This window comes from Acinonyx jubatus, chromosome E3 (assembly GCF_027475565.1).
Source record: "Acinonyx jubatus isolate Ajub_Pintada_27869175 chromosome E3, VMU_Ajub_asm_v1.0, whole genome shotgun sequence".
NCBI classification, from domain to species: Eukaryota; Metazoa; Chordata; class Mammalia; order Carnivora; family Felidae; genus Acinonyx; species Acinonyx jubatus.
This window is the reverse complement of record NC_069398.1, coordinates 9,420,646-9,870,341: the sequence shown is the minus strand read 5'-3', so window position 1 is coordinate 9,870,341 and position 449,696 is coordinate 9,420,646. Positions and strand designations below refer to the sequence as shown.

General features: G+C 47.4%; 1 protein-coding gene and 1 long non-coding RNA gene across 4 annotated transcripts; both read right to left on the bottom strand.

Annotated features, from left to right (window-relative positions):
* Positions 1-50,293: 50,293 nt before the first annotated feature.
* On the bottom strand, positions 50,294-52,941 carry LOC128313624 (uncharacterized). Of its 2 annotated transcripts, none has more exons than XR_008294583.1 (3): positions 52,797-52,941; positions 52,449-52,575; positions 50,294-50,633 (listed from the first exon to the last, which is right to left on the bottom strand). It is a non-coding gene; the product is annotated as an uncharacterized LOC128313624 (long non-coding RNA). The 2 variants fall into 2 exon arrangements; XR_008294584.1 differs by having other exon boundaries at positions 50,294-50,567; positions 52,797-52,889.
* An 85,970-nt stretch (positions 52,942-138,911) lies between these two features.
* XYLT1 (xylosyltransferase 1) lies at positions 138,912-445,031 on the bottom strand. 2 transcript variants are annotated; one of them, XM_027042948.2, is made up of 12 exons: positions 444,522-445,031; positions 355,188-355,226; positions 275,436-275,943; positions 218,317-218,489; positions 217,147-217,349; positions 182,812-182,892; positions 168,097-168,313; positions 164,880-165,056; positions 159,981-160,243; positions 153,346-153,541; positions 147,207-147,540; positions 138,912-140,948 (listed from the first exon to the last, which is right to left on the bottom strand). In XM_027042948.2, the coding sequence occupies exons 1-12, from the start codon at positions 444,861-444,863 to the stop codon at positions 140,626-140,628; spliced, it is 2,856 nt and encodes a 951-aa protein (XP_026898749.2). In that variant the 5' UTR covers positions 444,864-445,031; the 3' UTR covers positions 138,912-140,625. The 2 variants fall into 2 exon arrangements, with proteins under 2 accessions (XP_026898749.2, XP_053069202.1); XM_053213227.1 differs by lacking the exon at positions 444,522-445,031 and adding an exon at positions 402,264-407,473.
* Positions 445,032-449,696: the final 4,665 nt, after the last annotated feature.

The following is a 449,696-nucleotide window of genomic DNA, read 5'->3' as shown; positions in this document are numbered from 1 at the left end:
GTTTTTGCAGATCACAGCTGGTAATTTTGTAGAGTAATCCTCATTTCGGGTTTGTCTGATGTTTCCTCATGACTGGATACAGGGTATGTATGCATTTTTGGCAGACACACCCCTGAGGCATTGTCTCTTGCTTTTAGAAAGCATCTTGGAACTTGTATTAGCAGGGGTTGCATTTTGCTGCAAGTAACAGAAGAATCAACGAACAGTGGCTAAAGAACCAGAAGTCTGGTGATAAGCAGTCCCAGGGTGGACCTGAGTTCTTTCTGTTTTCTACCCTGCTACCCCCTGTGACTTATTGTGTAGGGTGACGTGCTAACTGAAAGTGACAAGAGGCTTACAGAAGAATAGAGGGAAAGCTAAAAATTGTTCTCCGTGTTCAACTTAACAAGGCCAACTTGTTCATTAGAACGAGGACAGAACTGTAATTAACACATCAAGATATTATACTGCCACGCACGACTCATGGCGGATGGTTCTGAACTTGCTTCCCCAGAAGCAGAACCTGAGACAGGGATTTGGGTGCAAGCAGTTTATTTGGGAAGGGATCCGTGGAACACCAGTAAGGGAGAGGGAGTAGAGCAAGGAAGCTACAGAAACCAGCATGTGTTGCTGAGCCAGTTACCCCTGTGAGCAACTAAGGCTTCGTCCCCCTGGGAGCCCCTGGGAGCCACTTGAAGACAGGCCTCACTGTCATGCCACCAAAGGTGTTCACGGTCCAGTGTTTGCCATCCGTCGGCCGAGGGCTGCTCAGGGGCCCGTGCTCAGGCGGAGCACAGCTGGAAGCCCTTGGATGCAGCCCGGATGCTGGCAGTCAGAAGCTGGCAGCCTGCATGGGAAGACGGAGTGGGGAAGGGCGAAGAGCGGAGCCCAGGCGATGCCCACTTGGCTCCAGCCCAGATGGGTGCTGCGGACGTGCCCACGGAGCTCCCCTCTTCCTTCCTTGTACCTGCCCAGCCTTCCGTGGGGTGAGCATCTGTCACTGTATGCATTGAATCCTTGTCTTTTTTTTTTTTTGTTTTTCCTCTGCCTGCTTTCATTCAGACTCTGTGCCAATGCCAAAGGCATAGGCCATATAACCTTTCCTTTAAAAGATGTTTTTTGTCACATACACCTGCGTGTGTTTCTTCCACCGAGGCAGTTCCGCACAGTGGCCAGTGTGTGGGCTTTGGGGCCGCCAGACTTGACTCTGTTTCCCAGCTGGTGTGAGCTGGGCGGGTTCCTCTTACCTTTCTGAGCCTGCGTCCTCCTATGCTTCTTCATAAATGACTGTGAAAACCCCACACATATTGATTTGGGGGTCCCAAATATACTTTAGCAAGGAGACAAATTCACAAACACCGAATTCACGAATAACGAGGATCAGTTGTGCTTCCTTAACTCAGATCAGTCACTCAAATATTTATGGAGTATTTGCCGAGGAATATGAAAACATAAGGCTCACTTCTTGTGGCTTTGCATAAAATATTACTCTTTATTTTCATTTCATCTTAGTTTTTTTCAGCTCTAACTTTTAATTAAAAATTTTTTATAAATTTTTTTTTCAAAGTTTATTTATTTTTGGGACAGAGAGAGACAGAGCATGAACGGGGGAGGGGCAGAGAGAGAGGGAGACACAGAATCAGAAACAGGCTCCTGGCTCTGAGCCATCAGCCCAGAGCCTGGCGCGGGGCTCGAACTCACGGACCGCGAGAGCGTGACCTGGCTGAAGTCGGACGCCTAACCGACTGCGCCACCCAGGCGCCCCATAATTAAAAATTTTTTAAATGTTTAGTTTTTGTTTTTGAAGAGAGAAACAGAGCATGAGCAGGGGAGGGGCAGAGAGAGAGGGAGACGCAGAATCGGAAGCAGGCTCCAGGCTCTGAGCTGACAGCACAGAGCCCGACGTGGGGCTCGAACCCATGAACCGCGAGATCATAACCTGAGCCGAAGTTGGATGCATAACCTACTAGGCCACCCAGGGGCCCCTTAACTTTGAATTTAACTCTTCAAGTGATTTCACAAATACATGTTCAATGAAAAAAACATTACACTGACACACAGCTATGAAGAATAAAAAAGTAAAACATATTCTTCACATTCCCTATGTACTATGTCCAGTTACTTCTCTGGAAGAAACCGCTGTTAATAGTTGGTGTGATACTTTTGAGATTTAAACACACACCCGTGCTTACACAGCACATACTATTTTAAGAGGTAAATGGGTCCCACAAAAACCTGCACACGGGCATTTACAGCGGCTTTATTCATGATTGCCAAAATTTGAAAGAAACCAAGATGTCCTTCAGTAGGTGAATGGAGACATAAACTGTGGTGCATCTAGACAATGGGATATTATTCAGTACTAAAAAGGAAAAAGCTAGCAAGCCATGAAAAGATACGGAGGAAACTGAAATGCGTATTACTAAGTGGAAGAAACCCATCTGAAAAGGTTACATAGTGTATTCTGAAAAAAGGCAAAAATCGAGACAGTAAAAAGATTGGACAGAGAGAACAGTGGGATGGAAGAGGGAGAGCGCAGGGTTTTTAGGGCAGTGACAATACTCTTTATGACACCATCATTGTGGATACCTGTCGTTATACATTTGTCCAGACTCATAGAAGGTACAACATAGAGAGTAAATCCTTTTTTATTCTATTTTATTTTTTTATTAAAAAATTTTTTCTTAATGTTTATTAATTTTTGAGAGACAGAGAGACAGAGTGCGAGCAGGGGAGGAACAGAGAGAGAGGCAGACACAGAATCTGAAGCAGGCTCCAGGTTCCAAGCTGTCAGCACAGAGCCCGACGTGGGTCTCGAACCCACAAACTGTGAGATTGTGACCGGAGCCAAAATCGGACGCTTAACCGACTGAACCACCCAGGCACCCCTACATTTAATATTTTAGTATCTCCTGCCAAGTCACAAACCCCTCGTCCCACCCTGCAAGACCCTCCAGAAGAAAGCTTCTACTGGTGGCTCAGTCAGTTGAGCATCCAACTCTTGATTTCAGCTCCAGACCATTTCTCTCTCTCTCTCTGCCCCTCCCCTACATGCTGTCTCTCACCCTCTCTCACTCTCCTCCCCCCTCTCCCAAATAAAATAAACCTTTAAAAAAAAAAGGCTCTACCTATTTCCATTCCTTCCAACACATTGAGACTGCCAGTTTCCTTACACGCTGGCCAATACAGGTCTTACCAGTCATTTTAACTTTGTCATCTGATGGGCTCATTTTACTTTCCTGAGACTCTTACAGTTGGGTCCCGTCATAAAATCTGGATATAGGGACCTTTGAGAAGGCCTCCAACAAATGCAAGGAACTGCTGCCCCATCCCTCTAATTTGCCGCGTGCTCATTTGGGCTCTGGAAGACTGACAAATGGTTATCAGGATAATTCTGAAAAGAAGAGGGGGCGGAGATCCTCAGACAAAACCTAATGGCTTCCAGGGGGCCTTGATTTGACTGGCAGCAAGACCCCTTCTGCCGGAGGTCAGCAAATCATAGACATTCATCCAGCTGAAAGCCAACCCATTCAGCCTTTCTGGGCAACACATTCAGACAGAACCTGGCACGTGTGGCTCAGGGCGGTGAAATAAATAGGACTTAATTTATATTTTAAAGTCTTTTATCTCTCTTTAAGCCCTTGTGCTTCACTGGCATAAAATCTGATCAAGATGGAGAGAGGGGAGAATGCAGCTTTAATAGTGCATGATCTGCAATCTTGGCCCTTTCTCTCCTGGCGTTAACATTTACTTGGAGGCTTGCCATTTCCCTATGCTTCTCCTACATGATTCTGGAACGATGGTCTTGTCGCTCTTCTAAACCATATGGCCTCAGTGTTCAGATGGTTTCAGGTGGGACTGGCAGGTTTGATATCCACCTTGCCCGATGAGAGACTTTGGGAGCAAACTGGGGTCTTTACCCTTTTCTCCCTGAGCCAGTCAGCTGCCATATTGATAAGATTAGCTGGTAATTAACAGCCCAGCCCAGCCAAGCAGAGGAGACGACTCAATTAGCAGAATGTCACTGCATCTAATTTACTTTGCTTATCAGAGATTTATTCTCTAATGACTATGAGAAGAAGATCAGGGCACCTTCAGTGGAAGGATCTGAGGGGTTTAAAAGCTGAAATGTGGTGTAACCTCTTTCGGTCTGCTGGTTTGCCTGCCAGTAAGGAGGTCTAATGCCATTTTGGGGAAGTGTTTGCACTGATGTATGTGCCTCAAGCTTCAGGAAAAAGAGATTGAATGATTCTCAGGGTGAGAGTTGATGCTTAGATCACAAAGTCTTTGTTCCTTGTTTATTTAAATCTCCCCTCCATTTTTTAAAAGCAAAACTTGTTTCTCACATTTATTTTATGAGAAAACTCCTTCCATGGCTAGTTAGCTTTACTTGTAATAATAGTAGTAGGAGCAAAAACATCACCTACAATAATAATAAAAGATATTTATTGGATCCTTGGCTACGCCAGGCATTGTATTCAGCCTTTTACTTTGAACGGATTACCCTTAATCCTCTGAAACAGGGGTTGGCAAGCTTTTTCTTAAAGGGCCAGATAGTAAATATTTTAGCCCTGTAGATCGAAAAGTCTCTGCTGCCACTACTCAACTTTGCCATTGTACCCAGAAAGCAGTCCTAAAGCATACTGTTCACCTTCAAAACAGAACAGTCAGTTATTTTACCAGCAAAAATGGGTTTATTCGGGAATAGCAGAGAATTGAGATTCGGGAGATGCAGGCTACAGCTAAACCAGCAGCAAAGTTCAACAAAGGAGAGGAATGTTATTTTATGGTGAAGGAGAAGTTGGGAGAGGATGTTCTAAATGAAACTAGATTGGAGAGAAGTGAGAGTGTAGGGTGATGTCAGTTGTTCACTGGCCAAGGTGCAGGCGTGGTTGATTTCTTGTGGGGAGAGGCAATGTGCATCTTTTTCTGTTGGGGTCTGTAACTGATGGTTCTTTAATGTTCTTTTTTCTGTCGGGGTCTAATTGACAATTCTTCTTGTAATTGACATCGAGTGGTATAGCTCCCCCTTTTGGCCTCCCAGCTCCAGTTTGGGGGGTTTCCCTTTATTAATTTTCACGATATGTAAAGGAGTAGGTATGGCTGTGTTCCAGTAAAAGCTTAATTTACACAAATGGGCATTGGGCCCAATTTGGGCCATCGGCCAGAGTTTGACAAGACCTGCTCTACATCTGTGTTTCTCAAACTTCAGGTTACGATTCATTAGTTATAGAATCAATTTAGTGTGTTGCAAAAATAAATCTTTAAAAACATGGAATAAGCCAAAATAGAATAAAAACTACTGAAACCATTATTACACTATGTGTTAACTAAGTTGGATTTATTTTCTTAATGTTTATTTTTGAGAGAGAGAAAGAGACAGAATGCGAGCGGGGGAGTGGCAGAGGGGGGCGGTGCACAGAATCCAAAGCAGGCTTGAGGCCCTGAGCTATCAGCACAGAGCCCAACTTGGGGCTCAAACTCATGAACTGTGAGATCATGACCGGAGCCAAAGTTGGGCTTAACCAACTGAGTCACCAAGGTGCGCCCCCCCCCACTTTTTAAATCCAAGTTAATTGGGGAGCCTGCTTTGGATTCTGTGTCTCTCTGTCTCTCTCTCTGCCCCTCCCCCTCTCGCACTCTGTTTCTTTCTCTTTCTCTCAAAAATGAATAAACATGAAAAAAAAAAAGAATAGAAACTATGTGAACTCATTACGTCTAATATGGATAACTCCCATTTTAATTTCAGATATGTGCATATATATGTACCCACGTATGCATATGTATGTGTATATGTGTGTACTTGTGTGCATGTGTGTTCAGGACTTTGATGTAAACTGTATTTCTTATTATGGATCATGATCATAAAAGTTTGAAAAATACTGTTCTTAGTAAGTAAGAGTCAATATAATATGCATTGTTACAGCTGAGGAAACAGAGACCTAGAAAGACATAAAGTGACTTGCCCCAAATCAGACAGGCAGAAGGGCTGGGGTTCAAATGCTGGTGGAGGGCAGAGCCTGACGGAAGGAGCTAATACACAGACTAGTCTAACAGGCATTTTATTCTAAGATAACAAGCCTCTGAGATAAGCTTTTTCCCTTGCCCACTTTGGAAATGCTAATGAGCAGTCAGATGGTTAAAATTCCTTCCACTGGAAAGAAAATAAAGGAAAACAAGGGCCAGGCATATTCCACAAATTGAATAGTTTCCTGCTGAAGCAAACTGAATGTCTTTTTTTCCTTCCTGGAATTTCCACTGGAATTGCTATTTATCACAATGTATTTTTCTTCCAACACATTTTAGAAAGTCAGTTGGAATTGATTTGAGACTCTAAACAGTCTTGTGAATGAAAAAGCCGAGTGTAACCTATTCAAACAGACCCTCTTCCTTAATCTAGTAACACGTGAGATGCAATTTAAATGATAATGTTAACCAAAATGTGAGAAATGCAACGTTATGCTGGAAAAGTGTTGTTGTTGTTTTTTTAACCCCCACTGAAAAGATGAATGGCTGAGACATTTATATCTGCCGCACTTATTAGGAAGAAAATGCTCAACCCATTAATTTTATTGCTGTGGTGCTGAATTTGAAGGGAGGGTGAAGTTTCTGAATGCTATTACAGGACTCCAGCAGTTCGAACAAGATGGTGGCCAGCAGAGAGGAAAGCTATAGCAAAACCCAATGATTTTAAAGAAGATTTCTCCCCTTTCATCCTGGTGTGGCGGAACGAGTCTTTCTCCAAGTGAGGCTCCTTGGAAATTTTTCTCTTAAATTGAGACTTTAGAATCACTTTGTAAGTTTGTGTTTTTAAGGCCAACCCCCCATAAGTTGTTTGCTGCTCAATTTAAAGACAGGTCTCCCTGACAATGGTGCTTGACCCCCTTGGGGGCGGGAGGGGGTGCCAGGGGCACGGGGGAAGGTGGTTTATGCAGGCAGAAAATAGAATTTAGTGTTACAGGAAATAACGTAGGTAAACATTAGTTTCAGTAACGGAAAAAACTCAAAAACAAAGGAAAAAACTCAAAAACAAGGGAAAAAACTCAAAAACAAAGCATGTTAGGGTTTTTATCATTTTTATTTTATTTATTTATTTATTTATTTATATTTGTTTTTTTGGAGAGAGAGAGAGAGAGATATATCGAGTGAGTGGGGGAGGGGCAGAGAGAGAGGGAGGCAGAATCCCAAGCAGGTTCTGTGCTGTTAGCACAGAACCCAACATGGGCCTGAACTCATAAACCGTGAGATCATGACCTGAGCCAAAATCAAGAGTCAGATGCTTAACCAATGGAGCCACCCAGGCGCCCCCGTCTCTGAATTTTCTCAATGAGTTTGGATAGTTCAATATTCAGTTTTTTCTATGTCATGATCATGCCAAATAGCTTCCACAGTTGAATGGCGTAATATATATTTTATGATCTTTTCCTTTTTACTGCACAACCAGTTCCCGTGAAGTTAATATTTGCCTTTTAAAAATTGGCTCAATTTTCTATGTTCTTGTCACTAATTCAACCCCCAATTTTTCACTAGTAATGACATCCATTTTTATCAGGTCAGCTATCAAGTTTTACCTTTTAGGAATTTGAAGCTTCTGGGGTCTTCAAATCTGCCCCTTTCTTCCTGAGGCCAGTGTTGGGAAGGAACAATTTTCCTTTACCCTTCAAGGTTCTTTTGGCTGGTCTAAGAATTAAATTGACGTGAGACAAATTAATAGAAGAAAATCAAATTTAATTGCATACATATGGGATTCCCTTTAGACTAGGAGGCCCACAGACAGTCAGGCAATTGTGGCTTATATGCCTCCAGAGCTGAGGAGAAGGGGGTAGGGGTCTGGAACTTCCAAGGGTAGGAAGATAATTCACAGGAAGGTGAAGAAGAGTAAGTGTTTGGTGAACAAGTGTTTGTTGGGCCATACAGCAGCAAAGAGACACAGAAAGGAATTTTAACTATCAGATTTTGCTAGCTTTCTCCCTGCCTAGTTCATATAACACTGTAGTTACCTATGGTGATAGCTGCCTTCCTGGAGCAGGTCCTCTGTCTAAATTCTTTTAGGCATTTAGGGAGAAGATCAAAGTTTCTTTCTGAGCCTTCTATTTCTTAAAAATAATCAGCCTCAGGGTGCCTGGGTGGCTCAGTTGGTTAAGCGTCTGACTTCAGCTCAGGTCACAATTTCACAGTTTGTGAGTTCAAGCCCCACATCAGGCTCTCTGTGCTGACAGCTCAGAGCCTGGAGCCTGCTTCAGATTCTGTCTCCTTCTATCTCTGCCCCTCCCCCACTTGTGCTCTGTCTCTCTCTGTCTCTCGAAAATAAATAAATGTAAAATAAATAAATAAATCATCAGCTTAAAATTATCCACATGCCAAAGAGATACGTTTTTGGGTGGCAGATTTTGCTTCCCTACACAGGGAAACCAGCTCTCATTCTGGATCTTCCTTCCTCAACCTCCTGGCCCATCCCCTTTGTCCTCCATGGAGGATACCCTATTTCTCCTAGCCCTCATTCAACGTTCTTGATTTATTCTTTCAATTTAGTTAGCCGTCCTTTCACTAGGTTTCTGAGAAAGGAGTTATTATTATTATTTTTGGAGATGTTATATGTAAATGTTGGATATGGAATCCTAGGTTAGAGATCACTTTCCTCAAAATTTTAAAGACACTACGCTGCCATCCTCTAGTTTTTAGATTGCTGTTGAGAAGTCTGAAACCACTCTATTTTGACTCTGCATAGGACTTCCTTTTTCTCTGGGGAAACTTGTAAAATTTTGAGCCAGTTTCTGAAATTCCATGACCTTTCATGAAGTTCCATGACATTGGTCATTGTGCTAATCTTTTGAAGCCAGAAACACATGTTCTTAGGTTCTGGAGAACTTTATTAAATTATTTAATGGATAGTTTCTTCACCTCCATTTTTTTGTTTGTTTTCTTTCTAAAACTCTTCTTATTCAGATGTAGGTTCTCTGTGAGAAAAAAAATTATTCTCTCCTATTTTGTGTTCCTTTGTCTTTTTTTCGGTTCTGGAAATTTTTTGTCAATCTAATCTTCAAACCCTTTCACCAAAGCATTTAGTGAAAATAAATTTCTTTTTTCTTTCTTTCTTTCTTTCTTTCTTTCTTTCTTTCTTTCTTTCTTTCTTCCTCTTTTCTTTCTTTCTTCTTTTTTTAGAAATTTATGTGTGCTTTTTTTTAATGTTTATTTTTGAAAGATAAAGCATGAGTGGCATAGGGGCAGAGAGAGAGGGAGACAGAGGATCTGAAGTGGGCTCTGTGCTGATAGCAGTGAGCCCAATGTGGGGCTTGAACTCAAGAACTGTGAGATCATGACATGGGCCAAAGCCAGATGCTTGATGGACTGAGCCACCCAGGCGCCCCGGTGTGCTATCGCATTGCTAACTTTCCAAGGGCTCTTTTTTCTCTCTGGATGATTGTTTTTAATAGTAGGTAGAAAGGTCAGTGCAATGCCCTAAAATAAACATGGTAGTGTAATGTGTAGTCTGCAAGGAGGATGTCATGCCTGGAACAAGCTGAATAAGGTTAAGTGTGTGAGCAAAGTGGTCAGACACGTAATGGAGGGGAGGGGGCACACACCATGGAGGGTCCCATGGAGCCTTGGCTTGAAGTCATGAAAGACAGTGTTTAAGCCTAACTTTGTCCCTTATTTGGAAAAACTCACTTAGCTTCTCTGAACCTCAGTTTTTCTATCTATAAAATGAACCATTAGAATCTCTGAGAAATGTTACAACTCTAATATTCTCATGGATCTTTATCTGCATCAACACTCTTCAAGAGAGAAAGACCACAATACTTAAATTTGTGGGTGCAATAAAACCTTGGATTGGGAGTAACTTGTTCTGCGAGTGTTCTGCAAGACAAGTAAACATTTCTAATAAGTGTATTTTAATGTTTTTATTTGAGAGAGAGAGAGAGAGAGAGATAGTGTGAGCGGGGGAGGGGCAGAGAGAGAGGCAAACACAGAATCTGAAGGCTCCAGGCTCTGAGCTGTCAGCACCGAGTCTAACACAGTGCTTGACTTCACAAACCGTGGGATTGTGACCTGAACTGAAGTCGGACAGTTGACCGAGTGAACCACCCAGGTGCTCTCTAATAAATTTTAACGTGATAAACAAGCGATGTCTTGCAGTACGAGTAGTACATGATGCCGAATGTTCCATGATCACAACTGAGCCCATGGTTCTTCAAATTCTCTTTGATAAATGTGCTTTGGATTACAAACCTGCAAACCGAGGTTTTACTGTATATACTTTATGCTTTTCTAAATGCCTGTGTATATCTAACTTCCACTTCACCCAGCAGGGTAGAACTTTGACTCCTGAGGAAACTGCACATTTGTGGTTAAGTGACCTGCCCGAGGTCACCCAAGGAGTTAGTGGCAGGATCAAATTAGAATGAGGGTTTTGGGGTCCCAAACTGAACTTTGATGCAGAAGCCATGAGTAAGTCAACCCTCTCAAGCCATGAGCAAGAAGGACCTAATTCACTGGAAGGAAAATGCTGAGCCTGCCTTCAGAGTCCTTCAAAGTAAGCCTTCTGCACAGTTAGCTGAAGGAGAGGGCTGTGCTGAGAATTAGTACACCGTAAATATATCATCACTAAGCCAGAGAGGCTGATATTTGCATAAAGCCAGCTCCTTGTGCAGCTACCTGAATGGATCCCATGAAGGAGGGGTCTACTTAGCCAGCATGGGTTTTATAGCCACTGTGAATCTGGAGGACTGAACATTTGGGCCAGAGCCCTTCAGCTTTCTCTGTTGTTTGAGATAGTTGTTTTGTTTTGTTTTGTTTTAAAGCTAGGGATTAGATTTGACGAGTCCCTTCTCCTTTAAAGGACCATCCTCTCTAAATTTACTTAATTGATAGTGACAGTGAAGAGGTCCAAATTGACAGTAACCAAGTTCATTGAAGAGAGATCAGGAAGTGCCAGGAACGCCATAATTTGCATAATTAGAATGTATTGTTTAAGGGAACAAGGATCAGGTTTTCCCATTTCAGAGTTGAAAATGCCCCATGATTAATTTCATCCAGCATGTTCCTTAATGATATGAAAAGTAATCAAAATAAGTAATCAAGAAAAGCAAAGTATCCTAAGATGATAATGACAGTAACAATCAATAACAACCATAACCAGAATTATATTTTACTTTTGCATTTTAAAATTGTGTGCCAGACCCTGGGCTTAGCATACCAAAGCATATTTCATACCTTTCTGGGTTTGAACAAATATTCTTGGCATTTTACCAGCGACTTTGGGTGACTTGCTTAGAGCTCATGTAAGGGCACAGGTGGAATTTGAACGTGCGTTATCAGAATGTAAATTCTACCCCTCTTAAACCGTTATGCTGTATTGCCCCTTAAAGAAAGTCTTCTTTACGATTGTCACCTCTGAATGTCATGTTGGGTATAGGAGAGAAAGTTTATTTTTTCTTTCTCAGTCAGTAGGAAAGTCATTTATTTTGCAATTTTTATTTTTATTCTTTATTTTTATTTAAAAATTGTTTTATGTTTATTTACTTTTGAGAGAGAAACAGAGTGTGAGCCAGGGAGGGTCAGAGAGAGAGAGACACAGAATCTGAAGCAGGCTCTGGGCTCTGAGCTGTCAGCACAGAGTCCGATGCGGGGCAAGAGCTCACGGACCGCAAGATCATGACCTGAGCAAAAGGTGGATGCTTAACCGACTGAGCCAACCAGATACCCCAAAGTCTCTATCTGTTAAACACTAAATCTCCCATTCCCTCTTTTGCCCACGTCCCAGTAAACTCTATTCTACTTCCTGTCTCTGTAAATTTGCCTCTTCTAGGTACCTCACAGAAATGCAATCCTACAATATACATCCTTTTGTGTCGGGCTTGTTTCACTTAGCATAATATTTTCAAGGTTTGTGCATGTTACATGTGTCAGAATTCAATTCCTTCTTATGCTGAATAACATTGCATTGCATGTCTAGATCATATTTTGTTTATCCATTCATCTGTTGAGGGCTATTGTTCTGCCTTTGGCTACTGTGAATAATACTCCTGTGAACACTGGTGTACAAGGATCTGTTTGAGTCCCTGCTTTCAATTCTTTTGGATATATACCTAGAAGTAGAATTTACCAGATCATATGGTAATTCTACACTTAACTTTTTGAGGAACCACAAAGCCATTTTCCAGAGTGGCTGTACCATTTTACATTCCTATCAGCAGGGTTCCAGTTTTTCCACATCCTCTCCAACACTTGTTATTTTCATTTTTTGGTCACGCTTGTTCTAGTAGGTGTGAAGTGGTCTCTCATTGCATTTTGATTTGCATCTCCCTAAGGACTAATGGTGTAGAGCGTCTCTTCATGTGTTTATTGGTCCTTTGTTTATCTTCTTTGGAGGAATGTGTACTCAAGCCCTTTGTCCATCTTTGAATTGGGTTGCTTGTTTCTTGTTGTTGAGTTGTAGGAGGTTTTTCCTTTTTTGGGGGGCATATTCTGAGTATTAATCCCTTTTCAGATATATGATTTGCAAACATTTTCTCTCATTTTGTGGGTGCTCTTTTCACTCTCTTAATCATGTACTCCTGGGCACCAAAGTTTTTATCTTGATAAAGTCCGATTCATGAATTTGTTGTTGTTGCTGTACTTTTGGTGTCATATCCAAGAAACCATTACCAAATCCAATCTTATAAGATTTTCCCCTAAATTTTCTTCTAAGAGTTTTATAGTTTTAGTTCTCACAATTTAGGTCTTTGATCCATTTTCAGTTAATTTTTGTATATATTAAAAAATAAGGGCTCAGCTTTATTCCTTAGCCTGTGGATATCCCATTTGTCCCAGGACCATTTGTTGAAGGACAGTCTTTCCCCATTGAATGGACTCAGCACCCTTGTCAAAAATCATTTGACTCTATATGCGAGGGCTTATTTCTGGGCTAGCTGGTCTGTCCATTGGACACCATGTCTATCTTTATATCATTAACACTATTTTGATGACTGTAGTTTCACAGTAAGTTTTGAAATCAGAAGGCATGAGTCCTCCAGGAAAAGTCATTTTGATTCACATGAGATGAAAATTAAGATGTGGGTTCATTTCAAATCACTTCGTGCAAAAGAGATGGCAATCAGCCAGTCTGAAGCCCAGAGTTTCTCTTAGCATTATCCAAACTGCAGACTTCTTTGGAGGCGTGTGCCTACCTCTCTTTAATTTAGTCTTTCAGATGGTGGAAGGAGGTAGGATGGAGACCAAAGCCAGTGCCGACAGAGGTGTGAATTTGTTCAATCTTTTTGGGGGACAGTTGTATATAAGAATCATAATCCTTGAAAATACACTACCATCTGACTCACAGTGTTTTGGGGTAGAGTCATAATAAGTGGACTCACACAGAAATTTGCTCGCAAAGACATTCAATCTAGCATTGTTGCTGTAGCAATGATAAACAACACAAAAATTTGAGTGGCTCCTCATGGAATCATGGTACATGATCCTATGTGATAGGATACCATGTTAAAAACATGTTGTCGAGGTTTATTCATAAGTTTATTCATTCAGATTTGGAGATCATAAGATATCCAAACGCGCGCACACACACACACACACACACACACACAGGAAGGATAGATACCATTTTTAAAAAAATGTTTATTTATTTTTGAGAGAGAGACAGACAGAGCATGAGCTGGGGAGGGGCAGAGAGAGAGAGAGGGAGACACAGAATCTGAAGCAGTCTCTGGGGTCTGAGCTGTCAGCACAGAGCCCGACACGGGGCTGGAACTCATAAACTGGGAGACCATGACCTGAGCTGAAGTCGGACGCCTAACTGACTGAGCCACCCAGGCACCCTGGAGAGATACCCTTATTAACAGTGGTTATGTTAGGTTTGGCCCTGCAGAAGTTGATCCTGAGACAAGGATTTGTGTGCAATAGATTTATGAGGGAAGTGCTTCCGGGAGGAAGAGAAGGGATGGAGGAAGCAGGATAGAAAAGGGAAGAAGCAAAGCAATGATGTAATTTCAGGCCAAGTCATGTGGGGGGCAACTCCAGCCTGATGCAGGTTCTCCACACAGCAGGCACTGTCCGGGGACCACCCTGGGCAGGACACCCAGGCACTCTGGATAAAGCTGCCCTGGGTAGCCTGATGGCAGTCCCCTGTGCAGGAGTCACAGGTGCAAACCATCAGGAGCAAAAGCTTACAAAACTGAGGAATAAACATGCAGAAATGGTAAAGGGGATCTTAAGGAATCTGGTGAACACCCCATTCATCAGACTGATAAATTTTTGTAATCAAGGAAAAGGTGTTATTTTTGTAATAATCACCTATTATTTGAAAAATTATACACAGAAACAAAGATCTTTCAAAGTCTTCTACAGTCTCAGATTTATTTCACAGAATTATGCATAGAATTTTGTTACAAAGGCTCTTTCCCGTAGCCATGCCACACTGGCTGTTCAGGCAATATTCTTTTAAAAAAAATTTTTTTTAATGTTTATTTATTTTTGAGAGAGACAGAGACAGAACGTGAGTGGGTTGGGACAGAGAGAGAGGGAGACACAGAATCCGAAGCAGGCTCCAGGCTCCGAGCTGTCAGCACCAGAGCCCGATGTGGGGCTCGAACTCATGAAGTGTGAGATCATGACCTGAGCTGAAGTCGGACACTCAACCGACTGAGCCACCCAGGCGCCCCTGTTCAGGCAATATTCTTATAAAGCTTTGAGGCCCTAAATTCTTCGTTCCAGGGAGAAGGTATTTGCAAAGCATATCTGATAATGGGTTGATGTCCAAAGCGCATAAAGAATTCATACAACTTGATAGTAGACAAACAATAATCTGATTTAAAAATGGGCAAAAGACCTGAACTGCCATTTTTCCAAAGAAGACATACAAATGGCCAGAGAGTACATGAAAAGGTGCCCAACATGACTCGTCATCGAGGTAATGCAAATCAAAACCACAATGAGGTATCACCTCACACCTGTCTGAATGGCTAGGATCAAAGAGATAAGAGCTAACAAGTGTTGGCGAGGATGTGGAGAAAAGGGCATCCTTGAGCACTGTTGGTGGGAACGTAAATTGGTGCAGCCACTCTGGAAAACTGGATGGAGGTTCCTCAAAAAATCCATAATAGAATGACCATATGATTCAGCACTCCCACTTCCTGGCGTATAGCTGAAGAAAATGAAATCACCATCTTGAGATTTTTGTACTTCCATGTCCATTGAAGCATTACTCACAGTAACCAAGACATGGAAATAATCCAGTATCCGTTGACACATGGTGGATAAAGGAGATGTGGTACGTATGTACCATAGAACATTATTTGCCCGTTAAAAAAGAAGGAAATCCTGCCTTTTGGGACAATATGGATGGACCTTGAAGGCATTATACTAAGTGAAATAAGTCAGACAGAAAAAGACAAGTACTGTCTGATCTCACTTACATAGGGAATCTAAAAAAAACCCTGAACCCATAGAAATAGAGAGTCGTTTAGTGGTTGCCAGGGGCTGGGATGTGGAGGAAATGGTAAGATGTGGTTCAAATGGTACCACCTTCCAGTTATAAGATGAATAAATTCTGGGGATCCGGCGTGTAGTGTGGTGATTATAGTCAGCTGTACTGTAGTGTATACTTGGAAGTTGCTATGAGAGTAGGTCTTAACTGTTCTCACCATAACAATAACAACAATGGTAATTATGTGAGGTGCGGGATGTGTTAATTAAATTTATCATGGTAAAATTTTGCAGTATATTTGTGTATCAAACTATCATGTTGTACAACTTAAACTCACAGTGTTGTATGCCCAATACATCTCAAAAAAAAAAACTGGAAAAAAATTCTCATTTCATGGACCACCGTATATCATTAATAGTAAATAAATATGATGAAAACGACAACAGACATGACTTTTGGAACAGTCCCATACGTGGTAGTGAAAAAAGTAATATGTACTGGGGTTCTTTATGGTCTGGGTCCTGGCTAAAACACTTTAGGCCTTATCTCATTGAATCCTTAGAATGATCCCATAGGTTAGATACAGTTATTATCCCTATTTCCAAGATGGGGAAACTAAGGCCAAGAGAGGCTAAGTAATCTGCTCCAACAAAATCAGTAAAAAGCAGAGCTTGGACTCAACCCAGGCTTGCGTGGTTCCAGAACTCACGTTCAGAATTGTTGCAAATGCACTAGATCCCTATCCATGTGCTTTTCTCTTATATTTTAAGAAACATGAGTCTGGAATTCTCATTATGGGCCAGTTCTGCTGTTCTATTGTACTCTGCCTTTTTATATGTAACCCTGGGAATATTTCTCTGTTGGTTTTCCCAGACTCTTTGGGCAAGCCATGTGAGCTTCTTTCTGTTCATAATCTCTTGGGAGAAGGGCTGATGTATTTGTAAAATTAGGAGCAAAACCCATCATTGTCTATGGAGAATACCTGCCCCAGTGCATGCTGGGTTGAGCATTTTATAATATTCAAACTTCAGTCACTGCAGTGCCTAAATGATAGCTTCCTCTGACCTATGGGGAAACCTTGCCTTTTTTGCCTGCTGCAAATATACATGGTAAAAAAATGGACAGAGGCCAAGAGGCGTATTATAATGTGAGAAGAGCCTTTTCTAGGACAGTAGAACACGGGTGATAATTTTAGAAATCATCAAATAGGATAAATGGGCGCCTTCCTTCTTTTCCTTACCCGTTTTCTTTTCATCATGGGCTTAAGTCAGACTCCTGGCAAAGAACTCAACGTGACACAGGTTGAAAGAAACAGGTTGAAAGAAACAGAAACAAACACACAGTTCAAAAGAATTGGAGAGGATTTAGTTGACTTCACAGGTTAAATTTCTATCCAAAGATTAATTTGTTCGCACCACACTCAGATCTTTCCAGATTGCTGTTTACTTATGTATGAGGAAAAAACACACTCAGCGAGGCTGAGTCTTGCGATTAGTTAAATTACTCTGACATCCATTATTGAAAAACCTCGATTCCACCTGGAGTTGGGGTTTGTTTAGTGCGGTCTGATGATAACTTTCTGCTTGACTGATGGTTACTAATTCTGCTACTGGAATGTGAATGTCAGTCACAAATGAAAATAGACACACAAACTCCAGGACCTATTAAGCTGGTTGCCATGATCGCACTCCCTAATGGGTGTGGATTCAAAATATAGGCTAAAGGGATTTAACTGCATTCTGGATGGGAAACATTTATGCTTCGCGTTTGCTCTGTTTGGGGCATGTAAAAGAGAAAAGAGGAGGAAAGGAACCCGAGGGGCCTCAGGGGGATCAAGAGAGTATCATGCCCGCTGCCAGATGCAGAGAACAGACCTAACATCTGTGAAAGGGAAGTAGAGCACTTAGGAACAAGGTGGTAGGAAATTAAAGCACTCAGAGACGGTTAAGCTGCTCAAAGACAGTCTGGGGAAACTGATTGTGTTTGCTTCCATCAGGAGACAAAGATGGAATCCAACAGCCTTCCTTCTCTCTCCTGTCTTTCAGCCCCTTGGCATTGATTTGATCTTAAGGCATGGAAGGAGGCCTCAGGAAGCGCAGCAACATTGTCATGCAGTGAAAATGAGCACTTAACATGTAAACAGTTCTCCTAAATGCATGGGCTCCAGGCAAATGGGTTTGGAAGAATTTTACCCACTGTTGTCATGCGGTGGTTACCCGGTGGGGTATGTCTGGGACCAACAAGGCTAGGGGGTTTCTTTGTTTGTTTTTTATTTTATTTTTCAGATAAGCAAACGGAGGCTTATCAGCCACTTAGCAGATCCCTGGGGTGGGGGTTTCTGGGCAAGTTTCAACTCCCTAAGCCTCCCAAGTGCGGATGAAGGTAAGGATACTGATGACATCGCACTTCCTATTAGGATTAAGTGGGACTGTGTATGTAAAATGCACTGTTATTTAATGTTGATTTACTGAACCCGTTCTCTGTCACGGATAATGTTCTAGGTGCTCATGTTGCTTTTTGCACTGGGCTGACCAACGTAGCTGATAGTGACAGTGACTGACTTTTATCCAGGACCTACTGTGTGCCAAGGCCCTATGCTTATCTTTTACACACATACCTCATTCTATTAGACGGTAAACCTAAGAGGCAGGTACTATTTTAAAAAAAAATTTTATTGTTTATTTATTTTTGAGAGAGAGAGAGCGACAGCGTGTGAGTTGGGGAAGGGCAGAGAGAGAGGGACACACAGAATCTGAAGCAGGCTCCAGGCTCCGAGCTGTCAGCACGGAGCCCGACACTGGGCTTGCACGCACGAGCCCTGAGATGTCAGCTGCTCAACTGACTGAGCCACCCAGGCGACCCGAGGCAGGTACTATTTTTATTCATCACGTCTGTAAGAGAACTGAGGTTTCAAGAGAGAAATCAAGTAACTTGCCAAGGTCACACATCTACTGGGTGGCTAAGTTGGGATTCATTCACTTGTTTCCTTCGACAGCTACTTCTTGAACACCTACTATTGTGCCAGAGGCATGGAATGCAACAGGAACAAACAGGACAGCCTCTCTGCCCTGGTGGTGCTTCTGTTCTAGACGGGGGCAGACAGGCACCAGCACAACAATGATTTAATGCTGACTGTGATAACGTTCAGGAAGGAGCTGTGTGAGGGCCGTGTGAAGGTGGGGTCAGACCTGATGTGAGGCTCCGGTTTAGATTGAGGTCTACAGGACAAGTAGGAATCGGAGCGAAAAGGCAGGCTGAAGATTCCAGGCTGGAGGCCACGTTCATGGTATCCTTGAGCCACACACTTGCCCCTCCAGCCTGTTCACAACCGCCGTGGTGCTGGCTACAAGTGCCACAGTCAGCAACTGCCTTTCTGAGCTTCGCCAGCTCGGCTGACAGCCGCGAGCCCTGACAGATGCCTTTTCTCTCTAAAAGGGATTTTGACATCAGTTCCTAGAATGAATCTTTTTTTCCTGACTGAAGGCTTGTGATTGGCCCTTGGCAAACTGCAAGACCTAAAGGCATTGTGTGTGTGTGTGTGTGTGTGTGTGTGTGTGTGTGTTGTAGCTGTAAAAATGCCATCTTCAATTATATCTCTTGACCACCCCAATTCTCAGCCCTTTTTCGACAGGCAGGAAGTGAGGATGGTTTCTTTGACTGATAGAAAGAGAAGCAGGTGAACTCCTGAATGACCCCCCCCTCCCGTCTTAACCACACACAGAGAAATCCACTCAGCATCAGGGCTGAGGAACCCCCACTTGTCAAATGTGCCCAGGAGAATAACGGTGCCATCTTCATGGTTTTCTTTTGGGGAGGAGAAAGACAAGCGGCATTCTCAGACCCGGAGGACTTTGAATAAAAAGTGGGCACCTGGGTGGCTCAGTTGATTAAGCGTCTGCCTCCGGTTCAGGTCCTGATCTCCCAGTTCATGGGTTTGAGCCCCAGTAGGGTTCTCTGCCATAGGCACAGGGCCCGCTTCGGATCCTCTGTCCCGACCCCGTCCCCCACCATCCCTCTCCCGCTCACACTCTCTCTCTTTCTCAAAAATGAATAAATAAACCTTAAAAAAAATGGGCACCTAATAAAGTTGCGTTGAATGACTGCCTGCCTGAATGAAACATCTATGAGAAAGCACCAACCTCCAGTGTTTCCCAGACATTGGAATCGCCCAGAAAGCGTGTTAAAACCCAGATTTTAGGGCCCCACTCGCAGTGACTCAGTAGCTCTCGGTTGGTGCCTGAGGACTTGCGTTTCTAGGTATTTCCCAGGTGATGGTGACAATCCCTCTAAACCAGAGGGTCTTAGAATAAGGGCTCTGGGTTCAAGCGACTTGAGTTTAGGGTTGCCTGATGAAAACAACAACAACAACAACAAACAGGACACTCAATTACATCTGAATTTCATACAAACACAAGTAACTTTAATCTATGACGATGTCCCATGCAAGAGGCACCCTGTGTTTTCAGACGCATGCCTCCTGGGCTGAACTCCCAGCATTGCGACTGTGGAGCTGTTAACCATAGTCGGGTTCTTGGGCCTGACAACGATAGAAAAGAAGCCAGCGAGAGCCCCAAATCAAAAGTACATACACGGTATTACTGGGGCTACACCTCGACCAGGAAGAAGACGCCGCACCAACAAAACGGAACGGGGCGGAGGCCACGCTCAAACACAGAAACTTCCAGCTCCCACTCCCCCGCCAGTATGCTAATGAGGGAAAGGGAAAAAAACAGTCTCCATCTGATTGGTTGGAAGAGCCTTGTCATGATTGCTTGGAAGGGGCTCATTCTGATTGGTCGGTATTAGCAGACAACTCAGGCAGCTCATTGGTGCCTTTCCGAGCCGAGGTCCTGTGTGTTACGTCTGGCTTGTCTCAGTGGTCGTCTCAGTGGTCATCTCCTGGCCGCAACCTCCTTCCGCTCTGTAAGGGAAGCGGTTTAGCAACAACAACCAACAGAAATGTTCCAGGTGCACAGCACAATGTGTTTCACCTGGGGCTCGTTCCCATGGTCCCTCACTGTCTCAGAGCCATGTTATTTAAGGCAAGTCATTTAACCTCTTTGCGTGCCAGCTTCTCCATCTACAGAATGGGAATGGTAATAATGCCACCTGTCTCCTAAAATGCTTAAGACAATGAAGAGATCACGTGAAGAACCTACCACAGAGCCTTGCTTGTAGCAAGCCCTCAGTAAATGTCAGCGGTTATTATTCAGCATTAACTTAAGGTGAGTAGCTTTTTGGAGAAAAAACACACTAAGCAATTTAGTTTAGGAAATAGTTCTCTTCTTAGAAAAGGTCCTTTTCGCCGCCTCACTCCGATTTCTTTCGTAGTCGATTATAAAAAAAATAAATAGGCTGGTTACACCCAAAAGCTCTCCGTCCAACGACTCCTATCCTGTCTCGGGGCCGGATTTGGCTGTCCTCTTCGATGTTGTGCCTGGGTGTTAAATTTCTGAGAGCCCGCACAGGCGAATCTCCAGGGTTGGGGCTAAAGCCTGCCGCGGGGAAATAGACCAGCCCCTCTCAGCGTGCCACTTGACATGTAGAGTGGAGAGAGACAGAAAGAATATGCTGTTTATGTTGAATCAGTTTGAATGTGTCTTGATCCCATGGAATTCAACTTCTGTCCATCTGGTTAAAAACAACTTAGTATCACCAAATTGCAAATTTGGGAGGGGTCTTAGCTATTCCCTATTCTGGTGATTTCCAAATTCTTTTGACTGTGTCCCATGTGCCGCTGCACATGTAAATGTGTGTAGGTTGATAATCATATAGAAATTTAGGAAAAAGTTGGTGTCTCGATTTGCCCTGTACTGCATGGAATCTTGGTCCGAGGGACGAGTGGTGAGGATGAGCCTGAAACACTGATTGCTACCCTGAGGGACATGGGGCTAAAAGGTCTAGACATTTCTTTGGCCCTTGGTAAAATGAAGTTGACTAGATCAGTATTTTTCAACCTGTAGGTTGTGACCTCTAAGTGGATCACGACATCAGTTAAAGAGGCCTTTTACCAGTATTTTTTTAAAAAAAGAAATAGAATACAAAACAACAGAATTGATAATATCAGCATGTATTACATGGACACAGTAGGGGTAAGTATTGTTTTGTGACACTTTTGATACATATGTATATTGTCCAATGACAAAACTAGAATTAGTCATGAGTTTGGAGTCCTTTGAGGGAAAACATGCCATGGATTGGGGGAGTACAGTGTCTCCCAGCAGTGGAGCCCTGTTCCTAGGCAAGAGCAAGTTATGTAGAGCATTAGAAGTGACAGAAACAGGGCCTAATTGGCCAGGAGGCCAGGGATTTTCTTGTAAGCCCAGCAGGTCGTTTCCAGGGTAAGGTGAGCTAGCTAAAGCTGAGATGGAAGGCTATGAGTGGTGTATGTTAGGGTTCCTAGACAGTGAGCTTGGGCTTAGGTTTAAGTTTGTGATGTGGGCCAGGCCGCTAGGGCAGCCTCCGTCTTGTGGTTCCAAAAGATAGAATCTCCTTTATCAGTAGGCATGATACGTTGAAATCTACATCCATTTACATGTGTAATGGGTCATGGAACATGGTCAAAAGAATTTGGAAGTCGTCAGAATAGTTAGTATCTAAGATCTCGTCCAACTTTGCAGTTGGAGTTGCTAGGACAGTGGTTTTGAACCAGGGGCAGTTCTGTGCTCCCGGGGAGATTGGGCAATGTTGAGACATTTTTGATTGTCACAGCTTTTGGAGGAAGAGTGTGTGCTATTGACATCTTGTACAGCGAGGCCAGGGATGCCGCTTAATATCCTACAATGCCCAGGGCAGCTCCCACAACAGGGAATTACCTCCCCCAAATGTCCTTGGTGTGGAGGTTGAGAAATCCTGTTCTGAGAGTATATGTGGATAGAACCAGTTACCAATAATAGTGTTATTACTGTTTGCTAGCATTTATTGAGCACTGCCTGTATGCAGGCACTCTTCTAAGTGCTAACATTAGTGAGCTCTTTTATTATTTTTTAATTAAAAATTTCTTTCTTTCTTTTTTTTTTTTTTTGAGAGAGAAAGAGAGAGAGTGCAAGCAGGGGAGGGGCAGAGAGAGGGAGACACAGAATCTGAAGCAGGCTCCAGGCACTGAGCTGTCAGCACAGAGCCCAATGCAGGGATCGAACCCAGGAACCTTGGGATCATGACCTGAGCCAAAGTCGGATGCTTAACCGACTGAGCCACCCAGTTGCCCCTAGTTAGCTCTTTTAATACAGGTTAGCTCTTTTAATGCACCTCTTTTAACACAGGTGTTATAATATTATTATCATGAAGTAATGTTCTTGGGGCTGTTGGGTGGCTCATTTGGTTTGCATATGAGTCTTGATTTCTGCTCAGGTCATGATCTCACAGTTGTGAGATTGAACCCCACACAGAGCCTGCTTGAGATTCTCTCTCTCTCTCTCTCTCTCTCTCTCTCTCCTCACTCTCTCTATCTCTTTCTCTCTCTCTCAAATGTCCCCATTTACAGGTGTGGAAATGGAACAGCAAGATTAAGGGCTGCCTGAAGTTACACTTTTTGTAGAACTGGGATTCAAAACCAGGAATTCTGGTTTCAGATTCCTCTCTTTACTTAGACAAAATGCAAATTAAAATCAGAAATGAGTTACCACTGCATACCTATTAGAAATACTAAAATTAAAAAGACTGACCATACCAAGTGTTGGCAAGGATGAGGAACTAGAACATGCATAAACTATTGGTGGGTTGTAAAATGGTACAGCCCCTTTGGAAAACAATTGGCGGTTTCCTAAAAAGTTAAGTATATACCGTAGCAGGCAGCTTAATGGCCCCCCAGAGACATCCATGTGCTAATCCCTGGAACCTGTGAATATGTTACCTTACACAGGTAAAGGGACTTTGGAGATCTGATGAAATTCAGGGTCTTGAGATGGGGGAAGTTTTTCTGAATAGTCTAGGTGGCCCAATGTAACTATAAGGGTCCCAACAAAAGGGAGACAGGAGGGTCAGAGAGAGAGATTTAAAGATGCCACACTGCTGGTTTTGAAGAGGGAGAAGGGACCATACCATGAATCAAGGAATGTATTTGACTTCTAGAAGCTGGAAAAAGATAAGAGAATGATTCTTTCCAGGGCCTCCAGAAGGAGTGCAAGCTTGCGAACATTTTCATTTGAGCCCAGTAAAACACATTTTAGACCTCTGCCCTCTAGAACTGTAAGATAATAACTTTTGGTTGTTCTAAGCCACTACATTTGTGGTAGTTACAGCAGCAATAGCAAACTGATTCATACTCCTACATCAGATCCACTCTCTTTCCAGTTATTTACCCAAGAGAAGAGAAAACATGTATAGTGGTACATACAATGTCCTTAAGTCTTTTAAAATCTGTAAAAGTGGCCTCTCCATCTTTGATTTCTGCCATTTATAACAAACATCTATCCAAGTCCCTACCATACTCTGGATCCTGTTCTTTACAGATAACAGTAAATAACACGCATCTTTCTTTGTGGGGGTATTTGAAAGGTGCTCCCAGGTCCCAGAGATTTGTCACTGGGTTTTAGTTTAAATGAGTTCTGTTCTTCCACCCAGTGTTCATTTGTTGGCGTGAAAGTCCCTTATGTGGGTCTGTGGTACTGTGAACTGTGCTCAGAAACCCAGGGTCTGCTCAGGATAGTTCACAGTAGTATGTATAGTAAACATCTGTTTTGTTGGTTTTTTGCCTTCCTAGGATCCTTTGTCTTCTTTGGGCAAAGACACCCTGATTTTCATTTGGGACATCATTTCCCCTCACTTTCTGAATCACGTGGTTTTGCCATGGCTGTGACTGACCTCACTCCACAGGGAGTGGCCACAGGGCAACCACAGGTCCTAGGCTTGACTCATCAGAGAACTCCACTGTCCTGGGTTTCCAGGTGAACACAAAATCTAAGTAAAGGGAATTAGATTATCTTCAAGGATGTTAACTCATGCTGGGGGAACCAGTTGGGTGGGAGTTATTCTTAAGGGACGTGGATATTGCATTTCTCATTTGGGGCCAGTTTTGGAGACAGTTGGAAAAAGTCTGGCAATGTAATGACTCTGTTCATCCATTTGGTCCGTGCATAGCTACTGGCAATGAATTGGGATTGGTTTCCAGCTCTCCCTAGGTCTCCTGCTTAGTTATCCAAGCTCTTGGATCTGACCCTGCTTTACCTATCCAACTCCTTCTTTTATTTCTTATATTTCCTGTAAATGGAGATCTCTCTGCCTCACTAAAACCAGACCACTGTTCAAACATGCTCAGATTTTCCTTCTCCACCAAGAGTTTGCTGATTCCTTCCACCTCCAGGGGCTTTTTCATCCTCTTAGATAGCACCTTAAGATGAAATCTCACAAACCCCGATTTCTGTTTCTTACATGCTACCCCGGTCTTTCTAACCACATTTCAGGAACTTTGAGGTCAATTGTACCTCTTACTTATACAAAGATCCTGGCAGCCCTTTGATAAGTATTTTCTGTTTACTGAAGGGTCGAGATAGATAAGGTCCCTTTCTTCATGGAGCTTGAAATATAGTGTCTGGGAAGAGATAAGAAGCAAAGAAATAAGACGTTATGGAATGATGAAAATCAAACAAGATTATGGGCAAATGAGTGGGATATTGTGCTTTATGATGAGAAATGTGTGTTTGGTCTTGTCCTGTTTCTGGTGCAGAGTTCCTGAAACTCTGGGAGTTTCCTGAGGGCAGCAGAGATGTCTTCTGTTATGTTAATGAGGGGACCTGGGGAGTATGGCGCACCCTGAGAAGAAGGGAAGCTCTGTGCCCCATACCTCACCCTTTGTATCTCTTCTTCTGGCTATTGATTCGTATCCTTTAATACTCTTTGTAATAAACCAGTAATGTGGGGAGTGTACAGGTTTCTTGAGTTCTGTGAGCCAATCTAGCAAATTAATGGAACCCTGTGAAGGGGTCATGGGGACCTCTGATTTATAGACAGTAGGTTAGAAGAAGAGGTAACAACCTGGGTTTGTAACTGGCTTCTGATGTGTGGGGTGGGGGCAATCTTGTGTGACCGAATCCTTAACCTATGAGATCTAATGCTGTCTCCAGGTCGATAGTGTTAGAATTCAGTTGAATCCTAGAACACCAAGCTGGTGTCAGAGCATTGTTGGATGATGTCGTGGAAACCCCTATTCCTCTCCCCCCATGTTGGAATTGGGTTCAGAACCCCTAAGAATGACCAACAGGAGATGACACTGATTAGGTAGCAAAGGAGGCTTCTTTGGAAGGGGGGCATCTGAGCGGACATTTGGCTAATGGATTGATTAGCTTCTTTCTTCCCCTTGCATGTTGGCTGGCCTTAACAACTTACTTCAATAAACAGAATATGGCAGAAATGGCGGGATGCTATAAAATGACTGTGGCTTCTCTCTTGGTTTCTCTGTTTCTTTCTCTTGGGTCACTTACTGCAGGTGAAGCCAGTTTCCCTCCCATGAAACATCTCTGCATAGAGACCCACATGGTAAGGACTTAGGGCTGTGGCCTGCAGAAATCCACCTGAGTGACCTTGGTCAGGCATCCCCCCATAACTTGAGTCTTCAGGTGACATTGCAGCCCTAACAGCTTAGATGCTGTGGCATGAGCCACTTTGAGCCAGAGGCAACTAGCCAAGGTATATCTAAGTTCCTGAGCAATGGAAACTGTGAGGCAATAAATACTTGTTGTTTGAAGTACTATGTTTTAGGTAATTTCTTAGGCAGCAGCTGATAACAAAGTGGCATGATCATCTGTGGCTCAGTATGAATTTGCCTTCCTCTACTGATGAGTGGGGCAGATACCATTGTATCTAGGCAAATATTATTCATTAGACTAAAGAGGCATCCTAAGGTTTTCACGCTGGATAGTAATTGTCTTTTCAGGAGATTGTTTATATTACTAGAATGTAAGCTCTATAAGGAAATTCGAATGTTTTATTTCTATTTTTAAGAATTTATTTTAGAGACAGGCCAAGTGAGTGAGGGAGAGGGGCAGAGAGAGAGAGCGAGAGCGAGATAGCATCCTAAGCTGACTCTGCATTCAGCAGAATTCGATAAGGGGCTTGATCCCACGACCCTGGGATCACGACCTGAGCCAAACTCGAGAGTCAGACGCTTTACTGACTGAGCCACCCAGGCGCCCCCACATGTTTTATTTCTTTTCTTCCAGTACCTAGCATGCCATCAACCTAATTAACATGCACAGAGCACTTAGTACATGTTGAACATGGTAAGTACTCTATATTCACTAACTTTCTTTACCTTTATTACAATCTTATGAGGAAAGTATTATTTTGTAGGTGTAAAACTGAGACAGAAAAGAGAGAAGTTACCTAGTGATCCCACATAGAAGTGGAGGAACCAGGATCTGAATACAGGCAGTCTGGCTTCAGAGTTCTTAATAAACATTTGTGTTTAAGTAAGTGAGGCAATAAAACTGTGTGACTTCTGATTGCTGTCCTTGGGAGCTGGGTACCTCTCTGTCACTCTGTTTTTTCACTGGTGTTTTTTATTACCCCTTGAATGGTATTTATTGTCAACATCTTACAATCTAATTTGGTTGGACCATTTATACATATTCTAGAAGCATCCTGTTCGTTTTTCCATCTCCCTCTTTACTTCGCTAAGGCCTTCACAAGGCTCAGAAGGCTAGGCTTTTTCTCTATCTTTTGAAGTTGTTTATATATGTGTGTGTGTGTGTATATATGTAATTTTTTTAATGTTTACTTATTTTTTAGAGAGACAGAACATGTGTGGGGGAGGGGCAGAGAGTGAGGGAGACACAGAATCCAAAGCAGGGTCCAGGCTCTGAGCTGTCAGCACAGAGCCCGATGTGAGGCTAGAACTCACAAACCTTGAGATTGTGACCTGAGCCGAAGTTGGACGCTTAACCAACTGAGCCAACCAGGTGCCCTGAGGAATCGGTTATATTTTAAGGTGCTCTCTCCACCAGGCATGTGCACATGTAAGTTGCAAGCAAAGCCTCTCAGAGGCAGAATTTTGAACAATTATCAGTTTAAGGAATCATGTAACCATAAACTTCTCTTTAAACAAATTGGGAAGTCCCATAGCAAAACCTTTAAGCTTGTCATTTTATCTGAGACTCTCAAGGGGCCTCTCTGACTCTGGGTTACCATGCCAAGACATTTCAAACACAGTCTCTCATCACTTTGTTTCATTGCCGAGGCCCAGACTTCTTTGGAATAGATAATGTGCCTTCCTTCCAGTTCTGTGCAAATGTGCCTGGAAAAAGGATGATTACATTTCTTTTAAAAAGTGTTGGCACTTTTTTTTTCCCCCCAGTGGCTTAATTTGGGTTGTGATGTAGAGTAGAAGCACGGAACAAAACTTTCAATAAAAAAATTTGACTCACTCTTCATAATGTCATCCAGGCTTGGTTTGGCCTTGATGAACTCAGCACTTTAAAGGGTATGTCAACACAATAAATTTTATGCCCTCAATAAAACCTGTGAGTGAGCTCAGTGAGAAATTCCAAGGTCTGGGAAGGCAATTAACGTTTGAAATATATATTGAGTTGTTTACTGCGACATTTTATGTGGCCACAGAGCCGTACCCGGGATGTCACCATGTCACGAGGGAAGAGTTTCCCTAGGAAATGCAAGGTTGGCTTTTCAAATAACATTGACGTGTCAGATTGCTCCCTGAATAGAGTAATGTAAGAAATGGCTACTAATGAAAATCTTGTTCCCTTACCACATCACGCCATTCTTGTTGCCCATTCCAGCTGGCCGTAATCTCCTGAAGGGTATTTGTTGTCAATGTCTTAGCAGCTTATTTTCATTGGACCATTTGTATCATTGTTTGTTGTGGTCCTGTATGTGAAGGGGATATTCTCTTAATTGAGTTGATTCACGTTCCAGCCCCAGGCCTACCTTTTAGTCAGTGTGTCACTTTATAGGAGTCCTGTTACCTCTGTGGGCTTCATACTCTGCTGTGAGAGTTAAATGAAACAACGTGTTATAAAACACTCTCTTACTCATAACGTAGTTTATAATTTAGGAAAATCACCCTTAATTCTTCATGCAGTGTCATATTAACAAGCTCTTTCTGAGAATGGCACTAACTCAGAGAAGGTGGGAAGATCCCAGAAATGTAGGCTATGTGTATTAATCAGTTACTGTCGCGTCAATGCTGCATGACAAACAACTTCAGAATCTCATTGCTTTGCAACAGTGTTAACTAATTATATATTCTGCTGTCCTATACATTTACTTACTTATTGTTGTGCTTGTTGGTCTGTGGGTTGGCTAGGATATAGCCATGCTTCAGGATGCAAACTGAGCTTAGGTTTACTCTTTGTATACTACCTTGTACATACTCTGTCATGGATGGTGACAGCAGTGTAAGTAAGGGTGATCACAAACACGGTTAAGCATGCTCTAAACTCCTACCCAGTCACATTTGCCCACATTACGTTGACCAAAACTAGCACATTACTGGGCCCAACTTCACTGGGGCTGGAAACACTGACGGTGATCCATGGCAGAAAAGAAGGGAGACTGGTGGAAAAATAATACCACCTACCACACTATTTTTCTAAGCAAAAAGCAAGTGGAGACTCTGAGGCATTCTGTAAACAAAAGGCATCTAAGAAACACCCGGTTTTCTCTCTTTTCTATTCAGACCTCAGATAAGTAAACTTGACTTTCTATAATCCAAATCAGGATTGAGTTCTTTCTTTTCCTTGTATTTGATGAAACCAGAAATTCTGGTTCCATCAACAATTCATTTTTTTCTTTTAGAAAGTCATTATTCAAGGTCTCCCAACAACTCTTTTTGGCTGCCTGAAATGTCTGTTGTATCAGTCCATCTTTAAATGTCAGTGACCAGTCAAGATAGTAAGAGTTACGTGTTTACTTGCCTATTCAAATCAAGTGATGCTATGGGGTGCGTGAGACCAGGAGTCAGGAAGAAATCCAGGCTTCCAGTCCCAGCCCTGCCACTGAATTTGGAGAAGTCAGTGATGTTCTCTGGGGATAATCTATGGGAAAAGAAGCTGGGGAAGCTCCGGGGCAAATCATTTAATGTGCTAACTATTCTCCGTAATCGCTCAGTGCAGAAGTCATTGTCTAAGTAAGCATTCCTTTCCAACCGCAGTCTAGCCATTTTGCCTAAAAGTTGGCAGATGTGACTTGCCCCAGGGTGTGAACATCTCAAGGAAGATGTTTTAAATGTAGTGTTTAAAAAATCTATAACAATTATGCAGGGGTTTTTAAAGTTCATATAACAATTCCACTGCTTTTTGCTCATTAAATATTTGTTTTTCTCATTGTTGATCCAGTAATTTCACTTCTAAGGAAATAATCAGAAATGAGGAAAGAGGTTTATGTACAAAAATGTTCATTGTGGCACTTCAGAAAAATTAAAGTGAAAAATTGGACAGAACCTAAATGCCCAATAATAAGGGACTGATTGGGTAAATTATTATAAATCTACCTAATGGACTATAATGCAGATGTTAAAATAATGTTTTAAGCAATTTTAATGACTTGAGAACATTCCCCAGATATAATATTAGATGAAATAATGTAAAATAAGAGAACCATAATATTGTGTACAAACATCAGTTCTTTAAATTGCTCATAATGAGATTATAAGGAAATCCAGAAAAACATGAATAGTGGTTATCTGAGGATTGTGAGATGGTGAGCACTTTGCATTCCCTTCTTTATATTTTTCTAGATTTTCTGGTTTTAACAACAAACTTTTTTTGTTCAATATATTAACGTAATACATGTACATAGTTAAATATAAAAAAATGTTGCAAAGCCTATAGTGAAATAGATCAAGTCTGGTTCCCTGGAAATAACTTGTTCTTCTTTTCCAGCTATTTCTTTGGGCATATCCTTCCATATGCTTATGTAATATGCTTATACATCTATTACTAGAATCCTGAATTTCATAAATTCCGTATTGGCTTCTGGTTGTGATGGTTGAGGGCTTAGGTCTCTTGAATCAACTTCCCCACTTTATCTGCTCACCCATCAATGTCTCAGTTGACTATGTTTCAGTTTAATGATATCAAAACACTTGGTTAAATCAGTAATAGTACTTACATTACTTTGCCTATGTAAATTATTCCACATGGCCAAATTATGTTTAGTTTCCTCTCTATGTATTTCTTTTCTTCTGAATCCCCCAACTACTCTGTCAATACTGGTCGATAATTTTCCAGATGTACGGACACATCCCCAAACATACTATAGGTTCTATTCTTTTTCTTTGACGGCCTCTCTCTGACCACTCTTACTGGATGGTTTACTTTTGAAGTCTGTAGCTCAGTATTGTTCTGAGACTTACTGTCGCTGGTCTGCCATGTTGGATTCCTGGGATCGTGCTTCTTTCTTCATTTATTCCTTTTTTTTGGTGGAAAACATCCATTCAGTAGCTTCACAAGAAAGAGTGCATGAGAGAGAAATATTCTGCATCTTCCCATGTCTAAAAGTGTCTTTTTTATAGACTCCCATTTGATCGATGGTTTAGCTGGGCATCGAATTTTTAGCCATTTCAAGAACTTTCCTAGCAATCACTGTTGCTCTTCTGAAGTGATAAGCTTGTGGGTCCTGATCCTTCAGGGCACAGGCTGAATGGGACAGAGATGAATAGAAAGAGCCTGGACCAACAGTCTAGCTGGAAGGAAGAAAATGAATAGATTTTCAGAAGAAACCTAAACTGTCAGTGAACCACAGAGGTCAAATTCCAGTTAATTGTTAAGGATGAAATAGTCAAGCAAGGAGCACTGTGAAGTAGGCAAGAAATGGAGCCTGGAGAGTCTGCTCAGGTATGCCTTGCGTTCTTGCAGCCTGGGTTCAGAGTTCAGGGTGTCAGAAAAGCAGAAAGCTACAGTAAGCAGGACAGCCAAGGTGAGCTCTGATCCGAGGAAGGGTTCTGGACTCATATATGTGCTTCTTGCCAGACACAGGTTTATCCTGTGCCCGCTGTTTCCAGAGGGATGTCAGAAGCCTTTGGTGAAACTACTTTTGATGGAGACAGAAAGGCAGAACTCCTGGGACCCAAGCAGAGGCTCAGAAGTTGCCTTGCTTAAGGTATTACAAAAGCACTCTACGTTCACCCTCTTTCCAGCAACCTCTCCTTGAATGCCAGGTGGAAGGAAAAACAAAACAAAGGGGAAAAAGTAACCCTGGCTTTAGATACAAGGTTTCCTGCAGCCTCCAGATCCGCTCATGCTCTGCCACCCGTGTCTGTAGGGAATAAAGTCAGCTCCACAGGGTTGCTGGTGACCATGGGTTATACACAAGCAGAAATCACCATTGTGATCTCCTTTCAACAGTGGTGCCCCCAGAACCTGTCCGGCTGGCCTTATTCTCCCAGACACATTTGGGAGAGACGGATTTATAAATAGGTGTGGGTCTGAGGTCACATATGGTTTTCATACTGAAAGTGATTTTGGTGGAAAGGAAACAACTCAGAACCTCTCGATGTTCTTTATTGTCGTCAAACAGCCTGAACCAGACATGCAGGTGGTAACGAGCCCCCCTTTTAAAACACTGACCTTCTTTCAAATTAGTTTCCCTGGAAATTTGAACAAAGAATCAATGGGAAAAGAAAATGATTTGAGATCACAGTTGAACGGCGGGCAGTTTTTCAAAGTGTTTTATCGTCTTGCAAGAGTGGATACGCTTGACTAGAGTTAGCGGCTGTCTGCCAGGGAGGATTTCAAGCTCAAGAACTCAGCGCTTCTGTCTTTCTAGGGTTTGATCTGCTCTAACACATGTATTTTTGCCAAGGTCACTGCCACCCTTTAGAACTTGATGAGAGGATACAGTGCTTAAGGCAGACTTGCAAATAAGTTACCAGCCTCCGGAAGAGATGTTTTTTGGTAACCAGCCCCAGCTTCTTTTAAAGATAAACCCAGGTGCCAGGCTACAACGAAGCAGCATTTCTTCGTGTCCTTAGCGTGACGCTCAGTTGTAATGAGGGACTTTAGGAGCACACAGTGTAGTTCTGTTGAGTCCTCGTTAGGTGCTAAATTAGTAAGAAGGTCGTCTGGGATTTCTAAAATGGCGTCAAACGCTTGAAACTTATGAGTGACTATTACTGTTCCTCTTACACTCTTCCATCTCTTCCTGCTGCTGCAGTTACTATGACCACTACTGCTCCTGTTTTAATGTTTCTTTAAAATTTATTTTGAGAGAGAAAGGAGAGAGAGAGAATCCCAAGCAGGCCCCACCCTGTCAGCCCAGAGTCTGATGCGGGGCTTGATCTTAGGAACTGTGAGATCGTGGCGTGAGCCAGAACCAAGAGTCAGACGTTTAACCGGCTGAGCCACCCAGGTGTCCCCACCACTATGGCTACTGTTAATAACGTTTATAACTATCAATACTGGTACCACTATGTTGTTACCACACTGTTGCTGTTATTGCCTCTACTACTGCTACCCCTAGCAGCTGCCTTTAAAAAAAAAACTTTTTAACATTTTTTATTTATTTTTGAGAGATAGCACGAGTAGGGGAAGAGCAGAGGCAAAGAGGGAGATACAGAATCCGAAACAGGCTCCAGGCTCCCAGCTGTCAGCACAGAGCCCGACGCGGGGCTCGAACCCATGACCTGTGAGATCATGATCTGAGCTGAAGTCGGATGCTTCACCGACTGAGCCCCTCAGGCACTCTGCCTTTTGATTTTAGCATCTTCTGTGTGCACGCCACTTTATGTATATGAGGTAACTTAATACTCACAAAGCCTACCAACGTGGGGCACATTGACTCCATGTCGTATAGGAAGATGTTGAGGCTCAAAGAGATCAAGGTAAATTGTCCAAGATCACCCAGAGTGAATGGCAGAATTGGGGTTTGAAGCTCGATCTCTTTGACTCTTTCATTAACCAGGAAGCCCTGCTGAAACAAACAAACACCAAAGTGGTGGCAGAAGATTGATCTGCCTGATGACTGAAATTCCCCCCTGAGAAGATGTGAATAGTACGAAATCCCACAAGGAGAGTCTTGTCGTAGGGACGCGGGTTCGGGGAAATCCTTCTCTTCAAAGCTGCCCAGCTGGGTCTCTCTCCCTCTTTCTTTCTCCCTGTCTCACACTCATACAGAGGATATCTTTGATGGAGCACACAATTTCACTTAGCTGACCTATTTTATTTTAAAAGGGAAATGAGCTAATGCCCTAGATTTCCAAGAAGACTGACACGTCTCCGTTTATCTCTGTGCTCGCTATTCTTCCAAACCCCAAACTCAAGTTGACAGTTTTTCTTCTTAATAGGCTTGGGTAAAAGAAACCTGCGGTCTTCCTGTGCCTTCCCCTTCCTCCTACCCCTTTCTCCTTCCCCTTCCCCATCCTGGGCTCAACATTCACACACATTTCCTGCCAAACGGAGCCCATAGAAGGGAAGGCTGTTAACTGTTCCATTTGATAAACACCCCGATTGAGTGTCTGATCATAATGGCCAGTACTCACTGTGCTGTCACTGTGACTCCTTCCCACACCTAATGTCAGCTCATCCTTCCCACACTTCTAGGAGATGGTACCTTTATCACCCACCTACAGAGGGCACATGGTGAAAGCACCAGCTAAGTCACTTGCCCCAGCTCACAGCTTTAAGTAGCAGAATTAAGACTGCCCTATGTTGTGCAAAATAATAATTATAATTTGGCATGAATAGTTTTGTGGATGTATGGGAGAGAACATGCAGTTAACTAGGACCCACACCCTTACTTCATAGTTGCTTAAAACCCAATGATGGTGAAAGATAGGCTGTAAGTAAAAGAAACTTGACCAGAGGAGAAGGGTGGGCGGGGAGGTGGGGTTATGAGTAGGAAGATGGGCTGCGTCTGGGCTGAATCCGAGTCTAGGCCTCGACTGGTGTAGTGTGCATCATGGTGTTGAGAGGCCCCTGGGCTGAGTCTGGTTCGGGGGTGGCAACAGGCAAGAGGGTCCACTGACCACGTAAATGCTGCTGCCGCCGATAGTTTTATGTTTATTTATTTGTTTTTTAGTGTTGATCTTTTCTGAGGGAGAAGGAGAGAGAGTGCAAGCAGGGGAGGGACAGAGAGAGGGAAGGAGAGAGAATCCCAAGCAGGCTCCATGCTCCGTGCAGAGCCCAGCACGGGGCTTGATCTCAAAAACCACGAGATCACAACCTGAGCTGAAGCCCAGAGTCAGAGGCTTAACTGACCAAGCCTCCTCCCCTCCTCCCCTGCTGCTGTCTCCCCCCCACCCCTGCTGCAGACAGTTTTAAAGATGCCGGCTCCTTGCTCCATTGTAGGAGCGGCTTTTCTTCTGTTTGAAAGAGGGTTTTCCTGTGCCCCTTAAGCAAAGAAGTTAAGGGCAGCAGTATTTGTGCTAAGCCAGAGGCCTCTGGTTTCTGCCCCGGGAAGAGGCAGTCCTCGGGCACTCACAGAGGTCCCTTGAGCTGTTTCAAGTTAGGAATGTCCTGTGCTTACTTTTTGTTTTTAAAGATTTTATTTATTTTTTACTTGCATTTTTATAATTCTATTTAATTTATGTATTTACTTTGCGTCCAAGTTAGCATATAGTGCAACAATGATTTTAGTAGATTCCTTAGTGCCCCTTAACCATTTAGCCCATCCCCCCTCCCACAACCCCTCCAGTAGCCCTGTTTGTTCTCCACATTTAAGAGTCTCTTATGTTTTGTCCCCTCCCTGTTTTTATACTATTTGTTGCTTCCCTTCCCTTATGTTCATCTGTTTGGTATCTTAAATTCGTCGTTTGAGTGAAGTCCTATGATATTTGTCTTTCTCTGACTAATTTCGCTTAGCATAGTACCCTCCAGTTCCATCCACATAGTTGCAAATGTAAAGATTTTATTTTTAAGTCCTCTCTACACCCACTTTGGGGCTCGAACTCAACCCCAAAGTCAAGAGTCATGTGTTCTTCCAACTGAGCCAGCCAGGCACCCCCCTTTTTTTCCTGTAAACCCCTTTATTGAGGTCTGATAGTTCGAAGATCTGTACAACACAGGGTCTATATTGTACTGTACATTTAAAAATTGCTAGGAGGAAAAACATTTGCTTAGAGGGTAGAACTTTCCTGTTGAATGGTCTTGCCATAAAAGAAAAAAAATGTTTCAATAAATAAATAAATGAAAATAAAAAGGTAGGAAACTTTTCAGAGGTGACTTGTAAGTCTCTGCTTACTTTCAAAGTTTGATTAAGAGGTCAAGAGGCAAACTGGTGCTCTGGTGGAAGAAACAGAAAGAACAACTCTGTCCCCCATGATCTTCCCCACGGAAGGCTCCGTACCTACCCTTTCCCCTCTCCCTACACCTACCCCTCTCTCCCTGCCTTATCCCCTCTGCTTCAATCCTCTTTGAGGGAATGGAATGCTGATTGGATCCATCAGGGCTCGAGATCTTGTTTGCTGACACGGGGGTTACTGTCATAGAGGCTCAGACCCAAACTAGGTCAGACCCAACTCTTTCTTGCAGCCTGGGGGTGGGGGGTGGGGCATGGGGGCTCCAAGCCCCTGCTTTGAGCTCCAGCTCAGCTTTATCAGGACTTGGGTTGAGGTTACGAGTTATGGCCATTGATAAAATGGTGCTTTTGCTCATCTGCCAACCTTCTATTTCTAGTCCCTCTGGAACATTCTGGAGGGTGAAGCTCCGTGCTCAGCTGGCCAAGATTAAAATCTCACATTAAAATCTCACTTTGATTTTTGTGTGCTCTGCATATTCTTACCACACTGCCTCGCTCTGCCTCCCCCCCCCCCCCCTTCCCTTCTCTTATTGTCCCTTCCTCCTTGGGGTTGTTACTCTCTCTTCTGGTTGGGTGCAAATCCAATCTAGCTTTCAAGGTTCAGCCCATTTCTTCTTTTTTTGGTTCCCTCTATTAAAAAAAATTAGAAAGTCCCCCCCCCCCCACTTTTTTTTAAGTAGGCTCCACGCTCAGCATGGAGCCCAATGTAGGGCTTGAACTCCCAACCCTGAGATCAAGACCTGAGCTGAGATCAAGAGTCAGGTGCGTAACCGACTGAGCCACCCAGGCGCCCCAGGAGGTTCTTTCTTATGTGTACGTTTTAATGGCACTCTTCTGTAGTTTTCTGTATTCCTTTCATCTCCTCTACTGGTCCATGGGTTTCTTGAGACTAGACTGTGTGTATGTGATTTACATAAGTGTGTCCAGTGTTTATCGAACTACTGGATAGTAAGTGATTAGATAAATAAAAATCTGGGGGATGCCTCTTGTGTTCAGATGCTGTGTTAGATTCTGGGACTACATTGACAAGATTCCTAACCTAAGAAACATACAGTCTAGTGGGCGAGGCAGACATAAGTGAAAGAATCACACAAATAAATCTAAACCAACAATGGAGGTACAGAAGCTTTTAAGAGCATGTAAGAGGGGAGCTGATCTCCCTTGAAAGGTCAGTGAAGGTTCAGGATGGAGTGATGTTATAATGCTGAGGTCTGCAGGGAGAGTGGCCCTAATCAGGTGAACATTGCAAGGAGAGGGGCACTTAGTACAACCTGTTGGGGGGAGTGAAAAATAAAAGGTCACTGTTTCCAGAGCAGAGTTATTAGGGCCAGAGGGAGGTGGGGGAGGCTGACAGGTTGGTAGGGCGTTGAATTTGTGGTCTCTCTAGCAGAGAGTTGCTCTTTATCTCATGATCATGTGCTAGACACAACCTGAGGGGCTCTCTGGGTAAACGTCCATAGATTCCTGAGCGAGGAGAGAATGGTCCTCCTTGTAGGCAGACTGGTGCTTGTCGCCCTTACAGTGTATGCGCTGGGGAAGAGGGCGGATTCCTTTTTGCACAAGTCAGGGGTCTCTCTGTGATGCTGAGGAAGATACGGTAAGGAGAGAAAGCTCAACAATGATGGTTTTTAAATTTTTTTTTTTTAGCCTGCTTTGAGGGAGATAAAGGAAATGCTGTCTAGAACTCGATTATCTTTTAATTTCCATAAACAAATGGAAAGGAACTTAATTGGGCCAGGACATCTTTGCTGTGGTGCCCAATTTTAGGATAACACAGACTTTCTTGGCCAACTGGGTGCCTGCCCATGAGCACAGGGTGTTCTGTCTGGCAGAGAAGGGAACTCACATATGGAGCCTTGTCTTGGGCCAAGCTCTGTAGCAAACTCTTCAAACTTCCCATCTGGATATCGTAGGAAGAACTCTGAATCTCAATTCCAATCTAATATCTGTGGGGGAGAATGGGGCAAGAGGAGGCTGAAGAAAGAAGGGTAGAATCAAGAATGACTTCTTTGATTAGTGCTGGGTGATTTAGGTGAATGTTAATGTCACAAACGCAGGAGAGGACATTTTGGGGGAGAAGCTGACTGACTCCAGTTTTGGGTTGTTTGGTTTGAGAATCTGAAGGACATCTGGTTAAACACCTAGCAAGTAGCAGGAGATACGGCCTTAGCTTAAGAAAGGTGAAGACTCAGAATACCGAGGCATCACATCACCTTCTGGGCAGCCTTCTTCCTCTTCTTCTTTCTTCTTCTTCATATATATGTTTATTTTATTTTATCTTTTAAAATTTACATCCAAGTTAGCATATAGTGCAACAATGCTAGTTGCAATAGTGCACTAAGGAGTAGATTCCTTAGTGTCCCTTACCCATTTAGCCCATCCCCCTTCCCACAACCCCTCCAGTAGCCCTGTTTGTTCTCCACATTTAAGAGTCTCTTATGTTTTGTCTCCCTCTATGTTTTTATATTATTTTTGCTTCCTTTCCCTTGTGTTCATCTGTTCTGTGTCTTTGAGTCTTCATATGAGTAAAGTCATATGATATTTGTCTTTCTCTGACTAATTTCGCTTAGCATAATACCCTCCAGTTCCATCCACATAGTTGCCAATGACATGGGCAGCCTTCTTCTTTGGAAACTGTGCCCTTTCCCCCTCTCCTCCAGCCTCTCCCAACTCCACCTGTCCAATGGCTTCAAGTCACATTTTTAAGCATTGTTTCCCTATCATCCTAAAGAAAAAGTAGTCAAGCAGACCAGACAAAGGTAATCTTATTTGTACCCACACAACCTCTTCTGCCTTTCCAGGCTGTGTCATCAAGCAAAGCATTGAATGATTTTTTTTCCCCCTGAAAGAGTTCTGGTCACCAATCAGGTGTGTGTGTGTGTGTGTGTGTGTGTGTGTGTGTGTGTGTGAGAGAGAGAGAGAGAGAGAGAGAGAGAGAGAGAGAGAGATTGATCCACACCAACAAAGAATTTGCAACAAAGAATTCGCAGACACCAGCTGGGTGTCCTACAATTCAGCTTAATTCTGACACTGTCCATATCAGATCCCACAGGGTAAGGGCTCAGTCCTACAAGACTGTCCTCCTCCACCCCTTCTGCCCACTTCGGATGCCGGTTGCAAACCCAGGTTGTTACCTGTACTTCTAACCAACTGGCTATAAGTCAGAGGTTCCATTGACCGTCTTCTGGGGTTTGTTAAATTTGCTAGAGCAGCTCACAGAACTCAGAGAAACATTTTGCTTAGTAGATCATAAGTTCATCATAAAAGGATATGGCCAAATGGAAGAGATACATAGGGCAAGGTGTGGGGAAAGGGTGCAGAGCTTCCAAGTGCTCTCTGGGCACAAGTGCACATGTTCACCAACCCAGCTCTCCACACCTGTCCTTTTGAGGTTTTGTGGAGGCTTCTTTACAGAGGCATGATTGATTAACTCTTTGATCTTTGGTGATTGAACTCAATCTTGAGCCCCTCTCCCTTTCCTGGATTGGGTTGGGGGGGCGTGGGAAGTGGGGACTGACAGTTTCAAACCTCTGATCACAGGGCTGGTCTATTGGCACCCAGCCCCCATCCTTAGACACACCCAACAACTACCTCGTTAACATAACAAAAGACACCCGATCACTCTTAACACTAAAAATTATAAAGGTATTAGGAGCTCTATGCCAGAAATGGGGACAAAGACCAAATATATATTTCTCATTATAAATCACAATATCACACTCCATGTATCATCATCCATTTCAATTTTCATAACTTCTTAAAAGTTTCTAATTGTTCACAGTTCATGAGACCTCCAAATGTTTCATTTCCTCGTTCATTTAGTACTGTGTGCCAGTCACTGATAAACAGGGCACAGAGTCTCAACTGCCTTAGATCTTAGAGTTGAGTGGGAGAGAGGAACAGACATTAAACTCATAATAACCAAATAACCATTTTTTTTTACTTAATTTTTTTTAAAGTTTATATATTGGAGAGACAGAGAGAGCAGGGGAGGATAGGAGGGAGGGAGGGGGAGGAGCAGAGAGAGAGGGAGACAAAGAACCTGAAGCAGGCTCCAGGCTCTGAGTTGTCAACACAGAGACTGACGCAGGGCTCAAAATCACAAACCATGAGATTCTGACCTGAGCTGAAGTCAGACACCTAACCGACTGAGTCCCCCAGGTGCCCCCCAAATAACCATTTAAAATTGGATTTGTCATAAATAATGTAAGAAAGAGAGCACTGTGGGATGTAGTCTAGTCTGGTGTTGGTGCCTGGATGGAGGGTGGTGCCATTTTCTGAGATGAATCCCAAAAGGAGATTCAAGTTTGGGTGTGGCTTTCAGGGGTTAAATAAGACTCAAATGCATATGGAGCTCACTGTCTACTAAGCACCATTCTTGGACAGGTTACAATCATTCAGCAACCCAGGAGTGGAGCGAACATCATGATGCTCACTTTCCAAATGGAGGCCTAAGGTACAGGGGTTAAGTGGCTTCCCAAGATCACACAGTTAGTAAGTGGCAGAGATGGGATTTCAAATCTAGACTGTCTGGTCCCAGAATCCACATGTTGCAGACTCTGTCATGAGGCCTGATTTAGATACATTCAGCTGAAGATTATGGTGGGGCATCTAAGTGACAATTTGATCAAATGATAATTTCTTATCATTCTTAGGGTATTCAAGAGTGATTTGCTTCTAATGGATCCTCAGTAAATATTTGTGGAAAAAGAGACTGTGCCTCTTGACTTTTTTTTTTATCTAATAATTTATTTTTTTATAATTTGTATCCAAGTTAGCACATGGTGCAACGATTTCAGGAGTAGATTCCTTAAACCCCTTACCCATTTTGCCCATCTCTCCTCCCACAATCCCTTCAGTAACACTCTTGTTTGTTCTCCATATTAAAGAGTCTCTTATGTTTTGTTCCCCCTCCCTGTTTTTATATTATTTTTTGTTTCCCATCCCTTATGTTCATCTGTTTTATCTCTTAATGTCCTCATATGAGTGAAGTCATATGATATTTGTCTTTCTCTGACTGACTAATTTCACTTAGCATAATACCCTCCAGTTCCATCCACATAGTTGCAAATGGCAAGATTTCATTCTTTTTGATTGCTGAGTAATACTCCATTGTATATATATACCACATCTTTATCCACTTATCTATTAATGGACATTTGGGCTCTTTCCATACTTTGGCTATTATCAATAGCACTGCTATAAACATGGGGGTGCATGTGCCCCTTCAAAACAGCGCACCTGTATCCCTTGGATAAATACCTAGTAGTGCTGGGTCATGGGGTAGTTCTATTTTTAATTTTTTGAGGAACCTCCATACTGTTTTCCAGAGTGGCTCCACCAGTTTGCATTCCCAGCCGCAGTGCAAAAGAGATCCTCTTTCTCCACATCCTTGCCAACATCTGTTGTTGCCTGAGTTAATGTTAGCCATTCTGACAGGTGTAAGGTGGTATCTCATTGTTTTGATTTGTATTTCCTGGATGATGAGTGATGTTGAGCCTTTTTTTATGTGTCAGTTGGCCATCTGGATGTCTTCTTTGGAGAAATGTCTATTCATGTCTTTTGCCCCTTTCTTCACTGGATTATTTGTTTTTTGGGTGTTGAGTTTGAAAAGTTCTCTATAGATTTTGGATACTAACCCATTCTGTTGGTTGCCTTTTAGTTTTGCTGAGTGTTTCCTTCACTGTGCAGAAGCTTTTTATTCTGATGAGGTCCCAATAGTTCATTTTTGCGTGTTGAGTAAGAAGTTCCTGTGGCCAAGGTCAAAGAGGTTTTTGCCTGCTTTCTCCTCGAGGATTTTGATGGCTTCCTGTCTTACATTGAGGTCTTTCATCCATGTTGAGATTATTTTTGTGTATGGTGTAAGAAAGTGGTCTGCATGTTGCTGCCCAGTTTTCCCAGCACCATTTGCTAAAGAGACTGTCTTTATTCCACTGGATATTCTTTTCTGCTTTGTCAAAGATTAGTTGGCCATACGTTTGTGGGTCCATTTCTGGGTTCTCTATTCTATTCCATTGATCTGAATGTCTGTTTTTGTGCCAGTACCATACTGTCTTCATGATTACAGCTTTGTAATATATCTTGAAGTCCGAGATTGTGATCCCTCCTGCTTTTGGTTTTCTTTTTCAAGATTGCTTTGGCTCTTTGGGGTTGTGTCTCTTGATCTTTGGGAAAAGTTTTGGTCCCATGAAACTCAAAAGGAGCTCCAAGGAACTGTATAAAATGGAAGGCTTTCATAAGCAAAAGGGGAAAGAAAAAAGGAAGTTTCTGGTAAAGAGTAGATTGCTTGAGGCAGTGTCACCTTCCTTTGGGGAAAGGCAGGTGTCAGGCAGATTACCTCACTTGTGCTGACCAGATAATTTTAATTTGACTGGTTAAAGGTTATATTCCTGGAGGAGGCTGAAACTGCATGTGGGTCACATGTTAAATCTTAGTTTGCTGATGTGGGGCTTAGCACAAGTGACTCCATTTTGCGACTGTCCTTTCCTTTACAATGTCATTTAAACCAGTCTGAGTTGGGATGTGTGTCATTGCTGGCAAAAGCATTCTAACAGGTACAGATGTGAATGGGTGTCTGACATTGTAACATTCAGGAGAGAGAGCTGGGCTGGACAGTCGATCAGGGTGATACTTAAATGTTCTACTTTCTGCAATGCATCGCGGGCTCTCCCTCCACTCAGGGGTCTCTAATTCTTACAGAATTTTCATGGACTGTAGCATCGTTTGGGAGACAAAGACACGTAAGGGACGATTCTTCTTTTTACAGTTAAATCCAGAGAGAGTGTCTGCCTGCTGTGTGGGTAATACCACCTATTCCTGGTTTCTGCCTTCCTGTCCTTGCCTGTACACATACACACATGCCTCTAGACCCCCTGGAATGACTTTGTTATGTGTAAGCGGAGTTGGACATGGTGATGGATGTGAAAACTGGCAAGCTGGAACAGCAGAAAAAGCAAGTGGAGCGGAAACCGCTCTCAGCAATGGATGCAGGACTCTCAGGCCGCCTGTCTCGGGCTCTCACATCTCACTTGTCTCGTTGCAGAGGCTGTACCTCTACCTTGTTCGACATTGACTAAGACTGATGAAAATCCTTTAAATTGTTCTTGTTGACAAGATTTGCTATAGAGCATTTTAATGACTAAACAAAATTATGGTGCAGTTTCCCCTCATTAAAGACAAAACCAAGCCTGTGCGGTTTCCAGTGTGTATGTTAAGCAAGTGACTTAAGAACATCTTTAAGGAATTTGGTGCCTGGATTCTGCTGGAGAGAAGCAGGACAACGGGTGTGGTGGAGTTGTTCTTGGACTTCCTTCCCTTTTTACCAAGGCCTCCTGCCTGGCTTTTGTTTTCTTTGTTCCCCACTTTCTCTGTCTGCTCTTTCCCGATTGTTTAGGTGGCTTGGAGGTGGCTATGAAAAACCAGATGCCATTTACAAGTAGTGTTCCCTTTCTAGATGTTCTCTGGACTTCATTCTGTGTCAGACTTGTTACACCTGTTTGTCATTTCCCTGTTCACCTTCCCTCCATGGCTCGGGTCTGAAGCTCTCCCTTAATATCACAAACACAACCTGTTGATGAGAGAGAGAGGGGTGGACCGCCTGTGGCGGTAAGCAAAAGCACCCCCACCCTGCCAAATGGTGGCAGGGTCTCAGATGGAGCAGGGAAGGGAAGGTCAGAATTTAATGCGACTTGGAAGTTTAAGATGGGGTATTTCAAAGTGGGGGCTTGGTTAGGACTCGGTAAGGACAATAATGCAAGAGTTCAGGGTTGGTGCATATACTGAGGGGTGGATTTGAGGGAAGGGATTAAACATGAGTATAAACTTGGTATTTCCCACTGAAGAGTTGATGAGTCTTTCTCTAGTTCTTATAATGGATATCAGATCATTTGCCCAGGCAGGAGCCTCCTGGCTGGGGCCAGAGGGGTGGGGGAGGGGGTCAGCCATGCTAATGAAGTCAGAGGAGTAGCACAAATTCATGTTCAGGTAGACGGTAAAACGTAGTTTTGGTTCTCAGTGTCCAGGCTGAGGGCAGATAGTTTCTTTTCTCAGACCCCACGGATAAAGTTCAGGATGCTTAACGTGCTCAAAGCATCCTGTAAGACTTACCCTTTGCCTACCTGTCTATCTCCATCACGTCTCACTCAGACCTGGCCGTCTGCAATTCAGTGCCATTGGTCTGCTGTTAGCTCCTTCCCACCTCGGGGCCTTTGCACTTTATGCTCTGCCTGGATTGCCCCCTCTCCTTTCCATTTTTTTTTTTTTTTTTTAGTCAGCTCATTTTTAGAGTACTCAAATGTTACGTCTTCAGGGAAGCTCCACCGATTCTCAGTTGGGGTTGGGTCCTAAATCTAAGTTGGGTTCCCCTTTCCAACTCTTTGGTATTCGTAGGGTTTGCAAGAGTGATTTGCTGCTAATGAATACTCAGCAAATCTTTGTGGAAAAAGAGACTGTGTCTCTTGATCTTTGGGAAGAACTTCGGTCCCATGAAACTAGAGTGTGTATGCAGTGCTGATGGAAACCTTCTGTGCTACGTCTACTCCTGCGGTTACGGGATGATGTGTGACCCAGCTCTTCCACATTCAAGTTCTACCCTCCTGCTTCTCTCTATCCTAGCATGTACTTCTCTAAAGTGTAATTGGCTCCCGTCCAGCCCTGAGCTGTAGGACAGGTGGAACTCACGCACCTCTTCCTTCCTGGGACCTAGCACAGTGCCTGGCACTTAGTGGGTGTCCTGTATGTGTTTGTAAAACGAATGAATGGCTGAATTTAGGAATAAAACTGGGATTCTGGATCTTAGCAGCAGTTAAGTATTGCCTGGCAGGAATTCGTTAATTCATTTGTTAGTTATGTATTGCACCCATATTGTATACCAGGCCCGAATCTAATGCAGTGCACAAAGTAGATTAAAAACAGCCTCATCCTCAGGGAGCTTACATTGTGCTGGAGGTGGACACACAATAAGCAAGATAAATAAGTCAATGTATGTAATAGTGCCAGGACTAGGGTGAGACAAATGAGGCACATACTTTGCAAAATTTAGGAGAGGATGGCAAAAAACTCAGTGATTGTGATAAATAATATTGCAATGCAGTATTTTTTAAAAGATAAAATGAATGCAAAAACATCAAGATGTTGAGTAAAGACCGGTGCTTATATAACCTCTTAGAGAAATGCTAATGACAAAAAATAAAATTGGGAATGAGGATAGGGAATTTTGTGTGGGGAGAAGTGTTGAAATTGTAGGTAGAATGGCTACCAAGAAAGTGATGCTTGGATGAAGACGTGAAGGAAGCAAGGAGCAGGGCAAAAGCGCGTATCTGGGGAAAAGCTGTCTAGGTAGTAGTAATAGCAAGGGCAAAGGCCCTGAGGCAGGAGCACATCTCTAAAGGAAATTGTGTGAGTGGAGGAGAGTGAGTAGAGAGGAGGAATTGGTGGGGGGCAGAAGGACAGGAGGTGGGGTTAGAGGGGTAATGGAGGCCAAGATGTAGAGGGAAAGGAAAGGGGCTGGATCCAGTGCTGCTAACTCATGTGAACGTCTCCTAGAGAGACCAGAAGTTAAAATTTAAAGTGGTAGACCTTAATTTTGAAAGAGAGTCCACTCATTTGAAAAAATAAATGTTGCACAAGCTAAAACCAGTGGTTCATTACTAGGAGTGATTTTTGCCTCCCAGGGGACCTTGGTGGCAATGTCTGGAGGTATTTGTGGTTTCATATCTGGGCAGGGGGCTACTACCAGTAGACAGCACACAGGTGGAGACGGAGGCCAAGGATGCAGCTACAGTTCCACAATGTGCAGGACACCCCCCAACGACAGAGCGTGATCCAGCCCCAAATGTCACTAATTGCTGAGGTTGGGAAATCTGTGCTAAACAGAACATGCCCGTGGACGGAATCTGTTGGTGAGGTCAGCAAGTTTCTGAAAATGAGCAGATGGGCCAGAAGCTCAGGGATGGCCCTCTCCCATCCAGACATTGCAAAGCGCCGACCTGTTTCCTTTATGCTTCCGCGGAAGTGATTTTCCACCGCATGCCCACCACTCTTCCTTATTAAGTAATCACCACCCACAGCCCCTCATTTCCATGTCTGTAACCACCCCAGGTACAAAGGATGCCCTGTTCACGAGCGGCAGATGGAGATCAGCCAATTACAAGCCTATTAGACTAGAGCGCGGGCGTCTGCCTTATCTCATCTCTGTGGGCTGCGCGTTTGAGATTGGTAGCTTTGTGCCTGTTCGTTCCTTCAGTCCCATGACTGCCCAGCCTGGTTCTCTAATTCTTGCTGGTGGAGCACAGCTTCCTGTTGCAAACCAGAATCACCCCCTTAGTATATCCTAAGCAGCAGCAACATCCAGCCTTCTGCATACTGTATTCATAGCTGATTATATGACTCACGTTTCAGTAGTCTTCATTAAAATGAGGTGAAAGATCAACATTTTGGATAGACCTTTGTTGTTATGCAGGAGTATGTCTAGAGCATCTGTTTTTGGTCAAAAAAACTAGAACAGCTGTTATAAAGTCAAAAATGCCTACAGAGGCCAGGCAGGTAATTGGAAGGCAGACAGCAGGCCATTTGAAATACGGAGTCATGGGAACTGGGAGACACTGGGTGGGGGCTCACCCAGGCTGGAAATATCTGTCCCTCACGTCTAGCCAATGCTGCAGAATGGCATTTGGACCCAGTGTGAGTATGGCAAGACCTTTTGACATTTCAGTAGAAATTTGAAGTCTTAAATACATTCATTTATTTTAACATGCAGGATGTCTAAAACCATGTGTCCCGTGACACATGACAGATGTCCATCTGTCATCAGAGGGTGATCTCTACTTAGGTTCTTGGGAGCCATCTGCTCTCTGCATATGAAAGTAAACTGGGCCAGAAGGTTAGAAATGGACCAGGTTAAGGAGGAGGGGGGATGAACTGAAGACCTGTCCAATTCAGGAGAAATGGCATTCCCACCCATCCCCAAAGCAAAGGCTCATCAACCCCATTGGCTCACAGGGGCCATTTGTGTGTTAGGCGTCCAACCAAGGTAAGGGCCTGAGCAAGGTTGCTTGCTTCCCACAGCACCCTGGGAAATGCTGCCTCCTTTTGTAGATGAGAAACCCAAGTGTCTCGGTAGTAGCTGCTCACTATCACGTGACAAATAATAATTGCTCATGATTCCATAGGAGGATTTGAGCCTGGAAGTGTACAAGCTTTTATCTGTACCTTTTTTTGACCAATAGATGTGGCTTGGAGCTGAGGATGAGTGTTTCTGAGCTTTAGAAAGGCTTTTTGTAGTTTTCGACCATATCCGTGTACGTGACGTGGAACAAAGCCCATCGGATGGCCAAATGAGAATCCTAAATGCCTCAAGTGCATGAGGACAGCAGGGACAAAGTTAGCCCATGTGTCGTTTTCCTGAGCAGCTCGCATTCTGTGCCTGAGGGAAGTCGGTAATAAATACAGCCACCCTCTACCGCTCCCCGCCACACCATTCCCTAGGGCTCCCCAGCGGGCCTGAACCTCAGTTGTCTGTAGGAGTATCTCACTGATACCCTGAATTGGTGTCCTTCCCTCCATTCTCACTGCGTTCCCCTCTCACATCAACTATGCGTGTATGAATCCTTGTCTCGGGGGTCTGCTGCTGGGAGAACCCAAACCAAGACCCCAGGGAATCTCAGGTTCTTTGGTTATTGCCGAAACTGGATTATCTTTGCTTCTCTTGAAGTTGTCAGGTCACCCAGCCTTAGCCGTCTGCATTTATTATGCAAAGGCTTACGTTGTCCTAGGGGGTAGGTTATAACCGAATAGAACACCAGTCTTAACTCAGACTTACTAGGAGGACAGTTCAACAATCAGAAGAGGAGGATGATATAAATCAGAAGGATTTAGTTGGTCACAGAGGAGACACTTGATTGCTGTGACCCCTGCCACGTTCCCATCGGTTAAAGCACGACTGATTGTCCACAGTGCAGCCCTGCCAGGCGATAAGAGGTGACTTTATTTCATCTTTTTGTTTAATTTCCTAACAACTCGAGAGAAGAACTCCCTGGCCCTGCAAATTACTTTGGATTGTAACAAAAAAGATCCAGAACCCTTTTTCTATTTCTTTTAACAGTCGTTCAGGGACACGGTGTAATTGAATTAAGACACTTCCAAGAGGTGAATTATAGGATAATAATTCAGACCTTTCCATTTAATAGGAGCCAGCCTGTGGCCTTGGGTCCACTAGTTCTGAAGGGGTGAATTACTGCTCCATAACTCACAAGGTCCCATTTAAAGAGACCCTGGTTAAAGGGAATTAGCATCAACAACCAAGTCAGCAAAGGCGATCCAAGTTCTAAGGGGGGACACGGAAATGAATTTGGAATCTTGGCTCCCCACTTGAAGGAAGTCCGATGTGAGAGACTAATGTGTCAGCTCCTCAGTGAAGAATGAAGGGCCTCTCAGCCAAGCAGGGCTCTGGGTGTTTTTCCCCAGCGCCCCGACACGTGTGTGTGAAAGTCTCGGGCACTCCATCCTTTCAGATCTGGCAAAATAACTAATTAGGCTTTCACTTAGCCAGGACACAGGTGAGGTGTTCAGCAGGTTCCTGCATCCTGGAGGAAGAATGGACAGTGACATCCTAGGACCCCCCAGTGTCCTTCTTCCTGTCCTCCCCATGCGCATTTTTCTCACGGATGCCTGAAATTGTAACATTTGCAATTCATTTAATTGGGTTCAACGTTAACATTCTTTCTATTTCTTCTTTTTAAAAAGCAGTCAACGTTATACATAAGTAACTGTATTGCCCTTAACTCCTAGACAGATGAGTTCAAATCTAAACTCCACAATTGACAGTCTGTGAAATGGCTTACCTCCTTTGAGGTTCAAGTTTCTTGTCTGTAACGTGGGGATTATAATAATGCTAACTGCTTAGGGCTGTCATGAAGAGTAGAGAGAAGCATGGATTGAATACTTAGCAAAGTGCCAGGTAAGAGTAAGGCTTTGATAAAGAATAAATATTATTGTTGAAAACTGTCCTTCAGAGAGTGTTCCCTGTGCCAGGAATCCCATAACTGTACTCTCTTTCAAATTCCAGAATGTGAATATCACTCCACGTAGGAAATAAAGGATGATTAATTCAATATAGTTCATAGATACCTTTCTCTAGTATGGCACCAATGGGTAGGTGGCCACCTCTGAAGGTCAGTCTGACTATTTGAAATTTCTAGAAACCTAGAGAAAACTACCTCAACTCCAAAGGTTCCCATGCAGTTTTAGGAGCTCGGTACCCAGCCTGTGGGACCTGCCCCATTTTCATTCCCTCTCAGAACTTGTGCCTGTCATCTGCCAACCTTCTGCTATCTGTCCCAAACTTTTACCCAGAGATAAAAGGAAAAAGCTTATAATTCATTACAGTTCATTAAAATGAAAATAAAATTTATTTTGCATCAAAATGAAGAAAATACATTTATTATTAGCATATAAATGGTATTTTTTAATGTCACTCTGCCTCAAAATCACTTACATTTTCAATGATCACAGCACACAAAATTAATTTTTGATAGCCTTTTGTGATTTGGCTGAAAATTCTTACTCCTTTTTGTGCTTTAAACAGCAAACTGTATCCAGTGCTATTCATAGCAAATTTTAGATAATGAAGCAATTAAAAATACATGGATTTAAGATCTTATCTCATTTTTCCTTTGGCCTATTTCTGCTTCATTATTCATGAAGGGATATGTTTAATTCAGAGTTAGTAATTGCAGATATATCTAGTATAAATTGTGCCTCATATTCTTTACCCATTTCAATTTATTTTAGCAAATAGATCTCTGTTTGAAAAAAGTAGTTGAGAGAAGGGAGAGTATGATAAAAATGCAGAAATCTGTGTGCATGCGTGTGTGTATGTGTGTGCGTGTATGCGTGTGTTGATTGGCATATCCAAACAAGATCTCACAGATGTGAATAATTACCAAAAATTTACCAAGAGCTGGGCACCATGTTGAACAATTACACATGGCATTTCATTCAGTCCTAACAGTAACAATCTTACACGGGAGGTACAATTACTACTATTTCTTTGTTATGAGACCGAAGCTCAGAGAGGTTACAAAACTACCTGGAAGTCACGCAGTTAGAAATGACAGAGAACTGAGATCAGAGCCTGGCTTGTCTGCCTCCAGGGCCTATAGGTCCAGCCACCCATTACACTGTTCCTTGTGTCCTGGGGCTACGTGCATCTGAATCTTGAAGCGGTTGGTCAGAGGCCTTTGGGGTCACTCTGCTGCTTTGTCTCATAGTATCCCCGGTTCATAAAGTTGCTGGTCCAAGGAGCATGTCACTAAGTTGGTTTTCCCATGAGCCCTAAATATATCTTAGAAGTTTATCCTAGGGAAGTAACAGAACAAGTCCGTAAGTAATGTGACTTGTCACGGGGCATTATGTACCAATAAAAAAGAGAAAAAGAGAAGATAAAAAAGGGAAGAGAAGAAAAGGAAAAAAAACAAATATCCTCGAAAATTTCTGTTATAGGTGAAATAAATTCTGGGGTGCTGGCTCAGTGTTATACTTTGGAGCTGTTAACACTAACGATGAGAATCTAATTTTCCTGGCGTGTGGAAATGTTCCTGGTAAGTTGTTAAGTAACGACAGCAGGTGTGTAAAACAGTAGTGTAACGTGCTCTTATTTGAACAAACAACATATAGGCACACATAAGTCTGCGTAAGAGGAGCAAGAGAATCTAGAACAGTGCTGTCCAATAGAAACACAATACAAGTCACATACGTATTTAAAGTTTTCTAACAGTCGCATTAAACAGTAAACCGAACAGGTGAAATTAATTTAATAACACATTTTATTTATCCTTAGATAGCCAACATATGATCGTTTCAACCTCCAGCCGATCTAAAATTATTAGTATTTTTACTTTGTTTTTTTTTGGCAGAAGTCTTTGGATTCTAGCCCAGATCATGAGTTCTTTTCCAGTGTAACGTTGCCCATGAGTTGCTTTCTCTGTAATATCAACATTTCACCCTAATTACTTAATTATACTTCGAGGTGATCATGTTGACACTGCTCCTGAAAAGAAAACTTTAATTAAATGGAAAGTGTCTTCGCTGATTGCTTTACTCCATCAACACGTTGCATTGGCCCCCCACTATGTGCTTCTCTGTTCTAGGTGCTGGGGATCCAGGAGACGACACAATAGGCAAAATCACCACCCTTATGGCACACGAGTTCTGCCAAGGGAGGCAGATAGAAAAAATGCAAGGAAAAAAAAAATACACAGTATGGCAGGTGTTGATGAGAGCTACAGAGGAAACAAGACGAAGGTGTGCTTATGAAGAATGATCAGGAAGGTGTCTCTGATACAGTGACATTGTACACAGACATGATGGAAGTAACAGAGCAATCTTGAGGCTATTTGAGGGACCATCAACTGGCAAGTGCAAAGGCCCTGAGGCAGAAGTAAATTTGGCATGACTGAGGAACCATGAGGGGCCCCAGGGGCTGGAATAGAGCTTATTCTGCCAGTTCTGGAAATAGGAGGTAGAGCTTGAGTTAGGGGTCAAGTAGACTTGAGATATCTAAATGGCCAATTTTTAAGGTGTTGGCATTACTGTGATAGAAACTCTCTTGGTCATTTCAAAGTGTTGACAATGACAGACATATTAAGGAATGCCAGAAAAGGAAGCTGTGACACTCTCTGGGTCCACACAGTGCAGAGAGCAGAGAACAGGCTTGGGAGATAAAATGTAAAAATGTTAAGTGACAAGGAGAGGAACAGGGGGGGCAGGGGGGCAGGGGAATCAGGAATTTATAGGCAGATGTAATCAAGAGGAATATAAACCCTGAGGATTCCACAGAAATCCTGGGATGTTAGACTCGCAGGACTTAGGATGGCAGCTTAGGCCAAATCTATTTAAAACTCAAAGAAAGGGGATAACTCCAGCTTACGTCTGTCTGGGTCAAACTTACTTAGGACACCAAATATTTGGAGAGTCCTATCACTAAAAGAAAATCTTTTTTCTAAGTTTATCTCTTTATTTTTGAGAAAGAGACAGAGAGTGAGCAGCGGAGGGGCAGAGAGAGAGGAAGAGAGAGAATTCCAATCAGGCTTCTCACTGTTAACACAGAGCCTGGTACAGACCTTGAAATCACGAACTGTAAGATCATGACCCGAGTCGAAACACAGGGTTGGACGCTTAACAGACTGAGCCATCCAGGTGCCCTGAGAGTCCTATAATTTTAATTTGGTTTATTCTTAGTGGATGTGGCCTGTGGTTTAAACCTGATTTTCCAGCTGTTTTTTTTTTTTTAAGTTTATTTTATTTATTTATTTATTTATTTTAAGAGAGACAGAGACAGCATGAGTGGGGGAGGGGCAGAGAGAGAGGGAGTCAGAGAATCCCAAGCAGGCCCTGTGCTGCCAGTACAGAGCCCGATGCAGGGATCAAACTCACGAAACCATGAGATCATGATCTGAGCCAAAACCAAGAGTCGGATGCTTAACCGACTGAGCTACCCAGGCGTCCCTCAAACTGGTTTTTTAAAATCTACGCTTAGTAACAGATTTGTGGGTGAAGAACGTGAATAGGCAAATAGGCTTTTTCAAATAGTGCATCTCCTTGGCATACATAAAGTGTTATTTGGGATGGAAGAGAGCCTGATTTACGGAAATCCTCCCTGATCCCATAGAGACGCGGAATCAAGGGATGTGGGTTCTGTCGCCCCGGCATGCAAATGACCATGCCCGGCAATTGTTTACAGCACACGTTTCTCGACTGCAGAGAAGATGGTGTTCCAAAAAATAGGTGGGATTCAGTGTGCATGCCAGTTGTTCATCCTGCCAGGAAGCCAAGCCATCTAGATGTCCTCCTAATATGCGCTCACCTTCACCCCAAGTAAATCTCTGTCATCACGTATAAGTGCTCTAACATAATGTCTGTGTTCCGTCTTGGCTGGTCACTGACGGTCTTGGGAAGGTTACCATAAATCTCCCGAGCCTCAGTTTCCCCTCCTGGAAAGAAAGAATAATTATTAAAATGAGGAGGATAAATGTGTTTGTCCTGAGGATCAAAAAGGGAAAAATCTTAGCTGAAACTCTGGCCAGTGGCAAACTCTTCATGAAAGCTAGTAACACATAAATGAAAACATCTAGACCATCGGCAGAGAGCTACCTGAATTTTGTTTTATTTCTTTTCCTTTTTTTCCCCCCAGAGAAAAATGACAGGGACTCACTTTCCAAGAAATTACACTATGTTCAATGACTTCCCATCAAGAGTAAGCAGTGTTCCGTATCCTGCCATTGGTAAGTATCAAATGGGCCCATGTCAGACAAGGCATGGCTTTTAATCTCCCTTTATTTGCCGTGTCACCTGTCAGTGACCTTGACTGTTGCCGGCTGCCTCGTGTTCTGCAGTTTACTGATAAGTGTGTTTACGGCTTTTGAAGTCATGTCTGCCGAAAACCACATCTGGTTCACCACCGCCTCGACAGACACACAATGAAATACAAAGGCTAATTCTGTGGTGTGCACAATCCGTGTCTGTTTTCCCAGAGGATTCCAGATGGAGTGAGCTCAGCAGAGGCACTTCTGTGATGGCTGGCGATCCTGGGGGAGGAGTGAGCACCGGGTGTGTGACCTGAAGCCTTGGCCCCACCGATCGATCGGGGTGCCGTGATCTCAGACAAGGGAGGGGAGGGCGAGCTCTCTTCCAGGGAGGGCTGCGGTGCTCTGCGGCACCCCCTCCCTCCCCGTTTAGTCCACCAGGAACTTCTGTGCAGAGCCAGGCTGAGATTTCTCAAATGGAATAACCTTTCCTGCCCTAGCCGTTTCACTCGGTGAACGTAACGTGGACGTCAAGGTCGGGTGGGAGTTCAGGGCTGTAGGAGTAGTGGGAGAGGCATGTTGTGCTTTATTGGGGCACGGACGATGGTGTCTATATTTAGGAGGCCAATGAAAATATCAGCTGTCGTTTATGGAGTACGTCCTGCATGCCAGGTGCTAGTCTTGAGTGCTTTCCATGCCCGGACACGGTTCTGTGAGGCAATTCTAGGCATTGTCACGTCCACTTGACAGATGTGGAGAGTAGAGCTCACAAAGGTCAAGCGACTGGCCCAAGGTTGGACCGTCCTCAGAACTTGAATTAAAAATTTTTTTTTGACATTTTTATTTATTTTTGAGAGACAGAGCACAAGTGGGGGAGGGGCAGAGAGAGAAGGAGACACAGAATCTGAAGCAGGCTCCAGGCTCTGAGCTGTCAGCACAGAGCCCGATGCAGGGCTTGAACTCACAAGCCGCGAGATCATGACCTGAGCTGAAGTCAGACGCTTAACCGACTGAGCCACCCAGGTGCCCCTCCCCCGCCTTAGAACTTGAGTTGTTGCAAATTTTTGACTGTTTGTGTAGCTCATTCATGTTGAGTGTATGTCTCGCAGGTTAACTGCAGGGTCCTGGGCTGTACCCACATCACTGCTAGAACCTGCCAGTCCCTTTTCCAAAGTCATTTGATCAATTTAAGCAGCACGGACAGATTTGATGGGGAGTCTGGCTGATTCCTGCTCTGATGTTTTTTACTGCTGAAATACACCCCACCAAAGTGCCAGGTGTAAGTAGTGCAGACTTGCTGGGAAACCTTTGCTCCTGGCAAATAGAGGCTTTTGTTGTGGAGGTTGTTTTGTTTTGTAAACATTTTTTAGTGACATATAACACACATAAAGCAATGTGCATAAACCTCCAGCGAGCAGCTCATTGAAACTTATAAAGTGATTACTCCCACGAGACCACTGCCTGATCAAGGCATAGAACGTGACTAACACCCCTGACAGCTTTCCTCAGACTTTGTTCTTGTTCAAGATTATCTCTACTCTGTTGACCCTTTGCATTTGCATTTCCATATGTATTTTAGAATCATGTGGTCACTTTCTACTACGGAAAACCTGCTGGGATTTTGAATAAGATTGTTTTCAAGTGATACATTAATTTAAGAATTTTGTTAGATTGGTGTTTTTTTTCCTCCTTACTTCAAAAGAATTCACTAATGAAGTCATTTGCGCTGGGTGTGTGTGTGTGTGTGTGTGTGGGCAGGAAGGATGGATTATGATTACAACTGTAGGTACAATTTCTTTATTAGCTAAAGGAGCATTCAGATTTTCTGATATTTCTTCTGTCAGTTTTGCTAAGTTGTTTTTAAAGAAATATTTGCATTTTATCTCCATTTTTCAAATCTGTTGGCTTTAGACTGTTTCAGAGTGCATGAAGGGATTACTTTATGTGATGGAAATACTCTGTGTCTTGATTGTGGTGGTATTTATATGGGGATGTGCACTGGTTGAGACTTCTTTAACTGTACACTTAAAATGGGTAGACTTTATTATTTCACCTATAATTTTGGAAAAAATTAAAACGTCCAATAAAATGAAATGTTGGTAGTAAAGTGGGAGATACTGCAGGAGAGGGTATACATGGAGAGCAATTTGGAAATATCTTCAAAAGTGGAAGATGTCTATATGCTGGCACTTGGACATTCTTCCTGGAAGTGCACACTTTAGGGAAATCCTCCCATCCATGTTCCAGGAGATAGTGTGACATTACTACAGCAAGGTTTGTAAGAGAAGAAACATGAAAAAAGCGTCACCGTATCTAGAATATTAGTGGTGGTAAATCAGCATGGTAGACTGGCATTTCGCTCTTAAATACAGTGATTTAGAACTCCACATTTCAACCTGGATAAAGCTTTCAAACAAGTTTTTTTTTTTTTTTTAAGTTGCAAAAGGAACACCATAGTTGATGCCATGGATGTAACTTTTTAGAAAAGACTATTCTTCCATTTTGCCCCCATTGTAAGAACCATTTGAGTTGGGCACAGGGAATCCGGAAGGAAGATGTCCTTGCAGGGAGCTGTGACCATGTCTCGATACTTTCAGTGGGATATGAGCTCTACAATTTGGCAGCTTCCCAGAACCTTCCTTCAGGGTAGCTGGTCAGCTCTCAGCTCTCTTGCTCCCCTTCCTCTTCCTTGTCTTGGAATGGGCTTCCTGTATCTGGTTTCCTAGAGCCGCCATAACAAAGTAGCATAAACTGAGTGGCTTTAAACAACAGAAATGTATATTCCCTAATAGCTCTGGAGGCAGGAAGTCCTACCAGCACGGCCATGCTCTCTTGTTGGCTCCAGGGGAGAATCTGTCTCATGCTTTCCCCCTAGCTTTGGGTGTTGCTGGCAACACCTTGGCATTGCTTGGCTTCTAGACACATCATTCCAATATCTGCCTTTGTCTTCACATGACGTTCTTCCCTGTGTGTCTAAATCTGTGTCTCTTCTGTTCTCATGAGGACCCATGTTACTTCATCTTAACTCGATTACATTTAAACCCATTTCCAAATAAGGTCTCATTGATAGATACTGGGGGTTAGGATTTCAACACATCTTTTTGGTAGACGCCCACAACACCTTCCTCTCTTCCTTCTTCTATTTCTTCTCTACCCCTTCTATCCTTTCTGTTGACTGAAGTAAGGATGTGATAGCAGGGGCTGGAACAGCCATCTTGGACCAAGAAATAAATTTTAGAATGGAATCCATGCATGGAGGAGCTACAAGATAGGAAGGAGGCTGGGTTCTTGATATCATAAAGAAGCCACATCAGGTCTGGACTCTCTATCAAGACTTTAATATGACAGGGAAATAAATATTTCTCTTTAAAGACCTCTCTTCCCTTTACTTCTGGGTTTACTTCAGGTTTGTGGCCAAACCTAATCTTAACACACACACACACACACACACACACACACACAAAGTCATCTGTATAACTTTACGTTTCCCTATGTTCCATACGTATGTTTATGGAACGTAAGTGGTAGCATATCAAATATATGAACACAGGAAGAAAGAGTAGAATGGGAAATGATAATCCATAGGACCTTAACTTCTATCATGTTTTATTTTTTCTCTTAACAGAAGATAAAGCAAACATAGCAAATGTTTAAATAGTTATGAATTCTAGAAGGTGGGAACGAGTGTCACAACCCATGATAACGTTAATTCTTGGAGTCTGAAGTCTGAATTTTTAAAATGTATCCTCCTCAAAATTCCCTCAAAAATTGAGAGGACTCTCTCCACACCTTTTACTTGAATCGCATGGATTGACCTGAATTTCCAGAACCGACTGGCTATTTTCTTACCTCTGACCGCACTGCTTCCCCTCACTGTCATGTCCTTCTGGCCTTTTTCACCACGTCTTCCAGATCTCAGCTTGAAGTCAAATAACGGGTGTTGGGGCCTCTGAGGAGCCACAACAAGTGAGATTCCTACCTATCAGATTCCAGAATAAAAGCCTAGGTGGTGATACATTTTTCATAATAATTCAAGTGACAGAAGTGCTTGCTCACTTTACAGCGTCCAGAGACCAGTGTTATAAAAGTATATAAAAGTAAAAATTGAAACCAGCCGTTTATCATCTCTACTGTATCCTAGAGGCAACTCATTTGAATAAAGATTTAAATATTTTAAAACCAAACTGTAAAGTGTTAGGTTAAATAACAAGAGAGTCTTTTTAAAATTGTGTGGTAAGGAAGGACTTTCTTACGTGGGACAAAGGCAGCAACTTTAAATAACCAGACTCATTTTTCTGTGAGAAAAATAGTTTTAAAACTGCTTTGTGAATGAAAAGCTGGGAAAATATTTGTAACATACACGAAGGACCAGAATGACAATATTCTTCATATGTAAAGAGATATTTCAAATTAATATAGAAAGAAAAGACACAGAAAGGAAACGTTTTTACATTGAAGCATTGTTGTGACATACGATATTAACAAATTGGCAATTTTGAAAGGCCAAACTAAGTGCAACTTATATATGTGACAATAAATCTGTAACAATACATGATAATACCTACTGATGGGGAGAATGTGGGAGAAATTGACATACTCGTGTGGCACTGATGGAATCGAAAATCAGCAAAACCTTCAGGAGAAAATCTGGCCCTGTGTATCAACGCCTTAAAAAGATATGTGATTTTAACTCCATGATTTCACTGCTAGGAATTCATTCTGACAAAATAAAGGAGGGTATGTGCAAGAAATCAGCTATGAACATTTACCACACGGTTGTGTATGGCGGTGAGGAAAATTGTACACAACCCCAATGTCCACATTTAGAGTCTTCATTAAACAAATTATGTTGCATTCATTTAACAGAATAGTGTGAGTAGGATTTTAAAATGTTTTAATTTCTAATTAAGATGAAAATGATTTAATTTCACATGAAGTGAAAAATGAATGGATTAAAAATAGTGTGGATTGCAGGGGCGCCTGGGTAGCTCAGTCGGTTGGGCGTCCAACTTCGGCTCGGGTCATGATCTCACCATCAGTGGGTTCGAGCCCCGCATCGGGCTCTGTGCTGATGGCTCATGTGCCTGGAGCCTGCTTCTGATTCTGTGTCTCCCTCTCTCTCTGCCCCTCCCCCACTCAAGCTCTGTCTCTGTCTCTCTGAAAAATAAATAAATAGCAGATACCATTTTGTGGTTGTTCCTCACAAGGAGGTAACATCTTGGAGCAAAAGAGGCATGTCTTGCTCTGTCACTGTCATCTCATTTTGTGACTTAAAAAATGGCGAATGGTGAATTAAGAATATCCTCACTCAGTTTTTTAAGTCATGGTTTCATTGGCCAGTTTCCCACTTCTTCGTTAACAATTTTTTAAAATTTTTATTTATTTTTGAGAGAGAGAGAGAGAGACAGAGCCTGAGAGGGGAAGGGGCAGAGAGAGAGGGAGACACAGAATGTGAAGCAGGCTCCAGGCTCCAAGCTGTCAGCAGAGTCCGACACGGGGCTCGAACTCATGAACCGTGACATCATGACCTGAGCCAAAGTCAGACGCTCAACCGACTGAGCCACCCAGGCACCCCCCATTAACAATTTTTTTAAATCGAAAATCGCAAATTACCTGAGCTGGAATGATTCATTTCTCCAAACCGGGGTTATGTAGCTAGACAGACTGAAGTCTAGAGAGATGAGGTGACTTGTGTCACATGGCAGGTTAGGGGCAGGCCAGGACCAGACCCAGGCTGACAACCGTCCTTCTGGGGCTTGCTCCCACACCAGTTTGCTTAGCAGCCCTTCAGATTTCCTTCTGTTGTCTGAAGAGATCTGACACAACAGTGAGTTTCCAAAGGGGATGAATGAAAGTTTCTGCATAGGCTGCCCTGGGGCAGTGAGAAAGGAAGAAATCTGGGTGTCCATGTGAAACAAGATTCAAAGCTAGATTTTTAGAATGTCCCATCCTTGTCTCCAAACGCTGACATTCAGTGTGTGTGTGTGTGTGTGTGTGTGTGTGCGCGCGCGCACACGTCTTTATTCTGTGGGAAAAAGATGGAAGAAAGCTTCACTGCGGGCAGCATGGCGGACTCAGCCTCTCCAACCACCGTCCTCAGAAACAGGCCCCAAGCCTGTTGATTTCTTTTCTCTAGTGTGCCTTGATGCTTTCCTTCCTGGCTCTAGAATTTGCTGGGTCATTGCGTCTCTATTTCCACCTCGCTTCATCTGAATAGCCACAGTGTCAATGAGTGAATTCAGGCTCCCAGCTGGGGGCCCCGGAGAGTTTATTTCTGAAAATGGACCTGCTTCACCCTTAATGCAGTCTCTGTATACACAACCTCTGAGCAAACAGTTGGAAAGTGAGTTGAGTCAACCGGGCAGTTGGCCTGTATGTGGCTTTCTGTATTACACACTTACTCATTTTAAATCCTCACAACTCTGTGAGGGTGTAGGAGCTACTATCCCCATTTTGCAGATGAGAACACTGAGTCTTGGGGAGGAAAAGTGACTTGCCTGGGGTTATAGAACAGCAAGGGCTCAGACTGGCTGGGAAGCCAAGTGTTCCAGTTATAAGAAAGTTAAATTTGCTTTCTCTTTTTTGGTGGGAAATTAAATCTGCTTTTCCCTTTCTGACAGCTACCATTCACTGTGAACTTCAGGGTGGCTGTCTGAAAAAAGTGACCTCAGTGTTTCCATAACACTTAGGAATGAGTTACTAAAACTGACTTGGCTCTCAGCCTTAGCCCACAAGATTTAAAATTTTTTTTCTAATGTTTATTTTTATAAATTTTTTTTTCAACGTTTATTTATTTTTGGGACAGAGAGAGACAGAGCATGAACGGGGGAGTGGCAGAGAGAGAGGGAGACACAGAATCGGAAACAGGCTCCAGGCTCTGAGCCATCAGCCCAGAGCCTGACGCGGGGCTCGAACTCACGGACAGCGAGATCGTGACCTGGCTGAAGTCATACGCCCAACCAACTGCGCCACCCAGGCACCCCTCTAATGTTTATTTTTGAGAGAGAGAGAGAGAGAGAGAGAGAGAGAACACTAGTATACAAGTGGGGGAGGGGCAGAGAGAGAGGGGCACAGAGGATCGAAAGCGAGCTCTTTGCTCACAGCAGAGAGCCTGATACTCTGTCATACTCTCAAACTCAGGAACCGCGAGATCATCCCTTGAGCCGAAGTCAGATGCTGAACCTACAAAGCCATCCATGTGCCCCAAAATGTGCAAATCTTATAAGTGTACTGCTTATGCATAGGTGTATGCCTTGTATAGCCACCATCCAGATCTAGTGATGAACATGTTCATCATCTCAGAAAAATTCCTCCTGACCTTTTCTGGTTAGTACCCCCACCCTTGGATGTAGCCACTGCCTGACTTCAAGCACTGTAGATTAGCATTGTCTGTGTTTGTTGTTGACATAAATTCAAATCCTACAGTGGATACTCTTCTGGGTCTGCCGCCTTTGTCTCAACATCATGTTTCTGAAAATCATCTGTGTGATGTTTTCCCATACTTCATTCTGTTTTATTGATGATTAGTATTACAGTGTATGAATATACCTCAGTTATCTGTTTTCCTATTCATAGACATATCTGCATTGTTTCTAGCTTGGGGTTAGGCTAGAGTGAATTAAGCTTCTGTGAACTTTCTTGTACAAATCTTTTTGTGGACAAATGTCTTTGTTTCTCTTGAGTATCAGCCTAGGACTGGAACGGCAGGATCATCGGGGTAGGGTAGGGGTATATTTAATTGTGTTACAAACTGCCAGATTCTTTTCCAGAGTGATTGAAGTGTTTTGCACTCCCACTGGCAGTGTGTGGGAGTTCCAGTGGCTCCACATTTTTGCCAAGACTTCTGTCATTCGTTTTTATCCGATCTCCATTTTATCCGATCTCCACTTATAGGAAAGCAGGACGCTTTTCATCTCTCCATGAGTTACCCCCAGTTTTAAAGTAATGATTTTTCATTTCTATTCTGGATTTCTTCCAACTGTCAGCTCTCCCTCCTTGTGCTCTATCCCAAACCTTACTTTAGGACTGCTTACAAAGGAATGTAAATCAAACAGCTATCTCCTGTGAAATTCAGAGTAAACTGTGTGGTTGAGAAGTAGGTACAAGAAGGGCTGAATTTGGGGGCAGTCCGGCTGCCTAGGATTCTGGACTCGGATGCTCCTGTCTTTTACTGACTATATGGTCTGAGATCCTTTAATATCATAGCTTCGGATTCATTGACTATAATATACAGACGGTGAAGATTAAATCCATAAAGGATGTGAAAGGGAATTTCACGGACTGGAGACTTGTTGAATACGTTGCACATTTCTGTTTGCATCAGCCAGGATGGGCTGGGTTGTGCTGTGGTAACAGGCAGCCTCGAAATCTCCGTGGCTCAGCACAACAGACATTCCTTCTTATCCCTGCTGTCTGTTTGGCACTGCTTGTTGGAGTCCTCTCATCAGTCACTCAGGAACATGGGCCAGCGGGGCTTCTGCCTGGACGCCCAGTTCCAAATGATAGCAGTGTGTGCTCACTGGGATAAATTTAGGATCTGAGTCATTTTGTCAACGTGTGAACGGAGGAGAGTATTCTGTGATAAACACTAGAGATACAGAAACCAAAGATACTGTGCCTGCTTCCAGGAGATGATAGCGTAATAATAATGACCCAACAACAATAAAAGTTAGCAGTAATAGTAAAAGCTACGGCCACTAAGAGTTATTAAGCCAGAGACGGTATTAACAGCTTATTTTATGCAGCAGGCATTTGCACGGTTAGAAAACTCAGATGGGTGAAAATGGAACTTTATTTTCCTGTAACTGAATTTAATTTCACTCTCAAGCATCCACTTCCATCACGCGCTGGAGATTGCATTAGAGGAAATGAAGTCACTGCAGGCTTCAGATTCAGTCTCTTGGAAATTACTCAGTTGACCCAAGCTTCTCTCTCCCTTGCGTTCCTTTCTTTCCTTCTCAGCAGGTGTGCCTGAAGTTCCTGGTGTGAAGTGAAGCCTCAGTATTGGGACATGCCAGCCGGTGGGGAGAAGGGTCACCATCTGTTGTCCCCACTCAGCGTGGCTTTGTGTCCCCTTTGCTTCCGCTGCTGCTGGCTGTGGGTCTGCAGGCACTTCAGTGCGTCCACATCCTCAGCCTCCAACCATGAGGACAGCTTCGGTCTCCTGGTTCTCGAGGACGCTTGTCTGCCCTTCACGGGAGCTGAGAGCTTCCAGCTGCTTTCTGCCACAGTCGGGAGCCAAAAGGTTCCCCTCACTCCCCACCACAGGCCCCTTAGCCTCTGCTACTCTATGGCCTGGGCACCATGTTGGACAGAGAGCTGTTCTATAAATCATATGGCCTCCTGGGACACAAAGCAGTGACTCTTTCGGTCTGAGATAAACACATCTGTGGTTTCTTTCATCATCTTAGGCCATATTTATTTGGTTTATGTAGAGTCAGCATGTATAATCCTAATGGTTTCAAATGACCTTCAAAAAACAAAATCTGTCCTCAAAAGATAGGCCAGTTGGTGTTCCAGATGAAGATGGAAAACAATCAATACTGCTTTGTAATATGGATAATAACTGTGCAAGTTCAGGCCTGAAATAGTAGCAGAGGCCCGAGGCTGGAATCAATATGAATTAGGATTCTGTGTCCATTCGTCATTAAGGCTAATCAGTTGTTGGCTTTGAACAGAAGACTCATACCTTGATTGGAGCTGTCAGTGGTAGGGAGAAAATTAAAAGGTGTTTGTGTTCCACTAGTGTGTTTGAATTTTGAGGCACCTGAAATCCTGCTGTGGCCTACAGTGGAGATGTTCTCATGTATGTTAGGAGGGAGTTGGAATACATAGTTAAGTGTTAAGTTCCCCTCTAGCTATGAAGTATTCTCTTTGATAATAGGAAAGTAAACAGAATCTTAATTCATTCCTTTATGACTTAATTTTTTCTGCATCAAGGAGGAACAGCAGCCAGTGTTTGGTATTTAAGGAAAACATACATTTAGAATTCATCTATATGCAGTCATATATGTTATGAATGTGAGTCCAAAAGATACCTCCCTTAATAAGCAAGTGAGAATTTATGAGCCTGTTCTCACCCACCTCACTGCCATTATTTATCTTATATTAATGGCCTCTCTACCCAGTAGACTGCTCTAGGTCTATTAAATTTTTTTTAAATGGCATCTTTTGGATTTGGGGCAAGCCATTGGGCTCTCAGCTCATTTGCAATTTCTCCATTGTTTATGAATCACCTGATTTATGTGAAAGGGATGTAGTGGCTCATTTTGAGCCTACTTTTGGCTCCCAATTGGATTCAAAGCATTTGAGCATGTCTTATGGGCTGTTTCATCAGGCCTCTATTTGAATGAGTTGATTTCCACGGTGGGGATAGAGTTGTAAGGGGCAGTCGAGATGGTGGTTAACACATAAGGTACCTCAGGAGAACAACATAATCATAAAGACTGCTGGCTTTGGGGGTAGACATTCTTGGTCTCACTTCTTATCTCTATGGTCTTGGGCCAGTTACTTAAATTGGGGGGCTTTGTTTGTACATCTAAAAAGTAAGGGGACACCTGCGTGGCTCAGTTGGTTATGCGTACGACTTGATTTCAGCTCAGATCATGATCTCATGGTTCGTGGGATTGAGCCCCGCACGGAACTTGTTGGGATTCTCTTTCTCTGTCTCTGTGTGTCCCTCCCCGACTCATGCTGTGCTCATGCGCTCAGTCTCTCTCTCTCCTTCAAAATAAATGCACTTAAAAAAATGAGAACAATTACTACCAACCTCCTGTGATTGTTTAGAGGGTTCAGTAGGGTTCAGCATGTGAGGGGCTCAGCATATAGCCCAGCACAGAGTAAGGGCTCAGTACACCTTGGCTGTGGTTGTCCTGTCTGCCCCTTACCTGCCCAATGGACTTGTTTCTAATCTTCCATCGTGGAGAGCTGTAGGAAGAAGGCAAAAGAGCTGTTCACACAACAGACCATGTGAAATGTTAAGGTGGGTTCGAAGGTCCTGGATTTTACATTTGAAATCAAGAGCCAGGGAAATATGAATTCTCATCGGTCATGACCTCATTTTTCCTTGGGCTGATGAGGCTTAGGGGAAATCAGGGGGCATTTATATTTGTCTTTCCATACCTATACTTCATCTTTTCAGTTTTTCATATTAACAGAGCCAAAAACTGGGTGGAATGTTACTTCATGGAAAACTATTTCTCTACTCGCAGAACACTCCTGACACCACGTGTGTGGGCATTTTCCCCACACCAACAAATTCTCTGGCCCTCCAGATACCAACTGGGTACCCTATAATTAAGTTCTTTTGTTGTTGTTGTTTTGTTTTGAAAATAGGTCATACCTTTATTTATTTATTTATTTATTTATTTATTTATTTATTTATTTATTTATAAGTAAGTTCTATGCTCAACATGGGGCTTGAAGTCATGACCCTGAGATCAAGATTCACATGCTCTACTGACTGAGCCAGGAAGGCACCCCTTCTACACTTCATTTCTTTAAAAAAAATTTTTTTAACATTTATTCATCTTTGAGAGACAGAGAGAGAGAGAGTGTGAGTGGGGGAGGAGCAGAGAGAGAGGGAGACACAGAATGCGAAGCAGGCTCCAGGCTCTGAGCTGTCAGCACAGAGCCCGACGCGGGGCTCGAACTCACGAACCGTGAGATCATGACCTGAGCCAAAGTTGGACGCTCGACCGACTGAGCCACCCAGGCGCCCCTACACTTCATTTCTGACAGTAACCCAGAGTGAAAGCAGATTCCAAGGTTAAAGACTCAGTCCCACAGGCTGCCCACCCCCACCCTCGCCAGTTGCTAGTCCCAGATTGTCATCTGTACTTCCGACCACTTGGTTATGGTTCAGAGGTTCCTCTAACCCTCTCCTTCATATAATAACTCACAGAGCTCAGGGGAATGCCAACGCTCTGCTTCTGTTTACTCGCTTATTCTCAGGGATATTCTAAAGGATACAGATGGACAGTCAGATGAAGAGTTACATAGGATGAGGTCTGAAAAAGTCCCGAGCATAAGAGCTTCTGTCTCTGTGGAGGAGATGTGCGTCCCCCTCCTGGCTCATGGATGTGTTCGCCACCCAGAAGCTCTCCAAACCCGATCGGTTAGGCATTTTTGTGGAGGTCTTACCACACAGGCATGATCGATTATGAATTCAGTCTCTCTGGATGAGTGGGGGATGGGGTTGAAAGGTCCAAGCTTCGACTTTCCAAGCCTTCATCTAGGAGCCTGCTGAGAGTTACCTGATTAGCATGAAAGACGCCCCTGTCACCCAGGAAATCCTAAGGGATTTAGGAGCTGTATGTCAGGAACTGAAGGCAGAGACCAAATATCTGTTTCTCATTATATCACACACCCCTGCACACTCTTTGGGGGAGAATAATAGCTAATATTTGTGAGCATTTACTGTATGTGAGGCACAGTGCCATGCGCTTTGACATGAATCTCATTGAATCGTCAAATAATGTTCAGAGAGAGGTTATCATTTTATAGATGAAGGTATGCAGGTTCAGGGAAGTGAACTCATTACCTAAGGTCACACACCAATAAATGAGATATCGCTACAACTCAAATCTTGCCTGCCCAGAGCACCCAAATGGAACCCCCCCCCCCCTTTATCAACAGCCCTGGAAGCCTGTAACTCTTCACCCAACTAGCTCTGTTTCTTCTATGAATTGAATCCCTACATGTTTGTTGTCTCCACAGAGACTGGGGGCTGCTTAGATCATTTGCACAAACACATCCAGCTAGAAAGTGCCAGAGAAACCATGCCCTGCAGCTCTGTCCCTTCCCTTCCTTGACTCCACGTGAGCGAGGATTTGCAAATGATGTTCACGTACACCTGCTGACACCCCTCATTTTAAATCAAGACATCCTCTTCTGCCAACCAGCTTTGACGTTGCGTCTACACAGACGACAACCCTTTTCTCTGTTAGCCAATTATCCTTCACTGAAGGTTCCAGTATCCTCAGAAAAGGTAGCTGGGGAAAGACACACTTCTCCCAGAGTGCAGACGGTGGTGGATTGCTGCCATGATGCTGTGTGCTCACCTACGCTGGGTGGATTTTCCTTTCCTGCTGGAAGAAGGGATCTCATTCTGCAAATGCACTAATGATGTGTAATTATCATCGCCACAAGCCTTCTACACATCTGGGCTAATGGCTCCAGCTTCCATGATGATTCTCATATTTTACCCAGTTCTGTCCTTGAATGGTTCTGTGCTGCCCCTGGTAGCAGTAACAGTTGGCTTCTAGGTAAATTTAAATATCCTGGTTGATACACCTGGCTTATAATGTGGATGATAATAGCAATCACCACATAGGCTTCAATCAAATCTTTACTCACAGAAGGGAGATACTCTTGGTTGAATATTTAATTCAGTTTTGTTAAAACTTGAAGTCCTCTTCAAACAGCCCTGCCTGACAGAAATACTAACGTCAAGAATTCATGAGCATTTGGACCCGGAGGTCAAGAAAAGGGAATGTGTGGTCCAAGCCAGCCTTGTTTGTCACAGCAGAGTGAGGCTTCAGGGATTATTCAGCAGGCACCTCGAAAAGCAAAGGAGATCATGTTCTTTCTGTGCAAGAGATTTCTCTCAATGCAAAATGCTCTTTGGAGTCCATATGGGTAGCTTCCACTCATTTCTTAGGTGGGACATAGGGATCTAAATCCTCTAAATCCCCAGGCTTAAGTGTGAAAGAAATACCACTCCTTATTTTCCTTACTTCCATTCAACACCCCCCACCCCAAACCCTCAAACTGCTAGATTGGTGAACAAAACAAAACATCCTCTCCCCCCCCGGCCCCCAAACTTTTCTGTCAATATTGAGTTTCCTCACCCCGTGAGTGTATTTACTATTTGTTGAGATGCATATGTGTAGGGGACTCAGAGCTGGGATTCATGTGGTCTGTGGACCTTCTCCTCTTTTTCAAGCTTTAGGGCCGAGGGCCTCTGAACCTGGGGCCCACCTTCCAGAGGTGTTTCTTATCCTTTGTCTTCCTGAGTTCGAATTTTCCTGCCTGCTTGTACTATGTAGGGGCCAACGTTCCCACTTGTCAAGGGACCCTCACCCTCCTTCCTGTGTCTGGAGGGACTTCCTCATTCTCTCTGCCAGTTTCTCCCTCCCCTGAATCTCGTGAATCCAGCCCTTTGCTTTCTCCAGGCGAAACTTGAACAGAATATGAAAAGATTCTGCAAAGCCTGCACCGTTCTACTTGGCAAAAAATCCTGAAATCTCTCCGGGATGGAAGTCCAAACATACAGCAAAGAAATCACACATTAATAATTGCAAAAATTATTGCCATAGGTAGAAGAAGACAGAATCAAACCATTATTTCTTTTCCCCCTACACTTTCTCTTGCTGCGGTGAGTATATCACAGGGCTCGGAAACTGATAATTGGAGCAAGGATCACAGAGCTGCATTCCGGTTTTTAATTGGATCATTAGTACTTCTTCAACTATCTTATCTCATGGGTATGCACCCTGCTTTTTATGGTTGGGGTGGTTTTCTTCCCTCCTCTCCCCTCCCCCCCGCCCAGATCTTAATTTCGCAAATAAGGACTGAGAAGTGGCATTAAGATCAGCCTCCTTATCACATGTCAGTTTGGTACTCTCTTCTCTCAACTCTTTATTACCAGAGTCTCTGATTCTTTAAGCTCTTTTGCATAATTCCTAACATCCTGGGTTTATCCAGAGGCCTTTTGATGAAGGAATGAAGATCCTCTCTCTACTAGAGGGCTCTTCGGTAAGACACAGTGTCACAGAGCACCTGGGAATGCAGACTCTGTAGCCTGCTGGACCACCTGGATTTGAGTTCTGATCAGCCACTTGCTGTGTGACCCTCAGAAAGTTGCTTAACTGCTCTGGGCCTTGCTTTCCCCACTTGTAAAAATGAAGGGTGTGTGGCAGGGGCAGCTACCTGATTGTGCGTATTTCCTGATTTGCCAACCTCATTTAATCCATAGAAAGCACTGAAAACAGCAGTGCCTGGAACATACGCTTTGATCATGTGAACGTTTTATTGAAAAGTGACACATACAGAAGAGTGCCTGAATCATTCAGGTAGAGCTCATTGAGTTTTCAAAATGTGATGCATATATGTAAGCACCACCCAGATCAGCAAAACCTTAGCAGGACTCCAGAAGCATTTTCGTGTTTACTTCTCACCACTAACCACTTTTCCCTTAAAGGCTAACCGCTAACCTTCTAACAACCGTAGGTTCATTTTTGCTTGTTTTGGAACTTTATGTAAATAGATGCATACCAAATGCACTATCTTTGTCCGATTTATTTTGCTTAATATTTGTGAGATTCACTCTCTGTTTTAGTGGGTAGAAATAATTCATTTTTTCATTGCCCTGTAGTGTTCCATTTGGGGAATATGCCACATCATATCTGAGTTTCTATTTATGTATGTACGTATGTATGTTTATTTTTGAGAGAGACAGAGCATGAGCCAGGAAGGGGCAGAGAGAGAGAGAGAAACAGAACTTGAAGCAGGCTCCAGGCTCTGAGCTGTCAGCCCAGAGCTTGATGTGGGGCTCGAACCCATGAACCGCGAGATCATGACCTGAGCCAAAGTCGGATGCTTAACCGACTGAGCCATCCAGGCACCCAAGTTTCCATTTTTTGGCTAGGAAGTATAGCCACAGCTATAGTACATTCTAGTGCACGTTTTTTTAAAGATGGACTTTCCATATCTGTGAGGTCTATCATTTAGCATGAAATTGATCCTAGGGTAGGATCTGCTCAACTGTAGCAGACGCTGCCAAGTAGTTTTGTGAAGTGACTGTGTAACAGTTTACACCCCTCCAGTAGTGGGGGTAAGTTCCAGCTGCTCCACATCCTTAACCACCTCTAGTATTATCTAGCTGTTTCATTGTTGCCAGTCTGGTGGAAGGATAGTCCTATCACATTGTATTTTATCCACCAGATACCTGATACTTTATTTTATTTTCCCAGCTTTTCATTCCAAAACAATTTCAAACTTACAAGTTGCAAGACTAGTACAAATTTTGTATACTATTCAACCATATTCACAGCTGGTTCCCCCCCCCACTGCCCCCCCCCCCGTTACATTGAGAATTAATCGACATACAACACTGTAAAAGTTGAAGGCCTACAACATGATGTTTTGGTTTATATAGATTGTGAAGTGGTTACCACAGTAGGTCCCACTGACATCCATCTTCTCATACAGATACAACAAAAAGAAAAGACAGAATAAAAGAAAAAAAAAGTGTTTGCCTTGTGATAAGAACTCTTACAATTTACTGTGAATGACTTTTCTATATGTCCTATAGCATTATTAGCTCTACTCATCATGTTGGCCATCACAGCCCTGGCAGGTATTATAACTGGAAGTTGTACCTTTTGACCCCCCTTCCTGACCCCCTTCCCTCCCCCACCTTCGGTAACCACAAGTTTGATCTCTTAGGTTCTAAGAATTTGGTTTGTTTTTATTTTATTATTATTTATCTATTTTTTTAAAGTTTACTTATGTTTGAGAAAGAGAATGTGAGCAGGGGGAAAGGGAGAGGGAGGGAGGGAGGGAGGGAGAGAGAGAGAGAGAGAGAGAGAGAGAGAGAGAAAATCCCGAGCAGGCTCCACACTGTCAGCACAGAGCCCAACGCAGGGCTGTAACTCACAAACCGTGAGATTGTGACCTGAGTCAAAACCAAGAGTTGGACACTTAAGTGACCAAGCCATCCAGGTGCCCCTATTTTTGTATTTTTTTAATTTGAGAGAGAGAGAGAGAGAGAGAGCATGAACAAGGGAGAGGGGCAGAGGGAGAGAGAGAGAATCTTAAGCAGTCTCCATACTCTCCACGGAGCTGGATGCAGGGCTCGATCCCACGACCCTGGGATCATGACCTGAGCCAAAATGAAGAGTTGGATGCTCAACTGACTGAGCCACCCAGGCGCCCCTGTCTTTGTTTCTGTTTTAGATTCCACATATAAATGAGATCATCCAGTATTTGTCTCGCCAACTGTTCATACTTTCCCACATTTGCTTTAATATTTTTTTAACAATAGGAGATAAATGTCACGATCATGCCCCATTTACCATGATGTGCTTCAGACTGTGTTTGCCAAGAGCCATCTCTTAAATAACCACAGTATAGTAAACAAAAATTCAACATTCATCAATATAATTATCTATAGATAATTTATTAAAAATTTTACAAATGTTGGGGTGCCTGGGTGGCTCAGTCGGTTGAGCATCCGACTTCGGCTCAGGTCATGATCTCGCGGTTTATGAGTTCAAGCCCTGTGTCAGGCTCTGTGCTGACAGCTCAGAGCCTGGAGCCCGCTTCAGATTCTGTGTCTCCCTCTCCCTCTCTCTCTGTCTCTCTCTCTGCCCCTCCCCCACTCACACTCTGTCTCTCTCTCCTTCAAAAATAAACATTAAAAAAAATTTTTTTTAAATAAAAAAAATTTTTTACAAATGTTGCGCAGCCCCTTGGTGGCTCAGTCAGTGAAACATCTAACTCTTGGTTTCAGCTCAGGTCATGATCTCACGGCGTGTGGGATCGAGCCCCGTTGTTGGGCTCTGCGTTGACAACACGGAGCCTGCCTGGGATTCCCTCTCTTCCTCTCTCTCTGCCTCTTGCCTGCTCATGCTCTCTCTCTCTCTCTCTCCCTCTCAAAATAGATAAATGTACATTTAAAAAATTTACAAATGTTCTAAGAACACCCTTTGGAGCATATTTTTTAGGCTCAGGATCCAATACAGCATCATGCATTGGATTTGGTTTTCTTGGATCTACTCTTCTGGAGTGCTTCCTCAGTCTTTCAGGACATTGACATATTTGGAGAAGTGTAAGAAGGTCCATAAATTTTGGTTTATCGGATGCCTCCTGATTACATTCTGGTTTCATTACACTAGTGATGTTGTGTCCGTCTCCCTGATTATTCAGTACGTGTACCAGGTTGGTTTGTTCTATCACTTCGGGTGTTAACTTTGATCGCTTGATTAAAGTGATGTATGCCAGGGTTCTCCATTATAAAATTGCTTTCATGCCTTTGTAATTAATAAATAATTTTAGGGCGTACACTTAGAGGCTGTGCAACAAGTCTCCTGTACCTCATCAAACTTTCACCCTCTCCTTTGAGCATCTATTGATGATTCGTGCCTGGGTCCATTATCCCTATGATGGTTGCAGATGGTAATTTCCTAGTTCCGTTATTCCTTCTTCATTAATTAGCTTGCATTCTACAGTAAATGCTTTCCTTTCCTCCCATTAATTAATGAATCATCACGATGGAGAAGTAAGGTCATTAGACTCGCAGGAGCAATACTGTGATATGTGCTGGAAGTATGGACTTGGCAAAGGGAGAGGCTTCCCCAAAGAAGCAATGTTTGAGACCTCAGAGTTGGCCGGACGAGGACCAGAGAGCAGGTGCAGAGGCCGGAGTTGAAAGAGAGCCTGAGAGGGCTTCAGTGTGGTTGGAGTGTGGCAGATGAGCAGGAGTGGGTTGAGAGGCTGGGAGATCGGCCTGGGGGAACCATTAAGATTGACTCCTTTATTCAGTTGCATTTCCCTGTTTGGAAGGCCTTTCTCACCTATGTTAGGCCTGCCTGTATTCGAATTACCATCTGTTGATCTTATCTACTGCTTTTAAACACATAATCTCCAACTTCAGCGGTTTAAGCCAATGATGATTTACTATTTTTCGTGCCTCTGTAGGTTCAGAATTGGGCTGGGGCTCAGCACGGTGATTCTTTGGCCCCGTGTGGCATCTGCTGACGTCTCTCCCTCTGCTGCTTTCTCAAATGCTGGGCGGGGATTGAAAGTTCAAGAAGCTTCCCTCACATTTCCAGGGCCTCAGTGCTCCTTTACATGACCTCTTTCCTTCCAGGTGATAGCTCGTTTTTCAGCAGCCTAGTCTGCCCATCTGTGCATCAGGGCAGCTGCTTCTAAGAGCAAAAGTACAAGCTGCCGGGCCTCCTAAGGGCTCGTTCCAGAAGTGACACGGGATTGCTTCTGCTTTCGTTCTGTTGCTGAGTCAGCAGGCCAGCCTGGATGTCCCTGGGAGAAGAAGTGGATTCCATCCCTTGATGGGTGGGGCAGCACTTACATAGAAGGAGGGAAGGAATTGGTGGTGGCCATCTTTGGAGACCATCATGCCACCTCTTCCAGGAAGTCTTTCCTGACTTCTTCAGACCGCTCGTCTACCAATAGACAACAACTATTGTTTTGGGCCTTACTGAGGCTCAGTTTACACAGTGCTTCATTCTATTTCCAAATTGTTCCAAGTGTCAATATTTGAGCTTCCCTCATCTCCAAAGTAGACCCCGGTTTTCTTGAGTATAGCAATTAATAAATTTGGGTAATAATAATGGCGTACCAGTTATTGAGCGCTAATCACGTGCAGGCCTATGCTAGATACTTTACATCAGTCATCTCATTATATCCATTGAGGAAGATATAACCATCTCTATTTCTTTTTTTTCCTCTGTGATGTATTTTTCTTAGTTTTTATTTTCATTCCAATCAGCTTACGTACAGTGTTATGTTAGTTTCAGGTGTACAATGTGGATTGAACACTTGGATGCAGCACCTGGTGCTCCTCACAGGTGCTCTCCTTAGTCCCCATCACCTGTTTCCCCCATCCTCCCACCCCCACCCCTCTGGTAACAACCATCAGTGTGTTCTCTGTAGGTAACAATCTTTCCTTTGGCTTGTCTCCCTCTTTCTCTTTTTTCCCCTTTGCTCGTTTGTTTTGTTTCTTAGCTTCCACATATGAGTGAAATCATACGGTATTTGTCTTTCTCTGACCGACTTACTTCACTTCGCATAATACTCTCCAGATCTATCCATATCAGTTCAAATGGGAAGATTTTATTCTTTTTTAATGGCTGAATAAGATTGAATTATATGTGTGTGTGTGTGTGTGTGTGTATACACCACATCTTCTGTATCCATTCATCAGTCGTTGGATGCTGGGGCTGCTTCCCTATCTTGGCTATTGTAAATAGTGCTCCTATAAGCGTAGGGGTACATGTATCCCTTTGAATGAATGCTCTTGTGTCCTTTGGGTAATACCTAGTACTGCGATTGCTGGATCATAAGGCAACTGTATTTTTAACTTTTTGAGGAACTTCAATACTGTTTTCCACAATGGCTGCAGCATTTCGCATTCCTACCAACAGTACCAGAGGGCTCCTTTTTCTCCACATCCTCGCCAACACCTGTTGTTTCTTGTGTTGTTGTTGATTTTAGCTATTCTGACAGTTTATTGTGGTTTTAATTTGCATTTCCCTGATGGTGAGTGATGTTGAGCTTTTTTTCATGTATGTGTTGGCCATCTGAATGTCTTCTTTGGACAGATGTCTGTTCATGTCTTCTGCCCATTTTTAATTGGATTATTTGGTTTTGGGTGTTGAGTTTTATAAATTCTTTGTATATTTTGGTTACTCATCCTTTATCAGATGTATCGTTTGCAAATATCTTCTCCCATTCTGCAGGTTGCCTTTTAGTTTTGTTGACTTTCCTTCACTGTGCAGAAGCTTTTAATTTTGATGAGGTCCCAGTAGTTTATTTTTGCTCTTGTTTCTCTGGCCTCAGGAGACATATCCAGAAAAATGTTTCTATGGCCGATGTCAAAGGGGTTACTGCTTGTGTTCTCTTCTAGGATTTTTATGGCTTCAGGTCTCATTTTAGGACTTTAATCCATTTTTACCTTATTTTTGTGCATGGTGTAAGCAAATGGTCTAGTTTCATTCTTTTGCATGTTGCTCTCCAGTTTTGCCAACACTATTTGTTGAAGAGACTTATTCTTATGGGATATTTTTTCCTGCTTTGTTGAGGATTAATTGACCATAAAATTGTGGGTCCATATCTGGGTTTTCTATTTTGTTTTGTTGATCTATGTGTCTGTTTTTGTGCCAGTACCATATTGTTTTGACTACTACAGCTTTGTAATATAACTTGAAGCCCAGAATTGTGATGCTTCAGCTTTGCTTTTCTCTTTCAAGGTTGCTTTGGCTATTTGGGGGTCTCTTGTGGTTACATACAAATTTTAGGATTGTTTGTTCTAGTTCTGTGGAAAATGCTATTGGTATTTTGATAGGAATTGCATTAAATGTGTAGATTGCTTTGGGTCGTATCGACATTCTAAAAATATTTTGTTCTTCCTATCCAGGAGCATGGAACGTCTTTCCATTTCTTTGTGTCATCTGCAATTTCTTGTGTCAGTGTTTAGAGTTTTCAGAGTACAGGTCTTTCATATCTTTGGTTGGGTTTATTCCTAGGTATCTTTTTTTGGTGCAATTGTAAATGGGATTGTTTTCTTAATTTTTGTTTCTGTTATTTCTGTATTGGTGTATAGAAATGCAATGGATTTCTGTACATTGATTTTGTATCCTGCAACTTTACTGAATTCATTCATCAGTTCTAGCAGTTATTTGGTGGAGTCTTTTGGGTTTTCTCCATATAGTATCATGTCATCTGCAAATAGTGAAAGTTTTCCTTCTGCCTTAATGATTTGGATGCCTTTTGTTTCTTTTTGTTGTCTGACTGCTGTGGCTAGGACTTCCAGCACTATGTTGAATACAAGTGGGGAGAGTAGACATTCTTGTTTTGTTCCTGACCATAAAGGATGATGTTTACTATGGGTTTTTCATATGTGGCCTTTATTGTGTTGAAGTATGTTCCCTCTAAACCTACTTTGTTGGGGGTTTTTATCACGAATGGATGTTGTGCTTTGTCACATGCTTTTTTCTGTGTCTTTTGAAATGATCATGTGGTTTTTATCCTTTCTCTTATTGTTGTGATGTATCATATTGATTGATTTGCAAATATGGAACCACCCTTGTAAACAGGAAGAAATCCCACTTGATCAAGGTGAATGAATTTTTTAATGTATTGTTGGATTCAGTTTGCTAGTATTTTGTTAGTAGTTTTGCATCTATGTGCATCAGAGATATTGGCCTGTAGTTCTCTTTTTTAGTGTTGTCTTTATCTGCTTTTGGTGTCAGGTTGATGCTGGCCTCATAGAATGAATTTGGAAGTTTTTCTTCCTTTTCTATTTTTTGGAATAGTTTTAGAAGAATAGGTATTAATTCTTCTTTAGATGTTTGATAAAATTTGCCTGGGAAGTCATCTGGCCTTGGACTTTTGCTTGTTGGGTGATATTTTATTACTTATTCAATTTCTTTGCTGGTTAACAGTCTATTCCAATTTTCTACTTCCTGTTTCCGTTTTGATAGTTTATATGTTTCTAGGAACTTACGTATTTCTTCCAGGTTGTTCAGTTTGGCATAGTGTTTTGCACAATATTCTCTTATGATTGTGTATATTTCTGTTGTATTGGTTGTTATTTCCCCTCTTTCATTTGTGAGTTTGAGTACTTTCTCTTTTTCTTGATAAGTCTGGATAAAGGTTTATCAGTTTTGTTGATTTTTTTCAAAGAACCAGCTCCTGGTTTCATTAATCTGTTCTGGTGTGTGTGTGTGTGTGTGTGTGTGTGTGTGTGTGTGTGTGTGTGTTTTAGTTTCTATTTCATTTGTTTCTGCTTTAATCTTTATTATTTCTTTCTACTGGCTTGGGACTCTGTTCTTTTTCTGGCTCCTTTAGGTAGGTGTAAGACAAGGTTGTTTGAGATTTTTCTTCTTGAGGTAGTCCTGGATTGCTATAAACTTCCCTCTTAGTACCACTTTTGCTGCATCCCAAAGATTTTAGGCCGTCAAGTTTTCATTTTCTTTTGTTTCCATCTACTTTTGGCTCTCTTCTTTGATTTCTAGATTGACCCATTCAATCTTCATTGGCATGTTATTTAACCTTCATGTGTTTGTGGTCTTTCCAGATTCTTTTCTTGTGGTTGACTTTTAGTTTTATGGGGTTGTGACTCTGTCTGTTTCTTAAGAGAGAAAGAAAACCAAGGTCCAGAAAAGAAATACAAATTGTGCAGCAAATTTGGGGCAGAGTCACCATCGACGCCAGTTTTTTTGTGTGATTCTAGAATTGTGTTGCAATCTCCCTACTTCCAAAATAGTAATGTATTGAGCGCAAACTGTGTGCTTATCCACTCTTAGTACTAGCGATCCAGAAATATGTATATCCTTGCCCTTAGTCTAATGGAGGAGGATAGGTAAACAAATAATAACACAGTGTTGGAAGGCACGACATGTTAAATGCTGGAGTAGAGGTCTGAGAGCCCAGAGCAGGGGCCATCAACTCTGCCAGAGAAAGCAGGGGGAGACTGGACAGTGACAGAGGCATTTGAACTGCAATTTGAAGGATAATTAGGGGGTTCTCTAGGTAGAGGGAGGTGGTTTGGGACACTGATGGGAGATGACACTGAGGAAGCAGGTTGGGTTCAGATTGTGAAGAAAGGGCAGGAAAGGAAATCAACACTGTTGAGCATCCATTATAAGCTACCACATGCCTTTCCCCCATCGAATCCTAAAAACCTCTCTGAAAAGGTTATTTTCAGATGTCTGTTGTTATAGACAGGGAACCAAAGCTCAGAGAGATTGAGTCACACACCCATGCACACATTAAATAGTTCGGACTTGATCTTGTCAGCACCAGGAAGTCAAGAGACATTTTCAGAACCAGAGCGTGACCTGAGCTGATGGACAAGTGAACACAGTGCCATATGGAAGTGGCAGAGAGGGCAGAGGCTGGCGGTGGAGAGACCAGATTTAGGAAGCTTTTCCTAGAGCCAGGTGTGAATTGAGGAGGCCCTTGAATCCAAAGGCAACAAGGTGGGGAGGAGAGGCTGAAATTAGGTAGCGTTTGTGAGGTCCAGTTAAGGGGATTTGAAGGACTGATAGGGCCCGGAGGAAGGAGGAAGAAGAGTCTAGAACAATGAAGAGCTTATAGTTTGGAAGATTGTATGGTTGGTATTTTCATCTATGGTGATTTGGAGGCATTGTAGTCCAGCAGTGAAATAAACTCAAGGGTCGTATCCTGGCTCTGTCCTTTGCTTGCTTCCTGACTTCATCTCTCTGAATCTCACTTTTCCATCCGGGAAGATGGGGATAATAGCATTATCTACCTCATTAGCTGCATTAAATGAGCTGACACACGAACATTGCTTGGCACAGAGTCTGGCTCATGATCAGCATTTAATGGATATCAGCTCTTCCTCACTCATTCAATGAATATTTACTATTTATTGAACGTCTTCTGGGTTCTGGGGATAAAACTATGAGTAAGACAGTCACAATTCTTGCGCTCACAGAGATTACATTCTTGAGGGCAACATGACAACACGTAGTAACACGAAAATTAACTGCAGAGAATGCTAAGTGTGAAGGCTAAGAGATACAGCACAGCAGTTGGGAGAAATTTTGAATGGGAAATAGTTCTTAAGGGTAGGTGACTCACCCACTCCATCCCCTCCCCAGGGGACATTCAGCAGTGCCTTGAGACCCTGTTGGTGGTCACAACTTCAAGGGCCTATGGTGGGCGGAGAGGCCAGGGATACTGGCAAACATCCTGCCGTGCACAGGACAGCTCCACCACAAAGAATGATCTGGCCTCAAATGTCAGTAGTCCTGAGGTTGAGAAACTCTGAGATACAATCACGAGTGAAAACTTTTTTGAAGAAGAGTGTGTATTCGAGCTGAGAGCTCAGGGACGAGAAGAAACCAGTCCCGAGCCTGCCTGACCCCAAAGCATTGTGGGCGGAGGGAACAGCATCTGCAAAGCCCAGAGGAGGGAAAGGGCTTCATGCGCTGAAGGATCAGAAAAGAGACCTGGTGGCGGGAAGGCTATGAGGAGGGGAGATAATCCCTGCAGAAGTAGAGATTAGAGAGAAGTTAGCAGCCGGGTCACACAGATTTTAAATTGCCTTTTATTCTCAGGATCCTGGGAAACCATTGAACACATTGAGAGAAGGGGACACCTGTTCAGGTTCACACTTCATGTTTTAAGCAGCTCAGACTGGCTGTCGGGTAGATGGGAGAGGGGCAAGGAAAAGCGGCTGTATGTAGTACCTCATGCATGAGGTGGGGACACCTAGACTTTAAAAAAATTTTTTAAGTGTTTTTTTTATATTTGAGAGAGAGGCAGAGTGTGAGCAGGGGAGGGACAGAGAGACAGAGACAGAATCTGAAGCAGGCTCCAGGTTCCAGGCTCTGAGCTGTCAGCACAGAGCCCAACGCGGGGCTTGAACTCACGAGCCGAGAGATCATGACCTGAGCTGAGGTCGGACTCTTAACTGGCTGAGCCACCCAGGCGCCCCAAGTGACAGACTTTTATCGGTAGGGGTGGGGCTAAAGGGACGATCAATGTTCCAGAAGCAGAGCAGGTGGCACTTAAGAGACCCCGGATCGGAGGGGCAAGGGAGAGACAGGAGTCAAGGATGACTGCTGGGTCTCTTGCTTGAGGTGCTGAGCAGGTGGTGGCTGTGCTCACTGAGTTGGAAAGACATCGGAAGGAACAGGTTGGGGTGGTGGGATTTGGGGGCTTGTTTTGGACTTAGAGGTTTGAAATGCCAATTCTCTTTCAAGTGGAGCTGCAGGTGCCCAGCTCCAGAGCTGAGCCCAGAGCTCCGGGCGGTGGTCAGGGCTGGATAAAATGTTTGCAACCATTATACGTTATGACCTATTTGCTGGTAAAATTCCTTCTTGCCCGTCTCCCTGTGTATCATCCTGCATGCAGATGCCTGACGTCTCGGGGAGGCATTTTCTCAGAATCATTGCCAAGCCCCACACTGTGGTATTTTAAAAGTGTCACATCCTCTCTGCCCCTCTTTGAGTCGAGTCACACTTTTAATTAAGTTTCCACTTAAAAGCTCAAGTAAAGGGGAAAAAATACCCTAAGGAATTGATCCCTGCCTGCACAGCACTGGAATTTTCAGTGGCTACCCTCACTCTGCTTCTCTCTCTGTCTCTCTCTCTGTGTCTTTCTTTTTTGGTCTCAGATCTGCCAGGAACATTTTCATTCTCAAGTCCTGATTGGCTTTGGAAATGGGGGTCTTGTGGTTAGAGTACATTTGGGAAGCCCTCTTCTCGAGAAGTGGAGCCTTCGCAGACAGTAGAACCTGTCAGTCGAAATGCAGCAGAAGGGTCATCAGATTAGGGAACACATCCTAAGGAACTGATTCAGGATAGCCGTGTCCTCAGCTTGGTCTGACCATGGATTCACCGTGTGACCTTGGGCAGGCACTCAGCTTCCTGTTACTCTGTAAAAATGGGAGGTGATAATCCCTGCCTCAGGTGAGTGTCCGTGAAAAGTGGACAGGACGATGCACGTCAGGTCTGGAGAGTGCTGTGCACATTTTACACCTGCTACCTACATGAATACCACCCTGGCCGCAGCCCCCAGTGTATGTTACTCTCATTGCTGCGTGGCCTCCTGACTAAAATCCCTCCTTCTGCTCTTGCCCCCATGCAATCTGCTCTTTTTTTTTTTTTAATAATTTTTTTTAAAAATGTTGGTTTATTTTTGAGAGAGAGAGAGAGCACAAGCAGGGGAGGGGCAGAGAGAGAGGGGGACAGAGGATCCAAAGCAGGTTCAGTACTGACAGCAGCGAGCCCTATGTGGGGCTCAAACTCACAACTACGAGATCATGACCTGAGCTGGAGTCGGATGCTCAAGTAACTGAGCCACCCAGGTGGCCCACCCATGCAATCTGTTCTTAACAGCCAGAATGATGTTATAAAAATAAAAGTCACATCACATCATTTCTCTGCTCCAAACCCTCTTTACAGCTTCACATCCTACACATGGTGAAACCCAGAGCCTCCAATCTGCCACTTTCTGTCTTCCCTGTCTGATTTCATCTCCTGTTTACACCCTCTGCTCAATCCACTTCAGCCACACAGCCTTCCTTATATTCCTGGAACACGCCAGGCAGATTCCTGCCCCAGGCCCTTTGCACTTGCTGTTCTTGCTATCTGGAAAGCCCTTCTGTCAGATAGCCACATGTTTCCTCCCACATCCCTGGTGGATCTTTATTCAAATGCCTCCTTTCAGGGAGGTCTTTCTTAATCACCCAGACATGGATTGCCCCCTGCCCCACATATTCCTTATCTCCCTTCCGTGCTTTCCTTTATAGGCTCCCACAGCAAACATTTTTCTTATTTTTTCTTGTGTACTGTCTGTCTTCATCCATTGGAACGTAAGGTCAGTGAGATTGGAGATATTTGGGGGAGGGGGGGTCTGTTTTGCTCACTGTTGTATTCCTAGTACCTAGAATCAGGCTGGGCACTTGGGGCTCAATAGGTATTTGTTGGTAAAAGAATGGGCGGGTGAGGAAATGGAAATGCAGCACATTAAGAGAATTTGCCCCCAGTTACGGTTCTGTTGGTGGCAGAACAGAATTAGAAGCCAGGCTGTTTGTTCAACACAAGGGCGGACTGTGGCATCTAGACTCCTTTATTTTCTCAACTGAAAAATTTAGGTGATACTGTTGTCATCCAGGGGGTTGTGAGGAGGAAAAACCGTATGCACGCCTCTGAGTCCGCACAGGCTGTTGTAACAAAACACCAGGGACTGGGGGCTCATCAAGGACGGACGCTTCTTCCTCCCAGTTCTGGAGGCTGGAAGTTAAAACTGTACCCTAGGTCACACTGCTGGCAACGAGGCTGTCTAGTGATGACCCACTTGCTGGTTCCCAGATTGCCATCTTCGCAGTGTTGTCCTCACATGACAGAGGGGCGAGGGGGCTCTGTGGGGTCCCTGTCACCAGGACACCAGTCCCGTTCACGAGAGCTCCGCTCTTGTGACCTTGCTTCCTCCCCAACGCCTCACCCGCCACTGTCACATTGGGGGTGAGGTTTCAACATACGGGTTTTGAGGGCACGAGGATGCTCAGTCTGTGGCGGCCCCTCCCCCTTGGAAAGTGCAGCCTCCGGGTAGAGACCGTGTCTCCAAGGATCCGAAGAGGCTGAGTGAGAAGGGGCTGGTCACAGACGCTCTCGGCCTAGGGCCACCCCGTGTTGGCTCGCCTGCTGTCGGGAGCGGACAGCTGCCTGCAGGCCCGAGGTGTCTCTCTCTGCTTCTAGACCTGGGCTTGTCTCTGATCAGGTGGCTCAGCGCCTGCAGGGAAGTGACCCGACTGTGTGGGGAGGTCGTGTCCGGCACCCGCCCTCAACCAGTGGGCGTCGGTGGAGAAGTTGCCGGGTCCCATCCTTCCTGGGATGAATCCGAGGCACCGGCCGCAAGGTCCACGGAGGGGCTTCGCCGGGTTGCACCCTGCTTGCTCGTCCTGACGACGGCTCCGTGGCCCGCTCGTGCCGGCCGGCCCTTCTCCATCTCTTTCTCTCCTCGTTCTCTTACTCCTGGCTCCTGAGTCGCTGCCCAGACACATTCCCTACGTGCGTGCCCATATCTCAGGCTCCGCTCTCAGGGAAACCCGAACTGCAAGGCTGCCTGCACAGACGGGGGTGTGAAAGCGGACAGAACCGGGTTCTGCTGTTTGCCCCTGTGCCGCTGGCCTGGTCCTCACCTCGCAGCTCCCCAGCCAGCGGAGATACTCGTATGCGCCTGCCCCCTTGTCGGGCAGAGGAAGGCAGGGCTGCGTGCAGTTGCCCATCCTAGTGCCTGGAGCGTCGTAGGCTGTTAAAAAGAGGAAGCTGATATTAAGATGTGGCCGAACATATTCTTATTACCCGTCTTTGGCATTCAAGGCAAGATAAGAGTGTGAGGAAGGGGCAGGGAGGAGGGGTGTCCTGGGGGAGGATGATGAGGGACCCCTGGACTCCTGCTCCTAAGCTGCCATGGTAGAGGGGAGTCCCCGTTTCTTGCTCTGGAGACTGCATTTCTCATGGATCCTTCAGTACCTCCACTTCTGATACGCTCCATCAACCCCGTGTGTCATATGTGTCCTATTTATGACCAACACTCACACGGAGTTTTCAACACGACAGAGACTGGTGTAAGTCCTTTATGCTGCTATAGGTTCTTGATCCCTGTTTCACAGATGACAAATGCGAAGGCCAGAGAGGTTGGCTAACCTTTCCAAGGTCACACAGCTGGGAAAGAACAAAGCTGGATTTGGACCTAGCTGGTTTGTTATATTGCCTCTTTGCACAAGCTCAGCAGAGCCTAAGACACAATTGGCTGCTGTTCCAGCAGACTAGGGGAAAAGAGACATCACTGTTTCCTTAGGTGGTAACCTAATAAATGATGCATTTGTTGTAAAGCGGTGCCCCAGAACCCCCCGTCTTCTCTTCCCTCTGCGAATTCTCACAGCCTGGGTTGCCATTCCCCACTCCAGATCACCACCTCGGCTCAGATCCCGTGACTTCCAGCTTCTCCCCCACGCCCCCCCCCCCCCCCCCCGCCAGCTGAATCTCCCTGGAAAGAATAAGACCAGGATGCTGCTGTTGAGGAGAAGGCTGTGGTTTTATGAAGCTGAATGGCAGGGAACCACAGAGCTTAAATTATGAATCTGCGATGGCTCCTGCCTTCAGGCAGGTGGAGGGAGGATGCCAGACAGAAGAGGCCCACTTACAAAAGCTGTTCCCATCTCTTCTCCTTGTCAACATGGATGCACGTGGTGGGTTTGAAGTGGAAAATGGGAATTCGAAAATTATAGACAAAGAATGGCAATTAGTTTAAAGCGAAAAGATGGGATTCAAAAAACCCAACGTTTTGCTAAGTAAGTCAGTGCTGGGGAACAATTTTACCAGGAAGTAAAAATAAACTCTAGCTTGTATGTGTTATAGAGTACGTTATGTCTTTTTTCCTGTGTGTTCATGGCCGTGTTAGGGTGAGTGCTGTGCCGGGCCCACTGGAGGCCCCGCGTGGGGATTAGGGATGCAGGATGTGGGGTCCAGCGGCCTGATTTCAAATCTTGGCTCTTCCCGGCTGTGCAGTCTGGAGCAGGGTTTGAATCCTCTCGATTTCTGCATCTGATGATTAGCCTTTCCCACAGGATGACACTGAGGATTGATTAGTTGAGGCGATCCACATATACTTAGCACAGCACTGGGCACGCGGTAAACACTCAGTGACAACCGAGTGACAGCTGTTATGATGATCAGTTAATAAAGCGGGCAAAATCTTATACCAGGTTTCAAAGATAGAGACACGCTGATGACACGAGGGGCACCTGGGTGGCTCAGTCGGTTAAGTGTCTAACTCTTGATTTAGCTCAGTTCATGGTCTCACAGGTTTGTGAGATCGAGCCCCGTGGGGGGCTCTGTGGTGACAGCACGGAGCCTGCTCGGGATTCTCTCTCTCCTTCTCTCTCTGCCCCTCCCCTTCTCTCTTTCTCTCAAAATAAATACATGGACATGAAAAGAAAAGCTGATGACATAACTTGTTTTTCCTGCCGAAGATTTCTGTCCACCATAGCATAATTGTGAAGCACATCAGTCTTGAGGTCAGACAGACAAGGCTTTAAATTTTCATTCTGTTTACCGACCTAGGGCAGCCGCTTAATCTCTCTGCAACTTAGTTTTCTCATCTGCAAATTGGGGGTGGTAGTCCCAAACTCACGAGGTTGCTTGAGGATCATTTGAGGTGATGTAGTCAGAGCACTGCACACACCCATCACTAAACGTTAGTCGTGGTATCAGCCTGCATCTGTGCATGTGTTCATGAATGCTTAAAGTCTGTAAAAATGTTGCTTTTACCCAACAGGATCGATGTTTTTGCTGCTTCTGAATGTCTGGACGGTAGAAATCAATAAGCGAACTCGAGGTGATTGGCAGCAGGGAGAGGTTCTGAGCTCACGCTCAGGCTCAGTGGGAAAGGAGTGTGCCGATTGATGAGTGAAGTCTGTTACTGGCACAGAAGTGGAGAATGGGGTTGTTTTAATCCCGTACTGGTTTTGTGGGCTCTAGACGGTGGCCCTTCTACTCATTTGCACTAAGGAAAATTGCACTGACTTTGAGGCTCTGATGCTGTTTTCTTTCAACACCTCTCAGGAAGAATAAAATGATTCTTCCAACACCTACTGACTGCCAGCTCTGTGACAAAGCACACAGTAGGTGCCTGAGTTGCAGAATTGAGGGAGATACCACCCCTTGTCCTGAAGGAGCTCACGGTCTAATAGAGCAGATATGCAGGCAGGGAAGATCCGCGGACCCAGAGAGGAAGTGATAGGGGAATTGTAATGGTACATGCACCAGTTCAGTCTACGAGGAGCCAATCGGGACGGGTGCTGGGATTGGGACCAGGAATGGGGAGCCGCCCCGGGACAAGCAGGAAGGGCGGGCCGGGCTGTGGCATCATGCATGGAAGGCGTGGGGTGTGAGAGGGCAAGACGTGTTTGGGCAGGGCACCCGCTGGGTTGGGGTAGTGGCCATGGCCAGAAGTGAGGTGAAGACATCTTACAAAGTGAGCTAAGGTCCCAGCAAAGAGCCTTGCGTTCTGGACCAGTGAGGCTTCTCCCTGCGTCCTTCAGTGATTGGCTTCAGACAGCACAAGTAAGCAGGGCTGGTCCAACAAGGTCTCTTGGTGGTTTCCTTCTTCCTCTCCTTCTCTGTTGTTTCCTTTCTGACTCTGGTCTGTCTATCTGCCGTCTGCCTCTGTCTCCATCTCCAGTCCTCCTCCCCTGTGACCACCTCTTCCTCCCTCCCCCAATGCCTGGCTCTCTCGTTCTCCCCTTCCGTCTCTTGGTCTCGCATGTGTGTGGTCTGGACCTCTTTCTCCCTTTGACAAGTTCTTCTTTGGCTCTGGGTTGTTTCCTGTCTCTTAGAAGGTAGGATTCTCTGGCATTTCTAAGTCTATTTTCATCACTTTGTAAGGCTTGATTTAAAGGAAAATCTGATTTTCACAGTTGGTGCTTTGGTGCCTCAGGGGACTCTTAGTTTGATTATGTCCTGGAAAGGTCATGACACAGCCCAGGCTCCGAGAGCCCTGAGAGGGTGGGCTGATGGGCTTTCAGCTGTTTCCTGCTGGATCACGGAGGGATCATAGGGGCCCGAGCATGTCTAGGCTCTTTATGTCATTGTAAAGTGCCATGCTTGTTATTTTTTCTTCTTCATATAACTTGGGGATCTTGTGAAAATGCAGAATCTGGTCCAGTAGCTCTGTGGTAGGACCTGATATTCTGCATTTCTGACAAGCTCCTAGGTGATGCCAGTGCTAGGGGTCCGTAGCCAGGATGTAGCACGTGTCACGTAAGGTACTCCTTCTGCCATAAAGTGCTCTCATTTCCACTTGGCAGATGGATGTGCTCCTCCTCTGTGCTCCCACAGAACTATAGAGTCTTCTGTAATATTTCTAATGGGCTTCTTCCCATCATAGAGCCTTGTCGTTCTTCTATTAGCCTGAGCACCATTCAGGGAGAGTGAAAACACAAAAAAGAACATTCTGGGCCAGTTAAGTATAGTAAGCCTGTTGCGTGCCACCCACAATAACAGTCACCCTCCTCGGTTTAGCACCACACGTTGATATAAAAAGCAGTGGCTGTTGCATTGACAGGCCCTACTCCTGGCCTTGCCTGGTAGGAATGTGCTGTCTGGGATCCTTTGAAGCCCTGGGCCAGCCCCCCACTGGCAGGAGATGTGGGATTTCCTCGCCAGACTTCAGATGCACACGGGATCTGTGTAACTTCCTCTGCTTTCTCCACTTTTTATAACCCATCCTGCTGTGCTCAAAGTCCCCACCCCCGGGATGGGCGTGGGCAGATACCTGGGACAGGAGTGCAAGAGATACTGGTTCTGCATCATTTTTTCAAGTGAACTCAGTCTTGGCAAAGAATCAGTCACCTGTCAAAGCCTTCTCTGTGTGGTTTATGTCCTCTGTCTGGAACCCTCTCCTCTACCTCCAGAAGGTGGTGTCTGTCTGGGCTCATAAAGAAGTTCAGATGTTTCAAAGCCAAGGAGAAGTGGTCTCTGTCTACGTGTTGTCCTCTGACCTTTTTGGCCTTCACCGTGGGAGCTCGGGTCTCATCTTGACCCTGAGTATTCTGTGCTGGTGTCCCTGCAGAGTGACCACTGTGCTGGTTAATTTTATGTGTCAACGTGACTGGGCGAAGGGAAGCCCAGACAGCTAGTGGAACATTATGTCTGGGCGTGTCTGTGAGGGTGTTTCTGGAAGAGATTAGCATGTGAACTGGCACACACTGTGGAGAGGACCTTCCTCACCAGTGTGGTGGGACAGCATCCAATCTGTAGAGGACCTGAATAGACAGACAGAAAACTAGACCTCTCTGGAGAAATGAAACCAGTAGGGAGCTGTGTCCACAGATACAGATATATTTCCTATTTAGGATGTATACATAGGTTTTGTTTCCTTGGAGGACACAAATACGTGTGTATCTGTCTTTATCTAATATCTCTGTATGTATCTATCTGTCTGTCTGTCTATCTGTCGAGAGGGGGACTATTGTCTCATGAAGGGTGCTGAGAGCTTATTCTTATTTGGGGAGTCAAAAGCTAGAAATGGCTTCCTTCTCTTTGTGCTTCTGCCGTAACTGCTCCAATCCTTCCCAAGGCAGGGGATGCCCTGGGTGAGGAGAGAGGGCACTCTTGTACTTCAAAACTGGCTATAGTCACACCTGGGGCAGGGACCAGGTCAGAGCAGCGGATCCCTTGCTATGACCTTTTCTGATCACTGCAGAGGATGCAAGAGAGGTTCAGCCTCTAGAAACTTTGATGGGATGTGAAACCCATCCAGATGGAACAAGCTTTTCTGAAGAGCCATCCTCGGTGGCAGGAAATGAGTTCTGTTCCAGAGTCTGAAGCCTGGGTCCTGAGAAACGGACCCAAAGCCACACATTCCTGCAGGTGTGACCAAGCTGCTGTGGGGACTCCAGGGCAGTTCATTTCACCACAATGCATTGTAGGCTCCTGTTTCTAATTCTCGCTTCGTGGAAGCAGAGTCAGCAGGCTCCTCTCATGGCCTCTCAGTTCTCCAGCTGGAATTTCTGGAGGCCACTGGGAGGCCACTTCCATTTCCGCTGCCTTCCAACCGGTTGTCCACTCTGTTCACGGCTCATGAATGAACAAGCAGTGGCGTTTCCCTGCTGGCGTGGGCTCCCCGCTGCCACGGGGCACTCACCATGGGCAGAGGGGGGCAGGTGTTCTGAGAAGACTGGATGAGCTGTGGGTGGCAAGGTCGACGCTGGGCTTGGCTCTGGGAGCTCAGACTCTGAACACTGAGCTGAACCATCTGAGGCTCCTCCGGGAAACAGGTTGTGCAAATCTCCCTTCTCCCTCTCTGGGCTCATGCATATTCATCAGGAGAACAACTCCAGGCTGAAGATAATGATTCATGCAGGAAGCACCATTCTGAACATTATTATCTGGGAGTGACAAATGAATTTCTAATTTAACATGTGTATTGCACAAATAGATCACAAGAACTTTAAAGTCAAAAGCATCCTTTGGAGTCATGCAACTTCTGTTGTAATGTAGCGTAAAATGATAGAGGAAGAACGTCTCCCCACTGGTGGCTGTGCATAGCTGTTCCCTTCAAAGCAGAGGAGAAATGAAAGGGGGTGTGCTTTCAAAAGCTGCTTGAGTCTACAATAGAAGCCAATAACAATGGCCAAGAATGGAACAACAATGACAACAACAAAGAGCCAGCCACTGGCATGAGCAACATCATTGTTTCCAGTTATTACTTGGGGATGAGCAGAATGCTGGCCCCCATGCCTCCCCCCCCACCCCCCCCACTGGCAGCAGGAACGAGTGACGGCCACTTGGGTTCATTGGCTGCTTGGTAAGAATCAGAGGGCAGCAACTTCAAGGCGAGACTGAGGAGGCAATGGTGGAATGGATTTGAGTTGCATTCCAATGCCAGTTTCGTGGTGAAATGTTAATTTATAGCATGATAATGTGATAGCTACACTGTCTGCCCTTCGGCAAAGATTGGCCGCTTCCAGCTTGTCAAAGCTGACAGTCGGGCATGAAATGGCTACTGTCAGGGAGTGGCAGCTCTTTGAAGACTAAGTCTTAAGCCATTTCTTAAGGTTCTGTATCCCTGTCATCGCTGCTGGCTCCTCATCCCTTTTCCTTCTTAAACCGGCTTCCCATCCCTTCACCTACTGTAGCATTCCAGCAAAGCCTGAGGAAAACTTCTTCTTGGAACCTGGGTATCTGCTCTTGGGTTTTCTTTTCTGAGCTAATAATGACACGTTAGGATGTTCACGAGGTACAAGGTAGTGTGATATGGCACATCACCTTTATGATTTCAGTAAACTCTCACAACAATCACCGACAAAAATGCTAGTATCCCCAATGTACGGAGGAGGAAGCCGAGCTTCTGAGAGGTGAAGTCACATGCCCCAGTTCACATGAACAGCCTGTGACCGGCAGAGGCAGGAGTAGAGACTTGTCTGCTTGGCTTCAGACACCACCCTCTTTACTACTAAGCTCTAAGATCTGATGTCTTTTTAGGGATGATTGCACAAGTCTTGACCAGTGAAACCCTGGTGCAGGACCTCCCTTAGAGCTGGTCAGTCAGGTCCCCTGGCCTCCTGCATCTGCTTCCCACTCTGTGAGATGAAGTGCTGATGGGGTCAAGGACATGTGCCCATCTGGGACCCATGTTCTTTCTCCACCGTCTCTGGGAGGACCAGGCTTTAGAACCTCACAGCTCAAGCTCCGCAGAAAAGCTTTTGCTTTTCTCTTGGTAGTCTCAGCTCTGATTGGGTCTCCTGGCCCAAATTCAACCAATCACTGAGGCCAGGGGTCTGGTACTCTGATTGGCCAGGCCGAGTCACATGCTTACTGCTGGCGGTGTGGATGGAGCCCTTACCACCTGAATGGCGTAGTCTGAGAGGAAGAGAAAGGTGGTGGGGATCCCTCTCCGCACGATCCAGGTGTTGTGGCTGGAAGAAGGGGAAAGAGGTGGCCACCAGACAAAACCAACAGGTATCTAGTCCTCTCGTCAGGCCTCTCTGCCTCCCAAATCCTCTGGGGTCTAAAGGTTCTAGGAGAGAGAGAGAGAGCAGTTTGAGGAGAGACACTGGAGGGAACAGAAAATAGGGAAAGATGGAAGGATCCTTTCAGAGAGGCTTGCTCAGAAGTGGAGACACAGAATTCGCAAAGAACCAGAAAGATTTCCCTTCACCTCCTCAAGAGACACACAAGAGACAGAACACACAGGAGGAAATGCTTTGAGAGCCCAGCCTTGGCTGATTCCCGCTTCCCATACCGCATGGGCCAGTGATCTTTGGTTTTTGTTCTGCAGATACCTAAAGCTCTGGGACAGCTCCTCAGGCTCTTTTAGAGAGAATTGCGACTTGGGACTTGGAGGAAGCTCAGTGGGGGGAGCTCAGATACCCCCCACCCCCACCCGGCTTTGTTCTCATTTCTGTTGCTCTTTTCAGTGTGTTTCCACTTAAGACCTTGCTCGGGGCCAGCGGGGGGAGGCGGGGAAGGATTCCTCTGCTAGACACGGCTCTATACCAGGATAAGTTCAGGAAGAAAGTCCTTTTGCTTACCTCTGTCTCTCGGTGTTTAACCCAGTGCCTGGCACACAGTTCAGACTCACCAGCTGTCGAGCTGAGAGTGCTGAATTGACAACCTGCGGAAAGCAGTAGAGTGGAATTATGGCTGGAAAATCTTAAACCACGGAAAGGAAGCTGAGGGCTGTGGGGGCACCCGGAGAGCTGGCAATGCCCTTCATGATAGTGTGACCACAAAAGCTTGTGTACCAAGCCAGATGCCCATTTACTGCTCTCTTTTTGGCGATGACACAGCTCTAACTGAAGAGGTAAAATGTTTGCTTGCGATGGGCCACTGGTTAGTAATGACATCGCTCTTGGGGCGCCTGGGTGGCGCAGTCGGTTAAGCGTCCGACTTCAGCTCAGGTCACGATCTCGCGGTCCGTGAGTTCGAGCCCCGCGTCGGGCTCTGGGCTGATGGCTCAGAGCCTGGAGCCTGCTTCCGATTCTGTATCTCCCTCTCTCTCTGCCCCTCCCCCGTTCATGCTCTGTCTCTCTCTGTCCCAAAAATAAATAAACGTTAAAAAAAAAAATTAAAAAAAAAATAATGACATCGCTCTTCCCGCATTTATCAAGAGCCAGGTATTTGTGCATTATCTCATTTAATGCTCATAATGGCCCCACGAGGTGGATGCTGTAATTATTTTGCTCCCTTCATGGGCTGGAGAGATTAAGTAAGGCAGCCAAGGTCATGCCTCTGAGAGGGCAAGGCCAGGGTATAAATCCACCTGTCTGATTGCGCGGTCGCAGTACTTAAGCACTCTGGTATTTGCTCACCACCTGAGGGTGCGTTTATGTTGGGCCCACAAAAACACCTATGGTTTAGAGTTCAGGCAACTAGCAAGAGGAGGACTGATGAGCTGAGGTACCTCAGCTGGCTAGGATGCCGGTGATGGATGAGCTGTGTAGGAACTGTCTCTTTATTGAGGAAAAAAGACCTTGGGGAATGAGCCTTCAGGTCCCTTGAGGGCCACTGGGAGGAGGCATTAGCTTTGTTTGGGGTAGTTTCAGGGGGAGAAGTAGAAACACCACATCTTCTTCAAGTAGACAGACTTCTGTGCAGTATGAAGTACAAACTTTCTCGAATGGCGCTCCTTGGACGTTTGTGTGCACAAGAATCACTTTGAGAGCTTGGGAGAACACACATTCATGGGCCCCACGCCCAGAGCTTTGATTCAGCAGGTCTGGGGTCGGTCCTGACCATTTGCATTTCTAATAAGCTCCCAGATGCTGCTCTTCCCCAGACCACATGTTGAGTAGTAATGCCCTCGACCAAGGGTCAGCAAACTTTCTCTGTAAAGGGCCAGAGAATATATATTCTAGGCTTTGTGGGCCAGTCAGGGTCACAGCTATTCACCTCTGCCATTGCAGTGCAAGAGCAGTTATAGGCAAAATGTAAATAAATGACCATGTGTTCCAGTAAAACTTTATTTACAAACACAGGCCAAGCCCTCGTGCATCAGTTAGCATCTGAGCTGACAGCAACAGAAATCGCTGTTTCGTTTAATGAGGCAAGGAGTTTATTACCTTCCCTTTGCAGGCTCCCACTGAGCGTATTGGTACCATGGGCCATTGCCTTGTCCAGTGTTACTGATGCTTTAAGAACAGCCCAAGTCTCCTTTCTGCCAAGTCATCTCTGATGTCCGATCTGCATCTCTGATCTCAGCTGGAAGGAAACAAAAGGGATGTGTTCCATCTCTGCCTGTGGTGTCTGATGCACGTGAGTGGCCCTCCTCTGAAGCTGGAAGATGTCTACACACATGGAACTCCTAAGAGACCAAGAATGCTGGCAAGGCATTCACATCTGAGTGAGTGCCACCTTTCTGCATCACTCACATCAGCAATACCTGCCCTGTGCTAGGGTTGATAGATCCAGACAATACGCAGAGCACCCGGGAGAGGTTCAGGCTCAGCCAGCCAAGTCAGCAAGTCTAGAACAAGGACCATATGATTCAGCCCAACTCAGGGCCAAACTCATGTTCCCCAGATGCCAGAAAATCCAGATCTCCAAGAAGTGAGACTTTGCCAGATTTGATGTAACTATTAGTTTGAGAGAACAGCGGCTGAGTGTCAAAAGTAATCCAAAATGTGGTCTCTTGGATGAGAGCTGGGACATGTTTCATGAGGGAACTGATGCACATTCTTTCTCCAAAGAATTCCTTGGGCCAACCTCCTTCTACTCCTAACCCCCAGTAAGCTCTATCAGACACACACATGCATGCAGAAAGGTTTTGTTAAAGGATATTTCTCATGCACATTTCTGGAATCTCCAGAGAGCCTGACTGGAGGCCATGGAACCAGGAGCATCCCTGAAATTATACTGCAGCCTTGGGTGGGTGGAGTTGCCATGTTGGCTGCCCTGGGCCAGACACCGTGGTTTGACTGCAGGGCACGGGGCATGGGATGCTGTTGTTAAGAATCTCTGCCTTTCTTGCCTCTGGAAGCCGAGCATTCCTGTTGCCCCTCTCTTCAGAGTGGATTCCCGCAGCAACCAGCTCCCATTTCCAAGTCTTGCCCAGGCCCAGCTGATTGGTCAAGTTGACTTGTGTGCCATGTGCCTGTGCCCTTGCTGCAGAGGCTGCTGGGAAAGAGTCTGAAGGTTCTGTCCTAAAGTAGAGAAACCTCCCAACAAAGGAAGAATATGCAAAGGAGCAGAGTGGTCAAAAGGAATTTTAAAATGCCCACTGTACCTTCTAAGACAGCTTTTTGTGTGTCTAGGGCCCTGTCCACCATTCCTTCTACTTTTCCTCTCTTCGCAGATTAATTTCAAGTGTTCACCCGCATTCTCTACATTCTTTAGCCCTCAAGTGCCACTCCTACATCTGGCTTTTCAGGAGCTTAGTTTCTCCTAAGAACAGAATTCAGATTACTAGTAGTGCAAAATCCGCCTTCCTGTTTCCTGAGGAGAAGGCAGACTTCAATTTCTAAAAACTCATGGCAGGAAGCAAAAAAAAAAAAAAAAAAAAAAAAAAAGAAAGCGAGAATGTGAGTTGAGCAATTCATATTGTAACACAGGTTAACTTCAGCTCATCTAAAAATCAAAATTGAAAGCAAATTGGTTTAGATTGCAGCAAGACCGCTTTCTGGTTTTCAGGCTTGTGGCAACATGGAATGTCTTTCCTGGAGGTCCTTCGGGAATTGGCTGGATCCACCAGGCTGGCCGGCATAATTATATGACCTAGTTGTGTGTGGAGATAAGAGGAGTAGATGAGATGGCTTTCGCATGTCCCTGCTAGCCTTGCTGACGTACTGTTGCTGTGCACTACCAGCCTATGTGTGATGACAGTGCAAAGCGAGACATTCCAGTGAGCACAGGCACACAAGTGCATGCATGTCCGGTGGGGGCGGCAGAGTCAGCTGGAGCCAGGAACAAAGGACCGATTCTCGGGATGGGTTAGCTACTGCCTGCTATCCCTTCTCCAACCCAAATAAGTTGGGTGATTGCTAAAGAAATGGAAATTGCCAAAGAGAAAAGTTGCAAGGGGCGGGGGGGGGGGGTGCTCTTAATATTTTCTCTGACTCTTACTTAAACATTGGCAACTTTCCTGAGACTATAAATATGATTGGGGCTCAGCCATTTCTCTCTTTGTAGTCTGTGAAAATTAACTCAGTCCACAGGCATTGCAATCACTGCCAAAAACCTCAAGTGTGGGCTCTTCCTCCACACTGACAAAAATAACAGTTAATTAGGCTGCAACACCCAAAGGAAAGTGAACTTACACCACCAATCGCAGGGCGGCATGCAGAATGTCGCCATGACAACCGGCATTTACAGCTCTTCAATTTTAATATATCAAAGGCTAGGGATAATTTCCCAGTGAGAATACACGAGGGTGGATTTCCCCCCCTCCTCATTCTTTCTGCCATTCTTTTGCCAGCACGGGAGCTCTATTCCTGTGGCAACAGGTTTAAAAGGAAGAGAAGCCTTGTGAAAGCATCGAACACCTGGGGTGGTTCTGGAGATGTCATATGCCCCAGGAAGCCCAGGGAGGATGGGCACAGCATCCTTCCTAGAGTGTGGGCTGGGGGGAAAGAAGTCAGGCAAGTGAAGTGTGAGCTATGGACCTTCTCCCCCGATTCCAGGTGAACTTGCTGTTTTCATGAACTTCCTTACCTCCTTCCCACACTGCCTGCCTGCCTTCCTTCCTTCCTTCCTTCCTTCCTTCCTTCCTTCCTTCCTCTCCCCTCCTTCCTTCCCACCCTTCTTGCTTTGTTGAGTGCTTACTCTGTTCCAGGCACCTGATGGGCATCACCTCAGTTATTCTAGATGACTACACTGTGACTTAAATATTCTTTTACACACAAGGGCACTGAGATTGAGAGGATGAATGCCCTAATCGCACAGTCAGTTGCAGAACCTGAATTTGAACCAAGTCAGACCTCACAATTCAGAGCCCTTGTACTTTCAGTCTTCTCAGTATTATTAAAAGGAACTGTCTATAAAAAGAAGTAAATAAATTTGTTATTATCACCATTGCCCTCACTCACCATGTGTTAGTCAGCTGTTGCTGCATAACAAACACCTACAGAGTCTCGATGGCATACAATAAGAAGTGTCAATTTCATTTTGGTATAGAGTGGCTCTGATCCCCATGTGTTTATTCTGGGGCCCAGGCTAAAGGGGAAGCCACTACTCAGGGACAGCTCTTCTTACAGTGATGATAGAGTCGTACAGGGGTATGCCTAACCACACGTGCACATTACACATTCCTCCTGTGTCATGTCTGCTGATAGTCCCATTGGCCAAAGCAGGTCACATGGTTGAGCCCAAAGTCAAAGAGTAGCAAAATACACCCTCCCTTTTGTGGGAGGAATTGCAGAGTTTCATAGCAAGAGTGTAGATACAGGGAAGGGAGAAGAACTGAGGCCCAAAAGATCGTTCTACACAGTTAGCCTCACCACTATCATCCTTCTCCTCATCAACTTCATTACCTTTGTGGGCCAGACTTATCTTTATCTTGATCTATGTTTAAGAAATAAGTGATTTCTTTACAAGCTCTTTAAGAATGTTAGTCATGACTGGAGCAACTAGTCATTCAATGAGATGAAGGCTTCCATAAACATTTTCTGAAGAACCTTATATATGGGTTTATCACAATTTTAAAAAGTATTGTGGTGATTGTGGTTCAATATACTGTTTCTTTTGAATACTATGTGTTTTGCTTTACGCATCTAAAAACCTGTGTTTTTATCTGAGATAGGGTCCACCAAACAGTTGAACATTTCCTTTGCACTAAACATTTAAGATCCCTTGGTCTTCATCATGTTTCCCCTGGCATGAGACCTCGACATGATTTGTGTTCACGGCCATGCACATTTATAGAAGGCTTTATAGTTTGCAAAGCTTCCCCTGACCCAGATCTTTACATATCGTCTTCATTGCCATGGGGACCCACAGGTGTCATACCTACAGCTGAAGGTCAGGTTTCTAAAACCACTCCTAGTATTGAAAAGCTGTTCTGGTAAATGAGGCATTTGTCAGAAATTGTGATAACTGAAGCATCTGAGCCTGATAAGTGAGGAGCAGTCAATTTTACCTTGAGAATAGTCTGAAAGTGTAAGAAAGTAGACTCTTCTCTTAAAGTTTATTTATTTATTTTGAGAGATAATGAGCAGGGGAGGGGCAGAGAGAAGGGGAGAGAGAATCCCAAGCAGGCTCTGCACTGTCACTGTGGAGCCCGATGTGGGGCTCAGTCTCACAACCGTGAGATCATGAGCTGAGCCAATATCAAGAGTCAGATGCTTAACCAACTGAGCCACCCAGGCTCAGGTGCCCCATTAGCCTCTTTGTTGTTGTTGTTGTTTTTTAAGAAATAAAAACTATTTAAATTTTGTATGCATCCTATAAATATCTACATTGTATTCTAAAAATACCTTACTTGTTCAGTAACAAATCTGAAATAAGGCAAATCTTGACCTGTGTATATTGATATCTACGGAAAATGCAGGATGATTTCTTTTAAGTTCAAGCCGGTACACTAAGCTAACAGAAGTCTGCCTGCTAGAGATCTTTAAAGCACCCACTTTAATGCACAGGTCAGGATGGAGGCACTGAAATGGGCATATCCATTTTGTTGACAAGTGAACAATTACAAAGTACTCTCAGAAAGTTTGCTTAAACATCCCCTTGCAATTTGTGTACATATACCGTAACCCGGAGTAAAACATTTATTTGCCTTTTTTTTTTTGTAGTGTCTTATTCCCCACTGTATTCTCGCATTTGGAGTGACACCTGCTACAGGTAGATGTTCAATAAATATTAGTTGCATGAATGAACGAGTGAATGGTTGGATGGATGGACGGATGGATGGGAATGTTTGGAAGGGCACATCCCAGCTTTGGAATAGCCCAGATGGGTTCATTGGGTGTGAATCTGTGAGTCCCCCCTGTGTGTAGGTGGCTGGGCAGAGAGAGGAGGGTGGACCTGGAGTGAACAGAAAAGCAGATGAAAAGACCAGTCTTGCTGCAGAGACACACTGGCACCAAGCGATTATTTGTTTTCTCTAATACAATGTGAAGAGGGCTAATGGGATTAGCCTTTTGTGATGAATACTAATATGATATGAAAACAAATGCTAATATACAATGTGAGATTGCCAACAAAAGGAGAAAATTGCTAATAAAATTCAGTAGACCTCAGTGACAAATGCCTCGTACGTCCCTCTGGTCTGGCCGGGGCTGTCTCAGAGCCCAGGAGTGACAGTAGGCTGGGGAGAAACCACAGCATGTGCTTTGCTCGGTGATGGGTGGGTTCCCGTGGCTTCCTCCGAGATTGCCTCTGCGTGGGTGGGGAGTTGAGAGAAGGCACACAGGATACACACCGGCATGTGCACACGGGCCCGTGGCACCTGGAGGACCCAGCTGGGAGGTCTCTGTAAGGAAGTTAGAATGTGCCCCCCTTGCACTTTTGTGACAGGTCTTTGAGCTTTTCCAGAGTTCTGTCCAGTCTGTTGTGCTGGTTGGCCTTACTCGTAAGTGTATGCACTTGGTCAGGTAGCCATGCAAATGGATATATAGACACCGAGAGAAGTGACTGCCTCTGGACATAGAAATAGCACCCTGAGGCAAGATTCTACTTCTAGATTCTGCCATTTCTTCACCTCCACCTTCTCTTCCTCCACCTTTTCCTCCTCCGTCTCCTCCCTTTACCTCCTCTCCATCTCTTTTCATTCTTCTGCAGAACTCATCTTCTATCCCTTTGCCTATGGCAGAAGATGGCTTAAATAGCTTAGCTTGGTTAACAAAAATTCGATCTGCACTATGCAGGAAGCAACTGGGTTCTAATCTCAGGTTCTGGGACCAACGATGGCCACACAGGGTGTTTTAACTCAGATGAACGATGCAGAGGACTCTTGCAAAGTGGAAACTAGATGCGGTTCTTCAAGTAAAGGAGCGATGGAGGGAACAGGAGGAAAAAGCGGAGAGAAGATGCTAAGATATACTGATGACCGTGATTCCCAGCACAATTGCCTTGACATGAGGGGAGTGGAGGGACCCCCCCCCCCCAGAAGTGGCCATGAGGAGCTCAGGACAGGAGAGGGGATCCACAGCAGGTAGAGGGGAGGATGGTGAGTCTTTGGCTGTCAAACCACCCCAGCAAATGTGTTCGAAAGATAAAGAGCATCACAGGAAAGAGGAAAAGAGAAATGCAGGGACTGCGGCCGTTTGGAAGGGGGAAGCATGCTGGAGTGAAAGCAGAACAGGGACACAGAAACGACATTGAGGACAGGATAAAGTTGGCTGGCAATGGGAAAGCCAAAACAGGAGGGAGACGGCGAGAGAACATTCCAGGAGAGAAAGGGACCGCCTTGAGCAGTTAGAAAGGAAGCAGGAGGAGGAGGCAGCAGAAGCAGTGGAAGGAGTGGAGCACAGTCAGTGCAGGACTTGGAGGGTTGTTACTGCACATCTCTGAACCTGCCAGAGAGGAGCGTGGCCCCGGAGCCAGAGTAAATACAGCCGCTGAGCTGGGAGAAGAGACACCTGCTGTCCCACCCACAGGATATCAGTGACAGTGGAAGGAAGACAGTTCAGCTGAGTCCTTGTCAGTGGAATCTTCCACGTGGAGGAGGGGGAGGAGGATGAAGAGGGGGAGGAGGATGAAGAGGAGGAGGAGGGCCCTTCTGACACTCGTCTGAGCCTTGAGTGAAGAAGGAATGGGACGATGGACAGTGGCAGAATGGAAGCGTACCTCAGCTGTCCTGAGACGGGGGGGGGGGGGGGGGCAGTGAAGAAGGGGAGGGGCGAGGGCACCCCTCAGACAGTGCCCTAACCCAAGAGGACTTGGTGCAGAGGCCTGAGCCTTGTCACCGCCTACGCACAGGAGCTGCTGGGGGGCCCCGGGTCACGCACCTGCCCCAGAGGGAAGCGGGCAGGTGTAGGGTGACCAGAACCCAGAGGGAACAGACTCTGAAAGGGCTGGACGGGGAGGAGGAGAAGCGCTTATCGGTCTGGGCGCTGAGGGAGGCGGCCGCCCTGCTCAGCGCCCGGCACCCAACCTGGGCTCCGTGGGAGAGCGTCTAGTGCAGCGGCCCCGCGTGGTGAGGAGGACCGTGGTGCACGACCTCAGCGCGGGGGTGGGGGTGGGAGTGGGGCCGTTCCCTTCCGCGGAGGCCCCTCGCGGCCCAGCTGAGGCACCGGGAGCACCTACCGCCGCCGGATCAAGCGCCGCAACCTGCGGGTGCCCAGCTTGCTGCCGAGCCAGCCAGCCGGAGTCCTCAAGGTGGGGGGCTCTGGGCCGGCGCGTGTGTACGGGCCCCCAGTGAAGCCGACACTCTGGTTGCCGCGGTCTTGGGGTTCTGCGCCCCCGGCTGCTGCTTGGAGGCCAGAGTGCTCCTCCCCCCTGGACAGGGCGTCGCGGGAAGAGTTGCTGCATCTCGGGCGGCTGCTGCCTCGGAAGCCACCCTTCCCTGGGAGGTTGGAAATATCTCAGGTCGACAAAGTGTTGAAGGAGCCGGGACCCCCAGGGAGAAAACCTGGCCCGGCTGTGATGACCTCCCCGCAGCCAAAAACCACGACGTTCATCAAGAGCCCCTGTACCAACCTCAGCGCTCAGACCCAGCCTTAACCTCATGAACGAGTTCGCCATCTAATGGCTCTGGTGGAGGACCCCGGCTTGCCCGTGAGCACCACGAGCCAGGGGGCCTCGGCTGTGGGGCCCCCGGCTTCAGCCTCAAGCTCTGAGGTTCTGAGTGGACCCCGGAGCGACCCCGAGGAGCGATAGCTGTTGAGGCTCGGCCAAGACCAGGGGCAGCTGCTGCGTGTAGGAGCTGCCATGGATCATCAGGGTCAAGTCTTGGTCTGCTGGTCTCGTTTGTTTTTGTTTCCTTGTTTTATGTTGACTTGTAGAGTGAAATCACATTTTCCTTCCTGTAGAAAAGCAACATCTGCCTTATTCACCTGCTCCCTTCCTTCTCTTTCTCTCTGTCCTCCTGTCTTTATCCCAACCCCCCATCCCCCAGTCATCACCTTCCCCTCCACAGTCTCCTCCACTTTCTACCCCTGTGCTACCCTTTCTACCCCTGTGCTCCACTTTCTACCCCGTACCTCCCCCTCCATCCTCCCCTCCTTCAAATGCTCATCCAAGGCTCATTTACACGAGTAAAAACTAACAATTATTATGAGAACAGAATTTGGTGTGGGAACAGCCCATTTTGGAATCAAAATTAGAATGAAAACTTGGGTACTCAAATTCTTTGAAGATGGGTCACTTCTCTAAGCCTCAGTTTCCACCTCCATAAAATGGGTTTCCTTAATGGCAACTCTAACTACACGTATATATCTCTGTGAACTATAATTGCAGCTATTCAAAAGTGGGCATGTGTGGGAAAGAAGGCTGAGAAGGGATATTGAGAAACTGAAAATGGCTTACTAGAGTGATTTTTTTTCTTTTTTCAAATAAAAAAAATTTTTTTTCATTGTATTTCTGTGTTTCTCAGCCCTATCGGACCCAATGCCCTCTTTTTATAACTATTATTTTGTGACATACCCTTTAGTACCCAGAAATAAAAATCATAGATTCCATAGCTCTGTTGCACACCTAATTTCATAAAAACTCAATATAATGACCTCGCTGTATTATAAAGGAGAATGGAAGGAAAGTAATTTACATGAAATAGTATGTATTTCAAAATGTAGCTGCTTGACTGTGAATACAGAAGACATACCAAAGTAGGCGGGTGCCTGCACTGATCTCTAGAACCGCCTCGAATGGGATGCCTACTGAAGCCATCTGATACAGGTATGCTTTGTTGAGGCCTCTGATACTTTGAGTGGCACTGCCACCAGTGCTGGGGGTTCCTGACACGGTGAACAATGGCTGGTAAACTTTTGGAATAAACAAAGTGAGATTTATCATTTAGTCCCGGATCTGGAAGCTTCAGTGTAAATTAAGACTGAAAAATACTTTTGTATTTATAGGGAAAATCGAGTTTATCAGTAAGTCTTTTCATCAGCTTGAGGGTCCAGACAGAGAGACTTTGGGATGCCAGCTAGGATGTGGGGCAGTTCTGCGTGGGCTGAAGTCCTTTCTATGGCATGGACCTGACCTTCTCAGTATTCATAGTGCCCTTTCCCCACCATTGTGACAACCAAGAGTGATCCCACACATTTCCAAAATAGCTTGAGACCACAGCTGTATTTTAAGTAAAAAATAAAAAGCAAACACTATGCTTTGGGAGGACTTTGACGACATCTGGGCTGGCATCACTGTCTCACTGAGGCTAAAAGCAAGTGAGGACAGTAGCACTGATCCCACATCCAGGAAATTGAAAGTGAATCAATTTTGTATGATCTAACCTGACAGGTTCGGCACGTCTCTCCTGTCACATTCCTGTCTGTCCTTGGAGTCACTGTACAGAATCTGCACAGATCCGTGTTGTTGCTAATAGGATTTGTCTCACACTAAGCATTCAGTTTCCTGTTCTCTGAGACCAAGGTGTATACTCTCCTCTCCTTCCTGAGCCCAACATTCATTGTATTTCAGCTAACAAAATAATTCCCTGCCAGATGGCGGGGGGGAGAAACATGGCCCCTGGGAGAGATGATGGTGCTGTCACCAAAGGCTGGACTGGTCAGTACCAGTTTGGATTAGAGCCAGGCATTGCTAAGGTGAGACTGTCAGTTGAGTTTGCAGCAGGTAATCCCATGTGGGCAGAGCAGACTCTCCAGGACGCAGGAACTCCCCAGCAGCAAGCAGGCTTGAGTCCATGCATCGGGCCCACGGAAGCCTTTTGTGACATCAGTGTTCTGTCTGCTTCATAGTTGGGGGAATTTTAGTAGGGCTTGGGATTTCAGAAGGAAAAAGTGCCACTCACATTGCGAATTTAAAGTTCCTGATAGAAAGCTCTCTCTTCAGCCTTCTGATCCCAGCACGATCCTGGAGGCTGACTCTTTCATTCCAGGCATCTTTCCTGAGCTGTATTACTATTAAAAACAAGACAACAGGCCCCCAAAGGAGTCACTAATGCTAACCAAGGCTTGATTACAATTTCAGCTCTCCCAGAAATGGAGTCTTAAGCTGGCCAATCAGATATTGCCTGATCAGTACTAGCCAAGTCATCTGCCTGAGAGACCTGGCCATCCCCTAAAGGAGAGTGACCTTTCCACAACCAAACCACTTTTTTGGTCTAGTGTAACTTCTTTGTTCCCACTTCCTTCTGCCTACAAAAGTCTTTCATTTTCTATAGCTCCTCAGACTTCCTTTTTAGCCGCTAGATTGGATGCTGCCCAGTTCGTGAATCATTGAATAAAGCCAATAAGGTCTTTAAGATTTACTCAGTTGAGTTTTGTTTTCTAGCGTTATTTTTGGACTGTTGCCTGTTCTTTAGAATCTGAAAGAAAGGTACAGTCTTGGACACCCCCTTCCCTCAATTTCATCCAAAGTATTGTCTTGTAACATTTTCCTATGATGAATTCCATCCGGTCACTTAAATGTTCGCTAAAGGTAATCCATCATTTTAAAGCAAAGATCCTAGATCTGGGCAAAGTGGGGTTGGCATGTGTTTATGTGTGCTGACACACGCGCACACATGCACACACACACACTGGAAATTATGCCCTGTTTTCTCTAGGATTTGATGTTACATGAGCCCTGGTACATATCCTTGAACCTCAGCTTAGTCTCTTTAACAAATCATGTATCCTCTCTGAGGACTGCTCCCTTTACTTGTGAAATAGAGGCAATTAGTGTTGTAGGGGAGGAAAATAATGTTGTGGCAAGGGGTCTACCTCTAGAGATTCTACCCTTCTAGATTCTTGGCTGAGACCCCAACTCCCTGAAATAAAAGACAGACTAACAGGAGAAAGACAAATAGAAGTTTAATGACATATATACCTCCTGTACACATTGAGAGATCCCAACGAAAACTACCCAAACTACCACCTCAGACACCATCTTCAGCTAAAACCAGAAGATGTTGGGGTAGGTAGGGGGAGGCCAGTTATGGGAGCTTACCGGGAAAAGCAGGGTAAGGGTGTTGTGCAGATGCAGGTTGTTGCCTTGTCCACTGGCAAGAGCTTCTAGAAATCTAGTCACCCACTTCCTAGGACAGAGGGCGAGACCCCCTTACAAATGGAGATTTCCCTTATAAGTGTAAATATCTCTTAGGAAAGGGTAATGCCTCTGTTTTCTGATATTTTCTCATGTCTCCTGTCTCTCAAAAATAATCAGCCTAAAATAATCCTTGTGCCACAGATGCAGATCTGGGGTGGCATATTGTGCTCCCCCGCTCAGTGTCTACCCTCTCAGGATTGTTGTGAGGATTTGGTGGGGTGCAGGTATGTAGTGCTTCCCACGGTGCCTGGCGCATAGCAGTCCCTCAGCAAATTGCCAGCGCTAGCTTTACATTTGGTTGGTGCTGGGAGTCTCCTCTCCACTCAGCACTTAGGCATCATGCTTCTCAGTCCAAAAGTCCCTCTCCTTAAAAAACTTGGGAGTCTCCTCTTTCTCTCATGTCCAGTATATGTAACACATTGGTAAGTCCTGTAAGCTTTACCTCGAAGACATGCCCGAGTCCATTCCCATTAATTTCTATTACCTCTCAGCCATGGCAATAATGTCCTCGTTGAGCCTTCTTTTTGACTTGTAGCCTTTTAAAATCCATTCTCTATGTGGAAGCTGGAGCCATCTTTCAAAATTTTGACCCGCATCACCCCTTTGCTTAAAACTTGCAGTGGCTCCCCATGCCACTTGGAATGAAAGTTGAGATCCACACGCAGGTGTTCATGCTTCCATGTGATCTGACCCCTGACCATCTCTGTGGTCTCATCTTGTACTTTCCCTTCTGCTCATCATGGCCCTGCTGCACTGACCTTCCCTCTGTTCCAGTAAGATAAGCTCATGCTTGCCTACGGGCTTTGCACCTGTGGGTTTTTTCAGCCTGGGATGCCCTTGCTGGCATGACTTATTTTCACTGTTGGGGCCTTAGCAGAGTTGTCACCTCATCAGAGAGGCCTTTCCTGACCACCTCGTCCAGTGTAGCCTATCACTGTATGGTCACTTATAAGGTGATCATATAATTTATTGCCCAGAAGTAGTGTGTGCACCTGCAAGCCCACTTGCAGGGCTGAAAGGGGGATCTATACAAGGAAGCCAGGACAACAGGTTGAATCAAGATGGGTGATGAGCCCTCCCACTACTCACACCCTGTCTATATCATATACTGTGCTTTATTATCCAGCCCTTGTCATTAACTGATGTCATTTGTTAACATATTGATTATCTCTCTGCTCTTTTACAATGTAAACTCCGTGAGCGTGGAGATACCATCTTTCTGTTTCACTCTTAGAACCTCATCCCCTTGAATGCTGTCAAAAAAACAAAATTCAAGTGAGTAAATGATGACGATCTTACTGGTTTTATTAAATGATTCATGAATCAGGCAGCATCCAATTCAACGGATGGGAAGGAGCTCTAAGGAGGTGTACAAAATGATTTTTATAGGTATGTTAACCTTAACAATGAAAACTGCCAATTATTTTACCAGCGAAAATGGGTTTATTAGGGAATAGCAGAGAGTTGCAACCTGGGATAAGCAAGCTACCCCAGAATCAAAGGTAAGTCCGCAGAACAAGGGAGGAGGCTCTTTCGCACAAGAAAGGAGGAAGTGGGGAGGGGTGTTTTAAACAAGAAGCCCATTGGGCTAAACTGGGAACTTGAAGTATGGTGGCTTCTCATTGGCTGAGCCGTGACTGTCTCTTACTGGCTGGGCTGTTGCTGAGGCAGGAGGAAACCTTTCTTCCTGGGCTGGGAGAGTGAAGTAGTGTGTGCACCTGCAAGGTGGTCTCTTCCTCTTGGATGTGCAAATGAGGTCGATCGGTAGGGGATGAGAGCCTCTTCTGTTGATTCTCCCAACTCCATTTCGGTGAATTTCTCCCTTTATTTTCACAGGCCAGAACGAGTGGGAACAGAAAGTTATACTTGGCCAAGAAGCAGGTTGGTTATTGCAAGGTCATTTTTCTTTAGGGGATGACGGGTCTGTCAGGCAGATTACCTGACTAGTGCTGATCAGACTATTTGATGGACCGGTTTAGGATTCCATTTCTGGGAATGCTAAAACTGTAATTAAGTCTCAGTTTGGTGATGTGGGGCTTCAGCAGAAGTGAGGCATTTTGAGCCTGTTGCCTTGTTTTTAACAATATGGTTTAGCACATAGTAGGTGCTCTGTAAGTATGTGGGGATTAAAATACGTTGACTGTAAGGCACCTTACAATGTCCGTGGATTAGGTAGTTGGGTTACTTATGGGATTAGTTATGAGTTAGGTAGCTGGGATTATGGGTGAGTTATCCTGGCTCCACTTACCTTTTCATTTTGAACCGTGAATCAGAAAACCTGCCTTTCTGCGCTGATCAGGAACCATGTTCTTGTCCAAATCAGGAGCTCTAGCCAAAGCTGGCATGGGTTGTACAGGGCTACCAGAGGTTGCTTATTCTTAGTGGCCCCCTTTTTTGAATTAGGTTTGATAAGCACAGATCAGGACGTAGTTCCAGGAGTGAGAGGTTCTTAGTCAACCTGATGAGAGAGTGCCATGGTTCTGCAACATCTGGAGCCATAAAATAAATGCTCTCCCTGCTTATTGATTGGAAGTGCCAGAAAAGCAATGCTGGAAATAACACACTGGGATCATTGAATTAATTAGTGTGGATACCGATTGTGTAAAATCCGGTTATTGTGTGGTGGGGATTGGATTGCCTGTTAATTAATATTTAAGTCCTTTGGAAGTGGCACGGAAGGAAGAACCCTCTCGCCACCCTTTGGTTCCTCCACAGCCCATCCCCCATGAGATAGGATTTCTGGGGGCCCCACAGAAATCCCCTTATCACAGGCAGCACAGATTGCAGACAGGGCTTGGATGTGGATTATTTGCATTTCTATAAAGGAAGGGCCTGGTATTATGTAACGGCTCTGGGTTTCGAGGGCTTCTAATGGGCCTCCCTTTGTACAGTCTCTTAGCAACCAATTGAAGTTTGTAGCTGAAACAAAGGGACTCAAGACCATCATTCCTTGAGCACATTCCTCTGAGTCCGGCCTGCCTCGAAGAGAACTAACTTGGGGGCTAGGAACCTTTTCTTCTTTGCCAAAGCTCAGCGATCCTTGTTCAATCAGTGTTTCACCTGGGAAGGCAAAGGAATTCAGAGGTGGGGGAGACAGGTTAGAGACCAGCTGTGCTTTGTCTTTAGAACTTCCTGAGAAGCCAGGGAAAGTCTTGAAAGGAGTTGACTTGCATTCATTCTTTCTAAAGTGAGGTACTACTGAGTGATAGTCAAGAGTGTCCTTTAGGGCCTGTGGGAACCTGGGCTCTCTCACTTGTTAGTTGTATGTCCTTGGATGACTTACATTTTGGGGCTTCAGTTGCTTCATCTGTCACACGAGAACAAAAATTGTACCTTCCTCACTGGTTTGCTGAGAACATTACAGGACATCATAAATTTAATACATTGTTATCCAGGGTTAGGGTACCCTGTGTGTCAGGCACTTTGCTTGGTGCTGAAGGCACCGATGTAAATAGAACAGACAAAAATCCTTGCCCTCATGGAGATTACATATAATAGCAAGTGCGCGCACACGTGTGTGTGTGTGTGTGTGTGTGTGTGTGTGTGTGTAGTATACAGAGATCATAAATATACACGTTAGCTATTTGTTCATTAACTTGTTAATTCAAGTTAGTCATTCATGTGTTCATTTATGCAGTGATTAATTCTTAATCACCTATCCGTCTGTCCATCCATCTGTCCGTCCATCCATCTGACATTTGCTGAAGGAAGAGGACAAGAGTAACACGATCCTTATATTCAGTGTAACAAAAGCTATGGTAAAAGATGATATAGACAAAGTTTATGATAAAGTATCTTAACTTGGGTGCTACTGCTATTTTGCGCCATATAATCCTTTGTCGTGTGTGTGTGTGTGTGTGTGTGTGTGTGTGTGTGTGTGTGGTGGGGGATGGGCTGTCATTTGAATTGTAGGCTATTGAACAACAACCCTGACTTCTACTCTCTAGATTTCTATAGCACCCTCATGTGACAACCACATGTCTCCAGGACATTGTCAAATGTCCCCTGGGGGGGGGGGCAGAATTGCTCTCAGTTGAGAAACCCTGGTTTATAGGAACATTTGTCCTCAGGAAGGGAAATTAATCCATCACATTTCACCAGAAAGGAAATGAACCCAGGACTTTAATTTCTGCAGCAACGGCAGCATTTCCAGACATTTTGTTTCCTAGAGATCTGTTTTCTTGTGCCGAAAAGCAGGAGGTACTTGGGGAGTTTTTGAAATTAGAAATAGAATCTTACCCCACAGGAACCCTTTCCATCACCTCTGAGAAGTGTGGCTTATTTAAAAAACATCTCCAAGGCTTACTGAGGAAGTCGTTCTGACAGAGAAGCCGTTGCTAACCTGGCATATGGGCTCAGGCTTAGTGCCTTTGGAATCTGTCCTGATTATATTGATGGCTCCATACTTACAAAGTTCAACCCGAGATTCCTCAGTGGGATAGGAGAGAGTGAGGCCTTCTCTCTAGGGAATTCTATTGTGTTCAGCCAAAGTGCTGGATCCCCCTGCTTGATGATAAGGAACATGCTTGATAGGGTATCAGGTTGAGACCAGAGCAAGCATTTTGGTCTACAGGCACCTTGCAAGGTCAGCTCCTGAATCCTAGCAAGGTGACTCACCTTGCCTCATTCCTCCCTGCCCTGGATGTGTCCATTCCCAGGGACATCTGAGTCACAGGAAGGTTGTCTGGGAAGCTTGTAGTGTCCTAAAGAGCTCCTGAATCTTACGGTTTCTGTCCATTCCCCTGCATCCTCTCTGCTCCCCCCTTCCTGTTGAGGCTATAATCATATCCCATCCGGACTGTCACAGTAGCTTAGTAACTGTTGACCTCCCACCCGCTCTTCCTCCCTTCCACCTCTCCTCTGCACAGCAGAGACCAGAGTCTTCCCAGTGAACATAGACCAGAATTCACACTGGCCTGCAAAACTGTGCATGATCTGCCCTCCTCCCCAACTTCATCACCAACCACTCTCCCTGTGCCCACTGTAGGCCCACTCCACCGGCCTTCCTAGCAGATCCACACCTCAATACACAAATATGATCATGTCACAGCCCCCCTTACAGGCCTCAGTTCCTACGGATCTTCTCCAGTCCCCATTGTTCTGAGGATAAGAATCCCAACAAGTCCCCTGAGTCTGCCATAGTTGGGCTTCTATCTGCCATTCTGACCTCTTGTCCCCTAAACCCCCATCTCTGTGGTCTGGCTGCCTCGTGCATGCCGTGCATGTGGTCGTGCATGCAGAACTCCCTGTCACGGGCTTTGCTCCCCCTTGGCGGCTCTACCCTTCCCTTCCTTCGTGCCAGTTAAGCCTTCATCATATATCACATCTGAGCTCCAGCATCATCTTCTCACGCCCAGCTCCTGCCCTCGTGTTATACATGCTTATTGCATTATACACTCTCGCTCACTGCTTCCTAGTGGCCAGTTTTCATTTCTGTGCACGCTTATTATATTAACAGCTGTCCTCCACAGCAGACCCTGAGCTCCAATGTGGCCATGTCTGTCTTATTACTGTTTTCACCCAGTGTTTTTGAATTGTGCCTGACTCATAGCACTCATGGGCGCTCAGTAAGTGTTAGCTGGAAGACTGAGTGAATAGTGCCTCAGTGACAAAGCCCCATGTTTGGGGGATTAGGGCCACATGAGCTTCTCTGCGGCCACGGGGGGTGGGCAGGTTGAGGTTGGGGCTGACTAGGGAATTTGCAATCGGTGAGGCATGAGGGCAGGTCAGAGCAGCAGGAGGTTGTATCTTCTGACATTGTGTGCACCTTCATCCTGTGTTATCCTGTATCACAAGGCCCTTGAAGGTAGGCGTAGAACTTGTTATTTTTGTACCGTGAGCACTTTGCCCAGGGCCTGGCATATAGGAGCTGCTCAAGAAAGCGGCCCTGAATGAGTAGATGTATGTGTTACTGATTCAGTGCAGATCTGATCATCTGAGCTGAGGTTTTTGTAGGGGTAACTGGGGGAAGGAAGGGAAAGCGTGGGGTGTGACAGTCCAAGGCTTTTAATCAGTAGAACAGGGTGTGTTGGAGTTTTTAACACATGGTAGAAAGGGCCCGAGTGATTTCTTTTTCAGCTAAAACATTGATTTATTATTTAAACATACTTTTATTTATTAAACAACATAACTTTTTGCCAGGCCCTGTGATAAATGCTTTATATGCATTACCTGGTTTGACACGAAGACGTTAATTTGCAGATGCTGCTTAATTTGTAGATGGATAAACTGAGGCTTGGAGACAGCTGATGAGCCTAAGATCAGAGAGTAATTGGCAAAAGGCCAAATGAGTACTCAGATTTGGGTCTGACTCCAAAATTCACACGGCCAGTTTACTGCAAGGACTCCTTCACTAACTCTGGGTCCTTAAGAGAGGCAGCCAACACCTTTGCCTTCTTGTCCTCACCCATCGGATGGGAGATTCCATTCCTGCCCAGATCTCAAGGTTGAACAGGGGGATATGTGGGTGCAGACAGGCATCAGGAGTCATCTGGCCAGAAGGGGTGCCGTGACTCATTCATTGAGTTCCGGCTCCACGTAAGCATGAAAGGGCCTGTTAGTCTTACACAACCTCCCATTTCTCAATCCTCTGATGATGGTAAGACAGCCATCTGCATGCGAGGTGAACAGCTACCTGCTTTCCAGTTCCCACTGGAGGGGCCCCTTAGCATCTTAGCAGGCTAAGAAGCCAGAAGAGGTGTTTGAGTCTGGTTTCCAGTAATTCGCTCTGCTCTGTGAACTTCTGGGTTTGCTTGTCTGATTTCCTGAAAATTGGATTAATAAGTGTTAATTGGTGCTGACTCAACTGGTTTACAAGGGATGGGGTCAGATGGAAGAGGAGCACACTGGTGTGACGGAGGGATCCAAGGCCTCTGGGAATTTGTTTTCTGCATGGATGCCGATAGCATAGGCTACCTCTGGCACTTTCTTCCAAGCTGCTCTTACAGAAGTCAGTATCATCCCCACAGACCTTTAAAAAGTGGAGGGACACTTCTTGCATTAGAACAAGGAGAGGGTTTGCTTTGGATGCTGGCGAGGATTGGGTCAAGATGCTCATTCATTCATTCATTTTATGTTATTATTTTATTTTTTTAATATCATTTATTGACAAATTGGTTTCCATACAACACCCAGTGCTCATCCCAACAAGTGCCCTCCTCATTGTCCATCACCCACTTTCCCCTTTCCCCCACCCTTCACCAACCGTCAGTTTGTTCTTAGTATCCAAGAGTCTCTTATGGTTTGCCTCCCTCCCTCTCTGTAACTTTTTTATTTTCCCCTGCCCCTCCCCCATGGTCTTCTGTTAAGTTTCTCAAGATCTACCTATCATTCATTTATTCATTGAATCTTTTTAAAGCACCTGCTATGTGTCAGGCCGTCCTGGGCTCTGGAGACCCAGTGATGAATAAAACAAAATTTCTGTCCTCACGAAGCTTACAGTCTATCTGAGGTAGGTAAACAACAACTGAATGAATACACGATAGGACTTCAGGTAGCATTTCTATCTCTCTTAAGTATGAGAAAAGATCATCTTAAAAAAATTTTTTAATGTTTATTTAATTTTGAGAGAGAGAGGCAGACAGACACAAGTGGAAGAGAGGCAGAGAGATAGGGAGACAGAATCCATAGCAGGCTCCAGGCTCTGAGCTGTCAGCACAGAGTCCGCCGCAGGGCTCAAACTCATGGACCATGAGATAATGACCTGAGCCAAAGTCAGACGCTCAACTGACTGAGCCCCCCAGGTGCACCAAGAAAAGATCATCTTTTTAAAAACTAGCTTTATTGAGATATAAGTCACATACTATAGAAATTAACCCCTGGAAATATACAGTTTGATGGGTTTTCGTATGGTCACACATATGTGCAGTCACCACCACAGACAATTTTAGAACATTTCATCATCCCAGGGGTGCCTGAGCGGTGCAGTTGGTTGAGTGTCCGTCTTCAGTTCAGGCCATGATCTCATGGTTGGTGAGTTCGAGCCCCGCACTGGGCTCTCTGCTGTCAGCATGGAGCCCACTTTGGATCCTTTGTCCCCCTATCTCTCTGCCCCTCCCCTACTCGTGTGCATGTGCTCTGCTATCTCAAAAATAAATAAACATTAGGGGGGAAAAAAGAACATTTCATCACTCCAAAAAGAAACTATAAGCTTTAGCTAACATCATCCTATACCCCAACCTCCACCCCCAACCCTAGGCAAGCAGTAATCTACTTTCTGTATGGATTTGACTGTCGTGGACAGAGAAACAGTCCTCTTGTGAGAGTGAGGGGCAAGGCAGGAGCCTTTATCATCCTCACCTCCCAAATGAGGCCTCTTGGACTCCATTTCCCTTGGAGCTGCCTCCAGGATCCAAATTTCCATTGCTTTACACGCTCGGTTTCTGGGGGTGCTGGCTGGTGTCCCGATACATAATCACTCCTTCGTGACCTTACCTTCTGCCTCTAACTAAGCCCTACCTCAGCTGCCATGCTTCCAGCCAGCAAACCCTGAGCATAAATGTGCATATGTGTGCACACAGAAGAGGCTCTGGTCCCCTGCTCAGGTGCATCTCCAAGCAGTAATCAGCATGTCCTGGTCACAGGACCCTCACCTTAGGCCGAGCTGCTGTAATTCCCCACCTGGATGACGGCAGCAGCCTGCTCTCTGGTTTCCCCACCTCCCACCTTGCTTCCCTCCCAACCTGTTCTTCCTGCAATGTCAGGATAAACGCTATAAAGCATGAATCTGACCGCGTCACTCTTGCGCCGATGCGTGTCCCACATGGTCCTCAAGATAGCTGAGGCTCTGTCCATGGTGCACGAGGCCCTGCATAACCTGGCCCCTGCCGGCCACTCCAGCGTCCTCTAGCTCCATCCCCCTCGGCCATATGAATCACCCGCAGTCCCTGCAGAGGTGCCGCCACTCCCTGGCAGGCCTTTGCACATGCTGCGGCCCTCTCTGGAACATTCTCCTGCCCATAGCACCTGACCAGCTCCTGCTCATCTTTCAGGCTTTGGCTTAGAGATTAATTAGAGATTATTTTGGGGGGCCTTCCCTGTCTCTTCAGAATGTGGTTAGGTGCCTATATTATTTCCCCATTGCTGCTTGACAAATTATCCCAATTTAGCATTCTCCAGGGGTGGCTAAGTTGGGTGGTTCTGGATCAAGGTGTCATGACATTGGCCTGGGCTTCAGTCATCTAGGGCTTGACCAGGGCTGGGTGATCTCTTTTATTTTTTATTTATTTTTTAATGTTTATTTATTTATTTTTGAGAGAGAGAGGGAGACACAGAATCCAAAGCAGGCTCCAGGCTCCGAGCTGTCAGCACAGAGCCCAATGCGGGGCCCAAACCCACAGACCGTGAGATCACGACCTGAGTGGAAGTCAGATGCTTAACGACAGAGCCATGCAGGTGCCCCAGGTGATCCCTTTTAAAATAGCTCAGCCATATAGCTGTTGGCAGGAGGCCTCAGTCCCTCACCCCATACAATATGGCAGCCAGCTTCCCCCAGACTGATGGGCTGAGAGAGAGCAGGGAGGAAGCTATGATGCCTTTTGCATGTTGGCAGTAGACTGAATGTTTGTGTTCCCCTCCCCACTTTGTTGAAATCCTATCCCCCAGTGTGACAGCATCAGGTGAGGCCTTCAGGAGGTGATTAGGTCCTAGAGGATGGAACCCTCATGAATGGGAGCCATGCTTTAAAAAAAAAGGGGGGGGCCGAGAGCTCTCTCTCTCTCATGTGGGGCTACAAGAGCATAATAGTCTACATTCTGGAAGAGGGTCCTCACCAGCCCCTGACTGTGCTGATACTCTGATCCTGGACTTTCAGGCTCTAGAACTGTGGGAGAAATAAGTTTTGTTGTTTATAGGCCCCCCCAGTGGTATTCTGTTATAGCAGCCTGATAGGCTAAGATGATGTCCCAGGCCCTGAAGTCACATACTGTGGCTTCTATCATATTCTGTTGGTTACAAGTGACTCAGTAAGTCCAGTACACCCTTAAGGGAAGGACAGTTAAACTCTACCTCATGAAAGGAGTATCCAAGAATTTGTGGGAACATTTTAAACTACCATAGTGCCCCTCGTCCACACCCCCACAGCATCCTGCACTTACCCCTGACTGAGCATTTGGCAGACTGCTGTCACTGTCTGTCCCCCACGGCTCCCCATGAGTGCCTTGAGGATCAGGGCTGCTTTCCGTTCCCAGTTAGATGCCTAGATTCTACCACAGTGCCTTGCACAGTGCTTGGTGACCAGTGAATGACTCAATGACCTGTTCTGGACACATAAACAGTCTAGTACTCGTTAAACTTTGCATGCCTGCAAATCACCTGGGTTTTTTTTTTTTTTTTTTAATGAGGATTCTGATTGAGTAGGTCTGGGGTGGAAGCCGAGATGCTGTTTTTTTCCTAACAAGCTCCCAGGTGATGCTGATGCTGTGCTTCGTGGAGGCGGGTCTTAGAACACGTGATCCTATTCGCAGACAAGCTGAGTAACCTAGCTGGGAAGACACTGCAGCCAGTAGGACAGCCTGAGGCCCGCCACAGGCAGCGTTGGCCTGGTCCTGGGCTTACCTACTGTTGTGCTGGGCTCCCTCTCCCTTCATTGGCCCAGTATGATGGAGGAGATGCCAGGAAAAGACAGTCAAGAAGGCATCTGTGGGGTACAGGAAGACTTCTAATCTCTTGTAAGTTCTCTTAGCTCTGGCTCTGGAATGTTGAGCCTGCGGTCCCTCATGTATAGGCAAAGGGGTTGTGTGGCATGAGGAATGGCCAGAGGCAAGCTGGCCAAGCTGCCTGGGGGGATCCAGAAGAAAGGTAGGGTTGGGTGGTTGTGGGTGATAGAGTCCCCATCCCCACCCCAGAGAACTCATGAAACCCAGCTGTGGCTGGAGGCCGACCAATAGACTAGATGGTGTGTTTATACTGTTTTTCCCAGTTCTTGGGAGGATACACAATTCTAAGGGTCACATTTTCGGGAAAATTGAGTTGACTTGGATCATTGAAATGTTTTCTCTTAATACCTTGGATCTTACTTTGATCCTGTGTCTCTGATTTTAGCAGCCTGGGGCACTGATGTATGTGTGTGACATCTCTGGTCTCAAGCCCGCTTTCTTCCTACCTCCTGGGGCTGATGAAAGTGCATAGGGCAATAATGAAAACCCCTCACATTTGGGGAAAGGTTTCACATCTACCTAATTCAGTGGTTCTCATCCTGGACCACACATTAGAATCACCTGGGATCTTTAAAAACGATGCCTGGGTTTCGCCTCCAGAGATCTGACTTAATTGGTCTGGAGTGTGGTGTGGACACGAACACTTAAAAAACCTGCATTTAAGTGCATTATGTGGCTGTGGTGGAGAGCCCCTGTTTTCATCTTCGGGGAACTCTTTACTAATAGGTAAGGTGGGTAAGATTCTCTCCTCCTTCTTGTGCTTTTAACACATGGAAACAGTGTATTACAAAGTTGAGTGGCTAGCTCAAAGTCACAAACCAATAAATCAAAGGGTAGAACTTAAGCCCATGTTCGCTGGTTAGTTTTTTTCCATTTGCATCAGGATTGCGTCCATGTACACTTGACTGGGCCCTGATAGTTGGTTTAGCAGTATTCTGGATATGTCTGTGAGGGTGTTTTGGAGTAAGCTTAATACTTGAATCCATAGACTGAGTAAAGCAGATTAACTTCCCTAATGTGGATGGGCCTGATCCAAACAGTTGAAGGTCTGAATAGACTAAAAATACTGACCCTCCTGCTGGCAAGGGGGAGTACCTCCTGCCTGACTGCCTTGACCTCGGTCTTTTCCTCTCTTCAGACACGAAGTTAGACATTAGCTCTTCTTTGGGACTGGAACCACATCATTGGCTTTCCTGGTTTTCAGGCCTTTGGGCTTAGGCTCCAACTTCAGTCATCAAGTCTCCTGGGTCTCCAGCTGGCTGACTGAAGATTTTGAGCCTTGGCCTCCATAATCAGGGAAGCCATTCTTTATAATAAGTCTAATTTGTAATAACAACATGATAGTAGCCTTATTTATGTTAATATATATTATAAAGTTTATAATTTTCTGATTATGGATATATGTCTTGTATTGGTCTCTTTCTCCAGTAAATCCTGACTAATACACTGAGAGATGTAACAATTAGGTTTCTGTATAGAGGTCAGGCTTTTAAGTTAGGATACAGTTAGGGAGGGTTCTGTGTCCTTTATTTCCTGCGATGTTCGTTCCTCGTCCTGTTTCCAGTCTTGGAAGCTGAGTCTGGACCAGTACCTATATCAGATGAGCAAATCCTAGATGCCTTGTGTCGGCCGATGCTCATTGTGAATAGGCAAGGTTGGAAAACAAAAGTTGGCAGGAAGGACTGTCCTAGAGCATGAATGTTCTTTGTTTTGAGCGATTCTCCATTCCGGAGTTCATACAAGTTCAAATTCGGACCCTTGTAACCTACCTGCCCACCATTCATCCCCAGTTAAATCAGCAGATGCCCATGATGGAGGTTGGAAATGCCGAGATAATTCCTGTGGTGGTGTGGGAGACCCCAAAGGTTGTACAAAAAAAAAAAAGCATTATCCAAGGAATGAAGCCCAGTGCTTAGCCACACTTAGCCAGGGAGTGTGTTCAATCAGAATAATTGGGGGCGTGTGGAGGGAAGTATTTTGTGGTAATTGTTACCACAGCTGGCTCCAGAGCCCCTCTTAAGAGAGGATAGAACGTAGGAGAGAACTTGCCTTTATAGTTTTCATTAGGTATGGAATGTGGGACCTGGAGGGACTGGTCTGCTCCCTCCCTTGGAGTAAGGTTAATACTTGAATCCATAGACTGAGTAAAGCAGATTAACTTCCCTAATGTGGATGGGCCTGATCCAAACAGTTGAATGTCTGAATAGACTAAAAAGACTAACCCTCCTGTTGGCAAGGGAGAGCTTGCAGCGGATGGCTGGACTGTGGAGGTGGAGGAGAGCAGGCAGAAGGAGAGAAAAGACTGGAAATGCAATGGGGAGCCCGAAGCATGCCTGGAATCTGGAGACTGCCTGAATGGTGGTGGAGGAAATACTTCTGGGGCTTTTGAGAACGGGGCTATCGAGTATTAAATTCCTGATTGTTGGAAATGCTGTCTTGCAGTCCCTTCTCTGAAAGCACTGGTCAAGTCTTTGGTTTGTGTATCTTGGCAGTAGTATGTTGGGGAGCGGTGGGTTCGGGTGCTTCTGGTGGGGGAGGGGGGGTGTGGTGCAGAAAGGGGGAAGAACCCCTGAAGAATAGACCGGTGACCTGTAAGATGAACCAGTTCAGTGGATGTGGAACCCAGGGCTGCAGCTGACCTTGAGTGTCTCCAAGAATCTCCAAAGAGACTGGGGGGCAGTACTTTTTTTCCATCAGTTCAGGGTGTTGGAGAAAATCTCCCCTGGACATCAGAAGTTTAGGTGATAGTTGGCACCTTGTCATGAACAGGGGCTTAAGGAAGATTCCAAGTTTCAAACAGAGAATGGTTGTGAAGACCAGATTAAATGGAGCACCCCTGAAGAAATGAGATTATGGACTCGTTCACTAAACACTGGCACACTGCCTTATGTGCCAAGCCTTTTAATCTGTGCTGAAAATTTAGACCTTAGCCCTGCCTTCCAGCTTTTTGCCTCTGGGTGTGAAGGTGGTGGGGCAGACCTTTACTGACCTCCTCCCAATTGCAGACAGTGGGCTGTGTATTTCCTATGTGCTGTTCGTCTAAGATTCTCCCAGCACCTTTGTGAGGAACTATTATCCCCAACATACAGATGGGTAGGCTGAGGTCCTGAGAGGTTAAACTTGGCCCCAACCTGACTCAGCTGACCCATAATGAAACCAGTATTTGGCCACAGGATGATCTGACTCCGAAGTTGGAGGAGGTGCTGGAAAATTCATAGCAAAGGGTTCAGTCTTGATAATTGTGATTTGAAAAAGTTCTTCCTATTCCTCTGGAGTCCCACCCAATCTGCAGTGATGGCTACCAGCCTATCTGCTGTCCATGCTTTCTAACCACGGGGCTCACCAGTGCTTTCCTCATCAGCTCTGTTTTTTATTTATTTATTTATTTATTTATTTATTTATTTATTTAATTACGTTTATTTATTTTTGAGAGACCGGGCATGAGTGGGGGTGGGGCAGAAAGAGAAGGAGACAGATAATCTGAAGCAGGCTCCAGGCTCTGAGCTGTCAGCAAAGAGCCTGACTCGGGGCTCGAACCCACGAACCATGAGATCATGACCTGAAGAGCTCCATTTTTAGATGCAAACACACCAACTCAGCAAGGCAAGGCCACCTCCTCACAGAGGAGTTTGCTGGCCAGAGGGCTCTGGGTGGTGCTGAGGGCACAGAGCAGCAGGAAGCTCTGAGGAGACTGGGATCCCGGGAGGAAGGGTATCATGGAAACGTGGAAGATGCTGCTGCTGCAGGTGAGACTCATGCACCATAATTAGTGAAGGGCAGTTACAGGGACCTTTTTAATGAGCCCTGTGCCTAGTGACAAGGAGAAAAGGAGAAATCCATCGTGTTGTCCCATGAGCACAAATACTCCACGAGTGAGGAAGTGAGGGTGAAATCAGCTGTGTTATCCATATGATATTTATTTCAAGTGATTTGCTGAAGACAGGTCCGGAACCCTTCTCCTTAAGGAATTATCTAGGAGCTGGGGGGCGGCAATTTGGGCACTTGAGGAGCAGAGACGAATCGGACTGGCAAGCCGAGAAGCCCCCTGAGCCTGGAGTTGGTGGTGGCAAGTGTATAGACATCTGTTGTTTTTGTCTCTTTCACATTATCCTCTCCCTTTGGGGAGCTGCTCCTCTTCCATTGGATCGTATGATGGAGATGGGGCTGCCAATCACAGCTTCTCACCCAATCCCCTGGCCACAGAGGTGGGTATATGACCCAGACTCAGCCAAATACAGCCCGTTGTGTGCCTGGCCCCTGTGATAGGTGGAGGGCTAGGCATGTGCTCCTAGCTTGCCTGTGAGATCCATTTCCTTGGCAATGAGGACCATGGATGTTGATGTTTCTGTGTTAGAATTTGAAGGACAAAGCAGCTGGGACCTGTGGGGTCGTCTTTCTCTCATGTGGCATTTGCTGTCTGGTGGGGACCATAAAATCAAACCGGGGCCAGTGAAGTTGGAGAAAAAGGGGGCCATAAGTATGAAGTCTCCAGTTCTGGAGTCCCCGAGGGCACTGTTATTCTTGCGTCTTGTTTTTGTACTTGGTATCTAATGCACTTCTATGAACCAATAGATTGCTCTTCTGAATAAATGCCTTTGAGTTGGCCTACTATGGCTTTCCGGTGAGAACCCTAACGCAGCTAGGGTCGGTAAAAATTTATTTTGAGAGCAGCTTTTTGTAAACAGCTGGCACCTTACATGTTCTGTGCTGGGTGTTGAGTTGGAACTTGGGACTCTGTACCTACATGTCTGAACTTGATCTCATTGGTCAGTAAGGCTCTTTACCCATTCGGTGGGTGAGGAGACTGAGCTGCCCCATGGGAAAGAGGCTCTGTGATCACACTGCAAATTGGTGGCAGACCCAGGGCTGGAGAGCACCTGGGTCTTTTGGTTCTCATGCCAGCACTTGGCGTTGGAGGTCAGGCGACACGCAGCTTCCAGGCACAACAGTGGGGCACCCAACTAAATAGGAACACTCAGGGTCAAGAGTCTCCAAGCCTTCACCTCCAGCCAGCCGTACCTCCTTTTAGTCTCTGTTCTGTTTCTGCCTTCCGACTTTCAAGACCAGGTGAGGTGTGAATTACACTTGCTTGGATCTCATTCTCAGAGAGAATGGCCTAGAACTGGCCTAGCTGGCCTAGAACTCAACTTTTGGCATCCTGGCAGCAAGGCCTTCAGCCAACCATGCAAAAGGCCTCGATGCCTCCTCCAGAGGCATGGCTTTCAAAGAGACACATCCCCTGGAGCCACTGCAGGGGTCGCCTGGGGACTGGGAGTAGGGGCAGGGGCATTGCTAACACAGAGCTTCATTCCCATTTCAACTGGAGGAGCCTTCCCAACCCCAACCCTCCCTTTTTTTTTGATAAAGGAGTTTGTATTTGTATTTTTAAAAATGTTTATTTATTTTCGAGAGTGATCTCGAATGGGAAAAGTACAGAGAAGGGGGGGACAGAGGATCCGAAGCAGCTCCAAGCTGACAGCAGTGGGATGCAGGTCTCGAACTGATGAATTGTGAGATCATGATGGGAGCCAAAGTTGGCTGCTCAACTGACTGAGACACCCACATCCCCAGTTTTTAATTCTCTTTTATATATTGGTGCTTAATGTGCAGTTCTGTTTGAAAAACGGTTCTGTTTAAAAGACAGGACAAAACCTCCCGAAAACCATTAATCCAATGAACTTGAACCAACCACTACTGTTCTCTGAACAAAAGGTGACATGTGACAGGACAGATAAATCAAGAAAAACATTCCGGCCAACCTTTTCATGAAGAAGGCCCAGAAACGTCCTTAATGAAGGGAAAAAAGAATCAATGTTGACTTTACAGTGACCCATGTTTTGCAAAATTTTATTAAATATTGGCTCTCAAGACCACATCTTGGACAAATGACCTCATCATGTCCTTATATTAATTAAGACATACGACCTCATTCTCTTGTTCATTCACTAAATACTCTGAGTACCCATGGCGTGGGCTTACTGTGTGAAGTGCTGCGAACACCATAGTGAGTAAGACTTCCATGATCCTTACTCCTGTGGAGAGTGTAGAAGGTTTTCCTCCCCCTTGCAGGCAGACTCTCTTTTTGAGAATGTCTCTTTGGGCAAATGCAGATGGAAAAAGGGTTTTAGCAAATGGATCTGGACCATCCATCTTTCCAAAATCGCTTATCTTCTCTAGCTGATTGCTATTTTTATTGAATTCCAGTATAATTAACGTGCAGTGTTATATCAGTTTCAGGTGTACAATGTAGTGACTTAACAGTTCTCTACCTTACTCTGTGCTCATCATGATAAGTGCACTCTTAACCCCCTTCACCCTCCTCCCCTCTGGTAACCATCTATTTGTTCTCTGTAGTTAAGAATCGGGTTTTTTTTTTTTTTTTGGTTGTTTTCTTTTTGTCTCTTTTTTTCTTTGTTTTGTTTCTAAAATTCCATATAGGATTGAAATCATGGTATTAGTCTTTCTCTGACTTAATTTACTTTGCATTATACCCTCCGGATTCATCCATGTTGTTGCGAATGGCAAGATTTCCCTTTTAAAAAAATTAATTTTTAGTTTTTAATGTTTTTAAGTAGGCTTCATGCACAGTGTGGAGCCCAATGTGGGGCTTAAACTCATGACCCTGAGATCCAAGACCTGAGCTGAGATCAAGAGTTGAATGCTTAACCCATTAAACCACCCACGTGCCCCAACATTTCATTTTTAATGACTGAGTAGTATTCCATTGTGTGTGTGTGTGTGTGTGTGTGTGTGTGTGTACATATACATACACACACATTTTCTTTCTCCATTCATTTATCATTGGATATGTGGGTTCCTTCCATATCTAGGCTATTGTAAATACTGCCGCAATACACACAGAGGTGCATATATCCTTCTGAATTAATGCTTTTGTATTCTTTGGGTAAATACCCAATAGTATGATTACTGGATCATAGAGTAGTTCTATTTTTAATTTTCTGAGGAATCTCCTACTGTTTTTCACAGTGGTGGTACCAGCTTGTATTCCCAATAGTAGTGCATGAGGGTTCCTCTTTCTCCACATCCTCACCAACATCTGTTGTTTCTTGTGTTTTTGATTTTAGCCATTCTGACAAGTGTGAAGTGACCTCTCATTGTAGTTTTGATTTTTCATTTCCCTGATTATGAGTATCTTTTCATATGTCTGTTGGCTACCTGGATGTGTTCTCTGGAGAAATGTCTGTTCATGTCTTCCGTGCATTTTGGATTGCATTATTTGGGTTTTTGGGTGTTGTATAAGTTGTTCATATATTTTGAATACTAACCCTGTATTGGCTATGTCATTTACAAATATCTTTTCCATTTTCTTTGCTGTGTAGAACTTTTTTTAGTTTGATGTATTCCCAATAATTTTGCTTTTGTTTCCCTTGCTTCAGGAGACCTATCTAGAAAAACGTTCTTACAGCTAATGTCAGAGAAATTATTGCCTGTGCTCTCTTCTAGTATTTCTATGGTCTGAGGTCTCACATTTGGATTCTTAATTCATTGTGAGTTTGTGTCTGGTGTAAGAAAGTGGTCCAGTTTCATTCTTTTGCATGTAGGTGTCCAGTTTTCCCAACATCATTTGTTGAAGAGACCATCTTTTTCCTGTTGCATATTCTAGGTTCTCTTGTCGAGGATAAATTGACCATAACACTGTGGATTTATTTCTGGGATTTGTACTCTGTTCCGTTGACCTATGTGTCTGTTTTTATGCCAGTACCATACTATTTTGATTACTACAGCATGATAGGGTATCTTGCAATCGAGGATTGTGTTACTTCCAGATTTGTTCTTCATTTTCAAGATTACTTGGGTTACTTGGGGTCCTGTGTGGTTCTGGACAAATTTTAAGATTGGTGGCTCTAGATCTGTAAAAAATGCTATTGGCATTTTGATAGAGATTGCATTAAATCTGTAGATTGCTTTGGGTAGTGTAGACTTTTTAACAACAATTGTTCTTCCAAGGTATGGAGTGTCTTTCCATTTCTTTGTGTCATTTTTTATTTTTTTCATTGGTGTTTTATAGCTTTCAGAGTACAGGTCTATCACCTCTTGGTTAAGTGTATTCCTAGGTATCTGACAGTTTGTTTTTTTTTCAAGAGAACTCACATGTGCATGAGGGGGGAAGGAACAAAGGGAGAGAGGGAGAGAGAATCTTAAGCAGGCTCCATGCGCAGTGCGCCAAGTGCTCTGAGGGGCTCGATCTCATGACTGTGAGATCATGGCCTGGGCCAAAATCAAAAGTTGTATGCTTAACCAACTGAACCACCCAGGTGCCCCGGTATCTTACTATTTTTGGTGCAACTGTAAATGGTAAAACTGTAATTTCTCTTTCTGCTGTTTCATTTTTAGTGTATAGAAATTCAGTGGATTTCTACACTTTGATTTTAAATCTTGCGGCCTTCCTGAATTCATTTATCAGCTGAAGTAGTTTTTTTGGTGGAGTCTTCAGGGTTTTCTGTATATAGTATCATGTTATTTGCATGTAGTGAAAGTTTTACTTCTTCCTTACCAATTTGGATACCTTTTGTTAATTTTTTTTCTCTGATTTCTCTGGCTAGGACTTCCAGTACTGTGTTGAGTAAACGTGGTGAGAGTTGACATCCTTGTCTTATTTCTTACCTTAAGGGGTAGAGCTCTCAGTTTTCCCCATTATGGATGTTTGCTTGGGTTGTTTTGTATGTGGTCTTTATTATGTTGAGATATATTCTCTCTAAACTTACTTTGTTGAGGGTTTTTAGCATGAATAGTTGTTGTACTTTGTCAGATGCCTTTTTTGCATTTATTGAAATGATTATATGGTTTTTATACTTTGTTACTAATGTGATGTATCACATTGATTGATTTACAAATGTGGAACAACCCTTGAAAACCAGGAAGAAATCCCATCTGGTCAGGATGAATGATTTTTTTTTTCTGGGCTAAAGTTCAGTTTATTTTTATTTATTTATTCTTAGTTTTAAATTTATATCCAACTTAGCATATAGTGCTATAATGATTTCAGGAGTAGATTCCAGTGATTCATCCCCTGTGTATAATATCCAGTGCTCATCCCAACTGGGTATTCACTGGAGAATACCCAGTGTTCTCCCTAATGCCCCTTACCCATTTAGCCCATTCCCCCAACCACAACCCCTCCAGTAATCCTCAATTTGTTCTCTGTATTTAAGAATCTCTTATATTTTGTCCCCTTCCTTGTTTTTATATTATTTTTGCTTCCCTTCCCTTATGTTCATCTGTTTTGCATCTTAAAGTCCTCATATGAGGGAAGTCATATTTGTAGTTCTCTAATTTTGCTTAGCATAATACTCTCTAGTTCCATCCACATAGTTACATATGGCAAGATTTCATTCTTTTTGATTGCTGAGTAATACTCCATTGTATATATATACCACATATTTATCCATTCATCTGTTGATGGACATTTGGGCTCTTTCCATACTTTGGTTATTGTCGAAAGTGCTGCTATAAACATTGGGGTGCATGTGCCCCTTCGAAACAGCACACCCCTATCCCTTGGATAAATACCTAGTAGTGCAGTTACTGGGTCATAGCGAAGTTCTATTTTTAGTTTTTTGAGGAACCTCCATACTGTTTTCCAGAGGGGCTGCACCAGCTTGCATTCCTACCAGCAATGCAAAAGAGATCCTCTTTCTCTGTTTCCTCGCCAACATCTGTTGTTGCCTGAGTTGTTCATGTTAGCCATGCTGACAGGTGTGAGGTGGTATCTCATTGTGGTTTTGATTTGTATTTCCCTGATGATGAGTGATGTTGAGCATTTTTCATGTGTCATTTGGCCATCTGGATGTCGTCTTTGGAGAAATGTCTATTCATGTCTTTTGTCCATTTCTTCATTGGATAATTCATTTTTTTGGGTGTTGAGTTTGATAAGTTCTTTGTAGATTTTGGGTACTAACCCTTTATCTGATATGTCGTTTACAAATATCTTCTCCCATTCTGTCGGTTGCCTTTTAGTTTTGCTGACTGTTTCCTTCACTGTGCAGAAGGCTTTTATCTTGATAAGTTCCCAATAGTTGATTTTTCACTTTTGTTTCCCTTGCCTCCAGAGACATGTTGGGTAAAAAGTTGCCGAGGCCAAGATCAAACAGGTTTTTGCCTGCTTTCTCCTTGAGGATTTTGTAAGCTTCCTGTCTTATGTTTAGGTCTTTCATCCATTTTGAGTTTATTTTTGTGTCTAGTGTAAGCAAGTGGCCCAGGTTAATTTTTCTGCATGACGCTGTCCAGTTTTCCCAGCATCATTTGCTGAAGAGACTGTCTTTATTCCGTTGGATATTCTTTTTTCTTATGTCAAAGATAAGTTGGCCATACATTTGTGGGTCCATTTCTGGGTTCTCTATTCTGTTCCATTGGTCTGAGTGTCTGTTTTTATGCCCGTACCATACTGTCTTGATGATGACAGCTTTGTAATACATCCTGAAGTCCAGGATTGTGATGCTTCCAGCTTTGGCTATTCAGGATCTTTTCTGGTTCCATACAAATTTTAGGATTGTTTGTTCTAGCTCTGGGAAGAATGCTGATGTTATTTTGATAGGGATTGTATTGAATATGTAGATTGCTTTGGGTAGTATTGATATTTTAACAATATTTGTTCTTCCAATCCTGGAGTATGGAATATTTTTCCATTTTTTTGTGTGTGTCTTCAATTTCTTTCATAAGCTTTCTATGGTTTTCCGTGTATAGATTCCTTACCTTTTTGTTAAGTTTATTCCTAGGTATTTTATAGTTTGTGGTACAATTGTAAATGGGGTTGATTCCTTGATTTCTCTTTCTGTTGCTTCATTATTGGTGTATAAGAATGCAACCCATTTCTGTGCATTGATTTTATATCCTGCGACTTTGCTGAATTCACGGATCAGTTCTAGCAGTTTTTTGGTGGAATCTTTTGGGTTTTCCACATAGAGTATCATGTCATCTGTGAAGAGGAAAAGTTTGACTCCCTCCTTGCCAATTTGGATGCCTTTTTTTCCTTTGGCTGTCTGACTGATGAGGCTAGGACTTCCGACACTGTTGAATAACAGTGGCGAGAGTGGACATCCCTGTTGTATTCCTGACCTTAGGGGGAAAGTTCTTAGTTTTTCCCCATTGAGGATGATATTAGCGGTGGGTCTTTTATATGGCTTTTATGATCTCGCAGTATGGTTCTTGAGGGTTTTTATCAAGAAAGGATGCTGTATTTTGTCAAATGCTTTCTCTGAATCTATTGAGAGGATTATGTGGTTCTTGTCCTTTCTTTTATTGATTTGAAGTATCACATTGATTGTTTTGTGGATACTGAACCAGCCCTGCATCCCAGGTATAAATCCCACTTGGTTGGTGAATAATTCTTTTAGTGTTTTGTTGGATCCGGTTTGCTAGTAGTATCTTGTTGAGGGTTTTTGCATCCATGTTCAATAGGGACATTGGTCTGTAGTTCTCCTTTTTAGTGGGGTCTTTGTCTGGTTTTCGAATCGAAGTAATGCTGGCTTCATAGAATGAGTTTGGAAGTTTTATTTCCATTTCTATTTCTTGGAACAGCTTCAAAAGAATAGGTGTTAATTCTTCTTTAAATGTTTGGTAGAATTCCCTTGGAAAGCCATCTGGCCCTGGACTCTTGTTTTCTGGGAGATTTTTGATTACTAATTCGATTTCTTTACTGGTTATGGATCTGTTCAAATTGTCTATTTCTTCGTGTTTCAGTTTTGGTAGTTCATATTTTCTAGGAATTTGTCCATTTCTTCCAGATTGCCCATTTTATTGGCATATAATTGCTCATAATACTCTTGTTTTTATTTCTGCTGTGTTGGTTGTGATCTCTCCTCTTTCATTCTTGATTTTATTTATTTGGGTTCTTTACTTTTTCTTTTTATCAAACTGGCTAGGGGTTTATCAATTTTGTTAATTCTTTCAAAGGACCAGCTCCTGGTTTCATTGATCTGTTATATTGTGTGTGTGTGTGTGTGTGTGTGTGTGTGTGTGTGTGTGTTCCCCTGATAGCATTGATTTCTGCTTGAAACTTTATTATTTCCCATCTTCTGCTGTTTTGCGGTTTTATTGGATGTTCTTTTTCCAGCTCTTTAAGGTGTAAGGTTAAGTTGTGTATCTCAGACCTTTCTTTCTTCTTTAGGAAGGCCTGGATTGATATATACTTCCCTCTTAGGACTGCTTTTGCTGTGTCTCAGAGGTTTTGGACTGTGCTGTTACCATTTTCATTGGTTTTCATGTACTTTTTAATTTCCTTTTTAACTTCTTGGTTAGCCCATTCATTCTTAGTAGGGTATTCTTTAGTTCCCAAGTATTTGTTGTCTTTCCAAAATTTTTCTTGTGGTTGATTTCGAGTTTCATAGCATTGTGGTGTGAAAACACGCATGGTATGATCTCGATTGTTCTGTACTTGTTGAGGCCTGATTTGTGTGCCAGTATGTGATATGTTCTGGAGAATATTCCATGTGCACTTGAGAAGAATGTGTATTCTGCTTTAGGATGAAATACTCTGAATCTATCTGCTAAATCCATCCGATCCAGTGTGTCATTCAAAGCCATTGTTTCCTTGTTGATTTTCTGTTTAGATGATCTGTTCCTTGCTGTACGTAGGTCGTGGAAGTCATCTATTATGGTGTTATTATCAATGAGCTTCTGTATGTTTGTGATTAATTTATTTATATATTTGGGTTCTTCCACTTTTGGAGCATAAGTGTTTACAATTGTTAGATTATCCTGGTGGATAGACCTCTTAATTAAGATACAATGCCCTTCTTCATCTCTTGTTACAGTCTTTATTTTGAAATCTAGATTGTCTGATGTTAAGTATCGCTACTGTGGCTTTCTCTTGGAGACTACTTGCATAATAGATGGTTCTCCATCCCCTTACTTTCGATCTGAAGGTGTCTTTAGGTCTAAAGTGGGTCTCTTGTAAACAGCATACAGATAGATCTTGTTCTGTTATCCATTCTGTTACCCTATGTCTTTTTATTGGAGTGTTTAGTCCATTGACATTTAGAGTGAGTACTGAAAGATACGAATTTATTGCCATTATATTCCCTGTAGAGTTGGAGTTTCTGGTGGTGTTCTCTGGTTCGTTCTTTCTTTCTTTTTTTCCCCCTGTTTGTTTATTTTTGAAGGAGAGAGAGTATGAGTGGTGGAAGAGCAGAGAGGGAGACACAGAATCTGAAGCAGTCTCCAGGCTCTTGAGACAAAATTGGATGTTTAACTGACTCAGCCACCCAGGCTCCCCTGGTCCTTTCTAGTCTTTGTTGCTTTTGCTCTTTGTTTTTTGTTTTTGTCTTTTCTCCCCTCAGAGAGTCGCCCTTAAAATTTCTTGCAGGTCTGGTTTAGTGGTCATGAACTCCTTTAGTTTTAATTTATTTGGGAAAATTTTTCTCTCTCCTATTTTGAATGACCTCATTGCTGAATAAAGAATTCTTGGATGCATATTTTCCCATTTCACACATTGAATATATCCTGCCACTCCTTTCTGGCATGCCAAGTTTCTGTGATTAGGTCTGCCTTGAACCTGATCTGTCTTCCCTTGTAGGTTAAGGATTTTTTTTTCCCCTTGCTGCTTTAATGATTCTGTCCTTGCCTGAGTATTTTGTGAATTTGACTATGATATGCCTTGTCGGTGGTCGGTTTGGTTGAATCTAATGGGATTTTTTTGTGCTTCTTGGATTTTGATAGCTGTGTCTTTCCCCAGGTTAGGAAAGTTTTCCACTGTGATTTGCTCACCTAAACTTTCTACCCATTTTTCTCTCTGTTCATCTTATGGGACCCCTATAATTCAGATGTTATTCCTTTTTAATTAGTCACTGAGCTCTTTATTTCTTAAAGCGTACTCTTTTGCCTTAGTGTCCCTCTTTTTTTTTTTTCCTGCTTCATTATTCTCCATAAGTTTGTCCTCTGTATCACTGATTTGCTGCTCTGCTTCATCCATCCTTGCTGCGGTGGCATCCATTTGAGATTGCAGCTTAGGTATAGCATTTTTAATTTTGTCCTGACTGGATTTTACTTTTTTCATATCTATAGAAAGGGATTCTCTGCTTTTTTCAACTCCAGCTAGTATTCTTATTATCATGATTCTAAATTCTGGTTCAGACATCTTGCTTCTATCTGTGTTAAGTCCCTGGTTGTCATTTCCTCCTGTTCTTTCTTTGGGGGTGAATTCCTTTGTTTTGTCATTTTGAGGGAAGAAAAAAATCAATGAAATAAATAAAATAGAAACTAAAAAGTTAAAAACAACACGAACTTAATAAAGGATGCTAGCACCTACGTGTGTTTTTTTCTGGTTGTTGAAAGAAGCTTGATAGAGAAAAAAGGGAAGGAAAAGATAAGAAAAAGGAAAAAGAAAATGTTTGAAAAAACCCGAATAAGGTAGAATAAAATGAAATGATGAAAGTAAAATAGAATTTAAAAAACTTACAAAAATGTAAGAAATATAACAGAAAAAAATTCGTTCTTATAAAAACGGAAAATAAAAATAGTTTCTTCATTTTTTGTATTCAAGAATAAGAAAAGAAAAAAATATTGAATAGATGGATCCGGGAACAGAATGAAATACGATTGAAATTCCATCCAGTTTCCCCTAGAAGTCAAGCCATGAAACATTTTATAGTCAGTAAACTAAGCAGGCGGAGAGATGTGTGGTGTTCCTCTAGAGCAAGTTGGCTCAGTTGGGTGGGGCTTGGTGTAGTGCCTTCATTCTCCACTATATGGTGTTACTTAGTTTACTGGGATGGATCATTGTGGTTCTAATGGCACGTGTGTGCATGTGTGGGAGGAAGAGGTGAGAATGGCATCACCCAGCTACCCTTTCTCTAGTATCAGAACTCTGTGCTCTTGGCTACCAGCAGTCAAACACCCCTCCTTTGTCTCCAGCTTCCATTCACTCCCCCATTCTACAATGTCCATGACCAAGCCATCGGCCTGCCAGGCAACACCTCCCTCCTGAATTTTTTCTCAGATGGGTCTGTGTTTCCAAACACACCCACCTCCTGGTATGTTCATGTGACTCTGCTGCTGCTGATGCCCAGAGACTGTGGCCAGGTGCCAGCTCACCCCAGAAAAAGTTGGTGCAATCATGTAGCAGCAGTGTTTCAGGCATTTTGGTAAATTAGAACACCCATCTGCCACTAGGCTTCACCCTTAATGTCCTTGTTCCAACACCAGCAAATGTGTCTATTGTCTGGGTTCCCCTGGGACGTTTTTCTGTGTGGAGACTACACAGCCTCTCCCAAATGTCCTCTCAGGAGGGAACTGCCTCTCCCTGTGTGGCCTGAGGACCTTTTGGATCTTGCACTATGCTCCTAGGGATTCACCCTTCCTACCAGAGCTTCACCAGGTATCAAGCTGCAGTTTAACTCTGTGCTCCACTGTTTATAGCATCTTAATAGAATTTAAACCCTCTTCTTTCTCCTTTCTCCCCCCTTTTTTTGTTCAGTCTCTTGGAGTCCCTTTCTCTCTTTTTTTGTTCAGTCCATTCTTTCTCTTTCTCTCCAGCTGCTTTCAGGCGGGTGGTGCTTTTCCCATACTCTCCCCCCGTCTCTGTCCTCTCTTCATAAGCAGAAATAGCTCCCTACCCTCTGCAGCTTCTCTCTCCCCCACTTCACCTCTCTATGCTGTGTACCTGCTGAGTTCTGTGACTGAAGTTGTTTAGATTGTTGTGTTAATCATCAAATCGGTTTCTTAGGTGTGCAAGATGATTTGGTGTTGATCTAGCTGCATTTCAGTGATGAGAGAGAAAAAAAAATCCCATACTGCTCCACCATCTTGGGCCCACCTCAAATGATTTTTTTAATGTATTGTTGGATTTGGTTTGCTTATATTTTGTTGAGGATTTTTTAAAAAATATATTTATTTTGGGCAGAGTGCAAATGGGGGAGGGGCAGAGAGAGATGGACAGAGGATCCTAAGTGGGCTCTACACTGACAGGCTGAGGCAGTAAGCCCGATGAGGGGCTCAAACTCATGAACTGCAAGATCATGACCTGAGCCTTGGTTGGATACTCAACCGACTGAGTCACCCAGTGCCCCAAGGATTTTTGCCTCTATGTTCATCAGAGAAATTGGCTTGTAGTTCTCTTTTTTAGTGGTATTGTTACTTGCTTTTGGTATCTGGATTATACTCACCTCATGGTATGAATTTGGCAGTTTTCCTTCTATATTTTTAGGAATTATTTGAGAAGGACTGGTATTAACTCTTCTTTAAATGTTTGATAGAATTCGCCTGTTGTGGACTTTTGTGTCTTGGCAGTTTTTGATCATTCATTCTCCTTGCTGGTAACAGTCTCTTCAAATAGTCTATTTATTCCTCTTTCAGTTTTGGTAGGTTACATGTTTCTAGGAACTTATCCATTTTTTTCTAGATTGTCCAGTTTGTTGGCATATACTTTTTCATAATACTCTCTTACAGTTGTTTGTATTCTATTGTGTTGGTTATTATTTCTCCTCTTTCATTTGTGATTGTTTGAGTCCTTTCTCTTGCTCTTTTTTTTTTCACTCCTTTTTTTCTTTTTCTTTTTCTTTTTTTAATCTGTCTGGTTAGTGCATTATCAATTACATTGATCTTTTCAGAGAAGTAGCTCCTGGTTACATTGATCTGTTGTTTTTTAAAAATTTCTGTATTATTTATTTCTGCTCTAATCTTTATTTCTTTTCTTCTGGTGGTTTTGTATTTTGATTGTTCTTTTTTTTAGCTCCTGTAGGTATAAGGATATATGGTTTGAGATTTTTCTTCTTGAGCTAGGCCTGTATTGCTATAAACTTCCCTGTTAGAACTGCTTTTGCTATATCACCAAGGCTTTGTGTTTTTATTTTTGTTTCCATATACTTGTTGATTTCTTCTTTTGTTTCCTGGTTGACCCACTGATTGTTTAGTAATATGTTATTTGACCTCCATGTATATGTTGTCTTTCCAGATTTTTTTTTCTTGATTGATTTCTAATTTCATAATGTTGTGGTCAGAAAATATGCATGGTGTGATTGTGATTTTTTTGAATTTGTTGAGCTTTGTTTTGTGGTCTAAGTGTGATCTAGTCTGGAGAATGTTCTGTGTGCACTTGAAAAGAATTTGTATTCTGTTTTAGAATGGAATGCTCTGAATATATCTGTTAAATCCATCTGGTTCAGTTGGTTATTTAAAGCCACTGTTTCCTTGATTTTGTTTTTTGTTTGTTTGTTTGTTTGGATGATCTAGCCAGTGATATAAGTGGTGTGTTAAAATATGCTATTATTATTATGTTACTATTGATTAGTTGCTTTGTTAACTGTTTTATGTATTTCGGTGCTTCAGTGTTGGGGACATAAATATGTAGAATTATTACATCTTTTTGTCAGATTGTCCCCTTTATGATTATATGGTTTCTTTTGTCTCTTCTTAGCTGCCTTGATTTTAAAGTCTCTTTTGTCCCATATAAATATTGTTACTCCAGCTTTGTTTGACATCCATTTGCATGATAAATGTTTCTACATCCCTTCACTGTCAATCCGCAGTGTGTCTTTAGGTATGAAATGACTCTCTTCTAGGCTGCATGTAGATGAGTCTTGTTTATCTACTCTGACACTATGTCTTAATCAGTCACCACTATGTCTTTCAATTGGAGTGTTTAATCCATTTACATGCAAAGTAATTATTGATGTATACTTCTTGCTATTTTGTTAATTATTCTATGGTTTCTGTAGTTTTTCTCTGATCCTTTCTTCTCGTGTACTCTCCCATGGTTTGCTGGTTTTCTTGAGTGATCCACTTGAATATTTTTCTCTTTATTATTTGGGTATGTATTATTGGCTTTTGATTTGTAGTTTCCGTTAGGTTTGTATATAACACCTGCGTACAGCAGTCTGTATTAAGTTGATGGTCACTTAAGTTTGAACCCATTCTTTACTCCTCTCCCCCCATGTTTAAAGTATATTGTGTTATACTTGACACCCATTTGCGAATTCCTCAACTGATTTTTTTCTGTAGAAATACTTATCCTTTAATGCTTTTGTGTGTCTGTTTTTCATACTGTCACTTACAGTCTTTCCATTTGAGATTCCCCATTAATATTTCTTGCATGGCTGATTTAGTTGTCACGAACTCCTTCAGTTTTTGTTAGAGAAACTTTCTCTTTCCTTCTATTCTGACTGACAGCCTTGTTTGATAGAGTATTCTTGGCTGTAGATTTTTCCCTTTTAGCACTTTTATTTATCATGTCACTCTTGTGGCCTTAAAGGTTTATGCTGAAAAATCTGCTGATAGCCTTAGGAGTTTCCCTTGTATGTAACTGTTTCTTTTCTCTTTCTGCTTTTAAAATGTTTCTGTATCATAATTTTTTGAGCCTTTTTTTTTTCTTAATGTTTATTTTTGAGAGAGAGAGTGCACATGAGCATGCAAGTAGATGAGGGCAGAGAGAGAGGGAGACCAAGAATGTCAAGAATATGCAATGACAGTGCAGAGCCTGAAATGGGGCCCAAACTCACAAACCATGAGATTGTGACTTGAGCCAAATAAAGAGTCAGGCACTTTAATCAACTGAGCCACCCAGGCACCCCTTGCCATTTTCATTCTTGGTGTAGACCTCCTTTGGTTGATTTTGTTGGGGGAATCTCTGTGACTCTTGGACCTGAATCTGTTTCCTTTCCTAGATTTGGGGAGTTTTCAGCTATTATTTCTTCAAATAAATATTCTCCCATCTTTTCTCTCTCTCCTTCTGGGATCCCTATAATGTGAATGTTATGCTTCATGGAGTTGCTGTGTTTCCTAAGCCTATTCTTGTTTTGCATAATTCTTTTTTCTCTTATTCAGCTTGATTACTTTGCATTACTTTCTTCTAGTTCACTAATGCATTCCTCTGCTTCTTCCAGTCTGCTATTGATCCATCAAGTGTATTTTTAATTTTATTTGTGTTGTTCATCTCCGAGGAGTTCCTTTTTACGTTTTTTCTTTGCTAAGGGTATCATTGATTTCCCCCTCTTAAGTCCAGTGAGTATCTTTATGATCATTACTTTAAATTCCCTATCAGGCATGTTACTTTGATCTTGTTCACTTAGGTCTCTTGCTGTGGTTTTGTTCTGTTCTTTCATTTGTGATGGATTTCTTTCTCCTCATTTTGCCTGACTCTCTGCTTCTCTGTGTTAGCAAAGTCAGCTACATCTCTTGCTGTTGAAAGTTGTGGGTGGAAGTGCATTTTTAAATAGGTGGTGCTTGTCCTCCTCTACAGGGGATGTGCAGCCACCCTGGAGACCAGGTGTCTGACTGGTTCCTGAAGGTGGTTGTGTTTAGGATGAGAAGCAGGGGAGGTAAATAGGGCCTGCCAGCTTCTCTGTTCCTGGAGAAGTCCCTCAGGGAACTCTGTGATGAGTTAACCAACTATGCCTCCTGTAAGCCCCACGTGCCTTTCATGTTGCTGCTTCACTGCAGAGATAGCAGGCTATTTGTTGTGCCATCTCTCTAAGGGTGGGGATTAAGGTGCCTGTTGCCCTCTGGGATCTCTCAGAGCAGAGCCAGCTGATTTTTGCTGTTTTTTTTAGGTTTGCCTGGAAGCTTTATGTCCAGCTGGTTGTAAGAATTAAAAAAAAAAATCGGCCCCTGTGATTTAAAGCCAAATGTTAGGGGATTTCTCTTTGCTTTGCAGGCTCCCTGTTGTGATAGACTGGTTCTCACCTGTGTCTGCTCCTATGGCTCCCTCTGGTAGTCAGATCCTTGGGGCTTAGGGTCCTGCTGAGTCTTCACCCTTCCTCTTTGATGTGGCCTCTTCTCCACATTAGTTGTGGAGTTTGTTCAGCAAGTCTTTGGGTTCTTTTCTGGGTATTGGCTCCTATGTGAGTGTTACCTAGTTGTACCCATGGGATGAGATGAGTTTAGGGTTCTCTTAATCTTTCATCTTCCCTGAGAAGTCTCCCATCAAGCATCAAGTGTATTTTTAATTTCACTTACTGTATTCTTCATCTCTGATTGGTTCTTTTTTTTTTATCTTTGTTAAGGGTCTCACTGAGGTCCCCCACTCTTTTCTGTAGTCCAGTATCTTTTTTTTTTCTTTTAAAAAAAATTTTTTTTTAACGTTTATTTATTTTTGAGACAGGAAGAGACAGCATGAATGGGGGAGGGTCAGAGAGAGAGGGAGACAAGAATCTGAAACAGGCTCCAGGCTCTGAGCTGGCAGCACAGAGCCTGACGCAGGGCTTGAACTCACGGACCGCGAGATCATGACCTGAGCCGAAGTCGGATGCTTAACTGACTGAGCCACCCAGGGGCCCCTCCAGTGAGTATCTTTATGACCACTACTTTAAATTCTTTATCAGGCAGATTACTTACCTCTGTTTCATTTAGCTCTCTTGCTGTGATTTTGTTCTTTCATTTGGCACATAATCTTCTTTCTCTTCATTTTGCCTAACTTTCTGTGTCTTTCTGTGTTAGCAAAGTCAGCTATGGCCCTTGCTCTTGAAAGTGATGGCCTTAGGAAGAAGAGGTCCTGTCACGTGCTGCAGGGAGTCCAGTGTCCCCTGTTCATCAGAACCTGGTGTTTCAGGAGTGTCTCCTGTGTGTGTTGCAAGTGCCCTGTAGTTGTGGCTAAGCCACATTTATTTGCCTTCAGTCCAGTCAGCTGCACTGGCTTTTTGCCTGTTGTGGGCAGGGTTTGGTCCCTGTGGTGGCAGTGGGCCTGTCTGGGGCTGCCTTGGGCTTGAGTTGAGTCTGACCAGGCATTTGCCAGAGACGAAGTAGCACCTGAGAAGCTTCTGTGGGTGGATGGGACTATAGATAAGATTTCTTCCTCCTGCCCCCTGTCTGGGTTAGTTGGACTGGTTTATGTGGTCATCTGTCCCTCTGCCTGGGGAAGGAGTCACCTTGGAGTGGTGGTGGTGGCCCCTGTTGGGGCTGCTTGCATACTGCCGGGCTTGTGGCCCCAGTTTGGATGGGCTGCGGCCAAGAGCATATGGTGGGGGGCAGACCCACCATGTGCAGGGGTGTGGGGGCAGATGGGTGGTGCTGGTTGCAAGGTTTGTGAGCAGCTGGTCCTCTGCAAGAGGGATTGAAGTGGGCCTGTGTGGAGGGGGCAGATCCACCAAAGCACAGCGCCGGGTGGTGGGGCATATGGTGCAGTCAAGTTAGGTGGTGGATGTTGGCACTGTGCTGGTTCCCACGGGTGGCCGTGTGTTTATGCTGGGGGCGGGGGTGGGAAATGGTGCCTCTGTTCCTGGAGGAGTCTTGCAGTGTTCTCTGTCCCTCTGGGACAAGCTCTTCGTAAATAACTCTTTTTGTATACCCCAAGCATTTTTTCAAACTGCTGCTTCTATTGACATATCTCCATGGGCTGTTTGTTGTTCCGTCTCTTTAAGGGTGGAGGCTCAGGTTCCTATCACCCTCCTGGCTCTCCCAGAGCTGAACCTGATTGTGAAAGTTAAGGATGTTAAGCCTGACTGATTGTAAGACCTCTAGAAGTTAGGCCTCTGTGGTTTTCAAAGTCAAATGTTAGGGGGATTCATCTTCCCAGTGCAGGCCCCCATGTCTTAGGTCTGACGTCTGCTCCTCTCTCTGTGCCTGTGGTGTCCCTGCCTCCTGCACACAGCCCCATGGATCAGTTTGCTCCCGACCATGTTTCCTGCCTTCCTTTGGCCCATTCTCTGCAATTAGCTGTGGAGAGTCTGTTCTGCCAGTGTTTGGGTTGTGCTGTTTTTTTTTTTTTTAGGTTTGTTTGTTTATTTGGAGAGAGAGTGTGAGAGCTTGTGTGCGAGTAGGGAAGGGGCAGACAGAGAGAGAGATGGCGAGAATCCCAAGTAGGCTCGGTGCTGCCCTCCAGAGCCCAACACGGGGCTCCATCTCACCAACCCGTGAGATTAGGACCTGAGCCGAAATCAAGAGTTGGATGTTCAGCTGACTGAGTCACCTAGGTGCCCCGTGTTTTTGGGTTATTTATACTGAGCTGTTATCTAGGCTCCTCTTACTCTGCCATCTTCCCAGGAAGTTCTGAATGGGGCATCACTTAGTGTGGAGGTCAGTGCATGTCATCACCGTACCCCCTACTTCCACCCTAAGGTCACGGTCTCTAGACTGTTTTATTCCAGCTGTGTAGTCCCATCTGGGTCTCAGTGGCACGCTCTGCCTTTAATGATCATGAAGGGTGAATGCACCACCTGGGTATTCTTTGTCCATGACCTTTGAGAACCACATACAGATGTGGTAGTGAGGTCAACCCAAGAAAACCAGTCCTCCTAATGACTTGAGGTCTCACTGGGACGACATAGGCAACCTTGGTTCTGGTTCTGACCATGATACTGGTATTGCGTATCTTGGTAGCTTCGTGCAAATCACTTGACTCACTCGAGTTTCTATCCTTTACTTATAGAATGAAGGGGCTGAAGGACTTTCCCAGATGATGCCAGTTGCCATTTCTGGATGAATTAGCAGTTAAGGTAAGGCTACCTGTGTAACACAGGTGCTCAGGGGTGTAATACATCACGTGTTGTGTTGTCATCACCAGTCAGAAACAGCTGGTCAGATGGCCTTCTATGTGATCATCAGGGGCCTAGCTCCTTCCATACTCTAAGTCTGCCTGCCTTTAAATTGGGGTCTTTGTGAGGTTGCCAGGAAGGAGCAGACTGACCAATGAATGCTCCAGATGTAGAGGATTCAAAATATGCCCCTTCCACCCACATTCCATTGGCCAAATGCACCAGGAAGTCTGCGAATTGTGGTCAAGCATGTGTGGTGAGGAAAGGGAAACAGCTTTGCTACACAACCAGCCATTTGGATAGAGAAGACCTCTGGCCACTTAAATGGCAGCTTCTCCTTAACAACATCTCCTGCAACCAGGGGACTCCTATACAGGAGGGCACTGTCCTAATCTTGTCAAGAGACAGAGCAGGATGATTAGGGAGTGTAGCCACACATCCAGGATTGCCCAGGAGGGGCCCAGCTCAGGCCTGTGGTCTTGGTAATTCCAGCCAGTTGGTACCCCTTTGAATAACTGATAGTATCACCCTCAGACTACAGGATGGACAGAGCAGAGGAGGGGAGAGAGGACCAGATTTGGCAAAGACCTGGGATATTGCTGAAGAGAAGCCATAAGCCGCTGTTCCGTAAAGACAGTTTTTTTTTTTAATTTTAAAATTCTGCATCTGAAAACACAGTATGACAGAAAGCATCTATGTACACCTGCAGTGTTTTTGGTATGATACAGTATTTAATACATCCACTGTTTTCTGCAAAAAATTTTGCTTTGTCAGACAGAAACAGACTCCCCTAGACAAAAAAATACAGCTAAGGCACAATTTCGTTGTTGTTTTTCTGCTAAATGAAAAGACAGAAAAGGTGCAAAAATGGGCGGGTAGTGCAATCATTTCCAAGAATCACTGTCTACCTTGAGGAAAAGCATTCGTAGGATTGGAATTTTGATAACTCGTCAATTTCAGATAGTTCAATATCTCTTAAAATACTCCTTTAAATAAATAGCAAAATATCTACATCTTTCAGGTGTGTGCCATTGGAATTTTTTTAAACTTTATTTACAGATTTTTTTAAATCAATACATTACAAAATATTTCTGTACAGTTTTATGCATATCATGATCTATAACAAAATAGTTATTTTTAAAAACTATATCACCACATGTCTTTGAAAAAAATGAGGGGGACAGTAATAACTTATCGTGAGGCCTCTAAAAAAAAAAAATACCCAAACACACGCTATTGACAACATATTAGAAACAAAAAAAGACCGAGAACGGACTCGAAGGACGGCTGCGCTCAATTCCAGTAAATTTCCTATGAAACCCTAGGGTTGTCTTTGGCCTCCAACAGAGCCTGGAACAACAGAAGGCGCAAGTGTGATCGCTTTGAGACTGGGAATATTTAATGCTCTCACTTTCCAGGCAGGAAGGAGGAAGAGAGAAACTGAGAAACTCTCCTGCTTTACCCTTGAACGAAGTACCTCCAAGTCACCACGCCTGGGTGGGGGTGGGGGAAAGAGGGTACCTCGGCAGTGTGCGCGGAGGACGGGCTGACGTTCACGTGAGCACCCGAGCCTTCGTTTCACCCACAGGGACAACAGAAGAGTGCTCCTCTTAAAGACGGCGTTTAGAAGCCATGTGTATGGCATCTGCAAACTACAGACGGGCAGCCTCTCGCTTAGGAGGCTGCCGCGAAAGCTTCAGGATGCTCCTTCTTCTTGGATGTTGGTGGAAGGTGGACGGAGAGGGCAGTCAGCTTTCCAAAAATAATTTTAAGGCCACATTTCAAAAAGGAGAAACCTAAGGCTTTTGGGGGTGAGGGAAGGAAAATGAAGGAGGAGATGGGGATGGAGGTGCAAGGGGGCAGAACCTGCTTTTCCTGGGGACTCCGTGGGCAGAGGCAGTGGGGAGGCTTCCCAGCCGGAAGGAGGGGGGCCGCTTTCTCCCTGGGTGGGGCTTGGGGAGGACAGAACCAAAGACAACGTGAGGGGCAGACACAGGTGGCGCATGAAAGCCCTCAGTCTAGGGTCTATAAAGTATCTGATTTGCAACGTAAAAAAAATACTTTTGAGAGACAGAGAAGGAAACAGGGAGAGAATTTGCATAGATTGTACATTCAGCTCGAGCAGATTTGGGACACCTAATTGTTTCTCCCCCAGGTAAACTTCTCAGCAGACACAATGAGGTAGCGCCTGTGGTAGACCCATGGGCAAAGTAAGGTAACTGAGGCAAAGAGGGCATCCTGCGAGCAAGCAGGGCTTCCGAAACGTGCGCCAGGACAGCTGCTCAAATGTAGGACTTGGAGAGAGCTGGGCTGCGACACAACCTCCTGGGCCCCCCAGCCAACCTGTCATCCATCACCTCTGCCTGGGCAGGCAGGAATTCTGGAAAGCATGGGCTTCTTTAGGTTGAAGGGGCAGCGACTGAGGTCTCCAAAATCTTATTTTTTTTTTAAGCACCATCTTGGGACCTAGGACAGCTGAACAAGCCTTTCCTCCTGGAACCCTTCTCTGCAGGACGGTCTCTCCTGGTTGGAATGACTGGTAAGAGGTTTATGGTTTCTTCAGAGCGATTGGTGAGATTTCACCAAGGGTGGCGCTTTTCCTCCTCCACGTGGGCACTGCCTACCTCATGGTAAACCACCTCTCCCGCCAGCAGGTGGGCCGGCAGTGCCCAGGATGAACTGTGGAATTTCCCTTTGCCCACTCTCTCCAACAAAACAAAGAAAAAGCCTTGCCGACACTTAAAAATCAGATTTCCAGTGACCGTCTGGATCCCCTGGTCTCCCTGGCCCCACGGGAAGACTGCACTGTGCCTGCATACTCACGTGCAAAACCAGGCAGCAGCCACCATGCTGTCTTACCCCACGATGGAAGGGTCTGGGACCCCTGCCACACAGCGCAGCTCTGACCCGGCAGGTGTTGGCCAGCAGCCGTTGCCAGTACACCCTCCTACTCCATCCCCCCTTGGGTGCTGTAGGGGAGCTTGCGTCCTGAGTCCCCGGTAGACTGGGCGGTGTCAGGGGACAGGCTAAAGCCCTACACGTCTGTACTCTGCCCCTTCCTGGCAAAGAGATCAAGGTTCCAGCCGGTGTCTGTGCACCAGCCAGGGAACGATGAAGGCAGTGCATCCACCTGCCCCCTGTCCCCCGACATCTGGGGTCTTGCTGGTTCTCTCTGAATGTGCTGGCCTTTTAAAAGTTAAACTGCCATGGGGAAATGAAGTCCAAATGATGCCTTGATCTGACCAGAAAGGTCTCTTTCCAAAGGGAGGAAAGGGCACCCTGTGACCCACGGGGTCTAGGCTATGCTTTCTGTCCTCCCTGGAGACCGTTTGGTGAGACTTGGGCAGGCTGGTGGGGAAATCGCACCGCATGCCCCAGCCTCTGGCATGAGTGACTTCAGACCTGGTCAGTGACTCAGTGCCCCAGGCGCTGCCCTTCCAACTATGACAGGGTTTCCAGGGGCTTGTGATTAATCACTCTCAGATTAAAAGAGAGTTCAACTATTAGTGTGTCTCTTGTGGAAACATCTTTTCTCAAGTCATCCTAGGCTTTTGCTTATTTTATTCCCTGACCCAAAAGAAACACCTGGGCTGACTGCCTGGCATCTCGAATCCCTTGCAGGGAGGGGGCTGCGGATCATGCCCAGAGTAAGCTGGCCCTTCCCCTCATTCTGGGGGGAAAGCCAGCAATGTGGGCAAGTGTGGACATGGGGCTGAGCCCCACACAGGACGCTGTGGAAAACACACGCTCCTAGCCACTCTGCCAGGAGGGAGAAAAGGCAGGCTCCCTGGGTGGGCTGGGGTGGAAAGAGGTGGGGGCAGAGGCCTCTGGGCTCAAGTTCATGGACTAATGACCTGGGCTTGCAGAGCAAGACCCTCCACAGCCCCTGCAGCCCATTGACAGGGGCTAACTCCCAGCTCGGTCCGACTACTCCCCCTTTTTCTAAACTGGATCTTTCTTCTTCCCAGGCTTGCAAAGAGTCAGGTTCCCTCTGTCACCTGCTAAGGTCCCAGGCTCTGCCCTGGGTCCTCTCCCTCCACCTGAGTCGTTGGCCTGTTCGGTACTGGAGGCCCAGCCCGAGAAGGAGGAAGGCCTCATTGTCGTGAGGGGCACCCCACTATCAGTTAGCAGATGCTGAGGCACACACTCTCCTCATAGTGTCCAACACCCCTGCCTTTCTCTCAGGACGTGGAGAATACAGAGCAGACAGGAGACAGACAGACACTGGCCACGGGGAGGGAGGGGAAGGGGGGGCCTTTCATGAATAAAGGCAGCTTCAGTTAGTAAGAGAACATAACTAACAAGCTGCAAACGCAGCACCTACTATTAGTCATGGACTAAAACATATAAATAATAAATACTGCAAGTGTCCCTCTTCCAGCCCCTCCCTGGCCCACAGGACATCCGGCCCGGTGGGGCAGGGGCTTGGGGGTGAGAGGCATGGGCTCTGCTCCCTTCACACGCACACTGCACAGAGACACAGGATAGACTCTGCCGCAGAACATGGTGCAGCCACGGGTGGGCCTGTGCCAAAGAAAGCCTGTCGTGGGGACGGGGTGGGGGCTGGAGGAGGAAGGGGCCTGGAGCCACGGCTCAGATGTCAGGTTTCTGCACCTCGAGCACTTGGAGTAACACTGCTGTTAAGGTAGTAACCAATCACATCCGCAAGCTTCCCCCTTTGACGTGGCACCTCACAGGAGGAAGGACATGGAGTTAGAAACCAAATCTGAAATGCTTTTGCAGGGATGTAGAAAGTCTGGTCCATTCCTACAGCACCAGGGATGGGGGTGGCAGGTATGATTCACAGAGGTCTGGAGTGCCCGGACCTCAGGGCGGAAGGGCTCACGCACGGGAGGGTATTGCTGTGCCGTCCAGCTCAGGAGTTGGCGCCCAACAATCTCTGAGTTTCATGGCCGTGGTCCCCAAAGTTCCCACTGGCCAGGATCCATGAGGTCATGGTCTCCTGGCCCACGAATGCCTAGGAGACTTGATGCTTATGAGCATCAGCCTGTCGGTGGCAGTCTGGAGGGAGGCTGGCCTGGAACCCCGGCCCTGGGGCAGTGACACCTTGGGGAACCTTGGCCATGTTCCATCAAAAGGCTCTCCTGCTCATCTAGCGACTAAGGAGGACAACTCAACCCGACAAGGCTGGGGGAAGGCTCAGACAGTCTCCTCCAGCCCAGGAGCAGGAAAATGAGCCCAAGCAGGGGGCTGGAGATCAATCAAGCCCACGGTCTGGGCTGTGCTTTTCCAGCTGGCTTTTGCAGATCCTGTGGGTTCTGGACAGGTACCTTGGGAGGTGCCACTGACAAAGGGACGGCCTGGTGGGCTGTGCTTGGAGAAGAACCTTACACTCCCCAGCTTCAACCAGAGCAGCCTGGAGTTCAATTGCACCTTGAACTTCCCCCTTCCAACTGAGCTTAGTAAACTAAAGTCTGCTGCTCAAAATAAAAGTTTTGAGAATCACTTGTCTGGGGGACTGGGTCACTGGCAGGGACAACAAGGAACCTATAGGCTTTGAGGATCAACCAAAAGAGGTAAGACCACTGTGGTGCGGGGACCAAGCAGTCCTTGCCCCCAGTACCCAGCTTGTCAAATGCAGGTCGTCGGCAGAAACGGCTTTGACCTCTACACCTTCCTTCTCCATCATTCTGTAGCCATGAGAACTCCTCTCACAAAAGACACCCCTCCCCCCCCCCGCCCCGGGGGTGGGAGGCCAGGGTCCAGGTGCCACCGGCCCCCCTGGCTGCTTTCCCTTTGAGATCTGCTGTGGCTCACGTGTGCCCAGTGCTACCTGAGCCGGCCATCAGGTTTGACGGCCCCCAGCTCCGACTTGGGGTCGGGGCTGAAGGAGCTCCAGGCCGTCTGGCTGCAGGTCTGCATGATGGGGCAGGCAGTGGGGCCCGTGGTGCAGATGTCCATGGCGGCCCACATCCCACCTACCAGCGAGTCCAGCCAGCGCTCGAGGCCCGCGCCAGCCGTGGCCGCGTTCCTGCGAGCCTGCTCCACCTGGGCAGGGCTGATGGGTAGGCTGAGGACGGGGTTCAGGCTCTGGAAGCTCTGTTCCATGTAGGCGCTGCGGAGCGGCCCGTTGTGCAGCCTCAGTGCCTCCTCTGAAACGCAAAGGGATTAGAGCGTCAGACGCACCACAGAGTGGGGGCCGGCTGCGGGCCTTGCACGGCGCGGGGCACCGTCTGTCACCACGTCAGTCATGGGACAAGCTCGGGAAGTTGGTCAGTGGCCCCCACCGCACAGACGAGGAATCCGACCGCAGGGACGGTCCTTCCCCAGCCAGGGGCCTGCTTGGTGCAGGGCACTGTCCGCTCGTCCCTCCGGTCAGCACATGTTCCCATAGCAGCGTCAGTTACTAGTCCACACATTCATGTGGCGCATTTAAAGCACCTCCTATGTGCAAGGCATTCACTCCTTCATTCATTCATGTGATAAAGATGTATTCAGTGCTGCCTGGATGGCTCTGCCAGTCAAGCACCCCACTCTTGGTTTCAGCTCCACTCCTGATCTCCCGGTTTGTGAGATCGAGTCCCACATCGGGCTCTGTGATGACAGGGCATAACCTGCCTGGAACTCTCTCCTCCTCTCTCTCTCTGCTCCTCCCTGGCTTGCACACATACTCTCTCTCTCTCTTCAACATTAAATCTTTTTTCTTAAGTGCCAAGCTCCACTCCCAGTGGTGGAGTGAACCAGGTAGTCAAGAAGATTACGACCCAGGGGAGGAACACTGATGGCGATAAATAAGCAAGGTCATTTCAATCAGCAATACGCAAACCGCGCAAAACGGGACTAAACTGGGTGTGACGGTAGAGCAAGGGGTTGGCGAGCTACAGCCCTTGGGCCAAATCTGGCCCACCGTGTATTGTTGTAACTAGAGTTTCAGGGGAACACAGCTATGCCTGTGCATACATCTTGTCTGCAGCTGCTTCTGTGCTACCACAGCACAGGTGAGTACAGACCGAGACCGTACGTGGCCCACAAGCTGAAAATATTTACTGTGTAGCCCTTTGCAGTAAAAGCTTGCAGCCCCGGGGTTAGAGAGTGACAAGCGTGTTTCTTTGGGATGAGAGGGGCGAGGCAGGCCTCTGTGAGGTGACAGCTGAGCTGAGTGCTGGTTAATGAGAAAGCAGCAGCCGCAGGTAGATGGCAGGAAAGAGCGTTCAGAGCAGAGGCAACAGTGAGCACAAAGCCTCATTAAGTGCCTTTCTGCAAATCACAGAGATAACGAGAGGCGGAGCGGAGGTTTGAACCCACGTCTGTCGACCTCAGCCGTCTCTCAGGACAGCCCTGCCTTGCTGAATAGCAGCGCTTCATGCATGAACGCGAAGACGGCAGTCAGGGTGTCTGGGTCTGAATCCCCACGGCCCACACACTTGGGGTGTGGACTCTGATACCAACACTGGGCACCTGGTTTCCTTGACCTAGTACCTTTTGTGATGGTTAGAAGGGTTGACTTCTTTTTAAGTGCTTAAAAAGGCACCTGGTGTTAGGATCCCAAATATAGAAAGAACTTGTACAACTGAACACCAACAAACCCCCAAATAATCCAACTAGAAATCGGCAGAAGACATCCAGAGGGCCAACGGACACATGAAAAGATGCTCATCATCAGTCATTCTTGGAGAAATGCAAATCAAAACCACAATGAGGTATCACCTCACACCTGTCAGAATGAGGACTATAACACATGCACGTGTTGCTGGGGACGTGGAGGAAAAGGAAACCTCATGTGCTACTGGTGGGGACGCAAGCTAGTGCAGCCACTGTCACAAACAGTATGGAGGTTCCTCAAAAAGTTAAAAATAGAACTGTCCTCCAATCCAGCACTCACACTACTAGATACCTACCCAGAGAATATGAAAGCACTGACTTGAAAACACACATGCACCCCTATGTTTATGGCAGCATTATTTACAATAGCCACATTATGCAAGCAGCCCAAGTACTGCTTTATCCATAAAGATAAAGAAGGTAACTTATGTACAGTGGTATTTATGCAGTGGAATATTAGTCACAGAGAAGAATGAAATCTTGCCATTGGCAACAACACGGATGGAACTAGAGGGTATAATGCTAACTGAAATAAGTCAGAGAAAGATAAATACCATACGATTTCCCTCCTGGGTGGAATTTAAGAGACAAGAAGGAAAAAAGAGAAACCAAAAAACCAGACTCAAATACAGAGAACATACTGGTGGTTACCAGAGGTGAGGTGGGTGGGGGATGGTAAACTAGGTGAGGATTAGGAGTTGCCTATCGAGATGAGCACTGGGTAATGTATAGATTTGTTGAATCACTACATGTGCACCTGAAACTATAGAATACCACATGTTAATTATAATGGACTTAAACGAGACAAAATCTGGTGCAAACACACGCACACAAGCAATGCCAGGCCTGTACTAAGTGCTTGAAGAAGTTTAGCTAGGGTTACTGTGGCTGGTGTTTTTAGGACACAATCCTCCTACACTCACACAGTCACAGGACTGGTGTTATCATCCCCATTTTACAGATGGGGACACAGGTGGCTATCGTGTGAGACAGATCAGTGGTTCAATCCAGGACTGGCTGGTTCCAAAGCTCGTCATCATGACACTCTATTTGCAGGCATATCCAACCAACTGGAAGCTTTAAGACTGGTTTTAACTTTTTAAATTTTATTTTCATCTGGAAGCCAGTCTTTCAAAGACTTGGTTTCCCCATCTGTAAACTGGATACTCATTCCTGGTACCAGATTGACCCTGAGGGCTGGCAAGAGGCTCAGGTAAAGGTTCATATGCTCTGTAAACAGTAAAGGAACACTCAGGAGGCTGTGTGGCTCCTCCCCAGGGTTTCAAGATGGGGGAAGCAGAAAGTGCACCTTTGGGCTGAAGGAAAGAAGCCAAGATACTTCTATTTTGGAGAGGTTCTCTCTTATTGCCTACTTTATTGCCTACTTTATTGCCAAATACAAGAACAGGTTTTTAAAACACACGGGCCAGTGATTCTGGCGAGTTGTGTTTTAGCAAATCAGCTCTTGCCCTGGCTGAGATAGCCAGGGTTCTAAGAGATGTCCTTATAGGACAGTGTGGCATTCAGAAAACGTTTTCTGTTCACTTGGCAGTGGCTGTCACCCTCACTGGCAACCAGGAGAGCTCAGATAATCCACAGACTGTTTTCTAGTATGTGGTCCATGAGTGAGGTTCACGAAGGGGGAAGAAATACCATACACCTGCAAATAGTGGCATTCACAACATGCCTTGACTACAGACAAGAAAATCAATCCCTCCCTCCCTTCCCTCCATCCCCTCTCCGTCCCTCCCCTTTCCAGGAGCAGAGGGGCTGGGCTCCAAGGGTAACAGGTACAAGAAGGGGCATGAGCCTGCATGAACATATATCCCGGCTTGCTGTGATTTAGCTGACTTAGGTAGGACCTAACGTATTTATAAATCTGGCAGACAGGGCGGGTAGCTCCTGAACCATCTGCCCAAGAACAAAACCTGTTGTCTCTCCAGCAGGTCCTGATCTGTCCACCAGAGCCTCTCCGTGCCTCCACATCTGCAGAGCTGGTGGTGGGGAGATCCCTGAACTGACAAAAGGCAGGCCATGCAAAGTGAAAAGAGCAGCTAACAGACATCTGAACGCTGGGAACCCAGTATTATGGGTGATGCAGAAACCCTGATGAAAAACGAGGTTAATGTGGGGAAATGCTATCACAGCATTAGCCCGTGATGCTTGCCTCTATAATTAAATTTTCCTCAATTCCACCTCATCAGATTTCTCGAGATTACCAGGGACGCATCAATAGCAAATTACTCCTGATGAATCATTTTACAAACTGCATTGCTCCCACCTTCGTGTTCCCTGCCACTGGAACATCATTAATAGACACAAATGCTGATGTGGGGGGTGGGGACAGCTCCCAGTGGGGTACAATGACCCCTGGCTATTCCTGGGCAGGGTTACAAGAGCCTTGCCATCCTCAGAAACTCTAAGGAGGAAAAAGTGGAAAAATCAGGACCCAGTTAAAGGCCCCAGGCTATTTTACTGGGGTGAGGAGGTAGATTCAGGACCCCTCCTTTGTTATATCCAACAGGTGTATGTGGAGCAAAGAGGACAACATTATTTCTATCCCTCTCTTCTGCATCTTTCTTTGGGAACTCTCAGGGATGCTAAAGATGTGAACCTAATCAGGAGGGCACTTGAGGGCCCTCAGTGGGTGGGCTCTGGCCCAGCTAGTTCTGGATGTGTTCTTTTGCCTGCTTCCCAGGGGAGCTGGGAGGATCAGATTTCCTTCTTCAGAAAATACGAGGCCTGGATCTTTCTGCTTGCTCAGCACAGAAACTTAGCAGAGACCCACACAAGTTCACTTCAACACCCCCTTGTTAGGATTCCAGGCAACCCCTCCCCATGTCTATGTCCCCCTCTCCTTGTGTCACCAGCTAAATGGCACCCAGCCCAGAACTGAGAGTTTAGCTAACCAGAGGCTGGAGTGTGTTTTTGGCTTCTGGGTTTCTGATCTGTTAGATATAGACCAACAATTTCAAATACAGAGAGATCCAGAAATCCTGTTTCTAAGAATCTATTTTATAGATGTATCTGCATGGGCATAGACAATTTCAAGAATCTTTGCAGCGTTACCTGTAACCCCACCACGACCGAAAGAAACTGTATGTCCACTCAGGGGATGAAAGATAGATTGTGGGTCTTTCTCCCAGTGGAATACGAGGCAGCTAGTAGCTTTATATATATTGACTCGTTAAGTCCAAAGAGAAGTTTCACCCCAAAATGTATCACTCCATTTTCAAACACCAGCAGTGTGTGTGTGTGTGACTTATTTTGTGTGTTGATGCTTTAGAAGCCTTGAGAAACCTCTAGAAGGATGAATACCAAAGTGTTGGCAGTGGTTACTCTGGGAGGTAGGACTGAGCAGGGAGGAAGATGTTCCTGGTGATCAAAGGGGGAGGAGAAAAGGACAGAAAAATAAAAGTAAACTCTCTGGGTAAGAAAAGAAAAAGAAGGCGGCACGTTAAGAGTCTGACATCCCTCTCTGTGCTCAGCAGGAACCACTGTCCTGATTTCCTATTAACAACTCGTTTTCTCACAGCTTTTTATGGACAGAGAATCCTGAAATAACGTAGTGGTGGCTTGGCTTGCTTTTGAACTTTAAATGTATGCGCTCTAATTATGACTCTTCTGTGATATTTTCCTCTCAACATTATGTTGTAGACACTCATCCAGATCAATGCATGGCACGGAGCTCCGCTGTCTGAACAGACCCCGCAGTGTTCATACATCTGAATGTGGGCATCTGGACTGCTTCCGGTTTGGTGCCATTATGAACAATTCTGCTCTACTTCTGCACACATCTGTAGGGCATACACCTTAGGCTGGGATTTCTGGGCAGTAGGAGGTGTGTGTTCAGCTTTGGTAGGAGATGCTATGCCATTTTCTAAACCCGTTTTATCACTTTGCCCCACCCCCCGCCCCATGCCAACACTACATGGGAAGCCATTATTCTCCAACCCTCCATCATATGATATTGTCTAACCTTCGAACATTTCACAACATAGTGGCATGAAATCGGATCTCTTTTTGCTTTTAATTTGCATTGCTCTCATTATTCATGAGGCTGAGCATCTTTTCATATGTGTGTGGGCCATTTATGCCCTGTCCTTTTTTTTTTTTTTTCCCCTTTCTTTCTCCTTTCTCCTTTGTAGCAAAGGCCAGCAATCCTTTTCTCTAAAGGGCCAGATAGTCGGTTGTTTTGGATTTGTGGGCCATGCAATCTATGTCAAAATTACTCAGTGCTGCCACTGTAGTCCCAAGGAAACCATAAACAATATGTAAATAAATGGGTGTGGCTGTGTCCCAATAAAACTTTACTTAAAAAAGAGGGAGTGGGCCAGATTCGGCCCCTGGCTTGTAGTTTGATTTATGGGATTTCTTTATATATTGTGAATGTATTTTTTTTACGTGTAGCAAATATTTTCTTACTAGTCTTTTCATCTAGTGTATCATATTTTTGATGGAAAGAATTTCCTATTTTAATTACTATTTTTAAAACAGTAAGATTTGCCAAAACTCACTATCTGCCTGGGTTTATTTCCCATCTTGTTTTAAATATAATCAGGGCTCTCTGGAAGTCCAGTGGGAGAGCATCTAATAATTAGGTACCTAATACACAGAGGACATCATCTCAGTATGCAGGTAGAAAATTAGAAGGCTCTCTTTGCAAACAAGCAGGGAAAAATGCTGAGCAGAGAGCACTGTTCTCTGAGGCAGCCCACATGCCCCCCACCTGCAATGCCTGAGGGAGAAGACCCGGGAGACGCCCAGGATGGGTTATTTCCACCCCCAGAGACACTAGGAGTACTCACCTGGTTTGATGGGCTGCCTATTTGAGAAGGTCAGAGGTGCAACGAGGAATTTGGTCTCTGCAACTGGCACCCAGTGGTGAAGAATTTTCACTGTCCAGACCCCAGGCCTCAGGGGCAAGTTCAAAGGGGGCTTGTAGTGAGTGAATTCGGCAGTGGATTCAATCAGTATGTCATAGGTGGCTGCGATGATGTTGACGGGATCCACCCAGATGACAGTCACGGTGACATTGGGGCCCTTCCCCCATTTCTGCATGCCTACCGGCTCATCCATGGGCCCCAGGAGCCCCCCAAAGTTGCGGAAGAGCCGCTCCTTGGCATCCCAGTCGGTGCCGACCTGAAAGAAGAGAACGAGTCTTGGAATCACTGAGCCGGATTTAGGATACAGGGTCCCAGAGAGGCCTACGATCCTGCTTGTTGGGCTACATACACCCATTTTACAGATGAGGAAATGGAAGCTCTCAGGAGGTCACCTGCTCAAGACTGCAAAAGTGGTAGTAAGCAGAAGATTTGAGATTTGGACCCAGTCTGTGGTCTGTTCATTAAACCACTAGGCCTCCTGGGCCTCATACAGCATTTGACACTTGGAAAGAAAACACACAACATGCACTGAATCAATCAATGCCTGCTGGCAGGCCATCCCGAGGACACATACCCCCACTGCTAGGCAGGTGCAGGCGGTTTCCACTTTGGTTCTCCATCTTCTAGATCAGGCACCTCCATCTAGTATGACATTCTGAACATGAACGGAGCTCAGGTTTCTGAGCTGCTCTATCACAAGCTGGGAAAAAGGAGGGTCCCTCAGCCTCACTTATTGCTGTCAGTTCACATGGCTCTCCCGGGAAGAGACCGCTGTGGCCTCCCTAATGCACTCAGAGCTAGACCTTAGGGGTGGGAGGTGGCTGTGACACCCACCCTTCCTGCCAGCGAGCTGGTGTCTGTGTGGCTCTGACTGGCAGGGGCCTGCTCTTGGCTTCCCTCCTAACACTTGAGTCGCCTGCAGTTTGTTCTTCAGCCAGAGTGGCCAGGAAGAGCCTCTGAACTGTCCTCTCGCTGCTGCTCAGTGCCCCTGTGGCTTGCTTCACTGTGCTTTCCTGGTGCCTGGCACCATGCCTGGTGCACAGCAGGTGTCCGTGTCTGGTTAATATCTGTCACATCACTGAGTGAGTGACGTCGCAAAGAAATGAATGGACTACACAGATCCCTGATACTGAGCTTACTATTTCAAACCAATTTAAACGAGGGGTCTTCTCCCCCAGGAGATTTAATTTCATGTTTTTGAAGATACAGCATGTGGGCAATGTTGTCAGCAGATAATGAGCACACTCTAAGGCTTGCCTGTTTGTGTGGTCTTTCCATGACCAGCATATCTCCAAGGTGTGCTTGCGGGTTGGGGTACAGGTGCACGAGAAGGTGCACCAACACCCCGAGAAGATGCCTCATGTACAGGAGCTGGCTTACTTTCTTGTTCTTGCCACTGGTTGCTGCATCTGGTCTTTCTCTTAGATCCAGAGCTCCGTGGCTCATGCTTCCCAAGAGCTTACCATGGGACTGGCTTAACACTGAGTGCTCCAGTGCACCCACTTGTTTGACCCTCTCCGCCCTGTGAAGGGGAGATACCATCATTATCCTCGTTTTGCAGATGAGAAAACCGGGGCTCAGGGCACTGAGGTCACTTGTTGTGGTCAGTGAGGGGCAGAGCCAACAAGGAGACCCAGGAAGTCCAACCCCAGAGGCTGTGTTCTAGTCCACTCTTGTGTTGCTGATCATTCATTCACTTGCTCATTCACAAGTTCACTCACACAGACGTGCCAGACGCCTACTGTCTGCCAGGGATGCACGCTCCCACAGCTTGTTCCAGGTTTCCATGTTTACACAAGAGCCTACAGACTGGGACCGAGGAGCTGTCCTAAGGGCAGCGGAGGTAGGGATGGCTGTGGCACTTCGGCAGGGGTGGCTGGCCCTCCCAGATCGATGATAATGCGGCATCCGCTGCCACCGTGTGGATCAGCTCCCCCTGAGGACCCTGGTGCTAGCACAGTGGCTGGAACACAGCAGGAAGCAAACAGCTACCATTAACTGAAGAAATGAATGAATGAGCGCACAGGATTCCAGATAGCCTCCATGTCTCGGAGAGTTTTCTCAAGAAATGCAGTCCTGTTACATCCCCTACATCCAACCCTTGCTGGTCTCAAGTCCAGTCTCTCATCCCCATCCTGCGAGGTCTCGTCCCTTTCTGTCTGGCTTCATCTCTGCCCCCCAGCCTCCCTCCCACTCACCCCTGCTCCAGGACACCTGGATGTCTCGGCACCTCTGTGAGGAGGGCTCTCTCTCGTCTCTGACCTTTTCTTTCTTCCTGGCCCTCTGGCTGGAACAGTCTTCCTTCCTTTCTCCACCGTCCTCCTGCCCAGACTGTACTCCCCACGGAGAGCTCAGCCAAGGCATCAGCTCTACTAAGAAGCCTTCCCAGTTAGAGGCACCACCCTGGTGCTTCTCTAGTCTCTTTTTATAAAGGTGTTTATTTTTGAGAGAGAAAGAGCATGAGCAGAGGAAGGGGGAGGACACAGAGAGAGGGGACAGAGGATCTTAAGTGGGCTCTGTGCTAACAGGAGAGAGCTCAATGCAGCGCTTGAACCTAGGAGCCATGAGACCTTGACCTGAGGGGAAGTCGGAATTTTAACCGACTGAGCCACCCAGGCGCCCCGAGGTGGGTGCTTCTCTAAGTGTTTGCCCCTCTCAGTTTTTTTTTTTTTTTTTTGCACAGTTTTACAACTTTTAATTTATGTGTCTCTTTCCTGAGCTCTGGACTGTCAACTCCATGAGGAGAGTGGCTGTGTCTGGCCTGTTCACCAATGTATCGCTGGTGCCTAAAGCAGTACTGAGCACATGGTAGTGCTCGTCTGACTTTATCCATCCATCCATCCATCCATCCATCCATCCATCCTCTATTCATGAATAATTAGGGGCCAAGCACACGGACATCCCTATGCACCAGGCCCTCCACACGCTGGCTTTCCCACAGACACTAACAAATGGAGGACTGGTCACAAACTTATTGGGGTCCTACTTAAGGAAGGGCTTTGTGACCATTTAGAGCAGTGTGGGGATGCTCCAGACCAGTGTCCTTGGATTCCCCAAAGAAAGGGGGATGACCAATTCTCTTAAGTCTGAGCTCTAAAACCAAGATAGTCCAGATAGAAGATCTGTAGAGCAGCTGTCAGTGGAGAAGTGGATCTCATTTCCAATCCTGGAAGAGTGGGCAGAAGCCTGGCTGCCTCCCCCAAGCACAAGCAGGGCTGCCTGAGATGGCACCCCACTGCTGTCACAACCTCTGGGGCTTCAAGATCTTTTCACAGACTCACCGTGCAAGCCCATAAACGCTTACTACACAGTGATTACTACTCAAATTTAAGTGCCTGTTCAAGTTCAACATATGGCTCCCCAACTTCAAACCCACTAAAAGCTTCTCACTGCATTTCAAATACAATCTGAGCTTTCCTTCCACGGCCTTCAAGCCCCCCTCATGATCTGTCCCATTCCCTCTGAGACCTCCCTTCTACCACTCTCCCTCTCACGGTGCTCTGGCCACACTGGCCTTGCTGCTCCTTGAGTGTGCCAAGCTCCTTCCTGGAGGCCCAGGGCCTTTGCACATGCTCTTCTCTCTGTTTGGAATGCTATAGGTCTCCCAGTGGATGGTTCTTTTTTACAGGATTCTGCTCTGCAGTAGTCTCCTTAGAAAAGCTTTCCTGAATGAACCATCCCATTGGAAGTAGTCCCCATCAGCCTCTTCAGTCCTCAGCAAGGACAGGAATGAAGTTTTATGTTCTTGCGCTGAAATGTTTTTCTTCGTTTATTTGCTCACTCACAGGCTGCCTTACCACCTGACTATAATTCCATGACAAGAGCCTGTCTAGGTCACCGTGGTCTCTCTGCACCTAGTACACTGTAGCCACTTGGTGACTGTAAAGCAATGAGCATCTTTTCTGCCAGCCACCAGCATGGCACTCCCATGGGATGGAGAAGTCCCTCTGATGGCCCAACAATGGCCACCTGCTCTGAGCCAGGCCCTGCACAGAGTCCTGGGGCTGTGCTGCCACAAGGCGGGGGGGGGGGGGGGGGCATTCCCTACAGTTCTTTCCTTTCTTTTTACCAGTTTTATACTGTTTGCCTTATAAATTATTAAGAATTCAGAAAAAAATTCAAAATACAAAATCCAGGGCCCCCTGCATCACACGCTGTTGCTCTGCCAGGGGTCTTGGTGGTTCTCACATCAAAGTTACCAGCCCTATGGTAGGAAGCCTCACAAATCACTAGCCATTGAGTGGCCAACCTCATTTGTCACCGCCAGAAGTGCCCAGTTACCCACTGGCAGGCTGATAAACAGGGAGAGCCCAGCCACCAGGCATCTGTCTCATTAATGGGACGTTAATGTCTTCAGTTGGCCGCCTGGGGCCCCCGGCACAGGATCCAACTGGGGCAGTGTCTAATGGCCCCCTGATGCTGGTAATTTATGGAGTCGACTTCCATGGCAGCTTGAATCCAGCCAATCCATTTGGATCCTTAATTGAGAATGGTGGCTTAACAAGAAACCCCATGCAGTAGGGCACAGCTCGGCCAGGTAGGCCACAGGCGGCTGGTGAGGGACCGGCAGGGACATATAAGCAGGTGGGATCCTTCCTGCCTATCCCCGCCCACTCCCAGCTTTTCAAGATACTCCCTATTCTAAAACTAGACTCTTCGTAGTTAACCCAGCAGCCCAGCTCACTGGGACTGCTCAACTGCAGAGATGCATCACCTTCTCTGGCTCCTTGCTGATATGGGGAAGGCAGAAATCAGGTGCTGGATTTTTGTGTGGGCGACCCTCACCACGCTGGATCATGCTTCCTTTCCTCCAGCATCCCCCACCCAAGTGGACATACTCCTTCATTCAGAAATCGTATTCAGCACCTACAGATGCTGAGGACAGGGAACACAGTCCCAGCTTTCTCGAGGACGATCAGCAAGTGATCAGAGAAACCAACAAGATGATGTTTAAATGGTAAGCGCTAAGAAAAGAAAACAATAAAATAGGTACATGTCAAGTGGAGAATTTGCTCTTGTGGCATATGTAGGTGGGAGGGAAGGCTTCTCTGATGGTTCACCATTGGGATGCAGACCAGAATGACACAAAAAAGCTATGTGAAAACCTGGGGGAAAGTATTCTAGGCCGGAAGATGAGAATCTGCCAAGCTGGAGGCAGGAACAAGCTTGGCATGTGTGACAACAACGCAAGAAGTGTGAGTGGGGAGGAGAGTGGTAACAAATGAGGCTGGATACATAGACGCCAGACTGGGTCTGCAGGTATGGCTGATGTCATAAGGGTGGTGCTGGGCAAAGAAACAAAAACAAAAAACAAAATAAAAACTAAAAATGCATCCCATGGATTCATATACCCACACACCTGTCTGTCTATCCAGTGGCCCACCTGCCCATCCATCCACCCACTCACCCATCTATCCATCCATCCATCCATCCATGTATCAATTCATCTGTCCATCCATGTATCTATCCATGTATCCATCCATTCCTCCATCCATCCATCCATCCATCCATCCATCCATCCATCCACTCATTCAATGACTGATTTGAATAAAACCCTGTGCTAGGAATTGGGGAGACAGAAACACCATTAAGCATGAGATACGTGGGCAGAGATATCTGGGCTCAGTTTGGAGCTCTACCACTTCCTAGCTAAGATCCAGAAAGTTCTTGGCCCTCCAGAGGCCTCAGTTTTCCAGTCTGTAAAAGGAGACTAATGCCATCACTTCATTACGATACTGGTTTGTTCCGTCTATTGCTAATACAGGTTTAGGAGGAGTCACTGGGTAGGATAAAAAATTAAGAGGATTCCACTGTTAAAAAAAACAGACCAAGGCTTCAGGTCAGTTTGGACCACTGAGAGCGGCCACACACTCTGTCTCTCTCCCTCCTCTCGTTTAAGATGCCAGTTCCCATGCACTGGAAGATCTGCAGGTATGGGGTTAGCTATCGTCTGGGCTCTCCAACTCCCCTTCTCTTCCATCTCCATCCTCAAATGTCAGACTGGGAAAGAGAAGCTGGCAGGGGTGCCACAAAAGACGAAGAAGCACGACAGGACTCCTACCTCAGAAAATTGGAGCCTCCCGAAGTCACTGGGGGGACTTGCAATCTTGAAGACTTTCTTTGGCATCACCCATGTCTCCAGGGTCTCAAGTTTGCTCACGGCCAGATTGGTAGCGTGATGCTTGATCAGAAAGCCCTGGAAGCGGTCCGCAAGGAAGTAGAGGTGGACGGATGCTGGGTGGCCCATCGGGTAGTACCTGTAACAGATGCAGTCTTACGTGGGCTCATGTGGTAGGGCCAGAGGTGTGTGGGCTCACAACGGAGCGCGCTACCCATCATACTGGGGCCATTCCAAAAACAGGCCCCGTTTTACACGGGGTGCAGACCATGGTCCTTTGCACCCTCCTGAAAGCTGCTCCCTGTGTATCTCAGGTCCCAAGAACTATACATGACTTCTTGGCTGTTTATAAATGTAAAACATGCTGACTGAACAAAAGCACAATAAAGAAAATAAACATTATTACTTTTGATGCTTCTTCCCATGGAGGATGTCAGTTCACAGTTATTTATTGATCCTCTGGTGCTAGGTACCAGAAAGTGACAACAGTATGCCAACGGTGCCATATTGATGTCTTTCCCTTCAGCCTTATTTTCTATGCATATATTTGCATATATCTTACATATTTGGGATCATAATATACCTTCTGCTTATATTCTGCTTTTGCTTCATAGTATTGCCCAAGCATTATCTCATGTCTTTGAAAAGTCTCTGGAAACATGATTTTTGTCTGAGTGTGTGCACACACACCACTCCACTGTAATGCCATAGGTCATAGAGCAAGTCCATCTTTATATGTTTAATGTGTTTTTTGTGGGTTTTTTTGTTTTTTTTTTTTTGCAATTCTAAACAATGCTGCATTAAACATCTTTTAATAAAAAACCTTTTTTGGAACATCACTCTCTCTCATCTCCAAAAGGCTCTTTATGTCTGCTGTTCAACTTTATCAGAAAGGTTGTACGGATTTACATTCCCACTGTCCTTCTCACCCCACAGCATTGGGTATTATCCTTAAAAACTATTGCCAATCCAAGAGATATACACACAAACAGGTAGCCCCTTAATACACATGCCTTTGATACTCAAGGTCTCTGGGCTGAAAGGGGCAGGGAAGCTAAGCAGAGGTACCCCAAGGAGGTGGGGGGGGGGAGGCACAGAGAGAGGGGAGTTGTGGACAGCTCAGCTCTTTGTCCTTCCTACGCATGAAATAAAAGCTGTCGGCCTCTGCAATGTGTTAATAGCATAGCACTCAGAAGGTGCTGGCGGCCCCTAGGAAACAGCATTCCACAAATCATTGCCCCACCCCTTGTCCTTCCTGCCCTCTGGCTCCAGTCAGGAGTTTTAAGTCTTCATGTCCAATTATAATGGTCAGGGAAGCTGCCTTCCTGTGTTGACACATCTCCCGAAGTCACTGTCTTGTTGTTGGGATGCCTCTGGGGCTCTGAGAAAAAAAGCCTGTGCTGTCTTGGGATTGCCAGTCAAACATTCAGGGCTTATGCAAACCCGCTTTGGGTCTGGATGCTGGGAGCCACAAACCCCCTTCCCTGGACTGTGCTGCCGAACTTTCTGCCATGATGGGAATGCTTTTCTCCTCTGCTGTCCAGTACAGTAGCAACCAGCCACCTGTGACTCCTGAGTGCTTGAAACGTGGCCAGTGTGCCTAAGGAGCTGACGTTTGAATTTTAGTTAATTTAAATGTGAATGCTCGCTTGTGGCTGGTAGCTACTGTGGAGAGCCTAGAGTTGTGGAGGGGTCTTGGGGCAGCCTGCATTCATGTCCCCAGTTCTTCACTTCTGCTGTCTCCACACTCTTTTCCATTTGACTCTGTATGTCTCCTTGCACCAATGAGACAGTCTAGTTCTCGGTCTTGAATCTGTTTTGGCTAGCAGAGTGTGGTACAAGGGGTGTCATGCCAGGTCTGAGCCAGAGCCTCCAGAGTCTTGTACATTTCTACTTGGCTCTTGCTCTTTTGTGCCTACCTTGAGAGCATGCCTGAGCTCGCCTGCCAGGGGAGGAGGCACGGAGAACAAGAACAGAGCCATCCCCACTATCCCAGCCGAAGCCATCCTAGATCCACTGACAAGTCTCAGCTACAGACAACAGAGCCCCACTTGTGACCTGCAGCTGGCTGTAGATGCGGAAGAGACACCAGCTGAGACCAGGAAAACTGCCCAGCTGACCCACACACTTGAGCGCTGTGTCAATGGTGATCCTTTCAAAACATTGATTTGGGACTTGTTATGTGGCATCATTACAATAGATAGTCTGTCCACGTTTGTTCTGTAAGGTGGGTAGGGTCAGTGAAGGTGGACGAAACATAGGAGAGCTTGTCATGAGAGTCAAGAGAAAAAAGTGGTTCCAGAAGGGAGTGGTCAGTGGTACTAGGTGCTACTAAGGGAAATAAATGAGCCATGGTCAAGCACTCTAGAAATCTAGGAGTTAGTCTTTGATTGCTTGCCTTCCCTCACCTTCTATCAAGAAATCTTGTTGTTCCCACCTGAATCCATCCTCTCTTCTCATGCACTGCTAGCATCCTCATCCAAGCCACCATCACACCCTACCTGGCCCTTTCCAGGAGCTTCCTTGCTTGTCCCTTCCTACTTTGTCCACCGTAACCCATTGTTAGTAGCCATATCCATTGTCCACTGCTTACATACCATAAGTGGTTTGCTTGATGTCTATGATAAAATCCAACCTCCCCATGTGGCCGACCAGGTCCTGCCTCTCCTTCTAGCCTCATTTTGTTTCCCTTTGTCCCAACCCCCTGCCTTCTAGCCACATGGATTCTTTATTTTGGGTTCTTGAGCATGCTAAGCTCATTTCTACCTTGGGACCTTTGCATAGGATAAACTTTTTGCTGGGGATGCTCTTCTCCTGTTACGTTGCACGTCTGGCTCTGTAGTCCCATTCTGCACAAATGTTACCACCTCAGAGAGATCTTGCTTGACCACTGAATCTTAAGTCACCAACTCATTGCTACCATGTGGCTTTTGTTAGGTATGCTGAGGTACTGTCTTTACACTAGAATGGAAAATCCTTGAATCCAGGGGCCTGGTTTGTCTGGGTCACAGCCGAGTGCCCAGGTGCCTAACAGGGCCTGACACATGGGAGATGCTCAGTAAACGCATGTTGATTGAGTGAAAATTCTAGAAGGGTTTTCTCTTGAACCTTTGGCTTCTAAGGTGCATCTAGGGTACATATAACCCTATATATAACTGAAAACAAAGTCCTGTGATACCTCCTCTTGACTGTATATGGTACTTGAGCAATTAAAACTAAAATGAGGGGTGTGCCTGGGTGGTTCAGTCCTTCAAGTGTCCAACCTCGGTTCAGGTCATGATCTCACGGCTTGTGAGTTCGAGCCCCGTGTAGGGTTCTTTGCTGACAGTTCAGAGCCTGGAGCCTGCATCAGTTTCTGGCTCTGTCTCTCTGTGCCCCTCTCCCACTCTCTCTCTCTCAAAAATAAACATTAAAAAATTTAAAAACAGTAAGACAGGTCGTTTTAATTAGGTGTAGTACAATATGCAAAATCCAACAGGATATGACCCAAAGGGTGCCACAGATGCATCCCATCTGGCCCAAAGGGGTTTTCCTTATTTAAAGAAGGTGGGCATTGAAAAAACTTAGATTCACACAAAAATCTGGATTTCTAATTTCTCTTGAAAAATCAGGAGACTGGTTGGCAACTTCAAGTCTGCAATTCCCAGAAGGCAAGGATGTGCTGGAGCTCAGTACCAGGGCCCATGGGTACTCCACACTGGCATGGTCACCCCGCCCCATGAGGACTGGCACTGGCTGACACCTACTATTCTCTGGGTATTAAAATACTGACATGGTTATCTCTGGATGGTGGCTCAAAAGCAAACTTGTATGTATGTATGTATGTATGTATGTATGTATGTATGTATTTGTTTATTTTGTATTCTCTCAATTTGCCATTTCAAAAATTTCTGCAATGAACATGTGTCATTTTATAATGAGAAAAAATCAATAAACATTACTTTTATGAAAGGTTATACTATAGACTGGAAGGACAATTTGCATGAGATGCCCAGAGGAAATGAGACTCCTGAAATAAAGTTTTCACTTGCTATTTCCCCAGATACCCCACAGGCAGGAATTCACTCTCTTTTGCCTTTTGGGATAAGGGTCCTTTGTCCTGATTTATTTGCAGGCACATATCCATAAATATATCTGCTTTGCCCACAGCAAGGCACAATGGTTCTATTATAATAAAAAATGAGGCAGAAGCCAAAGGATTCTAGGCCTGAGGCAACTTGATGGCTTGTTTAATCCCCAAACAAATACCAGGAGAATATTTCAACAACCCTAAATAAATTGTGGGTGTCTTTTGGAATTTCGTATCACTCATTTACCTTATCAATTCCATCAAGTCTGGGACTAAAACTATTCTTGAACAACATTTGCCTCCCCAGAGTCAGACACCGGGTTACCTACAGGGATGCATGTGGTGGCTCTGAAAGCCAGGATCCTGTCCCAAACTAGCAGGAGGGGAAAGACACTGGTGACGACCTTGACCCGGGGCATCGCACCTATCCGCAGTGGGCGTGTTGGAGGGAAGTCTGAGCTACTGGCCGCTTGGGAGAGGGGGGAGTAGGGCTCTTGGGGGAGCCCCAGATGAGCATCACAGAGGCCTTGAAAGTGACCTTCAAAGACTGGGGAAGGGTGGGCCGCACAGGAAGCGGGGAGGCGCTGAGCACAGGGAAACAGCCAAGGAGGAAGCGGTTCATACCCACTACGAAGCGTGCAGCTCTCACACCGGGCTCAGTGTTGACTGCTTTTGGCAGCTTCATGATAATGGCAACTGAGATACCAACAGTGACATGCGTCCTTACTGAGCACTTAGCGTGTAAAACACTTAAATGGGGATGATAATAGTAACAGTGATACGTAGCTCATGAGGCAGCGTTTGAAGATGATCTCCGTTAAAATTCACACCACCTTACTGACACTATGTGCATCTTATAGATGAGGAAGCTGAGGCAGAGAGATTAACGACTTGTCCAAGGTCAACAGGTATGGAGTGCAGTCCTGGGCTCCCAACCCAGGCTGGTCTCCCTTCAAACCCAATCAGAACTCGCACAGAGAGGAGAGGCGAAGTGTGAGGCCAGGAGGAGAGAACGGAAGTGTCTGCTGCAGCCCAGCTGGGTATGCACCAGGCACTGGGCGGATACTCCCCCATGTTTGCAGCTTGGAGGGAACAAGACAGTTCCTCTTTCTTCTCTTCTTCCACTCCCCAGATGAGGAAACAGAAGAGCAAGGAGGGACACCAGGGGAAGCCTCAGTGTGGACAGACAGTTGTTCCAAAAAAAAAAAAAAAAAAAAGAAGAAGAAGAAGAAGAAGAAATGTTTTCTCTTTGTAGTTAAAGAAGGGAGGTGGGATGACGAAGAGAACGGAGACCAAGAAAGAGAGGGAGAGTGATTAGCACTTCTGGGAATGCATCCTAAGGAAATCATCAGAAAAGAGAAGGGGAAAAAAAAAGAGGCTTTTTGCACAAAGATAGTCATCAGAACATTATTTACAATGGTCCATTACTGCCAAGGCAACGGGAAAGGCAGAACCAGGCAAACTCTGGAATTTCTACTCAATGGAATCCTTGCAGGCATTAAAGAGGATCATTATCATTAGGGAGGCGGCAGAGCGGCATGGGGAAAAGGGGCGAATATTATAACGTCAAATGAAAAAAAAAAAACAACCAGGGCTCCCAATTCTTGGTGCAATTATGTAAACATCTGCAATGCGCATTGCTGGTACGGAAGAAGAGGCAGGCAAAATAGACCAGGGCTGGAGGGCTTCGCGAAGGGGAAGGGGCCCAGGGTGAATGATCTTCTACCTTCCCCTCTTCTTTCCATATATTCTAGAACACTCTTTCTTCAAGTCTCAACTGGTACCTGCTAGTGGTGGGTGAGATGATGCTAAGCGGTACCTGAACATCTTAAATAACAGTTCTGCATGTTAATGACGCTTCTGGTTATATTTTTAGGTGTGTCAGTGACAGTATGGCGATGTATTAAAAAGGAGTCTTTATTTTCCAGAGATACGTATTAAAATATGTATAGCTCAAATGAAAGGTCGCCTGGGATTTGCTGCAATCAAACTATCTGAGAGGAGGGTAAGTGGGCAAGGGCGAAGAGAGGAAATCGCCTTGGCCCTGAGCTAGAGATTGCTAGAACTGGGTGATGGGAGTGTGGGGTCGCACTCTGCTATTTCATATATACTTGACATTTTCTGTAATAAAAAGTAAAAAAAAAAAAAGTTCTGCATTTTCATGGTTACCTTCCACTTAAGACAGACACCACTATACAACATGGTGATCTAAAGCTTCCCTGTAAGATACATGTACTTAGCATAAACATGAACGCGCTGCGAGGGAATAAGTAGGTAAACAGTAGACTTGGTATTATGAAAAAGCGGAAGAGTGACCGTGGCTTAGAGTGGAAGAGTGCCGGCCCTTGGGACGGTTCAGATGCTTTTCAGGCCCCAGGAGACTGGGAGAGGTGAGGTGCGCGGCTACAGCCCCCAGAGAGGTGGAGGTCCCCACGCAGCGCCCCCTTTTGGTGCTGTGCCGCCCGCCCCTCCTGCACCCGGGGACCATTCTCCCCACCCAGGGGCTCACCGGCAGCTGTTCTCCCCCTCCACGTGCAGCGACGACTCAGCCCGTCGGAGGCCCAGGCGGGCAAAGGAGTGATACAAGGTGAGTGCCACGTCGCTCAGGCTGTGGGTGCCATCTGGCTCATCGTACACGTTCTCCCAGTAGGAGCGGAGGCCCGGGGTGCCCGCGGGGTAGTTCCCGTACAGGTAATAGTCCAGCTGCCCGATGACTTCCTGATTCACCACGGCTTCGAATTTTCGGGCAAAGAAGGTGGGCCTGGCTGTCTGCTGTGCTCATGGGATAAAAAAAGCAGTGTCAGGGAGTGGGATGGGGGAGGGAGTGGGGGTTTGGGGAGCGGGGCTCGGCAAGCCACCCTGTCTGGATCCACATCCCAGCTCTGACACTTTCTAACCTCTCTGTCCTCAGTTTCCCTATCCGTAAAGTGGAGATCCTCAGAAGTGTGTTAGGACTGAATGAGTTAATATTTGGAGAGCATTTAAAGCAATGATGGGCACAGAGTAAGCATCATTTAAATGTCTGTTAAATAAATGACGTCCTAGATGTTTATAGCTGAGATGGATCTCAGGAATCATTTAGCTGAAGGTCTGGGGCAAATATAGCCTACAGATATATTTTAGTCGTCCAGCAGAGTGTTTTAAAATTGAATTAGCTGGCAATATTTAAAAAGTACAAGAGTTCACAGAAACAACTTTTAGCTTTCCTTTAAACAGAAATACATCTGGCAACATCCAGGCCCCTGTTCCTACATGGGAATGACTGCTTAAAGCTGGAGAGCAAGGGGGCGCCTGGGGGGCCCAGTCAGTTAAGTGTCCGGCTCTTGATTTTGGCTCAGGTTATGATCCCAGGGTCTTGGGATCGAGCCCCGCAACAGGCTGCACTGAGCGTGGAGCCTGCTTGGGATTCTCCCTCTCCCTCTGCCCCCTCTTCCCTGTGTGCCCACTCTAAAATAAAAAATAAAAAGGCTGAAAAGCAGCTGTCCCTTTAGATGGGCATATCCTCTTCAGCTCACTATAGTCTCCACTACTCCCTACTGCCTCCTGGGCACTGCAGCTGATTTACAGACTCACAAGGAACTCCGAGAGGTACTGATCAGAACAATCTGTGGGAGTGGGACTTGGGAATCTACATTCTTAACAGGTTTTTGGGGTGATACTCTTATAAGACTCCAGGGTAAGGTAAATGGTGCCTGACTGGGCTAAATACCACAGTCAATTGAACATTTTTTAAAAAATTCAGATTCTGAGGTCCATCCCCAGGCCTACAGACTCAACATCTCTGGAGATGAGGTTTAGGAATCTGGAGGCCAAGAAGCTTCTCAGGTGACCATGGGACAGTATTAAAAGACCACGTATGTAAACCAAGTTTTCAAGGAAACTGAGGTCCAGAGAGGGAAAGGGACTTATCTAAGGCCATACAGCAAGCTAATGGGAAAGCCAAGATGAAGATCCTGGGTTGAGGATAAAGAAGGAAAATTCTGAGCCCACTGTGACCTACTGGGTCTTATACTAATATCTGGGCAGGGATCAACAAAGGGCCATAGTAACTATTTCCAGCTTTGCAACTACTCAACTCTTCTGTCATAGTGTGAAAGCAGCCACATAGTAAATGCAGCTATGGTCAATGGGTGTGGCTGTTTTCCAAAAAAAACTTTATTTACAAAAGCAGGCAGTGTGCTGGATTTAGCTCAGGGGGTGTAGTTTGGTGACCCCCCCGTCTAGGACTCTGGAAACAAAACCCAGCCCTCCCTTGAGGAGCTAATGGTCTAGTGTTATTACTGACCTTAAGCTGGGTCTAACACTGTTTTCACTGCAGTGGGTTAATAGCACCAATGACCATAAAAACCACCGAGCACATACTATACACACCGAATGCTGCGTTATATCACCACCTCGAATCCGCAACTCTGCAAAGCAGGCATTATGAGTTTCATTTGACACAGAAGGAAACTGAGCTCAAATACAAACTCACACGGCTGCAGGACTCTCAAGCCCAAGCTCTTTCCACTATGCCATCCTAGGACTGGGCTGCTGGGTAAGCTGGAAGCTCCCGAAAACAAACATTCTTGGTATTATCCTGAAGATCCCCTCACTTCTCGGCTTCATGAACCCTGTGGCGGTTCACGGACAGTATTTAATAGTATTCTCACGCTCCCCGGGGGGGGGGGGGGGGTGGTGGGTGGGGAGTGAGTTCAGTTCAGTTACCTGACAGTAGTGCTGAAAGGAGACCACTTGGGGTCAAATCCTTACACTGCTACTTCCTAACTATGTCCTTAGGCAAATCACCCAGGGCTTTAGCTTTCTCATCCTTAAAATGGGTATAATAAAATATGTACTAAGCACAGAGTCTGGCACACGGTGTTAGCTATTATTGACTATTGTCACTACTCCCCAAAGCCTGCTACGAGGGGCTTCTAGACCTTCATGTTCTCGAGGCAGAGAATGGACTCAGAGGCCGGCAGCCTCCCTCGTCTGCTTGTGATTCTTTATTCACAGCTGTATCTTCTAAAAGGGCACGTTTCTATATTTATCACTCTTCTTTGAACAAGAACTCTAAGTTCCTTACAGGCAGCAGTTTCTTAGACTCTAGATGTTGGGGGATATTCTTGATCTCTGTTTACTGTGAGAGGAATAGCTGTGAGCACGTGTGAGGTCTCTGTGTGAGCTTGTCTTTACCAGAGACCACGATGTTCCTGGGAGGCTGGGGCTGGAACGCAGATGCCGCCACCAGGGGCAGCGTCCCACCAACTGCCGTGGCCATTTGCTCTAAATGATGAAGGTCCTTGGCATTGAGGCAAACATTTGGTCCTCTACAAAAGTGGGAATCTTTTTTTTTTTTTCCTTTTGAATAGGCCAGCTATTTCCCCTGCAACCATCTTTCTGCTCAGTAGATCCTTTCTCCATGGACAAAGGAGTTAAATGTCACCCAAGTTCATACCTAAATTAACATGGGTTTGAAGAGGTCCCTGGGTAGCTCTTAATCTGCCACCAAAAACAGGCCTAAAAGAATACTTATTGCAGCAACCGCTTACAGAGGTGAAAGATGTCAGGTGGGCACCTTGAGGAAATCCGAATAATGAGACGAAACCCTCTGTGTGTTCTGCACCCATGTGGACACAAAACCAGGGTGGCAGTGGGGTTTGATGGAAAAGAACCAGGTCTGCAGCTGGAGGCATCTGGGAGGGACCTCCAGCCCTGCCACTCCACTCTGTGTCCACGGACAAGGAAGTTAGCCCCTCTGTGCCTCAGTTTCCCCACGTGCACAATGGGGATGCTGCCTACCCCAGTGAAGCCAAGGCCCACAGAGGTCCTGGCACAGAGCCTGGTACGGGACAGATTCCTACTCCTGTGCTTCTCAAGCATAAATAGCCTCCTCCTCTACCTGGGAATCTTATTTATGTGCAGATTCTGCCCCAGGCCAGCTGGAGCAGTGGAGACGGCAGCCTTCTAACAGCTCCCTGGTGATGCTTATGCCAGCTCCCTGGACCACACGCTGAGGAGCCTGCTAAGAGACTAGAAGCTCCACTCGGGAGGGGGTGGCCGTGTCCTCCCATGGATGGTTCTATTATGTGTCAGAGTGAGTCTGCGGGGGCGCCTCAGCTCGGGTTACCCACCTGCACTCCCTCTGTGTTAGTGGTTGGGGAAGAAGCATACCATCTCCACGTGGTGGCTCTGGTGACCTCAGAGTGATGTGTTTAACCACTCTGTAGCATTCTGCTTGCCCTCTCAGCAGCAGGTGCCAGGGCATGGTGAGGGGGGTGAGGCGGGAGCGGGATGGGCACTCACACAGGACGGAAGGAGGCTGCCATCCAAAAGAGGTTTGGGCGCCAAGCATCCTTGGGGCTCATGGAAGCAGATGGAGCATTTATGACCCCCTGCCTCTGCTCCCCGCAGAACCGTAAGTCGCTTGGCTGTGCCGAGACACTGTGACGGCAGTAACGTTTCTACCTCTTCTGACTTCTTCGGGTTCACAGAGCGCGGTGTTTTGCAAACCTGACTGCTCATCAGGATTCTCCAGAGTGTAACACATCAAAATAAAAATTCCTGGACCTCAACAGAGATTAGGAATTCTCAAGTGGGGGTGAGTTTGCCCCCAGAGGACATTTGGCGATGTCCGAAGACATTTTTTTGTTTTCCTAACTGGAGTGTGTGGCTAGATCTAGCGGCTAGAACCCAAGAATGCAGTCTCACACCCAACAACGCACAGGACAGCGCCCCACAACAGAGAACTATCCAGCTACCATGTTCGGAGGGCTGAGGTTCAGAAACTCTGCCCTGGGTACACTCAACTTGGAACCCAGAAATGTATTTTTACTGAATATTTCAGGGGATTCTGACTGAAAAGCAGTAGAGAGAAAGAGATTTGGAAACATACATAGCCCTATGGGACCTTGAGTTATTTTACCTTTCTATGCCTCAGTTTCTCTATCTCTAAAATAGATTACTGATAATATTATCTTGGGATGCCTGGGTGGCTCAGTCAAGCGTCTGACTTCGGCTCAGGTCATGATCTTGCAGGTCATGGGTCTGAGTCCGCTGTCGGGCCAGAGCCTGGGGCCTGCTTCGGATTCTGGGTCTCCCTCTGTCTCTCTCTCTGCCCCTCCCCTCCCCCCTCAAAAATAAACAAACATTAAAAATTTTTTTAAAAAACCAATAATACACTATGTGTCACACAAGGTTGATGTGGGGTTCATGAGTCAACACAGGCCAAGTGGCTACAACTGTTGTGGCCTGGGGGGTAAGTGATCAAAACCCGGTGGCCACAGTTGATGCTGTCACTGTTACTACGGACACCCAGGTCTGGAAACCGCAAGATGAGAAGACTCGCAGGCCCGGCCTCAGAGGCCTGTGGACGTGTGCCGGGAGGGCATGGGCCAGGGGCTGGCAGGGGCCCCGGTGGGCTCACCTGGAAGCGGTGGAAATCCTGCGGCTTGAAGTCGTTGGGGGAGCAGCCGCACCAGTCCACGATGTGCTTGTACTGGCACTTACAGCCCAGCTTGCGGTTCCAGTTGGTGATGCGCAGGTTGTTGTCCACCATGGTGTCGCAGTGGGGGCTGTTCTCCAGGACGGTGTGGAAGAAGGACTGCGGGGAGACAGGGACCAGCCTGAGACCTCCTCCAGCCTCCCTCGAGTGGGCTGAGGTGGTGGTGGTGGGGCCTGCCTTCCTCCAGGACCACCTGACTGCGCAGGGACTCCCCTCTCCTGGACACTCATTGGGTCTCTCTGCAAATGGGGTCAGCTGCCAGCTTGGTCCAATTCAGGCTACACAGGATGTTTTGTCCAAGTGGCTTCATTCTGTTTGCAAGTCTAACGCTCTGAGTGTTTCTCTAAACTGTCTTTCCCCAGCAGTCTACAATCTGATTGCAAGACGTTTCCTATTGTTCACGACATCTCTGCCCGGCAGAGAGGAAAAGTCCCTCAGGTTATGTCAACACACGGGTACCAGAGGAAACGTGGTGACAATTTTCCAGAAAACCTTGGGCCAAAAGGCCTCCTGCTTTGCAAATAGATCTGAAACCAAGGGGATTCCTGTCTGAAATATCTAGAGAACAAGGACCGATGCTCTAGAATTTCACCCCTTGGTAAAAGAAGCCAGATTCAGGGATGTTTCAGTCCCGGGGTGTGTATGGGGGTGTGTCCCAGGCCCCCCTCCTCCTGCCTCAGCCGCATGGGTGTGGCTACGACACAGGGAGGGGTGGGGCAGGGCTGCTCGCTGTCCGTGGTGCTGAAACAGGCTCCATTAGTTTCTTGTAATCCACTAACTCTTGGCCAACCTCTCCTAGGAATCTGAGAAGGAAGCAATGCTGAGAGTGAAGAAAGAGACCAGAGAGAGGAGAGAGAGGAGAGGGGGAGGAGGGAGAGAGGGAGAGGGAGGGAGGGAGGGAGGGAGAGGGAGAGAGAGAGAGAGAGAGAGACAGACAGACAGACAGACAGACAGACAGACTTCTGTTTGGACACTGTTTTATAACAACCCCAGATACCAGGCAGATACATTCTCCCTGCTCTCTGCTCCCTAGGGGGAAGATGTTGGGGTACACATGTCTGCCTCTAATAAATTTATAGCTCAGCCTTTAGATTTACTCTAAACTGTTTTCCTAGAGGTGGTCTGGGAGAAGGGAGGGCAAGGTATGGATCCTGGAGTGTTAAGTGCCTGTGTGTGCTGGGGCGGGGTTGAGATAGACAGAGCCAGCATCATGAACGGCATCTTGATTAAAACAACCAGAGCCTCCAAACAGTCCCTTCTCAAGCGGGGGATGGGCAAAATGAGGCTCCACCCACGAACTCCAGCTGCCCTGTGCTGCTAAATGACATATGCCCATGAACCTGGATTTTAAGCTTAAATTGTCTACAAGCCCACAGAGGCACATATTCTCCATCAAACAGTGGGGAGAAGTTCCCAATTACCAATTACCCTATGTCCTTTCATAATGATACAGAAATTCCCTGAAGATAATGGATGAGGAGGTTATCGACATTGAGAGAAAAGGTGATTTTTGCTGAAAAAGGATTAAAAGCTGATTACCTAATGTGTGTGCAGAATAGTAAAACCTGGCCCAGTGATGACAAGCCCATCATCCCTCTGGGGTGACGTGGGCAGTCAACCCTATCAGCTTGGCACTGCTCCAGATGTTGGTGAGGGATGTGGAAACCATCAAATGAGATACGTTGTCTTGTCTGACCTAGACACACAGCCTGAGCCTGAGGCACAGCCAGGAAGAAATGGTAGACCACTCACGAGAGGTGTCATGGGCTCAACAGAAGGGCAACCAGCTCTGGAGTTTCCTGAAGTCAGAAATTAGGAGGAAAGGGAACTGGAGGCCAGAGAGCTGAATTGAGAACCCCCCAGTCAGGTCTGATAAGAAGGCTGCTGGCAACATTTCAGAACTGTGTCCACCCCTCCCCACCCCCGCCATTTCCAGATGGAGCTGGTACTGTTTCAGAACAGGCTGCAATTGTACACAACCAGGCTTCTGAAATGGACTGCATGTTTGCGTCTCCTCCAAAATCCATAAGTTGAAATCCTAGCCCCACAATATGATAGGAGGTAGGGGCCTTTGGGAGGTGATTAGGCCAGGAGGGTGGAGCCCTCATGAATGGTATTAGTGCCCTGATAAAAGGGACCCCAGAGAGCTCCCATGCCCCTTCTGGGATTGAGCACAATGAAAACTGTCAGTATGTAATCTGCAACCCAGAAGAGGGCCCTCGCTAGAACCTGACCATTCTGACACCCCAATCTCAGACTTCTAGCCTCCAGAACCGTGACAAGTACATTTTTGTCGTTTAAAAGCCACCTAGTCTATTGTATTTTGTTATAGCAGTCTGAACGAAGACACCTTCCCCTCACTGAGGTCTGAAAAGTGGTGACAGGCTCCCTGGAGCTTTTCAAATGCTTGCGGAAGCCATCAGGAAATGTTGAGTCCCAATGGCTGTCAATGCAGGGGCTAGTACAGGTCCAGCAGAAGCCCTGGCTCTCTGTCTTTGAGATCACTGGAATTTCTATTGTGACCGATGAGGCCAACACTAATGTCTATCATGATACGATTAAAAAAATAAAAAAAAAACCCTCAAAATTAGAAAAGGGATTCTTCATGTTGAAAAAGTGGTTATTACATGATTGATGACTGTACAGGATCTGTCAAAAGTTGATGTGGGTGTGTCCTGAAAGAGCCGGCATATACAGTTGTGCGGGTTACACACTGCACAACCCTAGTGGGACACCATCAACACTGTAGGTCTGAGAGGTTTCAATTTTTTTTTTTTAAGTTTTCTGGAAAATGGCAGTGAGGGGTGTCGTTCTATCAAAATCAGTATATTGTGATGATTTTACGACCAATGGGAGCCAAGTGTCTTAAGGAAGAGCTGCCTTTTCTACTTTGCACACATATGCTGTGTGGACTGCTAGTGGCAGTGTTGTATGCCTGTCTATTCCATACCAGAGGCCGGCTATGACAGCACGGACCCTGGTGGCGGATGCAGTTCTCCAACTTCCTGGATGTTTGCGGGACTATGTATTGGACCCAGCATTGCTTTGCAAAACCTTCGGCACAAATTCAGCATCTGCTTTGTTCCAAAGGCTAGAGCTGGCCCTTACCTTGCTGAGGAGCTTTTCCTTAGACACTCACCTCAGCAGGAAGCAGGGTATAGGAGTAAAATTGCTTCATTTTGGTCACCAGATCATCTGTGGAGAACGTCACATACTCCACAAACTTCCGGTTCAGCAAGAACCAATCCGAGCCTCCATCCACAGCAATGCCCTCTGGGATTCGCCGGTCCCCTAGGCGCCACATGTGGGCGTCACACTCCAGGAAGAGTCGGTCCAGACCCTGTTTTCGGATGAACCTGTGAAAGCCAAAGTAGCCCTTAGCCCAGAGGTGCACAGAATCCAAATGAAATAGCACAGTCATGTCAGTAAAAGCATGTGATGACACTTGCTGTGTGCCAAGTATTTTTTTTTGATGTTTATTTATTTGAGAGAGAGGGAGAGAACAAGTGGGGCAAGGGGCAGAGAGAGAGGGAGAGAGAGAATCTCAAGCAGGCTCCACGCTGTCAGTACAGAGCCTGATGTGGGGCTCGAACTCATGGACTGTGAGATCACGAACTGAGCTGAAACTAAGAGTCGGACACTTAACTGACCGAGCTACCCAGGCACTGCTACTGTGTGCCAAGTACTGAGCCAGGGGCTCTGTGTGTAGTTTGCCACTTTTTCTACACAAGTGAGACAGGTCCCTATGTCCCCATGAGGCAAGCACTGTCAATATGCCCATTTTATGGGTGAGGACGCTGATTAGAAGGTTTAGGGGGCTTGCCCAGTACAAGTAGATGGCAACAATCATCTGCTACATCCACTTCTTCCCTACGGAACTTTTGAAATCGCCTTTTCGTGCCATGAATGCTTTAGCACTTTGGTGAAAACAGCCTATGGAAGCTCATCTTGGAATAATGCTCTTAAAGGCATACCTCAAATATGTAGTATTAAAAAATATTACAAAAACCCTAGTTATGATGTAATTCATATGGTTTTAGATTCACACAAGAAAGGATTACAAAATATTTTTCAAAACACCAAATTTGTGTGTGTTTCTTTTGTAACACATGAGATAGCAAGATCTTGTAGCAGGTCTAACAACTGGTGTAATTTTGCAGAAGAGGGGAGCATAAATGATACTTAGAGGTATACGCATCAATCACAGCGATCGGAAAATACGTGATTCCTTACAGTTACCGCGAATACTGTTGTGGTTTGTTACCTCCATTTAGCTGGATTTCAATTAGAGTTCAGTGAAAATAAAGATCACTTTCTTCCCAGCCAAAGTTGTGGGCCCCTAGAATTCTATCGGAGAACCCCAGATTAAGAACTCCTGCTCTGGAGTGTATACATATTTGGGATTTGCAAGGTGGGCAGAGCAGAATTGGCACTTCCTGTTTTGTAGATGCAGAAACCAAAGATCAAAGAGCTAGCAAAACGGATGTGTTGGGAAGGTGGGCCAAACTAGAACCAAGCCTTCTGACGTGAACCCTCAGTTCCTTTGCAGTAGGAGACCCACGCCTGCTGTGTGCCAGGCACTGTGCTGGCCTGGTGCGGGGAAGGGAGAGGGAAGGATGTTGCTGTTCCTCAGGGTGCTGTCTCACTAGGACCTATAATCTCCTAACTATAGTCTCCTAACCCAGGGGCTTTGCTGCTTCTTGAGCTCATACAACATAAAATCAACCATTTTAAAGCATGTAATTCAATGGCATTAATACATTGACCATGCTGTGCAACTGTCACCCACGTAGTCTCAAAATATTTAAGCACTCCCAAAGGACACCCTATACCCATAAGTAGTCACTCCGTGTCTGCCTTCCTTCTAACCCCTAGCAACTATCAATCTGCTTTCTATATCTATGGATTTACCAACTCTGGACATTTCATACAGATTCACACATACAATATGTGGCCTCTTTGGGTCTGGCTTTCTCTACCAACAGTAATGTTTCCAAGGCTTCATCCTGTGTTTCTGTCTACCCAGCATCCACTCCTCATTCCTCTGAGAACCACACCTTGATTTTACTTTGGACAGCCACCTATCTTTAACTCTCACTTAACTTGGGTTTGCGCCCCACCCCCAGCACCAAGTGGTGGCGACACGACCCAGCCTGGTCAGTCAGAGTATTCCATCTGCCTGGCTGCCATAACTGATTCAGGGATGGGTGAGTAACTCAAGCTAACTCTGAGATTGGGCCCTGGATTTTTGCTGGATCTGCTGGGAAGGAGGGCTCTTCAAAGGCATTTTCAGCTGAGAGAATGTAAGCCTAGAGCAGCTGGCAGCCATCCTGTCACCATGAGTACAAAGGTTGTTTGACAGTGGAGGTAACACAGAAAACAGAGAGAGGAAGGGAAAGAGAGAGGAGGAGAGGGGGAGGGAGGGAGGGAAAGAGAGAGGGAGGGACAGTCTTGATGACTATGCTTGAGACCCTGGATCCCACTGTGCCTGACTCACCCGGACTCTTCAGTAACGTGCTTAGGGCATTTTGAAATGGGATTCTGTCATTTGCCGTTGAAAAAGTCCTATACATTCCTGAACAACTTAAACTTTTATCACTACCATGATGGATGTGAATCATCTCAGTCCCTAGAGAAAGCAGATAGCCATGGACGTGGCACATAAATACCTCTCTTCCACTATGCCAGTCTGCACATCCATCATGTGTCTTAGAGGCCTTTGAACCTGCATGTCTTCAGATTAGAGTTACCAGTCCCCCACCAGGTAGATGCTATTATCATTAGAACTGACTCTGGGTTCCTCCTTTCTGCTTTCCTCACAGTTCCTAGGACAGTGCAAGGCAGTGACTCGGGAAAGATCTACCGTGATGCCCAGACTTCAGGGTATAAAAGCTGTAGATAGTTCCATTGTGCTGGACATGCTGAATTCTACAAAGAATCCCTCCCAGTGTGTCCTCCCAAATCCACTAGCATCCACTGGAGGGAAGTGTGTGGAACCTCACTAATAAATCCATATCCCCAGTACTTTCCTCCTGCTTAAGGAGAGAACTTGCCCATAGATACTGGTCACTCACTGAGCATCATGATCAGTAATTCAGCATTCAGCAATCCACTGAATTCTTAGCAAAACTGATGACTGTATTAAAAATGTTGATGACTTCATTTTTTAAATATAATTTATTGCCAAGTTAGCTAACATACCATGTGTGCAATGTGCTCTTGGCCTAGGGTGTAGATTCCCATGATGCATCATTTACATACAACACCCAGTGCTTGTCCCAACCAGTGCCCTCCTCAATGCCCGTCACCCATTTCCCCCTCCCCCTCCACCATCAACCCTCAGTTTGTTCTCTGTATTTAAGAGTCTCTTATGGTTTGCCTCTGTCTCTGTTTGAAAGTATTTTTTCCCCTTCTCTTCCCCCATGGTCTTCTGTTAAGTTTCTCAAATTCCACATATGAGCAAAAACATCATGATATGTCTTCTCTGACTTACTTCACTTAGCATAATACCCTCCAGTTCCATCCATGTTGTTGCAAATGGCAAGATTTAATTGTTTCTCATTGCTGAGTAGTACTCCATTGTATATATAAACCACATCTTCTTTATGTTGCTGACTTATTCTGCTGAAATGTGCTTTCCATCTACATGGTGGTGCAGCTCTACCAGTAACGAGTTGAGTGACTTTGGAAAGTGATGGCCCTGAGTCTTAGTTTCCCTTTTGGTAACATGACTTTGGAAAGTGATGACCAAAGTTGGGCTAGGTCTGGATTGTAATATTAAATGCCTACAGGAGTCAGACGGATAATGGAAGCATCTGAGGCAGGCTGGGTAGAAGACCACAGGGTTGGTGGAGTCAGCAAAGTAGAGAAGGCAGTTTTTGAAAAGCACTCAAATTCATTAAAAAAAAAAAGGTGCTCTGATTCAATAAAACATATCCCTAGCCTTGAAGCCAGCACATGGGCCATCAGTCATAACAACCATGGGTTAGGTAATCGTAAGGTACTTCCCAGCTGTGACATTCTCTAAGTCACTCTGTTATATCCAGGAAGAGGGGGTGGGGCAGGCATTCCAGACAGATACATGGGATCCCAGAGAAGGCTGACAAATTTTCCACAGACACACAGAGGATACAAGCCAACCAGAAGACCCAGGTATCCCTCCCAGGTATCCCTCCTAACACGTTTCCAAGTGCAAATCCACCCTGTCAGCAAAGCCACGTTCTCTCTGGGAGTCACTCGAAGGTTTTCCAATATACTTACCGTATCACTCCACTGACACAAAACTCAGCTCTAACTGGGTCCATTAAAGGAAGCCCCTGAGTTTAGGAAAATAAAATCCTACCTCAGCTCTGTCTGGTGCTAATTATATAATAATATTAAATTGCAGACACTTAACCCTGCTTAAACCTTTGAATTTTAGGTAACTTCTACAAGAACTTATGTGCTAGCCAAGACTAACTCACTCAGAGAGACAAAGAAACAAAATTCAGGTGTTGAGGACATGCAAAAGTTTTCTTTCCATAGGCCAGCCTTTTAATTTTGTGTTCCATTATGTGGGAGAATAGCATCGTCTTGCAATTTTAATGTGATGTCCCAGACCATAATATCCAAATACAATATTTATGCAGTAATCTCCAAAATGAAATATTCATGGGGTGGGAGATTGGTTGCTATATTTACTTGCATTTGAAAACTGATAAGCTGCAAATGCATGCTTTGGTTAATTATGAGTAAACAGAGACAAACAATCCCCCCAGGTCTCAGTTCCTGGGTTAAGAGGGGCGTCTGGACTGGGATAAAGCGGCAGAGGCCCAGAGTCTGGGTATTTAGCAGGGGAAAGGAATCAACTGCTTGGACAGTGATTTGCATTTTGTTTTCTACCCTATGCATTTGCCATCTCTTGAAAAAGGGAATGGCTGGAAATCAAGGTAAGTAGGCAAATACCTGGGTGTGCCTTTTCATAAATGTTGGTTCAGCAGTCAAGGGTGTGTGATTCTCTACCTGAGGGTGGAGAGCAGATTTATTTAAGCACTGGGCCAAACACACAGAAGATGACCAAAGACACTCTCTTATATTTAGCTTCATTTCCAGATGATTTGATTATGTGAGGGCAACCGAGTCAACAGGTGGAATTCAGAGCAGACAAAAAAAGGATCTGGGTACTAATGATGACTCTGTCTTCGCAGATGGGGAGATATGGGGTTGGCTTGACTCTCTGGAATGCCAGTTTCCTCATCTGGAAGATGAGTTCCATGACACCTGTGCTAACACCCTCCTGAATCAGCTGTGAAAGGCTGACAGATGAGGTTTACAAAGGTCCTTGCTAAGTATTCAGTAAGCACTATTCATTCCAGCAATGGACTGAGCCAGTCATTACACAGTGAACCATTCTTACATAGCAATTATACCCTCCCAGAATCCCTCACATCTGTGACCACCATTTCATGCTTTATTTTTCTCCATAGAACTTAAAAATTTGTACTACTGTATACAAGGTATTTATTTAGTTTACTGTCTCCTTACTAGATGTAAGTCCCAAGAAGGCAGAGAGTTTTTTGCCTGTTTTGGTTCAAAGCTGTATCCTTAGTGCCTAGACTAGTACCTAGCATACAGTTGGTGCTCAGTAAGTATTTATTGAGCCAATGAATGAAGGGAGGAGTAAAAGCCATGAAATTGTTCAATAAGGAAGTAGCAGCCCTTAACCAGGTATCTGATTCTTCTAACAAACATTTGAGACACAAAAGAACTCAATCCAAGAAGGTTAAGGGCGTTCCCCAAAGTCACACAGCTAACAGTCCTGGACTCGAATCCATGTCTGGATGAATCCATGCAAGCTCTTAACTGCTCTGTCCTGATTGCCAGGGTCCTTGTAAAAGGATCCAAAGGGAGTATCTGAGAATTTTCACTACCTCAAAAAGACACGGTGCTGAAATGAGAAAAGTGACAGAAAAGGGCTCATTGTTGGTCTTGGAAGAGCTCCCTGCCAGATGTCACAAAGACTTCTGTCTTCAGAACAGACTACCTGAGGGCAAACATGGAATCAATTGCATTTGGTTTTACCTCCTAGGATTTCAGGGAGGGGTGGTTTGCCTTCCAGGGACTTTCTCTACTGGCACAATATGGAACAAAGTCATAACTAAATAGGATTCTACTGAGATGTCATAGGGACCAAGTTGTACTCAGCTGAGCATCAAAGGAAATTGGATGGAAGGGGACAGGGGTCCTCATTCTCATCCGTGTGTGAAAAGGTCAGTTAAGAAACCTTCTGTAGCCTTTGAACATGATCTCAGAAAAGGCAGACAATGAAGGTCTCTTAATTCAGTTAATTCCCTGGCTACAGTCTTGGCATATTCATTGAGTGTGGAATTATTCCAGAACTGTCTCGTCCTATAATGAGTTTGAAAAGGAAGAACTCTGCTCCCCAGATTTTACAGCGTGTCTGAGTAAGAAGGAATCTTAGCAATCAGTTAATATAATTAATTCTATAGATTGAAAAAAAAAACCCAACACACTGAGAGGATGTATGATTCAAAGACATCCAAAGTCACATAGCCTAGGAAAAAAATCTCCCCTTCTTCTCTTTTCCTGTCCAGTGATCTGTCACTGAATCCAGATTACTCCTTTAGCCTAAGTACAACCTAAGCATTTTAGTTAAAAAATAAAGTCATGGAACAAAGCACGAAAGCCCGCAGTGTATGAAATCAGCCAGCTATGTGAATGTGCTGACACGTAAGAGCCGTATAATGCAGGGGCCAAGCTTTGGACTACACAATTCACGTGCTGGGTAGGCCACCAACCTTGGACAACCTGAACACGTAACTTCACATGGAAAATGGTGATGATAATAACACTTACTTCAGAGGGCTAGTGCAAAAGTTTAAATGAGATTATACGTAGAAACGGCTTAGGGTAGTGCTCAACACACTGTAAGTGCTCCATAAATATTCACCAACATGCTTAATATTTTTCCTTCATCAAGCTACAAATTTAAAATTTCTATCTCTCCTCTTCTCTCTCCTGTGATTTGGTAGACAGGAATGGGCAGGACACCTCCAGAACTAATTACACACCTCTATGTCCAGAAAAAGCAATGATATTTCAGCACCAAGGACAGAAGCCCAGAGCCCCACACAAACAGTGAACTTCATCTCCTGTGATTATTTTAATAAGCAATGCCCATGGTTGTGGTAGTGGAGGTGACAAGGGTCATGGGCACCTTTCTAATTCTGTCCGAGCAGTATGAATACATCATCTTTTCATGCTACCAGTCAGCAAGGATTCAGCTCATTGGGACCTAGTCTGGCAGCTCCACAGGGACCCTACTGTCTGTTTCTTTCAGGCCCAGGCTGGATTGTCCCCTTTCCTGACCTCGGCTGGGGTCAACTGTTATGTCTCTACTCTGAAGTACCTGGAAGAACAGGGGGCTTGGAGCATTCACTCGTTCAGCAGCTCCAGATAGCATCTTCACTACCCCAGGTCTGTGTGCTGAGAATCTGGTTGTGAACAAGATGGACATCATCCCTACCCTTCTCCATCTCCCAGGGAGAGACATAAAAAATAGAATAACACCTACCATTTATTGAGCACCTGCTACTTTCCAGATCCCATTCCTCACACTAAATCCATATTCTCTCATTTAGTCTTTACTACAACCCTATGAAGGTTCATTTTACAAATGAAGGAACAGAGACATGGCTAAGTAATTTCCCCAGAGCCATACAGCTGGTTAGTGCCAAGGGTGCGATTCTAACCTTAGCCGTCAGGCTCTGGATGCCACACTTTTAGCCATTGAGCTATAATCCTGCTCTTAATAACTAAGTAAGTAGACACAAAGAGCCACAAAACACATTAATATGTAATTAGATGTTTGTGATAAGTGCTATATAGAAAAACTCAAGGGCGCAGTGACAGAAAATAAAGAGACAGAGACGTCATTAGTGAAGATTGTTGGGGAAGGGCTTCACTGACGAGGTGGCATTGAAGCTTCACGTCAAGGATGAGGAGGAATCAGTCATCTGAAGATCTGGGGGCAAGAGCTTTACTGGGGACCAAAACAGCATGTGCAAGAGCTCAAATGAATGGAAAGAAGTCAAGGTGGCTGGAGTGAGAGCCTTGCTGACACATCTGAGCAGGTCAACTGCGAGAGAGGCAGACCCTACCTGATTGGTGGGGGGAATGCATCATCTACCTGGATATGGCAGGAAGCCCCACAGTGAACATGCTGAGGGAATCAGTGTGATACAGAGCCTAGGAGTACAGACCCTGGGGCCAGATTTCCTGGGTTCTAGTCAGCCTCCCCACTTATAATCTGTGTGTTTAACTTAGCTAGCCTCTGGGCTCCCATCTGAAAACTGAGCCTGATAGGACTGCATTTCCATCATGGGGTAGTTTTGAGACTTGCAAGAAGTAACCTCACTAAGGTATTTAGGACATTCCCCAGCACACAGGAAACCCTTCACATGTGACTGTTACTACTGCCTTGTGCGAAGAAAGCGGACTTGTGTTTGATATCCAAGGGTGGGGGAAAAAAGAAGACTGAGAAGAGATGCCAAGTCAGGGGCCCAAATCCTGGGACCCAGAATCCCCTGACTTGGTAGCCATATGGTCTTCATGGTGCTTGGTGCCCAATCAGCTTCTACTTCCAAGAGGCTAAAGGTCCACTGAAGCCTAAGTGGTTTTCCACAATTTTTCACACATTTTAAAAAACAGCGTTTATTGCCTTTTGTTCTGTTTATAAATGTAATGCACATCCTTCACGGAAAACTTAGAACAGAAAGAGAAAGCAAAGAAAAAAAAAATCAAAGTCCATCTCTCAGAGATGACACCCTGAACATACTTTTGTTCTAGTCTTTTGTCTAACTTCGATGCGTATTGTTTTGGAAAAAGAAAAGTTCCCAAGTTGACCTCAAAACGCATGTGGGGGCCAAGAAAGGAGATGCATACACAGCTTTGTGTGGGTGCTGGTGCAACGCAAAGCTTTATTTTGACATGCCTGCTATAACTGGATTAAATACAGTGAACATGCAAACAGTGATAAATGCACTGGTTGGGTTTAAGAAAAGCAAAGGGGAAATGCAATCTGCTTTCCCCATTGGAAATGAGATATTAATTATCTCCTCACATCAATCATGGTGCTATAAGACAGCTGGGGAGTGAGCCCATCTCTTGATAAGCATGTTGGCACCAAAGGGCCTCCTGAGCACAGATTTGCTTGGAGGAGGTTCCTGGCCAGGCTCTCAATGGATTTGCCAACTATTGGCTAAACAGTTGCCTGTTTATACATCAAGGGAGGTGTGGGTCTGAAGATGAGTTCAATGTCAGAGAGAAAGGGCTGCTGAAGCTGCTTGGCTGTCATTCTGGTGCCCAGTCGGGGGGAGTGCTGTTTAGAGCAGGTGGGGTCCAGACCTGACAGCTGGAAGAAACTTGCTGATGTCACTTCCAACCTCAGGGCTGGGACCCCTCCTGGTTTCCTACTGGTCTAGCCTTCTTACCCGTCAAACGCTAGTTTCCATAAGAATTGGAGGAGTGCTTGCAAAATGTTAATCATATGTATGCCATTTTCAAGATTCTTCTCCATCATCACTGTCACTAAGTTGACACGCCCAACTAATTGTTCCAAGAGTTTATCCCTATATTCTCCCATTGAATTCTTCTAACAACTCTGACACACAGGTGCTTGATGTCGATGTCACTCAGCCAAGGTCATACACCTAGAATCCAGAGTGTGGATTCCTACCTGCTGTGCCAAGTGCTTTATGTATAGCACTTACAGGAAAGCTCCCTTAATAATTTTCCCTAAATCAACTTTGAATAGCTTCAACGGTGTTTTTTTTTTTTTTTAAACTGAGTCTTACTCTCAGCATAACTTCTATGAAACCATGGGGCAGACGGCTAATTCTATCAATTGTTGTTGATATACTTGCGATCAGTACCTAGCTTTCCCAGCACTCCTGTCTGTGAAGTACCTGAATCCACCTCTCACGCTACAGGTGGATGGGGAACACAATTTGGAAGACACCGACTCTACAAAGGAGGGGAAGAACCTGATCTTTCCTCTCCTCATCATTTCCACAATACTTCTGCTTAAAGTTAGCAGGATTCTGCTCTTTCAGTTGTACGCCCCAAAGGCAAAACTGCAGGTCCTGTCAGATGTGGTCATGAATCACGGCGTGATAAAATCAGGCCTTAAAAGCCAGACCGAGCCATGTTCCAGTCCCAGCTCTGCGGTCTGCTCGCTGTGGAACCTTAAGCAAGTAAAATCAACTCTCTAAGCCTCAGCTGTACTCATCTCGAAGATCTCACTTGCCAAGTGAGCCGGGAATGAGACAACACACCAGAAAGTGCCTGGTTCAGGGCCTTCCCAGGGTCAGCGAGGACACTCCGTCCTCCACAATGCCCATCTCCCTATTCACATTTTATAAAGATGGGGAAACAGAGGCTTGGAGAGTCAAAGCCATCTGTTGAAGTCCTATGGCCATCACATGAGCAAGCCAGCATTTCAACACAGGTGCCAGGCCTCCAATGTTCATGTACCTGCCCCTGTACCACAATGTGTCCCTGGGCTCAGCATGGGGGCCTGTGGACCTTGGATCAGCAAGAGAGCTCAGATGGACTGAGGCAGAGAAAGTGTCAGAGGAAACCCTATTCTGGCTGGTGGAAAGGATCTTCCCTTTCTAGCCCCTATCAGACCACCCCCCACCCCGGCCCCCGCAACAATCAGGTTGCAGACATTTGGGAAACTTCTCCAATGCTCCCTGAACAGAAGCCAGGAGTTCCAGGGTAACTGCAAGGACCTATTTAGTCTGCAAGGACATATTTAGTCCCTCAGTGAGCTTTAGGACACCTGCTTCTGCTCACCCTACAGAGGCTAACTGGGAAAACAGTAACTGTGCTGCGTGCCTTTCATTGCATCGACTTTATTTTTGGAGGAAAGCAAGGAGAAATGGTGAACACAACACTCCCCTTCATTTAATTACAGGAACAGTCAGGACCAATTTGGTAACTATTAAAATATTAGTTTGCCTTTATGCCATCCCTGCGGAGCAGGAGCTGGGAATCCACACTGGCTGCCAAGGGCTGGAGATGGGGACAGAAGGTCAACACTGCTATTAGGAGCCACGTGGAACTAAAAACTGAGGCACCCTGTGGCCTATTTTGTATCTTACTGCTTGTTTTTGGTCCCTCCACATCGTTTGATCCTTTAAACTCTTTGCCTTTGTCACAATGTCTTTTACAAGGGCTGGTCCAGGAGCAGAGAGCGTCAGAAGGAGAAGTGCCTTCGGAGACCATCTTATTCATCCACTTTTCTTTTTTCAAAGGGAGAAAGTGAAGCCCAGAGAAGCAGAGTCGCTGCCTGAAAGCCACCCAGCATCCTGGAGGAAAGCAGGCCCAGAATACAGACAGGCTGCATCATACAAGGATTATGAGCTTGGGCTCTGGGGACACAGGCACCTGGGCCGGAGTCCTAGCACTGCTGTAATTATGTGGGCTTCACCAAATTACTTCACCTGAGTCTCAGTTTCCCCGTCTCTAAAATGAAGCTACTAAGTCACCATTGGAGCCAGAAAATCCAACCAACACAAAGGAACATAGAACTAAACAAGGGAGTCAAAAAGTACACACTTCCAGGTGTGAAATAAATACGTGCTGGGGGGAGGTGATGTATAGCCAATAATACTGTACTGTGTATTTGGAAGTTGCTCAGAGAGTAGATCTTAGATGTCCTCATCAACAAGAAAAAAAAATGTAACCATGTGGGGTGACAGATGTCAACTAGACTTATTATGATCATTTTGCAATATATACAAATAACGAATCATTAGGTCATACACCTGAAACTAACATAATGTTGTATGTCAATTACATCTCAATTAAAAAAATAAAAAGATTCCCCTCAGTGAACTACTTGGCTATCTGATGTGTTTATTTTACTTTAACCCACTCCAGGAATAGTAAATAATTAAATGCCGCCCCCCCCAATAAAAAGGAAAAGAAAAGAACTAATGGAGTCTAGGTGTGATTAAAGCATTTGAACTGCTTGATTTAGCCATATCTGAAGTCAGAGATCAAGGTTTTCCTTCCATTAACTTCCTTTACCCACTGAGTCTAGTTTAAGCTGGGTTTCTGTCATCTGCCACCAAGGGTCCTTTATAACACATCACCCGTGCAGGGTCTGCAGCCTAGCCATGCCCAGCTCTGTGCGATGGGGAGGGGACAACAGAAGACGCACAGTGGCTAGGGTTACTCATCAGCAGGTGAGGCCCCAGCTGACAGAGAGGAGAGGGTGGCAGGTAATGGCTCATTTTACTATGAAATTAATACGACATTACTGCCCTTCATTCATTCAAGAAAGAGAAAACCAGCCAAGGGCTCATTCCTGGGTAGTGGAATATGGGAGCTTTTCTGTTCGGAGATCCTTGGGTTTTAGTTTTAGCAGGAAGTGCCAACAACATCTTAGCCGGAACCTTTATGTTGTTTTGTGCCATGTGGGTATTACCTGTCAGCTACTGACGCACATCCACCAGACAGGTATTCACACACCCAGCGGGGTAACTCTGGCCCAAATACCATCTATTTATTTCTCCCACCACAATATTTTCATCCTACACTTATCATAGCCATGACATCACCATCATCAACACCACCATCACATAGGGCATCTACTATATGGTGGATGCTTTATATGCAGCATCTCATTTAATCCTCTCAACCCCAAGAGCGTAGGCCTATTGTTATTTCCACTATAAAGGTAAGGGAACAGGCTCAGAGAGGTTAAGACACCTGTCCAATGCAACATAGCTAGGACATGGCAGAGCAGGACTCTGATCCAGGAAGTACAACCTCAAGGCCCACGCTTTTAACCTCTGTGCTACATACCCAGTCCCAAGCACTGGGCCTAGAAATAGTGGACAGAGAATAAATACCAACTAGGCAGGAATAATAATACCAGGGTGGATAATAATTCAGACACAAGTCTATCAAATTACAATGGGCTCCTTTCTGATGAAACAACTTTGCACAAAACACGTATTACAAGGTTACCTGGAGGTAACCTAAGGGCCTAGACACTAACATCTGGGCCAGTTTTGATAACTAACACCTGAATGGAATCATGTTCAGCTCTACCTTGCTCCCATGGGCTTTGGGGTCAGAGAACTGGGTTCAAATTCTAACACTTACCAGTTGTGTAACCTTGGGAAAATCATTTAGACTCCCCAAAACCCCTTTCTTCTCCTGACAAATGGGGATAATGATTCTTATTTTGCATTGAGTGGCCCTAAGAATGAAATTGGATCCCACAGGGAAAAGGTCAGCAGAGCAAGGGCACTTATCAGGAACACATCACACAGTGGCTGTAATTCTTGATCTACCCAGGCCTCTCTCCCTTTAGCGGTGGGAACATGCTCATGCTAATCTGTAAATCATGCTGATTTACAGAGCATCCTCAAGTCTGGGGGCTCCTTCTAAATGTAAAAAAAGCAGGCTGTCAGTAGGATGGGAACAAGCTATAAACAGCTGGATGAAATCAGAGTTAGAATTTAGGCAATGACACAACAAAGGATTCTGAGGTTACATCTGGAGAGCTCAGGAGATGGAGCTCAAGGCTACCTTCTGGTCCCCCCCTCCCCCCCCCACCCCTGCTCTAGGTACCTCGGTAAACTGAGTTACAGAGCCAGCCAGAGGGCAGGTCAGTCAGCAGTTGCACAGAACGCCTGAAGCAGACTACAAACTGAAATGCCAGTGGGGGCCAGGTAGGGAAGGGGCACAGGAGAGGACAGGAGAACACGGGCTTTGTCTATGACCCAGGTGATAGCCTCCAATGAGAAACCTGAGGTCCAGAGTCAGTGGACCTTTGGATCTTTTAAGATGAGCTGGATGTGCCTGGGAAACATTGCTATTTTTAAATGGGGCTATTCATTTTCAAATGGAGCACTTGAACTGAAACAAAACAAAACAAAACCAACACAAGAGCCAAACCAAACAAAACACATCAACGAGCTAAAATTATCCCATGTGCTGCCAGGTTATGGTCTGAGTTCAAAGCTAGAAAAAGCTGCCAGCATGTCAGTGATCTGGGCTGGTTTTTTTTTTTTAATGGTGTTTGCCATCAGGACGGTGAGGCTTATCATGTGATCTCCCCTAAAGGGGGCGCTTGAGACTGAATCCCTCGTAGCTGATCTCTGGCCACAGAGATATTGACTCTGCTGAAAGTGGGACTGCAGCATGCTATTTGTGGATCCAGATTGGGCTTCTTGGTGCCTTGAATCCCTGCCAATGTCTTGGGCAGCAAGAGTGAGGCACTGGTGAGGGCAAAGGGTGGGAATCAGGATATATGAGCTCAACTCCATGCTGGCATGAGACTCTTTTTCACCAGGAAGTAAGTTCCATGAGAATGAGGATTTTGTCTTGTTCAGCTCTAGAAGGGTGCCTGGCACATGCTTGGCACTGGGTGAGTGTTTGCTGAATGGCTGACCCAGTGAATGATCTGGGCCATCACTTAAATTATGGGGCTCAGTCATCCCACCAATAAAGTGGGAATGAACAATGGCTGCCCTACTTACCTCAAAGGGTTGCCATAATGAGATAATGGACCCAGGAAAGTGCTCAGTGTGTGTGTGTTGGGGGGGGGGTGTGTAAAGGGCTATTACGAGAGGAGATGCATTTACTATTATCCCTGTCCTTGGCTGATGGGAAAGACTGCTGCAGACCCGACATGGAAGGGGCAGGGGCCCACCCGAGCCATGCCTTCCTCCTGTCCTCTACTTTCCTCTAGGCTAGCCTCAAAGGAAGCCCCAAAATGATCACTCAGATTTTCATTTCCATTTTGCACATGGGTAGGGGGAGGATGTGCTACCTTGCATTGTCCCGGCCGTGTGACTTCAGGAAATTCATATCTCGGTATCGGGAGAGAAATGCCACCAGCTGGTCATTCGTCCTGTGGAAACAAACCAAGAGGAAGGTCAGGGTCCTCCAGAGACCATGGACACTTTCTGAGTCTTGGCTCCCTTCGTGGTCACAGAAATAAGGTCCATACAGGCTAATAAAGCATCTTCTTTCATGGGTCACCACCCTAGGCTTACCACACTACATTAAAAGGGGATATTAGTGTGTTTGTATCCTACCTATCCTATAGCCTGTACACTCTTTGAGTATAAGCATACTACCTTAGCTGTTCTGGAATCTCCAGTACTCAGCACTGGGCGTGGCAAACAGTAAGTCATTAGTGTGTAGCTCAATGCGATACACAGCAATCTCAGGGTCTTTGCACGTGCTGTCCTTGGGAAATTCTGCCTTGTATCTTTCCAGGTCTGGCTTGCTGTTATCATCCAGGTCTCCTTTCAAATGTAACCTCTTCAGAGACGCCTTTTCTGGCCACCCAACCTAATGTGGCATCAGCCTCCCCCACCCCCATCTTTATCATATCCCTTTATTTCCATTACTATTTTATTGTCACCTGCAAGTGTTAAACTTGTTTACGTTATGATGTAAGCTCCATCAGGACAGAAACTAATGGGACTTGCTCCTCACTAGCACATGGTAGGAGCTACATTAATGGTTGCTGGATGAATGAATACTAAGTCCTTGAATAACCAGTGGGCTACCAATTGAGAGAGCTTTAAAAAATATGAAGTGCGATTGAAACAGATGACGTCGTTCCCAGTATTGTTATCCCAAATTTATCGCCATCAATCTCGGTGCAGGCAGTGTAGTCACAGCTAATCAGCTTGTGCATACAGCTGTGACAGTATTTTAAAAGGCAGTCACACGGGTCTCCATCTGCCAGAAATGCAGTCGCCTCTTCTGCTGAATAAACCCAAACAGGTAAACGGTGCTGAAGTGACAGCTCCTTTATCATCTGCTCTGCTCAGGAATTTTTACTTAGAAGGAAAGGGTTAACCATTGTTTCAAAGTGGGAGACCAGATGGAGGCGGTGGAAAGGAAGGACACTCCTGGAACCGAATGGAGGCTCTCAGAACTTTGGGGGGCAGGTAGGTGCCTTAGAAAGCAATGCCTGGGCTCTAGAAGCAGAAAGGTCTAGAGGCAGATCGCCGCTCCACTCCTGACCCAAGGGTGAGCAATTTAACATCTGGGTGGTAGCCTTCTCTGAACCCCCCTGACTGCCCAGCAGACAGTAGGCTCTCAGTACGTATATAACGAATGGATAGCTGGGAGTATTTAAAGGGCATATAGTAGGTGCGCAATAAATGCAAAGTGCTTTGCTCCTTCCACCTGCCACCATCTGGTCTAAGCAGCCCCCACGCCTCACTCTTCATTTCCCTGCAACTCCCTGCAGCCGCACCACTGCAAGCCCCTATTCTGTGATTGGATGACGCATGCTGACCAACTCATAATTCCAGCGGAGGGGGCACAAAGCAGTCAAGGGACGCTGCAGTGAAAACGAGCCCTGCCGATGTCCCATCCTATTACTGAAATGAACACCAATACACAGGCGGCCATTCTGGCGGTAGCAGAGAGACCCCCGTCCACACTGAAGTAAATCCAATAGGAACACGCAAGCCAAGCCCTGCCGAGGTGCACAGAGGTAAATTCCAGGGACGCAGCCAAATGGCTAACCCCACGCATCTGGAAAACGGTGCATCTCGTGTGTGGACAATCCTGCCCACATGCTCCAAGGTAAAGCCCACGTGTGCCTCATACCAAGTTACAGACAGCCATGGGCAAAGGGCCTCCCGAAGTTGCGGGGAGAGGTGGGAACAAGATCAGCCCATAAAAAAAAAATGAAAGCAATCTCTCTTTCCAAACCCTCAAGAGGCCCATTCGATCTCCGTGTCTCAGCAGTTCCTGTTTACCAACCCCCTTGCCACTCTGGGACAGTTCATTATCGTCGTCCTGATGAATACGGGGACAAGTTAACCTCTGAATGGGTCCCTGGCAGCAGGAATAATAAATAGGGCCTCTCAGCGGCCTCAGAGGGAGGATTGAAGGGGCCGGGCCGGGGCTCCTGGGCCCCCGTGCGCGAAGCCTCAGGCCTCCCAGGGTCAGTGGCTGCAGCTCCATTTGGCAACCCCAGAAAGCGCCTTTCAGGGCCCTGAGCTGGGGCCATTTTCACATTTACCGCTTCACCGAGTCCCCATCTGACGGGGATGAATAGGCATTTAGCGAATTTACTTAGCGATGCTTCCACATGAAATCGTCTCAAAAGATGACATCTTGGGGGAGGGAGGGCGGCTGGGGAGGGGGCTGCGGATTCCAGGCCCAGAGCCCGGGGAGGGGGAATGCGGGGGTGGGGTGGGGGTGGGTAAGGCTGCCTTTCAAAGCAAAGTGCTGTGTGCCTGGCTTGGCTGGACTGGCGGGGTCGAGGGGACCCCTAACTCCCCCTCCCTGGGCTCCCTCCACCGGCCCCCTCACTCTCCCTCTCTCTCAGAGTAACAAGCTTGCTCTGCACACTGAAACCAGTTTCCCAGCCCTTCTTCAAGGGGACACGCAATTCGGCTGGGGCCCAACTTTCCTATCACTGCTTTCCAACGCCTGTCTATAATTGCCTACATAATATTTAGTTCTCCTCAGATAATTAACAGCTTGCGATCTGTTGACATTTTACCCAGTTCCAGCCTCTCTCTCTCCCTCTTTCCCCACCACATACGTTTCTCACTCTTCCTCTTCTGGTGGAGTCATGTGCCAAGTGGCTCCCACCACTCATCTCTTGTGCCTGTCCCTACCTCTTGTGAAAACCATTAGGAGACATGTTTCTTCGTCCACAGCCACTCCTCTATGACTGTGACTCTAGGCCCCTCACTGGCAGCCTTCGTGGCCACTGGGATGTCTTTGTGGAAATACGTAAATAAGTAAATGTAAAAATAAGTGATTTATTTTAATAAATAAGTCATTTATTTCAATTAATAAATTGGCTATAATATCAACAAACTTAATGGAACCATGTGAAAATCTTTGTTGAAATGAGGGAATAAGTGAATGATAAATAAGCTCCAAACATTAAAAAAATTTAAAAAAAGGGGCTGCCTGGGTGGCTCAGTTGGGTAAGTGTCTGACTTCGGCTCAGGTCATGATCTCATGGCTCATGAGTTCGAGCCTCAGGTTGGGCTCTGTGCTGACAGCTCAAAGCTTGGAGCCTGCTTTGGATTCTGTGTCTCCCTCTCTCTCTGCCCCTCCCCTGCTCGCGCTCTGTCTCTTCCTCTCAAATATAAACATTAAATTTTTTTTTGAAATAAGCTCTAAACCACGACCATTTATGAAATTGTCCACCATGCCCCAGACCCTGGAGCAGATGTTTGCCACATTTTATTGCATTTAATATTCACAAAAACTCTATAAAATGTGAGTTTCATTCCCAATTTACAGATGGGCAACTGAGACTCAAAAATTGCCGCTTAGTGAATCAGGATTAGAATCTGGATCCAGATGTCAGAGAGTGTCATGCCCTTTGCTACTAGACTGTTTGCATAAATGAATGAGTGAATGAATGAAGGAAGGAAGGAATGAGTGAACAAATGAGTAAATGAATGAATAAATGAATGAACGAGTGAACGAATGAGTGAATGAATGAGTGAACAAATGAACAAGTGAATGAATGAGTTCCATGCCAGGTGTAGGTGCTCAAATGCCCCCCTATTCAGAGCCTGGTCTTTGGATGAATGCAGTAACTCAGGCTCCACCTCGGACCTACTGAGTCAAATTCTGCATTCTAACAGGATTCCCAGGGGATGCGTGTGCCCTTTAAAGTTTAAGAAGGGCTGCTTTAAGTGAAGCACGAATATGGTAGTTAATTCTCTTCCTCTTTTCCTTCTTCATCTTTTCCCTAAGGCCTGCTCCTGAAAGCCTGGACTTGCAGCGAGTTACTTTCGTCTCAGTAAGCCTCAGGTGTTGGGAGTATTAAATAAAATAATGCCTGAAGATCTGTGCTGTAGCACCGGGCATATAGTAAGCCCTTGATAAATGTTAGCTGTTATTTAATAGTATTATTATTGCCATCTTGAATATCAGAAGCTTAAGACATTTTGAACTGGAGACAGCAGTATAATGACCCAGCCAGATTTGAACTTGGAAAGCTTTCTGTGCTTAAGCCCCAGGGGATGCCCTGTGGAGCATGGTTTGGGAAATGCCCCATCGAACGGACCTGTCTCCTCTCCCGGCTGGTGTGAGAGTTAGGAACTGGCTCCCGGGGGGCCACCTCGACACTGTGTGTGTCTAAGATGCATAATGGTTCTGGGCATGAGGACACACAGAACTGGGGGGGGGGAGGACAGCTCAGCTCTCAGGTCCCTCTAGTACCCAGGAGCCCTGTCACAGCCAAGCCTGCCTGCTGGCAGCCTGAGACAGGGCGAGGAGGGAACGGGGACCTTCTCAGCCTCCACTTGGAAAGAGCACAACACAGAGCCAGCCCTCAACTGCTCTACGTTCCTCCTGCCCACCAGGCTGTGGCCCAGAACCCCCTTCTCTGATACAGGATGCTGAGAAGAATCTGCCAGAGGTACTCCCGACGACCGGCAAGGCAAAGGCTAAGCACAGAGTTTTTGTGAATGTCAGGACTCAAGACTTCCACCCGCTGATGCTGCCGGGTATGTGCAGACCCCGGGGGCACCAGATCGAGGCCTCGTGGATGCGGCGGGTGGGCCATGTGAGGAGCAGAAATGTGTGTGCGTGGCAGGGGGTGGAGGACCAGGGCACTGGGCAAGCTGATCGTGCTAAGGATGGAGGCACCTTCAATGTGAGCTCAGAATAAACACGCCATATTTCCCCAGCTTCTTCCACTGCTCTATCATCTGCACAGTTCTTTCAGACGCATGTTCAATTTAACGTTCAATTCAATAGCGCTTCAGCTTTACCCTATGTGACAATATTTGCAGTATGTGATGTACTTTTTTTTTTTCTTTTTAACAAATCTTAAATTCTGGTAAAATATACCTAACAGAAAATCTGCCATCGTAACCATTTTTACGTGTTAACAGTTCAGTCGTATTAAGTACCTTCGTACTGCTCTGCAACCACAAACCCCCATACCTCTCCAGAACGCTTTGTATCTGGCAAAGCTGAAACCCTGTACCCATTAAAACAAGAACTCTCCATTTCCCCCTCCCCCAGCCGCTGGAAGCCCCTGTTCTGCTTCCTGTCTCCGTGAACACATTCATAGAGGAGTCAAACTCCAGGAACCTCCTATATGTCTTTTTGCGACTGGCTATTTTTCCCCTTAGCACAATGTTCTGAAGGTATATCCATGTTATAACGTGTATTTCTGTTTCGAGGCTGAGTAATTCCGATACACCATTTTTATGTTTTTTTCCCCCCTGTTACACATGAAAAGCAATAATGACTATGTATCTGGGTACCTCCTAAAGCACCTGGGCCACCAGGGGCATATGGAGAGCAGTCAGCTGTCCCGGTTTGTCCAGCCCTGAGAGGGGATCCAGGACACAGATGTTTCAGTTTTAAAATCAGATGGTCCTGGGACACCTGAGTGGCTCAGTCATTTAAGCGTCCAATTATTGATTTCGTCTCAGGTCATGAACTCACGTTGGAGCTCTGCATCGGGCTCTGCGCTGGTCATGGAGCCTGCTTGGGTCTCTCTCTCTCTCTCTCTCTCTCTCTCTCTCTCTCTCTCTCTCTCTCTCCCCCTCATTCTCTGCCCCTTCCCTGCTCACGCGCACGTGCGCGCTCCCTCTCTCTCTCTCAAAAGATTAAATAAATAAATATCAGATGGTCCTGGCGAGCCAACTTAAGCTGGTGGCATACATGTCTGCTGAGAGCCATGTGACCCCAGAAAAACGTCATACTCGTCCTTTTCTGAAATTACCATCCTGCAGCTTAGCCCACAGCAAGACAGACCAATTAATGGCAAGAGCAACAGAAAGAACAGCATCTAACACTTGAGGGCCTGCAGTGGGGACCACTCTCCGCAGCACTCTGCATCTGTTAACCCACTTAGTCCTCAAGGCACCCCTATGAAGCAGGTGCTGGGACACTCACACCCCTTGTTATTACAAAAAGGGGAGCATGTGTGTCCATGGCTTTTTTATGTAAGTATCTATCATGCTGATCTGTCTAATCGGCACATAAAGTAGACTTCATCCTTCTAAGGGTGACACAGAATCTCATGGAAGGGACACAGTCATTCTCCTAGTGATGGACATTTATGTTGTTTGCTTCCCTTACAGATACTGCTCCTAGGAACCTCCTTGAGCGTTTCTCTTTCCCGTATGTGGGTCTGATAGCTTTCTGTAGGATTCAATTCCCAGATGCAGCATTGTTCGTGCAAAGGGCACTTTTTAGTGTCTCTTTGCTTTTAGAAAGGCACGCTACGTAGACTGAGGCTAAGCCCAGAGCCAGGACGGGGCTCACACCACCACGCAGGAACCAAGTCAGTGGGCTCCCAGGAATATGGGGAGGGGGAAGGAAATGGCAAAGGTGATTAAAGGGGTGGGGGAGTTGTCCTGGAGAGGCTGGTGGGCTTCTTTGGCAGGCTAAGCAGGACTAGCAAGGGCCTTCTGGCTTCCCCATGGTACCAACAGCCAGTGGGACAGGAATGAGCCTCCGTCAGGCAGCGAGGTGTGTGTGCATGTGTGTGTGTGTGTGTGTGTGTGTGGTGTGGGGTGTGCAGAACTATCCAGTGCCCGGGGCAGCTGCTCCAGCTGGTGCCCATCTGTCTGTTAATAGCACAGGGATTTTCAACCAGGGCACCTTGGACAATACTTTTCAGGAGCCTGGCTATAGTTGTGAGATGGGTGGGCACTGGATCTAATTCCGGTCTGTTCTTCTTGGACTTGACACTAGATGTGCAACAAATAATTCCATCGTTCTTAATAAATGCCCCAGGGGAGCACTGGCCTGCAGGGCTCGTGGCCATCAAGGCAGAGAGCTCTGTCATTCACTTGTATGTATGTCCCTGCCTTTGACCACAATGTTTCCTCTACTGGACATGCTTTTCCCTTTGTCTTTGAACTGGAGGGGGAGAGGGGAACGTGAGGCAGTCAGAAAACACTTAGTAACGATTGCAGGAACCATGCCTGTGTTGCTGATTGTGTTAACTATGCCTCCCCCTTTCACCCACAATTCCCCCATCACACAGGAACTAGTTGATACATGAATAAAGTAGGACACAAAGAGATTTAATGACTTGGCTGAAGTCTTGCAGGAAGGTGGGCTACAGACTTGGACCTTCGCACTCCAGGCCCAAAACATGACTCTTTGCAATCCTGATCTCCTCGTGCTGGATCAGCTTTAGGAGTGCCCTCCGTTTCTTTCCAAAGACAGCCAGGCGGGAAACAGGCACCTGAAACTGCAGCCACCTTCTAAGGGGACCCATCGTCGAACACACACTGCATGTCAGAAGGTGACACAGATACGGCCTCCTGAGTGTGGGCCTTTCTGCTGCGCTGGTCTAAAATCGGAGCCCTAGCCACTGGGTTTCTCTTGCTGCATTCTGGCTCACAGATATATTCAAACCCATTTTTCCACATGGCTTATTTCTTTTTGGGTGTTGGGGAGAGGGCGGAAGATCCTGTCGATGCTCTGTCCACGACCCTCCAGGCAGGTTTTGCTTGGACCTTACCAAGTCTCCTTGTCTACTAGCAAATCTCTCAGGAAGGCCAGAATTCCAGAACAACACAAAGAAAGGTCAAGTTCAGGGTTCTCCGCAGACGAGCCAAGAGCAAAAGCACTGGAGATAAGAGAAGGGCAATCACTGATTGATCTTATAGAGCCAAAACGAGGAGTGAGACCCACTTCTGCGAAGACACAGTGGGAAATGTATGGAAAGACCTAGCTACTGTATTTCTTCCTCGGCCCTGTGGGCGTACTTACAGCCACTGTTGGTACCCAAGGAAAAGTGAACTGGATAAAATGCTGCCCCAGCTTTGAGGTTCCACTCTAATCCATCCGCCGGAAAGCAGCTGCAGGATTTTTCTAGAACCTAAGTCTGCTCACATCCCCTCTCTACTTAATACCCTTCAGTGGCTCTTTGTCCCCTGTAGGACAATGCTCTTAACTCCTTAGCAAGGTGTATAAAGTGGTTCGTGAGCTGGCCTGGCTGCTGAATCTCTGGCATTATTTGAAGTTTTCTAAATGTTCTGTGTTTCCTGTGACTTTGAAAACTCGCATGAAACTGTGCTCTCCTGGAAACGTGATTTCTTACCCCCTGACAGGGCGGGTGCCAGATACCTGGAACAGCGGTAGATAAGGTGGTCATGGTCTCTGTCCTCCAGGAGCACAGAGGACAGTGGAGAAGGCAGACAGACACGTAGATTCTTATGATATGGAGTGAACTGCCAGGTGAAATAAGGCACCGAGCATCCTGGAGACACCAGGGGAACAGCTCTTCCCCTCCACGCAGGCGGGCAGCAAACTGGGGAGCCACCTGGCTAATAAAACTCAGTCACTTTTGATTGGATTTATCTTTCTGTTACCAGAGAAACTGATGCAGAATTAAAACATGCTCACTGCATTGGCAGGAACTGGCAAACCATTTCTCAAAGCCTCAACGCTTTCACAGAACACTTGTAAGACACACATTTTTCATTTTAAACATACATAAGCCATTCTAAGAGGCAGTTTATCTGACTTTCCATCAGTGGGAACTCTTAACATGTCAGCCCTTCCTGCAGACGGCTGTAATGGAAAGGTAACTGACAAGAATCAGCGCCCCGGAGGCCATGCCTGATCCTGGAACACTGCTGGAATCATGAATGCAGAACTAAATTGCCATTCAGCCTTGTGTGTGTGAGCGCGTGTGTGTGCATGTGAAGTCTGTTTGATTGTATTTTAATTTTCTGAAATCTGGTTGTCCTCATATGCCACGAGACATCTCAAATGAGCAGAACATTTGGTTAACCAAATTCTGCATCCCCTTACGATGACTGATTACAGCCAGTTATTTGATTTGCTTTTGGGCAAGAAGAGGCCTGCTTTGGAGGACACAGAAAGACTGAATCTTAAGAGTAAACGTGATCTCCGGGAGAGAAACAAAACTTGGCTACAACGGAAGCTGTGTCTGCAGAAATTTCTCCCTGATCTTTGCCACTTTGTTGCTATTTGATTTTGAGCAAATTCCTGAAGCTGGCTGAGCCTCAGTTTTCTAATCTGCAAAACGGGGATAAAAATGGTACCTGAGGCACCTGTGTGTTGTGGGTATGGCACCCATAGTCCCTGGCCCATGGCTGGTGCTCAGTAAACAGAAACCCCCATATCCTTTGCTTCGAAATGCCAGAGGAAAGGCATGCCTACCACTTGCCAGACCTCCATCACGCTGTGTGACATTTCTAATCCTACCTGCCTGTGTGCCTAGCCCTAGAATAAATTACGTATGTTCAAGTCCCTTGACTGTGAGCTACCCGATGACAGGAACTTTCTCTGATTCATCTTTATTTTCTCAGTGTCCGGCATAGGCCTGAAACACACATTCTAGCAGCTTGATGTCTGTGAGTCCCCCTGCTCATTTCCAAGGGTCTCAGCCCGTCTGTACTGCATTCCAGAATGAGGACCTTTGTTCCCTATGCTGGGACCATCCTTCCCATATATTTGCCTGTTAACCCCCAACTGTCTTTCCAAGAACTGGCCCAGGGTCACATCAACGGGAACAGGCTGGAGTATAAATGAGAACTAAACTGAATGAAATTTTATTGATAAGCTCAACTCTCCATCTGCGTGTATGGCTGAGAACAGAGTTCTTTTCACCATTGCACACTCCCCTGGGTTTGCTCAAATGACAGCAGTGACCCATCATAATAATTTCTCTATTCCAATTTCACCGGATGGACATCCCTAACACACCAACAATAAATATACTGATGTGTGGAGTGTTCACAATAATGAGCCTGAGACCAGAGAGATGTCGGTTCAAGTCCCGGTTCCACCACTTACCGGCTGTGTGTCCCGGGCGTGTCATTTCTGCGATTTGAAGCTCAGTTCCCTCATCTTTAAAACTGAGGATGAGGATGTCTACTTCATAGGGTTGCTGTGACGATTAAGTCAAATACAACAATATTAACTGTTGCCTGCTACTGAAAGATCCAGGCTGATACAGATACACAGGCACTAGGAGTGCTGTAGGACAGGATACTGAATGGTGGGCAGGGGAAAGCCGCAGACAGAGACTGGGTAACCTAGGCCGCAGAACGCTACAATGTAGCTACTATTAAGGCTGCTGTTACTCCTCTTACTTCTCCAGCACTAGGTTCTGTATTTTGCAGCTGACAGGATACAATAAGCATCTCCATCCCCTGGAACTTCAGGGTCAGGTCAGTTCTGATTTCAGTCCCAGAGCAGGACTGAGCTCAAAGGACAGCTGACTGTCATGGATCACCTTGGGCAGCCTGCCAGGTCCCCTAGCCTGTCCTTTCCGGAATAGGATCCGAATGCACTGGAACACAGAAGAGAAGCCACATACTCCTCTGTGGAAAAGCAAACGTCATTAGCCACCTCTGCAAACCTCAAGCGGACACGGATTCTTGGCTCAAGAGACTGATTCTAGGGAATGAGGACATGCTGCATCCAGAATCTTCTTTCCTCGCAGATTCTAAGCCTGTTTATTTATTTGGGAGGGTTGATGAGAAGTTATACAAGAAATCAGGCTGTTTAAACAGAGGACACAGGCTCTGAGGTTGTAATTTGGCAGTTGCTAGAGGCAAAAGCTTCTGAAATGTTTTAAAAGAGAATTTATCACATAGATGAATGGTTCTCAAACTGCGTCTGGGACAGCGCTAGGTTCCACTTGGCCAGTGGGGCCTCAGGACAGCTCACTTGAGATTTCTCCAGAGAAATCTGTCACCTACTTTCCATACTGGGAGAAGTTTCAATTGGTAGTAAAAGATTTAGTAGAATAACAATATAAGTTGAAACATAATTAAAGAAGATGGCCAATTCAGATTCTAATTTGGGGGGGAGGGGCAGGGAGGGCAGAGTATAGCAGGTGACTAAGTCTGTGTAGCAGGACTGGCTCAACTCCACCCTCACTAGACTGTCTGACCTTGGGCGGGAACACTTTCCTGGAGCACTCTTGCATTCTGAGCAATGGGCATCATGATAGGACACATTTTGTATGGCTGTTTTGAAGATAAAGAGAATGATGCATGGCGGTTAAGCACTTAGCATGGGTGCTTGGTATACAGCAAGCACTTAATAGGTACTAAATGTGTTACTGTTGGGGCTGGGGAATAAATTCCTTTCTTCTGCCCTCCCTCCCTTCTTTCCTCCCCTCTCACACATTTTTGAGCATTGCCTAAGTGCCAAAAATTGTGTTGCGTTCTGATGTTAGATAGGAATTCAGCTTTTTAGACCACTGGTATCACTTTGAGTCGCACAGACCTATTTCAAGGAGGGGTAACTTTCCCAGGTTTTATTGGACTATGAACTCAGACTTCCTGCTCTTTGGGTAAAAGTCATTCATTTCCGGATATTCCTGAGGTGTTTACTCAGAGGGAATACCTTACATCCACTCCCCTTGTGTTCCTGACTGATAGTGACTGACATAGTGTTTCTTAAAAAAATATTTAGGGGCGCCTGGGTGGCTCAGTCAGTTAAGTGTCCGACTTAGGCTCAGGTCATGATCTTGGGGTTCATGAGTTTGAGCCCCACATCCAGCTCTGTGCTGACAGCTCAGAGCCTGGAGCTCGCTTTGATTTCTAGGTCTCCCTCTCTCTGCCCCTCCCCTGCTCATGCTCTGTGTCTCTCACTCTAAAAACAAATAAACATTAAAAAATTAAAAAAAAATATTTACTGTCATCTGGGACTATTCCGAAAACCTGTTCACATATAATAATGCTGAAAGGTGCTACTACAAGTTCATCGATCACTGATAAAATATTTTCCAGTGCTGGTCCTTGAATATTTAAATGGTTTGGATCATAAAAGAGGTTTATGTTGTAAACTGTAAAACACGATGTGTGCCAGATGGGAGCAGGTCTGTTTTGTTCATATCACTATATCCCACATTCATCCAGTCAGCAAACATTACCGTTACACCTACTACATGTCAAGATACTGTTCTGGATGTTGGAGGAACAGTGACGATTGAGACCCAGTCTCTGTGAGAATTGACCCCTAGTGTCTCGAGGCACCCACCGTATGCCTTGGATTAGCTTTTCTCCCATGTATTACAAACGGTACTAGTTATAGGCCATTCTTGCAAGAATCAAGAAAAGAGCCATTCTGATCATTTTCTGTGTTCTGAGGTTCCCACAAGGAACCCCCATTAAGAAAGGTGCGGCTGGCACAATATAGTTGCTTAACACTTACAGGGACAAACGCTGAATGGAATCCCTAAGGCTCTGCCAGGTTCCTGAAATGGAATTCATAAACTCACATGGCATCCCTTTCATGCTAAGGCAGATAGATAAATGGGCAGGTGCAGCTGAGACGAGCCCCACTGAGTGACAGCCAGATGTGCCACTGGTCTGCAGGGACATTGCTCGGCATCAGGTGACCTGGTTGTAAAGCCTACTGTGTGAACTTGCAAGCTACTTTATCCTGAGTCTCAGTGTCCTGGTCTGAGGGGGGTAGAGAACTGAGGAGATCACGTGTGTGAAGGTTTATTGGCCTAGGGCCCGGCACACAGGAAGTGCCTGGTTATCCCAGAGCTGTTGTTACTCAGTCCCTCTGAGGGATGGACAAGGAGGCCTGGCTTCCCGAGGCACACCACACTGCAAGCTGCAGTCAGCAGGTGTTTCCCCGGGGAAGCCAAGCCCGTGGGGTGCTGACATGGCCCAAGAGCTTGAGAACAAAGCCGAGACTAATGTCTCTCTGCAGCTGGTGCCCTTGCTGCCCCCTAAAAGGCTGAGGTCGGCCAAAAAAGGAAACCCTCAGAAGCTGGAATCCCCTTTTTCCTACCTTATCTTCTTACTATTTCTTCCTTTTCTCTCCTAGGCAGTTGAACCACATACAGTAAAAAGTCACCATAATACCCAGAAGAATTGAAAAGCCAGTGTTGAAACAAAAACTTCTATATAAATGTTCACAGCAGCACTATGCACAACAGCAAAAGGCGGAAACGACTCAAACGTCCACGGAAGGGTGAACCGAGAAACCCAATGTGGTACATCCTTACAGCAGAGTATTATTCGGCCCTAAGACAGAATGAGGCACTGATATCTGCTACCACGTGGCTGGACTTTGTGAACATCATGCTAAATGACACCAGCCAGGCACAAAAGACCACATATAACAGGGTTCCATTTATATGAGGTATCCGGAATAGGTAAGCCCATGCACACTGGTGATTGCCGGGGCCCAGGGACAGGAAGGAACAAGGAGCAACCGCTTACTAGCTTTTCGGGATGACTCAAATGTCCGGCACCGGGGTGATGGTGGTTGCACCACATTGTCAATGTACCACGTGTCACTCGTGGTGATTTCTATAGGCTGAACTCCAATATTCCAAAGCGAAAAAAACAAAGTTCATCATCACACAGCTCCGATGACAACCATGGTAGGCATGTTGTAAACGTTTCACGCACCCTACATGTTTATCCTCACAACTCCCCTAGAAAGGAGGCAGCACTGGACTCCTTTCACAATGGACACACTGACTTCTCAAGCCGGCCTAGCTTGTCTAGTACCAGGGCTGTTGCGGCTGCTAACTACGGGGGACAGAGGTCAAGCGCTCCAGGAACTGGGTCTGTGTCCACCCTCACTGTGCCTTCCCAAAGACCTCACGTGGTGGCTGCTGTTATTATCACGTGGTGGCTGCAAAATGTACCCATTTTGCAGATGAGGAAGGACAAAGAAGTTCCATGACCTCTTTTGGCTCAGACAGCCCATGTGCAACAGAAGCGGCCACCTGACCTCAGAGTCCCAGGGCTTCGGCACAGAGGCTTGGCCACGGAAACGGAGGGAAGGTGGACAGCACAGTGTCTACCTTCCGGCCCTGTTCATGGAAGATGGGGACAGCTAGGTTCCCTGCCACACGACGTCAAGAGATCACTTGGGATCTGGACCCTCTCCCGGGCTGCAGGGAAGCCAGCAGTGTGATGTCCGCGGCCGGGCAAGTATGATGTGCCACCGTCCCCCCCTGCTGGGCTCCCACACAGGGGCCCCCCTGGGTCTGTGCTGGCACCTCCAGTTAAGTGGAGAAGCAGCAGAGCCAACTTGAGGATTTATAAGAACCCATCACGGCTCATTGTTCTCCTGAAATCGAGTCTCTGGTGCGTTGGAATGTTTTCCATTTTCATGGTGGGAAAATCTGAAAATGCCTCTAGCTGAAAGAAATAAGTAAAGACAAAACCTTTTCACTGGTCTTCAATCCACGACGAAGCTCAGAGATGCCATTTAATAGTTGTGGAAGCGAACAACATGGGACGAAGGATCAGCGAGTCTTCCGCCATGTAGGAATAAGTGACAGCAAGGGCTGCTGCCTGCCGCCGTTGTAGGGGGTGGCCACCGACCGTCAGTCTGCTCCTACAGCCCTCGCTGCGCAGAGGACCCGCTGAGCTCCTGCGACATGCCAGGCGCTGTGCCAGGCACTAGAGACACAGCCTCAGCAGAAGACCTGTCACTGCTGTGCTTGTGGAACTGTTAACCTAGCGAACTGGCCCGTCTAGGTCACCCCACGGTCGTTGTGCATTGAGCACCTGCTCTGTGCCAGGCAAGGCCCTGCAAGTTCCACAGCTCCATCCCCACAGCAAAGGCTGCGGCGGGGCACTGTGACGCTGTTCATGCTACAGATGACAAAACCGAGGTGTGCCAAGCGTGAGCAACCTGCCCCAAGCTTTTGGGGCCAGTAAACAAGACGACTGGATTCAGACTCTGCGGACTCCCCACGCGCACACTTCTGATCCTTTTCCTACACTGCCCGAAGGCCCGAGCCCCAGAAAATTTCTGCCAAACAGAGAACGGAAAGAGGGTTTCTGGGTCCAGCTGCAGCTTACAGTATCTCCCCAGGAACCCCCTGGGGCACGGAGACGAAGAGCGCTATGTGCCGCAGAGAGGCCCAAGAGAGAAGAAATAATAGCGGTGAAACAACAGGGGGGAATAGCCTGCTGGAAAGTAATTACCTGAGCTATCATGCACACATCCGCTCGCACAAAGTACCTGCTATCATATTTCCCCTTCTCCAGCAGCCTAGTAGACATCTCTACTTTTTCTTCTTTCCTTCCTTTTCCCCCCACTGCCAAACAACCGAATAGGAGCTGAGGCAATCTCATCATGGCACTTTCCAACCTAACACTTTCCCAAGATAACCTGCTGCTTTTAGGATAAACTCAGGCTCTCAGAGTCTCAGGCTGTCTGGGTCCCGCCTAACTCTCCAGCCTGGTTCTCTATGTGCTTATCCCTCTGCCCACACCAGCCACTATTGACCTGATGCATGGTCCGTGTTGCCTCGTGTCTCAGGGCTTTGTAGACCGCTCTGCTTGGAACACTCATGCCCCATTGTTCACCCAGTTAATTCCTTCTGTCCTTTCAACTCTCAGCTCAGAGACACTTCTCCAGGGAAGCTCTCTCTGACTCCTGAGAAGAGAAACGGTTATATGCACAGTGGTTTCCTACGTTATATGCACGTAAACTTCCTTCCTGACAATGGCATGAAGATGTGATTATTTAATGGTCAAATCTGTGACGGCAGAGATGTTAACTACCCTACTGGTAGCTATAACCCCAGATCCTAGCAAATGTCTGGCGTGCTGGATGTTTCTACAAGTGTGTATTGACTGACTCACTGAATGAATCAATCAATCAATACTGAGGTCCTAAAGCTGATATTTCATTAGAACGCATTTCGTGGTCATTGTCTTGGTTAAAAATTTCTCTCTCCCTAAATCAATGTGGCAACCTATGGCAGACTCGAGAGACAGATTACAGACAGGGACCCCAAACACATCTAGGTGGGGAACCGGACCCACAAGATCAACCAGAGATACAGAAGGTAGAAGTACACGGGTCTGGTCACTCTGGGAAATCTTGGAGAATTAGCTGGCATCACGGCATTCATCAGCAACTTGCCAGGTCAGCCGAGGAAAGAGAAACGAGTCTTGTGCTTTCAGGGGGAGCAGGAAGCTGGGGTAAGTGCTGAAATCAATGAGTCTTGGGATTCAACATCATTAACCTTTCTGATTCAGAATGAGGAAGGTGGCACAGGGTGAATTACAGTGCTAACGGGCACACGGTATTTCTGACGGGTTTGTACAGAGAAGGCTGGTGGGAACAACGTATGATCTTCTCTGGCTGAAGGATACTATGTGAGGCTGGACAGGCCTATAGTCATGGAGGACACTCTGTGAACAAACTCCCCATCCCCTCTCGGCTGGCATGGTCAGGAGACAGGGATGGGGGAGCTGTAGTTCACACACTGCTTTCCAGCTCGAGTTTAGGACTGGTAAGCGATGCAGGTTGGGGAAAATAAAGTAAAAGGAGACTATTGTTTAGTGTCAAGTTCAGCTACCCAGGGCTGAGTGGGAGTCCAGGCCAGGGTCTGGGGGAGGTTACCAGAAGCCCTTACCATTCTTCCTCTGTCCAGGGTCATAAAATATGAAGCAAGGAGTGGATCGCATGCCGGTGCCTGGGTGGGCAGAACCATCTGTAAGGGCCACGCATGGGAAAATGGTGGGTGGGGAAGCGAATCTGCAGAGGCTGAAACCTGTGTGTTCTGGGCAAGGCCATGACCTGAAATGTGGGAGACCTGGCAGAATGGTATGGATCACAGGTCTGTGAACAATGGTCTGCCCTTGCTTTCGTAAATAAAGTTTGATGGGAACACAGCCTAGCCTGTCTGCTTATGTATGGTCTGCAGCTGCCTTATTGCTACAGCGGTAGAACTGTGTCATTGTGACCATCTGGCCCACAAAACTGATGTAATTACTATCTGGTCCTTTATAAAAAAAAAGTTGATTGACTTCTGCCATTGTGCTTCTCTCTCTGTGACCCTTCACACACCTTCCTCTCAACTTGTTGCCTTAACCCCCTTTTTAAGTGTCTTCTTGGGCCCTCCCTCCTCCGTCCACACTGTATGTTCCCTTGGACACATTTCCACTGGATGTGCTGTCCACCTGCTGATGTCTTGTCTCTTTCCTTCACCAGCATGGAAGGAGGCACGGTAGTAACATACTTTATTTACTGCTATACCCCAGCAGCCAGAAAACTGCCAGGCATACAGTAGGCACTCAATAAATACTTGTGGAATTGACTGAAGAGCCACTTACCCCTTGTATACTTGCTTTAATATTTTCTTATTTGGATCAACTGTATTATTACTTTCTTAAGGTTATTTATTTTGAGAGAGAAAGAGAGCAAGTGTGGGGGAGGGGCAGAGAGAGACAGAGGGAGAGAGAAAATCCCAAGTAGACTCTGCTCTGTCAATGCAGAGGCCAATGTGGGGCTCGAACCAGAAATGTCAGATGGTAACCTGACCCAAAGTCAAGAGTCAGACGCTTAACCAAACAAACCACATGGTCGCCCCTCAACTGTATTTTTAAATAAAATTTCAGCCTCAGAAATTTGGGGTATGTCAGGTCTTCCTTGTATGTGTTAATATAAATAAATATTGACGTTTTCAAAAATGTCTGCATACCACTTTAAATCGTCTTGCACGCTGCAAGTGGCTTGTAAATTAGACTTGGGAAGCCCTGGCTTGTGGTTAAGGATGCGGGTGGGTTTAAGTCCGAGCTCCGTCTCACGGAAAGCGAGCAATGGTGGGCAAACTTATGTCCCTTCTCTCTAATGAGGATGCTGAAGGTCCCATCTCACCAGGCAGCTGGGAGGTTAGGTGAGATTTGGGAAGCACTTGGCTCAGTCCCCCCGCACATACTCAGGACTGGACGTACAGAGGTGGGGACGTTTGGCAGAGGGGTGTCTCCTGGTAAGTCAGTGTATGACCACGCAGCTGCTCTTGCCTCCCAGTCCTGTGGCTGTCGCTCCTAGTGAATAAAGCCGGGCAGAAGCCACCCTGGAGTGGACAAGGTTCCACCACATCCCTGGCAAAGCAATTTGGATTAATGGGACTATTTAGCTGTAGGTGCCTGGAGAATGCATTGTTTAAACTAACTTGTTAGAAATATCCCCAGGGTGGCAAACTTTTAAACAAAGATTGACTCTGTAATCAAAAACTGCTTGGCCTTAAACCACATTCAGCATCCCAAAGAGCGCAATTACGTTGAGAAAGGGGAGGTGATGTTTGCGCCTCTGGCTGGGTTTGCCAAGTAATGTTGACTGATGGACACGATTAAATTGCACCGGGGAGAATCCTCTGGAGGAGTAAAGGACACAGGAGGCAGGCGGTGGCTCTGGGGGACACCGGTTCCATTCTTCCTCCACAAGGGAGCACAACACTGATGTGGGATTCCACTGGGCCCCTCACCCTGGGAAAACTGGCCCGCACCACCAACTGACTTCCTCTTTCCCCAACCTCTACTTGATTATGTGGCATTATGGGCAATGGGCCAAGGCCAGAATCCGGGTTCCAGATGATCCATCTGGACTGGGTGGGGCTTCTCACTTCAGAAGGACAGGGGCGATGGAGAAAGGCTTCTGTTCGTGACACTAACCCTCAGGCTGTGGACCCATCCAGATGTCTGAGACACGTTCTGACCCTGCCTAGGGGCCTTGCAATGGCCACTGGGTTGGCCAGAGGCGTATCGCTTGAGCCTGGGGAGAGGGGTGGAGCGGCGAGGACGGTGAGTTGGTTTAGGAGTAGAACTGTGAAGGCACATTCCACCTTGAAACCTGAAGGAGACTGTAGCAACACGGATTCAAGAGTAAGCCGAATGGAGAAGGACAGTGGTGTTTCTGCCCACTGAGCTCAAGCAGGCTGATCGACAAGGAGGGTCTTTTCAATCAGCCTTACTGGGGGGCAGGGAGGTGGGGGCCAGGGTTGCTCAACTGCAGACACATCCCAACAGGGCCCCGCCCAAGGCAACAGCCTTCAGGACTCCCTGTGACCACTGCATCTCCTCAAAGGTACGTGTGCGCGCTCTCTCTGGGTCTGCATTTCCATAGCAGTACAAGGATAGAGAGAGATAAAATACAGGAAGGAATAAAGAAAACGACCACAAAAAAGGCCAGATCACACCTTTTTTTTGGTCTACAGTTAAGAACTGTGAAGGATTTTTAGCTTGCATGATAATAATAGGAGAACCACTTCATGAGCACCTGTAATAAACGCCCAGCTCTGGCTTAGGTCTTGTGTTTGAGTGTCTCCCAACGCCATAATGCCACCCTGAGGAAATGGCTGTGGGGAAGGGGCTCTGGTTGGCTTTCTCATATTAGGGCCCCATCTGCTCATCTCCTTCCTAGACTCTCCCAAAAGGAGAAGGAACTGATGGTCCGATTATGCAGTGCCAGAGACATTTCTTGGACAGGGTTATCAGGGGCTGGGTTACCATCTGGTGAAAGCCCCCACCTTCACTCCACTACTTTTTCTCCCATTTCTTGCTTCAAACCTCGGCTGTGCCTGAGTCCTTGGGGCGAGGACCAGCCACACATTTCTCTTTTGCCTCTTCCCTTCGTGCAGCTGGGTGGATACAGTAGCGAAGGTCTCCCCGGCAGACCTGGCATCCCTCTCTGCTCTGTGCCCGTCGGCACGGCTGAGCATCCTGGTCCCGACATTCAGATGGCGGTAGGGATGAACATGAGCCCCCACGGAGGTGGGAGCCAGGCCTGAGCCATTGTGTTCTAACCCATTTGTTTATCAGAGAGCTTGCGGAGCAGGACTTCAGGCAGGGCTCGGATCCCCACGTGGCTGCTGTTCCTTACATGGCTTCCTGACAAGTAACATGATCACCTCCCTCTTCCAGGTGAGAAAACGGAAACCCAGGAAGCTTGGAGTCACCTGTCTCAAGATGATACGGGCAGCAGGGGACAGATTCAAGCCCAGGTCAGGCCGACACACAGGGCCTCTCATGTGCCCTGGCGGAGCGAGGAATGGTGCAGAAAATGCCAGCGTCGGTTAGGTTTTGCTGCAGAACAACTGTGCATATTTGGAGGGACGGCAGCCATTCTTTCTGAATTAGCCTTGCTGGAGGCTAACATTTAAATGAGTGAGGGTTCCATCAGGCACCGCAGTCCAGCAGTTAGGGGAAGTCTCTGAAGGGTGAAATCAGGAGGGGACAGGGTTATAAAGGAACTTGAAAGCCAGGGCAGTCCGAGCTAATGCAGGACAGCTGGCTCCTCGGTCTATGCCTTGAGCAGAGACAACTGGTAGAGTCCCGATCTTTTACCGGCCAGAGAGGGAGAGCGCCCATCTGGAAATGGGGCCACTCTAGCCACGGCGGCCACGTGGTGGGGTTCAAGTTCTTGTCTGACTGGCTTATTCCCCTGGGGTCAAGGGCTTGTGCATCGCGCTGGCCGACCTCATGGAGCACAAAGCACACTGCACTTGGGAGTCACTGAGCCTGCGTGCCAATTCCCGCTCGGCCACTGCCAAGCTGTGTAACCTTTGGCAGGTCATTCGGACTCACTAAGCCTCGTGCCCTTCTCTGCCCCACCCCTCCTCCATCCAGCGGAGCTAAAGCGGAAAGCGATGGGGGCTTGGCAGCTGTTGAACACGGACGACTCTGGGTTCAGGCTCCGGCGTGCACTGCTGCTCTCTTGACTCCTGGACATGTCTGCCTCCTGGACTCTCATCCAGGTGGAGAGCACGTGGACTCACATGGGAGGACGCGTGGGAGAGCCGTGCTGCCCACTGGGTGCACGAGGACCTGCTGGTGAAGAACTCAGCTCTTGTCTCTCCTCCGGTGATAGAAGAAGTGTGGGTTCGGACTCCGGCTCTGATCCCCACCTGGGGTGAGACGTGGGGCAGATTCCTTAACTTTTCTTAGCCTCAGTTTCTTCATCTGCAAGATGGGATACTGCCACAGCACCTGCCTTCTGGGGTTGAGGACACACTGGCTGGGGATTCCCTGGATAGTTCAGTACCGGCAAAATGCTAGCTGATGAGCATTACGATTAGCTACGGGAGTCTGGCAGATGCCTTTTTTTCTTTATTAAGTTTATTTATTTATTTTGGGAGATACAGAAAGTACAAGCAAGGGAGGGGTAGAGAGAGAGAAGGGGAGAGAGAATCCCAAGCAGGCTCTGCACTGTCAGCGCAGAGCCCGATGTGGGGCTTGAACTCATGAGCCAGGAGATCACGACCTGAGCCGAAACCAAGAGTCAGATACTTCACCGGCTAGGCCACCCAGGCACCCCAGGCACCTCCAGAGTCTGGCAGACTCACCAGGCATCTACTTTGAAAGTCCACTACGGACCACTCTCTACAGTGGGCAATGACTCTGAGTGGCAGCAAGGGGGAGGGAGGAAATATATATATAAAAAAAAAATAATAATAATAATACCACCACCACCTGCAAGTTTCCATCCCAATGGCTGGATCTTAACCCTGTCCCTTGGGCCCATTGCATGCAAACCGCTGCTATCATCAATAAAAAAGGAGCGGAAACATTCCTCCCTTATTCCACTTGACCTCTGAAGACATGTTGTCCCTCCAGACTGCCCTTGACACTAACCCCTACTGGCAGGGGGATGTGAGGGGGGAGGGTGTGGAAGAACAATGGGCTCGCTGGTGCAGATCACCCATGTTGTGGACCACCCGGGGCTCACAGCCAAACTCCCGGACTGTACTTGGATGCACCTGGAGCATCCCAGAATGCATACCACCCTGCTCTCGGCCACTGGTGGGCAAGCCACATAAATGAAGGCTTTGCTTTCCTGAGAAGCACACATGCAAAACACACCAGGCAGGAAGATGCCCAGGGAGGGAAATGTCCCAACCCCAGGCACACAGACAGCCGCTGCCAAGGGGAAGCAGCATGCCCTGAGCTCTGGGGAGGGAAGAGTTAGGAAGAGCATACGCTGTGAAATTCAGTGCACAGTCACACCGGGATCCCACGAGACTGGCATCAGACTGGCAGAGGACAGAGGCCACATGGGTTTCTGAACTGGCGGCATCCAGTCTCCCTCACCTTGTGGACAGGGGTGCACTTCTCTCCAGCGGAAGTATTTCTGCCCCGTGACACAAACGGAAGGGCCGTGAAGGCAGGAGTTTTTGGTTGCTTTTGTTCAGTACTCCACCTGATCACCTAGGCCTGCACTGCTTGATATGCTATTGGTTTACATTCAAATTAAAACCAAATCACATTTAAAATTTAGCTCCTCAGCCCCACAGAGCACATTTCAAGCCCGTCTTCTTTTTGTTTTTAAGTTTCATTTCAAGCTCTTCATAGCCTCACGTGTCTAGTGGCTGCTGCACAGTCATAGAACATTCCGATCACTGAAGTCCTATCGCACGGTACTGCTTACAACACTTCCTGGTGTCCAGAAGGACCTTAGCATGTGTTGAATGAATGAATGACCAAAGTGCTCTACTTCTGCTGGCAAAGAATGGACATAGGGGGCAAGATCAAATCACCTTTCCCTGGGACTTGGAATTTTTTTTTTTTTCCAGTAATGAAAGAATGGAAAAATGAACACAATGGTAAGCACAGAGACAATGTGGCTGGAACGTATTTAAGCCAAACAGCGGCATCCCTTGGGTGAAACAGTCACATCAGTCTGCCCTTCTTCCTGCAAACTTCTTATTCTTGCAAGAACATCCTTCCTTATCTGGTAGCCAAGACAGCACTTTAAAGCGATATGACCGTCCTTGGCTTTCTGAAGAGCCTCAGTGCTTTTCCACCAAGTCCCATGGGAACTCCCCGAACCTGGGCTTCACTCCGCTTGTCCAGGGGATGCTCTGGGTCAGTCCTTGCCCTTCCCCCAGAGAGCCCAATGGGTTGTCCAACCGAAGATGCAGCTCAGGAAAGAAACCCAGACCAGCTGGCAAGAGGAAAGCCAACCACATTTCTGCTAAGGCAGGAGTGCGCTCTGTCAGGCTGAGAAATAACAGGGCTGAGGAAATGATTATTTTGCTACTAGATGCAAACAAAACTGCTAACGGCATAATTGCCGGCATGTCTTTCCCGCTTCCTCATGAACAACAGCCTGAGAAGGTACACCGTTTCCAACTCGCACATTATCTGGGCGGAGTTTGCCTCAGAAGGCGTCACACCAGGGTTGGAGGGTCTCAGGAGAGAGGATGTGCATCTGTGAGCATCCGGAGAGTGAAAGTGGCTAAACGCCGAGAAAGTGGCCAACCAGAGATGGTCACACCTGCAGACCTGGGTGTTGGGCCCCCAAGCAGGACTTCCCACAAAGTACTAAGGCTACTACAGAATTTTCCATATAGCATTTATCTTACTATTTATTACTGTAGTTAAGTGACCACGTCTTTCCGACATCAGTGGTTTTCAACTCTTGCTTTGTCTTCCAATCATGTGGGGAGCTTTAAAAAATACACAGATTCTTGCTTCTGGCAAGGAAATTATTTTCAACTGGTCTGGGCAGAGTTGTGATGTTTTTAAAGAATCTGATATTTTAAAGGCATCTGCAGGAAATGTCCAAACATCACATGGAACCCTGACTTTCCCCTGTTGAGAACTATGTGACAGGAGACCGTACTCATTGTGAAGGGACCCTGTCTTGCTGCCTGCTGCACCCCCAGGACACGGTGCGTGGTAGGTAGATGCGTGGGGACATGGCTGTTGAATTTTGAGAGACACAGGGAGGGTCACACCGGGATCCCTTAAAAAGGAAGGAAATTCGGAAGTGGAAAATACCAGTTCCATCCCAACATGGCGCTGAAAGGAGGGAATCTATGTAAGAATTGCCTTCATAGTGGGGTCCAGATGCTGCTGGAGACCCAGGACAGCATTAGCCCATCTCACAGGGCAGCTGCCTCATGTACTTAGCCCAGCAAGGGGTCACGGGAGGCCAAAGGGCATCCTTCCTCCCCAAATTTCCATCCACTTGGCACCTCAGAAGGTGACCTTATTTGCAAAGAGGGTCTCTGTAGATATAATTAGTTAAGATGAGGTCATAGTGGATTAAGGTGGGCCCTGAATCCAACCACTTATGTCCCCATAAGGTCATATGAAGATGGCGGCAAAGAATGGCATGATGCATCTACAAGGCAAGAAGCCCCAAGGGAGGCCTCTCCCCTAGAGCCTACAGAGGGAGCATAGCCCTGCGACACCTTGATTTCAGACTCCCCGCCTCCAGAGCTGTAAGGTTCTGCAGGCTGTTTTGAGCCACTCAGTCAATGGGAATTTCTTTTAGCAGCCCCAAGACACTAGGACAGAGGCTAAGGGCAGGGAGAGAAGAGGTAAGTGGGCAAGAAAAGGAAGAGGGGCACAGGCCTGGTAAGTCTCCTTGTGTGTTTCTCCAGACTCTGCTTCTTTCCCTCCCCACTTCCATTGCTCTGCTCCACCCTACTACTCTTCCCTCTCGTTCCTGAGCTCTGCTGGCTGTTCTCTGCCCCAGGGACTTTGCCTATGTTGTTCCCCTTTGCCTGACACCTCCACTCCTGTTTTTTCCATAGTGGGCCCCATTTCAGGACGTGGCTTAAACATACTCTTGACAGGCATTTTATCTACCTCGACCACTAAAGTAGGACCCCCTTTTATTCTCCATCATGGCACCCTGTCATTATTTAACTTCTACAATCTCCGTTTCTCCCAGAGATTGTAAGCTCTCGAGGTCTCGAAGCTCCAGCCCATTTTCAGGCTCTGGAGCACCTCCGTCCTCCTGGCGGACTCTGATGGCCCAGGTATGTGGCGAGGAGGGTCTGACGGGCCGAGACGGAGGGGATTGAGGGTGGGAATGTACATGAGAGAGACGGCTGGGGTGGAATTCTGCAGACCTGGATGGAGTGATGAGGTGGTGGGTGCACAGGTTTCCAGACACTGGTGAGCGGGTGGCCCTACTCAGCACAGTGTGAAATGAAGTGAACTGATGGAGGCTGGGAAGAAGTTCTAGAAGAATCATTTGAAAGCTGTGGCCTGTCGGGGAGACAGTTCCCTGCAGTTCTAGGGAGAACTATGTCAGCTATTCAAAACTTCTAAGGGTGATAGGGCTCTCTGCTCCAGGAGTCTATGTTCCTTAAAAAGAGTAAGAAACAGGGGCGCCTGGGTGGCGCAGTCGGTGAAGCGTCCGACTTCAGCCAGGTCACGATCTCAGGTCCATGAGTTCGAGCCCCACGTCGGGCTCTGGGCTGATGGCTCAGAGCCTGGAGCCTGTTTCCGATTCTGTGTCTCCCTCTCTCTCTGCCCCTCCCCCGTTCATGCTCTGTCTCTCTGTCCCAAAAATAAATAAACGTTGAAAAAAAAAACTTAAAAAAAAAAGAGTAAGAAACACCTCACATCTATTAGTATGGCTACTATCAAAGAACCCAGAAATAAGACATTTTGGCGAGGATGTAGAGAGACTGGAGCCTTGTGCATGGCTGTGGAAAATGGTGTGCAATGGCTGTAAAAAAATACAAAATAGAATTACCATACCATCTAGTTATTCTACTTCTGGGTATATCCCCCAGAACCCCCTGAAAGCAGGGAGGTGAAGAAATATTTTTACAGCCATGTTCACAGCAGCATTATTGACAACAGAAAAGAGATGGAAACAACACAGGTGTCCATCAGTGGGGGATGAATGGGTAAGCAGAGTGTGGTACAAATATAATTTGGTGGATTATTTCTCAGCCTTAAAAGGGAAGGAAATTCGGACACCTGCTACAACACGAATGACCTTGAGGACATTATGCTACGTGAAACAAGCCAGTCACAGAAAGACAAACACTGTATGATCCCATTTACAGGATGGACCTAGAGGAGTCAAATTTGCAGAAACAGAAGACAGAGTGCTGGCTGCCAGGAGCCAGGGAGGGGACAATGTGGACCTGTCGTATCAGGAACACAGAGCTTCAGTTTTGCAAGATGAAAAGGGCTCTGTGGACTGGCTGCCTAGCAGTGTGAAGGAATGTACTCAACACTACCAAACTGGACACGTAAAAATGGCTAATATGGTAAATTTTATGCTACTGTACTTTGCCATAGTTAAAAACAAATGAACCAAGAGGGGTCTTGAGTCACATTCTTCTATGGTCCTTCCACTAATCACCAGGCTGTCCCGGCTGCCTCACGCTCACTGCTGTCCTGACCGCTGGGCGTGCCGGCTTCTCAGCACCAGCCCTGCTCTGTGAGTCTCCCCAGTGGGGCGGTTCCGTGCAGGGTGGGATCCTGGTCCCCAAAAGAAGGCGGCTGCCGGGCTCTGTGTGATGAGAAGACTAAATGGCTGTCTGCATTCAGGCAGCGCATGACGACTCCCAGGATGCCCACCTCCAGAGAGGAATGGTGAGCATCCGGGGGGTCTCTAGGCGTGCTTCTGGGGTCAGCAGAAGTAACCATCTCCTTCCCTGCTTGGCTCTCCACTCCCACCTGTGCTCCACCCCCCCGCAACTGTCTGCCACAGCAGCCTAAGTGATCTCTTCATACTGTGAAGGTGATTTTTCCTCCTTAAGACCACACAGCTCATGGCTAAGAATTAAACCACCCACCAGGTGATCCAAAATCCCTGCAGGGACTGGCCTTGAGCTACCTCACTGGTAGAAAGGCACTCCCTTGCTCTTTGTGTTTCAGCCACATTAGCCTTCTTTCAGCTCTTCAAACAGGCCAAGGTCCCTCCTACCACAGGGCCTTTGCTCATGCCACCCCTTTCTCAGAACACTCTCCTGGCACCCCTCATGCTCTACTGGGGAACTACCACCCATCATGCCCATCTCAGCTCACACGCTGCCTCTTCAAAGGCTGTCCCAGGCCCCCAGCTCAGGGGAGCTACACTAGCTGGGTGCTTTTACACCCCTTCCTTCCCTTCAGAACACCTGCCGTACCTTGTAATGGTATGTGCATCTGTGTCATCATTCTGATTGATGCCCATCTTCCCTCTATTAATAACAAGGGCTGTCACATGGACAGCACTACTGTGCGCTAAGCACTTCATACACAGGAACTCATTTAACCCTCTTAGCAACCATATGGGGTGGTGCTGTTATTATCCCCACTTTACAGATGAGGCGATTAAGGCACTGAGACATTAAGTGATTTTCTCAAGTCCAAATTCACACGGCTAGTGAACAGAAGGGCTGGGATTTGAACCGAGGTGGTCTGGCTCGAGTCCACACCCTTGACTGACCTCTGATGAGGGCAGAGTCTAACATGCTTCTCCTCACTGCTGAACACCTGCTGCCCAGCCCAGTGTCTGGCACACAGTAGGAGCTCAGTACCTATTTACTGAGGGACTGAGGAGGTCAGAAGGAGCCCCATCTCCTGAACTCATTGTGGGAGTAGAAGTCTGTTTTCAGCTGCCTTCAGAAGGGGTCTGGATGATGCAGGAAGGAAAGAGGCACGCTTAATGCTCAGATCCTAGGCCTTCATTTTTCTACCTTCAAACCCAAATCTGTTTCAGCCAACCAGAGACACTGAAAACTCAGTCAAGGAGGGCCAGGCTGAGTGGGAAAGGTCACTGGGCCTGTGTGGACAGGGATATGCCAGATCGTCATCGCCACCCGGCCCTGGCATCCCCATGACTCAGCCCTGAGTCCCTCAGTACCACGGCCGTGTATAGTCTTGGGCAATGGAGCCACAACTTCTTAAGCCAGACGAGGCCCTCCATTCATGGCACACAGCACAATCCAAGCCAAGAGACAGGGCTTGTGGGCAGCCCTAAGAATTCTGGGTCCATCAACTGAGGAACAGATAGACTGTGATATATCCACACAGTCGAAGAGCAAAATCAGTCATAAAAAGGAACGAAGTACTGACACATGCTACAATGTGGATGAGCGAGAAAACACGCCAAATGAAAGAAGCCAATCGCAAAACGTCACACATCGTATGATTCCACTCGTATGAAATATCCAGAAAAGGCAAATCCATAGAAGCAGATTAGTGGTTGACGGGAAATGGTTGGGGAAGGTGAATGGGGAGGGACTACTTAATAGACACAGGGTTTCCTCCTGGGATGATAAGAATGTTCTAGAAGCAGACAGCGGTGGTGAATGCACTCCGTGCCATGGGATCAAACTCCTCAAAATGGTTAATCACACGTTAAGTGAATTCTGCCCCCATTAAAAGAAAAAAAAAAAAAAGGGAAGTTCTGCCACTTTACTGGCCGCACCCTCCTAGTCATATTTCTTAATTATCTTTGTGCCTCAGTTTTTTCATCTGAAAAATGGGGATACTGAAAGTGTGTACGTCATAGAGCTGCTGTCGGGACTATGTCAAACACTCAGAATTATGCCAGGGATATGCATTTGCTGTGGTTGCGATTTGCTATTAACAACAGGAGTTCTTTGAGCACTGAAAGATCACCGAGCAACCAACGGAATGAAAAGCAGGGAAGCAACTGTACACAGATGCCTTGGCATCCGTACTGGTTAACGTAACTTCAAATCATAGGCTGACCAGGATCTGTGCTGTGAAGATTACCCAGGGTCTGATTTCCTGCAGAATTTACTCGAAGTTCTGTTTTATTACTAACCTCCTTAAATTTTCTTACACAGGAGAAGTTACATTTTGAGGAATGAGGATTGAGACAAAGTGTATGTTAAAAGCCTCAGCAGAGGGCCTAACACACAGTGGGTGCACAGTAGGTATTTGTTGGATCTGGATGTGAGTTCGGCTCCATCGGTCCTATGTAAACATTGGTCTAGAACAGCAGAGAAGTCCCTGACACACCCAGTTCCTGTTGTCATGAGCTGGAGCTTCCTGCTGAGGCACCACAGATCTGCTCTTAATGCTCCTGGCCTGGGGCTCTGCTGTCTCATGACAGCAGTTTGGGTCTATGGTCAGGTGTAACTTCCGTGGCCACATGGTGGGCCCCACTGGGTTAGACCTTACTGCAGCGGATCCGCAAGAGGCAGAATTAGTAGATCCCAGATTTAGCTTGAAAAATTTCAGTACTGTTTCCCCTGCCACATACATGCATGCACACATGCACATCTCCTGCACGCCAGACAGAAAGTGAGCCCTGGGGGCGCCTGGGTGGCTCAGTTGGTTAAGCTTCTGACTCTTGGTTTCGCCTCAAGTGATGATCTCACGGTTTGTGAGTTCGAGCCCTGCATCGTGTTCCGTGCCGTGGACAGTGAGGAGCCTGCTTGGCATTTTCTCTCTCTCCCTCTCTTTCTCTACCCCTCCTACTCTCTCTCTCAAAATAAATAAACTTAAAAAAAAAAAAAAAGAAAGCAAGCCTCAGAGGGGCCATGGACACACTCAACCCTCCTTCTGTTTGCATCTGCTTTGTCTGGGACACAGGGCCTAGTGTAGGATAGACAGTGTGGGGTCTCTCCCGACTAGCTCAAACCAGCAACAGTGAGAAATATTTTTGGTTTTGTCTCTAAGGCCCATCTAACTAGAGGATACTAACTAGTGGAGCTTCCTGCCTTAGTAAGTTCAATATACTCAATAAAACCATCGTGTCCTTTGAAGACTCGACGCCTAGCAGGACCTCGGCGTTTGAAATATCTATTTTCATCCATGCCCTGCAGCCATAACCAACACCAACCAGAGCCTACACGGGCCAGGACGTCATGTCACATCACAGCACAGCACAGCAGGAGGGTCTGGATTCTTTAAACACACTTAGCTTGCATATTCCAAATACAGGGCTACAGTTCACGGTCACAAACAAGTTGGTTCTGTCCTGTTTTCTTGAGACATTTGGACTTCATTGTCTAACTTTGCTTTTCCCGCTTTTAAAAGAGATGGGAGTTCAAGTAATATTTTACCAGTCTTTTCTTCAGTAAAGGGAACAAAGGAAGCAACTCGGTTGATGATGAAGTCCCGCCTGTGAAGCCCTCATGATTCCACTGCTGGAATAAGAATAGCCTGTATTTATCCAGAATTTTCTAGTATCACACACTGTGCTAAGCCCTTGATGTACTATTTCCTTGACCCCTCCTAAAATTCCTATAAAATAGGTGCTAACATTGTGTCCCTTTCTTAGGTGGACAAAATGAGAAGCAAAAAGCAGAGGCAACATGCACGGTCCCCAAGGCCAGGGCAGTGGCTCAGAATCTCCAACCAGGCTGTCTGTGTCCAGGGCCCAAACAAGGCTAGGAGCCCGTAAAGATCAGTGAGTCTTTATGACTTGAGAGGCCAAGAGTCTGGCCCTTCAGTTAGTGTTGGGCAGGGGACACAGGGAGGTGAGGTCAAATCACAGAATGGCTCAGACCAGCCATCGTGGGGTGGACTCTGCCCTCGGAAATCCCCGAAATTTTGAGAACCTCCTAGAAGCTTCTGACTTGGGCACTCGTGCCCCTTTGAGAAGGCTGCTAAGTGTGCTCACCCTTCCTGGGACGGGAGAAGTAGTGGTTTTGGAGGCTACAGATGGAGCGGCAGATGGGAAGTGAAAGCCTATCAGAGTTGCCCAGGATAAAACCATTCATCTGCAAAATTCATATGTTTTTGCGTGGGGCGACTTCCCAGAAACAATAGCAGGAGGAACCAGCAGTGCTTGATGCACAAAGTACCTCTGGCCATGAGGCTGGCAAAGTGAAGTGGGCAGAAGAAGGGGGTGGGGGTGGGGGGCAAAGGGTGCTGGAAATGACAACAGTGAGGGTAGAGGGGGAGAAAGACAGACTGACAGAGGCACGGAGAGACCTGGAGCATTAAAGCTAAAGCAGCTAAAAATACCAAGACTCCCTTCTCTGGAACCCAGAATAGGTTTGGCACATGGTCTAGCAAAGTATTTCTGGGCCCCTCAGAAATATAGGAGGTTCAGCCTTGGATTCAGGTCAAGAATTAACAGCTGACATTCACTGAGCCCTTTGTAAGTGCCCGACACTTTGTTAGGTTCTATTACCCTACCCTGATTTCACAAAGACCGAATTTACTTCCAGATGGTCACACAGCTAGTGAAGGTGGCGGAACACAGACTCAAACCCTAAGCCAAGTGATGGGACCCGGAGCACCCACCCTCGGGGATGTGTAAGTGCTAGAGATCCTGACACCCTGGCCCAGGTGACCTGGTTGTGTCTACGGTTGTGGCAAATCAACACTGGGCCCCTAGGGGGCAGCCTCGAGATCTGGAGGAAGTCTCCCGGGAAGGGCCCTGGGCGCAAGAATGCCCACTGGACCTAAAGAGGTCTCTGGCCGAGTGCCACAACTTCATCTAGGCTGAGATGACCTCAGCCTGCATTGGAGGTCCAGAGGAGGAATGATCAGACTCGGGACAAGAGGTGACCTTTCCACCTCCAAGGACCTTCTCTCAAGGCATTTCTCTGCAACCACTACCTTGCCCAGCTTGAGGGATGGGATTGTTTCCTGCTTTGTGGTCCAGGTAGCCTGGGGCCATCTTGCCACTCTGGGCCCAGCTGACTTCCCCAAGGAAGCAGAAAGAACACCAACCTTGGAATGGGACAGAACTGGTTCTCATTTCCAATCTATTTCATGTATTTCCAATCTAATCATGTATTTCTTACATGACTTTGGGTCTCAGTTTGCCCTTGTGTAAAAGAGGTTTGCTTTGGGAGCTGAAGGAAGTGTCTACCTCATTAGACGTTATGCTCAACATATGAACTCAGTCCTTTCTTGGAAGACAGAGGGAGAAGGTCCTAACTCACCCCTGCCCGGTGCTTCTCTATACTCACATCTCCTCATTCTTTTGTTTATTATATTCCATCCATTTATAAATTTCTCAAATGCATCAAGTTCATCTCGGACCCATGTCTTGACCAGACTGTTCTCTCAAGAAGCATTTTCAACTGGAAGCATTTTTGCCCCTTGGGGACATTGGGCAAAGTCTGGGGATATCGGTGGTTGTCCCAAATGAGTCGGTGCGGGGGTGGGGAGGCAAGGCACTATTGGATCCAGTGGACTGAGGCCAGGGGCTGCTGCTAAATGTCATGCTGTGCACAGAACAGTCCCCAAAACAAAGAGTCATCCAACTCAATATGTCATCAGTGCCCAGTCTAGAATGATCTAGGGCCTACTCTAGAATGATCTCTGTCTCATTTGCCTGACAATCTTTTAATCCTTCAGTTTTCAAGTTAAAACTGCAAGTTGAGATGTTCTGACCTCTGACCATGTCCACCCGCTAGTCATCCCCTTGCTTTCTAGCTCTTTCATACCTTGCATGGCGCCTCTAATTCCACCTTCACAGGCAGGGGACCTGCTCCACCAGGTAGGGCCTGGGGCGCTTTTGCTCACTAAATGCCCAATTAGTGCTTAGCATAGGAGTTGCTTAACGAACGTCTGTGGAATGGGCATCTGAACAAATGAGTAAGTAAATAAGTAAGAATCTGCCCGCCATGTTTCATAATCTGCTTGCCTTGCTATCCTATGAACAAAAGAAAATAGGTATGTTTCTAAGGATCATTTTTCTCAGGTGCAAGGGTGCCAGGTGGACCCTGCCTCAACTGGCCAAAGAGTGTGCCTTCCCCAGGTTCCCGCCAGGGCCCAGGGCTTCCCAGCCAACAATGAGATGCCACCAACCAAGGATGGAAGGAAGGCACCAGGAATCGCATCGTGAAGGAGATGGAGACCATTTCTAGCTTTAAATAGAGAACATCCCTCCACGCCTGTATCTTATTTGGTTCCTGATTCAAAACCCAAACTCCTGGGGATGTGTGCTTTCCATATTTGATGACATTATGTACGATGGTTTAGGTGTGATCATCCTGTGGACGTTAGGTTAAAAGAACTTATCTTTCTGGGAGGTATACGGAAACACACACACAACTACAAGGTGTCTCGGGAGTGCTTCAGTGGGGCCGCGGGAAGAGGGTGATGGCACAGACACGTCAGCACTGGCCACGACCTGATTCCAGCTGAAACCAGGTGATGTGTACGTGAGGGTTCCCTATACTGTTCTCAGCACACGTATGTGTGTTTGAAAACTGCCCTGGTAACTTTTTAAAAAAAATTTTTCTAATGTTTATTTTTGAGAAAGAGAGACAGAGACAGAACATGAGGAGGGGAGGGACAGAGAAAGGGAGATACAGCATCCAAAGCAGGTTCCAGGCTCCGAGCTGCTAGGACAGAGTCTGACACAGGGCTCAAACTCATCAGCCGCGAGACTATGACAGAGCCGAAGTCGGACACTTAACGGACTGAACCACCCAGGTGCCCCAAAACGTTTCTTTCTTTTTCTTTTTTTAAAAGATGCCTTCATGTGGCTCTTGTGTGGAAAGTACTGTCCTCACCCAATACCCTCGCGCCACCAGAGGAAGTTAGGCCCCCCACCCTTCGCTCTCTGTCCTCTTCTCCTTTTTAGCCCCACCAATAAATCAGGCTGGAAGACACAACACAGCCAAGCAAAGAGCTGCCTTCCAGCAGGAAATACACTTCATTTTCTTGCCTTCTCTCCCCGTTCCCCCGTCTAGAGGAGTTCCCTTTTTTACAGCCTATTTTAAAGAGCAGATCAATGTTTGGGCCAAGGGACAGATGTTCCTGGTGGCATCTCAGTTTCTCAGTGCCTCAGGGCTGCTGGCCGCCCCACCAGCTCCACACAATCGTGGCTGGCAGCCTGCAGGCCCACAGCGCGCAGACATTGGAGAATAGCTTGCCATTTGATACTTTCACGTGAAACCTCCCAATTTTTAAATGTGCGCAAACCGTTGTTTTGTTAACAGTTGTTAGGGACCAAGTACCGAGACCCGTGGGCGTCCAATAGCCCAAAAACACACGTCTGTGACTCTGCCGGGCCTATCACAACTGACCTCCCTTCCTCCACTCTGCTTCCCTTTCCAACACCTTGTCCTGTCTCTAATCAAACATGCCAGGGACTCCCAGATTCTAGAACGAACATCATGTCACTGCAGGAATCTCTATGACCTCTTAGCACTCTATCCCTTGCATACTCCGTTCCAGCCGCACTGAGCCCCATTGTGCCCCTCCCCCCCTCCCCCCGAGTACACCAGGCACATTCCCAGCAGCCGCAGTTCCCTCCGCCTAGACCACTTTCCCAGGCAGAGCAACTCACCCCTCCTCCTGTTCTTCTCCATAAGGACTTCCCCAGCCACTCTCATTAAAATCACAACTCTCTCCTGCTGCTATGTTCTGCTTTGTTCTTCTCACATGCCACCATACTATTTTGTTGTGGTCTCCCCCACTTGAATGGAAGCTCCCCGCAGGTAGGGGTTTTGTGGTCTCTTCTGTGTACCCTTGAACAGAGCTGGGGACACCGTGCCCTCAGTAAATAAACACTAGCTGAATGAGTGAACGAACGCACCCGTGATGCTCAGGTCCGGTGCGGATCCCAGGCTGGAAGACCCCAAGTGTAAGGTCTCCACGGCATCTCATGGAGGCAGAATGCTTCTCCAGCCCGGCGGCCGTGTGCCTCTGCCTCTGGTTTCACAACTCGGACCAAGGAAAGCAAGAGGAAGCCAAGACCTTAGCACAGGCGGGCCTGGGGCCACAGGCCGCCTTACCTGATGGGGTAGTCGGCTGCGCTGAGGTTGATGAAGAAGTCCCAGGGCCAGTCGGTCATCTCCAGGAGGTCACGCATGCCCTGCAGGTACGTGGACAGGAGGCTGGCTCCTCCCCAGATGGTGGCCATCCGCCAGGGGGTGACGCGAACGTTGTCATACTGTCTGGCAAACTGGAGCACTTGCCGATGTAGGTAATTAGAGCGCTTTTCCCAGAGAGAAAAGGGGACAATTCAGCAGCCCAGAAAACACACAGACATGCCCCTCGGCTTCTCTCTGTCCCTTCCCTTCTAGTTGACAGGGCTTCTGAACATACTGGACTTTGCCAAGTAACTGGTTCAGGCCTGCAGGGTCTTTCTATGTGGCTGTGTGAAAATTTATTATTTTTAAAAACTTGTTTTAGGTACTTGAAATGCAGATTCCCTGGCCCCACCTCTGAGCTGATGGTTCACTCTGTGTGGGCTGGTGCCTGGGATGCTGCATTTTAATACAAGACTGAGGCATGTGGTCTGAGGATAATAAGCTAAGAAGTACGACCGTGTCTAAACCTGGTGTGTATGTTGAGGGATGGAACTTCTCCATGACCTTCCCAAAGTCCTGCTGTGATCAAGCATCCCGTTTTTCCTCCTCGACTACTGACATAATCGTGTCAGGTCAGCAGACCAACAGAAACCTCTACCTCAGGCATAAGTCGGCTGTGGGGTTTTTATAAATAAAGTTTTATTGGAACACAGCCGCACATACTCATTTATACATTTCTTATGGCTGCTTTCACGCTACATTGCAGAGCGGAGTTGGTGCAGCAGAGAGTGTAGAGCCCACATAGCCTAAAATATTTACCATCTGGCCCTTTCTGGGACATGTGTGCCCACCCCTGGGATAGCCCCGCTCACAAAGCGGCAGGCACTGTATCGGGCAGTGGGGCAGTGAGGAAAAAGAGGTAAGAAACACAACGTTTACAGATAAAGTCTAAAGTCACAACTGGGGACTTTGAAACACACACACACACACTCTGTGCCTGTCTTTTTCTCTCTCCCCCAGACCAAATGCTACAAGGAGAAGCAGCTGATTAGACTATCAGACTTGCCTGAGAGGCAGGGCAGCTTGGAGAGGGGCAGACAGATGGGCCAAGAAAGGCAGCAAGGGGTGGCAAGCGGGGGAGGAGTTCCTCACCTTGTCCACGTGGATGTAGTAGAAATGGTCTTTGTGGTAAATGGCCTTGAACATGCGCTGCAGCTGCCGAGAGGCCCGGCCGTGGACCACCAGGACGAAGGCGATTCTGACTGGGTTGGCCAGCATGTACTCCACCGAATCCTCGTCCCACTGAACGTTCTTGTTGGCTTTGCCTGGGGACAACCCAAGAGACCACAGAGGTGGGTGAGGCCCAGAGGTTCTTTGGTGAGAGACAGGGAGTTTCTCTAATGCTTCAATTGGGGACTATTTGAAAGGCACGGTCATCACATTGGGCCCTGACACCTAATCCAGCTTAACTAAGCTTGTCGTGGACACTTACAACGTCCTGGTACAAATGTGGGGGACCGTGAGGTCCACAAAGGTAGGGTTCCAAACCCCAAGAAGCTTTAAAAAAGCTGATGGAGACCTAAGCACATGTATTAACCTATAGAACAAGGCGGGAGGAAATGAGAGGTGTAAGAGCTGTGTTTCTGAACTGCAGGGGAAGGAGGAGGTATTTCTGAGCTGGAAAACACAAGATACACGAGCTGGCTTTGCCTGTCCAGCACCCACTCTTCCTTCTCCTCCTAACAGCACCTTTTTTCGTAAAAATTGTGGTAAGAAGAGAAAATATGGTATCTGCCCTCTTACACTTTTAAGATCACAGCCGAGTATTATTCATTCTAAGCACAATGTCACACAGAAGGTCTCTAGAACTAAGTCATCTCCCAAAATGAAAACTTTCTCATACAGGACGTTGGGGGGCATCGTCCCCCTCCTCCATCCTTAGTCTACATGGATGGGGAGGGTCTCCATTATCGATGACAGGGAAAGTCACAGAGCTTAAGGCCTGGCCAATCAGAACACTGTATCTCTCTGGCCATGAACAGTCTGTACGGTTCAGAGACGGATGTGTGACCCAAAGAAGCTAATTAGCCAAGAAGACAGTAGAATTCCAGACTTTTGTTGCAACAAGTAGATTAGAGAGGCTCCCTTTCTGCAATACACAAAACTGCAAGACTCTAAGAGCCCATTTATCCCCACCTGGACAAAGATTTTTTTCTGAGAGAAAAGCCAACACAGAGGAGGCACTGCTGAGTCATGGGATCCTAAAGAGCCCGCCTGAGTTAGCTTTATCAGTCCTGCTGGAGGTCAGCCACCATCATCTCTTGGTTTTCTTTGAAAGCCCAGATGCTAGACCAGAAGCACCTGCACCTACGTGGTTCCATATGTCTTTTACCCTAGAAGAGCCTTAAAGATTCCTTTTCTCCTCCTTTCCCTTGCAAACACTCCAAGGGCAGGGCTTCAAGGAGGAACACAGCCTGCTGGGTTAGTTCATTACAATTTTGACTAGAGATCTTCTGCCTTTCTTCTGCCTGACTGCCTTTGGGTCAAACTTGATTTCTTCTGGCTTCTAGGTTTATGAGACCCAGAATGTTGCAGGTGTCCCAGGATGTCAGCTTGGAAAACAGAGAACCAGGAGCGGTTAGTCTGGAGCTCTGGAGACTGGGAGCCTGCCGCTGTCACTGGAAAGCTGAGCGACTGCCAAATGAACACGGCTCCTTCTATGCTGTTCCAGAAGACAGGATGAAATTAACAGGGATGATGTCGAGATCACGTGGCCCAGCCTTTATGGCCTACATGACTTACCTCCTGAGGCCCTCTGCGCCCTGCGTGCCTTACCGTCTACCTTGCTACCTGGCCTTCTTTCTTTTCCTTGAGCCGTTTCATTTTTGCCTCAGGACCTTCTCACTGGCTATTCCTGTTACCTGGAACACCCTCTCCCTAGATCTTTGCATGGCTGTAGCTTGTCATTAGTTCACAGCTCAACAGAAGAACACCTGCCGCCACCAGCCACATCACTCTCTTTCACCTCACCGTATCTCAACTTCTGCGTAGCATTTAATACCATCTGAAATTGTTTCTCTGTTTACTTATCAATTGTTTGAACACTCCACTAGGACATAAGCTCCAGGAGATGAGAGGCTATTTCGGTGTTGTTTATCAATGAACACTCAATGCTATAACAGGATCTGGCACACATCTGGTTCTCGCTGAAAAAAAAAAAGCGATAGGAGGGTACATTTTGGTTTGGTCCGTAATAGTAACAATACGTTTCACTGAGCGCCGACCAGCCCTTGCCCTTCATTATTTCACTCAATCCTCTTAACAACCCCTGCACGATAGTGCTATTATCCCCATTTTGCAAGTGAGGAAACCGTAGCTTAGAGAGGCCAAGGGATTTGTTTATTCAAGGTCACAGTGCTTTAATTACTCAGCTGAGATTCAAATCTGGATCCATTTCCAGAGCCTATGTCCTTAAACACTAATATATACTACGGTACCACACCTAGACTTTGGAAAAGTTTATAACAATTCCGCTTGAGTTGAGGAGAGGACAGGAAACACCAGAGGGGCTCCTGGGTGGCTCAGTCGGGTAAGCGTCAAGCTTTTCATTTTGGCTCAGGTCACGATCCCAGGGTCAAGGGATCAAGCCCCGTGTCAGGCTCTGTGCTGACCATGGAGACTGCTTAAGATTCTCTCTCTCCCTCTGCCCGTTTTCCCTGTTCATGTACACTCTCTCTAAAAGAGAAAATAAAAAACAAAACAACCCCTACTCAATTCTGCTTTTTAATGAAATAGCCTGTAAGTTAGTCATTAAGGCTAGGTAGACATGCATTCAAGGCCTATCATAGGCACTGCAGGAAGGATTCCTATGTTATGTGGGAGGCTGACTCTCGATGGCCAATAAGATCCCACCTTTTCATCCATCGAAATCCAACCACCCATCCAGCAAACCATTCGACAACCCATCCAGCAAACCATTCGACAACCCATCCAGCACAGCACTCAACAGCTTATCATCCAGAAAACCAAGCATCCATTCATCCATGCACCCATCCATCCAGCATCCTCAAAGCAAATCACCCATGCCCCCACTCTTCCAACTATCAACTTGGTGATTTATGCCATATTAATTTAGCCTGTACCTCTTTGCCAAATACTGTGCTAGGTACCAGTAAAATAAAATTCAGGGAAAAAAATCCTTATCTTTGAGGGGCTCAGCCAGCTGGGGCAAACAGAAGACAACGGTCACATGTTTTAGGATAGGAGTGTCTTCAGCTTGCCCTCGGAGTGGGGAAGGGGTGAGCGGTCTGCCTGCAGAGCTAGGGGGCACCTTAGGAAGTTCAGCTCAAAGCTTCTGAGCCCATCTTTTTAAGCACTCGTGGTGGATCCCAGCGTCTTCGGCTCCTTGGCTGTTCAGTCAGTAGCTGCGATCCTGGGGATAATTACCATCTTGGCTCTTGTTGCAGACAGACTGAGCAGCAACCAGAAAGGGTTATCCTAACCACCCTCTAATCTTCCCTCCGAACCAATCACAAATATTCTGGGCTTTCCCAGTGATTATATGAGAGGGGCATGCCTGGAGGAATCGTGTCCCTTTAGACACTCACACAACTATCCATCCATCCACCCACCCACCCACCCAGCATCCTTAAAACCCCCCATATGCCAGCCCTGGACAACGCCTGAAGTGCTAAGACACGTAGGATGTGAGCCTGTTTTCATAAATGGATTATGAATGGACTAAGGAATGTGAGAATCCAAAGTAAAAAGATGGTAATGTGTAAGAAAAGCTTATATTCTCCTTCCCATGACTGCAGCCTAAAGGCAAGATACTGATCTTCACCAAGCTGGCTGCGACCTCGCCTTCCCCTCCTTGGAGACTATTTAACAAACGGAGGAACGTTTAGAAACAACGGCTACCTGTGCCCCTTTTTAACACCTGGACTTCATCGGGTGGTTTTTCAAAGGCCTAAACGTGGCCCACGACACCATATTTTCTAGGAAGTTCACTCTGCAGAGGCTCCTGCTGGTCCTCAGGTAACACTGCTCATCCCTACCCCAAGGTGTCTGGGTAACACTGATCTGGAGCTCCCCACACCTGCAGCTTCCTGGGCCTCTAGGATCAGCCAGTGGTCTCTGGCCGTGGATATCTCTTGCCATGCTGCTGAATGGGTGGGTGAATGAATGAATGGAAGGAAGGAATGCATTCTGGACACGAGCCGCTGCTCCGGTCCAGAGGAGCTGATGTCATTTGAGGGCCCGCTATCCAACAGCCTGTGCCAGACCGGGTTTGTGGGTGACTTACTTGGCTCTGGGGAATGCAGGGTCAGCCTGTGAGGCTCAGAGAAATCAGCATGTCTCCCCAGGGTCACACACAAGCCCAAATCCAGTCTGCTACCTTTACCTGCCTCCAGGGCATCAGAGGGTAGAGAGACAGAGAGGGTTGGCGTCAGACCCTGTGCAGATCTTTTTTCTTTTAATTAAAAAAAATGTTTTTAGTGTTTATTTTTGAGAGAGAGAGACAGAGGCAGAGAGAGAGGGAGACAGAATCCAAAGCAGGCTCCAGGCTGTGAGCTGTCAGCACAAAGCCTGATGTGGGGCTCGAACCCACAAACTGAAAGATCATGACCCGAGCCAAAGGTGGATGCTTAACTGACTGAGCCACCCAGGAGCCCCCCATGTGCTGGTCTTTAAAGAGGTTTGTGCACTGATGTTCAAGAAAACCTTTTGTAACTTTCTTTAGGATTTTAGAAAGAAGAACAGATTCACGGACAGACAGACACAGATGTGAATGCTTCCCTTCTGAAGAAAAGGAACCGAGCCCCAGGGAAATCAGGCACTATCACTCCAGCAACAGAGCCTCTGGACTGAAAGCCATCCCCGGGTCAGACAGCTGCTGTGGGGAGAAACCAAGAGAAGAGGGAACAAAAAACCCCGGGTTCCGCTGGAATCCGGCTATTTTGGGGATAGGGCTGGGCAGGAAAGAACTGAAATACCTGAAGAAAGGAGACACACACACACAGGGGAGGATGAAGACAGGACTGAGGGGCAGAGAGAGACAGATAGACAGAAATAGACAAAGACAGAGAGACAGATGCAGAGAGGGAGCAGGGATACAGAGAGGCCACAATCCCATTGAGAGAAAAATGGAGAGAGACCTGCAGGCAGGAAGACCACCCCCTTCCTCCCACATATGGAGGGAGAAACACACACAGAAGCCCCGAGAAAGCCAGAGACCTACACAGGTACAAAAGGAGACAAACCCTGTAATCAGATACAGAGAGACAGGAAGAAACAAGGAAAGAGGGAGCCACGGTGGAGAAGCCGGGTCCACTGAGCTTCCGCACCTATCGAGCATCCCTCAGAGCAAAGACAAATGAACCCCCAGAACGTCAGAGTGCAAAAAGGCCCCAGGCCTCGCCTGCTGCCCCCTCACCTGGCAGCTCTGCCTCTCTCAGGGGCCTGGTGACGGAGGCAGGAGCCAAGGCCCAGAGCCCCACCCAAAGCGGCAGGATGGCTGGGTCCGGAAACACACCCATAACGGGCCCCCATTCCGGCACGTAGTAGGACCTCGATGCGTTTCACTGAATAACCAGAGAGGGAACGAGCGAATTTTGTGCCCACATGGCGGCGGGGTGGGGGTGCGGCTCCCAAGGGCTGAGGTTCACATGATGCCCTTTGCCAGCTGCCAGCCACCAGCTTCCCATTGTTGTCGCACGCCCCTGGCTCCTGTAATGACCTTTCCGGCAAGCAGCTCTGACACGGTGGGGGCCGGCGGGTGGGGGAGCTGGGGAGGACAAGAAGCCACACCGCAGACAGGGTGGAGACGGGCCCTGCGGTGGTCCCCTCCACACCCTGGCCACCACTGCGGGGGCCGCGGTCCTGAAAAGTCTTCTATGCAGTACGTCTTCAACGGACTGTGGTGAGATTCCTAGCACGAGCCGGAAGTGGAGAAACCTTCTCTCCCATGCTGCTGGCAGGAGGTTGGGGGGCAGGGGGCGGGAAGCTGCCACGGCTTGGCCAGCACTGATGTGGCCGCAAGAATTATAATTTTAAACATAGCCCTTGACCCAGTAACTCCGCCCCCAGGAATCTATCTTAATTAAGGTTAGGAGAAGGCAAGCGTGTAAGTCTCTACATACTTAGAAGGTTCTTTTGTTCATTTATTCATTCATCTGGTGTCTTGAATGTGCCAGGCATAGTTCTTGTCATATTAGTGGACGCAAGAGAGTCCTTCCCTGAATGCTGCTTAGTCTAGCAGGATGGAAAGCCAATAAAAAAAAGTAAGCAAATAGAAAATACAGTTGCAGATAGTGATAAAGGTTATGAAAAAGAGAACAAAGGCGTGTTAAGGGAAGGGGTTTATTTAACCACGGTGGCCGGGGAAGGCTGATGTGGGGATATGCGAACAAACTCTGATTAAGATGAGGGAGTGAGCCATGTTATTATCAGGGATGAGGAGGATTGCTGGCAGCCAGTGTAGCAAGTGCAAAGGTCCTGGGGCCTTGACCTCAATAGTGTTTATAATGGTCCAAAACAGGAATCGCCTAAAAGGTCTTATTAATACATACTGATACAGACTGTTGTCTATAATATATCAAGCAAAAGAGAAGTTCCAGTCTATAACCCCTAACGTTTTATAAGACATGCTCCCAAATATTAACAGAGGTTCATATGGTGACGTGACAGTTTTCCTCTCTTATTTATACTTTTCTGCATTATCTGCATTTGGTAAAATGGATTACATTTATCATGAAACATAACAAAGGTGAGGCCTAATCGATAATTCTAATACCAAACTGTTTATTGAGTGCTGCTACGTGTTAAGCAATTTCTATCCATGATTTTTTTTTTTCTTACTTCTACCCAAACCCCTGTGAGGAGAGTCACTGTCCTTCCATTATATGACTGAGGAAGCTGGAGCTCAGACAAGTCCCACTTGGGACGTGGCTGTGCTGGGGATGAAGCAAGTCTGTGATGCCATAGCCCTATCGTTGCCACTACGCTCGATCAAACTGTCGCCATTACAAAAAGAGGGAAGGCTGCTTCTAGAAGAAGCATGTCAGCTAGCTTTCAGCTGCAGGACAGATAACGACATGTGGCCGGAGCCGTGTGTGTCTCCACAGACTAAGACCCAAATATTGCCCAGCTCCTAAAAAAAAAAAAAATCAACAAAAAAGACCCCTGATGCATTTCACAATATAATCAGGTTCCTGTGACACAAGACAGGAAGTAAGTGGAAGAATCAGAGTGATTAGGGGCAGCAGGAGAAGCTGACTTCAGACCAAAGCTAATAAGCCATGTTTGCAGGGAAGAATATCAAACCTATTTTTGCGATGCAGGTGTGAAGGCCAAGCAAAGGGAATCACGGAGAGTCCTGCCAGTTTCTTTCTGTGCTGCACTCGGCCTGTTGCCCAAACTCCATGTTTCTCAACACGGTCATGGGTCAGACGAGGACTATGTGATGCTTAGGCTCCAGGGAGGTGGGGAAGATGAAGCGGCTTTTGCAAGGGCCGATGTGTTGGGCAAATATCGTGATGCTGGTAACAACCTTGCAGGAATACTGCCTGGGAGGAAGAAACGAGGTGCGGGGCCGAAGAGCACTGCCTCTGGTCAGGCAGACCTTGAACAAGTTACACAAGCTCTCCAAGCCCCAGCTTTCCCGTCTGTAAAACGGGCATGTGATAATCACAGCATCTGCATCACATGAATGTTCGAGTCCGGTACCCGGCACTGCGCCTGTCGCACAGTAAATGCTCAATAGACAAGAGCGTCCGCGTCGTCAGTGTTCATGTCATCATCTCTACTAGGGTGTTTGTCCACAAGGATCAGCATCAAGCTTGGTTTAACTAATGGGCCCAGTTGCAGGCTCAACCCCGAAGCCTCTCAGGCTCCGAGAGCTGTGCACACGCAGCTTCCAAGCCAATGTCCACAGCCGGAGTCCTCCGCAGTGTGCGCCTCACACCGCGATGAGTAAATGCGGCCAACGGGAGCGACTTATGGCCACGATCCTCTCGCGGTGAATCCCACTACCAGGTAATGACAGTGTCCACCTGGAATGAATGCTATACGTTCACTCTATCTCCATTAAAAAAATAGTAAAAATAAATACAACTTCCAGGACACTGCTAAAATAAAAAAAATCCCAAACCCAAATCAACCAAACAAAAACCAAATCCAAAAAAGCCACTTGATTGGAATAGTTGTTCCACCAACAAAGCCCTCAATGCTATTTATACTCTGAGAGGGCCTCTCGGGCCTGCGGCAAGAGAAGCAGCTTTCTGACTCGGTTCCAAATAAGAGGGTTGGTTGGGTCGGGAAAGGAGACACGTGGACACAAGGTTGTGCGCACGTGGCACTCGGGTCAGGAGGTTCCGAGCTGGATCATGACCAGCTTCCTGCTCCTGGGAGGCTGTGGGCTGCACTTCAGCACCAGTGGCCAGCTTTGTCACTTCCCGGTAGAGACTCTGGGAAGACAGAGTTCCCTTCTGATCCTCGGTTCTTCCTCTGTAACATGGGATGGTTCCTCGGTAGCTCTATTTTTTTTATTTTTTGAGGAGCACCCATACTGTTGTTCATTCCCATCGGGATGAACGTTGAGGGCGTGATGCTCGGGGAAAGAAGCCCATCGTGGAAAGGCAAATACGGCATGATTGCCCGAGTGTGAGGTGGTGAGAGTGGTCAACTGCAGAGAATCAGAGAGTGGGCTGGTGGCTGCCAGAGGCTGGGGCGGGGGGATTACTAGCAACGAGCAGAAAGTTTCAGGCCAGCGAGATGAACAGGCTCTAGGGTCCAGCTGCACAACATTGTACCTTGAGTGACCAGTGCTGGGCACTTGAAGATGTGTTGACAGGATAGATCTCATGTTAAGTGTTCTTACCACAACAGGATAAAGCATGTACATGAAAAATAAAGAGGGATGAGCAATCTGTCCCCGACCCCACAGAGTTGTGTGGTCATTCGTGACTGCGGATGGGACACGGCTTCCAACTGGCGGCAGGCTCACTGCACAGAGGCAGGATTCACAACACTCGGGGGACAGCCCCTGACGGTGGTAGATTCTTTGTCAGACCTGGGTGGGGGTGCCTTTCCCCACTGGGAGACTTCAATGCGGAATTCTGGTGACCAGTACTTGGGAGATGCCCAGTGCCCAGAAAGAAGTCCTGCTCTCAGTGTGCCTAGAAAGCTGGCCGGGGTGTGAGGGCAAGTGCACCAAAGGCCACAAGTCTGAGTCCCAATCCTGCTTCTGCTGTGATCCAGCCATGGGACCCTGGGCGAGTCACTTCCCTTCCTTGACCCCTCTAACCCTTACAAAACAGTAACGATATGTCTAGGTAGACTGAGCACTTACTATGTCCTAAGCACTATCCACGCATGGTGTCATTCTCCCAAGGTCTAAGGAAGCAGGTACCAAGGGGCGCCTGGGTGGCTCAGTCAGCTAAGCATCTGACTTCGACTCAGGTCATGATCTATGGTTCGTGGGTTCAAGGCCCGCGTCGGGCTCTGTGCTGACAGCTCGGAGCCTGGAGCCTGCTTCGGATAATGTGTCTCCCTCTCCCTCTCTGCCCCTCGCCTGCCTGTTTGTGCTTGGTCTGTCTCTCAAAAGTAAACATTACAAAAAAATTTTTTTTAATTTTTGATAACCCCATCTTACCGTGAAGGATTCTGAGGCCAAGGGGGCACTAACTGATGACAAGTCACCTCCTCTGTCGAGTGCCAGGACTAAGACAGACGCTCAGGCCTGCCAGGCTCCAAAACCTGTGTGTCAGTCTGCCACATGAGGGAGACGAAATTCCCATAGTCTGGGATCCTACCCTTACGGAATTAGCACCAGTGCATAGAAAGCTTCCTTCTCTGAAAGTGGGGTTGGCTTCCCTGAGCTGACCTCCTGTCCCGTTCCTTCCCTTCTTCTTTCTTTCCTTTCCTTTCTCCTTCCCTCCCCTTCCCTTCCTTTTTCTCTCTTGCCCGCCCTCCTGTCTCTCTTCAGCTTCATGGAGGTATAAGTGACATAAAATTTTGAAATACATAAAGTGTACATTGTAGTTCTTTGATATACATTGTAAATGGGTCCCCCATCCATCTAGTTAATTAACACATCCATCACCTCACATATTTATTATCTTCTGTGTGAGTGTGTGTGTGTGTGTGTGTGTGCGTGTGTGTGTGAACATTTAAGGTCTACTCTCAGCAAATTTCAATTATACAATACGGTGTTATCAACTACAGCCACCATGTTTTACATCAGCCCCGCAGAGCTCATTCATCTTAAAACTCAAGAGTTTTCACCCTTGCACCCACCTTTCCCTATTTCCCCCATCCCTCAGACCCTGCAGCCACTTTTCTACTATTTCTAGGAGCTTGGCTTTTTCCTTTCCTTTCTTTTCCCTCCGTCCCTCCCTTCCTTCCTAGTTTCCACATGTAAGTGATACCAGGCAGTATCTGTCTTTCTCTGTCCAGCTTATCCCACTTGGCATGATGCCCTCGAGGTCCATCCATGCCATCCCCCACCGCAGGATTCCCTTCTCTGTCATGGTCGCATGACAGAACCCTGCATAGAGACACCATGTCAGTTCGGTTTTTGATAGCTATCAGTTCCCCACGGGCCACGGCCAGGTTTCACCTTTCCTAGGACGCCATCACCACCCTTCTGCCCTGGCCCAGCACAGAGTGGAGCCCAGCGTGGAGGTCTCAGTGAATGAATGATTTCTGTCCGGTGGATTAAGCCTGGCAGCTGCGCCCAGGTTTGGGGGCCGGGAGGCCGAAGTGGAGGATGCAGGCCTGTCTCCACTCATCGGGTGAACTGGCCGAGCGCTGGGTCTCCACTTTTCCTTGAGGCTTTTGGCAGCTTGGGGACCCTTGCTGAGCAACCAGGAAAATGCCCAGCTGCCCTCCAGCATGGGAGCTAATTCAATGCCGTCAAATTACCACCAGTTGGACTTAGGGAGAATGAGGGGAGAGGGTCTCACAAGGGGACCATGGAGTCGGGAGGGGGGAGCTGGGAGAACGCCGCTCCAAGGGTAAAGGTGGCCAGGCCAGCATCCTTCAGGGCTCAGGAGCAATGAACCTTTCTCAGCAAAGCCATCCTTGACCCTGCCCCTCTCCCTTCTTTCGAGTCCCCTAAAGGCCCTCCAAGCATCCTGAACTTCCTTTTGGGTCAAACTGTGCCCAAATGTGCATAACGTTTACCATCTTAACCATTCGTAAGCATACCATTCAGGAGTGTTAAGCCCATCCATTCTGTCGTGCAATTGTCACCGTCATCTGTCACCAGCACTTTCCATCTTGCACATCTGGAATCCTCATTAAACCACAGCTCCTATTCTCTCTTCCCCCCAAGCCCCAGGCGACCACCACTCTCTCTGTCTCCATGAATGTGACCACTCCAGGAGATTTCGCCGAAGTGGAATCATAGAACAGGTGCTCTTTTGGGTCTGGTTTCTAGCCTAATGTGCCTAGAGGTCATACATGCTGTAGAGGATGGCAGGATTTCCTTTACTTCTCAAGTTGAGTCATCTTCCATTGTTAAGGACAGACCACATTCTGGTTTATCCTCTCATGGGCAGGTGAATAGCTGGTGTGCCTCCACCTTTTGGTTCTTGCGAGTAACGCTGCTGTGGAAATGGGTGTTGAGAGGCCTCTGAGACCTGCCTTCAGTTCTTTTGGGTCTACCCCCAGAAGCGGAATCGATGGATCACACGGACCGGCATCTTTGGCAAGCGAAGGGAGTACCGGCCAGCGCTGAATGCCACTGAATGCCCTTGCGTGGTTCCTGCCTCTTTATGGCAAGCGATAGCAAGATTTCCACTTACGGCAGTGATGCAAAATTACTCTGAAAATAAAACTGACTTAAGTAAAAATGAGAGTGAGTCTCCTGCCATGAAAACATTATGAGAATAATAGGGCAGGTGGAATGTGGATATGGGAAAATGGTGAAGAGGGCTGAGGGGTGAAGGAAGCTTCAGGAATATTAATTAGGCTCCACAGGCCTGCTTCCCCACCTGGGACGTGCTGAGTTTGTTAAACAAATGAGGGGAGGTGAAGACCAGCTACAGGCTGATGCCCGAGCAGCCCCATACTTCACGGAAGGACTCGCAGGTCCTTCCTACACTCCTGGCCTTCCCAGCCGGCTTCAGGGAACCAGGTTTTGTTCAGGACTTTTCTACGGGAGGCTCTGAGGGACCATCTTCCCGCTAGGGAGACGGAGCCATGGCTGTGCTGACAAACACCATCCTTTCGATTTTCACTCCAATTTGTGGGGCACTTAACATTCATGAGGTTCTTTTACAGGCTTCTACCTCTCATAGAAATGCAGCGCATGGAAATTATCCCCATTCGTGGATAATTGTCCTGGGATCAGAGAGGAGAAGGAGCTTGCTCAAGGTCACAGAGCCGGGAGGTGGAAAAGAGATTAGGGTACAAGTGGATCTGACTTCAAATACCATGTTCCACGTGCAGACTTTGCCTGGCAAGAACCTCAGCATTCCCAGCTTTGCTCAGGATCCCACGGGACCCAAAGGGGTTTCTCAACCTTGGCACAACTGACACTTGGGGCCAGATCCTCGGTTGTGGGAGGTGAGGGTCATCCTGTGCACTGTAGGATGCACATCTTTGTCACATCTTTGGTCTGTACCCACTCGATGCCAGTAGCACCTTCCCCAAACGTCTCCTTTCATTGACAAATGTCCCCTGGGAAAATGGACACCATCACTCTCCATGGAAAAGCACTGCTGTGGAACGGAAGGTCTTAAAATGTGGTCTTTGATCATCAGCATCAGCAATACCTGAGAACCTACTGGAAATGCAAATTTCAGTCCACCCAGAGCTTCCGACTCTGAAACTCTGGGCATGGGGCCCAGCACCTCTGCATTTTATTTGACAAGCCTTCCAGGTGATTCTGGTGCAAGCTAACATTTGAAAAATCACTAGCGTAGGCTAGTGATTCTTTTTTTTTTTTTTTGAGTCTGTCTATTTTGAGAGAGAGATTGCATGAGCGAGTGGGGGAGGGACAGAGAGAGGTAGAGAGAAAATCCCAAGCAGGCACAGTAGGCTAGTGATTTTTAACCCTAGGTGCACATTAGAATCACCTGAGCATCTTAATAAAAACAAACCAAACCAAAACAAACGAAATCCATGCTTTGGCTCCGCCCCAAGAAATTCTGATTTAATAACTTTGGTGGGTGACAGTGGTGGCAATTTTTTAAAGCTCCTAAGGGGTCCAATGTGCAGTCAGGGTTGAGAACCACCTTCTGGATACCTTCTTTTCTTTTCAACCACCTTTACAAAACCACGTGTCTCAAGGTGTAGCTTTACACCCAGATACATCTCCAGACTCCTCCTCAAATCCCCATGGCCTCCTGCTCCGCCAGAGACTGAAGCCTAGCTCACTGTTATTTTTCCTTCCACTCTGAGAAAATGCCTCCCTCCACCCCTGACCAAGCGCTCAGGAAATGTTCCTGCTCACTGATTTTTTTTTCCCCTCCATTCAAGTCTGGAGTTATTAAACCACAGCCCATGGCTGAACCGTCTTATTGATTTTATTGTCGAGAGCCCAGGGATATTCTAATGATGTACTGCTCAATAAATGGAAACTGGTGGGATAGATATTGATGGCGTATGGTACATTTCGCCGCAATTCACTGGGTCCCAGTCACTTTGCCTGTTACACATCATCTGTGAAAATGCTGCTCTCGGTCCTGCAAGCTCGTGTCCATCCTGCTGATGTTACTTTTCCCTGGCATCCGGATGAAAGGGCCATTATGATAACAGCTACTGCTGTGTGCCAGGCCCCAGGCTGAGTGTTTCTCAACAGACATTATTTCATTTACTTCTTACAGCAGAACGTTGTGGGGAGATACCCTGCTTAGTCCTATTTTACGGATAAGGAAGTTGAGGCTCAGACCGGATGCTTGACGTGGCTAGCTCATAAGGTGCAAAACCAGCATTCAAATCTCTGTCAGCCACTAAAACGAGGACTTAAAAATTTTTTTTTTATGTTTATTTATTTTTGAGACAGAGAGATAGACAGAGAACAGGGAAGGGGCAGAGAGAGAGGGAGACACAGATCTGAAGCAGGCTCCAGGCTCTGAGCTGTCAGCACAAAGCCCAACGCGGGGCTCTAACTCATGGACAGTGAGATCATGACCTGGGCTGAAGTTGGACACTTAACCGACCGAGCCACCCAGGCGCCCCTAAAATGAGGGTTTTTAACCTCTACTATGGTATCAAGGTTTGTGTCCCCAACTCCCAAATGCCTGTGTTGAAAACCTAATGCCCCAGGTGATGGTATTAGGAGGTGGGGCCTTTGGGAGGTGATTAGGTAAGTCATTAGGGCAGAGTCCTCACAAATGCGATGGGGCCTGTGCCCAAATAATAGAAATCTCAGGGGGCTCCCTCGCCCTTCTGCCAAGCGAGGACATAAAGGGAAGACAGCTGTGTAGGAAGTAGGTCCTCACCATACACCGGATCTACGGGCACCCTCTATCTTAGACTTCTCAGCCTCCAGAAGTATAAACAATCAATTTCTGTTCTTTATAAGCCACTTACTCTGTGGTACTTTCTTAAAGCACAAAGGACCAAGACAACCCCTAAGCTAAACTGTACGAGGAAACTAACAGCTTCCTACTGTACTTGAGCAACCTTTCAGATGGTTTCAGTACCAATGAATAGGTCACCTATTCTCCCCTTAAGTAGGGATTCTCAACAGAAACTACCGGCATTTGAGGAGAGACGACTTCTCCGTTGGGTAGGGTTGTCTCATGCACTCAAGGACATTTAACATCGTCCCACCCAATGCCCTGTCCCCTCAGCATTTCCCAACGTCCCATAGAGGGATCAGTATGACTGTGGCTTGAGAACCTCTCACCCCATGGGGAGGCAGGAGATTCTTGGCCACGATGGCCTACTTCCTTCTTGCCAACATGGACAGTCACTCTGGAAAAGCGGCATGGCCAAGTGGAAAGAAGTTTGGCTCTGAAATCCATGAGATCTGGGTTCAAACCTTAGCTCTTCACCCACTGTGACTCTGTGAGGTTGGGCAAGTTCTATCACCTAACGCTCTAGCTCCTCATCAGTAAAACGAGTGCGGGAGTGCCTGGGTGGCTCAGTCGATTAAGCGTCTGACTTTGGCTCAGGTCATGATCTCACAGTTTGTGGGTTCAAGCCCCACATCAGGCTCTGTGCTGATAGCTTAGAACCTGGAGCCCGCTTCAGATTCTGTGTCTCCCTCTCTCTCTGACCCTCTCCCGCTCACACTCTATGTCTCTCTCTCAAAAAATAAATTAAAAAAAAACATTAAAGAAAAAAAACAAAAATGAGGGCAAATACTGACTCCTGCCTTGTAGGGAGGAATCTCGGGAGTCACTCAGGGAAGTGCACACTACAGAGCAGGGGCTCTGAACCTGGCGCAATTTTGTCCCTCCAGTCACCTGTCTTCTTCTCTGTGCTCGCCTCAAATTCCTGATCTGCAGTCTCCACTGGAATAAAAAAGTGCAGTGTTCTACATGGGGTGGTTTGATACTCAGCAACCGTAACCAGGAGCAGTTATGGGAGCAGGTAACAGAGCGACGCCCGTGCCACAGAGAGCCTTGGCTCAGGAGCGGAAGACTCTCCCGAAGAGAAGACCGGCAACGAACACCTGAATATTCCCCAGACCGTTTCCACCACAGGAAGAAAACCGAATGGTGGCCCTATTACTATCACCTTAAATCATGACACGCGAGGGGCTGCATTCAAGTTCTTGCTTCTCCTTTCCAATTTTATTTCCCACCGTGCTCGCCCAGCGACCCTTTCCGTGAGGCTGCAACCTAGTTGAATGTCATCGAACCCCTGCTTCTGCTCCTCACCATGCTGGGCTGCCCTTCCCTTTTCCTCAGACACCAGCTCGCCATATGAACTGAATCGTGTCCCCAACCCAAATTCATACGTCAAAGCCCTAACCCTCAGGTGACCGCATTGGAGATGGACGTTGAAGGGGGGTTGGTGATTAAGTGGGGTCATTAGGGCAGAACCCTGGTCATACGCGATCAGAGCCCTTGTGAGAAGAGACAGGAAAGAGCTTGTATTCTGTCCACCATGTGAGGATGTGGCAAGAACTGGTCATCTGCAAGTCAGGAACACGGCTTTCACCAGAACCCGACCAGCTGGCACCCCAGTCTTGGACTTCTGGCCTCCAGAAGCATGAGCAAATAACTTTCTGGTATTGAAGGTGCCCAGAGCTGCTTAGTACACTACTCGAGGAGGGCAGGGGATGCATTTCTTGGGCTAAGATCTAAGATCTCCAGGTAGAGTGAGAGGTTAGTTAACTAAGTAAACAGGAAGGGGACAGTGTCCCCACGTAGAGGGATCAGCACGTGCCAAGGCCTGTGAGGGAAGACAGTGCAGTAAATGACAGGACAGGGAGGAGGGCCAGGGTGGCTGCAACACCAAGGCCCAGCTAAAGCACGTGGTGAGACTGGCATGAAGAAACATCATCACACAGGGTCCTGGGCACCATCTTAGGGACTGCAGTGCAAGAGAGTGACAAGCCATCCTAAGAGGCTTGTTATGGATGGCGGGGCGGTGGGGTGGGGGGGGGGCAGTGCGCACCGCAGGCAGGACCCATTTTGCGGTTTGCAGATGGGATGGTGCTCAGTGCACGGCTGCCTAATGCAGAGAGGAGGGGGAGTGGGGCCAAGACCCACGTGCTGCGGTCTGAGGTTTGGGGTGTCGAGAACGCTGCTTCATCCGTGCTCCCTGCCTTTTTGACCCTGAGGTTACCATTTCCCAAGTTCTCCTGCGAGCCTTCCTGTCGCTTGACATTTTCATCTCTGTCCTTCTCTCCTCTGCTGAAGGCACTCGCGGGCTCAATAAATACTGCTGTGGAAAAACGCAGAGACTCATCTATTTTTATTACAAATGGAGCCACTGGAAGAGGGAACAGCTCTTATTTACTTCTCAGGGTAAGGGTTTTGACAACAGGTTTATTTTCTCCAACTCACCAAGGACTGGAAGAGTAACACTCTCAAGTAACAGTACATTAATTAATGCTGAATTGGTTGGAATTTTCCTAATAAAAATCCTCATAGTAATCACATTATGGGCCATTAACACTGTCTCCTGACCATAAACCATAAATATGTTCTGCAGGTGCCTTCTTTTTAAAATGGGACATTCCCCCAAATTGTTGCCCATTTGTCACGTTAATGCTGTCACATCACACAGTGCGGACAGGGGTAAACACACAGGCTCGTGTTGGTGCACGGGTCACTCGGCCAAGCTTGTTCATGGTTCGCTTCGTTTAGACCCTGCAGCGGACTTACAAGGGAAGCGCCACCACCATCCCCATTTTACAGATGGGGAAACTGAGGCACAGAGGGAGTGGGTCAACTGCTTGGGGCCAAACGGCTAGGGAGTTACGGGCCAGGATGTGGATACAGGCAGCCTGAATACAGAATACTCTGCCATCCTGCCTTCTGAGAAACAAGCACTGGGTGGATCCAGAAGCATAGCCATCCTCTTGGCCAACCAACCCACAGCTAATGGTTTCTCCTTTTCTTTTCTTTTTTCTTTCTTTCAACGTTTATTTATTTTCAGAGAGAGGGAGAGAGAGAATCCCAAGCAGGCTCTGTGTTGCCAACACAGAGCCCAGTGTGGGGCTTGAACTAACAAACCGCAACATCATGACCTGGGGCGAAACCAAGAGTCGGACGCTCAACCGAATGAGCCACCCGGGCACCCCACCAGTTCATTTCAACAGTAAGGGAAGCAACTGTCAACCCAGCACAGCATTAGGCTTTGCTCCTAGAGGGCAGGAATTACGCCTTCTTTACTTGTGCCTCTCCAAGGCCTAACCAGATGCCTGGGGACAAAGCCAGGAGCACCTGAGACACACTGAATACATTTCTGTTGAAAGAAGACATAGCTAGTGAAACACACGGATCAGGGACGCCTGAGTGGCTCAGTCAGTGAAGCGTCCGATTCTTGATTTCAGTTCAGGTCACGATCTCATGATTTGAGAGTCTGAGCCACTACATAGGGCTCTGTGCTGACTGTAGAGCCTGCTTGGGCTTCTGTCTCTCTCTCTCTCTGTCCTTTCCCTCCTCATAACTCTCTCTCTCTCTCTCTCAAAAAAAAAAATTACATACACACACACACACACAAATACACACACACACACACACACACATGTGTATAATGGGGTTCCTGGGTGGCTCAGTTGCTTAAGCATCTGACTTTGGCTCAGGTCATGATCTCACGGTTCATGGGTTCGAGACCCACGTTGGGCTCTGTGCTGACAGCTTGGAGTCTGGAGCCTGCTTTGGACTCTGTCTTTCTCTCTCTCTGCCCCTCCTCTGCTCACGCTCTCTCCCAAAAATAAATACGAAAAGAATTTTAAAAAATTAAAAAACCCACCACCATGTACTAGAGAGCTCATGGCAATGGGGAACAGGGAGCCCCCCAAGTGCACTTGGGATCTCAATAGATCCATTTCCCTGCAAGGGTGAGTGACACCTGGGTGTGGGGCCATGCTCGGGAGCTGCACCTCGCTAGGGTTCGAGGAAGGAGCTCGTGTTTAACCCTGTCTAGAGTCATTCCTTTGCCTGGTCTGGGTGTTTCTTTGATTTCTTTGCAGATAATACATACTCACTGTTAGACAATTCAAGCATGCAGAGCAACATAAAGGGAGAAACCCCTCGCACATGAAAGCATCTAGAGATCACTAGTGTTTACACGTTGGTGAAGATTTTCCAAGTATTTCTACGCACCCACACTACATATAATCATATACATCCTGCTCTGTCGTACGCATTCTAGTTTCAATATACCCTTGACATCTCTTCTGTGTCAACGAACACAGATATTCATCCTTCCTTCCTTCCTTCCTTCCTTCCTTCCTTCCTTCCTTCCTTCCTCTACCTTCACAAATATTCAATGAATGTCTACTAGGATCAGTTACCCTGCCAGGTGCCAGGGATGCATAGAAGAACAAAACACATTGAATTTATCTTCAAGGAGCTTATACTTAACTGGGGTGGGGGCGGGGGTGGGGAGAGTGGAAAGGAGAGAAAAACCTATTTTACAAAAGGTGTTGAATTCAATGAAGGAAAGGCTTAATGCAAAGGAGGGAGAAGCTGGGGCCAGGGGATCAAAGGCCGACCTGGTCTTTATACTATTCTGAACATGCAACAGTGAAGCCAACATCTTAAACATGAGGAAGAGGGACCCAGGTAAAGAGGCTGTCATTCCAGGCAAAGGGAAGGCCATGTATCAAGGTCTTAAGAGGTAAAAAATCTTACTATGAAGGATGAAAAAAACAGAGAGAAGGACTTCTGTTTTTTTTTGTAGTTTGTCTTTTTACTTTACGTTTCCTTATTTTTCAAATTTCTCTAGTGGAATGACAAAAACATATTGAATACACGATGAAGGGCCATTCAGTTCTTTCTTGAATGCCTCCAAAGACGGGAACCTAAGTGCTTTAAGAAGCAGCCAGCCATACTTGTGGTCAGTGTTGATCAATAGCTGTTTTCTTTCAAAATACGCCCACCAGAAGGTTTTCTCTGTAGGTCCTAATTCTGCCTTTGAAGATTAGCACCACCGCTTCTGCTGTGGACCAGCCTCTCCAGTATATGAAAATTGTTATTATACAATCACTCCGCCCCATACCACCCTCCAAGCCCATGCCAAACGTGCTCCCCAGCTCATTTCGGTTTGCTCCTGCTACACTGAAGACACCTGTTCTGTTTGTCATTCTCCTTCCTGAGAGTGACTAAGAGTTATCAGCCTATGGTTAAACAGTGCTCTTGATTAGGACCCTGCACTAGCATACCCTACGATCACCATAGAAAAAAAGTTAAGCCTCCTGGGCATGTGACAGCACGGATTCATTCATTCGTTAAGTAATTGTGAGTGTCTGATGGCACTACACCCTGGGGGGAACAGCACTTAATAGAACAGATATACCACTTATTTGGGGAATAATTATCAAATACTTGCTGCTGGGGTGGCCGGCACTGGACCAGACGGACACACTTCCTCTCCCACCGAGTCTCTAAAATGAGCATGGAATGGGATGAATGCTGTGTCTTGCCTTTCACCATATATAGCTTCGCGGTGGGGATAACCACCCTCTGCCATGGTATCTGTACTCGTTCCTGTGAACCTTCCACCCCTCCTTGATTAGCCTGGAAGACCAAGGACACCTCGATTTCTCAACCATGGCTCAGAAGCTGCATCTAAGTTAGGAGGCTTCTGAGAATACCCTCTCCTAAACAAGAACCCCTTTAAATGAAGTGGCATAAAAAACTCACCTTAAACATGCCCTAGACATCGGACAAGAGAGCTCCAGGGCAAAGGGCAGTCGGAGCTTTCGAGACAGGATGGGGTTAAGATAAGCCTTTGAGGAGAGGGGACCCTCGCTATTACAGCTTTCGAAGGCCACCGACAGTGACAACAATTTAAATTAAATTAAATTCAGTCAGCTCCAAAAGGAAACACGTGTAATGTTAATTTCATGGGTGTACCAATGTGTAAACCTAACAGATGATACTTAAATGAGAGAGGCAGAGAAATGACATTTGGTTAAATAATGCATCAGTGGGTAGAATTTGTTGAAACTGCCATTTGGAAAAAAAAACAAAAAAAAAAAACAAAAAAACACAAGCGTAACTCAAAATTGAGCAAGCTGTCACCCGGGCCAGGTCACCCACGCGTACTCGGTGCACTGTGCTCGAGAGGAGAAGGGGCAGTAGGGCATGGACGAATTTAGGGGACTCGGGCCAGTGAGCCCTGCTGATTTTCGATGCCCTCCTGTGTGCCTGGGCAGACACGACTATCTGCTTGTCTTTCCGAACAAGTGAAACCTCACCCTGGGCAGGAAATGTGCCTGCTTGTTTATTTCCTTTTATTTCTTAAAAGCAACGGATGACTCAAGATTTAAGGCATGAGAAAATGGGCAAAGATCATTCCTGCGTCTTGGCACACAGTAGGCAGTCAGGCATTTAATGGGAACTACTTGAGGGGCCCCTGGCTAGCTCGGCTGGTTAAGCGTCCGACTTCCGCTCAGGTCATGATCTCACGGTTGGTGAGTTCGAGGCCCGCGTTGGGCTCACTGCTGTCAGAACAGATCCCACTTCAGATCCTCTCTCTCCCTCTCTCTCTGCTCCTCCCCTGCTCATGCTCGCTCTCAAAAACAAACATTAAAAAACGTGGGATTCATGAATAACATGGACATTCCTTCTGCAGTGTCTTCCAGTATACCCTCATGTTAGACTCCATCATGACTCTAATGCTGTCGGCAACCATCACCTCCAATCCACATTCCTCTGACAGAGTGGTCTGGAGGTCCCTGTCCTTGTCCACTTGCTGTCATTCCTTTTCAATATCAACAGAAACTAGTCCTTTGGTCAATAAAGCTATGGGAACCCATCGATTGGAAAGAAATGGGACTTTGCTGAAGATGCTGATCCGAGAAACAATGTGTCTACTGAGCCTGGCAGAAACCTAACATTCATAAAGGCTAACGTTTGGTTGAGCGCTTACGACATGCCAGGCACTGAGTCAAGTGTGTCTCTGGGTTTTTTCTGTTGGTTCTGTTGCGGTGTTTTTCATTCCATTCTCATAAAACACAGGGAGGCAGGAGCCATCACCAACCTCATCTTACAGAGGAGACTGACACAGGTCAGGCAAGATGATCGAGATCACACAGCTGGTGGCCAAGCTGGGCTGTGAACCGCGGCTCATGTGATTTCAGAGCTCCTACCCTGTTCTGCCTTAAACGCATCACGAGCCTGTATCAGATGACAGATGAAGAAGGGAAGGGAAGGTGACTGCTTCTCATGGGAAGCCTCAGCACCGGGACCTGTGTGACCCCGGGCCATGCAAGGCTCTGCAGCCCTACCATCTCCTCGTCACATTGCTGGCTGGTGCCAACGAGGGTTCATTTCTCCCTATTGAGCTGCTGTCCTCTGAGAGGTCACTTGAGGACCCAAGCTGTTTCTACTTCACTCCCCCCAAGTCTTCTGACACCAAGCACACAGAGGAGAAGGGGACCCGTGTGAAGAATTCATACCCACGCGTAACTGCCTCAGCCAGGAAGTGAACCATCACTCCCAGTAATAGGGAGACCCGGTCACAGGACCTCACCCAGAAGCGTAGGAGTGGATGACAGAGAAGGGAACATGGGTCCCTGAGGAACATTCAGTTTATGACACAGAAACATAGTGAGTAACGCTCTAATGAACCCAGAGGCAATTTGGGCCCCCAGGGAGCATTTAGCAACGTCTGAAGACATTCTCGGTTATCACGACTGGGTGAGAAGGTGCTACTCATATGCAGGGGACAGAGGCCAGGGATGCTGCCTCACATCCCAGGGTGCGCAGGGCAGCCCCACCCCCAGCACGGGGTTCCTCTGATTCCCAATGTCAAGTGCCAGAGCGGAGGAACTGCTTGGAGCCAGGGAATCTCAAGAAGATACCATTAAACACGCAGGTCCCTAGGGGGCGCCTGAGTGGCTCAGTCAGTTAAGCGTCTGACTCTTGGTTTCAGCTCAGGTCAGGATCTCACAGTTCTGTGAGTTCAAGCCCCGTGTGGGGCTCTGTGCTGACAGCGTGGAGCCTGCTTGGGATTCTTGCTCTCTGCCTCTCCCCTACTTGCTCTTTGTTTCTCTCAAAATAAATGCATTAGGAAAAAATGCAGCTCCCGGAGCTCCTCTGGTGATTGTGATGGCCACTATTTGCGGCCACACCCGGGGAAACCTCACCGGGCAGGAGAGGCAAGAATACCAAGGGGGGGGGGGTGGGTGGGGGAGAGGCACCAATGGAATCGTGCTGAGACACTCTCGGAATGTGTCAGGGTCAGTGTGAGGCAGCTATGAGGGGGCGCGGGAAGCTGACATTTGTTAAGTGCCTCTCTCTTGCAAGCCTTGAATTGCGGGGAACATATTCTAAGACTAACCTGTCAGCCAATGACAACTAAATTACTAACCTTGCCTTCCCCCGTGCCCCATATCCCTGTCAGATACACAGCCACATTAACAGAGGAATGCTTCTTGGAGATGTGTTCCCTGCATCGTGGAAGGTGACCCTTTTATCAGAAAAGAGCCATGTGGTCATGTATGTGGTCACATGTCCTTCAAAAGGGCCAGCGGCCTCTGGCTCGCCTAGAAATAGCTGGAAAGTGAGGGAATCAAGACCAGAGCAGTAGAACAAGCAGAGTGGTGGAGGCTCTCCATCAAACCCACTGCTGGTTTTCCCCTGGCATCCACTGGCACCTGCTTCCCAGCATCCTCTGCAGTTACATCTTGTCAAATGGCTGTGCTTTAGCTGAAAAAGCTAAGTATAAGTCACGAGCCTAAGTTCTAGGCTTAACCCGTGGATACTTCCCCCTCTCCGCCTCCGTGCTTTTTCTTCCTCCCCTGGGTGCCCAAGAGCATGGCCGCCTTGGGTGCCATGTGCTGGAGAAGGTGGAGCCACAAGATGGAAGGGGCCTGGGTCCATCAATCACTACTTGGAGGGGGGCCAGTAAACCTCCTTCCTGTCTGACGCATTATACATTACTCTGCCTGTTTGGTCAATTAGCTAATGTTGCCCTAATACAGTGACTGTACATATGGGCTGTGGAGGCAGAAAGGTCTAGGGCCAGTACCTGCTCACTGCACGATCTGAAGAAGTTAGAAGAACCTCTGTGAGGTTCTAGTTTCCCTAAATGAAAAATGGAAATAAAATACGTGGGAGGATGAGCCCATATGCCCTACTTAGAGGGTGTGGCTGAAAGGAACCATCTCGTAGCTGTCAGCCATTCTGGATGTTCTCAGCCTTGCTCACATCCTGTTATCAGCCGGTCGGCAGGAGGGGAAGCAAGGCATGGAGGTTGGCAAAGGCACGATCACGTAGTTACTGGCCTCAACACTGTGGCTTTCTTGAATGAGCAAATGGGTGAACAAATCCCTTTAGCGGCACTGCCTTCCACACAGAGCACGCACGTGCAAGTCTCATCTCCCCTGGAGGACAGGATCCACTTTTGACTTAGCTCGCTTCCCTCCTCAGTCTGAGCAGAGTGCCCTGGACCAAGGGTTGTACTGTGTGGCAACTCCTACTCAATCCCACCAGTGAGTGACTGTACTGCTTGTGAGCTGATGCAGTGTAGAAAACACATACTTTATGTCACCAATTAACTAATTTTCTTATTTATTATACCTGGACAATTGATTCAATCTTACATCCCAAGCACCTAGCCCAGGGCACGCATAGCACATAGTGTAAACTGACTTGGGCTTTAGAGAATAAATTTATAGTATCTTTTTTTTTTTGACACAAGTTGACTTCGCCTAATATTCTATCTCACTCAAAAAACCATGATGTCAGATCCTGGAATAAGACTGACAAAAGGGAGAATGTACATATTTATTTTTTGAAGAGAGGAAAAGGATGCTGGGGGAAATGGGGAAATGACAGGTGTCTGCCTGTATCAGCTCAAGAGAAAAAAAACCAAAAAACCCAACCAGCAAGAACATTGTACTTCCAAGTCAGGCAGGCCTCTCTCTGTGGGCTGGCTGAGTCACTTACTTGCTCTGTGGCTGTGAGCAAGAGGTTTCATCTCCTGAAGCCTCCTCAGCCTCCAGATCTATAAAATGGGTGTAGCACACACAGCCTGTGATCCGTCAAAATCCATTCTCCCCTCTTGTGTATAGTTACAGGTGGGGAAGAGGCTGCCTGCCTGGGACCCCACTTCCTGGCCCCTCTTACAGAGAGGCACCCCCTAGGTGAAGACAGGAAGGAGTCAGCAAACTTTTTCTGTAAGGGGCCAGATGGTAAACAGTTAGGGCTTTGCGACCATACTGTTTTCTGTCATGACTACTACTGTGCCGTGCCATCGTCTGGGAGAACAGCCACAGACAACCCCTGCAGAGATGCACGTGGCTGCATTCCAATTAAACCTGACTTACAAAACCAGAGCGGGCTGGATTTAGTCTGTGTGCCACAGGCGACCAACTCCCAGTTTAAGAGCAGCTCAGCCTACCAAACGTGGTCACTAGCCTTCCAGGAAGGGCCGTCTGATCAGACAGTCTGCCCCGCATGACCTCACAAGGCACCAATTCTTATAACACGAACACACACGTATACGCATTTTTCTAATTTATAACCGGTCTGTGTCCTTGACGTTCTCACCGTTTCCTTTTACACCAACTCTTGCCTGGTCTTCAGCCATACCCCCATGGGCTCTGTCACTTCCCTGGTCCTTCCCCTTTTGTAAGACTGCCCCCATAATTTGCATGGCCCAGTGCCAGAGAAAACGTGGGGCAGCTTGTTCAAAAATTATTAAGAGTTTAAGCAGAACATTTTTTGTTACATTTTTTTTAATGTATGAAATTTATTGTCAAATTGGTTTCCATACAACACCCAGTGCTCATCCCAAAAGATGCCCTCTTCAATACCCATCACCTACCCTTCCCTCCCTCCCACCCCCATCAACCCTCAGTTGTTCTCAGTTTTTAAGAGTCTCTTATGCTTTGGCTCTCTCCCACTCTAACCTCATTTTTTTTCCTTCCCCTCCCCCATGGGTTTCTGTTAAGTTTCTCAGGATCCACATAAGAGTGAAAACATATGGTATCTGTCTTTCTCTGTATGGCTTATTTCACTTAGCATCACACTCTCCAGTTCCATCCACGTTGCTACAAAGGGCCATATTTCATTCTTTCTCATGAGTTTAAGCAGAACATTAAATCACACACAGGCCTTTCTGGGCATGGGCTCTCTGTGCATGTCTGTCCACAAATACTCATTTGTATTATCATCAGCCCGCCCAGAAAGTTTTTTAACTTTTTTGACAAGTCCAGGAACTTGCCACCTGCTTGCTGCCTGAAGGGTTGTGGGAATGGTTTTACACATCACAAGGAGGAGGAGGAGAAGGAGGAAAAAAAAAAAAAAAAGAAAGAAACCCAATTTTCTTTTAGTCTATTACTTGTCAGACAGTGAAATGGGATATAATTATGGTGTGACATTTCCAACAGCAAATATGTTCCCGTGTAAGCAATTAACACCGGTTCTGTTGGCAGGCTTAAGAAGATTACTCAGAGACTATGGTAACTTACAATGCCCCATGAATAATAAATAACATAGAATCATGGGTAAGTTGCATACTAGGACTAAAGTTCAACTTTCGTGATGAAAATGGATAGGGTGCTGTTACCCCTCTGCCAATTTTACGTGGCTGAAGCAGATTCGGGTCACAGGCTCTTTGGATTTATCTAAATTACTTATTTACCTTGCTCCTGTGAGCATCTTCACCCCACCCTCTCCCCCCCAAATCTGCATGTATTTATTTCAGCTGCTGGAAATCTGCATCAGGCGGTGGGTTTGGAGGTGACAGCTCAGGGACAGAAGGCTTGTGTGGAGACCTATGGTCTTTGGGGGGTCTAATGTCTTAACTGATGAACCCCCAAGATTTAGGAAAAGGCACACCTGGATGTGTGTCTCCACTGGCTCGCCCAGTCTTGATGTAACCCAAGTAAGAGCAGCACCTCATGCCTGTATTTTTGCAGTTTGTGAGCCGCAGCAATCAAAATCAATAAAAACACTGACAGTTTTAATTTACACATCCTCGAGGGAGGCGTTCAAAGCCATGATTATGAGCAAAAGGCTTAGGGCAGGGTTTCTTAGTCTTGCCACTATCGACGTTGCTGCTGGATCATCTTCTGTTGGGAGTAGGGGGCTGCCCTGGGCGTTGCATGATGTCCAGCAGAGTAAGTGAATTCCACCTCATCTGTGCTCCCACGTCAGGAGTACCCCCCCACTCAGTGGTGACAACCCAAAACGTCTCCAAACATTGCCCTGGGAGAACACCAGTTGAGACAGACCTGGGTCCTCGGCTGTGTGGCCCTGAACAGATAAATGACTTCATCTCTCTGAGCCTCAGCTCCCTCAAATAGAAAGTAGAAAAACCTGGGCCTACCTTACAGCGACATTAAGAAGGAGCAGGAAGATTCATGCAGAGTGCCTCCATGTTGGGTACTACGTAAGTGTCCAGTAAAAATTGGATGCTGTTTAGTCAATCACTTATTTGATACAGAGGTACTGATCACAGCAAAGCGAAGATACGTGCTGGGGATGTTAAGATGCATAGGCCACTCACTGTCCCTGCCCCTGGTGTGGGAGCGAAAAATACCAGTGGACAGGGCCCCTGGGTGGCTCAGCCGGATGAGCATCCAAATTTGGCTCAGGTCATAATCTCGCAGTTCGTGGGTTCAAGCCCCACATCGGGCTCTGCTGTCAGCATGGAACCTGCTTTGGATCCTCTGTTCCTCTCTCTGCCCCTCACCCCCTACTCTCGGCATGTGTTCATGTGTTCTCTCTCTCAGGCACGCATGTGCAAAAATTAACATTAAAAAACAAACCAAAAAAAATGGGGCACCTGGGTGGCTCAGTTGGTTAAGCATCTGACTTCAGCTCAGGTCATGATCTCACGGTCCATGAGTTTGAGCCCTATGTCGAGCTCTGTACTGACAGCTCAGAGCCTGGAGACTGCTTCACATTCTGTGTCTCCCTCTCTCTCTGCCCTTCCCCTGCTCGTGCTCTGTCTCTGTCATTCAAAACTAAATCAAAACATTAAAGAAACAAAAACAGTGGTCAGACATGTAAACCAACAGCTTCAGTGCAATGGGCGACTTGCTGAAACAGAGGCATAGGGCAATGGGGATTTAGAGAAAAATATCCAAATCTTGGAGATTCAGACAGACGACACTTGAGAGGAGTGAGTTTTCCAGGAAGACATGTGTGATAAAGGGCATCCCAGGCAGAGGGAACTGTAAGGACAAAGGCATGGTGGTAGGAGCCCCTCGTAACTACCCAGAGCTCAGGACTGCTGGGGCGTGAGTTGCACAGTAAGGGCGGGGGAAGAGACAAGACAAGTAGGCAGAAGGCAGATGATGGAAAGCTCCGAGATATCAAAGCCAATGAATGCATGGCAAAGCTCAGTCCCGGTTCTGCTCAGTAGGAAATGTACAGTGATTAATTAGCAATGTCTGCTTGAGCCCAGGGAGGAAGAAGAGACCCAACAGTGCAATGTATTTACTGGTTTTGTGATGGAAGGATTTTTATCGGGGGAGTGATAGGAAAAGGACATTTTTAAAAACTTACTCCAGAAATCGTTTTTTGTTTTTTTTTTTTTTTTTTTTTAAAGGAGAGGTTAAAGAGAGGCAGAAGTAGAAGCAGGAGGAAGAGTAGGGGACTGACTGCAATACCCTGAAAGATGATAAAGGCCTAACAGGGAGGACAGGATGGTTGGGGAGGAGGTGACGGACACAAGAGGTGTTGAGAAGTTAAAACTGAGAGTCACCTTATGGATTTAAGGGAGTAGCAATAACATAGAGGTCCCTGGGTTTCTGGCTTGGGCAACTCGGAGGTTGGGGATGGTATTCCTTATGGAAAAATGTTGAGAATTTGGGGACAGAAAGATGGTGGGTTCTTTCTGGAACCCTGAGATGCCTGTGGGACCCCAGGGTAAAAATATCCACTGACTGCTGGGTATGTGGAGCAGGAATTCAGATGAGTAACAAGGACCAGAATCACTGGTTTACCCATGGCAGCTGGCACCACTGGCCAGTCAATCATCTGCAGCTACCTCCTTTCCCAAACCCCAGGGAGGCCCAGCTGTAAATGAGAAAGACAGCTACTACCAGTGGGGTTCTCTCCTAATCTAAAACTATTCCCGATTGGTAGGATTAGTGAAGGATGACAGAAGAAAGTCATTACTGAATAATCCCCTGCACATTTCATAGGCAACGTGGCATTCGTATGATCCTTGTAATCCAATTACACGATGCAGGAAGCTATATCTTAATTCCTGACTTCATTGTGACTTGCCAGGGCTGCAGGCAACCTTGTTTAATAAGGTATCACCTAAACATTGGACGGTGCATACAAAATGAACACAGGACACGAGAGGACGTGGAGACTAAGGGACAGGTCACTGCTGCTTAGAAGACTTCCTGTTTCAAGCAGCCAATGGGAGACTCAGAACCTGGCCATCCTCCCTACTGAGGCTTATGATTGGGGGAGACTTTACCCTCCCCCCTCTCCATCCACCCTGTTCCTCCCTGGCCTGCGAACGCTGTGTGCCATCCGTCTGCTCGCTGGAAGTCATCTAACAATAGAATGGTAATCATTTTTACATGGTTGCAATTCCTGAGTGGCTATTTCATACCTGGCACCGTCTGAGGCCCTCCACATACATTATTTGTCACAAACACACAATCCTTGGGCTGAGTAGATGGTACCCTCATTCTAAAACCATACAACCAGTTAGGGCTGGAGCTAGGTTTCAAAGCCAGATCCCTGTGATTTTTGAAGGTGGTGTCCTTTCACCTTTGGCACCATGCCCTTACAGGGTGGGATTCCAGAACTGCCACAAAAAACAATGGGGCAAAGGGCCTGAACTCTAGCCAGGCGAGGGAAACCCCAGGAGACCAGCCAGTCCTAGTACGGAGTCCACAGGAGGGCCAACTTGGGAGGCCTACTTATGTGAGCCCAGCTGCGTGCTTTGACCTGGATGGTTGAATACAACAGTGGTTAAACCTAAGGTCAGAACACATCAGGGAGGGAGTGGCCTCTCCGATCCGCATCAGACCATCATGAACTTACAGAATGGTGGCCTGTGCTCCCAGGGCTGAGCTAGGCCCCAGGGAGGAAGGGCTTGTGGTGGGTATCTCAAACTTCAGCCCAAACAAGGGCTGCCACATAAGGTCTACAAGAGAAACATGCTGGCCAGAGGCAGTAGCAAATCAGAAAGAGCCCACTCACCCTGCTAGACAGAAGAGATCACCTCTTAAGGGCTGGGTCTCTTAAGGGCTTCTTGCCATGGGGGATGCAGTCTAGTGTTGGTAAATCTTCTGGTTTTCCACAAGATTCCAGAAATACTGAATCTTATGTTCAATATTCCAATTGTTAAAATGGTTACTAATTTACATTAAAAAAAATCTGTATGGGGGCACCTGGGTGGCTCAGTCAGTTATGAGTGTCTGATTCTTGGTTTCAGCTCAGGCCGTGATCTCAGGGTTGTGAGACTGAACATGGAGCCTGTTTGGGATCCTCTCTCTCTCTCTCTGCCCCTCCCACCTTGTCCCTAAAGAAAATATCATCTGTATGTGGGTGTATGGGTCACACAGGATCTCCCCAAAATTCACATCCACTTGGAATCTCAGAATGTGACCTTGTTTGGGAATGGGGTCTCTGCAGATGTAATTAGGTAAATTAAGATGAGCTCATACTGTATTCGGGTGGGCCCTAAATCCAGTGACTGTTGTCCTCATTGAAGACACATGGGGAAGAAGGCCAAGTGACAAGGGAGGCTAAGATTGGAACTGTGCATCTGTAGGCCAAGGATTGCCGGTAACGACCAGAAGGTAGGAGAGAGCCATGGATTCTCCTTCAGACACCCCAGAAGGAACCAGCATTGCCACCAACCTGGTTTCAGACTCTGACCTCTACAATGCTTATTCTCTAGAAAGAGAGAGTGAATTCATGGTGTTTAAAGCCACCAAGCTTGTGGTCATCTGTTATGGCAGCCCCAGGAAAGTAACACCCTGAGCCAAACGACACACATCTGTGAGAGGAAAGCGTCCACTGGCCTTCAGCTGGTCCTGGGATCATGGTCTCGATCCCTCCTCTGCTTCCTCCTCTCCTGGATCTTCATCAACTCACTCCCCCCTTGAAATGTTTCCTCTCCACCATGCCCTCCTTCCTTCTCTAGACCAAGTCAGATTTTCCTACCTTCACATTTCCTGCCATTGGCTTCTCTAGCCTCCCCCGCCATGACCAGGGCGAGTCTTGTGTGCTGGCCCCTGGAGTCTGGCCGCTGCCTGTTAGTCATTTGGAGATGCTTGTTCAAGGGAAGCCAGTGGAAAAACCAGGGGCTAGTTTTCTCCAGGTGTCTTTCTTCTCCAAAGCTTTGGCACCTCTGGGGGCACACCTCCCCTTCCAGGGACCCCCTGCTCCTTTGGCAGCCCAAGTACTGCCTTTTCTAGATCACCCAAGCTCTTTTTACTACTTTCCTCAGCTCAGTAGTGGCCTTTTCTTCATCCTGCAGACCCTTAAATAGAAGAGTCTATCCTGTTATCTTTTCTATTTTAGCTCAAAATAAGCTAACCCAGGGGCCCTCAACTGGTAATGATTTTGTGTCCCAGAGGACACGGATCGACGTCTGGAGACCTTTTGGACTCTCATAACTGGGGCAGGGGTACTAGTGGCATCCACTGGGTTGGGGTTCAAGGACATTCAAAGTGCACAGGGTACCACTTGACAATGAAAAAATGATTCAGTCCAAAATGTCAACAGTGCCACTATTAAGAAACCCTGATGTAACTTAACCCCAAAATTTGATGCTCTTGACTATTTATCTCATGACCTGTTTCTCTCAAGGGACCAGAGCCTTGAATATGCTCAAAGAGAAAAGATTCCTGCACTGCTTCTTAGAGATTCCCAATGTGGGTTTATGCTTAAAAGGCTCTGACAATTTCTGCAGCCAAATAAAAACCTGTTTCACTTTGTTTAATCCTGTATTTCCTAAATGTATTTGAGTACAGAAACTCTTTGATTAGGCAACAGCCACTACATTCTTCTGAAAGAATCTGTAACACCTAACATTTACTGAGCATTTACTGCATGCCAGCAGTGCCTTAAGCATTCACATGTACTGAAGCCTTTGTCCCCTACGGCACTGGCATATGGAGGCAGGGAAGGGCAGTGACTGAGTGCAGGCTCCGGAATCAGGCAGCTGGCTTTGAATCTGGGGCCACACTAATGATCAGTGTGACCTTGGTAAATCCCTGCATTTCTCAAAGCCTTGAGTTTCTCACCTCTAAATGAAATTCCATTTAGTATCCATGTTAAAGGGTTGTGAGGGTCAAATTAGATAGAACAAAGGTCTTTATCGTGATGTTGGCTAAGGATTCACTGATGACGACCATGGTGATGGTGGAGTTGATGGTGGCAATGTCAGTGGTGGAGGTGGGGATAGAGGCAGTGATGATAAGGGTGGAGATGATGGTAATGGCGATGGAGACAATGGAGTAGTGATGGTGATGATACCAGTGGTTGGTGGGGTGATGGTGACAGTGGATGTGGTGGTGATGACGATAGTAATGGAGGTGATGACAGTCATATGATGGTGATGGAGATAATGAGAGTCGTACGGTGGTGATGGTGATAGTGGTGGTTGATGATGTTGGATGGGGGTGGCATTGGTGATGGTGACAGCATGCTCTCCGTCTGGAATGACCTTCCTCTTCCCTCTCAGCTTGGTGAAATTATATCCACACCTAGCAATTTAGCTCAAGGACTATGACACTTTCACTGATTGCCTCCTCTGGGCAAAATTCTTCCTCATTTGTGTTTTGCAGCGTTTTGTTAATGCCTCAACCATACTACCATCTGCCATATGCAATCAGGATTCCTGTACCTGTCTTGTCTCCTGTCCAGTACTCATCACCCCTGCAGAGGGGCACTCCTCCCTCCTTCCCTGGTACAAGCAGACTGGCCATTTTATATACGCAGGCTGACATCGAATGGGGCGGATTACTGAGGCACCAGAACGTTCCGACTCATCTCTCCCAATGAGAACAGAAACAATTCATGGGAGACTGCATTCCTGCCTGCTTCAAGGAAACCTCGGGGCAAGCTCTTCCCCAGCTTCAAATCACTGTGAGCGCGGGGGGCAGCACCAGAAGACAAGCTTCATTACAGGGTGGGCCCTGACCATCCCGCTTGAAAGCAGCGAGCAAGGGGTGCCAGAACTGAGCACAGCAGAGAGGGGGCCTGGAAAAGCAGCCTGGCTCCCTGCCGTCAGCCTGTGCCAGAGACTTCTCACCGCACAAACAGGCAACAGTCCTTCAAGCAGAAATCTATGTGGGAAGGTGCGGGGCAGAAGGCTTTCAGCACACCAAGCGGCCTGCTGAGACGCTGGCTTCAAAGTGGAGCCTGCGGGCTGCCAGCTCCTGGGCCTGCCTAGCCTCCAGACAGGTTTTGTTGGGCTTGCTCTCTGTTTTGCTTATTTGTTTTAAATACGGTTGTCAGTTAAACCAAAAGATTTCATACAAAAACTCAGATTTCTTACTTTTAAAAACAAGAGCCAGCCTGTGCCTGTCATTCACATGGCAAGATGGTTTGGGGCTTTCGACAGGACTCGTGTTATTCAGTCAGCCATGGCCCACACCTGCCTGCTCCAGGCTTTTGCGTCCTGGTGGCCCCTCAAGGTATTTCGTCCATGCATTGGACCCTTGCATTGAACGTCCATGTGTGAAAATTCCACCTTCATGCTGGTTAAGAGCATGTACTTGGGAGTAGACCTCAAGCAAGGTACCTCTCTTAAATCATAGCTTCAATATGGGTCAAACAAGGAGGTTGATGACAGTGGCTTCTCCTTGCTGAAGGACTCAAGACCATACACAGGACGGGCAGTATATCCTCATAACGGAATCTGTCTCAACAGTGGAGGGGAGTCCTGTGATCACCCCCATCTTGTAAAGGAGGCCCTTGGGATGAAAGAAAGAAAGTGATCTGCCTCTTAAGTGACAGAGTCTGGATTCAAATGCAAACGGCAGGGCTCCTGCATCCTTCTGGCCACTCCCCATCCCAGATGCTGCGCTCCTGAGGCCAGTTGCACCCACTGGCAAAACCACGCCCCCACATTCGCTTTTACAAATCTGTGCACACACCTCTCTCTGTGCTTGTTGATAACGGTTTAGTTATGCCCTTGCCTCTCCTGCTAGACTGTGAGCAACTCGGGGTCTCGTGATACTGATCTCTCCATGGCTGGGGCTTGGCACACTGCCAGGCCCTATCACCTATTTGCCTAATGCATGATAAATAAATGCCCAATGAATAAATAAGCTTAATGAATAAATAAGCACACGAGAAATCAATCAACTCAGCTCTTGCGTATGGAGTAGACAAAAACAAAAAAAAAAATTAGTAAACTCAGCTCATTGACTACTTTTTTGACATTTCTAAAATCTCTCCCGGATCATTATAGATTTCACAGCAGCCGACAGAGTGCCCTCCACTTGGGAGTCAAGCAGGCGAAGTCCTGCGATAAATGCAAAGAAAATAAACTGCTTTTCCCTCCTCCCCAACTCCAAGGCTCAATTCTACCGCGAGCAAAACGAACCGAGTGTTCTTTGGTGCAGATCCCCAGTAAATGATTACTTAGCCCACAGAGAAACGTCTGTCTGCAAGGCTGTGTTAGTTATTATCCTATCATAATAAAATAGATTATGCTACCATAATGAATATGACCATAATGGTTTGCTGGCAGTTTAATCAATGCATTTCTGAACTGCAATTGAGCAAAAATAGGTAACAGAGGATCATTTGATCTACATTTTTATTAATTTGGTACCATTTGTCTTCTGGTTATTTTAATGATCTTTCATTATGGGAAATGGGGAAACTCCCTGGGAAAAAAAAAAAAAAGGAGAGTCATCTTGCTCCATTTTCCTCCTTGCCTTGTTTGAGTGTGGAAAATAGCTCATTCCAACTCAATTTGGGAATGGAGATTCCTGACACCTAACTAAGTGTAGTTCCGGATTCCAGAAAGAAAAACTCCCTTATCCCAGACAAATCTGACAACGCTATTCAAGTCACATATACTACTGAGTGTGTTGAAAGCAGCCTGGAATTTGCAAAAGCAAATCCCCATCATAACTGTACTCGTTTTTTTTTTTCTTTTTGAGGACCTACTATGTGCTAAGCACAGCACTGAGTGCTTTGTAGACTTTTTTTTTCCCCCAGTACTCCCATCGACCCTGCAAAGGGAGGTACCAGTAGCTCATTTACAAGTGGGGCTCTGAGAGGCCTCTGACCTGCTAGAAAGTGGTAGTAATGGGCTCTAAACTCTGAGGACCCCATCCCATTGCCTCTCAATACTCTTCACACACACAACAGGCATGATGCCTCACTTGTTCTCTGGTCCCCAAAGATGGACTGAATCATGGTAGAAATTGTGCATTCGGGATCCTGAGTGGGGAATTATGGCAAATGCTTTCTTCGGGGTTCCTTTATGCGTCTGTCTTGATCGTAGGGCTTTCAGGCTGAAAACATGTTTGCCTAGCGCATCCGTGTGTTTACAGAAAATCCAATGTGGCAGGGCACCCGGGTGGCTCAGTGGCGAGTGTCTGACTCTTGGTTTCAGCTCAGGTCATGATTTCACTGTTCCTGTGTTTGAGCCCAGTGTCGGGCTCTGTGCCGAGTGTGGAGCGTGCTTGGCATTCTCTCTCTCTGTCCCTATCCCTCCCTCCCCCCTCTCTCTCAAAATAAATAAATTAAAAAAAAAAAAAAAGAAAATCCAATGTGTCGGTAAAACTGCACCTTGAGTGTCCTCCAAGTAACAGTTTCTGTCCAAACCTAGTTCCTAGAGCCACCATCCCCGTATTTTTAACCACGTGCACCATTCTCCATCATTTTATGAGAGGCTATACTGATGGGGGGACTGAGGGGAAAGTCACGAAGGGAGGGGTGAGCTTCTGAGAAAAAAATGGCGGGCACGTTGGTTGATAGGGTGATTTCATTTCTCTTCATCCTGGAAATTCTGGAAGCTTGTCTCCACTTACCACTGAGCTGGAATTGGTTCCCTATCAACTTTTCAACTGCAGTAATCAGGGGTTGGAAACACCAAGATCACAGGGGCCAGGAGGTAACCTGACGAGTGAGGCGGGCCTCAGCGAGAGACCTGATGGAGGAAGGAGAGGACCCGCATCCCATCAAAAGGAGGCTGCTTCTCTCAACGTCAGACAAACGTTGCTACACGAGGCTCTGCCAGCTTGGGGTTGCCACATTTTCCCTTCAATTCCAAGAGAAGCCAGAAATCTGGAAGCTGAAATGAGGATCTCCAATCTTTAATCATTAGCAACGAATTCACCAAGTTTAAACCTCTAGCCCCAGCTTGCCCGTATGCCAGCTGTGGCCCTGAGAAGATGAGCCGAATCAGTGTGCAGGGCCCACACGCCTTGTTTTCATTTACTAGCCTAAATGGCTATCAAGAAGCAAAGGAGACGCCAGGACTGTTCATTAGAACGACAGACTGGAGTGACCAGCTGAAACAGAGAAGACAAAAAGGCGGCTGGATTTGGTGGGGGGCGGACGGTTGCAAAGTCGATGTGGGTGTGGGACGCTAGTGGGACATCTCTGAGTGGTGACGTCTGCTGTGTTAGTTTCCTGGAGCTGCTCCAACAATGGAGTGGCTTCAACACTAGAAATGTATTGTCTCATAGTTCTGGAGGTTGGAAGTCAAGATCAAAGTGTCAGGGAGGTTGATTCCCTCTGAGGGCTGTGAGAAAGAGTCTATTCCTTCACCCCTCTCAGCTTCCCATGGTGTCCTGGCTATTCCTGCTGTTCCTTGGCTTATGGACGCCTCACTCCCAACTCCATTTCACATTCCATGACACGCTCCCTGTATGTGTCTATCTCTGTGCCCAAATCTGCCTTTAAAAAAAATTTTTTTTAACGTTTATCTACCTTTGAGACAGAGAGAGAGGGAGAGAGAGAGAGAGCGAGCAAGCATGAGCAGGGGAGGGGCAGAGAGAGAGGGTGACACAGAATCTGAAACAGGCTCCAGGCTCCAAGCTGTCAGCAGAGCCTGACGCACGACTCGAACCCACGAACCATAAGATCATGACCTGAGCCAAAGTCGGATGGTTAACTGACTGAGCCACCCAGGCACCCTAAATTTGCTTTTTATAGGGACACCAGTCATGTTAGAATCGGAGCTCACCCTAATGACCTCAACTGAACTTCATCATCTGCAAAGACCATACACTTCCTAATGAGGTCACATTCACAGATACCGGGGGTTTGGACCACAACATCTTTTTGGGGAAACAGTGCAAGCCATAATATTTACCTAGCAATTGAGTTTAGGATTCTGAAACTCTGGGAAGAGACCTGCTTTGAGACTCAGCAGGAGTTAAGTTACTGTTCAACACAGAACACAAAATAAAGAACCCCCTGGGGCACTTGGGTGGCTCAGAGGGTTGAATATCTGAGTCTCGATTTCAGCTCAGGTCACAATCTCACGGATCACGCGACAGAGCCTCGTCTTAGGCTCTGTGCTGACAGCTTGGAGCCTGCTGGGGATTTTCTCTCTGCCCCTCCCCCTCTTGCTTGTGAGCATGCACACGCGTGCGCTTACTCTGTCTCAAAATAAATAAACTTAAAAAAAAAAAAAAGGATGAGGAACCACATTCCAGTGAATGCAACTCTGGCATTTAAAAGATTATATACCCAAGCATTTGTAAAGATGTTGTTTGGTAATAAAGCTTGCTCCCTCTCAAAGTGTAATGTCCATCGGTGGAAATAATGTACTCAATAAATAATCACCTATTGTTATTATTACTTAGATGGGCTCCACACTCAGATCTGTCTTTCAGTAGTTCTCCCCACCATTCTCAGTTGAGAAAGAAACTCAAATGTAGTAGAGAAAATATTCGTTTCTCCCCCCAGATGCAATGTTCTCACCCACACCAGTTGGTGTGCCTTTTAGCAGTTCCCGCCTCCCCTCCCCCTGGTCATGCACAGGGATGTGTCTTGGCTGAAGATACCAGTGGAGTTTAAGGTTCAAGATCAATGCCCTTTGTCCTGACAGGCAGCGGATTAGTTTTTCAGGACCTTTGTCATGGCTTCAGGAAGTGCACATGTAATTAAACAGAGCCTGTGCTGGGTTTCACATTAGCTGTGAAGTGTGCCTATGGCAAAAAGGTCTCTTCCTTCCTGAGAGACGCAGAGGTGTAATTAGAAGCCGGAGACGGTAATCATCAGCATTTCTTACCAGCATTTAAAAATGATGATCCAATATTCACTTGGGCCCAGTTTCACTTCCTGTGAGACCACAGCAGTGTCGATGCTGTGTGCCGTGTGTTGGCAAAATTTGGGGGGGCTCCTCTGGGGTCACTCAGGTGACAGTGAGTGTTTAGCCTGTTCTGAACAAGTTAGCTGATAGGCCCAATGAAAGGCAGCCATGAGCTGGAGAGGCTCTGTCCCGATTTCCAAGTCCGTGTTCTAACACTCCAGGTGGGAGGCCAGCTCCAAGCCCCTCTGAAGGTCACTGCTGATTCATCAGCCATTCAATAAACATTTTTCGCGCACCTGTTATAGGTCAGGCACCCCACCTTCACGCAGGTTCTCTCCAGGGAGTGTAGGCGCATCTAGGAACTAGGCTGGCGGGTTTTTATAATGATGTGAAATTGGAAGATTTTTCCTCCGCCCTTTCCATCCAGCCAGCCCATCCCTGAAAGTCAACCGAAACCCCACTGAAACCAGTTTTAGTCATTCCTTGTTGTATCTGTAATTTATTCCCATTCATCAGTTTTGAAGGCAATGGAGAATTTCTCAAGTCTTGGAATCTACACTGGACATAGTAAGCCCAGGAGCTTTTGTCCCAGAACGGGGCTTGGCAAACTTTTTTCTGTAAAGGGACAGACTGTAAGTAGGTTAGGCTTTGGGTGCCACGTAGTCCACTGTGGTGTGACTACTCCACTCCACCCTTGAGCCTGGAAAACGGCACAGATGATACATACGTGAATGGGGGTGGCCATGGTCATATACGACGCCTGAGAAATCAGGTGACCCGTATTGGAGAAATCAGGCATGCATTTTTGGGAGGCCATTGGACCCCACTACAAAAAAAAAAAAAAGAAATTCCAAATTCCTTTTCATGGCCTACAACGGCCTGCATGACCAGATGCCTGCTGGTCTTCGTGGCCCATGGTGGCCCCCACGGTTGAGTGAGCTTCGGCCACCCCTTCCTCCCTTCTGTTCTTAGTCTGCGAGTGCTTGGCCACTTTGGGACGTGAGCACAGCCATTCTTCTGGTTTTAAAAGTTCCACCAGAACTGGGCTCTGATTCAGTTCACCAAGTAGGAAGTTTCTCTCACTTCCATCAGCTTTTGCAAAATAATAAATTATCTTATTTCCCTTCACAGCACTGAGGTACAAACAGTCATCAGCTCCACTGTCCAGATGCAGTAAATTCTCCACTTCTACTGGTTATATCAACACCATTGAGTCTCTCTAACAAACAATCCAGGCATTTCCTTCCATTCCTCCCCAGCCTTCATCTCTACAGTCAACTGGCTGCCAATTCTGCCATATTTGCCTCCTGAGTTATTCTCATATCTCTCAATTGTTCTTCCTTAATTTCTCACCCAGATTATCCCAAAACCATGTTTCTTGGACTCTGCCTGCCGACTTCAACTTCTCCAGCCATCTCTCTGTCCATCCATCTGTCCATCTAATTGACTCATCTTTTCATCCATTTGTTCATCCATCTATCCATCCTGGGCATCTACTTTATGCCAGGTGGGCTAAGTACTGAAAAATAAAAACATAACCTGCCTTCCTTGGAGATTTTAGTCTATTTAGGAAAAGAGATGCTAAACAAATAGTCACACAAAGTTACTAACTAGAACAAATGCTATGGAAGACAACTTTCCCTTACAAAAGCATAACTGATTTAAGCTCCAAAGAACGATATGAACTTGCCAGGAGAGACATGGGAACGAGGGTGTGGACAGGGAGACCAGACTGTGGGAAAGCCTCAGGCTGAAGCCTGCTTTCTCTAGGGGTGCAGGAGGCTGGGCGGCCCTGGCACAGTGAGCCATGGTGGGGAGAGGACCGTTGATAAAAACAGACAAGGCTGGAGAGAGAGGTGGGGCGGTTCCCACGAGATCCCAAAGGGAGTAGAGTCACCCTAGGTACAACGGGTAGACTTTGGTGGGTTTTTAGCAGATGAGCAACACAGTTCAAAGTGCATCTTAGGAAGAATGTCCTGGATGCACAGAGTCACTTGGCAGATGGCGTAGGGTGGGACAGAGTAGACGTGAGGAGATGAGCGAAGAACGTACTCTGCATCCCCACAAGAGATGTGGGCAACCTGGCCAGAGAGGCTGTGGAGGAGACGGAGAAAAAGGGACCAGTGAGTGACATTCTCACTACTGGGTCAGATGCGAGAAGGGAGCAAAAAGAAGCCTGAGCCAGCCTCTGTCACCTAAGCTCCTCAGAAGGGAATACTAATCTGAATGATGGGGATAGTAAGAGATCACGGAACACCGAATGAGCACCCACTCTGTATGTACTAGGTACTTTGTTATGTCTTTTATATGCATCATCTCAAGACTTAGGAGACAGATACTATCACTAGTCCCATTTTACAGATGGGAAGAATGAGGCACAAAGAGGTTGAAACAGCACCCCTGAGGTTCCAGAGGTAGCACTTGGTAGCACCAGGATTCAACTCTAGAACCCCAAGGATTGGAACCCCATGTCCTCGACTACCATTCTAGTGGTAGAATCTGTGATTCTCAACTTTATAAGTATCATCTGAGTCAGAAAATCCCAATGTAGACACTCCCACCCTCACGTACCCAGAGAGGAACCTCACAGGATTCTAGCTGCATAAATAAAGTCTGGAGGCTGAGCTCCACTGATCTGTTGGAGTCTTTATTGCTCTACAAATGCATTATTAATCAGCCACTGGGGTCCTCCCCATAGAGCCTTTTAAATTACAGTCAAACTCCTTGCTAATGTTCTGTGTACCTTAATAGTGCATTTCCTGTGTTCACAGCAATAAACAAGGGGAGGGCAGGAGGCCTGGATAACCAGGGTAAATTGCCCTTTGCGGTCTAGGCTGAGAAAGCAGTGGCCACAGCACCTCCAGATTCTCTGGGTCCCAGCTGCAATGCTAATAAAGTCTGGAAACAGACAACACTGTCAAGCCAGCGTCAGGAGCCCGGACCACGGCTCCTTCAAGCCTGGCCTGGCTGTGTGGCTTCTCTGGGCCTTCAGGTCACCTTGTCATGGGCCCCGTGCCTGGAGAGTTTTCAATACGAGTAGGGAGAGCAGAGGCTGCATGTAAGTTGGGACCCATAGGCCACCCAAGGGGGCTTGTTGCCTCCCGAGAGGCTCTTAGCAACTTCCGGGCTACTGCACGGGGCAGAGTTCTCTTCCCAACCTGCCACAGCTGAAAGGGCATAGCAGCCAGAGAGCTCACTCTGAAGCAGGGGTCAGCAAACTATGGCCCTCAGGTCAAATCCAGTCTGTGTGTAAATAATGTTGTATTAGAGCACAGCCATTCACATTAATCTACATATTATTTACACATCTAGCTGAGCAGTTAAGACAGAGACCTTAATATGCCCTGCCAAGCCCAAGATATTTACTATCTGGCCTTTTATGAAAAGTCTGCCAATCCCTACTGCAAACTATAAATCAGATCATGCCACTGTTCCTGCTCAACAGCCATCACTGGCTCCCTACTACCCTACGATCAAGGCAGACTACCTTATCCAGGCCTCAAGATCCTTTTCTGTGGGACCCTGCCTTAGGCAGACAGTCTAATCTCTGGCACTATCTCTGTGACAGTCTAATCTCTGGCACTATCTCTGTGTAGACCTTGAACAAATCACCCAGCCACACTTTGACTTAGGATCCTCATCTGTAAAATGGGGCAAATGAAGAGCAACTCAGTCACTTAGAGTGAGGTTCACATGATGTAATCCAGGTTTGTAGAAGAGCTAATTTTTAAAAAAATTGTAAAATATATAGAACATAAAATTTACCATCTTAACCATTCAAAAAAAATTTTTTTAATGCTTATTTTTGAAAGAGAGCGAGCGAGCACACAAGCAGGGCAGGGGCAGAGAGAGGGAGACACAGAATCGAAGCAGGCTCCATGTTGTCAGCACAGAACCCGTGGCCGGGCTTGAACTCCTGAACCACGAGATCATGACCTGAGCCGAAGTCAGATGCTTCACTGACTGAGCCACCCAGGCGCCCCCCATCTTAACCATTTTAAGTATACAATTCGGTAGTGTTGAGGACATTCACACTGTGAGTTCAACCAACCTGTTTTTTTTTAATCGGAAAACTCAAACTGTATGCATTAAACAACAGCTCCCCATTCCCCCTTGTGCCTCTATGCATCTGACTATTCTGAGGACCTCATGTAAGTAGAATCATATGGTGTCTTTTTGCCACTGGCCTATTTCACTTAGCCTAATGTCCTCCAGGTTCATCCATATCATAGCATGTGCCAGAATTTCCTTCCTTTTTGGGGCGCCTGGATGGCTTAGCTGGCTAAGTTCCCACTCTTGGTTTTGGCTCAGGTCACGATCTCACAGTTCGTGGGTTCAAGCCCTGTGTTGGCCTCCATGCTGACAGCACAGAGACTGCTTGGCATTCTCTCCACCCCCCCAACTGCCCTCCCCTGCTTGTGTGTGTGCACGTTGTCTCACTCTCTCTCCCTCTCTCAAAATAAACTTAAAAAACAATCTGCTTCCTTTTTAAGGCTGAATAATATTCCATTGTAATGTGGATATACCACATTTGCTTTTCTATTTTTCCATCAACAGACACTTGGCTTGCTTCTACTTTCTGGCTCTTGTGAATATGGCTGCTGTCAACATGGATACACAAACATCTTGAGATCTGCTTAGTCTTCTCCTGGATATTTACCCAGAAGAGAAGGACTAACTTCCATCAAGGACCTCTACAGTACACCGCACACATGGTCATTCGGTCCTCACAAGAACCGTACAAAGGCAGAAGCGTGATTATCATGACGGTGCCCATACAGTTAACTGCCCACACTGGGAAACTCCTGAGAGGAAAAGCTGTGCTATTTGTAATTATATCAGGGACCACAGTCAGAAATGGGGACATCCCGGGCAAAATGGGATGTCAATCATCAGAGGTAAAGTCACTTGCTCAGGTGGTGGTGAGTGGCCAGCCAAAATTCAAACCCAAGCGGACGGACTAAAACTGAGCACAATTCCACGTACATCACACACCACCTGGCAGCAGTCAGCGATCAGTAGGTGGTGTTTAATGGTTACTGACTCTTCAGGCTGGGAAGGGGGACTTTCAGGGGGCGAGGGATCAGCGGGGCTGAGAAAGACACGGCGGTAAGGTGGATGCGTTCCATGCCCAGGAATGAGACTGGGGATACGCATGTCCATGCTGAACGGGAACTGGCCACACAGAGGAGAAAAAAGCGCCCAAAGGAAAACACACGAGACTGCCTCAGACACATCGCCCTGGCTCACAGGAGAGCAGGGTTTCTCAACCGAGACACTTACAGACATCCTGGACTGGAAAGTTCTTGCGCGGCCCATTCTATGCTTTGTGGGATGTTCGGCAGCATCTGTGGTCTGTATCTACTGAATGCCAGTAGCATCCCCTGCCATTTATGATAACTTGTGTCTGCAGACATGACCCACTGTCCCCTGGGAAAGAGCACAATCACCCCCATTCAGAACCAATGACCTGGAGAAAGGTCAGAATTGGGAGGCACAGGGTATTCTCCAGGTCAGTGAGACTCAAGGTGTGGTTCTGGAGAAGCAACAGTTTTTAGAAAGGCAACTTCCTGGGGCCCCCGTACACCCGGATCGGCGTCTCTGGGGGCGGGCCAGGGCATCTGTGTTTTAAGGAGCTCCACTCTGTGAGCCAGTATCCATGGTTGTGGAAATGACTTGCTGGGGTCTCAGAGGCTGAGGAAGTAGAGCTGTTACTAATCTGAAGTCTGACAAAAGCTCCTGGGAAGGAAGCCGACCCCTCTAGGAGGATGAAGATGTTCTGGAAACTTCTAACATTCTGTTCGTGACTAACACAGCATAGAACATCCTGCTGTAGCTGGTACAGCATTTGTGCAAAAACAGTTTGGGGTACTTACCAAAATTTCAAGCAGACAAGCCTTCTAACCTACCAATTGCGTTTCTCAGGATGATTCTAACAGCCAGTCTCAACTCAAGGTGCCCAAGAGAATTGAAATTAAGCTCTAATGTCCTGGAGGCAGCCATCATAAGCAGCAAATTAACTTTTTTCCAATGCATCTAGAATGGTACTAATTATGCACCATTTGGGGGAAAAACGAAAAAAGACCCATTCGGTATAGCAAAAATGTGGCAACAACGTATATGTCCACCGTGAGGGAAATGGCTAGTTCAACTAAGGCGTGGCTATACTCCAGAGTAACCACCAGCCATTACAAAGAATTATACAGACAGTAAGAGACAGTGGGAAAATAAACATTATATTTGGGTGGGGGGGAGGAATTACATAGGCCTCTATCTCCTGACAGGGATACAGGTCTCAGAACAAGACACTTGTCTAAATTAAAAAACCAGCTCCAGAACTATGTATCCGTTTCATATAGTTTCTGAGTTTTCCCAGCCCAAACCAGATTCTCTATTTTTGCAAGTTCCAGATCTCCACCTTCGTTTCTTACCACTGATACCCTCTCCTCAGCACAGAACAAACTCTACTTTTGCATCTGTTGAACTTAAAGATCTCAACGAACACAACGTGCTTGCCCTCCCTTCTCAGAGGGGCCTGGTCAAGCTCAATTTTCCCTCGATCTGCCGTGCTGTTTTTTGAAATAATGAGAACATATATTCTCCCACTTGAGTAATTCAAGAAATTACAACAAACACGCTTTGTGCATTATTTGAGCAAGCTTTAAAAATTAAAAAAAAAAAAAATCTGCTTTCCCTGTCATTGCCATGTCTTCTGACCATCTTTCTCTCCGGCTGCTGGAAACACCCCTAGGGACAGGCTCCTGGCAGCCTCCCACTTACTCAGACAGGCTTCTTGCTCTCACCACACCACGCTCGGAGGTGAGCTATTAATTTGCACTTTGTGGCTTATCCTTGCTTCTGATTTAGGGCAACATAAACCCTCCTCAAAATTTCGAGGAATAAATTAGTTTACTAATTTCACCATTAAGAGTTTATCAAAGCGAGCACCGTTCCCTAATCCATCACCATTTTCCATGTTTATCTCCTATCCAATTTTTACCACAGGGTTCTATACACATCAATTTGCCTGATGCTTTTCCTACATATGTTTTAAATTACTTTATCATTGTATAAATTTCACAGCCATTAAAAGGCTCTAATACCAGAATGGCTGACATGGTGTTAAAAATTGGATTCAATTCCACGGGGTAATAAATTGTGACCTAAATCCAATCTCTCATGGGTGACTGAAGGATACAATGAAAAATTATTGCTTTGTCATTTTTACACTAACACAAATATACCACGGCCACTAGAAGCCGGTCGAGAAATAGCAAGCAACCTCGGCTCGCTATTTTTCACCCCGGAAAGCTTTGCGGGCAAATCCTGTGGGTCTTGGATGGAATCAGCCACCACCAGAACCAGGTGAATTACCCGACTGCATGGATCTCTTTGCAACAGACAGGTTGCAGCTCGGGGACGAAATTAAACTGCACGAGGCTCCCTTCTAAGGGCAGGTGCTTAGACAGGCAGCGCAGCAGGGTGGTTACACCTTTGCCTCTGGAGCTGAAGTCTCTCAGCTCAGAGACTGGCTCCACCACTGAGGAGATGTATGATTTTAAACAGATTTCCTCCCTCTCTGTGTGTCAATTTCCTGGACTACAGAGCTGTTCCAAGAACAAATGATTCAATATGGCTAAAAGGCTTTGGATAGTCCCTGGCATTTAGCAATCCCTAGGTAAAGGTTAGGCATCATTATTTAAGAACAGATTCTTGTACAGAGACCTCAGTGCCCTGTTCCTTTTGGCTGCAGAGAAGGAGAGTAATGAACAGCGAGAGAAAGGTGTTAACATTTCCTCTGCCTCTCCCTTTATCTCTGGAGGAATTGGATTAGTCATTCGACATATTCCAAATGCACATGTACTAAAGGTACCACATAGCAGAGAAGCTAAAACACGGGTTTTGAAGTCAGGCAGAATGGAGTTTGAACCCAGTGTTTGCCACTTGCAAGTGTCACACTGGGCAAGCCAGCTGACCTCACCAAGCCTCAGTTTCCCCAGGTATAAAAAGGGGAGAGGGAACGCACTCTTCTCCAGGGCTGTGGGGAAGGCTCTATGAGATGCATGGAAAGTGTTTTCCTGTGTGCCTGGCACTTAGCAAGTGGCTAGTTTGTTGGGTTTTTTTAATTTTTTTTTAAGTTTATTTATTTTTCACAGAGACAGATAGAGAGACAGAGCATGGGTGGGGGAGGGGCAGAGAGAGAGAGAGAGGGAGACACAGAATCGGAAGCAGGCTCCAGGCTCTGAGCTGTCAGCACAAAGCCCGATGCAGGGCTCGAACTCACGGATCACGAGATCATGACCTGAGCCGAAGTTGGACGCTCCACTGACTGAGCCACCCAGGCGCTCCAGCAAGTGGCTAATTTTTTTTTTTAAGTTTATTTATTTTGAGAGAGAGTGTGCAAGCAGAGTAGGGGCAGAGAGAGAGAGAGGAGAGAAAGAATCCCAAGCAAGGCTCTACACTGCCAGCACAGAGCCCAACATTGGGCTCGAACTCACGAACTGCGAAATCATGGCCTGAGCTGAAATCAAGGGTTGGGTGCTTAACCAACTGAGCCACCCAAGTGCTCCAATGGCACTCAGCAAGTGCCTAAGACATAAGCACTCACACATCCCAGGCTCTGCAAGGGCTGGCAACCCAACAGGACACACACACAGATGAGATTTGGCCTTCAGCTAAGTGAGGACCACAGAAGATTCCAGCGTAACATGTGTTCCAGTGGGGGAACATAGTCTGGGCACCTCATGGAAACTTGGGGAGGGAATCACAGGAGACTTCCAGAAGAAAGCGATATTTGAAGGAACTCCTTACCCTTACCTGCCAAAAACTTTGAGAGAAGAGCAAAATCAACCTGGTTGTGTTGGTTTGTGTAAAAGGGAGGGACCAGCTTGGATACAACTTTCATCCACAGGCATGGGCTCTCTCTTTCTGCACTAGGTCAGTGCTTTCTGGGCCCCAGCTGGCTGACACACAGCCAGCTTCACCCAAGGGAAGAAACGGCGCAGAAGGCCAGAATGCTGCCCTCTGAACTCCTATTCTCTGGCTCATCCTGGGGCGGTTTCAGAGCAAGATACTCCCAGAAGCTGAGAAAAGGATCATAAACTGCCTTGCTGTGGAAGCAGGTCCACCGTGCCCACCCTGGAGGCTTCCAGAACACTCACCATCCGCTGCTGATTTCTAATGGGTGCTTGGTAAGCATCTGCTGGCTGAAGAGAGGGAATAACTAACCTGAAAGACAGTACCTCATTCAGCAATCCAAGGAGGCGGTGGGGGGGGGGGGGCATCTAACAATCAACCGCATAGGTAAGGAGTGAGGCTTACGGAAGACAGATGTGCTGTCAGAGGCGGTTACCGCTGAGGCAGTGGGCGCAGAGGCTGCCTTTCAAATCTTTCAGGTCAGTCTGGTTCAGATCCTTTCCGTAACTATGCCTTAGCTGCTGAGATCGAAGCAGCCCAGGGCACAGGGCCCACGTGAATCTGTGTCCCATGCTGGGACGCTACTGCAGGGAGAAGTTCCCTCTGTGCCTTGCGTGTCATGAGAAACAACGGTGCCACAGGAGGTGAGGTCCCCCAGGAGCGGGCAGCCTGAGTCCAGGGCTAAGAGTGTGGGTCAGTCCCCAAAGGCAGAAGGAACACAGTTCTCTGGAGAGAGGATGCGGCACCTGTCCTCCGTCTCGCCTTCCAGAACCCTGCCTGTCTTTGGGGCTGATCTTCCCCTGGCTGTTGCACGACTTCACTTTGCCCCTCAGAGACACGTTTCCGTTTCATTCTTCTTCACTTAAGGTAAAGACGGGAATCATCTAACCCAGACGTTTTGGGAATTAACACCTGGCTGGGAAGATGACAGACTGACCCTCCTGCTCAAACTCAGAGCTCCCTGGGGAGCAGCACTGTTAGTTCCTCAACCTCCCTACAGCCTCCTCCTGCCTCAGGGCCTTTGCACACAAGGCACCCTAGGCCTGGAATGTTCCCCCTCCCACCTTTCCCCTAGTTAACTCCTCCCACCCTTCAACTCTCAGCCCAACTGACCTGCCACCACATGACTCTGCAGAAATGACGGTCCCTGTTGCAATTCTTTATTCTTGTGATCATCTGATTCATGGATGTACCCTCCCACCTTTCACAGGCTACAAGCTCCATGAAGACAGGGATTTTGTCTCTTTTCCCTCCAAGTGAATCTCCCCAAATCTAGTGCCCAGCACAGTGGACGCTTGATGAACAGCTGTTGAATGAAAGGCCTCAGCATATCCCAAAACTAGAAACTTCCTTTTGGGGTTTGCTCCTAATCTTAGCATGTTCTTCCACAATGAGACCAAACCCATGTCTGACCACCTTTTGTCCACTGCTTTCTGGAAGTCATTCAGGGACAGCCTCTCTGGCTTCCTGGCTCTTTTCCCTCTCTCCACGCATATGGCAGTGTGCCGTTACCCTGGGTCTCTCCGTTCCTTGTCTGCCCGCCACCCCCACCCCCGCCCCCAGGACTGTGAGCTCCGTAAGGTGGGATCTCCTCTCGTTTACTGCATCCCAGTACTTAGCACCATGCTGGGTGTGGGGTAGCTTCTTGAAACGAATTCGTTCACTAAGTGGACCAAAAGAAATATATTTAAGAATGCTAAGGGGAAGAACACAGATTATCTTCAGGACCAATTTCCAAGGACATCTCTGGGGTACTCCTAAATTCTCACTGAGCTGCAAGAAAGCAAGAGGATGGAGTATCAGGGGTTCATTCGCTCATCGAGCAACAGGTAATTCCTGTATGTACAGCATCGTGTCAGGTGCTAGGAGACTCCATGATTCTGCTCCAACGTATCAAAAGGGGAACGTGCCAAGTGTGGAACCTGAATTATTAGCAATCCCAAGTGGCCTGCAACATTCCTGGTGACATAGACTGGTCTGAGGCGTAGGCATCTCTGATCTCCATCCAGGGCTGGGCCAACATCCAGAAACTCAGGACAGTCACTGTGTTCCCAGCCTCCCTCTAGCCTCAAATGAAAGGGAAGCCGATTAGCTCTCCACCAAGCTGCTCCAAGCAGTGGTCCACAAATGTGGGTTATAAACATGCATCCAATACCGTCTATAGGTGTCATTGTGTGCACACAAGAATGGGGAAAAAAATATCCATCGAACCCTGATCCTCTGGTCTCAAATATGTTCTTTCCGAGGCTGTGGTTTGCAGCTTCTCTCTGCACCTAAACCTTCCAGCTTGGCTTTCAGGCATGGCAGTTAGGGAACAAACACACCCTAATGACAAGTTTTAAAGTGAGTGGCAAAACTGTACAGCTGGCAGAATGTTCCTGGGGGAAGAAGAGGAGGTGGGCGGGAGGTGAAGGGGCCATTTATGATATTTCCCGTAACTACATATTTAGCTTTCTAAAAAGCCTTGTGGGTGGCAGCTGGCTTTCTTTATGATTCCAAGACTGGGACAGTGGTGGGGAATTAACACCACAGTACTTGAGAAGGACAAGGCATTGAGGGATTGGCCTATTGGAACTCACCTCCCAATGTGGGGGGTGGGGTGGGTCTTGAGGGACCGTGGGCCACCACTGCCTGGCACACAGTAGGAGTTCAATAAATTTCTTTGCTGAAAGATCAGGCTTGAGTGGTCATTGTGTTTTGAGGCCAGAGCACCAACTGACAGTCACCCCCAGTTGGTCCACTAGTCAATCCCAATAGCTCCTGCCTGCTAGCAAATCCTCTACTGACCCCAATAAGAACCTTTCCACAACTGCCCTGTTTTGACTCCTTCCTTAAAAGAGAATCAGATCAGAAGTGAGATTACTTGCCAACTGGTGCAGCCACTCTACAGTATGGAGGCCCCTCAAACAGTTAAAAATAGAACTACCCTATGACCCAGCTATGACACTACTAGGTATTTATCCAAAGGATACAAAAATTCTGATTCAAAGGGACACACGCACCTCTGTGTTTATAGCATCACTATTGACAATAGCCAAAGTATGGGAAGAGCCCAAATGTCCATCTACTGATGAATGGATAAAGAAGATACGGTATATACATATATATATATATATATACATATATATATATACACATATATATATACATATATATATACACATATATATATACATATATATATATATACATATATATATATATACATATATATATATATATATAATGGAGTATTACTTGGCAATCAAAAAGAATGCAATCTTGCCATTTGCAACTACCTGGATGGAATTAGAGGACATTATGCTAATCGAAATAAGTCCATCAGAGAAAGACAAACACCTTATGACTTCACTCATATGTGGAATTTAAGAAACAGCACAGATGAACATAGGGGAAGGGAAGGAAAAAAAAGATAAAAACAGAGAGGAAGGAAAATTGTAAGAGACTCAAATATAGAGAACAAATTGAAGGTTGGTGGAGGGGAGGTGGGTGGGAGATGGGCATCACGGAGGACACTTGGTGGAATGAGCACTGGGCATTATACGTAAGTGACGAATCACTAAGATCTACTCCTGAAACCAACACTACACTATATGTTAACATGAATTTAAATTTTTTAAAAAAGAAGTGACATTATTGAATCATAGGGTAGTTCTATTTTTTTTAAGTTTATTTATTTTGAGAGACACAGAGAATGAGAGTGAGGGAGGGGCAGAGAGAACCCCAAGCCGGCTCTGCACTGCCATCGCAGAGCCCAATGAGGGGCTCGAACTCATGAACCGCGAGATCATGATGTGAGCCAAAATCCAGAGTTGGATGCTTAACCGTCTATTTTAATTTCTTGAAAACCTCCATAGTACCTCCCATAGTGCCTGCACCATGTTGCATTCCCGCCAACAGTACACAAAGGTTCCAATTTCTCCACATCCTCGCCAACACTTAGTGTCTTCTGTTTTGTTGTGTTTTTGGTAATGGCCCTCCAAATGTGTGAAGGTGATATCTTACTGGGCGTTTATTCAGAGTTGAAATCAGGGTCTCAAAGAGATATGGGCGTGCCCACGTTCATTGCAGCAATATTCGTAACAGCTGGGATGTGGAAATAAACGAATGTCCACTGACGGAGGAAGGGATTAAAAACTGTGGCATATACTTAACAATGGAATACTGTTCAGCCTTCAAAAGGAAGGAAAAATCCTGCCATGTCCAACAGCACGGATGCACCCAGAGGCCACTATGCTGAGCAAACTACGCCAGTCACAGAAAACAAACATGGAATGATGGCACCTAAATGAGGCATCTAAAATAGTCAAACTCATAGAAACAGTGTAGAATGGAGGTCACCAGTGCTTGGGAGGGCAGGGAAGGGGCTTCAGTGGGTGTAAAGTTTCAGTTGAGTAAGATTAGGTCTAAGATCTTTCGTACAACATGGCACCCACGTGTACCGATACTGCATTGTACCCTTAATTTGTGAAGAGTGTGGATCTCAGGTTAAGTATTCTTATCATGATAAAATAAAACAAAGTCCTTTAGCAGCATAAAAATGGGGCGTCTGGGTGGCTCAGTTGGTTAAGCGTCCGATTTTGGCCCAGGTCATGATCTCGCATTTCATGGGTTCGAGTCCTGCGTGGGGTTCCGTGCTGACAGTTCAGAGCCTGGAGCCTGCTTGGGATTCTCTGTCTCCCTCTCTCTCTGCCCCTCCCTTGCTTGTGCTCTCTCAAAAATAAACAAACATTAAAAAAAATTTTAAGTAGCATAAAGTTAAAAAAAAAAAAAGTGAAGTAAGATCATGTTAGAACGGTTCAGTTCCACCATCGGCTCCCATGTCACTAAAAACAACATGTGAAAACTCCCTGCCATGGCCTGTCCTACCCCTGGGGCCGACCCCTTGTCCCTCCGCCCTTGCCACCTGCCCTGCCTAGCCACACTGACCTGGCTGCTTCTACAGGCCAGGCCGTGTGCCAGGACTGTTCCTCTCCCCTGTGGCACTGCCCTCACTTGCTGCTCAGAGAGGCCTCTGTGATCAACTAACTCGAGTGTCCCCATCCTGTCCTCTCTGCATTGTCTTCACGACTTCATTACACCAGACGGCAGGCCCTAGACCCACTGGCTCACTTGCCACCTATGGCCTCTCCTTTTAGGGCAGAAGCTCCGCAAAGGGGGCGCTATCGCCTGGCACACCTCTCAGAGTCACTGTCCATCTTAGGTCGGGGACTCGGTGGCGCGAGCTGTGCCAGTCGAGACCCCGCAGGAACAACGCATTCTCTGCATTTGCTCACCGCTATGGGTCAGGTCCTGGAACAAAGGTCGGCCGACTACAGCCCCTGGCTGCCTATTTCGGTACAGCCTTAGAGCTAACAAGACTTTTTGGTACATTTTTAAATGGCTGAAAGATAATCAAAAGAATAACATTTTATGACACATGAAAATTTTATGAAATTCACATTTTGGTGACCATCAGCGAAATTTTATTGGAACGCAGCCAGCTGGTCATTTATTGATCTATTGACTCTTCCACGCAGAATCGAGTGGTTGTGACAGAGACCATATGGCCTGCAAAGCCTCATATTTACAATCTGGCCCTCAATAAACAACACTTGCAGAGGACTGGCTTTCAACACTGCCTACTGGGTGCCCCGTAAGTGAGGGCTGATGATGTTCTCTGGACTCCGCACGGTCTCTTTCCCTCCATGAGAAGCCCAAGAAGCACCTCCGGGACCCGTTTTTTCTGATCCCAGGGAACCACCCCTGAAATACCTCCTCTCTCCTGGGCTTTGTGCCTTCTTCAACAGGAGCCCCGGAAGGGTCTGACTGGGGCCTCTGCAAATCTGGCCTTTTGAAAACCAAATCAGCCCCGGCCACTTAGCCAGACTGCAGGAGAATCTATGCAGTCCTGGGATATGTGGTGCCTTTTAACCTTCCGCAGCTGTTCTCTCATTTCCTCATCATGACGGATACCGCAAAAATCCTGGGCGGGGGTTGGGGGGGGGGTGTCAGGGTCTCTGGCTGACAGGTGGGGAAACTGAGGCATGGGCCCCAGGGCACGCAGACTGGCCAAACTGACATCCACATGTCCGTCTTCCTCCCGTGCCAGTCTGCCAACCATGCTTTCTAGAAGCCAGCTATGCGTGCTGTGTAGTCATCCCACTGCCCCTGGGATGCAGAGAGATGGACAGCAGACAGCCCTCCCGCAGCTGGCTATGCCATCTGCCACTCTCTGAAGCAGGCAGCCGGCTACCGCCGTCCAGAAGCCCATGCGTCCAGAGCCTCTGGCCTCCCGTAAAGGCTGATGGGTAAAGACCGTTGTCAGCTCCCTGAACGGTTGCCTTTCTATCGGAAACCCCCTTTCTGTCCATCTCTAGCCCTCACACTCGAGCCAGCTTCCCCCGTCAGGTGCAAATGCTCGCAGCCCCGCGGCTGGTCAGCTGACTGCAAAGGACTAGCCCACTGCCTGTCACTCACCAGGGAACTGCCCTGTCATCCAGGGGCTCAGGCCCAAGTTCCTGGTCCGGTGGCAGCCCACCCTACCTCCCAGCTGAGAGCTTTCTCTGGAAATGTCTCACATCTTCCCCAGCTTATCCTCCACCCAAACGTGCAGGCTGCAGAAGGCAAAGGCCTTTGGAAGCACGGCTCCACTGGCTTTACCTAGCACTGCAGAGACTGCATGCGGGACAGACTTGGGTGACCGGGGTGGGGGATGGCGGTCCTTCCTCGGGGCATTTTAACTCCAGATGGAGGGAGGCTAGAGGCCTATGAGGCCTTTGGAGGGGGCTTCCTGGTATTTAATTGTTCCAATTGTAATGAGGCATTAAAACCTGCATTACCTAGCACCTGGCACCAGAGTGCCAGCTACAGGTTGAAGAGTCTTTATAAAGGAAGCCATTTATTAGAAAAACTACCTCTGCCCTTCCCCAGGGTCAGTGTCTCTCCTATGGTCAGGGCTTCCCGGGGAGATGTGGTCCAAGAAGACTTCCCTGAGGAGGTGGCATTTGGGCTGGAGGTGGGGGGAGGGGTGGTAGCCAGACAAGGTGGGGTGCCACAGGAAGTCAGCATTGAGGAGGCCTTCTATTCGCTCCATTTCTCAATGCTCCCTTCATTTATACCACTGCCAACAGCCTATCCCCCGTCCGCACCAAGCATTTTACACGCATGCTCCCACTGCAGCCGGCAATCCTTATGAGGATAGGGTAGGAGTCTTTGTGCCCATCTTACAGATGAGGAAGTTGAGGCACCGAGAGGTTAGGGTCTCACACACCTAGTAAAGGCACAACCGCAATTCAAAACCCTGTGGCTGGAAAAAAAACCTCTTTTTCCAGCCCAGGCCACCCTTGGCCTTCCATCTGACATGGTTTCATCTCCATGAAACAGTAGGAGGTCCAGCTGAAGGGACAGGGAGCCCAGCCAATTGTGGGGGCTGCCTGGCTGCAGAAGGGGTTCGAGCGGGTGGCCTGGCGGCTGCAGTGAGAGACCACCACGGGATGATCTCCCACCATCCATGTATCCCCCTCTTGGAGGCTGTGAGCGGACAGACCTCTCAGTGGCTGTGAGCGGATGGCGTAGGGATCCCTCCTCTCCATGGGGACATGCGCTGCCATGCCAGGTGCTGCCTCCAGGAGGCGGAGCCAAGTGGTTAAGTCACAAAGGCAAGGAACGGCCCCAAAGATAGCAAACCTGCTCCTGGGGTTCTAGACCCTTCCTTTTCCTTGAGTGCCGCTAGAGTCAAAGGGCCGGGATGGGGGCAAGGGGCGCGAGGAGCAGAAGCCATTTACAAAGTTGACATTCAAACCCCATTTCCTTTCCTCTGGGTTTTTCAGACTCCCCCCCCCGCCCCCCCAAAGAACTGCTTCCCTAATTATACCCACTTCCGGCAGCATATCGGCTGAAGTCTGGGTGATGTGGAGTTCGGCAACATGACAAACCCTGTGCATACATCCGTGTGTGCGCATATGTGTATTTACACACATATTACATCTCCCTCCCCTCCCGCCTCCGTTTCCTCATGTAGCAGGAAATAAGAGGGCCATAGGCTGAAGCTCAAATCCCTCCTAAGCAGAGGGAAATCCGGGTGTCATGGTTTCCAGAAAGGGAATACGATCTCCGTATGGGGTGTAATTACATCTTAGCTTTCTGCAGAAGAATAGTTTATGGCTTAAATGCTATTAATTGTAAGCCGTTTTGTTCCACGGGAAGTTGTTCATTGATAACTACCCAATTAGGGTTATTTTGCAATTAGTCTATTCACAGTAAATTTATTGCAAAAGGGGAGGCTGTGGTGCAGCAAATTAATGCATTGCCGGGCTGGGTGTGCAATGGCTCTTAAATGCCAATCTTATTAACCAGCTCAGAGGTCCCGGGAGGGTGTGCCATGTTGGCTGACGCAGTGGAGTCCATGGGAAACCCCCGGCAAACACGCTGCCCAAACACCCTGGGGGTGTCTCAGCACAGGGTGGGAGCCCCTGGCCTCCACTGGCCACTTCGGCTCTCTTGTTTCCCCATTACCGCCCTCCCTTCTCCTTGCAAGGGCTACTGAGCATCAAGAAATACCGCCTCCAGGCTGCAGGCATCCTCAAGGTCCGACGGTGTGAGCTAAAGTGAAACCTTCTGCCTCCTGACGAGGGAAAGGCTCTTCAACCCGAGTTCCAATCCCAGCTCGACTAGCCACACACCTCTCACCACGTCCTAAACATCTTTCAGGAGCAATTTCCTCATCGATACAAAGGGCTGATAGCAGACCTGCCTCCCAGGGGTGTTGTGAGGAATCAATGACATAAGGCACAAACCAGGTGGAAAAATACTACTACGTGAGATTAGGATCTAGCAGGGGTACGCGCACTACGGCCCACAGGCCAAAGCCTGCCCACCGCCTGCTTTTGTACACGGAGTCTTCTTGGAACATAACTAAGTGCTCTGTGCACGTATCGCTCACGGCTCCTTTTGCGCTATAACAACAGAGTCGGGTAGTTGGCACAGAGACTGTATGGCCCGCAAAGCCTCAACTGTTTTCTCTCTGGCCCTTTGCAGAAACAGAGGGTTGGCCCCTGGTAGAAGGAGTACCCGGTATTATTTTCACCGAAGGTCATTCAACTCAGGCCTCCGACACTTCTCTGCTGAGTCACGTGCCGGTAAACAAAAGATTCTGGAAACTTCTTCCTCCACTCATTCATCCCTACACCCTATCAGCCAAGTGCCATCAAGAATATAAATGCACACCGCATGGACAGCTCAAACTAGGGTTGAAATGCAAGGGAGAAATGAACCTTTTCTTTTTAAATCTTTCCATTTAAAAGAGAGTAGAGTCCAGATACATGTTCACAACTGAAAACTCAAAAAAGTACAGATAAAACATTGAGGACGAATCCAAGGTTGTCTGCACCCTGCACAAAGGGGAACCAACACTTAAGGGGTTTGCTGCATATCCCTTCACACCTCTTACACACACCGCTCCTGTCTATCTCACCTAAATCCTAAAAAGTGGAAAAAAAAAATTAGGCTCACGACAGTGCTAACGTCACAGGATGGTAGATGAGATGAGCTAACATGAGCTAACAGAATGCTAAGTGCCTCGTGCAGTGCCTGGCACATAGGGAGCACTCCCTAACTGCCTGTCCCTTGCAGGCACTGGAGGAAGTAATACACACCAAGAAACACATGAGATCCAGTCAAGGGCATGAGGTCAGGTGCAGAAATACAATGAGTAACACTTCACACCTTCTGAACCATCCCCCACACCCTGCTGTGCTTATGAACACCTGTTATAGCCCCAACCTCTCCCTGTATCACAGCAAGACATCTGATTTGTCACTGGCCATCAGCACATAGAAGAGTCCCCAGTACAGGGCGGGAAGTGGGGAGAGACAGATGGTGGGAAGGAGAGAGGAAGGAATTTTAGATAGAGAAAACAGGAAGGTTGTTTTTGCAGAGCCTCCAAAGTCAATGTAACCAATTAGAAACCTTTCAAATCATATTCAATTACAATAATATTTGTGTCAATCTTAATCCCAATAGTCTGTGGAGAGAGAAAACGAACCCTATAAACGTGATCACCTCGGATTCCACATCAGCCCTGATTTTGTGTCTTTTACCCATTGCCATAATGACGATTGGCTAAAGCTATAACCAAAGGTAACTTGATTTTTCCAAAGCTTTTCTTATACAAAACTTCAGAATTCAGACACTCCCAGAAGAAAAAATCTTTTGTGTTGATCAGGGGTTTGGAAAATAGGGTGGTCCCGGGGAGCCGGGGAGGCTCAGTCGGTTAAGCATCCGACTTCAGTTCAGGTCATGATCTCGCGGTTTATGGGTTCAAGCCCCACATCAGGCTCTGTGCTGTGACAGCTCAGAGCCTGGAGCCTGCTTCCGGTTCTGTGTCTCCCTCTCTTTCTGACCCTCCCCCACTCACGCTCTGTTTGTCTCTCTCAAAACTAAACAAACGTTAAAAAAAAATTAAGAAAAACAGGGCAAAATAGGGCGCTCCTTCTCAGAAGGTCTGAGAAATGGGAGCAGAACGGCACTGAGCAGGAGGAGGAGTCAGAGCCAGGGCTCGAGCTTACCTTCCAGGGGGCAGAACCGAGTCACCTTCTTGGGCATCAGCAGCCCGAGCTTGTGGCGGCAGTAGGTTTCCCCGATCTCCTGGCGGCAGTGCTTGGACTTGGCACGGGACAGGGCAGAGATGGCCTCCTTGCCCGAGATGTCACACTTGGGGGGCTGGTCATACTTGATCTCAGGGGAGCTGCCCCCGCTTTTCCTGCTGTGGGGCTGTCTTGGGACATCCTTCCCACGGCTCCCGTTCACGGCGGCTTTCTCCCCAGGAGGCAGCACCTCGTTGGTGCCCTTGCCCGGGAACGGATGCCCCTTCCCCTTCTCCTCCTCCAGCTTCCTCTTCAAGAGCTCCTTCTGTCTACTCGGGGCCTTCTTTGCCAGCTCAGGCTGGTGCTTTTGCTTTTGAGTCCTAGGTGCAAAGTTGCTGTTGTCCACATTCTCAAAATCTTTGGGGACGGAGTTCTCATTGTTGCTGTCTGTTCGCACTTTCTCTTTTGGCCGGTGAGAAAAGTAGCCATCCTGGAGAAGACGGGAGGAAACACAGAGGAGAAATGTCACTGAGCGGTCGTGCCAAGTAGGTTGGCCCCTGGAGAGTGGGGCACATAGGTTTGGAGGTCTGGGCCCCAGTTTCGTGTGATACCTTCGTTATGGGCTTAACTTAAGGTAGACTTTGCTCTCCGGACCTCAGTTTCCCCATCTGGAAATAGAAGGATGTTCCAACTAGGGACCAAGACTTTGAAAAATCTAAATGCTATGTCCATGGACCCCAATGCTTTGTAACTAACCGCGCCTCCCTTTCAAGTAAGTTTCCTTAATTGTTTCTGCCCCTGGATCCTGGATATTCTGTTCTAGTTTCCTGTTTACATTCTAGCAGACAGTGCTGTGATGGTTTATTTAAGGGCTCGGAATGTCATAAGAAAGTTATAAGGGGAGAAAATATAGGCAGGATATTATATATAATCTACTGCGTTTGGACATACTCAGAGGTCTACACCCATACGAGAAATGAGGTGGAGCCAGAGTGAACTCTGAGGGAGAGACGTCCTGGCTGTTTTGGAGGAGAAGCACCTGTTGCATTATGATCTTTACAATGAATCCCGGGCGGGGAGGCAAACCTGTAACACTCTTGTGTTTGGGCTCGACTCCTGATGTTTGTACCTGGAGCAGAACTGATTAAGTCACCTGGGTGTCTCAGGAGAAAGGCCAAGAGTCCTTCTGGAGACCATGCCTGCTAGGGATCTTTCCAGGAAGGCCCCCAACTCAGCTTCTCCGTGCCTAGGCGGGCCCTGGCCATTTTGAGCTCATAGCAAATGTACCATTCAACGAACACCCTGCATCATTTCCAAAACAAGTTGCTTCTGCGTAGAGCCCATTACCGAGGCCTTAACCTGAAAAGAGTACCCACTGTTCCAAAGCTAGACCCAGAGGGGACCTCTAGAGCCACAGACGACGCTAGTTGGCTCCATAAATCTACCCCCGTTGCTATAGAAACACAATGGCCATCAGTAGCAATTCTGAGGGAAGAATCCCCTTCGGTTTTCCTAAACGTGCCTGTTAACAATTGCCGGGGAAGAAGATGGTCGAACGAAACGGCAGAGGCGGGGCTGGGGCCTGTAAGTGGGCTGAAGTGCTCCATGCAGCTCCTACTGTAGCAGGTGGGCAAACTGTGGCCCCCGGGGGCCTAATCCTGAGTGCCATCCACTTCTGTAAATAAAGTTTTATTGAAAAACAGCCACCACTGTTGGCTTATGTACTGTCTATGACTGCTTTCCCGCTCCAACACCAGAAGTGATGGTTGCAATACGATCCCTTTGGCCTGCCTAAATATTTCTATCTGGCCTTTTAAGAAAAAGTAGGCAGACACCGGCTCTCCAGGAGTATAGGCTCAGGAGGTTCCTCTTCCCCTGGGCTTGGTTTACATCCCTGTGCCCACTGTCCCCATGTGGCCTAGTAATGGTCTGGAAAAGAAGTCACATATGGCTGCCTCCTTGTTGCCTTTGCCCCATCTCTCCAGGATCCAGCACCAATTTCTCCCGGACATCACTAGTCTTCTCATTTTGCATGTGAGGGAACTGACCGTTCGTGAGCTTGCCCAACATACCCCAGCTGGTTGGTGGTGAAGCTGGGATTCGGCTGCAGGCCCCATGGCCTGGGTTACCAATTCCCCTACCCACTTGCAAGAAGCTATAGAGCCCCGTGGACCCTCATTCACTCCGGCTCCTTGGGCACTGCAGCCTGGCCTCCAACCAGAGTCCCTTCCCATCCACTCCAGCCCAGCTACGTGGATCTGGAATAGGCATGCCACCTCCAAGGAGCCATCTGAAGTCTGGCCAGTGGCTCATCAGGATGCAAGCAGTCACACAGAAAGAGGGACGGTAAGTAGGGCCACAAGGCAGCAAGAGCCAGGAGGTAAAGGTGTAGGAAGGAGGAAGCAGCCACCAAGAAGGGAGAGCGGAGTCTGTACTGGGTCCCAGCACAGCTGCTGGTGATACACAAGTCTTCTATCCTGGTCCGTGAAGGGCAAAGTGGCAGCTCTGACCCCTACTTCCAGCCTTTCTTCCCTCCCCACACTTCTTCCAAGAAATCACCCTTGCTGAGACGCCACACCTCTGTTCTTATAACCTAAGTGAACCCCCCTGATGTTCGTCTTTTCCCTTCTTCCTGTCCGGAGGCCCTCACAGAAACCCAAGCAGCCTTTCGGCCACATTCTTGAGCACTTTCCACAAGTCGTGCACCACAGACTCAGTGGCTCACAGGTATCACTTCTGGATGCAGTCACCCCATAAGGGTTACTGTCCTTGCCACTTGACACAAAGAGAAGCCGAGGCCTGTCGCTGTAACCTTCCTGAGCACATATCAGGTGCTGGGCACCAAACTAAGTCCTGACATGTGGGGTGCCACTCAACCTTTAAAAACAACTTCCAAGGCAGGTACTGTGCTTCTCCCATCTTACAAAAGATGGCGGGGGGGGGGGGCGGGTGGAGAGCTCGAGGATGCTCAGTGGCCTGCCCAAAGTCATCTGGGGGAGGAAGTGAGATCGCACAGGTCTGCTTCTACAACTTGCTACGGCGCACCACCCCTTCCGTTTGGCTGGGAGGTAAACTGAGGAGGAGTGAGCTCCCCCTTGTCTACTGTGGGGAGTGGAGGGGCGGTTTCCCTCTTTGTTCATCTTAGCCCAGGCTGGAATGGAAATGGGTCTTGGGAGGCTGGATTTCCAATAAGGCTCTTGACAAACACTTCAGTTCTTTTTCGTCTCAGCACACGGTAGGGCTGTACTTCCCATACCCTGCAAATCAGGCACAGCTGAGCAACATGCTGCGGCCAAGACAAGCGGAAGGAACCAGGGCACAGTTTGCCACATTCCCCTTTCCTCCATAGCATCCCACCACACTCCTGATGGTGAAGGTCCAGCATCCCCGGGTGAGCCTAGTGTGGAGCGGGGACCAACTCTCATACCTCTTGCACTTTTTCCCTCACTGACTCGCGGGGATCTTTGTTACGGCAGCAGAGTAACTCATCCTGACTGATACAGGAGCCTACCTGGGCTGCTTTCTTCCTCCGAGCGGTCCTCAGATTCAGGAGTCAGTTTTGGGGTGCCTTTTTTCGTTTGGTTTTGCCTCTGACAGAAAATCAGTTCAATGACTACTGCTGTCTGAAAACATGAATTTCAGTTCTGACCCCAAGCTCGTTTTCTAGGAGTTAACAAGAAGGTGGGAGTAAGCAGAAGAGTCTCTGTCTTTGCAGCAATGTGTATCCTCTCTCATCACACACAGCCCAAGTGTTATTCTGGGGTTGCTCTCTTTCATCATTAAGGGAGGATCACAAGTCTGAGCAGAAAACCTCCATAAGCCACCGATTTCAAAAGCTCTCATTCTCTCTCACTTTCTGGAAGAACTTCTCCAGACAAAACCAGACACAGGAAACACTGCAATCAATGAAGCTAATCTGACCATCGGAGAACGTCTGATTCCTCCAGTTAATTTGTGATATCAGGGCCAGGCGCCACCATCAATTCTAATATAACTCCTGATTAATGCGTCATCTACTCAGACAGGCCCCCACAATGGGAATGGTTGGCTCTGTGTCGCCCTGTGGCCTTCTGCCTGGCCCCAGACGCTCCACAGCTGCCAAAGGAAACCAAAAGATTCCAGGGGAAGAGGGAAGGGAAAGATTTGTCTTCTGGAATGAAGAGTTCAAAGATACTAGACAGCTTCCAGAAAGGTCAGTGAGGGGCACATTCAATGACAACCAGGCATCATTCAGAGGTCTGAGATCTCCTGGCTCATGGAGTCAACTCTACTTTCTACAGTAGCTGATGAATTCTCCCTCGGCTTGTACCCACTCTGTTCTTTTTAAAATTTTATTGTGGTATGAATACTTAACATAGGATCTACTCTCTTAACCCATTTTTAAGCGCATGATGCTACATTGCTACCTATAGGTGTGATGTTGTACAGAACATCTCTAGAATGTATTCATCGTGCGTAATTGAGACTTTATGCCACTTGATTAGCAATTCCCCACTTCTGGCTCCCCCAGCTCCTGTCAACCACCATTTGATGGATTCGCTGAGTGTGACTATTTTAGCTGTCTCGCCTAAGTGGGCTCATGCAGTATTTGTATTTCTGTGACTAGCTTTATTTCATCTTGCATTGTCTTCCAGGTCCATCCATGGTATTGCATATGGCAGGATTTCCTTCTCTTAAAAAAAAAAAAAAAGTTTGAGAGGGGAAGGGGACATGCATGAGCAGGGGTGGGGCAGAGAGAGAGGGACAGAGAGAATCCTAAGCAGGCTTTGCACTGTCAGCACAGATCCCGATGTGGGGCTTGATCCCAGGGACCATGAGATTGTGACCTGAGCTGAAATCAAGGGTTGGATGCTTAACCGACTGAGCCCTCCCAGGCACTCCAGGATTTCCTTCTTTCTTAAGGCCAAATAATGTTCCACTGAATGTACACACCACATTTTCTCTATCCATCCCTCGATGGACGTGAGATACTCCCTGACCTTCCCAGTAACTCTTCACCTGCACACCAAGGGTCAACAGCTCTCTGCTCTTCTCTTCTTTCCCCAGAGAATCAAGACCCAGACATCCAAATCCAGGTCCCCTTCCCTACGAAAACCAACCGTGGGAGGTTTCTAGGCAGATACAATCAAGATAACCATCCTGTCCTCAGCACTCACATCCCCTCCTACCGTGGCCCTTCATACAACTTGTGTCCTGAATCCTCTCAAACACCCACGGAAGCAGGCAGGAGTAGTCCTAATTGAGGGAAGGACATGAAGGCAGAGGGAGGTTAAACAACCTGACCAAGGTCATGCTGCTAGAAATGAAGTGACTCAAACTCCCTGTGCCTCAGTCACCTCATCTTGAAAACGGGAATGATGACAGTACTTACCTCATGGGAATTTTAGTGAGGATGAATGTATGTAAAACTTCCAGAATGTGCCTGCCACCCAAAGCAGGAAGAAGAATAACCACTGAATCCAGATTAGGTTTGCTACCAATGAGCACTGGGCCTCAACCATCTCACCCCTGACGGTCTCTGCCTGCAGGACAGATTGGTTATTATTTTCTCATTAGGATCAACTAGCTGTGTCCCCTTTATTCTTAACCAGTTCAACACTCTCACCTTGAGTTATTTATGCAAATGCAACCCTTTGACTTATTTTATTTTAATGTACTTATTACAATGATTGTACATTCAAATGTTTGCTTGAGAGCTCCAAAACTCTAATTGCTCTGCTGATGCCTTACGTCTAGGCTGCCGCTAGAATCCATTTTTATTCTAGAGAAATAATTAAATGTAATAATGTCCTCTATTCTTATTCAACCTTGGGCACGTGTGGAGCCAATTTCAATCAGGGAGAAATATGCTAAACCCAGTATGGCTCTGAGAGGCAGGTTATGTGACCCGGGCTGCTGTTCGGAGGTGAATTAAGGATCCATGTCTGTTTCTCCTTGGTTTTCCCATGTTCCGATTTCAGAGTGGGTCTCTCCTCACCCCATTGACTGAACCTGGGCCCCTTGTTTCTGCTTTAAGGAGGTGGAGGGGGGTGGCTGTGTTTGTTTTACAACTACCCGCTCACTGATACACCATCGCTCTTATTTTTTGTAGAGAAAGAACACTGGACAGGGCGGGAGAAGACCTGGGTGGCTGTCTTGCTTTGGAGACGGTCCAATTTTCTCATCCGTAAAATGACAGGTCCTGTATACGTGTTCCTCAGCGTTCTCTGAATCAGCCACTAATCAACACGACTGACTCACAAAGTTCTGCCATTCCAGCTCAATGAGAAGTCATTCGTGGACTGTATGAGATCAGGGACTGAGAAAGAGATGGATACTCCCAAGGGCATCATGTCTCCTTCCTGACTCATTCTTGATTATTGTGTCCAGGGGCCCTTGGGCCTGGGAGGCATCATTTCACCTCTCTGTGCCTCAGTTCCCTCATCCGACCTGGGGGGCTGAAGCTGGCACTGTCCTCCCAGGAACCAAATTGACGAAACACAGAACACAGGGCTCGACACATGCCAGGTGTCGAGGAAACATGCCATCTATTAGAAAATACACATATGGCACTTACATGTCCGAAGCTCTATCCCAAGCCCCTCTGCACGTACCAGTTCCCGTAATCCTCGTGATGACCCTATCAAGAAGATGCTCCATTTCTCTCCCTGTGTTTTGGATGGGAGCACTAAGGTTCAGGGATGTTACGTGTCTGAATCTAGATCTAGGAAGGGGAGGAGCCAGGATTTGAACCCAGGTAGTCGGGGTCCAGTGGTCATGCCCGCCAAAACCACACTGCCTCTCAGCAGCTATTAGGAGTAGAGATGATGTCAAAGGGACAAGCTGTCCCACCCGCTTGCTCATCACGACCAGTTTATGGCTTCCTTTTGTGCCATGTAGACGCAGAGCCAGATGACTGGTGGTTTGCTGTTGAACCCAGTGTCTGAGGCTTCATTCCCATCACCAGGGTGACCGAGGCCACTGGGAGGGCCACTGGGGGAGAAGCCCACACCTGCTTCCAAAAGGACCTCAATGCCAGGGTAGATGAATAGTGGAGGGGCAGTGTGCATGGTCGTACCCAATTCGAATACGCAAGTACCCAGGCTGCCAATGCAAATAGACCTAACCCAGGCCTCTCGCCCAAGCTCGTTGGCATGCACTGCACATGGCTTGGCTGGCCAGTACTGAGAAGCCCGTGGGCCATGATGGACATGGGCAGGCCCTTTTTTAACAGAACCCTAAATAATAAGCCTGGTGCGAATTCAGTTCAGCGAATTGAGTTATGTTAACAGGAAACACAGCATGGGATAAGGAAGGAGGGCACTGGATGGATGGAGCTGGCTTGGAATCCAGCCCTCACCCCTTAACCCCAGGAGAGGCCAAGATTTACCCCTCAGAGCCTTAATTTTCTGATTTACAAAAAAGGGGGTAAGAGGACCTACTTTGCAACGGTGAGACAGAGAGTAAGTAATATGGCACACTGATATTTAATTCTATTTAACAAAAGAGTATTTAGCATGGTGCTTGATATATATTCAGCACTTAGTAAGTTGCAGCAGGAGGACATTTTTAGCTGGTACCTCGCTGTCATTTAATGAGCAAGCCCTAAGTCTTGGGTAAAGACAGGGACGTGAGGCATAGTGCATTCAGATCTGACCTCTGCCATTTGCTCAGCGGGTGGCTCTGGGCACAACACCGTGTGACCTTCACTTTCCCTGTCTGTAAAATGGACCTAACTAGCACCTCCCTCATGCAGGCCTCTCTGAGAGTTAAGAGAGTTAATATACGTCATGTATTTAGCAATAAGGCCAAGACCTTAAGAAGTATTACCTATAATTCATTACAATGGAGTCGACGCTTACAATGGTGGTCTAACATGGTGGTTCTCAAAGTGTGGTCTGGGGATTCCTGCGGGTCCCTGAGACCCTTCTGAGTCATCTCCAGGTCCTTATTTCCATCAAAATACAAAGACATCCTGTTCCCTTTTTCTCTCATTCTCTCACAAGCACCTAGTAGAATTTTCCAGAGGCCACACGAGGTGTGAAATCACAGCAGATTGAAAGCTGGAGCAAATGTGAGAATCCAGAAGACAACACAGAGATTTGCAAAAATGCAAAACAATGCCCCTTTTCACGAAATGTGTTTTTGTTGTGGAAAACATACCTATTTTTCAGACTTGGGCAGTCTGTATGTTTACTTGTGCAGACATGTTATGGGGGATCATTGGCATTTTAAGTAAACTAGTAAACATTTTAAGAGTGCCTTAGTTTAAATTTCAATATACAGGGAATAATTGATAATCTATAAAATCTATGTAAACCAAAGCTCTCTGAGAGTCTACAACGTTTTGAAAATATATGGGGGCCCTCAGACCAACAAGTTTGAGAATGCTGGCGTAATACATACTTGCGATTCTAAATATCCTCTCATGACTGAAATTAAAGGCGTAGGACTTTTTTCAGTTCCGTTGTTTCCCTATATGCCAAGCCTTTGGATTTATACTTTACTTACACACACGATAAACACACGTAAGATAGAAATCTAGGTCAAGTGGAAACAGGGTGCTGTTAATTACTTTTAGAGGGAGAGAGGCAGCAGGAATCCAGATCCCTGAAGCCCCGGAACTATCTTCTGGGAAGGAAAGCGACCTGCTGAGAAAGATTTCTCCTTGACCAAATTGAGATCGGCTTCCTGTGAGCCCCTTCTCAACTAGGCCTCAACCTTGGCCTATAAAGCCTGGAACCAGCAGTGACACAGTTTCTGACAGCTCAAGGCCACATTCTGAGGATGATACCCTCTCCCTCCCCCTTTGTCGTGCGTACCTGAGAAAACTCAGGGCTGCCAGAATCATTTAGTTGGTTCTAGCCAACCCCTGAAGACAGGGTTCCTGTGTCCCGGCCTCCTTGGGAGGGTAGGAGCAAACCTGGACACATGCCAGTTAGCAAACCCAGGTGGGTTTCATATAGACTGATTCCCTCTTCCTGCTCTTCGCCGTTTTTCTGTTCCCTGACTTCACTGAGCCCCTCCCCCAACCCCACCCCTGGCCGTGAACCCTCCCCCCTAGCATTCCTTCATTCTCCCCTTAAATTTTTTTAATGTTTAGTTACTTTTGAGAAAGAAAGAGAGAGAGAGAGAGAGAGAGAGAGAGAGCGCGCGCCTGTGAGTGGCAGATGGGCTGAGAGAGAGGGAGACCAAAATCCAAAGCAGGCTCCAGGATCTGAGCTGTCAGCACAGAACCCAACGCAGGGCTCAAAACCACGAACTGTGAGATCGTGACCTGAGCTGAAGTCAGATGCTTAAAAGACTGAGCCACCCAGGCTCCCCACATTCTCCTTTTAAAATGCCCAGTCACCTCTGTAGCATTCAAGGTGCAGTCCGGTTCACGCTCGACTCCTTACCCTACTGTCACAGTATTATTACCAATTAAAATCTGTCCTCATGGCTTTGGCTACCGCGGATATTGCCCAAGCCACATGGCCTGGACCTCAACCCTGTACGCAATACCTCATCCAGCGAGGACCGGACTCCAGTACGCGAGTCCAGCAGAAGCGTGCTCAGAGCCCAACACAAGCTGGGCCCACAAGCTTCCTCCAGTTCCACCAGGCATCGGAATGGGGCAGCGGTGGCTGGGGAAGATCTGAACCTACCTCTTCTGGCTGTTTGTGTGTCGGACAGTAAGAGACCCAGACGTGTAGGCAGAAAGATGGAGGGGTAGGCAATGATGGCAGAGGTGGGGCAGGACCAGAGGAAGAGGGAGGCAGTGCAGCAAACAGGGGCAGGCTAACAGGGACCACCTGTGATGACACACCAGGCACCTCGCTACGCACTCCCCTTGGGACAGCCTATCCCTTCCTCCAAACAGGCCCAGCAAGCACATCAGGGGTCAGCCCCCTACAGCACACAGCCGTCTCTGTCTCTGAAGCTCTACTGGGACACAGCCACGCCCGCCAGAGGCAGAATGGCCCGCAAAAGCTGAAATCCAGCCTTTGTAGACAAAGTGGGCACTGCTTCAAATAAGGAAACCGAGGCCAGCCCAAGCTTGCTCACGGTCATTTGGAGATGCAGGGTGGGGCTGGATGCCAGAGGTAAGGTGAGGGTAGCAAATCAGCTGCACGGACAGAGGGGAAGGTGAGAAGAGCTTTCTAGGAATGACTACTACCACCACTAGTTTGAAACAAAACGCCCAACACACAGCAGGGGTCTCTCAGGGAGGCCTCATACCTGTGAAAGCAAAGAAATGGTCTCTAAGGTTGGCCCCTTCCGGAATGTCATTCGAACCTGAGTTTGCCTGCAATTACAACTTTCCATCAATTCATACTGAAGGCCACAATACCCAAAGGTGGAAAGGCAAAGAAGGAAAGAAGATACGACAGAGAGAGAGAGAAGGAGAATGAGAGAGGGAAGGAGCAACCCAGTCTTGTGTCAATGATCAAGCCTTCTGGGCACCTCTACGACGGTTTCCCAGCAATGACAGTGCTGCCATGTGGGCCGGCTGACACTGCTGTGGGGGCGATCTTGTGCACCGTAGGATATTTAGCAGCAGCTGTGACCTACCCATTAGGTGCCACTGAGACCCCTTGTGAAAACCAAAAATGTCTCTAGACTTTGGCAAATGTCCCCCGGGAGGCAAAATCACCACCTGTGGAAAAGCCCGGCTCTGGGGGCATGTTCTGTGGCAGCTGATGCTAGTGGGCCTCAGCTGCTCACACCCTGTCCCTGTCCAGGAACAGCAGCACCTCGCGACGAGACAGGTTGTCCGAACAGGAGAGCTAAGCCAGGAGGAAAGGGCCTGAGTTAACCAGGCAAAGGCACTCAAGGTCGGGGGTGGGGGTGGGGGGGGGCGGTGTGACAGCCAGGCGGGAGGTGGTCAGGAGAAGTAACAGGTGCATGGCAGAGACTGGGATGAGGGTTAGGGTCCCCAGCTGGGCAAGGGATAGCCTCGAGGAGGGGAGGGGCAGTCATTCAGAGTGTGGATAGTCCCTGAGTGATGGCACATGCCTTCATTTAAGCCAGAGGTCACTACAGGGTGCCCACAGGTTCCATTAAATGCACAGATGCTTGGTTTGCTCTGTAAGGTCTTCATCGGTTTGGCTTTTAATGCCCACTAAAATTTCAAAATTTTTAAAATGTTTATTCATTTTTGAGAAAGAGAAGAAGAGAGAGAGAAAGAACATGTGTGTGAGCAGAGGAGGAGCATAGAGAGCAGGACACGCAGAATCGGAAGAAGGCTCCAGGCTGTGAGCTGTCAGCGCAGAGTCTGACGCGGGGCTCGAACTCACAAACTGCGAGATCATGACCTAAGCTGAAGTCAGACGCTTAATAGACTGAGTCACCCAAGTGCCCTCAGTCAACATTTCAAATGCTGGAGACTTCATCTACAAATCTGGACTTCCAACCTCTCTTGGAAACATCAGGGGAGCTGACATCACTGGACTTGGATTTCTATCTGTGACAGCTGTTTGAGGCTGAACACTGGCCCAGTGGCACCAAGAAGGGACATCTATACTAAAGAGTATCAGTCTCCATCCACCCCAGCCCATGTCCCCTTAGTCCCTTGCATGCTGCAAGCCTATGAGGCATGACTGGTTAAAACCAAGGACCCAGGATCTTTAGATAACTATCTAGACTGAGCCTTGCCTCAAAGATCTTAGAACCCTTAACCAAACCTGTTATTCCGGGGTCTTCAATGGAAATCAAACTGTCCCTCATGGAATGTTCTGAAAACATATGGTGGCATTTCTGGTTGCCACAATGACCGGGGGATGCTCCTGATAGTAGATAGATAGGCAGACACCGGACCCCTAGGAATGCATGGGGACACGCATTGCCAAGCAATAAAAAAATGTCCTACATCTTGTAGGACATCTGAATGTCTCTAAGATGTCCGGTAGGTCAACAACTCATTTTAAATCATTGGAGCCAGGAACCCAACTCAAATTTACATATGACACAGAGTAGGTTGGAATGATTTTAACCTAACTGAATTTTCCAGGAAAGTAAATACCATTTAATTCAAGGGGACATTTTACATCATTCATAGTTGGACCATAATTTTAAGAAGATAACATCATCCATACAAATGCAAGCTGTGGCCAGGCATCACCAACAAACACACCTGAATTTGTAACCATTGAATTCTCGGTGATTCCACATATGGCACCTGACCTCGTCATGGGACTTCTAGCCCCCTGTCACTCAAAGTGCGGCCCCTCGGCTGGCAATGGCAGAAAGCTCTGGAAGGTTGTTAGAAAGGCAGGAACTCAGCTCCTGCCTGGGCCAACAAGAATCAGAATCCGCATTTTAACAAGTGCACCTCGGTGACCCACCTGTACATGAAAGTTTGAGAAGTCCTAGTCCAGTGTTGTTGTGTGCCCCTGATCCTTTCTGGAATGAAATCTCTATTATTTTTTATTATAAATTACCTTTATATATCCTTGATATTATTACACGGGCAGGATATTGATCTGATTTAGAGCTGTTGAGTGTAAGTAGGTGATAAGTAATGGATTTCACTTCAAGACAGATAAAAGGAATATTCTAGAAGATGTGTTGCATTAAGAGAGTCTGGGTCTAACAGGGTTGAAAATCACTAGTTTATTCATTCTACGAACTTTAATTGGGTGCCTATTCCCTGCCAGGCAAGGCAGAGGCAAAGGAGAAGAAGGCGAATTAAGATGTGCTTCCTGCTGTCAGTGGAGTTCAGGCACAGAATCGGGAAGTGGCCGTGCACGTAAATTATTTCACCACAGGACAGGGAGTGAAGGGCAGTGGGGATGGACGTGTGCCATGGGTGGGTTTCGTCAAGGACTAGGTTCCAAGGAGAGGAGAGGAGGCTTTCACAGAGAAAGCACTTTCCAGCCCCAATCTAGAGAAGAAAGAGCATATGCTCATGAGGCAGACAAAGAAATCAATGGCAGGAGAGACCAGCAAACCGCAAACTTATTAATAATAACCATCGTTGCTGACATTTATTCCAAAGCCTGCGCTAAACACTCAACACAGATTATCTTTTAAAAATCCCAGAATGACGCGTTAACCAACTCCAATGGGGGGGTGGGGGTGGTGGACACTTTCACAATGTACACTTAAATCATCACATTGTATACTTTAACCATCTCAAGTATGATTTTATTTCTCAATTAGACTTCAGTAAAGCTGGCGGGGGAATCCCAGAGAGCTATTTGGTAGGCGCCATTAAGTAACAAGGCCCACATCCCCACATCACCCAGTATGGTTTTAAAATCCACTCACTACTCCCAAGCGTCATTAACAGCTGGCCCTTGGACGAGTGCCCCACGATTTCCAAAATGACCCCTAGGGGGCGATATCACTCCCACCAAAGACCCTGGAAGAAAGCCATCAATCCCTATGTGGGCTGAAATCTTTGAGGAGGAGAGGGTCAGCAGGGAGACAGAGGGTTGCTTGAATAGTTTAGGTCCTTGGGTTCAAGTCCTTCTGCCTCACTGCTTCCATCCCCATGACTTGAGATGAACCCCAGCTCTGTACCCCCAAACCCTGACACGCTCTTTCCTTCTCCCATACACCTTCTTTACTTCTCTTGCCTTGACTCCCCAGAAGCCTTCCTGCTTCCAGCTGCCACCCTCTTAACATTCTCCGACCCAGGTCCTCTAGGAAAGGGGCACTTAAGGAGACAAATGGGCCTCCTGTTGATGAAAGACATCCAGCTTTCAAACCCATCCTTTGCATCTGCCGGGCCCCCTTTCCCCTCCCAAAACCCTGCCACAAGTGGGTAATGAATGACACACTTGTAAGCTCATTACTGCAGAATCTCTGAAGAAATGTAAATGCTCGCAGAGCCAGCGATATAAATAAAGACGCCTGTACATAAATATATATGTGCAAACGTGCACACACACACACACACACAGCCAATTAATTTATTTCATCTGAAAGCCCTGAGCCATTTGGGGTGGGGAGAGAGAAGGGGAAAGGTACCTGATATCGCCATCCATGTGATTTCAGAACTGAGCTTCCCAGACGGCTGCCAATAAATTATTTTTACTATGCAGAGGTACAAATGAATATGCTGCTGCCACCCCCTAAATCTCCTTTATGAGCCTGTGTTTGCTTTGGCCCACCCTGCCAGGGACAGGGGCTTCCAACCAAGTTTTCGTTGGCCATGTTCCTTAAGAAGGCTGCTGCCCCGCGGCCTTCCTCCCTGCAAAATGCAAGCGCCGTTCCCCTCCACACTTCCTGTTTACAGGTGGGCTTGGCGTGCCACAGCCAACGGCACCCCTACAGGAGGGCTATGGGGATTCACTGACAGCAATGTCCATCCCTGAGCTGTTGAAAAATGATTGCCAGGGTGCCTGGGCGGCTCAGTCAGTTCAGCATCTGACTCGGGCTTATGTCACGATCTCGCAGTTTGGGGGTTCCAGCCCTGCTGTGCTGACAACTCAGAGCGTGGAGCCTGCTTTGGATTCTCTGTCCCCACCCCCCTCTACCCCTCCCCCGCCCACACTCTGTCTCTCTCTCTCTCAAAATAATAAATACATTGAAAGAATAAAAATGCTCACACTCTGTCTCTCTCTCTCTCAAAATAATAAAACATTAAAAGAATAAAAATAAAGTGATAGCTGCACTCTGGACTGAGGGTTGCTGTGGTCCATGGGAGGGGAGGCACCATTCTTGACCACACAATTCACGAGACCCTGCCCGAGTCTCTACCACGCTTCAGGGGGAGATGCAAAGCTTCATCACAACCAACTTTCGCAGGTAATGACACGCCTCCAAAGGAAAGATCTGGTCACCTTGTTCAGACGAAATGTGTCTGACGTCCATCTCTCCAATGGTGCTGAGCATCGACGTGCCAGCAGGCAACCACAGCCACTGTGACACGCCGGAGGGCTCCCTGCAATGGCGTGCATACCAAGGGCATGCTGTGGAGTTGCTCTTCCAGATCAGAAACCTGGCTCGGCCACTTCCTACTGGTGTGACCTTGGGGAAGTTAACCTCTCTGAGCCTTGGTTCCTTCCTAGGGAACATGGGTATAATAATATCCAAACCTCCTAGGGCTGATGAAAAGCTATGTTGACTTAACCAGTGCACAAGCACAGCTCAGGGCCCAGAGGAACAGTCGATAGGAGGTAGCTGTTATCATTCCATCCAAAATTCTATCTGCGGGTAACCTTTTGTGCATGAATTCGTGCCTATTTACTGAGCACCAAGTGTGTGCAAGTCCCTGTTCTAAGCAGCAGGAACATGTCTAAGAGTAAGACAGATGTCTGCTCTCAGGGCACTTGCATTTTAGTACCAGGGAGACAACCAGCTTACCAACTCCATAAAAAGATAAAAACAGACTATAGAATGTGTTATGGATGCAATGCTGAGCATCGGTTACATGTCTTTATCCACCCATTTTAAATTTATTCTTTTATTTTTTTAAAGTCAGCGCAGAGCCAGATTGGGGCTCGAACAAACTGTGAGATCCTGAGCTCAGACAAAACCAAGAATTGGATGCTTAATGGACTGAGCCAGCCAGGTGGCCCTATCCATCTGTTTTAAAGACGAGGGGACCAAGGCGGGAAGAGCTTATCTCAGCCAGTTCAGGAACCAGGCCTACCCTGTCTCAGAGTTGAGAAAATGAGGAAAAGACGTGGAGAGGCCGGGTGCCTGGGCTACAGATCAAAGGGTTGTTTCTGCCTCCTCTTGCCCCTGTTCTGAGAAGTGACATGTGCCACCCCCATCAAGGCAGAAGATCTGCTGGCTCTTTTTTTTTTTTCTTTTAATGTTTATTAACTTTTGAGAGAGAGAGAGAGAGAAAGAGAAAGAGAGAGAGAGAGAGAGAGAGCGAGAGAGAGAGAGAGAGAGAGAGCAGGCAGGAGATGGGCAGAGAGAGAGAGGGAAACACAGTATCCGAAGTAGGCTCCAGGCTCTGTGCTGTTGGCAACAGCACAGAGCCTGATGCGGGACTTGAACCCACCAACCACGAGACCATGACCTGAACTGAAGTCGGACACCAAACCTACTGAGCCACCCAGGCACCGGTGGACAAGCTCCTTACTCAAGGGGCTGAGCAGGTGCACCTTTCCCAGCACCACCAGCCCTGCCTTGACTTCGCTCCCCTTTATCCTCAAACAGCTCGCGGAACAAAGCCAGCAGATGGTGGTTCTGGGAAACCCGATGGACCGCAGCTGTTCAGACCACTAGATGGCTCTTTCTGTGAACTTTACAGTGGCGCAAGCTGCTTGCTGTAAGGCAGAGGCTGCTCTGTCTCTGTCCCTCTGTCTTTCTCTCTCGACAGGACCTATCTCTGAGTTCTTCTGAGTCCTCAGCTTCTGGGGGCCTTCCAGGATCTCACCCTGACTCCTGGCGGACTTCCTGCCCCAGGGTAGGTCACCTTTTCCCTTAAGGCAGTATTCCCCTTAGGACTTCTCACTTAAGAGGTGAGTCAGCAACACAGGACTCCCAAGCTGACTTCAAAATACAGGCCAGACGTCCAAGTCCCCACAGGCTCCCCCAACATATGAGTGCTGCCTATTTTTTGAGCTTCGTGATCCTTTCCATCACCTGGAACTCTGAGTGTCTTCTCCACGCCATCCCATCAGCCCCAAGTTACACGGGAGAGCACGTACTGTTTACTCCCTCAGCTAACCCTCGCATTTATCATGGGGAATGTTCTCATCTTCACTTGATGTAAGAGGAAGTGGAGCCTCAGAGAGGAGGTTATGTGTCACCCAGGTGGGAAGGGGCAGGGCTAGGAACAAGGCCAGGTCTGATTCCAAAGCTTGTGTTCTCAACTTCCCAGCCTCATCTCTCAGGGGAGGTTTGGCAGTGTCTGAACTCGGAACCAGGGGTTTGTGAGGGTGGCAGGGGGCAGGCCGTGAAATCTCCCCTCCTGGTTGGACTTAGGAAGTAGACAGAAATTCATCTGTCATATCCACACCCTTAACGTCAAGACCCGGAGAATCCTAGTGGACACCAGGTGCTCAGGATTTTTTTTTTAAAAACTTTTTAAATATTTATTTGAGAGAGAACGAGACAGGGAGAGAGAGAGAGAGAGCATCAACAGGGGAAGGACAGGGAGGGGGAGACACAGAATATGAAGGAGGCTCTAGGTTCTGAGCTGTCAGCACAGAGCCCGATGTGGGGCTCGAACTCATGAACCACAAGATCATGACCTGAGCCGAAGTTGGACTCTTAACCCACTGAGCCACCCAGGCACCCCCAGCATTTTATGATACAGTCCCCTGCTCCCTAACACACCTTTCAAACTATTGTGAGGTATTCTCCTACTTGACTCTCCTAACAGCCCTACGAAGAAGCAGTGTGGACCAGTGGTCAGAGGAATGGGCACTGAAATGGGCTAACCCGTGTCCTTTTAAAAGGTGCCTTTTAAAAGCTCTGTGACCTCCCAGCTATAACCAACTCATAGGATTGATAAGAGAAGCTAATCAGTCATTGCTGGCGGAGCACTTAGGACAGTATCTGGAACACAAATCAGACCCGTTGACAGTATTCCTGTTAGTAGTGGGCTATCTTTTCTGACAGATGAGTAAACCGAGGCTCAGAGAGCTAAAGACACCTGCTCAAGGCCAGGGAGAATGGGGGTTTAAACCACAGCGTGTGACTCTGGAGCTCAAATTCATACCCACTTCCCAAACAAAACAGCTCCCTCAAATCCAAGACTAACAATGAGCTGCCTCTGGTTAGGGGTGAAACACCCAACAAGGGGGCTTGCAGTTTCTCTGGGGGCATAAAAGCCTCCAATTTCAGATCCTGTGCAGAGGGGGGGTCCAGCTTCCTGACGGTGTCCGTCGGGTTTCATCCACCTCCAGGCTACTCAGAGTGTTCGTAGGAGCGCCAAAGAAGATCTTGAGGGTCAGGCGGGGCCTCCCCCACTTCTCCCGTCCTAGATTATCACTTGAGGCCAAGGTCTGCGTGTCCGTGGCGGCACTTACTAGACACTAAAGCCCTGCAAGGCCTGAAAGAAGTCGTGCAGATGGCACCCCACCTGGGCTGGGCAGAGCCATCCCTATTGTTGAAGGCTCTGGCTTCATTCAGACCCCAGGGGTCAGCGCGTCTCCACCCCTGGGTCTCTGTCCTCCCGCTGTCCCCCTGGGTCTTGCCTCCCTCTCACCCCACCGTCCTGCATCGTTTGGTGATCAAAAGGCCGCCCATGGCCTAGGACATTTACAAAAGTTGTTACGTTTCTCAAGAACAGAGGTGGTAAATTTTAGTGATTTTTCTTCTCTTGTTTTCTAAAATGGATCGAAATATATTCCTAATATAAATGTTAATCAAACAAGTATAAAAACTAATATCCTCTTGACTTAGGACACTTCAAAACATACCAAAAATAAAGAAAAATGATATAACACCACTAGAGACCAATTCCGCCACGCTTTATTCAATGCTCTAAAGAAATAAACCTTTATAGGTAGGGTTGACATAGTCTCCACTGCTCAGCTCCCATTTCTCAACAACCCAGAGGTCACTTCTGTCCTTCACAGCTATGCGTTTATATCTCTAGTAAATAGGTATGTGTCCACAGACAATATATAGTATTGCTTTGTGTGTTTATAAGGTTGACAAAATGGCACCATGCCGTAAATATCCCCTTTGCAAAATGCTGGTTTCGTTCAATATTTTATTAGCATTTCTGCTCCTCCTCCTCTCCCCTTAGCTTTGCTCGATGCTTCTTTCCACAGATGGCACGATGCAGTGAGAATGGGCAGCATTTAGTCCACCGGGTTCCCAACTTTGCCGGCCCAACTAGAATCACCTGGAGGCTTTAAAAATGCTGATGCCCGGCTGCAACCAGGGAGGTACTAGTGGGCTGGGGCCCGGGAATTGGGACTTGTCCAAGCTCCCCAGGTGATTCCCAGGTGTAGCCAGAGATGCAAGCTGCCAGTGCTCTTACAGTCTCAGGTTGTGCTGTGACCCAGGGTCAGCTGGGCCCAGACAGCGCAGGAAAGGAAGGTGGGACAGTGAACATGAGGGTAGAACAGGAGGAGGGCATGGGGGCTGAAGCTTCTGGAAGTACACCCTAGCAGTGACTCTGCTATACCCCTGTGGCACTCCCTCGACCCTGTTCAAGCATTCACAAACCAGTCATGTGGGGGTGGGACAACATTTTATAACGCTTTTGCCATGTTGCCCCTCGTAATTTTAATTGGCCACCATGTAAATGTACTTGTAACGTCAAAAGAAAAGTTGCTAGCCGTGGGTTCTAAAATGTTGAACCCAACGAACAAGAGGTGGTATTATTCCACCCCAGCTAGATCAAACTGCTGTCCTAAGGCTCTAAGCCCAGGGCACACTGCTTGTGTTGCAAAGGGAGATGTGTAAGTGTCAGGTGTGAAAGACACACGAGCACCAAGCTGAGACAGTCTCCCTGGTATAATCGAAGACAGTGAGGAAGGTGAGAAGGCATGAATGTTCTCCCTGGATCGTTCAAGGTTATTTAATATGCGGGGAGCACTCCTAAATCCTGTTGGAAGCCACAGTGGGCCACACAGTGTTCTTGCAGAAACACAGGACTAGTCCGGCCCTCTGGTTCCCTGTCACTCGGATGCTCTAGGATCCCACAAGTCTATGGGCCATGCCTGAGATTACGGAGCAAGAAAGGGAAGTGAAACCCCTACCCCTCCTCCCAGTCTCCCAAGACAGGGGTGACCAAGACAGGGAGACCCAGGACTGGCTATGCTGACTCCTCCCCCCCATCAGGCTGCCTTCACACCCAGAGCCCTCTGTGTGACTTCACCTGCCACTTCCCCACACTGCGTACCAGGAACTGTCCTAAGCACCGTGCATGGGTTAACTCACTCAAACCTCATGGCAAGCCCATGGAGACACACACTGCCAACACTCCCATGTTAAAGGTGGGGAAACTGAGGCACAAGGAGGTACAGAGACTTGCCTAAGGCCCGCACCCCAACCGTGCACCCCAGCCAGTAAGCACCCAATGACCACTGCACCGCAGCCCGATCTCCAACGGCCAGCGGCTGCCAGCTGCCCTGTCCTAACAGCTCCACAGAGGTGGCTGCTTCGGGGAGCAAGGGGGGGAGGGCAGACAAAGAGGGAAAACGCTTTCAGAAATTATTTCCGACAGGCTACCAGATACTAAAATAACAACATTTGGTTTGTCTTGCTAGCTGGAGGCAAAAATCAGCTCAGGTGGGAGGAGGAGGCTGCCGGCGAAACGCACAAGCAGCCGGCCGGCCCTGACCTGGCCCAATTCTGTGACCCCAGCGGGAAATGATGTGCTGGGAGCTGCCCGCTTGGTCCTCGCCAAGGTCGGCGGTGCGGGAGAAGGGGCCGCATCTTTAAGGTGCGAATTGGGAACTTCCACAAGGCTGGAAAACCCCGCTGCCTGCAGTGTCCGATGAGAATTTCAAATCCGGGGCGCAAGGCTCTAGAAAACCGGATGAGTAACACACACCAGGTGGGGGTGGCGGTGAGTATTTCTGCGGAAAGCCACAATTACTATCTGGTGCACACGTACATTATATACGCCACTGTTGCGAGGGATTTACCTGCATTCTCACATTTCTAATGCTCACACTGATCCTTAGATGCAGTTACTGCCATTGCTAACCCCATTTACCAGACCAGCACGCTGAGGCACGGAAATGCTCAGCCACCCACCCAACGCCACACGGTCAGGAGCCGAGCCAGAGTGTGAGCTCCAGAGCCCATCACCTCCCGACTTCCTGCATTTCACACATTTCTCTGCATTTCCACAACACCTAAGAAGCGCCGGTCTTGCATGAGTGGCTCGAAATGGACGGGCACATCCTGTCCTCGCTTGGAAGGAAGGAGAAGCTGGCCCTGGAAAACTGACAGGCTGGCACGTCTGGAGGCAAAGCCAAGCCAACGGGAGCAGATGGAGACCAGGCAGCAGATGTTAATGCAGTTTGCTTTTTCCATATGCTTTTCTGTTTAGCTGTAATAAGTGAATTGTTCTTTAATATCTGTCAGGAGCTTAAACTCTGTTGAAGGCCGGTGGCAGTCACAGCCACTCACAAAGACACAAAGCGAAAATGGCCGGGCCGTCCCATCGCATCACGGAAGAAGTGCGCGGAGTGTCAAGAAGGATGCCAAGTACAGCACGGTCCAGGACAAATGTATGTGTGCACACATGTGCACACGCATGCCCATTCTCTCTCTCCCGGCTTGCCTGGACAGCCAGATTCTCACTTGACATTCTAGAGCCTTTGAAAGCCCATGTCTGCGTTCTTCCTACTCCATAAGTAGTAAGTGGAGTTTTAAGTTTGGCCTTTGGGGGAAAAAAAAGCTCCAATTTGAAAATATACAAATGGCTCAAACTTTTTTGCTACTCGCAAAGAAACCATAGCTCAACTTCTTAATGAAATGCACCAAGAGCACTCTGGAATCCTGTCATCGGCCCGTTTCTGGATCCTTCATGTGTTTTGGGCTGGCAAAGAATCCCACCGCCGTCACTGCATTGGGTGATGGCGCTCTCTGTCGACAGCATCTTTTCCATCAGTATTTCCATTTAAAAATATTTTTTTAACGTTTATTTTTGAGGCAGAGTGTGAGCAGGGAAGGGCAGAGAGAGAGGGAAACAGAGAATCCGAAGCAGGCTCCAGGCTCCGAGCTGCCGGCACAGAGCCCGACACAAGCCTCAAACTCACAAACTGCAAGATGATGACCTGAGCCCGAGTCGGATGCTCAACTGACTGAGCCACCCAGGTGCCCCCATCAATATTTCCATTTGACAATAACTATGACTCTCAGGGTCTCACCAACTTCCCCTTCTTCCTCAGGACCCAGCTGTGACCTGTGGACAGAAGTAAGGCCTTCCTGTGCCAATAAGTCAGGCAGGGAGCAGAGAGAGAATGGCCCCTTGTCCTCACTGTTCCACCTGAACACAGAGGACACGTAAGAGCTGAACTCAGTCACAGAATTACCTTTTACTAGCTGGGTGGCCTTGGGCAAGTTACTCCTAGCATTTGTGAGCCTCAGGGTCCTCTTCTGTAAAATGGGACGAACTAGCACCTGCCTCAATAGGCTTGTTGTGAAGATCACACGAGAAAAAGTAGGGCAGGTGCTCGGCACAGTGACAGGCACCCAGCAGGCACTCAGACAGCAGCAGCGATTATTTTTCATCATCACTACTGTTCTACTTTGAGTACTTCTTATCATTCACTCATCTCACCAATACTCGAGCACCTTCTAGGCAACATCCAATGTTCTAGATGCAAGGTAGTAAACTAAGTGAGCTCACGGAACTTATACCGTACAAGCAAAAACAGAGTCACAAATGGTCGTAAATTATGACATCATGTGGGGCCGAGTCCTTTAAAGAAGCCATGGGAGCTTTCTGAGCCAGGAGTGCGCCACGATCAGACTTAGGCTTCAGAAAGGTCCCTGGGGCTGGGGCATGGAGGTGGCCTCACGCTCACCACTTGCAGGGGCAGGGAGAGAGAGGAGGGGCGGGGGGACAGAGGTGTAGGCAGCCCTCACCAAGCCCAGGAGGATGAGAACCCCTTTCCCAGGTACTGCTCTGGCCTCTCCCCCTGAGGCATTGCCCAGGATGGGCTGGGGACCAGCGCAAGTGAAACAGGAAGTGACAGGAAATTTATTTAATAGTCTTTGGCTGCAAGCTTGGGTGACCATAATCACCCTGCACCCCATTGTGATCTCACACCAGTAAATGGGCCTAAATCACAATTCTAATGAGTCTCAAGTACCGGGTAGAGCTGATTAATTTGAAGTGCCCCAGAAGCCTTAGGTACCTGCGCTGGAGGGGCTGCTTCTAATCTGCTCTCAGGAGGTCCCTGGCCGCATCCTTCGGGTGACTCAGTGCCAGAATTAATGACCTTGGCATTTCCCACCAGATCTGGGGCTCCGATCCTTTCTGACGTGGGGCAGCTGCTGTCACACGACAGTCTCACAGTGGGAGGCCCCTGCCGGAATGGGAGCTGGGTGTCCGTGCCCAGAACTGAGAAGCAGCATTCAGGCCTGGCTGCGAATTTCACGTGAGTGGCTGCAAGTTCAGATTTCTGCTGTGGCCTCAGCCTTGAAGCTGTTCACCTGCAAGCCAGCATTCACGTGGCTCTTGCCTTCTGCCTCCTTCTCTCTTACAGCTGTGTTCCTAGAGAAGTCTGTTCCTCCCCTCGCTACAGAACTTTCCACACTGTGCTCAGCTCACTGGGTAGCATGGTATAACCTCCACCCAAACATGCCCCTCTGAAAACTCATTCAGGTTTATGACCCCCAAGGGTCTAGCCCCAAACCTGGTGTGTGTGTGTGTGTGTGTGTGTGTGTGTGCATGCCTGTGCAAATCTGGACCCATACGTGGGTTATGCCAACACCACCACCACCAGCAGCAGCTAATGGTGTGGCGCTGAACCAGTGTGCCCCCCCTGCCTGACGTGTGCTAAACACCTAACCTACATCATCTGCCGTAAACCTCACAATAAGGCTATGACACAGGCTCTCTTAGTATTCCCATTTTACAGATGAAGAAACCGAGGCTTCAAGTGGCTAAGAAATTGGTAGGGCTGGGGATTTGAGCCAGAAACGTTTCAACCCCTAAGTCATACCCCTTCACCACAACACATCCTTGAACGGTTACAGGTGGGCAGCAGTGGGTGGGAGGTAGGTACGTACTGGCCAGACCATCAGTAAAGAGGATGGCAGACACGGAGTTAGAGGAAATGAGTAAAGGCAGAGAATCTCCTCAGGGTCTTGGTCAAGCAGTGCAAATGCCCATCAGCTCGATACAAGCTGCTTTTCCTTGGCATCCCAGACCACCCACCCTCGAGGATCCATGGGTGCTTATTCATGGCAGATTCTCTAACCCAGATGGACTGGTCAGCCACTTGGATCCCTGGTCATCAGAGCTCTAGAACTGGCTTACATAAAGGCTAATATTAAGTGGTATCTAAATCAGCACCTTATATGCATTAACTCATTTAATCCTCACAATGACTCCACGGGGAGGTGTCGTCATCGCCGTCATTATCCCTGGGTTTAATGACGAATAAACTGAGGCAGAGAGAGTTTAAGTAAGTTGTCCAAGGTTTTACAGCTAGGAATTGGCCGAGTGGGATTTGAACCCAGGCCATCTGCCGTCCTAACCACTAGGCGTGACCATTTATCAGACCTTTATACTACTCTAAGCATCTCACAGATATCTTATGTTACAAACAAACTTACGACTCTGGTGCTATCTTTGTGTCTGTCTTATAGATGAGACAACTGAGGTTCAGAGAGGTTGAATTCTCCCAATGCCACCCACCTAGTAATGCTCACGCTGTGAAAATTAAAAAAAAGAATTGCCCCTTACTCTGGGCAATTTCAGTCCTGAGTTTAAGTGCATGTCTTGATAATTACAGTACAAGTTGAGTTTTAGTTCTTGCTTACTCCTTCGTGCAGTGCACATCCCGGATAAACATACACAGAAGCATTATTCCCAGCTGATAAATGGCAGAAATGAGATCCCAATCCAGGTCTGACGTGGATCTGGTTTTAAATTTTTACAGATGTCCCATCACCCACCTCAGGTACCATTTCCCTCTTTTTTGACTCAGTTCTAGATTCAACTGCATCCAAGGCTGCTCAGAAAATGCCCCATCCGATATCCCTGAGGGGGCAACAGCTCTGTCAAGTGTGGTGGCCGGGAGCAGATCCTTCCAGAACAGAATGGACCTCTTCCATCCCCAGGAACTGTGACCACTTCATCACAGCCTCAGAAAGACTCTGGGCTCACAGAAAGCAACTCTCCACTGTGACACAGATGTCCAATCCTTACAGCGGGTACCGTGGGGGCTCAGTCTCCCCGCCCCAATCAGGCAGGCACTTTGCACAGTGACCCTTCCTGATCTACACTGTCAGGCTGCAATTTAGCCATTCTGAGGATTCTGCTCGAGGCTTCTGCAGCCAAGAGCTTGCTGCTGGGGACGCTCCCAGGGCCCTAGACGCCGAGCCGATGTAGCTTTGTCTTAAAGGCCCACTGCGCTGGACTCCAGGATCTCTGCTAAATGTTCCCAAGAGAGAAGTCAAATAAGGAAGAGGGGAAGGGTAATGGGGAGAGAGAGAAAGAGGGAGAGAGGGAAAGAGAGAGGGAAGCATGGAGGGAAGGAGAAAAGAGAAGAGGGGAGAGAAAGAGACTGGGTGCCTGCAGGAAAAAACCAGGGACACGAACCGCAAGTCTGTCTGGAATGGAGACACTGGTCCTGCTCACTGGCAGGGAAAACACTAAGAGTTTACTTTTACCGATCACTGAGTTACAAAGACTAAGAGTGAGGGAGGGTAATGTGTGCCAGGTTTATATTAAGCACGCTTCTTCAGCAGGGAACCTGTAACAGTTACCGGTCCTTCCCAGGTACAGCAATAGCGCCCGGACCAAGCAGGAAGGCCACGAGATGATCACCGGCTGAACCCTGGGAGCACAGCCTCACTCATACAGCAGCTGGGATTTCTTCCGTGCCTCCTTCATGTCAAGTACTGGGCATGATTCTTTGTTCCCACTGGAGACTGACTTCCTGAAGGCCCCAAGCAACGGTCTGTCATATCCATTCCCTTCACAATGTGACTTGGCATCTCCTCCCATCAAGAGATGAAGTGTGTTCCCCCACACCTGGAACATGGCCGGCCCAGGGGGAACTCGCCTTGGCCCAAAGAATATGACCACGCTTCCGTCTAAGTTTGGCTTCAAGACGCCTTGCACACTTCCCCTCTGTCCCTCTATTGCTCTCCTTCTTGGAACCCTGTTACTGCCACGTGGACAAGTCTGGGCTCATCTACTGGGGGTGGAGAGAACATGTGGAGGGAAGTCCACATGTCCCAGTCGAGACAATTCTAGAGCAGCCCAGAGGAGTCATGTCCACCCCAGCCAGGAGAGCCAGCCAAGATCAGAGGAGCTACCACTGAGACCCCTGAAGAACCTCCAGCTGACCCAAAGACCTGGAAGCAACAATGTAGAACAAAACCGCTTACAGTTTTATACCACTAGGTTCTGGGATGATTCGTTTAATCACCCCAGTGATACAATGAGCATCATCCAGATAAACAGTTGCAGAGACATGAAGTTACTATCTAAGGTCACTTAGCTAGTAAGTGGCAGAGCAGGGTTTCTGTACCATTATTAGGGATTTATCCATGATAATCCACAGCAGGGGACAAAAAACAAACTAAAATAAACAAACCAAAACAAAACAAACCAACAACAAAAGCTGGTCTGTAAAGGACCAGCTAATAAATATTTTAGGCTTTGTAGGTCCTGTACTCTTTGTTGTAACTACTCAATTCTGCCATTGCAGAGTGAAAGCAGTCATAAACTGCATATAAACACGTGGGGGGTGGCTGTGTTCCAATAAAACTTTGTTTACAAAAATAAGAGGAGGGCCAGATTTGGCCCGTGAGCTACAAACTGCCACATCCTGCTCTAGACCACTTCCCTACACCATTACCCTTCTTTCTTTCCTTGTTGTCTCTTTTTTTTCCTTTCTCTAGGATTTCCATGTAAAACCCCTCAATTATCTTCTGCCATTTTTCTACTCTACTCCACGACATGTGACAACTAACTCTACACCCAGCGGCTTTGTTTCCCCAGTGTGTGTGTGACTCGACTCCCTAATTTTGCAAATCTCTGTCATTTCCAAAAATCAGTTTGACTGATATGTTTTCCCAATGTTAGGTTGATAGCTCTCTAGATTCCCTAGGTATGGGAACTGTAAAAAGTTATGATTGTATTCTAAATCTAAGACCCAACATCATCACTCTGACAGTTGGCAATGCAAATTACTCCTGTTCAGAACATTTTTTTCAAAGTTTCAGTTCTGTTGCTACAGATTATTTGACTCACTTTATAAAACTTTATCCCCCCCTCCCCCCAAAAAAGATCCAGGGTGATGCAGAAGTAACTCGGATAGCTATTTTATCACCCCACACACCCAGTCCCTGGGGCACCCTCTCTCTAAGAAGCAGGAAAGGCATGTGGTGACTTCTCGCAGAGAATAAAACTTGGGCTTGGAGCAAATGAAATCCCAGAGGTTTTCAGGGTTAAGGAAACTTATCCACCTCATTCCCAAAATAAAGCGTTACAGAAGATTTCACGTTCTCCACCTCTTACTTGCCCTTTCCACTTCTCTGTTGCCCTACTTAGAAGACAGAACCTTGCTGGCAATCAAAGTAGACTCTGAGCTCTGTTATTTTTCTCCCAACTGAAAAAAAAAAAAAAAAAAAAGATCTGGGAGTTTAGCAAAGGAACTCATCCAATTTAGAGGCTGAGAGCCACGTCTTGAAAATTTCATCCAAGGTAAGTCAGGGATCGTGTCAAACTTTCCATAATTTCAACAACCTCCTAAGTGAAAATAAAAATGTCTATCTGGACTGACTTTAGGTTTTAAAGTTCCAAATCTAGGAAGGTAGAGGGAGGCCCATCTCGTTTTTCATTATGGTTAAATTCCATTTCCAAGAAGGGCCGGCCTCAGCCCCAGCATCTGGCATTGAGTGAACTGTGTCTGGAGATCGCCATTACCACCAAGGCCAAGAACAAAGCGAAAAGAGATGCCTTATAGAACAGGGTCCCTTGATTGCATGGAGGTACGAGTGCATTCCACGTCCAGAATGCACTTCCCTGGGGTGCCCCAGACAGTCCAACCCAGCCAAGTAAGAGCCCAAAGCTTGCCGCAGAACGTGCATTGGTCAACCTCCTGGAATGACACACACTCGCTCTGTGCCAGAGGTGGTGTTAATCACTTCTAACATCATTACCTCCATGATACAAAGAAACGAAGACCAAGGTCAAAGGTCCAAATGAGTGAAGGCAGAGCTGAAGTTCACAGCCCCTTCATCTGAGTTCAGAGGCTTCTCTTAAGACAAAATAACTGACTTAGGGAATGATCCTATTTGCGGGATCATCTATGACCAGGTACAGATAAGTTCCTGGTGTCAGTCAACACCCCCAGCTCTGTCACCATAACCCAATCACCCTCGGGCCTTCTGAAAAACTTGTTTTAAGAGGACTTTCATTTGATGAGTAGCATCAGATAAGATATGGGGCCTTTGAGGTCGGCAGGCAGGGGATTATTATTTCCCATTACACAGATGTGGAGACTGGGGCCCAGGGAAAGTAAACAGCCTGCCCACCAGCCTATCAGTGGCACAGCCAAGAATGGACCATGGGTCCCGGCCTCCAGCCCGGAGCCAACAAAGGGGTGAGGATTAGGCTGGGGTGGAACACGCTCAGCTTGATTTTGCACAGTCTTTACACGTTCCAGGGCCAGGAACCCCGTGAGCCCATTGAGCTGCATCTTCCTAAGGCTACCAAAGCCAAAATATACCTCACATTTGGAGTATGTTGAAATGGTGGGATGTAGGGGTGAAAGACGCTTAAGTAAAAGACATATACTAACACAGATACAGCTGGAAATTGTGCTTTTATCTCCACAGATATGCATCCTTGTCTTATAAAAAGTCTTAAGCAAAACACACAGTTCCACTGACCCAAAACTAAAGAGACAAAACACAGCAGGTTGGGGGGCGGGGAGTAAGGAAGGGAATCAGGAGACAAGATCCAATACAGAATTTAATTTGCTACCAGGAGCATGGGAAGCATGCAGAAAATTACCATACGTACTAGGCACTTGTGAGAAGCAGAACTCTATCTCGGAGCTCCCTGGCAGGCAATGCAAAGAGGGAAACACAATTAGCTTTGTGATTCTGTGTCACAGATGGGATTCCTCACTTTACTGTAAAGACTCTTTATCACCCTTCATTTTTCAGTACCATTAACTGTGTTCCGTTTCCCAGGTATTAGTTCTGTCTATCTGCTGAGCTGACCTGAAAGGACCTGCAGCAAAGTCTCTGCAGAAAAGCTTCTGGAATCAGAAGAGCTGGCTGCTGTCTTGCCTCCCTGCGATTGCCAAGTGTTTATTTACCGAGCATCGCCTGCACAGACTGCCGATGAAGAAGTTTAAAATGGCTCCGGTAGGAGACTGAACCGTCAGAATAGCAATTGGAAACGAAGCAGAGACAGCTCTTTCAAGTGGAAGTAAATGACGAAACGCACATTTGGGTTCATGTCCTCTCCGTGGGGCCACAGTTTTTCTGAAGCCCTTTCCTGTACGAAGCAAGGCATGCGGGAGTAAGGTGACTCCTCCCCACTTCTCTCTCTGCCCTACCTAGTCCTGCTGGCAAAGGATGGCAGGTGGAGCCAGGGGACCTCAGCCCCAAGCACTGAATGGGCCGCGTGACTAATGGGTGGGGAAGGAGACTCAGGCCCTGGCTGCACAGTAGGCTTTGTGCAACAGGGCTGTAAACTGAGTCAGGCTCCCTGAAGACATGCAAGTCTTCCAGGGCCCAACTTCAGCCCCTCAACCTCTACCCCCACCATCCTCAAGCTCTGGGCTCCAGAGCAGACTCTTACCAGAACCGTGTGCTCGGGGCATCAGGAATATGATTCCCCATCTGCTACTCTAGCTGATGTGCAGAGACCCTAGGAAACCAGGAGGGAAGAGGGGTGATCAGCAGGACAGGATATCTTGCCATCCCTGAGTTTAATACCATTGGACAACCCCAGAAACCTTTGTTTAACACCCAGCAACTAGTATTTCAGCTTTCATTTCACTGACCTGCAACCATCTCCCTAATGCAACCACCACTTAGTGGAGCCACTGTAGCTCCCTTAGGATAGTTGTACCAATTAAATAATGTGACACTTCCGAGGTGTAAAGCCATGTATTTACTCCTAAACCAGACGCTTGAGGGTTCTTAAAGATTTTAAGCAGGGGGAAAAAATCTCCCTCTTCAGAGTCAACGTGAGCGAACATTGTTCGCTGTTCAGAAAGGCCAGTCACAAAGCAGCTGGAGGTACAAAACCCTGGAAACGTATGAAAACGCATCCAGGTTGCTGTGAAGGGCAGAGAGCCGGCTGGACGGGGCTGTGCTCCTAGTGCAGACTCAGACAGAAACGGGGTTAGATCCAGCTTACACGCTGTGGGATTTTGAGCGAGTTACTTGACCTCTCTGCACCCCATTATCCTAATCTGCAAAATGGGGCAAAGCCAGCTATTACCTGGCGGAGGAGACTAAAAGAGATAAAGCGTTCAGGCCAGAATAATTAGGAGTCCCCAGGGCACCCCTGCCGTTGAATGCAGAGCAGCTACCCAGAATCTGAGGCTGTGCTCTCTGCAGGGGATCTTCTGCTCAGCACAGCCCCCGAATCCATTCTTCAGGGGTTTCTAACACAGGTTGGGGAGGGAAGGAAAGGTTTCTGGAAAACCGGTTGCTGGGGCTGGGCTCAACTTGGCTGGTGTCACAGCTAAAGACGCCTGTCTGAGGACAGGGAACCTCAGAGGCTGTCTTGAGGCTGCTCCATGCAAGGTGGCGCTGGGGGTGGGGGGGATGAGGGGCTTGCTGGCCAGCCTGACACGTCTGAAGACGTGTTACTGCTCCAAAGTACAAAATAAGCAGAGTGCGGGTAACTCAACACTATTTTTATCACTGCTCTGACACTCCCAGACCACAGGCAAAAGCTATTGCTGGAGGGAGGGTGGCAGGGCACTGTTTATTCAGAGCAAGGGGCGGCCTGAATACCAATGGGGCCAGCGGGAGACTGAGCTGCTAGGGCTTCCAGGGGACAGGGCCCAAGAGAGGCGGGGAGGGGCACAGCTATGCGGGGACCCAGAGCAGGGCTGACCTGATGGAGAGAAATGTCCTTCGCCAAACTCAGCGCTGTGACCGGCTGCCCCGGGGCAGCGCCCTGTCTCATCTCCATCCTGCCCAGGAATCTCCAAGTTCCTTTTCCCCCTGAGAGGGGGACAAAACTTGTCCTCCAGGTGTAGGCAGCTCAGATCTCAATTGTGACAGCTCTGAGCTCCTTCAGGGCAGAAACCTGATCTGCCACGTTCACCATTATATTCCCAGTGACCAGACAATGCCTGGCACATACAGAGAGCAGGCACTGGATAAACACATCCCCAAAGCAGTGTTATCCAAGGGCTTGGGGGGGCATTCGTGATCAGGGCAGAGAAAACGCTTGCCCTTTTGTCTACTACAGAGAGATAATAAATAATAATAATACACACAAATAACGTGCATAGTAGGGTACAAGAGAGCAAGAAGGGGGTTAGGAAGCTCGGAGGGAAGGGTGCAATCTTTCAAAGTGAGAGGAGAGGGTGTGATGTGAACAAAGACCTGATGTGGGGGAGTGAACAGGTTGTGTGGATATCTGGGGGAAGAGCTTTTCAGGAAGTGGGAAGTGCAGTGCAAAGGCCATGAGGTGACAGCATGCCCTGTGTGGCTCTCCTCACCAGTGGGGAGGAGCAAGGAAGCAGGAATGGAAAAAGTAAAAGGATGAAAAGGAGGACATTAGGTCAGAGAAGGAACGGGGCCCAGATCATATAAAGCCTTCTAGAACCGTGGTTCTCAATGGGAATCATTTTATCCTCCATGGGACATCCTTGCATGTCTGGAGACATTTTTGGTCATCCCAATTGGGGATGGAGGATGCTGGTATGGATGGGTAGAGGCCAGGGGTGCTGCTAAATGTCAATGATGCACGGGACATCCCCACAAAGCATTACCTGGCCTGAGATATCCCCTGGTGCAAGTCTAGACCATCGTAAGGACCTTTTGGCTCTTGCCCTGAGTGAGTGAAGATTACGTGCTGAATGAATGAACAGTAACACGAATGGTAAGTCAGGAGGTGTTTCATCTTCTTCTGAACCCTTTGTCCTATTAATAGAGTTGGGAAAAAGAGAAGAATAGGAAAACAGAGAAAAGAGGCCTTTCTTCCTGCCAAAAGCACACAGTCGAACTCCGGGTTTTGAAACGTCCTACTTTATGCGCAACCTAAAAGGATGCCAACTGCCGTCTGGCCTGGTGACAACGGAAGAAACTTCTTGGAAAGCTGGCTGCGGTAACAAGGGGGTGGCCAGGATCCGCCCAAGGGGAAAACCCTGAAATCAACAGGAAAAACCAGGTTTATCGGGCACTGGGATATAACAGGGCCTCAGAGGAGGTCAGCTCAACATCCTTTTCTCCCCAGGTGAAGACAGGAGGGCAGGGTGGTGGCCATGTTGGTGGCTGCTTGAGAGCTTTCTCTCCCAGTCGCCAGGTCCTGGCCTAGCTACTCCTAGACACCTATGGCCCTGCCTCATTTCATGTGGGTGATTAAAGCAAGGAGGACTTCATTCGCTGTTCCTGCCTCTGAGTTTGTGAATAATCAAAGGCTAATTAGCCAGGGCCCCGTGGGAGGAGGACTTAGCCATGCAAGACATCTACGAAGCTCCGAAAATAAACTGAGAGGCGGATCTGACTTGAGCGCCCACAGGGATCACTGGGGATGAGGTCGGCTGGGGCCCAAGAGGGGAAGATTTCTCCAGGGCCAAGCTGACCCTTAGGCTCAAAGACATAGAAGGACGAGTCGCTGAGGATCTGGCTTTCCTCAGCCAGCTCACAGATCAATCAAACCAAAGCATCAAAAATCCAGAGCGAGATTCGAGACTGGGAAGGGCAGAGGAAGATTCTCCTGGCCGGAGTCAAACCATCAGGGTTCGGTCCCTGGCTCCTCACTTCCTGGCTGTGTTAAAATATCTAAGCCCTTTCAGTCCCAGTTTCTTCATCTGTAAAATGGAATCAAATGCCAATAATCAGGAATAGCCCTGGGAAAGGATTTGGAGGGGTGGGTGGGAAGGCATACGGAAGACGGCAGAAGTCCTATTTACTGATTCTTGCGCCCTAGACAGTGTGCTAAATGTATAGACTTATTAGCTCACTCAATCCTCAAACCCCAAGGTGGCACTGGGTACCCCGCTCTAATGGAAGGATGCTGTGATTCAGAGGCATCACGCCACTTGCTTGGGCCAAGGAGTGGGACCCTCCTTTCTCCAAGTTGTATCAGTCATACCGCCACGCACAGAACACTTTGAACTTCGCACACGTACTGTCGGGCCGGGTCCTTATAACACGCAGGAAAGTCAGCTATCCAAGTCCTCACTGCTCCGTTTTGCGGGAGAGAAAACCAAAGCATGTCCCTCCGTGTCCCACCGCCAGAAATCTCTACTGGGCAAACACAGCTCCCTCCCCCCCAAAAGAGTCCCTACCCCTAAAAATGTGGTTTGGGTCAGGTGACAGCCTCGTGAGGAAGGAGAGGTGGCACGTCCGCGGTTGGGAAGCGAGCAGGCGCCATGCTCTTCAGCGCTCAGAAGCCTGGGCCGCCAGCAGCTACACACCACGCAGTGCGCCCACGTGTTCTTCATCCATCCTCACAGAGCCTCCGGGTCACTGCTCTAGTTGCTCCCATTTTACAGTTGATGGTCAAGCTCAGGACAGCAAAATAACTTCAGCCATACGGCTGGCAAACAGAGGTACTGGGACTTGAACCAGATTGGCTGACACGTTCCCAGCCACCGTGGGGCCCCTCTAAGTCTTTGTTAACTATGACGATGGGAGTCAGGAATCTGAAAAACTGTTTCACAAGCACCCACGGGACCCTGGGATACTTAGTTTCCCCATCTCTGGCCTTAATCTTTTTCTTACAGGGAAGGGGGCTCAGTGAGATATCCCTCAGCTCTGACCTCATGTGTTGCTCTACGTTGATCTTAAACCAGTGTTTCCCAAGGGAAATGTTGTAACCTACCTCAGGACCTTTGCACTTACTATGTCTGAAAAAGATCACCCCGACTTATCTTCATGGTTCACTCCTCAGCCAACTGTTCAGAAGACACTCTGAGAGCCACCCCTCACCCCTCAAATAGGCATTCCCTAACCCTCTTACTAGGGCTCTTTCCCGTGTCACTTGTAACTAGGACATGATCATGATATATTTACTTATCATGTGTATCCTCCCACTAGAATGTAAGCTACTTTGTTCCATCCCTTACGCACCCGTAAACCCCAGCTACTACATGACAGAAACCAGGTAAATATTTGTTGAGCAGATGTGTGAATACATTAAATCCATTTCAGTGCCCCTACTATTTTCCAGGCAGAAAGCCTGGGTAACCCCACCACCGTGATGGAACCTAGCCACGTGCAATTATCAACCTGGCTGCCATGTTTAATAAGCAAACCTGAGTTGGACGCAACAGCTTACAGGATGGGAGTAAACTTCATAACCAGACCAAGTAGGCTGGCCGATTCCACTTGCAGAAAATACCTCTCAGCCCTCTCCATCCCGTTAACCTGCTTTTCTTTCCTCAAGGAGATTACAAAACAAACCATCACCCATTACCATTGGGTTTAATTACTCAGATGATTTTAACGGTGCAGCAGGCTTTAATTACAGGCATGTCTGCTGCCAAGGGACTAAAGGTACCCGCCACGAGTGTCCACGGTTTTCTAGGAGGGGTCATAGAGTATGGGGGCTGATTTAGCGTTGGCTCAGCCATAGAGATTCTGCCAGGAGAGTTGCTTTTAATTTAACCCCTGCAGATACTGAACCGGGACCACGCATGCTGGATTTCCTCGATTGCCAAAGGACAGCCATCCTTCGTAAGGAATGCCAGAATGAGATCCTGCTCTTTGAGGAAGGTTCAAAAAGACTAGCGACATGGGAAGGATTTTTCTCCCCGCACCGCCCTCCCAAACCTGGTGGGTGTCAAGCCCTGGGAGAAGCCTCACCACTGCTTTATTCCAGACCCATTTCAAAGCACGCACCCAGGCAGCACACCGAAATGAAAGCCGGCTGCCTAGGCTTTCGTTTAATGAGATGAGAACTGAGGTTCAAAAATAAACTGTGCAAAGCCTCGTAGGGAAATACCAGATGACAGAAGAACTGGGCGACCGAGCGCATAAAAGGTGGCAGTGTGGGGAGCCCACGTCTAAGTCAATAACCGGGTCAGGCGGAATCTGGGGGTCAAAACAGTAGCTTAGTTGTTAATCAAGTGGTAGAACTGACCTTGGATGGCTGGGTAAGAGTTGCAGCTCTATGGAGATGCTTCCATGCTCCCAACAAACGTTGCCTTTTAGCAAGCACACAGTGATGCCATTTCTAGGAATTTAACCTTCAAGGTTACTTGTGCTTAAGTCAAACAACACGCAGGCAAGGGAGGATTGCTCCTGCAGAGTTTTTAGATGCGAACGACTGGAATCCACCCCAGCCTTCCTTGGTTGGGGCCCCAGTTAAATAGCTGATGCTCTGTTGATACAAATGGAAAACGATGCGGCAATTAAAAAGAACAAGGGAATTCTATATGCACTGAGACGGAACAATCAACAGGGTATGTGGATAAGCAAACAAAAAAAAAAAAAAACAAAACCCCACGATTTGTGACAGGGGGCGTGGCCCGTCCCTATGAGTTAAAAAGAGCAGCACAAAAGCACAGTCCAAAGCCAGACCACCTTAAGATAGGATTCCAACTCCCAGTCACTAGTTAATGGGACTTCGGGCAAGTTACTTTGTCTCTATGGGTTTCTTCATCCATCCAATGAGCTATTAAGAAGAGTTAATGTATCTGAACATACGTTCTCAACAAGGCTTATGTGTCCCCCGCCTGAAAGGGCAAACATTAGCTCAGACCAAGAGGTGGTGAAAAGAACCTTAAGCTATTACAGTGGTCTGGGGTCTTCCAAAGCTTGACCCTACCGGATCAATCTGAACTCTTAGTGTTTAATTTTAAACGATGTTTTTCTTCTTAGGAGAGTGATCTTGAAAAAAAGGTTGACAGACACTGGTCTGAAGTCCTCAAAAGCTGCAGAGAGCAGATGGGGATGACACTGACCTGTGACACTGCTGTCAGGCTGAAATGAGAGGCCACGAGGCCCCATCTCTTTATCCACTCCACCCCCCAACGCCCCACCATGCCAGGCCGTGAACTTGAGTAACAAGCCTCATTTCTCAGATGAGGAGCCTGAGGTCCAAAGAAGCCAAGGGATTAGCACAGCCAGGCGACTGGGCGCCCCCTCTCGACACACTAACGGTGCTTCAAGACCACATGCTTCACAGAGCTGCCCTACAATCCATTCCGGGTCGTGATAGGTCAACCCAAATACACCCTCATCCATTTGAGCGCCAGTACAGGATGGCAAGTCTAGCCCAGAGTCTGCTATAGCACACGGCCTGGAGCTCCCGTCAGGTCCACTTGAGCCACTGGTCCTTTGCTCTGACAGTGTCTTCTTGGGAGGCTCCCCAGAGACATGTCCAAAGCCCTGAGCACTAAGAACAACCCTACCTGCTGTGAACAATGGTCTCTGTCACTTATTTGGACACAGGGTGATGGAAGGCAGTGAACCTGTTTTTCCTGCTGGATGCCAGAAAGCTGTGAGCTCAATCTCTGGTTCTCCCATCACGAGGCCTTCGTATTATCAATCCTGAGTCTAAGTTAAGGCCCACCACTGTGTTTCCTTCCTTTGGCCTCATTTTCACTTACGCCATCTTGTTTTGTAGACTGTGATACAACCGTCCTAGAATAGGACGTAAATAGGAGGAGTGTACAAAAATAGTTCAACACAAACTCAAGGAACTAACTCCAAGAGGTTCCAGAAAAAGCCACCACTGACAGAACTCATTGGGCTAGATCACCCAATTTCCCAGGCGCTTTTGAGGGAAGCTGGGAGGGCAGACACTGGTGTTTGGTCTGGAAAATGTAAGATGGAGAGGTCTCATAAGGTAGGGAAGTACGTATATGGAGGTGGAAAAGAACAAGCAGGGGCTTAGTCATGAGGGTCTTAGCAGGCACATCAAGTGATTCCCTGGTTCCTTCACTCACTCAGTCAGTCAGTCAGTCCGGACCTGCCACTTACAGAGCACCGGGCTCCATGCAAAACTAAGTGGTGGTGACAGAGGCCAAAGGGTCCACACGGCTTCAGATATTTACCGTCAGACCCTTTACAGCAAGTCTGTCAACCCCACATTTTATTTGTCAGTATACAAACATTTTTTAAACCAACAGAAAAATTCTGACACCCTCTTGAGACCCCGGGTTTCTCATCTATTACATGTGGCACGATAAGCGTGCCAGTGTGAAGATTAAATGACAGAAGGCACAGGGGGCTCTGAGAAGGAAGCCTAGGCACAAACACTGCCACGCTTTTTTATGACCATTACTACTGATCTCCTAACGGCTGGGAGGACAGGGAAGCAAGATCGCCAATGTGTCTTTACAACACAGGCAGCCTTTTTCATTCCAGTTCTAGGAAGGGGTATAATTATGATTGAAGTAATCCAGGCCCTTTACAGGCTATTTTCCTATGCTCTCTAGATGTTCAGATGAGTACGGGTTTTTTCACTATTTCAACAGTTCTGAAATGGAGGCTTATCGTAGCGTCAATGTGGACACCTGACTTGTTCATTCATATTTGTTGAGAACCAACTATGTGGCAGGCACTGAAGACCTGTGAAAATATGGGAGTACTAAGTGTGTGTGTGTGTGTGTGTGTGTGTGTGTGGTTCACAAGACAAAGCTATGCTCACTCTGAGTTCATGCTGGAACAAGGGAGGCACACGGTAACTGTATATCGGCTGTCGGCTGGTAATAACAGGTATGAGGAAAAACAAATCCGCACAGATGGGACAGACAACAGTGATAGTTTACCATTTTAAGAGTGGTGGTCAGGAAGTCCCCTCCAGAGGAGGAGCTTTGAACCAGGACCTGACACAGGTGAGGGAGAAAGCGTGCTGCCATTTGGAAGCACAGGGCTCTAGGTAGAGGGAAGAAAAGGTGTGAGATGGGGGGCAAAGACATGTATCTTTGGCAGTAGTCTCCCCCCACCCCCCACCTTTCCCCTCTCGATGCCAGAGCTGTTCCTATTGCAATGCTACCCACGGATTACAGAAATGCTATATTTGCACAGTACTGGCGCGGCGTGAAATAATGGCGCAGGGATTTGGACGGGGAAGGGGGAGCGGTGACTATAACATTTTATTTCAGCTTACTCAAGCTCAGCTCCTTTGAAATAGCTGACGTGTTTTCTTGGCCATAAACCTGCGGTAAGCCTATGTACACAAGCCTCACCTGTCAACAACCTAGTAAATCCACAGGTAAGATTTTTTTCTCCCTTCCAAAAAGTCATGGGAACGGAATGGGTTGTAATCAAAGTTGTAGGACCAGTTAAGGCAGCCCTGCTTCCTGCTTTGCACTTGATGAGTAAAGCTGAATGAGAAGGTGTCTATTTCTGCAGAATGTTAGCATAGCATTCAAGATAAATCAACGTATTTGTGCATACATCCCCAAACTTTGCAAAGACAGAGGAGACAACGGGATAATGAGGTCGCGGCTGTGACATTTCTCTGCCAGGGTTGTCACAAACTCGCCAAGAACAAAGCCATATTCCGAGACAAGAAAGGGCACCTGCTTCTGGGTAACAAAGAAGACCTGACCCTTAAAGCCACATGCACACTTCCAGCTATGCTCACTGCTGCATCCGAGTGCCTCCTGTGGCCACTAACAACTTGATGTGAGCCTACACATTGTCCCTATCGTATGAGGAGGGGGGAGGTCAGGGATGTGCGGACTCTGAAGCACAATCCCCATGGCAGGGTGCCACGAGGCTTCACTACCTGGGACAGGAGAGGAGTCATTCCGAGATTTGGGTTCAAGTTCACGTGTCCAACCTGAGTATAAGTCTACAGTCACTGATCTAACTACCTTCTCTGATTTCCAAAAATATGCCCTTCTGGATTCTAGCAGATGGCAGATTAGAATGTGTATGTGCGTTGGAGTGAGAGACAGGAGAGGAAGGGTCTGAGACAGGAGACAGGAGGGTACACTTTGAAACCTCCTTCAGGTATCACAAACTCACAGCACAACAGCTAATCCTTGATCATGGTGATGGTGCCGTGGGCATCATTTTGTTCTCCAGATACTGTTTACAAGGCACCGAAGGGGTCACACATCTTCAGGAAGACAGGTTAACCAAACTGTGCAGGGGGCACTTTCAGGGTCAGGTTCAGTTATGTGTAACATTCACGTGTAATACAGAATACCTTCTTTCTTAACAAGACCCAAGAGACCAAGTGTTAGTCTATTAAGCATTAATAACTCTTGAGGCGCCAGAGACCCCACACTCTGGCTTCATGAGGATTTTTGTTTGTTTAGTGTTTATTTTTCAGAGAGTGAAAGAGAAAGAGAGAGTGCGCATGAGCGAGCGGGGGAGGGGCAGAGAGAGAAGGAGACACAGAACCCGGAGCAGGCTCGAGGCTCTGAGCTGTCAGCACAGAGCCCGATGTGGGGCTCAAACTCAGAAACCACAAGATCATGACCTGAGCCAGAGTGGAAAGGTGAACCGACCATGCCACCCAGGTGCGCCGGGAGAACTTTTATTTCCAGATGAAAAGAGCTGGGTCTCAAGCCCACATGTGTGAGAAACCGTCAGTCCCGTGTGCTGAACCCCTTCCCCAGGTGAGCTGGCAGCCACGGGGGGCCTGATGGGGGTGTGACTCCCCACTACTCTTATGGCCTCAGGCCAAGGGTAGCCAGGGAGACAGGGTGCCCTCTCTGGCTGAGAACTGCGGTTATGTCCCTTCCCCAACACACACGGACACAAACACACCTGACACGGGGAAACAACTATACAGTCAACCTGGAGAGCCTGTGAGTAACCAGGGACAGCTGAAGACTTTACTCTCCCTTGGCACATGGGAGTCATTTTCAGGGTAAGTAACCAAGTGCGTTCTTGTATTAGGAGATTAGCTGCAGGGGTGTTATGGACCAAATGTTTGTGTCTCCCAAGAATTCCTGTTGAGACCCTAACCCCTGATGTGATGGTGTTAGGAGGTGGGGTTTCAGGAGGTCGACCAGGTCACCAGGGTGGATTCATCATGAACAGAATCAGCCAGCGCCCTAGCCCTCTTTCTGCCCTGTGAGGACGCCACAAGAGGTGGGCAACCAGCGCCTAGGAAGGAGGAGGACCAAGCCGGCAGCAGACTCGGGAACTCTGAGCAATCAAGGTCTGTTATCTCTAAGCCACCGCTCTACAGTGCTTGGTCACAGCAGCCAGAGCAAAGTCAGAGAGGTGGACACACACCATGTGCGTACTCAAGGAGAATTCAAGTGCAGGTGGTTGGAAGGCCAAAAGTGAGCAAACTGGAGACAATATACAAGAGAGAACAAAAACAGACGACACAGGATTTTTGCCCTTTCAAACCTCAACTCCAGATAAGATGCAATGTCTCTGTACACGGAGGTTTCACTTTAGGATAGACTTCAGAAAAATTGGATACGAACAGGAATTTTTTAAAAATCCTTTTTGGGGGCGCCTGGGCGGCTCAGTCCGTTGAGCGTCTGACTTTGGCTCAGGTCACGATCTGGCAGTTTGTGAGTTCGAGCCCCGCACCAGGCTCCGTGCTGACAACTCAGAGCCTGGAGCCAGCCTCAGACTCTGTGTCTCCCTCTCTCTCTCTCTCTCTCTCTCTCTCTCTGCCCCTTGTAGACTCGCTCACTCTCAAAAATAAACATTAATAAAAAAAGTATCCTTTGGCAAGTTTGAGTTTCCAAGTGTTCTGAACGTCCCTATACTCATGAAGCCAAACCTGTATGATAGGGGTGTATTCCAGCCCCCCTCCTTAGACAGAGGAAGGGTCTGAGGCCCAAAAGGCCAAGTGACTGACCTAAGGTCACACAGCTGGAGTCAGAGCTGAGCCTTGACCTTGAGGGTCTGCTCTTCTTGGCAGTATGCGCTCTGGCAGTTACTCGTTTGGGACGCTTGAAATAAGTGGGCCAGAGCCTGGGGCCCAGGAATCTGTTAGTCTTACGAGCCTGTAGTTTTAATGCCCTATTTTTCTAGAAGTCCAAACTACACCACCAGGGTGTTTCTCTTATTCATTATGGAGTCCTCTTGATTTTATTTATATTTTGCAGCAAAATGATTTAAAACCAATGTGCTCGGGCACAGAGGAAATCTGACCTGAAAGACCGTCTTTGTGGCAAAAGGAGAACCAGCAGATACTTATTTCCTGCCTTTGCGAGGCCAGTAACATCCTGGTACAAGGAGATCCATCAATACATCTTTCATAAGGGCTTCTCTGCACAGTGAGGTGGAAAATCTTTCCAATGACTCCGGCCCATTTGTAACTCTGCCCTGAATAAAAGAAGGGATTGATTGGGGCTTGGACTGCTTCCATGCCCAGGGGCCGTCCTGCGCCCTAGGAGACGTGGTCTACGATGGGATAAAATTCAATGGGGCAATTGCTCTTGGAGAGAGAGCCCAGTAGGGGTCAGCTCGGCCCCTGAAGAGGGAGCAGTGAGGGGTTAAACATGCTCCGCCTTGCTCTGCTTGGGGGGGGGGGGGGTCTCTAGAGAGAGGGACGCCTGCAAGTCTCCAAAATTCAGAGGCTTAAAAGGAAACAGAGGGAAGGCTTGCCACTGGCTGCTTAGGAACCGCACCTCAGTTTCCCCTCCTCGTGATCCCCAATCCACAGTTGGCATGACGTAGCCTCAGTGCGTCCATCAGCCAGTGGGGTGGCATTTCTTAAGCATCTTCAATGGACTGCCACAGTGGGGTTACTCAGAGGCTTCCTAACAGGGCAGAGGGACCTGGGGGCTTGAAAAGGATGGATGCCCCACGGCTCTGGACACATCCCACGACCCCAATATCCCCGAGTGGTGGCCGATGCCCAGAGTTCTATGCTGGCTAGGAGGCTAGGACTCCCGAGCCCAGTTTTAGATGCTGCCACTTGGGCAGCTGACTTCTCCCTCTGGACTGTACTTGACTCTTCAGTAAAAGTGGGGTGAGGCTGCTTACCTTAGGGCAGCAATTCTCAATTTGGGAGTGGACATTTTGCCCCTCCCCCCAGGGAACATTTGGAAATTTCTGGAGACATTTTTGACTGTCACACTGGGAGACAGGGAGTAGGATGGGGTGCTACTGGCATCTCATATGCAGAAGCCAGGGACACTGCTCAACATCCTACGGGGCACAAGACAGCATCCTCCCCCCCACACAAGAAAAAATGATCCAGATCAAAATGTCAGTAAGGGTGCCAAAGTCAACCAAGTGCAGAGAAAGCTCTTTTGGCATCCTCACAAGATGGTTCAGTGCTCTGGTTCAAGGCTAAGACACAGGCCCACACTCTTGCTCATCTACCCAAGATCTCATCCCAATCTCGACCTTCTCTCCCATTTCCTAGGCGTATGAACACGAACAAGATTCTTCTCTTATCCAAGCATCAGCTTCAAGGTTGAGATCAGGGGGTATATACAAGCTGCTCTAAGCCAGAGTCACCATCCATGAAGATTCTAACTCAGTATCATTCCCGGCAACTGGCACACAGCAAGTGGTCAATAAATGGGATGTGTTATTTTATGTAAGGAAAATAACGTCTCTCTCCTGTCACGGGCATAATAAAACGTGAAGTCTGGTTAGCACGGTGCCTCGTGTCCTTGATGATAACGAGTACATCTTGGTTGATGAAGGCAAAGGATCGATACGTGGGCACAAACATAAGTGACAAGAACAAATGAAGGTTTGTGGAAAAGCAAACGTCCAGGGGCACCTGCATGGCTCAGGTCATAATCACACACCGTTCATGCGATCAAGCCCCGTTTTGGGAGCCTGCTTGGGATTCTCTCTCTTTCCAAATAACCTCAAAAAAAAAAAAAAAAAGAAAAAAGAAAAAGGCCAATGTCTAGCCTGGAGCTTAACGTGCACAGAGTGGCCAAAAGGTATCTGCTCTGGGGCACCTAGGTGGATCAGGGATCAGTCGGTTAAGCGTCCGACTTCAGCTTAGGTCATGATCTCATGGTTTGTGACTTCAAGCCCTGCATTGGGCTCTATTGACAGCTTGGAGCCTGGAGCCTGCTCCAGATTCTACCTCTCTCTCTGCCCCTCCCCTGCTCACACACACACACACTCTCTTTCTCTCAAAAACAAAAACAAAAAAATGTTATCTGCTCCATGGAGAGGAGGTGACTCAGGGAAGTACGAGGGGCTTACAGCAGAGTTTCTCAGCCTCAGGATTACAAATCTCGGGGCCAGAGGATTCTGTGCTGTGGGAGCTATTCCCCACAATGTATAATGTTAGCAGCATCCCTTTACCATCCCTCCCTCCCCATCCCAGCTGTGACAACCAAAAAAGGTCTCTGGCCACTACCAAGTATTTCCTGGGGGGGGGGGGGGCACAAATGCCTCTGAGAACCCCTGGTCTGAAACTGTCTGACACACGCCAGGCTTTCACTCAGCAAATATGCTGGAAGGAAGCAGGGACAGAGGAGCGACGGAACCAGGCTGACCCGCAGGGCGGCAGGCCTTGGCTGCCTCTCCTGACTCTCACTCCTGATAGACGACGTGGAGAGAGGCTGTCCGCCGGCAGCTCGGTTTCTCTCAAACAGGTGGCTCTTGCTCAAGCCCACTGTTTGCGTTCTGCCTTAAGCGGGCAACTTCCCTGAGAATCCATTTTTCTGGTCCTGAAGATGATCTGTGGATATCACAGTCAGTATCCGTACCACTCAACCTGCCTCTCATCACTCTCCCTTCAAAGGGATTCTCTGGAAGTACTTGTAGTCCCGAATGGTTTAATGTTCCTGTTGTGTGGCCGAGCCATTGTAGTCAGGAAGAGTAAGAGGTATGGAGTTACCCTGGGTTTGCAGTTGGAGGCTTAGAGGTGGAAAACCCTGGCCTCTTTGGCAGATGGTGAGGGAGCTATGGAGGGAGGAAGAGAAATCACAGGTCAGGTGCACAGCTTGGGGGGGGGCAAGGGAGAGAGGTCACCTGAGAGCTCAAAGGCTGGGGGTAGGACCACCAGCGGATGCAAACTTCTAGCACCCACCTTAAGGAAGGAGCTACAATGGAGCAGACTCACTGGACGCTCCCTTAATACCCCCTCTCCCTCACATCCCAGCTCCAATCTCGGCCAGGTCCTCTGTCTTCCTCGCATGTGGCCACTTCTCTGCAGCTCCACTGTGGCCAGCAGCTAGATATGAGCAGCAGTGCAGACTGACCCCTTGTGCTTTACCTGGCCCACGCAGGCAGCCCTCCTACACCCAGCAGCCAGAGCAACCCTCTGAAAAGACCAATCAGATGCTACTCCTTTGCTTAAAACCCTTGCACAGCTACTATTGCTGAGGATCCACACGGAATTTTGACTGTAGCCCGCAAGGCCAGGCTCCTGCCCAGCCCCCACCTGCCCCCTTCTCCACTCTGTTTTGCTTCTTAGCATTCTCTCCAGTCATTACCAGCTTCCCACTTAGACCAGGACCTTTGCACATGCTGCTTCCTCCTCCTCCTCAACTAATCCTTACCCAGACTACACTTCTTCATTTCAGCTTAAATGTCGCTTCCCTAGGGACATTCTGCTGACCTTTCCTGGCCAAGTCCACAGTGAAACAGTCTCAGGACACTGGGACTTCCATCCCGTTGCACTTCAGTCTGGCTCAACAATTGGCATCTGTCCCCACCAGATGACGAAGCTGCCTGAGGGCAGGGCGTCTATTTTGTCCACTGATGTGTCTTTGTTCCTATTCAGTTCAGTAAACATTTGTGGAATAAACACCCTCACGAATGGGGATAAGGAAGAGAGAAGCTTGCTCCAAGCTTAGACAGAGCGTCCCTTTCAGGGGTCATACCATGGCTCCATTCCCAGACACCTCCCAGGAGAACTAAAAAGGGAGCTGAGGGGAGTGTGGTGTCTGCTCCGCCCCTACCTCTTTCCTCTCCCTTGCAAGCTTCCCTGTTCTGGCCCCAGATAGATGAAGACCGGTCCTCCCCGCCCTGCACCCCCTTCCAGGACACTGAGCCCCAGCAAAACCACCCACTGGTTTGACAACAAAGTGCCAAACTCCTACTGGAAGCGAGATGTGGACCTTGATCTCCAGGAGGCCCGCAGCAGCAACACCAACTGGGGAGTTGGTTGGAAATGCAGAATCCCAGGCCCCATCCCAGATGGGCGGGGTCAGAACCTGCATGTGAACAGATCCCAGGTGATGGGTATTGGCGCTGGGCTAGAGAGCGCTGGACAGAACAATCTGGAGGCCCCTGGACCCCACCTACCTCACCCCCACTTTCTGATCCAGTGTTTGCAGCACAGCAGGACTCAGGTTCAAGATGATGGGGTTGGTCCTGGATCAAGCTTTGAGAACCACTACTTGACAGCTTTATGGGGGTCCAGGAAGGAAGTTCTCAGAGAGGCCCAGAAAAGCGTTCTTAAAGAAGCGAGGTGTGAGCTGGGAGGATGAATAAGAGCTTGCCACACAACAGGTTAGAGGGGCAATGTGGCCACACAAGAGGTTAGAGGGGCATTGTGAACAGAGGACACCACACACAACAAACTAAGAAGCATGATGCACGTTGTGTCATTCATTATCGGTGCCTGGATTCCAGGCAGGGCAGGAAGACGACCAGGGAGGGGAGGGGAGGGAGCCCCAAGGTCACAGAAGCCCTGCTTCCTCTTCACCGCACACAGCACTGCCAAGGAGGAAATAAAACATCCTCAGATGCCACGATCATATAGCTAACGCTCCTGGGACGCTTACCATACATCTAGCCTCATCCCAAGGCCTTATTTCCATTAACGTGGTTTTCTTTCTTTTCCAACTGCTTGAAAGAAGGAATTATAGACTCACAGGCAGTTGCCAAGATAGTACAGAGTTCCATGTTCCTTCACCCAGCTTCCCCCAATGGTGACATCTTATTTAACTGTGTTGCAATATTAAAGCCAGACTATTCACATCACTATACTATTAACTAAGACCACAGTTATTTCATTTTCACATTTTCCATGCACACATTTGTGTGTATGTGTGTGTGTGTGGGTGTGTTACTCCTGAGTCCTCACAACAACCCTGTTATTATCCCATTTTGCAGATGAGGAAACCAAAGCACAGAGAGAATAACTTGCAGGAGCAGAAGGGGGAAGAAACTGAATTCTGGAAGTCTTGCCTCTCTGACAAGTTCTGACATTTATGCAAACTCATGGATCAGGGAGATTTCCAAGGGGGATGCATATCTGCAAAAAGAGGCCCATCCCGAAGGACCCTGTCGTCTGGGAAAAAGCCTCACTGGCGGGAGCCAAGCAGAGAAGCTGGGAAAGGGGAGGGTGGCCACGGATGCCCCTCTACTGTTGGCCCCTGGGCAGCCTTGCTCCCAGCTCAAAGGCGCCCCTGTCCACTGGATCTGCCCCCAGGTACCTGGTCGGGTGATGTTCGCAGGGCTGGCCTGGGCTGTCTGCCAACATCAGGACCAGACAGAAATCTGCTGTTCCACATCCCAGCTCCTGCCCTGGCGCCTGGCAACCCCACAGAGGCCTGTTTGTGAAGGCAGGAAGGAGGCTGGGCTGTTCAGCCTTCCCGTCAGACAAGCTCTGAGCCCCCAGTGGCTGGGCTGGGCTAGGGGAGGACAGGGTAGGGAGAGAAGACACACAGCAAGGCCTTACACCACCAAACAAGGCCTCCCTCATGATCAGGGCCTCCAGCCACCGCCTTCGTGGCCAGCGACTACCAGACATAGGCCTCCTTTGCTACTTTTATGGCTTGTTGGGCTTCTTAGAAGGGAATGTTCTCTGTGACTACAAACATGCAAAGATGATCTGTGCACGTGGACAGGGTCTGCTCAGACCCACACACACCGTTGGATTTGTAGCCAGATTGGTGGGGCCATGGGTGAATTCTTTCCTTTGTCAACATGGCACTCTGTTAATGTTACTATAATGCTTTTTGTGTAGTTAGGCAAAAAGGTTTTCTTTCATTGTGGAGGGGGGGGGCGAATTTTAGAAAAGGACACTATGGCACGGGGAATGATTCTGCTTAAATGTGAAACAACTGTTACAGTCTGGTAAGTAGCCTCATGTCTGAACTTATCCAAGCCTCAGTTCCCTTGACTGGAAAGCATAGGTGTGGCTACAAGGATCCATCCCCAACTGTTAAGCTACAGAGACCTGTATGGGAGGGGGCAAAGTTAAAGCAAGTCTTTTACTTCTATTTTGTCCAGAGATTCAAAATGCAGCCTTGGGCAGGCCCCACCAATCCGTCATGGTCATTAGTTTTAAGTCCATCCACTCTGGGAGGGTTGGGAAACACAATGAAACCTGACTGTTTTAAAACATTCTGCAGGTCAAACCAAGCTGGCTGATTGCCTTAGGTGCTCATTTGACTTCTGAAGCCCACTCATGTCCAGAAGCATTTCGGGAGCTCTGGGACATCTTCGATCTTTGGATCGGAAGATTCTAGGGGGAAAGCTCTGAATCGACGGGCCGGCAGGTAATGAACTGTGGTCCTGGAGTGTCCATGCAGCTGCCCAGTCTCTGGCCAGAGGCCTCCCAGGTCAATTCCTCACCTGCACAGGAACTCCCTTGGGTGCCACAGAGAAGGAGGCTGCGTGCGGCTAACTCAACATCATTTTTAGAGCCTCCCAGAAACCACTAGATTCTTGAAACCAGATTATGTGTTACCAGTTGCCCTCAAATGGCCAGAAGTTCTGCCCACTCATTCCCACCAGTTACTGTTCCTTAAGGGACATCAATACATCTACTCTCCAAATGAACCCATAATAGAAGGGGAAATGGGCACACAATTAACTGAGGACATCACGTGAAACCAAATTACCATTTATACCCTCTCATTCCAGAAAGGGAAGGCTGCAATGAAAGACACAGAAGCTAGAAAAACTGTACACAGACAGAAAATCAATAACCACAGCGAAGGAATGGAAACTTTACAAACGGCAGCTAACAGAATGATTCCAACCGACATCAGATGAGGCTCTGAGCTTCCTGGTGGCCAAAGCAAAAAAGAACCTATCATATTATATAGCTCATAATCTAACACCTGGAAGCTTAGCCACAGAAAAAAGAAAAGCTAGCTCCTGGTACAAGGTGCCCGGCAGGTGTGAGCAAGGAGGCAGGAGGTAAGGAGGTCCAGAGGTCAGTGGCAGCCAGGCCAAGATCAGGCCTTTGGCTTATACTCCAAGTGGCATGAGGAGTCAGGGGTGGGCTTTAAGCAGAGGCCTGACCTCATCTCACTCATGATTTAAAAGAACAATTCTGACATGTTCTGAGAATAGCCTGCTGGGGTACAACGGGAGAAGCGGGGAGGCCTATCCGGAAGCTACAGCAAAATGCCACCCAAGAGACAGCGCAAGCCCTTAGAATGAAACCCAGCCTACTTCCCAGCACCCACAAGGCTTCACATGCTCTAGACCCTCCTCTCTATTCAGCTCAATCCCATGCCACTTTCTCTCCCTCCCATCACGGCGATCTGTCCACTTCTGGTCCCGTCTATTAGTCACGTTAGGTATCTGCCCATCATGTTCTTCCCTTGACTCCTGCATGGCACTATAACTGTCAGCCCGGGAGAGCTCTTTCCCAAGCCCCTGTGACATGTAGGACCTCCCTCAATCCCAGACTCTCCTGCTTCTTTCTTAGCACCCAATCACAGCCCATCATTATTTTTTTTTTCAACGTTTATTTATTTTTGGGGGGACAGAGAGAGACAGAGCATGAACGGGGGAGGGGCAGAGAGAGAGGGAGACACAGAATCGGAAACAGGCTCCAGGCTCTGTGCCATCAGCCCAGAGCCTGACGCGGGGCTCGAACTCACGGACCGCAAGATCGTGACCTGGCTGAAGTCGGACGCTTAACCGACTGCGCCACCCAGGCGCCCCTCGTCATTATTGTGGTCTGGTTTACTTCTTGGTTGATTGTGGCCCATCTCTCCACCAGGAGGTCTAGTATTCCACGAAGACAAAGATGTGTCTCCCATGGCATCTCCTCCTCCATCATAGCCCAGGGCCTGACACATAACAGGTGCTTAATAAATTCTGGTGAAAACGCAGAGCCACTAGGTTAGGAAAGGAGAGCTCAGAGATGTCAGGGTACCTGCTGGTGGATGCCAGGTCTGACTCTCAGGTCAGGGCCTCTGATCCAATCACTCAGGAGTCAAATCACAAGATCTTGCCCTGACCTTACTCCCTAAGACCCCTACCAATGGATTGCATCAAGATCTTTGCGCCTTGCTATGGACCCAACAAGAAATGTGATGATGATCAGAAGAGGGTCAGGAAGTTGCAGCTGGAGTCTGGCTCCATGTAGGAGAGCAAAGGGGGATGAGGCAAGACCCTACCTGGCTGGCTGGCCTTACGGCCACCATGTTCCACAGCTCGCAACACAAACTATCCTCCCCCAAGTACACAGCCTTTATCTCATCAATTTTCTAGGCTACGCCAACCAAACAGTGGAATCCACAGGAAATTAAGCTTATTGACTCAGTCTTTGGTACCACATGGAGAAGATATATTTACACATGTCATCTGAGCCTGGGGGACTAGCGGTTATTGGCACCAAGTATTTACTGAGTTTTGAACGACAGCTGGAACAGGAATGGGGTGGAGGGACAGATACCCTGTTTCTTCACTTCATGCAGATTTCTGAGCCGAGGGCGGCGGGGTGGGCCTTCTCCTGAGCCTGTGTTTTCCCTCCATGTGGCTGGCTTGGACAGTGGAAGCATTTTGGGTAAAGCTAATATTCTGCAGAAACTGGTTTCAGAGAGAACGGACTTTTAAACTTCAGGCCGACTTAACGGGGCTCTCGTTGTTGGCAGCAGCGAATTGTGATGTGATCCCATCTCTAGGTGTTTGCCTCATGCCATCTCTTCATGGTTCTTGGAGCTGTAACTTCTCCTTGGGTCATTTACGACCAGAGGGGAAAAGCAATCTTTGAGATTCATGATGGAAACAGCAGGGGCCTGGGGAATAAATGCCCAAATAAAAAATAACCATAAATAAATCATGACATCAATGGCTAATAATTAGGGACCCAGCACAAGTGCCAGGGACTGTAAAGATATTTACATGCAGTATTTCACTAACCTCATATGTTCTTTTATAAGAACAACAAAATCCAAGCTCCTTATGACCTTATGAGGCCCTATGCGATCAGGAGACTGTCAACTTCTGTAAGTTCCTCCCACCCCTACTCATCACTGGGTTTCAACCACCAGAAGCAAACGCATTCCTGCCTCAGGACATCTGCACACGCTACCCCTCTGCCTGGTGTACTTTTCCCCACGTCCTTGAATATCTGTCTGGTTTATTCCCATCACTTGAAGCTGGGCTCAAATATCACCTATGCCCCCCTGGAGCCACTACCCATCTCATCACCCTGTTTAATCTTTCCCATAGCACCTTTCCACTTCTTTTAAGTTTTCCTATTTATGTGTCTGCTTAGGCATTTATAGTCTGTTTCTTCTCGCTAAGCTCCATGAAATCAGAGACCTTGGACTCCCAAGAAACCCAGTGCCTGGAGACATGCCAGCACATGCAGAGGCCAAGTAATGACTCCGGGAGAGAATGAAAGGGAAACAGGAGTCACTGTTCCAGTTGATGTCACTCCAAAGCCTAGGTTCCTAACCACTGGGTGACATGGCCTCAGCACAGGACACTGAGTCAGCTGGACTTCCAAAGATAACACCGGTATGTGGCTTCTGGGGGGAGGGGTAAATTTCACCACAAGGCTGAGGTTTTATCCGGTTTTGTAAACCACTTCCTAAGAAGCACCTAGGCTCCTATGCCAACACTTGATGAGGTGGAGGGTATGGTGTCCTGACATGATTCTCTAGCCACAGGTTTGTTCTCTGAATGCAGGGATCACATTGGTGCCTCAGCAAAATGCAACAGCATGAGTACAGGCGTCGGTTATGCAGACCCAAAGCATTACTGCAATTCAGAACCTGAACCCACGAATTCATTCACTGATTCTACACAGGCAAGAATGAACTTTTGGGCGCTTTGGACAATGTCAAGATGTAGTAGTAGAGACCCAGCAGGGGGAAAGTGTGAGCTGTGTTGATAGCAGCTGGAGGTCCCTCCTGGGGAACTTGCTGGGGGAGTCTCAAAGAGCGGTCCCCACTTTCTAGGCCTCCGTTTTCACATAGGGAAAATGGGGATAATGACTGTCCACCTATTGTCAAGGGCGTACTTTCAATGCTGTGGCAAGAAATACGTGAAAAACGTCAGTCACAGCAACTGGCACGTTACGGATGTGGTCATGAGAGACTTCTTAAATGCCCACTATGTTCAAGGGGCAGTGGGGAGCTTGCCTCAGTTTTCTCTACCTCTCAAATCCTTAGAATCATGGCAGGATGGGCCCTGTCTTACTTCCATCTCCCAAACCCTACATCACAACATGCCAGCAAAACGAGGGCCATTCTAGAACATCTCACGTCAGGGCCACACCGTGTGGAACTGAATTCCAGCTGTGCGACCTTGAGAAAATGAAGCATCTTCACCCAATTTCTGGGCCTTCTTCCTCAATCATTAGGTAGGATAGTGGCTGGTCTCTGGTCCTTTCCCACCCCTTAACTTTACATTCTAATCCCTCCCGCACTGGACTTCCTGTCTTCAGCCGTTCTAAGCAATCCGAGCCTCAGAGAATTTGCATATGCTATTCCCTCTGCCTGGAACGTCTTCCTCCCTCCAGTGATGGGCTCCTTCTGCACCTCTCACCCTTTCCTGGCTGCCCTGTATAACGTAGCCCACCCCATTATATTTGATAGCAGCTCCTTATTCATTTTCCTATTACCACCAATCACCACGTGTGGCTCTATAGTAAATGTGTGCCATTCTCCGTTTCTTCCACAGAGTAGGAGACTGTAGGCCTCCTAAAGGAAAAGGGACCATTTCTGACCTGGTCGGCCATGTATCTCCAGAGCCTAGCAGAATGCCTGGAACACAGCAGGTGCTCAATAAAGGCTTGACAAGTGAGCAGATGAAGGCATGGTGTTCCTGCCAGTCTGCACACATCAAGGCCTTCATCTAGCTCACTCTGCAGAATCTTAAAGCACACTGTTCCCAATGCCCGTGTCCAGTTCTTTCCCCACTCTGTCCCCTGGGGCCGTGGGGCATGGGTGACCTGAGCTCCATTCCTGGTTCCACTACTTTCAGCTGTGTGATCTGGGAAAAACTTCTTAACCACTCTGTGCCTCTGTTTCCTTACCATTAGAATGGTTTGAACGGTAATAGTACCTATCTCAAAGAACTGCTTTCAACATTAAATGAGTTAACATATGTGAAGGGCGAAGAATGGTGCCTTGTATGTGAGTAAGTGACATCTGGTAGTGGTAGTAATAATTCTTGTCCCCACCCCTCCAGGGCACATCAACATTAGGTCTACCTTGGTACCTGACCTTTCACACAGGTGCTTGGGCTCCTCAACTGGACAGCGGTTCTGTCCCCTGGGGGTCCATGAGCATCACAAGGGGAGCTTTAGGTTACCCTGACCCCCAGGGGACCCCCAGACCAATGACACAGGCCTCTCCAGGGAGGGCTCAAGCCAGTTTCTCAGTCTCCCTAGGTGACTCCGATGCAGAGCAGAAAATGAGAACCTCAGTAAAGTCCTTTATGCTCAAAAAACCCTGAACACTATCTGCTGTCTACTCTCCTCTTCAACAGCCTTTTACTATTTTTATTCTAAGCCCCTATTCTGGATCACTCCCAAACTACCAACTTAGATCAGTGGTTATCGGCTACCACCCCCCCCCCCTTGGGAATGTGTGGCAGTATCTGGAGACATTCTGGATATCACGGCTTGGAGGAAAGGGTACTCACTAGCGTCCAGTGAGTAGAGGCCAGGGACGCCGCTGACCATCCTACAAAGCACAGGGCAGCTCCCATGGCAAAGAATGCCATACCCCAAAATGGCAACAGCCCCAGTCGGGATGGGAAAGTGTGCTACAGAGTCATCCCTTCTGTGGGGGTGGGGAGGACAACAGAGGCAGGCTGACAGTGGGAAGACAGAAAAAGGGAAGGGAACTCATCACTAGTGAGTATCAACCTCCAGCCCCGTGCCAGGCAGATGTTTCATGAATAACAAGAATCGCTACTATTCTCTGAGCACCTACCAGGGGGTGACATATCTTACTTAACCACAAGGCAATTCGGAGTTAGAGGCTCCTGTCCCCACTTCACGCTCGAGAAAGCAGAATCAGCAAGGTTGGGTAAGTAGGCCAAGGTCACCATGCTTGCACACAGCCCATCTCAATTTTAGTCCCTTTTGTTTAGATTCCAAAGTCAGAGCTGCTCCAGATCACACTTCCTGAGCCTCATCACATGTCAGACAATGCTTAATTGTCTGAATGCTTACCATCTGGCCTAATTATCCCCCCCAACAACTCTGTGAAGTAGATACTACTGTCATTATCCTCATCATGATCATTAACCCATTTTACATCTGGGAACACTGAGGCAGAGTGGTGTGAAGCCGCTTGAAGACTTTCACACAGTTGGTGAGTAGCAGGGATGGGATTTGAACCTGATGAGATGTATCCAGAATCTGGTTCCTTCCTACCACACTCTACTGCTTCTAAGAGAACAACGGAAGGAAGAATCCAACTCCCCTCTGCCTCAGGACCTTTGCACAAGCCATTTCCTCTTCCTTAAACACCCTTCCTTTGGCCCCTCTGTCCAGCTATTTCTCATCCGTTGGACCTCAGCTTATAATTCATTTTGCTAGGACACCCTCTCTGCCCTTTCCCTAACCAGTTGATTTATCTTTGTTAAACTCTCTCTCAGTGCCACACCCCGCACCTTCATAGCATTTCACAATTTACAAGGAACCCTGCACTTGTCCAAGTGTTTGACCGACAGCGGTTTCTTCCTCTAGACTATAGGCTTGGTGAGGACAGGGACTGTGCCTGCTTTGATCAGCCCTGCATCCCCAGGCCCCTGGCATGACGCCTGGCTCAATAAAGGCTTGTGGTTGGATGCATGAAGCAGACGATCTGAAGCCAAAAGCACAGCTGGTGCCAGCCCAGTCCGTGTCCCCATCCCCAGAGAGGGATGCAGCCATCCAGTGGGGCCCTGTCCAGGCGCCTCCGTGACACGTCAGAACCCGCGGAGCTCTTCGGGCGAGCTGGTTGCAGAGGCCATAAGCCCTTCTTCATGGTGGCTGGTCTTTATCATTTTCCAATCAACACTGGTGGAGTTCTAATTGATTTTCTATGATATCCCTCTCCAGAAGGGAGAAAGGCTCTGTTTACTGGGGCAGCGCATAGAGGACAGGCCTTTTCTTCCTGCTGTATTTAATGCTGCTGCTAATCACGGAGATTAGACTAAAACAATTACAACAGCTAATTAAAGAACAATGCGGTTTTTGGCATCTTCGCACAGACGGCACCATTGGGAATTCCTAACTCGGCAAAGCAGGGATAATTAAAATCCTGTTCCACTCTCCCCACTCCAGCAGCTGGATCACGCTGATTAAACTGCAAATAAAACACATGAAACCAACACTTTGTAGTCTATCCAATTTCACTTAAAAGGGCTTTTAACTGATTCATAAACAGAGAAGCCGTAAACAGCAAATTATTTAACCAAAGCCAGTTATTTCGTCATTGCCTTTCGCTTCATTCCCGACACCGGACTTGCGCATGTCGCCCAGGGGACGTCAGGCTGACGGAGCCCGAGGAAGCACTGCAAAGCCCGAGGCTGCCTGCTCCTGCTCACGGCAACAGAGCGTCACCAACATGCCGCTGCTTCCACTGGGCGCGGGATGCCGCTACGGAACAAGATCGGGTACTACGCATGTCCCCAAAACGCCCAGGTTGATCTGCAGGCACATCTGGACTCCACGTCAAGGCTAGAGGGCACGAACAGAGAAGGCCAAGTGTAACTAACATAAAAAACGCTCAGCTTTAGGGGCGCCTGGGTGGCTCAGTTGGCTGAGCATCTGACTCATGGTTTCAGCTCAGTTCATCTCACAGCTCATGGGTTCGAGCCCTGAGTCGGGCTCTGTGCTGACAGTGAGAAGCCTGCTTGGGATTCTCTCTCTCCCTCGCTCTCTGCCACTCCCCTGCCTGTGCACGCTCCCTGTCTCTCTCTCTCTCTCTCTCTCTCTCAAAATAAGCTTAAAAAAAATGCTTATCCTTAGAACGTCATTAAGTTATTCAGAGCCAGCTGACTTCACATTTAAAATGCAACCAACATCTACTAAGTGAGAAAAAGCCTCATTCTCAAGCTATAGGAGGATGTGTCATGACAGCTGGATACAAAAGCCTATTTGCTTTAGACAGAGACACTCTCTGAGACCCAATTTATTCTAGCAAGCAGGGTAATGTGGTTTGCTACCACTACCAAGAGATGGGAGTGGGAAAAATGAGAGAGAAAGATCAAGGGAGGTAGAAAAAGAACATCTAAGAGGACAAGAGAAAACAGACATGCTCAGTGAAAGCAGCAAACAAGGACAATAAAGTGAAACACCACAAGACAGCAATCACGGGGATTTTAGAAGCCCCGCCCAGCACAAGTGCCTAGGATCTGAGGTGAGCAGGTGTCCTGCCCTGTGCCCCAGCTCTATATGCTGGCTTACCTCCAGGGCTCAATCCAGCTGTGGGGAGATTCCCCCCCTCCCCATCACAGATTGGTAGTTTTATAAAATACAACAAAAAAGGAAGCATCAAAATAAATTAATTAATAAATAAATAGATAGATAGATAGCAGGCTGATATGCTTGGGTCCATGTTCAATTATTATAGAAGTTTCCAAAACCATACCCTCAATTTCTGAAAGGGTCTCAGAGCAGGCAGTGACTGGCTCTTTGAGCTTGGCATTGATCCATGGACCACACTTTGAGGGGCTCTTTTCTAAAAGATGCCCCAGAGTCACTGGAAATGCCCTTCATCAGATTTATAATATTCCATTTAGTGCTTCACACATGTCGGTGGGTGACAAAAAAAAAGAAAAAAAAAAGTAAGTTTTCAAATGCATATAAATCTAGGAAACAAAGACCAGAAAGAAATGCACCAAAGATGCTATTTCAGGATGATGACTTTTCTCTTTCCTTCTCTTTTCAAGCTTTTTAAAAAAACATCAACTTTTTTTTAAACATAAAGAACCGTGAAAGTAATGTTTAAAAGAATATTCCATCTATGAAGGCAGAGAAATAAGAAGCTTTATCATAACGTGACTTACAGTTGTTCACATGTATTTATATAGGTTTTAAGTATATTAATTATTATATAAAATATAATTATCACATGGTCTAATAAAAAGTACCTAACTATATACAACCACATGCTGGAATTTTATACAATCCAATAAATACAACGTTTACAAAGAGTATTCTATGATTTAAGGAGATGTTTTAGCAATCTGGTTGCACAACATCAAATTGCTGATATTCAACTTTTTTTTTCCTATAAAAAACAGCTATTTCATATGGTTTACCCTAGTACAATGTTAAATGGAACATAAAAGTTCACATGAATAGATTGAGATTGATGATATATAAAATGCACATCGTGGAAAAGACAGGAAAAAATATACAAAAAACTGTAGCATGGTGATTTTTTTTTTCTTCTTGGTCATTTTCCAAATTTCCAACCATGAGAATGTATTACTTTTGTAAGCAGGGAAAAAAGTGCCTTTCAAATGTTTAACTCAAGAAAATTACCAGCATTTTTGAGAGTTTCGTCCCAATTTTTATGCCATTAATGAGAACTCCATTATAGTCAACAGCCATTTTTGAATAGTGCACACAAAACTGGTTACTTACTCTGTGCATGTTGGGGAAATGGGGATGAGTGGCAAATTTAAATTCTTAAGTATTAACTGCTTAGTTTACTATTAAATTAGCTCCTCATTTGCAAGAATGAACTGAGCAGGAAGCACTGTCTCTGTGTAAGAGAAAGAGCCTGTGATCTTGAGGGACCTCCAAATTGGACTTTTCCACTTGTCTGAATCTGCCCTTCATTGTCCTGTGACCTTCACCAAGTCACTTTCATTTTTCTTGTGGCCTCAGTCTCCATGTTTAAGTTGAAGGGCTTTGAAAGGTTCATCTGTAAGTTCCTTCCAATTTTGATATTCCATGGTCCTATTCCATGATGGCCAAGATCACCTACTTAAGTTGCACGGCCCAATGCAAAATGAACACACAGAGCATCTTATTTTTTTAAAAAATTAAGAATTTCAAGACAGTGACAATAGAGCATTCAACCAAGTGCAGGGCCCTACTGAGCATGAAGCCCTGTGTGACTGCCCAGGGTACCCGCCCATGAAGCTGGCTCTGCTGACAGAAGGCAAAAGATAAAGCACCACTGACCAAAACAAAAGGGGATTTAAAACAGTTTGGCAGACCAAGCATGTAGATTTCACTAAGAATGACTCACAAGGTAGATATCATAGCTGTCAACAAAAATACTCTCGGGTCGAGTGATTAAAAACTAATGACAACTGCCTTTTCATACTTGATTACAATCAGTTTCTTTTTTAAAAAACATGTCTCTGGACATAAAATTGTGCTTGGATTTCTCAGGCAAGTCTGCATTTCCCAGGTCTTAAATTCCACTGCAGTGAGCCAAACTCAGTGAACCCTTCCTCTGTTAACATCTGTGATCAAGATTAAAGTAACTCACAGTCAGCTCTGGCTATTGAAGCTCAAACCTGAGGATAAGACCTGGTATTTTGCAAAGTGTGAGGAGCCAGCCACGCTCACCATCTGCTTCTAAGGTTTGCTGTTTTCTCGGTTATTATCAATCTGACCCCGGGGACAACAGGGCCATGATGGAGAGGGAAACGGTCTTTGGACTGCAGGAGGAAGCCAGACACACAGTGAAACCCTGCTTCCAGGGAACTCAGCTCTCCTGAGAAGCTGCGAATGAGAGAGACACAGGTGTCCCCGGCTGTTGATCACAACCTGTTTACTCTGTGTAGGACTGTAATGAGTTTGATGATTTCTAAAGGTGAGAAGCAAAGCCAGCTGATGGTCACAATCAGTCACGTTGAAAGCACTGCGAAGTAACAGCGTGCAAGAAAGACAAAAGCAGAAAAACTGATCAAAAGGCAGACAAAAATAAAAAGGACTGTGGGCCCATTGAGGGAAAAAGTAAAAGCCTTCCTGATGCCCTCAGGGGTCATTAACACTTTCAGCAGAATCCAAAACCTGGTGCTTGAAATGCAGCCAAGATTTCTTCAAGGAAAGTTTAACACTTGCCCAGCACACACTCTGTTTCAGAAGGCAGGGAAACAGGTGATATAATTTAGAAAGATTCCCCCTTGTAAGACTTAATTTTCTTGAGAAAATCAAGATGGTCTCCTCTCCCAAGGCTCCAGATGGCTGAAGTTTTGCCGTACACAGGCATATATATGATGTATGTGAGTGCTTACATTCTGTAGCATTTCCTTTTACCTAAAAATTTTTTAATGTTTATTCATTTTTGAGAGACAGTGCATGAGCAGGGGAGGGCCAGAGAATGAGCGACACACACACACACAATCCGAAGCAGGCTCCAGGCTCTGAGCTATCAGCACAGAGCCCGAGGCAAGGCGTGAACCCGTAAGCCGTAAGATCATGACCTGGGCAAAAGTCGGTTGCTTAACCGACTGATTCACCCAGGCGCCCCCCCCCCCTTTTTTTTCACCTATTTAAAAAATGTTTGAGGTGCCTGGGTGGCTCAGTGAGCTAAGCGTTGCGACTCTTGATTTCAGCTCAGGCCATGATTGAGCCCTGCATCAGGTTTGTGAGTTCTAGCCCTACATCAGGCTCCTTGCACTGACAGTGTGGAGCCTACCTGGGATTCTCTTATCTCCCTCTCTCTTTGCCCCTTTCCTTCCCACTCTTGTGCTCTCTCTCAAAATAAACTTGAAGAAAATAAAAGAAAAAAATTAAAAAAATGTTCTCATCACAGACCTTATAGTCTAGAACAAAGATTTGCAAGCTTTTTCAGTAAAGGCTCAGACAGTCAAGACTTTGTTTTGCAGGCCATATAGTCTCTGTCACAACGGCTCAGCTTTCACCTTGTATATCAAAGCAGCAGTAGACAGTATGTGATGAATGGGTGTGTCTGTGTTCCTAATAAAAACTCCACTTAGAAAACGAGACAGCCAGCTGAATTTGGCCCGTGAGCAAGAGTTTACCAACCCTTGGTCTAGAACAAAGAACATGAGCTCTGACAGGCCCAGACATGGATTCGAACCATGATTCTACCATTTGGCTACTCTAAGACTCAGTTTCCCTCTTCTAGAATATGGGGGATAATAATACCCACTTTGCTGGATTATTAGGAACAAAGAGAAAACAGAGGAGAATGATTAAAAATTAACTGCCCCACCCAGTAGTTATTCTTTTCATCTGTGTGGTTCTTTCCTTGGTTATGCACCCATATGGTTCTGTTCAGTCAACAATGACCATTCTGGACTATTACCACGCGGCTTCTCATAACCTCCCCCTGCTCATCTTCCACAAGGTGGGGAGACAGAGGTTGCCAGCTGCTTTACTGGTAAGAAAACAAAAACTCACGAAAGGAGATTTTGTAGCCAGAGGAGTAAGGTATGCTCTCCAAACCAGCAACCGCCAGCTTTGCGTCTGCACCTTGTACAGACACACATCAATCTGCACACATGCCCGTTGAGAAATCTACCCGGCTCAAGTTCCAGCTTGGAACATCCACTGACTGGGTGTATAACCCCAGGGAAGGCACTTGACCACTCAGCTTTGGGTGTTTCCTGTGTGAAATAGAGTTAATGGTAGGAGAAGTTCTAGAAGGCTCAACCTGAGAACGTGGAACACTCAGCATAATGCCTAGTACATAGTCGGTGTTCCAGCAATATAGGTTGAAAGAGCCATGTGGTTTTGAGGATTAAATGAGAAAAGTATCCTTAGCTCCAGTGTCTGACGTACACAGAGTGCTCAATAAATGCTCATTGCTCTGTTAATGACACTCTACACAAAACTAAATATATATGCAAATACTCTTATATAAACACAAACACACACACACACACCGCACATGGACTGTGAGCTCCATGACGGCAGGAACTACATGTGACACAAAGCATGTGCTCATGACGCACCTGTCCATTTATGAACATGCCAAGCACTCGCACATACAAACAGATCACGGCGAACAGCTGACAGATGAGCTGGGCGACCCAAAGTTCTTGCAATTCTCCATCCACGTTCATTCACCCCCTGGAAGGAACTGACCAACAGGGTGCTCCAGGCTTGGGATTATGCAATTTTGTTGGTCATTTGCCAGATTCCAGAATGTCACCACCCACACTGCTCAGAGCACCACTGCAGTTCAGTCCCCTGCAACGTTCAGCAAAGCAGGGACCCTACGGCCCCATGAGGAGACCAGGGCTGGGGTTTCCACAGAGAACATCCCCACCAAGGTGGGCAGTGAGCAAAGGGCAGTGAAACCCCCAGCCCACCTATCAGATGGCGTCTGAGCACCGTGGAGACTGGAGGGCTGTCCCTAGAGCGGCTGGGATGACCTTCTGTCTTCGAACAAAGACAGTGTGTCTATCTGGAAGGAAAGAGCCAACAGATGCCCCCTTCTCCTGCACGAAGGGTGTGTGATACTCAGTCAGGTCCCGGCCAGGCTGCCTGTCAGCCAAGAAGGCGACAGCTTGCCTACTCGGCGGGGCGACCCAACCGACCGCACACAAGGCCCTCCGGGGGCTGCCGTGCTCTGTGGCATGCCTCGCTCCCACGCAGCTGCCTTCCCTCTGCCAAGGTAAAGCCCCTGGAACATGGACGTCCATGTCTGGACTAGGGCGGAGGCTCTGTCCACTTAGCATTACACAAACTAACAGCCTGGCTCCTCGGCCCTGAAACAGAATGAGCCAATGTCTGCCTCTGGCGATGCAAAACTCAATTCAGTCAGTGGAAATAGTACATGGAGGGCCAGATGTAGCCTTTGGCTTCAAGAACTCAGTTGGCTCAACTCACACATCTGTTTTTTATTAAATGCTGCTTGTGATTTGATCATGGATGTGTTGTTGTCTGAAGGCAGGGGGTGTGGGGGGAGAGGGGAGAGGAGCAGGGATTAAATCACTGTTCTAGAAAAGAGAAATAGGTGTATGCGGTATTCGATCTGCCGATAGACAAAAATACACACACCCACGCGCGTGCACACACGGTGGGTGTTCACATCCCCATTTTACTGATGGGCAGGCACACTGAGGACCCATGACGTGAACTGCTAATAAGCAGCACAGCCAAGAGTCAAACCCAGATAGGATGATCCCACCACCTAGTTTCCCCTCCCCCCCCAGCCCGCTATGTGTTAGGGCTACAATCAGTATTATGTGCTGCCTCAACATCTGGGGAAAATCAGGAAGGCCTCCAACAGCCTAAATCTCAGTTCCTGTGCCCCCTTCTCTCCACTGGGTGAGGTCCCCTGGCCCGGCAACCCTCCCCATCACAGAGACCAGGCAGCTCCTGCTCTTCCCCGAGCAGTGGGCTTCGCCCCTCAGGATTATTCAAACAAGACAATCTCATCCAGCTGTGGGAAGCTGTAGTCACCTGATACTACCAAGACTGACCCTGGAGACACCCACAGACCCTGGAATCGTGGAGAGCAACTGGCCCTCGCACTCTCCCCTCCACCATATGACCCTGCCTGGCATGGGACATCCTCCCTCAGGCTCAGTGTACGTGAGTAACTCCTCCCCATCTCATCAGTCCAGTGCTGGATGCTGGGTGTGTGGCCAACCCCCCCAAAGGCCAGGAATCACTCCCTCACAGGCCACGGTGCTTCCCGAGAAACTGAGGCCTAGTGAGACATCCACAGGACGGACTGTTGTCGCAAATCGGCAACCTCCCCCTTCCTTCCACGTGGAATCCAGGGCGGGGGGGGGGGGGGGGGGACGGTGGCCTAAGCCCAAGAAAGCAGCGAGCGCTCACGCACCTGGGGGGAGGCGAAACCCTGATTAACTGAACTCAACGGACCAGAACCATCGATTAACAGAGATCACCTTTTGCTTCCTCTCAGGAGGCTCCGAGCTCAGAAAAGGGAGAAATGCACAGTTGAAAAAGAAAAACTGATTTCTTAGCTTTTCCCAGGTTCAGCTTTGATCCAGACCACTTTCCTTCATCATCGGGAGAACATGACTCGTTGGAAATTTTCGAGAGTCATGTTTAAAAAAAAGAAAAAGAAAACAAAGAAATGGGACAGATGGGTTTGAATAATCTTGTCAACCCAATATGTTCAACATAGTCTCATTTCGTCATATGACCAATATGAACATGTATCAAGGCAGTATTTTACATGGTGTGGCTCATACTATCCACACCTAAGCACAGCTCACAAGACTCACTGCCCTTCAAGAGCTCGCTGGCCACCACGCTGGACAGCACAGGCTTGGAACGAAGTCTGAGGGGACTGTTAAGAACGCCGATTCTGGGCAATTGTAACAAACGGGTCATCAGTCAATGACTGCTACTGTCTTCTCCCAACTGGTGCATCACGATTAACAAGCACATCCTGGGCTGATTAACGAGCCATGAGGATCTGTGGTAGGGGGCAACCAAGACCTTTCTCCACAGCCAGGGTCTTTCCTAGCAGAAAGGTGGCCTCGACCCCATCACCTGCCTCCTCCTTCTCAGCGTTGAGATAAGTGGGTGGTCTCTCCACCTCCTAAGGGAATTCACACTTTACAGCCAATAAATACTTCTTTGGAAAGGCCTTTTTAACTGCTAACCACCTAGAAACGGGCAGAGTTTGATGGTGCCCACAAAGGCACCCCCAAAGACGAGAACAGCCAGGGAGGGGCAGTGACAAATCCCACACGAAAAAAATCAACCATTGATGGAGCTGATACAGCTCAGAGGCCGCTGCCTGCAAGGAAGGAGGGCTAACCCTCATGCGAGGCAGAGATCATCATGAGGAGAGAACGGAGGTCAGAAAAATGAATGAATTGACCCAACCTGCTACGGTGGGAAATCCAGAAGCAGGAGGACAGCAAGGAACACAGTCACCCTTCTCAAATATTAGTCCTTGACCTGCTAACCTTTCTGATTTTGCCCTATCCATGGAGCATCTGCAGTTTTCTTTATTTACCAAGGCTCTTTCAATCAGCTCAGCTCTATTTTTCTTTAATGAACTAATTGAAAAAGGAAACATTACCCATAAACTTAAAAAAAAAAACCAATATAATTTGCCACAGGTAGAATGTCACTAGGGAAAGAAAACAATAGCTATTCATTTCTTTAAAGTCTGTTCATGCACTGCTTGAAATTATCTTGGGTGCCTCCGTTTCATATTTGACACACCTGAGCTCTGCCTGGTGAGCTGGGAAGATCTGTGTAGGAGAAGAGGTGGGGAAGACGTCCCAGGTGAGGTACACTGCAGGGACAAAGGTGCAGGAGTAGACGTGCATGGAGCAGGAAAGGCAGGGAGGGAGCTGACATTCAGGTACGTGCAATGGATTGGACACATTGAGAACACGGACGGACTCCCTTTGCAAGTATTTGACAAGCAAGGACTTCAACAATAGTGTTCTCATAACTCCCAGTTAACCCTGTAACAATTAACCGGAGCCCCCCACCCCCAGCCTCTTATCCTCCTGGTTCCCAACACTGTCCTCTGATCACATTTTTCCGGCGTTGGGAGGGGGGGGGAGTGGGGGTTGGGGAAGGAATCCAATTTCCGGGATGGTGATGTAATTCTACATGCAGATGTCCAAGGTCAGGGTGAGGGGGGTTGGGAAGGGAGACAAGGTGTGTAGTCAAAGGCCAAGGAGAGGATGTTGACACTGGAAGCCCATGCCCCACTGGACAGTGTATGATTTATCCCAGGGCCATCCAGGTCTCCAGACAGACACACCTGCCTTGTGAAAGGTCCACTTCTAAATTGGTCAGGCAAGTCTAGCCAGCCTCAATGCCACAGGGGGAAGGGCCTGTCTGATCTCTGATCTCGCAGAGGGGACATCTGCCCAAACACGGAGGCTTTTGCCAGTGTGTCAGACCAGCCCCCATGTCTCTGCTGGGGGCTGCCTCCTCCGGGCCTGAAAACCTTGACAGTGAGGATCAGTCCCAGCGAAGACACTCGCCCGCATTCTCAGACGGAGTGCAGTGAGGCCTCCCTGCCGACGCAAGCCAGAGACAGTGCCTTAAAAAGCCCTTGGAAAAAAAAGTCATATATTCCGCAATACGATATTCATTAGACGCTATCATGGCATTTTATAAGGTCGTATATAACGCCAGCTGTAGCTGTAAAAAAATTTATTATTCAGATCCAGGAAGGCATATAAATCCCTGCAAAGTGCAGGTTTTTCTTTTTAAAAAGTGGTTTAATTCTTCCTACCTTTTGCTTCTATTCATTCCTGGGAGACTGAACTTGAAAATCTGCCCAAGCTCCTGGGTGCAAGATTCCATATTGCTCGGTCCAAGGACGACCCCCACCCCCATCCCCCACAGCACTATCAGGGCTCCGTCTTCTGGGAAAGCAGAGTGAGGGGCTCCAGAAGGTCTCCTCCACTCCACCTGTTCCTTGACAACCTCACTAGGTACTGCGCCCCTTCCCATGCCCAGGGAGTACTTCGTCTTCCCACTGAACTTGTCCTTTCCTCACACATTCCTATCCTAACTTCTTCTGTGCCCTACTCTCACTTGCCCAAATCCTACCCTGCCCAGTCTTTTTAATGGCCCCTCAAATACGTCCCCTACTCTCCCTTCTGTCACTGCTCCAGTTCAGGCCTTCTTCTTGGCTCTTCTGGATTAAAGGTCCCCTCTCTGGTCCCCTGCCTCCCAGTCTGTTCCCCATGCGGCAGCCAGAGCGATCTTCCCAAGCTGACCTCAGACTCTCCCGCCCAAAACCCTTCAGTGCTGCCCCCCTGCCCATTAGGTCGATCTCAAGCTCCCTGATGCTATCTGGGCCTGTGCCCACTTCAACAGTCTCTTGCCGTTCTCTGCTCCTCCACCTGTGTTCCCTTCATACTGTGTGATGTTATTTGAGAAAGAGACTCAGAGCATACACGGGCACGCCCAAGTAGAGGAGGGGCAGAGACAGACAGAATCTTCAGCAGGCTCCGTGCTCAGTGCAGAGCCAGACGCCGTGACCCTGGGATCATGACCTGAGCTGAAATCAAAAGTCAGAGGCTCAACCAACTGAGCCAACCAGATAGATGTCCCTGGTGATTTCTTGATAGGACCCGTTATTTCAGCTCTGTTTCCTCTGGGAATGTTCTGTCTGTCATCCCAGCCTCTCCTGGTCTGGTCTCACTCACCCTTGAGGACATGGTATGGCCAACAGCTCCAACGAGAAGCCTTCTGGGATTCCTCCAGGTTGTCCTGTTTCCTCCTATATCATCACGGATCCGATACCACCCCACAAGAAAGAAACAGCAAAAGTCCATTTATCTTACAACAGTTCAACTACAAATGATCAGGTGGAGGGGAAAAAAAAAAGGGCGACACACCATTTACATAACGTGGGTGACCCTGTTCACCATTTCATTCAGCAGGTATACACCATTTTGCAATGGTTTTTCTGTCAAGTGCAGGGATGTCCGTGGACTCGGCGAGGGGGGAGGGGGTGGAGTGAGCGGTAGGTAGAGAGACTTCTGGGGGTCTTAGATACATACATATTCCTTTTCGTAATTATTTTCACTAACTCTAACTCAATTTTGCTGTGTCCTTTAGCTATGAATGCAGGCACCAGACTGCAGGGGTATTACCAAGACCTGAGACTGACATGAGTGGAAATTACAGATATTTTCCTATCACACTGCTTTGGTAGCAGATGCTGAAAATATTACTTATACTTGTCACTACCTCAAAATTATGATACTTATTAGACCTGCAGCCAAATCTAGTTACTTAATGTGTTAGTAAAGATGCAAATGCATTAATTGCTCCACACATATTTTATGTTTATATATATTTTGCTAGCTGTATTTCGACGCAACTGCTTTCTTTTGTAATCCTTTGCAGCTAGGTTTTTTTTTTTTGTTTTGTTTTTGCATTTCAATGTTATTTTGGGGTGCCTGGGTGGCTCAGTCAGTTAAGCATCTGAATTGGGCTCTGGTCATGATCTCCAGGTTCTTGAGTTCCAGCCCCACATTGGGCTCTGTGCTGACAGCTCAAAGCCTATGGAATTCTGTCTCTTACCTCCCTCTCTCTCTGCTCTTTCCCCCTCTTGTGTGCGCTCGCTCCCTCTCTCACTCTCTCTCAAAAATAAACATTTAAAATATTTTTTAAAAAAGAGTAGAAAATGAAAAAATTAAAAATGTGTATTATTCAGAGAAGGGACCACAGATTTCTCAGGATGCCAAAGGGGACCGTGACACAGGAGAGGTTCAAACACGATGCTCTAGATGGGAGTTCCCTGAGCACAGCGCCCTGGGTCCTTCATGTCCCAATGCCCGGTACCTGCAGAAGTGGCCAGTATATAGCAGGGATATTTTCTTAAAATAGGAACTGAGATATTATATTATCCATCTTCCTTCCTTCTTCCCGTTTACCTGTTGTCTTCGATATTGTTCTCCATCTGTGTGGTCCAATGCACAGTTCTAACTACTGATTACTCCGTATGTAACTGGCCCCTAGATCCACTTCCGCCGTGCAGCTGGGGACTTGGTCAGAGGGCAGTGCGATTTAGTATGAAAAAGGTGACACGGTCTCCTTGCATGGCACATGCCTGCCACGTGCCTAGCGCTCAGCTCTGTCTCCAGCGCTCACAGCACAGGCTGGGGCCTCAAGCCCAGGTCCCACCACATGCCAGAGTCTCGTCCACCTGCTTTCCAAAGCCCAGAGACACTTTGGCTTTTGTTTTCAAAATATCAGGGTGGTTAAGCCTTAAAGAAGAGTCACGGCTATTACCAAATACGCTAAGCTACGCGGCATGGTGGTTAAGAGTTCTTTTTAGGTCCCAATACCGGCTCCCTACTTCCTCTCCACATGATGCGTGACCTTGGGCAACACTGACCTCACCCCTCTCCATACCTCCATTTCACTGTCTGGGAGGGAGAATGCGAACCATACCTCCTTATGCAGGGCTCATGGCAACATGAAGTGAGTTAACCCACGTCGAGTCCTTAGCACAATAGCTGGCTTGGCCAGTCTTAATAATTATGTCTCCGAGGAGGCATCTTTTCGAACCCAGGAAAATGCAGCTAAGAAGTTAATCAACAGATACCACTCTTAAAATACGCTCCATCCCACTCACACATCAAATGCAAATCATACCAGCAAGACGGTGTTTTTACCCATTAGTTTGACACAGATGATAAAGACTGATGATCACCAGTGCTTTTGAGAGTGGAAACAGGAAATCACTTTGATAGTCGATTTGAAGAAACCTCCCTAAGGTCAATTCAGCTACGACTGTCAAAATGGAAAACGCACATACCCTTTGACTCACAGTCCCAAATCTACTTCACCCTACAGATCTAGCCACCCAGCTGTGAGAAAGCGTGTGTACGAGAACGACAGTGTTAAGATGGGGGGTGGGGGTGGGGGGAGAAGAAACTACCTAAATGTCCACCAATAGGAAATCAGTTACATACACGAGAAAATAATTCATTCAACTTGTACTTACTGAACAGTTTCTACACATTAACGCCATGCCGAGTGCTGGATAGAGAGCTGGACGACACAGAAAGCAGTTAAAAATGGTAAGCAAGAGCAGTGTGTGCAGATAAGATAGCCAATGGGGGTAAGATACAAAGAAACCATGCGTGATTAGAAAATATGTTTCATTAGATTCCAGTTCAAGGAAACAAAATCCCTGCCTACGCACACATGCACACACTCACACACACCCCACACGTGTTAATATGCAAAGGAAGGTCTAGGAGAGGAAACGAGAAAAAGGTTAATGGTTGCTGCCTCTGAAGACTGGAGAAAAGGGTATGCGAGATCGACTTCTCACTGAATACTCTTTGTATTATTTGATTTGTTTTTTTTTTTTACTTTCTATCGTGTGCTTGTATTGCTTTACATCCTTCCAATCCACAATAAATTCCTTGGCTCTGCCCTCACAAGTATCCAGAAGGAAACCACTTCTCTGCGTCTCCACAGTTAGCACCCTGGTGCAAACCACCACTACAATGCCCTGGCTATTTTGACAGCCTCTGCCCTTGCCCAACTCCCTATTCTTGCTCTTGACCAACAATAGTGCACTTTCAGTACAGCGGCCACCGAACCAAGTCAGGCCACGTCAGTCTTCTGCTCAAAATCATCCAAAGGCTTGCCTTTCTCAGTTGAACAAGATGCTAATGATCTGCCTGCACCTTCACCCCCCTTTTCCCTTGCTCACTCCTGCTTCTAAGGTGCAATGACCATTCCAAGCACATCCCACCCCAGGGCCTTTGCACTGGCTGCTCTCTCCAGGGCTTAACCACTCATACTCTTGAGGTCTCTGCCTGAATGTTGCCTGATCTCCATGCTCTCCTTGGTTCCACCAAAGTTGAAGGGTAATCCCTCCCCTGCCTAGCTTTCCTCCTCAACACTTGGCAATATCTGATATAAACATATAAACACACATCTCTTATTTGTAATCTATCTAGAATGAGAGCTCATGAGGGCAGGGACTTCCATCTTGCTCACTGCTGTATCTCTGACTCCTAAAACACTATCTGGCACATAGAAAGCATTCAAAAAAGGTTCAACGAGTGAACTAAATCAATAACATAATAACGAAATAATACAAAGTACTATTGATAAACACTATGAAAAATAAACCCAAAGAAGACCTCAACCGCCTCCCAAATTTATTAATAAATAATAAAAATCAAAACCAAACACATTCCAGCCACAGCCGTCCTCAGAGAACAGGGTGGGGGAACACCCAAGGACAAACTAACAGGTAAACACCTAATAGCCAGCACAGCACACAGCAGCCTGGTTGTTTTAGGCTGGCGCTCGACACACAGGCCTCTTTCATGGAGTCGAGAGAGTAAAGACCAGCCTGTACGAACGCAGTACAGTGACAGTCCAGTAAGTAGGAGTAAAGACCAGCCAGTTTGAACCCATCACAGCGTCAGCTCCAAAGCCACAGACTACTTCTGGGTGTCAGGCGAGCCCACACCCTCCTCAGACAGCCACACCGTGGCAAATCTGCTAGCCCCATGCCTGTGTCTTCAAGGGGATGGGGTTCAAGAGCCAGGCCTGGGATTCAGCCTTCGCGCTGCCGTGATTCAAAGCTGCAGCTTGAGAGGTCATTCCCCAGGAGCACACCAAGGCCTCTCACCCTCCTGTGCTTCAGGGTTTGCTGGGTGTCAAAAGGAAGAAGAAGGGTGCCTGGGCGGCTCAGTCCATCAAGTGTCTGCCTTCAGCTCAGGTCACCTGACAGTCCAGGGTCCCTCCTGTCAGCACAGAGCTCACTTCGGATCCCCTGTCCTTCTCTCTCTCTCTGCCCTTCCCCCACTTGCACTGTTTCTCAAAATAAACATTAAAAAATTTTTTTAAAGGATCGAAGAAGAAACATTATAACTTTCCTCCATATCTCATATCACCCACCCTGAGAGGCTTGGCAGGTGCTAATTTATTTATAACCCAGCCAATAGGAAGCCACTTGAGAGAAAAAAACCTTAAATTCCAGTGACATTTATATGGAGGTGTTCAGCCAGTGGACTTCACCTAACCCTCATGAGCAATCCTTTCAGACAGTCAACAGACTTTCACACAATCCCTACAAACTCTACTTAGGTCAGTGGTTCTCAGCTGGGGTGGATTGTGCCACCAGGAGACTGGTGACCACATCTGGAGACATTTTTGGTTCTTACAACTGGGGTGGGGTAGTAGGCAGAGGCCAGGGGTGCTGCTATATATCTTACAGTACCCAGGACAGCCCCCCACAACGAAAAATGATCCAGTCCAAAGTATCTGGGGTGTTTTGGCTGAACGACTCTGCACAAAGGAGGCTGCCCTGGGGAAAGGAGACCCTTCAAAGACATACTGGCTGGAGACGGAAGAACAGGATTGAGAACACCTGGCCCACCCTCTACCTTCAGGCAGCTAAGATGGTTCTGGCAGCCAACTTACTAAGAAAGCTGCTGGAAATTCTTAACCCTGGGCCCCTTCCTTACCACTAGCTGACTTCTAGAGGCCCCTTTACTTTCCAATTTCTCAGAACTCCTCCAACGCCCTGTCCCCCTGCTTAAAAAAAAGAAAGAAAAAATCCCAGAACAATGACAGGCCAGTGGGAGATACCCATCAGCAGGCTCGTATATCACTTTGGATCTTGGGCCACATAATAAAAAGCCACCTCCCACTCCCCCATAACCAATGTCAGACTGTAATTGGGGCAGCGAGGCCTCTCTTAACGGCTGGAGTTTCTTCCTGCATCGAGCTGGCTGGGGTTTTCCTTCTTGGGACAGTAAAACAGCACCACTGTCCTTGGCCCCACCCATCTGGCACCTGCACCAGAGCTAACTTCAGTTTTCCATCCTTCCTTTCCTCTCTTCCTTGCAGTGGAAAAACAGAGCTACAGTTCCCAGAAGAAAATTAGAAGGGCTTATCATTATTAATAAGATGTTCCTTTTCAGGAAGGCAATTGAACACAGTGGGAGGGTTGTGCTGAGCTGGAGCTGGGGCCAGCTAACCGCCTCATCCTGCTGGGAGAGGACACACCAGCTCCCCAGACAGGTCCAGTTGGGCTGGAGAAATGGCAACAGAAGGCACAGGGAGGAGCAGGAGCCCTTCTGAGAAAACAGATTCAAAGGCTAGAAAGGCGGTATTTCCTGGGGGTGTGACAGTGAACAGGGAGAGTTTGCCAAGGCCGTGCTGGCTGGCAGAAACAATCTGTCTTCTGTCCGTCTGTCTGCTGTGGGCTGCAGGGAGGAGCCAATGGCCTGCCCTCCCCACCCCCGCTGTGTTGTTACCATCAACCTCAGTCCCTTCCCCACGTGAGACAGCTCTTCCCAGCCTTGTAGTCACGACAGACAGAGTGCGTGTGAGTGGCTGTTGAGACTCAGAGCATAGTGTCCCCTGCCTGGGACATCTCTTCTCACATACATGGGTCCCAGGATGATTTACCAGCACAGTGGTGTGTAGAATGTTAGTGTCTCTGTTTGGGGGGAGTTGTCACCAACAGAATGACAGCTACGATGCCCTGCCCAGAAAAATACTCACACCATTGACAACTGGGCATTTAGTTGCAACAGCTTCCCCATTCCCTCACAACCATTGTGAGGACTTTCTTTGGCTTGAAGATAGACCCCCACTCTTACTTTACAAAAACATGGCATGAAATGACAGTCGCTCACTCCAGCAATGCTGTGTTAGCAAAAGGCTGGGGGCAGGCTTCATGTCCAAGGCAGGGTTCCCAAAGGAAACATATACTACTCTCCTAGGGAATAAGCAAACAGTTGTTTCTGTAGAGAGTGTGTGCACATGTGTGTACCAGTGAAACAAAGAGGCAGACCCAAAGAGAATCTTAAGCAGACTACATGCTCAGCATGGAGCCCAACCCAGGGCTCTATCCCATGACCCTGGGCTCATGAACAGAGCCAAAATCAAGAGTTGGACGCTCAACCGACTGACCCACTCAGGTGCCCCCATAACAAGACGCTTTCTAAGGGAAACAAAGCAGGGCTGGTCACAATGGGGAGCTGGCACTACCCTGGAGAGTGGTGTTACCAGATCCTGAAGAATACAGCTATCATAGCAGCTCTCTGGGAGCTGTGGCCCTCACAGGGAGACACATGGAAAATGACCCCCAACCCACTGTCATCCCACCTTCCCATCTCCTGCCAGTGCCTCCCCCTAGTGGAAGCAATGAGAAGTCACACTGATGAAATCCATCAAGGTCAAGCCTCTGAGGGCCCAGAGACAGGAAGAGAAAGGTTGACAGCGGATCTGCTGGGGCGAGGGGAGAGAAGACACCCCAACACACTTCATGTCAGTACGTCAGGAGCACGATGGTCTTGGACCAAGTATTTAACTTCTTGACGCCTCTGGGTCTGCACCTGCTAAGGAGGGGGCCCAGAGTCCCCTCCCATGCACGGCTGTCAGGATGAGAGATCATCACCTCCAAGAGGTACTTAACCAAGTCCTACATGCAAATAATGTATAGCAAGGAACATCGGAGGCCCTCTTCTGTGATATTCTGCAAGTCTGGGCCCTGGACCTTGAGTTTTACATGCCTCATACACCTGGACTTCCATCAGGCTGCCGTTTCACGTGAAAAGCGATTTTCCCGAGTTATCTTGATAACTAGAACCTCAAAACCCAGCCTGAACATTCCAGCACTGGACCCTGCTCCTTTGAAGCTCGCTGGTTTGCACAGCCCTGCCCAAAAACACCCGTGGAGAAGACAGACTGAGCTTCAAACACGCTGGTACGTTTGATATTTCCCCCAAACAGCAGCACTGCCTCCTCACCCAGGCTTTGGCTTGCAACTCCATGCAAATCTGGCGACACTGCCTTGTTGCTCAGCGGGCAGCACAGCAGGCTCCTGACTCTGTGCTTGAAGTGGGGGTGTGAGGAGTCTCTCTAAGAAGATGCGTCTGCCAGAAAGGAAATGTGAGTGTCCACTCCCCCGTGGGCCACCACTTTGCTTCCCCTCGGCAGGGCGAAACTTCCCACAGCCTGGAGGTTTGGTTCCTCACCTGCACGCCACTCCGCACGGACAGGTGTTTCCAAACCCATCTGCCTGGGGTTGCCAAGTGAGCGTTCTCCATCACTCGTATGTGCTTCTACGTATCATACATTATAGTGTATACATGCTACATGCATGCAGCATCATATGTATATACATTAGAAATGCTACAAATTGAAGATACATAGATTAGCTATATGGTCATATTTTGGTAATCTATATTACATCTGATTTAGGATATACATATTACAATGTGTGCATTGTACATGACACATATTGTATATAATTAAGTCACAGGTCTACAACCATGTTTGTATCTGCATACCTACCTCTTATCTCTACATCCAATCTGTACATTTTATGTGTATCCTCAGCAACCAAGTAGTAAAAGAGATCATGTTTCTAATTCAGCCTCTACCACTTACTAACCGAATTACCTTTAAAAGAACAATTGGGGGCAACTGGGTGGCTCAGGTGGTTGAGGGTCCAGCTCTTGATCTTGGCTCAGGTCATTATCCTGCAGTTCGCAGGATGGAGCCCTATGCCGGACTCTGTGCTGGCAAAGTGAAGCGTGTTTGGGAGCCTCTCTCTCTCTTACCCTGCCCAGCTCACATGTGCACACTCGCCCACTCTCTCAAAAATAAACATTTAAAAAATAATAAATAAAAGGAAACTTGGTCTCCGTGGCCTTCCAGTAGGCTCATCTGGAAGATGGGCTAAGATTAGTACCTGTCTCATGGGGTTGTGGTACCTGACAAATGAAAGCTAGATGGCCAGTTTCAAATCCTAGCTGCTCTCCCTATTAGCTCCTGGACAAGCACCTTAACCTCTCTGCGCCCCTGTTTGTCTGCCAAGTGGAGATGATGTTGATATACCTCCCATTGGGGATACTTGTGAAATCTGCGTGAGTGAACCTGTACCAAGAGGTTGCTCAGAAACATGCCCAGAACCCACTCGAAGTGCTTAATGAAGGTTAGCTAACAACAATAAGTTTACAAATCCACGTATGTCGCACACTTCACAGCTCATGATACCCTATATTCAATGGGCACCTGGCTGGGTCAGCTAGAAGAGCATGTAACTATCTCACAGTCACGAGTTCGAGCCCAACATTGTGTATATCGACTAGTTAAAAAATCTTAAAACACAGAAACATATTCAAGGTACGTTAGTCACTGTGGACAAGAGTCATGATTTTGAAGTGTTCTCAGTCAACGGCCAAACTCAAACCTTCAACATCTTGGGCAAAGTCAGCTCCCACCAAGAAGGGATGAATAGTGATCTCAACATGATCTATTTTTCACAACAGTACATGTAGCTGGGGTTTGGGGGAAATTGTCGGCTATTTGTGGAATGTTGCATCACATGGTTCACCCTGAGTCACACAGACCAGTAAGGCGCCCAGGACCAAGGACCGCAAACCCTCCCTGAGAATGTTTCCGTTCTCAGGAAACAGGCTCCCTGCCTGTCTCTGCCCAAGCAGTGGTCCAGCTGGTCACCTCCCTGCTCCACTCCCACCAGGGCTGATTAAAGACCCAGCAAACCAGAGCCAGAAGCAAAGAACATAGGAGAGGGACTCGGCCTGTCCCAAAACCAGCCTTGTCTGCTCCAGAGAGGTTCTGTTCCCCCAAGGAGGCTGGCGGGGGGAAAGCAGATGGGCTGAGAAGTAATTTGGTCTCGCTGTCCTCTCAACAGATGCTGGGCACCATAAGAATTAATGGGCTGGAGACTCAGGTAAGAGCCATTCAAAAGCTCCCTGATTGCTCCAAAAACCGCTCTCCACGGAGGAAAAGGTTAATCGAAGCCCAGAGTTGGAAGAGAGGCGAGGAGACAGCAATTGCTTTAATCCTGCAAGTCGGCAAAGAGCTTCCACAGAGAGAAGTTTGCACGGAGGAGGCTGTGGTCTGCCTCAGAAAAAGGAACCAGGCCTCCAAATCGAGTTATTTGCAAAGCCTGCTCCATCAGGCCACAAGCCTTGGCCAGTCCCTCTCTGAACCCAAGCCAAGTAGCTCCATTTTCTTTTTCTTTTTCTTTTTTTTTTTTTTTTTACACGTTGCACACTCCCTGCACTGTTGAGCCATAAATCTCTCAGGAAACCATCTCCAAAAGGTGTTTTCCCTTTTACCTACGCCGTGCACATGCTCACACGCATGAGTCATTACTCGACAGTCACTATGCATGCAAACACAGACCCAGAGACTCTGGGTGACGAGTATGTCATGGCTGGAGATGGGACAAGTCTGATATTAACCAGAGAGGGTGACGTTTGGACATAAACGAGACAACACCTAGGAAGGAACGAATTACACTTTTCTACATGGTTATGTTTCCATGGCCAGGGTCATCTTTTTCCACAGAGCAAAGAGGGGTGTACCAAAGTATCTCACCCTTGGCACTGCTGATATTTGGGAGATCATTCTTCCTCGGGTGTCTGCAGGGTATTTAGCACCTCTGACCTCTACTCACTGGAGGCCAGTAGCACTGCCCCACCCCCAAGTCGTAACAAAAATGTCTCAAGACATTGTCAAATGTCCCCTGGGCGGGGTTGGGGGGGTAAATTCACAACCAGTTGTAAACCGCTGGTTTCGTGGGAGGCTTTAGTTCAGCAGAACTTAAGCCAGCGAATTAGCTAATGCTAAGTATAAGCCAGATTTCTTACCTAAGTCCCCAGTATCTGCACAGTACCGTAGGAGCTATTAAGTTCCTTTGACCCTGGCAAGATGCACTGGACATCAGTTTGACAGGCTGGTTCCAAATGTGACCACCTTTTCTCCCCCCACCTCCCTTACCAGTCCTTTCCCTTCACCCTTGCGTGATAAGGTAATTCCTTATTCATCTTGACATTCTAGTGACACAAAGGCATTCAAGGAGCTCAAAGGAGCTAACACTTTAATTGATTCTAAGGAAAAGTGGCATTATTTTTATAGGAATCCAGATATAATATGCAAAATGTTCAGAATGCTCACTGTGGTCTCTTTGCCTGTAACTCTTTCTCCACTGTAAGCTCTCAGCTCAAACCTCCGTTCCTGAGCTTGCAACTTGAGTCCAAAGAGAACGCTCCCTGGACAAGCTTCTCTACAGCGCCCAGCCACTCCTACTTACAGACCTGCCTGTATTTCTGTTCACTTGTTACTACCCGAAATTATGGGCACATTTTTTTTTATTCAGAAATTCACTGGTTGACTCCCCCAACCAGAGCAGGTGCTCTATGGGCAGGGAGCTTTCTGTCTTGTTCACTGCTGTATCTTTAGCATCTAGCACAAGGCCTGGCCTCTTCCTGGCCCCAGAACTACGTAAGTAAGCAAATGGATGAATGAATTTGCATAGCTGTAGCTTTGGAGTATTAATTTCTTACCACCCACTTCTCTGTCTGCCTGAGCTCTGTTCACAATCCTCATGGCCCCAGCATCATCTTTTGATTCAGTGAATGTAGTTAACGCAGTCCTCTTATACTCCCAGTTACTGAGCAGATCAAAGACATTCAAGTACCTGGTTGGTTGATGAACACTGAGCAATCAGGAGTTTTTCCTAATGCCCTTGATATTCAGGTCCTGCGAGAATTCTCAATGCAAACGAAGGTTTGTTTCCCTTCTAAGTACAGCCAACTTCACAAATACCCATATGGACAAATCTTTGTTCTAACTAAGAGTTCCTTTATTACAACTCCCAGGGTATCTCAGGATTTGAGTAGAGGACATTAACTAATTGACAGTGAAGCCATTTGTGGGGGCAAGAGGTGGGGGGGTGGGTAGAGGGGATAAGGCACGCAGAGAAGCTACAATTAAATGACAAGAGCCTTGCCAAATTGGAGAGGGTTCAGAAATAAGCCATCTTGGGGATCAATGAGAAAGAATCAAATAATGAGCATTTAAATTGGTCAAAAACACTACTGATGTACGGGGAGAGATTTCATTTTTGTTTCAAAATAAATTTTCTATTGGCTCCACTGCTCAAACCATTTTATCCACAAGCCTTGTGGCAATCTATCTGTCAAAGAATTACTCACTGTGCAAAGCATTATATCTATTTATCTACATACCTACTCACCTGTCACCCATCTATCTCTCTTCCTATTTACCTAAGTACATTGGGGATACTTTTGCAAAGCGTTCCCTTTATCTAGACCTTGGGTTGTATACATCAAACCCATCCCTCCAGTTCTGCCTGAGCCATTTCACATCTACCAGTCAAAGCAACTTGTTTTTCTGGAACAATAAGATACAAGTTGAGAAGATAGATTGTGGTATCCTGTGGCCCCCAGTTTGACACTCACAGATGCTATGTGCTCCCAGCATCATCTTGAGCACGTTTGTTAACCTCTCTGACCCTTAAGTTCCTCATCTGGAAAATGGGTATCATGAGAATACCTACATAATGAGGTGAAGATATAGTGGGAGAAGCCAGTTCTCGGCAAATGGTCAATGTCAGTGTGAGCAGGGGTCGTGGTAAAGCCAGTAACCAAATTCACATGGCTTTCACACTGGCTTTCTCCTCATTACTACATCCTCTGGTTCCTGGGTAACCACCATCTGGAGACCAGAGAAGCATCCACCATGGCAAGTCAGGGCTTCCTTGGTGCACCCCAGGAGCAGCCTGCTGAGGGAAAGCTGACACCAGGGATTTCAACCTCACTAGGCTCCCTCATTCTATTAATGTGGCCACCAGGCAGAGTGAGGCATGCTGATGCCAGCAGATGCAGAGCTCGGTGCTGCCACAGGCGAAGCGCATTACAGGGGCTCTAGAAGCCCATCTGTCTATGGTCCCCAACTCAGAACAGGGGCTTGAGGGTGGATTCACCAAGTTCTGGGGGAGGACCCAACGAACACCCTGGGTGGCCCAAGGTTCCTACACAGGCCGAGCACTAAGTAAGCTGAGCCACAGGTATGTCATGTACAAACACAGCTCACAATGAATCTGAAAGGCAAGCCCTACCTGTGACACCTGTGCTCCAGGCTGGACCAGGTAACGCTTGTCTGAGGAGCAAAGGGAGCTGAGGCAAAGAAGCAGGAACTGAGCCAGACTTCCAACACCTGTCCCTTACCACTGCATGGTTGGTTTTCCAAGCTCAGCCTCATCTGTTGTCTCGCTGCTGCCATATGGGTAATATTTGGGACACCACTTTCTGCCAGAAAACCCATCCATGTCCCTCTTGTCTGACCTGCCTGCAGGCAGCTGAACAGGATCCCATCATGAGTCCCAGGGTGGACTGGGGCCCAGCACAGCATAAGATCTGGCCACGGACTTGTGCCAACAGTTACAGAAAAACATTAGTACTTTGGTTGGGTTCCAGAGTCTCTTTAACATAGGAACTTAGAACATCCTACGGCTCCCCAAGAGCTGGCTGGGGCTGACAGAGTGGTACTGGAGCCCAGGTGAGTCATCTCCCTGATAGCATGGCATCAACGTAGAAAGCCTGTCTTGTGCTGTGGCTGGCTTGGCATCAGGTTCGGGTCTAGGAGAGGTCACTGTGTAGGGGCGAGCTGTCACCCTCACCATAGCCATCAGCCATCAGCAAGTGACTGTTCTTTCCCATGGAGGTTCTTAATTGCTGACTGGATGGTTTCTACAGTAAAGGACACAAGACAGCCAAGGACAGAACTACCTGGGGCACATCTACTCCTCCCTGGGCGATAAGATTTGGCTCCTAGAATTCGGGACACAGACCATCTGCCCAGGGGCTCTCCTGAGTCAAGTTTTCCTCTGGGGAAGGACTGATCAAGGGAAGGGCCATCATTTAAACACACCCTGGGATGCCTGGGTGGCTCAGTCAGTTAAGCATCCAACTTTGGCTCAGGTCATGATCTCTTGGTTTGTGGGTTTGAGCCCCACATCAGGCTCTGTGCTGACAGGGCGGAGCCTGGAGCCTGCTTCGGATTCTGTGTCTCCCTCTTTCTCTCTGCCCCTCTCCCACTTGTGCTCTGTCTCTCACAAATAAACATTAAAAAAATCATTAAAAAGTAACAAAAAATGAAAACATACTGTGGAAGTTCTACTGGTAATCCACTCAGTAGACTGGGGAGAGCCTTGTTTTCCAAAACACAGCATACAAACAAATGCTCTGAGAGTATAGTAGATGATTTTGGAGGGAACTCAAAAGGAACCTTTAAATTGTATTTTAGTATTTTAAGTTTTATGTTTTTAATTTTATATTTATATTCAATAGTTTAATATTTAACTAATCATATTTAACTAATAGCTTAACATTTTAATATAGTTTAATAGTTTAATATTTAAAATTTATATATTTTTTATTTTTATTTGTTTAATATTTAATCATTTAACTATTGAATAATAGTTTAATTCTTAATGTTTTGTGGAAAAAAAAAATCTAACCAGCATGTGATTCCTTGCTTGTGATTTCACCAATATTATCCCACAGGATAGCGTTTCTCATCGTCGTCATTACTGACCTTTTATACCAGCTCGTTCTCTGCGTGGGGGGCGGGGGGAGGGGCTGGCCCAGGCGCTGCCCGAAGTTTAACAGCATCCCTGGAGTCTACCTCCCCACCTGCTACCCTGGTGTAGTCACCTCCCCACCCCAAGGTGAGAAAATCAAAAATTGTCTTCAGACATTGTCGTACGTCCTCTGGAGGTCAAAGATCGCCTTGACTGAGCACGATTAGCTTAGAGTAAGTCCACTTCTGAAAGTACATTAGGTTGATTTAAGGCCAATGTACTTCTATGGGACTTGGAACAGGTGTGATTCACATGGGGCAAACACGGCTAAGGTGACAGGTCACTGGCAGAAGTTTCAGGGGAACCAGACCAGAGGATGGCCCAAAAGGGCCAGAGAACGGGGTCCTTATCCTCCAAGTCACATGCTCTTTCCCACCTGCTCTGTTGTTGTGTCATTCCTGAAGTCGACAGAACTCAACATACGTGTAGGAAAGAGAAGGCAGAGGACTCCACTTTGCCCATTGTGTGTGGCCCTCCTGATCTGGTAAGGAGAAGCTGGGCGGGGGGGGGGGGGGCCTTCATTCCCCTAGGGGAGACTGAGGCAGAGACATCGGTGAGAACAGGGACCCATGGAGGAGGCTGGAGAGGGAGACAGGCAGGTGGGTCTTGCCAGACAACTCCAGAAACAGCCACAGCGCTGCTCCACAGCCTTGCAATGTTCCAGCAGGCTTGCCTGTCTTGGGCAGACAGGGCTCTGGATGCAGTCCATCTGGTCTCCTCTCTGTGTGAGCAACCCTCAGAGCCCAGGAAACAATCAATCCAAAGATAGCTCCCCTTAAAGCCCAGCCGGAAAGGCAACAGTCTATTGGTTTCAAAAGCTACCTCACCAGTACTTAATACATACTGACGACTTCACGGACACCATTTTCTGCTGTGCTCACAACGCCGCAAGGTAGGCACTGCCACCATGGGAATATTCCAGATGGCAGGAGGGAGACTGACAGGTGACGTCACTTTTCAGGCCCTGAAGATGAGTACGTGGATACAAGGGTACACACGTGTGTGCACACACAATCGGCTGGCACGTGTCCCCACCTGCGTGTGCTTGCACACATCCCAATGGGCAAGAGGATGGTCTGATGTGCCTGCCCAGCTTTCCTGAGCCAAGAGGGTGCACCAAGCCCCCTGAAGAGCTGGCAAAGGTAAGTGAGAAAAATCGGGGGAAGGTACTGACCTGTGACTCCAGGGTGATCGGTGGACTTGGATGAGGGTCCTGCAGGGAGAGAGGAGAAAACACAGGTAAGTGATGGGGGGAAACTGAGCCTACTAAGCCAGTTCGCATTTTCCAACAAAGCTACATCTCTTCAGTGCCTAACATGCCCACAGGGAGGGCTGCCCAAATGTCTTCCCCATTCCACAACTCATGAGAAGAGCTTGACCCAATCCCCAATCTCCCCCTAACTTCTTCCCACACCCAGATGACTAAGGGGGTTCAAGTTTCTCACTGACAGGTTAAGGGGACACCCGCCACGGAGATCATGCAAATGTGCAAGTGTAAGGAAATAGGAAAGAAAGCACTCTTGCTGCTTCTCTCAAAGTGTGTTCAAATCCTCTATATGGAGAGAATGAACCCCTGAGAAGATTAGAAACACACCTCAAAGAACACAGAGTCCAGATGAGGGGGCAAGGCCACCAATTTGTGCCTGGTCTTACAAAAAATGAGGGAAGGAACAGACAGAAAAAGAAGAGCTTAATTCCTCGTTTTCGCAGCACATTCCAATGGGCTGGGGAAGAGCCTTTTCAGGATAGCGAAGGCCAGAGAAAAGTCCTATTCATTCACTCTCTACAAAAGCCAATTGACTGGAAAGGCTTGGTGGTCATGTCGCGGGTCATTAAACATGAACTCTTTAGGTGGGGGGCAGGGTGGGTCGAGAGGAGGGAGGGATGGGTGAGGAGGAGGCAGGGTTTTTCAGCAAGTGGTTTCCAAGGAAAACAGGAAACCCAGCACATAAAGACTATTTTTGTCTGCACTGTGTCGGCTCTGAACTTAACCACCCTGGATTCAGGATTCTGGGAAAGCAACCTCAAGCTGCCTCTTACAGAGAATGGGCTTGATTTTAGGGCCCCGAGGGACAAACTCAGTTTGGAAGCGTTGCTTTAGGCAAGAGATTTTCCGGCACTGGCTTCTAGGAAGCCATGCAATTGAGCACCCCCCCCCCCCCCCCCCCGCCGCCCTAGTCGGTGAATAAGAAGGAAGTATAGGGATTATGCTGTATTTGTCCTTCTGTGGTCTGACTTGGTTCACTCTATGTAACATCCTTAAGGTTCATCCTTGTTGTCACATAAGGCTGAGTAACAGTGCACTATACGCATTCACCACATCTTGATCCATTCATCCATCAACAGATGTTTACCCTTTTTTCCTATCTTGGCTGTTGTATGGCTTCAACGTCAAGTGTCAAGTGTCATGATTCCACTCCCATGAGGCATCTCCAATAGTCAAATTCACAGAAACAGAGAGTGGAAGGGTGGGTGTCAGGTGGGCTGGAGGCAAGGAATGGGAAGTTGCTATTCAACAGGTGTCAAGTTTCATTCATGCAAGATGTAGAAACCTTGGCATTCAGCTGTACGACATTGTGGTTACAGTGAACAAAATTTTTAGGTGTATACTGCAGTGTTAACAGAATACAACTCCTGTTGTGTTCTTACCACAATTAGAAAAGAAAAAACTGCGGCAAAATTTTCAACCCCTATCCTAGGGGAATGGCCAGTCGCTTTCTTAATGATTCCGTTTTGGTATCTTTATAACGATGCCAAAGTAACCCTGAGCTCTGGTCTGTTCTGAGTTTTCTTTCAAGATGAAGGGTTCCTTTCCCCACCCACCCCACCCCCACCCCAGATCCTAGCTCTGAATCCAGTCCCCAGCATTTCTCCAAGGCTACAGCTCCAAGTTGACCACCAGGCAAACAGCTCACTCCAATTTCCACATTCTACCCAGGCACAGAATATTCCTCAGACCCAGGAGGATACTGAGGGGAATACTCCTCCCCCTCTCTGGACACTGCAGCCTTGTCCTTCAAGCCTTGAAAGTATTTTAGAGGCTCTCTCTTTAAACCCTTATCTAGCTCCCTCCCAAGGGTGAGGAGGGGGCCATTATATGGGTGAGAACCTTGGCTGAGGCATTTTTGAGTGAGCAGCCTCCGTGTTTTAGCCATTCCTCATGGGGCTCCCCCTGACCAGCCTCTTCATCCTCACACACAGGGAGTGGCAACCCTGTTCTTCCGTTTTCCCTGTGTCAGGCACACTGGACAGGACCCACTTTTGTCTTTGGGAGACAAGGCTCTCCTCCTGGTCTATGACAGGGTGGGACTCCGGCCTCAGGCATGCTGCTTTGTGGGTGAGGGCATGCCACATTACTCTTCAACTCCGAGTCAGCCTGTGTGTCTCTCCCAAAGTTCAGTTTCTGCCATCTCGATTTGGCCAGAAGATAAGAAGCTGCCTCTCAGACTCCAACATGAGCCTCATTCTCAAAGCCAGGTCACAGTGAAGAACCACACTGGGGTGTTGGGTGTGCGCCCAGATTAATTAAGTTGTACTTCTCAGCCCATTTGGCTATTGTTTGGGGCTTATGCTTCACTGCTCAGAATCCTGAAGGGGTGGAGAGGGGAGAATGCCATCCTGAACCCCTAAGAACAACTTCCCTGAAAGCCATCGTCCTTGGCAAACCACAGAAAACTCTGTCAACTTGTCAACTGTACTGACAAAACCCAAAGCTGATCCTTAGATTCTGGTAGAGCACCGGCTCTTTACTTGGCATTCCAAGATCAGAAACCCTCCCAGCACATGGTCAGGGGTCCAGTATTATCTACTTAGCATGTTAATGACCTAGCCAGGAAGCAGATAGAGTACTCCCAAGCAGCCATGTTATTAACACTTAGGATTCACTTGCCAACAAAAATTCAATCTCCTCCCTCTGTGCACACTCAAAACCTAAGCTTCTCCCTACAGTAGCTCCATCCAGAAGATTCCAGGTATGGCAATATATCTGAGGTCTCCCTTTCAGCAACATCCTCCTTAATTGGAAAGGCTAACGAAGTGGAACCGGGTCAATGATGCTGTCTGCCTAATCCATCGTGTCTGTCTAAACTGGGACTCTTTGGTTTACAGTAGAGTAAATTCCTGTCTGTCAGGGGAAAGGCTCCTGGAGACCAAAGGGGAATTTGCAACATGCTCGGATGCTACAGTGGAGTGCTTTTAGAATCTTAATGTGGATACTGGGGCTACGGAACTGCCTGAAGCAAGGGAAGCCCTTTCATATCATCTATTGCAATGACTAAATTGGGGAAGTCAAATAGGGAACCAGGCAGACAGATTTAGTGGCCCGCATTCTTCACCACTCCCTGTATCCACGCCCTCTAGTCACATGACTTTGTTTCTTTGCTGAGTGTTTTGCCCCATCCCTTGACCTTGGGCTTGCCATTTTGATGTGTTTCATCCAAGGGGAGATTAACCAACAGGACCTAAGCAGAAGCTTGAAATATGCTTGTGTGATTGAACATGTTCAATCTCTTGTGCTTTTGCTATCCCCACAAGAACATGCCCCAGGTAGCCTGCTGGTGCAAGGAGGAGGACACACACAGGGAACAAACCTATATGCAACCTGCAGCTTGAAGCCCACCCCAGCCTTGAACAGCCAACCTTCAGACACATACATAATACATGCTTGTTGTTGCAAGCCACACAGTTCAGGGTGCTTTGTTATACAGCCATGATTGTGGTAGTAACTAACTGATACACTTTCTGAAGATTGATCTTAATAGAACAAAAACATAATGGACACTCCAGCCTTGGAAACAAAATGCTATCTACTCTCCCCAAGTATGCAAACAAACCTCAGGAACCTGAACTACCATTTATAACTATGATTTAGGACCTACTATGTGCCAGACTCCACATGAGCTGTAGCTTATGCCAAGCAAAGGACATTCTCAACCACCAAGACCTCATACTATATAGGAGGTCACTTTCATCTCTTTGCCAAATGGACCAGTCCCTCTGAATTTACTCCAATGCCATGACAAACAATGGTAACAGGATTTCTCAGAATCCTCTTGCCCTGAGGTAATTACCATTTTCATTTCTCCAGTTTATTTTAAACTTTAACCCATGGGCCTATTAGTTGACCAACGTTTCCAACAATCATCAGTATTAGTAAGAACTAGTAAGTGATAACTAATACCTGGAGTTCTTACCACGTTTCAGACACTCGCTTACCTTCTAGACATGTATCATTCCACTGACCCCTTGTAACAACCCTAGGAGATAGAGACTTCCATGATGCTCATTACAGAAATGAGCCAACTGATGACCAGAGAAATTGAGCGACGTGTCCAAGGTTACACAGACAGTACTGAAGCCTGGACTGGACACCAGGGCCCTGTACTTGAGAAACCTGTGCTCCATTATTTGATATTAGCTCCACTGGAGAACACAATCCCCCATCAGAAAAAATCATCTTGCAACCTGGATGAGGTCTACTAAAAGAAAGAACACGCACAGCAAATCAACAGTAGCACTTTAACCACTATTAGCATCCTTTTTTAAAAAAAAAGGTAGTGGACACGGTTGATGGAAATTAGCACACGTGTCATGACTAAAAATAAAACACAGCCACTTTGCCACAACGGGGCTTGCCTGAGCCTCTCTGGTGTCTCCTGTGCATCGAAAATTTCCTCCTCTTATAAGGACACCAGTCAGAATGATTAGAGCCCAGACTTCAGGCCTGATATTAACTTCATTACCTCTGTCAAGGCCCGGTCTCCAAACCTTCACATTCTGAGGTGCTGGGGTTTGGCGATTCAGCAGATTAACAACCACTTAGTAGATTTGGGACCTCAGGCAAACTACTTAGTTTCTGTGAGCTTAACTTTTCTCAACCACACCCTGTGAATAGGTGGGACTGTATTCTCCAACAGAGCTACTGCAAGGAAGGACGGAAAGGACAGTCTAGGACTGTTTTCAAAGTTAAAGGGGACACAAATAAATAAGGACACTAGCTTAAGAGGTGGAAATCTGGACTGTTCATGTGTATAGAGAGTCACCTCCTCATCTTGGAAGTGGGCTACCACAGACATTATAGGTGATCATGCATATTTAATAAAACCAGCTATTTTTAACATCTGCTGCGTGGTTACAAGCTCAAAAACAAGGGCACCGGGGTGGCCTCAGAGGGCGTCTGACTCTTGATTTCAGCCCAGGTCACGATCTCAGTTTGTGGGATCAAGCCCTGCGTCAAGCTCTGTGCTGACAGCACAGAGCCTGCTTGGGATTCTTTCCCTCCCTCTCTCACTGTGTCTCCCCTGCTCACACTCTCTGTCTCAACGTAAATAAAGAAATTTTTAAAAGCTCAAAAGTTATCTCCTCTTTGTCGTCTTCTTCCAGGCTTTTGAAGGCTAAGACATACCCCTCCACCCCCAAACCAATCAGCCACAATTCTTCTCCATGGCCACTCATTATAGATCCCAGCTGAACCAATCCCATTCGACAGTAGTGAAATGGGCAAATTTAGCCATCTCCTTTTCTGTGTTTATTCTGTGCCAAGCACATGAAATCCTTGCCACTCTGCCAAGGCAGGTATCATGCTCCCCCTTTTACAGATCAGATTAACTGAAACTCAGGGAGGATCGTTTGCCCAGAAACACAGGCCTGATAAGGGTTGGAGCCAGGACTGATGCTTAGGTTTGCAAGCGGCCTGAAACCGGCACCTTCATCAATATCCCGGTGCTTTACAAAACCATGAACTTAGTGCATCGGGATCTCTGGGCCAGGAGCCCAAGAACCTGCGTTTTCATTGAACAGTCCTGGGTGAGTCTTATGCGTACTGAAGCTTGACAAGACCTGCACTGTAGCATGGGTAATTCAAGACCGGAAGCATCCAAAGTGACACAGACAGCCAGTGCGAGACCAAGAATAGGACCCCTCCCCTCTGATCCCCAGTCAGTCACCAAGGCTCTGAGGTGTTCGTGCAACTCTGATCCTCACGTTCTGCATCCACTAGACATTCCCATGATGGGTGTGTGTCTGTTTGAGGGCTCTAACTGACCAGACTGGGTGACTTAGAAACAGAATTGTATTTCTCATAGTCCTGGAGGCAGAGAGGTCCAAGATCAAGGTGCTGGTGCATCCAGGGTCTGGCAGGACTTCCTAGTTCATGGACAGCTTTCTTCTTGCTGTGCCTTCACCTAGACGAATGGCTGAGGGAACGTTCCAGTGTCTTCATTTATAATGGCACTCCTTCCGTTTTTGAGAGCTTTGCCCTCAGCAGCCCCCACCACACTGCGGGTCAGGATTTCAACAAATTAATTTAGGGGGACAAACCATTCCATCCACAGTGGGGTACAAGGTGTTTTCTGCTCCTTCCTTTTTCTCCACTTACATGGTGATGACCTCCTTGCCCTGGAAACCCTGACCATCACCTTCATCTTTCCAGCTTTCTTTCCCCAGGGATAAGTGGCTCCTTTGGACTCCTCAGGATTTGTTCACAGCCATGAAGGTGCTCACACAATGGGACTTTGTCTGCCAGGTGTCCCTCTGGGATTTCACAAGGAGCTTATCTCATGTGTCCGTGGCTCCTGGGATGAAGGCTGGGGACGTGCATGGCGGGTGACACTGGTCGATGAGGGAGGGATTCCAACAGCACACAAGTCCCCTTGTTCTCTCAGAAAGGCTACATTGGGAATACAGACGCCGGCCAGAATCACACGGCCCTCACCTTGTTGGAAAATGCAAACTCATCTCGAAGAAAGACTGAGAAAACAGAAACCTCACAGAGAGGTCAAGGACACTGGCAGTGCTTTAGAGAGACGGTGGTGCAGAGTTGGGCCCTTTCAACTGGGTGCAATTTCCTTACGCTGTCCTGTCTCTGTGGTCTTCCAAGTTTTAAGAATTTACAGGTCTCTTTACCACTTGGCCTTCCTTCCACAGATTGTAACCCACACCCCGGAACAGAGCCACAGGACCTCAAAATGAAGTTCGGGCCCTTGGAGTTAGTGAATCACCTTGTAAGCTACAAAAGACCACAGATGCATGGAAACTCTGGAAGGACTTCAATGGTTCTCCAGGTGGGTGTGAACAGCTGTGAGAATAAACAGTTATCCAGTATCTAAACCACACACTTGGTTCTGTGTGTGCCTTAAGAGGTTTTGTAATTCTTTGCAAACCACACGGAATTAGAATTCTTCGAACAACAAGGTTTTGAACACACCTACCTAAAAGAGGACAGGCTTGTGGTAGGAAGTGTTAACATGGGATGGCCAATTGGTGGCCTCTAGATGATTCGTGCTAGGTGGTATTTTTTGGCCTATAATATCGATGACTTATTTTTCCTTGTTGCCCATGTTCTAAAACCAGGATAGGTCACATGCAAATCCAGATTTCTCATTTCTCTTTTAAAAAATTAGAGATTTAGGGGTGCCTGGGTGGTTCAGTTTGCTAAGCGTCTGACTTCAGCTCAGGTCATGATCTCATAGTTCATGAGTTCGAGCCCCATGTCAGACTCTGTGCTGCCAGCTCAGAGCCTGGAGCCTGCTTCAGATTCTGTGTCTCCCTCTCTCTCTGCCCCTCCCCCACTCATGCGGGCACACTCTCTCAAATATAAACAAACATTAAAAAATAATTGGAAATGAGAGATTTACCAACACTGCACGTGTCCCTGCAAGACAGCAAAGCTTCTGGCTGGATTGCTACCTGGTCACTGCCAACAACTGTATCGGTCACCTCCATTCACTAAGGCAATTCGCCTAAGGTCGCATGGCTGGTATCAACAATTATTAGAAGAGCAGTTAACATTGGCTCATAGTGAAAACAAAGCGTTGTCCTAAGTGGGTAGTAAGAACCATCTAATTTAAACCGCTTAACAATGTAGGTATTAACAGACCCATTTGACAGACGATGTATTCGAAGCTCAGAGGAGAAAGGAATTCGCTGAAGGTCACTTGTTAGTAAGTGGTAACCTTCCCATCTCCTCGTGTGTCTTCAGGCCAGTGACTTGTCACAACGGCAACAATCCTAACAACAACCTTCTAAGAGGGACAAAATGAAGACCGACTCAGGTGGTGGAGCAGAGCCTTGCGCAGTCCTGGTGCACAGTGGGCGAGCCACAAGTGTCAGTTCCTCTCAAGGACAATTACTACCATTCTGTCGTGTTCGGCTGTTCATAGCTCAGACCAGAAACAAGACAGGCCACGTGCCAGGAGAAACCTGAGAAACGCAGCCTCCACCCACCACTGCTGGACAAGAGGTGCTGGTAGCTGTCTCCAGGGCTCCATGTCCTCCTGAAGCTGGCCACCTGAGCTCCGCATGGACACAAGCCACATCTCAAGCTCAGCGCGATAATTAGCTTTCTCCCCAGGCACATGCCGTGGCACCTACCAATTTTGCACTCACTTGCTGTCTCACCAAAACGGCAGATGGCCCACTGGAGCCAATGCCACTGAGGGTCCCGCAGATACTGTCGCGAGCTCCAGAGAGACTATGCTTTGCTCTGTAGCTTCTGGCACTAGTGAGTGGGCCTTCTGTCCCACGGGCAAACAGTTCAGGTTTCAGACCCAGAAGCCAAGACTGAGCACCAGGAGACTTAGAGGTGGAGGATAGGTGTTCAGTGCCTCCCTGCAAGGTGCCCAAGGTGGCTATTACTAAGCAATTACTCAGCCTCGAAGTTTCAATACGGCCCTCTGGGCAGACATTACTAACAGATTCTGATTTTCCTAGGAGATGCAAACTTATTTCTGTCCCTGACTTGAATCAAACCCTTCATTTTCTGGTAAGGAAAAGAATATTCAAGATGGGAAGTGAATGTCCTAAGGGCCACATGCACTTTCTATCAAAACCTGGTCTAGAATCCAAGGTTCTTAATGCCAAATCCTGGGTTCATCCCTTTTTGCCAAAGTCAATTTCTATGCTTGTCCCTTCTGCCTTTTCTTCATTTTCTCTTCTTCGGCTCCCACACAAGAGCCTCTAACCAGGACATTTTCTGTTCAAAGGATAGCATAACCCAGCTCTGGGAAAACCAATTCAGCAGTGTTTCAAGTCTGGAGTGTTTCCAGGATGCCACACACAGACCTGCTGATTCAAGCCAAGGGGGAAAACTGATCCCAGGATGCTGGGCACAGGGTGATGAAGGGGAGAACTTCACAGTGCTTGCAGAGGGGACACCCCCAACTCCAGGCTGTGCCTCAGAACAGGGGAGCCTCCTTCCTGGGCTGGAAAAGAGATGGCTGGTCGTCGAACATGCAGGGGACAGAGGGTTCCTATGTTCAGAGTCAAGGTCAAAGTCAGGTGGTTTCAGAGCAAAGAGACTCAGGGTCTCCTTCCTGCCTCCTGGCCTTCTCCTAGGTTTCTTAATGTTATCAACGGTGGGGATGACAGTGACAGCACCAATGACAGTGGCCATTAGGACAGCTATTTTCAAAGTCCTCATGAAGCAACACATTTAGCAGTTCATGCGCATTATTTCAATAAATCCTCGTTCCATCAAGGGCTGGCTACCACAGGATGGCCATCAAGTCTGGAAACAGATGGTTTTAAATCATGCTTTTAGCATCGTGAGAGGCCCCTAATGGGCATGCACATTCACCTCTGTTGCCAGAGTACGGACACCCTGTGGTACTGTTGCCAACTTACAGAGGAGAAAACAGAGGCTCAGAGAGGTTACATGAGTTGCCCAGAAGCCACAGAGATTGGCCCACTGAACCTTCTAATCTTCATAGACGTTAGGAAAAAAAAAAAAAGTAACCAGAACCCTCAGATGTGGTGTGGTTTGACTTAAACGATACACAGCGCTTTTTACATTTTTTTTTTCTACTAGTTGCCAACCCCCAAAGATTGGGTGATTTCAGAACATCCAGATTTATGGCTTTTCTTAGAATGTCCAAAGATCGGGCCAAGTGGGCATGCTGGTTGGCATGGCTGAACTGGAGGAAGTTGCTACTTCCTTAAGGTAGGTACACACCCTCCTCTCAGCTACGGCCCTGCCCCACCCACCTGGGCAAGCCCGAGTTGGTGACCCCCCCCCCCATCTCTTTGCCACCAGGGTTTATCGCTGTACCATTCTACCCACTCAATGGCTGATTCATCAGGACCCCACCCTCACTTCCAGTCCCAAAGAAGCAACATTAGGGATGCCTTAACCTAAAAAGGATCAAAGTTCTACTAATCCACAGTAAGTTCAACACTGTGGTTTATTCATTTACAAGCCTCTACCTAGAGCTCAATAGCTTTGATTTTTCCTGGGGTGGTGGGATCACACAGGGAGGTGGTGATAGGGACGCTTCAGTGCGAAGCACAGAACAGGAAGAGGTTATTAGCACCACTGTTTTCTGGCTTCCTGCGTAGCCACCGCACGCAGCTGCCTCTGAACTGGCTGTTTGTTCCTAGCTGTCCCGGAAGGAAGCACGCTCATCACCCACGACAACAGAATTGGCCCTAGGAGCCGAGAACGTGCGCAGGGGCTCCGAGTCCCAGCTCTCCTTCTGTACGGAGCAACCCCAGAGCTGCCCAGACAGGAAAATGGGAAGAAAGCACAGCCTGGGATACAGCATCCTGTAGCCCACTGACAAAGCCCCAGCTGGGGGACAGGGAAAAGGAGGAGGAGGCCAGAGGAAGGGGGTTCGGCAGGGCACATGGATTGTGTACAATGAGCTCCTTTCATCAGTGAATAGAGGACTCTCCTCAACTCAGTCTCAATAGCTTTGTTTCTTAAACGACCCATTCTACACCCAGAAAGCCAAATTTGCCAGACGCTGTGCCAAGGTCAGGCAAGAGCCTGAGACCCCCAAGCAAGCTGCTAATCAGCACCCAGGAGACAACCACAGTGCCCAGTGCCATTTGGCTGACCTGAAGTCTACGAAGATCCCCTTTTATTTTTATGCTTTTCTGCAGTGGGGTTGGGCACTCGGGGTTGGGAGGGGGGCTCACACGCGTGACATGTTTGGCATAACTGTAGGATCTATTCAGGGTAGTAAGTGTTTCCTTCCCACAAACTTCATTGAGACATCTGCACAGAGGGGGCAGGGCAGGACGAGAAAGGACTGGAGAAGAGGCCAGTTCAAGTCTGCAGTCTCAAGATGACCCGATTCACGATGTGGGAACAGTCACTGCTGATGACCAAGCAGGAGCCCCTGCGTTGCAGGCACATTGAGAGCCTCATCTTCAGAGATTTATTGCACAGGTAGCAAAGAGCCAACTGGGGACCTATGGACCAGGATTCAGTTCAGACATGTTTTGTTTACCCTGTACAATATTTTCAAAAGCAAACTGTTAAATACCATGCCAACAATTAGTATTTGGGAGGTCCCACGTAAAACTGCAAAGTCCTGGCATTTCTTAGAAAACCCTAAGACTTGGAAACACAAATCCATCACCTCCCTAAGGTACCAGTAGTATGGATCCGGGAAGCAGCTGTCTCCCTTAGAAGGGGCATGTGCCCTCCAGGCTACCCAGCCTGCAGACAGGCTTCCCTTATGAAGGAGGCCTGGTGGCTGCTATGGGCCTCAACTCCGCGATCTGATTTATTAAGTCTCGACACTCTCAACGGAGGCCCTGGGATGAGAGATGAATACAGAATACGTATCATAGACTGGTCTTAAGGCCAACTTGGCTACAAAATCCCAGGACAGTTTGACCTAAGAAGCACAGATGAACACACATCCGAGACACTGTGTCTGCAGCTGAGTCCCCTCATCCGGTAGAGGTGAGGGTCCCCTTCCCAGCTAACTACTATTTTAACAACTTGCCCTGCTTTCCCAAGACCCTGGACTATCTTCTTTGTACACATATCTGAAGCCCTGTGGCTATCAACCTAGACAGCACTCTCATTTTCACTGAGCCCACACTAACTGAACCTGAAGCCACACAAGGTTGGGATTTAAAAGATGAATCCTCAGAACCCGGCCAAATTAGGAGTTGCAGGAGGTTTTCCTGAGGTCAACTGCCTGCTGCAAAGATGAGCCTTGGGCATCAAAGACTGAGCAGAAAGCAGATGAACTCAACCGACTGGCCACCATGTGAGATGAAGAAACAGAGAGGTTCCTCCATGTGGCATATGTAGCTTATCTGGCAAGCTGTGGTTTCCTGGGAAGTTATTACCTACACCGACATCATAAAATGCAAGCAAGTTCCCAATTTAGCCAAGGCTACAAAAGCTCAACACAAACAGGGCAGGCCCCTCAGTGGTGGCAGGTACAGCGTATTTTATTACAGCTTTTCTAGGTCCAAGAAGGTGGGTTGACATTTACTGCATCTGCTTCTGTCCTATGTAGCCAAGACCGTTATTCTTCAAGCTCTGTATACAACTGTGAGTCTGTGTGTGTGTTCGTGCATACATGCGTACACGCAAACATCTGTGAGCATTCACTTGCATGAACACGTGGTCTCTTCCGCTTGAAGCCTTCCAAAAAGCTGCTGTGAGATTTCTAAGTTTTGTTTGCCTGCTACCCCTAATTTTGGGGAATTGCCTCTAAGTCACCCCACTCCTAGTACTAATTTCCAATGGCCACTGTGCGAAGGGAGGAAGGGCCATGGCAGCAGAGATCCCACTCAGCAGACTTCTTTCTGAGCTATGAGGTGAGGAAGAGGGAAAGCATGCAGTATTTTATTTCTGCACTTTGCATTTAGTTATAATTATTCATGCAGGAGCATCGTTAAACACCAAAAGGGGGAAATATTACAGTTGCTGATTTCACACGCTAACTGTATTTACATGCTAACAGCATTTCTCAGGGACAATTATCTTATTACTAGTGCACTAATCTTTTCAATCTTTCCAACACAGTTTACAGCTGTAGACTTCAAAAATTAAGGCTAATTAAGACTCTGTTTCAGCAGGTATAGTGAACCACTTAGACATTTTAACTGAGTCCAAGACCATCAGTATCAGGACAGAGTTTGAAGGGGGCAGGGATGGGGGGGGGGACATACAGTGTCACAGGCAGAGAGAAGAGGCTGTGTACCTTCCATTAAGTGGAGGGCTGCAACTCTCCCAATGGATTCTAGAACCCAGTAGACAAATTCCATCAATCGACAGACCTGTAGGTATCAGGACCAAGGACAGCTGGCTTGGCCCATTCAAGGGTCAAGTGAGTATTTTGCATTTGATTACCTATTTCCATTCTTCAGTGGCTAAGATGGACTCCTGTACCAGTGCACCTGTATTCAAATGCTGGGTTGGCTGCTTACTCTGCTTATCCTTCAACAAGCTACTTAACCTGTTGATGCCTTGGTTTCCCCATATGAAACCAGAGTATTAGTAACACCCGCCACTGAAGCCTGTGCTCAGGACTGACTGAATACACGTTTGTAAAACACTTGGAATCATGTCTGGTTCATAATCATCATAAAATAAGTATTTTTTCCAAAAGTGCGGGCTATAAGAACTAATCACTGGAGGCTGTAACATACCTCAACAACATCTGTTTTCTAACATATTCTTGACCTCATGCAATCTCACTGCATTATGAGCCATTTGAGAACTGCTGATATATAATCATCGCTGTATTTATTGTGTCTGTGAGCAATGCATTCTCCAATTACTTGTCCTGGTATCTCATTAGCTGCCATATAAAACCAGCACCTTGGATCATCCGTGGTATTTTTTTTTTGTTTTGTTTTAAATCACAGAGAAGCAGACCTCTCCCTGAAAGGCTGTCATGGGAACCCAGATTTGCGGCCCAACTCCTCAGACCCCAAGCACGGTTCCAGCCATCTAATTACTGCATATGAGGAGCTGCTGATCCGTTTCTCACTGTACTGGGACTGCTGAGTTTCCTCAAGCACCTGCTGTGTGCTTCGACCTGGGCTTGGCCATCTACAACCCCATCTTTTAAGCTCTCACACCAATCCTCCAAGTAGGCACTGTGGAGTGGAGAATGTGGAGAAGGTAACGCCGCCCCCATTTGACAGATGAGGAGACGGAGGCTTCACACAACTCGTCTCTGATCGCTCAGGTTGCTAACCAAACCAAGTTGTGACATGCCTCTCACAATTCACCTTCTCTCTCCTTCCCCGTTTTCTTAAGCTGGCTGGGTCCATCTGTCAAGGTGATTACTGCCACTAATGAATGGTAACAACCACCACCAGCACCAACATATGCTACCTGCCAGGCACTATTCTAAGCCACTGACTATCCTATAAAGGCACAGACTATGATTAGCCTCTATTTCACAGAAGAGGAAACTGGACTCAAAGGGGTTCTAGGAGATGCCCAAAGCCACACAGCTACAAAGTGCTGGAGCCAGGATTTGATCAAATTCAGGCTCCAGAGGCCCTGCCCCTCAACACTCTGAAATACAGCCTCTCATAAAGCCTGTGGAATTCAACAACTGTCGCCCTTTCAATAAACACCTAGGGTGCAACAAGCTGGATGGAATAGGGGTGAATGGATTCAATCACCATCTATCAAACAAGGATGACAAAATTCATGACTTCGTTCCGTTTGTGAGAAATGCCATCCAAAAGGATATGGGGAGGACATCAAACATAGGAAGTTCAACCAAGTCGGGCAATGAAGACGATTCTTTTAGGGAGTGACAATTAAAATGGGCTTCAGGGGCTCCTCGGTGACTCAGTGGTTTAAATCTCTAACCCTGGATTTTGGCTCAGATCCTGATCTCACAGTTCATGAGTGCAAACCCCCCATCAGGCCCTGCACTTACAGTGCAGAACCTGCTTGGGATTCTCTCCCCCTTCTCTCTCTGCCCCTCCCCCACTCACATACACTCTCCCTCTCATAATAAATCAAAGTAAAATAAAGTAAAAGAGAATGGGCTTCAAAGAATAAACAAGGGTCAACTCACTTGAGATGGGAAAGCCCATAACCATTTTAGGCAGGAAGTACAGCATTAGCAACGTTTTTAAGCAACAAAGAGAGGCAGCCCAATCCTAGCATATGGAGGGATGAGGGGCATAAGGGGACACAGGAGGACCTGGTCAAAGGGCCGGGCCGGGCCAGGCAGTTCCTGTGGGTTCCAAGGAATTTGGATTTCATGCCAAGAGCAGCAGAGAATGATGGAGAAGGTTCATGCGGGGAGTGACGGGACTCCTCCCTAGAAGCCAGCTTTCCCTCCCACGTCCTAGATCATTGTTAAATGGCTTCACACAATCGGATGTAAAGGTACCTCGGAAAACCTGTTCAGTGGACCAACACGGTTAAAGTTTTCAAGATGAACTTCAAGTGGTTTCTACTTCACATTTTTAGGGATCATAACACATCCCACACTGTCTAAGCCATAGGTTGCTACTACCTACCAAGATTTACAAGTGATTTAATCCTCATTGTTATAGACCATGGTGGGGGGGGAAATCAAGAAACGGCATGTTGCAGCATATTCAAGTCTGAAGTATCTTGTCTAAAAAAAAAAAAAAAAAAAATCAAAGAAAAAAAATCAATCTCAGACAAACGTCAATTTGCAGCTCTGAAGTTCTATGGCTTATGAAAATGCCAGGGGCATTTGTATATTGAAAAAGATGAATGGCCACACGCACACACGCACACACTCAAACTATATCCTATGTCCTGTCAGTTCCCTTTTACTGACTGCTGTGTCTTCTGTGTTTATTTCAACTTGATAGCTCATGTGACCCCCATTCAGTTCGCCTCAAACTGAGGACATGGGTGTCCAATACTAAAATCAGGATGTCCCAAACGAGGACAAATAGGTCTCTCTGGCCACAACAACCACAGGTATTATAAAGAAAACATGGGCTCCAAGAAGTAAAGTTATTATCATCACATGGTACGTAAGGACTGGGGACCAAGGTTTAATTCTGTGGGCAAAGACAGCCAGCCTTCTACCTGCCCTGGAGAAGGACTTTGAAAACCACCTGGTTGGCTCATTGTCCCCCTCCTCCAAGCCTCTCAAGACCTCGACCTGACTCACATCCTGATGGGGAAGGTCTTTGTGGGAAGAAAGCGGTGATCCCATTCCAGGGGTTCATCCGTTCCATAGCCCTCTGTTCCAAAGATAACCAGAATACTCAGGAACCCCCCAAGACCCAGACACCCTAACCCTAACCCTAAACCCTACTTTCTGTTTCTGGCTTCACCATGTGATGCCTGCGAATTTTGAGCATTTGAGCACTTCAACTCACCCTAGGACGATCTCACCTAGAAGTGTCGGCCAGACAAACAGCTCTGAATCAGAGCTGAATCAGGTGCAGGGCATGCAAAAGAAATTCCTGGCCTCGGCTGAGTTCTAGAACCGAAGAGCTACAAAGAACCTGGAGACCGTCACACCCAGGTATGCTCACTGCACAGCCAGAAAACACCGGGGCTCAAAAGAACAGAGTAGTTGCATCGTGCTTTTTCTCCTTTGCCATTTTCTCGTAGTTGAAGGAAAATAGTCAAACACAGACACTCACAGGTGAGGAGTTTTTACCTCCCTAGGCATGTCAGACAGCTGACACTCAATAGATTTTCAGTGAATGGATGGCATCAGCAAGCATTTGCCAGGCACAGCATGAGAGGGACAGTGTGTGGGGGGAGAGGGGCAGGGACACTGTGGTTCCCACACCAAATGGGTGCTCGCTTATTGCAAAATACGTTTTTTTTTTTTAAACAAAGATAACCATTTTAATATAATCACCTCTGTAATTTTGATTAGATCTACTGGGTTTGCTTAAGAGTCCAAGCCCTTAAGGGGAAATCCACTTAAGGTTTTCTTCTGCCAGATCACCAGAAAGAAGCCGTTTTCCAAAAGGTGGCCCTTCGGTGAAGCTGCCCACATAACTGAACCTAAAATCCTAGTCCATATTTCAGGAAAATGCCTCCTTCTAAGGAGGTCATTTCTGGGAATCTTTCCATTCCTTCAAATAAGGCAACAATGGCTGCCAATGATTAATCATCGATTACGGGCCAGGTACTTCTTTGGCTCTAACTCATTGCAACTCTCATTCTTACCTTCAGGACAACACTGTGAGGCAGAGAGCCCCAGTTCACAGCTGACAAAAGTGAGGCTAACAGTTCAATGACTGCTCCAGTGACACAGAGCTAGTGGGAGGCAGAGCTGAGATTTGAACTGGGTCTTACGTCAAAGTCTAAGCTCTTTAATGTTTATTTGAGAGACAGAGAGAGAGAGGGAGAGAGCGAGCGAGGGCAAAGGGGACAGAGCATCCGAAGCAAGCTCTATGCTGACAGCAGCAAGCCCGATGTGGGGCTCGCACCCACGAAGCCGTGAGCTCATGACCTGAACTGAAATGGGGCGCTCAACCGTCTGAGCCACTCAGGCGCCCCAAAAGTATAAGCTCTTTCCTACGACGGTGCCCCAAGAGTATAAGCTCTTTCCTACGACGTCCTACTAACCTCTGATTGAAGCCAACCACCCCTTTCTTGTTACATTTTTCCATGCACAGAACTCTCCAAGGAGCTCAATTTTTACAAGCAATACAAAACAAGAAATCAGGAAACCTCTGTCCGCTCTCAGCTTTATCACAACCAATGCACCATTCTAAGTGCGCTGCAAAGTGACTAAGTCTTCACTGCTTCATCCGTTCAGTGGGTACAGCTCCCAACCACTTCTGCAAACTGTTGCCAGAAACCAAACGGAATGCAGCCAAAAGCGTACCTTCTAGAGCTAGAACTGTCAGAGGCCGGTGGCTCTTCCCGCGGGAGGTCTGTCTTAACGATCTTGCAAACGCTCCCCTGGGCAGGCAGCCCGACACACTACGTTCTGCCCCGAGGAGTTACCTCCTAAAATAAACCCCGCTGACTTTAGTTAGCTCACCATGGACTATATATAGAAGAAAATACTCAAAAGGTTCCATCTGGCAGCAGCTTCGCCCAGGCTCAGCCCAAACGGCTAATTTCTAACACAACCTGCAACACCTGACAGGCAGCTTTGACTCAGGTCAGTCGAGAGATGGGAAACCCCTGTGGGGTTAGCGCAGTCTGTCAGGGCATCGAGGCCCCGGGGCTTCTGAGCAAACTATTACCACAGGAAAATGTGAGCTCATCCCAAGGAGGGTGCCGCAGAGAAATCAGACAGGGGGCAGTGGGGAGGGGTCATCAGCCATCCAATTGTGCATTTTGAATATGTGCAATTTATCACGAGACAACCATTCCCCAATAAAGCTGGACAGCAAAGGTTTGGAAAAACTAATGCCATTCAACTTTAAGAGAGAATGAGGGGCCTCCGGGTGGCTGAGGCAATTAAGGATCTGACTCTTGGTTTCGGCTCAGGTCATGATCTCGCGGTTTGTGAGTTTGAGCCCCTAGTCTGGGCTCTGTGCTGGTGGGGCCGAGCCTGCTTGGGAGTCTCTTTCACCCTCTCTCTGCCCCTCCCCCACTCACACTGTCTCTGTCTCTCTCAAATAAATAAAATAAAACTTTAAAAAAGAGAATTAGTAAAAGGCAATACCAAAATAAAATAGAGATCTGGGTTAGAAAATTGCTAACCTTTTGGCTCTGGCAGTCCATGAAATTACGGTTCTAAGTCCAGGCAAACACTATAGAAGGAAGATCAAAGACTTCTAGGAATTAATCTATTTACTCAACTAATAATGACTGCAGCTGTCATTTCCTGAGCTCTTGCAGCATGCCAGGCACAAGGCATGGTTCGCCATAACCATTATCTCATACTTCCCCACAGCCAGCCTGTGAAGCAGTCACTGGTATTCTTCCCATTGGACGGATGAGGAAACTGAGGCACAATGAGGTCATCTCTCCAGAATTCGGACCAGGTCATTTCAGAATTCGTGCTCCTACTCACTGTGCCAAGCCCCTCTCCTCAATTATTACTGAGCACCTAATATGTGCTAGGCACTCTCTCAGTCTGGATTTGTAGCGACAGGGGTCACTTTGAAAAAAAATTTTTTTAATGTTTATTTATTTTTGAGAGAGAGAGAGAGAGCGCGTGCACAAGAGGAGGAAAGGGCAGAGACAGAGAGGGAGACGCAGAACCTGAAGCAGGCTCCAGGCTCCGAGCTGTCAGCACAGAGCCTGACGCGGGGCTCAAACCCACAAGCCGTGAGATCATGACCTGAGCTGAAGTTAGACGCTTAACCGACTGAGCCAGCCAGATGCCCCAACCATGAGGTCCCAGGAAGGGGCAGATAAAAATGTGGGTCCTGGCACACTGTCTCCTCTGGGGTGTGCAGACACACACAGAGCTCCCCCAAGGGCTCACTTCAGCAAGAGGTGTTTTAAGGTCCTAGAGACTGTCGAAGCCAAGATGGCCCCAGAGAATTTTCTATGATGGTAGAATATCTGTGCTGCCCACTAGCCACATGTGGCTGCTGATTGATTGAGATGTGGCGGGTGCCACTGTGGAACTGAATTTCTAACTCTTGTTGGTTTTAATCAACTTAGGTGTAAACAGCCATACACGTCTGGTGGATACAGTGCTGGGCAGCATGCACCTAAGGGACCTCACAGTCTCACCATGTCAGCAGAGCATGGCCAGGAGTAGGCCCAGGGGGAAGGCCGGCAGAGAGTCAGCACAGCCCGTGGGAGATGAGCTCAGCAGCCCCAAACTCTGTGTACCACCGATCCAACAGCTTCTCAAGCCACTGTGAGCCATCCAGAAGGCTGAGAGCTGTGTGGACACCCACCGACAGGTGCCGGGGAGGATAGTCTCCCACGATGTGCACTAATTAAACAGTAAGTCCTATGCAAGGTGCTTTAGTGCGTTACCTCCTGGGGACCCCCAAGGGGGTTACTCTCGTGCCAGGTAAGGAAACTGAAGCTCAGAGAGGTGAAGCCATCGGCAGAGCTGGGATTTGAACCCAGGGAGGTCTGATTCCAGGGGACAGATTCCAAACCACTACATAATCCTGTGTCCCAAGACAAAAGCACACCTCACTGCCTGCTCTGAGATGCGTCCGCTCACTCCCAACCATCTGGGGGCAGAGGCTTCTGTTCTGGTGGAAGGAGAAGGGCTGGGTCTTCTGAGAAACACACAGGCAGATAGCAGGGAGTGGGACAGTCCTGTAGGACAGTCCCTCCAGGCAAACCCAGAGGAAATGCAGCTGCTTGCTTTTGCCCGGGGTCATTCCTTTGCCCAGGAAGGCCTTCTACCTCCGGCCCACCTGCAGAATTCTTATTTATCCTTCCCAATTCAATTCAGATATTTTTTTTCTTTGAATCCTTTCCTGATCTCTCAAAGATAAGTTGACCACCCCTGCATTCCTGGCTCACTCCCACCGCCATACCAACTCCAAGTACCTTGTGACTACTTCCTCCTTGGCACTGATCACCCTCAGGATTGGTGATGGGCAGGGCCTGCATCTCACCCACCCCTGTTCTCCCAGAGGCGAAGAGGGTGCCTGACATGCGAGGTCCCTGCACAGCAAATGTTGACTTTGAATGGCAGCGATAAGAGGAATGGCTTAAACAAAAGGAACATTGACATTTTAAGAGATGAATTAAGAACTGCCTTATGTCAAAGACAGACTCGTGAGTATCTTTCAACATCTCAGGCCCTGGAGACAGGCCAGGGTGACTTTTCCAACTCAGTTAGACTCTAGCTGTGTGACCCAAAGCAAAGGGTCTTAACCTCTCAGAGCCCCATAATTCCTATCGAGAAGGTGGGAGAGCATGGGGTTCTACCTGCAGGCTTTAGCATGAGGGTCACCTGAGCCAATAAGGTATGGGAAGCATTTGGCCTCGAGCCCTGGCTCAGAGCCTTTGGTAAACACTCACAATCATTGGCAAAGCTGCTCAACAAATGGCTTCGGCATCGAAGCTGGTCTCGGGAAGATCTTAAGAACTGGTCGGCTCTGGGCCCAGCTTATCCCAACAAGAGCAGATCAGAGGGAAGGAGGAGGCATTGTCCCACCAACCTCGAGTAAACAGGTGGTTTACCCATGTCCTCTCCTCTGCTTCCCACCACGCTGCACCCATTTGATCTCTCCCTGGCCAGGCCTGGTTCTCAGGGGCCCTCAGACAAGAGGCTGACGACCAGTCAGCCTGCAGTTGACTATGACTCTCACGGAGATTTTGGTTTTAGCCTACAAAGTATTTTATTCATTTATTTATTTATTTTAACGTTTATTCATTTATTTTTGAGAGCGAGAGAGCACACAAGCAAGGGAGGGGCAGAGAGAGAGGGAGACACAGAATCCGAAGCGGGCTCCAGGCTGCGGCTTGAGCCACCCAGGTGCCACAGTCTGCAAAGCATTTTAAACATTTTCAACTAAGTTGCTGAGTCGAAAATTCAGAAGACTATATGTTCAAATTCTGAATGTCCAGCCTTCCTTGGAAAATGAGATCTGGCCTCACTGGGTCCCCACCTGCAGTCAGCTGGAGCTGGGATGCCTGAGCAGGCCCCATGTGGCCACCACACTTGCTTTCACTACCTGCCCTGCTCAGAAGGTATCTAACTTTCCAGGTCCTTCTCAAGGAGAAGGGATCTGGCCAGAAACAGGTACCTGCCACTGTTTTACTTAGGAAAGCAGTTTGCTAGGGTCAGAGAGCAGCTCTGGATTTGAGTCAAAATCCATAGACTCCAAACCCACCTGATTTCCCTTTGACATCACCAGTAGGTGAAGATACAGATGAGGGGCACCTGGGTGGCCCAGTCAGTTAAGCATCTGACTTGGGCTCAGGGCATGATCTCACAGTTCGTGAGTTCAAGCCCCACGTTGGGCTCTCTGCTGTCAGCACAGAGCTTGCTTTGGATCCTCTGTCTCCTCCTCTCTCTCTGCCCCTCCCCCACTCACATTTTTTTTTCTCTCTCTCTCAAATAAATAAATAAATGAATAAAAACATTTAAAAAGACACAGATGAAGAAATGGTTGTTTGATAATAACCTAACCATGCCTTTGCTGCCTCTCTCACATAGAAAGCTAAAAATAAATCACTCGAGGCACAGCTTATCAATCTACAGCTGATAAAGGGGTGTCAGGTGGTGCTATAACCTTTCCATCGGACGAGGCCTGGACGAGCTCCTGATTCCAGCTTAGAGCACGGTCCTTAGGAGACGCAGATGCTGCAGAAAGACTTGGCCCTCAAAGTTCTCCGCATTCGCTCACGGCGCAAAGAGGGAACGATGCGGAAAGAAATGCAGCTAGATGCAGAGACAAAGAGGCTCACGTCACTGTTGTGCTTCCTCTGCGGTGTGACCACCTCTTTCGAGAGGTGACAACGATTGCCCTAGTAAAAGTGGGCCCCCACTCTTCCCCCCACACGCTCACACACACATGCTCACACTCCACTGGCTGCTTCCACCCCAGAACTTCCCACCTGAGTTATTTGTTATACGCCCTCCCTCCCGCTAGACTGCGCACTCCACGAAGGCAGGGTCCTTCTCTGGTTTGGTCTGCTTCCGCACAGTTCTCTGGTTCTCACACTTCAGCCGGCACTTGGCAGCAAAAATCAGGCCCCTACTGAAAATTTGCTCAGGGCATCGCTGATACAATACAAGGTGCCCTGCACCGTTTCCAGACCACCAGCGCCTACACAACAGTTTTGGGATTCTTGCCTATTTCTCTAGCACACATACAACTCGGTATTGTCTCCAGGCAACTCTCGTTTATTGAAATAGGTCTATTAAAAATATCAGACTTTATGGAAAGATATCTAGGCAATCAAGGGGCACTTGTGATCGATGTGCTTTGGAACTGACCATCACTTATTAGCCGTGTGACCTTGTAAAAGTGGGTTCATCTCTTTGTGCCTCAGTTTCCCCACCTGTAACACAGTAATGAGTGCAACCTCCAAATGATAGGGGCAAATGAGCTAAAACATGTAAAGTTAATTAATAGCAAGTGCTTAGAAAAGTGTACGGGACAAATTGTGTATGTGTGTAGATACGTATATAATGGAATATTACTCAGCCATCAAAAAGAATGAAATCTTATCACTTGCAACAACGTGGATGGAGCTAGAGTGTATTGTGCTAAGCAAAATAAGTCAGAGAAAGACAAATATCCTATGATTTCACTCATATATGGAATTCAAGAAACAAAACAGATGAACATAGGGGAGGGGAAAGAAAAAAGAGAGGGAAACTAACCATAAGAGACCCTTAATGATAGAGAACAAGCTAAGAGTTGATGGAGAGAGGTAGGTAAGGGGATGGGCTAAATAAATGAGTGACGAGCATTAAGGAGGGCACTTGTTGGGATGACCACTGGTTATTATATCTAAGTGCTAGATCACTAAATTCCTCTCCTGAAACCTAAATAAAATACATAAATATATAAATGACAATTTTTAAAAATGTCATTCACATAACAGCTAAAAACCACTTTTGGAGACACAGGCTTTGCCTCTACTTTGCCACAACCTAGATGTGTAAAGGCTTCCCTCTCCTTGTGCTCCCATTCTCCCATTATATATTTATTTATTTATTTAAGAGTTTATTTATTCATTTTGAGAGAGACAGTGCAAGTGGGGGAGGGGCAGAAAGGGGAGAGAGAGAGAATCCCAAGCAGGCTCCCCACTGTCAGTGCAGAGCCTGACATGGGGCTTGAACTCATGAACTGTGAGACCTTAACCAGAGCTGAAATCCAGAGTGGGACACCCAGTGGACTGAGCCAGCCAGATGTCCCCTCCCATGACTTAAATGAGGTTGTTGGGCCAGACACTCTTAAGACTCAGTCCTTCACCCACCTCTGATTCTCAGATTTTCAATTTGTGGATGACCCTACCTTAAAAGAAAAAAAAAGGGGGGGGGGGTAAAACCTGAATCTACACAATCTACACAATGGAAGCCCAAGAGAGGAGCTAGGAGACCATGGGGGAGGTTATTCACATTCCAAACAGATTTGCTCTCACAAAAGGATTAACAGCAGAGTTGCTTTAAATAGCAGTTTAAGCCTTGTTTATGGATTACTAAATACTTGATGGGGAGGTGGAGGGCCCAGGAACTTGTGGCAAAAGCATGATTAAATTAGGTCCAACCAGAAATTTAACAAGTGAGTATGTTTCCCTTAAAATTATGAGTGTCGGCAAGAGAAACTACCCCATTTCAAAGAAATCTATTCCTACCCAATGTTTTAGTTGTCCATCAATTGCTTTAAAGAAGGCACGCCTGCATCCACGAGCCAGTTTAGAGCAATAATCCAGCCTGTTTGTTTTTAAGCCCCTGCTATACCAAAACTGATAATTTATTAAATGCCGTAACTGCTTGTAATGCACCAGCACTGTTGAGCATGTGACCCGCATCATTTCATCTAATCATCAGAACAACCCAGTGAGGTAGGCATGATTGTGACCATCATTTTAGGGATGAAGAAGCTGAGGCTGAGAGAGGGGACATGGCTCATCCAGAAGGAGTGGATGGCAGAGGGAGAATTCAAGCCCAAGTATGATGGGAACCGTGCCCTGAGGTTGTATTATAAAAGGCAGAATCCTTGCCTCAAGGAGGAGACAAAAGATCAGCTAAAGAGGTCAAAGGATAGATAATAAGGATGATAAATGCCTTGAAAGAGACTTTTGTGAGGACAAAGAGGAGAGCAAGGACTCGGGGTGTGCCCACAGCCTGGTGTGCCCAAAGTCAGATGTGAGCTCAACCCAGCCCTCAGTTGTTAGCCCACACTCCAATGTCCAGATTCTCTCCTCCATCCTTAATGCTGGGGATACTCTCATCAGAACGACTCTGAGCACAAACCAGTCCGTCCTGGGGGACCATGCTCCCCAAAGGTGGGCTGCGGCCTTGGGAGATGAAGAGAGAGAGGAAGTCTGTCGCCGACCCCCTCCTGGTGCCTTAGTGGGCTACCTGAGAGCTTCTTGCTGCCTCATTTTCCTCCCTTGAAAAATGGGGATATTAGCTACCCCCTACGTCCCTCGGCAGGGGAGCACTGGTGATTAATTAGGTAACATCTGTGAAGCACTCCCAGCTTTCTGGAGAAGGGCACCTTGGGAGAGGAGCTATAAAAACACGGAGGAGCAAGCTATTATCAGCACGATCATTATTATTATTATCATTTCTGTCATGACATTCTCCTGCCTAAAAACCTGCAGTGGCTCCCCACTGCCCCGAGAAGAAGACGCAGTTAGGAGCCTGGTGGGCAAGGCCACCGATTTCCTGCTGCTCTTTCCTTCATCCCTCTTGCTCGTCCCCACACATCACACCCAGTGACTCCCAGGGAGAGCCCTGCCCCCTGGTCTACATCACCTCACCCAGCTGTCCCCACTCCCCCAGCCAAGTACCCGTTCCCCTAACATCCAAGTTGGGAGCTCACTGCCCCACCGGCTTGTTTCTGTTGCTGAGCCCACCACTTGTCCTCTCTGGGGGGCCTGTAAGCACCTGTACACAGGTGCACATGAAATCTGGATCCTGCGGGAGCTTCTTCCCAGACTTTTGAAACACAAGATGCCAGGACTCAGTATCTTATACCTCAACTAGATAATAAGCACACTGAGGACCAGCCGGAGTTCAGATAAAGTCCAAAATTCATAAATAGGGCCTTGGTAACTACTGAACCATACAGGCAAAGAATCCGGGTTCAGAGAGAACACAGCTCCCCATTCCACCTCGGACCACATCCCTGGGTGCCAACTTCCTCCTTCGCAAACTAGAGATCATCACAACAGGTGTGGTCACAGAGAAAAACAAGTCTGGACTCGTCAGGAGACGATGTGAAATGATCGCTGCAAAAGGGAGAACACAAGTGCTGCAATAATGGGCCAGGTCTCCTGCGCTGGAGAGCACACTCTCACCACAGGATCCGCAAGCCTTTTGAAGTTCCAGAGTTTTCTTTTCTAGGGAGGAGTGAACAAGACAGAACTACGGGGATGCAAGATGAAAAGGTGGGGGGGGGGGAGGGCGGGGATCCAAGAGATGAGAGGATGTATCAGCCTGAAACCAGCCCATTCCCCAGATGGGCTGGCTCAGGCTGAGGGTGGACCCAAGCACAGGGACCCCGTAAGAAGGGAGAGAAGCTTCGCCAAAGTTTGTCTGGTTAACAAGCATTTTGTTCTGATTGGTGGGAGCAAGCATCACGGTGAGTCATTTCGGAGGCAAAGAATGGGAATTTGGAGGGTGTGTGTCTGGTCATCACAGGTAGGCAAGGGGGCATCCGTGCATCATAACGGAGTCATATGGAGAAGGGTGGTCTTTGGAGTAAGTGCTTTGCAGAACACACAAGAGTGGGAGGTTCCTTTGCTCTTTTCAAGGAGCACAGGGCTCACTCAGGTCAAATTTAACACTGTCAATACTCAAGAAGGTTGTTGTGTGGACTCGATGTGAAAGTGCTTAAAGTAAAGTCAGCACTAGCTGCTTTTAGTTTCTGCTAATCACTGTTTACTTCCAGGATAATCTAGAAGACTGTCTATTAGAGCTCGAAGGTAAAGAACATTCTGGAACTGTGCTGCAGGTAAATATGTAGCCTGGGACTGCATGCCTGTTTAGCCACTTAGGCACATGATGCTACTGATTCCCACTGAAATTGCTCTCTCTGCAGTCCCAGGATGTTGTCACGTCATCTTCTCTTGGGCCAGACACATCTTATGCCTAAAGTACCATCAACCTAGCCCCCGGCCACTGACAGGTTAAAAGAAAAAAAAGGAAATGAAATATACAACCCACCTTCCCAACTCCCCCCAAGAATCAAAACAGACAGCAGACAGGATGGAGAACCAGGAGTTAAAGAAAATGAGTGGCGGAAAGTTCTCTACTAACTTTTTATCCTCGCTATCGTCGGTGGCATGCAGGCCTGTTTTAAATTTACCGGCAGCTTTTTAAGCTGCCACCTAGCTCTTGAGGTATTTTTAGTCAAGTAGAAATTCATTTGGAGCCTCAAGTCAGGAAATGGAATCATGTCAGGTGTTGCTCTTACAGAATTCTGGTCCTGCCCTTTGTCTGCTGTATTTGCCACTTCTCATTTGCACACAATTAAATAATCACTTCACCCCCCACTTCTCCCGCATCTTTAGCATCTCCCCGCAGACAGAAAAATGCCAGGGAAGTCAGCACTAGGTTTAAGAGATCTATTCTTAATCCAAACGTCATTTCCATCAGCAGGAACAGACTGGGGCGGGGGGGGGGGGGGGGGGAGGGGGGGGAGGGTTTACAAGGAAAATAGGGCCCTGAACCAGAATGAAAGGGAACAAGTTCCGCTTTCCTCACTCAAAACAGACGTCTCCAATGAGGCCGTGGCTATATATACATCTGTCAGCTGCCAAAAGGCACTCGCAGACACAGGAGGAAGGAAATTAAAACAATACTGCTGGCCTGGAAGCAATGTGGAGGTACCTAAGTCAATGGGCGAACCACTCACCCTACAGCTTAAGCCAAATATGCAGGAGTCACTCCTGACTCCTCTCTTGATGGCCCGCAGCCAACCCACCTCAATTCACGGCCAAGTCCAACAGAATCTACCCACATCCGAAAAGTGTCCATAGCTGACCACTTCTGATCTGGACCACCAAGTCCCAGCACGTTCTGTGGCCCTGTGTCCACCTGGCAGCCGGAGGCACCTTTGAAAACGTCATAACCCAAATAACACACAAAAGAGCAAATAGTACACATTCCCATCTCACCCGGGACAAAATCTCAACTTCTCCTTCTGGATGGAAAAGCCCTCCAGGATCTTAATCCTGTTTCTCGAGCTCATGTCACTTCCCCGTTTCCCTCTTCCTCTACTACCGACAGCCTTCTGTTTCTAGAACATTCCATGCTCTCTGATGCCCCAAGGCCTTTTCCCTCTGCCTGGGATGCTTTGTCTCCAGGTTTTCACATGGCTTCTCTGGTCATTCAGGTCTCATGTCAAATGTCACCTCCCCAGAATCCCCTCTGGTGACCACCCTCCTCTCCACTGCAACATCCTGCTTTAATTTCACGTACAATACTTATCATCTTTAATATTTCCTTTTTTTGTCTGTCTGATTGTTGTACCTTGTTCACAGCTGCATAGTCAGCATGCACACCAGTATCTGTCCACAGCTGTGCCCAAGACCTGTGTGTTGAATGAATGAATGAAAGAATGGCCGTAGGAAGGGAACAGGGCTGAGGCACATTAAGGGTTCAGGTGAATCCAGAGGGTGTTATGTGTCTCTTACGTTACAGCACATCTCAGTTTAGACTCTCAAGTTTTCCGTATTTAGAGTTCCCAAAAATATCAAGTGAAAAAAGTAAATTCGCAGACTCAACTTGGTCCAAACATAGTTAGAAGCTTTCCGATAACTGTATCCCAGTTTAAATTAAAATTAATACAAAACAAAATTAAAAACTCAATTTCTCATCCCACCAGCAGTAGCCACAGTGGCTGGTGGCCGTGATCCTGGGCGGCCCAGGTGTGGCCCACGCCACCCACCACACCGGGGGTGGAAATCTTCCCAGCAGGGAGGCCAGTGACTGGGAGAACTGCTCTGGAGGAAGAACCAACAGATTGGTCCTCACTGACCTCCGGTGTGACGTTGGCCAGCACGTGCGATGCTCCAGAGCTTCCGTGTCAGAGCACGGAGGAGGACGCCACTTCTGGAAGCATATCAGAGGGAGCCCCATGCAGGGCGGTCAAGAGCTCGGGCCCTGGGGCTGCGCTGTCTGAGTTCAAGTCCTCACAGTGCTACTCACTGGCTGTGTGTCTTTTGGCACACTAGTTAGCTTCTCTGTGCCTCAGTTTACACCTAGGCAAAAAGGGGGCACCTACCCCACAGAGGAGTCGAAAGGGTCAAATGACACTGTGTACAGAAAGCATCTGGCACAGGGCCTGGCACACAGCAAGGTCCCAGTGTAATCACCGGAATCGTTATCGTTACTCATTATGACCCGTGAAATTCGGACACATGTACAGAACGATACAGGTGCCCCAGTTAAACAGAAGCCAGGCTTCTACAGCAGGGAACGAACCAGATCATGCACAGTACAGAGGATTCCCATTGGAGACTTCTTTAAATAGAGTGAAATCTCTGAAGGGCTTTTCAAATAAGAATCAATTTACCATATTGACATGGAATTCTTCAGAGACCTTTCTGGGAGGGACCCAGACCCAGTGTGTCCTCTATGTCACTCTCATCTGTTTGCTGATGAAGGACAGACTCCGCTCGAGTTTCTCCATCAGCAGCGGGAGGCTGTGATGGCTCACGAAGCGCTGGGACAGAGAGACCGGTAGTGGTGCGGGTCTGTCAGATTTTAGGGCCACTAAGAGGACCAGGTGTTCAAACTGGCCCCATGCAAGCCCCATGCAAGCCCAAACCACCTCCGGTAGTCAGCTGCCAGATTCTTGGTGCAAGAGAAACAGGAAAAGTCTGGCGGCATGTCCCCGCAGCAGACGGACTGTCACAGTCTATTTGGAAATGGCTACAAATTGGTATTTTTATCCCTCTCCTGGACAGGTCTGCAAAGGCTGAAACAATGCCTGTCACTCACTCAGTGATTTGTGAGTACAGCCTTCAAGCCGGTCCCCATGCTAGATACCAAAGAGACACCAAGTCCACGGGGTGAGCCAGAGAAGTGGAGTTTACTTTATTGGCAGTCTGAAAGCTCAGCTCTGTTGATCAGCTGGGTGGCCTTGGGCAAGTTGATTAACCTGTCCGAGACTCTATCCCCTTACCTGTGAAATGGGGATAGCAGCAGGACCTTCCACATAAACTTGCCGTGAGAAATGAGTTCAGACACATGAAGGGCTTAGAATGGCTCCTGACGCACAGCAAGTGCTCAATTAATGTTTTTATTTTTAGTTGTAGTAGTAGACTAGTTGTAAGGGACTAAGTTCTGGATGTTAGGACAGCACATAAAAGCAGCATCTAGCTCAGGGGTCAGTAAACTACCATAGTCCACGGGCCGAATCCAGCTGGTGACCTGTTTTTGTAAATAAAGTTTAATTGGAACTCAGCCACAACCATCATTTACATTATTATCTCTAGCTGCTTTGGCACTGCACAGAGTTGAGTAGCTGCCAACGAGACTGAATGGCCCTCAACGTCTAAAACATTTACTGTCTGGTCCTTTAAGAAAAGGATTGCCAACATCTGATTTAATCCAGATTGGCGGGGATGAGATCAGGGAAGGCTTCCTGGAGAAGGTGACAACCTTGGCCAGTATTAATTCTTGCTTTTCAGAGTTCTCAAAGAGTATGTTTAGACCCACAGGTTTGAGTAACAGAAAGGAGGCCACCAACCCTTACCTATATCATATTCTATACTGGAAGTCACTAAATGGTGGCTCTTGGGGCCAGAAATAGTCCATAAACCTGTTTTGTATGACCCTCATGGTGCTTAAAAATGCCCAAGACACAATGGAAGACATTATCATGATCATCTGCCTTTTTGGCTTCTATTAAAAATTCTGAATATCTACAACACCGTTGGACCCACACTCCCACTGAACCCTCTTTCAATGGGGGCCTACTCTCTAGCTTACCATGATCCTCACCAAACCCACATCCTCCCCTGTCTTATAAGGATCTTGTCTGTGGCCTTCGCTCTTTTGCCACAAAGGCCTGTCTCACATATTCTCTGGTACCCTGCCAACCCATGAGGTAGACAAGTCAATCACTGCCACCTTACGATGGGAAAACCAAAGTTCAGAGAGGCTAAATGACTTCCTTAAGGATACCCAGCTGGGAAATGATAATGTCTGATGGGAACTAGGGCCTCTGCCTCTAATTCACTGCCCTCTTCAGACATTCAAACAAAAGAATCAGTCATCACTGCGGTTTTTCTAGGGCACTTTACAGTTTGCTGAGCTCTTCCACACACACAAGGTTTATTATGGAATACGCAAGATCTCGGATCTCTGTGGGATGCATACAGATTAAAGAGCAGATGTTCACCAAAGGAAGAGTGAGCCAAGGGTTGTAAAAACTCCGGAAAAATAAGGACAAGAAGTGGGCAGGTCTCAGAGGTCAACATCAACAAACCTAACGAATCAAACAAGCACTGATTAAAAATCTAATGGAAGCAGGTCACAGAGAGACGTCTGGTTCCCTTTCTGAGGTCACAGTCTCATGGGGAGGCTGGTACCTGTGAAACAACAACACAAGGCAGACTGTGTACCTGGCGAGCACAAAGGGCAGTTACTGGTGGAATCAAGGGCCTACTCAGGGCACGGGGTGGGTGGATCTATAGATTTGAGGGGATAGCAGTGGTTCTTTATTCAGGGTGGGCAGATGGTGGGTCAGCTGAGGCTCTCAGATGGCGTATTAATTTCTTACGGCTGCTATACCAAAGTACCACAGGCAGCATGGTGTAAAGGATGGAGATTTATTGTCTCTGGGAGCTTCAAGTCTGAGATCCAGGTGTCGGTAGCTTTGGTTCCTTCTGAGGCTGGCAGGGAAGGTCTGTTCCATGCCACCCTCCTGGCGTCTGGTGGTCTCCTGGCCATCTACGGCATTCCTCAGCTTGTAGAAGCATCGCCCCGATATCTACCTTCGTCCTCATGTGGTGTCCACCCTGGATGGGTGTCTGCATCTGAATTTCCCCTTTTTACAGGGACCCCAGTCGTACTGGATTAGGGGCCTACCTTATCCCAGGATGACCTCACCTTTGCTAGTTACATGAGCAGTGACCCTCCTTCCAAATAAGGCCACATTCTAAGGTGTGAGGGTTAGGACTTGTACACATGTATTCTTGGGGACACAACTCGGCCCCTAACAGACAATATCTTCAAGGTGTCAGGAAAGCATGGAGCCAGGAGCTGAGCCTCTCAAAACCCTTTCTGAGACTCTTCCCTATGAAGACTAAAGACCCGGGTCCCCCCACCCCCCTGTCTTTCTAAGCACAACGAGAGTCTCAGGAGTTTCTGATGCTTCCAGAAGGATCCTGGGAGTCGAGGAGGGTGGGGGTGGGGCACTGAAAGCAGGGAGGAGAAGCCCTTCTCCCTTTTCATTATGCTGTGGAAAACAGAAAACTCAATTTATGTGAGAACAAACGGGCTTTAACCTGAAGTTCATTCTCCCACTCGGTGACTTCACAGCATAGACATGCGAGAGCGGCAGCCAGTATCGTGCCCTGGCCACACACTCCGAGGGACCTAGATTGGGAAAATAATGGCATTTTCTCAACAAATTATCTCCCAGCTGAAGTAATAACTTGTTTGTAGATATGCCAATTCAGATTTTCCTCCCCTTAACCTGCCTCTAAAAGAAACGTAGTGTCGTCCACATAACAAAATGGCAGCAGTGTCCCTGTCCCCCACCCCCTGCTGAGCCTTTATTAATTTTAAGCCATTGACAGAGTCTCTTTGGAAACTGTGTTCACATCTCTGGTCAACAATATCCTCCTGCTCAGTTCCAATAAAATACACACTGTCAGAGAATAAAGCAAACATTTCTCTGCGAAGGAAAAAACAGAACCACTGTGCTTTAAATATAAACACCAAGGACACAGCCAGCAGATTTACCCAATGGCTGCCATCGAGTTAACGGGTCCTCGCTCGGATTCACATCCATTCTGTAACAGGGGGACCACAGCCTCTGACTCTTCTGGCTCCCACAGCCTGCCCAGTCTGCGGCCATGTTGGCTGGAAGGACGGGCATGGGCGCCATGTTAGGTGACAGGTGCCTTGGTGAATGACACCATTGTGGCGTCTTCTGTCCTCCCCCAATTACAGTCTAGTAGGGGAGACACACATTCAACCAACCAAACAAGCACCCAGTCTGTAAAGCCAGCTCGTAGTAAGAGCTACATGTGAAAGAAATAAGGTATGGAGTAAGGACGGCCAGTGGCACTTGATCTGAGATGTGAAGAAGGAGGGCAAACCCACGCTGGCAGAGGGAAGAGGGCTCATCCAGAGCTGGCCAGCCATCCAGTGCCAAGAGGTATAGAACTTCTGAATGCAGAACACAGAGCGAGCCAGCTAGGCTTAACCAGAGAGACAGCGGGGGGGGGGGGGGGGGGAAACGTGTAGACGACCGCGAAGCTGAACAGTGGGAAGAGTCAGGAGGGGCAAGCAGAGGAGCGGGGATTTTATTCCAGATGCAGCACAAAGCCACGACAAGGTTTCAAGCAGGGGGATACTGTAATCCAGTCCTCCCTTTCAGCCAATCTGTCTCTCTCTCTCTCTCTCTCTCTCACTCACACACACATGCTTCTACAACATATTATTCAGAGCCAATTCTTGGACATCAGTCCTTGACCAAATGCAACTCTCTCTGGAATGAACTCCATATTCAACTCAACCTCAGGATGGATGAGCTGTTTCGGAGAACAGCTGGGAACGCTGGAAGGGAGATGGTATATGAAGACCCCGGAGTGGAGGAAGGTCGCAGAGGAAGAGGCACAGGAAGCAAGGGGAAGAGGGCTTCAGATCAACTGCTCAAACCACCCCTCACTCCGCCTGGCGGGTGCCAAGAACAGTGCAGTGCAGTGCAGGGCGGGGGCAGTCTTCGTGAAAGTCAGAAGGGACTTCTGGCAAGTTCAATTACTGCCTAGATTTATATGCGGAGATATACTTATGGATCCATATTTAGCATTTCCAAACTAATGTGGCAGGAGTGGTTATGATTTTCCCCAAGACCTGGCCAGGACAACTTGGAGCTTGCTGATGTAATTACTTGTAACGTTCTACAACCCAGGGAATGGGTGGCTTCCTGTAACATTCTTCTCTATGTTTCTGGGCAGGTCACTTAACTTCTATTTTGCCTCAGTTCCCGCCTCTGTAAAATGGGAATAATAACATCTCCCTCTCAAGGAGCTGAGGGGACAAAATAGAAGAATCCATGTTAAGCACTCAGGAGAAGGCCCGGCTTAACTGTTCAACAAAGGGGGTAGCAGCCGTGGTTGTTACTACCACATCAGCCTCCACAACATTTGGGAGCACCTGGCATTTGTGGAGTATTTGTTGGCCTGTTGTATCCTGCTTGAAAATTTAGTACAGAAATACTTGGGGGGAGAGAAAAAAGCCGTATGTTCAAAAATACTTACAAGGTTATTTATTTAAAATAACAACAAGAATATCTAAACACTGAACAATAAGGGAACGGGAGCATTCACAAAGGCACATCAGCTCAATGGAAAACCACACACTAAATCGAATGATTAATATGGAGACTACAAAATGCTTCCACGATGTTCACAAAATGGTGTTGAGTGGATCTGAAAAAGACAAACTGTGCACTGCTGGGAAGTCAGATGGAAGAGACTGTGGAGACATGAAAACGGCTCTCGGGGTCGCCTGGGCGGTTCAGTCCGTTAAGTGTCCGACTTCAGCTCAGGTCATGATCTCAGAGCTCGTGAGTTCGAGCCCCGCGTCGGGCTCTGTGCTGCCAGCTCTACTTGGGATTCTGGGCCTCCCTCTCTCTCTGCCCCTCTCCCACTCGCACTGTTTCTCAAAAATAAACAAACATTTAAAAAAACGGTTTCTGGGTTGCAAAGGTGGATCACAGGTAAAGTTTTTAAAAGATGGTTAACACGTGGAAATACAAAATCAACTGCAACAAAAAATGAGAGTGAAACTCAGGAGGGCGTTATTTGGGGGATTTGGAACATGGAATCCCTTGTAAAGCAATGGTTTCTTCCACGGGGCGGCAAACACCTCCAAGGAAGGTGAAATTGTCCATGGCTAAGCTCTTCCGACATCAGGCTCGTCGTATCCTATGTACCTGGGTGTGTGTTTTCCCTATCTTACTTTTTAAATGAATGGGTAATGGAATACGTCACCAAACACTTACTGGTGGCCTACTGCGTGAACGACTGGTACAAAATGGCCACCGGCACAGCCCCCGAGAGGAAAGGCCTCACTCACGAAGGAGATAAATGAAGACAAGACAAGACGGATGAGTCACAGAGGACAAGCCAACAGCGGCTAACACAACTGCCTGCAGGCCAGGCAGTGTTCTGAGGGTTTCATGGGAAGAACCCCCTTTGGTCCTCATAGCGAACCTCCAACCTCAAGGCAGCTGCAGCCGTTTGACAGATGAGAAACCCGATGCTCAGAAAGAGCGAATGACGTGCCCAAGGTCACACCGTCAGTGGTGGAGCAAGGATCTGGACCTAAGACTCTTCCCCAGGGCTCCTCCTCTCACCGCTCTGTCTCTGACCAAGAGCCACAGAGGGTGTTCATGCAGGAGGAGGTGAAAGTCCCTCTCCCAGATGCCCACCCAGGAACGGCTCACACTCATGTCTATGTCAGACACAAGGGCTCTGTTGAGTCCTGGCCTCCCTGAGCTCACTCCCAGCCTGAAACCCTGGGCTTGCCTTCGGGAGCCAGGAGCTAGATGAGGAAAGTCCACGGTATGGATTAGGGTCAAAGAGATTCTGCAGTTCAGACTGGAGAATGTTAAAAAAAAAATTTTTTTTACGTTTATTTATCGTAAATAAACAAGCAGGGGAGGGGCAGAGAGAGAGGGAGACACAGAATCCGAAGCGGGCTCCAGACCTGGAGCCGTCAACGCAGAGCCCGACGCAAGGCTCAAACCCACAAACCGTGAGATCGTGACCTGAGCCGAAGCTGGACGTTTAACCCACTGAGCTACCCAGGTGCCCAGACTGGAGAGTTTTTTAAGGCCCTTCTGGGAAACTGTACTGGCCTCAGAAAGATGGTATGTGGGGGCGGGGGGCGGGGGAGAGCTCAAGGGGAGGATGCCAGCATGCGTGAGCAGAAGGTGCCGGGCACTGAGAGGGACGGACACCTCTCCCCTGCCCAGATGGGAGACTGAACAGGCTGTGCAGCCCCAGAGAGACCAGAAGAGGTTCTGATGCTGTCACTTCCCACCTCAAAGCGCTGGATCTTTTGCTCAGAAATCGAGAGAAAAAACGGACACAATTCCTGTCAAAGCTGACAACATGAAGTAGGGCACATGGAAGCATGTGCACGCACACACGTGTGCACAGTTGAAAGAGCACAGCTGTTTTGTTGCAGCAGCGACAGACTTGCCAGCCACTTACTTGGGGCCAGGCACTGCCGCATTTCCCCTTCCTAATTATCCTATGAAGTGGGAACTGTTCTCAGCCCCATCATACAGGTGAGAAAACCAAGGCTTACTGGATTCAGTGGCTCTGTCAGGGTCACATGGTCATGATTTGAATCCAGGCAGCCTCTCTCTCTCAGGAACACACTGATGCACGGTATTTTAGAGCTGTGGCCACACACATAGGACACGGGCTTACCCAGAGAGACAGACGTGGCACAGATGACAAGAGACAGCACAGATAGGCACGCGGAGGGCTGCAACAATGAACATACGCATCCCTGTCTCCACGCAAGGGTCGGCTCCTGGCACACCTCCAGGGGGCACCGTTCACACAGGATACAAAGCAGATACCGGCACCCAGCTTTCTGGAGGGGGAACTCGGCTTAGAACATCGGTATTTAAAGTTCCCTTGGACAAACGAACGGCCTCGCTCGCTCCCCCCGCCACCTCTCTACGCCGCTGATGCCACTGGTCCTCACCGCGGCTGTGCAGAGCGGGGGTCTGGTGCCATGGAGGGAGGAAACCCAGGCCTAGGAATGAATGTGCCGCTTGTCGGCTCTGCTACCCGCGGCAGCACAACACGGCGCCCTGTTTCTCCTGGAATCGGAGCCCTGAGTCCGTTCCAGCCCTCGTTTTCACGTCTTTCTTCCCAACAGACACAAGGCCTGCTCAGTTCTAGAGAGTTGGTGTGGCTGCCAAAGCCCAGTGGAGGGGAGAAGGCCTTGAAAAGTCACTTTATGAAACATCCCGGCTCGCGGAGGCCAAGCCACGAGGCCCGAGCGGCTGACTTTCCATTCACCACACACCCCACCCAGAGACGAGGGGCTCAGTTACAGCCAGCCCTTGTTCTCACCCGCTGGGAGCCCCAGGGAGTCGGAATTCACGGGGATGGCATCAGAAAACCCTTGGCAGGAAACTCCGCTTCTGGCATCTTCCTCGGGGGCCACAGCTTGCTGTGGTCAGCCGAGACGGCATGATGCAAGAACTGAGAGACGGCTGTCCACCGTGGGGCCTTCTTGAGCCCGGAGACCCAGGCTGAGACTGAGGCAGGCAAGCTCTCCGTTACGTGCAGTGCCTGAGACGGTCTCAATACTTCACCAATTCACGTATTCTCTACATTCAACAAAAGTGTCGTAGGCACCTACTATGTGCCGCGTGTTACTGTTTTAGGCACACACAGTGGTGAACGGAACAGTCTCCCCCCTCACGCAGTTTCTTCTCGAAACTGTCACGCTCTCCCCAGCCCTCCTCCAATTAACAGCTGTGTGGCCTGGGGCACACCATGTCCCCACTCCGTGCATCAGTGAGGTCTCTCCTAGGGTTCTTGTGAACCAGCATCTGGGAGCCACCAAATTCCCCCTTGGGGCCTGAACTAGACCGGGTTGGTTTCCATCACTCGCAGCCAAGAGCTGTGCCCAGGAGATTAGGAAAGAGAGCGGAGAAGACAAAAAGCGGGTCTGAGAGAGCTGCGGGGAGCTGATGAGTCATTTGCGCATCTGGAAAGCAGATGGGAAGACACGTGGAGCGAAGGCAGCCTCAGGGAAGAGAGGCTGCGTTCGCTCCAACTTCTCCAACAGCCCTTGGACGCTCAGGGTCAAAAGAGATCACAAGACCCCTAGGACAAAGAGGGAGATGCTGAAAAGCCAAATGGTCAATGCAACAGTAATGCGTTCAGGGTTCATTAAAAAATTATTTGGTGTGCTTCGAACAGGCTAGGTACTGGGGCCCGGTGTGCAGATGCAACAGAAGATAAACCGAAGAGCAGGGAGTGTCTCTTCCTGCAAGGGTCATACAGTCTTTCACAAGTCACCCTCTTGCCTGGAACCTCGTGGCCTCACTCATTCATTCATTCATCCATTTCCTTGCCTGCTCACCAGCCATGTGCAGGCCTCTGGCTAAAACCAGCACCGTACAGAGTCCACTGTGGCAGCCAGCCTTGCCAATCAGGCCGGTCTGCATTTGAAGCCAGGCCTCAGCTACCTGCTCTGTAAAATGGAAATAATGCAGATTTCTTTGTAAGGAAGGAACGGAATCAGGCTTTTTAAAGCCCCTCCTGGGCCCAGTGACGCGCACTGGCTAAGAGCTCACTCAATGGTTCAGGTGAACATCCTGCATCTTCTCAGGAAGTCTTCTGAGCCAGAACCTCCGGGACATCACGGAGACCATCTCGGCTTCCTTGTGGCTCATGCTCAGTCCTGAGTTTCGTACCTGGATGCTCACAGTTGCACACTCAGAATTTTCCTAACCAGGTACCTGATTTTCAGCCTCAAACTGGAAACATTCCCCTAGTTTATTCGAGACTCACTGGAGGGGACCACAATATCCTTGGTTGACACGTGGTTAGCTTCTAGAAGAATAAGAAATGTTAAATTTAGGGAGGAAGGGACATCAGGAGGTCCTTGTGTGACATTTTGAGGCTTGTTCTGAGTTCAGAGGCCATCTTTAGATAGTACTCAGGGCCCAGACTGAGTTCTAGAAACCGGGCCAAAGGATCTGCCCATAATGACACATATTAAAACTGGAGAAAGCCTCGGTCATGGGGAAAAAGGATGAAAATTACAAAGCCCTTCTTCCGAACCACCTTCTAAAAGTGAACAGAAAGAGCAGGAAGCTGCCCAAAGTGTGCCCCAACCTCCCTCTTCAGAGCTAGAAAGAGTAACAGGTCCATTTCCAACTTGCAATTTAATTCTATTTTGGAGTTTACTGGAAAGCAGAAAATAAGAAAGGGATCTGAAAGAGGCCAGCAGTTTGAAGGCAAGGACAAAATTGAAACACACACATTAGACCAAAGAATTCAAAGGGCCTGGCAGCTTGGGTCCCCCAATATCTTCACGGCCCCTCAAGCCCCTCATGCCTAAGCAAATTAGCAACGATGTGTGTGCTCTTGACTTTGAGAATCACAGTTACCTTCCTACCTCCTCATGCAGGGAGTCAAGAAGGGATGGTCACACGTTGAGAAAGAATGCCCTCTGGAAGTACTCAATAGTTTCTGGCGCATTGATATCCGAAGGGCATGGGTAAGACAGGGTTTTAGCTGCAGACAAGACTCAAAAGGAACACTGAATACTACCAGGTGACCGACAGGGTCTCTGAGACAGCCAGAGTCAAGCTCAGGGGTTCCTCTGCTGTAGCAGACAATGACCCAACCACAATGGGAATGGCCAGCACAGACCCCCTTGCCTTTGCTGCTATTGGGTTTACACTACCTGTGTCGGGCACAGAACCGAAACCTTGACCTCTGCTGATGCCCAAAGCCAATACCTCAATGGCTCCCCTTCGGGCCAGCGTGCTTGGCTGCCTCCCTCATTTCACTTGCTTCTTCACGAAATCCAAAAATGCACATGAGAAAGGTGCATCAGAGGAGTCCTCAGTGAGTAGAGAAAGTGCCTGGACGTTCCTGGGCCACCAGGTACACTACACTTTGATGCTGTTGCCTGCCATCATTGTCACTGCATGAGATTTCTTGCATATTCCATAGAATGCTGTAAACACTGTAATGAAGAGGTTGGGCTGCCCACTCAGCAGCAAAGAAACAGGGCCCCGGAACCTCACCGCCTGGGTCTGCACCCTGCAACTCAGCCCGTATGGCCTGGAGGTCTTGGGACAACTCAGTCATCTACACCGTAGAACATGAATCACAGTCGCATGTGTTTCGCGGCCCATTTGTAGGGCTTATACAAGCTCATGCAGGCCAAGCATTCAACACAGCGCCTGTAACATACATTTGTACAAATTTTGTCAGTTGTAGTTGCTGCTGTTGATGTTGATAATAAAAAATAAAATAGTAACATGATAACCCCTTCGTGGTGCTCGTTTCCAGATAGAGTGCAACATTAAAGCCAAGAGCTATCTGCTTAATGCAATTTGCTTCCCAATTAATTAATTATATTATATCCAAATTGAATTATATTGTCTCACTCTCCAAGGAACTGGTAGTTTCACCTTGGGCTGCTAAAAATGTCCTGCCACCAAAAATTGCTTATAAGGCATCCCTGTCACTTCACTCGACGAAAGTTAAGTTGATTATTTTTTGAAGAAGTCTTTTGGCCATTAGGCCTTGTGACACTGAATGGAGAAAAATCACTTCTAAGAGCGGCTGAAAACACTCCTTGGCTGGCTCTGAGTTTGGGGGTCACTGCTCAAGAGGGTGACTTTTCCGAGACCTCCCATCTCTGATAGCTCTGGGTCAGACAGCGGAACTATGAAACGTCCCGCTTCAGCTCTGTTCTGTGCAAATGACAAAATACTCACCTGGCTTCAAAAGAAGCCAAAAGGCTCTAGAAAAAAAACCTAGTGCTGGCCAAGGTCTCTGTCTGATGAACAGGAGGCCTATCTTACTGACTGTTAGGTTCACGGGCGGTCCAGCTGTTAAATCATGACATCCACTGCTGACTCTCAGCCGGGCTCTCAACAGTAGGTGGCAAGGCGGCTGAGGGAGAAAAGGATGTTTTCTTTCTACTGGCCCATTATTTTTCGAAAGCCCATTCAGATTTCTTGGTAGACAAAGCAGGGGGAACGTGATCTTCCCGCCCTGTAAGAGATGATGTTTTTAATGGGCAGGCGCCCAGTTGCTCACCCCACACCAGCTTGGCTTGAAGGTTATGTGTGAACAGTACATGCATGGTTGCTTCTTTGGGTCCCCAAATCTCTCCCCCTTCCAGTGTTATCCACAGACCCTACAGCTGAAGATCTATATCCTGATGAGGCAGAGTTTACGTTCTCATGGCTACAGTTCAGCCCAAGTCTAAGGCAATCATTCACATGAACAATATGTGAGTAGCACCCAGAAAAGCATGGAGATGTAGAGGCGTGGATGGCAAAATGCATCCATGTGAGGTGGTCCGAGTACACACACATACCCCAAGGATTCCACGACTCCAGGCTTAACTCTGCTTGGACTCAAGCACATTGCCTCCTGTATAGTTAGAGACCAGAATAAAACCCATGTAAACAGATTAAATGCCATGACAACCACATTCCAATCTTACAAATACCAAGGATTGGAGTGGGGGAAGGACTCACTTGGAGATTAGCATTTCTTGGGCAGAACAGAGAAGGGAGAAGGCAGAGAGGCTCTCAGGAATCTAAGTAATCAAAGTTGTTTCTGACTCTGATGGAAATTCCTCTCATGTTTGGGTTCTCCCTGTCAACCACCATCCACCATCTTGGAAGGTGGCCCAACTGATGGAGCTCCAAAGGGATCTAATGACATTTGCTTTCCCAACCAAGGAACACCTTAACAGGGGGATCTCTCCAGCTGCACTCTCATTTTCCTGATGGTCCTACTGTTGGGAAAAAGGAAGAAGGGATATATAACCTCTCGAATCCTACACCTGATTTGCAATCCAGCCCATGTTCGCTATATCTGCATCTGTTCAGTAGCTCACTGCAGTGACTAATATGGGCTGAGTGTGACTGGAAGGTGAATAGGGACAGGGATACTCCGCACTTTTTCCCTGAAACTCACTGTCACTCAAGCTTAGATACACCACGAGGAAAAGTACACCCCGAGAAATTCAACCTTACAAGACGCCAGACGTGAACCCCCAAAAGGAGGTATGTCAGTCCCAGTTCTCCGCACAGAGGTGTTCACAGGTCCTTCAACGCTGGGAGAAAAATGCATTCCATGGTTGCTAAATCCGGTTTTCCCCTTTTCTAGCCCACACCAAGCATTCTCAAAACACCCTTCCAAACTCAGCTACAATGCCAGTTCTGTAGGAAGGCCCCCCTGGTGCCTCAGACTGGTTCAGGCCCCCCTTGCACACTCTCATTAACCTCAGTCTCCTCCACTAAATTAAAAACTCCAGGAGGCCAGAGGATGTGCCTACATGCTCACCATTATCCCCCCAAAGCCTAGCCCAGAGCCTGACACACCGTAGACGCTCACGACATACAACCCACAGGGACACATGGCAACAGTTGGCCTGTGTGCGCCCCTGACGCTCTACTCAGAAAAGAGGTGGCATTTCTGATGACAAGATACATATATGTATCACCACTGCACACCCCTGTACTTTGGGGGCCCTGGGCTAGCTCCACACTCTCTCACAACTTCCCAGGAGACATTCTCAGTGTCCACACGTGAGCAAAGAGCAGGGCTGTTCTCACTGTGTTTTCTTAGATTCTGTCTTTGTCCAGCCGGCATCCATGCATCACAGGGAGGATTATATTAACTATATATTTTCATATTTTCTGTATTCTTGATGCTATGGCATTGGGGTGCCTCCTAGAGCTGGACAATTCTCCAGTTCTTACACACAGCAAAAGGTCAGCCAGGGGCACCCCTTTCATATACAAACCAACTGATTCGTAGTCTAAACCTGCCTCCCTCCCAACCACCACTTGATCCAGCACAAGCAGAAACCACAAGAAGGCTTTACTGACTTACTCCTCATTTATCCTCACAATAGCCTCAGGTGGTAACAACTGAAGCTAGGAGGGATGAGGAACTGCGGCCTGCAGCATCCAACTAGAAAGCCTTATCTCCTACCACATTCCCCCTCACTCACTCAGCTCTAGTGACACCAGTCTTCTTGTGGCCCTGCCCCAGGACATTTGCACAGATTGTTTCTTGTGCCTGGATTACTCTCTCCTCCCTTCTTCACCTGGCTAACTGCACTCAACCTTCACATCCCACCTTATTCATCCCCCAAGAAGCCTTCTCTGGCCCTTCTCCAGACCAAACCACCCTATTAAAAGCTCTCTTATCATCAGACCTTCTTTTTCTCTGTCACTTGTAAAAGTTACATTTTCACAGAAGAGCCATTGTTGCTGGCTCCCCACTGTATGCATCTGTCTGCCAGATTCAAGATGCCCACAAAATCTTTGACGTTCCGGTCATGGAGAGGTGGGGTCTTCTTCCCCCTTAAAACCAGGCTAGCCTTAGTGACTTGTTTGACCAACAGAATGGGGCAGAAGGGGTGTTCTGGGAGCTCAGAGCCTAGGTGATAAGAAAGCTCCTGCTGGGACTCTTGGAACATTCACTCTTGGGAAGCGTCCTTTTGGAACCCGGCCATCATTCCGCGAGAAGCCCAAGCCACATGTGCTCTAGTCAACAGCTCCAGATGAGCTCCCAGCCAGCCGTCAGCGCCAGCTGCCAGCTGCATGAATGAGACACGTTGAGCATCCAGCCCAGCCAAACCTTAAGATGACTGACTGCAGCCCCGGCCCTTATCTGACTGCAACACACACAAAAAAATCCAAGGGACGACCGTCCAGCTAAGCCCAGTCAGCCCACGAAACTTTAAGAGCTAATAAGTAACTGTTTAAGCCACTAAGTTTGTGAGCAATTTGTTCCACGGCAGTAGATAAGCAGGACGCCCTAGGATCTGCTACAATAAGTAGGTGTTCACGCCTTAGGGATACATACTTGAGGCAGCAGCGACGACTAGATAGTAAGTACATAACCGGTTGACTAAATGAAGAACGGAATGTGTCAACTAATGACAGAGGTGGGATTTGAACCAAATTACATAAATTCAAATCTCCCTTCCCTTTTCTTTTTAACCGTAACCTAATGTTCCCTTAAAAAGGAAAACATTAAAAAAAAATAAGATAAAATAATAAAATAAAATGAAACAAATGAAAACAAAACAAAACATGATCTTCCTGCCTGTCATATTTGGTATAGGTTCTGGAGGAAAAGTGGAATTCTCAAACGGAGTCTTGTCGCGAGATGGTAGCCTCTGTAGCTTTCTAGCCCAGGGGAGGTTCAGAGTGAAAAAGCCAGTTTGCTTCTGTGTTGTCAGGCCCTCACCATGGTATTGCACGGAGGCCAACAAACGTTTCCTGTAAAGGGTCACATAATAAATATGTTCAGCTTTGCAGGCCATGAGGTCTCTGTTCCAACTACTCAACTCTGCCTTAGGGTCAAAGCATGCACCATAGACAATATGGAAATGAATGGGTATGGCTGTGTTCCAATAAAACTTTTTTTACACAAACACAAACAGAGGGCCAGATCTGCCCCTCCCTGGTACACTGCATATTCCAGCCGTCCTTAAATTTAGGAGTGATCATGTTGTTTGCAGACCCAATGAAACAGGCAATGCTTCCAAAGGAAATAACTTTCAGTACACTGAATAGTGCACTGAATAGTGCACTGCAGACAGCATTTTTCACTGTATGTTAGCATGGGCAGGCAGGTTCAGATGCAAAAGATATAAGAAGAAGATACAGTAAAAAAAAAAAATATTAATATAGAAAAAAATCTGATCCACCAACCTTTTTTCCCGTAAAGTAGGGGAGGGGAAGCCTGCTCCCTTTGATTTGAGTCTGAGATGCCTATCACCAGCTCATAAGAGCAACGTTCAATGAGAGTGGTATTTGGAAACCATTGAGGCAGCTCTTGGCAAAGAGAAATGCCCCCTTGTAGGCCCTCAATGAACTATTTGTTAATAAATAACTGAATCTGTGTCTATTAGAATAAGAGGAAGCCACTCGTTTCTATTGGCCCATTCAATATTAGGGCTTAGTTACTGGGTGAAGTTTATTCAAAGCAGCAAAACATTGTAAGTAAGGGCTTCCTTACTCACTTGTCTTTGTAGGATCAAGCCTTTAATTTCAGAAAGTACCACCTAGGTTAGCCGAAATTGAACTTAGGTATACATAAGGCAGTGCTCCAACCATAGCTTGTACCTAGATATCAGAGTTATACAGTTAACTTTTTTTAAACTTTGTGTTTTAAAATAATTACGGACTCCATACATTTAATTTTTAAATGGCTAATGTTAATTCTCAGACAACAGAAATTTGCCATGCTATTATTAGCAGTGACAGCTCAATGCATGAAGAATTTCCGAACTCACAGAGCACTTTTTAAAAACAGTGTGGTATCATTTTATTCTTAAACCAATTCCAGGATCAAATAGGTATAACCATTTTCATTCAATAGGCGAAGAAAGTGAGGTTCACAGTAAGTACCAGTGACCTGCCCATGGACACAGCTTATAAGGGGCAGAAATGAGGCTGTAAACCACACCTTCTAGTTTTAGGGCCCTTGCATGGGAACACCTCAAAAGAACAGGGTAACTCCTCTCCAGTTATAATTGATATGCAACATCTATTTCCACTGTGCTTTGCAAAGTTTAGCACTATCCAAAAAAAATGTTAGCTTGGCTAATTATTCAGATTTTTTTTAGCGAGGGTCCAAAATGTTCAGTTGAGTGGGTGTGCGTGTTATTTGTTACACCATATTTTTAAAAGGAGGCGAATGTCCAATAGTGACCCAAGGGCTTGGCTTGGAAGCAAATTTCAATCAAAAACATCAATTTACTGCCTGAATTTGCCTCCGTTTCAATAACTGAATCTTTCTTGACTCAATAAAACCCACTTCAGATTTAAACACCAGGGTGGGAGGTGAGCTGGTCCAAGCCAGATGGCCTTTTCTTTGGGATCTCACCAAACAGAAGCCAGCTGCTTTCCTGACCGTGCCCTGACACCACCACGGTCCCTCCCCCATACAATGTCCCTCCCCCAGGAGCTGTGCCCACCCTGGGGCTATTTTCACTTTGCGAGTTGGTTTACCCTATTAGAGCAAGCTTGCTTGCTTGCTTGCTTGCTTGCTTGCTTGCTTTTATTTTTGAGACACACACACACACACACACACACACACACACACACACACACACACACACAGAGTGTGAGCGGGGGAGGGGCACACAGAGAGGGAGACACAGAATCCGAAGCAGGCTCCAGGCTCTGAACTGTCAGCACAGAGCCCGACGTGGGGCTCGAACCCATGAACGGTGAGATCATGACCTGAGCTGAAGTCAGACACTTAACTGACTGAGCCACCCAAGTGCCCCAGAGCAACCTTTCAGATCAAATATTAGGGTCCCATGAAGAGTCTGCAGTGAATTAAAAACTGCACATATATTTTTATCTTAAAACAATACACCTGTGCCTTGCCTCTCACTGTTCTTTAGATGGGAAGCAAAGGGAAGCTCAAACCAGAAAATTCCTTGTGGGGCTCCTGAAAAATCTGCCCACGAAGGTGAGCTCCTTCACCTAAATCTGCTCCACCCCCAGCCATGAAGGTGTGGCTGGCTGTATTCTCCAGAGAGCACTGCAACGACGTCACCCAACCCACATATTCTTCTGCATCGTGACTTTGCCACACACACCTGGTCCCCCTCATCCCAACGAGGGGTGGGGTCTCTTTTTCCAGCCCCTGGAATCTGGGCGGGCCCTGTGACCGCTTTGAGCAACGGCACACAGCAGGAGTGATGCCGTGCCAGTTCCAGTCGGAGCCCTCCACTTCCTGGCAGCCTCCACTTCCTGCCTCCTGCAGGCCAGCTGCCACATTGGAAGTGTTGCTGCCCTGAGACCATCCTGCCATGAGAAAATCAAGTCACAGCCAAAGGCTCTGAAGACAAGATGCCACATGGAGAGAGAAGGAGCTCAGGAAGGAACAAGAGGGCAAACGTATGGATGAAGAAATCATTCTAGAAACGGAGCGCCCAGCCCCAGCTGCTGCGCACGGAGCAGAAACAAACCGCGCCCGGCAGAGCTCTTCCTGAAATCCTGACCCTGACAAAACCAGCAACCAAATAAAATGGCGGTTTCAAGCCATCAGGTTTTGAGACAGTTTGTTTTACAATAATAAAGAACTGATATGTGTATTTTTTGTTTTTATTGAAACATAAGGTAGCTGTCATTTGAGGCCCTGCTGATGGCTCCATGGTCTGTGGACTGCAAAGTAGGGGCCCAATCCAGCCAGTGGCCCTCACGTCTTGCCCGGGTAGGCCGGCACTTCCCCACAGGGATGCTTTCTCTAGTCTTCCTCTAAGGGGGGCGGGGGGGGTACTTTATCATACCCACAAGGTTCCATATAGACTAGCAGTGACCCCAAGCTCAGTTACCCAGATGTGAGACCTCAGTGCTGGAAAGCTAAGACTTTCAAGGAAAAATGGGATCGCCACAGCCAACCACAGTCATCTTCCCTGCTGGCGATCTCGCTGGGCTTCCCAGGTCTTCCTGGTCCCCCCTTCTTCCGTCCCCAAGCTCCACCCCACAACTGCAGGCTGCCGTCCTCCTGCCCATCAGGGCTGCTTACTCAGGGGTGGTGCCTGTTGACGGACACCCCACAGAACCGCCCACCTCAGGACAGAAGGCCATCACTGAGGTAGCTCAAGGGCAGCGGAGGCTGCTCGCTGTGGCCTTTCCCCAGTGGCTGGCAGCTGGACTAATTCAGAACCCATTACGATGATTTTTTCCTCCAAGGCCCTTCCATGAGGATTGAATACTAATGAATCTCCGCTACAGAGAAGGGGTCTCCTGCTGCCCTGGCTGCTGGGCAGTGGGGACAGTCACTTGCCTGGGCTTTCGTGTGGGAGTCCACACTGATTACGGTTATTTCATGGAATGACGAAGGGCTCTCTGTGCCATGCGGCAGAGCCCCAGGAACAATCCTCACAGTGTGAGCGAGTCTGACGCCCACATCCACGGGACTCTACATGTCGGTGGCTGAAGCTGTCTTTGCCTCCCGAGAAGGGGCAGGAAGTCTGACTGGCCTCAGTCTTACCATTTATGCCTGTCCCGAGAACCTTTAAATCTGTCCATCCAATCCAGGGGATGTCTGGACATCATTCTCCCTTTCTGTCCTCTGAGAAGTGGGTGCATATCACTTGGGACTTTAGAGCCAGAAAGATCTGTGTTAAAATCCACACTCTGCTGGTTCTTAGCTGCGTGACTTTGGGTGAGATGCTAAATTTCTCTGGGTCTCTGTTTCCTTGCCTACAAAACAGAGGCAACAACACCTTCTAGCAAACCCACAAGTACTGAAGAGGATAAGGCCGAAGGCACTAGAAACAACAGCACACAGGTTCTCCCGTGTGGTTCGTGAATAAACCTTTCTGAAAAAACTTTAACGATTTATTTTTTTATTTTTATTTTTTTTAATGTTTATTTTTGAAACAATGCGAGAGACAGAGTGCAAGCAGCGGAGGGGCAGACAGAGGGAGGCACAGAATCCGAAGTGGGCTCCAGGCTCTGAGCTGTCAGCCCAGAGCCCGACGCGGGGCTCAAACTCACGAACTGCGAGATCGTGACCTGAGCCAAAGCCGGACGCTCAACCAACTGAGCCACTCAGGCGCCCCTAACAGTTACTTATTTACTTTGATATATTTAAGAAGAAAATGGGCTTCATTCATACTATGACATTATGGATAGCAGAGCTTAAGGCTGAGCCTGAGTAAATAGTGAGCACATTTAAAGAAAAATGTTGGGGCGCCTGGGTGGCTCAGTCGGTTGAGTGTCTGACTTCGGCTCAGGTCATGATCTCACAGCTCGTGAGCTCGAGTCCCGCATTGAGCTTTCTGCTGTCATTATGAAGTCTGCTTTGGATCGATCCTCTGTCTACCTCTCTCTCTGCACCTCCCCCACTCACATGCTCTCTCTTAAAAATAAAAATAAACATTTAAAAACATAAAGAATAGTAAGTAACTATTGGCAGGAAGAGTGTAACGTGGATGTTACAGAATCCGCCATGTGCACACGTAGTATGTGTGCACCCCATCAGCACCCCAGGGCCTGTTAGGTGCTGACGAAGGTCTGCTTCCTTCTGCTGTGGCTCGCCTGTCACAGCAGCCCCAAGGCTTGTGACAGCATCAGCCTCTACCCTTGAACTTGGCTCTGGCCTCATTAGGGCTTGGCCAAGGCTTAGAAGTTGGAGGCAGAGTCCCCGAAGTCTCAGGCATTCTTCCCGTCTCCAGGGTGACGAGCAAGAACAGTCTTTGGCTTTGCAAATCACAAATTCCCTTTAAGCACCTCGTCAACAGCAGGGCTGGCCCACCTCAATAAAATTTTATTCGGGGCTTGCAACTCCCCACTCTTCCATGCCATCTGCTGCCCTTTCTCTGTGTGCTTAACTCCCTGCTGACAACCGATGGGTTTTAGGTGTACGCACAAGGGCAGGGTGACAGCCAGGGAAGGCCGCTCATGAGCATCGCCTGTATATTTTGAGAGCCAAGACCTACCAATTACATAGGATGTCGGGTAGCTCGCCTGCAAATGTCGGCCAACTCTAGATGACTGGGGCCAGGTCAACTGAGAAGCCAGATCCATGGACTACGAATTTTTAAGCTTCTGGAGCAATAGAACCTCTGAGTTCACAGAAACCAAAGCCCACATTTAAATGCAGGGCCCAATTCCATATTTCAGAGAAAGACCTTTGTCAATTGTTCACAAGAACTCATCCAACCGGACTCTCAACTTACACCTGTTGCTGTTCATCTGACCTGCAGTGACGTCTGGACTGGTTTTACTCAGCAGCCCCGAATGGCTTTTCCTTCCTGCGGCACACAGCCACACGGGTGCCTGCCACCACGCCGTTGCTCAGGCTGTTCCCTGTACATGAACGCTCTTCCAGGCTGCCTCTCTACCCAGAGAGCCTGAATGTCCCCTTCACGCTTGGCTCAGACACTGCTTGCTCCAAGAAGCCACCGCTGACCACCTAAGAGTTAATACCCCACTATTGAGAGCCACTTATCCATCCCATCTGGCCCATCACGTCGAACCATAACCTGCTCCCATGAGCATCTAAGTATTTGTCCGTGAGCTCCGTTTCCAATGTTCCATATGAGGCCACGGGCAGAGTAAGTGAGCCATACATGTCTGGAGAATAAATGAACACAGGAATCCCATAGTGACAGTATCCATCCATTGAACAAACATTTGCTGAGTGCGCACTGTGTGCGAGGCACTAAGGATACCAACTAAACAGGAAGGAAGGGTACATTCCTGCCTTCGTTGGGTTTACATTGTAGATACAAAGAGACAAAATTATATACAAATAAACAAGATGATTTCAGATAGTGATAAATGTTATGACAAAAATTCTTAAAAAGGTAGTAGAGTAGAGCAGGGATCAGCCAACTACAGCCTGTGTGGGTCAAATCCAGCTGGCCATCTGTTTTTGTAAGTAGAGTGTTAGCAAAATAATACCCCCATTTATTTACATGTTGCCTGTGAAAGCTTTTGCACAACAATGACAGAGTTGACTAGTTGCCACAGAGACCATATGGTCCTCAAGCCTAAGATACTTACTATCTGGTCTTTGACAGAAAAAGATTTGCATAGAAAGAGATGCGGGGAGAGGGAGACTTTAGTAGGTGAACAGGAAAGCCCCCCTGAGAAGACAGATGTTAGAATGAAGACCAGAATGAGAAGAAGGCATCTGCCAAGCAAATACCGGGGCAGGAGGGAGTCCGAGGCAGCAAGAACAGCAAGTGCAAAGGCCCTGAGGTAAGACTGGGCTTGGTGTATTCTAGAGACAGAAGGCTAGTGAGGTGCCATCAGCTACCGACTGGTACAAGACAACCCCACGGTAGGCAGAGGTGATGAGAAACCCCACACGCTGGGGTAAGGGCTTTTTGCTAAGACTTGTGAACAATTCTGAAAGTCAGCGAGAGTGTCTGGGGTTTTGGCAACAAGTGACAAGACGGTGACTATGAAAGAGGAGGGGACAGCACCATCACGGTGGATGATGGAACCCAAAATGCTGACAACTTGGCTCACGACTTCTTTCCCACTGAGAACAAGGTCTCCTTGTCAGGGTAACCAGTTCCGTGTCAACCCCCCGCCCCCCAACATTCAGGGCTGTTCCAACTGCTTAGGCAAGATGTTTCCAGAATAGTGGAACCAGTGGGCCAAACAAGCATCTCACCCACACTGCTATTTTTATTTAAAAGACTCACGGTTTCTTTTCTTAATTTGTGTTGTGAGAGTGAACTTTTAGTTCACTCTAAAACCACAGGTTTTATATAGCAGTTATATGTATTTCCTTTAAATACAAGAAATACACTTAAAAAAAAATGTTCGCCTGTGTACCACCTGCCTCCCAGTTACACTTTGGGAACCCACGGCTTAGGCATAGACCTTCCAGAACTTCACTGATGCTCCAGCTCCCCACATCACAACATAGGGTGGTGGCTTCAGAGGGGACCATGCAATCACGGGGCAGTGCAGGGGACACGGCCCAAGTCCTGGAGTCGCACGCAGCTCAAACACGACCCTACCCCTTACCAGCCATATGCTCTTGGCCAGGTCAAACCTTGAGAGCCTCAGACTTCTCATCTGTAAAATGGAGCCGGGCCACACAGTTGTTGTAGGAATTAGGAGATGTGCATGGTGTGGCCTAAAACCTGATACCTAGTAGACGCTCTCAATAAATGACCGCAGCTATGACAACAGATACAGAATTATTTATGGTTACAATTGTGATCATCCAACGGCCTTTCTGTTCTCGCAAAGTGCGAACAACCCCTCTGGTCACCGATGTGTCTGAGCTTCTGAGACATCTGCGGCCCCCCGCCTGCCCACCGCCCATTTGCTGTAGACAGAGTGGTAGTTTGGGGGACCTGTAGACAGAGCAGTAGTTTTCCACTGGGTTTGCCAAAGTAGGTCTCCTTTTTCTTGCTTTCCTTTTATTTTTTGTTTCCAAAAGACTCCTGATTAACAATCGTTCAGAGGGGAGGAGGAAAGAAATTACTGCAATGTTCCTTGTTCTGGTCCCTGCTGGGTTGGGAGGCTGCTATTTCAGACTCAATCAGCTACCTGCAGGGTCACTGGATGAAATTCCTCCCCACAGGGATCAGGAGGAAGTGGCCCCATTGGGACACTTCCACTGGTGACCCGTGGCCTGAAAACCCCAACCGCTCAGAAGTCCCCAGGGACCTCAACCTCAGCCAGGACGGGAGCCCAATTTCTTTAAGAAACCCCCTCGTAGAAAAGCGGGGTCTCACACTGGCTCTGCAGGAAAAAGTGCTGCCTCCGTCCTTGAAAGCAATTACGTTCAAGTTGTGAGCATCAAACACGTCCTTAACTGGAGGTAATTCGAACTTCGCTTTGAACCCCCTCTGCACGAGCAGGCTTACGGTCTCTACTGCTTAATTCAGAAAATTACTGAAGCTGGTCTTTCTTCCCTTGGCACAAAGCAAGGGGAGAGGAAGCTAGCTCGTCGGCAATGCAGCCGCTGGGTCAGGAGAGCTCAGCCGCTGGCGGACAGGACGCCGCACACGCTGCTCTCCTCCTCCATGCAAGGCTTGTCGCGTGGGTCCTCTGAGCCTGTCGCTGGCTTCCAGGGCCAGGCCACTTTGGTGCAAAACAAAGATGGGGGTGCCTGGTTTAAAAGCGGTGAGGAATTTCAAGACAGTGATGGCAGAGCATGAAAGCCAATCCTGCCAGCTTCCTCCCTTTCTGGGGTGCCTCCCGTGACCACTTTCCCTAGGTTCTCCCAGCGGGACCAGATCCTGGGATTTCACAAAGGGTTGGTTTTTTTTTCTTCTTCTTCTAATTTGTGAGTGTCTATGCAAAGTCCTTACAAAGGAATAATATGGCCTTCCAGTTTCACCGACAGTGAATCCTCTTGCTTACAAAGAACAGGATGACATGAAACAGAGCTCACCCAGAACAATCGTCATACCAGCACGATGGTATCTGAGAAATCAGGGAGCCTCAGAGCTTTCCAGCCCGTGGACCAGAAACCCAAAGCCTAAGTTTGTTCTGGTTTCTGTCACTTCATCCTACCAAGGCAGGATGCAAAGATAGGGGCGCCTATATAGGGGCGCCTGGGTGGCTCAGTCAGTTAAGCATCCGACTTCGGCTCAGGTCATGATCTCACGGTCCGTGAGTTCAAGCCCCACGTTGGGCTCTGTGCTGACGGCTCAGAGCCTGGAGCCCGTTTCAGATTCTGTGTCTCCCTCTCTCTCTGCCCCTCCCCTGTTCATGCTCTGTCTCTCTCTGTCTCAAAAGTAAATAAATGTTAAAAAAAATTTTAAAAAAAGAAGTATATAATACTGTACTGTATATTTGGAAGTTGCTAAGAGAGTAGACCTTAAAAGTTCTCAGAACAACTTCTTTTTTTTTTTTTTTTTATAACGATGTGTAGTGATAGATGTAACCAGATTTACTGGGAACACTCTGCAGTCTATAAACATATTGAATCATTACGCTGTATGACTGTAAGTAATATAATGCTTTGTGTCAATTACATCTCAATTAAAAAAAAGATGTAGAATGGCCCAAAGTGTATAAATAAGGTAAAATGAAAAAAGTGCAATAAGAAAAAGCTGGCAAAACTTTAAAAAATACAAATAATAAGTAAATAATAATGCCAGTAATTAATAAATATAATAAGTAAATAAAAATAAAGTAAAATTAAAGCCTTCTGCAGAGCAGGGGTCAGCAAACTTTTTTCTGTAAAGGCCCAGGAAGTAAACATTTTCGGCTCTGCAACCCATAAGGTCTCCGTCAGTCTCCTCAACTCCACAGTCTGTGCCAAGTAGCCACAGACAGACAGTACGGAATGAATGGATGTGGCAGTGTTCTAATAGAACTTTTTTTTTTTTTTTTTAAAGAAAAACTTGCAGCTGGCCAGATTCAGTCCAAGGGCCTTATTTTGGCTGACTCCAGACTCAGGGCAGCACTTTTCTCCCTCCCTCTCTCTTTTTTAGTTTATTTATTTATTTTTTCAACATTTATTTATCTTTGGGACAGAGAGAGACAGAGCACGAACGGGGGAGGGGCAGAGAGAGAGGGAGACACAGAATCGGAAACAGGCTCCAGGCTCTGAGCCATCAGCCCAGAGCCCGACGCGGGGCTCGAACTCATGGACCGCGAGATCGTGACCTGGCTGAAGTCGGACGCTTAACCGACTGCGCCACCCAGGCGCCCGACCCTCTCTCTTTTTTAAAGTTTGCTTGTTTTGTGTGTGAGAGAGAGAGGGCATGTGCATGCACATGAGCAGGGGAGGGGCAGAGAGAGAGGGAGAGAGAGAATCCCAAGCAGGCTCCACCAACGGCAGCACGGAGCCCGACATGGGGCTCCATCCCACGACCTTGGGATCACGACCTGAGCCAAAACCAAGAGTTGGGTGCCTCACTTACGGAGCCACCCAGGTGCCCCGTGGCAGTGCATCTGAAACTTCGGTGCACATATACGTCACCCGGCAATCTTGTTAAAATGAAATTCTGACTCTAGAAGTTTGGGATGAGGTCTGAGACTCCCTCCACATTTCCAACATGCTCCCAGGGGATACTGAGGCTGCTGACCCGAGGACCACGCTTTGAGTAGCAAGGAGAGAGTACCCAAAAGAGAAAAGAAGGAGCACTTACCAAAGAACCCAAATTTTGAGAAGTGCTTAGCAGAACGCGGTACAGAAAAGCAATTCATTTTCTCGTGACTAAGGAACAGAGTTCTGCGATTTAAGTCCACCTTCAAGAGGAGAATACCATGTCATTGGAGATCAAGGATGGAGTGAACAATCATTATCAGAAAGCAGAATGCTACACAGTTTTTAAGCACCACTGTGCATTTTCTGGCAGCAGTTAACAGCGACATATACCAATCAATGCAGGTAAATGAATCCATTCGAAGGCAGGCCACGGATGGTAAATCACATTGTCCACTAAAGTTGCTAAATTAGCAACAGCGCGACACAGAACATTTTTTTTTTTTTTAATAAAAGCGAATCCTCTCTGGAATGAGATGGACTGCAGGGGAGAGTGGCCAGCAAGGCTGGAGTGGGGGAGGGGAGAGGGGGCTAGTGACACAGCTTCTGGGCCGGGAGCTCTGCCCCATGCTGAGGAAGCTTATGTGAAAACTGGGATCAAGGCTCTTCTAGAATGTTGTCAAGATCCCAGTGAGGGCCAGGTTCCCACAGGCAGGTAGCAATTTTCGGCTTTTTACATGCGGTGGTTTCTGACCCATGTCACCATCCAGCTCAGAGCAAGACCGAGAATGAACGGACCCACTCATTCACTGCTGGTAGGAGTGAGGAACAACAAAGTCTCTGTGAAGAACAATCTGGCAACTGTCTTAAACAGCTAAATACGAATTTACCATATGACCCAGAAATCCCACTCCTGGGACGACACCCAAGAAAAATGCAAACATACGTCCACGCGCAGACTTGTACGTGAATGCTTACGGCGGCGTTATTCACAAGAGTCAGAAGGGGAAACCGCTCAAGTGTCCGTTAGCCGATGCATGAATGAGCTACGGTATATCCATGCCGTGGAATATTATTTAGCAGGGCGCCACAGTATGTACAGACCTCCAGGACAGTATGCTAAGTGGAAGAAGCCAGATACTAAAGAGCTCAACCGCAGGAGTCCATTTCTACAACATGTCCGCAATCCGTAAACCTATTGCCCCTACAGGAGCGGGAAGTAGATGAGCAGTTAGTTGCCTGGGAGTGACGCGAGTGTGCATGAGGAATCTAACGAGTGTGATAAAAATGTTTTAAAACTAGATTATGGTGATGGTTGCACAGCTTGGCGAATTTACTAAAAAAAAAAATCACTGGACAGTACCCTTAAAACGTGTGACTTCTAGGGCATATAAATCATACCTCAATAAAGTTTTTTAAGAATTAAAGGTTTCCATTATGTCCTTTTCTGTTTCACATTTCGCCTCCCTAGTTCTTAAAATACTCAGGAATCCCATAAACTGCAACAGACCCAAAGACCTGTTGTTTATTCCAGATGAGGCTTCAGCAAGGCCTCCGGCCCAGACAAATACCCCAGAGATTGGCACATCAGCTGACTCGTCAGAGGACGAAAATAAACACGCAGGAGCCGGGGCCTTGATATTTTTACAGCAAGAGCCGAATTCATCTGTGGTCAGAGCATCATCTGGGCACGGCAGGGCAACACCTGTGAAGACGCCCCTTGAGATCCACAGCCATGACCTCCAACCCAACCCAGCGACCGGACCTGCAGAGGCCTCGGCCCCAGGGGAGTCAGGAGTGAGGCCAGTTATGGCAACAGCCTCGTCCATTGGCTAGCAGTACTGCAGAAAAGGCCAGGAAAATCTACCACGCTGAGAGCCAAATTCGCTACTCCCCCCAATACACCAACACCCACAAACTCACACCTTCATCCGAGATGACATGGTTCTTTTTTGACACATGCTGTCATCCTGAAAGTGACTCTTTGGGATCCCGTTCTGATGTCAGGAGCAACTCTCGTGTTCTCAGAAGAAAACGAAAACTCCGACTCACGGTACAGCTTTGGCTTTCCTCCCAATGGTACGGGAAAAATCTCCCGAAATTAGGCACTATCGTGTGACACCTCTTCCTTTGGATAAACAGGACAATCCAAGTCACTTGCAGGAGAGGATACAGTCCCAGCTGATTATGCAAATCATAAAGAATAAGAGGGCGGGTCAGGGGGAGCTGTCTAGAAGGATCCTGTCGGTCCCTGCCACAGCTTGCTCCCCTAATTCACTTCATCGCCCATGAACATGCTTGGTGGCAGCAGCTGGCACCAAGTCAAAGCCAGAACTTGGGGCTCGGACGTGGGACTCGAGCTGAGCCACGTGAGAGTCTGGCCGTGACCTTGGTCTCCTGGATGCGACACACAGGTAGCCGAGCCTACCAGGTGCAGAAGAAACCCTTCTGGGGAGGTTTTAGGACTGAAAGAATGGAATTTGGGCCCCTGCTAGTGATTTAGTACCATTCCCTTTGTAGCCCAGAAGGTATTTGGATAAGGAACACTAGCTTCACAGCCAGAGGACTGATAATCTCTTTCTCCCTTTTCACTGAAAAAGAAAATATCTAAGATACTGGAGAATACAGTAAAATCCTTAACTCGATTTTTTCTTTCTTCCTTCCTTTCTTTCCTTTTTTTTTCCCCTTCTTCTTTCCTAGTGGCAAAGCTGGATAAGCTTATCAAGTGCAGGCAAACTACATCTTAGCTCTGATCCTTTTGAGAAATCCATTTGGCGCCTTTAACATTTCATTTGGCAGATTGAATTTCGGACATGTATTTATGGGGCTGGGTTTGCCCTTAACGGAGTATTGCATAAATCCCATTACACTATCCACTTTAGCGTGTTTGGGGTTTTCTAAGCCAGGGCTTTATTTAAGTGGACAGCCCCAGAATGACCTGTTCTGGCTTAGAAACTCCTCTCCCCGTGGAACCAAACCTTTACAGATTGCCTCCATCATTATCAATGTCAAGTGATGTTTTAGGAAAAGTCCTTCTGGCAAGCCCAGAACGAGGCTTCAGAGAGATCGGTGACAGCGTGTCATTATCCTCCAGTGAGCTATGGGGTTCCCCTCCAGGAATCACCTCACCCCTCACTCCTCTTTTTTTTTCTGGCAATAGCCAGGGAAGCTTTGTTAGCAATACAATACTTTTCTGCATTTCTTAAGTTTCTAACCAGGAAAGTCTCCATACTTTCGGGGGGGGGGGGGGGAATTATATAAAGAATAGTCACCTACAGGACAAAATGAGGAAGCCAAAGACCTGCTTTAGGAATCCTAAGTAAGTCTGCTCCCCTCTTTGCCATCAGGTTAACCACTGAACAAAACAAAATGCGCCAACTCTGACGTGCGTGTGGTCAGGGGCACGAAAGGAGGGACGTGGGAAGGCAGTGCCTTGCACGTAGGGGCTCAGGAGTGCTCAGTCTTGGTTATTGGTCCCTCGGCCTCTCCTGGTGGGGCAGGACGGGCCACTGACGCTGGAGGCAGCAAGGTGCGGACGCCTGTCAGATGCCTTGTGCAGGAGCAGTGCTGGGGGCCAGGACGGCCACGGCACACGGGCGAGGTGGGGGGCTGCCGCAGGCTGACGCGGCAGGAGGTTCGGGACAGTTTCCATCCTCCAAGGACCTGTCCTGGAAGCGTACACAGAGCTCTCCAGTCGCCGACTTTTCACCCAACCGGCTCAAGAGCAGAAACACAAGGAAGGTGGCTGGTAGTGAGTCACTCCCAGAAACCCAGGTGAAGTTGAAGGGGTGTCACCTGGCCTTCCGGGGCCCTCTCCTTCCCGAGCGCCCCTGGAACTTGGCAATTCGGGGTCAAGTCACTTTGTTCTGTCACACAAGCAGGTTTTTTTTTTTAAACAGGAGACAGCTGCTGCGGTATACGAAGAAGTGCACACGGCGAGAGGTTCTGGGGGCTATTTCAGGCTCCAGATCGGTCTGGAGGCGGCAGCGGCTTCGGTTACATCTAAGTTTGGCCTCCGGGCTTGCAGAGGTAAACTGTTGATGAGAAAAAAAATCTGGGGAGGCTTCACTGATTCATTCAGCCAAGATTTACAAAGTCTGTGCTACGTGCCGAGCTCCACGCTAGGTGCTGGCATCCACAGGTGAGCTGCACAGGGCAGGCCTTGCCCGCAGATGATAGTCTGGGATGGATACAGAGAGCAAGTGGGGGGGGCCAGGGGAGAAGATGGGGGTCCCACGCTCAATGGCATAGTTGAGAAAGCATGGCCCCTGGTGTACAAAGAGAATCCGGAGTTCCAAAACCCCAGGGCCCTGTCTCCAGGGCTTAATCTTCTAAAGATTCTCTCATTGGCTTTATTTTCTTCCTATCCCGTGTGCCTGTGAGCATCTGGGGACAGAAGCCGTGCACAACAATTACACGATTTTTATGTACCACAGGAGGCATGAAATATGCATGACCCCATGTACTTCCAATTAAAGGTGGGCAGGTATTAACGTCCCCCTTGTAGAAAGGACATAGAGGCTCCGAGAAGCAAAGGGACTTGCCCAGGGTCACACCCACAGGAAGAAGGGGAGGGACTGAACCGAGGCTATTTGGCTCCAGGGTCCACACTAGCAACCAAGACGCCACCCATGCCTTTCAAGGAAGCTTGCCGTGGCTCTGATGTTGACACCACCAGCCTTTAAAAATGGTGGCTGGCGCACAGTAGGGGATCAATCAGTGTCTGCTAAATTGAATTTGATCATCTTATTTAAAGCTACCACAATCACACGCAGCTTTTAAGCTCTGGGCTGGGAACAAGGTCATTCTATAAAAATGGAAAGCAGAAATTTACCCTGAGGAATTTCTTAGGACTTAGAGGTAGGAAACGAGAAAGGATTCTATGCAAATGACCACGGGACCAAGACATGGCCTTGATACATGATGATTACATGAGATGCACTGAAGAATTATGTAACAGCTCGGAAACACAGGTTCAGCCTCTGCTGGCACGCTACCTTTTGTAAAATTTCTAAGTTCATGATATAGAAGGGTAGGGTTTTACATAACTGCTTGGGTCACACAGGGAAACGAAGACATATTCCACTCGCTTTCTAACATTTGTGCTCCTCACAGAGAACAGTCTGGAAGACCATCTATCCGAGGTGACTGATAATAACACGGCAATAACAGTAACTGACTTCTTGTGTACTTTCTGGGTGCCAGGCCCATGCTTAATGGTATTCCTGTGCTATCTCATTGGATCCTCACAAGACCCTTCTGTGGCAAGCCCATACCCTGAGTTCTAAATTTTGCAGACAGGAAAATGCAGCAAAGCCAGACTCTGAATGCGGGCACGTAACTGAGAGCCCCTAGTCCTTCCATCTTATTTGTTAGACTTTGCTGCACAGAACACTGAAGATTATATGAAGGGGAAAAAAAAATGCTTGCCCAAATCCTGACATCTCAGATAGGAAGGCAAGAAGCGTGGGACCATCTGGGCCCACGTCGGGTACATGCTGCTTTCTTCCCACTTTAATGGCATTCCCTTGGGTGAAACTCCCGCATGTGGCCACAGAGATGCGATTTTCAAACTCAGCGTCCTCTGCCTCCAATCATATTTGGCTCTGGCTGAAATAAAAAAGGCATCTGGGGACAAGTGATCTTTATCTGTACCAAATGTTTGTTGGGGCCACTCCAGGAAATGGTCTCACATTAAGCCTATGCACACAATGTTTCCCCACAACTGCTTGGCATGTGCTTGTGTCCAGACTGCAACACTAGGAATTACATCTTTCTCGGAGCGACACGTGGGACAAAATCACCAGGTCTGATGAGACTGACAACGTACTTTTTGTGGAACAGTTATTTAGATAGAGAGGAGAGGGAGAAAGGAATCAGATCCCCCCTTTAAAGTATCTCTCTCCATGCACGACTTACAGAAAATTGTTCTTGGGAGTGGGGGGAACCTTTTAGAATGTGCAGGAACATAAATCTGGCCAGGTTTTACCACAGTGAAATTCACCATCCTGGACTCCAGCATCACTTCCCTGGGGCCAAATACCACTTTAAAGTCATCACAGCAAGGAGGCTGGATACTGGTTGCTGGTTGGGCAAATCCCTGCCCCTTGAAGGTGAGTGAGACTTAGTGAGTCCCGTCTAACAAAGAGAATGCAGCAGGAGTGATGGTATTTCACGTTCAAGGTTTGGTTATGAAAAGACTACAGCTCCCATCTGAAATGCTTCCTTTCCCAAGCTCTCTATTCTTCTGATCACTGGCTCTGGGGGAATCCACCTGCCATGCTGTGAGCTGCCCTACAGTGATGAACTAACAGAGACCTCCAGCTAACTGCCAGCAAGGAACTGAGGCCCTCAGTGTGATGGCCTGTGAGAAACTGAGGCTTGCTGACAACCACGTGAGTGGGCTTAGAAGCAGATCTTGCCCTGGTTGAGCCTTCAGATGAGACTACAGCTCTGGCCATCAATCACAGGCAGAATGAGCTGATAAGTTTTATCTTTCCTGATTAAAGTAACACATGTTCATGGAGAAAAGTTTAGAAAATCAAGTTCAAGAGGGGCCTTGAACCAGAACACTCAGCTAAGCTTTTCCTAGGTCCTTAACCCATAGAAACTGTGAGAGAACTATCTATTATTTCAAGCCACCAAGTTCTGTCATTTGTTATGAAGCAATAGGCAGTTAATACAGACCCACCTACAATCAGTCTGAATAATGTTAAAAACAAACATCCCATGTTGTGGGAAACACGAGCCTAAAAGTATGGAGGGTAAGTTTCTTTGTACTTCATTAAGACCAAGACAAGTGAGAAGACAAGTGGAAATTCTAGAGCCAAAGCTAGGTCAACAGTCTGAAGGCACTGGATGACCCTGAGCTTAACTTTGCGAAGACGGAAATAAACAGACACTGTTACCGGGCCAGCTAATACAAAGAGGCAAAGAACAAAAACCTTACTGAGGACAATTTTCAACAGGGAAACACAAACAGCCATCAAATGTCTATTTTATCACCTTGTGGACATGTGCTCACTCACACAAGTCAGCAATGAATTGTAAATATCTGAAAGACTGTCTCGGCGAGGATGCACATCCACTTCGAGGTGTCGGCACAACCGTATTCTGTGTCGGCTCCTCCCCATCCTTTGATCTTAATTCTGTGGACAAGGAGCCAGATGACAGGCCGCAGAGATGCGGGACCTGCGTTCCAGTCCCACCTCTGCCCCTCGCTAGCGCTGTGAGCTTAGAGAAGCACAGACAGAACCTGATCTCCTCATCTGCAGATCCTGGATGAGAAGATCCACCTCATTGTGTAAATGGAAGGGTTCCAGGCATCTATGTTCGAAACTGCTTAGCAGTGCCAGTCCGTGGCACACGGCTGCCCAATAAAATACACGCTTTCTTGTATCACCTGCTTGGCGCTCTGCCTTGATCTGTGAGAAGCCAGGCTGGACATCCCCAGGGGGTGTGGGCCTCACACTTGAGGGCCACAAGAGTCAGCGTCACATAGAACCTTAAAGCAAAGGCTATTGATTGAGAAGAGCCATGTTCCCACACCTACTAAAGGTGTGGCTGTGCGTACCTTACCCTCATCTGTAAAATGGGGAGAACACCACGCCTGCCTCTGTTCTGATGACTGAATGAGATAATGTAGCCAGAGACCCAGAATAGTGCCAGGCACACGGTAAACATTTTATATACATATATACATACATACGTATATTTTATATATATATTTACACATACACACACACAAACATATACATGTAAACATTTATTTATTATTGAGAGACAGAGAGATACACAGTGTGAGCAGGGGACGGATAGAGAGAGGGGGAGACCCAGAATCCGAAGCAGGCTCCAGGCTCTGAGCTGTCAGCACAGAGCCCGATGTGGAGCTCGAACTCACCAACTGCGAGATCATGACCCTAGCTGAAGTCGGTCACTTAACCAACTGAGCCCCCCCAGTGCCCCACAGTAAACATTATATTAATGGTAGATGCTTTATTAAATTATTTATTATGATCAGTCTATTATTTAACTCATAGCCAGTTACATAAAGGTCTATGGCACAAATCTAGCCAAAAGAAACATTGTGTTTGGTTCACACGGGGTATCATTTTTAAAAAATAATAAATTTGAATTAGTTGCCAATATGTATTCCAGATGACCCTGAGAAATTCAAGCTTCTGGATTCTTTTAAAACCTGGAAAAGCAGATAAGCCTGGGCCTGATTGTCTCATAGCCACAGGCAGCTGAAGTCAAGGAGTCACTGTCCACTTAAGGCAGAGCATTTATTCTTCCATTAGCCACAGTCCACACTACTCCCTATCGCTCTACACCTGTCCTACAAACCTGCCTGGCTTTAACGGCATTTGAGTTTTTGACACTTGCTTTAGTTTCTTAAACACTTGCCTCCATTTGAAATTCTAAGACTTTTTTTTTAAATATCATGTACTGTAAGTAGCAAAGGCAAAAATAGATAATGAAGAAGATTAAGTCTTCCCTAAGGAAATCCACAGCAAGAGTAAGTGGCAGATAATGGCTGAGGATAAAGATAGAGTCAGATCAAAAAGAGGATAAAGATCGAGCTCTCTGCAATAACCCTCCACACATGACTCAAAAGTGAGTTGCCAGAGCCCAAATATCAAAACTGTTGCCCTCCCCCTACTTCTGTGACAGTTAATTTTAAATAAACTGGGCCACGGTGTGTCCATTCACACCGTTGCCCCATTCACATTGGAATTGGCAGACTGAGTAAAGCAAACTGCCCCCACCCCTACTGTGGTGGGCCTCACCCAATCAGTTGAAGTCTGACTAAAACAAACAGGCTGACCCTCCTGCAAGGAAAGGGGAATATTCCTCCAGCCTGACAATCTTCAAACTGGGACACTGGCTTTTTCCAAACTGACACATTGGCTGTTCCTGGTTCTTGGGACTGCCGGCCTTTGAACTGGAACTTAAACCATCCGTTCTCCTGATTCGAACTTGGACTGGAACTACACTGTCAGCTCTCCTGGGTCTCCCGCTTGCTGACTGCAGATCTCAGGACGTCTCAGCCTCCATAACAGCACAAGCAAATTCCTCACAGTAAATCGCTTTCTCTGTCTCTATGCATCCCATCGTTTCCGTTTCCCTGGAGAAACCCAATACGCACCCCTCTCCCCATCCGCAAAAGGCTGTTATCAAATTGATGGCACAGAACTTACAACTGATGGCAGATTGGCATCAAAGAACCACACAAAGCCCCAACTCTTTGGGCAAGATGCTGTGTAAGCTGACGAAGCTCAACTACCTGGAGGTTCATCAGCTGTGACGGGCTGCCTGGAGTGTCCTTTTTTTAGATCCCGAACGTCCCATACCTCTGGATTTTTAGTGAGCTTGGTCGATTTTCCTGCCTTGAGGAAGCGGCAGAGGCCACATCAGGGAATGCTGGGAAGACGCAGAAGCGTCCTCCCATAAGCCTTTGCAGCTCTCTTCCCGCTTCCCCAGGGAATGCTGGGAAGACGCGGAAGCGTCCTCCCATAAGCCTTTGCAGCTCGCTTCCCGCTTCCCCTGGGAATGCTGGGAAGAAGCGGAAGCATCCTTCCGTAAGATGAGAGCCTTTGCAGCTCTCTCCCCAAGTCCCCCATGTACCCCAAGCCCAGCGGTCTGCGTCCATATTCTCTCCAAAGAGATAAGAGACTGCCTCATTCCTGTGAAAACAGCAATTTCATGGGTCCCCACCCTCTTCCAGAAGTAAACTGTGAGCGGACTTATGGGAGAGTTGCATTTTCTTCACACGTTCATCTTTGTTTTCTAAATTTTTCTTAATGAACATGTGTTGCTTTAATCAGCAAAGATAATTAAAGTTACCCATTCATTCCACATCCATTCTATGGCAGGCAGTATAGCTTAGTATTTAGAGACTTGGGCCACCAAAGCCAGGCTGCCTGGATGCAAATCCTGACTCTGCTCTGCGACCTTGAGCAAAGACCTTAAACCCTTTCATAAAATGGTTATGAAAATTGTAGTCACCTTGTATAGAGTTGCAAGGATTAAAATTCAAGCTAAGGGCTTAAAATCTTTTTGGTAAATGGCAAATGCTAATTAAGTGCATACTGCCACGATCAGTGTTGTTTTACAATACTTCTATATTTACTATATGTATGGTATTATATTGATATAACATAAATACATATTTTGTACTATTTATTAAGTGCCTGTTGTATGACAGACATTCAAAATATGGTGATCAGTAAAATTAACCCCCTGATCCCATGGGTGTTACCCTAAGTGGGGGGTAAGGCATTATACATACACAAACACACACACTCTCACTCACTCACTCACTCCAAGTCATTACCAAAGGTGATGGTGGTAATTTCCACAAAAGCAGGTGTAAATAAGAGGCCATCTTGGCTGGGAATGGATGTGATTACTAACTTTGATCTGCGGCATGGGCCTCAACACCTAGAAGGTGCTCAAAAAATAGCAGCTGATTTGGAGCTGAGTGGAATGACTTCAGTCAGGGGCAGAAAGATCTTCCAGAGCTGGGGCTGCAGACCTGTCACTCAACTAAGGAGGACCCCCTTTCCCAGGCCCATATCATCACCGTGATTCCCTGCCATCATCCCTCATCTGGTTGACCCCAGAAGACCCTCATTGGTCTCTGTGACTCTACTCTCACCTTCTTTCAGTGCTCCCCCTAGCACCTATTCCCCAGACAGATCTTTACGAGAAAACTTTATTCTGAAATCACTTTCGACTTGCAGGAAACTTGCAAAGATGGTCCAGAAGGTTGCTGCCTACCCCTCGTCCAGCTTCCCCCAATGTGCACACCTTGCCTAACCAAGGCTCATCTGGCAGAACTAAGATGTCAACATCGGTGCAACACCATTTGCTCACTCAACTGCAGACTTTATTGGATTTCACCCGGTTTTCCACTAATGAGCTTTTCTGTCCCAGGATCCAATCCAGAAAACCACACTGCATTTGTCATCAGGTGTAGACCTGAGGGATTGTTTTAACAGCTCAAAGCGGATCGTTCTCCCCACCCTAACCTCTGCAATGATTTCCCATATGTTTTGGATGAAATCTGAACTCCGTGCCCTGGTTTCCAAGCTCCACACAAGTGAACCCCTCCAACCCTTTCCCTCTCTCCCATCTCAGGCAAGCTCCCTTCCCTCAATGCTCCCTGGCAGATGGGTCTTTTGTCACCTCTATAAATCCCAAATTTGGTCCAGTCTCTGCCCTTGCTGCACCCCCTGCCTGGAAAGCTATCTCCTCAGCTGGTTCCTCCTCAAGTTCAGGTGTGTGCACACGCCCACCTCATCAGAGACGCCTCCTCCATCATCCCAGCTAAGCCTGCGCCCCCTCCATCACATATGTCTTTTTCACTTTCATAAGCACGCTTCCCGAACGGATCCTATTTATATATTTATGATTGATGGCCTAGCCTCCGCTGCTAGACTATGTAGGGACCTTGTCCATCTTGTTCATTATTTTTCTTCAAGTACCTAGGACAGTGCCTGGCACATAGCAGGTGCTCAGAAAATATTTCTGGGACTATGAGTTCAAGGAATGAATAGATGAAGGAAGGGTATCGGTTTGTAAATGTCCACAGGCGTATTCCCAAGAACCCGGAACAGAGCCTGCATATAGTAGGTACTCAATAAATACCTCTTGAACTTAGTACTGATCAGCGACTTAACGCAAGAACCTAGCACAGTGCTTCCTGGCACAGAGCAGGTGCTCGATAAATATTTGTTGGATGAAGGGTATTTGAATGCACGTTGTCCATTTTCAAAGCAAGAGGGCGGCCACACAAAGGGAGTCAGGTGGAGGCCGCTTTTCTACCCAAGGATCCCTGTCGAGAGGTTCCCGGCGAGGAAAGCTGGGAGCCTTCCCAACAGCTGCGTGGACATCTGTTTGCAAAGTGCACCAGGCCCACACGGAGCTGTGTGGAGGTGGTGCCTGCCACCGGGCCTGCCCAGGACTCTGTCGAGAGGCTCCCCCTGCTCGTTCAGGAAGTCGCACCCAGCATGGAGGCTCCTCAGCGGCCCCGCGATGCAAAGTTGCCGCAGAAAAGGCAACTGATTAATACCCTCCGAGGGTCTATTGTCTGAATCCTGTCACCAGAGGAGAAACAGCTGTTTACAGTTTGTTTATTCCTCTCCCTTTGGAGCCTTTGCGAGGAAACACAAACGCTTGTTCTCCAGGGCACAATTCAGCAGCTGAAGGGAGCGAAGAAAACGGTGTTTATTTTTAACAGGATAAAGAGGGGGGACTCTTAGGAAGTTTGGACACTAGCGGGAAGACAGCAATCTGGGAGGTGCCAGACCTCATGGTGATGTCGTGCACAATGTCAGCCTCTGGAGGGATGCTTGAGAGTCTGATCCAACTCCCGAATGAAAATGTAGGCAGGTGAGCACCCACAGATAGGAGAAACCTGGAATAGCCCTTTAGGCTTGTAAGTGAGAGAGCAAAGCGACCACCTGTTATTGAATACAGGTTGATGTCCTATACAAGGCCACCATGTACAGTTGTGCAGGTTGGGCACTGCACAGTGTTCCCAGTGAGGGAGAAATCTAGCCATGCCCCACAGTCCAGCACTGCACTGTTCGGAAGAAGGAACACCTCTCTTAGGCACAAACATTGTTTTCTGGCCAAGCCAGGCCTCTACCTAGAGTAGGCACTTTTCTCTAACACATAAAGGCACCATGGCACCATGTAGCAGCCTAAAACAGAGAGGTCCACCAGACCAGGCTGAAAACCCACAAGAAGTATCAAGGCCTCCCTACCTTCTCCACCCTGGGCTCCTCCTGGTTCATTCCATCTTTTCTCCTTCTTTCACCAGATTCATCCATCCTCACCTTCCTGACAAAAAGGCTGAGAAGCACCAATTCTCCATCTTTAAACCAGTGGTGCGGCCTTTGGAACCACACCGCATCTCTTCTGCCTGTATCACCTCATCTGCCCATCCGTTCTCATCCTGCCTTCCTCACAGGGCTGTAAGGGGGCCAGATAAGGTAACAGCTGGAGCTTTATTTTATATAGGCATATGTTTATTTTTATGTTTAAGAGCAAACCTATTTAATTGTTACCCTTCTGAAGTAGGGACCACTGGCATCCCCATTTTACAGATGGAACACTGAGGCAGAGAGAGAGAATACGACTGGTCCAAGCTCATACAAACAGCAAGGGCTTCCAGGATTCAAGCCCTCAGTTTCTAATGACTAGGCAATGTTGCCTCTTCTAGAAACGAGGTGGGCTACAAAGGCCCCAAAATGTGATGCTCAGAAAGCACCGTGCTCCCACTGCATGTGCTCTGGGTTCTACAGCTGCTTAGGCAGGAGGGGGGTGGGAGGAGGGCCCTGAAGTCTGCATCTCCATGGAACCCTTCTAAAGACCCAGGGATCGCTCTGAGTTTGAGACACCTGGAAGGCAGGCTCAAGCGACCCTCAGCGGGGAACAGCGCAAGAAGGGAGGCCAGGCCTCCCCACCCACCGCACAGGTGGCCCCTCCCCAGGGCTCGGGCCGCCAGCACCACATCCTGGTCCAAGGGCCATGGCCGAGCTCCCTGGGCAGATGAGAAGGAGCCTCAGAATGTCCCCGGGCCTCGAAGGACAAGGGAGCCCTCGTGCCTGTGTACTCCCTCCCTCGGCGAGCCTGCAGATTGGAATCTCTGAAAATGGTTTTCACAACTCAGTTAGCGGCAATCAATTATTCACGACCTCGCTTCCCACAAACTCATAGACTGTCACTGTTAGCAAGATAATTTCTGGACTCTACCCAACAGCCTTGCTCCAAGCTGCCAGGCAGCCCGCTGTTTACCTCCTCCTGTCGCCAAAGACCCCCAAAGCCCACTACCCACCTCCACCCTGGGCGGTGCCCTGACATCAGGGGCTGCATGACTCACTGTGGGCTTTGGGGCAGTATATCTGACCTCAGTTTAATCCAAGTGGAAAACAGGGCTCAAGAATTCCAGACCCTGTGCCAGGCTCTGGGATGAATCCACATTATTTTACAAAGTGCTTCGGGCTCTGAAAACATTGTGTTCAGACTCGTGAGGGTCTCTCAGACATGCTGTCACCCTGCCAAGTTCATGGTCAAGGACATTTGCTACTTGGCAGCGGCTTACGAACCATTAAGACCACCATTAGCATTTTCCCCCCCAAAAAAACTTGAGTCTGTCTTCAGGACCACATTCTCACGTCCCGGGAAGAGGAGGGACGTTACCCGACACCCTGGAAGAGACTTTCACGTTCTGCCGCTTAAACAAGCGTGATTCCATGCAAGCCACCTTTGCTCTGAGCCTCAGCTTCCATGTCTGTAAAATGGGAGAGTAACAGTACTTAGCCCTCAGGGCTATGGTAAGGATGACATAAAACGGTGCATGCAAAAACCCTCATGCCTTGCTTCATACATCACAGATACCATGGCGTCTTTACTTAATCCTAAGACCCTGTGCGCTTGCCAGAGGCATCATGGATTTCCTACCAGTTTGGGGGACACTGGGGTGTGTTAGGAACCATTAAAGAAGCATGCACACCAACTGGTAAAATTCATCCTGGTTATAATCACTGCCTTGAATTTAGGTGAGAAAGCAGGTACGAGGAGGTTATGTGACTAGATCAAGGCCACACGGCCACTCACAGCTGAGCTGGGAACAGGATCCTGTCCCTACCACTCTGAAGGTTGGACGGACAAGCCGAGAGCCTTGCCTCCCGGTTCCTCATCCTCGTCCTTGTCCTCCTCTTCCCACAAAGACTAGAGGGAACAACACTAGCAAGCACTTTATGGTGGTTATTATGTGCCCAGGCCCCGTGCTAAGTGAGCTACTTGTATCGGCTCATCTATTTCTCCCAAAGAGCCTCCATGATGGTAGATACCGTTACCCCTTCGTTTTACAGACGAAACAAACTGAGGCACAGAGACTCGGCCTAACTTGCCTAAACTTACACAGCTGGTTAGTGACAGAGCCTGGATGGGAACCCGCAGCAGAATCCACCTGCTTGCCTAGTTAGTCCCTTGTACCGCACCCCACCCCCACCCCCAAGTCAGACAAGGATGTGCGGGGGAGGGGGAGCAGAGTGCCATACAAATGTCACACCGCGTCCCCGCTCACACACACACACACACACACACACACACACAGAAAATGGTTCCTCTGAGCCCGGAGAGCACACCCCCTTCTCCCTAGGGCGAGGCCACGTTCCTGCCTCTCTTCTGTGCTCTCCTGATGCGTCCGTGTGGGGCCAGCTGAGCTGTCCAAGGCGGGGAGGGGACAAGTGTGCAGCCCCAGCCTGGGTAAAGGCTCCGATCTGAGCAGTCAGCCTCTCACCTGCCCCATCTGTGGGCTTGGAGAACGGGAGAGCCTGAAGAGGGCAGGAGACTGGAAACCTGCCAGGCCTGGACCGCCGAGGCCTCCCCCACCCGCAGGAGGGTAGGGGCAGGGCCAGAAGATGGGAGAGGAGACCCTCCCCCGCGCCACCTTGTCCCAGCCAATCTACAATCACATCAAGAGGACGGAGCATTAGGTCACTTGGTGGTTAAGGGTGGCTCTGGGCCAGCCTGCCTGGGTTACAATGCAGCTCTGCCTCTCACCAGCTGTGCAGCCTTGGGGAAGCCACTTCCCCTCTCTGGGCCCCACTTCCTCTCTCCACAAAACAGTGACCAACAATGCTCACATCACAGGCAAGCATTAAAAGTAAAATGCTTGACACGTGGGGGGTGGTTAATAAATGGCACCTGCTATTAATTGCTGTTATTATTATTTAATTGTTATCACCCTGCAGCAGCAGCAGCAACATCAACCACAGACCTCTGTATCAGCTACTAACGACACACGGTAAACCTTAAGGTGCTGTCAGGATGGTTGAGGAGCTGAGAAGAAACCACAGAACAACACATGATTCTAAGTTCTAGAGGAATCTTTGGCCTTTGGATCTTAAAATCTCTTTAAAGCAGGGTTCCACAGCTCTGGGTTTCAGAGTATCTCATCATCTGATCTTTCATGCAGTTTCTGAAGGAAACGAAAATGTTTACTGAGCAACGACTATGTGCCATTCACTGTTCTAGCCCTGAGGGGTCCCCTGACGGAGTTAGTGGGCCAGAGAACAACTCTGAAGGTAATGGGGAATGGCAGTAAGGTCTTAAGAGACTGGAGTTTATCGTCAGGCAGAAGGGGGTAGATTCTGGGGGGAATGAGGCCCTTTTCTGCACACAGCCACACGAGAACAGCCACCTGTACACATGGTAGGTAAGGCTCCTAGTAAGTCCCTCTGTGGGGTGAAGGTCACGGCTGGAACGAGGGAAGAGGTGTGTAACTTGGGCAGAGAAAACCATAAAAGACCTAAAACTGGGGAGTGTAAGGGACCCAGAAATCCCTTAGACCATTAAAAAAAATTTTTTTTAGTGTGTATATATTTTTGAGAGAGAGAGAGACCCCAAGCGTGAGCAGGGAAGGGGCAGAGAGAGAGGGAGACAGAAATCTGAAGCAGGCTCCAGGCTCCAAGCTGTCAGCACACAGCCCTACATGGGGCTCGAACCCATGAACTGTGAGATTATGATCTGAGCTGAAGTTGGACGCTTAACTGACTGAGCCATCCAGGCACCCCTCCCTTAGTCCATTTTAAAGATGGGGACAGAATGGCCCTGAGAGGCTACCCAAAACCCCACAAAGTGAGACACAGAGCGGGGCTGGTCCCCAGTTGTCCTGACTCCTGGAAGTCCAGATCTACTTTGTAAAGTGTGTAAGTGATCCCCACACAGCACAGCCCCCACGACGTGTAGACACTGCCACCAGGCCCAGGGCCAGCTGTCCTTTCTCTCTGCCATCGATCTGGGTTAATGCCATCAGGCTGGGGTGCGTGCAGGATGCCACTATCAAATGGCTCAAGAATGCAGCACAGTGGGAGACCTGGACAGCAACATGCAGAAGGGTGAAACTAGACCACTTTCCTACACCATTCACAAAAACAAACTGAAAATGGATAAAGGACCTGAATGTGAGACAGGAAACCATCAAAACCCTAGAGGAGAAAGCAGGGAAAAAGCTCTCTGACCTCAGCCGCAGCAATTTCTTACTTGACACATCCCCAAGGGCAATGGAATTAAAAGCAAAAATGAACTATTGGGACCTCATGAAGATAAAAAGCTTCTGCACAGCAAAGGAAACAACCAACAAAACTAAAAGGCAACCGATGGAATGGGAGAAGATATTTGCAAATGACATAGCGGACAAAGGGCTAGTATCCAAAATCTATAAAGAGCTCACCAAACTCCACACCTGAAAAACAAATAATCCAGCGAAGAAATGGGCAGACAACATGAATAGACACTTCTCTAAAGAAGACATCCAGATGGCCAACAGGCACATGAAAAGATGCTCAACGTCTCTCCTCATCAGGGAAATACAAATCAAAACCACACTCAGATACCACCTCACGCCAGTCAGAGTGGCCAAAATGAACAAATCAGGGGACTATAGATGCTGGAGAGGATGTGGAGAAATGGGAACCCTCTTGCACTGTTGGTGGGAATGCAAACTGGTGCAGCCACTCTGGAAAACAGTGTGGAGGTTCCTCAGAAAATTAAAAATAGATCTACCCTATGACCCAGGAATAGCACTGCTAGGAATTTACCCAGGGGATACAGGAGTGCTGATGCATAGGGTCACTTGTACCCCAATGTTTATAGCAGCACTTTCAACACAGCCAAATTACGGAAAGAGACTGAATGTCCATCAACTGACAAATGGATAAAGAAGACGTGGTTTATATATACAATGGAATACTACTTGGCAATGAGAAAGAATGAAATCTGGCCATTTGTAGCAACATGGATGGAACTGGAGGGTATTATGCTAAGTGGAATAAGTCAGTGAGAGAAAGACAGATACCATATGTTTTCACTCACATGTGGATCCTAAGAAACTTAACAGAAGACCATGGGGGAGGGGAAGAGGGAAAAAAAAGTTACAGACAGGGAAGGAGGCAAACCATAAGAGACTCTTAAAAAAACTGAGAACAAACTGAGGGTTGATGGGGGTGGGAGGGAGGGGAAAGTGGGTGATGGGCACTGAGGAGGGCACCTGTTGGGATGAGCACTGGGTGCTGTATGGAAACCAATTTGACAATATATTTCATAAAAAAAAAAAAAAAGAAGAATGCAGCATAGGACAGGGGAGTTCTGATGTGGAGGTGGAGGGAGAGAAAAGGGACGTCGTTCTGAAGGGGCAGGCGGCGATCAGAAAAGCCCCTGCAAAGGCAGGAGTGTTTCTCTTGGACAGAGAGTCGCAGTCACGGCAGAAAAGCTCTGGAAAGATCACTGGAGCCAGAATGGTTTTGTACAATTGACAGTCAACTTTTTTCATCTGCTGGGTTCCACCTCCAAAGCACATAATGTCTAAACCAGTCGATGTTTTTAGGTTTTAGGGCAACAGGGAGGATGAGTCCACTAACAGAGCTGCGGGGAGCACCGGTCAGAGACCACTTTATAGTGGCCGGGAGTTTCCTGCAGCCCCTGGCTTTGTCCGTCCCCAGATGACGTGTATGCCCTTGCTCACGAAGGTCACATTCTGTCCCCCTCTCCCTTCCTCTGATCCACGTGTGACCACCTTCTATTTGTTTCTTCATAAATGTCACCTCCTTGGACAAGCCTGTCCAGGTGACCCCTTCCTTTACTGATTGGTCCCCTCCACCGGGACATGAGCTGAGCTAGTGGCAGGCAGGGACCCTGTTTTATTCAGTGCTTCTAGCATAGTGCCTGGCACACAACAGGCCCTCGGTGACATCTGCTGAAGGAAACAGCACGGGTGAACGCCCGGGGCAAATCTACACAGCCATGTACTCGTGTAAAAGTTTTAGAACACGATACCTGGGAGATCGCCAACGGATGTTGCTGGGAATATGCCGAAGTAAACCCCCTGCTCACCAGGCCGGCATCCCCTTTCTGCTGCACGGAGCGAGCTCTGTGCTTAATGGGAAAGATGCCTCTTAGCCATCTGCCCAGGGACCACTCTCCAGTCCCCACCCAAACCCGGCAGGTAGCGAACGCCAAGACAAGGAGAATGCTGGCGTTTACAAGACCCAGGCAGGCCCAGCCAGCCTTCTTATTCGGGAGGAAGGAGGCCAGTAGGAGAAAAAGGACACAAGGTTTGCTCTGCCTCGATGTGGGCAGGTTTCGAGACAACATCGCACCCACTGGCCCAGGTAACTTCGAACTGCACGGGCTCCCCTTGTTCCTCACTGCTTCCTTCGTCCAACAGCCTCAACACAAGCACTGAGCACCCACTTAGGAACAAGGAACCCGCGGCCCATTCACAGACTCCACAACTGCAGAGGAGGAACCAGGTTCCGGGAGGTTCCGGGAGGAACCAGACCAACACTCTGTGCTTCAGAGTCCTGAGGGGATCTCAGTGCAATGCCTGTATGCTTGCATGCTGTTTCATGAAGTGCTGTTTTTATTTTCATTTATGGCCCTTTCCTACTTTCTGTTTATTCTCAATGATTAAAAAAATAAACTAAAATAAAAAGTGGGCTCGTGTGCTAATCATTTTAATCTTTCACATTTCACGTCAAAAACTAAAGTGCCTTTGAAATAGGCTATAAATTTTCCTCTGGGCCCAGGGCTAGCCTCATCCCATGGGTTTTGAAATGAGCTGTTCTTATTTGCATTAATCACCCCATGATCAGAAATTCCAGGTTGGTTTCTTCTCTGATTTGACAGTTATTTAGAAGAGGTTTCTTTCTTTCTTCTTTTTTTTTTTGTTTTTTAATGTTTATTTTTCAGAGAGAGAGAAACAGAGAGAGAGTGGCAAAGGGGCAGAGACAGAGAAGAAGACACAAAATCTGAAGCAGGCTCTAGGCTCCAAGGTGTCAGCACAGAGCCAGACATGGGGCTCAAACTCACTAACCATGAGATCATGACCTGAGCAGAAGTCAGATGCCCAACTGACTGAGCCACACAGGCGCCCCTCTTTGTTTGAATTTCTCAGTGACTGCCTCTGAGAGGCTAGTTTTAAATGTATCTTATTAGGGGCGCCTGGGTGGCTCACTCTGTTGAGCATCCGACTTCAGCTCAGGTCACGATCTCGCGGTCCGTGAGTTCGAGCCCCGCATCGGGCTCTGTGCTGACAGCTCAGAGCCTGGAGCCTGCTTCGGATTCTGTGTCTCCCTCTCTCTCTGCCCCTCCCCTGCTCGCACTCTGTCTCTCAAAAATGAATAAATGTTAAAAAAAATTTTTTTAATAAAATAAATGTATCTTATTGTTTTATGAGTGTGGCCTGACAGATTTCTACTTTTGAAATCTACTAGATTTCTTGAGACAAATGAATTTCAAATTTTAATTACTGTATCTTAACACACCTAGACAATAGCCTTTAAAAAGAAAAGGCTGGGGTGCCTGGGTGGCTCAGTAGGTTAAGCGTTCAACTCGATTTCAGCTCACGTCATGATCTCACGGTTAGTGGGATCGAGCCCCACATCGGGCTCTGTGCGGACAGTGTGGAGCCTGCTTGGGATTCTCTCTCTCTCCATCTTTCTCTGCCCCTCCCCTGTTTTCTCTCTTATAATAAATAAATAAAAACTTAAAAATAAATAAAAAGAAAAGGCTATCCCCTAGAATAAACATAGCTTCAGACAGACAGACAAACAGACACACACACACACACACACACACACACACACACACCCCTTTATAAAAGAGGTAAACAAACCATTAACTTGGTGGGGGGCCCAGAACTACACTTAAGGATTAAGGGTGTCTGATCTAGGAATCCCACACTCAGGAATCACACCCACAATGGCACTGATGTACTGTAGCCCCATTTTATTTTATTATTATTTTTTTTTAAATGACGAGCTAACTTAATTTTTTTTAATGTTTATTTATTTTCGACAGAGAGAGAAAGAGCATGAGTGGGGGAGGGTCAGAGAGAGGGAGACACAGAATCCGAAGCAGGCTCCAGGCTCTGAGCCGGCAACACAGAGCCCGACGCGGGGCTCGAACTCACGGACCGAGAGATCATGACCTGAGCCAAAGTCGGACACTCAACCGACTGAGCCACCCAGGTGCCCCTGTAGCCCCATTTTAAAGACTAAAACTGAGGCTGCCAGAGACGGAGTCAGGTATAACAGTAAATGATAGCTGAGACCATCTGTCAGTTCCACTAACCCCTTCACCACGGAATCCAACTTTCTTCTCAAAGGAGTACTAACACAGCAGCAGGTCTCTGGCGAGCTTCCTAAAGTGGGTTCATTGTGCCAGGGCACAGCCAGCCACCAGGCTCCTATAGGCGAGCAGGACTTTACGCCTGGGAAAAGTGGGCTGGCTAGAAAAGGAAGCTGACGCAGCTCGTTCGACAAGCCCCAGAAAGAATATTAAGTCATTTTTCAGGCAGTGCCGAGGAACCCTGAGAGAGGGGTGGATCCCGGGGAATCCTGACGTTGTCCTCCCCACCCTGGGAGTGTCTCTGCCAGAAAAAGTGGGGCGTCATTCGGAAGAGGGCGAGCGGGCAGGAACAGACACAGGACCCACGCCTGCTCCACGACACTGACAAGGCAGCTCCTCGGGGGTGGGGGTGAGGGGTCTCAGCTCCAAGGCTGAGGCCACACACAACGTAGGCAGTCCCCAAAGGCACATTTCAGCACAGTGTTTCAATGAGAAATGACACATGCTACCCTGGGCTTGAGATCTGATTGGGGACGTCGAGCCGTACTCCTCTGCTTCCCAGCAAGGAAAGCAGAGCAACAAGAGATAAACAGAAGTCAATCAGAGCAGAAAGTGACATCGGAAAAACTTGCCTAATTCTGCCAGACCTGTTTTGCCGCATAAAGATAAGAGTCATTTGGACGATGCGGCTTCAGCAGAAGAAATTAAATGGTGGCACCATTCCCAAAAATGGCTAAAGCAGTGAATGTCAGGCATGTTCCCAACATCCTTGAAGGTACTGAGCTGGAAGGACGGCAGTCCATTAAAGAATGGTGGTTCTACGGACCCTCCATTTTGCAAGCCTAATTACTCTGCTGGAAAATAAGCCTTGTTCCGGAGTCTCAACACACAGAAGTTATCACTGAGCAGGAAAACTAAGACTCTCGAATTAAAATACACTTGTGAAAAGCAAGCCATGAAAAACAAAAGCGATGCTTAAACCAACTCCTCTCCTAGGTATATACCTAACATAAATGTTGACATAACATATATATATTTATACATATATATATATATATATATATTTTTTTTTTTTTGGAAAACACCTGCATGAAAATGCTCACAGCAGCACTCTGCCTGAAACTGGGAACTTCCCAAAGGCCCATACACACAATGGATATATAAACTGTGTTATATTCCACAATGACATGCCATACAACAACGTGAACGAGCAGCTACAAGTACAGGAAACAGGTCAGCAAAAGGTTTTGTAGACGGCCAGACAGTAAAGACCTTGGGCTTTGTGGGCCATGTGGTCTGGGTCCAGACTACTCAACTCTGCCATCACAGGGCAAAACCGCCACAGCCAGGATGTAAATGAATTGGATGTGGCTGTGTTCCAATAAAGCTTTATGTATGCACCCTGAAATTTAGATTTCACATACTTTTCACATGTCCCAAGATGTTATTCTTTTTTTGATTTTTTTTTTTCCCCCAACCACTCACAAACGTGAAATGCATTCTTAGCCCACAGGCTGTGTGAAAAAACAGACAACCCAGATCTGGCTAGGGGGGCTTCAGTCTGCCATGTTCTGAGAGAATCTCACACACTCTCATCTCACATAATGCTAAGCAAAACAAACCAGGCACAGAGTTGAACAGACAGCATGATTCTGTTTCTACAAAGAAGCGGGAGTAACCTACGGGGTCAGATCACGATCAGGGTTTCCCCCTGGAGACGCAGGTACTGGAAGCGGGAAGGAGAAGGATTTCTTCGCGGGGCGCGGAAGGGCGGTGAGCTGTCACGCTCTCTGCTCTGGATCCAGGTCCCGATTACTCAAGCATGGCCACTGGTGGAGCTGGTTTATGATTTGTGCCTTTTCGCTAGGTGTGTTCTATTTCAAGAGAAACTTAGCAAAGTTGTTAAAATCAAGGCAAGCCCATTTGATCCGCTTCGAAAACAGAAGCGTAAAGAGATTCCCAGCCATCCAGTGAAATTAGCTACGAATCCTGTGCTAGTCAGGTGCCCGTCGGTGCTGGAGTGTTTAATACGGGGTAGATTCGAATCCCTGTTCCTCCAGCTGTTATCCTACTTCCTTTAGGGTGAGGTGCGCTTCCTGGTTTAAGGGAAGGCACTACCATCAGATTCCAGGCAGGCTGCTTCCTCGGTGTTTGTAGGGAAGGACGGTGTTCGCCAAAGTTCTGTTCCTCCTCGCATGGCAATCTGCCATCACTCGCGTTACCAGAGACAGCACCTGGCAAAACATGTGGCCTTCGGCCCCGCACCGAAACCTGTGCTGGACCCACACAAAGGAGAAAGGCCAAGCCTGGCTTCCGTGTGACTGAGAGAATATGCAGTTAATTATTTTTTCTCACAGCCAGAAGCCGAGTCTCCCTGAAACCCATGCTTGTAATGATTGCTGTAATTATTATTTTAATATAAATCAGCAACTTATCAAAATATTACCCCCAGATGCTGCCTCTCTGCTCTAAGTCGATAGGCAGAGGGTACAGGCCATCCCCCCTGCCCTGTTCTGTGTGCCAGGATGACGGGAGCTTTGGTGACAGTACTTCCTACCACAGCCAGACGCCAACCTCCCCAGTGCCCAGGTCCAAGGCGTTTCCATGCCTGTCCTTGCTTTAGAGGGGCATGTTCTGCACTTTCCCTCACAGTCTGACGCTGGGTGACCCACTCGCTGCTGGGCCTTGGTATTTCTATCCATGCAATGGGCAAACAAACAGTGCCAACCCTCCTGCAGAGCTGTTCTGAAGAATTCCTAACCAGAGCTGCTCTGTTAAAACGTTGTGCGTCACACGCACGGCATCTGATGCACAGGCTCCCTGATCACACTGCCTGGGTTCAAACGCCAAGGGTACTGCTCTGCAACTTTGGGCAATTCTTCACCCTCTCCATTCCTCAGTTTCCTCATCTGTGAATGGGGACAGCGTCATAAAGTGGTTGTAAGGATTCGGGGAGATCGCCCAGGAGATGCCGTGTAGCACGGCGTCAGGAACTCAGCAAGCGTTTAATCTACCAGAGCAGTGACCCTCACTGGCCTCTTCCTCCTTTTCAGAGTGATTCTGACAGTCATACACTCAAATCCTAACTGCAGTCTTCCAGGTAACACAATTAAGCAAAGCAGACGGGCAGGTTGGAGACGGGCAAACTGGAGAGTGGGGCCCTAAGTAGGGAGGGGCAGCCCTATCTCTCTTTCCTCAAATGTATACTTCTATGGGAAGGAAGGCCAGAACTTCACATTTTTAAACAGGAACCCAAATTCGATGTTTGCTTGAAATCCCTGATTCTTAAAGGTTGGCCAGTGATTTAAGATTTTTCAATGAAAAGAAGAAGAAGAAGGAGAAAGAGAATTCAGTGCTGCCTTTATTCCATCTGTGGCCCAAAGGGATTTTCTAGAAAGTGTCCACTCTTGTTGGGGGTTCATACCGCCTGCTGTCCTTCCAACAGAGGGTTTGTTTGCTCCACATGATTTGTTTTTTTTAATTTTTTTTTACCCTAAAAGAGAGTCAAAACAGCAGTCAGCCTCTTGACCTCAGAAGAGTGAATCCAGGCCAGGCCCAGTTGCAAACCCGGCCGTTTTCCATGAATGCGCCCCACCTCCGCGTTACCTTCTCTAATACGTTCACTGTCATCACCTCGTCTTCTAAACAAGAGAGAATCAGATGCAACAATTCAAAAACTATCCCTCAATGGGGCTACAGGGGGGGAAAAAAGCAGGTAATGAGAGTATTTTACATCAGGGATGGAATCTTCTGTAACCGCCTGATGACAAGTAAATGGGGTTCTCTGTTTGTGTCTTTTACAACGGCTGCCCCTTCGGAGCTGGGGATAAAAGAGAGAGAGAAAGAGAGACAATGAATAGGCTTTTATTTCAAAGAGAACATCTGCAAAGCATGGTCCTACATTAAAAAATAAACAGAAAACAGCCACTAGTCTGGGGGAAAAGAAAAAAAGATTTCCCATTACATCTCTAATTAATAAAGCCCCATTTCACAAGGAAAGAAGAAAAACAGAAAGAGAGCAACTTTCCCACATCTCCAAAGAGAAGATGCTTAATGAGGGAACCACTGTGTTACTTGACCCATCTAATCTGGTTTTAATATTATCCTTAAATAATGTACACATTAGCTCTCCGTGACCAAAAACATTTGTTTATTTTATTAACATGAGCCTGGTTGAGTGCTGAGACTTTGTGAAACTATCAGGCCATCCTTGGGCTCTCTTTTCATTGCTTGTCTCCTTGCTCATTATGAACTGATTAGCTGTCTCTGCTGCCCTTTTGAATTGCTACTCAGGCTGTACTGGGTTTCTGCTACCCTGGTTCTGGACAGGAGAGTCTTGATTCGGGGTTAAGTTAACGGAGTCATTACAGGCCCATCTGGGAACGCATTCATCATGGTTAAGTCCATGTGTGACAACACATGGGGGGCTGACATACACAGTCAATGCAAGGCCAGCGTGCAGCCTGAATCTAAGAACTGCAGATGAAGAACCCAGACCCAAGTCCCCAAGACGGGCCGGAGGAGCCCCATTCCTGGAGGAGCGACACAGGCAGCAAATGAGAACATCAAGGAGATTCCGCTCAGACCCAGTGCACAGTTCCTAATGTGTGACTTAAATCCTCTCCACTCAAACGTCAGAACAAAATGGCACTGCTGTTTACCAAAGGAACAAAGTGTCCTCACGCGGGTTAACCCGACATTTACCAAACTTTGGTCATTCGGGCACTTCCTTGTCATTAACCACCAAAACGGATGCCATCATTAGGATACAATTAAGGCTTGGTGCTCTCACGTACGCATTTTCATCGTGGTAACCAACCTTTTGTACTTAAACGCTGCTTTACTCACATGCTAAGCATTAAGAGCCCTGAAGCTGTCATTTTGATTGAACGGTTATATTTGTATGTTTTCCCTAATACACGTTTAAAGAAACATACAGCATTACAAGTTTTAAAAACATTCACCCAAGCAGCAGGGGCGGTGTGCATGGGGACTGTGGTAGATGGTCTGATGTGTGGGTTACTCGGGTGTGTTCAGTTTGTGAAAACCCACTGAGGTGTGCATTTAGAATAATGTGCACTTTTGTTTATGCAGTACATTTCAGTTAAAAAAAACACTTAAAAGAATATACCTCAAATTTCAGAACTGAATAAATTTTGCAGAGATATGGACAGAAACTCTATTAAAAGCTGCTTTAAAGGGCTGGGGTGGCTCAGTCAGTGAAGCATCCCACTCCTGATTTGGGCTCAGGTCATGATCCCACATCGGGCTCTCCACTGACCCTACATAGCCCGCTTGGGATTCTGTCTCTCTGTCTCTCTCAAAATAAACAAATAAACTTAAAACAATTATTAAAAAAAAGAAAAAGCTGCTTTAATCACTGGCAGATCAGAAATGGGGTGTAAACCACACTTGGGATTCCTGGGACCAGTCTGGAGCTACTCTGGCAAAAGGTGTCCATCAACCAAAACTAAATAAAATTAATCCACCTCACCCTCCAAAAATCCTCACCAGCTGCCTCTTGTTTTCTCTCAGTTCCCCAACTGCTTCCATTGCTACGCCTGTAACAATTTGATTTTTTTTTTAATTTAAAAAAATTGGTATTTTTTTTTTTTTTTTTTTTTTGAGAGAGAGAGAGACAGGGTGCAAGCAGGGAAGAAGCAGAGAGAGAAGCAGACACAGAATCTGAAGCAGGCTTCAGGCTGCTGTCGGCACAGAGCCTGACGCGGGGCCCTGAACTCAGGAACTGTGAGATCATGACAAAAGTCATGATCAGAACAGGTCAGAGCCAAAGTCAGACGCTTAATCAACTGAGCCACCCAGGTGCCCCTGTAACAATTTGATTTTTAACTTTTTTCTGGTTTCTGTTTATCTAGGGGTCACTCTGCCCCACGACCATCAAGTCCATGAAGGGTGGAGGCCCGTCTGTCTTCCCCACGTGCTCTGCACAGTGCCCTGCACACGGCAGCTCAAGTGACCTGGTGAATTAACGTGCACACTGATGGGTGGGTGGGAAGTCTCTAGTGATTTCCCTCATTCACTGGTTCCTGGTTCCCTAGGGATTACCAAGCACATTCTCATCTATTCATCGAATTAGGTCCTCTCAACCCAGGGTGGGCAGTGGGCTTAATCATCTGACAGAAGAGCCAAAAAGGCACACAAAAAAAGACAGAAGTAACAGTTGGTCCCTGACAGCGTTGGAATCCAAGCCAAGGTGCTCCAGTAGAACGTTCCACTCTTCCACCTGCCATGCCCAGCTCTCAGGAAGCCCTCAACACCCCGATACATGCTATTGTGGGGCGAGGCTGTGCGGGGAAGGCAGGCCATTCAAAACGGCATGTTCTCTGCATGCTGGTTTACCAGACTTGTAGAATGTTGAGGACTGCTGCCTTCACAATGGCCTAATCCTTGTAAGAATTTGCATCTTCTGAGTATTCACCCACTGCAAGAAAGGGAAGAAAACCTCCATCATGCCCAAGGCAAGCAAAAGCAGTCAGGTAAATAAGTGCTGTGAATAAACTGCATGGGGATAATTGACAGGTGACCACAGGCACTTATTTTTAACAGGGACATCTTCCAGAGAGAGGCTACAAATTCAACAGCCTAAAGGGGCCAGTCAGATACAAGAGGGGAAAGAAAAGATCTTGGGGGTGGGGGTGGTCTCAGGAATCTGGAGGGTCTCAGAAACAGTCCCTCCACAGCCCGGCCAGTTGAAAAACAAGCAAGAATGTGGGCCCCGCACTGCCAGGTCTTGTGACTTTTTAAAGGAATTCCAATAATCCGTATCGTTTTATAGCATATCTTAATCCTCAAACTTCAGTGCCTTTTTATTTTAATATACTGTGTGGCCAAACAAAACCTACCCAAAGGGCACGAATCAGGAAGGAAAACGGGAGCACTGATCATGGGCCAGAGTTGTGCCTCATCACCAGGCCCTCCCAGGTAGGTGCCTTCATGGTTCGTGCATGGCACACGAGAAAACTGGGCCCCTGAGAGCTGAAGTAACACATCTGAGTCCCACAGATATGAATGGCGGAGTTCAGATGCTATGAACTCCAAATGTCAGAGCACTCCCTCTGGCCCGCAGACATCACAGGACACGCCTCCCAGGCCCCACAGCCTCTGACCACCTGCTCCCCTTGCAACCTTCAGGCAGCTCACTGCTAATCTCCAGGCTCCTTATTAAGCAATACAAAGAGCTTGAGCCCCATGAGTGGAGCAGTCCAGACCTCATGCTAGGCAGTTTGGGGCATTGGTGGGAGACTTGAGGGCTTCCAGGCCCCTGAATCACACCATTCCTGACCCCCAACCTGTCCAGACGATACCTTCTTCTTGTGTCCAAGAGGCCACTCTGGGGAAGTGAAACCAGCAGTGAATCAGGCTAGGATGCGAAAGGAACCTCTCTGTTGATAGCCTGAGTATCGGCAACGGCGCCACCCTTCACCTGATGGAAGCTCACTGCAGTGATCCTCCCAAGGGCAGGGAGTACGTCTGTCCTGTTCATAAAGGTCGTGGCAGTGCTGGGCAGAGTGCCTGCCATGCTCTCACTGTTGGAGTGGAGGATGGATGGATGGATGGATGGATGGATGGAGGATAGACAGATGGATGCATAAATGCATAGATGGATGGATGGCTGGATGGATGAATGCATGCACAGATGGACTTGTGAATCACAGGTGCACTTGTGAATCAACAGATGTGAGAGGAGAGAGGGAGGGACAAGGGACTTACTCAACTGGGGACAGAGATTAAGAACACAGTATGTGAAGTCACCACCAACCTTCAATTCCTATAACTGGCCACTTCTTAGCTGTTCAACTTCCATCCAACTTCTTGCCTTAGTTGTTATTATTTGTAATCAGTAAAACAGAGGAGACTGAGCTGTGGCACCTTGTAGGAATTCATGAGATCACGTCTTCCTCCTACTTCTACAGGGTCTGGTGTAAGGCAAACTTGCAACGAAGAGAGATCCTGCTCACCTTCCTCACTGTTATGATCAGAGTTACAGTGGCCACGCCCCTTGGGGAAAGGACCCCTGCATCAACCTCTCCACCCCATCAGCTTGACTCCTTTGGGCTTAACCAGTGTTTCTCCTGGCCAAGGATTACAGCAAAGGATTCCCTGGGAGGAGAAACGCTCGTCATTAGAATCCACAGACACATTAGCCTGGATTAGATACCCAGATAAGCCAGCAGTCATCTGGCTGCGACAAACCGGGCCAGAGACAGAACAAACCCATTTCACTGCCCAAAGAGGGCCCAGAAAGGGGAGATCTTCCTCCCAAAGAGACTTCGGAAATGCCCTTATTTGCCCTCCTTCCCTACCTGGCTGGCTGTCTGGGCTCCTAGGCCCTGATACTAATAATACCAGTCTCCCTGCTCACTCCAGTGTTGAGCGGGTCAAGGTGACACCCATCCACCCTCCCTATCTCCCTCTTCTCAACATCTCTGGCTTCCAGTAGGGGGAGGAGGCAACCCTAACCACAAGTATCAGAGGGGCACAACCTGATGAGTATCTGCGGGCAAACGGGTAGTTTCTGTTGCAGGCGGAAGGAAGTGCCATGAGACAATCGACCTGCATGTTCTTAGAGATACCTCCTTGCCTCGCCCAGGCTCTCGGGGGCAAGTCATGGGCTCCTCCGGAAAGAACCACAGAGCAGTTTAAGTGGGCGGGGGCAGAAGCAGGAAGCCCGTTGATGATGAATGAAGGGCTATTTCCACTGGGCAAGGAACCCTGTGTTGCACCCTCCTTCCTTCCTTTCCTGGCTAGAGAGAGCGGAGTTCAAAACTCCTTCCTCTGGGCCAACTTAGCAGTTCAAGTTCAACCCTTGTATGGACGCTGCATGTTTCACTCTAGGGTGTTAACCTACCATTCTAGGACCATAAAAATCCCGTGCTTGGGGCTGGGCATTTTGACCGAATCAACCACCTCTGTGCCTCCTTGAAGCATTGTGATTCTAAGGTTGGGGACCTTCTCAACATGCTTAGAAGAGGGAGGGTGTGGAACAGAGGAGTTAAGAGCCCAGATTGCCTGGGTTTAAATCCTGCCTCTGCCATTTTTAACTGTGAACCTTGGAAAAGTCGCTGAAACTCCCTGTGCCTCAGTTTCCTCTGCAGCGTGAGGTTGAAATGAGTTAATGTTTGTAAAACACCCAGAACAGGGCCTAGTTACATTAAGCACCATGACTGTTGTCACAACTGTCACAACTGTAACACAATTCGCTGAAGGAATAAATGAGTTAATACAGAAGAAGCGCTTAAAACAGTGCCTGGTACCTTATAACTGCTTTCTGGAAAGTCATTATCATTATTATTCCTATTCCCTATTTGTGTCATTGTTTAGGGGTCTGATTCAATGCAAGCTGCAGCCCTCCTCCTCCTCTAGGGTCAGCACATTTTTTGGAAACCTGCGGTGAGAAGTGAGAAAAGTGGTCTCAAGATTTTCAAGAACAGCTTGGCCGCATGAAGAGTTTCTCAAAGAACCGCACACACTAGGTGCTCAGAAACCTGTAGGTCAATCGGAAGAAGGCGGACCCGGGTTTGGATCCCAGGTCTGGGACTCCCCAGCACAGGGCTCTTAGTGAGAAGGTGCTTCACCTCTCTGAGCCGGTTTCCTCATCTGTGAAATGGGAACAGAAACAGTCCTATCCCACAGAGCTGGCTGGGAAGACTGGCTGAGACAGTAAGGTAATATTTGCAAAGAATTTTGTGTAAATTGAATCGCGCCTCCTTCCATCGTGGGTTGTTTTTTTTTTTTTTGCATGTGTGTGTGAGCATTTAATAACATAATTTATGCAAACCATCTCAAGGATGCTTGGCATACAGCTGGCACTCAATAAATATTAGTGCTCCTCCCTGTAGCACATTCTATCCTTCTCCAAGTCTGGCCCACACAGCAGTGTTGGACGCACTCTACTGCCTTGGATTTCATTCAAACCCCACTTTCCATGGGAAAATGAATAATTGCGAAAAATTGCTTACTTTCAAACATACTAAGACTTTCTTTTTAAGAACAACAGCTCACATTTGAGCATTTTCGTGTGCCAGGCCCCAATCAGTTCACATGTATGAATACACTTCATCCTCACATGACCCTATGAGGCAGCCCAGCTTTTCAGAGGAGCAGAGCAGAATGATTTGCTCAAGGTCATGGAGATGGCCAAGAGCAGAGCCAGATTTGAACCCAGGTGTCTCAGACCCAAGGACACTTCACAGAGGTCTCTTTCACGTGTGCTATGACTTTTTCTCCTGCTCCCACGCCTTTTCCTTTGAACTTGGAGTTTGTTGGGATTGAGGTTATGTTTTATGTTTCATTTTCTCTTCTTGGTTCTGAAAGATGGGGACCAGAGTCAACAGAAATGGGGAAATGCAAAGGGAAAAAGAAAAAGAAGGGAGCGTTCTCCTAAGTGACAAGTCTTAGGGCAGGATTAACCAAAAGACAGAGAGGAGGTCAGCCCTTACACAGTGCACCTTGTGCCTGCCGTCCGATTATATTGGCAATGTGCACCTTTCGTCTTTCTGCAGGCAGATTTATGGCCCCACTGACCATAAATAGCTCTGGGTGAGAGGGTAGCCCCTGACTATGGAGATATACTTAAGAATATTTTGTTTTCTGGGAAACACACACACACACACACACACACACACACACACAGGATGTCAGGTGTCTGCTGTAACTCAAAACACCATATTTCCTTTCCTATAAAGACCATGGATCAAAGTTGGATGATTCTCCAGGAAACAGAGACTTACACCTTGGCTTCTTATTTGCAGATGAGCAAGTATCTTGTCATGCAAACTTTCAGAAGATTAAAAAAAAAAAGAACTAGGGACGCCCGGAGTGGCTCAGTCAGTTAAGCTTTGGCTCAGGTCATGATCTCACGGTTTGCGCATTTGAGCCCCACGTTAGGCTCTGTGCTAACAGCACAGAGCTTGGAGCCTGCTTTAGATTCTGTGTCTCCCTCTTTCTCTGACTCCTCCCCCATTCGTGCTCTCTCTCTTTCTCTCTCTCTCAAAAAAAAAAAAAAACTAATCAACTAATAAACTAGAGAGAATATCTAAAGTGTGAGGAGACTGGAAGGAAAGCAAACATATATACACAATGACATACATACACCTACATGTCTAATAATTTCTGCTTTTATTTATCTACTCTATTTAATATTTTCCAGTATATGATTAAGCAGATGGCAACATTTGCAGTAAGATAAATATTGTTCAATGATGCGTATTTCTGTATACAAAGTGTAATGTATTGCTCAAGCAAAATAAAACCCCATTGAGAGTGTGAAAAAAAAAACAACCAAACCATCAATAAAATATCCTCTGTTCTCTCTGGTCTCGAAACATTTGGATAGAAACAGAAGCCACACCTCTCAGGTTGTTAAAAGCAGAGGTGATCTGGATACTGCAAACCAATTTTTCAAAGTCATTGCCAAGGTCTGAAAAAGTCCCGAGTTATCTGAGCAATGTGGAATATGCGGAATTTCTGCCGAAAAATCAACATTTCAAAGGGGTCAGCCGACACAGAAACGCCATCCTAAGCACGAATGTGTGTGAGGGCAATTAAAAATTCGGTTCCTTAAATGAAACTTACTGAGTAGCAGTTTATCTAAGGGCACAAGCAATAAATGTGGGGACCTCCAGAGGCCTCGCTGGAGGCCAAGGGAAAGAAAAGAAACTCTCCTGACATTGACACACACAGCTCTCTTTCCCTTCTCCCCAGTCTATTCAGAAACTGGAGTGTGAGCTTTCTGACACTCTCCCCAGTGTTTTTCCTCCCTCGATAAGTGAGCCCATCTGTTTCATAAATTCTGAGGTGACAGACAAATCCACAGCTTACTGGAGACCCAGGAAAGGAATCGGCGTCTCGGCCACAACTCTGCAGCAAGCCACCTGATAATTCTAATATTTAAGAGCTTTGGAAGAGGCTGAGGGGGACACGGGAGCTTGGAAATCTTTTCTAGATATGCTCATCTTGTGGCCATCCTCATGCTGTCTCTAGACAGACTCTGTCTGCTGGAGAAACAGCATGTTTCTTCTTGGCTTCTTAAGATGCACCAAAAATACAATCATGTCCTTCCACTGGGGCGCAGCTCCCCAGACACAGAAGGTGCAAGTGCGGAAGCTCTGGGGCCATGGGCACAAGGAAGCAGCAAGGTCTTGTTTCAGAAAACGCTCTAGAGGCAATGCTTGCCTGACACTCTTTGGGACACAACCACCAGCGCCACCAAGGGGGGGGGGGCGGAGGGACAGATTCCCTCTGCCTTCGAGAACCCCCCCTGCCCAGCCCGCCCGAGCCCCACCCTCCACAGAGCGCAGAGATGAAGCATCATGTCCCAAGCATGCGTCTCACCAGCTCTTTAAGTGAGCCACCTGAAAATCACAGGGAATTTTTTTTTCATGTCCCACTCCTGAATCCACACCCCAAAGCATCCCGCCAGCAGCCCCGGCAGGGTCTGCAGAGAAACCACATGTTGCAAGGGCCTTAGGGGCTCTGGAAAAGGTCTGGTCCTCTCCTAGACTGCAACCCAAGCTCAGGCGACATCGGACTTTGGGAACAGCCTGCCCTCTTCTGGTCTCCTTGAGCCCCATGGAAGGGCAGGGGCTGGGTGGGCACAGCCAGGGGAGGGCCGACCCCTGGCTCCATACAGCGTGTCTGCGCTGTGATTTCAGGAGCTAGCAGGGTGAGGGGGGTAGACGTGGGGCAGGGGAAAGAGACGAGACAGACAAGCCGATAAAATAAAATACAAATCCAGGAGAGGTAACAGTTAACCACAGCATGGTAGACAGCCAGAGAGAAGAGAGGAGGACATTACACACACACACACACACACACACACACACACACACGGGGTGTGGACAGAGTACTCAAAATGTCAAGGACCCAGGAAGAAATCAGCCATCCAGGCCTCCTTCCTTCTCTCCACTTTTTTCAACATGTGGTCTCTGCACCCAAAGATACCTCCTGGTGCCTGTGTGAACCCCAGACGCAAAGGATATAGGGCGCCCCATGCCCCCATGTTCATCCTACACGTTCCCATTCCGGGCCAATGGTGCACATCCCGAACCCTCTTCCACCCCACTCTCCGGGAGGGCTCCAAATCCAGAAAGAACCTCTCGCTGAGTTTCTGCCCAAACATATCCCAAGTCACCCCAGGAGTTTCAAAGACAGCGTCTGGGAGTACTCTTCTCTGTAAATAAACGGCCACAGGACATTGGGAATATTCTGGTTCTCCATCGGGAATCTCACTCCAGTCTCCCCCCACCTCTACAAATGAGGGAAAGACATCTACCTGCTACCCAAGCAGACAAGCTAGTGAAATGCCGTCACATCACGTCCTGGGGTTGCTCTGCCCACAAAAAGCCGCGCTCTGGCAACGAGGGTCGCCGCCGATTCCAAAGAAGTTTAACAGATCAAAAAGCATCACGCTGTGATTGAAGACAATCTTCAGTGAGGGCTCCCAGAGCGACAAACGACACAGCTATGCATTCAGTCAGTGGCTAAGAATCCTAAAACTAACCCCTGGCATCTGATGTCCCCCAAGGACTAGGAGAATCCCTGTAGGCAGATGGCATGAGGAAGATACAGACAGACACCCTGCACGTTGTTATTCCTTAAGACAGTCACTCACACCCACAGGACAGTGACAGCCTGGCCCAGAGCTGGGGACTCTGACCTCCTGTCCTGTGTATCCTAGCTCAGTGGGCTCTCAGCAAGACAGCCCAGAGAAGGTGTGAAAGACATCCCTGGAGAAAGGCGGCGGGGGGTACAGAACAGGAAGACACCCAGATGGCCCCAGAAGATCTGCAGAAAAAAACAGTTTCAGAGCTCAGACTGTTCACACCCAAGGAAAAGCAAAGAAAACCCACGAGAGCCGAAGTCCTGATGATGTGGTCAGACACACGGCTGTGGTGACGGCAATCGGCTACACAGGAGACTCGGGGAGCAGAACCATCATCCAGGAGAAGGGGGCATGCCCCATCACTGGAGAGCAGGGTGAGGAAAGTCAGAGAGGGCACCGGGGAGAGGACAAGGTTAGAGACGGAGAAGGTAGAGACAGGAGTCTCAGACAGCCAGAGATGGCAGACGGGAGCCCGAGAAGTAAGACCAGGCGCCCAAGGCTGAACCCTGATTCAGGGAGTCGGCTGGGGCTGTGGGATACCGATCCCAGACCCCAGCTGAGGCCAGGACAAGACCAGGAGACCCCAAGCAGGGACCTGAGTTTTCTGCACTCAGCTCAGCAAAAACCCGAAGAGATGCTGTGAGCACCGCCCATGAGCAGCGGCTGAGGCGCCCGGGCACGATCCGCGCACTCAGAGAGCGAGGCACCAACACCCACATGCACAGTGCAAGTCGGGGCGCCCAGCAAGAGTGACGGGGAACGGGAACCCGGCCAGGCTCCGAAAACCCCCGAAGCGCCTCCTCTGGAGATAACTTCCCCAGACCCCAAGGGGGCAGTCCTCAGACTCGGGATGGGGCAGCCCACGGCCCCCGAACCTCGGCAGGGACCCCGCCCCGGCTTCCAGGGAAAGGGACGTGGAGCCAGCAGGCTTGGGGAGTCCCAGTCTGCCGCCCTGGGTTCAAGGGCTGGCGGGGGCGTGGGGGGCGTGGGGTCGGGGCTGCCTCCCTCTCTCACACACACACCCCCCTCCCTCCGGGACGCGAGCCGAAAGGGCATCTTACCAGCGCCCGCGCGGGCAGTGCCCCCCGGCTGGCCGGCTGCTGCGCCCGGGGTTCTCCGGGGCCGCCTCCCCGCGCCCGCGCCGGGGGCCCCCGTCCTCCGCCGCCGCCGCCGCCGCCGCCTCGGGCTGCGGCCGGCCCGGCGGGCAGGTCCCGACGCTCCCGGCGCGGGGCCGCCTGCTCCGCGCCGCCGGCCGCTGCGCCCCCGCGGCGCTCCCCGGCCCCGGAGTCGAGGCTGCTGAAATTCCACACGACCAGCGTCTGCAGCAGCAGCACGGTGAGCGCCGCGAGCAGCGCCGAGTGCGAGCGCCGGGCCAGCCTCCGGGCGCACGGCGCCGCCACCATCTTCGGAGCGCGGCGGGCGAGCGGGGCGCGGGGACCCCGGGCGCTCCGGGCCGCCCCCGCGCTCCCCGCGGCTCCCGCGGCCGCCGGCTGCCGCTCGGGCTCGCGCTCGGGCCGCCGCCGCCGCCGCCGCCTCGGCTCGCCGCTGCTCCTCCTCCTCCTCCGCCGCCGCCGCCGCCGCCTCCACCGCCGCGGCGCGGAGTTTTCAGACGGGCAGGGACCCGGACGTCACCAGGAGGAGGGGAAGGCGGGGGGAGGCGGGGAGCGGGAGGCCGCGGAGGGGGCCGCCGGGCGCGCGCGCTCGGGGAGGGGGCGCGCAGGGCGGGCGGGGGCCTGGCTCGCGGGGCTCCCCCCCCGCCCCGCGCCCGCACAGCCCTCGGCTGGCGGAGGGGGTGGTGGCGGGCCGGGGGCCCGGGCGCCCGGGGGGGGGGGGGGCGGTGGGGGGGGGAACGCGGGCAGGGGTGGCGAGGGGCGGGGCCTGGGGGCGGAGCGAGGGAGGAGAGAGGAGGAGGGAAAGGAAGGGGGTGGGGGCGAGCAGAGAGGTCAGACACCCTCCACGGCAAGAGTCGCGGCGGGGTGGGGGAGAAGGGGACAGTTTCCACGACACAGGGAGAGAGGGGAGGGCAGAAGAGCAGGGGAAGCTTTGGGTGAGGGTGGGCCCGCTCAGAATCCAGGGGAGGTCAGGGAGATCTGGGGTCCTGAGACCCTGCCTCCCACGAGGGAAGCAAGCATGAGGCCGCTGAGCGGAGCGGGCTCCCCGCCCAGGAGTTTGCAGTCCAGGTGTCTTCCACCGGCACACAGACGGCTGGGCAGGTGGAGACGTGAGAAACGCATCAGGAGTGTCAGAGCCGCGGGAGGGTCTCACGCGGCGGATCCCTGGATCCCTGGCTTGAAGGGGCAGGGAGGAGGCTATGAATGAGTTTCTGTGAGTGGCTCCTGAGTCACACCCCACCCTCCAGAGCCAACGATGTACTAAGTGCTTCCCTGAGTCACTTCTCTGGTCCCTAAGGACAAACAAGCCAAGAGACTCCAAACCCAGTTGGCGAGCGAGGGCTTTGGTTGGGAAGGGAGCTCCCACTGGAGCAGTGTCTCAACCTTGAAAGGCTGCAAGCTTCCAGGTCTGGCCGCTGAGCCTTCCGCCAGTCTTTCTTCCCATCCGTCCCGAAGCCTACCTTCCTGTCTGTGCGGGGTTCAGCTTCTGGGGGCACGGGTCTTGCCTTGTAAAGTGGAGTTCCTTCCCATCCCGGCTGGACTGTCCCAGTGACCTTGAACGAGGAGGACTCCTCCCAGGGCCCTAGCTTCCCTGTCTGTCAATGAGATTTTAGACTGATGAGCCCAACGGACTCAAGTTTCATCCCCAGCCTTCTCTGACTCAGTCTTTCCACTCTTTCCCTTCCTTGTCCTCTCGCCCAGGGCTTTATACACGGCAGCCCTGAACCCATGGTGAGCAGAGAGAGGGAGTGGGTGTCCCGGACAGGCCTTAGCACTATGAGAAGACAGTAGCAGAGCAAATACCCGGTTTGTAAATTGGGGACGCAGGGGCGAATGCTTTGCATCTTGTCTGCGGTGCTTTGAAACCTCATCCTAATTTTTAAAGAGAAGAAAGTACAGGAATAAACAGGATCCATCAGAGAGGGAGGCAGATTGGGGAAAAACATGGTTTCATCCACTGGTCAAGAATCCGTGAACATCAGACTTGTGTCACACACGGGGCCAGGTGCAGGGATCCAAAGGTAAGGCTTAGTCTCCCCTTCAGCAAGCTTGGAGTCCAAAGGGGATCCTGATGTAGGTGTTGGTCATTAAAAAGCAGTGAGGTCAGTGTGATTTGAGAGAGATGCACAAAGTGCTATTGGTTCCTGAGGGTTGGGTGGGAGTGACCTCCTAGAAAATGCTTTCTGGACCCATATAACAAGCCAACCCACTTCCCTGAACCGAGAGTGTGAACGACCAGCTAGCGGGAATTCTAAACTGCAGATTAGACTCAGCCTTCGGAATATCTGCAGCCTGGCCAGGCCTGTGGAAAGGCACAGAGGCAGACCCTTTGGGTTCAGCCCACCTAACCAGGAGCGAGATAGAAGAAGAGGCAAGCTCTTTGGCCTTCTGTCATCTATTTATCACTTGGGAGTATTTTGGTTATCATTAATAAAAATCTCTGTTCTAACTGTCTTAAAAATAGAGTGGACTGGATCATGTAACTGATTATTTTAGAGTAAAGACATCAGGCATCAGGTGAGGTTTGATCCAGCAACTCAGAATGATGACCTAGAATTCCTTTTCTTTCCCATCTCTGCTCTCTGCCTTTCATGGGGTCTGTTTCATCCTGAGGCTCTCTCTTCATGTCACAACATCAGTTGCTGAGACTACTTGTATCCTTTGTTCATCTGTAGTCCAGAGGAATGAGGGTCACTGTTTCCCAGCATTCTCCTCAAAGGTGCAGAGATGCTCTCTGATTGAACTAGTATTAGGTCACAGGTCACCCCTAACCAAGCAAGGTAGCCAGGAGCATGGAATGTGCTGATCAGCTGGGCCGAGGTCCCATACACCATCGTGGGCACTGGGGAGAAGCTAGCTTCCCTGCAACCACCCGGATGTTCTACAGGGATGATGGTCTTATGGGCAGGAGGGCAGTGGTACAGGAGAGGCAGGCACCGTCGTCTATCCCATGCGGCCACGATGTTGCATGACTTTGGGCAGGTCACTCCCCTCCAAATAATTTGGTGTCTTCAATGCCAAATGATGGATTGGATGAGATAGATGGGCCCCAGCATCATCATGTCATGTCCCCAGAACTCTTCCTTGGTGTCGAAACAGAGCTTTCCAATCCCATCAGAGGCTGCCCTGGGGACTCTTGGCATCAGCTCCCTCCAGCCTGTCTCTGCTTCAAGGTCTCTGCTGCATTTTCCTCTAAACAGCAACGATGTTATCTGCTTTCTGCACGTGACACGTTTAACCATGGTCTTCTGGGGCCCATGCTTTGGTTCAGCTCCCCTGGGGGCCATAGGCTGAAAGAGTGAGGTTAAAGATCCAGGCCTCCCAGTCCCTGGAGAGAGAGAGAGTTGTTTGTTTATCTCAACTCATAAAAAGCCATGCAAGAAAGAGGTTTAAAAGCTCTGGGCAGGTTATGGATGCCATAAACAGCTTATGTGAGGTTTTCAGGATGAAAAATCACCTGAGATAGGAGGGCAGGAAGGCGAGCTACTAGGGTCGCCGAGATTATCTTCCTGCCCCAAGACAGACAGACAGCACCTAGAGCATCTACACAGAGCTTGATGTAGAAGACGGGGCTGAAATACTCCAGCAGCAGCAGCTGTGACAACAGCAGCAAGTCTCTTTAGAATTTTTAAAGCTCATTCAGTCATTCAACACAGATATATTGGACCCTATTATGCGCCAGGAACCACGCTGGGCAAGAGAAAAATAGATATTAAGAAGATTCCCTAAGAAATTTTTTCTTTTTAAATACGGTTCTTATTCTCATGTTAACTGAGAGCCAGAGCTCTAAGGAAGTTCCAACTGATTTGTGGGATTCCCTCCACAACCCCACACCCATTTCTTGTTTGATCATCACTTTCAAATGAGGGGAGAGAAGATCGGTCAGCAATTAGTTCCGAGCTGTTGGGTGTGCCCAGCACTGCTGGAGACTAGGAGGGAAATCAGGGAAGAGGGGTCTTCACCCTCAAGCTGCCCAGGTCTGCTGCTTTTTAACTGAGACTTCTGGCATCCATTGTTTACCGTCTCTATGCCTCAGTTTCCTCATCTGTAAAATGGGGGGTATTAAAAGGGCCTTTCTCATAGATTTCTCAGAAGGACTAGATGAGATAACGCATATACAGGGTTTTGGTATAGAGACCGGAACATAATAAGTGCTCAGTAAATGTTAGGTATTTTTCATTTCGTTAACAAACAGTAGGAAAGTGTCAATTATGAGTTTCCATAGGTATCGGGGGGTGGGGGGAAGGTAGTCTGGGAAGGCTGCCTGGAGGAAGCAGCACTAAATCTAGTCCTCCATTTTGACAAAAGACTCTAAGTCCCCCCAAGGGCAAGGACCTCTTCTCTCTCTGGCACTTTGCATAGTGCAGGGCACAGAGTAAACTCCGGGCATAGAATAAACACCAGCTGGTGGATTAGAGCCTGGTGCTTACAAGTGCTTCGCAGAACCCATAACTATCTGAGCAACTTTTTAGCTGTGTGATTTTACGCAAGTTGCTTAACATTACCAAACCTCATTATTCCAGTCCATAAAAGATGAAGAAAAATAATACTTCTGTCCTAAGGCTGTTGGGGGTAGGGATCAGGGTAGAGTATAAAACAGAGTGTCCTTTATTTCATATAAATATTGGCACTGGCCAGTGGCAGCACTGAAGGAATGTTAGCCTGCTCATGTTGGCAGGCTGGTCTGTAAAGAAATGCTCTCCCCTTCTCTACTCCTCACAGAAGGTACCAGAGAGCTAGGGCATGACATGCCTTCTGAATTTAGATAAACTTCAGCCTAAGAGTCAAATGTAGTCAAATACATGGGTTTTTTTTTTTTTTATCTTAATTTGTCTTAATCTTAATGTGTCTGTTTCTTTTTGGTTTATTAGAGCCTGTTTTGACCCAGGCTCTGTTGTGACCCTGACTTTGCTCTTAAAAAATTTAACACCTCTCCCTTGGTTTCACTTCAACATCACACAGACATCATAAACATGGGTCACCTGTTTGGCAGTGTTAGTGGGAGGATGCACAGAACGTGGTCGCATCCTAGGCATCTCTGATTCTCTCAGACAAGTACATGCAAAGCACCGTGGTCCCTGGGCACATGGAGGTCAGAGGAGCCAGGATGCCGAAAGCCACCCC

Coding starts and splice junctions, on each gene's coding strand:
- XYLT1 (XM_027042948.2), bottom strand. CDS start 444,863: ATGGTGGCGGCGCCGTGCGCCCGGAGGCTGGCCCGGCGCTCGCACTCG. Junction 355,227..444,521: donor CACTGCCCGCGCGGGCGCTG/GTAAGATGCCCT, acceptor CTCTCCCTGCAG/GACCCTCATCCAAGTCCACC. Junction 217,350..218,316: donor ACTACATCCACGTGGACAAG/GTGAGGAACTCC, acceptor CTCTGGGAAAAG/CGCTCTAATTACCTACATCG.